Consider the following 492,894-nt stretch of genomic DNA (forward strand, 5'->3'; position numbering starts at 1 on the left):
GTTGCTGAGCCTTCCGAGCTATGGATTGCTATTTCACATGTTTAGTAGTCACAATAGTCTTTAGGGAAGTCTGGAAAGTGATTTAAAGCCAAATCACCACATTTCCTGTGCCTTTAGCTGCCAACTGGCACAAACATTCTGTTCCTCTAGCTAGCATTACCTCACACCATGAAATGTATACCCTGACAACACTGGCTTTATCATTTGGCCAACAAGATACAGTGCTTTACAAAATGACTTCTCAACAACCTACAACCTGAGCTTGTGTCCTTGTATGCCGAGGCTCTGTGTAACTATCACCCTTTCTGTTTCTTTAGTTTATTGCTGTGAATGGAAACAAATTTATGCATAATTATCTCTTCATATTGAGATCACCTACAGAGTTTTTTTTACTCCAATATTTCCCCCCCTTCAAACAATGATAATAAATAAAGTTGTTGCACTCTAATTGTATAGAAATATAAATTACCTTAAGGGGGCAATGCAAGTGGGCATTTTACAGTGGATTGATGCAGGGGGGGTCATAGAGCTGAATCTCATTCATTTCAGTTCTGGGGACCCCTTGCTACCTGAAATACCTCTGTAGGAGGTGCCGGTAGCCGCTACACTCTGGTAGCAGTGTTCAGCTGTGCGGACAAATGGGAATCCATGACATCATCAGGTTTGGCGTCCTATTGGTCCACATCACACATGAGCTTCAAACTTTGGTGGGATATCGGCACCCCCTATCGGTAAGTATCTCGGGAAGCAGGGGGTCCCAGGAGCTGAAATTATGGGGTTCATCAGAGAACTATGCTTCAAACCTATGTTAAAAAAAACAATAATGTAAAAATGCATGAATTGCTCCTTTAAAGCAACCGTTCTACTCTTTTTCTTTTACCCTGTAACAGGGACATATCCCTGATTAAATAAAGCAGCCTCCGAGCTCTGACAATCCAGCAGAGAGATAGTTAATTACAGCCACTCAATTAACTAGTCTCCACCTGGACTAATGAGCTCTGTAAAAAGTCTCATGTGAGACACAGGAGAGAGTTTCATTAGCTCACATTTGGGCTGACAGAAGGAGAGCAGAGAAACCTGCACAGAGACACTGTCATGAGCACAAAGGCTGTGCTGATATCAAGACACCCAGAGACCTATATTTTCTGGACACAGAGGACCCAGGAACCTGCCAGAGACGGACATGGAGGGCCACCTGCTTAAGGTACCTCCTGAGACTTTGGAGTGATAGGCTGGTAATGGGAATATCCCTCCAGTTCTGCAGATAGGGTCTAGGGAAGTAAGTTAGCCCTTACAAAGGGATAGGGGTTTGTTATTTTGTTGTTTTTTGTATGTTTTGCCTGAATAAAGGAACAGGCTCAATAAACCCAAGATATCATTTCACCCAAATTGGTCTCAATTATATGTACCTCTGCACACATCTCTTACATACCCCCTTTCTTTTTTTACAAGATGGGTTTGGGGGTTCCCCAGCCTCAGGGACCCTGGTTCCAGAAATACTTAAAGATGAAGTTACCAGGTTAAAATATCATAAGATATCAAAAGATATTTATATATGTATATATTAAGTATAATAAATAAGTTGGTAGTGATGTAAAGTATAGCAATTAACCAGCGATTTTTATCAATTATATTAAAAATATTTTTGATTAGTATAGATAGTATATTTATTAAAATGTAGTATTTTAAGCTATTTATGGTATTAAGTCATTTATGGTATTTATTTCATAAGTGTTGTTATTCAACGGTTTTTCTTATTTTTAATATGTTTTGGTATGCATTATTTATATTGTTTTATGTAACTGATTGGAAGGCTATGTGTTCTCTATCCGGTTCGTGATCCCCATTGGCTGAGGTATTTTTTAGCATACGTATTTAAATGATACCACGTCTCAAGGCTCCTAACACTAATATAAATTCTTAATAACCTGTACATTACCAGGAAGAATGATTTATAATAAATCTGTCAAAATTAGTTGAAAGTTCTAAGTCTTGAGACGTGGTCTGCCTTGGAGGGGCTCAAGGGCTTACGACACTTTGGCCAAAGAGTTAAAAATGCTCAGTAGCACTCCTCTTTGACACCTATACGCATATATATATATATATATATATATATATATATATATATTGTGGTTATTTTGGGGGTTCAATATGAGCTTATAGGGGTCCTGTATGTTTTGTAATTCTTGTTCAACTGGTCCTGGCTGATTTGGAGAGTGGCTCCTCCTTCCCTAGTTTGAAGCTCACCCCCTCCCACTTTTAAATGGTTAAAGCTTACTCCATTCCACCTTCCACACACATGGGAACCTGCATATAGTTTGATTGCGAGAAATCTAATACAGAGTGCTTCTCCTGGTAATGTACAGGTTAATAAGAGCTTCAATCAGACTTAGAACTATGCAACTAATTTTGACAGATTTATTATAAATCATTCTTCCTGGTAATGTACAGGTTATTTAAAACCAGAGACAGAACATAAAAAACAGACAAAGCTCAGTTTTAGCACATCCAGTGAAACTCATACACGGTACAGTGCCTAAATATATATGTATAAATATCTATTAAGTAAAATGGTCTTTTAGTTTAACATTTTTGGCCAAAATTGTTGTAAGCCCCTGAGCCAACTGCACGGCAGACCACAATTCAGGAGTCCCTAATGCTAATATAAATTCTTAATAACCTGTGTAATAACAGGAAGAATGATTTATAGTAAATCTGTCAATATTAGTTCAAAGTTCTAAGTCTGATTGAAGCTTTTATTAACCTGTACATTACCAGGAAAAGCACTCTGTATTAGAGTTGTCACAACCATACTGCAAGCACGCAAGTTCCCCTGAGTGGAAGATGCTATGGAGTGAGCCCTTAACCATTTAAATGTGGGAGGGGGTGAGCTATAACTAGGTAGGAGTTGCCACCCTCCAATCAGCCAAGACTAGCTGAACAACAATTGTAAAACATACTGGACACCTAACAAGCTCCTATTGAACCCCCAAAATAACCACAACATATATATAAGCATATGAGTGTCACAGAGGAGTGCTACTGAGCATGGCAATATATATTTAAAACCAGAGACAGAACATAAAACACAGACAAAGCTCAGTTTATGTTCTGTCTCTGGTTTTAAATATATATTGCCATGCTCAGTAGCACTCCTCTGTGACACTCATATGCTTATATATATGTTGTGGTTATTTTGGGGGTTCAATAGGAGCTTGTTAGGTGTCCAGTATGTTTTACTAATGTACAGGTTATTAAGAATTAATATTAGTGTTAGCACCCTTGAGACGTGGTCTGCCTTGGAGGGGCTCAAGGGCTTATGACACTTTGGCCAAAGAGTTAAACTAAAAGACCATTATATTCAAAAGATATCTTTATAAATATATATATATATATATATATATATATATATATATACTGCTGCGACACACTTTATTCGAGCAAATACCCAGTATGTACCTGGCAGATACCTGGAATGCGCCGCTCCTCACCTCAGACAAGCCCCGTTGCGTTTGCCTTCCCAGCCATGGTTCATGCCTGGCTGACGGGCGGCTGTTCTGTTAAATGATAATGATTAGGATTTAATAGGCTGCAATGCTTCGCGTGTCTACCAGATGGCATAAATTCATGAATTGTAATGCAGTATATATATATATATATACTGTGCAGTATTGCAGCCAGCGGGAATAAAATGCTTCAATCCCTGCCTGGAAAATAACGCAATGCACTCGGGCAGAAAACAGTCACAAACCTCAATACACCCGAGTATACCCGAATTCGTGGGACTAGCCGAGCTCGAATAAAGTGGGTCGCCAGTGTAGGCACTGTACTGTGTATATGTGTTAATGGATGTAGCACTGAGCTCTGTTTGTGTTTCATGTTCTGTCTCTGGTTTTAAATAATATACCATGCTCAGTAGCACTCCTCTTTGACACCTATACGCATATATATATATATATATTATATATATATATATATATATATATATATATATATATATATATATATAATATATATATATATATATATATGTTGTGGTTATTTTGGGGGTTCAATATGAGCTTATAGGGGTCCTGTATGTTTTGTAATTCTTGTTCAGCTGGTCCTGCTGATTTGGAGGGTGGCTCCTCCTTCCCTAGTTTGAAGCTCACCCTCTCCCACTTTTAAATGGTTAAAGCTTACACCATTCCACCTTCCACACTCATGGGAACCTGCATACAGTTTGATTGCGACAAATCAAATAATGAGTGCTTTTCCTGGTAATGTACAGGTTAATAAGAGCTTCAATCAGACTTAGAACTATGCAACTAATTTTGACAGATTTATTATAAATCATTCTTCCTGGTAATGAACAGGTTATTAAGAATTTATATTAGTGTTAGGACCCTTGAGACGTGGTCTGCCTTGGAGGGGCTCAAGGGCTTATGACACTTTGGTCAAAGAGTATTTTGGGGGTTCAATATGAGCTTATAGGGGTCCTGTATGTTAAATACATAAAGATAACCTGGTAAAACAAATGAAACAAAAACATGATACTTTTTCAACATTTGTTTATCTACTAATGATTCAACATTCAATATCCATGTGTGAAAAAGTGTGTGAATCTTTAGATTCTGTACTTATTGGCACCCCTTTGAGCAGCAATGACTTCAACTAATTGTTTTCTGTAATTGTTGCTGAGTCTCTCAAATCTGTTTGGAGGAATTTTGGCCCATTCCTCCTTTCAGAACTACTTCTACTCAGTGACATTTGAGGGGTTCCCTGCATGGACAGCTCGTTTAGGTCCTGCCACAACATTTCGATGGAGTTCAGGTCTGGACTTTGACTTGGCCATTCTAAAATGCAGAATGTCTTCTTCTGCAGCCATTATTTTGTAGATCTGCTTGTAGGTTTAGGATCATTGTCTTGCTGCATGGCCCACTCACTTCAGCTTCAGTTCATGGACGGATGGCCTGACATTCTCCTCTATAATCTTTTGATACAATGCATGGTTGTGTCAATTATGATAAGCCATCCAGGTCATGAGGCAGCAAAGCAGCCAAAAACCATCAAATTCCCACCACCATATTGACAGTTGTGATGATGTACTTCTGTTCGAACACAGTTATGTTTTTCACCAAACATAGCGTTTCTCATTGAGGCCAAAAAGTTGTACCTTTAACTCGTCTGTTCAGAGAACATTGTTCCAGAAGTCTTGTAGATCATCTACTGTATGTGCTCTTTGGTAAACTTCAGACTGTAGCAATGTTCTTTTTAGAAAGTAGTGGTTTTCTCCTGGCTAACAATTCTTGTTCATTCTTTTTTTTAAAGTTGTCATGAACACTCACATTAACTAAGGCGAGAGTGGCCTGCAGATCTTTGGATGTTACTCTGTGGTTCTTTGTGACTTCCTGGATGATTTGCCAGTTTTATTCTGGACCAATCCCACTGTTGCCTGTGATTAGGTCCATGTAGCATAAACTCATCCCCTTTAAAAACACACAAAGTCCTTCTATTTTCTTCAACTTTATTGGATGGGGTTAACAGAAATATAAAAACTTGCATGCAGTTTTTGTGGTAAGAAGTGGCTCTTGTGAGGGAAAGGCAAAAAGGAATCCCTTTCTAAGGGAGCAGTAGAAGATACATCTGCTCACTGTGTCTGCTGAAAGCACACTTTCCTTTCCAGACAGGAACAAGCCAAAGGTGCATACTAATAAGTAGAGAAAGGCAGGGGAGGAGGGCTAAACCAAATCAAGTTTTGAGCAGTGAGAGGTTGCCAAGGCAACTGACTGGTGGCTTGTGGAAAGGCTATATTGTAGCAGTAATGTTGCAACTACAAAGCAGCACTGACTGCTTCAGAACAGGGAAACCTACAACATTTACTGGGGTGAGCTGGCAGCCCGAGAGAAGAAAAAATACACAGAAAATGTACAATCCATTTCCAGAACAGTTCCCATCTGGTATCAATAGATACCACTATATCTAACATAAATGTGGAACATATACAATATATAAAGTCCATGTTCCCATAACAACGTGGTGCCAGTCGGTAGCACTGTTTCCAAGATCCCCTTTGGCAAGGGATGCCAAGTAGGCGCACAATTCCAGATGATTGGGTGCTTCATAATGTATATTAAGAGTCCATAGAATGGGTGAGGCCCATGAATGGTAATAGTAGGGACACCCAGGTAGTGGCGTCCCAAGTCCACAAATCCTGGCAAAAGTTCTGGTTCCAACAAAGACTGGAATCGCGTGCATGAGCGTTGTCAAGGCTCATGGGAAAGTCCGGCTGGACTTTCCTCCAGGGTCGTGAAGACTGGTTGGTTTGGTAATTCCAGCACACATAGGGATTGGTAAGGTGACCACCTGTTCTTGTGGAGTCGCCCTTGTTGGTCGTAGGATTCTGCTTCCAGAAGGACTTCTCTTTAGAGAGGTTCCCTTTTTCATTGACACAGTTGGTCTTGTCTGTATGCGTCCTCCTTTGGACACAACTGGGGACGGCCATCTTTGTCTCAGTTACTGTGCTGATAGTACTTAGTCTTTTGTAAGGAGGCTTACCATGACAGCTGTCTATTCTACCACCAGCTGTGTGGTTGAGAGCAGTGGTAGCCTGCCTGAACTGTGCGAATGCTCGCTGGAGCATTGCCCATTTATAGGAATGATGAAGTCCTAGCGTATCTTCAGGTGTCACGTTTGTGACCACAGCACAGACTGGAGGGTGGATTTCTGTAGCTGTTTCTGAGAATTGTTAGTTGACCTGTATCTGCTGGAACTGATTGGACTCATCCGATTGCGTCAGAGACTCTGGTTCTGTAAGAAATTACGTGCTCTGAGGGTGAGCTGTAGATGCTAACCCAGTAGTATGGTCTTCAGGGTTCTGGTCTGTAGCTGTAGACACGAACCCATCGTGCCACTGATCTTTCTGTGCTGATTTCTCAACTCCCTTTCCTTTGGTTAGGAGATGTCCAATGGGTGGGTAGGGTGGATAGAGTGGAGGCGGAGTTGTCCGATTGTTTGTTTTATCTTGGAAGATCTCTTTGTCAATCACCTTCAAGAGATCGTTCTCTTCCTTTGGTGAAGTTAGCTCATTGTCTTTTGTCGTCTGGACTACTGAACATCCTAGGCCATTGTCACATTCCCTTGATATAAATATGTTTTTGTGGTTCTCAGGGGTATGACCTTGTTTCTCTTCCTTGCTAGGCCTTCCTGTCACTTGGAAACGGCCAAGACATGGTTTGGAGAGGGATGTGTGTCCACGTTTCATTATATTTGTTCTGCGGGCATCAACATAGTCTGGTTTGTGCCCTTTGCCAATGCATACATTGGTGAATAAAAACAAGAAAACAAGCGCAAAGAAATACTGTGAATATAAATAGGATACTTATAGTCCCAATTTAAAGATGTAGGCAGAAAATGGTGGGTGCAGCAGAGGGTGATGTGGGTTCTTCGACCACTAGGGATGGCTTAGAATAGGAGGATCCAATGCGCACTCACATCCAGATGATATAAAAATAAGAGAGAAAACACAATAGTGTCATTCTGTATGTATTCAATATAGATAGAGATGGTCATGCACTCACACTTAGTAAGGAAAAACAGGCATCTCGGTTAATCAGTTTAACCAAACTGTAGTAGGGAAACATCAGGAAACTTCTTATATGGTCTCTGATGGCAGGATATTTCCAATTTTTCCCAGGCTGACAGGCAGCAGAATATTATGCGGATATAGAGAAATAAACACACATAGTGTAATACTGTATATATAGATAGAATTTCTATAACCATATAGTGTATCAACTCACATTGTGTGTATAAGTAATACGCCTTTAGGTTGTTAAAGTAACCAACTTTTGATGTCGTCTGGAATCACAGGGAAAATCCCAGGCAAAAAGAGGAAACGGATGCAGGAAAAGGTAGAACAAACTTTATATAAATAAAAAGCACTTTCAGAGCTGAAAACATAAAATTAACCCAAGGTAGTCCAAAACATGTAACCCCACTCTCAGTAAGACCTAGTGCTGGCCATGCACCCAGGAATACCACACTAAAGGGGTACAGAGCTTCAGAAAACTCCTCAAAGTCTGTAGATAGTCAGTAGCTGGCTCTAGAAGATTGCCTCAACACGTTTCGTCCAAAAGGACTTCTTCAGGGGTATTTGTCATAACTTTGAGGAGTTGTCTGAAGCTCTGTACCCCTTCAGTGTGGTATTCCTGGGTGCATGGCCAGCACTAGGTTTTTACTGAGAGTGGGGTTACATGTTTTGGACTACCTTGGGTTAATTTTATGTTTTCAGCTCTGTAAGTGCTTTTTATTTAAATAAAGTTTGTTCTACCTTTTCCTGCATCCTTTTCCTCTTTTTGCCTGGGATTTTCCTTGTGATTCCAGACGACATTAAAAGTTGATAAAGTGATAGGGGAGCCCCTGCTGCTGCCTCATTAAGTTGATATGAACGGTGAACGGTGCTTTGGGTAAACAATGAATAGGTAGAGAGGATAGAGAAGAACCCAGTGTAGCACTCGAGTTCACCCTCTGGTGATTAGTGTATGATTTAAAATAAACTTTATTGATTCAACACATATATAAAATAATGGGTATTAAAATGACGTACTAGAGGTAGTGGGATCAAAATACTGACAGCCATAGGGCTCGCAATCAATATGATAGGTGTCTCCTGTTGTGTATGATGTCACACAGGAAACACAATCCTAATATAAAACCTCAGTGAGGGTAAGGTAGGGTTAATTTGACAATGTACTGTATCATCAGATCACAAAAGGCGGTGTGCATAAACCATAAGTGGTAATGGTGTGACTGGTGATAGCTGGTGTACTGAAACAAATATATTGTGCACCAGTAGGTATCAATATGCAGTCTGGTAAACCTTCCTACATGTGTTATATATGTACACGCAGTGTTGTGTGGAGCTGGTCATAGGTAGCCCCCAGGGGTTCACAGGATAGGCGTATGATACCCTATAGTGACCTCTGCAACATGTCACCATTAATACTGATAGATAATGTGCATAGAGTGAATTGGTGGGCACTCTGATATGGCCAGCTATACACACTGATAATCACTGCATGTGGGGAAGTGGAGGCTGTGTACAGTAGTGATATGGCTTATTAGCAGTTTATAACAGCACATATCTTAACCAGACCGAAATAGTACTGAGTAGAGCAATAACCCTAATCCTATAACATAAATAGGAGGCTTTAGGTGTCCATCGGGGCACCAATAGCCTATGTAACAGCGCGGGCAGGACACCGCATTAACCCGCGATCGGAAGCATGAATGCGGAAGTAATTACAGCCCTGCGCGTGCACGTGTGGAACCAGAGCCGACGCCTTGAGAAAGCCCCTCGCGAAACGCGCGCGTCGGCTCTGGTTCCACACGTGCACGCGCAGGGCTGTAATTACTTCCGCATTCATGCTTCCGATCGCGGGTTAATGCGGTTAAGATATGTGCTGTTATAAACTGCTAATAAGCCATATCACTACTGTACACAGCCTCCACTTCCCCACATGCAGTGATTATCAGTGTGTATAGCTGGCCATATCAGAGTGCCCACCAATTCACTCTATGCACATTATCTATCAGTATTAATGGTGACATGTTGCAGAGGTCACTATAGGGTATCATACGCCTATCCTGTGAACCCCTGGGGGCTACCTATGACCAGCTCCACACAACACTGCGTGTACATATATAACACATGTACTGCACCGACACACTTTATTCGAGCAAATACCCGGTATGTACCTGGCAGATACCTGGAATGCGCCGCTCCTCACCTCTGACAAGCCCCGTTGCATTTGCCTTCCCAGCCTGGGTTCATGCCTGGCTGATGGGCGGCTGATCTGTTAAATGAGAATGATTAGGATTTAATAGGCTGCAATGCTTCGCGTGTCTACCAGATGGCATAAATTAATGAATTGTAATGCAGTATATATATATATGTACTGTGCAGTATTGCAGCCAGCGGGAATAAAATGCTTCAATCCCTGCCGGAAAATAACTCAATGCACTCGGGCAGAAAACAGTCACAAACCTCAATACACCCGGGTATACCCGAATTCGTGGGACTAGCCGAGCTCGAATAAAGTGTGTCGCCAGTGTAGGAAGGTTTACCAGACTGCATATTGATACCTACTGGTGCACAATATATTTGTTTCAGTACACCAGCTATCACCAGTCACACCATTACCACTTATGGTTTATGCACACCGCCTTTTGTGATCTGATGATACAGCACATTGTCAAATTAACCCTACCATACCCTCACTGAGGTTTTATATTAGGATTGTGTTTCCTGTGTGACATCATACACAACAGGAGACACCTATCATATTGATTGCGAGCCCTATGGCTGTCAGTATTTTGATCCCACTACCTCTAGTACGTCATTTTAATACCCATTATTTTATATATGTGTTGAATCAATAAAGTTTATTTTAAATCATACACTAATCACCAGAGGGTGAACTCGAGTGCTACACTGGGTTCTTCTCTATCCTCTCTACCTAGACATTAAAAGTTGGTTACTTTAACAACCTAAAGGCGTATTACTTATACACACAATGTGAGTTGATACACTATATGGTTATAGAAATTATATCTGTATACACAGTATTACACTATGTGTGTTTATTTCTCTATATCCGCATAATATTCTGCTGCCTGTGAGCCTGGGAGAAATTGGAAATATCCTGCCGTCAAAGACCATATAAGAAGTATCCTGACTCCTGACGTTTCCCTACTACAATTTGGTTAAACTGATTAACCGAGATGCCTGTTTTTCCTTACTAAATGTGAGTGCATGACCATCTCTATCTATATTGAATACATACAGAATGACACTATTGTGTTTTCTCTCTTATTTTTATACCATCTGGATGTGAGTGCGCATTGGATCCTCCTATTCAATGCATACATTGCCCACCATCACCCATTCTAGGTCATGTCTTCAGGCGAATGGGGCGTTGTGGGGTCCTTTGCACTCTTTGCGTATTTTGTGCACTCTCAGGATGTCCCTGCCGAGCAGTAGCAAAATCTTGGCATCTTATTCTATCGGCGGGATGCGGTCAACTATTCCCCTAAGGTGTGGGTGATGACGTGCCACGTCTGGTGTGGGAATCTCGTTCCTGTTTGCCATGTGATTGCACTTTATGAGTGTGTGGAGAGGTATCTTTACTCTGATGTCTACGGAATGTATGGTATAGCCATTTGCTCTCCTCCCTGTTGTCTCAGTCAGCCCTACGCAGGTTCTGAGTGTTTGCATTGCACATTGCACATTGCATTGCTTGTGTGTTGAACAAGCTAAAGAACTCTGACTTCACTAATGATCAGTTGCTTTGATCATTGATGATGCGTACATCCTAATAGCCCTATCAGGTTGTCCCTTGGGGTATACTGACAGAAGGCATATTTTGGAGCAGGACCTTTGGTCATGTCCTTCTCTGTAAACCTCAGTGCACTGGGATGTGTCATATGTTGACTTCTCTTCTCCTTCCTCCCTGCCATGCTTTGCCATGGAAGAAGGGTTGTTGAGTTGGTCAAGTGTCAACACCTCTGGATGTAGAGATGTTACATGCTTGTCACTGTTGCACACTGTACATTGATGGCTTCTTTACAGTCTTTGAATAGATGAGTTATGGAAGCGCAGCACCTGAAGAAAACTACAAATTCTCTGAGTAGGTTCTTGCATTCCTCTATGGGCTTCATGTTAAACCCAAAACACCTGTTAAGTGGATGTGGTTTCTTGTGTATGGGGCATTCCCTGTTTGGGTCCCCTGTCTCCCTGCTTGGTGTGGTAGAATGATTGGGACATGTAGATTTTTTTGAAGACACGTCTATCATGTGGACTGAGATAGGCGTTCTGGTGCTATCATACCATGTCACCGATCCTTCATTCTTTAGGTTGCTTGCACTAAGTGCAGTTGGTGTACCTAGCATGAAGCTGGGATAATTTTTTGTTTTGGCTGCTTCACAAATAAAGCTCAAGAAGAATGAGAAGGAGGGAAGGTGACTTGCTTTTCCCTTTTGTATTTTGTAGCTTGCGAAGACCATCTTTCTTGGAGGTTGTAAGGTAGCTTCTCCAGGATGGGTTTCACTCCACGAGCGGAGTCCAAGACGTTGAGACCTGATAGAAATTGATCTGGTCTTGAAGGCTCCAATTTCTTTATGCAAACAAGGGGTAGGGGACTAACCTTCTTATTTACCAGGGTTTATAGGGCCAACTGAAGCCGTCGAAGGAACTCCGACAGGTTTTCTCCCTCGGCTTGTGTAAGGGTGTGGAACTGGACCAGTAGAGAGATGGCATCATCTGGAACACTGTAAGCTTTGTTAGGGCCTGGATTAGTGCTTGGGCATCAGCTTCTAGATGACACCCAAGTGGAATCATACTATATGAGTGGCTGGAGGCCCCAGGCACTCTACAATCTGCTGCCTCTTTACTGTGTAAGAGCAGGACCATTCTGGGAGCACTTGTACCGCATGATCTCTCCACTCTTCAAACTCCTGCTCTCCTAAGGGCGTAGGCTGGGTCACAGAGAAAGCCTTTAGCTTGCGATAGTGATGGGACTGCGAAGACTGTGATAGGGCATCCACCAGTTGGGGTAGGGTTATCCCCAAATTGGTGCTCCCCATTGACAGGTGACCGGGGTGTTCAGGCTGCCGGCTGTAGATTTGTTCTGGACTGGTCCCATACCGGCTGGGGGTAGATGAAGGGTGTGGAGCCGCAGTTCGGAGGGGCACCTCTAGTGTAGTTCCTGGACTGAACATCACCCTGGGTAGGAGTGGGTCGGAATAGAGTAACGAATGCCCTGTCAGCAGGGCGCTATATATTTCCCTGGGGTATACGGGACCTTACCTAATGGCCCCGGACTGGAAGTTGCTATCAGTATGGGTAACTTTGGGAAGATCAATGGACAGCTGGTGGGTAGGGCTTCCGGAAGATGCAGAGTCGACTGGGTATTTTCAACATGTATTTCGTGGCCAGCAGCAACTAGGATGATGTTCCAGTGGTATGTGGTGTCCAACTTCCTGCCTAGATACCGGGCATTAGTTAACCTGGAGAGCTGCTTAAGGTGAGTGCAGACATCTCGCAAGGATAACCTCTCCCAGGAACCACCTGTAACGAATAAGAATACTCACACAGTATGTCTAAGTTATATTTACTGGCACATACTAATAAACACAAAACTGTACAGAGCCACCCAAGGCCTTACCCACACAGTACCCCCAATGGCTGACCACCACCTGGTCCACACCCTGGTGAAAGTCCCCCAAAGTACTGAGAAGCCCATGGCACCTAACAACCCAATGTCCACAGAGCCCAGCCCACCCCAAAGTGTGTGGAGTAGCGCTACCCACATTGTGTATGGCCGTTGGTGCATGTGGTACCTTTCCTGGTCTTAGTCCAGACCAGGACAACCTGAAGATGTTGATCTGTCAGATCGCAGAATGATCCCACGCCATGTCTACCGGATCCTTTTCATCTGCCACTGGAGAAATCTCCCGCAAGGAGTGTGTCCCTGTAAAGTGTCTCTGTTAAGGTGCTGGTGGTCTGATCCCAGACCGCAGGTCACGCACACCACACGGCTCCTTTCACCAGCGCAGCAACACTCACTAACCAATACTGACAGAAGCGTCCCTATCTGGGGCCTTCCCTAGGGCAGCCAGAAACTTATAAGGGCTAGGGGACTATCTGGGGTCTTGGGGAATATCTGTCCTAGTCCGGGAGCTACTGGCGCCAGGACACTACCTTCCTCTTCTCTCTGCTGCTCTGACTGTCAGCGAGCGCTCCTTCAGGCCAAACTGTATCTTCTCCAGCTTCCGTGCAGCTCCCAAAGGCTCCTGGGACTTGTAGTCCCTTGCAGAGGGTATCCACAAAATGGCCACCACCTCGGAACTACTGCACATGCGCAAAGATAACAATGCGCATGCGCGAAGACAAAATGGCCGCCTGTGACCCTACTGCCTCGCTCCCCACCGCCCACCAGGTCCACCCACAGCCCTGATGGCACCCGGGCAGCTCCGTAGCCATCTCCCCATCCCACGGAGCGGAGGTAAGGAGACCTTGCTACACATATTTATAATAAAATGGTTTTAAGTTACAACTAATAATACATCACAGCACAGAGTGCATTCATTAGGGATTTATTTTGTTCTTTATTGTTTAACACTCCAATTCCTGCAGCAGATCAACGAGCTCTCGTAACTTCGAATAGTCTCTGACCATGATTCTGGGGAAGTTGTAGACTCTCTTGAAGAGTGCATCTTCGACTGCCTCAGGGCTACCATAGCACTCCTCTAGCCCTTCACATACTAAGTCAAGGCCTACCTGGGGGTGGTTTACATTTGCTGCCCTAAACCTCTTCGCATGCTATGCAGATTCTTTCCCCAGCCATTTGGTTAGTAGGCTGAGTTCTTCCCTTGGAGAGAAGCCCAGACTCTTGATTGCATCCTTGAATGTGGACCCCATATTTTGCAATTCTCAGGACGGTCGTCGAAGTTGGTAAGTCCTGTTTGCACCATATCATGCCATATCATGTACTTGCCCATGTCTGTTAGGCCTGATGCATCAGTGTGTTGGTCTTGTGGAGGATATGGTCAGTCTCGTCCTGGTATGGTGCCTTGTCTGCCATCTATGTTTGCAGAATTGGATTGTAAGGTCGAGTGGGGTCGATCGTGCATTTTTGACCTATGTGGGGAGTGTATTTGGTGCAATGGTGGTTGCCAGGAGTGACCTTGCATTTGCCTCTTCCTTGGTGTGGATATACAATGACTGCTGGTTAGTGTGGGGAACTGTGTTTCTCCACATGTGCGTACCTGGATTGCAAGACTGTTGTAGTGCATCCGTATGTGTGCAGGCATGTAGATCACTGCTGTGGCTGTAGCTATCCTGGGCAGTGTATGCCTTCGACGAAACAACATCTTCTCCATGTGACCTAGGCATGGCTTCGGTATCTGTGATATCCTCCTCATCATGTAGAGGTGTTGTCCTGCTGTTTACAATGGGAAGGCTCCTCACATAGGCTTTAGAGCATTAGACTGGATCCTCTGAGGTTATCCGACTGTACGATCACTCCCTGCCATTCTGTCACGTGGCTGCCTCTAAGATTTCGGCTTGGGCTGCTGTGGTGGCGGTGTTCTCTTCCTTACTTAGGGCTTCTAAGTCCGCGTCCAATTCGGCCTTCCTACGGGCAGTGGCTGTGGCTGTCTGCTCCTCCTCTTCTATGCGAGCTCTCTCTAACCTTATGGCTGCATCTTTCCGACCATATCCGGCCCTAGCACGTGCGGCCTCTGCGGTGGCTCGTGTCTTGGTAGCATTTGTGATTGTGCTAGGCATGTTAGATCGCACTGATTTTGATGACCTTGATGAATACCTGGATGTGCTGGAGCGCTGTTATGCGGTCTCCAATGCAAGGTCCTTTCTCCTATTCTCAGCTTCCGTGATGGCGGTCCGCACGTGGCTGTCACATGTCAGGTCAATATTATTTTGTAAGAATAACTGATAGTAAACTGCTCACTAGTGGTAATTGTTCACTCCTAGAATTGGGTGCGATTACAAGTGATATCTCCTACAGCCCTTTGATATATGTCAGGAAGCACAATACCCCTGTTAATACCTATCTTTAGCCTGTTTGTGCAGTGGTAAAAGGGATCTGTGGGAGACTTTCTATGTCTTCATGTTTACTTGCAATATTATTTTGTGTCTTGTTCTTGCAGGCTTTCCCTGGTATTAGTCCTGGTCAAGAAGGTGATATATGTCTCTGACAGCACTCTGTAGCATGAGTGGTTATGCCTTAATTGAGTTATTGCCTGCTCGAGCTGCTTTTCATAATTGCCAATGCTTGCAACATTACACATTTCATGTCCAGTTTTTTCCCAGGCCTTCTCTAACTTGTCGCGGTGTGCATCAATGTCAGTTTCGTACTTTCACGGGCCTTTTGTGTGTGTAACTGTCCGCTTAGGCCTTGTGCCTTCTTGTGTCTGTTGCAGTTGTGTAGTGGTCTCAGCATCTGAGTTGTCACTCCCATGCGTGGTGTCTGGTGAGGGTCTGAGTTCTGCCATGCTGCAGGTGTATGTAGGCCTTTAGCCAGTGCGCGTGGTATGCGGTCTGTTACCTGCATCAGCAATGTATGACTTTCTCAGATGGTGCCAGTCGGTGTCCTGCAGTGGTCAGAATAACGATAGTTGTACCTACAGGTGTCCGTGGCTCTGACCCGTGTCCTGGCAGATGTCCAGTGGTGTGGCTTTTGGTAGCCCTAGCCATGGGAACATAGCGCACCTCACTGTGTAGTGTGTAGACAGCTTCAGAATCTGATCTTCCAGAAAGCTGTTGTACTGCAGCTTGCTTCTCAGCAGTATAGCTGTAGAAACTGGAGCTTTCTAAACTGAAACCCTAAGCAGTAAGGTGTACTTTTTACTATTCTGGACCAAGCCCACTGTAGCCTGTGATTAGGTTCATGTAGCATAAACTCATCCCCTTTAAAAGCACACAAAGTCCTTCTATTTTCTTCAACTTTACTGGATGAGGTCAACAGAAATATAAAAGCATTTGCATGTTGTTTTTGTGGTAAGAAGTGGCTCTTGTGAGAGGATGGTAAAAAGGAATCCCTTTTTAAGGGAGCAGTGGAAGATGCATCTACTCACTGTGTCTGCTGATAAGATAAAGCACACTTTCATTTCCAGACAGGAACAAGCCAAATGGGCATACTAAGTAGATGAAGGCAGGGGAGGAGGGCTAAACCAAATCAAGGTTTGAGCAGTGAGAGGTTGCCAAGGCAACTGACTGGTGGCTTGTGGAAAGGCTATATTGTAACAACAATGTTGCAACTAAACAGCAGCATTTGCTGCTTCAGAGCAGGGAAACCTACAACTTTCACTGGGGAGAGCTGGCAGCCTGAGAGCAGAAAAAATACACAGAAAATATACAATCCTGTTCCAGGACAGGTTTGTTCTTGGAGAGATTTTGATAGGTTGACTGCTAATGGGTATAGTAACTGTGTTCTTAAACTTTCTCCATTTGTAGTCTGACAGTGGATTGGTGGAGCCACAAATCCTTAGAAATGGTTTTGTAACCTTTTCTAAACTGATTAGCATCAATAGCTGTTTTTCTGAGGTCCTCAGAGATTTCGTTTGATTGTGGCATGACATGTTTCTACACACTTGTATGGTGAAAACCAAACTCACAATGTTTCGGATCTTAATATAGGGTGGGGATTCCTAAACTCAGCACTGAAGATCTATCATATTATTTAAACATCTGATACTAATTATCCCATTTAATTTAGCTGATAAAACCAGTGGTTTCACTTACTTTTGCACATTCCCTGACTCTTAGTTACTCGTTGTTTGTCTAATGCATTTTGTATTTTAACTAATTATATGCTTAATATCAACCCTATTCGATATATAAGAAAAGACTGGGTCTGATTCAAAAAGGTTATCATGGAAAAACAATGGAATTTCCGTAATTATCATTGGGGCTTACAAACCTTTTCTCTCCACTGTAAACATGTATACAAATTCATATACAGAGGGTATATTTTGCTCTATATACTGAATAAAAATGTGAACAATGGTAAATATGTCAATTTTTTATGGGACACAGTATATTAATGTGTTTCTGAACCAGCTAAGCGGTCATAATACAAACGGATGAATATGTATCAAAATGGTGCAATTTGATCCAAAACATGGAGCAAACATTTATATATTTTTTTATCATTTTACCCCAGCGACATTTGTATGACACTACTTAACACGGCTTCTTGCATTTGAAGCAGATATGTTAGGAGCAGAGATAAATACCAAGAGTAAAGTTTCCCAGAGGGATAGCACTTCAGTAAAACTTGAAGAGACCAAGTTCAGATAAAGTTACAATTTATTACAACAACAACAACATGTCAAAAAATAGTTACACAGACCTCCTACGCATTTCTCACCCTTCGGTGCTTTCTCAGAGAATAATACCACCCAAACCTAGCTGACACAAAGAGAGAGGGAAACTGCACCAGTTATAGCTGCAACTTCTGATGCGTTTCAATACAATATTGCTATTTCCTCCCTTAATTCCTCCTATAAACACTTCCCTAGATACTCATGACACTTTGGAGAACAAGAATGGAGCAAAGTGCCTTGATACATTGACGTAGAGTCTGACAGTGTTAAAATGACACAATGTGCACCTGTTTTGGAGCAATACTTCAATTTGCGACACTTGATACATATCCCCCTCTGAGTTGTAATTATGTAGTATTATTCTTTCATGCAGCCTCTATATTCAATATATGAAGACTTGTTTATCATGTTTCATACATTTAATGCAAGATTTTATCGCAGGGATTCATTAAGCTCCGATGTGGTTTATTGCACCCGATCCGGCATTAACTGACATTCAAGTCAATAGCAGTTAACACCGGATTGAAATGTGATATCTTCATTGGAGTTTGTTAATCTGCCCTTAAGTCATGATGTCACGGTTGTGATTCCGAATAATGCAGAAAAAGAAGAGAAAATTAATGATAAGGGGCAAAGAAATGGACTCATCTCAGAGGATGAGATGTCTCTCCACCATGTGTTTCTCTGATTGTGTATAACTCCGTCCAACTTACCATGTCTCTCTGTGAACTAAACTGGTGCAAGGTAGCTTAGTATGTTGTTGCTAATCATGATAAAGTAATTCAATAAAACAGTCAGTTCTGGGGCTTCAACCAGACAGTATCAAATGTATTTCTATGCAGTGTTAATCTAAATATTTTACTGTTTTGTGCAAAAATGCATTTTCACCCCCTTTTGATTTAGGAAGAAAAAAAAATGTTTTTAGTTGCATTAACAGGAACATCACTGTTGCTAATTGCTGTTGTTTATCTTTAGAATTGGTTTAGATATTGTTGTTCCGCTTAATTACAAGCTCACCCAGTGTCCAAGAGGTGCTGTCTTGCTAACTAAAAAGGCATCTTCAATCCAGGATGATGAAGTGTGGATTCCATTACAGTTCTCCAATTTCCACATTGTTGGTGTTTATGACATACAGTTTTAAATGGCAGATGCTGTAATGCATGTGTCAGGAAATGTATTGATAAATGGTCACCCCTGCACAAACACATTTACTATTTGGACATTATTTTGTGAGAGGCCCATCCAATGGCTCTGTGCATAGTACCATTATTGGACAAATGTGATAAATAATATAGAATTTATAATAGATGACAATATGTTTTTAAGATACAATATAAAAGGAACAGTAAAAATAACCCAGTTATGGAAATCTGTCATCTCTGAAGTGTTAAAACATATATTTGTTAATGGAGGACACTAGTTACAGTTCGGTCCGGAAATAATTGGACACTGATACAAGTTTTGTTATTTTGGCTGTGTACCAAAATAAATTCAAGTTACAGTTAAATAATGAATATGGGCTTAAAGTGCAGTCTATCAGCTTTAATTTGAGGGTATTCACATCCAAATTGGAGAAAGGGTTTAAGAATTACATCTCTTTAATATGTAGCCTCCTCTTTTTCAAGGGACAAAAGTACTTGGGCAATTGACTCAAAAGTTGTTTCATGGACAGGTGTGGGCTATTCCTTCATTATTTCATCATCAATTCAGCAGGTAAAAGGTCTGGAGTTGATTTCAGGTGTGGCATTCACATTTGGAAGCTTTTGCTGTTAACCGACAACATGCGGTCAAAGGAGCTCTCAATGCAAATGAAAAAGGGCATCCTTAGGCTGCAAAAAAAAGGAAATCCATCAGAGAGATAGCAGGAACATTGGGAGTGGCCAAATCAACAGCTTAGTACATTCTGAGAAAAAAAGAACTCACTGGTGAGCTCTGCAACACAAAAAGGCCTGGACGTCCACGGAAGACAACAGTGGTGGATGATCGTAGGATCCTTTCCATGGTAAAGAAAAACCCATTCACAACATCCATCCAAGTGAAGAACACTCTCCAGGAGGTAGGCATATCATTATCCAAGTCTACCATAAAGAGAAGACTCCACGAGAGCAAATACAGAGGGTTCACCACAAGGTGCAAACCATTCAAAAGCCTCAAGAATAGAAAGGCCAGATTAGACTTTGCCAAACAATATCTAAAAAAGCCAGCCCAGTTCTGGAACAGCATTCTTTGGACAGATGAAACTAAGATCAACCTGTACCAGAATGATGGGGGGGAGGGGGGTAAAGTATGGAGAAGGCTTGGAACGGCTCATGATCCGAAGCATACCACATTATCTGTAAAACATGGTGGAGGCAGTGTGATGGCATGGGCATGCATGGCTTACAATGGCACTGGGTCACTAGTGTTTATTGATTATGTGACAGAAGACAGAAGCAGCCGGATGAATTCTGAAGTATATAGGGATATATTGTCTGCTCAGATTCAGCCAAATTCAGCGAAGTTGATTGGACGGCGCTTCACTTTACAGATGGGCAATGACCCAAAACATACTGCGAAAGCAACCCAGGAGTTTTTTAAGACAAAGAAGTGGAATATTCTGCATTGGCCATGTCAATCCCCTGATCTCAACCTGATCGAGCATGCATTTCACTTGCTGAAGACAAAACATAAGGCAGAAAGACCCACAAACAAACAACAACTGAAGACAGCTGCAGTAAAGGCCTGGCAAAGCATCACAAAGGAGGAAACCCAGCGTTTGGTGATGTCCATGCATTCCAGACTTCAAGCAGTCATTGCCTGCAAAGAATTCTCGACAAAGTATTAAAAATGAACATTTTATTTATGATTGTGTTAATTTGTACAATTACATTTGAGCCCCTGAAATAAGGGGACTGTGTATGAAAATGGATGCAATTCCTAAATGTTTCATGCAATATTTTTGTTCAACCCCTTGAATTAAAGCTGAAAATCTGCACTTCTACTGCATCTCAGTTGTTTTATTTCAAATCCATTGTGGTGGCATACAGAGCCAAAATTATGAAAATTGTGTCAGTGTCCAATTATTTCCGGACCTAACTGTATATTTATAATCATCACAGTCACTTAATAATAGTTGTTAAATAATATGAGGTCTGCTCTATAAAGGGACTTGCCGTGAGTTACAATATAAAGAGCTTCAACCACACATTATTTAAGTTATAGTGAGTAAAAAAGTGACAAAAACCACCCACTGTACTGTGTACAACAAATAAAAATATTAATTGTGAGCACTTGTGTGCTGAAAAGCTGTGTTATACAGCAAAAATATGTTTATAGGGCTCCACGTTATAATGGATTAGAAGCAAAAGTTGACACTGTGTGATCATTAGCATGTCGTTTCCCGGAATTCCCCGCTGCAGTGGAAGCATTGTATGCTAAGAAATAATGGTGAAAAGCAGGGTTACAGGACTGGTCTGAGACGTGAATGTGTTCACAAGTGATATTTTTATTTGCAAAATAAAGAGCTGACACTGGGATTAAAAACCACACTGCAGTCCATCCATTTTAAAGGGAAAAGTATTACCCTATATCACTTATATTTGCATTGGTTAAAAACAATTATGACAGTTTTTCCCCCTCTTATTAAGTTTTAGTTTTCTAGGTTTTATCATAACTTAAACAAGTTAAGCAGAATGAGAAGTTTGTCCTACTTCTTGCATCAGGTCTCTTTTCACTTTAGAAACAAAGTCCAATTTCTATGTTCCTGATGTTGTACTTCTTTAACTTGCTGGGGGAATTGTAAACATGCATAAACCAGTGTTACTTTGCATCAATTGCCTATAGTTAAGATGTCCCTGGATCAGAGGCACACAGACCAGGCATGTGAAAAATTATAGGAATCCCTTTAGTAAATTGCATTTGTCAAATGTAAGCAAAAGTACAGTGATTTGTCTGAGTTTTGCTACTGGCATCATTTTTCTATCTTGGTAAACAGTCCCCTCTGTATTCTTGTAGATGATGGAGTGCAATAATGATGTGCTCAGTTTTCAGTAATATTATTGTTTAGCTGTGGGAAGGCTTGTTAATATGAGGACACAGGGGCTATTAAAATGTATTAAATGTTTGCTAAGAGAGCGCTTTAGCCATCTAGTAAAACTAAAACCTGATGTTATAGAGGCCCTACATTTAGTGGAAAACTTCATATCTGAATTGTAAAATAAACTCTAATGTAATGTAACGGGTATTCCCCCACCCCCAATCGCAGATAGAGTGAATGTGAGGGGGAACCTATATGTTACCAGGCGTGGTGCGTATACCTGCAGGTTCACAGGAGGCCTGAGCCTCCGCTGATGGGAACCTGGGGTGCTTCTCTGGAACGTTCTCGTTGGTCAGCACCTCCACCTATATAGGATTCTATAGGAATGTAGAATGGCCCTAACATAGGAACCCACATACACAGTAAGCACATACACCGAAGTATATATAAGAACAGTTTACTGTATACAACATAGAACATAACTCATACATCAATGACAATAAACTTAGTGTCACTCCTGTAACACCGGGCCTCATAGGCCGTAACCACACACCATATATCCCTGAGTCCCAAGTGTCCCAAGAGTCCCACAACCCCACCCACGTGTGGGACAGCGCTGCCCACTAAGATGAAATGTAGAGTTGGTGCACTTGGTGACTTGAATAATACCTGCCCGGCTCTCCTGCAACTGGGTACCGCAGAACTGTGTAAATGGACCCGTCTGTGTCCAGCGCCGAAGCTTCAGCGATGGGGTTCTCCTTCTGAGCAAGCTCACCGATCAGACAGTCTCTGTCTCTGCAGAGAATGTTATACATTCATGCAATTCACCTTCACAGCAATTCACCTTCCCAGCAATTCACCTTCACAGCAATTGCCAGGATAGTCACGGTTCCTGGCTGGACCCTCACTTGTTTAGGTTCTACAGGACCCTGTCCCTATCTCAGGCCCTGCAGTAACCACCAGCTGGGGGTGAGTAGGGCCTAGCTGGGGCCTAAGGGGAGACTTCTGGCCTAGTTCAGGAGGCTACTTTCCTCCCTGCACAAACACACCCTCCCCTCTCTGTGTCCCAGCTCCTACTGACACTCTCACACTTGTGTTCCACTGTCAGTTTCCTGACTCCAGCACGCAACATTGTATCTCCTTTGCTGCAGGAGAATCTGTAATCCTTAGTGGCTTTTTGACTGCATGTGCTCTGGGTGAAAGGGCAGTCCCCAGAGGCTGCTGGGAGTTGTAGTCCCTTATGACCCTCTTTAATATTGGGGCCGCGTGCGCGCTGTGAAATGACCGCTGCTACTCTCCACTGAGCATGCGCAATTCGGTAATGACTGCCGCATCGCCCTAACTGCGCAATCGCGACTTCTAGGGGTCCCTGCACTACGGAGCGCCTCTTGTGCCAGTTCTTCCACACCAAAATGACCGCCGCATCGCGTCTGCGCATGCGCGAGCCTCCGCTGATGCGCGGACACAGCAAAGATGGTGGCGCCCTACCTTTGATGCCACCGGGAGACGCGCTCACCCCCGCAACTGCCTTCTCACTGGTGAAGGTAAGGGAGAGGGACCGGAATGACAGGGGAGCCAGAGGGGACCTGGCAACAGTAACTTTTGGCTTGTGTTTTAACTTTAGAAACTATGCTATCTATTAAAAAAAGATTTAAAAAAAACAATGTTTTCCCATACATTTTTTGTCTTTCTTTTTGGCGTGATAGGTATCATTCTATTTACTGTCATTAAAACAGAGCGGTGTTCCCCCTCCGGACTTTCTTTTTTGCCCATATCCTCAAGATATTCTGAAATTTAAATTTTAAATGTAAAAGAATTGTGTGTGAACTATGTACAAAGAAAATGATTTGCAAAATCGCTAAAGAATTTCATAATTTCATACGCAAATATTGGTTATTTGGGATACTATATTCAAACATTATGTGAATATTGAAACTGCCAAAATTAGCCTTTAATTTTGTCAAAAATGAGCAATGACAGAAATTACCATTATGATAAGATTGATGTGTATACTACAGATAGGGGCTATATATCTAAATCTCTTTCTGCTCACCTGTGACACAAAATAAACCAATATTTAAATGCGCTTTCTTTGATAAATATGGTGCCCCTTTGGCCCTGTATTGTACTAGTTTTACAGATGGGAGACTTTTATGATCTTTTACTAAATACATTTTACTGGTAAAAATTGGCTTGGATGGGAGTAAAGTCATGTCTTCATGTAAGTTTGTTGAAAAATCTTGTCACATACACTAGTATATTTTTATGCAGTTCCTCATTCCAACTTCCAAAAGGTTAAAGCTTAAATTAGCCATGCCTATTTGTGTTTTCAGAGATACTGTATATTTTAAGGAAGACAAACGGTTGCTTCCTTTTTTTGGTGTCACAAGTACCAAGCGATGTCTTTGAAAGTCCTTAATACAGCCATATCAGAAATACATTCGACACAACTGATGACTATTATAAACTATACTGTACAGTATATTTCAGTAATATGAGAACGTCAGAATGCATCATCTATCAATTACAATCCATACTACAACATGAGACAGTCTTGCTACTGTTTGGTACTGGCATTATAAATATATCCCTTCATCTTGGAGGTTTTTCTGAAGTTTTTGCTTTTAATGCCCAAAAAGGAGCTCATACATAAGATATATGTGTTTCAGGCTCTCTGGCAAGCTGCTTTATCTCTCGTCTCAAATACTGAATCTAATAATGATATTTTATTATGGTTCAGGTCACAAATTCCATGAACTTTCCATGCATTTACTTTAGCATCCATTTACTTATCATTATTTCAATAAGGTACTTTTTATATATATATATATATATATATATTATTTACTTAAACGAGAATTATTGCTATTGTCAACTATACATTATGTTTCAGTAATATTTTAACATCAGAATATGTAAGCTTCACAAATAAACAATAATAATAATATGGACAAAGGCACAACGCAGCCTATTAATTCAACTGCAATAATGCCAGTTCTGGGTTGTAAACTTGCTAAATTACATATTCACAGGCTATTCATAAGGCTGTAAGATTGCAAATTGGCCGGAAATTCACAGCCAGAAATCGGTCTCCGGAACAAATGGATTCAGGCTTTTACTGGAGAATGAATGAGAGAAATACATGGAAAATATGCAAACAACCAGTTCAATAATTTGTACATATTTTTAAAGTGAAACTTCTTTGCTGGCAGCTACGAGTTTTGATTGGAAAAATCCCTTGTGTTGCAACAAAATTCCATGATGGAAGTGACGTCACTGCTGGCAGAAGAGGCCGTCAGTGACGTCACTGCTGGCGGAAGAGGCCATCAGTGACGTCACTGCTGGCGGAAGAGGCCATCAGTGACGTCACTGCTGGCGGAAGAGGCCATCAGTGACGTCACTGCTGGCGGAAGAGGCCATCAGTGACGTCACTGATGGCGGAAGAAGCCATCAGTGACGTCACTGCTGGCGGAAGAAGCCATCAGTCACGTCACTGCTGGCGGAAGAAGCCATCAGTGACGTCACTGCTGGCGGAAGAAGCCATCAGTGACGTCACTGCTGGCGGAAGAAGCCATCAGTGACGTCACTGATGGCGGAAGAAGCCATCAGTGACGTCATTGCTGGCAGAAGAAGCCATTAGTGACGTCACTGCTGGTAGAAGAGGCCATCAGTGATGTCGAGATGGAGAGGAAAGACACTGACTGTCAAACACACACACACATTGACTGACAGACACACACTTACTGACACACAAACTGACACACACTGACTCACTAACATACACAAACTCACTCACTCACTGACACACACACACTGACTGACACATACACACACTGACTGACACACACACACAATTCACAGGTACTATAAATATAGAAGTGCAAATAGCTAAAACAAACGCTCTAAGTCAAACTTCTTTGCGTTTTGGCACTAAAATTGTGTTTTGATTTTTAATTAAAAACATCACCATCACAAATTCAATTTCTGTGACAAAACAGTGACAAAAGACAAAGAAGTTTCACTTAAAATGCGCGTGCTCGGCACACACACGCTTTTTTTATTTGCATATTTCTCAGGTACTGTATCTTTCCAGTGCTATTTTATCTCACCATGTGGAGTAAGGCCATGATTATAACAAAAATCGTACCTGACGGCGCGCAGCATGATGGCGTGCACCTGAAAAACAAAATAAAACAAACCAATACGAGTGCACATAGGAAGCGCGACCTAAGCGCTGCGACATACTGCAAAGCATTTGTCTCCTCAAGCGATTTGAGATTTTGTTATACACACACGACGGCCGCATCACGTGATTTGAATTGCCAATCACAGTGCATCATCAACCAACCAAGCTGGCCATGTCTCCCTGCATTAGCGCTAAAAATCTCTTTGGCATGTTAAAATGTGGCACGATGACGTCGCTACGATGACATCACCAGACCGCTTTGCAGCTCTGCAGTTGTTGGTATAATTAAGGCCTTAAGGTTAGTCTATTGCAGTGTTTCCCAACTCCAGTCCTTAGGGAACCTCAACAGGTCAGGTCTTAAGGATATCCCTGCTCCAACCCTAACACTACCTACGCTGGTACCAGCGCTTATGTGCTAGGTAGGGCAGATTAGTAGCCAATAGGATACATGGCTACACACTCCCCTTGGTAGAATCTCACGGACCACACTGAAAACCCAATTTACAAACCATCCCTAAATTGGATAACATGGAACAATGCATAACAGTTCATGACATAACATTTGATAACATAACAGTTGAACCAACGAGTTATGTCTGGATCCCTCCCATAACATGGAGAACCCATAACCCCTTTAATAATAATGTTTCGAGTTATGTTTCTTAACTAAACTGCCCTCCCCATTGGGAACATTAATGAATACACCATTTAGGACCCTGCTCAGGGATATATTCCACCCGGTCCATATAGATGTTTTTCCCTACCCTCCATACTCGCATGAGATAACATACTTTTTCATCATTGTTGTACCTAGAGAGAGACCTGGAGGCTAGGTATCCTAGGACACCATCCCTCAATCACTCCTCTCTGTTGGCCTCTATTTCCCTCATTATGGGCTCAGGAACATAGGGGTAGTCATACTCATGGGACTGACAGTACATCTGCACTATTAATCTGTCAGCCCAGCTGAGTTTGATTAATTTTCAGCCACAGGCCTGGCAGCACCCAGAATAGTGGTTCGTGAGAGGGCTGTTCTTTTTAGGTTATCGTTAAGCCAGCTGGTTGTATCAACCCTAGTTTAATTCCCCATCTCTTCGTCTGGGAACCTCTGCCATCTATTCTGCAGAGAACTCTCCCTCCTCCCAACAATGATCCACAATGGCACCGCTAAACAGCAAGAATTGTGTCCAGTTCATATGATGGAGATACCCTTGAAACATGGGGTCCCACCACGGCAATACCTTTCCCACATTTGCATTACACACAGACACATCAGACTCGGAAGCCGCCCTAGAGGGTGTTCCCAATCTTTCTGACCCTTCTGACTTTTCTCTGGAGAAAGCCATGTACTCAGCCTCCCCTACCCCAGCAGGATCACCCTCAAACCCAGCCCAGCCTCCCCAGTCCTGGGCAATATCTGTGGAAGCCTTAAGCTCTGCAAGGTCTCTGGGTGTATTAGTCCGGGGGTTTGGCCCGGTATTAAAGGGGTTACACCCATTTGGCCACTCCCTGCTCTCACTTGGGAAGCAAGGGGTTAACTGGACTGCGGTCCAGTAATGTGTTTTTACCCTGCTTCACACCCAAATGTATATTCCCCTGTAAATGTGTATTGTTCCATTCCAGTGTCTGCACCAACACATATACTGGGATTGATGCGGGAGGGAAAGGGTTAATAGTTAAGGAGTGATTATAGCCCTTTGTTCCATTTTCCCACCTTTGCAGGCTCCATTTTGCAGCTCCCCATAGGTCGCCGTTGCAGCTCAATGCGATCCTATGGGGAACAGCCAATTTCGGTCCATTTTCATCAGAAGACCTGCAGGTGGCGCCCGAAAGGAGGAGCGGCGGTTCCCCATTGTAATTCAATGGAGCCATTCAATTCAATGGGGATTCCTCGACGCCGACCTCCGGGAACGGGTTGGCAGCCATCCAAACCGCAGACCACAGAAGCGGATACAATTATATCTGAAAAAGAGATTTGATCACACTGAGTTCAAGTTCAAATACAATTGGCGTGGGAAACTTAGGTTCTAGGGCACCCAGAAATAAAATTCTTTTTGCCCCTAGACCCTAGGGACCCCCACACACAACCACCACCGGGTCCGGGAATGAAGGACCCCAGTAAAGGGTCGCGCTCGCACGAGGGTCACACCATTGACTCCAATGGTAGCGGAGATCCCATTGAATCCTATGGCGGCGCCGGCCCATGCATTTCCTATGGAGGCGCCGGCCATATTGATTCTAATGGAGGAAAGCCGCGTGACTTTAAAACGGCTAAGTCCGAAAGGGTAAAAAGTATAAGCCTATATCTCCGGTTCTGGACGTACCAGAGGGTTGGGATTTTGGTCGCATGTAGTCACTGTTCTGGCATGACTGCATGGCCATTTCCAGCCCTCTCCGATCAACCAGACGGAGTATGGGCAAATGTAAAAATTGTGGTTTTCCTATAGACTTCAATGGCGGAGTTGCTCCATTGAAAGCCTATAGCGGCGGAGCCCATTGACTTCAACGGAGTTGCTCCATTAAAAGCCTATAGTGGCGGAGCCCGTTGATTTCAATGGGAGAGTAAAAAGCAGAGATTTCTTTTAACTATAGCGGAGAATCCTGCATTAAAGTTAATAGGGGATTTTAACATGTTTTGTGTATCTCTGGTTCTGGGGGTCGTGGAAGGCTGAAACTTGGCCACTATGGCCAGCATGAGGACCTGGCAAATTTCAGCCCGTTCAGACCCACAGAACAGATTATTTTAATATAGGTAGATATTAAAGAATATACTGTTTTGCAAGGCTGGTATAAAAGCCTGGGGAAATTACTGGCTCTGCTTTATGTTAAAGTTCAGGGGGGAGACAAGTGGTCTACAATAAACCCTCTGATCAAAGGCTGACCACTCTGATTGTGTACAATAGGGCGGGGGAACGCAGAGCCTGAGTGGTCTGTAAGTTTCATAATTCACACATACAGACAGAAGGGTTGCCTGACTTCAAAGGAGTCTGCTAGACATTCAGGTGCCCCAAGGTTAAGGTATGGGGGCTGAAACTCCATATAAACAAGTGTAAGCCCTATACCCATTGTCTTCGTGTCGTTTCGTGATGTCTTCATCTGAACCTGTATTGCTGAATGAATTGCCAATTCTGTATCCGATTGCTTCATTGTCCAACCCTTAAGTAAGTGTTATTTCTTGTCTGTTATTTGTCTCATCTTGTGTGTTCACCTTCTTTAAGGAATAAACTATAGTTATTATATCTGTCGTGTTCAATTCAACCCAGATATTTTGGTGTGTATTATAACCTATCACAAGTTACCGTGACAATGCTTACTACAGCCTGTTACTGCCAGCATTTTATGTTTATCAGGGTCCATAGGGGCATTACGTCCTCGGCCCTTGGCTCAATCGTGGTGCCGCTGTAAATATAGGTCAGTCTGGTCCTTACTCACCAGAGCAGATGTATCAATGTCCTCCTCTGCCCCGGAGGTCGCCTCCGTTATGACAAAATCCAGTTGCACTGGAAGGGTGTTGACGCCTGCGGTGCGGAAAGAAGTACCGGCCAGTACCTCTACGATGGATCCCTCCGCTAAAACCTGAGAAGGAAACGCATCCTCACCGCTTCGATGGTCCTTGGCATCTGTGTGGTTCTCGTGGCCAGGAGCAGGCACATCCAACGCTGCCTCTCGAGGAACCGCCAAGGCCTTGGAGTTTCTCCGCTCAGGGTGGACCACCATCGATGACGTCACAGATATGGGATTCAGCTCCCGCTCGCCCTTGGTGTTTGGCGTCTCCATGGCAGCAGCACTTGGGTGACACTCTGGCTGAAGCATCACGATGGAGCGCCCCCCTTCACTTTCCTCAGATGTAGCGTTGGACATGCCGCCTGGGTAAGAGGACCTGGACACATCACTATCGCTGGCAGTGGCTTGCAGGCAGCGGTCCCGCTCCTGCACCACCAGCGGAAGTACCTTAGCCTCCTCCCACGCGGCGACCTCATCAGGTACTTGTTTTTTAGGGTCTGGAACAGGAATACACAGGTCCCTTGGAGCGTCCACTCCCGATGCTGTGGTCCAGGCCACATTTTTGCAGATAGGCTGCATCTTCCATCTGGCCCGGCAGGGGTGGTAGTAAAACCTTGGGCTTAAGGTAGGGAGTACCACAGTGCTGGCATTTGGATTTTAGGCTCACGTCTCCACCCGGGAAATCGCAGCACCGGCAAATACATTGCAGGAAACTCTCCCCCCTCACGTGTACTACCAGTAAGTCTCCTGGTAACAGATAGTGAGATACAGTGCACTCGACCATGGTAGGGATATTGCGTGGGAACAGTGATGATTTGCTCTTACTCCTTGCTTCACCATGCGCTACTGAGGGTGTGGTAACTTACATCTGGCTACGCCCCTATTGATGACATGACATTACTTGCATCCTCCCCTGGTGGATCCAGGAGTACAGGCACAACTGTGGGCGTGGCTTCGGCTTTCGCGCCAAGCCACTCACAGAACATGGGTGCGGCTTTGCTTTCGCCCCGAACCCAGCCCTTATTGTGGCCAGAGCTTCTTTTTCGTGCCGAACCAAGCACAATGTTTGCAAAAGAAGCTTGCATCTTGCAAACTTCTATACGCAGTCCTCCCGATTTTGGCGGGAACCGCTCCTTTCACGCACTACAACTCCTCTGGTGGGGAAGGTGGTCCCTTGCTGGGCAAGAGTCCCCTAGGACGCTACACACATGGACATTTCAAATATAGCACACTGTGCTGGGGACCACCAATAGTATTGTTGTAGCTCCTCAAACAGAGGTTTTGGCCTTCTGCATTTCAAGATCCCCCCCTCGGACACTACCCACATATACTGTGAACACCATCTACTTGGACCGTGATGCTATAGTCTCCTTCCTGAGGTTTCTGGGTCCCCAGGATCCCAAAACACCCCATCCAGGTGCCCTACACATCAGTCCTTATGATGGCATGAACTAGCACACACTAGGGAGCAGCACAGGCTGCAGTTCCACTGGTGGGGAAGTTTGTCCCTTGCTGGGCAAGAGTCCCCATGGACACTACACTACTACCCCCCACCCCCTCCTTGTACATAACAGGAGCGTACCTCCTCTCTCCTACTGTAAAAGCCTGTCCTCATAGGACATCTCAGCAGCGCTTCCAAATGTAACAGGTGTTCCCCCACCCTCTGGGAGATTTCACTGTTACCTGGTGGTGTTGTGCTGCTCACCTGCTAGGCTTACTGTGTCTGCCAGTGTTAGTTAGGGACAAACAGGACAGGCTTTATGGATCTTCCCAGCTCTTCATGGGTGCAGCGCCTCCATTTCCAGCAGACGCTAGCAAAGCCAGGTGAAGTCCCTGCAGGAAAACCCTCTTGCACTCCCCCTGACAAACTGCAGTCTCAGGTAGGATTATAAAACAAAAGATGGATCTTTATTCAGCATACCAACATGTACACTCTTTTCTCTTTCGCTCTGGTCCCTGGAATAACCCCCAGGGCTTGAGGCCCCAAAGGTCTATCCTTTGGTCCCTTACTCCCTGGTGATGTAAGGGGTAGTATCCCACTCCCCTAAGGTAGGGGAAGGAAGGTGGCCAGAGCCCTGGCTCCACACTTCCAACAACCACTAAATTTAGATCAGCAGTCCCTTTTGAACCCAGGAGGAGGATCCTAGGTCTGAGCCCCTGATAGGGCAGTACACAGGTTTCAGTCCCACCTTCATGTCACTAAAGGGAGTTGTTTACTGCTGCAGCAGCAAGGGCATAGATTTAACCCTAACACTACCTTTGTTGGTACCAGGGCTTATGTGTTATGTAGGGCAGATTAGTAGCCAAGAGGATACATGGCTACAGATAATTGTTAATGAATACAGTGAAAATGGCAGATTTTATACCACTTCAAGTTGCAATCCATTTTCTGATTAATTTGCACCTGCAATATTGAAGTGAGTATACCCCATAAAGTGGAAATGGGAACGTATCTGATGGTGTGAACAGCAGAAAGACAATAATCACATAAAATGCTATTTTATACAAAATATAGTGAATATGTTTGTACATTGTGTGAGCATTAGCTTTAAGAGCACTGAACAAGTAAGGTTTGGAACAGTTTTTCTCTCATAAATTTCAACCGACTAACTTAGAAGTAAATATTTGTAAAAAAAAATAATAAATAACTCAACCTGTTCTTAATTCTAACCATCTATGGGGAAGATCCTCAGAAGTACGCACATTTTTTTAAATGTTCTATTAATATCAATTTAACGTATCCAGATCCATAATGCATATCTCCAAAAGTGCTTAGCGCAACAATGTCCCGGCATTTTCCTTAACAATAAGGCTGTGTAACATCAAAAGCGTCACATCATAAGTATACATCAAAAGTGTCTACAAGAGTTAATTTTGGAGTTGAAATTGGAGGTGAAGATTGGAGGAAGATCTGGACTCTGCATTACAATGTTGCCACTGTGAGACATTAACTTTTAACATCTGTGATTTATTTGTACACTTTTATCCTCCAGTACCTTGAAACTCTCTCCTCCTGCATCTCACTATGCCCTCCCTATTTCTTTTTCTGTTTACTGTTTCCTCACTCCTTTGTGAGCATTTCTGTTCTCTACAACTTCCCCACTCCCCACTGCACCATTATTTATACACCTCTTTCCCAACAACTTCTTTACCCCTCAATAAAAAACACCCACACAAATTCTCTATTCACATCCTCTATCTACTCCTTCCTGCTGCTGGGGATCTTCCCTAAGCCTGAAGCCAGACATACACACCTGATCTCACTCATGCCTCCCTGCCACCTCTTCTCCTGTTAATGGTGTTAACCTTTGCATTTAACACTGACCTTCCTTAAATTTTACCCCACAAATCAAGCATCCCAATAGCCTGCCCTCATGGCTAATGTCCCACACTCAGTCACTCCTACCACCCATTGTGACCAAGCACTGCCATCTACAGCACTTACTCCCTCACCTGCTGTCTCTGTAAGTTTCGCATTAAACCTCTTAGATTGTAAGCTCTTCGGGGCAGGGATTTCCTTTTCTATTGTCTGATTTTGCTGCACTTATTGTATAATTATAATTCCCTGTACAGTATTCTTTGTGAAGCGCTGAGTACACTTTTGGCGCTATATAAATAAAGACATACAATACAATACAATAACGGGTGAATAAATTTAAACGGACGTTAGACTTACTCATATGCAAATCATATGGATAGAGCAGTTTACCTAGCTACTGAGATCCTCCAACCATTCATGTTAGCGCATGGGAATAACACTATGATATTTACCACCTTCCAAAAGCCGCCCTTACTCACATACAGACTCTGGTTATTATTGAGTTATTTCTTGGAATAGCCTAAAAGCAAAGTAATGAGTATAGGATGTAACCCTTTCATTACAAAAAGTTGCACGTGTCATACAAAGATATATATATATATGGTTGGCCCATCCTTTAGCTTCTTTGCATACCCAGTTAATCCACCCCACACTGATGAGACCCATTAAGGTCGAAACAGCTGTCTATGGGTGGTTTTCTGGGTATGCACCTTAACCCTGGCTGTGCTCAAAGCTGTGACCATGCAGCAAGCTGAAACCTATAGGGAACCATGTTAAAAATGGTTTTTGAAGCAAAAAGTGGCACTGTGTGCTCATTTGCATGTCATTTCCCAGAATCCCTTGCTGCAGTGGAAGTGCTGTGTGCTGGGTGATAATGGGGAAAGGCGGGGTTGCAGACCTGCCTAAGACATGCAGATGAGCATACAGTTGTATTTACATTTATATATATATATATATATATATATATATATATATATATATATATATATATATATATATATATATATATATATTATGGACCATGTAAATGTCTGAAACACATCAGAAACTATTATAATTTTCAATGATTAAAGTTATATCTTTGTGTGAACTAATATGGTATATATTGTAATAATGACTGTATAAATGATGGGTGTACAATAATGTATATCCAGACATAGCTCAACAATATAAATGAATATTCACGTACAATTAAAATATATTAAGGATGTCCTTCCTTCATTTATTTTAATTGTACAGTAATAAAAATGAAATATTAATTTATATTGTTGATGTATGTGTGGATGTACATTATTGTACACGGATACTTTACACAGTCATTATTACATTCTATACCAAAATTAATACGTATAAAAATTATACATTTTTCAATATTATAACAAGATCTGCATTAGCTTTTTGGTAACGCACAGGAAAATCTACTAATGGATTTCGATGGATCTGCCCATTAATTGCTAGTTTTGACAACAAACCCAACCCTGTCAGCTCTCTAGCAGAAATTATAAATAAATTGCCATTGGTTGAGAGCTACTTCGCTCTTGCCATCTCCAGTATGCTAATAGTTGAAGTATCTCCACATAAAATCAAGGAGTCTGTACTGTACATGTATTCTGCATGCCTTTTAACTCCAATACTGTGTTGTTTCTTTTTTCTTCCAATATATTTAATTGAGATATTTCTTATTTTATAGAGTAATGGGAATGAATGAATCTCTGTGCAGACATGAGAAATAACCCTTGAAGCTGAGAAGTTGTGATTTGTTTCTACAGTCACCCACACAGTCCACAACATATTGACATTCTAACTATTGAACTTGATGACGACCTCTGTGATCTCCAAACTTTGCAGTGCGAATGTACACCACCACATCCACAATTCACATACAGTACAATGGGTTGGAAGTAATCTTCTGCTCACCTACATTCATAGGAACTTTAGCTAGGAATCTGATGCACAATAATAAAACTGACTTGCCCAGGCATGTTTAGCCCAGATGCTTGATTGGTCTATTGTTTAGACTTTTCATACATTGCTGAAATCTTAGGCATAGAGATTAATGGCATCATGTAATTGATTTGAATAGAAAGGAAAACAGAAGTTATAGATGCAAACTTTGATACACTCAATTACAGTATTGCACAAATCACACAGCAAGGTTAAAAGAAATCCCCTTAACACACTTACACAAAGACACATACTGTAACTGACTTTATTAGCATCAGCATAATGCCTTAGGCCTCGGTCTAGAGAATGGTGATCCCTAGCATTGACGCGTCACGTGGTGTGGCTGTGAGCCAATCTGGAGGGGAGGCTTCGGGAGGAGGAGAGGCTTCGGGGAGCGGGGAGGAGTGTGGAGTGAAAGCAGCGTGAGTGCCTGTCTGTGTGTGTGCCTGAGTGCGTGAGTGCCTGCCTCTGTCTGTGTGTGTATCTGTGTGTGTGTGTATATGTGTGTCTGAGTGCCTATCTGTGTTTGTGTATGTGAGTGCCTGTCTGTGTGTGTATCTGAGTGCGTGCGTGCCTGTCTGTGTGTGTGTGTGTATGTGTGTGCCTGAGTGCTTGAGTGCCTGCCTCTGCCTGTGTGTGTGTGTGTGTCTGCGTGTGTGTATGAGTGCCAGCCCGAGCCCGTGGAGGGAGGGAGGGGGGGGGAGAGTAGCGGGTCCCTCCGCTCAAGCCACGCCCCCCTCCCACTCAAGCCACGCCCCCCTCCCCCTCAAGCCTCCCCCTCCCGCCCACCTCCCGCTCCGGCTCCCGCTCCCTACAGACCGCATATCGCGGTCTGTGTATGTCAGCGCCCCGCCTGTCTGCAGTGCGGGCGCGCTGACTCTGGGAGCGGGGCCTTAGCCTTAGGAGGAAATTCAATATAGCCTGAATTGAGTGTTTGAGATGTTTTGGGCCGAAAATCTAAATTGAATTGCAACATGAGTTGTATTCATTTATAGATAGGCTTCAAATCCAGAATATGGTTTTTGTTCATGTTATTTAAAGGTCACTTTTCATTTGGCGTGCTAAATAGCACATGACTGCAAAATGGAGATGAAAATACTCTGTAGTCTGTAGTTGAGCCACCAGCTGTACTAGCTGCAGTCACGTATGGTTTAAGAAAATATGAGAAATAATATACTTATGCTCTTTTTGTGGCTCAAATAGTAAATGTTATCAAAATTTACACTCCTAATATATTTCAACGACATATTACACATAATTAATACAGTATATTTCATATTCTCAGAGATACGAAAAATGTGTCAGTACTTACTTAAATGGTTCAACAATATTTTAACGGAAAAATATAAGTGTGGTGAAATGTTTGCGTATAACAGTCTCAAAAAGCTTTGTCTGTGTACTGTACTGTAGCATGTGTGCAGCTGGGGCTAGAAAACCTCCAGAGAGACGGAAGAGTTCTCAATGCCATATTAAACTAGTCAAATAAGAAACATATTCATTAATAAGCTATTCTTTTCTTGTAAGCACTTTAATGCAGACTGGGGCACGCATGACGCATTGATGGATTTTTGTTAGGAATGGCAAACAGTTATTTTTCTACAGACACTTGCTTTATTAACATGGCTTCTTTAAGTCCTTCTCCATTGCTAACTTTTGAATCCTCTTCGAATTGACACCAACTGTCCATTTCGACACTGGTTCATTATATTCTTTTGAATGGAACGATTCTCTTTCTTTCAGCTGTTGTACCAATTTTATGTTTTATACAGTCTCCTTGTAAGGCTCTTTGTTGAACACGCTTACAGGGTTTAGAGAACCATGGCATACGAGTGTCTAAACTATTTCACAGATTCATCGAAGCAGTTTGCCACTTGTTCCGCTGCACACTTACACAAAGGAAATCTATAATATGAACACTTTCAAGAGCCAGAAAAGGCTAAATCGATTGGTTCTGTAGATTCAGCCATGAGATCATGCTGATGGCAATCCATGTCACACTTCCTTTTGAAACCTGCACACATCCTCACACACAAATCTCATTTGCCATGAAAACATTTATCCAGCCTTAGAAACATGAAAGGTGAATACATTTACTTTTTGCTTTCCATTAAAATATATTGATTTGTTAAAAAAAACTGTTTTTTTTAGTTAGAATGAAAGTGTATTTTGGGAATTACTGTAAGTCACACACAGTATGGCTGCTTTATAACTTCCTCTTCTTCAACAACTCCAAACCCACACCAGTTATCATACTTAGATTTATTGCTATATTATTTGTATCTGTAAATAAAAGAAAAGGTAGAGCAGGAGAAACATGGGAAGAAGGATTTACATATAAAGAAAACTTTAGGTTTTCTTGACTAAGATACTAAATAATAGATTAGTTGTCACCTTTTTTTATCGGCAATTATGTGATTTAATGATTATTAATGGTGTGTTAATTTTTTTGGAGATTGTATAAACCTCCTTGGGGTTGGTTTCACATCAGTGGTGCAAATCATGTGTAAGTATATAGTGTAAAATTGATGAACCCAAGAAGAATAAAGAGATGTCACTGACTTTGTATTCCTTTACAAAGATCAGGATATGAAAACTACTTTAAAAAAATCAAACAAACATTTGGGGAACCCCAGTAAAAATGGATAAATCTGACACATGATTGATGTGATTGTTTTCATGTCCATGGCCAGACTTTACATAGTTGGCCCTAACACATGATAAAAGATAAGAGTCAACACTTGACTTTTTGTATGTTGTCCCTATACTGTGCATGGCATGCTTTGCCACCATAACCTTATAGCATCAGGTCTCCTTAATATCATGGAATAGGGCTGCAGCACAGCAAATGGATCACATAGAAAAAAACAAGTGGATTTTATCATCACAGCCACTGGATGAGTAGAAAAATCACCTGAATTCGGAATACAAACATTCTATTAACTTGACATTACTAAGTGCTTAGGAAGGTTATGGCAGTATGTACTGTATAACACAGATTATACACCATACAGCTTGACAAGATAAGACAAATAGGTTCACTTTAGATGAAAGAGTCTATAAAACAGTTGGAAACATTCTTCAGAGAAGAATATAGTGAAGGACCAAGTGGTTTCCAACTGTTTGGTTTTCACTTGGTCTATTACCTCACATGGTGTGTTGCCAGAGTTTAGTGGTGCACAACAATGTCCTATATATAATAAGGATGCATTAGGCCACCCAAATACACAACAGGTCGGTATCAGATTCCAAGTAAATTGATCAGTACCTTCCCAATCTAACACAGGGCACAGATTTACTAGAAATTTGAGACAGTTGGAAGGCACTAAAAAGTTGTCCACGCATATTTTAGTATGATGTCATTAGTCCTCAAGCATAAAATTAAGCCATTCGTTGCCAAATGGTCTTTCAATACATTGCAGTCCCTTGGTAGAAAAATCTGGTTAGTATGCATAAGTAATATACGTACTGCACATGGTCCACCATGCTTGATAATTCTGTTATGGTATTACTTGGTGGCTTATATTATCACTTGCATAATTATTGTAACTCTGGTGTTCTCTCAAGCGTCTCAGCTCTCTTCTCAGTAAACTACTTAGGCTTGCTCCTTTGAGATGAAATAACGTTTTGTGTGCTTGAAGAGCATGAAAAGGGGCAATGGTAAAAAAGCAATTGTGATTGAATTGGCACTTTTTAGACAGTAGCAAAGGGCTGCAGCCCTTTTTACGTGCACTCAGAGTCATACTGTAAAAACAAATAACACTGGGCTTATACATTAATGATACACTGTCCATGTCCATAAAGATTACAGTGTATTTACCGCACGCTGAAGACATGCATCCAGAAAATGACCATAGTGCTGTATCCCTATTTCCCAGATATCCATAACCACAGAGGACTGTACGCACTGGTTCTCCTGCCCAGTTAGCCATTAATTAGTCTTACTGAAGATTTCAATTTCCAAAATTACCATTTGAACATGTGGGAAACAAGATACACTGTATTTATTTGCGTAAATCCATAATTTTAAGATTAGTAAGTCCCTTTGTTTCAATGTTTAAAGGCTAAACAGCAGATTTTTCATGTCGTGTGGTCTTCTAACTTGAAAAGTAGGTTGGTATATTTCAAATTAAATCACACTTTTTTTAAGCCAGTCCAAATCGGCAAATGTGTGTACATAATGGATAAAAGGGTCCTGATGATGTGACATGTTCAGAGTATGACAAATTGTATTCCAAATGTGTGTTTCCTACATGTCTCTGAGAGCAATGATATTTCAGACAGTTATTCACAATAAAATGCATGTTAGCTAGTAGGGAGGGAATTCAAGGACAATGAACAGGGATGACCCTCGATAAATGACCATAAATATTTTGTCATTTATTAAATATTTTTGCAATTACTTTCAGGCATATGAACTGTTATCCCCCTCATTTTTACAATGTTGTCTATATAAAAGGTAGCTGCAATTCTAACAAACATGGATTTACATTTTTAAAGCATGATATTTTATAACAGTGGTTGTTATTACTAAAGACAAAATACAGGGTAGGATAGGGTTTCACATATTTGTGCACATATAACTGGCATAACAAATGTGTATGTTAATATTTAGTGAATGTCTGTTCATGTACTTTAAATTAATATCTTATCATTTAAGTTAGACATACTTTTTGTACAAATCCTGTTAATACTAAAATGTCATATAAAAAAACCTTTAGTCTATGCTCCCCAAAAGTGTGTTTTGACACATACTGTTGTGTACTTTTTATCGTTTTTCTGCTTGGGACCACACTGCATAGTTATTAAATCGAGATTCTTACATATGATGCAGATGAGTTATCGAGTGAGCTTTGCTTCACCTTACACGTGGCAGAGTATTAATGAAGAATAATGTGCAAAACATCTCAGTAGACTGATGCCAGGAGAAGCACGCCCAATGCGTCACTTTGGCTGGTATTCACTAAAGGCCAGTAAATGACAGATAATACTTTTTTTTAAAAGAAACAGGGACAAGTTGTATTATTTGTGATTTAACAAGGGATTTATTCACATTATTATATTCAAAAATACCGTATGGCATAAAACCCCCCCTCTTATTTTCGCATGGGGATTGTGAAATACTTGAGCAACGTATTGAATGTTGGGATTTCTACCCATCTATATAGTATAGTACTGTATATAGGGGAAAAGCTTTGTGCCATGGTGATCCCAATACTATGGCATCAAAGGACCTAAAATAAAATCCCAACACAAAAAAGTCACGTCAAAAAACATGTTAACCCTTTGGTAGACAAAGGATCTTGCAATGACTGAGTAATTCATGCCTAGCTGGGCTGCCTGACATACAATGAGGGTATCATGGGGCCTACCCTAGGTATCCTAACACTTTCTAACATAACACACATTTTATACCATAATGGGTGCTAACATTCTGCATGGATTACAGATTGTATTTAGTTATAGTAACCTGTGTAGTGGAATATAACAATATACTCTAACATGTAAACACAGCTATTGATATCAACCTGTGCAAAATGCATTAGATGAAATAGGACTTGTGCATTCTCCTGTTTATTCAGCAAAATGTAGATTATGACTACTACTGTATCTTTCACACAATAGCAAAACTCCTAGCAATGTCTAATGAGCCATTACATTATGTTTTACCAGTTCAGTTTACAAGAGTAAAGATACATGTTTTAATGTATTTTCCTTTGATTATAGAAATTAATTAATTATGGTTTAAGCTGTAACTTAGTTGTATGGAACAGTACAAGTTAATACAGTATATAAATACAGATACAGTTTAGAGGACTACAAGTGTTCCTTGTGCCCCACTGTACACTGCTAAACAGCTGAACAGCTGCTGAAAAGTAATTGGACATGTTAAGATGACAAATTCAAGCTGTTACTTCAAATGTTGTTTTCGAAGTAGAAAAATATGCATACATTTAATGGAATACTAATATATATATAGTGTATATATATATATACACACATCCATGCAGCCACTCTGCTTGTACTAAAGAGGTTAACTCGTCCTGCCTTATTGGGCACAGAAGAGGCTATAAGCACCAAGTCCCTCGGTATGTACTTAGGAATAACTTGGGTGTGAATTCAGGATAAAGCAACTGGTTACATGCGCTAAAGTTAAGTCTGCTTTATGGAGCAGAGTACTCATGTACTCAAGCAAGTAGTGCACTGGACTTATGGACATAGCTGGTCAGTGATAAGAGCAGCGCCACCAACAGAAATTTTGGCCCGTGACAGTTCACAGTTCCCCCCCCATTAACCCTCGGGTGTGCTTGAGAGACACTGGTGGGAAGGTATGGGTCTGAGAGTGGGGGGGCCGAGGGGTGAGAAGAAATAGGTATGGGCCTGGATGCGGGGGAAGGAGAACAACATATTGGGGTGGGGAGTGAAAGAAATAGGTATTGGGTAGGGAAATTGAGGTATTGTGGGAGATAAAGCTACGGTAAGGAAAGAACTATGGGTGGTTGAAAGAGGTAGAGCAGGGAGAAAAAGCTATGGGAAAGAACTGTGGGGGAGGGAGAAGAAGTTAAGGGGAGAAGGAGAAGGAGCTATGGAGGTAGGTAGAAGGGAGAAGGAGTAAGGGGGAGGGACAGAATAGCTATGGAGAGGAGAGAGAAGGAGCTACGGATGAGAGAAGAGCTATGGGGGAAGGGAAAATGAGCTATGGGGAGGGAGAATGAGCTATTGGAGGATGGAGGAGGAGGAGCTAGGGGGAGGAGGTATAAGGAGCTCTGGGGGGAGGAGCTGTCAGAGGGAGGGAGAATAAGCTATCAGGGGGGAGGAGCTATGGGGGGGAGGGAGTAGGAGATAATTGATGAATAGTATGAGCCCGGGGAGGGTAGAATGGGCCTGTGGGAGGGGGGATTGTCTGTGCCTGGGGTGTGAGGGAGTAGGTATGGGCCTGGGGAGGAATGGTAAGGGATTTGAAGGGAGACAGGAGTAGGTAAGAGCCCTTGAGAAGGGCGGGAGAAGCTGTGGGCCTGAGGAAGTAGGTATGGGCCATAGGGGGAGGGGGGAGAGTAAGTATGGCTTAGGAGGTAGGTAAGCACCTTGGAGGGGGTATGGAGTAGGTAATAGCCTTTGGAGGAGGGAGTAGGAATGGGCCTTGGGGAGGGAATCCATAGGAGAGCACAGGACCATGCGGGCCTACCTGCAGCACGAGGATGGGCCCTGCAGGAAGCCCATATGCTGGAGGGAGAAGTGGGCTCATCGATGTGGTGCAACAAGGAGAGGGGGACCACCCAGTTGCTGGCTTTGACAGAAGTTAGGACCAACGTCTTGTGCATGCCAGCAAGGCCCCCCAGAGCAGTCAGGCCTGGGTCATTTGTCCCTCCTGCCTCCCCCCCCTGCTCAGCAGCCCAGGGTAGGAGGATATTGCCCGTGCCATATTAGTCACTGATGGATTTGTTTGCTAGTCTCTGATAAAGACTCTCTTGGGCCACAATCCTAATCATCACACTACTTGAACCTGATTCTAGTACTGCTAAACCAGCTAGAGACTACATCTACAGTAAGTGCTTATTTACTGCTGCCGCCTACCAGTAACTCTCAGGGTTGCCACCAATCCTTGTTTGAGACCACTGTTTTTAAGGACACTTTACCTATAATTTCACTGTTGGGGTACTTGTCTCTTACCTTATTGAGCCAATAATTGAATCTCTAATGTTCTAACACCCAGCAGTTAAAGCCCACTCTCCAGGGCTACTCAATACCTCGGTCATTTAACGAATTAATCTATGTGAAGTTCTGTTTGTTATAGGCCACTTCCTGTCACTGTAACCTTTTCATTGACTGTCTGCTACTTTACATTGCAAAGGTATGTGAGTATGTAGCACACCAAAACAGTGCAAATAAATGCAAAAAATGCGATACTTGCGCACAATGCTCCTGGTTCAAGGATGGCCTATCTGCAGCAATCCAAGTACACAGCAACAGGAAAGATGATCCAGGGCTCCATGGGTTTTTAGCAAAATAATTTATTCATAATACACAACGTTTTGGCCTCACTTAGGCCTTTGTCAAGTGACTGGTAATGAACTGACAAACATAATGTCACATCTATATATACCCCTCCATATAATTAAAGTGAGCAGACACACCCCCCAACAGCAAACGCTGATCACCCCATGTGTGTCCTATGCAGATAATGTCCCTCCTCCATTGGAAACGTGGAAAGCAGCTGCGTTTCATCCGGTGATGATGTCATCATTCCGCATCCATAATGATAGTGCCATGTAGTCTCACGAGATCCTCGTTGCCGGTGATGTCACAGTGGGCGGTCCTTCTGGTGCTAGTACAGCCGTAGCAGCCTCCTCCTATGGGTATCTGGGTTAACCCCCTCAGTGATGTCATCGTGGGCGGTCCTAGATACTCCCTGGAGTTGAAGCTGTCTCCTCCTCGGTCAAATCGTCGAGAAGCATAACAAACATGCTAATCCAAGCAATAAACAGCCCCTTAAAGTGGTATTAGCACATTGGGGATCTCATGGGGGAGAGGCACGACTGATGTCTGTCAGCTCACGAAGATGGTGCAGCACATGTAAGAAATGGAGGCGTAAAGGGTTAAATAATGCATAGGATGGGATCAGTACCCAGTGAAATTAAAACAGTAGTAATACATAGTAATGGAAGAAAACTGCAAAAAGGAACTGCAGAAATAAGCAGCAACAGCAGTATGTAGGTAATAAGCCACCAAAAATCATCTCCTATCTAGGAAGCAGTTTAAAGACAAAAAGTCATTCAACCACCTTGGAAACACTGTGTTTAGGGTAAAAATCCAGTATGCCTCCCTTTGCAAAAGTACCTTATCTTTCTCAGAGCCTGGGTGAAACTTTGTAACCTGTTCGATCCCCATTAATTTGAGAGATGATATATTATGTTTGAAATCAGTACAGTGTTTAATGAGTGCAGTTTCCTCTTTCTGACTTTTAATCTTGAGAGATGGGCAAAACTGTCAAATTCCATTTCCCGGAATTTTCCGAGCTTTCCATTCAAAATCTGTTCAGCGATTTCAAATGCGTTGACGGATTGTTCAAGTTTAAATCCATGCAGATGAATCCTAAACCACCACTGGATACAATCCGTGAATTCCACAATCCGCAGATTGGATTGTCAGTGATTCTGACTTTTAATCTTGCTGCGGTGCTCAATAAATCTGGTTTTGAGCCTTCTACTCATTTTGCCTACATAAATGAGACCGCAGGGACATTTGATGGTATAAATCACCATAGTGGAAGTACATGTGGTCCTATTCTTAATGTAGGTAATCCATCTAGGTAAGAGAAGAAATCAATGAGTTCTTCTTCAGTGCCTACGTAACGTTGCCCCAGCTTATGCGGACCATTATATGGCACAATTTGAGGAGCGTTACATCTTTAGTACTCATTATTTTTACAGGGTGTCTTTCTTTTGTCGCTATATAGATGATCTCTTTTTCATCTGGTCAGGCACTGAAGAAGAACTCATTGATTTCTTCTCTTACCTATGTAGCCATGTGTAAAATTGGTGTACAGATCTCTCTCATACTGAGCAGTAAGAAGGCAGGATTGCCAGTAGTTATCATGGAGGTTTGCTCTCAAACCCCTGTGATGTGTCATATGTATCAAAGCAAGAGACAGCATGCTTTGTGTCCACTGTTAGTGACACAGAGGTGGGTCTTTCTGGAGCCTATATATTGCACAGCACGTCCTAAAGTTAGTGGTTCAGAGTTGGTTACTGAGGCTGCAGAGTTCAAGGCTGAGTCAAGTGTAGTGAATTGCAGAGATTGATAAGAAGATTATACACTGTGTCCAGGGCTCTGGCACAGCTGGCAGCCTCCCTTATGGGAGAGGTGTATAGACAACTTAATTAGAGTACAGGAGGAATCTTCTGAATGGAGGGCCACTACAAGATGTGTGGCTAAGTATCGGCCGCTGTGATGGGCAGTCTGCCACAAGACATGCTAATAAAGATGCCCATGAAAAGACCCTTCTTGCCTGTGCGTGGAGTTACTCAGGGAGAAGGTGCACCCAGAAGTTCCCCGTCAGAAACTCCTCCCTGCTATTGTGGGGATCTGGATGGGGTTGAGGCGCTGTACCAAATGTGAGTAGGACTCAGCACACTACCTCAGATGCCTGTTATGGTGAAATCCCAATTACCAACAAGCGGGAGACTCAGGAGTCCTGTGAGCAGCAGGTGCACCACATGACACACACATGTAATTGGGCCAGTTTTCTCACTAGGGGTCAGGATCAGAAGGGCCCAGGCAAAACACCGTTACACCTAGATGGATTGCATACCCCCATTTGCTTTACCAAAAGCTGGAGTACCTCACAAATAGCATTCTTAGATGTGTTGATCTCATTTAATGGCCAAAAGTTACACACTGATCTTTACCGCAAACCGACCGATATGAATTCGATGCTTCATCCGTCAAGCTTCCACCCCTCAACACTTAAAAATATGCTGCCCTTTTCTCAAAAGGTTAGAGCAACTCGGATTGTGGACAGACCAGACAGACTTGGTGAAACCCTGGGTGACATCAAACAGCGTTTCACATCACGGGGACATAGGCTGACTGACGTATTACGATCCTTTGAGAGGGATTGCTCTCCTATGCCACCCAAGGATACCTCTGAACGGATCAATATTGTCAGTAAATATACGACTATAAGTAGGCATGTACAGAATAGTATACGCAGACATTGGGGCATCCTGCAGATGGATGATACCCTCAACACTATCTGTAGGTCTAAACCTAGGTTCGCATATAAGAGAGCTCCCAATTTGCGTGATATGTTGATCCGCGCTGATGATAGCAAATACTATTTTTTAAGTTCCAGTAAACCGGGTTGCTTCAAATGCCATAGTTGCTCAGTGTGTATTAGCCTCAACACGGGAGACACCTTTCATCATCCTCATACAGGCTTTAAATACAACATTAAGAATAGGACCACATGTACTTCCACTATGGTGATTTATACCATCAAATGTCCCTGCGGTCTCATTTATGTAGGCAAAACGAGTAGAATGCTCAAAACCAGATTTATTGAGCACCGTAGCAAGATTAAAAGTCAGAATCACTGACAATCCAATCTGCGGATTGTGGAATTCACGGATTGTATCCAGTGGTGGTTTAGGATTCATCTGCATGGATTTAAACTGGAACAATCTGTCAACGCATTTGCAATCGCGGAACAGATTTTGAATGGAAAGCTCGGGAAATTCCGGGAAATGGAATTTGACAGTTTTGCCCATCTTTACTGCTTGATATCTATCCTTTATTTTTGAAAAATGGTAATATATTCATTGCGGCAATATTTGGGACACTGTATTTTGGTGGTGTGATAGTTACATTTGTATGAGTTTATACTTTTTGTTGGTTTCTCTGCCCTAGACACAGAATGATGTCACACATTGTTAAGATTCATTTTGTTCCTCTGCATTATTGGTGGCAGGGTCTATAATGGTCACATTTTGTTTACTTTTGTTGTTCTGTCGGAAACAGACATATTATATACATATCACGTTATCTATTTCTGTGGAGTTCCTGCTGCTTCCATGATTTGTATTTACCAGGGTTAAACCTGTCCTTGGCAGAACACCAACCGCTAAAGCTTTACATGAAATTGTGTTTTGCAGTGCTTTCCTCCTGCCATGAATATATATATATATGTATACACATACATACATACCTACATACATACCTACATACATACATACATACATACATACTGTGACATAGTCCAAAGATGTTAGGCAGCTTTCTGCCCCATTTTAGAGCAGAAAGTGCAGGAATAGCTAAAAATGATCCGTTCCACAGCTTCACATTAACTCAGGCAGCTGGATGGAAAATCCAGACCACAGATTACAATGGCTCTAGTTCTCCCTCACCTGCTCTTCTAATCACATGTACAGGTATTTAGAGCAGAGAGGTTTTGCATTTCACTCTCTCTCCTTGGAGCCTGGGGGCTGGGGGTGTCGCTACTCTCCTGCATCCAGTATCGAGGTTGACGGCCTCTCCACGTATCACAGTACCAGAGGATTTGCCTGGACACCCCAAACAGATAAGACAAACAAATGGTTACTGCTGTTGCTAAAAGACTGTGCTGTATCTTGTGACCCTAAATGAGAGAGCATTGTTTTAAGCTGGGGAACCAGTTTAGTTGGCCAGCAGCTGTTAGAGAGACTGATTTTGATGTGTAGTTAGATCCCTGAAAGGGATAGGATTTTGTTTATATAATTTGGTTTCTTTTTACTTGAAATAACAGTGTGGGAAATACTGTAACAATGAAATGAGTGAACTGCTGAATGAAAGTATCTGAGTACCTCTAACCTACACATGTTAAAGCTGCAGTACCTTACTTGGATGAAAATAAAGCAGGCAGAAGCCTGAGTTAAGCAGCTTAATACTTTGCATGATCCTGTTTTTGTATTAAATAACCCTAGAAGACTGTGTCGGGAAGAACCCAGACAGACGTCAGCACTACAAAAGAGGGGCGTTTGTCACATATGGTGGAGAATGCGGGCAGACACTAAAGTCTGTGGGTTTGCAAATAAATGCGGGGGTTTAAAATGGCCGCCCAGCTGAAGTAAAATACAGATGCTATGAGTGAAGTCTGTTCCACTGTGTATATCAGTTGTGCTTCTAGCATACACAGAGAATGTGCGAAGTGTGGATGCAATAGCACCCTGAACCCAAACAGAAAACCAAAATGTTTTGCTGAAGAAAAAAAAAAAAAAATTTTTGCATCTAGCAAGTTCTGTTTGTAAAGCTAATGCCTTTTGCTGAAGTGAGTGAATTTGCAGCTAGCAAGTGCTGTATGTAAGTTGCTGAAGTGAGTGAAATTGCAGCTAGCAATTGTCCCTGCCGGGTTTATAAAATGGCCGACGTGAAATGTTTGTTGTGTAATGTACGTAACCATACAAAACAGTGTCCCTTCAGGCCATACTATGATCACGACCCTGGAGGAGAGCCGTACCCACAGATGAATTTAGTATGCTGGGCCTGTCGTGAAGTAGGTCACATGGAAGATGTGTGCCCCAAAATTTTCAAAGACAAACAGCTGCAAAAGCAAGCAACGCCCTGTGAGTGCAAGCAAGATGTGGAAGCTGATAACAGTGAGTGTGTGCCCAGGACCACTGATATCTCTGGAGCTAATAAAGCAAAAAGAAAGAAAACTGTTCCTCAAGTCACAGGGGAAGTGACCGAGCCACTTGAACCTGCACTGTCAGGACATGCGTCAGAAAGGCGCCGAGATGAGCAACAGCCCATAGGGCCTGGCGCAATCGTCCCAGGAATGACGACACGCCTAGAGATGACAAAGGCTACTGCTACCATCATAGGCAGAGAGCCAAGCGAATCAAAGAAAACAAGAACTGACTGGAAACTATGCTATGAGATGTCCCAGAAAGATGTGCAAAACTTCATCACAGAGTTGGGGGTTTCTCGGCAAGAGGCTAGCGCGCTTAAAGCAGAGCTGGAACTCTCACGCCATGAGGTCTACGCTCGCAGCACAGAGCTGTGTACATTGAAGGAAACCTATGAGAATACCCTGAGTAATTTAGAGACTGTAAAAAGAGAGACACAGAAAAATTCAGACTTGACTGACCAGATCAGTGAAGGTGATGAGAAGCTTCACCAAGCAGAAAAAGTGGAGAAGCAATTGATCCAGGAAAAGTTAGAAATGCAGGAAGCACTGCAGAATACAGAATCAGCGGCGATCCAGGCGACACAATCTGCAGAGCTCCAAAAAATGGAGGCGCTGATGCAAACCCAGAGCAAGCACCAGAAAGAGGTGAAGACCCTGAGGGAGGTCTGGCACGATCAGGTTGGAGAGCTGCAGAAGCAGATGGCTGAGCGCGAGATACAGTGCGCCAAGAGAGAGGAGGTGTCCGTCCGTCAGGTGGTTTGCCTGACACTGCGCTATAAAAGCGAGATGGCCGATATCTACAAGCAGCTGGACCACACGGCAAATGAGGGGGCCCGGCTGCAGCTGGAGCTGGACAAGACCCGGGAGGAGCACCTGCAGCTGCAGGTCAAGAATAGAGAAAATGAAACAGAGTTAAACCTCGCTCTGAAACAGATGACGGACATGGGAGAAGCGGCTAAAGTGGTTCAGTCGGGCTATCAATCCTACCTCCTAACCAAGCAAGCGGTACGTTCCTATACGTGTATCTTCAATGCTGTTGCAATATTACGATTTGCTATAAAGATGAAGTTGGAGAAAGAGATTCCAAGGCTAAAAGAGACACGGTCACAAAAGGAGACCAGGGAAAGTAAACTCAATGCCCTCACTGATGACAAAGAGGAAGGAGAAATAATTGACTTTGATTGTGCTGCTGTTATTCCAGAAACAGATAGGCACCCTCCTGAGAATATACTCCCTGATCTGGAATTCAAAAATCCAGATCCTCAATTTCATTTACGTTGTCCAGAAGATTATCAAACTAGTGGACACACCCAGGACAACACAGAAGATGTTTTAGCCAAGTGGGTGGCAGTTCCTGAAAACACAAACTTGTTGACAGATCCTGATGACATGGTTAATATGGACTACGTTTGTACAGAGGCAACTAGGTCTCCAAAACCCAAAGGCCTAGTAATGGCCACAAAAGGGAAATCAAAGATTGAAAAGAAAAAACAACGAAGGTTAACACGGCGCCTGAATACTTCCATATCTCACCAATCTGGACCACACTGTGGAGCCAAGGAGAATCTGGTCCAAGGGTCTCATCAGAAGCTAAAGAAACAGTCCAGTCATTTGCAGGTTGCAGCGGGCTATGAAATAAAGTCAAAGGATGCAATAGACTGGAAGTAAAAAAAAAAAAAAAAAAAAAAAAAAAGTTTGGGGGAACTGACCGATTTATTTTTTTTATTACACGTGTGGACTATGTCACGGACACTTAACTATGCAAATAAGCATTTTGTCAATATTACAATGTTATATTGGTTCTCTGTGTTGAAAATGTAGCTAAACTACAAATTAATATACAGGGTTGATGGCCCTTAAGATTACAAGGCTGTAGTATAAGAGAAAAAATATTGGTAGCTTACAATATGGGGAAAAAAAAAAATGCCCTTTTCGGTTGGTAAATTTATAATGAAGTTCATATTCGTATCATGTGAATACTTAATGTTGTACTGAGGAGTTAGCTCAAGTATTTCAGGTAGGACGCTCACCCCAGTGAGGTCCATGGCCGCTCACCCCAGTAGGTGTGAGCTGGGGAGGGGGATATGTGACATAGTCCAAAGATGTTAGGCAGCTTTCTGCCCCATTTTAGAGCAGAAAGTGCAGGAATAGCTAAAAATGATCCGTTCCACAGCTTCACATTAACTCAGGCAGCTGGATGGAAAATCCAGACCACAGATTACAATGGCTCTAGTTCTCCCTCACCTGCTCTTCTAATCACATGTACAGGTATTTAGAGCAGAGAGGTTTTGCATTTCACTCTCTCTCCTTGGAGCCTGGGGGCTGGGGGTGTCGCTACTCTCCTGCATCCAGTATCGAGGTTGACGGCCTCTCCACGTATCACAGTACCAGAGGATTTGCCTGGACACCCCAAACAGATAAGACAAACAAATGGTTACTGCTGTTGCTAAAAGACTGTGCTGTATCTTGTGACCCTAAATGAGAGAGCATTGTTTTAAGCTGGGGAACCAGTTTAGTTGGCCAGCAGCTGTTAGAGAGACTGATTTTGATGTGTAGTTAGATCCCTGAAAGGGATAGGATTTTGTTTATATAATTTGGTTTCTTTTTACTTGAAATAACAGTGTGGGAAATACTGTAACAATGAAATGAGTGAACTGCTGAATGAAAGTATCTGAGTACCTCTAACCTACACATGTTAAAGCTGCAGTACCTTACTTGGATGAAAATAAAGCAGGCAGAAGCCTGAGTTAAGCAGCTTAATACTTTGCATGATCCTGTTTTTGTATTAAATAACCCTAGAAGACTGTGTCGGGAAGAACCCAGACAGACGTCAGCACTACAAAAGAGGGGCGTTTGTCACAATACATACACAATTATGCTATCACATCCATAAACAAGTTGTAATTAATCATTAACACCACCGTGATCCCATCTTTAAAGTCATAAAACAAATATTTGGTTTTAAATTTATGCTGGAAAATGTCAATTGTACTTGTTTCGTTTCCAGCTGTTAAGCTATTAAAGGAATAGAATTGCTGAACTAATTCTGTATATTTACCCTATGATCATTTGAATTCAAATTAGTTATCTTAATATTTGCCAATTTACACATGCTGATCTTTCTCAGTCTATTGGTCTTGTTTTGGTAAAAAAAAAGCAAGACTAACACCAAAAAGTGCAGCTAAAGACTACTACAGCGCTCCCTTCATAAGTCATGAGGGTAACCACCCTGTCCTGACTATTTAGTACAATCACAGTATTACACAAGCAAAACAATAAAAATAAATGAAAGTAGTGATACTAGCCCTTCGTGAATTTTGCAACTCAACCTGGAGAGGATCATCCCTTGATACTCAAATTTTGATAGAATGGAGGAGGTGGTGGGCGCACATATGAAATAGATATATAAAGATATATGACACAATGTCAGTCAGGCAATGTTGAATACATAAAACACTGTTCAAGACTTTAACAGCCCTGCAGTGAGCAAAACCTCACTCAGGGATCAGGGGATGGGATGGGTATGTAAGTTTATAAAGATATACTCACACGGCCATGTGTGAGCCCCTTCCTAGGAAATGGTATCTTTTCCGGGATCTTCAATTCACAAAGTTTTAGCCCACGATCACAGATCTTGTTCCTTGTCCCATGTGCCGTCCCCGCAAGGATAATATAGACGGCAAGTTAAAATAATATACATTTTATTACATAAAAAAGTAAACATAGACTCAGATAATAGATAAAACACTTCAGCTCCTATCAGCCATCTGGGTCTGGTCTGGCGTGGTGTTCTCCTGCTTCTGCGTCCAGTAGCCGGACCACGATAGGCAAACACGTGACAGCTACGGTGGCTTTTAGTGTATAAACCTCTTGCACACAGCCGATCAGGAATAACGCGTTTCGGAAATGATCCCTTCTTCAGAATCTGAAGATTTTGACGCTGCGTCGCCGAAGAGAAGGTAAGGCTGAGCTCAGACAGCAAGCGATGCGGTGCGCGCGCGCTAACGTGCGCACGTCTGTCGCAAATTTGGGTTGTGAGGTGGGAGTTTTCAAACTGAAAACTCCACTGGTGGCAAAGTGCAGCGTTGTCGCTGCGACATTTTGCCGGCACAACCCAAATTGTAATTTGGGGCTACAGTCACATGACGCGAGCTGGTTCAGCCAAAAAAGGCGAACCAGCTCCGTGACGCGTTCGTTACACGCCCCGCCACGCCCCCAAACGCCGCGATTTAGCTCCTGTTGTTTGAGCACAGATCGCTGTGCTGCAGGAGCACGCGGCAGGGGCGCGAACGCTAGCAAGCTGCCGCAGCAGCCTGTCTGAGTGAGCCCAAAGTGAAGTTGCAGAGGCCTCACGCGATCCTCCGGGATTAATTTAAATGCATTGGGGGAAGAGCGCGGAGCCTCTGCAACCGCCGCGCCCCCCTGAATAATCTTGTGCCCACCCTGGGGGGTGCGCACCCCAGTTTGCGCACCGCTGCCCTAAGGAAATCTTTACTCTTAGGCAAATCAAGATATAGCTAAAATTCTTAAAAGATAATTCCCACATGAAGTTGACCTTTGAGAGGTGAAGTTGTACAACGTAAACTATATGTTGTTCATTAAAAGGTATCGCAAGGCCTGTTTAAAAATAGTTGTAATTGTTTTCTTGTCAGATTAAGGACTAATACAAGTATCAAACACTTTGAGTGAAAATTTAAGGTGACCAGTTTAATACCGACCATTAACTAAATGCAGGTAATTAGTGCGTGAGTAATTTGGGTATTCGCATACTGTTCTATGGAAGATTAATCAATTCTTATTCTATATTAGTTTCTGGAGAACATTGTAGCAATAGCTATAATAAATAGCATGGTGATGTGATTACAGATGCAGCGGCCGTTATCCGAACATTTCACGATTTGTGTTCCTGGGAATACCCAGGTCGTGCCGCATGATTTCTTCAAACTTTCCCACGTTAAGACGCGTGTTTACTAGTGTTTTTATCTGGTGTAGAAAATGGCATTTTAACGTTGTCTGCCAGGTAGCAAGGATTGCCGTTCACCAGGTTTTCAATGATGGTCAGACCGTTATTGTAAGCCGGTGCTGGTGCCGGTAAATTGCAGGATTGGGATAGGTGTGACTGGTCTGATTGGCGGCATTCACGGAAGAGTGAAGGCCACGTGGAATACAGCAAAGTTCACGAAAACGGCTCCGTGAAATGTTCGGATAACGGTCGCTGCATCTGTATTTCTTTCTTTGCTGCTAGATCCTGCATCACTTTGCTAAGCGAAGCATTGCTGATTCACTCTGAAATGAAAAAAGATAAAAAATAGTATTATATATATTTCGCTTTTTAAAGCAGCAAAATGTGAAATGTTATATGTTTTTTTTAAATAAATCAGTTCTGTAGTATTATATAAGTGACTTATTTTTGTTTTTATTCTATTAATGCCATTTTTAATTCATTTTAACACACCTCCCAAGCAGTGCAAGATCTTTGTAACACTTTCCTGCTTCTGATAATTTGTTGCAAATGTTCCCAGCACTTTGAGCTGCAAACTGTAACAATTGATAATGTTACCTTAGTAATATAAGGATACATTGTAGCTGCTGAGTTACACTGACTGAAGGATTGATTGAAGCTGAAAGGCAGCCATTTATGTTAAACAAACAATCAGGATTTTGACAGATTTATAACAGGAGCACCAAACGATTGCCAGTGGAGGTAAGAGTGTAGAATTATACATGGTCACCTGCTTTACACATAAAAAGAAGAAAAAGAAAAACGTTGAGAAGTAGTATCACTGCTTTAAGTTACATAATGCATCTTATATTGTTGCAAGGTGGTGTCAAAAGGTAAATCTAAGTTTATTTCCTCTCTTTGCAGTTAAACCCAAACAAGACACCTCTTGCAGCAACATATTTCTATAGCCTTTATGTTGCTTCAGGAATAGTTGTCTAGGACAATGTTATAAACGGTAGCAGCTGTGGCAGCCGCAGGTACAGTATATTCTATAATAGACTCAAACCATCCTATTTTTATTTGGAAATGCTTTTTGGAAGGAAATTTAACACCTCCTTAGATCATTTCTGATTCTAACACGAATTGGGCAATAATTTCATGGATATCACATATCTAGCTCAATTCTTCAGCCTGTTAACATTCAGGGATAGGGCTCAAACAATAGGCTTTCTCAGTTCATATAATAAATCCCAGCAGGACCAGATGGCCCACTGTACGTATTCTCAATGAATGTGCTGAACTACAGATATTCCCTCTACATTTAGACAAACGAGAGCAGCATATTGCCAGTCGATATATGGAGAATTACAATTCAAAGATTATTATTTATATTTCACAACTACAATTATATTTTCACAACTACAATTATAAACAACGCAGTTCATTTGTATAATCAAATTATACTATTGTAGTTTTCTGCAGGTAGTGATAGTCTTTTAATGGGCCAACATGGTATTTTTTCATAGTTGTCATTGTTCACGAGGTTTTAAGGTCTCACAAGTTTCTTATTGAGATTTTAGATGTACACCTGGAGAGGATATTGGTGATGTATGAAAAGCTCTTGCAGAATGATATTATCTACATCCATTAAAACCAGTGGTAGAAGTGTGATGGTTCTAGGGGCGCTGAGAACCACTTTTTTTATTCAAAGGCACAGCATCTCACTTTTATTTTTAAGAATAAATTAAAGAAAACACACCCATTTGTTTGGTAGAGAATATATATTGTAGATATGTTTCTAAAATATGGTTCCAGGACCCAAATGTTTATTACTTTGAAAAAATTGGAAGCAGTCACAGCACCCATACCTGTTTGTTAAAGCTGCAGTTCAGGCTTTTTTTTTTTTTTTTTTTAGTTTTTTTTTTTACTTCAATAGTTTCATGTGGGCAATTTCTACTTACCTAAAGAACTGCATAGCTGCCGGTCAATTCGTTCTCCGTGTATTGATCGGCAAAGTTTGGAGACATCTTTAAATATGGGGAATGTAAATGGTTGCTATAGCAACAAGCATGCTTTTAAAAATAGAATACAAGAAAATTGGTCTTTCAAAATTGTTTTTTTCTTACTACAGAACTGATTTATTAAAAAAAAAAACACACGCAGGATATTGCCTGAACTGCAGCATAAAGCCACTTTAACCACGGATTAAAGTGTATCACAATCTGTCATAAACATAAACGTATCCTTGGACAGCACATCTACAAAACGCCTGTACTCTTCTCTATCTAAGATTACTTAGTAAAGTTTACTCAAGGTCTCATTTAAAACTGTTCCAAAGTTTGCAGCTGGTGCAATATGCAGCAAATTGCTAGGTTGCTGACTGGATTATATGAACGAGAGCTGGACTGGCTGCAGGGAGATTTATCACGTCAGGCAAAGAAGAGAGCGTTAATACTAACTCAAATAAAAAGACAATGGAAGTTGTGATTAACACGCCCCAAATCACAAGCTTAAATTAGTAGAACAAAACAGGTGTATAATATTTGGTACAAAGTGCCTTCTATCTTGAATTTTACTGCAAAATACACTTTCATCTCTTATAATCCACACCATCCTCTAGGAATAGTCTTTGGACGACTTCCTTATCTACAGTATGTAGACCCAGAGGCAATACAATGCAGCCAATTGTTAACAATCATTACAGGCTGTCCCCATCCAGTGAATAGCACTTAAAAATTAACAAAACATTACCAGACTCTGCAGCAATATGTTAGAATAGTTTGTGTGACCTTTCCCTTTAAGCAGTTTTGAATTTTGACACCATCTTATTTTGTAGGATATCCTTCATCTCCCAAATACATTACAGAACACTTGTTCCTTGTTTATCTGCCCAAATATCTCTTGAAAAACATACTGGACACCTAACAAGCTCCTATTAAACCCCCAAAATACCCACAACATATATATAAGCATATGAGTGTCAGAGGAGTGCTACTGAGCATGGCAATATGCATTAAAACCAGAGACATAACATAAAACACAGACAAAGCTCAGTTTTTAGCACATCTAGTGAGACTCATACACGGTACAGTGCCTAAATATATATGGATAAATATCTAATAAGTAAATGGTCTTTTAGTTTGACATTTTTGGCCAAAATTGTTGTAAGCCCCTGAGCCAACGCCAAGGCAGACCACATATCAGGGGTCCCTAACGCTAATATAAATTCTTAAGAACCTGTTTAATAACAGGAAGAATGATTTATAGTAAATGTGTCAATATTTAAATGGTTATGGGCTCACTCCATAGCATCTTCCCCTGATATGTGGTCTGCCTTGGCGTTGGCTCAGGGGCTTACAACAATTTTGGCCAAAAATGTCAAACTAAAAGACCATTTACTTATTAGATATTTATCCATATATATTTAGGCACTGTACCGTGTATGAGTCTCACTAGATGTGCTAAAAACTGAGCTTTGTCTGTGTTTTATGTTATGTCTCTGGTTTTAATGCATATTGCCATGCTCAGTAGCACTCCTCTGACACTCATATGCTTATATATATGTTGTGGGTATTTTGGGGGTTTAATAGGAGCTTGTTAGGTGTCCAGTATGTTTTACAATTCTTGTCCAGCTAGTCATGGCTGATTGGAGGTTGGCAACCTCCTACTTAATTTAAGCTCACCCCCTCCCACATTTAAATGGTTATGGGCTCACTCCATAGCATCTTCCACTCAGGGGAACTTGCCTGCTTGCAGTTTGGCTGTGAGTGTTTTTTTCCTGGCTGGATCCTGCTTCTCCTTCCATTCAGAAGCGTATGTGCAGAGCTCCCAGGCATTTGGTAAGGAATCGGCTTTATTCTTTCTTTTTTTTTTGTTATATTTTGTTGTGGATCTGTGGGGGAGTATACTGTGAGTATACTGGGAGTTTTATAGAGGGTTTTGGGTGCATTTTCAGGATTAAAAACCGTTTTTGGTTTTCACCCAGGGGCTGCAGTGTTTTAACCCAGCATAGCTGCAGTTTAGCTGGCTGGAAAACTGCAGTCTTACCCCCTCTCTCCTCCCTCACTACTGGAGGTTTTTACTGGTTGTTTAAACTTCCAATTTCACTCTTTTGTTTTCTTAAGCCTGATTCCTTTCTCACTTGCAATTGAGAGCTTTGTGTCTTTTCTATAAAGACTTGTAAAATTGTGGTGATTGCTTATTACAACAGAGAGAGAGTAACCAATAAGGGGAAAAAGATTTAAAACTGCAGCAGGTTTTTAAAAGCTGCTGTTTTTTTCCCCTTGCAGAGAGATCTCTTCTTAAAGAGACAGTTTCCTCTCTGTACCTCTCTCCCTAAGCAATACCCTCCCCTGACTTAGAGGCTTATTTGTTATCATGCCTGGAAAGGGGAATAGGACAAGTGCGGCAACGGGGGCGATGCCCGGATATAAAACACCAAAAACTGTGGCCCCTAGGAGCAACACTCTTAGTCACAGCCCTAGGCCTGGTCCTTCCAGTGCCCTGGCCACGCCTCCCCCATCACCTGTTAGCAGCGTAACCCCTGCAGTCCCAGTTCCAACATGGGCGCATGTGGCAGTTGCAGGCGAAGGCCCCAGCAACAACAATGCTGGGGCCACGCCCTGTCTGAGCAGGAAGCTTGGGGTGAGGTGCCCAATGTCTCCTGGCCTAAACATGGAGATATATGTGAGGGCTGTGGCTGATGTGGTGGGTCCCTCTGCTGTGGTGGCGGCCAGCAAAATGTATGGGAGGGGCATTTTCTTCCTCCGTACGCTGGCTGCCACTCACACCCTGGTGCAGAAAGGCATCAGTGTAGGGGGAAAATACATCCCTATAGAGCCCATGGAGGGGTTAGGCACAAAGGTCATTCTGTCAAATGTGCCCCCCTTCATCCCAGATAGCCTCATGAAGCCATACCTGCAAGTCCTGGGAGACATTAAGTCCCCCATAATAAAATTATCTTTGGGCTGTAGAGATAGGGCGCTGAGGCATGTGCTCTCATTTAGGCGGCAGGTACAACTGCTGCTGCCGGGGAGCACTGAATCTGTGGAGGGTTCTTTTGGGGTGCGCTACGAGGGCATAACATACACCGTGTACTATGGCACGGAGGGGGTAAGGTGCTATTTGTGCAAGGAGCTGGGGCATACTCGCAGGAGTTGCCTCAAAGGGAACAGAGTACCTATCCCAACTCCTACACCCACCCCTCCCTCTGCCAAGACACCCCGTACCGCTGTGCCCACCACAGCAGGGCCCTCAGGGGCCCAGGTCCGTCCTGGGACCACAAGAGATGTCGCTGTCCCATCTGGAACAGTGACGTCTGTACCTCTCCCCAAAGAACAGAGGGAGAAGGAAAAGCCCTTGAGAGCCCAGGTCCCCCCTGGGACCACAGAAGATGTCACTGCTCCATCTCAAACAGTGACATCTGAACCTCTCCCCCCAAAAAAGAGGGAGAAGAAAAGAGTCACCCCAGAACAGTCACCCTCTGTTGTCACTGTCCCCCCCAAGAACACCTTACCCCCAATGTAAGCACCGTACAGGGTGCGGGGGAGCAGGAGGAAGCTCCGGCTGGAGAGACAGTGGCACCCTCTTCTGGGGAGGCACCCCCCAGGAAGAAGCCTTTTAAAAACAAGAGGGTGATTGAGGAGGACGAGGAGGGTGAACCGTATTACGTTCACCCTCAGAAGTCTCCGAAGCGGAATGTAACAGCAATTCCGCACAGGGTGGCCCTGTCCGGCCCACTGGTTAGGATTAGCCAGTGTGAGCCGGAATCCATAAATATGCAGCCCCCCCCCCTCGAAGATCTGGAGGGAATACAAGGGGAAGAGGAGGTACCCGGCGTCCCTGGGGTGGAAGGTCAAAGTGCTCAACAACATGAGGCTTTGCCCCTAGAAATGGAGGTTGGGAAGCCATCCAACACTCCTCCCAGTTGGAGAACATCCCCCGGGGACTTGTGCTTCGGTGAACCTATCACACCGAAAGTAGCTGTCTTCGGAGACTCGGGGGTCGACCAGAATCTCCCTCCGGCTGTACCACCTTTGGGTGAAGCGCCTGAGGCCGAGTCAGGTTTTTATGTCACCGGAAGGAGGGGATTGGCTAGGGCTGACCCCCATGGTTGAGGATTTAGAGGATGGAGCGGGGAAGGCAGGTGTAGGAGAGGAGGCTTTAGCGAGCAATTCAGGATACACTTGGAGGGTGTCTGACGTGAGCCCTCTTCGCAGAGAGTTTTGGTCTTTGTCAGAGATGACTGCCAAGCTGGACTCTCTCCTTGGGGTGCATGCTGAGGAGTGCCCTCCCGCGGTTGGCGAGTGCCCTCCCGCGGTTGGCGAGTGCCCTCCCGCGGTTGGCGAGTGCCCTCCCGCGGTTGGCGAGTGCCCTCCCGCGGTTGGCGAGTGCCCTCCCGCGGTTGGCGAGTGCCCTCCCGCGGTTGGCGAGTGCCCTCCCGCGGTTGGTGAGAACACCTGTGGCATCCCATTTATCCACACGGCGATAGAGGAGATTAGGAGGGCACTGGGTGCCTCTGTGGCCCCCGAGGACACTCGGGAGACCGCTGCCTCCATCATACCGCCTCCAGATACCCCTGAAGATTCTACCCAGGGGTTGGATGTGGAGGATATAGTGGACCCCCTCGTGGAAACACCAAAGAGGGGACCCACTCTAGGGCTGAGAAAGGCTCCCACAGAGAGGGGCGGGGGTCTTGAGTTTTTCAGCCAAGAGGAGCTTGGGGAGTTGGGGCTCAGTGAGGCATCCTCTGGCACCGCAGAGTCGGTGGGCTCCTTGAGCCCCGTTATCCCTGCCCAGGAGATAGATGAGTTCCTAGGAGATACCCTTCACAAGCAAGGAAAAAAGAAGGTGAAGTTGGCCCTCAAGAAGTGGAAGGATGCTTCGTTCATTCTCCACTCTCTTTTTGTATACACCAGGGCCAACCGCAAGGCCAGAATCTCAGGGTCTAATGAACATGTTCGTGCCCTAAAGTTCTACAAATTGATGCGAGAGCACGTAAAGGCTTCTCGGGGTATAGCACCCTGAGCGCCTGTGGGACGGAAAAACTCTTTGACTACCAATGGCTTTGAGCATCGGTACGCTTAACGTAAACAGCTGTAAGGACGGGTTGCGCAGGTTCCAGGTACTCTCCTTTTTACAGAAGGGAAAGTATTCAGTGAGTTTCCTGCAGGAAACACATACCACTCCAGAGGCTGAAGCCAGCTGGCATCTGGAGTGGCGAGGCAAGGTCTTTTTCAGCCACCTCACTTCGACATCTTGTGGGGTGGTGACCCTGTTCTCTGAATCCTTTCAACCTGAGCTGCTGCTTGCCAAAACGGTTGTTACAGGTCGCCTGTTGCATATCAGGGTCCGACACGAGGACTACACGTTTAATTTCCTGAACGTGTATGCTCCTGCCACCGGACCCCTGAGAAGGCAGTTCTTCGTCAGAATGTCTGAATACCTGGAGACAGTCGACACGAACGAATACGTGGTGCTCGGGGGTGATTTTAACTGTACCCTCGAGGCTCGGAAAGACCGGAATGGTCTGGAGCCACACCCGTGTTCTGCGTCGGCCTTGCGGGAGGTCATCACCCGCTACTCCTTGGTAGACGTCTGGCGAGAACAACATCCTGAGGCATCCACTGAGTTCACACATGTTAGGGTGTTTAGGGGTGAACGGATGTCCTGGTCCCGGATAGACAGGCTGTATATTTCCAGCCACAGCCTGTCGCGAGCCCAGTCCAGTGCCATTAGGCTGGCGCCGTTTTCGGACCACAATTGTGCGTCCGTGACGGTGACGCTGCTACCTGCAGCACCTTCAGCCGCATATTGGCACTTCAACAATACTTTGTTGGAGGACAAGGGGTTTGAGACGTCGGTCCGAGACTTTTGGATGGCCTGGAGAGGTTGCAGGTCAGACTTTGCCACGTTAGAGCAGTGGTGGGACGTGGGCAAGGTTCATCTGCGCCTCGTGTGTCAGGAGTATACCAGAGGTGCCAGCAGGCAGCGCGATGCTGAGATCAAGGCCCTCAGGGAGGAGGTGCTCGATCTCGAAAAGAGGCTGTCTGTGGAAGGAGACCAATACCTGCAGAGTATGTACGTGGAGAGGAAGTACGCTCTCCGGGACTTGGAAGATCGGAGAGCTCGGGGGGCGTATGTGCGATCCCGCATCCACTTCCTTCGCGAGATGGATCGCGGGTCGCGACTCTTCTACGCGCTGGAGAAAAAGAGGGGAAACCGTAGACATATCACCTGCTTGTTGGCAGAGGACGGTACTCCTTTGACTGACCCGGAGAGCATCCGGGACAGAACCCGGAGATTCTATGTAGATCTTTTCTCTCCGGAGTCAATCCAGCCAGATAAATGCAGGGTCTTATGGGAGGGGCTTCCCACGGTCAGTGAGGATGGAAGGAAGCTGCTTGAGTTACCTTTGACCATGGCCGAGCTCTCTGAAGCCCTCAATCTCATGTCCCGCGGAAAAACGCCGGGTCTGGACGGGCTGACTGTGGAGTTCTTCAGGTTTTTCTGGGAGATGCTGGGACCTGATTTCACCGAGGTCCTAGCCGAAGCCCTGGAGACCGGTGAGATGCCCCTTTCGTGTCGGCGGGCAATACTGTCTCTGCTGCCGAAGAAGGGGGATCTCCGCCAGATTTCCAACTGGCGACCGGTATCACTGCTCAGCACGGACTATAAGATCGTAGCCAAAGCGCTTTCGCTGAGGCTCAAGTCCGTGCTGGCAGAGGTGATTCACCCCGACCAGTCCTATACTGTCCCGGGCCGGAGTATTCATGACAACATCTTTCTGGTCCGGGACCTGATGCATTACGCACAAAGGACTGGTCTATCACTCGCCTTCCTGTCCCTAGATCAAGAGAAGGCGTTTGACAGAGTGGATCACCGTTACCTTATGCAGACCCTGCAGGCGTTTGGCTTCGGCCCACAATTTGTGGGCTTTCTCCAGATGCTGTACGCCTCTGCAGAGTGTCTGGTGAAGATCAACTGGTCCCTGACGGCACCTTTTGTGTTTGGTCGGGGAGTACGTCAAGGGTGCCCCCTGTCTGGGCAACTGTACGCGCTGGCCATTGAGCCCTTCCTCTGCCTACTGAGGAGGAGGCTCACCGGGCTGGTGCTGCGGGAACCTGACATGCGGGTAATCCTGTCGGCTTATGCCGATGACGTGCTCCTCGTGGCCCAGGACCTAGATGATCTAGAGCGGGCACAAGCGTGCCAAGAGGTCTATACCGCGGCCTCTTCTGCTCGGATCAACTGGTCCAAGTGCTCTGGCATTCTGGTGGGTCCCTTACAGGTGGACTCCTTGCCCCCCGCGTTTCGGAATGTCTCGTGGGAGGGCGATACTCTCAAGTATCTGGGAGTCTACCTGTCTGCTGCGGAGGTCCCGGCCCCGGAAAACTTCAGTGATCTTGAAGAACGGGTCGTTGCTCGTCTGGGGTCATGGGTGTATCTGTCGAGAATGCTTTCCCTCAGGGGAAGAACCCTGGTGATTAATCAGCTGGTGGCCAGTCAGCTTTGGCACCGGCTGATAGCCATGGGTCCGACCCCCGAATTTATCAACAAGATCCAGAGGAAGTTGATGGATTTTCTTTGGATAGGGAAGCATTGGGTCTCTGCGGGAGTTGCGTGTCTCCCTTTGGAGGAGGGTGGACAGGGAGTGGTGTGTGTTCGCTCATAGTTACACACTTTCCGCCTCCAATACCTGCAGAGATACCTATTCGCAGATCCGTCTCCGCAGTGGTGCCAGCTGGCAACCAGTTTCTTTCGCCAGCTGCGCAATATGAGGTATGATCGGCAACTGTTTATCATCAGGCCCGAGGGTTTAGGTAGAGACCTCTCGGTGCTGCCGGCATACTATCGGGACTTACTTAAGGCCTGGAAACTGGTCTCCGCGACCAGGAAGGAACAGGCGGTGGGGGTTGATTTCCTCGCCGAGCCCCTGCTGTATAATCCGGCAGTGGGGGCTCGGATGTTGGATTCACCCTCTATTTGCCGCCGGCTAATCCTGGCGCAGGTGACCAGAGTCGGGGATCTCCTGGACTATGGGCGGCGATACTGGGTAAGAGCAGAGGTGCTCGCGCCCCGTATGGGTCTGCGTACTGCCCGCGTCCCTCGTCGCTTGATCCAGGAGATTACGGATGCCATCCACCCCGACTCACGCACCTTCATTGAGGGGTTATTGCAGACCGGAGAGCCTTGTCAGCCTATCAACTTCAGCTCTCCGGATTTTTGCGTGGAACCGAAGCCGCGGCAGCCCCCTCGGGCTCTTCTTTCCCCCAACCTCAGCAAGTTGGGGGATATGTCCCCGGCGTGTTTCCGCGGCATGCCGAGGAAAGTCCTGTATTCTCTTGTGCTCCATATAGTGCATTACCTCGCCCTTGTCACCCGCCCAGACACCATCTGGAGGCGGGTATTCCCTGCGAACGAGGGCGAGAGACCCCGGTGGAGGGAACTCTATTCATCTTTGGTTCCCGGTCCCGCCGGGGATTTGGGTTGGAGGGTCCTCCACGGTGCACTGAGCACAGGAGAGTATTTGGCACACTTCACGGACTCCCCCGCCGCCTGTCCCTTCTGTGGCGAGCGGGAGTCCGTATATCACATTTATTCGAGTTGCGCTAGACTGCAGCCCCTCATGTCCTTCTTGAGGAGCCTTCTCCTGCAGTTCTGGCTGGGTTTTTCCCCTCAACTTTTTATTTTTGGGTGCCCAGTGTCCCGGAACGATAAGCCTAGGGATCTCCTGGTCAACCTGCTCCTGGCATTGGCTAAGGTAGCCATTTGTAAAACCAGGAAGCAGTGTTTGGAGGGGAGGGTCCCAACAAACATCGTGGCCATGTTCCGGGCGCTGGTGCACTCCCGTATTCGGGCAGAGTACTCGTACGCCGAGTCCACTGGGACGGTTTCAGAGTTTGCCTCCCAGTGGGCGTTAGGCGGGGTGCTTTGCTCGGTACCCCCCATCAAGGGTTCTTCAGAATTAACCCTTCTGTTTTAAGTGCACTTTAGCAGTGTACTTGTTGGATTTATTTACTTTTTTGTTTGACTGGTTTTTTCTTTGTTCTACTTGGTAACAAGTAGAATTGTTGTTTAACTGAATTGGCCGGCTTCGCCGGCCAATCAGTTTCAAACCAGATCAAAATAGGTCCACTCAGGGGAACTTGCCTGCTTGCAGTTTGGCTGTGAGTGTTTTTTTCCTGGCTGGATCCTGCTTCTCCTTCCATTCAGAAGTGTATGTGCAGAGCTCCCAGGCATTTGGTAAGGAATCGGCTTTATTCTTTCTTTTTTTTTTGTTATATTTTGTTGTGGATCTGTGGGGGAGTATACTGGGAGTTTTATAGAGGGTTTTGGGTGCATTTTCAGGATTAAAAACCGTTTTTGGTTTTCACCCAGGGGCTGCAGTGTTTTAACCCAGCATAGCTGCAGTTTAGCTGGCTGGAAAACTGCAGTCTTACCCCCTCTCTCCTCCCTCACTACTGGAGGTTTTTACTGGTTGTTTAAACTTCCAATTTCACTCTTTTGTTTTCTTAAGCCTGATTCCTTTCTCACTTGCAATTGAGAGCTCTGTGTCTTTTCTATAAAGACTTGTAAAATTGTGGTGATTGCTTATTACAACAGAGAGAGAGTAACCAATAAGGGGAAAAAGATTTAAAACTGCAGCAGGTTTTTTAAAAGCTGCTGTTTTTTCCCCTTGCAGAGAGATCTCTTCTTAAAGAGACAGTTTCCTCTCTGTACCTCTCTCCCTAAGCAATACCCTCCCCTGACTGAGAGGCTTATTTGTTATCATGCCTGGAAAGGGGAATAGGACAAGTGCGGCAACGGGGGCGACGCCCGGATATAAAACACCAAAAACTGTGGCCCCTAGGAGCAACACTCTTAGTCACAGCCCTAGGCCTGGTCCTTCCAGTGCCCTGGCCACGCCTCCCCCAGCACCTGTTAGCAGCGTAACCCCTGCAGTCCCAGTTCCAACATGGGCGCATGTGGCAGTTGCAGGCGATGGCCCCAGCAACAACAATGCTGGGGCCACGCCCTGTCTGAGCAGGAAGCTTGGGGTGAGGTGCCCAATGTCTCCTGGCCTAAACATGGAGATATATGTGAGGGCTGTGGCTGATGTGGTGGGTCCCTCTGCTGTGGTGGCGGCCAGCAAAATGTATGGGAGGGGCATTTTCTTCCTCCGTACGCTGGCTGCCACTCACACCCTGGTGCAGAAAGGCATCAGTGTAGGGGGGAAATACATCCCTATAGAGCCCATGGAGGGGTTAGGCACAAAGGTCATTCTGTCAAATGTGCCCCCCTTCATCCCAGATAGCCTCATGAAGCCATACCTGCAAGCCCTGGGAGACATTAAGTCCCCCATAATAAAATTATCTTTGGGCTGTAGAGATAGGGCGCTGAGGCATGTGCTCTCATTTAGGCGGCAGGTACAACTGCTGCTGCCGGGGAGCACTGAATCTGTGGAGGGTTCTTTTGTGGTGCGCTACGAGGGCATAACATACACTGTGTACTATGGCACGGAGGGGGTAAGGTGCTATTTGTGCAAGGAGCTGGGGCATACTCGCAGGAGTTGCCTCAAAGGGAACAGAGGACCTATCCCAACTCCTACACCCGCCCCTCCCTCTGCCAAGACACCCCGTACCACTGTGCCCACCACAGCGGGGCCCTCAGGGGCCCAGGTCCATCCTGGGACCACAAGAGATGTCTCTGTCCCATCTGGAACAGTGACGTCTGTACCTCTCCCCAAAGAACAGAGGGAGAAGGAAAAGCCCTTGAGAGCCCAGGTCCCCCCTGGGACCACAGAAGATGTCACTGCTCCATCTCAAACAGTGACATCTGAACCTCTCCCCCCAAAAAAGAGGGAGAAGAAAAGAGTCACCCCAGAACAGTCACCCTCTGTTGTCACTGTCCACCCCCAAGAACACCTTACCCCCAATGTAAGCACCGTACAGGGTGCGGGGGAGCAGGAGGAAGCTCCGGCTGGAGAGACAGTGGCACCCTCTTCTGGGGAAGCACCCCCCAGGAAGAAGCCTTTTAAAAACAAAAACAAGAGGGTGATTGAGGAGGGTGAGGAGGGTGAACCGTATTACGTTCACCCTCAGAAGTCTCCGAAGCGGAATGTAACAGCAATTCCGCACAGGGTGGCCCTGTCCAGCCCACTGGTTAGGATTAGCCAGTGTGAGACGGAATCCATAAATATGCAGCCCCCCCCCCTCGAAGATCTGGAGGGAATACAAGGGGAAGAGGAGGTACCCGGCGTCCCTGGGGTGGAAGGTCAAAGTGCTCAACAACATGAGGCTTTGCCCCTAGAAATGGATGTTGGGGAGCCTTCCAAGACTCCTCCCAGTTGGAGAACATCCCCTGGGGACTTGTGCTTCGGTGAACCTTTCACACCGAAAGTAGCTGTCTTCGGAGACTCGGGGGTCGACCAGAATCCCCCTCCGGCTGTACCACCTTCAGGTGAAGCACCTGAGGCCGAGTCAGGTTTTATGTCACTGGAAGGAGGGGATTGGCTAGGGCTGACCCCCATGGTTGAGGATTTAGAGGATGGAGCAGGGAAGAAAGGTGTAGGAGAGGAGGCTTTAGCGAGCAATTCGGGATACACCTGGAGGGTGTCTGACGTGAGCCCTCTTCGCAGAGAGTTTTGGTCTTTGTCAGAGATGACTGCCAAGCTGGACTCTCTCCTTGAGGTGCATGCTGAGGAGTGCCCTCCCGCGGTTGGCGAGTGCCCTCCCGCGGTTGGCGAGTGCCCTCCCGCGGTTGGCGAGTGCCCTCCCGCGGTTGGTGAGTGCCTTCCCGCAGTTGGTGAGAACACCTGTGGCTTCCCATTTATCCACACGGCGATAGAGGAGATTAGGAGGGCACTGGGTGCCTCTGTGGCCCCAGAGGACACTCGGGAGACCGCTGCCTCCATCATACCGCCTCCAGATACCCCTGAAGATTCTACCCCGGGGTTGGATGTGGAGGATATAGTGGACCCCCTTGTGGAAACACCGAAGAGGGGACCCACTCTAGGGCTGAGAAAAGCTCCCACAGAGAGGGGCGGGGGTCTTGAGTTTTTCAGCCAAGAGGAGCTTGGGGAGTTGGGGCTCAGTGAGGCGTCCTCTGGCACCGCAGAGTCGGTGGGCTCCTTGAGCCCCGTTATCCCTGCCCAGGAGATACCCTTCACAAGCAAGGAAAAAAGAAGGTGAAGTTGGCCCTCAAGAAGTGGAAGGATGCTTCGTTCATTCTCCACTCTCTTTTTGTATACACCAGGGCCAACCGCAAGGTCAGAATCTCAGGGTCTAATGAACATGTTCGTGCCCTGAAGTTCTACAAATTGATGCGAGAGCACGTAAAGGCTTCTCGGGGTGTAGCACACTGAGCGGCTGTGGGACGGAAAACTCTTTGACTACCAATGGCTTTGAGCATCGGTACGCTTAACGTAAACGGCTGTAAGGACGGGTTGCGCAGGTTTCGGGTACTCTCCTTTTTACAGAAGGGAAAGTATTCTGTGAGTTTCCTGCAGGAAACCCATACCACTCCAGAGGCTGAAGCCAGCTGGCATTTGGAGTGGCGAGGCAGTGTTTTCTTCAGCCACCTCACTTCATCATCTAGTGGGGTGGTGACCCTGTTCTCTGAGTCCTTTCAACCAGAGCTGCTGCTTGCCAAAACTGTTGTTCCAGGTCGCCTGTTGCATATCAGGGTCCGACACGAGGACTACACGTTTAATTTCCTGAACGTGTATGCTCCTGCCACCGGACCCCTGAGAAGGCAGTTCTTCGTCAGAATGTCTGAATACCTGGAGACAGTCGACACGAATGAATACGTGGTGCTCGGGGGTGATTTTAACTGTACCCTCGAGGCTCGGAAAGACCGGAATGGTCCGGAGCCACACCCGTGTTCTGCGTCGGCCTTGCGGGAGGTCATCACCCGCTACTCCTTGGTAGACGTCTGGCGAGAACAACATCCTGAGGCATCCACTGAGTTCACACATGTTAGGGTGTTTAGGGGCGAACGGATGTCCTGGTCCCGGATAGACAGGCTGTATATTTCCAGCCACAGCCTGTCGCGAGCCCAGTCCAGTGCCATTAGGCTTGCGCCGTTTTCGGACCACAATTGTGCGTCCGTGACGGTGACGCTGCTACCTGCAGCACCTTCAGCCGCTTATTGGCACTTCAACAATACTTTGTTGGAGGACAAGGGGTTTGAGACGTCGGTCCGAGACTTTTGGATGGCCTGGAGAGGTTGCAGGTCAGACTTTGCCACGTTAGAGCAGTGGTGGGACGTGGGCAAGGTTCATCTGCGCCTCGTGTGTCAGGAGTACACCAGAGGTGCCAGCGGGCAGCGCGATGCCGAGATCAAGGCCCTCAGGGAGGAGGTGCTCGATCTCGAGAAGCGGCTGTCTATGGAAGGAGACCAATACCTGCAGAGTATGTACGTGGAGAGGAAGTACGCTCTCCGGGACTTGGAAGATCGGAGAGCTCGGGGGGCGTATGTGCGATCCCGCATCCACTTCCTTTGGAGATGGATCGCGGGTCGCGCCTCTTCTACGCGCTGGAGAAAAAGAGGGGAAACCGTAGACATATCACCTGCTTGTTGGCAGAGGACGGTACTCCTCTGACTGACCCGGAGAGCATCCGGGACAGAACCCGGAGATTCTATGTAGATCTTTTCTCTCCGGAGTCAATCCAGCCAGATAAATGCAGGGTCTTATGGGAGGGGCTTCCCACGGTCGGTGAGGATGGAAGGGAGCGGCTTGAGTTACCTTTGACCCTGGCCGAGCTCTCTGAAGCCCTCAATCTCATGTCCCGTGGAAAGACGCCAGGTCTGGACGGGCTGACTGTGGAGTTCTTCCGGTTTTTCTGGGAGATGCTGGGACCTGATTTCACCGAGGTCCTAGCCGAAGCCCTGGAGACCGGTGAGATGCCCCTTTCATGTCGGCGGGCAATACTGTCTCTGCTGCCGAAGAAGGGGGATCTCCGCCAGATTTCCAACTGGCGACCGGTATCACTGCTCAGCACGGACTATAAGATCGTAGCCAAAGCGCTTTCGCTGAGGCTCAAGTCCGTGCTGGCAGAGGTGATTCACCCCGACCAGTCCTATACTGTCCCGGGCCGGAGTATTCATGACAACATCTTTCTGGTCCGGGACCTGATGCACTACGCACAAAGGACTGGTCTATCACTCGCCTTCCTGTCCCTAGATCAAGAGAAGGCGTTTGACAGAGTGGATCACCGTTACCTTATGCAGACCCTGCAGGCGTTTGGCTTCGGCCCACAATTTGTGGGCTTTCTCCAGATGCTGTACACCTCTGCAGAGTGTCTGGTGAAGATCAACTGGTCCCTGACGGCACCTTTTGTGTTTGGTCGGGGTGTACGTCAAGGGTGCCCCCTGTCTGGGCAACTGTACGCGCTGGCCATTGAGCCCTTCCTCTGCCTACTGAGGAGGAGGCTCACCGGGCTGGTGCTGCGGGAACCCGACATGCGGGTAGTCCTGTCGGCTTATGCCGATGACATGCTCCTCGTGGCCCAGGACCTAGATGATCTAGAGCGGGCACAAGCGTGCCAAGAGGTCTATACCGCGGCCTCTTCTGCTCGGATCAACTGGTCCAAGTGCTCCGGAATTCTGGTGGGTCCCTTACAGGTGGACTCCTTGCCCCCCGCGTTTCGGAATGTCTCGTGGGAGAGCGATACTCTCAAGTATCTGGGAGTCTACCTGTCTGCTGCGGAGGTCCCGGCCCCGGAAAACATCAGTGATCTTGAAGAACGGGTCGTTGCTCGTCTGGGGTCATGGGTGTATCTGTCGAGAATGCTTTCCCTCAGGGGAAGAACCCTGGTGATTAATCAGCTGGTGGCCAGTCAGCTTTGGCACCGGCTGATAGCCATGGGTCCGACCCCCGAATTTATCAACAAGATCCAGAGGAAGTTGATGGATTTTCTCTGGATAAGGAAGCATTGGGTCTCTGCGGGAGTTGCGTGTCTCCCTTTGGAGGAGGGTGGACAGGGAGTGGTGTGTGTCCGCTCCCAGTTACACACTTTCCGCCTTCAATACCTGCAGAGATACCTATTCGCAGATCCGTCTCCGCAGTGGTGCCAGCTGGCAACCAGTTTCTTTCGCCAACTGCGCAATATGAGGTATGATCGGCAACTGTTTATCATCAAGCCCGAGGGTTTAGGTAGAGACCTCTCGGTGCTGCCGGCATACTATCGGGACTTACTTAAGGCCTGGAAACTGGTCTCCGCAACCAGGAAGGAACAGGCGGTGGGGGTTGATTTCCTCGCCGAGCCCCTGCTGTATAATCCGGCAGTGGGGGCTCGGATGTTGGATTCACCCTCTATTTGCCGCCGGCTAATCCTGGCGCAGGTGACCAGAGTCGGAGATCTCCTGGACTATGGGCGGCGATACTGGGTAAGAGCAGAGGTGCTCGCACCCCGTATGGGTCTGCGTACTGCCCGCGTCCCTCGTCGCTTGATCCAGGAGATTACGGATGCCATCCACCCCGACTCACGCACCTTCATTGAGGGGGTATTGCAGACCGGAGAGCCTTGTCAACCTATCAACTTCAGCTCTCCGGATCTTTGCGTGGAACCAAAGCCACGGCAACCCCCTCGGGCTCTTCTCTCCCCCAACCTCAGCAAGTTGGGGGATATGTCCCCGGCGTGTTTCCGCGGCATGCCGAGGAAAGTCCTGTATTCTCTTGTGCTCCATATAGTGCATTACCTCGCCCTTGTCACCCGCCCAGACACCATCTGGAGGCGGGTATTCCCTGTGAACGAGGGCGAGAGACCCCGGTGGAGGGAACTCTATTCATCTTTGGTTCCCGGTCCCGCCGGGGATTTGGGTTGGAGGGTCCTCCATGGTGCACTGAGCACAGGAGAGTATTTGGCACACTTCACGGACTCCCCCGCCGCCTGTCCCTTCTGTGGCGAGCGGGAGTCCGTATATCACATTTATTCAAGTTGCGCTAGACTGCAGCCCCTCATGTCTTTCTTGAGGAGCCTTCTCCTGCAGTTCTGGCTGGGTTTTTCCCCTCAACTTTTTATTTTTGGGTGCCCAGTGTCCCGGAACGATAAGCCCAGGGATCTGCTGGTCAACCTGCTCCTGGCATTGGCTAAGGTAGCCATTTGCAAAACCAGGAAGCAGTGTTTGGAGGGGAGGGTCCCAACAAACATCGTGACCATGTTCTGGGCGCTGGTGCACTCCCGTATTCGGGCAGAGTACTCGTACGCCGAGTCCACTGGGACGGTTTCAGAGTTTGCCTCCCAGTGGGCGTTAGGCGGGGTGCTTTGCTCGGTATCCCCCATCAAGGGTTCTTCAGAATTAACCCTTCTGTTTTAAGTGCACTTTAACAGTGCACTTGTTGGATTCATTTACATTTTTGTTTGACTGGTTTTTTCTTTGTTCTACTTGGTAACAAGTAGAATTGTTGTTTAACTGAATTGGCCGGCTTCGCCGGCCAATCAGTTTCAAACCAGATCAAAATAGGTCCACTCAGGGGAACTTGCCTGCTTGCAGTTTGGCTGTGAGTGTTTTTTTCCTGGCTGGATCCTGCTTCTCCTTCCATTCAGAAGCGTATGTGCAGAGCTCCCAGGCATTTGGTAAGGAATCGGCTTTATTCTTTCTTTTTTTTTTGTTATATTTTGTTGTGGATCTGTGGGGGAGTATACTGTGAGTATACTGGGAGTTTTATAGAGGGTTTTGGGTGCATTTTCAGGATTAAAAACCGTTTTTGGTTTTCACCCAGGGGTTGCAGTGTTTTAACCCAGCATAGCTGCAGTTTAGCTGGCTGGAAAACTGCAGTCTTACCGCCTATCTCCTCCCTCACTACTGGAGGTTTTTACTGGTTGTTTAAACTTCCAATTTCACTCTTTTGTTTTCTTAAGCCTGATTCCTTTCTCACTTGCAATTGAGAGCTCTGTGTCTTTTCTATAAAGACTTGTAAAATTGTGGTGATTGCTTATTACAACAGAGAGAGAGTAACCAATAAGGGGAAAAAGGTTTAAAACTGCAGCAGGTTTTTTAAAAGCTGCTGTTTTTTCCCCTTGCAGAGAGATCTCTTCTTAAAGAGACAGTTTCCTCTCTGTACCTCTCTCCCTAAGCAATACCCTCCCCTGACTGAGAGGCTTATTTGTTATCATGCCTGGAAAGGGGAATAGGACAAGTGCGGCAACGGGGGCGACACCCGGATATAAAACACCAAAAACTGTGGCCCCTAGGAGCAACACTCTTAGTCACAGCCCTAGGCCTGGTCCTTCCAGTGCCCTGGCCACGCCTCCCCCAGCACCTGTTAGCAGCGTAACCCCTGCAGTCCCAGTTCCAACATGGGCGCATGTGGCAGTTGCAGGCGATGGCCCCAGCAACAACAATGCTGGGGCCACGCCCTGTCTGAGCAGGAAGCTTGGGGTGAGGTGCCCAATGTCTCCTGGCCTAAACATGGAGATATATGTGAGGGCTGTGGCTGATGTGGTGGGTCCCTCTGCTGTGGTGGCGGCCAGCAAAATGTATGGGAGGGGCATTTTCTTCCTCCGTACGCTGGCTGCCACTCACACCCTGGTGCAGAAAGGCATCAGTGTAGGGGGGAAATACATCCCTATAGAGCCCATGGAGGGGTTAGGCACAAAGGTCATTCTGTCAAATGTGCCCCCCTTCATCCCAGATAGCCTCATGAAGCCATACCTGCAAGCCCTGGGAGACATTAAGTCCCCCATAATAAAATTATCTTTGGGCTGTAGAGATAGGGCGCTGAGGCATGTGCTCTCATTTAGGCGGCAGGTACAACTGCTGCTGCCGGGGAGCACTGAATCTGTGGAGGGTTCTTTTGTGGTGCGCTACGAGGGCATAACATACACTGTGTACTATGGCACGGAGGGGGTAAGGTGCTATTTGTGCAAGGAGCTGGGGCATACTCGCAGGAGTTGCCTCAAAGGGAACAGAGGATCTATCCCAACTCCTACACCCGCCCCTCCCTCTGCCAAGACACCCCGTACCGCTGTGCCCACCACAGCGGGGCCCTCAGGGGCCCAGGTCCATCCTGGGACCACAAGAGATGTCTCTGTCCCATCTGGAACAGTGACGTCTGTACCTCTCCCCAAAGAACAGAGGGAGAAGGAAAAGCCCTTGAGAGCCCAGGTCCCCCCTGGGACCACAGAAGATGTCACTGCTCCATCTCAAACAGTGACATCTGAACCTCTCCCCCAAAAAAAGAGGGAGAAGAAAAGAGTCACCCCAGAACAGTCACCCTCTGTTGTCACTGTCCACCCCCAAGAACACCTTACCCCCAATGTAAGCACCGTACAGGGTGCGGGGGAGCAGGAGGAAGCTCCGGCTGGAGAGACAGTGGCACCCTCTTCTGGGGAAGCACCCCCCAGGAAGAAGCCTTTTAAAAACAAGAGCGTGATTGAGGAGGGTGAGGAGGGTGAACCGTATTACGTTCACCCTCAGAAGTCTCCGAAGCGGAATGTAACAGCAATTCCGCACAGGGTGGCCCTGTCCGGCCCACTGGTTAGGATTAGCCAGTGTGAGCCGGAATCCATAAATATGCAGCCCCCCCCCCTCGAAGATCTGGAGGGAATACAAGGGGAAGAGGAGGTACCCGGCGTCCCTGGGGTGGAAGGTCAAAGTGCTCAACAACATGAGGCTTTGCCCCTAGAAATGGATGTTGGGAAGCCTTCCAACACTCCTCCCAGTTGGAGAACATCCCCCGGGGACTTGTGCTTCGGTGAACCTTTCACACCGAAAGTAGCTGTCTTCGGAGACTCGGGGGTCGACCAGAATCCCCCTCCGGCTGTACCACCTTCGGGTGAAGCACCTGAGGCCGAGTCAGGTTTTATGTCACTGGAAGGAGGGGATTGGCTAGGGCTGACCCCCATGGTTGAGGATTTAGAGGATGGAGCAGGGAAGAAAGGTGTAGGAGAGGAGGCTTTAGCGAGCAATTCGGGATACACCTGGAGGGTGTCTGACGTGAGCCCTCTTCGCAGAGAGTTTTGGTCTTTGTCAGAGATGACTGCCAAGCTGGACTCTCTCCTTGAGGTGCATGCTGAGGAGTGCCCTCCCGCGGTTGGCGAGTGCCCTCCCGCGGTTGGCGAGTGCCCTCCCGCGGTTGGCGAGTGCCCTCCCGCGGTTGGTGAGTGCCTTCCCGCAGTTGGTGAGAACACCTGTGGCTTCCCATTTATCCACACGGCGATAGAGGAGATTAGGAGGGCACTGGGTGCCTCTGCGGCCCCCGAGGACACTCGGGAGACCGCTGCCTCCATCATACCGCCTCCAGATACCCCTGAAGATTCTACCCCGGGGTTGGATGTGGAGGATATAGTGGACCCCCTCGTGGAAACACCGAAGAGGGGACCCACTCTAGGGCTGAGAAAAGCTCCCACAGAGAGGGGCGGGGGTCTTGAGTTTTTCAGCCAAGAGGAGCTTGGGGAGTTGGGGCTCAGTGAGGCGTCCTCTGGCACCGCAGAGTCGGTGGGCTCCTTGAGCCCCGTTATCCCTGCCCAGGAGATAGATGAGTTCCTAGGAGATACCCTTCACAAGCAAGGAAAAAAGAAGGTGAAGTTGGCCCTCAAGAAGTGGAAGGATGCTTCGTTCATTCTCCACTCTCTTTTTGTATACACCAGGGCCAACCGCAAGGCCAGAATCTCAGGGTCTAATGAACATGTTCGTGCCCTGAAGTTCTACAAATTGATGCGAGAGCACGTAAAGGCTTCTCGGGGTGTAGCACCCTGAGCGCCTGTGGGACGGAAAACTCTTTGACTACCAATGGCTTTGAGCATCGGTACGCTTAACGTAAACGGCTGTAAGGACGTGTTGCGCAGGTTTCGGGTACTCTCCTTTTTACAGAAGGGAAAGTATTCTGTGAGTTTCCTGCAGGAAACCCATACCACTCCAGAGGCTGAAGCCAGCTGGCATTTGGAGTGGCGAGGCAGTGTTTTCTTCAGCCACCTCACTTCATCGTCTAGTGGGGTGGTGACCCTGTTCTCTGAGTCCTTTCAGCCAGAGCTGCTGCTTGCCAAAACTGTTGTTCCAGGTCGCCTGTTGCATATCAGGGTCCGACACGAGGACTACACGTTTAATTTCCTGAACGTGTATGCTCCTGCCACCGGACCCCTGAGAAGGCAGTTCTTCGTCAGAATGTCTGAATACGTGGAGACAGTCGACACGAACGAATACGTGGTGCTCGGGGGTGATTTTAACTGTACCCTCGAGGCTCGGAAAGACCGGAATGGTCCGGAGCCACACCCGTGTTCTGCGTCGGCCTTGCGGGAGGTCATCACCCGCTACTCCTTGGTAGACGTCTGGCGAGAACAACATCCTGAGGCATCCACTGAGTTCACACATGTTAGGGTGTTTAGGGGCGAACGGATGTCCTGGTCCCGGATAGACAGGCTGTATATTTCCAGCCACAGCCTGTCGCGAGCCCAGTCCAGTGCCATTAGGCTGGCGCCGTTTTCGGACCACAATTGTGCGTCCGTGACGGTGACGCTGCTACCTGCAGCACCTTCAGCCGCTTATTGGCACTTCAACAATACTTTGTTGGAGGACAAGGGGTTTGAGACGTCGGTCCGAGACTTTTGGATGGCCTGGAGAGGTTGCAGGTCAGACTTTGCCACGTTAGAGCAGTGGTGGGACGTGGGCAAGGTTCATCTGCGCCTCGTGTGTCAGGAGTACACCAGAGGTGCCAGCGGGCAGCGCGATGCCGAGATCAAGGCCCTCAGGGAGGAGGTGCTCGATCTCGAGAAGCGGCTGTCTATGGAAGGAGACCAATACCTGCAGAGTATGTACGTGGAGAGGAAGTACGCTCTCCGGGACTTGGAAGATCGGAGAACTCGGGGGGCGTATGTGCGATCCCGCATCCACTTCCTTCGGGAGATGGATCGCGGGTCGCGCCTCTTCTACGCGCTGGAGAAAAAGAGGGGAAACCGTAGACATATCACCTGCTTGTTGGCAGAGGACGGTACTCCTCTGACTGACCCGGAGAGCATCCGGGACAGAACCCGGAGATTCTATGTAGATCTTTTCTCTCCGGAGTCAATCCAGCCAGATAAATGCAGGGTCTTATGGGAGGGGCTTCTCACGGTCGGTGAGGATGGAAGGGAGCGGCTTGAGTTACCTTTGACCCTGGCCGAGCTCTCTGAAGCCCTCAATCTCATGTCCCGCGGAAAGACGCCAGGTCTAGACGGGCTGACTGTGGAGTTCTTCCGGTTTTTCTGGGAGATGCTGGGACCTGATTTCACCGAGGTCCTAGCCGAAGCCCTGGAGACCGGTGAGATGCCCCTTTCATGTCGGCGGGCAATACTGTCTCTGCTGCCGAAGAAGGGGGATCTCCGCCAGATTTCCAACTGGCGACCGGTATCACTGCTCAGCACGGACTATAAGATCGTAGCCAAAGCGCTTTCGCTGAGGCTCAAGTCCGTGCTGGCAGAGGTGATTCATCCCGACCAGTCCTATACTGTCCCGGGCCGGAGTATTCATGACAACATCTTTCTGGTCCGGGACCTGATGCACTACGCACAAAGGACTGGTCTATCACTCGCCTTCCTGTCCCTAGATCAAGAGAAGGCGTTTGACAGAGTGGATCACCGTTACCTTATGCAGACCCTGCAGGCGTTTGGCTTCGGCCCACAATTTGTGGGCTTTCTCCAGATGCTGTACACCTCTGCAGAGTGTCTGGTGAAGATCAACTGGTCCCTGACGGCACCTTTTGTGTTTGGTCGGGGTGTACGTCAAGGGTGCCCCCTGTCTGGGCAACTGTACGCGCTGGCCATTGAGCCCTTCCTCTGCCTACTGAGGAGGAGGCTCACCGGGCTGGTGCTGCGGGAACCCGACATGCGGGTAGTCCTGTCGGCTTATGCCGATGACGTGCTCCTCGTGGCCCAGGACCTAGATGATCTAGAGCGGGCACAAGCGTGCCAAGAGGTCTATACCGCGGCCTCTTCTGCTCGGATCAACTGGTCCAAGTGCTCCGGAATTCTGGTGGGTCCCTTACAGGTGGACACCTTGCCCCCCGCGTTTCGGAATGTCTCGTGGGAGAGCGATACTCTCAAGTATCTGGGAGTCTACCTGTCTGCTGCGGAGGTCCCGGCCCCGGAAAACTTCAGTGATCTTGAAGAACGGGTCGTTGCTCGTCTGGGGTCATGGGTGTATCTGTCGAGAATGCTTTCCCTCAGGGGAAGAACCCTGGTGATTAATCAGCTGGTGGCCAGTCAGCTTTGGCACCGGCTGATAGCCATGGGTCCGACCCCCGAATTTATCAACAAGATCCAGAGGAAGTTGATGGATTTTCTCTGGACAGGGAAGCATTGGGTCTCTGCAGGAGTTGCGTGTCTCCCTTTGGAGGAGGGTGGACAGGGAGTGGTGTGTGTCCGCTCCCAGTTACACACTTTCCGCCTTCAATACCTGCAGAGATACCTATTCGCAGATCCGTCTCCGCAGTGGTGCCAGCTGGCAACCAGTTTCTTTCGCCAGCTGCGCAATATGAGGTATGATCGGCAACTGTTTATCATCAAGCCCGAGGGTTTAGGTAGAGACCTCTCGGTGCTGCCGGCATACTATCGGGACTTACTTAAGGCCTGGAAACTGGTCTCCGCAACCAGGAAGGAACAGGCGGTGGGGGTTGATTTCCTCGCCGAGCCCCTGCTGTATAATCCGGCAGTGGGGGCTCGGATGTTGGATTCACCCTCTATTTGCCGCCGGCTAATCCTGGCGAAGGTGACCAGAGTCGGAGATCTCCTGGACTATGGGCGGCGATACTGGGTAAGAGCAGAGGTGCTCGCACCCCGTATGGGTCTGCGTACTGCCCGCGTCCCTCGTCGCTTGATCCAGGAGATTACGGATGCCATCCACCCCGACTCATGCACCTTCATTGAGGGGGTATTGCAGACCGGAGAGCCTTGTCAACCTATCAACTTCAGCTCTCCGGATCTTTGCGTGGAACCAAAGCCACGGCAACCCCCTCGGGCTCTTCTCTCCCCCAACCTCAGCAAGTTGGGGGATATGTCCCCTGCGTGTTTCCGCGTCATGTCGAGGAAAGTCCTGTATTCTCTTGTGCTCCATATAGTGCACTACCTCGCCCTTGTCACCCGCCCAGACACCATCTGGAGGCGGGTATTCCCTGTGAACGAGGGCGAGAGTCCCCGGTGGAGGGAACTCTATTCATCTTTGGTTCCCGGTCCCGCCGGGGATTTGGGTTGGAGGGTCCTCCACGGTGCACTGAGCACAGGAGAGTATTTGGCACACTTCACGGACTCCCCCGCCGCCTGTCCCTTCTGTGGCGAGCGGGAGTCCGTATATCACATTTATTCAAGTTGCGCTAGACTGCAGCCCCTCATGTCTTTCTTGAGGAGCCTTCTCCTGCAGTTCTGGCTGGGTTTTTCCCCTCAACTTTTTATTTTTGGGTGCCCAGTGTCCCGGAACGATAAGCCCAGGGATCTGCTGGTCAACCTGCTCCTGGCATTGGCTAAGGTAGCCATTTGTAAAACCAGGAAGCAGTGTTTGGAGGGGAGGGTCCCAACAAACATCGTGGCCATGTTCCGGGCGCTGGTGCACTCCCGTATTCGGGCAGAGTACTCGTACGCCGAGTCCACTGGGACGGTTTCAGAGTTTGCCTCCCAGTGGGCGTTAGGCGGGGTGCTTTGCTCGGTATCCCCCATCAAAGGTTCTTCAGAATTAACCCTTCTGTTCTAAGTGCACTTTAACAGTGCACTTGTTGGATTCATTTACATTTTTGTTTGACTGGTTTTTTCTTTGTTCTACTTGGTAACAAGTAGAATTGTTGTTTAACTGAATTGGCCGGCTTCGCCGGCCAATCAGTTTCAAACCAGATCAAAATAGGTCCACTCAGGGGAACTTGCCTGCTTGCAGTTTGGCTGTGACATCTCTAATACAGAGTGCTTTTCCTGGTAATGTACAGGTTAATAAAAGCTTCAGTCAGACAGAACTTTGCAGCTAATATTGACAGATTTACTATAAATCATTCTTCCTGTTATTAAACAGGTTCTTAAGAATTTATATTAGCGTTAGGGACCCCTGATATGTGGTCTGCCTTGGCGTTGGCTCAGGGGCTTACAACAATTTTGGCCAAAAATGTCAAACTAAAAGACCATTTACTTATTAGATATTTATCCATATATATTTAGGCACTGTACCGTGTATGAGTCTCACTAGATGTGCTAAAAACTGAGCTTTGTCTGTGTTTTATGTTATGTCTCTGGTTTTAATGCATATTGCCATGCTCAGTAGCACTCCTCTGACACTCATATGCTTATATATATGTTGTGGGTATTTTGGGGGTTTAATAGGAGCTTGTTAGGTGTCCAGTATGTTTTACAATTCTTGTCCAGCTAGTCATGGCTGATTGGAGGTTGGCAACCTCCTACTTAATTTAAGCTCACCCCCTCCCACATTTAAATGGTTATGGGCTCACTCCATAGCATCTTCCACTCAGGGGAACTTGCCTGCTTGCAGTTTGGCTGTGACATCTCTAATACAGAGTGCTTTTCCTGGTAATGTACAGGTTAATAAAAGCTTCAGTCAGACAGAACTTTGCAGCTAATATTGACAGATTTACTATAAATCATTCTTCCTGTTATTAAACAGGTTCTTAAGAATTTATATTAGCGTTAGGGACCCCTGATATGTGGTCTGCCTTGGCGTTGGCTCAGGGGCTTACAACAATTTTGGCCAAAAATGTCAAACTAAAAGACCATTTACTTATTAGATATTTATCCATATATATTTAGGCACTGTACCGTGTATGAGTCTCACTAGATGTGCTAAAAACTGAGCTTTGTCTGTGTTTTATGTTATGTCTCTGGTTTTAACAAATATCTCTTGAGCCAGTGTATTTCTATGTGTTTTCATATATTTACTAGAGAAGAGAGAACTGTTCAGATGATTTTTTCCGGCTTTTTGGGTGCAGTCCAATCCACTCAATGAAATTTGGAGGCAGATTGCTTCCTCCTAAATCTGTGCGGAATTGTCAGAATTCGCTGGTGGGATCTGCAGAATTCACGTCTGGGATCCAACGGACTCCACTCTATGGATTACGTAGAGTCCAAAACTGAAAGCATTTATTTTATGTCATGCAAATTTTTCACACACTTTTTGGTAAGGGAAGGGAGCGAGAGAGCAAGAGAGCGAGAGAGAGAGCAAGCGAGAGAAAGCAAGCGAGAGAGAGAGCGCAAGAAAAAGAGAGAAAGTGAGAGAGAAAGTGAGGAAGAGAGAGAGAGAGAGAAAGGGAGGGTTCTAGTCGGATATTGAGAGGAAGGGCTTTCCAGAGGTGTGGGGCAGTCAGTGAGAAGGGTTTAAGGCAGGAGAGGGCTTTAGATACAAAAGGGGTAAAGAGAAGACATCCTTGAGCAGAACGCAAGAGTCTGGATGGTGTATAGCGAGAAATTAGGGCTGAGATGTAAGGAGGAGCAGAAGAGTGTAAAGCTTTAAAAGTGAGGAGGAGAATTGAGTGTGTGATACGGGATTTGATAGGAAGTCAGGAGAGGGATTTCAGCAGGGGAGACGCCGAGATAGATTTCAGAAATAGTAGTGTGATTCTGGTAGCAACATTAAGGATAGGGAGACAGGTGGGAAGCAGGAAGGCCGGACAACAGGAGGTTACAGTAGCCGAGATGGGAGAGAATGAGGGTCTATGTCAGAGATTTTGCAGTCGAGCAACAGAGGAAAGGGCGTATCTTGGTAATATTGCAGATGAAAAAAACAACAGTTTTTGCTACCTTTTGAATGTGAGAAGAGAATGTGAGAGAGGAGTCGAGTGTGGCCCCTAGGCAGCGTGCTTGGGCTACTGGGTGAATGATAGTACTTCAACAGTAATGTGGCTGGCGGTAGCAGGACCAGGTTTGGGAGGAAGTGTGAGGAGCTCTGTTTTTGCCATGTTAAGTTTAAGTCAGCGGAGGGCCATCTAGGATGATATACAGGCATACCCCGGTTTAAGGACACTCACTTTAAGTACACTCGCGAGTAAGTACATATCGCCCAATAGGCAAACGGCAGCTCACGCATGCGCCTGTCAGCACGTCCTGAACAGCAATACCGGCTCCCTACCTGTACCGAAGCTGTGCGCAAGCGGGGAGACTATAGAGCCTGTTACAAATGCGTTATTTACATCAGTTATGCACGTATATGACGATTGCAGTGCAGTACATGAATCGATAAGTGGGAAAAGGGTAGTGCTTCACTTTAAGTACATTTTCGCTTTACATACATGCTCCGGTCCCATTGCGTACGTTAATGCGGGGTATGCCTGTAGCCGAGAGACATTCAGAAACTTGAATCTGTACAGCAGGTGTAAGGTCAGGGTTTGAAAAGTAAATGTGTGTGTCGTCAATATAGAGGTGATATTTGAACCCAAGAGATGGGATTAGGTCACCTAGAGAGAGTGTGTAAAAAGAAAAGAGAAGGGGTCCCAGGGCAGAGCCCTGGGGTACCCCCACAGAGAGATCGGTAGAGGAGGAGGTGTTTGCAAAAGAGACAAGGAAAGTACAATGGGAAAGATGAGATCCAGGACAGAGGTCGAGTAATATGAGCAGAGTGTAATGACCTCTGTCTTTGGCAGCATGGAGGTCATTAGTTATTTTAGTGAGGGCTATTTCAGTAGAGAGAGCAGTGCGGAAGCCAGATTGTAGAGGGTCTAGGAGAGAATAGGTGTTGAGAAACTGGAGCAAGCAAGAGAATACAAGACGTTCAAGGAGTTTAGAGGCAAAAGGCAGGAGGGAGACAGGTCGATAGAAAGACAGGTAGGGTCAAGATTGCTGTTTTTGAGTAATGGTATAACTGTTGCATGTTTGAAGGAAGAGGAAAAGGTACCAGAGTAAAGGGAGGAGTTAAAAATGTGTGTGAGCATAGGGATTATAGTAGGAACAAGTGGTTTTAGGAGATGGGAGGGAATGGGGAAAAGAGGGCAGGTGGTAGAGGGAGAAGAGGAGATCAGCAACCACACATCCTCCTCTGTGACAGCGGATAAAGAGTCAAGGAAGGCAGGAGGAGAGTTAGGAAGAGGTGTAGAATGGGAGGATACAGAGGGGGTGGCCTGATGTTTGGATTCCACCTTTTCCTTGACATAGTCAGCAAACTCCTGAGGTGAGATGGAGGAAGAAGAAAAGGCAGCAGAGTGTGGTCTGAGTAGGGAGTCAAAGATAAAGAAGAGTCGATGTGGACTTGTGCGTGTTGATTAGTGAAGAAAAGATGTTTGTTTAGCTTAAGAGAGGGCAGAGTTGAAACACGATAGCATAAATTTGTAGTGAAGGAAGTCTGCGAGAGTGAGTTCCTCCAGAGGCATTCAGAGGAACGAGTGCAGGAACGCAGCATGTGCATGTAGGAATTTAGCCAGGGCCTGGATTTCAAAGGGGGAGAACAGCAAAGAGAAAGCAGGGCATGTAAATCAAGAGAGGAGTATAGTGCAGAGTTGTAGTTTCTGACCAGGTTGTCAGTCTGGAGCAGAGCTGAGAGAGGAGAGGGAGGAGAGGGAGGAGCGTAACGTGGAATCAAAAACTGGTAGGTTAATAAAGCGCAGGTCTCAGCAGAGACGAGGAGGAGATGGAGAGGGGAAGAAGTGAGAGAGAGAAAAGGTGATGAGGTGATGGTCAGAGAGAGGAAAAGGAGAAATGGAGAGATCCGAGAGAGAAACATTTTTAGTGAAAACCAGGTCTAGGTGGTGGTTATCCTTGTGGGTGCTGCTGCAGTCCACTGTTGAAGGCCAAAAGAAGAGGTTAGAGAGAAAGCGGGAAGCCCAAGGGAGAGAGGGGTAATTAATATGGCAGTTGAAGTCCCAAGGACAAGAACAGGGGAGTCTGAGGAGAGAAAGAAAGACAGACAGGATTTAATGGTAGAGAGAAAGACAGAAGGGTGATGAGTAGAGGTAGGTGGGGAGTAGATAGGTAGGTGACAAGAAGAGGAGAGAAAAGCTGGTCAGCGTGAGCCTCAAAAGGAGGGAAAAGCAAGAGAGGGAGGAATAGGAAGGGTACGGTAGCAGCAGATAGGAGAGCAGGAGCCCCACGCCTCCACCTCTGCAATCAGGACACAGAGTGTGGGATAAAGAAAGGCCACCATAAGAGAGGGCAGCTTTGAGAGCAGGGTCAGGCTGAGTGAGCCAGGACTCAGTTATAGCAAAGAGGAGCAGAGAGTGAGAGAAAAAAAGTAATGCACAGAGAGGAACCTGTTAGAAAGGGAATGTGCATTCCAAAGGGCACAGGAGAAAGGAGGGAGGGTGACAGGGGATGGATATGAGGTTAGAGGGGTTCCCACCAGAAGGAGTAGAAGTTGTAAGTGGAAGGCGAGGACAAGCATACAGAAATAAGGCAGAGTCAGGATTGGGCGAGATATCCTCTGAAGCAAGGAGGAGAAGCATGAATACAAATAGAATGTATGTATGTATGTATGTATATATATATATGTATATATATATATGTATATATATACGGCTTACTAAGGGGGTTCTGCTGTCTGTCAGAGCCCGCTAGAACACAGGAGGTCATGCACTAAGCTCCGTTAAGTCACTTTTAGAGCGCAAAGTGCTCTTAGAACGTGATGTTGCGCTGAACACGATGTACTAAGCAACGCAAACAGGCACTTTGCGCTCTAAAACTGACTTTTTCAGGAATTTTTTCTAAGTCCAACTTTGCTCGTTCATTACCCTGTTTGCGTTAAATTCTGCCCTTAAGCGGGATGCACCAAGCAACGCAACCTTAGCGTACACGAAAGTTGCGTTGATCAGAACACGTCAGCTCAAGGTAGACGCAAAAAAAGCTGGACTTAGAAAAAATTATTGCTTTACAATTTTGCATGCGCAACACCCATACAACAGGCCGGCGGGTGTCCCCGGCTGACCCCGCGGGGGTCCCCGAGGGTCGCGCGGGTGTCCCCGGCTGACCCCGCGGGGGTCCCCGGCTCACCAAGCGGGGGTCCCCGTGGGTCCTGAGACCACCTGCTCATGTACACCATAATTAAAATATATTTATTTAGTGTACGATCGCCTGTAACAGTCTTGCATGGAGATACAGAATCTCCATGCAAATGTTACATGCGGCTTTTTTTTCTATCAGCTAGCGTACATAAAGGTTAAGAACGCTAGCAGGGGGAAAAAAAGCAACATGTACGCTGTGGCTATTTTGAGCTATTTTGAGCAGGTACGTTAAAAAATGGGTTCAAGGCCTTTGGCGAATCGCGTCCCCGGTCTCACTTTTTAACGAACCTGCTTTTTTGGAACATCAGAACGCAAAGCCATTGAGCTTAGTGCATAGCCCCCACAGTCTTTTAGGATGAGTAAAGACATAGTGCTATGTTCCTTTAAGCAGGCTTCTGCCTGGTTTACTCATGCCTAGGCACTGGGACTGCAACACTTTGAAAACAAGTACAAAACAGAACCATGCTTATCAGAGCAATACAAAAGAGAAAAAAAAGCACACAACTCATAGTGTAATATATCCAATTATATTGAATTAGAATGAATTAGAATGAGGAAGTGAGACAGGGACTGTTGCCATGCCTCTCAGGGATGCAGGGATCTGTGGGCTGAGATGAATCAGCTGAATTTTACATACGGGACATCCTGCATACCTGGAGTATAGATTTCCAAGATGGCTGCCCGTTGGTGATTGGAGACCGCATGATGTGCACGTGATACACACATTTTTTGGTTGACTTGATTGTTTGTGGGGGAGCACTGGGGATTAGGTATATAAGTATTCACTTGGTTGGTAGCACTGTATACACATCACCTTGATAAAGATTCTTCTGTCACCCCGGTACACTTCACCTCGCGTGCCCGTAAATCATGCATGCGCGTCGGGGAGAATTATGGGGCTACCGTTAACTTTGTCCCCCGAACCCAAAATATAAACACATTTTGACCCAAATATCCCCCTTAAAACTCCCACTCCCGAAATCCCAGGTTTATTGGGGAAGGGGAACAGGTAAACCACACAACAGTGAAAAAGTAATCAAACAGCACTCTTTTGTGAGGAAATAGCAATAAGTGAATATAATAATTAGTGATAGTAACAGTGATGAAACATAATAGATAATAAATGTGACAATAGTGATAATTGAGTGAATATAAAAAATAAGCAGCTCAAAAACCCTTTCTTGGGAACGGTCCGTCGTGTTTCCTTTTTCTAGAGCGTTTGTGGACAATAGGGAAGCACAATGGTGGAGTATACTGTATGCGAAAGAAATACAAATATAATATAGTGCAATAACGTATGAAAAACAGTGTATAGTTTCTGTGCTGGAGGGGACTTTAAATTCAGAACTCACCTTCTTTCAAATAATCAAAGGCATCTCCAAAACAGTGGCAAAAATGTATCCAATGGGTTGATCTTCCCTCAGTGTGGGGATAGCCCTCAGGGTACAAGTAGGTCGTGTGTCATAGAAGTGGAGAGAAACCAGATAAAGTTTTCATTATATACTGGTGTGCTCTATATCTAATGTAGCACCTGTGGTCATACACTTACATTTTATAAAACAAATACAGGCACATAGTAAAAAGCGAGTGCTGCTTTCGGGACTCTCACCCCCTCCTCTGCTCGGATCTCACAGCCGTTGTGTCCCTTCCGGTCTGTGGTGTGCATCTGTATTCAATGCAGGAGGATCCCGGATGCAACAGGTGGGGTACAGGTGAGGTCAGCAAGCTACCAGCAAAGACTCTACGCATTTTGCATCAATCGCTTCGTCAGGAGTCATAGTATTAGTTTCTGACTCCTCTCCTCTAAATACTACAAGCCTTGCTCTAATTGGTGAATGGCTGGCAAGGCTAGCATTTGATTGGGCAACACAGACCTATCAGATTGTTTAAAAAATGGGAACAATGACTATCACATAAATGTCTTAAAACTTATATACATAATAAAAGACTACATCCAATGACGGACAGCATATTTTACTATGTGTGGGGACATACCACACCTTCCAAAAAAACTTTTAAGAAGGAGAAACAACAATCTTACTGGAGAGAGGTATACAGGACTTTCTAAACAGTGATATCATAATATCCTGTCATATCTCTAGCAGCAGACAAAATAGCTAACTGTCTTCTCTATCACAAAATAGACATCCTTACATAAATGGACAGGATATTGGGGGGTATCGTATCATCTCTAAATGGGATAACGGCGACCTCATCTATCTAAAATATCTAGAATACTCATAATTCAAACAGTGGTGTCTTGTAGGGTTGGACTCGCTTTTTACTATGTGCCTGTATTTGTTTTATAAAATGTAAGTGTATGACCACAAGTGTTACATTAGATAAAGTTTTCATTATACACTGGTGTGCACTATATCTGGTTTCTCTCCACATCTATGACACACGACCTACTTATACCCTGAGGGATATCCCAACACTGAGGGAAGATCAACCCATTGGATACATTTTTGCCACTGTTTTGGAGATGCCTTTGATTATTTGAAAGAATGTGAGTTCTGAATTTAAAGACCCCTCCAGCGCAGAAACTATAAACTTTTTTCATATGTTATTGCACTATATTATATTTGTATTTCTTTCACGTATACTCCACCATTGCGCTCCCCTATCGTCCACAAACCACACAACATAATAGTGGTGAATAATAGATGTTATGGGGGTGGGCGGATGAAGAACAACACACAAAAATCTGCTGAAAGGAGGCACGCAGACTACGCAGTAACACTTACAGACTCAGGGGCAACTGGCAGGCAAGTCAGCCTGACACTGTGACTAATTGTGTAGCTGCAAAGGTTAGCTCCCACTCAAGCGTTACTGAGATGGAACAGTAACTGCGGTTTAGGACATACATAAACACAACAAGTCAAGCACAGTGCTAATGACAACATAGATGTTACGTAATTGGTGGCTGGCCATCCTGCATTGCCTGGTGTCAATTGGCAATTCTGACAGAAATGTAAGGGACAGGTGTAGAACTGCCTGCCTGACATAAAACTGCAGTTTTGGTACTGGCTTGTTTGGGCCCCCACTAGATGGTGAACATAAAATGTAACTAACAGTGCCATATTTGCAAGTTCTGGTTTTGCCAATAAGATAATGATGTCAATGGTTGTTGATGATACTGGTGGTGACGGTTGCAGATGAACAACACCACACAACAAGCCTGACAGCAGGCACACAGTGACACTGACAGACTCGGTGGCAACTAGAAAGTCAGTCTGTGACTGTGACTAATTATGCAGCTGCAAACCTTAGCTACGCTTAGTTTATCTCAGACTCTGACTGGTTGTGTTAATTAATTATTGTTTTTGTTACTGAATTACTCAACTCCTTCAGAGTCAGTCACTAAGTGCTACTAGACTAGTGGCAGTTGTGTGGACAATACATTGAATCACATAGATATAACACTCAAAGAGTGCTGACAGTGTCCTCAGGTTAATCATTCTTGTGAGCAAAATTTTTACTAAATAAAAGGAGTATGCCTCAGGTCCTCCCTGTGCCAATACCAACCTACCAATGTCACACACTGGCCAGCGTCAGCACTGGTACTACAATACTACTGGTAGTGTCAGAGTGGTGGTGGCACTGGTAGTGTTGTAATAATCTTAGTAATAAGTCAGCTTCTCCTGAGCCTCTTGAATGCTGGTTGCAGGGGCCGTATATGTTTCTGAGGAATCAAATGTTTATTCATCTTGATAAAAGTGAGCCTTTCAACACTACCATGGGACAGTTTCGGCCAGCAGTTGGTTAGGATTACACCAGCTCCTCTAAACACTCTCTCTAATAATACACTTGCAGGAGGACCACTCCGCCACTCCTGTATCACATTTGCAAGAGCAGGCCATGTTTCTATTTTAGCAGCCAAGTATTGTAAAGATCAGAGTCTGCAATGAATTATCACCAGTATATGCCTCCATTATGTATGTATGTATGTATGTATGTATGTATGTCTTTATTTATATAGCACCATTAATGTACATTGTGCTTCACAGTAATACTACACGTGACAATCATATAAATAACAAATAATACAAATAACAGATCATGGGAATATGTGCTTCAGACTTAAAAAATTAACATTTAGGAAGAGGAGTCCCTGCTCTGAAGAGCTTACAATCTTATTGGTAGGTAAGAAGGACGTACAGGGACAGTAGGAGTAAGTGCATTCTGATAAGTGTGTCTGCAAGGGGCCAAGCTTTATGTATCAGGTATATAGTATTAGCTGCAGAGCTACTCATATGCTACTCATATGCTTCGTTAAGCAGGTGTGTTTTAAGGTGGGTAGAGAGGTGCTAGTCGGGTGTTGAGGGCAAGGGCATTACAGAGGTGTGGGGCAGTCAGTAAGAAAGGTTTAAGGCAGGAGAGGGCTTTAGATACAAAGGGGGTAGAGAGAAGACATCCTTGAGTGGAACACAAGAGTCAGGATGGTGCACAGCGAGAAATTAGGGCTGAGATGTAAGGAGGGGCAGAAAAGTGTAAAGCTTTAAAAGTGAGAAGGAAAATTGAGTGTGAGATGCGGAATTTGATAGGAAGTCAGGAGAATGATTTCAGCAGGGGAGAGGCTGCGACAGATTTAGGAAAGAGTAGAGTGATTCTGGCAGCAGTAAGTCCATAGCACTAGTAATATTAGAGGTCTCTGTTGCTTCTGCGCTAGTGCGAACCATGCCATTGTGATGGAGCTTTTGCCATAGGGATGGGCCATGACTTTGGCTGCTGTTACTGCCACTGCCACCACCACCCTTACTACCACTACCTCTACCCACACCACCACCACTACCAAAAGCCACTTGACTTGAGGACTGAGAAGAAGGAAGAATAATGTCAGTTTCTGTGTGGAATGTATGCCCATTGAGGCTACCGTTTGTGAACCTTAATTGCCCTCCTCTCTTTTTGCTTTTCCTCCTTTTCCAACACTACTTGGACACAATCAATTAGCTTCTCCTTATAATTTGCCACAGTCTCATAGTCCTCACCATTGGGCTAAAACTCTTTCATTCATTATTCAACTTTCCCTTTCATACTGACAACATCGGGGTAATTTATCTGGCATTCAATAATTTATCAATCATTGCCACCATTTCGTCGTCGTCGTCGTCGTCGTCGTCGTCGTCGTCGTCGTCGTCGTCGTCGTCGTCGTCGTCGTCGTCGTCGTCGTCGTCGTCGTCGTCGTCGTCGTCGTCGTCGTCGTCGTCGTCGTCGTCGTCGTCGTCGTCGTCGTCGTCATCATCATGCTGCATATCAATAAATATTGATATTTATGGAAACTAAGAGGGATGATCTAACTTATGCCAGCTTCAGCATAGCTCACAAGAACAGTGGCTTCCTCGAAGGACCTCAGTAACCTACACAGCTCTCTCATCAGATGTCGCTACTGTATCTAGGATGCAGAAAGGTCTCATTCAACTGCCTAGCATGGTCCCTTACATAACCGGTTACTGCCTTCTGCTGCTCATAGAGGCGCTCAAGCATATATAATGTTGAATTCTGTGTGTAAGCACCTCTCTTTGTAGCTGGTAATGAAGAGGGTGGTTCTGCTAATGCAGCCTTGACAGGGCATTGTGGGCTGTCTACGATCGGCTAAAGTGAGCACACATTTTTCTGGAAACTGATAAAATGCTCTGCACATTCTTAAACTGTGCAAGAAAATGAGTGACTATTAAATGGAGTACGTATGCAAAACAAGGAATGCATATCATGTTTCCTTGTTTTAGTTCTTCAACCAAGTTGGAACCATTATCCCACCCTGCCACAAAACCAACCTCAAGTGGGAGTTAGCCACCCCTCTGTCACATTCCGTAATTTTAATAACCCATCAGAAGCTGTGTTTGCCTTTTCTTCAACACTGTGCATACATAAAGTAATACAGTATGTCTACGGAACGTCTTGCTGCAGAGACACTTTCTTTTTTTCCACCCACTTTTGTTGTTTAGCAATACTAAAACACAATAGGCAGTAACACACAGGTATCCACTACCTCCATGACAACTACTCTACATGTCAGTAGTGAGGTGTACCCTACTTCCCTCCTACTGTGCACAGGGTTTAACCACCGATGCAACAACTTTGCTGTACAGTTTGGAAAGCGCCTTATAAGATAAATATGATCCACTTGGGATGGTCCAAAGTGGCTCTGCACATTGCATAAGCTGTCTCAAACCCTGAGATTCATTTATATTCATTGTGAGAATAATATTGTAGGCATCAATAAAGGGAAATGCTTTCTATTTTTTTTATAAAATACCAAATATATACATGTTTTTGAATGAACAAAACTTTAAATAGAAAAAGGAAAAACTGTTTATTGAAAATTATCTCTTTACGTTATCAATGACAGCAGAGCAAGTGAAACTGCTTCTGTGGTTAAGTGAATCTGGCTGCACATTTTCTTGCATTTTGCATGTATGTATGAACTCATCAGGAGTGAGGTCACATTAATTATTTGTAAGATAAAGCTGAAGCCTGTGATTGTGGGGGCGGGTGTAGGTCCCATCCACAATTGCCTCAAATATCCTCCTACTGTACTCCTCACTTCTCAATTTCCTGTCTAGCTCAAACACAGTGCTCCTCAGTGTACTCCACTTCTGCAGCTGCTCCAGGTTTCATTCACTTCCCTGCACACTTCCGGGTCCTCTTCATTTTTCTTGCCACTCTGCTGCCCCCCCCCCCCCCGTGCCCTTGCCTGATGCTTATGCAGCTGCCTCTGCTCCCCGTCAAATCCCCCAGCAGCCTCATTGTCCTCCTCCATAATTCTCCTGGGTTCTGATATAATTACTTTCTATATTATTTTTTAGTAGTTTATCTACTCTTGTTTACTCTTCCCATTTCCCTCTTCTATCAGTCCCCGCTTCTGCAAAAAAAGCTCTTCTCTCCCCTGCTCACTCCCTGTAAGGAATCCACACCTCAGTTTACTGCTTACCTTGCCTTGCAGACCTGTGCAGTCCTGGAACACTACCCCTGGTATCTACAGCAGCTGTGCAAGCTATGAGTGCAGTCCCAGCCTGGGCTCAGTCATTAGAGCAATGTTGTCACACGCCCGATCTGCTATTGGTTCACTGACCTTTAAATACTGCATTCCCCACAATGCTTCTCTGCTGAGCATATCCTTCTTGGATGTTACCTGTGTTTTGCCACAAGCCTCCTGGCTTGTATCTCTCGTTACCGATCTCTGTTTTTGTTCTAGTTCATTGTACTCGTTCCAGTTTCCTCCAGGCCTACTGCTGCTACACTGAGTTCCTGAGATCCTGGTTCTTATAGGCCTGCTTGTACTTTTGCGCTGTAGCACGGGGTTACCAGTGCTGCCTGGCGGTGTGCCCACTCCGGTCAGTCTTCCCTCTCCTAGATCGGCGCCATGGGCCGTGGATGCCACTCGCGCAAACCTCGTTCCCGACCTGCAGTGATTGCGCTGAAGCAAAAGGACCAGCTTGATTTCCTGTTGCCGACTCCCTGCTTGGACTACGACTACCCGGATATCTCCTACCCCGACTCTGGCTCGTCCAACGACTACGCTGTTCTCTCCAGTCCTGAACCCGGCCTGTTAGACTATGAACTTCGCACTCCAGACAAGTCTGCGCGGTCTAAGGTCGGTGATTTCATAACCCAGCCTCAGCCACGCGGTCCGGCCCCGGTTTGTGGTGAGCACAACCGTGACAGTATGCTCTGCCCCACAAAACCGGACCGCGCCGTGGCGGGGGTTGGTAAATATGTAACTGAACCTATGTCCCAGGCTGCGGACCAGACCCTGTTTGAAGAACAGTATTTGTTTGAAAAACTGCCTCCGCCTAATCTTGCTTGTATGTATGAAGGGTTAACCCCTGCAGAAAGACTGACTCGTAAAGAAATACTTACTAAATCTCAGGAATGTAGAGAGGTAAAGAACATGTTACAAGCCCAGTACTCCCAACTACTCCTTCTTATGTCTACTCCGGGTCTGGAAACTGCGGGTTTTGGTGTACCGGCTCAGGCCATAGACACCACCCTTAAATTATTCCTGGAATTTGACAGGAACATAAGTGAGTGTGAACCTCTCCTTGCCACCTACGCATAGACTATTCACAAACCCTTTTCTGTCAGTCCTGTTGCTAAACCTGTGGGGGTACCTCCCTCTCCTAAAAATGTCCAAACCACCCCACTATCACTGCCCCCTAAGGTAGAAGCTGCCACGATTTCTAGCCCTGATTGCACCTCCCATTGCTTAGACCCCAAGGATATGTCTGCGTTAACCCCTGCCAGTCAGGTCTGTGAGGTTCCCGTGGAGTATATTTGTATTTCCAAAGCTACGGCCCTAGTGTCTGAGAATGAACCCCATTCTACCCTCTCTTTCTAAGTTAGAATCCCTAAGCTCTGTTCCCGAACTCATTCCTGTATTAACCCCTACGAGTCAGCCCTATGAGCCTCCTTTGGTAATTCCCTGTCGTTCACCAGCTAAGGCCACGTCATTGGCTCCAGAGGAGGAACTCCTTGTGTCCTCAATTTCAGAGACAAATCTCCCTCTTTTTGACTCTCAGGTACTACCTGCGTTAACCCCTGTAAATCCTTGCTGCCCCCAGGCTAATACATCCTTTCTAGCATCAGAGAATGAATCCCCAAGTCTGACAGCAGAGGTTGCACTGAATGACTCCCCAAAGGTTGCGGAGTCCTTGGATATTCTTTGCTATAATCCCCCTGCTTCAGCTCAAGTTTCCGCTGCCGTGTCCCCTGAAACTTCTGCTAAAATACTGGTTCCAGTTAAAGGTATTCAGGAACCGTGTTTTTCCCTAAGCCTGTTCACAGAATCCCCACTCCCAGGTATTTCGCTGACCCAGTCTGTCACTCAGAGTGCTGAGATCCCTGCTTCAGCGCATATTCCCCTTGTCATGGAATCTGTAGTCTTTTCTGATTTCCCAGACACTCCTTCCCAAGCAACCCCTCCAGAAATCGGTGTATCTGTTGTCACCCCCATAGTACAGTCAGAGACCACCCTGTCTACATTACAAATTCAGGTGTTTAAATCTGAGCTATTTTGTCTTCCTTCCCTTGCTAAACCTCAGTCCTTTAGCACTGCATCTAAATGTGCTCCAGCAACCGTTGGGTTATTCAGGGCTAAGATTAAAACTCCTGTGTTAAAGGGTACCTTCTCACACATATACTGCAAACCTAGAACTTTCGCGTTTGATTCCATGTCACTTTCCACGGTATCTGATTTTCTCTTTAGTGAAACCCAGACACCCACATCACTGGCTAGCAGTTCCGTTATCAGAAATTTCACACTAGTAAACATACCTATTTCTGATTTTGTCATGACAAGTACCCCTGTTAGGGCCCTTGCAGTTTTCTGCTATTAGGAGTTTCCCCGGTTCCAACTTACCGCTTGACTCTCTAACTCCCCCAGTTCCCGTCACTGATTCCCAGGCACCAGCTCCAGACACTGGTTCTCCTCCTACCAGTGTCCCTGTAGTGCCAGATGTCCCTGTTACAGATTCTGAGCCTCCAGCTCCAGACACTAGCTCCCTCCCTCCGCTTCCCCTGCACTGCCTGATTGTCAAGTTCCAGATATTAAACCTCCAGAGCCTATTCCTACTCCCACTCCTATGACAAGTACGATGCCCTTGGAGTTCGTTGCAGCACATAATCCGCCCCATGCGGTTGTTCAAATCTCTGCAAGGACCTGTATGCCTTCCTCGGACTCTGGTGCTATATCTGAAGTAACCCTTGCCGTGCGCCAAATCCCCGGTGCGGGAGGGTAGTTTCTGTTCACGGACCATTCTGTGGCCCCTGAAGTACCCCAGAATGACTTTAAGTGTGGGGTTTCTCTCCCTATTGTCTCTAGAACTTTACACGCTGCCTTGGACTCTGTTTGTCACGTTTCCTTGTTAAAACCTGCCTATCACAGCTCCCGGTTTACGGATCGTGTTCCCACTCCACCTCCTCCTCATCTTGTACAGGGACAACAGGACTACGAGATCCAGGCCATCATCGACTCCCGAATTTCCAGAAGGACTACTCAGTACCTCATCCATTGGAAGGGATATGGCCCAGAGGAGCGTTCGTGGGTGTCGCACCACCAGATACATGCTCCTGAACTCATCAGGAGATTCCATCAGAGATACCCTCTGAAACCCTACTGGAATCGCCCGGAGGTCTCTCTTGAAGAGGGGGCTACTGTCACGACTCGCAGTCCCTCGTGCACTCCCGCGCGGACTCCGCGCACCCGCACTTACCTCTGGCCCGACACCTGCTGGCAACCTTCCACGCTGTCCTCGTCCGTCACACCCCTCTCCCCGCATGCGCAGTGCACTCCCCCCGGGAGTGCCAGTCACCGCGGGATTGGAGTGCAGACGCGAGACGCGTCACCGGCGTGTGACGCACACGCAATGCCCCCGAGCGACAAGTCAAGAGGAACTCATAAGTTCCAGTACTGCCAGCTGTCTCTTCCCTTCCGGCCTATCCTGGCTTCTCGCGAGGGTTACGCCCCCGCTCTACCCCCTGGGGGGATTGGTCCTTGCCTGCTACTTATGCCCAGCTATGCCACTAGCACTTCGGCTGAGCATAGACTCTGTTACCTGGTGTTTGCCTCTGCCTCCCTTGTCTTGTTGATAATACAGAGAACACAGTCCTTGGCGCACTACCAAGTGCGTGAACCTGATATAATGTTCCTGGTTCTGTGTTTGAAGAAACAGTTCGTGGATTTTCACAGATTTTCACAGATTTTCCTCTTGATTTTCTTCCGATATTGGATATATATCTGTAATTAAAGAGGACAGAAGACCATTGCGCAGTACCCTCTAGTCATGGGAACCTCATCCACACAGCTGCTAGCTACTTACATCTAAATAGATGAAGGCAGGCCTTGAAAGGTATCTTTAAGCTGGGGGTCTGAATCGCTCACAGGGTTAACTTGGAAGCAGGCATGAGGGGCTGAACCGTGGTGTGTGTGGAGGCTGGATCCCGCGTGTACTTCTTCCTTGTGGCCGCAACTCAGAGCGCCAGGTCCACCTCAGATGACGTCACCGTCCACTGCAACCTCCTCAGCTGGTACAAGCACGCAGCAATGCATGCAGTCTAAGCTCCACCCTACGCGCGTTTCGTGACTCCTGACGTCACTTCCTCAGGACGGCACGTTGTAATCCGCGCAGTAAGGTCATCTAGCATGTGAGTGCATTGACTGTTTGATCTTTTAATGTTTTATTAAATCGTACTGTACTACACCATCGGCATTTTTATTCTCTTATATGTAATTGGGCATTTCGACTTATTGTGGAGCGGAAGTATTACACTTGGAGATTTCAAGTTAACCCTGTGAGCGATTCAGACCCCCAGCTTAAAGATACCTTTCAAGGCCTGCCTTCATCTATTTAGATGTAAGTAGCTAGCAGCTGTGTGGATGAGGTTCCCATGACTAGAGGGTACTGCGCAATGGTCTTCTGTCCTCTCTAATTACAGATATATATCCAATATCGGAAGAAAATCAAGAGGAAAATCTGTGAAAATCCACGAACTGTTTCTTCAAACACAGAACCAGGAACATTATATCAGGTTCACGCACTTGGTAGTGCGCCAAGGGCTTTGTTCTCTGTATTATCATTTGTCTATAGCTATATGGAAAGGCTTGATATTCAGTCCTAGGCAGCCTCCCTTTCTCCCATACCCTCCCTCATTTTGGTGGTCGTTGGGCTGTTGTGCTAATTGGTTATCCTCACATAGTTTGGGTATATTATTTATCACAAGCACATATATTATTATTATTATTATCTATTACAATTAATTTATTTATTATATTGTATATATCACATCAACAATAGGTTGAGCGCTTGGTTTGTAGTTTAATTCTCTTTTTCTCCCTTGTCTTGTTACCTTGTCCTAGTTCTGCTTACCCGTGTACTGACTCTGCCTGCTTTTGGACCTCTCGCTCTCTGGAACCCCACCCGTGGCTTGACTTTGACCATCCGCTCTTCTCCAGTTCTGACCTTGGCAATAGTACCTCACTCGCTCTGGACCTCTCCCGCATCGGACTTGGCAAGTATACGTTTACTCTCACTTCTCCTGCCCTAGACTTGGCCAGCAAGACTACTCTACATTCCGGACGGGGTCCCTGTGTCTGTGGCTGGTGGCTACTATCCCATCTCAGCACAGGGGTCTCATCAAGTTTGTGGCGAGCACAGCATAACAGTCTCTCACTGAGGGTTCTACAGTATTTGGGAGCTCCACTATTGATTGGTTCTCTGCCTCTGTGAACTCATGGTTATACCTCTCAGATTCTTCTGTTGCGCCTGTTGTTTCCTCTGTGTTGGAAATACTCAGTACGTACCCCAAGATTTTGGTCCCTAAGCCTGGTTTACTGCTTGCCTTGTCATCTACTATACCAATACCTGGCAATGCACCCACCCACCCTATACCCTCGCTGACCACTACCTAGAAAGCCTATGGAGGAGAAGACCCTCTCAAATTCCTACGTGCAGATGTCAGCAAACACTTTGTTTGTCCGTAAGGTCGCCCTGGTATACTCTATCAACTATTGGTGCCTCTTGTCCTGAACTTTGGTACAATTACTAGGGACTGGGCTCCTTCTGCCGTTTCTGCTCCGGAACCCCCTGATTCTTCACAGCCTTGGATTTCCAAGCCATTTCGCGTGGCGAGCCACGTACCAATAATTTCTCTACCACCACTCTCATATCCTAAGTTTGTACTCACCAATGAACTGCTGGTTTGTGGATCCCCTTCTCGCCTAAAACAGTTTAAGAATTTCTCCATGTCTCCGAGACCAATGAGTGCCCACGAGTCTCTGGACCACAACTCTACTCTACATCCTAGACAATTCCGGAACAATTCCAGGTCCCCCAACTCTAGGAGTGGTTATGTTCGCCCTGAGGTCTCACCTGAAAAGGGGGTTCTGTAAGGAATCCACCCCTGAGTTTACTGCTTACCTTGCCTTGCAGACCTGTGCAGTCCTGGAACACTACCCCTGGTATCTACAGCAGCTGTGCAAGCTATGACTGCAGTCCCAGCCTGGGCTCAGTCATTAGAGAAATGCTGTCACACGCCCCTTCTGCTATTGGTTCACTGACCTTTAAATACAGCATTCCCACAATGCTTCTCTGCCGAGCATATCCTTCTTGGATGTTAACTGTGTTTTGCCACAAGCCTCCTGGCTTGTATCTCTCGTTACTGATCTCAATTTTTGTTCTAGTTCATTGTACTCGTTCCAGTTTCCTCCAGGCCTGCTGCTGCTGCGCTGAGTTCCTGGTTCTTAGAGGCCTGCTTGTACTTTTGCGCTGTAGCACGGGGTTACCAGTGCTGCCTGGCGGTGTAGGAGAACATTCCTCAAGGGAAAGTAACAGAGAACAGCAGCGAAAGGAGGGGGCTAGACACCGATGTATAAGTAAAAATCCTTTAATCCATGGTAGACATCATGGTGTGGGATAGATAAAAAAACTCTTACGCGTTTCGGGCCGTCGCCCTTTATCAAAGAGAATATTTTACAGACTGCGTCTGCGGCCGCTGATATAGGAGTCCCCCAGCCTCCAGCTGATCTGTGTCATGTAATTCTAATGGCGCGAAATCGCCAGACTACAATCTGATTGGCTCAACCCCTGAACCAATTGAATGAATGAACTGACTATTAGACGCTTGAGTCGGGGGGCGGCACACATCAGCTATGCAACAGCAGTGTGTCAAACGGAGTCAACACACAAAGAAAGGATGGCAACAAATTAAAAAGAAACATTGAGACAAATTAAAACCAAAAAACAAACAATATTATAGAATGAAATGGCGAGGGGAAGGATAGAAATGAATAATAATACACATATAACAAATCAATAATAATGAAATAATATTTGGGAAAAATATTTAAACAGGAATATTGTACAACATATCTTTTCTTTGTATACTGTAACTAGCAGAAGCTATCTACAGAAAAATATCAATAGCAATATGTCTAAAGTACTATCTCTTGAAGTATATTAATGCAAAAAGACACATAATGATATTATTGAGATATTATGAGAACCATATTATCAAGACTAAAAATATATATAGTCTATTGATATAGATTGGATAAGAGTACATGGGGGAAAAACCCAGTGAAACTCAAAAACAAAATAAGTCAATGATTATTATAATTATTTTATTTTATTTTAAGAAATGTTTCAATTCCCAGTCAATGTTCATACCATTGAGAACCAAAGTCCCAAGGGTATAAATCCAGTGCATTTCACGGCGGTTGAGAAGAGATTCTCTATCTCCTCCTCTGGGATGGTTGGCTATGTGTTCAATGGCACTAAACGTTAGTCGGTCTATTGAGCCTGTTAAACAGTTATTAAAGTGTCTGGCTACTGGAAATGTATCATCTTTATTCTTTATGGTTCTAATGTGTTCACTTATCCTTATTTTCAAGGGTCTGATAGTCTTCCAATATAACTGCAACCACATGCACATCTTAAGACATAAACAACATATTTTGTATTACAAGTCAAAAAGGAATTAATCCTATATTTTTGGCCAGCATGTACGCTTTTCATTGATTTAATAGGTAAAGCATATTTGCAAAAATTGCAAGACCCACATTTATAGAAACCGTTTGGAATGCTGGTCTTTATCATGTCTTTGGGTTTGTACATACACGGTGAAAGATTGGTTCCTAAAGTTTTAGCTTTTCTGTAAACTATTTTGGGATTCGATTTATTATATGTATCCAAATCTCTATCTAGTCGAAGCACCTCCCAATATCTATTCAGGATAGATATTATATTACCTGCTTGTTTGGAATAAGTAGTTATAAAGAGAGGTACCTCTTTGTCTTGACCCCTATTTGGTTGTTCATGTAGTTTTTTCATTTTATGTCTATTTAGGAGATCTGTCCTTTTCATCTGTTTGACATTATGGTGTGCACCCTCCAGAACACTATCAGAGTATCCACGAGCTTTAAATCTCATTTTCAGTTGTTCTGCTTGGATATTGAACGATTCCTCAGTCGAGCAGATCCTTCTTAGTCGTAAAAACTGACTTTTGGGGATACCATTTAACAGTGGTCTCGGGTGTGCACTGTTAGCTCTAAGCAGGGAGTTGCGAGAGTTTTCCTTTCTGTAGATATCTGTTTGTATTTGAAGATTAGTATCAACATATAGATAGTAAGTCTAAATAATAAATATGATGGTCATGAACTGTATACGTAAATTTGAGGTTGTAGTCGTTGGAGTTAAGATAGTAAAAAAACAATGAAAGTGTCTGTGAATCCCCACACCAAATCAATAATAAGTCGTCAATATAGCGACGATAAAATTTAATGTATTGTCTATATGGATTTGTGTCACCGAAAATGTGATAAGTCTCCCAGAAACCCATGAATAGATTAGCGTATGAGGGTGCAAAAGATGTGCCCATAGCAGTGCCCTGTGTCTGTAAATAATATTGATTATTAAATGTGAAATAGTTGTGTTGCAATAAAAACATAACGCAATCCAAAATAAAAGTGATTTGTGCCAAGTGAAGATTAGAATGATTAAGAAAGTCAGTTTTTACGAGATACAGTGATAGGGTCACTTATTGGTCTATCCATCTGTCATGGCCTGGGAGCATAAGCTGTCATCTTTCCTGCTCCTTTTCGTCCAAGACCTGCAGTTACCTTAATCCAAGCTTTCTAGAGCTACAATGGCAATAAAATGGAACATTTGGTCACGACCATCCAACCACGACCAACTCCCCCCCGGTGTTTGGCCGCAGGGGGACCCTCCACCACAGCTGCTCCGCCACTGGAGTTTCCACCAACAGCCACTTCTACAAGAAGGTAAGCTGTAGGGCAGGGTTTTAACTTAAGGGGTTTTAGTGGTTATGGTAGGGAGTTCACTTTAGGGGTTTTAGTGGTTATGGTAGGTGGTTCACATTAGGGCTTTTAGGGTAAGGGATTAAGGTTTTTAGGGTAGGGGTAGCATTAGTTTTAGGGGTTATGATTAGGGGGTTTAAGGGTAAGGTCTAAGGTTAGGGACATACCATAGTGGGGAAGCAGCCAGCGGTGGAGGATCTCTGCAGCGAGGTCACTTGCGGCTAAATGCCGGTGGAGATTTGGTCGCGGCACAATGGCCACAACCACATTTCTTAGGCCACCATGGCAGAGCAGACAGTATATCTGGTCCCCACTTTGATCCAGAGGAAGGTCCTTCTCCATGTTCACACATCTATATGACTCTTCCACATAATCCTCAACCATTCATTTGTAATTGTACCATTCCCAAGCACATCGCTGAATTGAATAAAAGAGGCATTCCATACTCCACTACCTCTAGGAAAGCAGACCTTTTCATCTGCTATTCCACGTTCATCCATATTGACCACATTGAGAACATGATTCAATCCTGAAGTGACATTTCAGTCATACGCAAGTCCAATGGGACTCATTCCAAAGTTTTTCCATACCTATAGCTTATACAGATATAATCTTCTCCTCCTTAGATAAGACCTTGATCATTGCTTATACAATCTAGTAGGGCTGGGCCATAGATATGGAGCTAATTAATTCTAAGACTACCATTGCTCATTCTCAGCTGCAGACGGTCATTATAAATTCAGCAACAACCTAAACCGGAGCACCTTGGACAACAAGTTATCACTTCGCTGGTCTGAAAGTGGTCGACTGCCAACTGAGGCCCCTTTCCCCATCTAACTGCTCTCTGTCCTTTGTTAGTGAAAGATTCTCTTCACTACGAGCTGCTTGATCACTACCCAGTATCTCATGTACCATTTCCAATGCTTCCAGAAACTATTCCCAAGTAGACAGACTGGAAAGAGCAAGTCACTATATGGACAATTCCCAAATATGCAACAATGATAACACTTCAGGATGGCACTAAAATATATGCCGACAACTAAACATATATTCCAATTGCCACAGGGTACATGCCAAAACAGTGTCCAAAACAGTTTTTTTCATACAAAGGACTAGGACGCTTGTCAGTTAACATCTCTGCTTTAGTAAAAGCCTTGAGCATCACTCCGTAAGCCTTAGCCCACCTTCTTATCTCTGGATTGTCCCAAGTATTATATATAGTCATTCTTGCCATTCCAGCCTCATCCTACGAGTGGGCTAACTATGAACCAGAGATAGTTGATCAACTCATCAACAAAGAACTATGAAATGGTTATACTGTTTCATTAGCTTTTTCCTCTCTGCAATTCCCCTGCTAAAGAGTCAATGCAGTCAGCATAGCAACTAGAAAGCCATCTTTAAGAAAAAAACGAATCACAGATTAAAATTGTTCCAAGCATCAAAATTTTAATACCTTCGGAAAAATTATCACTTTAATACAGTAGCTTTCATGATGCCATTCACTACATTTAGCATCTTGTCACATGTTCTTGGTTATCTAATACAGACATCACAGGAGCCTTTAAAATCCTTCCAACACACCCATCGCTCTGGCATCTCCACAGCATTAAATGGTGAGAATCCTACTTCTTTGCTATTTGCTTAACCTTCTGTTCTAAAAGAAGCCTTAAGCTATTTGAGCTATTCGCAGAAACATTATGCTGGCTCCTACTCAACATATCTCGTTGCCCTGTAGTAATCCACTATTGGTCGACGTTCTTCTTGTAGACCCTGCAGACATTCGATACAGCTAGGTTTAAAAAATTAAACTCTTATACCTGGAGAGAGGGCTAATTTTTGAGCCATGTATTCCCAGCAGTTTACGCCATGGTTTTTCTTTCCTCTCCTGACTGCTAAAAGGTTGACGCTTTGTGAGTAGAGAAGTTGGACCCATTTCAGGCCTGACTCATATGTACGCCCAAGTCAAAGTCATGCATTAAAGATCATTTGAGGCAGATCATAAAGGGGAGAGGTTTATTCCACCTCAGATCTGGCAGATGTTCTTGTCACAAGAATAAGTGAGGAAAATGACAGTGCCTAATACAAAATGTAGCAACATTTTAACATTTGAGTTTTTCCCCCTTAAAACATAAGCAAATGTGAACAAAACAAAATATGTTCAAAATGTCTTAACATGCCGACACCCCAAGACAAATATACAATACTCGTCTTTTACTATCAAATGAAAGAAATCAAATACTTGGGGCGTTGTTCTAGTAGCATTGCCAAACGGTGTGCTTTGGCATGTTCAGATGTCGCAGAATGAAATGACCATATTCTCTATTGCAAAAAGTATCTTCTAAACCATCTTAAAAAAAAATACCAAAGTGTGCCATCTAACAGTCAATCCGCAAGTGTTCTTTTTTTGTTTGCTTTTGAAAAGAATCATTCTCTACACTTACACTAACATAGAGTAACAGCATCTCCACATTTGTTCTATCTGCAGCCCAGGCAAAAAGCACAGACAAGACACGGATTTGGAAGGAGATCTGTGATGCAGTCTCCTCCAAGGGAGTGACCAAAAGGAAGACTTACAACTGTAAAAAAAGGTTCTCAGACCTCAAGAGGAAGGTCAAACACAAGGAGGCTGAGAGCTGCCAGCATGCCTTCAGTATGGGAGGAGGTCCCCCCCAACACCTATGTCTGACCACAACTGAGGAGCATCCTCAGCTCAGAGGTAGTCTGTGGGTTGACATGTGAAAGAGATATCGGGTACAGTGAGTCCAAGTCTGAAGAAGGCAAGTACTATGACATGAATCAAGGTACTATGGTTTTATGATCCAATTACAGCCAGCTTCATTACCTTCGCGGCTAACCGCAAAGGTAATGAAGGAGTTAAATAGCAGACACTTCTTTGTTGATGGTAGAGGGGGTGACTGAAGCTTGTAGTTGCCCCAGGGTGTGTTTTTAGATCTCCCGGGAGGGTTACAGTAGGTTAACCCTTAATTACCTTAGCGGTTACAACCGCTTAGTTAATGAAGGGGTTAACCCCTCGCACTACCCTTCCGCCAGGCCTAAACACCCACCCTGGGGCTACTACCCCCTTCACCCACCCCCTCTACAAACAACTACACAGGAATGGACAAAGTGCTATTAGACAAAAATGGCTAATAGCGCTCCTCCCCATTCAAAAAAACATTACAGTGCAATAAGTTAAAAAAAATAAACCCCGCCCTCTCTACCCCTCACCCCCCCCCCCTCCAAACACACACTGTAATGGGAAAAATTCCTATTATCCAGATATAGATAATAGCGCATTTGACCATTAAAAACTAATCAAACATTACCCAGCAAGCATAAAGTAAATTAAAGTTTTTCTTACCCATGCCAGGATGAAGGCGGTCCTCATTTTCCTCCGCGTCCTCCTCGGGCACCAACATTAAAATAAAAAAAAACTAGCTACTGGCCACTAACCCCTTAATTACCTCAGTGGTTAGTAACCGCTATGGTAATTAAGGGGTTAACCCCCCTCCACCGCTACCTACCCTGGAGGCCTAACCACCCTCCCCGGGGCAACTTTTCCAACTCTCTACCCCGTCATTTGAGCCCAAGAAGCCATTGGAGTAACATCTTCTGAACCCTTTGGATTACAAAGAATAGAAGAAGGAAGAACTGAAGAACTCACCGGAGACATCTCTTCAATCAACAGAGGATCATGGACTTCTGCGCATCAGGCTGTTGAGGAGCATTGTGCCGCGGGTCAAGAGTTGGTGCCGCAATAGGATGACAAGGGTGAATCCCGGCAGAGGTAAGAAACACACTGATTGTATTTTATTTAATTGTGTATTTTTTTTAGGTTTCCCATTAACTGCCCATGTGTTTATCTATGCCCTTTCAGGGTAAAAAGCAATGAATTTTTTGGCAAATGTTTATTTTATTTCATTGTAATGTATTGTATTTTTTTTAGTGTTTTTTTTAGGTTGCCCATTCATTGTCATTGTGGCAATCCATGCCCATATTGTTCTTAAGTATCGTAATAGCATAGGATAAAGTATATGTCGTCAAAATTTAGCATAGATTGAACTTGATGGACTTTTTTCAACCTCATCTATTATGTAACTATGCAATTCCTCCCTATTTTTGAGATGAGATATCATCTCAAAGTAAGGGAATCACATAGTACATCAACCAACCTGATTGATGGATGTACCATGTGATGTCTGGTCTTCTGTGACATCCCAGTCCCTATATAAGGCATGGACTATCTCAGAAAACCAGAAGTTAGTGAAGAGGCTGCATTCTGTGGCTTAATAAAAAGTAGAAGAAGAGTGAAGACAGCTTTAAAGACGATAAGAGACATAAAGAAAATGTAAAGCAAGAAATACTTACAGATGTTGACTCTAAAAACCACTGATGATCAAGGACTTTGGGTCAAGTTGATCCAACATTGTCAGGCCAGGGTGGCTATGGATTACAAATAGGTAATTGGTCTTGGATTTATTTGGGACTTAGATTTTTTTTGGCCATTGGGTATGAACATTCACTAGAGTGTAACAACATTAATGCTATACTTTCTCATAGAGTTTAAGTGAACACGGCCCGATAGTTGTAATTTGTTTTGTGAGCTGCATAATCAATTATACAATATGGCTATAAATCAATTGACTGCTAGCAACACACTTACATTATTACAGCGTTTAATGTCTTCACGCCCTTGTTATGTTCCAGTGAAATAATGAAAGATTGTTTGATACTGTACCTTTGATCAGAAAAATCAATTCATCAGGGTGTATCATAAATCAAACCTTTTATTTTGTCTTGTAATTTTACAAAAGTACTGTAACAGAAATGTGAGGTACTTTATCACCAAGCATGTGCAGGTGCCAATGACATTGGTATAAGAACAACAAAAAGACTGGCAGTCACAATTTATCTTAAATACCCTCAAGCGTCCCCGAAGAGCTACTGTGTGCTGTGTAAAAGCCAAATAATTTTAGTAGTGTCACAGGGTGACTGTTCAGCTGTTCAGGATCAGAGGATGCTATCCCAACACTCATAAAACAGAAGGTTCAAAACACAAAAGCATATATATAAGGGAAGTTCATTGTGACAACTCTGAAATTACAAGAAATGTAATCAATACTATAAGCCACAATTACACTACCCCATCAAGGAATCAGAGTTCTTTTAAAATTCCAAACCAAACAGAAAGATGGCATTAAATTCACACTGAAATATCCACACAGAGGACAGTAATACTTTACATCAAATTTGGCTCTGTTTTATCTCTTGCAAGATAAAAGTAAAACAAGACATATTGAGTCGACTTTAAATATCGTACTTTTCTCAGATAATAGCAGTGCAAACAGATTCTAGTCGTCTTTGTTTTACTTATTAACATTAATAGTTTAAGGCACAGCAATAGTGAAACCTTTTTAATTATTTGATTTTTCTTCTACTCTTATCCAGTGGAAGGGAACTCTTTGGCTCCTGCAGCAAGAAAAATGCCATTCTGATTTTCATTTGACGATTCTTTAATTGTTACATTGTTGTCTCTTCCCATTCAAGCTCAACATCACCTAAAAAGAAGTATAAATAGACAAGTCTTAAGATTAAGATATAGATGTGGGGATCTGCTAAAAAACAAAATTGCATACATATAGGAGCCTTTACATCAAACTGTAAGCTACGCCATGCAAATCGCCTGAAAACAGATCATAATTTGATGTGATTAAAATTGTGAATTTTCCCTATATTTTTTAATAATTATCAATTCAGAAAGGTCACTATAAAAAAAGGCATATCATTTGTATGCACTTTCTGCATTAAATATGTTCTATTTGAAATTATTCGTCATTTGCCTCCCAGACATTAAGGGGCCTAAATGACCAAAATCGAATTTTTTTTGCAAACTCGCTGTATTCTGGGAGCACTGAAAAGTCAAAAAGGCTAAGGCTACGCTTATATTGCCGGCGATGACGACATCAGGCTGCGGTCGCTGGAAAAATCAAATTGAGATGACTTCCAGCGATCGTGACCAAATCGTCGCTCCGTCACGCCGCGCTTACTATAAGCGTACGCGACGGCGGCAATGCATTTGTTTTGACGCAATGTCGCTGTCGCAGGTACTATAAGTGCAGCCTTATTCACTTCTAAACAACTCGCATTTTTTTTCTCACTACCTCAAAGCAGGTGAGATAGAAATTGTGAGTTCCCTGCAAAGCCTGAAATAGAGGAGGAGGACAAGGAGGAGGGATGCCTGAGAGATGTGCTAAAAAAGAAACATGGTGTTCTGGGAGATATGCTAGGGTACCTCAGGTATGTTCCGTTTTCAGCCGAGGCATCGGTTCCCCCTCTACCCCCTCACCCCCCAGGCTCTGGAAGGAGATAGCATCACCTTCAGGTCATTTAGCTTCTAAAGCAAGAACAAATTGGGCGGATTGTCACTCTTTATAGAAGCGGTTTAGAAAATGCGATTTGTAATAGATAATGCCGTTTTTCCACGCAATTCATTCCGTTTCTTGTGAACATGCCAAAACGTGCGATTTGGCAATGACAAATTCAGACCTACTAGAATAAGCCCCTAAGAGAGAGAAAGAGGTGAGATATTTTGAAAGAATAATCATTTGTGCAAAATATGCATGAAATAAGCAGAAATACACATTTTATATGTAGCAATATTAAACTATTTCAACTGTTTGATGCTTCCGATTTTGCATGCCTGGGGGAGATGGGACCCCAGTATGAGATTTTCTCTACTAAATGCAATCCTGCAGTGTATTGAATATCATGTGCATAGCTGAAACCAAATTGTGAACTAAAATTTTTTTTTTTTTTTTTTTTTTACAGGGTTTGGACATGCAAAAACAGTTTGACTATGTTGAGATGTGTTAATGATATGTAACAGTCATCAGTGATGTACTGTATTATCTTAAAGGCTATACTTCATTTATTATGCTATCACTAAGGGGGTAATTTAGTTCACTCTAAAGCCTCCATTTGAGGGTTTGATCGGACGCTTCGTAGAATATTGAATTATTCCTAAGAATGTTACATAAAGATAGAATATAGTCTAACATCAGATCAGTTCATCATTAAAAAAGGGCTTTATAGGTGATATTTTTTTTATGGCAACTTAACTCTTCTAGCATAACATACAGAGAGGAGGAATGAGCTTAACAACTGTTACTGTACCTACCAGAACTAATCAGTTCACTGGAAAAATATATTAGCAATGTCAAATCAATGCACATGTCAGAAATAATGAATCCTGTTGGGTACAGTCTGTATCTGCTTACCTTCCATGGCATCCAAAGAGTCCATTTTCTGAAGTGCAGAATAATTTACAAAACAGATGGCCTGGTTGCTTCCCTTGCTTGCTAATAAGTCCACAACACATTGGTGCAAAAATATATATTGTGCCTGTTGGTACAATAAACAAATAATTATCATTAAAAAAGTTGGGGTAGAACATCACAGGGGATGGTCTGCTGGGAAGGGAGCTCCTGAGACCCTCTTGCAGCACCTAGATAAAGAAAGCTTTTTTTCCGATCACATTCTCTAGCTTTTTGGGCACGGCTGTCGCCCAAAAGGTCTAGCAATGGCTGGGAAACTAAAGAAGCAAACAACCCAGGATGTATCCTGATATTTCGGGGGAACTCAGCGCTCTGCGGGGCCGAGTACAGACATCCAAGATGTCGGTGAAACTCGTGCGCCTCCCGACAAAGAATGAGAACAGTCGCACCCAGATACGGAGGGAGAAAAGCTAAATAAAGAATATATGGAGGCCCTCTTCGTGAGGATGTGACAAGGATTCCAGGACAACATGAAAAGCGCTATGAGCGGACTCAAAACAGAAATAAACTCCCTGTCCCAGAGAACAGAGGGGTTAGAAACCAAAATGGAGGAAGCCCTCCAGCATCAATAATCAGCAGATGATGAAATAATGTGGCTGGGCCACGAGATAAAATCCCTAAAGGACCGTCTGCAAGACCAAGAAAATAGGGACAGACGGCAAAATTTAAGAATTAGGAATATCCCTGAGGCAGTCCTGATGGAGAACCTCCACTTATACCTTAATAGCTCTTCATTTCACTGGTCCCTGACCTGAAAGAACATGAACTACATACTGACCGTGCCCACCGGGCCCTGGGCCCCAGATCCAAGGATCCTAAATGACATAGTGACGTCATAGTGAAATTTCACTCACTATTACTCAACCAAAGAGAGGATAATGTCAGCCAGCAGGGAAAAGGGAGATATACTGTTTGAAAATGAATCTCTCAAAATCTTTAATGTCTAAAGTCACCATAACCAGACGGCGGGAGCTGAGGCCCCTTACTTTACTATTGAAAGAGAAAGGTATCCACTATAGGTGGGGGTTTCCATTTAAGCTGGTGGTGATAAAAAATGGAAAATATATGTCCATCAGGTACCCAGAGGAAACTGGACTGTTTCTTAGATCCCTGGGCTTATCCGTTCCTGACCCACAAGAAGGATCCCCAAAAGACCAGAGGACAGGTCTTATTATGGGCCCTCTTTGGGCTTCAGAGAGACTAGCAAGCCAAAAACCTGCCAGAACAGGAGAATGATGAAAGGGAGTCAAGACCTACCAAGAAATATTTTCCCCCTGCCACCCAAGTTTACTGTTCACTATTCTCTGTGTAGGTTAATGGGGCTTTGTATATGTTTAACCAGATCTGTTTATTTGGATATGTTTCTAATGCAATCCCACAGTTGTAATGTAAGTTAGGCTACCCAAGGCCAGCTGCCAATTAAAAAAGTTGAGATTAGTCAAACCCTGTTTAAGAACGATGAAGTAGACAATTTAGTAACTTAGCTGTACCCCACTGTTTGGTTCAGAGGTGCCAGGATGCCTGTCTCTTCCTTCTCCTCCCCCCTTTTTTTCCGCTTCCAACCCTCCCAGCACCCCCTTTTTTCTTTCCCCTCCCTCCCCCTTTCACATCTCCCCCTCTTCCCTCTCTTCCTTTCCCCCCTCTTCCCCTTCCCCCCTCTCCTTCCCTCCTATTTCTCCCCCCTGACTCAGCACATGAAGGTAGAGTATGCCCACTTGAGATCCCAGCTTCACCAAGATCTATTAAAACTATTAAACACCTGTATCATAGGTGGCAATAATATGTTGACAGGTTCTGACATCTGTCTAACGTTTAAGAACAGTAAACAGACAAAGCAATAGGGAGGGCATAGTGAGATGCAGGAGGAGAGACTTCCCAGGTATTGGAGGATAGGAAGAGTACAAAGAATCACAGCTTTTAGAAAGTCAAGTTCTCACAGCTGCAGAGTTGTTGTTGTGCAGAGTCCAGATCTTCCTCTAATCTTCACCTCCAATTTAAACTCCAAAATTAACTCCAGACACTTTCAATGTTACACTTTAAAATGTTTAACAGCCATATGGCTCACAGCCAATAGAGACTGCCTTATATAGTTAAACACATTCACTTGACTAACAATTAAGGGAGGGGTCTGTCTATTCAGCTCATACCAGTATAAAATGTTGTGAATTCTTAGGCTATTCCTTTATCATTATGGGAGATTAAGCCATTTTTACAACGCATTGCGGTAATTTGGGACCTCACCCTCACGCTCCATAGCTTGTTGGCTAGTAATCTGTCAGCTTTATCCCCCTTATCATAGAATCGCTGATTGGTCCATTTCAGTGCTTTTTCTACATCTTCTAGTAGGACACGTCTCAGAGTCCTAGCAGCCCTGAGAGATTTATATAATTTTATAGATGGGCTAATTTTGCGTTGTTCCAATTTCATAATCTTATCTGTGAGTTCTTTATATAATTTCAGTTTGCATTTTTTCCTATGAGAAGCGATAGAGATAAAGTCACCTTTTATCATCACCTTATGAGCTTCCGAAAGCATCGCTGGAGCTGAGACTGAGCCATTGTTTATACCAAAATATTCGTTAAGTTTTATTTTGCTCTCTCTTTCAGGATAGTTCAAAAGGGAGTAATTTAACTTCCATCAGAATGAATTACTTTTGACAAAGGGGAGAGAGAGTCAATTCAATAGGTGTGTGATCTGACCAGGTGATTGGACCTATATCCGAATGGGAGGATGCCTCAAGAATATTGTTAGAGACTAGAAAATAGTCGATTCTTGAGTAGGTCTGGTGGGGGGTGGAGTAAAATGTGTAATCCCGTTGGCCCTGGTGCTGGGCCCTCCATATATCTGTCAGGGAGAATTCCTTTACTAGTTCATTTTTATTTGTGGTTTTGGGGGTATAAATTGAATGTGTGTGACTCAGAGTAGTAGATTTGTCTAGTTCAGGTGAGGAAACCATATTCATGTCCCCTGCGATTATTAATGAAGACAAGAATTGAGAATCAATCAATTCTAGAACCTTTGTCAAAAAGTTCACCTGATTCTCATTTGGTGCATAAAGATTAATCAGTGTAATTGCTGTGCCCACGAGAGAGCCATGGGGTATCAGGAATCTACCCTCCAGATCTGTGATTACCTTATCGGCAGTAAAGGGGACACCTTGCTTAATTAGAATTGCCACTCCTCTTTTTATGCTGGAAAATGAGGAATAGTACGACAGAGGGAAACAATTTCTAAATGTGTTGAGGGGATCATGGACATTAAAATGGGTCTCTTGTATAAATAGGATGTCTCCTTTCATTCTTTTAAGTTCTTGGAGAGCAAGTCTTTGTTTTTTTGTGGCATTGTAAGCCTTAACGTTAAGTGAGATGAGTTTTATAGATGTCGGGCTAGTCATGATCTCGGAGAGTTTAGTGAAATTGTAGACCATCCACCTTCCCAAAGTGGGGGTCTGTATATATCCCTGATTCTTTTTGAGTTGAGGAGAATTGGGGAGTCTTGTCTTTTTCAGTAAAGACATTGGCCGACGGGGGGACAGGTGGGGGAGGGTGGGAAGAAGGAGAGGGTAGGCAAGTGTGGGAAAAGACAAAAGGAGGGCACAACGGTTGCCCAGAAATATGAACCTCAGTCATACTAGTGACAAGGTAGTCAGGCATATCGCCCTTGGGAGACATCCCCGGTCACGGGGCCTGAAGAGAGCCAGAAAGAGGGAACTGAGAACCCTCAGTTAGTAATACAGACAGTTTCCGAAACTTTACATATATACATCAACATCAGAATAGCTAGGGTCTAGGAGTCCAGTAAATGAACTCGGGACTGGGGATAGATTTCTTATCCATTCTTAGTCTAGGTCGCTATTGGTCAAGTGGGAGGTGAACAGATCTATCACTCTAGACACAGGCTCTATTTGTGTGGACCCCAAACATTCTGGTCCAGGGGTGAGGGGATGGGGAAGAGAGGGGATGGGGGGGGGAATGGTTGGAAGGATGGGGGGTGGAGGGGGAGGGAGGGGGAAGAAAAGGGATGGGGAGAGAGGGTGGGGTGAGAGGAAGGGTGGAAAAGGAGGGGTGAGATATTGAGGGGGGAAGAGGGAGAATGTGGTGGAGGGGGGAGGAGGGGGAGAGGGGGAAAGGGGGAAGCCCGTCCAGCAAGACTTTTACTCTGTTTGTGTAAAAACATAATTTCTTCTGATAACTGAGCAGTTAACCACACATTGGTAGGTAACAGGCTTCACCCTCTCGGGAAACCAAATTGAGTAGAATTGAACATCGCAGAATAGAGAAAAGCAAAAAGAATCTTAAGCATTAGCTAGTGGCCGGAAATGACATAATTTCATTACAAAATAGAACCCAGGTATTTATTAGACCTGAGTGCAGAACTTGGTATAGGGGTTCTGGGGGTGCTCCAGCTACATGAGGATTTCAAAAGTCTAAGTCATGCTTGCAGCGTGTGAGGATATGGCTAGTAGGAATAAAAGTATAGATTCTCATTCTATCCCTCATAACCAAAAGACTTAGCAGGTATAATAGTGTAAAGCATATTTTATTAAACAGTTATGTTTAAAGTGCATAATTGTGCACAGTATATGAGCTGGGGACTTCCAGGTCCACGGCTCCAAGAGACCATGTGGCTACAAAGCTTGGTGCCATCAAGTCTGCTCGGGTCCCGGACATGAAAGCCTCAGAGGTTGCCAAGGTGTTAAAGCCATTTGGGTACCGGAGTTAGGCTCAAGTACTCACGTCCTGGGATGAATGGAAGTCATCGGACCACCATTTGCCCCAGCCCAGACTGTGAGGAGCCTAACTCAGCTAGTGGCTTCTGCCTGACAAGTGGCAGAGGTGGCAGGTTGGCGCATGCCCTTGTCAGAATCTGAATCCACGCTTGCCCGGCTTAGATAGTTAGCATCACCTTCAGGTCATTACGATTCAAAAGCAAGTACAATCTTGGCACCATTTGGTTTGTCCCTTTCTATAAACGTGGTTTAACAACGTGATTTGGAATACAGAATACAGATTTTTTTGGCTAGATTTAATCTGTTACTTATAGCAGCGGTGCGCAAACGGGGGGGGTGTGCTAGATTTTCTGAGAGAGGCGTGGCAGTTATAGAGGTCCAGCACTCTCCCCCAAGTCATTTAAATTAAATGCCGGGGAACTGCGCGAGACCTCTATAATACACATACCTTCCCTTCCAGCGTTGCGTTGTCCTGGTAAACCGGCGTCAAATTACACCGTGGGGTCACGTGATGTCACGTTACCATGGCGACGTGTTGTCACATGACCCGTGCGTCATTTGGCACCAGGGTCGAGCAGGGGGGCAGGAGTGGGGGGGGGGCGAGACGCCGAAGAGAGTAGGCAGGGGTGCGCACGCGGAAAAGTTGGATCATGTCAAACCGTGTGGTTTTACAAGGATAAACTCTCAGTTATAAGTATATCCCCCTTTATCTGTCATTTGATATAGTATAATAATATTTATTATATGCATTTCTACTGTTGCTGTTTATTATTTTTGTTCTAAGTTGGATGGTTAGTTGATGAAGTGATAACAGTAGTGTTTGCAGAAACTGAAGAAGTAGGCTTAATAACTATATTCTGGCATGGGCAATTATAAACATAAACCAAAAAAAATCAGTGGTGGTGTATATTTACAAATTGGAGAGCTAAACTGATAAGAAATCAGTACAATTCTCCACAGAAAGCACATTACCTTAGTGCACACCAAATAAATCAATTTTCCATTTTATATGCTTAGGTGAAATATGAAGTGCTCATGTGATAAGTGAATAGAACATTAATATAAAAATCTTCCCACGTGGTGCTGATTGGAGTTAATTACAGCTTGCTAGGAGTGATATAAATATTTAACCATTTGCCAAAATTGCTAATGTAACTCATATATAATACATAAACAATTCAGATTAAATGGTTCAAACACGTCAGATAACTCAAACTTAAGCTCTTACATTAGTACAATAGCACGGGTGTCTGAAGATCAAATCCGCACTAGATACACTAAACTTGCTATAAATGCTGTTTAATGAAACAACACAGCTCCAACTTCACTGCCACTCTAAGCTAGTTAAAAAAAGGGGGACCAATATTTAAAATGCAGGATGCCCGTATGACCCTAATGCTAACTAAACTAGCATATACAGTTAGGTCCGGAAATAATTGGACACTGACACATTTTTCATAATTTGGGCTCTGTACGCCACTGCAATGGATTTGAAATGAAATAACCGAGATGCAATAGAAGTGCAGACTTTCAGCTTTAATTCAAGGGGTTGAACAAAAATATTGTATGATTCGTTTAGGAATTGCAACCATTTTCATACACAGTCCTCTTATTTCAGGGGCTCAAATGTAATTGGACAAATTAACACAATCATAAATAATTAATACTTTGTCAAGAATCCTTTGCAGGCAATGACTGCTTAAAGTCTGGAATGCATGGACATCACCAAACGCTGGGTTTCCTCCTTTGTGATGCTTTGCCAGGCCTTTGCTGCAGCTGTCTTCAGTTGTTGTTTGTTCGTGGGTCTTTCTGCCTTAAGTTTTGTCTTCAGCAAGTGAAATGCAAGCTCGATCGGGTTGAGATCAGGTGATTGACTCGGCCATTGCAGAATATTCCACTTCTTTGCCTTAAAAAATTCCTGGGTTACTTTCGCAGTATGTTTTGGGTAATTGTCCATCTGTAAAGTGAAGCGCTGAATTTGACTGAATCTGAGCAGACAATATATCCCTATACACTTCAGAATTCATACGGCTGCTTCTGTCTTCTGTCACATCATCAATAAACACTAGTGACCCAGTGCCATTGTAAGCCATGATGTGGTATGCTTCGGATCATGAGCCGTTCCAAGCCTTCTCCATAATATTTTCTTCCCATCATTCTGGTACAGGTTAATCTTAATTTCAAATGAAAACCAAAGAAAAATATATAATGCTCTCTAAATCAAATAATGTGATGATAATATGGTGGTGCCTGAGCCGTCAAGATTGGCGGTGGGTGCAACTAATGAGCTGCACTAGACAGAATTGGTTTCAGCTGAGAAGTGAAAGCATATTTATTGCTAACACTTAGCAACTAGAAGCTCATTTCGTAGTGCACTCCTAGGCTTTTAAAACTTAACATTTAATTATTAATGGAGATAAAATAAGTTCTTAACACAAAGTGATAGTAATAAATACATATAATGTACAGTGGCGGGAGGGAATGAGGAGATGATAGATGGCCAAGGTATATAGTCTGATATACTGATGCTTAATTATACAGATCAAAAGCAGTGATACCTATTAGGCCTTGGTGGGAGAGTGGGTTACTCAGCTGGGAAAGCTCAAAAAATGCTTGCCCTGTGTATGTGTATTGTGTGTCATGTGGCATAGCGTACCGAGCACCCAACCTGTATTGATAAATAGCCCAAATCAGTGTGCTAGTCCTAAGTTTAATAAATATGATGTTATGGCTAATAAATGTAACCTACCATATTGAAACTGGTAGATATAATCACTGTATGTGCAACTCAATAACAGGTTGGTGGTACGTGGATTGATCCTGCGCCCAATGACATTTAACAATCACTCTACACAGATAGTATATACGGCAAGCTATTAATTAATAAAAGACCAGAATAAGCTGATGCTAAACACTCTGCTAAGTATTAAAGCAGTAAACAGATTTTTACTGTGGTTGTAAAGTAAGCCGTCAACAAATAATCAATACTGTAAATAATTGTCCTTGGCAAAGATCCCTGCACACGTAACCTTTTGACTAGTCATTGAACTATAAGTGCATGAATGGGTTTCAGTGTGTAGCAGATGCTAGCAGACTAGCAATGTGGGATAGAGCATACATGGAATCGCAACTAATTGCTACAAAATCCCTGCTAGCTGCAGGACAGAGTAACACAATGTATCACAGTATAGAGGCAGGCTGTAACAAAAAACCACTGAGCGAGTAGAGCCAGTTAACCCTGGACACGATCGCATTTAAAAGGAGCACCAGCAGAGACCACAAGCACAAAATGTTGATACTACCCGTCTCTCTCAATTCTCTCGCGCTGACGTCACCACGCCAAAACGCCCTACGCGTTTCCCTCCTTGACGGAGATTCTTCAGGGGCGAGTGATAACCAGCTGATCTCAGAAGCATGTTTATATAGCGTCATGGGCTGCCATAGCAACCCGCGGGCCAATAGAAAACTTACTCAATGCTTCTACTGATCAGTAGGGAACTGTATGTTTAGAACAGCAATGGTTAAAGGGGTACACACTAATTACAACAATAATAATGGCTAATAAAGGTTTAAAAGACTCACCAGCGTATGGGATATGAGCTCATGTATGAGGGCATGTATTAGACTTATTTGGCCCATACCAAATTAACAGATACTGATTGGCTGTTCAGTGATATGTGGCAAAACTTGATCATAGTGGGCTGGAGGTATTTAAACATGTACTGATGTAAATGCATATAAAACTTTGCTAGGTTCACGAATAAAGATGTATTTGCTTGCTTGCCAGTAAGATAGGGAGACAGTAAATAACAGATATATAGTTTATAACAACATGAGACAAATTATAGATAATTTGAACATAATGTCGATCTCCACAGATGATCAAATAAATGGAGTATATGTAAAACCCTCATTTAACCCTTGAGGGTATAGAGTTTTGAGTTTATATATCCATTCTGCCTCACGTTTTAATAGTCTGTTATTTATATCACCACCACGTATATTGTTTTTAAGGTGGTCAATGCCTATAAAAGATAGGCACTTAATGTCTCCCTGATGAATATTATTTACATGACGTGCAACTGGTGTTTCTAATTTGTTGTGGACCGAGTTTATATGTTCAAGTACTCGTTTTTTAAACTCCCTGATGGTTTTACCAACATATCTGAGGCCACACTCACAACTGATCAAATATATTACATTGATGGTTTTGCAACTTATATGGTGTCTGATATCAAATGTCACTGATTTGTCGTGAGATAAGAAGAATTTAGCAGGGTTGATATATTGACATGCTTTGCAGTTCTTACACTTGTGCATGCCCATTGGTGGAGGTGTTAACCAAGTAGATGATATGGCGCGTTTAAAGTGACTGTGCACAAGGCCGTCCTGCAGATTAGCTGATCTCCTGCTAGTGATACTTGGAGTATCTTTTAGGATTTTAACAAGGTCATCATCAGATCTTAAGATGTACCAATGTTTCATGAAAATCTTCTTGATCTCATGCCACCTATAATTATAAGTTCCAATGCAACGAACCTGTGTATTAGGTGATTTCATATTAGGACCCAGTAATTGTGCTCTGTCACTATCTCTTGCACGATGATATGCGTGTTTCAATGTAGACATTGGGTATCCCCTATCTAAGAACCGATCTTTCAGGTCTTGAGCCTGTATGTAAAATTCTCTCAATGTGGAGCAATTGCGACGTAGTCGCAGATATTGCCCAATGGGGATGCTTTTGACTAAAGATGGAGGGTGGTGGCTGGTAGCCGCCAAAAGACTGTTAGTGGCCGTCTTTTTTCTAAAGATCGTGGTTTGCACATTACCATCTGGGTCCTTGCTAATTTTCAGGTCCAAAAATGTTATCTCAGTTGCATTGTACTCAAATGTCAATTTTAGGTTCAAATCATTAGCATTCAATAGAGACACGAATTCAACCAATATATTTACTGGACCATGCCAGATCAATAGTATGTCGTCTATAAAACGAATCCACAAATCAATGTATTGTGTGTATTGCACCAATTTGTCATTGAACACATATTGATCTTCCCACCAGCCCAGGTATAGATTAGCGTATGTTGGTGCACAGGATGTGCCCATCGCTGTTCCCTGGGTCTGGTGGTACAGTGTTCCGTCAAATAGAAAGAAGTTGTGACAAAGGACAAATTGCAGAAGGTCTATCATAAATTTGTTATGATCAATGTAACCAGAGCCCCTTGTAGAGAGAAAATGGCTACATGCTTTAACACCATTACAATGGATGATACTGGAATAGAGAGATTCCACATCCATTGTGACAAATAGGGTTTGGTTATCACAATTGATGCCATCTAGTCTTCGTAAGGTGTCTTTCGTGTCCTTAATGTGAGATGGTAAATTTGACACGAAAGGACGCATGATTTGATCCAGGTATACACTACAGTGTTCAGTAAGGTTATTATTGCCGGAGACAATAGGCCTACCTGGCGGTCTTTTTTGATCTTTATGAATTTTAGGCAATGTATAAAATGTTGCCACTGTAGGTGTCCTGGGTAACAAATAATCATGCTCATTTTGGTCAATGATGTTGTTGGTGAGGGCACTTTTCAAGATGGATTGAAGTTCTTTAATGAACCTCATAGTAGGATTGCAATCCAGTATCTTATATGTTGTTCTATCCTTTAAGATACGTTTGCATTCCTTGACATAAAATTCAGTGTCCATAACAACAACATTCCCACCTTTGTCTGAAGGTTTGATTGTGATTTCTTGTTGTGTCATTAATTCCCTGAATGCCACATTTTCTTTTTTTGTGATGTTATGTCGCATGTGTTTTTTAGTTTTCATTTTCTCTAGGTCCCGAGTAACTAGGTTGGTAAAGACTTCAACCTGGGGACATAATGACATAAAGGGGGTAAATTTACTTTTTGGTTTACAACTAGAGAACGGACCTTCTCTCTTATCAGGTGGACTTTCGTTTTCATCTAATAGTGACATAAGGTTCTGTACATTTGTCTGATCGGATGCGGCGAGGCCAATAGTGTCAATTTCACGTCTAGATTTTTTAGCGTGAAATTTATGCAGTAGCAGTTTACGGGAGAACAGATTTAGATCCTTTACCCACTCAAACAGATTAAAATCCTTGGTGGGTGAAAAGGATAGTCCCTTCTCTAATAGTGAGATGTGATCGCCAGTTAGATTAATTTTTGACAGATTAAAGATCTTTAATTTCCCGTCTTCTACTGCTATGGAGTTTATTTTCTGCGTTGGCTTTTGCCTGCTTTTTCCTTGGTCAATTGTTTTTTTGTTATTGCCCCCTCGTCTTGTTGGTCTCTTGCGAGGGGGTATTCCAAAAAAGCAATAGTATTGGTATCAGTTTGTGAGATCCCACTTGTAGAGGGAGATGGGGCAGACATTCTGGTTTCTGAACCACTAGCTGTTTCAGACTCTGAATTCTCAGCCTCCGAGGAGGAGTAATTGATCGTGGGCTGTCTTCTCTTCTGGGATTTTTTATAACTGTACACCTGATGTAGACTGTAATCTAGAGCATCCCTCTGAAATTTTCTGTGTTTCCTTTCTTTGATTTCATTTCTAAACTTATCAACTTCTCTTTGTAGTTTAGATTCCATATCATCAAAATCTTTGTGGGCTCTAAAGTCATCCAGTTTGCGTAATTGGATATCAAGTTCCTTTTGTATATTCAGTAACCTGGTCTGTTGAGTTTCAACCAATAATTTTATTAGGGACTGTGAACATGTTGATAGTATGTTCTCCCATTGCTGGGTAAACTCAACAGTGGTTATATGATACGCTGGAGAGAGGCCTATCCGTAAGCCCCGTGGAATCATATCTTGTGTATCATAATTCTGCAAACTAGAGACCTCCCACCAAGTCTGTGCTTGAGACTTGAATAGGCGATTAAGGATTCTGAAAAAATCAGTGATATTATCTGTGTTGTTGTAGGGTGTGTACGTGTTCTCCACAGAGAAGACTTTTTTTGCCTCATCATGCCAGGAGCTGGTATCCCAGCTGGTGGACAAAAAACCTGTCATATTTAGATGAATTTAACTAATAATCTCTTAATAGAGGTAGGAGCAAAATAAAGAAGAGGATTCTTACGTTCCCCTATAGTAAACACTAAATGAAAACCAAAGAAAAATATATAATGCTCTCTAAATCAAATAATGTGATGATAATATGGTGGTGCCTGAGCCGTCAAGATTGGCGGTGGGTGCAACTAATGAGCTGCACTAGACAGAATTGGTTTCAGCTGAGAAGTGAAAGCATATTTATTGCTAACACTTAGCAACTAGAAGCTCATTTCGTAGTGCACTCCTAGGCTTTTAAAACTTAACATTTAATTATTAATGGAGATAAAATAAGTTCTTAACACAAAGTGATAGTAATAAATACATATAATGTACAGTGGCGGGAGGGAATGAGGAGATGATAGATGGCCAAGGTATATAGTCTGATATACTGATGCTTAATTATACAGATCAAAAGCAGTGATACCTATTAGGCCTTGGTGGGAGAGTGGGTTACTCAGCTGGGAAAGCTCAAAAAATGCTTGCCCTGTGTATGTGTATTGTGTGTCATGTGGCATAGCGTACCGAGCACCCAACCTGTATTGATAAATAGCCCAAATCAGTGTGCTAGTCCTAAGTTTAATAAATATGATGTTATGGCTAATAAATGTAACCTACCATATTGAAACTGGTAGATATAATCACTGTATGTGCAACTCAATAACAGGTTGGTGGTACGTGGATTGATCCTGCGCCCAATGACATTTAACAATCACTCTACACAGATAGTATATACGGCAAGCTATTAATTAATAAAAGACCAGAATAAGCTGATGCTAAACACTCTGCTAAGTATTAAAGCAGTAAACAGATTTTTACTGTGGTTGTAAAGTAAGCCGTCAACAAATAATCAATACTGTAAATAATTGTCCTTGGCAAAGATCCCTGCACACGTAACCTTTTGACTAGTCATTGAACTATAAGTGCATGAATGGGTTTCAGTGTGTAGCAGATGCTAGCAGACTAGCAATGTGGGATAGAGCATACATGGAATCGCAACTAATTGCTACAAAATCCCTGCTAGCTGCAGGACAGAGTAACACAATGTATCACAGTATAGAGGCAGGCTGTAACAAAAAACCACTGAGCGAGTAGAGCCAGTTAACCCTGGACACGATCGCATTTAAAAGGAGCACCAGCAGAGACCACAAGCACAAAATGTTGATACTACCCGTCTCTCTCAATTCTCTCGCGCTGACGTCACCACGCCAAAACGCCCTACGCGTTTCCCTCCTTGACGGAGATTCTTCAGGGGCGAGTGATAACCAGCTGATCTCAGAAGCATGTTTATATAGCGTCATGGGCTGCCATAGCAACCCGCGGGCCAATAGAAAACTTACTCAATGCTTCTACTGATCAGTAGGGAACTGTATGTTTAGAACAGCAATGGTTAAAGGGGTACACACTAATTACAACAATAATAATGGCTAATAAAGGTTTAAAAGACTCACCAGCGTATGGGATATGAGCTCATGTATGAGGGCATGTATTAGACTTATTTGGCCCATACCAAATTAACAGATACTGATTGGCTGTTCAGTGATATGTGGCAAAACTTGATCATAGTGGGCTGGAGGTATTTAAACATGTACTGATGTAAATGCATATAAAACTTTGCTAGGTTCACGAATAAAGATGTATTTGCTTGCTTGCCAGTAAGATAGGGAGACAGTAAATAACAGATATATAGTTTATAACAACATGAGACAAATTATAGATAATTTGAACATAATGTCGATCTCCACAGATGATCAAATAAATGGAGTATATGTAAAACCCTCATTTAACCCTTGAGGGTATAGAGTTTTGAGTTTATATATCCATTCTGCCTCACGTTTTAATAGTCTGTTATTTATATCACCACCACGTATATTGTTTTTAAGGTGGTCAATGCCTATAAAAGATAGGCACTTAATGTCTCCCTGATGAATATTATTTACATGACGTGCAACTGGTGTTTCTAATTTGTTGTGGACCGAGTTTATATGTTCAAGTACTCGTTTTTTAAACTCCCTGATGGTTTTACCAACATATCTGAGGCCACACTCACAACTGATCAAATATATTACATTGATGGTTTTGCAACTTATATGGTGTCTGATATCAAATGTCACTGATTTGTCGTGAGATAAGAAGAATTTAGCAGGGTTGATATATTGACATGCTTTGCAGTTCTTACACTTGTGCATGCCCATTGGTGGAGGTGTTAACCAAGTAGATGATATGGCGCGTTTAAAGTGACTGTGCACAAGGCCGTCCTGCAGATTAGCTGATCTCCTGCTAGTGATACTTGGAGTATCTTTTAGGATTTTAACAAGGTCATCATCAGATCTTAAGATGTACCAATGTTTCATGAAAATCTTCTTGATCTCATGCCACCTATAATTATAAGTTCCAATGCAACGAACCTGTGTATTAGGTGATTTCATATTAGGACCCAGTAATTGTGCTCTGTCACTATCTCTTGCACGATGATATGCGTGTTTCAATGTAGACATTGGGTATCCCCTATCTAAGAACCGATCTTTCAGGTCTTGAGCCTGTATGTAAAATTCTCTCAATGTGGAGCAATTGCGACGTAGTCGCAGATATTGCCCAATGGGGATGCTTTTGACTAAAGATGGAGGGTGGTGGCTGGTAGCCGCCAAAAGACTGTTAGTGGCCGTCTTTTTTCTAAAGATCGTGGTTTGCACATTACCATCTGGGTCCTTGCTAATTTTCAGGTCCAAAAATGTTATCTCAGTTGCATTGTACTCAAATGTCAATTTTAGGTTCAAATCATTAGCATTCAATAGAGACACGAATTCAACCAATATATTTACTGGACCATGCCAGATCAATAGTATGTCGTCTATAAAACGAATCCACAAATCAATGTATTGTGTGTATTGCACCAATTTGTCATTGAACACATATTGATCTTCCCACCAGCCCAGGTATAGATTAGCGTATGTTGGTGCACAGGATGTGCCCATCGCTGTTCCCTGGGTCTGGTGGTACAGTGTTCCGTCAAATAGAAAGAAGTTGTGACAAAGGACAAATTGCAGAAGGTCTATCATAAATTTGTTATGATCAATGTAACCAGAGCCCCTTGTAGAGAGAAAATGGCTACATGCTTTAACACCATTACAATGGATGATACTGGAATAGAGAGATTCCACATCCATTGTGACAAATAGGGTTTGGTTATCACAATGGTTGGCATCAATTGTGATAACCAAACCCTATTTGTCACAATGGATGTGGAATCTCTCTATTCCAGTATCATCCATTGTAATGGTGTTAAAGCATGTAGCCATTTTCTCTCTACAAGGGGCTCTGGTTACATTGATCATAACAAATTTATGATAGACCTTCTGCAATTTGTCCTTTGTCACAACTTCTTTCTATTTGACGGAACACTGTACCACCAGACCCAGGGAACAGCGATGGGCACATCCTGTGCACCAACATACGCTAATCTATACCTGGGCTGGTGGGAAGATCAATATGTGTTCAATGACAAATTGGTGCAATACACACAATACATTGATTTGTGGATTCGTTTTATAGACGACATACTATTGATCTGGCATGGTCCAGTAAATATATTGGTTGAATTCGTGTCTCTATTGAATGCTAATGATTTGAACCTAAAATTGACATTTGAGTACAATGCAACTGAGATAACATTTTTGGACCTGAAAATTAGCAAGGACCCAGATGGTAATGTGCAAACCACGATCTTTAGAAAAAAGACGGCCACTAACAGTCTTTTGGCGGCTACCAGCCACCACCCTCCATCTTTAGTCAAAAGCATCCCCATTGGGCAATATCTGCGACTACGTCGCAATTGCTCCACATTGAGAGAATTTTACATACAGGCTCAAGACCTGAAAGATCGGTTCTTAGATAGGGGATACCCAATGTCTACATTGAAACACGCATATCATCGTGCAAGAGATAGTGACAGAGCACAATTACTGGGTCCTAATATGAAATCACCTAATACACAGGTTCGTTGCATTGGAACTTATAATTATAGGTGGCATGAGATCAAGAAGATTTTCATGAAACATTGGTACATCTTAAGATCTGATGATGACCTTGTTAAAATCCTAAAAGATACTCCAAGTATCACTAGCAGGAGATCAGCTAATCTGCAGGACGGCCTTGTGCACAGTCACTTTAAACGCGCCATATCATCTACTTGGTTAACACCTCCACCAATGGGCATGCACAAGTGTAAGAACTGCAAAGCATGTCAATATATCAACCCTGCTAAATTCTTCTTATCTCACGACAAATCAGTGACATTTGATATCAGACACCATATAAGTTGCAAAACCATCAATGTAATATATTTGATCAGTTGTGAGTGTGGCCTCAGATATGTTGGTAAAACCATCAGGGAGTTTAAAAAACGAGTACTTGAACATATAAACTCGGTCCACAACAAATTAGAAACACCAGTTGCACGTCATGTAAATAATATTCATCAGGGAGACATTAAGTGCCTATCTTTTATAGGCATTGACCACCTTAAAAACAATATACGTGGTGGTGATATAAATAACAGACTATTAAAACGTGAGGCAGAATGGATATATAAACTCAAAACTCTATACCCTCAAGGGTTAAATGAGGGTTTTACATATACTCCATTTATTTGATCATCTGTGGAGATCGACATTATGTTCAAATTATCTATAATTTGTCTCATGTTGTTATAAACTATATATCTGTTATTTACTGTCTCCCTATCTTACTGGCAAGCAAGCAAATACATCTTTATTCGTGAACCTAGCAAAGTTTTATATGCATTTACATCAGTACATGTTTAAATACCTCCAGCCCACTATGATCAAGTTTTGCCACATATCACTGAACAGCCAATCAGTATCTGTTAATTTGGTATGGGCCAAATAAGTCTAATACATGCCCTCATACATGAGCTCATATCCCATACGCTGGTGAGTCTTTTAAACCTTTATTAGCCATTATTATTGTTGTAATTAGTGTGTACCCCTTTAACCATTGCTGTTCTAAACATACAGTTCCCTACTGATCAGTAGAAGCATTGAGTAAGTTTTCTATTGGCCCGCGGGTTGCTATGGCAGCCCATGACGCTATATAAACATGCTTCTGAGATCAGCTGGTTATCACTCGCCCCTGAAGAATCTCCGTCAAGGAGGGAAACGCGTAGGGCGTTTTGGCGTGGTGACGTCAGCGCGAGAGAATTGAGAGAGACGGGTAGTATCAACATTTTGTGCTTGTGGTCTCTGCTGGTGCTCCTTTTAAATGCGATCGTGTCCAGGGTTAACTGGCTCTACTCGCTCAGTGGTTTTTTGTTACAGCCTGCCTCTATACTGTGATACATTGTGTTACTCTGTCCTGCAGCTAGCAGGGATTTTGTAGCAATTAGTTGCGATTCCATGTATGCTCTATCCCACATTGCTAGTCTGCTAGCATCTGCTACACACTGAAACCCATTCATGCACTTATAGTTCAATGACTAGTCAAAAGGTTACGTGTGCAGGGATCTTTGCCAAGGACAATTATTTACAGTATTGATTATTTGTTGACGGCTTACTTTACAACCACAGTAAAAATCTGTTTACTGCTTTAATACTTAGCAGAGTGTTTAGCATCAGCTTATTCTGGTCTTTTATTAATTAATAGCTTGCCGTATATACTATCTGTGTAGAGTGATTGTTAAATGTCATTGGGCGCAGGATCAATCCACGTACCACCAACCTGTTATTGAGTTGCACATACAGTGATTATATCTACCAGTTTCAATATGGTAGGTTACATTTATTAGCCATAACATCATATTTATTAAACTTAGGACTAGCACACTGATTTGGGCTATTTATCAATACAGGTTGGGTGCTCGGTACGCTATGCCACATGACACACAATACACATACACAGGGCAAGCATTTTTTGAGCTTTCCCAGCTGAGTAACCCACTCTCCCACCAAGGCCTAATAGGTATCACTGCTTTTGATCTGTATAATTAAGCATCAGTATATCAGACTATATACCTTGGCCATCTATCATCTCCTCATTCCCTCCCGCCACTGTACATTATATGTATTTATTACTATCACTTTGTGTTAAGAACTTATTTTATCTCCATTAATAATTAAATGTTAAGTTTTAAAAGCCTAGGAGTGCACTACGAAATGAGCTTCTAGTTGCTAAGTGTTAGCAATAAATATGCTTTCACTTCTCAGCTGAAACCAATTCTAATCTTAATTTCATCTGTCCAAAGAATGCTGTTCCAGAACTGGGCTGGCTTTTTTAGATATTGTTTGACAAAGTCTAATTTTTCTTTTCTATTCTTGAGGCATATGAATGGTTTGCACCTTGTGGTGAACAATCTGTATTTGCTCTCGTGAAGTCTTCTCTTTATGGTAGACTTGGATAATGATATGCCTAACTCATGGAGAGTGTTCTTCACTTGGCTGGATGTTGTGAAGGGGTTTTTCTTTACCATGGAAAGGATCCTACGATCATCCACCACTGTTGTCTTCCATGGACGTCCAGGCCTTTTTGCGTTCTTTTTTTCTCAGAATGTACCAAACTGTTGATTTGGCCACTCCTAATGTTCCTGCTATCTCTCTGATGGATTTTCTTTTTTTTATGCAGCCTAAGGATGCCCTGTTTCACTTGCATTGAGAGCTCCTTTGACAGCATGTTGTGGTTTCACAGCAACAGCTTCCAAAGGCGAATGCCACACCTGGAATCAACTCCAGACCTTTTACCTGCTTAATTGATGATGAAATAATGAAGGAATAGCCCACACCTGTCCAAGAAACAGCTTTTGAGTCAATTGTCCAATTCCTTGTGGTCCCTTGAAAAAGAGGTGGCTACATATTAAAGATATGTAATTCCTAAACCCTTTCTCCAATTTGAACGTGAATACCCTCAAATTAAAGCTGATAGACTGCACTTTAGGCCCATATTCATTATTTAACTGTAAATTGAATTTATTTTGGTACACAGGCAAAATAACAAAACTTGTATCAGTGTCCAATTATTTACGGACCTAACTGTATGTAGTCAGACTTACTGTCCCCACTCTATGGCAGGGGAGCGCAATCTTTTTTCCTTGCGCCCCCCCTCTGGCTGTCCTGCTTACTGCGTGCCCTCCTCCTTATCATGGTTCCTGGCGTCTGGGCGTCATGACGTCACGTTGCCATAGCAACGTGACGTCTCATGACATGCGGCATTGCCACGGCGATGCATCTCCAGATGCCGGCTGAACCAAGGTAAGTAAGGTTTACAGAGGCCTTCGCCGCTTCCCTGGCACTTAATTTAAGTGCCTTTGGGAAGTGTGCAGAGCCTCTGTAAACCCCGCGCCCCCATGCAGTTAATCTCGCACTACCCCTGGGGGGTGCTCGCCCCAGTTTGCGCACCACTGCTCTATGGGACCCCGGGCAGTGGGAAATCTCTCTGGGGGGGGGGGGGGGGTCCCATTCGGAAGACTGGACAACACGCAGGCAGCCGCGGCTTTTACTGTTCCTGGAGCTGAGGCATTTCTGTGTGTCCTGCAATCCTCATACCCTGCTGTCCATTTAGCTAATTTTACTTCAATTTAGGTAAAACATCTCAAATTGTCTGTGTGTCCTGCAATCCTCATACCCTGCTGTCTATTTAGCTAATTTTACTTCAATTTAGGTAAAACATCTCAAATTGTCTGTGTGGAAATCATCCCCCTATTGCCTTAATGTAATTCATCTTTCACACTTGTGCAAGACAACACCCACCTTTGAAAAACAATTTGGTTTAACTACCCTCACATGTGCTAATTAAGTTTGTTGTACCAACCAGGTGACTTTCTAAATGTATATAAGTAAACTTACAACAGCCATTGCTGCTTGCAGCCTTTGCTCTTAAGCAGAAATGCTTTTAAGTAGAAATCTTTCAAGTAGTGGAAGTTTAAAAAAGGAAGTTCAAAAAGAAGTGGAAAAAGTGGACACACTCTACTGCTTCTGATTCCTGCATTTGAACTACGCTGGAAAGGAGGTTATCATCCCACACTGCACATCTCAACACATTACTATTGCTGTGATGCCACCTTTACTTTTTATATTTACTGTAACCTCACTTATTTTCAAATTATGCACTTCCTTCCACCAGCCTCATGTCTCTAACTCTATTCATATTTCGCCATCTCTCCTTACTTCACCACTTCTCAGTTCACATGAACTCCTCTCTTACCTGCGCCCTCTGTCACCACACAGTTATGCCGCCTGCACTAAAACACACCCCTACAAATCATCCTCACACATTCTCTTTCTGTCCATGCTTCTCCTCCTTGCTTCTGGGGATATCTCTCCCAATCCTGGTCCCTGCCTTATTTCTACTTGCTCTCGTCCTCGCCTTCCACATGCAACTTCTACTCCTTCTGGTGTCAACCCCTCTAACCTCATACCCATCCCCTGCCACCCTCCCTCCTCTCTCCCTTTCTCCTGTGCACTTTGGAATGCTCGCTCCCTCTCTAACAAGTTCCTCTCTGTGCATGACTTCTTTCTCTCTCACTCCCTGCTTCTCTTTGCTATAACTGAGACCTGGCTCACTCAGTCTGACTCTGCTCTGGAAGCTGCCCTCTCCTACGGTGGCCTTTCCTTCTCCCACACTCCATGCCCTGATGGCAGGGGTGGAGGCGTGGGGCTCCTGCTCTCCTCTCTCTGCCGTTACAGAACAGTTTCTATTCCCCCCTCTCTTGCTTTTCCCTCCTTCGAGGCTCACACAGTCCAGATCTTCTCTCCTCTCCCGGTCCATGTGGCGGTCATCTATAGCCCACCTTCCTCTACTCATCCCCCTTCTGTCTTTCTCTCTCACTTTGAATCCTGGCTCTCTTTCTTTCTCTCCTCAGACTCCCCTGTTCTTCTCCTTGGGGACTTCAACTGCCACATTGATGACCCCTCTCTCCCTTGGGCTTCCCGCTTTCTTTCTCTAACCTCTTCTTTTGGCCTTCAACAGTGGACTGCAGCCAGCACCCACAAGGATGGACACTACTTAGACCTGGTTTTCACTAAAAACTTCTCTCTCTCCGACTTCTCCATTTCCCCTTTTCCTCTCTCTGACCATCACCTCATCTCATTTTCTCTCTCTCGCTTCTCTCCATCTCCATCTCCATCTCGCCCTCGTTTTTGCAGAAACCTGCACTCTATTAATCTACCAGCTCTTGATTCCACTTTACGCTCCTCCCTCTCCTCTCTCAGTTCCGCTTCAGACCCTGACAACCTGGTCAGGAACTACAACTCTGCCTTATCTTCCTCTCTTGATCTTCATGCCCCACTTTCTCTCTGCCGTCCTCGCCCTTCTAACCCCAGACCCTGGCTAAACTCCCACACACGCATGCTGCGTTCCTCCACTCGTTCCTCTGAACGCCTCTGGAGGAAATCTCATACGCTCGCAGACTTCATTCACTACAAATTTATGCTATCCTGTTTCAACTCTGCCCTCTTTCAGGCTAAACAAACCTACTTTTCATCACTAATCAACACACACAAGTCTAACCCACGCCGTCTCTTTTCTGTCTTTGACTCTCTACTCAGACCACCCTCAGCTGCCTCCTCTTCTTCATCCATCTTACCTCAGGACTTTGCTGACTTTTTTAAGAAAAAGGTGGAGTCCATACGGCAGAACATCCCATCTGTTGCCTCCTCCCATCCCACAATGCTTCCCAACTCTCCTCCTGTCTTTCTTGACTCTTTTTCTGCTATCTCAGAGGAGGATGTATCACTGCTGATCTCCTCTTCTCCCTCTACCACTTGCCCACTTGACCCCATTCCCTCCCATCTCCTAAAACCTCTTGCTCCTTCTATAATCCCTATGCTCACACAGATCTTTAACTCTTCCCTCTACTCTGGTACCTTTCCTTCATCCTTCAATCATGCAACCGTTATACCATTACTCAAAAACAGCAAGCTTGACCCTACCTGTCCTTCTAACTATCGACCTGTCTCCCTCCTGCCTTTTGCCTCCAAACTCCTTGAACGTCTTGTATTCTCTCGATTGCTACACTTTCTCAACACCTATTCTGTACTAGACCCTCTACAATCTGGCTTCCGCACTGCTCACTCTACTGAAACAGCCCTCACTAAAATAACTGACGACCTCCACACTGCCAAAGACAGAGGTCATTACACTCTGCTCATATTACTCGACCTCTCTGCAGCATTCGACACTGTGGACCACCCTCTTCTCCTTCACATTCTCCATACTCTTGGTATTCGGAACAAAGCTTTATCCTGGATCTCCTCTTACCTCTCCCATCGTACCTTCAGTGTCTCTTTTGCTAACACCTCCTCCTCCTCTATTGATCTCTCTGTGGGGGTAGCCCAGGGCTCTGTCCTGGGACCCCTTCTCTTTTCTCTCTACACACTCTCTCTAGGTGACCTAATCACATCTTTTGGGTTTAAATATCACCTCTATGCTGACGACACACAAATTTACCTTTCAACCCCTGACCTTACACCTGCTATACAGACCAAAGTTTCTGAATGCCTCTCTGGAATATCATCCTGGATGGCCATCCGCCGACTGAAACTTAACATGGCAAAAACAGAGCTCCTTATACTACCTCCCAAACCTGGCCCTACTACATCCTTCCACATTGCTATTGGAAATACGATCATTCACCCAGTAGCCCAAGCACGCTGCCTAGGGGTCACACTTGATTCCTCTCTCTCATTCTCCTCTCATATTCAAAACGTTTCTAAAACTTGTCGCTTTTTCCTCCGCAATATCACAAAGATACGCCCTTTCCTCTGTTACTCAACTGCCAAAACTCTGACTCAGGCCCTCATTCTCTCACGTCTCGATTACTGCAACCTCCTGCTGTCCGGCCTTCCTACCTCTCACCTGTCTCCCCTACAATCTATCCTAAACACTGCTGCCAGAATCACTCTACTCTTTCCTAAATCTGTCTCAGCGTCTCCCCTGCTGAAATCCCTCTCCTGGCTTCCGATTAAATCGCGTATCTCACACTCAATTCTACTGCTCACTTTTAAAGCTTTACATTCTTCTGCCCCTCATTACATCTCAGCCCTAATTTCTCGCTATGCACCATCAAGACTCTTGCGTTCTTCTCAAGGATGTCTTCTTTCTACCCCCTTTGTATCTAAAGCTCTCTCCCGCCTTAAACCTTTCTCACTTTCTGCCCCACACCTCTGGAATGCTCTTCCCCTCAATACCCGACTAGCCCCCTCGCTATCCACCTTTAAGACCCACCTTAAGACACATCTGCTTAAAGAAGCATATGAGTAGCACTGGATAATCATGGACACATGACACAAAGCTTGGCCCCCTGCAGACGCACTTACTAGTATTCCCTCCTACTGTCTCTGTACGTTCTCCCTACCTACCAATTAGATTGTAAGCTCCTCGGAGCAGGGACTCCTTCCTTAATGTTACTTTTACAGTATGTCTGAAGCACTTATTCCCATGATGTGTTATTTATATTTGTTATTTATATGACATGTATTACTACTGTGAAGCGCTATGTACATTTTATGGCGCTATACAAATAAAGACATACATACATACATACATTTCGCTTCGCATCCCGCAGCTCCAAGGATAGTAAATCGGGCTCAGTATGAAGCTAATAATCTTACTCAGTGATAATAATACTTACCAAGTTTTGTACCATACACATTCTTTCACTTCTTAGCTCTGCTACAAGACCATAAATGTCTACAAAATCATGGTGGTTGATGTGTTGTACTATATGATCCAATGCAACAAATACTCCTGTTCTTCCAACTCCCGCGCTGGAAAAAAAAATGAAATAAATCATTTATATCTGCAAAATAGAGTTTAAAACCGCAAAAAAAATAATATTAATATACACAATCTCCATATGTTACCAATATTTTGGAAATGTGTGAATAATGAAAATCAGAAAATCATATCACAAACAATGCATGTACTGATCTGTGTGACTGGATTACTGTTTGATTTTAAGTGCTGTTTGTACCAAGGGTGGAGTTAGAACCAGAAGGGAAAGGAAGTGCTGTGTATAATAGCAGGGGTGGCTGAACTTGAGAACAGTAAAGTGGGTTAATTTATTTTAAAATTGTGATGGAATTGAAAGTCTGTAACCAACGGTTTTTTTTTTCTTCTCCTGCCTGGTTGATCCTGCAGTGGGTGTTGTTTAGTTGATTGCTAACCTAACGCGCCTGGTTGGTGAGTGTGTCCCTCTTTAAAACAGAGGTTTGTAACGAATCCTGAGTGTGGGTGTCGTGATCTGTGTGACTGAAGTAGTGTTTCGTTTTAAGTGCTGTTTGTATCAAGTGCGGAATTAGAACCAGATATATTTTTAAGCCTTATCATGATTGTCTGGCAAAGCCAGTCAATCAAAAGATACGAACATCTGGTTGATCATTAGTCCAACCAGAACAGAGAAGGCTTAAAACAAAAATAACCGTAAACCAGAAATTAGTGCAACTGTAACATAAAAAAAACCAGTGCACTATAAGAGGAATTGCAACAAGGAAGGTGTGAAACAAGGTATAGTATATTGAAGGACAGTTCATTGTTTGCACTTATAACTCCATAGTTGGAGGAAAGGAGATTTCACAAGCAACAAAGGAAAAGGTTCTTTACAGTAAGGGCAGTTAAAATGTGGAATTCATTAACCACGGAGAGTGTGATGGCAGATACAATATATATCTTCAAAAAAAGTTGCACATATTTTTAGAAAGGAAAAGTATAGAGGGACATACCAAATAAGTAAACATGGGAAGGATGTTGATCCAGGGAGTAATCTGGTTGCCAATATTTGGAGTCAGGAAGGAATTTATTTTTCCTTTTACAGATATTATTAGATTATATTTCATTTCAATGGGGGTTTTTTTTTTGCCTTCCTCTGAATCAATATACTGTAAGTACAAATATAGGATAAAGTATCTGTTTTATAAATTTATCAGAGGTTGAACTTGATAGACGTACTGTATGTCTTTTTTTCAACCTCATCTACTATGTAACTATGTAATTCTCTTGAATCTTTTGATGGAGAATACGCGTAGTTTAAAAATTCAATTTCACAAATTCCATATAACATACAATCACGTGAAATGCAAATATCTGTCCCATTATTTGAAATTGTATAAAGTCCAAATCAAGCAGTACTTTAGCCCATATTTACTACTGTAAGTGTTGTCTTTTTAGCATTGTAAGGTGTCTTTGGGCATGACATTGCTTGGTAAACATGGGCCTCTTTACAGGGAACAATTCAATCAGCATGTACTGTACAAACCTTTTGACATATTTTAAGCTCTCTCCCTAACATCAGAGGACAGGCCTCAATATTTTTTTACATATTGTTTTTACGTTCTATTTTATCCTGGATACAATCTTCCAAGAGTTTCCTAATTTGGAGAAATATTGATGTAAAACATTTTTTGCAGTTACTTTTAAATATGATTGTCTGAAAACTGTTTTAGAACAAGTATAATTCATTTTCACTTGTTGTGAATTACAAACCTTACATATCCTAAATTATAAATCCATGTAATACTTACTATTTCTAAGTGATCTGAAGTGATGAGAGGGGTATAATAACTACAGTATGTTCTTTTTGACCTAATGGTTTATTTTCCTTATACAATGGTATTTCCATAACAAAAAGGTTTAGAGATTTTACAGTGTTTCCCAACTCCAGTGCTCAGGGAACCCCAACAGGTCAGGTCTTAAGGATATCCCTGCTTCAGCACAGGTGGGTCAATCAGCGGCTCAGTCATTTTGACTGAGCCACCTGTGCTAGAGCAAGGATATACTTAAGACCTGAGCTGTTGGGTTTCCCTGAGGACTGGAGTTGGGAAACACTGGTTTAGAGAGATAGACTGAGCCATGAGCCCACAGCCCTTTAACTCCCATATTGCCCTATGCAATGTTGTCTATCTAGCTTGTCCCCCCCCCCCTGGTCCCCTGTTGTCCCCTTACCTCTTGCTGTAGCTGCGACTGCAAAGGAGACTGGGGGGAGCATGGGGAGAGTGTGCCAGGGCTGCGGGCGGATTGCCAGTTGTTCAGGGAGGCGGCCTTAGCAGGGTGCCACCATTTTGAATATGACTGCGCATGCGCAGGGCAGTAGCGCATGCACAGAGAGAAGCCGCAAGGTGGCCAGCACACAGAATCTCAGCTGGGGAACTACAACACCATGTGAACCAGCCCAGCAAATAGGGCTCTAGGATTCCCATGCTCGCCGGATAGATACATTTCGCGCGCAGAGGAGCAAGCCAGTCGGAGCTGGGACAAAGTCAGGGTAGGTGGTATGTGCAGTGTGTCTGTGGAACCTGCACTAGGCCACAAACCCCTGTTAGGCCCCAGCTAGGCACCAGCGAAACCCCAACTCCCCTCAGCTTGTTGTTGCTGCAGGGACAGGCCCATAGATAAGGACACTGCCCTTGTACAGAGTGATGGACACTGACAGGACGTAGCTGCGCTCTGGCATCAGATGGTCTAGGACCAGATTGCCAACTGCAGAAAAAGACATTTTGCATGGTGGCACCGTCCACGCGGGACACCACCCAACATAGAGGCGAAGGCTTCCCGGATACCTTCCGTGGATCCCATCTTACAGTATCTGTGCCCCCAGGTGCTGGAGCACCCGGCAGGTACCTCACCTGCACCAACTATACACATGCTAGTGGGGCAGCGCTGTCTCACACACTTGGGTGGGTGATTGATTCTGTGGACACCAGGGTGGTTGGGTGCCCAGGACACCTCAGTGTTGCTCTGACAATTCAACCGGTTTGTCAAAAACAATTTTTTACCCACATCTGCAATTCTAGTAGCTCTGTTATGAAAACCACCTCTAAAAACACAATTTGTTTTAACACCACCTAAAAGATGGGAGATTAGTATTGCAAGTTACATCCAGCGCCTGAAATATGGGTTTGGCTGAGAGAGCAAAACCCATAAGTCAGGCTTGGGATGGAGTTAGCACCACCTCAGGTCATTCCGCTGCTAAAGCAAGTACAATCTGTGTGGTTTGTCACTTATTTTTAGAAGCGGTATAGAAGAAGTGACTTGCAATAGAGAATACCGGTTTTTCTCACATTTCATTCCGCTTCTTGTGTGCGGTTTGGCAATGACAACTTCAAAGCTACTAGAATAAGCCCCTATGACAACATGATCCTAAATTCTTACACAGCTCTACCACATTGAGTATACATTTTATTATTTTTAAATAAAGGCCTGTACAAATGTAGTCTTGGGAAATAGTGCTTTGCGTCATAACTGTTTTGGTACCATCCCCTTTGTACAATGTGCATAGGAACAAAAGTACATGTACAGTATTGTGATCAAAAAGAACCACATGTGACTTGGTGGTCTATGATTTAGGGCAAAAAGTCACAATTGTGCTGTTACAAAAGTAGCAGAACATCCTGCACTGTTTTCATTTTTTATTTTATTTTTTCATTAAAGGATTAAAGTAGGGGGTCTCTGGAGCTGAACTATTTTAATTTCAACTCCTGATACCCCCTGCTTCCAGAGATACCCCCGTAGCGGTGCCGGTATCTCTGCAGTCAGAGAGACTGTGGGCCTTATTCAGAGAGGGTTGATAAAAAAAATCGCCAGGGAATTTAAAATGACTGTTTTTTGGGTGTTGCTATCACGGTATTCAGAAAGGCTCGATTACCAGTGATAGCAAAATGCCCAAAACGGGTGAGTTGCTGCCAGCGAGAGCATCGAGCCTCTGAAAAGGCCTAAACCAGCAATTCATTTCTGCTGCAGAGAGAGTGGCTCTGAGAGAGCCGCCTCTCCCAGCTGAAATGTCGCCCGAAAATTATTTATTTAAATATACATTTCTTTCATAGTATAGAGGTGCAGGGGGTCTCCGGAGCTGAACCACGTTGGTTTTATGTCCGGGGACCCCCTGCTTCCCGAGATACAGGCATCTTTATGGGGTGCCGGTATCTCCTATGCAAGGAAATGTCCCGGTCACGTGACGCGGGACATTTCAATGCAGAGGGATACCGGCACCCCATAAAGGTGCCTGTATCTCGGGAAGCAGGGGGTCCCCAGACATAAAACCAACGTGGTTCAGCTCCGGAGGCCCCCTGCACCTCTACACTATGAAAGAAATGTATATTAATAAATATTTAAAAAAACATCAATACACCCCCCCCCCCTCCGCCCAAACCCATACAGTACAGTAATGGGCAAAATAACTATTATCCAGATATGGATAATAGATTATTTGCCCATTATTAAACACTGCATTAGCATACATAAATAAAGTAAATAAATAAAGTTATACTTACCACAACAGCAGGTCCCTCTATCCTCCGTTGCCAGAAAGCATATATACAAAATAAATACATTCTAATGGCCCCTAACCCCTTAATCACCTTAGCGGTTTCTAACCGCTATAGTCATTAAGGGGTTAACCCACCCTGACCCAATACCAACCCGGGAGGCCTAAGCACCCACCCTGACTCACTATACCCACTCTATACCCATTGAGTAGTATAGTGGTACATCAAACCCATATAATAATAATATGGGCATGATAAGCCTCTATAGCACTCTATGGGCACCCTAATGACAATAAATTAATACACAAGACACATAGTAATAAAATGTAACTAAGCTCCAAAAAAATCACACGTCACTAAATACAAACAGTAGCCAGCTAATCCAATCAATAGCAACATCAACAATGAATTAATTAAACCATTAACCAATCTAAACAATTAATTCCGAAACCAACTCAAAATGAATAGTAACACTAACCAATGTAAACAATGAATTACTGCAACATTAATGAATATAACCATTAAAACTCCTTAAAATAAATTAAAACAATCTCTGAAGTAACCATAAAACATATTGGCTAACATAATATTACATTAAGTACAAGCGAACACCAATCGCAAACCTTTAATTACATTAAGCATGAAAAAACAAACAATAACATCCACATAATACATGAAATGCAAAAAAGCAACACCAATACCAATCGATAAATGCCCCCCAAATATTGTCATAATAATGTATTAATCTGTACCCTAAAGAGGTACCGATTAATATATTATCAGTCAATGTGCCTCCCCCAAAAAATAAAAAAACACATCCAAAGATTAAACCTGTAAAAAGAGACATTTACAAACATTGAATATATTACTTACCATTAGAAGCGGTGGCCCTCCGACTCCCGGGGTAACAGGAAGCTCACGTACCTTGAAGGCCTCCAACAGCATCCGATTCCATCCGCCATGAAGATCCGGCTCAGGTACCCCAATCTTCTTTTTTCTTTCTTTAATCACCTTCTTCTATCTTCATCTGTAACCATTTCTTGTTCTTCTTTATCTTCTTTCTTCATCTGTCAATCCCAAATACCCCATGTTAAATCCCAGCCGATGCTGTCTCGTCGGCTTCGTGGGCTCAAATGAGGCGTCACGGCCTTAAATATGGCATGTGACGTCACATTTACCCTCAAAATGGTTAACAGCCACCTGATTGGCTGTTAAAACCATGTGCAGACTTCAATTTTTTTTTTTGCCGTGACGTCACATAAAGGGAATGATGCAAGCCAATCAGAATGGCTGTGCTTCATTTGCCTTTAAGATGACGTCACGAAGCCAGCGTCAGATGGTATTTCAGCCAATCAGATCGTGGGAACAAATGCCACACTCTGATTGGCTGAACTACCTTGTGACACAGCGGCCATCTTAGATTTAGTGACGTCACGTTAAAGGGAAATTAAGCACAGCCATTCCGATTGACTGGCATCATTCCCTTTAACATGACGTCACTAAATCCAAGATGGCCACTGTGTCACAAGCTAGTTCAGCCAATCAGAGTGTGGCATTTGTTCCCACGATCTGATTGGCTGAAATACCATCTGACGCCGGCTTCGTGACGTCATCTTAAAGGCAAATGAAGCTATTCACGGCAAAAAAAAAAAATTAAAGTCTGCACATGGTTTTAACAGCCAATCAGGTGGCTGTTAAACATTTTGAGGGTAAATGTGACGTCACAAGCCATATTTAAGGCCGTGACGCCTCATTTGAGCCCACGAAGCCGACGAGACAGCATCGGCTGGGATTTAACATGGGGTATTTGGGATTGACAGATGAAGAAAGAAGATAAAGAAGAACAAGAAATGGTTACAGATGAATATAGAAGAAGGTGATTAAAGAAAGAAAAAAGAAGATTGGGGTACCTGAGCCGGATCTTCATGGCGGATGGCATCGGATGCTGTTGGAGGCCTTCAAGGTACGTGAACTTCCTGTTTCCCCGGGAGTCAGAGGGCCACCGCTTCTAATGGTAAGTAATATATTCAGTGTTTGTAAATGTCTCTTTTTACAGGTTTAATCTTTGGATGTGTTTTTTGATTTTTTGGGGGAGGCACATTGACTGATAATATATTAATCGGTACCTCTTTATCGGTATCTCTTTATGACAATATTTGGGGGGCATTTATCGATTGGTACTGGTGTTGCTTTTTTGCATTTCATGTATTATGTGGATGTTATTGTTTGTTTTTTCATGCTTAATGTAATTAAAGGTTTGCGAGTGGTGTTCGCTTGTACTTAATGTAATATTATGTTAGCTAATATGTTTTATGGTTACTTCAGAGATTGTTTTAATTTATTTTAAGGAGTTTTAATGGTTATATTCATTAATGTTGGAGTAATTCATTGTTTACATTGGTTAGTGTTACTATTCATTTTGAGTTGGTTTCGGAATTAATAGTTTAGATTGGTTAATGGAAAAAAGTTATATCTGTGGCGCACAGCACTGTAATTGTCAATACAATTCTGATAGGTAATTAGAAATATACAACCAGAGCCACGGAAATCGCCCGTCCAAATGGATGCTCCACGTGATGTGGGTGAACATGTAAATATAAAAACATGGTAGCAGTTGCGCATGATCAAGATCAAAAGGATGCACTGTCTGTTTAAATCGGGACTACATATACCGGGACTTACAGGGACTATTTTTTCATTACTTTTTACCCCTGAGGAAGAAAGCAAGACTTTTGAAACGCGTAGGGTGGTTCTGTGAGGTCCCTACTACTCGGGTGTGAGAGCTGTACCCTTCTGAAGCTGTGAGCTGCGAGCTGTGGGCAATAGAACGCTGGCGTAGGAATATTCGGCATTTCACCATTGCATTGTATGGTGTGTTTGGTGGGGTGAGACCAGGAAGTATCTGTGTGTGCTGCCCTGGAACTTCTGCCGTGTGTGGATGGTGCTGACTACAGACGGAGCCTGTCCCTGCCCATATGAGACCACTCGTCTGAGCCCAGATGTAAGCAGCAGCAGCCATATATAAGAGGGGATACTCTTTAAATTATCCATACCCTGATACCATCTTGTTTTCGGTAAGCAGGTACCCCCACCCGAGTTGGAGAATCTTGCCTGAACCTTATATATGTTTTTATGTGCTATTTTATGTGTATTTAGTGTATTTTATGATATTAATGATACGCCATATTAAATGTTATTGTAAGTAGTCACCTGTTGTTCTCAGCGTCTGTTAAGTGGTGTATGTTGTTTGTTTGTTTATATGTTATACAGTATTATGCTATGATTTGATATTTTTTTATATTTACATGTTCACCCTTATCACGTGGAGCATCCATTTGGACGGGCGATTTCCGTGGCTCTGGTTGTATATTTCTAATTACCTATCAGAATTGTATTGACAATTACAGTGTTGTGCGCCACAGATATAACTTTTTTCCATTTCCATAACCTGACTGGGGGTCAGGGTTATATCATAGGATGCCATTGTACTGTGGGATATAGCGTGACCTAGTTGTTTTCTCCATATCTTAGATTGGTTAATGGTTTAATTAATTCATTGTTGATGTTGCTATTGATTGGATTAGCTGGCTACTGTTTGTATTTAGTGACGTGTGATTTTTTGGAGTTTAGTTACATTTAATTATTGTGTTTCTTGTGTATTAATTTATTGTCATTAGGGTGCCCATTGAGTGCTATAGAGGCTTATCATGCCCATATTATTATTATATGGGTATGATGTACCCCTATAATACTCAATGGGTATAGGGTGGGTATAGTCAGTCAGGGGTGGGTGTTTAGGCCTCACGGGTGGGTGAAGGGGGTATTAGCCCTATGGATGGGTGTTTAGACCTTGCGGGTGGGTAGCGGTTGGGTTAACCCCTTTATTACCTTAGCAGTATTAACCGCTAAGGTAATGAAGGGGTTAACTCCCCCCGCAACCCCCCCCGCAATGCCTAAACAGCCACTAAGGGCCAAATTCCCCCTTCACCCACCCCCGCTAGCCTCTGTATTGTATGTTTCTTACAGTAAGCTTGGCACGGGTGTTTAACCCCTTCATTGCCTTAGCGGTTAGCCGCTAAGGTAATGAAGTTGCTGTACATGCATGTTTCCTGCCTCGGATGCATGCCGGGGTGGGGGGGGGGGCAGAGCTGCTATTAATGGCTATCAGCTCCGGAGACCCCCGGCATCAATCCGAGGCCGGAAAGGGGCCTGATTTTTTCTAAGTCCCGACACATCGCTGCTCATCGAGGCATCTCCCCACCATTTGACCAACAAATTTGTGGTGAATTGGATTTGGGGAGAAGACCGCCTTTTAGGGCTGCGATGGGCTGCGATATGCCACGACAGCCGACTCGCGGGTCTCTGAATCGCGCGAATTTATCAACCATCAGAAAATGGTCGATAAGGGGCTGATCGCTGCTCAGTCGGCGAATTTCTGATAGCAATAACATTTTGCGTCGATACAGGCTATTATCGAGCACTTATCGAGGCTATCTGAATACAAGTAGCCATTTTGGTCGATAAGTGCTCGATAAGGGCCTTATCGAGGCTTTCTGAATAAGGCCCTGTGTGCCTAACATAATGATGGCTTTAAATGTCACGCGGGCCAATAGGAAGCCGTGACGTCATCCGATGCGGCTTCCTATTGGCCAGCGTGACCAGGACATTAAAACTTTGCGGGGATACCGGCAGCACTTATGCAGCTAAGTATTTCTGGAAGCAGGAAAGCAATTTCCCGAAGCTGAAATTAACACAGTTCAGTTCTGGAGACCTCTTGCTTTAAAAAAAAAAATGGAAACACAATGAAGCCTGTTTTGCTGCTTTTATTAAGAAAGGCATTTTAGAAATTAGTCTGAAAGGTTAATTAGACCAAGGTACTTGCAATTTTGTTGCCCTGCGTACACCAGCTTTGTATTTGGAAAGGATCAACAGGAGGAATATGGGAAGAATTAGGCAATCTATACAGTATATTGTAATAGGAAGTATAAAATAGTGTGTCACTTTCCTTTATTTCTTAATGTAACATTAACAATATTGACGTTTTGTGTTGGTGAAAACGTCTCTGGTCATTTATCTGCATCAAATGTAAAAGGTTATTTACCCGTTTCTTACACCAGATAACACCACAAGCAGAAATGAAAATAAATGCACTGCTATGCATCAAAGCACTGTTATCACTTCTATGATACCCCTATGTTTAACTGTAGATGTGTGGCAGTAAATATCTGTGTTTCACTGCACTAGTTAGTGTGTGACTAATTTGACTCTAAGTTTTTAAAGCTTTGTGCATGGATGAAAAGGTGAATGCGTTACAAACGTTGTCATATAGAAATTGAACTCTACATGGTTAACAAAAATTCTATCACAAAACAGGAATGTCTGGCTACGTCAACAAAACGGTCAATTCAAATGTAGTTGTTGTTTTAAAAGTTACTTAGGAGAAGTAAAAGTTTGCAGATTTGTGTGAAACTGTTTAGCCAAAAAAGTCCTAACTGAGAATCAAATTGGGGTTTTACCAGAGCAAATGTTGTGATATAATTTGTGATTAACTCAATAGAGCAGTCTTATGGATTTCATATCTCTGCATTTCCAATATTCTGCCCCATTTGAGTTAGGCCTAAGATCACACTGAAAAGAAATATGCATATTTTTAGAAGTGCATCAACCCGTCTCATACTATTATCAGCTTCTACGTAGACACAATTAATATTTGAATGCTGAGATGCACAGCAAACAAATACATTGTACATTGTATTATATTTATGATACTGTGACAAGCAGCATACTGGTCAGATAAGAAATTGCATGCACTGCCGCCATGTGACATGGAAAGATACCCAAGCAGTCAGTCTTCATTTATTAACTGTGCAATGCATTATTCTTCCCTACTTTGCCCTTATTACATTCCGCCCTGTCTATTTCAGACTGTCTCTCCAGTTTTGCAAGGTCATTTTGAATGTCTTCTAAACTTCCTGCAGTCATTTCTTTCACTTACAAATTTTACAGCTGTGCTCATAATTCACTCATCCAAGTCATTAGTGAGTGCTACATAGAATCCTGCTACAGTACTGTACCGTCTCAGTTAAACACTGAACTACTTAACACTCTGAATACAATTTTCTGACAGTTTTTCACCCCAGTTTATCCACACCACATTTTCTAACTCAGGAAGATGGAATATTAGACAATGTCAAATGCTTTGCTAAAATGTACACGTATCACAATCAATCGAATGCTTCATCATTCGTGGAGGTGTAATGGCTTTCTTTGCTTGGTACTGAAACAAAACTTATATTTAAAAATAAATAAAATAAACAATCTTCAAAAAGAATCTCTTTTCAGAGAAGGACACAGAATGGCTCTTGAAAGGTGGGAGAACCCATTGCTACAGTAGCTTCCTATGTGAATCACACTGTCCGCCTCTAGCTCAATCTAGCTCTTCAGGTCAGGGACTTGAGTCTGTAAAATTGCACTTTTAATGCACTTCATTGTAATAAAAAGAATTATATTTATTTTCCTATAGAATAGATTTGGTAAAAAGTAGGTATATGTAAGCGGTTTAAGTTTAATTGGCACGATTTTCATCTTAGAAGTCCTTGTTGACCAGTCTGATTTGCATGTCTACAATAGTATTAGCATTTTCTTTGTCACTTTTGGCACCAACAGTTTGCCAGGCATCTAGGTAGGGCAGTATGTCCTATAATTTTCAAGGAGTTTGACTTCCTTTTTCAACTTCATGCGTAATATGAGCCCTTTGGCAAACTACAAATATTTTGTTACTGTAGTTCTCCACAAGTTCAAATGTATATTGAACCAATTTTTTCAATAATCTAAGTTTTCTTGTATTTCATTCAACTTGATTTATTTAAATACGCCCATCTTAACTTTAACCTGAGTTTCTCCTTATTTAACACTGGTGTTCAGGTATAATATTCACTAAAGTGTGATAGCCAACATTGATTGTTAATGACCAATCCAGTGGATTTAATAGCTGATAACAATATATAATAGCTGCTCCCATTTGAACTTTTTTTTTTGTCAAAACTAAACGGCCAAAACAATTACTAGATACTGTATTCCTCTATGTATTATAAGGTATTAGACTTCCCCACTATTTACTACCGAACCTACATGTTACAGTACATTATATATATATATATATATTTCAGTGCATTACTGCATTATACTTTTCTTTTGTGGATTCTCTAGATTCTTTTTGAATTTCGGTACCTTGGTAATATCCCAGTTTAAATAAAATGGATGCCTCAGAATTTCTCCTGCACCATTAATATTTTCTCTTTAAAATACATCCAACACTCCTCAATTAATTTTTCTAGGTTTGTGCGAGTTTACCCAAATCTATCTCCTTCTCCATTAAGTGCCATTCTCATTCCTTCCTTTTCCTTAGAACGACAGGTGATCATTTCATGATCCATTCATATTAGGTCCAAATCAATTATCACACAAAGCTTTCCTGACAGTCCTGCTTACCTGCAGTGGACAATCATTGGTGTATTTTCATGCGGTCTATTTGCTCGAATCATCTTCACAAAATGAACTAAAGAAGATGTGTTTTCGGGGACTCCATGTTCCGGCCAAGTAGTAAAGTTACACTGACGGACCATCATAAAATCTCCATGCTAGCATAAACAACAGTCACAGAAAGACACAGGTTTTACAGTAACTGGCAATGAAAAGAGTTCTTTCGGTTTCTAGAAATGCATTAACAGTCTGAATCATGTTACCCTTTAATTGTTTTTAGGATGATTTTCTTACTGTTGGTGATTTCCCATGTCAAAACCAAAATACAAAAGGTTTTACAAACATTATATTGATTGTTTAATTCATGTCACATGGCATGTCTAAAAAAAAATATTGTGTACAAAACATACAATGTTGTATACAGTATGTGTGTATACATGGTATTTTCTGTGAAGTTAAACAAGAAAAAACACAAAAGCGCACCAAGATGAGAGATAGATATTGTATTAGCAACAAATAATAAAATTAGTAACTTACATATAAAATTTCTTTAATAATCCCCGATTCTGGTGTCTATCACAGGAGTAGGGCATCACATAGGAAGTATGAAGGGTAATCTCAGTTCTGAGAGATCAGACCCGCGCGCTGGGGCTGTCTCTGTTTCCTCTCCTGTCCTCCACGTGTGGTAGCGTGGTGCGGAGTGGGGCGCGCATGCGCAGGAACCGGGGCCTTCAATAGGTGTCCTTAGGATGCCTGTCCGTTTTTGATAGCATAGAAACGATCGGAAATAAGCAGGAACGGTACACTTGAGTGTGTACTGGTGGTAGGTAGTAAAACCGCCAGCCACAACATTCGCGACGCGTTTCGTTTACCAAAGTAAACTTCTTCAGGCAATATCTGGGGCACCTGTTTAGTGGTCCTTTATAGGTCTAATTCTGTGCGTCATTGGTTAATACCTAATGGCTGCATGGCCAATCAGGCTCATATACTGATAGGGGTGGCCACATTAAGAAGACCTCCCTGTTAGTGCATTTGATCCAGTAATGAACTACACTAATTAAGTATATATATAAGTGTAAATAAAAAGGTAAACAGACCTTAAAGGGGAGCCAAAATCATGTGTCCCAAATAGTCAAGTGCAATAAAATATGCATAATAGTAGCATAAAAAACAAAGTATATGTGCATACTGGATAACAACATCAAATGACATATAAATAACTTTTAAAATATGGGAAATAAAACAAATGGAAAGGTGGGTGGAGGGAGGGGAAGAATTGAAGAAAAGGTAGAAAAAAAGGGTTTGTAAAAAAAATTATCCAGTATGCACATATACTTTGTTTTTTATGCTACTATTATGCATATTTTATTGCACTTGACTATTTGGGACACATGATTTTGGCTCCCCTTTAAGGTCTGTTTACCTTTTTATTTACACTTATATATACTTAATTAGTGTAGTTCATTACTGGATCAAATGCACTAACAGGGAGGTCTTCTTAATGTGGCCCGCCCCTATCAGTATATGAGCCTGATTGGCCATGCAGCCATTAGGTATTAACCAATGACGCACAGAATTAGACCTATAAAGGACCCCTGAAGAAGTTTACTTTGGTAAACGAAACGCGTCGCGACTGTTGTGGCTGGCGGTTTTACTACCTACCACCAGTACACACTCAAGTGTACCGTTCCTGCTTATTTCCGATCGTTTCTATGCTATCAAAAACGGACAGGCATCCTAAGGACACCTATTGAAGGCCCCGGTTCCTGCGCATGCGCGCCCCACTCCGCACCACGCTACCACACGTGGAGGACAGGAGAGGAAACAGAGACAGCCCCAGCGCGCGGGTCTGATCTCTCAGAACTGAGATTACCCTTCATACTTCCTATGTGATGCCCTACTCCTGTGATAGACACCAGAATCGGGGATTATTAAAGAAATTTTATATGTAAGTTACTAATTTTATTATTTGTTGCTAATACAATATCTATCTCTCATCTTGGTGCGCTTTTGTGTTTTTTCTTGTTTTGCTGATATTGGTATCACCATCGGGGTTCCGGTGGAGACCACATTTGGAGGTGGGGGAGACACCTCATAAACACAGAAGCAGCAAGAGAACTGAGAGGGACCAACACTCCAAGCTTAAAGAGCCAGAGCGCGGACTGAACTTTTCATTTCTGTGAAGTTAGCATGTTTCAGTTAGAAACGGCTTTTTTTGCATAATGGTTATCATTGTAAAATGTAAAAAAATGCCATTACCCTTTCAACTTTTAAGTCCCTAACGGTCCAGTCAGCTTGGACATCTTCCACTACTTTGGTAATCACTATATCTCCGAAAACCGTCACTGGTTTGTTGTCTTCTGGCCAATACTGGTGACACCTTATCTAAGCGAAGAATTAGGTGTCAATTTGCATTCTAAGCATCACATCAGCAAATATTTTCTATTTTTTTTCCAAATATTTATATGTATTAATTTTGACATATGGAGCTATTATATTGACATACGGTATGTAATAATGCACTTACCCTTCCTTTCTCAAAACACTGTGTAAGCATTACAATGGTCTTTGCTCTAGTTTCCCAAACCATTCTCCAAAAATCTCCTACTGTTCCAGCCAAAGGTCCCTGGGTAGCAATAAACTCATTTGGACAAATATATCCCTGAAGTGGACAGAAATATAGAAAGCTACTGTTACATAGGTATGCCAATGCTTTGTGTAAAATGTGATAACTCTTGCATTTCTTTGATTTCTAATTTGTAGTTAGTTTCAAAGTTTCTACAGTCCTCTTTCCCCACTGTGCTATATTTCCGGCACAGAGGAGGCCGCATATCAGAATGCATATTTTAATGTAAAGATGTGACATTTATTTTATGGGAGGTTTCTCTGTATTGGCATTAATCCATGTCATGGTTTTGCTGCAGTGCAGTCTTATAAACAGCGCTAAAGTACATTTATCAATAAAAAAAAAACTACATTAAAAAACAACTGCCACTAACAAAAAAAATAAAAGTGCCCGGTGGCTTGGTGCACAAGCTATTGAAACTAATACCTTCATTATTAGAACAGTTTTTATGTTATAACAATGGATAGCTAATTACAGCATTTAGTTCAAATAGTTCCATACTGTATAATTAGAACAGAACATCCCCTCTGTTTCTTCCTCTCATCCTACACCTCTTCCTAACTCTCCTCCTGCCTTCCTTGACTCTTTTTCCACTGTCTCAGAGGAGGATGTGTCGCTGTTGATCGCCTCTTCTCCCTCTACCACTTGCCCTCTTGACCCCATTCCCTCCCATCTCCTAAAACCTCTTGCTCCTACTATAATCCCTACGCTCACACACATTTTTAACTCCTCCCTCTGCTCTGGAACCTTTCCATCCTCCTTGAAACATGCAACAGTCATACCATTACTCAAAAACAGCAAGCTTGACCCTACCTGTCTTTCTAACTATCGACCTCTCTCCCTCCTGCCTTTTGCCTCTAAACTCCTTGAACGTCTTGTATTCTTTCGCTTGCTCCATTTTCTCAACACCTATTCTGTCCTAGACCCTCTACAATCTGGCTTCCGCACTGCTCACTTCACGGAAACAGCCCTCACTAAAATAACTGACGACCTCCATGCTGCCAAAGACAGAGGTCATTACACTCTGCTCATATTACTCGACCTCTCTGCAGCATTTGACACCGTGGACCACCCTCTTCTCCTTCACATTCTCCATACTCTTGGTATTCGGAACAAAGCTCTATCCTGGATCTCATCTTACCTCTCCCATCGTACTTTCAGTGTCTCTTCTGCTAACACCTCCTCCTCCTCTATTGATCTCTCTGTGGGGGTACCCCAGGGCTCTGTCCTGGGACCTCTTCTCTTTTCTCTGTACACACTCTCTCTAGGTGACCTAATAACATCTTTTGGGTTCAAATATCACCTCTATGCTGACGACACACAAATATACTTTTCAACACCTGACCTTATACCTGCTGTACAAACCAAAGTTTCTGAATGTCTCTCTGCTATATCATCCTGGATGGCCCTCCGCCGCCTTAAACTCAACATGGCTAAAACAGAGCTCCTCATACTTCCTCCCAAACCTGGCCCTACTACCTCCTTCCACATTACTGTTGAAACTACAATCATTCACCCAGTAGCCCAAGCACGCTGCCTAGGGGTCACACTAGACTCCACTGTCACATTCGCCCCTCACATTCAAAACATTTCTAAAACTTTACACCCTTTCCTCTGCAATATAACAAAGATACGCCCTTTCCTCTGTTGCTCGACTGCTAAAACTCTGACTCAGGCCCTCATTTTCTCCCGTCTTGATTACTGTAACCTCCTGCTGTCCGGCTTTCCTGCCTCTCACCTGTCTCCCCTACAATCTATCCTAAACGCTGCTGCCAGAATCACTGTACTCTTTCCTAGATCTGTCTCAGCATCTCCCCTCATGAAATCCCTCTCCTGGCTTCCGATCAAATCCCGCATCTCAAACTCCATTCTTCTCCTCACTTTTAAAGCTTTACACTCTTCTGCCCCTCCTTACATCTCAGCCCTAATTTCTCATTATGCACCATCCAGACTCTTGCATTCTTCTCAAGGATGTCTTCTTTCTACCCCCTTTGTATCTAAAGCCCTCTGCTGCCTTAAACCTTTTTCACTGACTGCCCCACACCTCTGGAATGCCCTTCCCCTCAGTACCCGACTAGCACCCTCTCTATCCACCTTTAAGACCCACCTTAAGACACACTTGCTTAAAGAAGCATATGAATAGCACTGTGGATATTCTGAACACATGATACATAAAGCTTGGCCCCATGCAGACGCACTTACCAGAACTCCCTCCTAACTGTCTCTGTACGTTCTCCCTACCTACCAATTAGACTGTAAGCTCCTCTGGGCAGGGACTCCTCCTCCTTAATGTTACTTTTATGTCTAAAGCACTTATTCACATGATCTGTTATTTATATTATCTGTTATTTATTTGATTACCACATGTATTACTACTGTAAAGCGCTATGTACATTAATGGCGCTATATAAATAAAGACATACAATACAATACAATTAGATATTCAGTTTTAGCTAACAAAACCAGAATTTCCCATTTTTATTTCTGTATTCCCACTAGCTATAAAGGAATATGTAAAAGAGGCATATTTCATAACATAAAGATACATTTGAAAGCATTGAAGTATTCATGCATACAGTGGGTATATATAAAAGGTGTGTTTCAGGCATACGTGCAAAAACTAGAGTTAAGTAGAGTACTTGTATACTTACAGAAACATAGCTTGCGTTGATGTAATCTGAGCCAGGTACACCAGCGTCCGCAATAAGTTTCACCCTGTTATTGTTATCTGTGAAAGAAATGTTATTTATCTTAGAATAAGTTTAGCAAAAATATATATATTTTTTATTATGTCATTGATTTGATATATTTATGGTTTTAACAAAAATAGGGAATGTGAAAGCCTTCTAAAGACAAACTACCGGTACCACTTTATTCTTGGAAGAGTCCCTATTGGCAGAATTGGCAATTTTGCTATCAGTTAGCTTGGGACTTGGCCGATATTTACTAAGCACTGCTATTCCACATGACATCTTCCAGTGTTGGCATACACCTTATGGTCTTTTCACTTGAATGGGCTAGACGTGACGTGTCTTCTTGTGGCATAGCACCCCTTAGTAAATATGGGCCTTTATGCTTTTACTGCTAGAAAAACTCTAATACTGTGCTGCTTTGAAGATTTCACGACAGGTTGCAGAACCACTGAAAAATAAATCTGATATGAAAGTTATTAAATTATGTTTACCTGACTCTAAGGACTCCTTATAGCATCTTGCTATATGAAGTGATTCAGGGGCGGTACTACTCACCGTTGGGCCCACTTTCAGAAAAAACACAGGCACCCACTCTCTTCTTTCCCTTCCCCTTTACCAATACCTGTGCAGCGGGGTCATACCCAGCGACTGTGGCTACACCAGCCGGAGCTCACCCCGGGGTTGATTGCAGAAGTTGGCCTAAACGTTTGGTGGGGCCTAACATAGGTGTTAGGACCGCCTGGGTGGGCTCCCTTTGCCTGTGGGTAAGGCCCTTCTCGCCCCCCTGCTGCACAGCTAGGGCACCTCAGCAGAGAAGAGAGAGGGGGCCCTGTGGAAATGCCAGAATGCTGTAGTAGTATGGATGGACAGGTCCTAAACAGTCAGGGCCCTGGTGCAGCTGAACCAGGTAGTTCCGCCACTGATGTGACTCCTGGAAATTGTAAGAGATTATGTTTGGCAAGGAGGAGGGGGTGGTAATATTTTATTGTAGACAATGAGGGTTATTCATTGAAGTGTGATATTGCAGATTGGTCACTACTGCATGGAAACTCCTATTGACTGAAAGGGTACTATCGCACTTTAATGAATAAGCCTCCCCTCCCCCTAAAATCACCTATTTCATTCTCCTTATTAGTGGAACCAATTTCCCAGCCCTTCAAAATATTGCAATGTCTGTGTTCCCCTATAATATATGTTATTAGTTTGCAACATTATATTTAGGTTCAAATTAAAGCTGTTTCCTTGCCCAGTATTTATCCTTTGCAGCTGTTTGATTGCCTTCAAAAGAGTTACACTGTACCTAATTCCATATGACACCTATAATTAATTTAAAATATTTTTTAAAGTTAGTCTGCAGACATGGGGAGCAGAGATTTGGAAGGTATTTAATTTCCCCGGGCTACTCTCTTATTTGTAATTCACTCTGTGTTCAGCAAGTGCTTGCACAGCCAGAGCCTCACTCTCCCGTCCTCTCATTATCTTTATTGGCTCTGTGACAAGGTGGGATAAGGGTAAAAAAACACTTGACACTTACCCGTTCAGAGGTCCTTCAGAAAATGATCTTGTAATTAATTCCCCCAAAATGTAAGTAGCCACATGATTGCCATTAGAATAGTCAGATTTGTGTAATGAAGCCCATTAGACTATTCAATACAATACAAAAGATGGTCTTTAGCTGGCTTCATGGGATTGAACCTTTATTAAAACCTTATGCTATGTTTTTCATAATGCAAGAAGGCCAACAGTTACAAAGAAAGGAGAAAATGTTATATATATTGCATATGGAGCTGAACTGTCATTCGTTCATGTCATGAAGGGCCACACTAGTTGCCACCAATGTATGTTTATCGGTTAACACCAATTTGGGAATATTAATATGAACAAATTCTTCCTTATTCCTCCCATCGAGGGTCCTGTTTAATGCTGTAATACATGTGTTCATACAGTATGCCTACTTAGTCCTTCATCTCTGTACATTCCCACTGATTTCCTTTCTCGCTACTTGACAGTTACAGGGGCCAGATTAAATCCCCTTGGGTGCTGACAATTGAACAACCCTGGTATAGAGTATACATAACCAGCATTAAAATAGAGCAAAGAATATGTTTTAAATAAGGAATACATAACAGCTGCTTCAAAAACGGTATATCAAAGCATACAGATACATTAACTAAGGAATGCAATACTAAATGCCTTACAACACAGTTAATGCTTAAAATAATAAAGGCATTTCTAATTAATTGAAAGTACAGGCAGTACTGACTACAGAGACAGACTTCTGTCAACCTTTTGTAAAAACTCTACAGCAGAATAATATTTGACTAGGTCACTATGACCTACAAAGAAACCTCTCCACTGCAGTCAAATCTGCCCTTATTATTATTTCCCCCATATCCTTAAGCAAATGAATGCAAAACATGGGGATTTAACAGTTTTCCCCCCTTTCTTTTTATGTGAGGGGAGAAAGAGGGTATGGGACGGCTGTCAAGAAAAGAATGTTAAAGAGGTTGGTTACTTGGGTCACATTACAAAGCTAAGACACTATTAAGTCTACAGTTTCTTGCACCTGCATATAAAAGCTTGTGGGTGCAATGTCACTCAGACACTCTGCTTTGGAACATGATGAGGGTCATTTCAAGATCACAGAGCAGTCGCAATGAGAAAAAGCTCTAGTTTGTAAAATAGGACTATAACTGTGCCGCGGTGTTAAGTGAAATATTTTTCATAAATGTGGTATTTAGAAATTCGGGAGAATATACTCACTTTCCATGTTATATGAACAGAATTCATATCAATGTTTGGGAATTTATCATCTAGGGTGCTAACGTTGCCCCCGACGGAGCCTCCATTAACCCTCTCAGTGTTATAGTGATGTAATGATATATTAAGATGTAAAGTGAAAAGTTTGGTTTATTGTACTCTCAATCATGCCATTTTTTAAACTAAAATATAGAATTTTGGTTGGTGAATTATGACATGTAAAGCCTGTGGCTGTGTGGGAGGACCCTCTTATTAGCTTGGTCACTCACCACTGATTTATAGTGTAAATCGATGCACTAAGCAACTTAAGAAAAGATCAGAAAATCTGGTAATGCCCTGTATTGCAGCTTGTGAAGGGTTCAGTGCTAACGGGTCCTCAGTGAGTTGTGCTAATAGGCTTTCCAGTGCTAGTACTGTACTTTAAATGACCTCCTGTAAAAGGTTTTGAATACAATATGTTATATTTCGCAACCAATGCATAAAATTAAATGACTCATTTCAATGTGTAGTGCAATATGTATAATGTCAAAAACATCAAGGGTGTACAAGAAAAATACATGGATTAGGTAGAAAATACATACATGGCTTTATGTTGGTGAAACGATTCTTTGACCTGTTCCACGGAAGATCCGCATCAGATATTGCAAGGTCTTCAAGAAACTTTGGGAGCTCCTGTAAAAAGAGGAATACACCTATCATTTAACCTGCTCCATGATTAACAGGGCAGTTGGTTCCAGTTGTTCGTTCTCTGACATGATCAATCAGATTTAATAAGTTAAACAGCTTTATGGCACTGATAAAACAGTCATTAAACAAATTGTCATTGAAGGCTTTTCAACTCCTTGTTCATGAGAAGAATGCAGCAATCTTAGACATTCTGTGTGCTTCACTATTTGTACAGTATGTGTAGTTCCATTTTCATTCCTATAGCTGCCCATTGCTACACATGTAGGCAACGTTATTCCACTCATTATCACACGATAACACGTTACCGCAAGTTTTAAAGCATTATCGTGCAATTAGCAATTGATTTCAAAGGAGCACTATTTGCATGCCTTACGGCACGATAACGGGTGCAAAAACATTGGCTAAATCTATATTCTCATAGAGCCTTGCAAAAAGTATAATTATTTATGTTCAGTGCATAATTGATAGTTATACGGTACTTACAGTAGCAACAGATATGTATGCTAAAGCAGTAGACAATTTAGTTATATATCTAGAAGTAATGGAGTGTAATATTAAAAATACTTTTTGATATAAACTCTCAGAAAAAAGGGCATCTCTTTGCATTATTGTAGCAAAGTACTTTGCTAAGTGGGTCAGTTTGTAATTTGCTCTGTAGGAAGAGTTAGAATGGGATTACATAATTTATTTTATAAAAAAAAAATGTATATATATGTATTATAATGAAAATTATCACACTGTTACATTGTGTCCATTTTTTACCTTTTCATATTGTTACAATCTGACAGGTTTGAGATAGCAAAACGTCCCCGACTGAAAGTCCCTTTCTTACATATGGGATAGATGTACAAACTCTGGCAATTGTAGGTTGCAACATTTTCAGTGTTTTACACAAATATTGCAATTTTCATGGAATTTGTGTAAAAGCTACAGTTGCTCTAAAATGGGAAACATTTTACAATTTTTGTCAAACCGCAAAAATATGGGGAAATCTTGCCAGATTTTCACATTAATTTACTTTATATGCAAGATCACCTAATCTAGCAATTTTTCAGGGAAAAATTTGCAATTTTTCTCAGATTTTTTCAAGAACTTCGGCAAACATTACTACATATGAGGCACAAATTCAGGGCCCCATTTATATTAATACTGACTGTCATTTTTTTCTCCCTCCTACATCCTCTCCCGATCCTGTCTCATCATCATCATCTCTCCCCCTACTCCTCATCACCATCTCTCCCCCTCATCACCATCACCATCAACAGCTCTCCCCTTCACCATCACCACCATCACCTGCTCTCCCTCATCATCATCTCTCCCCCTCATCACCATCACCAGTGCTCCCCCTCATCATCATAACCAGCTCTGCCCCTCATCATCATTACCATCACCAGCTCTCCCCCTCATCATCATTATCATCATCAGCTCTCTCCCTCATCATTATCACCACCTCTTCCCCTCATCACCATCACCAGCTCTCCCCTCACCACCATCACCAGGTCTCCCCCTCATCATCATCACATCATCAGCACTCCCCCTCATCATCACCAGTGCTCCCCCTCATCATCATCACCAGTGCTCCCCCACAACACCATCACCAGCTCTCCCCCTCATCATCATCACCATCACCAGCTCTCCCCCTCATCATCACCATCACCAGCTCTCCCCCTCATCATCATCATCATCATCATCATCATCATCATCAGCAGCAGCAGCTCTCTCCCTCATCATTATCACCACCTCTTCCCCTCATCACCATCACCAGCTCTCCCCCTCATCATCACCATAACCAGCTCTCCCCCTCATCATCATCACCACATCAGCGCTCCCCCTCATCTTCTTCACCAGTGCTCCCCTTCATCATCAGCTCCCCCTCATCATCAGCTCCCCCTCATCATCAGCTCCCCCTCATCATCAGCTCCCCCAAATCATCAGCTCCCGCACATAAACAGCTTCCTCTCATCATCAGCTCTCTCTTTCCCCTCTTCCCTCTCTCTATTTTTCTTTATTTCTATTTTCTTTATTTCTCCTCCTCAGCTTTCACTCTCCCCCTCAGCTTTCTCTCTCCCCCTCAGCTCTCTCTCCACCCTCAGCTATCTCTCCCATGCCTAACTTTGGCGAGAGGAGATGATGTTCAGAGGAGCAGCCGATAGAGGAGTTAGGAGTTGCGTTGTGGAAGCAGACACCGGAAGTAAGAAAGACTTCCAGGTCAGAGTGCTAGAGGGCGCTCCTCCCCTGCCGTCCTGCTCTGCCTGTGTAAGTGCAGATTCCTCCACCGGCTTATCTTCTGTTTAACACTACCGCCACCGCATACCATCTCCCAGTGCCGTCTCTACAGGGGAGGAGGGGAGGGCGGTCCCCCAAGAGCCCGGGCTCCCTGATGAGGCAGCAACAAACATAATATTGTGTTGTGCATAAAAACAAGATGCATCTCCATTTATACAGTCTACAGTATCTATCTCTTTGAGTTATTTTGCTTGTTTGCACAGAGGCATACTGTAGATGGGTGTCTTCTTTTACAAGCGATGTCTATAATAAATGATTATTTTCAGATTTATTTACCTGGATTTACATAAGAATTTTATATTATTTGTACCTATACAATACCAAAACAGTATGGGGCATATGTATCAAGGCAAAAGTGGTGAAATTCATGGACAACATAATTGCTCCACATGTATGTGTGTGTGTATATATATTTATATATATACACACACACACACACAGTGGTGTGAAAAAGAAGTACTGTCGCGGCCGAGTTTATTCGAGCATTTGCCCGGTCTCGGCCGCGACAGTAACCTGGCGCGTGCCGGGATGTCCCGGGCGCGCGCCGAAGCCTCGGAGGAGAGGCCCGCCGATCAGGGCTTCCCCCTCTCCTCTCCGGGTCCGCTGGGTCCCCCGGAACCCCCTGCCGCCGTCCCCCACATCGCGGGACACCAGGGCTCCCTCGGGGAGCCCTGGACGCGCGTGCAGGGGGCGCAGGCACCCGATGACGCGTGACCGCGCATCGGTGACGCGCGGCACGCCGAGGGGATGCCACTAGCAAGCCGGGAAATCTCCCGGCTTGCGGAACTGGCCGCACTCTAATAAAGTGTGCCGCCAGTGTACACCCTCTATGAATTCTATGGTTTTACATATAAGGACATAATAACAATCATCTGTTCCTTAGCAGGTCTTAAATTAGGTAAATACAACCTCAGATGAACAACAAAACATGACATATTACACTGTGTCATGATTTATTTAACAAAAATAAAGCCAAAATGGAGAAGCTATGTGTGAAAAACTAAGTACACCCTTACTGCTTCCATAGGAATTAAGATGCTAAGTAGCAGACAGGTGCTGCTAATCAAATGCCCTTGATTAATTGATCATCAGCAAGTGTGACCACCTCTATAAAAGCCGAAGTTTTAGCAGTTTGCAGGTCTGGAGCATTCAGGTGTGTGTTAACACAATGTCAAGGAGGGAAAAACATCAGCAATGATCTTAGAGAAGCAATTGTTGCTGCCCATCAATCTGGGAAGGGTTATAAGGCCATTTCCAAACAATTTAAAGTCCATCATTATACAGTGAGAAAGATTATTCAAAAGTGGAAAACATTCAAGACAGTTGCGAATCTTCCCAGGAGTGGATGTCCCAGCAAATTCACCCCAAGGTCAGACAGTGCAATGCTCAGAGAAATTGCAAAAAACACAAGAGTAATATCTCAGACTCTACAGGCCTCAGTTAGCATGTTAAATGTTAAAGTTCATGACAGTACAATTAGAAAAAGACTGAACAAGTATGGTTTGTTTGGAAGGGTTGCAAGGAAAAAGCCCCTTCTCTCTAAAAAGAACATGGCAGCACGGCTTAGGTTTGCAAAGTTGCATCTGAACAAACCACAAGACTTCTGGAACAATGTCCTTTGGACAGACGAGACCAAAGTGGAGATGTTTGGCCATAATGCACAGCGCCACGTTTGGCGAAAACCAAACACAGCATATCAGCACAAACACCTCATACCAACTTTCAAACACCGTAGTGGAGGGGTGATGATTTGGGCTTGTTTTGCAGCCACTGGACCTGAGAACCTTGCAGTCATTGAGTCGACCATGAACTCCTCTGTATACCAAAGTATTCTAGAGTCAAATGTGAGGCCATCTGTCCGACAGCTAAAGCTTGGCCGAAATTGGATCATGCAACAGGACAATGATCCCAAGCACACCAGCAAATCTACAACACAAAAGCTGAAAAAGAAAAGAATCAAGGTGTTGCAATGGCCCAGTCAAAGTCCAGACCTCAACCCGATTGAAATGCTGTGGCTGGACCTTAAGAGAACTGTGCATAAACAAATGCCCACAAACCTCAATGAACTGAAGCAATGTTGTAAAGAAGAGTGGGCCAAAATTCCTCCAAAATGATGTCAGAGACTGATAAAGTCATACAGAAAACGATTAGTTCAAGTTATTGCTGCTAAAGGTGGTTCTACAAACGATTTAATCATAGGGTATACTTAGTTTTTCACACATGGCTTCTCTATTTTGGCTTTATATTTGTTAAATAAATCATGACACGTGTAATATGTCAAGTGTTGTTATTCATCTGATGTTTTATTTACCTAATTTTAAGACCTGCTAAGGTACAGATAATTGCTATTATGTCCTGATATGTAAAACCATACAATTCAAAGAGGGTGTACTTTCTTTTTCACACCACTGTATATATAAAAGAAAAAAACCCTACTGATTTCATCCTTTTGACATCTGGTGCAGTTTGTTGCAACAGAATTGCACCACTTTTGCGTTCATACATATGAGCTATATTAGGTACATACTTGTGGCACTGTGGAGCATTGCTTGACTTATATGTAATGGTTCACAGCTGTTACAACCTAAAAGCTTCTCCGAAAATACTAAAATATCTCTACTATTGAAATTCTCTCTAGAGACCATAGACAAAGGTATGAAAGCAATGCACTGAAAGTGCAGCATTTATTCAAATCTGAGATCACTGCCGCTATAAATATTATATACTGTAGGGAATTATTGAGAAATGTGTCAGAAAACTGACAACTGTGGTTAAAAACTGTAGAAATGTGTCCATTAAGTGGATGTATGTAGGGCTGAAGGAGTAGGCACTGAATGAAAACAATAATACAGACTATGAAGCAGCTTCAAATTGTAGTGTCAGCTCTTTGTAACCTTGTGGAAGTCCCTTTATCACCCTACACCTCAGGCACCAAAATTAGACTGTAAGCTCATCAATGGAGGGAATGTGTCTGTAAAATTCTATGTACAGCAAAATATATCATACACTATTTTGAAATTGTTCAGCGCTGTGAGTACCATTGGGAGAAAAGAGTTCTATGAAATAAAGTTATCAAACAGTATATAAGCAAAAATAAATAATCATACGTGTGTGTGTGTGTGTGTGTGTGTGTGTGTGTGTGTGTGTGTGTGTGTGTGTGTGTGTGTGTGTGTGTGTGTGTGTGTGTGTGTGTGTGTGTGTGTGTGTGTGTGTGTGTGTGTGTGTGGTCTCCTTAAAACCCTCAGAAAGTTGCTTTGTCTTTGTGTTCCCCAGGTGCCAAACACTAGATACTGCACAGAGATTTCACTGATATCAGAGGAGAAGTGTGGAGCATGAAATGTGCATGTAAAAGAAATTCCGTAAAACTGAGAATGTGACACAAATAAGGGGAAATGAAAGATAAAGTGGAAGAGGGGACAAAAGTAAAGGTGTGACACAGAGAAAATGTAACATTACCAAAATGTTCCCGTTGTGCAGAGTATATGCAAAGATTCCAGAGGTGCAGTAACAAAAATGCTAAAAATACATTTATCATCCAATTAAGGGGGTAAAACAAGCACAGAGTGGTGGACAAGACGCAAGAGATTACTGGGTAATATAGAAGAGTAGAAGGAAAAGGGAAAGTAATGCCAAATCCCTCAGACTTTTCCTTTCTTTCCTTAAACATTACAATTACTTTACACAAAAATAAATGTTTATATTTAATGACCTAAAAATTGCATGCACCATTGCTATTTCATAAAACTGTAAAGTGAACCACACCGAAAAGGAAATATAAGTGTAACGAAATATATTTGGTTGTACTGGAAAATAAAGCAAAGATGGAAATGTACCCCCCTCATCCCCACCCCTCCTATTCTTTTTTTGTACCCTATCCCTCCCATCCCAAAAATAACTTGTGTAAAAAAAACAATAAAATACAAGTTTAAAAAAAAAATTGCATGCAGAACTTGTTGAACAAACAATAATTTGGCAAGCCATTTATATCTCTTAATAAATGCATTTGTATTACTTATTGCAGTTGTGTGTTATGATGCTTTTATAGTAACAATGGTATGCAGCATATATGAGGGTCTTAAGGTAATGGGCCAGATGGACTAAATATAATCAACATAACAATTACTTACGAACTGAAGTTAAGGAAGAGGCTGAAAATCTCATAAAGCAAGAATCTATAAAACGTTGATAGCCTATTACAAATATCATTTTACCTATAAATGTATTTGATTTTCTACAGGCTAAGAGAGTTCTGTAGCTCATACTAAAATCCCATCTGTGTCCAGACATTTTTGATGGAGGGACAAACATCTTTATTGCCCTGATTAGCCTCAGCTTTGAGCCACAACATAAATAGCTTAGTCTTACAGTATGTGTTGGTGACATCACCCATCAAATGTGGATCATTTTAAAATGTAAGAGATCAGATATATTATTCTTACTGAGAAACGTTGCTTTTGTAAAGGAGAGACTATTAAGAGCTAGGGGAAGTCATTTAACAAAGTCTCCCGATTGCAAAACTGGGGCAAAAAAGTGAAGGGTTTTTTTTTGTCCTTTAATACATTTGAAGCATTCTTTTTGCATCATTTATGCAGCTGGGAGACTTAAACGCACATGGTCTTGCAACATCATGTTTGACCCCCTTTACTTCTAGAGGGTTCTATCCTGATGCTGAAAAGGCTTAGAAAAGGCTATACAACATTTCTACACAAACTGGCACAGCAACGTTCTTTCTGCCTTTGCAGCATTCTTTGGCCTCCACAAATTCGCTCCAAAATGTAATGCGGTCCAAAATGTATACAATAATTACTGTGCGTAAAGAGATTCAAGAAGTGGTAAAACAATAAGCCAGGTTATCATAGTGTTTCGGCCCATGTACTGGCAAAAAAACTTATCAGTTATATTATGCAAGCTACTGTAAGCTCACCTTTGCCAGGCACACAAGGTGAATATTTCTGTATACTTTAGGTAGCAATGTACAGTAGCTTGTAAAACCCAAATCAGTGTAGCATTACTATCTAAACAATCAACCTTGTAATTGGGTATTGATTATCAAGGCTACAGTCCTCATGGTCCCACATGCTTAAAAATGGACATGAAATGTGACACATGAAAATTACTGGAGGTCTTGCAATGTTGTGACAACTGCTGGTAACATACCAAAAATTCTTCCTGAAACTTTAGGTTGTTATTTGTGCACAGCTCCTCGACATGTTGTAGAAAACCTTTCTTGCTTATCGGCCTAGAGAGAAAGTGCAAGATTGAGTTACTTATGCGCCCCGATATGAATATTTCTTAACATTTCAAACACTGCAGCATGTATATTTATAGCTAATGAGCTTATTCAATTCCATACCCAACGGAACTAGAGTATTTGCATTTACAGCTTTAACAACATAAAAGTACTGTAGTGTTCTCATAGTTACATGGTTTCTCAGCCCTAAGAAGTTTAAATGTCCCGGAATTACTTCTCAAGCTAAAACACAGACATGCAGGTTTCACCCTAGAGAGAGAAAGCATTTCTCCAGTTACCATGCAATTAGTCATGCTTTTATGATTTATTCTCAGGTTGAAGGCTGCTCTTGTAAATGAATGAAAAAGCACCACACATTAACACTCATCATACTACTAAATCCATAGGCACAGAAAAAAATATTTAGCCAACTTACTTGAGTGATTTCCTATAACTAAGTAACCTGTAACAGAGACTGTGTTAAAATGTTGGTGAAGCACATGTGAATTACAATAAAGCCTAAGATACAATGATATTTTCTTGTAAAAAAAAGACTTCCATCATGCTGCTTCCTCACACTATTAGTTAATTTTACTTACATTTAAATTAAATAAAACACAATTGGCCTAATGTATTCATGATGCAATATTTCTAGAACGTATTGTAATGTGTTAAAAAAAAATAGTTGATTATAAAAAAAAGAGAGCCCTGTTCAAAAGAATAATCTTATTTACTATTAGCTAGATATTCTGAAATAAATAATGTGTGTTTTCTTGTAATACTGAGAGCTGTAGCAGATTATGGCACAACCTAATTTCAGAAAATACTGTATTACAGTATGTTACTGGCAACTAAAAAAAGCTGAAAAGCCAAAAAAGTGCCAAACAGTGTGTTCAACCTATTTTATTGTTCTTCAGTATGTGTTAAATACTGGTACAGCTGACACAACTAAATGTTTTAGGTGAGTGCAATCTCATCACCTTTTAGGATGCAATTGCTGCAAGCGTTTGTTCTAAGTTTTATCAAATATACAGTATCATATTCATTTTAATATTTTCTCCCCAATGCGGGGGAGAAATAAGGACACAGGTCCTTATTCAATACGCTATAAAACACTCTTCAATTTGCTCAGGAGGATTTCCGCTCCATTTATAAGCAAAGAAGGCTGAGTAGCTGGGTTGGTCCATTCTAGTTGTAGTAACAAAGGAGTGAGAGGGAGTACTGTAGGTGGTACAGTATGATACCTGTTATTGGACCAACAAGTAGTTGAAATGATACAAGCTTTGGAACATCTCAGGATCCTTCACAAGGCATGGCAGAAATACATAAACAAAATATTATAAACAGGCATACCCCGGTTTAAGGACACTCACTTTAAGTATACTCGCGAGTAAGGACATATCGCCCAATAGGCAAACAGCAGCTCACGCATATGCCTGTCAGCACGTCCTGAACAGCAATACCAGCTCCCTACCTCTTACTGAAGCTGTGTGCAAGCGGGGAGACTATAGAGCCTGTTACAAATGTGTTATTTACATCAGTTATGCACGTATATGATAATTGCAGTACAGTACATGCATCGATAAGTGGAAAAAAGATAGTGCTTCACTTTAAGTACATTTTCGCTTTACATACATGCTCTGGACCCATTGCGTATGTTAATGCGGGTATGCCTGTACAGTGTTTGTGGTTGCAATGCATATAAACAAAACACTATAATAATATTCCGTTCCTGTATTTCTGCCATACCTTATGAAGGACCCTGAGATGTTCGAAAGCTTGTAACATATCAACTACTTGTTGGTACAATAAAACGTATCAATCACCTACTCTCCCTCCTTTGTACCTCCATTTATTTGAACTTGAATGGACCTAAAAACATCCAGAGCTAGAAGAAGACAGCTTCATCATCTTTTATAATGGCCATAATGGCTAGTTTGGCCAGTATTATTGCACCAATTGTACTGAATAATAATCCTAATAATTTTTACTTGTTTCAAGTTATATAATATACAGGCTAGTAAAAATTATATAATTGTTATTCTTTATTCTATTCTATAAGTAATTAAAGTGTGTATATATATATTTTTTTACTTGTTTCAAGTTATATAATATATATTTTTTTTTTTTTACTTGTTTCAAGTTATATAATATACAGGCTAGTAAAAATTATATAATTGTTATTCTTTATTCGATAAGTAATTAAAGTGTTTATATATATTTAATTACTTATAAAATAGATCATATTAGGATCATTATTCAGTACAATTGGTGCAATAATACTGGCCAAACTAGTCATTATGGCCATTATAAAAGATGATGAAGCTGTCTTCTTCTAGCTCTGGATGTTTTTAGGTCCATTCAAGTTCAAATAAATGGAGGTACAAAGGAGGGAGAGTAGGTGATTGATACGTTTTATTGTACCAACAAGTAGTTGATATGTTACAAGCTTTCGAACATCTCAGGGTCCTTAATCAGGTATGGCAGAAATACAGGAACGGAATATTATTATAGTGTTTTGTTTATATGCATTGCAACCACAAACACTGTACAGGCATACCCGCATTAACATACGCAATGGGTCCAGAGCATGTATGTAAAGCGAAAATGTACTTAAAATGAAGCACTATCTTTTTTCCACTTATCGATGCATGTACTGTACTGCAATTGTCATATACGTGCATAACTGATGTAAATAACACATTTGTAACAGGCTCTATAGTATACCCGCTTGCGCACAGCTTCAGTAAGAGGTAGGGAGCTGGTATTGCTGTTCAGGACGTGCTGACAGGCATATGCGTGAGCTGCTGTTTGCCTATTGGGCGATATGTCCTTACTCGCGAGTGTACTTAAAGTGAGTGTCCTTAAACCGGGATATGCCTGTATATAATATTTTGTTTATGTATTTCTGCCATGCCTTGTGAAGGATCCTGAGATGTTCCAAAGCTTGTATCATTTCAACTACTTGTTGGTCCAATAACAGGTATCATACTGTACCACCTACAGTACTCCCTCTCACTCCTTTGTTACCACAACTATTAGGACATATATTAGGACAAAGCCCTAGAGTCATCAAAGTCTGTTAGGCCAAAAATAAAGTATTGTAGGCAACAACAAAAGTTATTTTTAGGGTATAAATCTAATTTTTTGTTTGATAAAGTTTTTTTTCCTATGTGGTGCTGGCTGTTTTTTGTTTGTGTTATTGGTACTGCTAAAAATAAAGAATTTAAAATATCAGAAACAGCACCAAATTTACTAAATACCAAAAGTTTAGTCACTTTGATGCTAGTCATCAAGTCTCGATATTTATCAGAACCAGCTTAATGCCTCAAAATACCACATTTGTTTAAATGACCTACCCTAGGCTGGCGTTAGCCCCATAATATAATGGCCATTACATACATAGGCCAAATAAGTTAAACCAAAATGGAATAGGTGATAAAAATGTAACTATAATAAATGTAACTCGATAGTAACCCCTTAGTAGCACAAGTGGTCAGCAAGCCATAGGTTTCCATTACTAGCTAACCACTAAATGTTATAAAGGGATTAACACATTAATAAAATTACACTACCTTACCCCCTATGGCTACCATAGTGACTAGTAAGACAAGCAAGGGGTTAACCTCTATCATCCAAACCCGGGGGCCTAACAACCATCCCCTGGGCCATTACCCCCAACACCCACTCCACTACCCCTCCAACAATCATAACGCCCCCTGTTGAGTAATGACAAATAGCTCTATTAGCTAAATGTAGTTATTAGGGCTTTTGGCCACTAAAAGTACAAACATTCAAGTAATTAAAAATATATATTACTATTAAAAGTTAAAACTGTGAACATTATTAAATATTACATTTGAAACATAAATCTATTGATTGTCACTGTGACTACCTAGACCCTCTCAATGGGAGCTTAGATAGCCACATTTGCAATTAATGGAAAGCTGTAAGAATATTGGGGAATTTACCACACCCAGGATGAAGACTATATTCATCTTCAGGGCTCTAGCCCCCTGGAACGAATCCTAAAAAAGGTAAATACCAAACAATAAAACCCCCCATAAAAACAGTCCATGGTCCAATGGCCCAAAAAACAGAAAAAAATAGAAATCCTATAAACTAATCAATCCAGTTCCGATGTCATATTTGTAATCCAGGTCTGATTTCCTATTTCTAATCCTTTGTCATCTATGGCATGTGATGGGGGATCCTCAACTTCACAAGATCCTCTGTTGATTGAAGAATCTCCTTCTGTAAGTATTTCTTATCTTCTTTACTTCTTAAAAAAACATAATCTTTCTTCTTTTTTATACCACCAAATGTGGCCTCTGAAATGGCTTCCGGGCAGGGCAACCTGAACCTTTATAGTGGCTAGGGCCACTCAAATCGATACATAGTATATCAATCAGATTTCATGCTTTACCATGTGCTTCCCTCCATTTATTATGTCAAACCAAGCTCCCCCTCGTTAGCACAATCTGTAATGTTATAATAAACGGAGGGAAGCACATGACACACCAAGCAATCTGCTTGGTTGATTTACAATGTGTCCCTATGACATCTTCTGTGATTGCCCTAGCCACTATAAAACGCCAGTACCCTCGCAGAAGACCATAAGTCATCATGGAGGCCACATCCAATGGTGAAGATTGAAGAAGAAAACAAAGTCTTTTAAGACTAAAAGAAAAAAAGAAGACAAGAAATACATACAGTACAGAAGAAAATTCTGCCATTAACAGAAGATCCATGGGTTTGTTTCAAATCCCATCACAAGCGATGGATTACAAATAGGCCATCGGACCAAGATTGATTGTTTTTGGTGGGATTTTTATTTTATTCTCTTTTTCTGGTCCATTGGGCCTTGTATTGTATTTTCATGTTTTTTTTTTAATGGTTCGGAATCAGCCCTTTGGGAATTGGTTCCAGGGGGCTACAGCCCTAAAGATGAGGACAGCCTTCATCCAGAGTGGGGTAAATTATCCAATTTTCATACAGCTTGCCATTGATAGCCACACAGGCAATCTAGGCTGCCATTGAGAGGACCTAGGTAATCACAGTGACAATCAATGGGTTTATGTTTAAAATGAATTGTTTTATAATAATAATTAAATATTTACATTTTTAATGGTACTGTTTTTTTTTTAATTCCTTTCATGTTTGGCTAATAGGGCTATTGGCCATTACTCAATGGGGGAAGTGTTATGTTTGTTGTGGATGTAGGTGTAGGTTGGCTGGGTGTTGGGAGTAGTTGCCCCCGGTAGGATGGTTAGGTCCCCATGGGTGGTGGTGGTATGGATTAACCCCTTGTTTGCCTTAGTGGTTATTAAAGCATTTGCATGGCATCAAAAGGTAGTATGTAGTGTAGTTTTACTAATATTAACCCGATTGCTGCCTATGATGTACCTTGGTAGCAACAGGCAATAATTGGGTTAATGTCATTTCTACTATAGGGCTATGTAATCATTTATACTACATAACCCTATGGTAAAAATATGACATTACCCTCCCCAGTGATCATCATGCTATAATTAACGTGTGATTATCCATTCTGTTAATTATCGCATTGCGGCTAGTGTTAAAATATTACACCCCGAAAAATAGTACCACAATATAGCTGACTTAGGCCTCAAAATTGCAGTAATACGACCCAGTCTTTTTTTTCCAGGTGCAATATTAGCTCAATTTTAACAGATTAATGACTAGGCCAAAGAGTCTGCAACTAAATATTAATTAGTACTGCAGTAAAGGGGAATGCAGTGACATGGCAAAAGCCATCCAGAACTTCCACTGCTTGTTCACCTATTGCGGTTAACCATGGTCAACAAATTTAGAGACCAATACTTTAACCAGCAGGCAGATTTGTTCTCCTTTGTTAAACAGAATGCCACAAATGTATGTGTGTTTTATTTACAGTTAACCTAGTGCGGTCTATGTTGCTTTCTGTTTTTAAATTAAATGTATACAGGCATACCCCGGTTTAAGGACACTCACTTTAAGTACACTCGCGAGTAAGTACATCTCGCTCAATAGGCAAACGGCAGTTCACGCATGCGCCTGTCAGCACTTCCTGAACAGCAATACCAGCTCGCTACCTGTACCGAAGCTGTGCGCAAGCGGGGAGACTATAGAGCCTGTTACACATGTGTTATTTACATCAGTTATGCACGTATATGATGATTACAGTACAGAACATGCATCAATGTGGGAAAAAGGTAGTGTGCTTCACTTTAAGTACATTTTCGCTTTACATACATGCTCCGGTCCCATTGCGTACGTTAATGTGGGGTATGCCTGTATTCTACACCTTGAATAATTCATGTTTAACTCTGTATATGTAGACTAACAAATGTGTCTGCGCTGTGAACTTTGATTTATTTCCATTTAAACCACACCAACTACAAATCAAATTTATGGATACTTGTGGTCAAATCCGACATTTAGCCAGCTTCAAATGTATCAGCTTCAGATGAGTATATGTTCTTTTTATTTTAAATACTATGAATTTGTTGTAACTGTGGATACCCACCGTATGGTATACAATTTCATGTCTGGGTTTTCCTGAGTCTAGCAAAAGTCTGATTCTGCTCAGATTACAATTCACACATCCAAAGAGATGCCATGTATTTTTGTTGGCAGAACTGATGTATGTCATATTGTCACATAAATTGCAAACTCTCTCAAAGTTAGTAAATGTAAAGCATGTTGCTGGAACATTAACAGAAAAATGTTCTATGTTGTCATAGGTTTTTGTAAGGGACTCATATGTACTATAGTAGTTTTTTCTTAAGCCACAAATGATAACGTATCTAATACTCTGATTCTGGCTAAATAAAAAGTACTGAAGTCTAAAAGATGCAATCTAATATACAGACAGGCATACATATGTACAGTGTGTATTAGAATATATCATCATTGTACAGGTAAAAGTCATTAACTACATTATTCTTTGAGTACTGAGGAAAAGGCGATTAAATGTTCTTTTTGACATTATTTCAATATCATACTTAATAAGTTTTATGTTTTGGTAACTGAATTATGACTAAATAGGCACTTAATGAGTTTTTCAATAGAAATATCAAGACATTTCAAGTCAGGAAGGGCATTTAGTGAGTTTCTGCCAAAAATGTACTTAATGATTTTTACCTTTACAACGACGATATGTTCTGCAAATCCCCATATGAAATGTTGAAATACTATGATTTTACTTAGAAGTTAAAGCTCTAAATTACTATACACAAAGTATATCACAATAAGACCAATGTCTTTAATACTAATTCAGCACCATGGAAAACATGCTTCCCACTACAGAACGTCAAAATGAAGGCTAGATTAACTAAAAGAAGCGATCAAAAGGAGGAAGGTCGTGTGTAAGATCCATGATTACAGTTACAAATGTGCAAGCAAAATAGAAAAATAGTTCACACAAAACAAGAGCATGTTCATGTGAGCCTCTAATGGAGTTAAACTAAGCATTTAAGTGTGGTAGCATTTACTGCGTGATACTAGCCATTCAACTAAAGGGTTGGCATTACGCAGTAGCAACTATTGTGATTTTATTCACCACATTTCTTAAAATCCATCTAATACTTGATGCTATGTTGTATAAGATTTTCGCCTCTTGAACAATGCTTCCATTAGTGTCGTTTTGGAACAGGATGTTCCATTTTACTGAGAAAATACAAAGTACACAAACACGTAAAAAGACTACACAGTTACAAGACGTTTGGTGCCATATGGATTACATCTGACTAAATGTTAGTCCATTTAAAAATAATACAGTATGGGTTAGAGTTTTCATTTCTATGTTTTTATTTATGAAGTACATATATATTTTATTTACTTCTGATGATAAACTAAAAACAGTTTATATAAGTTTAATACAGACTTCTCTACTGGAATGATATGATGTTTAAACATTTCTGTGAAATTGTAATATATGGTTAAGACTCACGTAAATATAAAAATCTGCAGTTGTCCAAATGTATGTTTATGATGCTTTTTAATAGTACGTGCAGATACAGACACAGACACACATACTGTATAGTATGTATGTGTTTTTTTTTTTTTAAACCATATACTACAAAAATAAATGTGTTGGGTCCTTGCGTTGTGTTCCCATCTTGCTTTACTTTAGAAGTCCTGGTATGATAACCACTTGATGGAAGCACTGGCTCATTTGGCACTGCTTATATGATAGTATATAAGAGCACACAAACACCCCAGGATTAGTGACTTACTGGATCACATATATGTCCTTGCGTCTAAAGAAAAATGAAGAATATCTGGAAGTAAAGATCCATGAACAATTATATATATATATATAGGCAGTACTTAGAGATGAACACCTTTTTTTATTTAACACGTTTTCAATATTTTATTTTGATATCACAACAGATTTATATCATAAACCATATTATCATAACTATTCTAAGCAGCAATGTCTGTGAGTTACCTTAACCATTTAGAAATAGAACATTTAAAAATGCACCTCTCCAGATTTAGTACATTTGAAGAGACGCGAGGTTTCAGCTCTGTGCACTACAATTTCATCTATGAATTACTCTCATGTTCGTCCCAAAAAAAGGTATCACAACCTGCAACGAATTTACACTTATCCGGGAGCAAAACTGGTACATGAACGTCAAACTCAAAATGTAATAATAATTTTAAAAGACCGTTTTCGGATCGCTGGCAGTACGGTTCATGTGTTCTAACACTATTCCTCAGGGCAAAAGGTGCAGTGAAGAGTGATGTAGAAAAGTAATCTTATTCACAATAGAGTCTATTGCAAGATTTTTTATAAAATGCAATCCTGCATGCTTTTAAAGAGGCAATTCAAGCAATACTTAAAAAATATATATATATATTATATTATATATATATATATATATATATATATATATATATATATATATATATATATATATATATATATAGATAGCTTTAATATATGCCACCTTTGATTACCTCTATTGAAAACTAATTATCTAAGCTGCCACTTGATTCATTCTCCGGTGATCGGTCAGCAAAATCCAGCTTCCCAGGGTTCACTAAATGGCTGCCTTTCAGTTTCAATCAATCCTTCAGTCAGTGTAACTCAGCAGCTACAATGTATTCTTACATTACTAAGGTAACATTATCAATTGTTACAGTTTGCAGCTCAAACTGTTGGGGCTATTGGCAACAAATTATTACAAACAGGAAAGTGTTACAAAGATCTTGCACTGCTGGGGGAGTGTGCTAAGGATGTTCAGTATATTAAAACTCATTAAAAATTAAGGTTGAATAATAATGTTTTTAATATATATAAATATACAGCTCAACCCCGTTATAGCGCAGTCCTCAGGGGCCACCCGATCCAACCGCACTAGAAACGGGGTCGCGCTAATTTTTTTTTAAAATGGCCGCCACGCGCCCGATCGGGAGGAGGGAGGGAAGAGGTGGCCGGAAGCCCTACACGTCCCCCAGCAGCCACGAGGCCCACCAACAGTGGCCCTTCGAGTCCAGCCGCAGCCTGCTCCTTACCCACCCCCCCACAGGCATCCACACGGTCTCTCTCCCCCCACCACCGGCATCCACCCTCCTCCCCCCAACCGCCATTACCATCCCCCTCCACCGGCATCCACCTTCCCCCACCCCTGAGGCCCCCACACCTACCGGCCCGCCGCATCCAGAGACCCTCCGCGCCCGCCCTCCACTCCTCCACGGCATAATCAGTTTTGGGCCAAGCCCACACGGGCCTCTGAGCTGCAGCCTGCTCCTCACTCGCCCCTCCCCCCCCGGCATCCACACGGTGTCCCCCCGTTCCCCCCCGGCACCCACATGGTCCCCCCTACATTCACCCCCCTCCACCCAACCAGCATTACCATCCCCTCCCCCCAGGCCCCCACACCTACCGGCCCGTCGCCTGGCATCCAGAGACCCTCTGCGCCTGCCCTCAGTCTGTGTGTCTCTGACACACCACTCCTACGTGGCACAACCAGTTTTGGGCCTAGCCCGCGCGGCCCTTCGAGTCCAATCCTGCTCCTCACTCACCCCCCCTACCGGCATCCAAACCACCCACCCACCTACCGACACCCCTACTCCTCCTCCTCCCGATTCCAGCTCCTCTCCGATCTCAGCAGCTGACACCAAAGGTAGGGAGGTGTGGTATGAGTGGGAGGTGTGGTATGAGTGTGGTGTGAGTATGGTGTGAGTGTGGTATGCAGTGTGGTGTGCTGTGCGGTGTGCTGTGCGGTGTACTGTGCAGTGTGCTGTGAGTGTAGTGTGCTGTGAGTGCAGTGTGCTGTAAGAGTGTGCAGTGTGCTGTGAGAGTGTGCAGTGTGCTGTGAGAGTGTGCTGGGAGTGTATGCAGTGTGTGCAGTGAGTGTGTGCAGTGTGCTGTGAGTGTGTGCAGTGTGTGCTGGTGCTGTGAGTGTGTGTAGTGGGCTGTGAGTGTGTGCAGTGTGCAAAATTTATTTTTTTTAAATTTAAAAAAATATTAAAATGTTTTTTTTTTTTTTTTAAATTCGGGGTCCATGCTCAAACCGCGTTATAAGCGGATCCATGTTATAGCGGATCGTGCTATAACGGGGTTGAGCTGTATATATGGTAAGAATTATTTAATACTATAGAACTGATTTATTTAAAAAAAGCACATGTTCTCTAATAAGTCGGCAACTGTCTTAATGTCTGTATGTATGTCTTTATTTATATAGCGCCATTAATGTACATAGCGCTTCACAGTAGTAATACACTTGACAATCATATAAATAACAAATAACTACAAATAACACATCATGGGATAAGGGCATCAGACATAAAAGTAACATTGTGGAAGAGGAGTCCCTGCTCCGAAGCTTTTTAGCTTTGAATTTGGTATCACATCCTGGGGAGAAATTTGGATTATTAAAAATAACAGGAAATTCCTTAGTTTCCAGGAGCTACAAATCAGGTATGAGACCCCAGACTTCTCTATGTTTACATTTTTACAGATTCTGCATTTTCTGCAAAAAATATCCCCAAAATTAGAATTCCCTCCTCTCTCAAATCTGATGTATTATGTAGAAGAGGTACTTACCAAAAAGGCCTGATCACAAAAATATAGGCGGGTTTGGAGCCCGCGGTGAATTCCCCTGACCACAAATATATGCTCAAATGGGCGGCCGATGTGAATTTGGAAATTGATAGACATGACTGGGAAGATATTTGGGAGTTTGCCACAAAGACCTCTATTTGTACCACTGTCAAAGAAAATATTTATAAAATTCTATTTAATTGGTATCTCACTCCAATTCGTTTGAAGCAGATCTATCCGGCAGCATTAAACCTGTGCTGGAGAGGGTGTGGACAAAGAAGTGACATTTTTCACATTTGGTGGTCATGTCCAGCAATTCAGAAATATTGGACCACTATTCAAACTATTAAAGATTTAACAGACCTTTCTATTCCTCTAGACCCATTGACTTTTCTCCTGGCAAAACCAGTTGAAGATATAAGCCGGCCTATGAGGTGGCTAGTGTCATGTATACGGACGGCGGCTAGATGCGCCGTGGCAGCTTCCTGGAAGAAGATAGCCCCCCCTCTGGCGTACTGTAGAAAAAAGAATAACCGAGGTGATGTAGATGGGAAAAAAATGACAGCGTTCCTAAAGCATTCTACAGACGAATTTTATAAAACTTGGAGCCCATGGCTGGGGCACTAAATTTAAAACTTAATAAGATTAAATAGATGTGACAATAGAGGTCTTCTACCAGAGTCAGAAGTAATCTGACCAAAATGGGCACTGGTCCAACCTACAAACTAAATTAAAAAGGCTATTAAGCTACAAAGCAGTCAAACAGAAACTAGAAGCGGGCGTGGGGAGGAGGTGGTCTCCTATCCCCCTTCCCCCTTTCCCCCCCCCCCCATCTTTCTTGGTTGTCCTCTCTCCTCTTTCTCTCTGTGTTCTTCTTCTCTGTTCTTTCTACCCCGCAATATAGTATATATATCACCCTGTAAGAACCGAGCACTCAACAATAACCGTAAAAAAGCGAATTTAATGTCTAATCATCCACAACGTAAGCATACAGTAACTAGAATGTAAGTACATTGCCTAGAGTGTTTGTGTGGTTACTTTATATTATCCCATAGATGTTATTCCTACTCAATATATAAGAATGTTTGCATTTGTTGGACCTCCAGTGTCTATTTATGTGTAGTATGCGGAAAACGAATACAAATTATTTGAAATAAAAAAGCACACGTAGGATATTGCATGAAAGGCACATTTTTTTTTAACAGATAGCATTAATCAGCACAAATAGAAACAGTTTATTTAAAATAGTTATATTTCTCTCACAATGGCCAGGCATGCTATAACCCCACAGATACAAGAAGGCCATTGTGTAAAAATGACCAGGTGACACTAATTATTCTAATATTCTAAGGACAAAGAGTATCGAGAGATGCTGAGAAAAGCTTCTTGCTTCATTCAAGGTGGTTGGTGTTCAAGCCTACTTCTGTTAATCAACTGTATACTAAATGGGAAACTAACTAGCAACTTTAACAAAACATCCTTCCCACTTGGTAATTTGCTTTATTTTATATAGCAATACCATAGCATTTTCATCTAAACCACTATTAACATACATTTTGAACTTTGCCAATTTCTTCATTTAGCCATGCTTGTCTACTCTCACTTTTACATTTTCTCCCTCTCTTATAGTTGGCACTGAAATAACTGAAGAGGTGAAACAGTTTTGCTCACAACATGTTCTTGCTATGTAATATGTTTTCCACTTATGTGGAGTAATAATCCTAAATAATAATCCTAATATTGTGTAAAACATGGTTTAAAGACACAGCATCACTTATTCTTAAAAAAAAAATGATTTCTTTACTACAGTAACTGACTTAATTTTCACTTGTCATGTCATTCTCCTCCCATATTTCATACCTGTAGGTAACTCCACAAAAAGATTTCTGTTTGGTAGAATTATGGGGATTTTTAATGCAGCAATCCCATCCGACTGTTTGTTGGGCTAACTATTTTTTTTCTTACAGAATCAGAACTAGCAACTTCCTTTGGAACTGAACCAAGCTACTTTCAGCACTCATATCCCAATTATTCCTGGACTATTTGCAGTCTTGTCTCCAATTTAAAAAAAAATGGCTGTCAAGGTCAAGGAATCAACTGAGGGAGGTTAAACTGTTAGTAACTCAAAAACATGTGGATTTGCAGAGCTGAAAAATAGCACATTATGTGAAATTATACTGAACATGCTACTCTTTTTTATTATTAAACAGATATCACAAATGAAGCAGGTGTTACAGTGCTTTCTCTACATATTTTGATATTTTGTACTGCTCATAACCGTGGATGCATCAAACATTATTTATTTAAAAGGATAATGTAGACCCAGCAGGGAAAATGTTAAATATTATTCACCATAGAACACACAGAAGTGGATTCAGATTTTCCATGAGCCTAAACAATAAATGACCATCCGTTTCCTTAGCCTCTAATAAAATAGACTTTTACTTTCTGATTATCTAGTGTCAGAGGAGCTAGTCTACTTCTGCATATTTATGCAGACATTCAAGCTTGTTATCCGTTGGTCTACTCACTCCTATCCACTTCATATCTTTCACTATTTGTCTGGTTGTGTTTGCGTCCCATATTTGTTTTTTCGGTCTACTCATGTGCCTTAGGCCATGAATTAGTAAGTGATGCTATGCCCTATGATGGCGTGTGGCCCCAGAAGGTGTGTTATGGCACAACACTGCTCGGTAAATAATTATTTAAATAATCTCCAAAGTGAAGTGATTAGCCTGCGTTGGAGCTTTATGAATGAGTAACTTCATGCCCCTCACTGCATCTACAATAGATTTTTTACCACTGGTGTTTATGACTCCTCCCCCCTCCACTTGTGCACATTCTCACATGGAAAAACAAGGTCAACCAAATGACAATTATTAATTGCCATATATTTATTTAACATTTGATTCACCTGATTGCAAGTGCTTTGTTATTCCTCAAATCCTGGTGTAGCCAGTGTCCACACAGGAATGGTTTTAACGTGCTAAAACGGTATGACCATTTTTGTCTTAAAAACATACTCATACAGCTTCACTTCATCTGTATATGTGGAAAATATCAGATGTATTATGCTGTTGAATTTATTGTTCAGATCATAAATGGGACCGAAAAGTTGATAGTTTTTGCCATATAAATATATTTGCTATTTTTCTAAACCCAGTGGAGCGCCGTTTGACCTTTTTCACTTTGGCAATCATCTTCTCCTTGATTGGAGCGACGTGCACCCGTGGCAAGATTCCTGCTGTTAATGTGAGTGCTTCTTTTTTCTGTTTGTGTCTTTAATGTATTAATACATATTGCTGTGTGATTAGAACAATAAATTCATCAGCATACTAATTCTGATATTTTAAACATATACAGATGAAGTGCGGCTCGTTGGGGGGTCAAGTATCAAAGACTCCCGGCTGCAAAACTGGTACAAAGGTGGAGCAAAAAAAAGCACTAAATTTATCAAGGCAAAAAAAAAAAAAAACATTGTTCCTATAGGAACTGTTCTTTGATAAATGTGGTGCAGTTTATTTGCTCCAGCTTTGCACCCAGGACATCCATTGTTCCACCACATATTATCAATCATTAAAGAGATTTCTTGGTGTCGCACTTATTTATGGGTAACACTAGATGTTGTATCTTTATATACTATCATTACTCACCAATTAGGAATTCAAGCTATCACACACTTTTTGAATTTATCTAATGTACACCTTCCACAAATCACTTTTCTTTTGGATTCAATTATATTTTTATTACAGCACAATTATTATATGTTTGATCAGCACTATTATCTTCAAAAACAGGGCACCGCTATGGGCACATCTTTCGCACCATCCGATGCTAATCTTTTTATGGGTTACTGGGAAAATATTCACATTTTCGGTGACACTAATCCGTACCGTAAACACATTATTTTTTATCGTCGTTACATAGACGACCTTATTCTGATATGGAATGGAGACTCTGACACTTTACTGGCATTTATTGATTACCTTAACCAAAACACTTACAATTTGAGATTCACTCCATCATTTCATGCCAATCACATCAGTTATTTGGATCTCAACCTATATATAGATGTTAATTGTAACATACAGACAGATATTTTTAGTAAATCTCATGCCCCCAATTCTCTGCTAAGAGCTGATAGTAGCCATCCTAGACCACTGTTACGTGGCATTCCAGTGGGACAATATCTCAGACTGCGACATATATGTTCTACTGATGAAATGTTCATAAAACAGTCTGAGATATTGAACTCAAGATTTAGAAATAGGGGTTATTGTGACAAAGACATACATACAGCATACATGCGAGCTCTAGAAACAAACCATTTAGAATTATTAAAAAAGACTAACAAAAACAAACAGAAGAGATTGACATCAGCCAGTGGGGCTAATTACAACAACACAGAGGTACCATTGTTTAGCACTACATACAGTAACCAGGCTAGCTAAATAAGGGCAATTATAGAAAAACATTGGAGTATATTACATCTTGATAAAGATATAGGAAACATGATGCAGACTTTTCCCAAGTTTGTATACAAAAAAGCGAAAACTATTGGCTACCATCGCTCTCCCAGTCTTTATGCTTCGTCCAAACAGAAAAAATCTAATTTACCAACAGGTTTTTTTAAATGTGGTAATTGCAATTATTGCAAATATGCAGTTCCACTCTCCAAAGTTGAGTGCAAATACAGGACAAAAATATAAGATTAAACACTTTATCACATGCACTACTAATTATGTTATTTACAAATTGAACTGTCCATGTGGCAAAGTATACATAGGGAGAACAATACGACCCCTAAAAGTTAGAATATCTGAACATCTCAGATCAATTAAAAAAAGAGATGACAGGCATTATCTCCAGAATATATCACAGTTTATCCTCTATCAAGAACAACCAAACCCCCGATAACTATATAGTATCCTGGGAAAAGGATCTTAACGTCTGTATAGATCTCGATACCTGGACAGACATCTGGGAAGCTGCTTCCAAAAATTCATCATGCGTTGTAATTAAGGAGAATATTTACAAGTTAATATTCAGATGGTATATGACTCCTGCCAGGTTGCACTCTTTTCTTCCAGGCGTTTCCCCTCTGTGCTGGCGTGGCTGTGGTGAAGTGGGGAATATACTGTACATATTCTGGTAGTGCCCCAAAATCCAACATACATGGAAGGAAGTGTTCACCTTAATACACAGGATACTAGAATTCTCTGTCCCACACGACCCAGTATATATTACTAGGAAAACCAATGGCTAATATCTCCAAAAAAAAAGCTAGAGTAATATCCCAAATTTTAAACGCTACACGGTGTACAATTGAAAAAAAATTGGAAACAACCAGCCCCCCCATCCTTAAATCAAATAAACAACAAAATTTGGCATATAGTCTATATGGAAAAACTCTCAGCCTATCTGAACGGCTCTACCTCGCAATTCTCTGATATTTGGGCTCCTTGGTTCCGCCATGCAGGTATATCCCCATATATAGACTAGAATACTTTGAACAGAGTGATACATGTGGTATTTAAATTGTTGAATACAGTGCGATATTGGTGCAAATGCTACCCCTTCCCCCCCCTCCCCGATCTCCCTCTTCTCTATTGTTCCACAACCAGTTTATTTGTATTACTGTATCCCCCTTTTCTTTTGTGTAGTATTTAAGTAATATATTAAAAAAAAAGAGATGACAGATTTCCTGTCTCTCTGCATTTCTCCACTTGTCCTATGGGTTCGATCAGTACTTTCACCTTTAATGCCTTAGAATATGTTCCCAAACACCCTAGAGGGGGCAATAGAGAAGCAGTCCTCAATCAGAAAGAGATGTTTTGTATTTATACCCTCGGGTCACTTGAACCCGGGGGTATAAATACCGATTGGGAACTTAAACACTTTTTGAAATAGTTCTGTCTTTTCCCAATGACTTATCTATCAATGAACTGTCTTGTTTCTAATTGTTATATTTCATCATATACTGCTGTAGTCATCACAATTTTTTTGCCTTATTGATTTTCATTACATGCAAATATGAAATATATAATTGTATTTAGAATATATTTTCTTATATACATAATACAATCTTGGTTATTTACTTTATTCATTATTATGATAGATCTATACACATTTATTATTTAGTTTATTATTAACTAATTTATTCAAATCAAATAATACATATTCATTAATCATTAATCTTTAATTCCAATTTATATTGATACATGATCTATTTATTATTTTTTCTACATTTATGTGATTTGATGTGGTACACGTTTTTCTATTCATATATATAATATTAGTTTATGTTTTTCTATATAATATATCACAATCAAAATGAATCTGATGTCCTCAAGAAATTCACGCAACATAGCATTTTTGTTTTTGCTTTGTTTTTAATCACTATATTTCTCCCCGCACTTGATTATATAAACCTTGCGGATTGACTGCATATATGTGACTCCTCTCTTATGGCCATATTACAAATTTGTTCAGTTTTTAGAGAATTAACCCTCTCTTGCCTCGTATATACATTGTTTACATTTGGCAATAAGGAGTCAGCAGGCCCCGACGCGTCACTTCCGGTATTGAGAAGTAGGTACTAAGCGTATGAGTCCTCCCTCACTACCACAGGACTCTTTTTGTCCCTTCTCTCTACCCGTAGTCCAACTGCTATGTGACGTCTCTATTTACATCAGCCAATGATTGCCCTTACATACTCCGAAACGTCACTTCCGGTATCGAGTAACCGACCATAAGAGGAGACTCACACATTAATGCTGTGTACAGTATACTCTCTGACGAAGCACCGCGTGCGGTGTGAAACGCGTAAGAGGAATCTTTTACTTGTCTGCACCATGTTGTCTTACTAATAAAGTATTTTTCATCGGATCCTTGTGGCCCTGGATTCACTCCTTACTTGCACAGCTGTGCTCCATCCTCTTTCCCTTCTGGGATGACTCATTGTTCCACCATAAACTAACATCATAATCTATATCCAAATGGCTTCATACTTTGGACAGACTACGTCTTGTTCATACCATTAGTAAATCCGGTGGAAAAATAACCAGTTCTTAGGTAGCTGTTGCCATTGAAGGGTGTTAGTAGATGTATTGGTGCCAGAAAGAGTAAGACACTCTGTAGGTTGTGATACCGTTTAATGGTCCAACATTTAATTCGTACACAGTTGTCCTGCATATATGCTTTTAAGATTGCAGAGGTTTCTTCATCAGAGGCCTCTAGTAGCTATAACAAGGCAGTTTATAACTCACCGCCATTTAGTAACTTAGAGGTAGTCCCTCCCAGGACCAAAGTGAACTGATTGGAGTGGCATGTTTAACTCTTTGAGTGCATGAGGGGCAGCGACGTCAGAGTGCCACAGCCTGCCCGGTACTGGCGATCACGTGATCGCTCCATCAGTGATGACGGAGGGGGAGGAGTTCTCCTCCTTCCGTTCCACTTCTTACTCATTAGTTCCCGGCGTCTACCTTAACGTAGCTGAGTGAATAAGCCATAAATATGATGTAGGCCACGCTCATTTGCATATAATTTAGAATAATGGCCACTATTCTAAATCGACATGCTTTTAATGGGAGAAAACCCTGGTTAAGATCACGTAACTTGGTTCAGTGGTTTGATTAACAGAGAGTAATTTAAGTTAGTATCGCATTAAGTAGGATAATGGAGCTTAGTGATTATTTTCAAATTGACAATAATGTATAATATAACTTATTTGCATAATTATTTAGAAAATCTTTTGAATCAAATACAAATATAGTAACTCAGTTTTGGTATAGATAAAATATATATTTGTTCTTTGTGAAATCATGTTGTGCTGTAAAACAGCTACTGTAGTATTAATACCAAGACAATTTAATGACAAATACAACAAGTGGTAACAGCATTGCTTGAACAAATTGTACCACACATGAGTAGTTTTACTTTATTATATATTTTTGTTATTTCAGTTGTAATAAGGGGCACACTTTCTTTCCTTGTTTTAAACAAGCCACCCTGTACAATATGACTCTTCACTGACAGAGTAAAATTGTGTATTTAGGGAACCTTTTGGTGGACATCTGCAAGATTAGTTACTATTTCACGTTATACCCGCCATTTGTTGGAATGCAGTCTTTATAGGCTGGATCCCTTATCACTTGCATATGCATGTTATAAAAATGATGCCTGTACCAATGGTCCAGAAGCATATGAAAAATGGTGCATTAACAAAGCAATTAGAAATGCCATGGATATTAAGTAACCCTAGGCCGGTGTGATGACCTTCATTACTAGTGCGCCTTACTGAGTGGTCATGTAAAACTTGTGTGCTAAAAAAAATTGTCAGACATTTGCTTCTATAGTTACAGGCATATTAGTCATGCCCAAGTTTTGTCACAAGTCACAAATCTGTTTTATAAAGATTAAAAAAGCAATTAAGGCCAACAGTGATTCCAGTTTTATTGATGGTGAACTGATTTTACCGGCTGTTATGTTCAGTGACATACTTTGCTAAGGACATTTTAATTTTATGATGGCGAGTAAAGAAACAAACATGTGGTCAGATTTTACATTCTAGGGACAAAAGAATGTTCTCACTCACTTGAATTTGGCAACAGTGGTTAGAGAAGGCATTTAAATGTATGCGTTTAATATATGTATAAATGTGTTTAAATGTACTGTATACACTGATCCAAAAAATCAGACATCGGAATCTTGTTAAACTAACTGAATGTAATAATGTGCTTATTGTTATTATAAATGTTTCATTATATAAAATTATACATAGAAAAGCCTTGCGCTACTTCCCAAATTGGCTTGCAATTTATTAGTGAAATTATAAATGTTTGATCTTAAGACTTGAAATAAAGACTTGGGCCGAGATTCACTAAAAGGCAGCTAAGTTTTAGCATGCAGTATCTCACATTCATTTCAATCGGAGTGAAGGCGTGCGAAGCTTAGCACCCTTTAGTGAATCTGAGCCTTAGCGTAACATTTTTTGAATCGCACTAATACATTGCAAGCCTATTTGGGAAGTAACACAGAGTTTTTGTATTTGTTCTCCATTTCATTTATTTGTTAAAAAGTTTTTTTAAAAATCAGTCTTAGGAAATTATCTTCTTTGCGAATTTTTAACAAATGTAACAAATTACAATATACCAGAATGGTAATGTCAGATCTTCAACATTCTTACAAAAGCTGTGCTGCATGATATAAAGAAAACTTGTGTGACAGGCATGAAAAGTGTTAGGCCTTGTGAATTATGTCAACAAAACATTTAAATTTGAGTGTGTGGGAAAAGGAATAATAATGTAAATGTAAAGAAAGCAAACAGGACTTATGATTTACTGACATAAATGACTTACACTAGTTTCTCAACAATGTCTGTAAGGTTGCAAACAAAACCGGATTAGGAAAAAGCTCAAGATGAAATATTGGCACATTTATATCTCCAGATTTGATGTAGTGTGAGAACATTTATTCTTATGTAGATGAGAAAATGCTGAGTGTTGTTCTCAATTCTGGTACATAGTGTCTGAAAGACACAGGTCAGCCTTTGAAAGCGGATATTAGTGACCTGTATAAATAAGAGCAGCACAGACACTTCCAAACAAGTAAAGGTCATGGTGGGGTCATGGCTAGTGACCTTTTGGACTACTGTTTTACCAAATGAAAATTCTTACCGTGTTAATCTCTCATCCTTCAGTTCCAAGTCTGCCACTGTGATCAACTGATCTAGCTTGAACTTTGTGTCAATAATTTCTGCATCCCGGGGAGAGTAAGTGCCTCCCTCTTTCTGCTTCTGTCTAATTCTAAACACATATATAAGAGTTTGGATCAGAATGAATCACACACATGTAGGGAGTTCTTTCAAAAAATAAAACATAAACAATGTACATATGCGGACACTATTATTATTATCGTTTATTTGTAAAGTGCCAACATATTCAACAGCGCAGTGCAATGGGAGTGATATAAATGACATAAACAGAATGACATACCAAATAAGGACAAACAAGCGCAAACAGATAAAGTGGGCAACGAGGGCCCTGCTCGTGAGAGCTTACAATCGACAATACACTTTGGCCCAGGTGCAAAAAAGGGTGATAAACCTAGCATGGCTTTACTCCCATGCATATGAATAAGAGTACAGGTGTGCCATCCATTTGTGGATGTGGGACTTTGTATGGTAATTGGTGAATATTAAGAAAATCAATCCAAAAATGTTATTTGCATACTGTACATATAATTTAAGGTGTGATTATTCAAAGCCTTTCAAAAAATTGTGTTTGCATTCAGTATTCTATCAAATGCAGTATACTATATGTATATTAAAGCAGCAAAACATGAAAAATCCTATATATTTTTTTAAATAAATCAGTTCTGTAGTATTAGATAATACTGTCTGCATTTTTAAAAAAAATTGTGCCATTTGTAATTATTTTAATGTACTGATAATCCTTTGGTTGCTACGGAAACCGTTAGAAAGTCATATCCACTTGCTCTTTTGAAACAGGCTCTGACACACACCTTTTTGAACTCTGCGCTTTGGCAACAAAGTATCATAAATAGAACTGTTGCTGTGTTCCAAACAGCAGACAGTCTATTACTCTGAAAACTGTAAGAATACTGTGTTACACTTAGTAATATAATGTTACATATCAGCTGCAGAATTTCACAGGCTGCAGCATACAGTTAGGCTGCGATTATACAGCGAGCGATGGTGCGTGAAAGTCAAATAAAAAAAATTATAATCCCTATGCGGCCGCCCTAGTATGCACGACAGAGTGTGATGGCGGGAAGGCGTTTTGAAAAGACAAAACAAATTGTCTTTTCAAGCTCTATCGCGTGACATCAGCGGTTCAGCCAATGAGGGAGAACCAGCTTTGTGACGCGTCCGCCACGCCTCCCCAGTCTCCTGCAGCCAGGATCAAACATCGCTCGGGCGCTGAAGCCCATACTATATTGTGGCCATAGAAGGCGGCCATTATGTTAATCTCCAAACGATTGCCAGCTTAAGTAAAAATTTATAATCCTACAATGTCACATGATATGTAAATATATATATATGTAACGGGTATTCCACCCCACCCAATCTCATATATAGTGTGGGTGAGTAGAACATACAGTGTTACCGGTGTGGTGCGTATACCTGTAGGCTCACAGGAGGGCTGAGCTTCCGCCACTGGGAACCTGGGGCAATTATACTAGGGGTAACCACTTACTCAATAGGTGCAGCGCCTCCACCTGCGATGGCTCCCACAGAGAGGGAGTGGATCCTCGCAGGACAAACTCAATGATCACATACACAATGGGGTATAATAACTAAGGACTTTACTAACATGTAATACGACACATCACATTCATGATATAACCCGTGTCCCTCTCAGGAGGAGACACTAACCATGACGTCTCGCAGGACGATTCCCCAACACTAGGTGATCCCACCCAGTGTCCAAAGAACCCCACCCAATGTCCCGCACTCTTGCAGAGAATCAATGGGTGACTGCGCAGTCACTATTAAGCTAAGGGCCCGGTGGTGCACTTAGAACTGTAGATACCTGCCGAGCACTCCAGTGCTCGGATCAGCAACGCTTCACAAAGGGTCAGACGCGTGATGAATCCGTCTGATCCTATCCTGGCGATATTCTCTGTGACCCTAACGTGGGTCCGAACTCCTTCACTGGAACCGCAGCATCCGCTGAGTCCCTTTCCAACGATACAGCAACGTGACACACCCTGCACTACAGGCCGTCCCTATAGCACAGCATCCTTAAGTGGCTTAAGGGTCACTCTCCTAGGGCCTTCGGGGTTGCCTATCCTATATAGGTAGGTCTTGTACCCACCCTACTCATAATACGGGCCCTGGGCCATGGATCCCCGGACTGGTTACCGCTATGAACCCCCCCCAGTTGCCTCGTACTACGCGCAACGCCGCCCTGGGCTATGGCTCCCCGGATTGGTTACCGCTATGAAACCCCCCCAGTGGCCTCGCCACTCGCAACACGGACCCTGGGCTATGGCTCCCCGGACTGGTTACCGCTATGAAACCCCCCCCAGCTGTCTCGTGCCACTAACTTACAACAGGACCCTGGGCTATGGCTCCCCGGATTGGTTACCGCTATGAAACCCCCCCAGCTGTCCCTATCTTCCCTTCTGTTCCCCAGTGCCAACTAAAGTAAGTGACAGGTTCCCTATCCTGAGGGCTGTCCCTGGCAACACTCACACTACTGGGGACTCAGGGCTATATTGGGCCAAGGGGGTGCTGGCCTAGTACAGGGAGTCCCTCGCTCCTGTACCCTACCTCCTTCCCTTGACTGCTCCTTCCTCTGACTGACAACGTAGCTGCAAGCCCGCCAAATGTATCCACTTGCTCATCTGGCAGTCCTGCAGCCCTATTGGCTCCTATGAGGCACCTGGTGCCTGTCTCCCTATGCCTCCTGGGAATTGTAGTCCCAAGGCCCTTACTGTAACATTGGGGCCGCGTGCGCGCCTTCCCTGTGCTTACACTAACCCCTAATGGCCGCCGCAATCTCTCCCTACCTCTCGCGCGACTCTCCTGGCTGGCTCCTACACTCGCGCGATCTTCTGCGCATGCGCGACTATCTCGGGCCGCCGGGGACTCTCTGCGCATGCGCGAACCGGCGCAACATGGCGGCGCCCTGTGCAAGAGCCGCCGGAGATCTCCTGCACTCCGGCGAGCTCCCTCCTCGGCCCCCACCCTCCTGAATGGCCGTCGGGTCTGCCGCTTGCCGCTGGCAGTACCCGACAACGTCCGTGACCACGGAGGCGCCCGGGGGGGTCGCAGGGGAAAACAGGTGACCTGGCTACACTCTCCCCCTGGTGAAATACCCAACGCCCTCGCTTGGGGAACGACATAACATGGTACAATTTTACACACTGAAAAATGGCATGGCATACCCCGTACACTTAACAGATCGACTGCAACATCCTCAAAACATGGCACATTTTCACACAATGCAAAATTACATGGCATATCACACCCACTATTACCCGAGGCCAGCTGAGTATCAGCTGCTTGCTGAGACCATTTGTGGGGTGCCCCTAACTGATCAGATGGGGGTACCTCACTTTTGCGTCCGTGAGCCTCCCCGGGGTGAATCTCTCGGAAAGCACACTCTGGCGTAACAGTCACTGCTTCAGTGCTACTTCCTCCCCCTGGTGGAAGGAATAGCGCAGTGTCCTTCACACCAACCTTTACTTGATCATCCATGGCCTGGAAGCAGCAGGCCAGGCGGCCAGGACCTTTCCCTCGGTCCACTACGTGACGAATGGGCCGCTTCTTCTTGGGCGCAAAGGAGGCAACTTCTACCAGCTCCTTTGCCACATAGTCCTTGTCCCTACATACGTGCTCAGCTTCCACTGAGAAGCGAGAACTGGACACTGTCTCTTTACTCAAAGTCTCTGCTTCACCTGGCAGGGGGTAAAGAGTAGACACCTTACCCCTGCGGTGATTCTCGGTGGCCAATAGGTCCTCGGGGACGCTGTCAGTTCCCACCTCGGTTGTTTCGGTACCTGCCCCCTGTACTTCTGGGGCAGTCCACTTGCTGTCCTTAAACTCGGGAGCATTGGATCCCAGTCCTGGGACCATTTGGGTTGGAGCGCACGGGCTCTCACTCAGATCAGGAACCGTAACTCTGGCCTGTTGCACGGCCACCTCCATCGGAGCCTGTGGGGAGCAAGGGGGTTCCTTACCACTCTGCTGGCTTGCGATGGATTTCTCTTCTTCTGGAACGATAGGCAGTGGGTACTGGTCCACTCGCACTGCAGGACAGCTATCTTCTAGGGGGGACACCTCCGCCAGGACGCGATGTCGAGTGGAGCCATTCGCCCAGGTGTCCAGACTTAAGAAGCTATCGTGCTCCGCGGTCACCTGGAGGCTCACACCCAACACCCCTGGGGCAGTCAACTCACCCCTGTCGTCGTCAACAGGTACTGATCCCAAGCCTGGGACCGATGGTACCTCTGTAGGCCGGACTGGCCGTGGTAGGGCCCACGGGCCCACAGCAGGCTCTGTATGCTGTGATTCCTCTGTCTCCTCTGCTGGTTCGGCATGCTGGGGAACAATAGACTTCAATAGCCGCACACCGCAACACTCACAGTAGGACCACCATGTCAATGTCTCTCTAGAACAGTTACAAGTGGGGCTAAAACACTGTATGCCCATTTCTCCTTCCACCTCGATGGTCCTGTAGTCGAGGGATAACCGAGACACTTTGGCTCCCTGAGCGTGGGCTTCTTGCAGGCAGGAGCATATGAAGAGAAGAGAATCTACTCCGGGCGCACGCCAGGCCACATACATATTGGGGTGTATGTCCTGACAGTCTATCTCGGTTTCCTGCTCAGAAAGAAAATATTCCATGTCCACGACAATGCCTTCCTCCTCCTCTTCCTCCTGGTGAATAGAAGGGTCTAATGGCTGTTCACTGTGCTCACTCCCCCTGGTGGAATTTAAAGGAGGGGTGTGCTCTATCACTGAGTGGCTCACATTACGGGGGCGGGGCTCTGGTTTTCCCGCCAGTCCCGGATGGTTTTCTGTAACCTTTTTCTGAGCAGCCTGGCAGTCAGAAGCACGTGTGTCATCTTGAGTTGGCGGGAGCCGCCATTTTAGGTGGGACTCACTGTTAGCATTCCCTGCTGCAGGAGCCTCCATTTTAACTACAGTCCTGTCAACTACACTGCAGCTTTTTGCATAGATCATGAGACAGTCCCCTGCGGAAGACTCGGGGAGTGTTAATACATGGGGAACAGTCTCTAGGCATATGTCATGCGTGGTGAACAGGAGATAGGTAATCCCCCGGCCGTCAGTATCCAGCCTTAAGTCTGTCACCCGGGCAGTGGCCAATTCCGGGCAAGTTCTTACTTGGGCGCGCATAGTGGACAATTGCGTATCATGGGATACTCCGGCCACTACAAACACGCGCCTTGGGGATAATTGCCGCGCTAAGGCCCAGTCATCGACGTCTTGCGGTGACGGCACCGCCATGATGAAAAATATGAATGGGACAATTTGAAAAATTGCAAACAGGGCACCCCAGGTCTATCTCAGCAGCGCCTCCAAATGTAACGGGTATTCCACCCCACCCAATCTCATATATAGTGTGGGTGAGTAGAACATACAGTGTTACCGGTGTGGTGCGTATACCTGTAGGCTCACAGGAGGGCTGAGCTTCCGCCACTGGGAACCTGGGGCAATTATACTAGGGGTAACCACTTACTCAATAGGTGCAGCGCCTCCACCTGCGATGGCTCCCACAGAGAGGGAGTGGATCCTCGCAGGACAAACTCAATGATCACATACACAATGGGGTATAATAACTAAGGACTTTACTAACATGTAATACGACACATCACATTCATGATATAACCCGTGTCCCTCTCAGGAGGAGACACTAACCATGACGTCTCGCAGGACGATTCCCCAACACTAGGTGATCCCACCCAGTGTCCAAAGAACCCCACCCAATGTCCCGCACTCTTGCAGAGAATCAATGGGTGACTGCGCAGTCACTATTAAGCTAAGGGCCCGGTGGTGCACTTAGAACTGTAGATACCTGCCGAGCACTCCAGTGCTCGGATCAGCAACGCTTCACAAAGGGTCAGACGCGTGATGAATCCGTCTGATCCTATCCTGGCGATATTCTCTGTGACCCTAACGTGGGTCCGAACTCCTTCACTGGAACCGCAGCATCCGCTGAGTCCCTTTCCAACGATACAGCAACGTGACACACCCTGCACTACAGGCCGTCCCTATAGCACAGCATCCTTAAGTGGCTTAAGGGTCACTCTCCTAGGGCCTTCGGGGTTGCCTATCCTATATAGGTAGGTCTTGTACCCACCCTACTCATAATACGGGCCCTGGGCCATGGATCCCCGGACTGGTTACCGCTATGAACCCCCCCCAGTTGCCTCGTACTACGCGCAACGCCGCCCTGGGCTATGGCTCCCCGGATTGGTTACCGCTATGAAACCCCCCCAGTGGCCTCGCCACTCGCAACACGGACCCTGGGCTATGGCTCCCCGGACTGGTTACCGCTATGAAACCCCCCCCAGCTGTCTCGTGCCACTAACTTACAACAGGACCCTGGGCTATGGCTCCCCGGATTGGTTACCGCTATGAAACCCCCCCAGCTGTCCCTATCTTCCCTTCTGTTCCCCAGTGCCAACTAAAGTAAGTGACAGGTTCCCTATCCTGAGGGCTGTCCCTGGCAACACTCACACTACTGGGGACTCAGGGCTATATTGGGCCAAGGGGGTGCTGGCCTAGTACAGGGAGTCCCTCGCTCCTGTACCCTACCTCCTTCCCTTGACTGCTCCTTCCTCTGACTGACAACGTAGCTGCAAGCCCGCCAAATGTATCCACTTGCTCATCTGGCAGTCCTGCAGCCCTATTGGCTCCTATGAGGCACCTGGTGCCTGTCTCCCTATGCCTCCTGGGAATTGTAGTCCCAAGGCCCTTACTGTAACATTGGGGCCGCGTGCGCGCCTTCCCTGTGCTTACACTAACCCCTAATGGCCGCCGCAATCTCTCCCTACCTCTCGCGCGACTCTCCTGGCTGGCTCCTACACTCGCGCGATCTTCTGCGCATGCGCGACTATCTCGGGCCGCCGGGGACTCTCTGCGCATGCGCGAACCGGCGCAACATGGCGGCGCCCTGTGCAAGAGCCGCCGGAGATCTCCTGCACTCCGGCGAGCTCCCTCCTCGGCCCCCACCCTCCTGAATGGCCGTCGGGTCTGCCGCTTGCCGCTGGCAGTACCCGACAACGTCCGTGACCACGGAGGCGCCCGGGGGGGTCGCAGGGGAAAACAGGTGACCTGGCTACATATATATATGAATTAATGCGTGTGTGTGTGTGTGTGTGTGTGTGTGTGTGTGTGTGTGTGTGTGTGTGTGTGTGTGTGTGTGTGTGTGTGTGTGTGTGTGTGTGTGTGTGTGTGTGTGTGTGTGTGTGTGTGTGTGTGTGTGAAAGATAAATATATTTCATACACTTCTGCTTCAGATAATTAAACATTGTTTCTACTGTATAGAATGCTGATTATGTTTCATTATAAAGAATGAGAAACAAAGTATACATTCTAAAGCTTCAATTTGAGATGTGTGAATGTGTTAAAAATGTTTTTTGTGTCATTCTTCGCCAGAATTTAGTAAAAACTACAGTATTTAAAGGGTCATTTGGAAATAAAAGGAAAATTTAATCCTGGTGCTTGAGTTTCGTGAAAATCTCTATTTCAGGTGTTATCATTAATGAATGAAACTCCTTTAATACAAATGGGAGTTGAACTGGTCCAGAGGTTTCATAATGTACCCAAACACATCACAAAATAATATAGATATCCCGTACATATAAACAGTATGTATCATATATCCCAATCTATCACAACAAGATATGTGGCATGAAAGTTCAATATGCGAATATCACACAGAAATTAGAAATGATATACAATATCACACAACTTTTCTATGGAGTGCATAGAGTGCCAGAAAACCTTCATAAAGACAATACCCATTGTAATAAATTGTTAAATATATATATATATGTATAATTGTTTAAAAAAAAATATTTTAAGAAATAATTTGTAATCTTCATTCAATATGTATGCTTTCAGGATGAATGATAATTATGACCCTTACAATTTATTCGATTTTTGAATATATATCTTGCAAAGATGTCTATATATGTTTAGAAATGTACTTTACATGGAAAATATTATTCAACATATTTACTGGAAAACAAGTATTGCATGTAAAAATAACTCTCTTACCTTGCAAAAGCATAGATCGCTGCCACAAGAAGAATAATAGAAAGTATACATAGCGTAACGGACAAGATTATTTCTACAGTTCTTTCTGATAGTCCTTCAGCTGTAAAGGAAAATGTAAAATGTTGGGGCTGAGAATATGTTTTAGCAACGTATTACTGTCTGGTCTGAAGCCAAGAAACCATGCACTTGACATTTTTATTCAGAACACTTAACAGTACAGGAAATTAAAAACAAATGTTTAGCTTTTGATAATCAGTCTCAGGTTTACATGAGTTAGCAAATGGATATTTCAGTGCGTTGAACAAATCTTTACCATTTAGTCCTACAAACAATGACATATTATTCACACCCTGGATTATTTTAGCTGCAAAATTAGAACAAAAATCGACAACACGTTTTTTAAGAAAATTAATGTAATTGACAGCAATATTGTTTCCCCTTGATAGTTTTGGTATGGTTTTGCCACAGTTTTGCAGCTGGGAGATTTTTTTTTATAAATATATCGCCCTGTGTTTATAAAACATTTTTTTTCTTTTCATTTTTTAATACAAGTTTGAAGCAATGGGTCTCCAGAGCTGAACCCCAATAATTTCAGCTTTGGGGACCCTGTGCTGCCAGATATACCAGCACCCCCTTCAGAGGAAAGTATCTCCTGCAGTTCTCTGCAGTTTAAAGCCCCCAGTCGCATGAGCCAACAGGAAGCTGCACACAGTGACATCAGGGCTTCCGATAGGCCTGCAGGGCCCGGGAGCATTGAATGGGGGTCAGTACCGGAGACCCCCTGCTTGAATCCTGTATTAAAAACAGGGGGAAAAACGTATTGGACTGCCTGTTTCATATACACTGGCGACACACTTTATTCGAGCTTGGCTAGTCCCACGAATTCGGGTATACCCGGGTGTATTGAGGTTTGTGACTGTTTTCTGCCCGAGTGCATTGAGGTATTTTCCAAGCAGGGATTGAAGCATTTTATTCCCGCTGGCTGCAATACTGCACAGTATATATATATATACTGCATTACAATTCATGAATTTATGCCATCTGGTAGACACGCGAAGCATTGCAGCCTATTAAATCCTAATCATTATCATTTAACAGATCAGCCGCCCATCAGCCAGGCATGAACCCAGGCTGGGAAGGCAAATGCAACGGGGCTTGTCAGTGGTGAGGAGTGGCGCATTCCAGGTATCTGCCAGGTACATACCGGGTATTTGCTCGAATAAAGTGTGTCGGTGCAGTAACAGCCATTAATACAAAACTGAAGGCAGTGCTTAGCAAACAATACAAGTAAATATACAAACAACTAGAAAGGAATGTAGGAGTGGCTCATTGAGTAAAGACACGGACTCTGATAACAACAACACTGAGTCTGAAGCAGGGGAATCTTGTTCAAATCCCAGGATCCGCTCCTTATGACCATGGGCAAGTCACTTTATTTCCCTGTGACTCAGGCATCAAAACACATAGATTGTAAGCTCATTTGGGCAGGGGATGTGTCTGTAAAATTACTATGTATAGTGCTGCTTACCACACACTATATTGTGTAATTAGGAAGCGCTTTGAATCCCATTGGGAGAAAAGTACTGTATGAAATACAGTAAAAGTTATTATTATATTTATTGCACTAAAAAGTCCAAGAGTAAATAACTAAATTAACAGGATTTTTCAAAGTAACTCAATCCTCCAATGCAAAGTATGATAACGTCTCCAATGGTGCAAGAGAAAAATGTAGAGCACAGGGAAATCTGTAAATTACAATTTAATTTCTTCTACACAACCTAAATATAACTTTCATTTATACAAGGAATAAAATATACAAGTTGGGGCTCTCCCACAACTACCACTTGGCTGGGCATCACCGTGTAGAATGTGTGCATTCCAAACATCCCTCTGTACCTGATAAAACAACCACTATGCGAAACGCGTCGGAGACTGTAAGATTGTTGGTGATAGACACGCGGTGAAGTTGGTATGCACATGTACCGCAGAACACAGGTTGGATGCACAATGGAACACACATACATATTGATGTTTGGAAAGCACGTCCTACGAGCTGACACCCAGACGACTGGTAATTTTGCATGTGTCTAAAAGTGTGTAAGAGAAGATTTTATTTTAGTTGTAAACAAGATATTACATTCTAATTAGGGATTTCCTTTGTGCTCTTCTTATTTGTATGTTTTTTTACTGTGGTATCCAGGGGCTAAATGTAGAACCAAGTGTGTATATATAAAGATTGTCTCCCCGCTCCATTTTTACACCTCATTTAAAGACAAAACAACTGATATATTTATCACATATTTTGATACATTACTTTGAATGAATGAAACTCAGGCTGTAAGTAGCTTTCATTAACAGCAAAGTACTTAACACAAGTAGCTCTGTGTCAAAAGTAAACAGTCATGGAAAACTGCTGCCTCTCGGTGTAGGGTTTCCTTTGCATTTGAAGTATAATGTGGGGTATTTTTCTTGAGGTGTCTGTTTTTCACATTACAGGATCTTTTATATATATTTGGTACCAAGGGAGCAAAACAAAATGTATAATCTACAACCAATAACATACATTGCCCAAGGGCCAACTATACTGCCGTGTATGGGAACAGATAAATAGATTTTCAAAGATGGGAAATGCCCCTCTCTATCATCACAGATGTTAGTTAAAACAACCACTGGTTTAATTTAAAACACAACATAGATTAATATATCTATATATCTGTGTCTTCATTTCAAAATCTACACATATTTAGTTTTTGCACATCAATTCTGTTACAAATAAAACCATGTATTATCATTACTGAATTAAATTAATTATACATCTGACTAACAGGTGACTGATTACAAATATGCTTTTCAGGTACAGTTATAATTCCCTCTACTCTTATTGTTTTTAATATTGATATTTTTTTTATATCTCAAATAAAATAACGTATTTTTATTGCACATGTTAAAATATTAGGGGCAGGATGTCTAAATGCTACGTAGCCTCAACATTAAGTAACATTCTGATCTACTAGTGATTGCCTCAAATCTAGAAATGTATATGTTTCACATCAGCTTAACCCAAACATATTAATAAATGCATTCAAAAGGAGGAGTGGAAACGTATATACTGACATGGTACAATTGGTACCTAATATTACTAATATGTTATTCAAGAAACTCCTCCACTTATTCTTTATTTTATTAGATTCTTAATGAATCCCATTACATTATATGACTGGGGATTGTTTTAAATATGTTGTTGATGCCAGGGCCATTTGAATACATGTTATCGAGTAATTCTCACAGCACTGTTTTATTTTTTTGGAAAATAACTGGAAGTTAGCAGAGTATTACATAGTCAACATTGGTTTATAAAGTAAGTCTACATTTTGTAATGATTATTAAAAAAAATATGAAGTGTTCATGTGTGTGTATATATATATATATATATATATATATATATATATATACAGTGGTTGACAAATCACCAAAAAATCTACTCGCCACACAAAAAAATCTACTCGCCACCTAGTACCAAACGTGTGCTGCTTGGGCCAATATTTACTCGCCCGGGAGTTAAATCCACTCGCCCGGGGCGAGCAAATGTATAGGTTTGTCGAACACTGTATATATATATATATATATATATATATATATATATATTTATTTTTTTTAACATACAATAAACAAAAATATATTTTCTTACCCAACGTTTTGACAATCTCAGAATATTCTGAATCTGTAAATTGGCCTTTAATGTTTGTTGCTCGAAATTTAAACCTGTAACGACATAAATGTTTTGTATGTCACAGTATGTTGATAAAAACACATGGCATTGTGCATCATAATTGGAGTACCATGATGCATTGGTGCTTAGCCATGTTTGACCTGGATTGTTATCCCAGATTAGTAATCAGTTAAATACATAAGGTGTATATACAGTATATCAGTCTCCTGGCTGCGGCAAAGAAAAAGCACCAGATATACTGTATGAATGGACAATATCCCATTGCTTTATACCAGGGCTAACCAACAACAGTCCTCCAGGGCCACCAACAGGTCAAGTTTTCAAGATATCGTGCTTTAGCACAGGTGGTGCAGTCGAAGACTGAGCCACTGATTGAGCCACCCATGCTGAAGCAGGAATATCCTGAAAACCTGACCTGTTGGTAGCCCTTGAAGACTGGAGTTGGCTACCCCTGCTTTATACTGCATGGAATTACAACTTTTTGTACCTTTCCCTGTACTTTTTTGCACCAGTTTTGTGGTAGACTTTGAGAAATGGACGCAAAAGTTGACACGTCTTAATAAGCGTGTGTGTGACTGTCAACCTCACTGATGTCATAAAGTAACAGTGGGCAAAATGACTAGGCCAAGTTGCTTCACAAACGTGAAATATAATGCTAGTGCTATTGCCAGGTCATAAGCTATCTTGAATATAAAAATAGACTATTTATAAAGATAGAGAACATGCAATAAACACACAATAATGTGTGGCCGACCAGATCTTGTACATTTCATAAACATCGCTAGATCGGAGAGATTTCTAGCTCCTCCGATACGGACATTTTTATGTTTAAAAAAAATATATATAACAAAATACTGATACATTTACTTTGAATCTCTGTGGCAGTGAACTTCTCTTTTCTTGTACTGACATTCCCAGAAATGCTTGCTGGCACTGGCATGGGTGCGAAGGGACACATGTATCCAATACCACACTGCAAATCACCCAATATTAAGGTTCATGTGTACATTTTAATATATTTTATTTTAAAGAGTGAATGTTTATATCAAGTAAAACATCACGGATGCCACATTACTTCAATGGTAGGCCAAATAAGAGTGCATCAGACTCAGGAGTTTAGAGTGCTAACTCCGTCACAGTGAAGTGGCCCTGTCTGGCCATCTTACTTTATTATAGTTGGTCAGTAACTTCCGAAGACATTAAAAACAAAGTGCCTGGGGTCACTTACCTGTGTCTCCTATATGCCATTAAAAACAAAGTAAGCGTCAATTTGTTTTAATCAAATTTTTTTTTAAGGCAGCGATATTGCATCTTTAAATAATGGAGTTCAATACATCAGGAGAACCAAACAATAATAGCAAGAATAATACGGTTGGTGTCCCATGAAACAAAAGCGTCTATGTTTCTAATGTAATATGATTAGAGATGGGTGAAAGTGTTCAAATGTGGTCTGTGACATTTGGCATGAATTAAAATAAAAAATTTAGGCTTTGCAAAATGTTTATGAACTTTGACAATGCTTGAGATTTTGCCAATTACACCACGTTTTGCATGTATTCTGCACAAATAGCAGTGTATAAATGGTTGTGACCTACATTTGGGTTCATATGACCAGCACGTTTATTTGAAAGCACAGCACGTTGATTTGGCTGCCTTTTCAATATTTCATGAACATGTTCACCAAAAATTGGCACATTTTGCCGGGTTTGCAAACTTCAGCACAAATGTTGCACATCTCTAATTATGATTCATGGTAGTGAAATACAATTTGGTTATTCGTGTGGATTTGGTAAACATGTCTAATTATACGGTTACTTAACACGGAGTGATAATATTATACCAGGCGTTTATTTATTAAAAGGCCCCTTTTAATAGGAATTGTAATAACCATGTCAAATACTACAGGAAATCTTCTGTCGTGTTAAAATGTGTTGAAGCAATCCACCATATACATGATTTAGGTGTATGTACAAAAGACTCATCTTTCACTTTGTCATAAAAAAAAAATTTACACATACAAGTACTGTTTTCTTGGCTTAAGAGGTCCATTGCAGAATTTGTCTTCATTGTCCTGCAGAATGCATGTATTGTCAGCCCCAATGACATACACTTCCTCTTTACTGTAAAACCGTTCTCTTCCCTCTGCACATGATGGATTTGGGAAACCATCACTAGTAAAATATGGCCTTGGTTTCTTGAAATAGGCTTCATGCCACTTGGTGATATTCCCATCATTTTGAGCTAATATGTAAGAACATGAAAACAATTTATAAAACAAATAGTTGTAAACAATGCCGAAGTGTTAAACTATGTAATCATACAAACCCCAAAAATTGATTTTATAAGAGAAATGTCTGTGAATTTTTTTTCCTATTTTATAACTTTTAATTTTTTATGTAACACTTTAAAACATTTCAGTCAGATATATAAATAAGGATTGATACAAGGAACCCTTATTCCATAGAGCTTAATACCACCTCCGCTGCAAGCTAGGGTCAGGAACACTGCTCCATAGGTAGGGCTCGTGGTGGGAGGTGGTCGGAGAAAATGGGGGTGAGAGGGGGTGAGTAAGAAAGAGAGCAGGGGAACAGTGAAAGGGGTAGAGGAGAAAGAAGGGGGAGAGAAGAGGTGGGCAAGTGATAGAGAGGGGGAGATGGAGAGGGGGGAGTGTGAGAGACACAGTATGGGTAATATTAATAATGAAAAAACAAAAATTAAGCAGATGTTGGCTGTTCATTTTTTATTGGTCTGGTAAATCTTGTGTACTGATCTGCAAAGCTGGCTAGATATCTATTTTTTTGTAAGATGCAGAGGAATAAGAGATGAGCAACTCTGGATTTCGAATATTCCTCCAACTTCCATGATATGGAATAATTTAGCACAGCGGTGCGCAAAGTGGGGGGCGTGCCCCCCCAGGGAGGGCGTGAGATTCGCTTCGGGGTTCACGGGGGTTTACAGAGGCCCCACACGCTTCCCTATGGCATTTCAATTCATGCCGGGGGAGCTGCAAGGCCTCGGTAAACTTCTCCTTCACTTGATTCAGACGGCTACTGGTGACGTGTCACCATGGCAATGCAGTGTCAAATGACGCTGCAGGGTCATGTGACATTGACGTCATGACGCCAGGACGTCTGAGTCAATGTAATCAGAGGGGGCGCGAGGAGAGGGGGACAGCCGGCAGGGGGGCGCAGGGAGGAAAGATTGCGCTCCCCTGATTTAGCCCATAATTGGGATCTGCATTCTAACCCCGAACCAAAATGAGGCAAAACCTTGTTTTTCTTTCCCACTTTGTTCGGATCTCACGGTATTTCCTGATTCCTTTAAATCACTGCTCTCATCTCATGCCGCCATTTCGTGTCAGCGTTGGCATGGAAGGAAGGGTTTCAATGTGCGAAGAGGTTGGCACAGAGAGAAAGAGAGTGACACAAAGGGACAAAAAGGAGAAGAGAGAGAGACAGAGCGGCAGAGACAGAGAGTCTATGATATACAGTTGTGTGAAAAAGACCCTCTGAATTCTATGGTTTTACATATCAGGACACAATAACAATCATCTGTTCCTTAGCAGGTCTTAAAATTAGGTTTATACAACTTCAGATGAACAACAACACATGACATATTACACTGTGTCATGATTCATTTAACAAAAATAAATCGAAAATGGAGAAGCTATGTGTGAAAAACTAAGTACACCCTTTCTGCTTCCATAGGAATTAAGATGCTAAGTAGCAGACAGGTGCTGCTAATCAAATGCCCTTGATTAATTGATCATCAGCAAGTGTGACCACCTCTATAAAAGCTGAAGTTTTAGCAGTTTGCTGGTCTGGAGCATTCAGGTGTGTGTTAACACAATGCCAAGGAGGGAAAAACATCAGCAATGATCTTAGAGAAGCAATTGTTGCTGCCCATCAATCTGGGAAGGGTTATAAGGCAATTTCCAAACAATTTAAAGTCCATCATTCTACAGTGAGAAAGATTATTCAAAAGTGGAAAACATTAAGACAATTGCCAATCTTCCCAGGAGTGGACGTCCCAGCAAATTCACCCCAAGGTCAGACCGTGCAATGTTCAGAGAAATTGCAAAAAAAAAAGAGTTACATCTCAGACTCTACAGGCCTCTGTTAGCATGTTAAATGTTAAAGTTCATGACAGTACAATTAGAAAAAGACAGAACAAGTATGGTTTGTTTGGAAGGGTTGCCAGGAGAAAGCCTCTTCTCTCTAAAAAGAAAATGGCAGCACGGCTTAGGTTTGCAAAGTTGCATCTGAACAAACCACAAGACTTCTGGAACAATGCCCTTTGGACAGACAAGACCAAAGTGGGGATGTTTGGCCATAATGCACAGCGCCACATTTGGCGAAAATCAAACACAGCATACCAGCACAAACACCTCATACCAACTGTCAAGCACGGTGGTGGAGGGGTGATGATTTGGGCTTGTTTTGCAGCCACAGGACCTGGGAACTTTGCAGTCATTGAGTCGACCATGAACTCCTCTGTATACCAAAGTATTCTAGAGTCAAATGTGAGGCCATCTGTCCGACAGCAAAAGCTTGGCCGAAATTGCGTCATGCAACAGGACAAAGATCCCAAGCACACCAGCAAATCTACAACAGAATGGCTGAAAAAGAAAAGAATCAAGGTGTTGCAATGGCCCAGTCAAAGTCCAGACCTCAACCCGATTGAAATGCTGTGGCTGGACCTTTAGAGAGCTGTGCATAAACAAATGCTGCAAACCTCAATGAACTGAAGCAACGTTGTAAAGGAGAGTGGGCCAAAATTCCTCCACAACGATGTGAGAGACTAATAAAGTCATACAGAAAACGATTACTTCAAGTTATTGCTGCTAAAGGTGGTTCTACAAGCTATTGAATCATAAGGTGTACCTAGTTTTTCACACATGCCTTCTCCATTTTCTATATATGTAAGGCCAATACTTTTACCAGCAGCATATTTCATAAAGGGTGGAGCGCAGGTAATATGTACAGTCTAGAGAAATACCACCACCATCTAACATGTCTCAGTCTACTAGTTCCACTTGGGTTTGGTTGCCTGTTTCATTTATATAGCGCCAACGGTGTACTCACCGCTTTACAAAGACAATACAGTAAAGGGAGTTATAATAATATAATAAGTGCAGCAAAGTCAGACAATAGGAAAGGAAATCCTTGCCCCAGAGAGCTTACAATCTAAGTGATATGTTGGAAGACTTACAGAGACAGCAGGTGAGGGAACAAGTGCATTAGATGGCAGTGCTTGGCCACAATGGTTGGTAGGAGTGATTTTGGAACAGTAGTATACAGTCCAAGCTACTGGGAGGTTTCGTTTGAGAGGTGAGTTTTAAGGTTCATCGGTATTAAATTAGATAGGTTACTACCGTTAGCAGGAAAGGAGGTGGCAGGGAGGCGTGGGTGAGAGCAGGTGTGTATATGGATGGCTCCAGGATTAGGAGAGATATCCCCAGCAGCGAGAAGGAGGAGTAGAGAGAGAGAGGAGGTATCCTTTATATTACAATATAGCTGATCAGAGAGAGATACCACCATCTCCGATCTGTTTCTACTCGCTATGACTAATATACTCTATACTAGTCAATCAGTTCCAGTTGGATTTTTTAACACCCTTATTGGTTGTTCATACCTAATATAGGTAGGCAGTAAAACCACAATCTAACCTGTCTCTACTCTCTACCGGTATATATACAGTATACATATATTAGTCAACCAGTTGCAGTTAGGTTACCATCCTTAGGTTACCTTGTGGGTACTTGGATATATAGGCGATCAGATACATACCACATCTGACCTGTCTCTTTTGTCTCAAAGCCTCTACAAGTGCAGTATATCAGTCAGCCAGTTGCTGTTGCACTCAATCTCCAACATAACATAGTTGATCATTTTAATGATGATTCTAACTAGTCTTGTCCTGTCTTTGTTTTACCTCATCCTGTTCTTTGCCAGACTTGAAGACAGATATGGACCACTATTGTCATTATTTTATCTAAATAGTTTGCAAATAGCAAAAATATCTACAAAGGAAACCGCTCCAGACTACATAATGTTATGATTTTGTAAGCAAATTCCCAATTTCCCCATAATCAAAACTATAACCAAAACCAAGAGACTTTAGGCAAAACAGAATCAAAATCTAGACATTTTTCAGAACCAAAACAAAAATAAACATGAGGTCAAGTGCACATCCCTAACAGAAAATAACAGTGCCCACAAAAAAACCTAGGATTTGACATTGTACCCACTTACAGCTAAACAAATCTTCCACCCAACATAATATTGTCCAAATACAGTTCAGCTGGGAGAAAAGAGAAATCGGATCACCTATTAGTGGCAGAATAGGAATACTAAAATATATGAGAATTGGTTCCTTTTAATCCCTACAAATTACTGAGTATAAAAGGCATAATGACTAGAAATTGTAACTGTCCAGGGTGCAATGCCCATTTATGTAAGAGATGTGGCTCCACTATGTACAATTTATTTCACAAATCTTCCCCAATCTGATTATCTTTATTCAAATTCATTTGGAGGTATATGTTGATAATTACATGCTTTGTCTCAGAATGGTACTTTTCATCTGTGGGGCCAAGGTTACATTTCCATCTGTTTTTAGAGATGACCACAGTTACAGTATGATAGGATACAGTATACAGTTAAAGGATAGCCAAACTAGGGGTCTGCAACCTTTCAAGGAAGAGCCATTTTATAAAAAACATTCTTTGTCCCAAATATTCAGAGATCCACAACACATGCATGAATATTACACCCCCACAAACACATACATATACAGTACACACTAAAAGGTATATACTGTATAATTAACATACAACAAACTTACTTCAATCAGAATTAGGGAAAGGAAAAAATACGTGGGGGAATAAAATGTATCTCACAATAATAAATCCCTTTATCTTTTTATTTTTTTCAATATTTTTCTGTGCAAAACTGTTTATCACTTGTCATTTCCATCCTTGGGCAAAAACCGCAAAATAAATCAAAATATTCTTGGTCCTGTGTATTTATTTACTCCCCCTCCATCCTCTCTAACTCAATCCCCCAATACACTCAATTCTCCTCCCCCCCCAACCCTGTACCGCCCCCCCCCCCCCCCCCCACAAACACATTTGCCAAAAAATATAACCACAAGAATAGCAGACTGATTTATCTCAGTGATCATTTGGAACACCTGGGGGCATCACTTGACCTAAACAAACTGAATAATAATCCAGTGTTCTGACTATTTTTTATGAGAATCATGAAGACCCCAGTTGATTAAATAAACTGGGGTACCTTGGCGAGTATTGCAATTTAATTGTATTTAGTTTTCGTTTTTATATTTCAAGCATAGTTTACAATAGCAAAATCTACTCCCAGAGTGGTCTCATGTGGTCATTAACTGACCTTTAAATAATAAAAAAAAACCTTTGATAAACATTCTCTTAGCCTTTCAAGGTCAATGTTTTCAAAGATCTTTACTGGGTAATATTATTTAAGTATAGATGATATGTCAGCTGACATGAGGTTAGCTTGGTTTGAAAACAAAGGGTATACGGTAGGGAAAAAAAGAAGGCTTGAGAAAAGGATGGCAATCTAACCCAGGACTTTGTATTATTTTTAAGACCCAAGTCAAGACTGGGATGTAACTCGCAAATACTTTAATCACCTGATCCTTGTCAAGGTAATAGCTCATTGAATTTCAGTTTCGCCTGGAAGAATGATCCTGGAGTCAGAAACCTATACCTAATGCGTGATGCAGCTGGGAAATGAGTAAACTTCAGAAAGTACCAGGAAGCGGGATTGACTGCTTTTGGTGAGGTTCTAAATAGTCCTGTGAAGCTAGGAAGCTGGAATAGCTAGAAAATTTGAACATCATCTTGGACTCACTCCTGTGACCATGTTCTACATATTTCTCTCTTTAAACTACATTCTAAGACTTTGCCAACTACTTTAAGGTAGCTCTAATCTATCAAAACTATCCCTTTGAATCTCATATTTTTCTCCTTCCTAACAGCCCTCACTCTCCATTAGACTCCTTCGCACCCATCACTGAATTTGAATTGTTTTAGCTACTATCCTCCTCTCCTTCCATTACTTGCAACCTTGACTCACTTGCCTCTAACCCTTATCAGACCTCTTACTCCCACTCTGATCCCTATACTTACACACATTTTCAACTCTTTCATCCTGCTCAGGAATCTTTCCCAATGCAGTCAAACATGCAATAGTCACATTCATTCTCAAAAACAACACCCTTGATCATACTTCCCCATATAACTATCACCCTGTTTCTTATCTGCCTTTTTCATCAAAGCTTGTTAAATTTCTTCACTATACACGTTTACTTGGTTTTCCTGAACACTCTATTAGACTCATTACAATCTGGTTTCTGAACCACTGAAACTGCCCTCACCACAGTAGCCAGGGCCGGCGACATGGGGGAACAACAGAGTCTACTGTTCCGGCCCGAGCTCACCTAATGGCAACCCAAACATGTAGTGCCCCCGCAAGCTTGTAAGGGCCTCCCTTCCACCGGCCTCCAACCTAACCCATCCGAGAGGCACCTCCACCGGCCCCCTCCAGTAAGCCCCTCTGACAGGATCCTCTTTTAGGCCCTTCACAGACATCTAGCAGGTCCCATTCACTCTCCGAGGCTGCAGGTATGCACGCTTGGCTCCCCCCTCTGTTGTGTTCCTTCCTGCCCCTCAGGCCTATACCTCCTCTCCCCCAGGACAATACAAACTCCTCCCGCAGGACCATAACAACCCCCACAAGTACCATAACTACAACTACCCTATCAGGCCTATAACTAACCACCAGGCCTATAAATACCTACCAGCCCAAAACTAACCCCCCAGAACCAAAACGGCCCCTCTCCAGGACCATAACAACCCCATCAGGACCATAATTACCCCCCAGCCCATAACTAACCCCCTGGGCCATAACTACACCCCACAGGTCCATACCTCCTTCTATTCTCCCCCAAGCCCATACCTCCTCTACTCTCCCCCAAGGCCCAAATTTCCCCTCCTCCAGGCCCACATCCCCCTCCCTTCCTCTAGCATATATCTGCTCCCACACCCACCCCCCCAGCACTTATCTCCTCCTCCCACTCTGCCCTCGTCCATATCGCCTTCTTCCTCCTCCCCATACCTTCTCTTCCTCCTCAGGGAATTAATGGGAGCTGAGGGTTAGCTTCTTTCATTTGTCCTGGGCTGCAAGATTTCTGTTGGCATCCTTGTCATATCTCATGGGCTCTTCTCCTAATGTTATTTGATCTCTCTGCTGCTTTTGACACTGTGATTTTCTACCACCTGTATACTGTACACCTGGCATCTGGAGCTTATATTGTAGGTTTGCAAGATTAAGCAGGTAGCCCCCTCATGAAATAAACAAGTTGAATTTGTGGATTTTAAAGATGAATAGCAGGATTATTTTAAATTCAGTACATTAAACTGTATTTGAGCTATATTTGAGCTGTGGAAAAATAGTCCTTATATGGTCTAATAATCAATTTTTATAGAACAACATTCCAACATTTAATAAATTAAATTATTATTATAGTTCTTACCTCCTATTTCTGAAACAAGGATTTGAATGTTCTTGATTGGGCCATTAGCATCACTAAAGTAGCATACTGGCATCTTAATGGTGACTGTAGTTGCGGTAGCAATGACACTCCCACTTGAGTCATATACAGGCACTGGTTTCTTGATAGGTCGAGGTGGTTCTGCAATAGAACATAAAAAGTAAATGATTAAGCTTCTTTTCACTTACAAAAATGGATCCAAATAATTGAATTAGCTGCTTTAAGGTTATGGTGCAAATTAAATGAATACTTGATATTAGAAATTCTGAAGTCAATTTTTTTTTTAAAGCATTGTGAAATTTGCATTGGGTACAGTAAATATTAGCCATAGTGTTAATGTGCAGTGTAAGTATCAGTAAAATATTTGTTTTGAATGTAATAAATGATATACTCTTTGATAAAGCACCCTGCGTGTGAAACGCATAAGAGTGTCTGCACCAGTACTTTTTGTCCATGTTTTTATATGAATAAATCCTTTTGATGATCATATCCCAATCTTCTTTTTGTGAGACGCAGCGCACCGGTATTTTTTCCCACACGGGAGTTCCTGTATGGGATGTTTTTTTGCTGTAATAAATTATTTAGGCAACTGTATTGTCTCTTTAGAAATAGTGCAGTAAAATGTACCTACATATTTATGTCGCTAATACAGTATTTTTCCATCCTAATGAATTTAGCGCAGTGTCTGAAGAGGAACCCCACGCACGGGTATTCCTTTTTCCTAACGAAACTTACAACTACTGTATGGGGTATGAAAATAAACATTCCAAAAGCGAAAATACAGATTTGTTGTATATAGTTTCTAATTAATTGGCCTGACACAGGTTTCTTGCAGTTCCAATTATTTATTCTTCCTAGAGACATACTACAAGCTTTAGGCAAAAACAGGTAATACATGGAGAACAGACCTGGAGTAAGTATATCTGTTCTGATGCATCTACTGTACTCTCAAACAGGATTCACATAGTTATTTTCTAGAGACTAAATTAACCTATGCATGGACTATTAGGCAGTAATAAGATTAGAAAGCCAAAAGATGTGTATTATAGAAAAAATAAGAATAAAACAAAAATCTGGGCGTACAGCCCATATTCTTATGTAAACCTTGGATACATGAGAAGTAGCCCTTCTAGATGCCTAGGCGACGGGCTACCATGAGCAGGGGGCAAGGCTTCCCTTCCAGCTGATTGGCCGCTGACGAGGTTGCGGGTGGGAAGGGGAGGAGCTAGGGAGGGTAAAAAAAATCATAGCCAGGAGCAAGTGCAATCACTCTGCTCATTGTCACAGCCAGCATGGCACGCTTGGGGCGGGCGGGCGATGGGTGTGGGGGTAGGCCAGAGACATCCCTGGTAAACTTTCCCCCACCCCCGGTTGCTGGCCTGGCCCGCTCGGGGCGGTGGGTGCGGGGGTAGGCAGGGAGGTGGAGGGCAGAGAGATGTTGAGGTCATCACACCTTCACTAGTATGAGCGGTGGCCTCCCCGGTAAACTTTCCCCCACCCCCGGTTGCCGGTCTGGCCTGCTCGGGGCGGGCGGTGGGCATGGGGGAAGGCAGGGAGGCTGAAGATAGCAAACTATTTGGGCCGATAAATAGAGCTTGGGACCGGGACATGAGAGTCCCCATGCGTGAGTTGGGAATGAACACATTTTCAATGACTTTGGATAATATAGTTAAAATGCTGAAAGGACTTGATGTCTTTGTCACCACTTTTGAAGACAGGGATAACTCTAGCGGTTTTTCAGGCCTTAGGGATTTGGCCAGAAGACAAAATGGAGTGGATTATGGAGGCAATTGGTTTAGCAACCAACCAAGACGTAGGCACTTAGACTGTAATTGGTCAGTCTCTCATTGATTGTTTAGCTTTAGTTTGAGTAGCTCCTGTACAATCTCCTCTTCAGACACTGAGCTAAATTGAAAAAGATGGGCCTCACGGACTCTGACTGCGCAATGGAGCATGGATATTACAGATTTTTAGAAACCGAAGAGTGCAAAAAAGGGTTTGTCAGCAAATTAATTCTGAACCATGTGCAGTTGGTAAGGTTAACGAGAAATAGTTGAAGGTTAAAATGTGTAAATATTCCAGTGAACAGAACTGTAGGGCTAGATTTCAATAGTTTGTTTTTACATAAACAAAATTTCAGGCTGGGATGATAAGATCCAATCTAGCAGTAAATGATTACAGGATGTGAATTTTGGTTGGGTAGGTTAAGAAATTAGTTAGGTTAAATGTAGTGACTGGCTCAAACAGACTTTAATTCTGAGGCTACAGCAATGTCAACTAGTGTATGGATGCAGAGAAAAGTCAATCTATATTGCATCCAACATGTAAATTCAAAACTTTCTTTCTTGCCTCCAAGCATGAACAAGTGGAGCATTGTGGTTCAGATAACTATTATAAAGTTTAGCTAGAGAAAGTGTGTTGTATTTTTGCAGACCTTAATATAACCTACACATTCCTGCAGCTACATATGTTATTCCCCATATGGAACCTATCACATTTCACCTTAACTTCCTTAGTAAATTTGTCACTACAGTCACTACATCCTTTGGAAGCTAAATCCACAGGCTAATAACTTTGAGTAGCAAAGGAATTTCATAAATCAATGAGAAGCTTTACTTAATCATTTTTGCCCTGAAGTATGAATTATGACGGGGATTTTGTGATATAATTTAAGTAGTTTAGTTATTTTTATTATTTTCTCACCTTGAGATCTGTAAAAATGGTCCCTCCCTACGAGCACTTATTTGATTACAGCACAGTATTTTGCTTCTATCTTTTGCAAAATACAGCTCAACCCCGTTATAACACGATGCTTAGGGTTCAAAGAATCACATCGCGATATAAGCGGTTCGCGTTAGAAAATTCTAGCCATAAACTTATACATGCTACAGTATCACTTTCTTATGTCTCTTTTTTGCACACAAGAATTGAACCCCTCAGGGGTTCGCGGCTGCAGGAGGGGGAGAGCTGGGATAACTCTCCCAGCTGTCTCAGGCTCGGCAGCGCAGCAGCACCCCCACTAAGGAGTGACCCAGCATCAGCAGCAGAAGCTGGCAGCTCTCTCCTCTCCCTGCTTCTGCCATCAGCTTTAGGCTGACAGGGAGAGAGAGGAAAATCAGCACAAGAGTCAGCTCGCTTAAAGAGACAGTGGGTATGTATGTCTCTGTGTGTGTCTGTGTGTGTGTGTGGGGGGGGGGGTGAGAGAGAGAGTGTGCGTGGGGGGGAGGGAGAGTGTGTGTGTGGGGGAGGAGGGGGGAGGGAGAGAGTGTATGTGTGAGGGGGGGGTAAGGGGAGAAAGACTGTGTGTGTGTGGGGGGGGGGAGGGAGACAGAGTGTCTGTGGGGGGGAGAGAGAGAGAATGTGAGTGTGGGGGAGGGGGAGGGAAGGTGTGTGTGTGGGGGGAGAGAGAGTGTGTGTGTGGGGGGGGAGAGAGAGTGTGTGTGTGTAGGGGGGAGAGAGAGCGTGTGTGTGTGTGTGTGGGGGGAGAGAGAGCATGTGTGTGAGTGAGTGATTGTGTGTGTGTGTGTGTGTGTGAGAGAGAGAGAGAGAGAGGGTGTGTGTGTGTGTATGTGTGAGAGAGAGAGAGGGGGAGTGTGTGTGTGAGAGGAAGGAGTGTGTGAGACATCCAGCTCGTTGCCACCTGGGACATGACAAGCCCTGGCCACCCCAGCAGGGATCAGGAGAGGCTAGATCTGGCCTGGGGTTGGGGCAGAGCAGGGGAGGGGCAGGGAATAGGGAATCAGGGGCAGGTGGCATTGGAAAACAGCATGGTAGGAAGATCTGCATGATACTGTATATATGTATATTACGTGTTCAGAAGGAAAAATCCACATTACTTACGAAAATTGGGAGCCACGCTTGCATCGCGTTAAGCGGATTTGCGTTGTAACGGATCGCGTTATAACGGGGTTGACCTGTATTATTCTACAGTAATTGTTTCATGTGTCGTGTTCACTGTCAATTTAAACAAACTATCATTTTTGAATGGTTCATATTTTATTACGTCAGACATTTGGCATGCAGTGAGAAGTGGTTTTCCTTTCCCTTCTCAGAACAATTACTGATCCCATGCACTGTATAGTCAGAGACAATTACAATCATCAAAACATTATACAGTAGGTCTAGATTCACTAAGGGGTAAATTCTATATACTCCGAAGTGGCAGTTCAGGTCATTGTCACCTGAAAATCCCCTTCAATGTCTATGGAGACTTTTGGCCGAAAAAAGCCAGCACGGCCCCTTCGGCATGCATAGGCCCAGATCTAGAGAGGTCCGTTATTGACTTAATGAGGCATAATGTAGGTTAACACCTCATTAAGTGATAATGGTTATATTCCAAGCCCACTAACGCAGCGTGATTTGCTGTTTCCGTTCAGCATATATCCCAGGTATCTCGGGTGTGTCCCTTTTTGGGCACAGATGTCTCTCCATGTCTCAATCTCTCTCATGTTATTTGAAGCTAATGCGTGGCAGTGCTAACATAACATGACATTAAGCCTATGATATAACATGTATGTAATTAGCTCTGTAGGTATGCGGGGACATGAACACCCATTAATGATTTTACTAACGTTCCGTTATCAGAACTGAGTTAATGGAGCTCTATGGATTTAGGCCATAGAATTACCCCATAAAGGTTGATATTTCTGCGCCACATTTTGGCATAATTCAAAATTCACTTAGTTCTTCGGGGCAGGGCCTCCCTTAGCCTTATGTTGTCATTTACTTGTCTCACTTATGTTCATTGTACTTTCATTACCTTGTATTGTACATTTTGTAAAATAACTGCGTATACTGTGGCGCTATAGGAATAAAATGATGCATACATACAAAATGGGATTGTGGCAATATGTGTTAGAATTACCACAATATTTACTAAGAATTATTTCTTCAGAAATTGGTGGCAATATAAATTTAATTTCTATAGAAACACTTACATTAGCATTTAACAGGGATAAAGATACAAAGAGGCGATAACTCATAGAAATTAGCGTTAATCAGTGCTTGGAATAAAATGGTTGGCGGGTGTGAAATACCACACTTTTCTACCATAGGGTTATGTAAACGTTTCTTACAAAACCTTATGGCATAAAATTACTAAAGCGTTTTCAAGTTTGAGTCTATCAAAGCATTGCAAAAGAATACCTTCAGGCACCAAAAGGGGTTAACATACTACATAAACACCCCACAAGTAAAACATAAAAAGTATAACATCCAAATATCTAGGGGCAAATTCTGTCTAGTCCAAAGCAGCCCTTCAGGGCGTTTTCGCACGAAAATCCCCATTGAAGTGTACGCGATTTTCATCTGAAAACAGCCTGAACAGTTGCTTCAAACATAAGATAGCATTTATCCCTAAGTCTAGAGCCCAAGTGGCCAGCTAGTCATGGTGTCAACACACACACACACACACACACACACACACACACACACACACACACACACACACACACACACACACACACACACACACACACACACACACACACACACACACACACACACACACACACATTGTGATAACATCACTGTCCTCTATAGTAGGTGCTGGAATAGGGCAGCTATGGGACTTTCCAATGCACAGAGAGTTAATCTCCCTAGAGAAGCAACCAGCAGCTGGCTAATTACATAGTTACATAGTAGATGAGGTTGCAAAAAGACGTACGTCCATCAAGTTCAACCTATGCTAAATTTAGACAACAGATACTTTATCCTATGTCTATAACTTATTGATCCAGAGGAAGGCAAACAAAAAACCCCAGAGTCATATCATCCAATGATATCTCATAAGGGAAAAAATAAATTCCTTCCTGACTCCAAGAATTGGCAATCAGATTAATCCCTCGATCAACATCCTTACCATGTATATTTATTTGGTATAACCCTGTATAACTTTCCTAACTAAAAAGATGTCCAACCTTTTTTTGAACAAATCTATTGTATCTGCCATCACAGTCTCCATGGGTAATGAATTCCACATTTTAATTGCCCTTACTGTAAGGAACACTTTCCTTTGTTGCTGGTGAAATCTCCTTTCCTCCAACCTAAAGGGATGGCCCCGAGTCCTTAGTACTGCCCTTGGGATGAATAGTTCTTTTGAAAGCTCCTTGTATTGTCCCCGAATATATTTGTATATAGTTATCATATCCTCTCTTAGTCACCTCTTTTCTAATGTAAAAAAATCTAATTTGGCTAGTCTCTCCTCATAAATTACATTGTCCATCCCCTTTATTAATTTGGTGGCTCTTCTCTGCACTCTCTCTAGTTCCATAATGTCTTTTCTTAGGCTTGGTGCCCAAAATTGTACTCATATTCAAAGTGTGGTCTTACTAATGCTTTGTAAAGGGGCATAATTATGTTTACTTCCCTTCCATCCATTGCCTGTTTGATGCAAGATAAGATCTTATTTGCCTTTGCAGCTACTGCATGACTTTGGGCACTATTGTTAAGCCTGCTGTCTACAAGCACTCCTAAATCTTCTCCATCAAGGATTCCCCCAATGTATCCCCTTTTAATTTGTAAGTCGCCTTTTTATTCTTGCATCCCAAATGCATAACCTTACATTTATCTGTATTAAACCTCATCTGCCATTTACCTGCCCACGTTTCCAGTCTCTCCAAGTCCTTCTGAAGAGAAATTAAATCCTGCTCTGATTCTATTACCTTACACAATTTAGTATCATCAGCAAAGATGGTGACTTTGCTCTTGATGCCAACCTCAAGGTCATTAATAAACAAGTTAAAAAGCAGGGGTCCCAGTACCGATCCCTGAGGTAATCCACTCACGACTTTAGCCCAACCTGAAAAAGTTCCATTTATGAGAACCCTCTGTTGTCTGTCCTTTAACCAGTTTTCAATCCAGGTGCAAATATTATTACTGAGTCCAATTTTCTTTATTTTGTACACCAACCTCTTGTGTGAATCCGTATCAAAAGCCTTTGTAAAATCTAAGTAGACCACATCAACTGCACTGCCCTGGTCTAAATTCCTACTTTCCTCCCCAAAGAAACAAATAAGGTTAGTTTGGCATGATCTATCCTTCATAAATCCATGCTGGCTATTACTAATAATTTTGTTTTCCATTAGGTATTCAAGAATATTATCCCGTATTAAACCTTCAAGTAGTTTCCCCACTATTGAAGTCAGGCTTACAGGTCTGTAATTTCCCAGTTGTGATCTAGCTCCCTTTTTAGATATAGGCACCACATCTGCTTTACATCTTGTGGTAATGAGCCTGTTGAAATGGAGTCCTTGAATATTAAATGTAATGGTTTGGCTATTACTGAGCTTAACTCCTTGAGAACTGTTGGATGTATGCCATCGGGGCCAGGTGCCTTATTTACGTAATTTTTTTCAAGTCGCTTATGAACTTCTTCCTCAGTTAACCAATTGTTCATTAATATGGAGGTTGTGGCTTCCTCCTGCTGCACTACTGTTGAACTTGATTCTTCTCTGGTAAACACAGAGGCAAAGAATTTGTTTAATACCTCTGCTTTTTCCTTATCTCCAATAATCTGCCTACCCATCTCACACTGAAATGGTCCTATATTTTCTTTTCTCATTTTTTTGTTATTAAGGTACTTAAAGAACATTTTAGGGTTGACCTTACTTTCTATTGCAATCCCTTTTTCATTATCCATTTTTGCTAATTTAATTGCCCTTTTGCAATTTTTGTTACATTCCTTATAATTCTGATACAATGTCTCCGTTCCTTCTGACTTAAAGAATCTAAACGCCTTCCTCTTCTTGTCCATTTCCTCCCCTACCTGTTTATTTAGCCACATTGGTTTTGACTTATTTCTTTTATACTTATTACCCGTGTATACACTGATAAGTGTGCTTTTCCAACAATGTTTTAAAGACTGCCCATTTATCTTCTACACTTTTCCCTACAAAAACATCATCCCAGTGTATTACTTGTAGATTAGACCTCAGTTGATTAAAATCTGCCTTTCTAAAGTTTAAGGTCTTTGTTGAACCCAAGTAATCTGTTTTTTTGATAATCTATTTCAAAATAGACCATGTTATGATCACTGTTACCCAAATGTTCCAGGACTTGAATATTTGTTATTACTTCTACATTGTTTGATATGACCAAATCCAGTACTGCCCCTCACCTAGTTGGTTCCTCAGTAATTTGGGTCATATAATTGTCTTTAAGCACCCCCAAAAACCTGTTTCCTTTTGTTGTAATGCTAATCTCATTGCTCCAGTCTATGACTGGATAATTAAAATCCCTCATTATGCAAACATGACCTAGTTTTGATGCCTTCTCCATTTGCAAAAGAATTTTAGCTTCCTCAATCTCACAGATATTTGATGGTTTATAGCATATTCCCACAAACATTTTCTTTATACTTTTACCTCCACTGCTAATTTCTATCCACAAAGTCTCTACATTTTCATCATTCCCTTCATAAACATCATCCCTTATAATAGGTTTTAGATCCGGTTTAACATATATTAACATACTCCACCTCGCCTACAATTTGTTCGATCCTTCACAAAAAGGGAATAACCCTCTCAATGAACTGTCCAGTAATGAGTTTCTTCCCAGCATGTTTCAGTAATTTCTATGATATCATACTGCTCCCTTGCAGCTATTAATTCAAGCTCCCCCATTTTATCTGTCAAACTTCTTGCATTAGCAAGCATGCATTTAAGTTTTTTTTTAGCCTGTACTATTATCTTATCTGCTCCTTCCTTTCTGCACCCACTTGGTTTAGTCTTTAGAAGTTTTCTAGTATTATCTGTATTTACTATGGTGTCTCATTGCTTGTCAAACTCGCACTTGCCCCCATTCTACCTCCATACCCCCTTGTATCCTCCTCTATTCAATTTAGTTCTTTATCTGTTTCATTCCCCTCCCCCCTCCATCCTAGTTTAAAATCTCCTCCAACCTTTTTAGCATTCTCCCCCCTAGCACAGAAGATCCCTCTTCATTGAGGTGCAATCCGTCCCTAGAATATAGATGGCATCTATCAGAAAAGGAGTCCCAGTGCTCTAAAAACCCAAACCCCTCCTTCCTGCACCACTTTCTTAGCCATGCATTAACCTCCCTGATCTCTGACTGTCTCCCTGCGGTAGCGCATGGTACTGGTAGTATTTCAGAAAATACTACCTTGGAGGTCCTTGCCGTAAGCTTTTGGCCTAGATCCCTGTAATCATTATTTAGGACCTCCATCTTTCTCTAACTTTGTCATTGGTGCCAATCCCAGCCCCCCCAACAATCTGTCTACCCGATCCGCAATGTGCCGAACCCGAGCACCCGGGAGACAACAAACTGTTCGGTTCATGCGGTCACGTCAACAGATTGCCCTATCTAACTTCCTAATAATGGAGTCCCCTACCACCAATTGAGCAGGCTGAACTCCTGATTGCTCATGGAGTTTTGAATGAACTCAGGAACTTGAATGTTCCCAGAGAAGGGGGGCAGAGAAGAGTTCTCCCCAGCTGTGGATGCTCGCACAGCCCCTAGGCCCACTGGACGGTGGTTACCGTGCCTGCCTGGGTTGTTAATCCCAGGAAAAATAAAGGACGCGAGACCGTGCTGAAGTGGGGATGTCCTGTCCTTAACATGGGACTTAAAGAGGAGAGATTCTCTGAGCTCTTGTGGGGCTGAGCTCCCCTCGGAAGAAAGGCCGCGAGGCTGCGCTAAAGCGGGGACGTCTGCTCCAAACCCTGAAGTAACAGATAAGCAAAACACTTTAATGCTGTGTTCAGAGACTGTATATGTTCAGCTATAATAGTACCTGTTTGGGGTGGTAACCAGCTTAGCTGTCCATCCAGGTAGTAAGGCTTGAAACTGAATTTGTATGTTGCACTGCTCCCCCCCCTTCCCTAGTGGGAGATGCACAGCCTATGCTACACTGGCGACACACTTTATTCGAGCTCGGCTAGTCCCACGAATTCGGGTATACCCGGGTGTATTGAGGTTTGTGACTGTTTTCTGCCCGAGTGCATTGAGGTATTTTCCAGGCAGGGATTGAAGCATTTCATTCCCGCTGGCTGCAATACTGCACAGTATATATATATATACTGCATTACAATTCATGAATTTATGCCATCTGGTAGACATGCGAAGCATTGCAGCCTATTAAATCCTAATCATTATCATTTAACAGATCAGCCGCCCGTCAGCCAGGCATGAACCCAGGCTGGGAAGGCAAACGCAACGGGGCTTGTCAGAGGTGAGGAGCGGCGCATTCCAGGTATCTGCCAGGTACATACTGTGTATTTGCTCGAATAAAGTGTGTCGGTGCAGTACATAGTGTGTGGTGCAAATACCTGTTAGGGTCAGAGAGCTGAGTCTGATCTGCGATGGTGGGAGATCAGGACAGGCTTAGGTTCTTCTCTGAGCTCTTCTCATGGTGGTTAGTGCCTCCAGCTCCAGCAGTAGTGGGCTCCAGGGTGTTCGGAGATCAGCCCCCACTGTTGCACTCTTTCTCCCTCTGCCCAAGGACTGATACTCAGACAGATGTATATTATGAACAAGGTCTTAATTGGGGACATCCACTGCAGATCTTCTTACAGCGATGCAAGGTCTCAGAGGCTCCATACCTCTGGGTGGTGCCTTGCCTCTGGTAGTATAGGGCATCTGTGGCTGAATCAGATGTTACCCCAGTCCAAAGGCTGGGGGTGAGCACACTCATCCAGCCATGGGACAGTCTCATAGCTCTACTGCTTCCACTCTCCTCCAGAACAGGACTGACACTAAATTTGGCATTCCCCCAATTAGGAACAGAAGGGGCGGGCTCGTGGTCTATACCTATCCCTGATAGGCTTACACAAGCCACGAGTCACCACCATACTTCTGTCCATCATAGAAGAGAATGGGTGGGGTGTCACAAGCCCATAAGATTAACCCTGTACATCCTGCAGCTAGCAGGACACATAACAGGGCGGGGAAAGATAGGCAGAAAGACATACCCTGTTACATGTAGTTAGTCTCCTAAGAGGAGTAGGTGTTTATTACTCCTACTAAGTGTGGTGAAACCTATCCTAAGCTTCATTTTGCAGAGCCAGTATAACCAACCCCACACTGATGAGACCCATTAAGGTCGAAACAGCTGTCTGTGGGTGGGTTTACTGGCTATGCATCTTAACCCAGGCTGTGCTCAAAGCTGTGAAATGCACCAAGCAAAAGCTTACAGGGGACCATGTTATATGGCTTTGAAGCATAGTCCTTCATCATAGACAAGATAGGACTAATGCTAGCATGGATATAAATTGCCAATATATTTTGGTGATAGTCTGATAAAGTCAGTTATCGGAGTCTAATGAATAGCATGTGAGTAAGTAAGTTGATGTTAATTACTCATTTGCATGCACATTTACATATGCTGCATTAAAAATAATGGATCTGGATCTGGGCCTATGTATGCCGAAGGGGCCAAATAAGTAAACATGGGAAGGAGGTTGATGCATGGAGTAATCTGATTACCAAATCTTGAAGTCAGAAAGGAATTTATTTTTCCCCTTATGAGATATTATTGGATGATATGTCACTTAAGATTTTTGTTTGCCTTATTCTGGATCAATACACTGTAAGTACTGTACAAATATAGGATAAAGTATCTGTCGTCTAAATTTAGCATAGGTTAAACTTGATGGACACATGTCTTTTTCAACCTCATCTACTATGTAACTATATATAAAAATTCATATTCAAATTAAAATATGGTATCCTAATAAAAATAGGCACTCATAGTTCAATTTTTTGCAGGAGGAGAGGGCACCCATGGTTGAAGAGGAGAGAGCCCCAGGCTGCAGGGTGTGAGGAGGAAACAGGCAGGAAGCAGTTGTGAGGGAGAAGGTAGGCCCGGAGTTGGTAGGGAGAGGCCCTGAGCTTGGGGATGTGAGGAGGTAGACTTTAGGGTAGTAGGGGGAGCAGAGGCCCCCACCCCCCAGGTAAAATTATTTTGTGGGAGGAGGGGGTGAGAAAGTGATGGAAGTAGGGTGATGGGAGTGAGAGAGAGGGGGAACGTGAGACTGGGAGGAGAATAGAAGAAAGTGAGTGGGGAATTCCAGGACCACCGACAGGGACACAGGTGAAGACTCTAGTCCTTTGCACCGGGAAGTTGTCGGTGGCCCTGGATGAACCCAAGCAAATCTGCCGGTTTTGAAAATCAAAGGAACATAACAACTTTCTTGTCTTAGATTATGGTACGGTCTGATATTTTAAAATGATTGTTATGGTTGTTTGCTATACAGTACATGGGGGCGGGTTATTATTGGAGAAAGTGGCAGCACAGGGTACCTAGTCGAAATTTTGCAATGCCTACCTTTAACATCCGTGGTTATTTTCATCTGTATATTTGGACCTGCTCCAGCTCCATTTATTGCGTATACCTTTAAAGAAGTTCCAAAAGTAAAAATAATGTCGATTGCTACTTAACACTTGAGATGTACTGTATAAAACAATATGACATTTTAAGTACGCACACAATTGCAGAATCTCATACATATCAAGAATTTGTGCATCTGAAACTCTCCCAATAAGCAGACCCTTAAATACAAGATAATATATGCCAGATAAACGAGGTGTGATACCTAGATACTAGAAATGTATGTGTAGGGGTGTTCTGTTTTCCCTCTGTACCTACGTTGCAGGGGGGTGCTGTGAGAGTCTCCTGAGGTTCTGCGATGGCCCGATAGCACAGGGCGCCGCCATGTTTGTAGGGCATTGCGCAATATCCCTGCGCGATCAGGAGGCACGGAGAGAGTTCGCGCAGGTGCAGAGTATAGTGCGCGAATGGCTGGCCAATCACTAGGAGGCTCTGAGGTTAAAACTACAACTCCCAGGAGCCTCAGCAGAGCTACCTGACACCAGGGAGCGAAAAGGAGTGCAGGATTGCTGGCAGGCAGGAAAGGGAAGCGTGGGGGAGAGACCACGCTAGCCAGAGGGCACCGGAGGAGCTAGGGGAGAGGTCGTGTGTGTGTGCAGGGGGTCAGTGACCCACCTGCGTAGGCCAGATTTCCCCTCAGGCCCAGTGCAGATGCTGAGTCACCCTTAGCTTGTGGTGCTGTCAAGGAAAGCCATAGAGAAAGATACATTAATTCCCTTACTGTAGCAACAGACAGGACACAGTGTTCTTCCGGAGCTGCTGTGTGTGAACAGTGGTTTGGGCTCAAGCTGCTGGACATCACCAACTCGTGAGAGACTACGCTGGATCGGCGGATCCTTTTTGAAGTCTTTTGCTGGCTGCAGGAGTAGCCGGAAGGTATTTAATAAGTGCACCAACACCGGTACCATCAGACGCTGATCCCGCCTTGGGGGAGGGTTCTTTGGGGACACTGGGTTGAGTGACCAAGGGACTGAGTATACATTGGACGGATATTGGAAGGATATTACTCACTGAGGAGAGTGGCCAGGCCACTGGTGTATAATATCAGCTATTCATGTTCTGTGGTTATATGTGTGTTATTCTTTATCAGCGGATGCTAAGGTTTTGCAGTTACTTATTAGTAAAAGGTTACAACGTTGAGGCTTGTTATTATTCTTACCTAGGGGAATCTTACTTATTGGGGATCCTGGGTAAGTGGAGGCACTGCCAAAAACATATTGTTCCCCCAGGCTCCCAGTTAGCGGAGGCCCAGATCTCACTGAGCCAGCAGGTACAAACAGCATTAGTAGTCGCTCTAGATCAGCAGCAAAGAGGGCTAAATTTGGAGGCGCTGCTGAGATACCGGTTCCCAAGTAACCATTGTATATCGACCCTTCTACGATCAGCACCTTCACCGGTTACCCCTATTGTCCGCAAACTCCATGAGATTGAGAGGGCTAAGCCATGAAGATTACCCTATCGATGGAGTGGAGTGGAGATTGATGGAGTCCTATCTGGACATTCCACAGTTGAATACCGGCAAGCATCACCCGATGGAAGTGGAAGCGTTAGTGTGCCCGAAACCCCAAGACCAATTATAGTGCCCTATAATTATGGGGACTAATACTGACATAGTACAAGCCGTGATCCATATGTACTTGCAGGAGGCGGGTGAACTACGGTTGCTGGCTCTAGCCGCATGCCCGGCGTTACAAGAGGCATGCTGTAGGATCGCTGCCGAAGAAGAGCATGGGGTGTTGTAAAACCTTGAGCATGGAGTGACTGAGATTCCTCCAGGAGAAGGAAGGATGATGACAGCAGCTTGTTGCTACCCCGAGAGATGCCAGGAGGGCCGACTATTCTCATTGGAGAGTACTGCAGATGATGACCAGTAATTTGGATATAGGGTGTTGGCCTCAGTGAAAGAGTGACCGTTTAGAATTCCACGTAGAACCCGGGTCTACGTGAGGAACCTTTCCCCCTATCCTATGCTCATCGACCGCGGGCAGCAGCTGGGCAGAATATACCCTTTGACTCCACAAGGAAAGACACAAGCTAGGCCGCCGGCCACTACCGTCTTCACTGCGGCTCCTAAGTTGGCGTTTGATTTCGGAGATTCACCTTTGATGGAGGAATGGAAAAAAAGGTTACAGACCAAGCTGGAAAACCGACGTGAAGTGTTTTCCATCGGCGATATGGATGTGGGGTGCAGCCGCAGTGCCCAGCATACCATCCGACTTAACGATATGACGCCCTTCCGAGAACGATCTCGCCGCATCACGCCAAGGGATGTGGAAGATGTGAGGAAGCTGCTAACCGAAATGGAGGAGGCCGGCATTGTCCGAGGATCACGTAGTCCTTATGCATCGCCTATCGTGGTAGTGCACAAGAAGAACCGGACGGTACGCCTATGTGTGGACTATAGAACCTTGAACAACCGTACTGTACACGATCAGTACACCCTTCCACGAATTGAAGACCTCCTGAACGCCTTATTCGGGAACAAGTGGTTTAGCGTGCTGGACTTGAGGTCCGGATACTATCAGGTGCCAATGGACTCTGAAGACCAAGAAAAGACAGCTTTCATCTGCCCCTTGGGAATTTATCAGTTCACGCGTATGCCTCAAGAGATATGTGGCGCTCCAGCCACCTTCCAGCGTCTGATGGAAAAGACCATCGGGGATATGAATCCTCGGGAATGCCTGGTGTACCTTGACGACATCATAGTGTTCGGAAAGACACTGGAGGAGCATGAGGAACGGCTGTTCAAAGTGCTGGATCGACTCAGTAACGAAGGGCTTAAGCTGTCCATGAATATGTGTCGGTTCTGCCGCACGTCAGTGACTTATGTGGGCTATATTGTATCGGCCGATGGAATAGCTACCGACCCTGGGAAAATAGAAGCAGTGGTAAATTGGCCGAGACCAAATAACGTCCAAGAATTACGGTCATTTCTGGGGTTTTGCGGGTACTACCGAAGATTTGTGGAAGGCTATTCGGGTAAAGCCAAAATTCTCAACAACCTCCTCAAAATCTACCCCGAAGACACGGGACGGAAAGCAACTTCAGCTCAAGCACCATTTGGGGACAAGTGGACCACTGCATGTGAACAGGCGTTTTTCTATGGTTGAAGACAAATTTAACCCAGGCTCCGGTATTGGCATATGCAGATCCTGATCGAGCGTAAATTCTGCATGTGGATGCTAGCTTCAACGGCTTGGGAGCACCAGGAATATGACACTGGACTCTGACCGTGGCGTATGCCAGTCGAAGTCTGACACCAAGTGAACAAAACTATCCGGTCCACAAACTGGAGTTTCTGGCCCTCAAGTGGGCTATAGTGGATAAGTTGCACGACTACTTGTATGGCGTTCAATTCGAGGTTAGGACTGACAACAATCCTATGACCTATATCAACACTTCTGCTAAACTGGATGCTACAGGCCACCGTTGGTTAGCGGCACTGTCAAACTACCGATTCAACCTTAAATATAAGCCAGGGCCTACGAACATAGGTGCGGACGCTCTGTCGCGAAGACCAGGGCTCAACCCTACTCCACAAGAGGAAGTATGGGATGAAATTCCGGGACCTGGCATACGTGCGTTGTGCTCCATAGCAGCAGTGGTAGATGATCGAGTAGCTTTTTCTGAGTTAAGGATAGCAGATTTATTAGGATGTCAATCAAGAGTGATTCTGAGGGCATACCGACAGCCAGAAGGAATGAATGTGACTTCAGATAAGATTATTGCCTGGAAAGACTTGGTGCAATATCAAATTCAGGATCCAGTGGTCGGAATAGTTTGTCAAGCGCTGCAACAAGATAATCCATCTATACTTAAATGAGCTCCCAAAGAACTGGTAGCCCTACTAATGAAGGAGTTGGGAATATTCGAACTGGAAAACAGACTATTGTATAGGGTAATACCGTATCACAACCATCCTGACAGGCGGCAGTTATTTCTACCCAAGATCCTGCAGACCATGACGATGCATGACGGGCATTGCATGACGATCATGGTCACCTTGGCATTGACAAGACATTTGGGCTACTTTGTGATCGATTCTATTGGCCCAAAATGAGAGTCTGTGGAGATACATTGTAGGCAGTGCACCCGTTGTATACAGAGGAAAACACTACCCACTCGGGCGGCACCCATGGCCCATCTGAAGAGCTCAGGACCTCTGGATCTGGTGTGTATGGATTTCCTTTGCATCAAACCTGACACCCGGGGCATCGGAAACATCCTGGTGATCACAGATCACTATACCAGATATGGTCAAGCTTTTCCTACCAAAGACCAACGGGCGGTGATTGTGGCTAAAGTATTATGGGAGAAATACTTCCTTCATTATGGACTGCCAAATCGATTGCATTCTGATCAAGGCCGGGACTTTGAAAGTAACCTCATATGAGAATTGCTTAAGTTACTGAGTATCACCAAGTCCCGAACTACACCGTACCACCCGAAAGGGGACGCTAAGCCTGAACGTTTTAATCGAACGCTGCTCGACATGCTGGGTACTCTGAAAGGCTCACAGAAGACTGAATGGAGTAAGCATGTAGAGACTCTACTGCATGCATATAATTGTACTCGCCATGAGTCCACAGGGTATACGCCTTACTTCCTAATGTTTGGAAGAGAAGCTCGGCTACCAGTGGATGTGCATCTACGGATATCTACCGATGGGTATCCAATAGAACGCATTTTCAGTATGTGCAAAGATTACAGGACAGCTTGCAGCAGGCATATAAGCTGGCAGAGAAAGCGGCTGCTCAACTAAATGCGACTAATAAGAGACGCTATGATCATAAAGTGCGCCACAAGGAAATTCGTACAGGGGATGCTGTCCTCCTTCGCAATCTGGGTGTCCCCGGAAAGCACAAATTGGCCGACCGTTGGAGAGATGGTGTATATGAAGTAGAGTCGCAGATGCCTGGCCTCCCGGTATACCGTATCAAAGACTCAGAAGGCCGGATAAAGGTATGGCATAGAAATCGCCTACTCCCCATACCTCAAGTAGGAGATAAAGAGTTGGAAGTGCCCACTGCTTCGCTAGATGGAGAGTCAGATGTTACAGAGGATGGTCCAGAGACTGTAGTTAATACCACCTCTGAGGAACCTATGGAGGGAACCTCTCAAAGGGGCCTTCCGACCGCTGGGGCATCTCCCGAAGGAGCTACGGGTAAAGTGTCCCTTGGTCCAACGGCAGATAAGCTGACTCAAATGAGCCAGCATTTAGACCCACAGAGCCCATGCTTTGTGCCTCAAAGAGACTGTGTTGAAACATTGAGCCCCTCAAGGGAAGAGACTGAATTTCCAAGCGAGATTTGTTACTCTCCAGAGGGAGTAACGGAAGAGCACCTGCGCAGAAGCCAAAGAGCTGATCAACCTCCCATATGATGACTTATGATCAATTCGGGGCACCCCATTATGAGGCTCAGCAGTGGGCTCGCAATAGAGTGAAATCTGTGATTGCAATGTTCAATGAAATGTATAATCTCATATAGAGTATACAGTGATAAGTTGTATTTTTCATATATGCATTTTTTGTGTGTAAATATGTGTATTAGGTACGTTCCCAAGCGGGAACGTTGGATTCCAGCAGGGGGAGAACGTAGGGGTGTTCTGTTTTCCCTCTGTACCTACGTTGCAGGGGGGTGCTGTGAGAGTCTCATGAGGTTCTGCGGCGGCCCGATAGCACAGGGCGCCGCCATGTTGGTAGGGCATTGCGCAATAACCCTGCGCGATCAGGAGGCACGGAGAGAGTTCGCGCAGGTGCAGAGTAAAGTGCGCGAACGGCTGGCCAATCACTAGGAGGCTCTGAGGTTAAAACTACAACTCCCAGGAGCCTCAGCAGAGCTACCTGACACCAGGGAGCGAAAAGGAGTGCAGGATTGCTGGCAGGCAGGAAAGGGAAGCGTGGGGGAGAGACCACGCTAGCCAGAGGGCACCGGAGGAGCTAGGGGAGAGGTCGTGTGTGTGTGCAGGGGTTCAGTGATCCACCTGCGTAGGCCAGATTTCCCCTCAGGCCCAGTGCAGACCCTGAGTTACCCTTAGCTTGTGGTGCTGTCAGGGAAAGCCATAGAGAAAGATACATTAATTCCCTTACTGTAGCAACAGACAGGGACACAATGTTCTTCCGGAGCTGTGGTGTGTGAACAGTGGTTTGGGCTCAAGCTGCGTGACAACGCGTGAGAGACTACGCGTGCATCAACAACGCGTGAGAGACTACGCTGGATCGGCGGATCCTTTTTGAAGTCTGTTGCCGGCTGCAGGCGTAGCCGGAAGGTATTTAATAAGTGCACCAACACCGGTACCATCAGGCGCTGATCCCGCCTTGGGGGAGGGTTCTTTGGGGACACTGGGTTGAGTGACCAAGGGACTGAGTATACATTGGACACGGTGTGGGGTGCACGCGGTGGTGGGAAGGACATTACTCACCGAGGAGTGGCCAGGCCACTGGTGTATAATTACTGAATATCAGCTATTCATGTACTGTGTTTATGTGTGTTATTCTTTATCAGCGGATGCTAAGGTTTTGCGGTTACTTATTAGTAAAAGGTTACAACGTTGAGGCTTGTTATCATTATTCTTACCTAGGGGAATCTTACTTATTGGGGATCCTGGGTAAGTGGAGGCGCTGCCAAGAACATATTGTTACCCCAGGCTCCCAGTTAGCGGAGGCCCAGATCTCGCTGAGCCAGCAGGTACAAACAGCATTAGTAGTCGCTCTAGATCAGCAGCAAAGAGGGCTACATACAGTATGTTTAAACTATCCCTTTTTACATATCTCCTAAAGACAACACATTGAAGCAAAAGTAAGTTTGCAGTTCTGTATTGTATGCTTTATTTACTATGTCTGTTAAATTAAGTAGATTGCATTGGTTATTCTAACCACATTAGATTGCTATGCTTTCACTTATTAGAATTCATTGAACAATCTGCAACTAGTGTAGTAACACAAAGTGCGAGCAGCAACTGAAATGTCACTATTAAGTGAAATAATCCTAGTAAATGGAATGTCCCTAATAAACTGTGCTTGGCAAATTAAAAGCAAAATGTTACTAAATAATTAATTACATAGGGACCAGTGAATTTAAGATTTTTTTTTCACTTGGCTTCAACAAGGTATGTTGTCTAATTGATAATTTTAAAGCTGTACATACAACTATTCTATTATCAAATACGGGAACTGATATAAAAGAAAATAGAGACACAAAATTGTGTAATAATATAACCTCACATGGGTGAATGGTGTGGGTTTTGGTGAATAATCCTACTCACATTTTCCAAATTAAAACATATACTAGCCTGTGGCAGTCTTGTTAGCTGTGGTCTTTGGAAGGGGTAATCTCAAGGAGACAGAGAGGAAACAATAGTGAAGACTGAATATCAAAATCTTTGTGTCAGAAAATAAAACAATAAAATGCGCACTCACAAATTGAATGCCCTTTAAACCTTTTGCAGCAAAGTGTCTGTTGGATTATTCACCAAAACCCACATCATTCATTCCATGTGAGGATATATATATATTACACTATTTTGTGTCTCTATTTGCTTTTATATCAGTTCCCTGGGCTCCCCGGTCTTAGAGAAAATTGATCACCGTGAAGAAGTGGAGAAACAGTTAATCATCTGGATTTGAGTAGCAAGGACTTTATTGTATACTTGATTTGTCACTTTCACTACTTTGTCACTGTTTGTTATTTGAGATTACTTCACATATAATTTTTTAAAATATTAAAATCGCAGGTGGTACACATTATATCACGATATATGATTTGAGTTAAAGTTGATATATAGATCTACTAATATACATGAACTGCACAATTGCTCATCTATGGAGCATCAGTTTTAGAACATCTTGTGTATGACTATCATCAAATAAACCAGTATTAACAGTATAAGGTCCTTACACTTATGTTGTATGTGTATCCACCTTTTAGCCCCTCTATTACTGCAGTAATAGAGTTATTGTTTCTTTCAATAATACTTAGGTTGCAGATTTGAGAGGAATTATAGTCATCTTCTTTGTAAAACACTGCTTGATAAACTTGAATCTTCCCATTGGGTTCGGCTGGAGGAATAAAGGTCATCTGAACTTTTGTAACCTCATTTGGAATCTTCTGAAAGGTTATGTTTTTAGGTGGATCATTCGGCACTGAAAAATGAAAGGAGTCAGAACTGATTAAGAATGGGCTAGTACAATGTTTTAGCAGTAATTATGCTTAGATAGAACACATACCTGGACATTATTTTGCTGCGCTGTAGACCATTTTATTGTCAAAGAGTTATTTATCTAGTAATACAAGAATTGAGATGGTGCACCTTCAATCCCCTTTTATCTTTGTAAAACTTGTCCTACAGATGACTTAATTCAGAAAGTGTGTGAGTGGTAACCTGCCTGCATTTCCACAATGGAGAAACAAAACGTCTCAGAACAAGAAAAGACCATTGGAGCACTGCAGATTTTGTTCTTCCTTAAAACTTTTCACTTTTATTAACATCTACACTTTAATCATATTATTTATTTATTTATAAAATATTTTACCAGGAAGTAATACATTGAGAGTTACCTCTCGTTTTCAAGTATGTCCTGGCACAGAGTTAAGACAAATAATACATTTTTACAAATACAGTTACATAATGAGCAGGGTATACATTATATACAAGACATTGCATGCACAGTTAAAGATAATTTATATTATGGGCGTATGAAACAGTTACAGACCAGATTAAAATGTGTGACAGCCTTAGATTTGAAAGAACTTAGACTGGTGGTGGATGTAAGAGTCTCTGGTAGGTTGCTCCAGTTTTGGGGTGCACGGTAAGAGAAGGAGGAGCGGCCGGATACTTTGTTCAACCTTGGGACCATGAACAGTCTTTTGGAGTGTGATCTTAGGTGATAGGTGCCTCATGTGGTAGGGGTGAGGAGCTTGTTCAGGTAGCTGGGTAGCTTGCCCATAAAGAATTTGAAGACAGGAAAGGTGAACTTTGCGCCTAGACTCGAGTGATATTAATAAGATGAATTTTATTTCTATGTATTTGCAGGAGTTATTATTTAAATATTATGGTTTAATATATATATTGCTGTGTGCTGGGTGATAATGGGGAAAGGCGGGGTTGCATACCTACCTAAGACATGCAGATGAGCATACAGTTGTATTTACATTTATATATATGTATGTATGTATGTATGTATGTATGTATGTATGTATGTATGTATGTATGTATGTATGTATATATATATATATATATATATATATATATATATATATATATATATATATATATATATATATATATATGACATACACAGGTATGGGGATATTTTTATTGGATATTGTGGTTATGTTGAAACGTATGGGGTTCCTATATGTCTTTGTATAGTGGGAGGGTTTCAGAGATGTTGCAGATTTAATTTTCTTTTTAATCTGTACACGTCACTTTCACTGTGAGAAAGCACACTGAGGTGCGCAAAGCAGCGGTCAGCTCCTCTGGTGGCCTGAGATGTATATTGCCTCGTCCTTCAACGTCCCTACCACTGTTCCCTCATTTGTGACTTTGTTGATGGAACGTTAGCTATTACAGATGTAGCCAAAGTTAATGTTCCCACTATTGGGGGCACCCACAGAATCCTGACCACGGCATCCCCCGGCAACGGTAAACCTCTCCATTGGGGTCCCATTTGGAAGAATGGACCCCGTCGCAGGCAGCAGAAAGCTGTTACTGTCCTCAGCGCAGCTGCGTTTTGCTTTTTTTTTAACCATGGCTGTCGGGCTCAGTAAATGAGGCTACATCTGTATGTGGTATGAACGTTTTATATTGGATGCTTAATAAAACTTAAACGTTTTATGAAAGAAAAAAACTGTAGTGCTCCAACGGTCTTTTCTTTTTCTGGGACTTTACTTGGTTATCTGATGACACAAACAACTTGACAGTCAAATTTGTACTATAATAAAGTTGATATCTATTAGTTTTGTATCAATATTCTTCCTTAATTTTTTCATTGAAAAACATCATTACCAATCAGTGACAATTGGACATACTCCGAGGGCCAGTGCTGTGGCTCCCTAGCACCCCATGCAGCAGCCCAGCGGTCACTGTCTGCAATCCTCCACCTCCTCCTGTTGGTGCCAGAAGTTGGGTCCAACTTCTGCCTGGCCGGAAAAGGGAGTAGGAGGAGGAAGCTGCAGAGTCCACAAACCAGCGCAGCATTGAGGAGAACTCATCAACCCCCAGGTAAAATTGTTGGGTGTGTGTGTGTCTTTGAGTGAGTGAGTGAGTGGAGGAGCATGAGGGAGGGAGGGAGAGGAAGAGAGGGGTGTGTGTAAGGGGGGGAGAAAAAGAGGGGGCAGTGTCAGGAGGGCTTGATTACAGAGGCTCCACGTCCTTCCCCACAACAATTAAACTGATTGCTGTGTCCCTTGCGTTCTCTGGAGCGGCATCTCCTGTGGCATCTCGTCCGGCAGCGTAGCGTTTTCATGGCAACCCGAGGTCAAATGATGCCGCTACATCACATAGCGACACATTGCCATGACAATGTGATGTCACATGGTGATGTGTCGCCATGACAATGCGACATCACATGATGTCATCATGACACTTCATCGTAGGAAAAGGAAGGCCGCTATGGAAGAAATTGCCCAGGCTGATATTTGACTGCAATTCACGCCTAATACCAATTAAAACTATCATATAATAGATAGTAATAGGAAAATATTAAAATTAATTGTACCTACAGGTATGCAGTACAAATGTAAGGAAAGGGAGTAGATTAATAGGGCCAGTTGTTGCAGAGCATACAGCAGCAGAAACACTTAGGTCTAGGCCAAGTTAACATTTTGGTTTTCAATAAAAATATCTAGTATACAGGTGTACTATGTGACATTCCCCGAGATAACATTTCCCAGACTGAATAATATCAGCATTTCCGTAGCATTCAAAGGCAATGCTGGAGCTATATCTCACAATATATTCAATCAAAAAGAACTATTAAGTCCTCTACATATTTATACCTGTACTTTAATTGTAAAAATGTATTTCCCTATGACAGTGATTGTGCCGGCAGGGGCATTATTTCATTCCCAAATAAAGATTATGCCCACTTGCTGCCTCTGCCAGTCAAGATGGTAAACCACTGCACTACTAAGTATACAATGAGTCAGGGGGGTAGTCATTGTGTTGACCAAGTTCTGTGCTAAAGTACAATGCAGAGCTAGAGAAGCATGCGCCCGCCTGCTGGGAGAGTACACACTCCAAGGCTGGAGCATTGTTCTCTCCCTGGCAATGAGGTGTCTAAACTTGAGGGAGGCCTAGAGCTGAACACAGGGCCCAACATTTGGGTCCTCACCCAGTCAGCATGGTACCCATTGGTCAGTTCCAATTTTCCACGCTCCAAGGCCATCCTTAGACACTGGCTCCACCCCCTCACTCCGGATTGGCTCAGCAGAGTACAGAGACTTCTCTGATTGGTTGGCACCCAGTGCTCCATGTTTCAAATAGAGGCCAGGAAACTAAAGAAGCCAACGCCAATCTGGGATTCACAGTTGTTCATTGTTATTTTGGTTATCCTAAATTGGTCTCTGTGTCGAGTGACCAACTATATAGTGGACTGTGTGGACCTGCAGTGGTTTTTCCTAGTAACTGGGAATCTGAAACGGACTATCAAGGCGGCATGAACGGTAAGCTAGCTTTGGCAGCTCCCTGCACATAGCGAGCTAGAAGAACCTCCATAGGTCCCTGTTTTTGTCAGGTCATTGTTGTGTGTTTGCTTGGGTTGCCAAAAAACAAACAAAAGATTCATAACAGAATAATAATAATAGCATGTTCTTCTATAGCGCTGCTAGTTTTACAGAGGCATTTTGCAGGCACAGGTCCCTGCCCCGTGGAGCTTACAATCTATGTTTTAGGTGCCTGAGGCACAAGGAGATAAAGTGACTTGCCCAAAGTCACAAGGAGCCGACACTGGGAATTGAACCAGGCTCCCCTGCTTCAAACGCAGTGCCAGTCAGTGTCTTTACTCACTGAGACACTCCTTCTCCTTGGAAGACAAAATAACAGGGTAATACCACGACATGTCGTATCACTCTATATAACCTCTTTTCTGGGCACTGAAATGGACAATTGTGGTCCTTGTGATACGTGGCAATACACAAATGAATGGAAATGAGATAATAATTTTCAAATCATTATTTAGGGAGGATTTTTTCAAATAAATTGTATCACCTGTGTTGTATTTCCGTGTATTTTAGTCCCATTTACCCTCTCAGCACTATTAGATAAGTGAAAGAGGATTGGTAGACAACAGAGTTCCACGTTCTACTTCATCATCAATATAAACATGATTAACTTAGTCAGGTAATTTCATCTGCTTCATGCTGTCCCACACAAATAGTAGCTTTCTGTAATCCTCTGAGTGTACATAAAATTGTGGGGATGATTACAATAAACAAATATTGTAGAGACAAAAAATGGTCTTTCAACAATAAAGTAGTTAATTGGCAACATCAATTAAAGTGAACACAATCGTGTCAAGAAAAAAAATACATACCTGCTTCAAGAGTGGTAGCAATCACTGGATTGCTCGATTTCCCTTCAGTGACTGCTGAATTTAAGTCTCCAATGAAGGATATAACTACTACAGTATATCTGGTATAGGGCTTCAGCTCAAATACCTCCATGTGTTTACTCTCATTGCTCCACCTTGTAAACAACTTCCTATATTCTTCACTATTGACCTAGAACAATAACAATGAAAACATTTAAAAAAATCTTAAAATACTCTTCGTTCCTACCAATGTGAGTACATTTATTGATTATTTCTTATAATTTTGGTCTCAGTGCTCTTTTTTTAAAGTTCTGAATAGTCTTTATTTATATTGCTAATGCTTGGTGTCTTTTGTTCCCATGTTCAAATATGGATTCCCCTAGATTAGGCATTTTAAAACACTCACAATCAGTATGCAGAAAAAAAATTAACCTATAATCTTTTTGTTTTGTTTAAGGTTACAATTCAACAAACTGGTCAAATCTACAAGGGATACATAAGAAAACGTTTTTGCTAGTGGTGGTATGGTATGTCAAAACATTAAAACAGAAATAACACAATCGCTTTTTAAATGCATCTGTGAGTACCCTGTAGGACATCACTTTTACATTATTGTTACAATGTGTATTTTTATAAGTAGATTAGGTAGCTGTACAGTAGTTTTCCTGTGGGGAAAGTTTATATTAAATGCAGCTGCTGAGGTATTAGGTTGGTATAGTCTTTATTTTTCATTGACAGATGTGCTGCATTTTCCCTACTGAGAGTCAGCTTCCTGATGCACTAAACAGACGTTCATTTACTTAACTACTGGCTCTTAAGAGTTAAAGTCCCAGTTTATATCCTATGTCTGATAAGACAACTTTTAAATATTTAAAATTCAACTTCAATTCAAAGTTCAATTTCCGCATTGATTTTCTTGTAGTACAATCTTACGTGCATTATCTCAATAACCTTCCACTTCGAAAAGATACAAAACACTGTCAACCGGCAATTGTCCACTTAATAAATAAAAACAGTTTGCGTTAAGACCAAGCACTAATCCTGATTTATAGTTTCCTGTAAAAATACTAAACAAATCCCTGAAAGGCCTGACATAAGAGTTAAGGTGCTAATAAGTATGTAATGGTGTGATGTGGAGAATGCAATGGAATTTGCGATCCTAAGGAATATTTTCCCCAAGGGGCCAGTGAGAGTTTATTCTGCATTTTTATTGCATGCAGATATGACCAGCACAGTTTCACAATACTGTTGGGGGAAAAATTACCCGCTACCACAAAAATCACTATGATGTTGCCCCCTGTAAATCGTGCACTAAATTATTATCTTCAAATCTGAAAGTGACCCACAGAAAAAGAAAACAATCATATTTTCAGGGATAGAATCTAATCCCATACAGTGTATTCTCAATGACAATTTGAGAGTAAAATCAGCCCTTTTCATTTATTTTTGTATCTCATTCACAATTTCACTCTCTACTACTGTTTCTCCTGTCTAACTCCTCTCTCTCTACCTTGTCGTGGCTCGCAAGCTTACGCTTTGGCCAAAGGGTTAAATTAAATGACCCTTTTCAAGAGAATATATAAGTATTTTACTGTGTATTTTTGTCATGTTGGATGTAGCATTGGGCTTCTCTGTCGTCTGTTGTATACATATGCCACGCTCAATAGCACTCCATTTTGACACTTATATACATATATATATATATATATATATATATTGTGGGGGCTCAGGGGTTCCCAAAAAGAGCTTGCTGGGGTTTTGTGTTTTGTTAACTCCTCTCTCTCTAAATATTTATAAAAGCTTCTTAATCTATCTGTATGTCTCTCACACTATCTCAGTACCAAAGGAGGGAGAGGGAGTAGATAGTATGATACCTTTTAATGAACCAACAAGTAGTTTATATGTTACAAGCTTTCGAACCTTTCAAGGTCCTTCATCGGTTATCGCTAATTCAGGTTACTCTTCTAAAGTTTAGTTTTCTTTTTTACCTTTCTTTCTTACTCCCAATTCTATCTAGGCCTACATTATCCCCAAATCGATGTCCCTTCTTTCTTGGTATTTCTCTATTTCATATTGTACGTCAAGTATGTAGATCGGATATCTTTCACGTCCTTGGACCTCTGTTTTACTGTATTTATTTCACCTTTTGCTCCTCAATGCTTTATGCTGATGTATACCAGGTGCAATCACTAGGCAAATTAGGTGGTCACCTAGGGCGGCAGATTTTGGGGGGCAACGTAAGGTGGCGGTAAGCACAGGGTAGCATCAGAGGAGAAGTAAGGCGGGAGAGGAGGATGACAGGCAGCAGTGGGAGAAGAGGAGGAAGACGGCAAGCGGCAGTTGGAGAAGAGGAAAGGGGATTGAGGGAGCAGAGCAGGGCGGCAGGGGATGGCTGTGGAGCAGCTAAGATCAGCGTTCCAACGAAGAAGTCTTCCCTGACTTCTGTGCTGTTGCAGTAGCAAACGTCAGCTCCTCCCCAACCATCCTGCTCCACTCCCGTGGTCCTCGGTCCTCTTCTCCCAACACCACCTGATGTCCTCCTTCTCTGCTACCCTGCTCTTGCCATTCTCCATCCTCTTCTCCCGCTGCCTTCCTCCTCTGCTGCTCTGCTCCTGTCATCTGCACCTCAGACCACTGGCCAGGTAGGGAAGGGGAAAGAAGAGGAGTGGGAGGAGGGTGAGACGAGAGAAGAGTAGTAGGAGATGAGGGCGAGAGGAGGTGGGGGGGGGGGTAAGACGAGGAGGTGGGGAGGGGGTGAGAGCCAGATGAGGGGGGTGATGAGAATGGGCTATAATAACAAAATAAAATGGACAGGGCTGAGGTTCGCCTAGGTGCCAAATACCCTTCCACTGGCCCTTTGTGTATTCTAAATTTGTCTCAATATCTCATCAAATAGTCCCTTCTCCTCTGCTACTCATTTTCACATCCACCAATTCCCTTCTGTCTCTCACATTTCATCTGTCTGCCTTCCTATCTGCTCAATCTCCTACTTCTTTTTAATTATAATCTTCCTCTTATCTGAAATGTTGCCTCAGTCCTTTAAATAAATGTTGAATATTACCGCTTTTTTTGTCTCTGAGCTTAGTAAAGATTAGTAATGAAAAGAAAATGGGGTTAAATGCACACTATACATTAAAAAGGGTCTTACTAAGACCATTTATTATTTTATTTTTTTAACAAGAGATCAGGTGCACAACATTTTGGGGGTACACACAACCCCTTCCTCAGGTGCACACGGAAGGGACACACACAATCCCTGCAAGCTCTGACCGAACGCACACCAAATCATATATATTTGTGTATACTGTATATACGCAGGGACTTAAAGGGGACCTGGTCAGTGAGGATGAACTGCACCATCCATAGATTGCTATATACATGTTTCTGTACCTTGTGTGCAAGGCAAGTACCTTTTCTTTCCAGCTTAGTAAAGATTATGTAGCTCAACACTGCAACTACAAAACAAACACGTTCTATAAAAAGTAATATTGCCAGAAAAATACTAGAAATGATGACAACCTTTTCACTATGGAAATGTATTTTTACTAAGCTATGGTGGGTAGATGGGCTAATTTGCAACTGTTCGTGGTACAGTACATCTCTTGCACATCTTGTCTTTACAAAATAAGGTTAAAAAGGTATTGGCGGGAGATTATGCCGTGTCCCTCACTGTTTTCCCACCCTCCCTCCATCCCCTTTTGGTTAAATTCTGTTGCCTTATATTTATATTAAATATATTTATATTTAAGGTGCCTATTGGGGTTATATTGCGTCTGTCACTGTGGCTGGTTGGGGCCCAAGTGCAGGGTAACCTTGCAAGACGATGCTCAGTTATGGTAATGGCTGGTGGTGGCATGGCTGATAAGTGGGCAGGGCTCATTGTGCCTTGAGTACCTGGCACCCATCTTGCAGCTGACGTGGACTTGGGACGGTCCGGGCTATCGGGCAATGATGTGAACATCACTGGCTTTACCTGTGGGTGGAGCACTCCAGCAGGGTTCGCACTCCCATTTTGCTGTATTTGAATAAAAGCCACGGCCATTGTACCTCCAAACCTTTAAGTGTGTGCTTTATTTGGGGGATGTTGCAGGGGGGATGTTGGGGGGTAGCATTGCAGGCTCTAAGGTTGTGGTAAAGACAATAACCTCATGAAAAATTGCATTTTAGATAAATCCTGCACAGATATTGTGTATTGTTTAGGCTTCTTCTAACTCTAGCACCTAAAAGTAGACATTGTTATTGTATAGAGTCTGGTGGAAGTACTATGTGATTTATCACTATAATTCATGACAGAACTTCAGTCAGGTTTGTCCCAGCATAATAATGTTCATACAGCCTATAGTTCATACAGCCTATAATGTTTGTCCCAGCCTATAGTTCATACAAACTTTATCATTTGGTTTCCCCTGCTTGTACAAACTTGGTGCACAGTCCATACGAGCTGTTTTCCATACAAGCAACTTTGATACATGTAAAAACATTTGCAGACTCAAATACACTGTATCTGGTTTTCGGACCACTGGATTTCCACAGGAAGTGCGAAAATGCTTTAGTGTTGCAGAAATCTCTAGACAAATTGTAATCATGTTATAGCTCATCATTGCCTATGATTATTGTGCTTATATTTGTGACGCAATTCATTTGCTGCATTGAAAATCTGCTCAGTGGTTTTGCAGTGGTCACCGAGCAATGTGTGTGGGCCTCTCGGTAGTGAGTGTTGGCTATTTATTAAACTGTGATTAATAACTGACCGCTTTGGACACTATTGCACTGAAACTCCCATTGAAATCAATAAGAGCTTCCCTAAGATAGTTCTCCAAACAGCCCTATCACACTTTAATAAATAACCCCCATAGAAACTGAAGAACAAAAAGCACTTTGTATAGTTCTCAAATGAAATCTAAGAAAAGCTTTGCTTACCGAGGAAACATTAACAATGAATGATGTTGGTCCAGTGATGGTCGAGGGTTCTCTCCAGCTAATATTAATACTTTGATGAGATGTGGCTGTAACAGTAACATTTTCTGGAGGTCCATCTGCGGCTATAAAATATAACATCTCAGTTGATTTTAGAATGTACCAATTCATGTTTGAAAGAAATGTCATCTGTTGCTTTTCAAATATAAATCATGATGGTACACATTATACATGCATAATTAATTATTATTATTAAGGATATAGACAAACATAATAATGCACTTTTATTTTTCATTTTAAAACAATACAAAAAAAAAGATAATTTATTAGTGTATTTCATTAGCTAAGTAGTTGATTAAAACAGTTTGCTCTGGATGTTAGCTTGCTAGAGCTTGTTGAGGTTAGTTTTAGTTAATGACAGGTTGATGAGATAGTTATTGAGTCAGAGTTATTCCATTGAATTTGCATATATACAGTAACTATGTGTGTCAATTGTCATGCAGCTCCTAATGAAAGTTAACTGTTTCTTTCTGCAAAAAAAACAGTAGCGCACTAAATATTGGCTAGAAATAGAGCCTGTAACTAGAACTACCCTTAAAAAAAGAATGTACTTCTTAACTGTCAATATGAGTTCTTTCATTATGAAGAGGCTAAAGCGGCGTCTTTTTATAAAAATCTATCACAATTTTTACAAAAGATTATATACTAATCAGTTTATGAGCAAATGGAATTGCAGCATTAATTTGTGATGTATTGTATATTTACAATCAACATTTGCACCTTTACGTCTAGTACAGATCAATTACCCTGGATATGCCTACAATACATTGAACACCTCCACTCTAAACCGTGCTCCCTTACCAATGAACATCAGGGCATGAACTGTACGGTTCTTCAGTTCAGTTCAGAATAGTTTGAGAACAAAGCAATTGTTAGGAATTATGAGCAGGGCCCTCATTACCTCTTTGTATCTGTTTGTACATGTTTGTCCTCATCTTTATGTAACTGTTCATGTTTCTGTAATATGCATAACTCTGCACCCCCTTGTACCGCACTGCGGAATATGTTGGCGCTTCACAAAGAAACAATAATAATAATAGTAATAACAAAGGAATTCTGAGCTGCCAAGGGAAAGTACACCTTCTGAACGGAGATGCAGGCTTATCAGCAGTGTACTGTTACCCTGTCCATATGGTCCCCAATCTAGATCAGTTTCTTTGATAATCAAAATGTATATCAGTACATTAAAGTATAGTAATGTTATACTATTATATAATACTTATTCCATATATGAAAAACTTGAGAGGTATCACCATCTAAAACAAAAGCATATTACTGCAAACGCAAAATACTGTACTAAACGTAAACCAGTTCTCTGACTAGAATGACCCTATTAATTGCACACCTTGAACAATTTGCTTGCCTAACGAATCAAAGTCACATATTGACTTATTGTTTATTGTTAAAAGATTGGGAAAGATATCAGTGGAGCTCTTATAAATCATAGTAATTTACTGAATATGGATGAGCTCTCTTCCCTCATAATCCAATCACTTCCTCTCATAAGTACTTTTGTCCTGGTTTCCACAATAATGCATTTTCTGTAACTAACAACCATCATTTCCTGATTATCATGCTTCTATCCTTGCACGGGAATGTGGGTCTTATAGAGGTCAGGGTCATCTTTGCTATCCATCTGTGTCCTAATGCTAAGGTAGCTGTAAAGTGTGCTAGCTGTATAGTGAATCTGGATAACCCATCAGTTAGGTTTAATACTTTAAGTGAAGCACAGGAAATCAAGCTTGCTATTACTCAAAATAAGGTCACTAAGCTCCGTAAAATCCGGGCAAATAATGTGGTGTTACCTAAAACAGGAATGGCTGTTATTTTCCCTGAGTTTTCGCCTTATTCACTGCAAAAAGGAATGGCCATAACAGAGAGAGCGAAGGGGAGGAAGAGAAAGACTACATGTATACAAGTCCAAATAGCTTAACATATACTTTAAATGGCAATATACCCATGAACACACCGTAGACACCAGGAAAATATGTACATGTAAATATTTCAAATAGATTTAAATGATCTAAATTAGCATATTTCCCAGTTATCTCAGGTGTTTCAGAGCTATCTCACTGCATGAAGTATCTCTCTTCTTCATTGAGCAAAAGTCTAATTTTGGTGCCTGAATGGGAGTGACATGAACAACAATACATTATTATCAGAGCTTAGCGAATATTTCACATTAAATAGGCTACCAGAGCTTAGTCACTCTGGGCGTAAGAGTGCCGAACTCACTGGTTTCTTAAAGGTTTATGTAATGTATTTGGACAAAACTGGGACTGTTTCTGCTTCAGACACAAAAAGTATTACTCTATATGTAGAAATGATTACCTAATTCTAGTTCTCCAAACGGAGGATTATAGTAAGAATGCTCCATTTTGAAATCTTTGTTTTTTATGTACGTACCACCCACATAATATTTTCTTATTTTTCATAAGTAAGCAGATTCCATTGTTGTGAAGTCAAAATAAAACATGTGAATGTTTCTGAATTTGGTTTGCAAACATTTCTACAAAAAGTTTAGTTTAGTTTGCAAAAATATGTGCAAATATTTTTCAGATGTTCCCATATTCACAAAAGTTTTTTTTATCATAACCATGTATTGCACATCTTGCAATACTGTACATTTAGCAAAACTGTCAACATGGGCAAAGTCCTGCCAAGATAAAATATTGTCTTTCTTTAGGGGTGAGGGTAGAGAGAGAGGAGTGATAATAGTATCACTCCATTTTATATGGAGTCTCTCCTGTAATTTATGCAAAATTAATATGTATTTTCTGAGAAGACATTAGGCGCATATTTGTGAATGCTGACAATTTCAAGAAATCTTTAAACGCATGAACAGTCTAATATTTGCATATTTTGGCAACTTGTTTTACAAAAATGTTACCCAGATATACTGTTCTCTGACCTAAGATCATCAGATCATCAGTTCTTTTTAACTACAGTATGTGCAATATGCACAAGTGCAGATATTTATGGGTTTGTAACTTCCCTAACGTATGAACACATTTTTAGTTAGCTTCCTAAACGTTGACTCACAAAACAATCTTGTTGACTAGAAATCCTTTTCACTGATGTATGTGACTGAGTATTGCACACACTATAGTTATGTCTTTGTAGGGTTACCAAGAATGAGGTCATTAAAATGATTCAGTAACTTAGGTACCTCAGTTGACTCACTAAGGTACTGTATGAGGATAGCAAGGAATATTAGAATAGGATGTGCTGCTTCCCAAAGATTTAGGACAAATATTCACAAAATCTGACTATTGTTCAATATAATCTGTGTCAAAACCAAAGATTTGCCAAAAAAATGAACATATTTACAGTATAGTGTGATCTTTTAAAGTCTACCAGGTGCAAAAGACAACATCATATCCCATTGCTTTCACATTGAGCAATAAAACCAATTAAAATATGTAGTGTTTGACACTGAGAATTTTTCTTTAACACAATCAGAAGTGGACTACAGTAAGTACATATAATCATATATCAAGCAAAATGTGCTCTATGTGTCTTGTTTCATATGGCTTGAAACTTACATGTTTAGAGAGAAATACAGTTATAATGTTGATAATTTTACTCAATATTTATGTTTTTGTGTTTATGTTGTATATTATAAATAAATAAAAAATGGGGTATTTTAATTCTAGAAATCGCATTCCTAAAAACGTGCAACACAATTGAGTGGATTATAAAGTATAATTGGAAGGCTGAAGCCTGTATTTGTTCTCAGTGGGAGTACTGTAGAAACTCCAGTCCAGGACCTGCTGCAGCAGGATAATCTATTTCAGCTGGATCCCTTCATGGGTTTAGCACATTTCTGAAACTACCTTGCATCCCTACTCCTTATTCTTCCGCACATTGTTTCGTGAGGGTCTTTGTGTTTGCACCAGGTATATATGGAGGCTAATAATACAAAATTAATTGCGGCGGGTAAGAAAAAGCCCAAAGCTATCGAATCCAGAAACCTGTTATCAAATCTTTCTTTGTCTAGCCCAGGGGTGGCTAATTCCAGTTCTCAAGAGCTACCAACAGGTCAGGTTCTCAGGATATCCCTGCTTCATCACAGGCTGAGCCACTGATTGAGCCACCTATGCTGAATCAGGGATATCCTGCAAACCTGACCCATTGGTAGCTCTTGAGGACTGGAGTTGTCTGCCCCTGGTCTATCCTACAGTGTGTACACACAACAATAAACATTATTCTTGGAACATTAGTAGATGTAAGTTTTAACCAAAATCATATTAATGCCACTGGAGATGATCCAATGCATGGGTTACATTTGTTAGTATTAAAAATACAGGTTTCATAAATTGGTTAAGCATGTTATGTTAAGAGATAAGCTTTATAAGGACTTTTTCACTTACGGCCAGATAATGTCTGTATATAAATCCAAGCTGAAGCAATACCATAGCCAGCTTTTGTGCTGGCACCAATTTTAAATCTATACCATCTGAATTTTTTCAATCCATATATTGTCTTCTCAACAGCATTACCATCTTCAAATGAATAGAGGTCCTGACCAAACTCCTCTATACATTCATTATGGTGCCCATCACTGCAATCAGCAGAGAGTAGTTGCTTTGTAATTTTGTAGTTCCTTAAGAAGCCATTTGTAATATCCGGTCTAGTCCATTTTAAAGTCACACTTGTGGAACTGATATTAACAAAAGTAACCTCTCTTGGAACACTGGGGACTAAAAGGGGAAAAAATGGCAACTGTTATTTTGATATTTACAAAACAAACATGTTTTCCTTACAAGCAAAAATAATGTTAGAACAAGGCAACATTTGCAAAATGTATCTCTACATGTATTTCATTATAATATGCAACAGACATCAAACAGGAGTGGTTTATTCAGTTTATCCAGAATGGCTTATTTAGATGTCAGTCCAACAAAACATTTTATTAATAATATTTATAATACAATCATTTTCATAATTATCATAGAAACAATAACATTATTGTTTCTTTTTCGTACAATATTCCTAAAATAAGTCACCATAGCCATCAACATGTCCTTGTGTTTCATTATTCCACACAGTAATAACGTTTAAAAATAATTAACATTGAAGTGTTTTATATATTAGTTGATATTTAATTATTTTTGAACTGTTACAGTAGTTTTTCTTTAATTTTCATAAAATAAGTCCCAACATAGTTGTCATGTTATTAGGGTTGCCAGGTGGCTTCTCCAAAAACACTGGACACAATGGTGAAAGCAGAGATGTACTCTCAAGACACATACACACACCCCTCTCACCTCTCTCTGCTTCATGCTGTTTCCTCTTCACCTTAACCCCCACGCCCGGGCTCCTGACATCGCCTACTGATTGGCTGCATTACTCAGCAGCAGCCAATCAGGATGGAGGTAGCTACCCAGCCCCATAGCAACAGCCCTGCTCGCTCCCTTCTTGTTGAAATGCCGAGGCCCCCCAAGCCAGTCAGGTCACTATGTCCAGAGAGGTAATACCGGACACATAAATGTCCAGTATTACCTCAAATTTTTTACTGGACAGTGTGGTCAAATACAGAACAGTCAAGTTCAATACTGGACACCCGGCAACTGTACATGTTATTGACATTGTTATTTGACTTCATTTAACAGGGGGAAAAGTTGCAATCATTACATTTCAAACGAAACTCAAATGCTGGAACACATTTAAATTTGCAATTCAATCATGTATTAAAACATTCCATTCAAGTTCAGAAACAAATCCAACAAGTAGCTATCTAGTGAAGCTAGATCAATCAATATTTAACGGCCTATTCTAGTAGCCTTCATACAACGTCTCGCTTGGCCTGTTACGCAGGCATTTTTGTCAGTGTAGTTCTCACGGAATTCAGAAAGACTCTGAAGACCTACAAAAGCAAAAATGTCCAAAACGTACGATGAGCAGCGATGTGATGTTCGCCTCTCTCAAACGTTCTCACCCATAGATCTGCAGTGATCTGGCCCAGCTGCATAGAGAGCTGAACAGAGAGAGAGATGCTTCTTTCCTGCGCATATCTCGCCAGCGATCGCAGGGTTTTAATAACAATTTTAATACTAGTGTACGTGAGAAGGGGTGTCCGGAGCAGAACCACATTGATTTCAGGTCCGGGGACCTACTGCTTCCCGAGATACAGGCCCCCGTTATGGGGTGCCAGTATCTGATATGCATTTAAATGTCCTGGTCATGTGACATGAGACATTTGCATAAATACATAGGAGATACTGGCACCCCATAACAGGGCCTGTATCTCGGTAAGCAGGGGGTCCCCGGACCTAAAATCAACACAATTATACTCTGGGGACCCCCTGCTCACGTACACAAGTATTAAAATTGTTATTAAAACAGCTTCATTTTTACTTTAGCGGCTAACCGCTAAGGCAATGAAGGGGTTCAACTTCAATAGCCTGTTTATTGGGGCAGAGAGGGTGGATGAAGGGGGTAGTAGACCCAGGGTGTGTGGTTAGGCCTGCCAGGAAGGTTATGGAAGTTCTTTTATTCTTGTGGTGTTTAGGTGCTTGTTTGTTTCTTTAATTGTTGTGTATTGTGTGATTGATGATTTTTTTAATAGGTTGGCCATTGACTGCTATAGTTGCTTATTATGCCCATATTATATGGGTATGATGTACCACTGTGCAATCAATGGGTAGAGGGTGGGTATAGTGGCCCCAGGGTGGGTGGTTAGGCCTCTGGGGTGGGTAATGGGCGAGAGGGGTTAACCCCTTAATTTCTATAGTGGTTACTAATCTCTAGTGATTAAGGGGTTAGGGACCATTAGATTGTATTTTTTCTTGTACTTTTGCTGCCAACAGAGGACATGGACCTTGGGATGGTGATGAGGATGCCTTCATCATGGCAGGGGTAAGTAGAAGTTTTATTTACTTTATTAATTCTGGCTGGCTAATGTTTGATTTTGAATGGGCAAATGAGCTATTATTCATCTCTGGATAATAGTAATTTTGCCCATTACTGTACTGCATGTGTGGGGGGTTGAGGAGGTGGATGGAAGGGTTGATGTGTTTTTGAATGTTTATCGTGGGTAGCAAGGATGGGTGAAGTTGGTATTTGGCCCTTGGTGGGTGTTTAGACCTTGCAGATGGGTAGTGGGAGCGGTTAACCCCTTCATTACCATAGCGGTATTAACTGCTACGGTAATGAAGGGGTTAACTCCACCTGTAATCCCCCTCCGCAAGGCCTAAACACCCACCAAGGGCAAAATACCACCTTCACCCACCCCCACTACCTACAATAAACATGGCACTGGCAGTTAACCCCATCATTGCCTTCGCGGTTAGCCGCTAAGGTAATAAAGTTGCGTGAAAATGCATTTTTATTGTATCGGATTCATGCCAGGGGTCTCTGGTGCTGGTATTCATGTGTATAAGCTTCGGAAACCCCTGGCATCAATTCGAAATGCATTATTTTCTAAGTCTCTCTCTCACCGCCTTTCCACCAGCTTCACGCCAACCTTTTCTGGTGAGACAAATTTGGGAGAAAATCATCATTCTAAAGCCTCGATAACCTAAATTCGTGAATTGCAAGCATACAATTGATTGTCCAATTGCTCTACAATAGGGATTTCTAAAACATCCTGTGAAAGCAAAAAGCACAAGTTAAGAAATAACCCTGATGGAATACACAATTAGGAATAGCACATTGAAAAGTTGATTTATGGTCAAGATATATGCACAGAGATTGTGCTGACAAATGGTTTAGGCCAGGTCCGTTAAACTCAAATTAGCTTGAGGGCCAATTCTTAAATTTGACTTCAAGAATCGGGCAGCACCACCAGAGGGGCGGAAGGAAAAAATTCAACAGTCACTATAACGTCCGCATTTTTTTCTTGAGTTTTCCTTATAACAAATATGTAGACGTATCTCTCTTTCTTCCCCATCCCCTCTCTCTCTTCCCCCCATTCCGTTTCTCCCCCCATTCCCTTTCTCTCTCTACCATTTCCTTTCTTTCTTCCCCATCGTCTCTGTCCCCCAATCCTCTTTCTCTCTCCTCAATTCCCTATTTCCCAATCCCCTCTTTCCCCTGCATCCCCTTCTCTCTCTACCCCATCCCCAATCTTTCTCTCCCCTCTCTAACATCCCCTCTCCCATCTCCAATTGCTCTATGTCTCCACACACCCCCTCTATCTCTCGCCCCACTTCACACTCTGTATCCCACATTCCCTCTCTCTCTCTACCCATTCCCTTTCCACCATCCTCATCATCCCTATCCCCTCCGTCCCCTTTCCCACACCCCCTCTCTCTCTGCCAATCTCTTCACGCTCTCCCTCCATCCCCTCCAAACAGCCTGCCTCCCTCCTGAACAAATAGTCAAAACCCTGTCCACTCTCCCTCGCAGTCAAACAGCCTCCCTCTCATTCTCCCTCCTGGCCCGGCCAAACAGCCTCGCTCCCATTCGCACTCACCCTCTCGGCAAAACAAGCTCCAGCCCTCAATGTGAAAGGATAGTTAGTACTTTAATTGCCATATTTTGATATCTCTGAGAAAGCCCTTTGTCCGAAGGCTGATATTGCATGATTGAAACCTAATTTATGCACTATGATTTTTTTGGACAGTACCCCTTATTATAGGCTAAAGGTGTTAAATTCCAGGCATTATTGAAATCCCTGCTCTCTGATTGGTTAAAATTCCGGACATTATTCATTCAGTAATGGCCCTGAATTTTTGGCACCCTGCTAAGTTTTTCAGCCAATCAGCATTCAGTTCTCATCCCCACGAAAGGAAAGCAGCTCTCAGATAGATGTGGTGATTGGACAGGATGGATTGGGTGTAGAGGGAGGGCTGCAGTGCGTGTGTCTTCAGTGTGTTTTTTGTGGGTGTAGAGGGTGGAAGAGGGCTGCAGTTTGTCTTGTTGGGGTGTGTGTGTCTGCAGTGTGTGGGGTTACAGGGGACTGCAGTGGGTATAGAGGGAAGGGGTCTGCTGGTGTGTGTTTTATGGGTGTAGAGGGAGGCAGCAGTCTGTTTTGTTGGAGTGTGTGTCTGCAGTGTGTTTTGTGGGTGTAGAGGGGGCATGTAGTGTGTGTTTCTTCAGTGGGTGTAGATGGTGGAGGAGGGCTGCATACAGTATTGTGTTTTGTTGGTGTGTGTGTGTCTGCAGATTTGTGGGTTTACAAAGGGGCTGCTGTGTTTTTGTGGGTGTAGAGGGCTGCTGATGTGTGTGTGTGTCTTCAGTGTGTGTTTTGTGAGTGTAGAGGGTGGAGGAGGGCTGCAGAGTATGTTTTGTGGGTGGAGGGGGGCTGCAGAGTGTGTGTAGCGGGGCTGCAGTGTGTTTGTGTATATAGATATATAGAGGGGGGTTGCACAGTTTGTGTGTACCATTTCATTTTAATAAACACGTGCAGTAAAAGCAATAGAACGTAGACGATCATGCTAATAAAAAAAAAATCAATATGACTACAAGAGTGTTTATCTTTTTTATGATTTTTTTTTTTTTTTAAAAAGCCTACATTTTGCCTGTAATAGTAATAATCCCTTCTTGGCCAGTAATGCCCTGTTCTTTGTGGAGTATTACATAATTTTTTTTTTTTTTTAAATGGGTGAATAATGGCATCCTGCTATCTGGTTGGTGAAACCACATAATATTTTAATTAGATATCAATCTGCATCTAAGAAATAAAATGCTATGTGCTTTGCTTGTGTGTCTGTTTGTGTGTGTCAGTCTCGGTTGCCTTGTGTTATATGTATTGTTATGTACAGATGCAGCGGCCATTATTTTAACAAATCACCGAGCCAGTTTCGTGTGCTCTGCTGTATTCCACGTGGCATGAACGCGGCCAATCGCCCCAGGCACACGTGTTAATCGCGGTTGCTTTGTTTGAATTTCATGGATTGTGTGCAATTAAATGCAATGAAATGAATGAATTGTAATGTGTACAGTACTGTGCTACTGTGTCAATTTCAGATGTTTAAAAGCCAGAACACTAAAATGCACTCGCGTCTTAAGGCGGGAAGGTTGGAAGAAATCCCGCGCCATGACATGGGTATTCCGAGGTATACACCACGTGATTTGTTAAAATAATGGCCGCTGCATCTGTATTTTGTTACCTGTGCAGTTACTACTGCCAGTTTCTCACCTTAACTTTTTTATTGTAACACAGTGTGTACAAACACAGTGATAACAATAACATTTTCAAATACAGCCCACTGTGCACTTCCAGAGGTATATACCACTCTAAAAACATATACACAGATACGACTGCCGAGAAACTACTGTACATCCCAGCGCAAATGAGTTGCTGCCTAAGTGAGATTATGAACATACATGATTGGCTCCAGGTCCGCTCACCTCCACGGCAGCTGACCAATCACGCAAGGCTGGGACTATATCAGAAGTTCTACATTCAGCAGAGATGAGGATTGTCACATATAGATCACCCAATTTTTCAGGATCCTAGGTACACATTAGTAGTACAGGAGGGTACAAAAAAAAGGACTACCTACACGTTTCGCGCCACTTACAGTAGGCACTTTATCAAAGTGCAGTCCCGAACTCGGCTTTTATTTTTTTTAAATAGCCGCTCTACACAGAAATATCCATGATCCACGATGTGCGCGATCACGTTGGCATGCTTCAACAAACAATTGCAACTTTATTAACAAAAATCAAATATTTCTTAAAAACAGTGTATGTACATAAGTGATTAAAAAAAACAATAACATGGTGTACGAGGATAGGTCCTCATCACCAGTAATGCGAGGAAAAACCTCATGAAAAAGGTACCTGAATTAACTTAGTAAATGAAAAAGATCCCATTAGTTCGTTAATAAAAGTTAATAACAAACACATTTGAATGTCTATAGGGCCTATTCTATAAACTTTGATAACCAACTCATCGAGCTTTTTTGGCACTCCCCGTATGATTTGGAAGATTTGTTATTTAGAAAACCTCGATGACTTGCCAAACTCGTACGGGGCCTGTATCTTGGGAAGCAGGGGGTCCCCGGACATGAAATCAATGCGGTTCAGGTCCAGAGACCCACTGCTCCCATATACTAGTATTAAAATTTAAATAAAAACATGACGATCGCCAGTGAGAGCTGTGCAGGGTGAGGCGGCCACTGTATATAGCTAAAGACAGTATTAAAATGGACTTCCTCACCCACTATACAAAAACTATATTTAATTTATGTGGATTGAATCTGATTTGGGAATCTTAAAAATCCAATACTGATTTGGACTCCGTTGCTGGGATTTTTACTGATAGTAACTGTGACAGAGTGAAGTCAACTCCTATCAGTTACGCCTGGGAGACATATGTCTGAGTGCTTCATCCAGCACTCATAAGGGTTAACTCAGGTGGAACTTAGATAGTCAGGAAGTAAGCTGACACCTGAGAGCCAGAAAGGTAGAAAAGGATCTTGTTACCAGCAGTAGCTGGCTCTCTCAGACAAGAGCACATGGATAGATGTGCTGCTAGCCAGAAGGATACAACACTACTTACTGCAGCCAAAGTAAGATTTGTTTCATTTGTTTTCATGACTGCTTAAAAGACTCTGAATGTTTGGTTATGGTTTAGCCAGCCAGCCTGCTAGCTAGGACTGCTGTGTTAGTCAGTTTTTCTCCCATCACGGAGCAGGATTTATTTTTGTTAAAGGGACAGTGTACCCGCATGTTATGTTACTGTGGAGAAATAAAGCCATTGAACATTTTTCATTATCCTGAAACTACACGTGTGGACTGCTCCCTGACCTCGGCTACAGGCCGTCCTGCCACAAGTGGTGTCAGAAGTGGGATGTCGGATGGCCCCTGTATCTGAAGGGCCACACAAAAAAAAAAAAAGGGAGAAAAATTTTTCTCAGTTCCTTGAGCAACAGCTCCAGCTAGCAGAGAAGCAAGCAGAACATCAAGCCCAGCAAGCTGAGCGACAAGCCCAGCAAGATGAGCGACAGGCCCAGCAAGATGAGCAACAGGCCCGGCGGGAAGAAAAGCTACTCCAACTGCTAGTTGAAGGCCCAGCCCCAGGCAGACCAGCTATTCCAAATAACCCACCGGTGATGCTGCATAAAATGAAGCCAACCGAACCCAGAGGCATTTCTCCTCACTTTTGAAAGGGTAGCCACGGCCCACGGCTGGACAGTTGATCGCTGGGTAACGACTCTGGCTCCACTCCTCATAGGGGAAGCTCAGGCAGCCTACCAGGCTCTTCCAGCAGACGATGCCATGGACTATCAGCAACTAAAGGCTGCTATTCTGGATCGCCTAGGCCTCACTCCAGAGACCTACCGACAGCGGTTCCGGACAGTCAAATATGCAAACAAAGACAGACCCCGGGTCGTAGCCCACCACTTAGTAGACTTATGTACCAGGTGGATACAACCGGAGAAGCATACCAAGGAAGAGATCCTTGAACAGTTTATGCTCGAGCAGTTCATACAGATACTGCCCCCCTCCTCCCGCTCCTGGGTAAAAAGACATGCTGCATGTTCCCTGAATTCAGCGGTCCGCTTGGTGGAAAACTTCCTTGGTGACGACACCCAACAGGATAGCTGGGAACGGTCCGTGCAAACACCAGTTGCTTCCGGTGATGCTAGAGGCAGGATAGCAGACAATCGAGGGGTCTACAACCTGCCAGCTCGGGAGATCCAGTCAACCCGATCGGAAGACCCTTTCCCATCTCGGAGGGTTCCTGGTACAAACTCCCGCAGAGACGCCCATCCTGGGTCCGAGGCCACTGGATCACTCAAGGGAGGCCGTCACCCACAGTATTCCCCGAGAACCTGGACTCCTGTCACCCACCCGGTGGAGAGGATAACCCCACAAACCAGAAGGGAGGACCCCATCCAACAGCGGAGAGGTCCAAACACCGAGCCCCGTCGAGAGCTTCCGCGGACGACCGAGTTTGCGGACTCAGGAGATGAGGAGATGGACTGAACCACTGCCACAGCTTGTCTCCGAGGGGACCACAATCCGTGGTTAGTCCCGGCATCTCTGGAGGGGACAAAAGTAAACGCCATGCTGGACTCGGGCTCTGGAAAAACCCTGATCCTAGAGGGCCTAATTCCAAGCAATAGACTATCTTATGATTCTCCTTGGAATATAGAGTGTATCCATGGGGATACAAAGAGATACCCGATGGCGAACGTTCTACTACGTATCCAGGATAAAGAGGCTAGCCTACTAGTGGGAGTTGCCCCCTGGCTACCTGCTCCTGTTCTACTTGGCCGAGACTGGCCCTACCTCGAAACATTGTTGGCCTCTACTCCTACAGAGCCTACTTCTCTGGTACCGGAGAAGCCCGGAGACTTGTTCCCTTTTTCCCCAGAGATTTTCCCCCGTAGACACCATGTCCCAAAGACACGTAAACAGAGACGTGCGGAAAAAGAGGACTTGTTAAGAAAGGCTGGGACTTTTGGTAACATTAGTCAGCCCAAAGGACTGCAGGTCATGGCCGGGGATGACCAGGGTGGGGAACAGATAGATACGGGAGTGTTGCCAGCCCTGGATCTTCCTGACTTCCGTCAGAGGCAGAGGGAGGACCCAGCTCTGGCTAGACAATATGAGAAGGTGGTACAGATCAACAACAAGATAATAGATGAACAAGGTGTAAAAGTGTATCCACATTTTGAACTGTTGAATGACATACTATATCGTGTGAATAAGGTTACACAAACAGGGGAGGTCATTCGACAGATGCTAGTCCCTAAAGGGTTGATTAAAACAGTGTTCACCCTAGCCCATACTCTCCCATGGGGTGGTCATTTGGGCAGAGATAAGACCACGGACCGCATCTCATCCTGGTTTTACTGGCCAGGCATACATGGTGACATCATGAAACTATGTGAGACATGTCCTGAAAGCCAGTTAACTAGCCAAAAAGGACAGAAGCCGGCTCCCTTGGTTCCTCTGCCCTTGGTAGCCGTCCCATTCGAGAGAATTGGGGTAGATCTGGTCGGACCTTTAGAACCCTCTGCGAAGGGACATAAATTTATACTCGTTGTTGTTGATTATGCCACCAGGTATCCTGAGGCCTTCCCTCTGAGATCAGCCACTGCTAAACAGGTTGCTCACAGGCTGTTAGAACTGTTTTCTAGGGTAGGACTTTCCCAAGTAATGTTAACTGACCAGGGAACAAATTTCATGGCAAAGTTAATGCAGGATGTCCTGAAGTTATTGGAGGTAAAATCTGTCCGGACCTCGGTCTACCATCCTCAGACTGATGGATTGGTAGAGAGGTTTAACCGTACTTTAAAATCTATGCTTAGGAAGTTTGTGGACACTGAAAAGCGAGCTTGAGATGAACTTCTCCCTTTCCTGTTGTTTGCGGTACGAGAAGTTCCCCAATCATCCACAGGCTTCTCCCCGTTTGAGCTCCTATATGGACGCCAACCTCGTGGTATTCTCGACCTACTGAAGGAATCCTGGGAGGAGGATCCCTCCCCCTCCAAGAATACCCTTCAGTATGTCATAGACCTTAGAAACCGCCTAGACATGATAGGTCGGTTTGTGAAGGAAAACCTCAAATCTGCTCGAGAACGTCAAGAGAGGCAGTACAACCAAATTGCTCGCTTGAGGGTCTTCCAACCTGGGGACCAAGTGATGCTACTACTACCGACATCAGAGAGTAAACTCCTTGCGAAGTGGCAGGGTCCTTTCCAAGTTCTCCGCCGCACCGGGGAGGTGAACTATGAGATCTGTCAACCAGGGTCCAGGAAGAGTTTTAACAAATCTACCATGTGAACCTCCTGAAATCCTGGAAAACGATGAGATCGCTGTTCATTCACCCTCGGGAAGGAGAGACGGATTTGGGTCCAAAGCTTCCAAAGGGTAGTACGTACACTGACCATCAGGTTCCCATGGGAGAGCAGTTAACAACAGAACAAAGGTCAGACCTACTTGATGTATGTGACCAGTTCTCAGATGTTTTTTCTGAGTTGCCAGGGCAGACTGATTTAGTGTCCCATAGGATTGAGACAGAACCTGGCGTAAAAGTACGGTCCCGTCCCTATAGATTGCCAGAGGGCCGAAAACACCTGGTAGAGAGGGAGATAATAGACATGTTGGAATTGGGCGTGATCGAGGAGTCCCACAGCGAATGGTGTAGCCCTATCGTGTTGGTCCCTAAACCAGATGGGAAGGTGAGGTTTTGCGTAGATCTGCGAAAGGTAAATGCTGTAACCAGATTTGATGCATATCCAATGCCTAGGGCGGATGAATTGCTTGATTCGCTTGGTAAAGCAGAGTATATCTCCACCCTAGATCTCACGAAATGATATTGGCAGATACCTCTAGCGGAAGAATCAAAATGCAAAACTGCCTTCGCCACCCCTCTCGGTTTATACCAATTTGTCACTATGCCATTTGGGTTACATGGGGCTCCAGCCACGTTCCAAAGGTTAATGGATAAGGTACTACGACCCCATAGGGCATATGCCGTGGCCTACTTGGATGACATTGTCATCTATAGCAGACACTGGCAGTCTCATATAAAAAGGTTAAGGGCAGTCCTAACGTCCTTAAGAGAAGCAGGGCTCACTGCAAATCCAAAAAAATGTGCCCTGGGTAAATCCACTACAAAGTACTTGGGCTATGCCGTTGAGGGAGGGATAGTAAGGCCACTAGCTAGCAAGGTGGCCGCCATAAAGGAAGTCCCCACCCCACAGACAAAGACACAGGTCTGCTCCCTTTTGGGGTTAGCAGGGTATTACCGGCGGTTTATCCCCAATTTTTCGGAAATTTCTGCACCCCTAACAGATCTGACAAAAAAGAGTGCCCCAACCGAAGTTAAATGGTCTTGGGAGTGCCAAGACGCCTTTGACATGCTAAAAAAGTGCCTGTCAGAGGGCCCCGCTCTTCGGAGCCCAGATTTTAAAGAGCCGGATGCCTCAGAGGTAGGACTGGGAGCAGTGCTGTCTCAGCAATTTGATGGTGTTGAACACCCCATACTGTTCATCAGCCGGAAGCTGTTCCCAAGGGAAGTGAGGTATTCCGTTATTGAGAAGGAGTGCCTCGCTGTAAAATGGGCAATTGAGGCCTTGAGACATTATGTCGCCGGAGTACACTTCACCCTGGTCACTGACCATGCGCCCTTGAAGTGGTTAAACACCATGAAGGACACAAATCCAAGGTTGACCAGGTGGTATATTGCCCTCCAACCCTTCTCGTTTGATATTCAGCATAGACCTGGAAAGGACCATGGAAATGCTGATTTTTTGTCAAGGGAAGGAATGGAGGGTCGGGCTTCAGCCGTGTGGGACACTAGCCACACACAAACAGGGGAGGTATGTGACAGAGTGAAGTCAACTCCTATCAGTTACGCCTGGGAGACATATGTCTGAGTGCTTCATCCAGCACTCATAAGGGTTAACTCAGGTGGAACTTAGATAGTCAGGAAGTAAGCTGACACCTGTGAGCCAGAAAGGTAGAAAAGGATCTTGCTACCAGCAGTAGCTGGCTCTCTCAGACAAGAGCACATGGACATATGTGCTGCTAGCCAGAAGGATACAACACTACTTACTGCAGCCAAAGTAAGATTTGTTTCATTTGTTTTCATGACTGCTTAAAAGACTCTGAAGGTTTGGTTATGGTTTAGCCAGCCAGCCTGCTAGCTAGGACTGCTGTGTTAGTCAGTTTTTCTCCCATCACGGAGCAGGATTTATTTTTGTTAAAGGGACAGTGTACCCGCATGTTATGTTACTGTGGAGAAATAAAGCCATTGAACATTTTTCATTATCCTGAAACTACACGTGTGGACTGTTCCCTGACCTCGGCTACAGGCTGTCCTGCCACAGTAACAAAATAAGCAATTTGCCTTTTTGAGATTAATCCTCAGATTTATGCAAATGAAAGGAACTGGCCAATCTGTGACGGATTCAAATTCGAAGGAAAAAATGTGCTAATTACCACTTATTCTACTAATCCACCATGCTAGACTTCCCCTAAGAGATCGGGCAGAGACTAGCTCGACTGATCCTCCATTGTTGGGTTACAAATGGCCAGCACCGATGGCCCACTCATGATATGCCTTAAGAATATTAATGTCCTTTGCCTTATCTGCTGCTCATCTAAGGCTACCATATAAATGGTTTTATTCAGGCGCCTTACAACCGAGTATGGTTTGGCCCAGGCAGCTAGTAGCTTGTTATGGTGAATGGGCTTCAGAATAAGCACTTTCTGCCCTAGAAGAAACTAATGACTGTGGGCATTGCAGGCGTACCAATACTTCAGCCTGATCTTTGCCACCTTAAAGTTAGCCTGCCCTAACCCCAGAAGATCCATAATCTGCTCCCTGAGCTCCACAATGTACTGCACCATGAAGGTGTTGATCACGGTGGTATCCCCTTCCAGCCTTCACAAAACAGATAAACCGGTCCATGGACTCGGCGTCTGTAAAGGAGCTTGAAGGGGAGAAACCGGTCGACTTCTATGGACCGTCTCTTTAGGTAAATAGAAGGTGCTGCCGATGAGCTTCCCAGTCCTCTCCCCTCCTCGGATACTGTAGAATAGCATTTGAGTGGGTTACCTAGTAGCAAAGTCCACTATAGTGAGAATGCACCTTTTACAGTTCTGACTAGGGATCTTTAGGGTCCCACTATATCTAGTGCGACTCTCTGAAAGGGATCTCTATCCCCAGAAATCTGAGGATTGTGGGTGAAGCTAGGAGTGCTGGGGTTATGTCGTAAGGTTGGTTCTGTGGAGTGGTTGCCTTGGGTCCTTGGTTCAGGGCATGAGCAGATTCCTCTTGCAGAGGTCTTGGCAGGTCGCCACGTAGTCATCATCTATCAACCATTTTATATAGTGTGAGAGCTGGGCCATGAACTCAGTGTGAGTGTGTAAGGGTTCGGGTCCTGGGTTTGGCTGGAACTCACCCTTACATGGCTGTAGAGGTCCTCTCCTGGCAAACCTCTCCCTGGACTAAGTGAATGGCGACACCTGTTCCTGGACTTACATTGCAGTCTGCCTTGTTACTGCTTTCTGTGCAGCCCTGCTGCTCTCCATGCTGTTTAGGGTCAGCCTATTCCCACAAGAAGTGACTGAGCATAGTCTCTGTAAACCTGTACTTGTCACAAGCACTTCTGCTTTGCCGTCTGCATTCTATCCTGCTTCCCGAGGCCTATCCTGCTTCTTGAGGCCTTCCCTGTGCTGAAGCTCCTGTGCTGAAACTTCTTTGTTGCTCTGGCCTTCCATGTGCTGAAGCCGCTGTGCTAAAGCTTCCCTCCGCTGAGCTCTTCTCTTTCCAGAGACCTTCACTGTGCTGAAGCCCCTATGCTGAAGCCTTCCCTGATGCCGACTCCAGCCTGTGACCCCGACCATCGCTCCTGTGCCGCCTGCCTTGATCTCAGCCTGGATATCGACTACGCTGCTCCCTACAATCCTTACTTGGCTTCTCACGACTACGGAATTCGCAATCCGTATCCAGCTTCATGGCTCTGGGTGAGTGTTTCCATATCCTCACCTCAGCCCTGCGGTCCGGTCCTGGTTTGTGGCGAGCACGTCAGTTACAGTGTATCCTAGGAGTCTCACTGTGGGGACCTAAACTGCAGCTAATAGGATACAGACATAATGTCATACAGGATAGCAGCGTCCGCTTCACAACCTCATAATCTCCCTCCGTCTCCATTGCCCGATATTCTTAGGCCTTTCCACTCAGCTGGGGGGAAAAACTTGACCTAGTCCATCTCAGGAAATTTGTGGAGGTAGCAGATCTTCTCAAAACATCTTAGGTACCCATCAATGTCCTCCTTGGCCTCATAGAATTTAGGCTGTTTTTGCATAACCACACAACCAAGCTGGCCACTGAGTCCCAACTTTCAAGATCTGGACTCTCCCTCTGCAACAAGAGCCTCAGCATCTCTCTCCCTTTGTTTCAGGAGTTACATAGTTGCTACCCTTTCCTCTGATGTAGGGTTGGGACCCAAATTGGCTAACAGTCTTTGGAGCAGGGTCTGGGGATCCCATGGTCCTGACCCCTCACTTGTTTCTCCATCTGAGATTAGGGACCTGGTCTCAGCTCTTCAGGGTGACCTTGGGGCCGGCTGTACCCTGGTCTGCTGTATCAATGGGCATTGGTCGACAAACCCGGTTGCCCGATCGCCTGTGGCAACCGGATTCTGGCCGCTGGTGATCCGTGCTGTGGTTCTGTTAATTCCCCTGATCGCGCCAGGTAAAAAAAAAATAAAAAATATTTATTTTTTAATAAATAAAACATTTTTTTTTAAAACATCCCTGATTGGGCTGACGCAGGGAAGAGGGCAGGCTGGCAGCTCTGGGTCAGGTGCTTTGGCACTCCCCCTTCCTGCCTCCGATTCCCACTCCCCCTGCCTCCGATCCACACCCCTTTCCTACCTCCGATCCACACCCCCTTCCAGCCTCCGAGCCACACCCCCTTCCAGCCTCCGATCCACACCCCGTGCCTCCGATCCACACCCCCCTTCCTCCAATCCACACATCCCTTCCTACAATCCACCCCTCCCCTGCCTCCGATCCACACCCCCCCTGCTCCAATCCACACCCCCCTGCCTCCGATCCACACAACCCCCTGCCTCCAATCCACACTTGCTGCCCGGGGCAGGAAGTGCCAGGTAGGCGGGTGCGAGCGCGGGCGCGTCAGGCGCTTCCCCCCCCGGGGAAGAAGGGCCAGCTGGCAGCTTTGAGTCCCCGGTCCCCATGTCTGCGGCCCGGTCAGGAGGTGCACTTGGGGGGGTGGGGAAAGGTTTCGGGTGCGTGCTGCTTGCCCTGGCAGGTTTCGGGGGGTGGAGGCGCGGCGGCGATGACGTGCATGGGGCTTCACTCGATCGGGAGGTGGGTGTTATGTGGCCGTACGGCAGGCGCTCCCCATCCCCGGTTACTGCTATGGCTCCCCACCCTCCCTGATTACCGCTGCCGCCCGCTACGGCTGTTTGAGCAGGGGGGAATGTTTGGGGAGATGGATGCAGTGGTCCCATGGCCTGGCCACTGCCCCCCCCCCTCCACATCCACCCCCTTTCCTCCACATCCACCGCCCTCCCTCCACATCCACCGCCCCCCCTCCACATCCACTGCCCCCCCTCCACATCCACTGCCCCCCCTCCACATCCACTGCCCCCCCTGCACATCCACTGCCTCCCTCCACATCCACTGCCCCCCCTCCACATCCACTGCCCCCCCTCCACATCCACTGCCCCCCTCCACATGCACTGCTCCCCCCTCCACCCACCCACCAAGTCAGTCAGTCACCCACCCAGTCAGTCAAAGTCAGTCACCCACCCAGTCAGTCACCCACCCAGTCAGTCAGTTACCCACCCAGTCAGTCAGTCACCCAGTCAGTCATTCACCCACCCAGTCAGTCAGTCACCCACCCAGTCAGTCAGTCACCCAGTCAGTCAGTCACCCACCCAGTCAGTCAGTCACCCACCCACCCAGTCAGTCAGTCACCCACCCAGTCAGTCACCCAGACTAGTCACACACACAATTCGTATTAGGAATATATTCCATTTTATATAAATGGGGTGATGGGCGGGGCTGTGGCGAGGGGCGGGGCTAGGTGGCGAGTAGATTTCGTCCTTGGTCCTTTGTAATATGTTGTTTGTGGACCACCACCCATACTAATACCCTACATAATATAGATTTTGTGACATAATCAAATAAAGTTCAAATACTTATATTTACAGTATGTAACACAGGTATCATTTCAGAGGCCTATGGTTACGTTAATTTATTTCACAAAACATTCAATCTACTTTTATGTTAAACTCTGTTTTACTGCTATTGAACAGCTGCATTGTTGCCTTCCCAAGAAGCGTGGTGAAACTACCTTCTAATAAAAAACGAATGAACATAATATAGAAATTTTGGATTTGGGGCAAATAAGACACTTGCTGAGGCTAAAAATGTTGTGCTGCACATCCAAAAATATAATTTATGAAGGAAAATATAATACATTTAATTTGAAATCAGTAAAATATGTTATTTAGGCTTTTTACTATTTATCTGATAAACTTTAAAAAAAATAATCAATTTTTAAATACGTAGTAATCTTTTTCCCCCAGGGTAGTGTTAATAATATTTCGTTGTCTTAGCTTTCTGATATCCGTTCCTGAAATGTATATGAAAAGAAAAATAAATATTACCTATGTAGCACAATTTACAACATATTTTCCCCATAAAAATATTGGTTTAATTATTTTTTTAATTAAAAAAAACTAAGAAATGATTACAAATTAGATTAGGTGGTGTGCAGTATATTTTAGAAGGAAGACAGTGAATTGTGACATTTTTAACAGGATCGTTTAAGATACTACGATAGTAAACATTTAATTTACAGTTATTCTTCACTGTACATGTATATATTAATGCCCTCTTGAGTTCATGAGGAAGATACAAAGAATTGCAAAAGCCAACTTTTAGTAGGCCCCTCAAGCACCAGGTAGATTAAGCAGACCAAAACAAAATGAATATCAAGTACAGCCTTATTATCAGAAAATTAACTGATGAGCAGATACCAGACCAGCATACTTCAAAGCTTAGAATGAATTTGCAGAGACCAATTTCACCTGACCATTTGTGACCTTCCAAGATACCGTCTTCAAGTTTGATGAAATGTATGTTGAACCAGCCAATTCTAAGACAAATGCACTATTGGGTTACAGATACAAACAGGATTACAATTACATCAGCATGGAGAATCAGATTTCCATTCTTTGAGAATGACCAAAAAAAACCTCACCAGACCTTCCAAGCACAGCTGGTACTAATTTGGACACTTTGCTCCATGCACCCTATACTTACTGTGCAGCCTGTTTTCATTTACTAGACATTAATCCACCAAGATGAAGTGATCAATGTCTACTCTTAAAGCACATATCTTAAAAATATTTCAGATTTGTTTCATATTTATCTCTTCTATACTAAACCCAATGTCAAGTCAATCATAGATATAAACATCTTTCTCTGTAAATTCCAAATATCCAGAACACATGTAAGCCATTCAATGCTAGGAAGTATTATGCGCAACTATAAGCCAATACTGGTTGTTAAAAGGTTTGTTGTACTGATACATAACAATAACAATTATATATACTATATTTGAAAGAGTTAAATGAATATAAAGCATGAAAATAATGGATGACACACCAGAGTGATATAGTGGCTTATCATGTCCATATTATATGGGTATGATATACCACTGTGCCAATCAATGGGTACAGGGTGGGTATAGTGGGGCCGTGGTGTGTGGTTAGGTCTCCCGGGTGAGTAGCGGGGAATGGGGGTTAACTTCTTAATTACTATAGTGGTTATTAACTGCTAAGGTGATTAAGGGGTTAGGGGCCATTAGATTGTATTTTTTCTTTTATTCTTGTTGGCATCGGTGGACATGGACCTGGAGTATGCTAATGAGGATGTCCTTCATGATGGCAGAGATAAGTTGAACGCTTTATTTACTTTATTAATGCTGGGTGGCTAATGTTTGATTTTGTGCTGATATTAATGTTTATCAGCTCTGGAGACCTGCGGCATCAATCCAATGCAGGAAAAAAGCATTTTTTTTTAACTAAGTCCTGTCTCGCCGCCTTCTCTGCAGGTTCTCCCCAGCCACACGCCAACCCCCCCACGCCCCCCCCCCCTCAATTCTGGGGCAACAGACGTCTGGATCGTCGGCTACTCCTTGATATTCTGGGCGGAAAAACGGGCGTCGTGGCGGCCTTGCGGACCGAACCTCGGATTGCGCATTGATCAGGCGAGGGTTTTCTGGTGGGGGGAGGGGGCTGCGGTGGTGCCAGCTGCTCCTGTGGCTCTTGGTGCTGGCCAGGGCGAGGACGCGTCACAGATCCTGCTCATTCACGCAGGGGGGAATGACGCGGCGGCGGTGCCGTCGGTCGACATGATAGAGTCCATTACAAAAGATTTAGCGCAGATGTTTCCCCGTTGGCCGGCGGTGCAGGTTATATGGTCAGACATTGTCTACAGACAGTCTTGGTGGGGCACTAGAGTGCCGCGTGTGGTGGACAGGGCACGGAAGTGAATAGGGCCGTAGGCAAGTTCGTGGCGCAGTGCGGGGGTTAGGAGATTAGACACTGGTAGCTCTAGGGGGTAGGTCTTTGTTCTTGCCAGACTGGGAGCTGGGCTATTTGAGCCCGGGGGGAATTACGAATGGGCGGGATCATTTATACATGACTTTGAGAGCCCGCTCCGAAGGGGACACAAAGTCAGCGGTTCAAGGGTCGGCTGACTGCCCCCTCCCCCTCCTGTCAAAGGAGCATTTTGGCAAGGAGTGGCATTTACCCTGTTAAGTTTTTGTACAAATAAATAGCAGCAACCATTTATACCTCCAGTTCTGGTCTCCTGCCTTTATTTGTGCGTTACATGTGGGTACGGGGGAGAGGGGAAACCCTGGTCATGACGCTGTATGAGTTGCTATAACTGAACTGTGAGAAACCACAACACGATGTGGTGTCAGGGAACATGCTTATGAGATTGTGCTGTGTGGGCATGAGATAGATTTGTGTGATAAAGACAGGTACAAGTAGAGAACGACAAGGAGGGAAAAATAGTTTTATATTAGCTACCACATGGAGAAGAAGGAAAGTTTAGGCAGGAGTTCGACAAACATATGACTTATTAAAGCAGCAATACATTTTTTCATAAATCTGCGGTGTAGTATTAGATAATACTCACTGCATTTGTTTATCCTCCTACTCTTTAGGAGCTCTTGAATGAGCTGTAATGTATTCAGCTTCTATTCACAATCCTATACAAGTTTTGTTTTTTTGTATATCAATTGTATAGTATTAGATAATACTTAATTGATTATTTATCGCTTCCTCACCCCTCTCCCCCCCCTAAACACACATACACTCTTTATGCCCTTTTAATGAGTTGTAATGTATTATGCTTCCTTGAGTTGCCACAGCAACCATTTACAAAAGCACAGCACTTCCCATTTTGAACTAGGCGGCCATATTGCGTGCCCTGGGAAGCAGGATCTCTGCCGATCGATCACGGTAGAACGGATCGATAGGCAGCTTAGGTAATTACATTTCCTTAAAGCTAAGCAACTGCTGCATCTATTAAAATAAAATAAAAATAAATGCTGTATTACCACTGTAAGCTCTGAACTCATTAGCACATCTACAAGGAATCTTTAATTGGTCCATTTAAAGTATCACATACTGTACTTTAGTATGCTAAATCTCACAATTAGATTTCCTCTACTGTATTATCAGACTTTACCATCGCAGTCAGCATTACCATTTGAATAACAAGTTCACTTCTTTAGGAAGCAGTGTACCCAATCAAACTATGTTGCCATTTTTATATTGAACTATTTGACCTTTTTTACTTTATGAGACAATAACCCGCATGGGTACAGTTTACATGAATATTAGTTTCTTGTTTTCAAAAGTATTTCCCTGGAGATCAAGTTTGTGGCTAACAAAACACACAAAGAACATTATTATATTGTGTACTTCAGTCAAAATGCATCTAAGGAACCATTTATTTATAAAAAATGTTTTACCAGGAAATAATAAATTGAGAGTTACCTCTCGTTTTCAAGTACTGTCCTGGGCATAGAGTTATGATGACAACTACATGGTTACAAATACATAGTTACATTAAGTGAACAGGGTTATACATTATATACAAGACTTATATACAAGACCATGGCACTTTACTCATGAGTGTAATATCAATGGCAAGGGCTGGGGCAGTATGAATAAAAGAACAATGACCAATATCATTTTCCTATAATCAAATAGAGAAAAAAAATCAGCTGTGTATTTATGCACAGGAACGTTCCTAAAATGTTCTCATAATGTGCAGTGTAGATGGTACAGGTTTCATGTCTTCATGGCTTTAAATCAATCCATCTAAATATCACTGTGCACATGGTTATTAGGGAAGGCCATGGATTGCAATGTAGGGCGAAGCAATGTGTAATTGGGACCAATTAATATCAGTGTACACATGTACTGTATGGTGGAGGACATTTCTTCTACACTAATGACTTAAAACACTGGGGCAAATGTAAATATAAATACCCCATTCACTATGTCTGCAATGCAGCATAAGATATCACACATTAATTGTAATTTATATTTCAGCTCCAGTGGTGGCAGTAATGAAGAAAAATAAAGAAAGTGCTTGGTGCCGAAATTTAAGGCCAGACACTGTGCAGTGAGACAGTGAAGCAAATCTGATTTCACCTTATGTCAAAAATAAATGCATTGTCAATGACTCAGTGCTGGCACTGTTACCATGACTAATGCCAGACCACCATTAATATGAAGCTGACAACAGCTATAAAACTGTTCCCATTCCAAGCCATGAATCTCTAATTTATACTAAAAACTCATCAGAAAACAATTCATGTGAACAATTCTGCTCGGAGTAAAACTCTTAACAAATAACCTTTTATTTAAAAAAGTCAACTAAGTAGATTAAAAAAAAGAAAAAAGTATAACAAAAACATAAATATACCATATTTCCTCGATTGTAAGACGCCTTCGATTGTAAGACGCAGCATTGATTTGGCCCTTACAATCAAAGAAAATTACATTTTCACTTACCATGAAGCGGGCGGCGGCGGCAGGAGAGGTCCCACGTCTGCAGATGGTTGAAGATGGACAGCGGGTGGGTGTGCAGCAGCAGGACAGGTCCAAAATCTGCAAGTGAATGAAGATATGAAGACAGTGGGCGTGCGGTGGGGTGCGGCGGCAGGAGATCATAATTGCAGGAGAGCTGAGTAGGAGCAGAGCGGCATAGGGGAACGGCTTTGGAGGTGCACACTGTAACCGGAAGTCAGTCACCGGTCAACTTCCGGTGTTACAGTGTGCACCTCCCAAGCCATTCCCCTATGCCACTCTGCTCCTGCTATTATGATCTATTAGCCGCCTCCACCACCGCACGCCTGCTGTCTTCTTATCTTCATTCACCTGTAGACTTGTGACTTGTCCTGCCGCCGCAACCGCACTCCCGTCCGCTGCCATCTTCAACCATCTGCAGACGTGGGACCTCTCCTGCCACCACCGCACACTTCGTCCTCCGCTGACATGGGACCTCTCCTGAAACATGTTAAGTGAAAAGAAGGGGTTAGTACTGTAGACACTTTTTTTAATACATCGATTCTAAGACGCACCCCGATTACAGACATGTGAAAATTGAAAAAAAGGTGCGTCTTAGAATTGAGGAAATAGGGTAGTTGTAGCCAAGTCCCATTGGGCTAGTAATTCTCTGGCCCCTCTAGCCCTGCAAGTCCCAGTAAAGAGTGGGCAGTGTTGGGAGCAAATCCTGCAGGGCCCGGTTGTATTGTGATATGTGTGTTACCTAATAAAGTTCAGGAATAGCCTGGTATTACAAGGGGGGCCTCTGACTGATAGGAGGCCGGCTTACAAGCCACTCCTCTGGTAAGGAGGGGGTTCCTTCTAGAGGATAGAGATAGGGTTCTGGGAGTTAGTGCTGTGCTGATCTCCCTGCGTGGAACCTGTACTGATGTGCTGAACCTAATAAACTCCAGTTATATCATCTCTGGTGTGATGTCTGGAGTGTGAACAACCAAGAATAGTTGCCCCTGAGGTTCATCCTGGCTGGAGGCACTGCGCTGCGCTGACCGATGAACCATCATCGATAGCCTGTCCTGATGTCTCCCTATACCACCGCGGAGATCTCAGGCCTTCTGTTCTACCTAACAGGTATGCACCCGCACCAGAATACACCGGTAGCTACATGATCTCAATTAGGGTGGGGGGAAAGGTGCTACATAGTGTTTTTAAACGGGGGTGGGGCCATTGGACTGACATTTGTGAGAATTGTAAGGGCTTGTCAAAATAAACTGAATATATGCCATGTGTCTGATATGGTGAGAAGCAGGTTAATACATAGTAAATAATGTATTAACTTCAACATGATCATATTTCTCACTATACTGAATTGTGGCCTATGTGAGTCAAATAACAGGGAAATACAAGGCACAGGCTTGGTAAGGGAAAATTTCACATAGCTCCAATAAGTGACTTCATTATGTTACATTAATATCACGTTAAACCTTGCATCAGCTACAACAAACATTAGTGATTATGAGATGCAAAAGAGGTGTTCCCACTAACATCGCATATATACACTAAGTCCCAGTAAGGTTAACACATGGACTTAATGTTACTATAGTTGTCATATCCAAACTTGGAATTACTCCCATCCAGAAGCTGAAAATGAAAGGAGGGGTTGATGGTCCTCCTCCTGCTGCTCCTCCTCCGTTTGGGTCAGGATGGGAGTTAGGCTAAGACATGCTTAACGTCCCGTTATTGGAAGCTAACCAATGGTACACTATAATAACCTGGCAATAAGCCTATGCTAATGAGAACTACAGCGCCCGTTGTGTTTGCATATCATTATATTTGTGGATATGCATTAACCTCGGGTAAAAAATGCCTGTTACTGTTTTAGGTAACGTCACGTTATGAGCCCTGAATGAACTGAGCTCCGTGGCTCTAGCCTGAGTTCTCCAGTGCCTCCTAATAACTCTTTACTCAGCTCTTTACCTCCATATTACTGTCATATGCATTACAGTATGTGATGGTAAGTACTCCCACAGGAAAAGTTGGCGTGAAGGTGGTGAGAACCTGCCGATAAGGCGGCGAGAGAGGACACAAGAAAATGCATTTTCCTGCCTCGGATTTGTGCCGGGAGTCTCCAGAGCTGATACCCATTAATATCAGCACCGGAGGCCCCCAGCATGAATACCATGCAATAAAAATGCATTTACAGACAACTTCATTACCTTAGCGGCTAACCACTAAGACTATGAAGAGGGGTTAACCACTGATGCCAGGTTTACTGTGGGTAGCGGGGTTTGGTAGTGGTGGTATTTGGCCCTTAGTGGGTGTTTAGGCCATGCGGGGGGGTTGCGGGTGGAGTTAATCCCTTCATTACCTTAGCGGTTAACACCGCTAAGGTAATGAAGGGGTTAACCCCATCCCGCTACCACCCAGTAGGCCTAAGCATCCATCCTTGGGGCTACTATCCCCTTCACCCAATCCCTCTACCCACAATAAATAAAAATACACACAACAACCCTACTACCCGCCTCCTCTACCCCCAAAACCCCCCCCTTCCCCAACACATACAGTACAGTAATGGTCAAAATTACTATTATCCAGATATGGATAATAGTGCAGGAAAAAGAACAAACACCTCACAACTCACATAGTGTATTAAATTCAATTATATTGAAGTAAAGTGAAGGTGGTGAGTATCACACGTACATCAATACTTATATAAATAGGCAATACATGTATTTCGGCATGTTACCAACAATGCTCTGCAGGTCCCCTCATCCGATGGACATCAAGGTAATACACCGGCAAGTTGCAGATGGAGTCTAATCAACCACCGACAGCCTTACGGTGTTGTTGGAAACATGTGCCGAAATAAATGTATTGCCTATTTTTAGTATTGATGTACGTGCGATACACCTTCACTTTACTTCAATGTAATTGAATTTAATACACTATGAGAGTTATGCGCTGTTTGTTCTTTTTCCTTTATTAGTTCTATTGGATGCTGAGCCATCTGAAGTGAAATAGCAGCAGACTCTCAATTTTATGTTATTATGTTTTTTTCCTTTTTTGACTGTATACAACAGATTAGTGAAGTGTAAACATAGTATTCAATTGTATAACGTGTATTCACACAGTTGAAGGGTTAATTTAATTTATTTTCACTTATTATATATCACTTATCACAAATCGTAGCGCAGATTTTTCACTTTATTTCTCATGGATAATAGTGCATTTGCCATTATAAAATCAAACATTAGCCAGCCAGCATTATTAAAGTAAATAAAACATTCAACTTACCCCTGCCATCATGAAGGGCATCCTCGTCTGCATACTCCAGGTCCATGTCCTCCGATGCCAGCAAGAATGCATGAAAAAATAAAATCTAGTGGCCCCTAACCCCTTAACCACCGTAGCGATTAATAACCGCTATAGTAATTAAGGGGTTAACCCACCCACCCCCGTTACCCACCCAAGAACCCTAACCACCCACCCCGGGACCACTATACCCACCCTCTACCCATTGAGTGGCATAGTGGTACATCATACCCATATAATATGGGCATGATAAGCCACTATTGCAGTCAATGGTCACCCTAATAAAAAAACACAAAGGCCAAAAATACACAATAATAAAAGATATTCAAGCACCTAAACACCCAAATTCAAGAAATAAAAGCACTAGCCAACCAATAAATTAAAGAAATGAAAGCACTAGACAACCAATTAAATAAATAAAAGCACTAGCCAACCAATGAAACAACTAAATAAAAGCACTAGCCAACCAATCAATTCAAGAAAGCACTAACCAACAAAACAATTAATGAATTTAAACACTAGCCATCAAAACAATTAATGAATTTAAACCAGTAGCCAACAAAACAAATAATTAATTGAAACCGCTAACCAATCCTAAAATGTACAAAAAACAAGTCATCCAAATAAAAACATTTTTAATCCAAACAATAAACAGAAATTAAAAAAATAACAATCAATAGAAAACAAGCATTTGACAAAAAATGCATTGGTTGTCACTGTATTTATCTGTACCCTAGGGCACAGATTAATACATTACCAGTCAATGGGCAAGCAAATACATAGAAATAAATAAATACAATAAAAAAACCTGGGGGAAAAAACAATTTCATACACTCAATATTTTACTTACCTTTAGAAGTCTTCACCCTCCAAATCCCGGCGTTATCTGGAAGCTCTCGTACCGCGACGTCATCACCCGCAATCCAACACCATCCACATTGAAGACCAGCATCAGGTAAAAAAAATCTTCTTTCTTTATCTTCTATCACTGTCTTCTATCTTCATCTGTAATTATATTTATCTTTTCTTTAATCTTCTATCTTCTTCTTTCAATCCAAAGCCCCATGGTAAATCCACAATAGGATGTTGTATTGTCGGCTTCTTGACGCAAAATTAGACGTATACATAAGGCCTGTACATCTCATTTTACCCCGTTATGGGGTGCCAGTATTTCCTATGCATTTAAGTGTCCCGTGTCACGTGTCCGTGGGAATAAAATACATAGGAGATACCGGCACCCCATAACGGGGCCTCTATCTTGGGAAGCAGGGGTCCCCGGACCTTAAATACACACGGTTCTTCTCCGGAGCCCCCCTGCTCATCTACACCAGTATTACATTTTATATTAAAAACTTTTGATTGCTGGCGAGATATGCGCAGGTCTCTCTGCAGCTGAAAGAAATAGCCGGGTAAAGCCTTTTCAGAGAGGTGATCATCACGTTGCCTGCTACTCGCCCATTTTAGGAATTTTGCTATCACAAGTAATCGAGGCTTTCTGAACACCGTGATAGCAACGCTAAAAAAACTGGCGAATTAAACAAACAGCCCAGCGATTTTGTTTATGAAGGCTTATAGCATAGGCCTCTAAGTAATATACACCTAATGACCCTTTAAAATGAATAGGCTAAATGGTGCAATAAATCTTGCCAATACATGTGCCCCACCCTCCATGGATACTGCAGTCACTTTTATTTGTCTCCATTTCTTCCTACATCCTTTTTATTCCCCTAACCATATCCTGGTAATTTCATCTAGTAGCCTCTGAGTCAATTCACATTTCTCAAACAAATATTTATTTTTTGTACTAGAAAGATATTGCATTCTGCTTTAATGCCTTGAGTATAGAGGGGCAAGTAAGCTTTGCTTTCTAATGCGTTACTGTCACATCTGGTCCTCAAGCGTTAAAAAGACTATTAATAACAATGATATAAGCATTATTGTATGCATTTCATCAACAATATACTTGTAAACTATACTAGGCAACAGTCAATCAATGATAGCTGTAGGATTATAAAATGCATGCCAGAGATACTGTATGCCTCATTCTTGCCATCCTTCCCCATTCCAATCCATCAATTCTTCTGTGTATGCACTAAAATAATTGTATTGTACCATCTCACTCCCTCAATGTTCTAACAATTGTTAAGTTATTGTTTAGGATCCTGGCAACAATAATGTAATTGTTAAGGACATGTATACAGATAATTATGAATATATCCAAGTGACCCTGTGACTGGTGTGAGGGGGCAAGTTGCAGCAGAAGTACTTTAAACTAATATGACAGCAGAAAACTTCCTGTGTCCTGGTTTGCGGTCGCCTTCCTGCTGGTGGTTCTTAACACTTTATCCCCCGCACCCATATCCCACCCTTAGGTGCCAAGAGCCACCACGCCAAATATTGCCTGCTCACTGACCTCTACCCCATCATGCCTCAACACCTATTGCCCCCCCCCCCCTCCAATGACCACATTTCTCCTTGGCTCCTATGCGGACTCCAGCCCAATGCTGGGCCTTCATATTTCTAACCAGGTACTTCAGTAGCTGTATAGTTCAAAATGCACACTATACAGTTCCATGAATTGTGTGGCTTAGTAAATGCAGATAGAATACTAAATGTACTCATTGGGTGCTATTTAAAATGTAAAAAATCTAAATTAATTATTTAAGCTAATTTATTAATATTAGTGTAACTAATTTTCACATTTCAGTTTGCAAGTACAATTCTGGCAAAGTGAACAGGGACCCCTATGGTCCAGACACACGCCACTCCTTGACAAAGGCTGCTGTGACAGCCGGAACGTTGGACACTTTATTTGGCTTCAATAAATTATTGCATTTATAAAATCCGTGAACCCTGTACTCTTCCTTGTTTTGTGTACAGTGAACAGGATTAACATTTTAGCTTGCCTAATCAAGTGATTACTACAAAGAAGAAACAGGTATCTTATACCTGTATACTTGCTGAAATTGCATTCTTATCCATAATAATAAAAAATGCATTACACAGAAGACAAATTAAATAAAACTGAATTTAAAACATGTACTACACAAAATAACTACACTTAAATAAATAAAGAGAAATACAAATGGAGAAGCATCCTAGTTCCATCTAAATATTAAAGAAACACTTTGAAAGAAAAAAAGGTATCTTGAAGAATGTAAAAAAACTGACCTTCTTCAGATTTGGTTGTGACATTGCATACTTGTTCTGTGCCTTCCCCAGCAAAATTTGCAGCTTTGATTTCAAAATAGTAAGTGGTATTAGAAAGTAGTTCTCGGAAAGTGTAGACATTATCAGCAGAAGTGACCCGGACAACAATGCTTTGAAATGTTATGATGTAGTGAGTTATCAGTCCATTTGGCCGTGAAGGTGGATCCCACTGGATTAAAACTGACTGCCAGCTAGTTGGAGTGCAGTAAACATTCTGGACAGCACCCGGAGCTTAAAAGAGATGCAGACAAATACAATGTTAACATTTCAACACTCTTACATGTGCACTGAGCAAATGACACACCCATTAAGCAAAGTAGTGTTTTGCAAACCCATCCACTACTGAACAATCCAAGCATAATGTTAACGCAGGGAGATACAGTACGTGAACTATACATATATATCTTGGATTTTTGGGACCACAAATATGTGTCTGACAACTATTATTTTTAAGGATTAAGCTAATGTTGTTTATGGTCCCAGAATTGGTCACATTGAATAAAACTCTTGGATGCTCCATTCCCTTCTACGTTTTATTTAAAGACAACAGGTATTTTAGCTTTCATATTAGGGGTTATGTATCACTTTCTCCCACATGTAAAACTGGTACAAGAATTGGATCAGAAAAAAAATCTCATTACTTAAGGTTTTTTTTTAGCACCGTTATTTTCCAGGTTTTGAACCTGAAATACAGGTATTAATATATTTCCCTTGACTACACCATTTCCTGTTTTTCATTGTTCTACCTTATACGGCACGTCCCTAGGATATTTGTTTTAATATCATAAAGAGACAAAATTGTATAATAATACTTTGTGATGCTCACACCTGCCAACGGGCTCTGACTCGCTTCTGTATGATACCAATTCAGTTCTGGTTTAGTTATTTGCTAGCCTGTTGGCAACTTTGGTTACCGAATCAGATTACATGTGCTTTATATTAGTTTTTTTAAAACAACAAACTTTATTTTTAGGATAAAGTACAGACACTTTTAGAACCATTTCAATTTGGGCACCAGAGCCCACTTGCAGTTTGTATTACTTCTATAACTTGTTCTGGAAATAACAACAAATATTTAGCAAAAACACTTGTTTTCAACATTCTCCCTGGAAATGGATTTGACGAATGACTAAGAACAAGAGAATTCAATTGGGAAACCTACAAAAGTAACATGCTGCTTATACCCATAACATTGTCTTGATGAGGTTCCCAGATTTTCTAAGCTGCAGGTTTTTTTCATTGGCCTTTGCAGGACAGGTCTATTGAGACCTACCTCCCTCCACTGTAGAGGTAAATGAGAATACTCACAGGTAGCGTTAGGATCGCCATAGGTGTGGCTGCAGGTTTGTAACATTTTGGCCAAAGGGTTTAAATAAATGACCCTTTCTTATGAGTATACAAACATTTAAGTATTTAACTATGTATTTTGTCATATTGGATGTAGCATTGAGTATTTTTGTCTTTTGTGGTTCCCTGATTAGAGCTTTAAAGAAAACTATTGAGTTAGTAAAATAGTGGCTATGCAGGTGACTGTAGTTAAATAATAATGTAGCACTGCCCCTCCCCCCCCCCCTGCCCCTCCCCCCCCTGCCCCTCCCCCCCCCCCTGCCCCTCCCCCCCCCCCTGCCCCTCCCCCCCCCCCCTGCCCCTCCCCCCCCCTGCCCTACCCCTCTCCCCCCCCCCCTGCCCTACCCCTCTGGAAGATACACAGCCTATGCTCCTAGTGTGTGGTGCATGAGTCACCACCTTACTCCTGTCCATCATAGAGGAGCATGAGTAAGGGTCACAAGCCCACAGATTAACCCTTACAGCCAGCAGGATTTACATAACAGGGTGGGGAAAGATAGGCAGAAAAGACATACCCTGTTACAATAATAATAATAATAATAATAATGACCAGCGATACTAAGCAGTATTTGCAGAGATAGTGAAGATATGCTATGACATGTAGCCTTCAGAAATTGTCATTAAGGTGTAAGCAATATACTGGTATTGCACCAACTACAAACAGGCTGTAAATAAAAGTCATACATAACATGACCTGCATATTCTCTGCATGATTTGGACTTTAAAATACTTTCAGACTTATTCAAAGTGGCAATCCCTCTGAGGCCCAAAGTGAACTAATTCCAGTGCAATGTTTAAGGGGTCTCATGTGGGTAAGTGATACCTTTTTTTTACCCAGATCTGACATCCAGGGCTGCCACTTTCTACTGAAGGCCAACCCGGAGGGGGGGGAAAAATCCCTTACTTAGTGTGGTGCCGCGGCGTCTTCCGGCATCCTGCTACAACTTATCCCTCCAACTGCAGTGAAGATGGCTGTGCGGTGTCAAATAATGCCACGTTGCCATGGCAACTGAACGCTACGTGATGTCATGTAGCGTTATTACGTCACGTGGTGTCCGGTTGCCGTGGCAACGCGGCGTCATTTGACGCTGCACAGCCATCTCCACTGCAGTTGGAGGGGGGAATTGCAGCAGGCTAAGGAAGGATGCCGGAGACGCCGACGCAGCCCACTGCACCCCGACGCCACCTGGAAATTGAGGACGGCAACCCGTAGCCCGGAGGTAAGTTCCCAAAACCCGGAGAGGTGGCAACCCTGCAGACATCTATAAATATGTTTATCAGGGGCGTAGCTATAGCCCGGGGGCCTGCACTTCCCCCTCCCGGCAGCAGCGGGGCCTGAGATGCAGTAAGAAGGAAGGACAGAGGTGATGGCAGGACCAAGTTTCGAAAGACAAAAATATTTGCTTTTCAAGCACAGTCGCGTGACGTCAGCGTCACGTGAGCAGTTCAGCCAATGAGGGAGAACCAGCTTCGTGACACATCCGCCATGCCTCCCCATCGCCTCCCCAATCTCCTGCAGCCAAGATCACACATCACTCGGGCGAAAGGTGCCCGCGATGCGATGAGTGCGTGCGGATGCATTGAAGCCTGGACTATAATCGTGCCCTAAGAAGAGAAAGACAGACACGGTGGGGGGAGCAGAGAAAGTAATGCTGGGGGGGGGAGGGTGGAGAGAGACATGCTCGGGGGGAGGGAGAGAGAGACATGCTGGTAGGAGAGGAGAAATAGAGACATGCTGGGGTGGGGGGGGGGGGGGAGACGGAGAAAAACATGATGTGGGGGGAGGAGAGAGATTCTGTGTGGGGAGGAGAGATAAAAACATGCTGGGGGGAAAGGAGAGAGACATGCTGGGGGTAGAGGAGCGAGACATGCTGGGTGAAGGGAGAGGACAGATAGATGTGGGGGAGGAGGGGAGAGAGGATGATGAGGAGGGAGAGAAAGGAGAGGGAGAGATGATGAGGAGAGAGATGATGATGGGGAGAGATAAGGAGGAGGAGGGGGGTAGATGATGAGAGGGAGGGATGATCAGAGAAGATCAGGGAGAAGAGAGAGGCTGGTGGGAGGGAGATTTTTTTTTATTTTAGTCAGAATTAATATTAATGGGGCCCTGAAAAATGTTATGCCTGAGGGGACCGCACATGTCTAGCTGCGCCACTGTGTTTATGTATTTTTTTTTTCATTCCTCTGACTACTTACTCCCTTTTGTGTGATATCACTGTGTTAGTGCTTATACAGCCAAAGTCCCCCCTGCACAACTACCCTTATTTTTATTGGATCTCTGAAAAAGGACACGGTGGGATAAGGGTAATTAAAAACCTTGATTGACAAACACTTCCCCATCCAGAAGCCCCTTTCAATTTTGCCGTTTTAGGATGAAATTCACCATTGACTTCAGCAGCCCGATACTGAGCACATATCATAGGTAGGGTAACTGTATCTGAGTCTCTATAATTAAGCTACAGTATCTAGAGTAACATTTCAGTCCAAGTACTGTATGTGCCTCTTAGGATCAATCACTGCACAGTTCTTTGTCAGTTTTTGCTTCACATCCCCAATTACTTCCTTTTGCTGTGTGTTGCTAGCCCCAGTGACATTGAAGGAATCGAAGTAATAATTCACCTATTTTGCAACCTTTTACTGCCTAAATGGAGATCATGTTCATTGCTGAGTGCAATCAGAACCTAAGTGAGGTGGCGCTCCTCTTCACGCCACTGGCCGCATCAATGGAGGCCTGGTCAGGTGACCACTTCCCCAACCTGTCATCTGGTTCCAATCCCAGGTGCTGCTGTTCTTCCAGTATTGAAAAAGTCAACATATTTCCCTTTTGTGTGGGTTCATTGAATTGAAACTTATACTAAGTTTAGTTTAACTGTTGATAGCTTGATTGCATAATTACTATACAAACAATGGACAAAATAAAAACAACGAATCTCTAGTTTTGAGCACTGACAAAATCTTATCAACAAAAAAAAGGCAGAGATTATAAAAAATAAACCTCCAAAGTTTTTTTTTAGCATGGAAAAGTTAAACAATTGAAAGATATAATTAAAAATCTTATACTAGTTAAAATCAGTCAGCTAAACTAATCCTATTAAACATACTACAATACTTAGTTCACTTTCATCCTACAGTGGGAGAGACTGATCTTTCATAGGTCAGCATGATTATATTTAAGGATTTTTTTCATATAATGTTTTTTGCACGTCTTAGATTTTATTCAAATATGAAATAGCAGAGGAGTACAACTTACCTGATGCTTTTGTTGCAAAGCTGACAATATTGCTGAACTGGTTCCCATTTCCAACTTTTGTGAAAGCTGATACACGAGCGAAATATGTCTTAAAAGGTTCCAGTGCAGAAAGTCTTGCTTCAGTTTGCAAACCAGATACGTTCTTGTAAAGAGAAAGTCAGCATATGTTTATATTTTTTATTTAACATTTGAAAAAGTGGCAAAATGACAAAACTCAGCTTTTATTTAGATACAGCAAATAAAAAATATCACTGCAACCATGCTTTTCACCATTATCTCCTCGCATGCACTGCAGCTAGGGATTCTGGGAAATGACATGCAAATAAGCACACTGTGTCACCTTTTGCTTTCAATCTATTTTAACATGGACCCCCTTTAGATAACTAATCTGTATGTGGTGCCAACATAAGCATGTGCTAATCAGAAATTATATTTTTTTTTAAAGAAACTAGTTTTCTTTAATGAATTGATCTAAACAGAAATATGAACTAGTATTAATCTTATGAAAATGTGACAAAATATTTGGTCTTTAAAACAGATCACTATATGACACCATCTTGGATAACAAAACTATTTTAATGTCTCTTGAATAGAGAGCTGCTCCAGCATTACAGATGTAAAAACAAAGCAATTTGATTAGCAATACAGGCATACCCCGCATTAACGTACACAATGGGACCGGAGCATGAATGTAAAGCGAAAATGTACTTAAAGTGAAACACTACCTTTCTTCCACTTATTGATGTATGTACAGTACTGAAATTGTCATATACGTGCATAACTGATGTAAATAACGCATGTGTAACAGGCTCTATAATCTCCCCGCTTGCGCACAGCTTCGGTACAGGTAGGGAGCCGATATTGCTGTTCAGGACGTGCTGACAGGCGCATGCGTGAGCTGCCATTTGCCTATTGAGCGATATGTACTTACTCGCGAGTGTACTTAAAGTGAGTGTCCTTAAACCGGGGTATGCCTGTAGTTTCCTGCATTACTTTAGTTAGCCTTTTGGAGTTTTATTTACATGTACTGTACCTGAAAAAATATTAATTGGCTGCTGTTTTCCAGAATTTTCAAACTGTACAAATGCACAAAGCCGTTTGGTTTTGGACTTGGGCTCCACTGTAACCATGCAGCATTTTCAGTGGAGTTGATAAAAGTTAAGTTCTGAGGAGGCGCTGATGGCTCTGCAATAAAATGATTCATTGTGTTATTTGCGCTGTATTTGAGAATCCCTCACCCGAAATACTGTTTAATCAATACATATTCCACTTGCCAAAATCTAAAAGTAATATTATGGATACAGTAATTGCTTAACTCAAACATAATGTTCCCTTATTCAACAAAGATAGAATGCATGCAACCAGCCTATTTTTAGCTGTTTAAGGCTTTTATGGTCATTTAATACCTTTTTAGCGAAGACCAACAAATATTCAGCTAGAACAATATCCGTGTTTTAAAATACATTAATTGCCAGCAGACATGAATTACCAGACCCATCTAGTCTGCCCACTTTTGCAAATACCGTGCAACCTCAGGCCACATTAGATACTGTACAGTACCTAGTTTTTTCTCATACAGTATTTAGTACACACCTGTATCCTATCCCACGGAGATTTGAATTCCTTTATTATTGTATAGTCCGGAATATCTACAAAACCACTGCCCCTTTAGTGAAGAAATATTTATTTAAATTTTCAAGACTTTCTAATTCCCTAATTGGGTAATATTCACTAAAGTGTAATAGCCATTATTTTTCGATAATGACCAATTAAGTTACCCCACTTTATTGTCTGAAAAGAAGCCTGGTTTTGAATGCTGGGATACTTGTAAGTAAATGAGCTAATACAGGAATCCATTCTAACACACTACCTGCACTGGGAAATACAGTGCACTATTCAATTGACACAAGTTTGGTCAGATAGAGATACATGTTCAATTTCTTCTTACCTTCTGTAAGAAGTACTATATCTTTAGCTGAAAAGTACCTTGTATCTTTGTTAAAAAAACTTTTTTTGTTTTTTATTATCTTTCATTGACCCTAAAATATATTTGTATTACAATGTTACCAGCTTTACATGTATGGTGGTGCTCCATTTGCAGTGTAATGCAAGCACTCCATTGCAACAGAACAGAGCCATCAACAAGGCATGTACTACGTACAGATTGGGAGATTATTATAAGGAAATGCCTAACTCAAACAGGACTAACTGATTTGTTTTATTACATTTCATTACGTCAGAGAATCAGTGGTACTCAGTTATTGTGGAAGTCTGTCACAAAATATTACATGTTTTGGGTCCATGCTTTGACCCTTCTTCAGAAGTATGATGCTATGAAATATAAAGAGACCACAGATTGCCCTTTTATATGTGATGACATATTGTGGACTTCTCTGTTACATTGCCGCTAGGCTGAACATTGTGACAAAAGGGGAGAGCGATTTGATTATACAGTATAAAGGTAAGCTCTGGTCTCTCCACATTTCATGGCATTATAGTTATGAGTAAGGGTCAAAGTATGGACCTAAAATGCCTAATTTATTGTGATGAACTTCCACAATAACTGACTGCCTTTGATCTTCTTATCTGATAAAGGGCCTATTGTACCCCTAGTAAGACCATGCATTGCACCTACATGGGAAATATGTCCCCTGTTCAGTGTGACATGCCTATGAACTCTTAATATTAGCTCATATATTTAATTTGCTTTCTGCAACCTGTTCGGCTAATGCATTTTGGATCAAAATAATTGTGGATTTGTATTGTATTTATTCAAGTGAGCAGGAGCTTTGTTTTATTGTCTTCTTTTTGATTAGAGGTTTGATGGATCCTGCGATTTCACGGCACCCTGATTTTCATTTCTCTCTCTCACATTTTATTGATGGTGATTACCGTCTTTTTTTTTCTTTAAATGTAGCTGTTGGTGTTTAACACTATGTTATATTTTTCTGACAGATATATACAGTATGTAGACATCTAGAGAAAAGCTGACAGACAAGCACAGAGATATACAGACAGAGACATACAGTAGATGCAGTTAAAAGCGATAAATAAAAGCAAGCATTCATTCTTATTGAGCTACACTTACTGCAGCAGATCAGCCACAAGCAGGAGACAGGGGCAACATTGAGTATATAAATTAAGAAATATATACATATAAGCACCAACTTCAAATTAGCTTTAATTTGTTTTTATAGTTAACACTGATTAATAATGATTTTTTTATAAAGGAAAAATATAAAACAAAATAATAAAATACAATTTTACCAAGAAATAAGCACCTAAACCCAAATCCCTAATTATAAGGCAATGCTTATTATGTGGAAAGCAGGCAGCAACCCACCATCCTTTTTTTTTTTTTTTTTTAAATGTCTAAGCTTGAATAGAGCCTTTTCATAACACTGCCCCCACCTTTTGACGATTAATACTCTAGTTAATGGCTACTCGCCATTATGTTTACTACCGTTACTATATAAATAGATAATAATGTATCATCTATTTTTTTAGACATTTGAAAAAGTAAATGAAGTCGATATATTCGGAATCTCTTTTTGTAATAATTTAGTTTAAACAAAGTATTAATATCCCAATTACCTGCTTCATCTGTATGAAAGACAAGCGGACTAGACGGACCGGTTCCCTTAACAGTTCTTGCAGCAACAAAGATGAAAAATTGTGTAAACGGTAAAAGATCTTCCAGAATGATGGAGACTTGGGAGGTGGACACAGAGTAGTTTCCCTGTGGTCCATAAATCTGTAAGTAGTAACCAATTATAATACCATTTGGCTGCACGGGAGGATCCCATGATAATAGAACTGAAGTAGATGTTAGATTTTTGCAGTCACTGATCATTGGTGAAGATGCTGGGACTATAAATAAAACAAGACAATATATATTAAACATGACAGAGTTACAACATTGTGGCCGACTCGGTGAGGGACTTGGGGGAAAGTTTTATTTGAGTGCTCGCTATGCTTCAACATGAAACAGCCTTTCCTTTCTGCCGACTGTACAAAACGCAAGCACAATTTTTTAAACAAGTCTCGTGTGCACATTGTATGTTTCAATGTAAAACAAACATCTTGTAACGTATAAATTGCTTAGTGCTTGTGGAAGTACAAATGCAGTGTGTATTTGAAAATGGTACTGCCCCACTTAACAAATGTATTGGACATAGAATAAAGTGAAGAAAACTATCTTATAACTTCTTTATGACTATTACACTGGCTTCAGAATTCAATAAAAGCTTACGTATGTAAATAAACAGCACAGCAACAAACACAGCTGCCTACACAATGCATTATTTAGAGATGTGTTAATGGTTCATGTCTAATTGAGGAAAGTATGATGACGTGATTCCAAAGTTGCAATAATTAAGCTATGAAGCAGTTACCAAATAATTTGCAGCGTTGGCGTTTTTTTTAAAGACACAAAGATTTTCTTATAAAAAGGGGAATGAACCAGCACTCTCCTATCCGGTATCCAAATAATCTTTTAAAGTTACATGTCCATATTGGTGCTCAGACCATAGCACAAGATCCATTCAAGTATATAACCACATTTTGAACCACTCCCAAAAAATTGTACAAAAAAAAGACTCCCAACGTTTCTTTTTGGACCTCTTGAGGTCTGACAAGAGGCAAAAGGGCCAGAAACATTGTTGCTGTTATTGTGCACCCCTGGTGAGGTGTCAACATGCATCACTGCAAAACTGAAGAAGAGCGAGTGAGTTTTTCTTTGCTATTTCATTGCGATGCTGATTAAGTACCTATTTTTCATATACACAGATATTTTATTATTACTTCGTTATTTCTTTAAAACTACCAGAGGGATTTACAATTAAGTGAAGATGAAAAATCCAATTAGTCAAATAATATTCCTGTACTTTGGACACAGCGGAGTAATATGATGTGTAAATTAGCACTGCCCGACTTCCAAATTATTTATTGATAGAACTATTGCAATCAAAGAACATTTTCAGCTAGTGCTTCGACTGGCAGGAAATCTTCAAAATGAGTCCGTCTATGAAAATCTTCATATGAATTTAGCCAGCAGGATACTGTATAAACTCGTCACACATTATTAACATTGAAATTCCATTATTATGTAAATATTTGAAATACTGTATATATACTATACAGTGACATCAATATAATGCAGCCCAAATGATTGGAAAATATATTTTGCAATGCCTTATGACAATTAAGTATTATGCATAAAGAATAGAGAGATATTTTTTTTAACTGCACTACAATACTTAAGAAAAGGATATATTGAGTTGTAATTATTGACTCCTCATTTATAAATGGACCAATATTTTCATACAGATGTAGCCAACATTATTGCAACCTGTGATGGGTTACCGCTGGTGGAATGTTGCAATAGCCCCTTCTCGTACGAGGCTGATTCAAAACAATGTCTGCCTTTATTACATTTTATAGTCAAATCTTCCTAAAAATGTTCCACATATGCATACACTTACAACAATGTATAATAAACGACTAACACAGTGTCCATAGTTTGGCACAGCCAATGAAAGGGAACTGTTTTGAAGGCTGCTCTTAGAACATATACTGTAGTCCTCACTGGCTGTGCCACACAACGAGAAACCGTGTTGGTCCTTAAAATACAAAGGACACTGTTTTAGTAAATAAAATACAATGTAAATACATGTAATATATTGGCAAAAGCATGAGACAAGTAAACATTTGGGAGCTCATTCACTAACAACAGGTTCCTATACTATATGCTAAAAATTCCATAAAGCAAATTACCTACATTGCTGCTTCTACTACTTTTTAAATAGTGATCCCTCCTAGATACCCCCATTTCTTCCTTTACAGTATGGGAACCTGGGAGGTCAACCGGAGCTAAACAGTGCGATTTTTTAGCTCTCAATGTTATGGCTTCCTATTGACCCTGAGATTTGGTGGCCATATTGTTTTCTCTGGAGGGAAATTTAAAGCTGATGGCTGCACTGGTAAGTATCCCAGAAACCAGGGGGTCCCTGGAGATAAAAAAAAAAAAAATAGCATGGTTCAGCTCCTGGAACCCCCGATTTCCATGCTGTAAAAAAACAAAAAAGGTAGCAAATTAAAAAATTACGAGTAGGAGGGACTGTTGCTTTAACCCTTTGAGAGCCTGAGGCCCCTCCGGCACAGCAAGGTCACGTGACCGCCGCACGGCCTCCTCTTCCATTTCCCCTCACTTCATATAATCGCATCCTACGCTCCATGGGAACACAGGACGCGATTAGAGCTGGAGGGGGGGGGGGGGCACTCTGAGCATGACGTAACCACTACACCATGTGGCCCCTGGAGAGCCAGTTCCCACAATTTATGACTACATCTTGAAGCACCCGAAGGGTTTAAGGAACACCAAGAAGAAGGGTATCTCTGCAATAAATATCATGGTATCAATCAAGGGAATCAGTAAGGGTAATTGTAGGAGGAATCACTAATCAGTAGAGAAGATACAGTAAATGTGTTTCTGAGAGGGCTGTGTGGAAGTTTTGCCAATTAGTAGCTACAGTACATCGTTTCTGTATTCTGTATATATTACATCAGTCTTAGTGATCTACTGTACTCATATTGGATATATCATGTAGGAGTGTATTGACCTGTGTGTCCGCCCTTGTTAGGTCAAAACAGACATCTAGATTTTAATGCTATATACCTGGATCCCCTCCTCGAAAAAAATTATAGATGAATGTATGACCACAGAGGTACCCTTAATTGCCTATAGAAATTGAGAATATGTGAATCCTTCATTGAAACCAGCGGGACTGAGTGTCTTTAATGTGTAGATCCATTTACACTCTCTCTGGAGTTACCTCCTGTCCCAGTCACCTTTTTATTGGGGTAATTTTATACCTTAGAGCACTGTATATATACTTTACTGCATTTCATCGTTGTTACCATTGAAATACAGATTTATTATTTTATTAGTATCTGCTGTCCCATTACATGGGGAGTAATTACTACAAGTTACTTATACCTACCAACTATCTATTACGTACAGTACATATAGTGGGCTTTTTAGTCATACGTTAATTTACATGATTAGACAGAGTGCAGTAAACAGGGATCTTAGGGATGATTTCTTCATCATATTATTCTGGTAGAAATTATGTGATGCATTTTTCCTGTATGCACCAGTCTATATTAATGGACTTTTGAATAGGTGAGCGGTAAAGCCTAACTGGTGTTAACTGGATTGTAGACTTGTCAAATACTGCCATTCAAGGTCTACTCTATATAATCATGAGCGGCCATTCAAGCCATGTCAAGGCACAAAAATACACCATTGAAATGGGGATTTTTATCTGAAAATGTCCTGAATGGTCGCATCGGACTATAAAGTATAGAACACTATGGGTAGATCCACAGAGCTCCATTAAATCTGGTCTACTAATATGACGATAAATAGGTAACATCCGTTAGTTTTCCTGAGTTTAACGGGTATCCACACAAGATAGATATATGCAAAAACTATGACCGTTAGGGATCTCATTAGCATAGCCTTAACGCCATGTGAAGTTAGCACTGCGTTGCGTTAGCTTCATATTGGCGTCTGTCTTGCCCAAAGATGACGTTACCTCCATGCAGACCCTGAATTAACATAAAAAATAGAACACAGGAGAGGAAAAGAACCCGGTAAATAACATGACTCTGGGCCACCTAAGGGCTCAGAGGAAGAAAACCATCCCCCCAAACAGACCCATAATCCCCCATGAAATAATGACAAACCACTGTGCTTTGGGGGAAAGGCCACAGCATTTATTAACATAAATAAATGGGGGTTGGGAAAAAGAAGAGGGAGTATATAGCGGGCTCGGCAGAACTGAACCCGAGCTCCCAGATACCGTGACTCCCATCTTACCGCCACCTGACGACCCAGCCAGGGGCATTGCCATAACCCCCACCGGGTGTCCAATGTAAGCGGGGGAGAAACCCTTAGGGCAAGCTGACCCAGCCAAACACAGAGACCTCCCATGTTTAGCTCTTCAAACCTAAGGCTGAACCCTGACCAAATTAACCCAGGGTTCTCCTGCCAGCCTGGCAATCCGCACCTACCCTGCGACCACAGCTCTGACAATCATTAATACTGTATTATACAACTGACATCCAGCACACTGTGCTGAATGGATCATAACATTCCTTAAAACCCCTTTCCATTATATACATTGTTTTATAAAATACAGTGAAATATAAGTGAAACTTCTTTGTCTTTTGTCACTGTTTTGTCACAGAATTGTAATTGTAATGGTGATGTTTTTAATTAATCAAAACACAATTTCATTGCCAAAATGCAAAGAAGTTTGACTTGGAAAGCGTGTTGTAGCTATTTGCACTTCTATATTTATGGAAACGGAATTCCTTGTGTGTGTCTGTGTGTCAGTCAGTGTGTGTGTCAGTCAGTGTATGGGTGTCAGTCAGTGTGTGTGTGTCAGTCAGTGTGTGGGTGTCAGTCAGTGTGTGCGTGTCTATCAGTGTGTGTCAGTCAGTCAGTCAATGTGTGTGTGTCAGTGTGTGTGCATGTGTGTATGTCAGTCAGTGTGTTTGTGTGTGTGTGTGTCAGTCAGTGTGTGTGTGTGTGTTTGTGTGTGTGTCAGTCAGTGTGTGTGTGTGTGTGTGTGTGTGTCAGTCAGTGTGTTTGTGTGTGTGTGTGTCAGTCAGTGTGTGTCTGTCTGTATGTTTGTGTCAGTCAGTGTGTGTGAATCAGTGTGTGTGCAGTGTGTGAGTCAGTGTGTGTGTGTCAGTCAGTGTGTGAGCCTGTGTCTGTTATTCTTAGGGTCCTGCCCCCCTCTCCTGACTCCCCCCCCCCCCCAGAGCGGCTCCCCACTCCCCCTCCCCGGTGGAGGTACGGAAACATAGAGGGTCTGTCTGAGTCCCCCGCCCAGAGCAGCCCCCACTCTCTCCCCCGGCAGAGTGGTGTCCTGCTGCTGGTGCCAGCCTTCCATCACCACTGACTTCCGTCCCCACCAACTCCATTCACTGCCACTGAATTTTGCTTATGTGGTAGGTGCCGCTAAAGAAGTTTCACTTCAAAAATATATATTTATAAAACAAACAATATGTACAACAGAAAACAACTGTGCAATAAACGAGGGAGGGAAACCCCGGTGGGAGCACAGAAAGAAAGAGTGACCACCCATTCCTCTCCTTTTATTGCTAGCCAAAGGCCCCTCCCCCACACACTTAGCCCCATTATAGGCCAGCTAATTTACAACCTCACCATGTCATATCATTTAACTCCTAATGTCCCAGGGATAGCCCATTCTTGGCCCCAGTTATGTTTCCCTTTCCCTAACATTTAGGGGCTTCTGAGTGGATCATTGAGTAAAGACACTGACAGTCACTGACAGTCACTGACAGTCACTGACAGTCACTGACAGTCACTGACAGTCACTGACAGTCACTGACAGTCACTGACAGTCACTGACAGGCACTGACAGTCACTGACAGTCACAAATTATTATTATCATACCAAACTGTGGTCTCACACTTATCCAGACCCCTGTAATAGACCTATTTCAGGGTCTGGATGTGAGTAACGCCACCTTTACCTATGACCTAACTAACGCATTGTTAAATCCCTGAAGTAACTATAACAGAGCTCTGTAGATATGCAGAAGTGTTGTTCCCTCTAACAATGCATATCGTTAGCATAATATTTTGTCAGTTACAGTAACGCACTGGCTCATTACAGCTGAAAACAGGATTGTTAGAGCTTTGAAGATCCCCGTTAGCACTTAATGAGACGTTAACATCTCGTTAAGTCATTAATGGAGCACTGTGGACCTACCTGTTAGAATTATGCATGTAACCACTGTAATGTAAGGGACTTGGAGAAGTGTACATTTTTAATAGGTTGTGATATATTTTATCACACCAGCAAGAAAAATTATATGGCACAAGGAATTTAACCCTTCCTTTTTTAATGTGTCCATTTCTTAAGTGTATCAGAAACAGTGCAAAAAATCAGATACTAGAAAAAATATTTGATTTGTAAATAAAGAATATTAGCAAGGCACTAATTGTATGCCTTTATATTACACTATACATTCTTATGTTGTGCATTCTTCTGTAGATGTGTAACCTAAACTATTCTGGCTAATTCCTTTTTAGAGAACAATCAAACCTGGTTCAGGAAACTAACCAAATCGAACAGGAAGATGGAAAAATAATGATGCAGCATTATAGATAATACGGAATGTCATGTTAGGAAGAACGATATATATATAATATATGTATATTGAAACAGTATGGAGGAAAATATTAACTTAATTTAACAAAACCAAAACACATCTTCATACATCAATCACCAATATTCGAGTATATAAAGAATATGGAAGGATGACGCAGTCCAACAAAGTCCTTTGATTAAATAAAATTATTTATTTATTTTTTTAATGTTAATAAATATGATTTACAATTTGAAAGGATATTTTGTTAACTTACCATCCTGATCTGTGTTAACATTGATCACGTCACTAGTTTGGTTTCCATCTCCAAATGCAGTGCTAGCAGTAATCCAAAGCTTGTAGTGACTGAATTTTGCCAAATCATCAATAATTGCAGACAAAGTATTATTATGAACATAACTGTCAATATTATCATCTGTAAAGTTCTGGGGGGAAAAAATCAGTAATTCATTACACTTTTAATTCTCTTTAGTAGAGTTCCAATCATTGCCAATCATTTAGAAATGACAGTAGATATCCAGTTTAAAGGGTGTACAATATGGTTCTATATTATATGGGCCATTTTTCTGTCTGTAGTTTAACCTTTTTGGTGCCTATGGACGTAACTACTACCTCTTGAGTCTGGCACTCCATGGAGCCCATAACAAAGTAGTTACATCATAATCTTATTGCTCGTTTTAGTTGGGGAGATCGTGTTCTGCTCTCCTGTGTCCAGAACGTGATCTGTCAGGAAGAACATTGGGAGAGGAGAACTCCTCTTCCATTCCATCATCAGTGACGAATCGATTTCATGAACTCTGGTGCCGTGACCCTTCAACACTCAAATGGTTAAGGGGCTTTTCTTATAACAGCCGAAGTGGCCGATCAATGGGGAATTTCAGCCAAAAACCTAATTGGCCGCTATGGCTGGTATATAATAAGCCCATAAGCGTCCATTGTCACAACTGGCTCATGAATACAGGAAAAAATATACTTGTAGTTGTGAGCAAGTGCAGGTTTTTCTTACTTGGTCTAGGTACCCACTTCCTGTGATCTCTCTCTCTCTCTGCCTAAGCCCGTCTGATAGACCCTGTATTTGGACTGTATGCTGTACAACATACTTTGGATATCATTTTTTGGAGACAAATAAACTCCACCTTTTCATTCAATACTAGTTCATGTATTTTGCCTTTCCTTCCCCTGCTTATGTACATGAGCAGTTTGGATGCACAATGACATAGCCACCACGATGTAGGATCTGGCACTCTAGTGGCCCCATAACGTATTGGCTATGTCATCATGGGCGGTCTCCTCATTTTCTAGTGCTGTGTTGAACACAATCTAGCCAGCTGAGAGGAGGACTCCTCTTCTGTTCTCATCATTAGTGATATTGTAACCATTGGAATTTTCCTAAAATGTGCCAGAGGGGCTTTGGCACTTTTACTATATCCCCTCCGGCACTGGAAGAGTTAATACAGAAATAGATTATGACCTTTATGTTCTATTATGGCAAACTTAACCCATCTACGAGAGTGCAAGCAATTAAATTTGGAGCGCTGGAATATCCTCACTGAAAATCCTTGAAAATATTGCACAATGTAGAACCACTATAAATGGTTAAAACACGTGTATATATTTTATGCATAATGCTTTCAGAGACGATTTTTTTTCCTTGCAGTCCTTCATATCAATACACAGAGAAATAAATTAATTGGATACCTCAAATGTGGTTCACTTGAGCAATTTACTAGTTGTGAGATTCTCATTCCTCTGTTAGAGAGTACCATCTTAGAATCAAACCACCGTTTTAAATGTTTTACTTCGTAGTCACCTCCCCTATTGATGCAGTCCTTCCCCAAGAGTTAGCCTTTTATTAGGGGTTTAGAGTAGATATGGGGGGATAGTGGCTTAGTTGGTCAAAGGCACTGTTCCAAAGTGATAGTGAAAATATAAGATACAGAGGAATAAGAAGGTTGGTGTGTTTCTGAGAACTGATTTCTATGAAGCAAGCAGCTGCGATGCTCATCTCTTTACAGCAGATGATCTGTATTTTTTTTTGTATAGCACTGACAGTGCATGCAGCGCCGTACATATAACTTTGCAGACATAATGAGTCCCAGCCCCACAGAGCTTACAATCTAATTTGTTGTGCCTGATGCAAAAAGAGATAAAGTGACTTTCCCAAGCTGACACCGGGACATGAACCAGGCCCCCCTGCTTCAAACTCGGTGTAATTGTTTTTAGAGTCAGTGGGGGCTATGCACTAAGCTCAATGCTTTTGCGTCCAGATGAAATAAAAAAGCAGGTCCGTTAAAAAGTGAGGCCGGAGACGCGATTCACTAAGGCCTTGAGGCCATTTTTTAACGTATGTGCTCAAAACAGCCACAGCGTACGTGTTGCTTTTTTCCCCCTGCTAGCGTTCTTAAACTTCACATATGCTAGCTGATAGAAAAAAAGCCGCTTGTAACATTTGCATGGAGATTCTGTATCTCCATGCAAGGCTGTTACAGGCAATCGTACACAAAATAAATACATTTTAATAATAGTGTACATGAGCAGGGGGTCTCCTGAGCTGAACCGCATTGGTTTCAGCCTTGGGGGCCCCCTACTTCAGGAGATACAGGCCCCGTTATGGTGTGCCAGTATCCCCTGCACTTTCAAGATCCCGCGTCACGTGACCGGATATTTACATTCTGCAGGGGATTCCAGCACTCCATAACGGGGCCTGTATCTCCTGAAGTAGGGGGCCCCTGAGGCTGAAACCAATGCGGTTCCACTCAGGAGACCCCCTACACATCTACACAACTGTCAAAACACACATATCAATAAACAATAATTCCTTACCGTAGCGGCTATCTGCAATGGTAATGAAGCTGCATTAATGTACATTTTAATAATAGTGTGCTGGAGCAGGGTGTCCCCTGAGCTGAACCGCATTGATTCGCTGCCTCAGAGACACCCTGCTTCCCGAGTTACAGGGCAAGGTATGGGGCATCGGTGCCAGTGTCACCGCCATCTTTATAGCGCCCATACGCGACGTGGACGCTATTAACATGGCGGCGACACTGGCACCGATGCCCCAAACCAGGGCCTGTAACTCGGGAAGCAGGGGGTCTCTGAGGCAGAAATCAAAGTGGTTCAGCTCAGGTGACCCCCTGCTCCCGCACACTATTAATAAAAATACATTAAAGCAGCTTAATTACTTTAGCGGCTAACCGCTAAGGCAATGAAGGGGTTAAGGCACAATAGCATGTTTATTGGGGACAAATGCCCACAATAAACATAGCAATATACAACACACATCCCCCCGCCCCCTAACACATACAATACAGTAATGGGCAAAATAACTATTATCCACATATGGATAATAGATTATTTGCCCATTATTAAACACATAAATCAGCATAAATAAATTGTGTTCTACTTACTCCCTGGCAATGCCTTTAAGATGACGTCATCAAAAGAATGATGGCCGACGACACATGGTACGGTAGCCAATCAGAGCGTGGGAACGAAATCCCAACTCTGATTGGCTCTGGTAGACCATGTGACAGAGGCTTTGCTTCAGCAAATCAGTGTGTCATGTGTCGCAAGCCATCTTTGTTTTGATGACGTCATCTTAAAGGCAATTGAAGCTCAACCATTCTGATTGGCTGGCGTCATTGCCTTTAAATGACGTCATCATTTTTTTATTTTTTTTCTCACAAATCACATGTTTTTCACGGCCCAATCAGGGCCGTGAGAAACATTTGACCAAAATGTGACGTCATAGGCCTATAAAAGGCTATGTCGTCTTATTTTTAAGCCAGACGCCATCGAGGAAGGACCTCCTACCGAAGAAAAAAGGCCAGGGCGTGGCCGAAGAAGAGAAGAAGACCCCGGAATAAGATACAAGAAAGAAGAATACAGATGAAGATAGATTACAAATAGAAGATCCCTGGATTGTTATGGTTTATTATTTTATGTTTATTATTTTATAGTTTATTATTTTATGGGTTCCTGTGCGTGGATTGGTTTGAGAGTAAGGTGTTCAATGGGAGTCGGTGAGTTGGTCAAGTAATGGCAAGTGAACAAAAGAAATGGTTTATTTTTGACTTGTACATGTTTTTTTTTTTTTTTTCACGTCATATATTTTTTTTTTAAAGATCATTTCTTGCCACTGTATGTATGTATGTATGTCTAGATCGATATATACATACAGGGTAAGAAATGATTTGGTAGGAAATGCTTGTTTTGCTGTCTTTAAAATGTTTTTGGCTATGCTGCTATGCATAAATGTGTGTGTAACGTATTTTGGAATTAGATAGATGTAATTTTTGGTGTTGTATGCTGTACTTTAGGTCATGGTGAGGCTTTCTTTTGTATATTGTATTCTTTTTGGTGCTTATATTTTGTCTGATGGTAACTTGTTTTAACGATTGAAATATTTAATTGTGTAATTGTTATGGATGGTATTTTAATTGTTTTGGGATTTGATTAATGAATGCTAATTCATTTATGTTGACTTGCTTGGTTTAAATAGTATACTTGTTTGGATTTAATGGTATTTTGTTTGGAATATTTTATTGTTAACATTGATTGGCAGAGTGTACATGGTGCATAGATTTTATGCATTATGTATACAATGTAAATTCAATGTTTTGATTGGCATTTGATGCTTTTGATTGGAAGATGAGATTTGATTTTTTTAGGAAATAGGATTTTATTTTACTGTGGCTGATATGGAGAAGTGGTATTGTTATTAGAGCATGTTTTTGATAACCCTTAAACATTTCTTTGTATATTGGTTCATCATGTGTGTATATATATATATATATATATATAGTTGCATGATGAAGCCACTGTACAAATGAATGTGTGAAGGGTGGGTATAGGGCCAAGGTGGCTTAACCCCTTAATTACCTTTGCGGTTATTATCCGATAAGGTGATTAAGGGGTTAATTGATATCAGAATGTAATTGCAATGTATTGGCTATGTATTTTGTTGGCAATGGAGGACACAGATTTTGCTGTCGAGGGGGCTTCTTATTGATGAGGTCAGTAGAACTTTATTTATTTTATTATGCTAGTTAATGTGTTTAATAATGGGCAAATAATATTTTATCCCTATCTGGATAATAGTTATTTTGTACATTATTGTACTGTATGTGTTGGGGTGGGGGGGGGATTGATGTATTTAATGTATAGGACAGGTTTATTTTTTTTACATACAGGGTTGGTTCCTTTTGGTATGCGGGGGACCTATGGAGACCATCTGCGGTCTCCTCAGGCTTCTCATGGGTAAACGGCTGCCGGGTCCACGGGGACACCTGCGGGGAAGAACCGGTGGCCACACATCTGTGGTTCCCAGACCCCCGTGGGAACCACCCGAGGCCCCTCAGGCACCTGTGGGTCTGACCCGGGGCCCCCCAGACAGCCGTGGGCCTACCCGTGGGGATCCCATTGTGGCCCACAGTGACCCACGGAGACCACTTGGTGAACCATGGCGCCTGGCAGGGACCACCCATAGGCCTCCAGACCGTGTTTGAAACATGGTGCTGGGCTACTGTGAGGTCTGTGAGGTGACCCGTCAGGCCCACCGGGGACTCCCGTGGGCCTGGGGTATTAACCCTGTATGTAAAATAATGAATCATGTATTTATGGGTGGGCACAGGGGGTGGGTTATGTATAGAATAAATATAATGATGTTTATTGTGGGGCTGTTTATTGTTTTTCTTGTGGGTACTGGGGGTGGGGGAAGGGAGTATTGGCCCCAAGGGTATGTGAGTAGGCCTCCCGCCTGTGTTAGTGGGTGGGGGTGGTTAGGCCTCACGGGATGGGTAGTGGGGGAGGGTATTTAGGCCTCCCGAGTGGTGGGTGAGGGTGGGTTAACCCCTTAATGACTGTAGCAGTTAATGACCGCTAAGGTGATTAAGGGGTTAGGGGCTATTTTTATTCTTGTGTATGGTTTGCAGCACCGGAGGGACATGGGCAGGATGAAGATGAGGATGGAGACGGCCTTCATCGTGGGTGCCTGTAAAAGGTAAGTGTAATAGGTATTTACTGTATTTATTGTAATTTATATGTATTTAAAATGGGCAAATGCATTATTATCCATATGTAGATAATAGTAATTTTGCCCATTACTGTATTGTATGTGTTAGGGGGTGTATTTAGTTATAAATATTGTTTATTATTTTTGGAGGCGCAACATTGGGTACCCCGGGACTTCCGCGGGGACCCCGGGACGGCCGCGGGGACCCCCGCACTCCCACGGGGACCCCCACTTGGTGAACCAGGGACCCCCAGATCCCCACGGGGTCATCTGGGGACACCCACGCGACCCCCAGGCCTCCCTCGGGGACCCCCGCGGGGTCAGCCGGGGACACCCACCGGCCTGTTGTATGGGTTTTGCGCATGCAAAAATGTAAACAAACAAATTTTTCTAAGTCCAGCTTTTTTTGCGGCTACCTTGAGCTGACGTGTTTTGTTGAACGCAACTTTCGCGTACGTTAAGGTTGCGTTGCTTAGTGCATCCCGCTTAAGGGCAGAATTTCACGCAAACAGGGAAATGAACGAGCAAAGTTGTACTTAGAAAAATTTCCAGAAAAAAGTCACTTTTAGAACGTGTGGCTTAGTGAATCGTGTTCAGCGCAACATCACGTTCTAAGAGCACTTTGCGTTCTAAAAACGACTTATCGGAGCTTAGTGCATGACCCCCAGTGTCTTTACTCACTGAGGTACTCCTTCAAACTAAAAAAAAAAAGATTTAAGATTTCAGATAGAAGTGAGTGAGGTTATGAGGGAGGAGCAGAGCAGAAGATCATTCAAAGAGGGCATGTTGGAGAGTATTTTGAGATGAGTTCAATCAATTAGGGTGCACAGCCCTGTGGGACCCCAATAGAAAGTGAGGCACTCCCACAACAGGACAGTCAGTCACAGAAGACACAGGACAGAGACAGACAGAGACTCACAGGAGACAAATGGCATAGACAATCACAGGAGACACAGGAGGGAGGCAGACAAAGAGTCACAGGAGACACGGGGCAAAGAGTCACAGATGACACAGGGCAAAGACAGTCACAGAAGACACGAAGCAGAGACAGTCAAAGAAAACACCCAACATGACAGTATCATGAACTTCAAATGATGAGAATAAGATGGTACAGTAGGTGGGGGGTATAACTTTAAATGTGCATCTACAAGACAGCATGATACCTACTCCTTCACCATATCTGTTGCCTGACTTGTGGTTATGGCAAAAGGAAAGGCCTCTATATTATAGAGTAGCAGGAAAGGCAATGTCAGTGGTGAGTCATGTCTCCTAGATGGTTAAGGTGGTTGGAGAGGTTATCATGTACTGCAGGAGATGTGGATGAGTTGGAGAGGTTGGTAATGTATGGAGGGGAGGATTTAGGAGGTTGGAGGGGGTGGTGGTGTAGAAAGTGGAGGATTTAGGAGGTTTACGATGAGAGAATGGTTATGTGAGTAGGGCCAGGATTCGGGGAGATGTTCCCACCGAGCAGTAGATGAAGTACGGGACGGAGGAATGTGTAAGATGGATCTCCCTTACCGAGATCTATAGAACTCTATTAAGTGACTTCATGCAACGTTAACCTAACTCAATGTCATGTTAAGCATTACAGCATATCTTCAAAGGCTAATAACATAAAGTTAAATCATGTTTTCTCATTGAGTTAATTATAATGGCCATTAGTACTAATGAGATGCAACATAAGTATTCCCGCTAACATTGCCTATCCACTGAAGCCTGTCAAGGTTAACACAGGGACTTGACATTATGTTAGTTGTCATACCAAAACTTGACGTTACTGACGTTCAGACCCTAAAAAAGGGAATGGTGGAGGACGACTACTCTACTACGTATATAACACACCTAAGATGCTGTGAAAATATGCTACATTTAATGAATTTGACTATACTTTGCATTTTCAAATTAGAATAGTTTTGTAGATAAAGCACTGGTGAATTTCATAGAAGAAAAACTCATAGAGAAAAATAGTATGGGCTCAACGTTAAATGTTGATCACACGCAGAGTCATGTTCATTGAGATAATAACAAGTTGATAAGGAATATGTGTAAAAATATATATTGTACAATACAACCTACATGTACTGTATTTTTCAGATAACTAGTGCAAGAGGCAATAAACCATTTAATGGATACATCAGGGGACATTGGCTGCTTAGAAGGTTAAGTGCAGCCATGTGATGAAAGAAAACGTGTGAATAATTTGTAATCTTTGATTTAATTTGAAGGTCATATTGTCTCAACCAGGAAATGTGGCATCATAATTGGAAATTGAACCAGGAAGATTGAAATAATCTTAGATTACAAGGCATCAGCTAATCATCAATTCCAACGCAGACACCAGACAGAGAAATAGGTAATTGACCAATTTGCATGGAGGGTATGTAGCAATCACATATTAGAAGTTAGGGCATATCCTTTTCATTATAAATGGTCATTTTCAATCTTCCATTACATCGTTATTACAATATTATTAAGAAGAGTATATTTAGAAGTATTCCAAATTGCAGATATATATTCAGTTTGCTACTTGGGTGATAAATTTAAATTCCCTGAATAAAGTACCATTAAACAGTCTGGTACTACTTGTACCAAATGAAATGAAAGGACCTTTATTAATGCAATTAACATGCAATATTTCTTTTTCGAGATTGGATTCACGAACTTTGATGCACTTTAGCTGCAACTAACACAGTGAAGGCCGTTCCCTCAATTTTGAAAATGCTAAATCTGCGAAGGACTTAAAAATGTGACCACATATATGATCAATATTATATTTGCTTCTGTCTGTTAGAACATCGGCATATATTATGAGGCAAAAAGTTCTTATGCACTGAAGTGGGAGAAAAAGAATGTTGACTATTTTCTAACATGTTTAAATGCACTTCCTTGCACACAACAAATTATCTCCCTGTGGAGATAAGCACTGCTGTATTGTAAATTAATTAGCATTTTTCTTTTATCCTTCACAGCATTTGTTGTTCGCTTCTGTTCTGGAATGACTTGCATCCTGAAACAACTGCTGTTTACACACTTTTAATGAAGTTCTATTGGGGGTATTTTTCTTACAACGTGCTGTCACTTACATAAAAGCACGTAAAAAGGAAAGGATATACGCATTATCCAACACACAAGAAACCAAATGGTGGCATATAACTGACTCAGCCTGTCCTGATTTTGAGCACTTGTTCGTTAATGAACACAACTGAATTAAATCAAGTTAAAATATGAGCTGCAAATACAGTGCTTGCCTTTATCTGATAATCTGGAAATGTTTTATCATTGTTTCCAAAGTAACAAGAAAAACAGAAAAGTCAATAATGATCATTTTTTCCTGATGCTACCAATTGCAGCGCTCTCTAGCAGTAGTAAGGCGAAGGCTGACAACAGGGGGGTAGAGCTAGGAGAACTGTCCCGGGCCCGGCAGGTGTGGGGGGGCTTGGCCGGTCCGGGAAGTTGGGCCCGACATCCGCGCCTGGCTGCCCAGCCTATGTTGGCTGCTGGGCCCCTGGTCTCCCCCCCTGCAGTGGGCCTCTCTCCCCTGCTGCGGTCTGGCTTTTACTGAAGCATCACCCCCGTGTGCCGGAAGTTGGGCCCACCCAGAAATCGGGCCCAACTTCTGCATCCACCTGGCGCTGCTATGTGTAAGGGGGTCATCATGTGTTTTTGGGGTGAGGACTCATTATGTGTATTGGGGAGGGTCATTATGTGTATTGGGAAGGGGGTCATTATGTGTACTGGGGCGAGGGTGGAGTTATTGAGTGTGTTGAGGGAGGGGGGTTAATAAGTGCATTGGAGAGGAGGGGAAAGGTGGAAGTGGGGAAGAAAGAGAGGTGGAAGAAAGAGAGAGAATTGGGGGAAAGAGAAGTGGGGGTAGAGAGTGACAGGTGGGGTAGAGAGTGACAGGTGGGGAGAGAGAAAGGTGAGGGGGAGAGAGAGGTGTGGGAGAGGTAGGGTAGAGAGAAATAGATAGCTGGGGGAGAGAGAGGTGGGGGAGAGAGTGTAAAAGATAGGTGGGGAGAGAGAGAGATGGGGAGAGTGAGAAAGGTGGGAGAGAGAGAGAGAAAGGTGAGGGAGAGACAGAGGTGGGGGAGAGAGAGGTGGGGGATAGAGAGAGAAAGGTGGGAGAGAGTGAGATGGGGGAGAGAGAGGTGGGGGAGAGAGAGGTGGGGAAGACAGAGTGAAAGATAGATAGGGGAGAGAGGTGGGGGAGAGAGATGTTGGGGACAGAGAGAAAGAAAAGTGGGGTGTAAAGAGAGAAAGACAGGAGGGGGAGAGAAAGGAGGGGGAGAGAGGAGGAGGAGGAGAGAGGAGAGGGATAGAGAGGAAGGGGGATAGAGAGGAGAGGGGAAGAGAGGTGGGGGAGAAAAAGAAGTAAGGGGAGAGAGAGAGGTGGGGGAGAGAGCAAGAGAAAGTTGTAGAGGCGAGAGATAGGTAGGGGATAAGGGAGGTGAGGGAGAGGATGTGAGGGGGGTATAAGAAATGGAGGGCGAGAGGTGGAGGTGCAAGAAAGAGAGAGAAGTGGAGGGGAGACAGGTGTGGGGAGAGAGGTGGAGAACAGAGAGATAGGCAGAGGAGAAAGAGAGCGAGAGGTGGGGGAGATAGAGAGAAGTTGGGGAGAGAGAGAAGTGGGGCGAAAGAAAAATGTGAGAGATAGAGAAAGGTGGGGGATAGAGAGAGAGATAAGTGGGTTGAGAGAGAGAGTTGGGGGGGAGAGAGAAAGATAGGTGGGGAGAGAGGTGGTGGGGGAGAGAGGTGGTGGGGGAGAGAGGTTGGGGAGAAAGATAGGCATGGGGAGAGAGAGAGGAGGGGGGAGTGAGGAGGGGGAGAGAGAGAGGAGGGGGGAGAAAGAGGAGGGGGGAGAAAGAGGAGGAGGTGGAGATAGAGGAAGGGGGAGAAAGAGAGTTGGGGAGAGAGAGGTGGGGGAGAGAGAAAGATAGGCAGAGAGAGATGGGGAGAGAAAGCGAGAGAGGTGAGGGAGAGAGAGGAGGGGGGAGAGAGGAGAGTGGAGAAAGAGGAGGGGGAGAAAGAGAGGTGGGGAGAGAGAGGTGGGGGAGAGAGAAAGATAGGCAGAGAGAGATGGGGAGAGAAAGAGAGAGAGGTGAGGTAGAGAGAGGTGGGTGGGAGAGAGAAAGATAGGTGGGAGAGAGAGGTGGCGGGGAGAGACAGGGGGGGAGAAAGATGAGGGGGAGAAAGATAGGTGGGGGAGAGAGGTGGGGGAAAGAGAGGTGTAGGGGTCATAGATAGGTGGGGCGTGGGCGAGAGAGATAGGTGGGGGAGGGAAAGAGGGAGGTGGGGGTGTAAGAGAGAAGAGGGAGAGGGGAAATGTGAGGGGAGAGGTGTGGGTAGGGGAGAGGGAGGGGTGAGGTGGCGGTGTGAGACATAGAGGGGGTATCGCAAAGCCGGTGACAAGAGGAGGGGGAGGCAGTGGAAACTAGTCCTGGGCTCCAGGAAAGCTGTCCGCAGCCCTGAAAATTCACATTCTGTATCAAAATGGAACCACCACAATTGTGTGTTTACATATAAAAGAAACATAAATATGCATAGAAGTAAACTAGCGTTGTCCAGATACCTCCAACAAAAAAATCTTTACCAATATTTTAAATATTTATATGACCATATTTTCTAAGTGGTGTAGATCTTTAAGTGATATTTTCTTTGACAGACAATATTTTAAAGTTAATGTTAACCGGTTTGATATTTCAAATATTTTTCTGTATGTACTGAACAGGAACTTACCAAATTAAACATGCACCACAACAATCTGTGCTTTAATGTTTTTAATGGTACTAAAAACTGGGTTTCTCTCTTTTGGCCAAGATCAGTGCAGAGCTGTTACAGATGTCCTATCTTGCATAAGAGTTATGTATAAATGTGGCAGTATGGCATGAGTTAAGACCTCACAAATGTCTTTCTTAGTACATTTGAAGACTAGACAGTCTAAATTATAGCTGAAGAAGAGTACTGTTAGGGTTTATAAGCTAAACCGACTGTGTAAAGATCAATTACGTTTTCAGAAATGATTCTTTATGAAATGTATGACATAAAAATGTTGATATCAAATGTTCTTACCTTAATGTAGGTATCAGAGATATTCTTGTGATAGATTGAATAGTACTGTATAATTCCATTTGGTTTAGTAGGGGGGCTCCAGAAAACCATGATTGAATTAGAAGTGATATTGTTATATGACACATTCTTTGGTGGATCACTTGGTGCTAGAAAAACACAACACAAGCCATGAAGCCTCATATCAGCTACTTTGCAGTTATGAATAAAGGACATACAGTGTACATGTTGAAAACGTTGTAACTAAGATACCACATGCTTATAACTAATGTAGTACACCACGGCCATATTTACTAAATCGTTTTCTGTCGTAGAGCAACTCCGGAGCTGTAAGTCACCTTACAGCCCATTCAAGTCAATTGGACGAAGGCTGTTTAGTAAACATGTACAAGATTGGAAGGATTGTAACTGGGCGCTCTTCTGTGGAAATGAAGTGTATAACGCGTGAGTTATAACGTGCTTAATAAAAAAAATAAGTGATAGTGACTTGAACAAATATTTACACACAGTGATAATATAAGTAATTGTGCAGAAAATAAATTACACAGTGAATAAATCACCATAAGTGTGAACAAAGTGTGAAAATAATGTAAAGCAGCTCAGAAAATCCCTTTTAGGATCGTTCCTTGGTCCATAACGATGCAATTTCTTCCAAATAAGGGGAGCACAGGTGTTCACGTTGAACATGAACACCTGTGCGCCCCTTATTTGGAAGAAATTAGTAAACATGTGCCTACATCTCCTCTGTGGTGTTACATAAATTCCTTAGTTTAGAAGAATTTAAACTTACCTCCCTCCAATGTTCTGAATTTAAGAATAGGACTTTGCACTCTTCCATCCCCAAATCGGGTACTTGTTGTGACATATGCATTATATTCATTGTTGTTTTCCAAGTCCTTAAATTCTACTGACGTTTCTTCACTCTTGATAGTTTTATTTGACGCCGTATTCCTAAAAAGAAAAAATACTGCATTAAAATGAATGCTGATACCACAGTTTGTGTTTCTTCTCCCTAAATCAGCATAAATTAATTTGTAATATAACTACACACTTCCAAATCCGTAAAGCTTTGTCATTGTAATAAACAGGGTCCATCACGCATTATGAATACGCTCAACTGTAATGTATTTTAACCAAACTTGAGCACCAATTACTGCAGAGTGGCAAATTCATCACAGTAAACCAGTCAACTGGCTTAGAAAATAACTGCACAACTAAAATACAATGTAAGCATTCACGGAAAACATGCAGAATCAAACACAGAGATGCAGTTACTATGTAGGTAGTGGAAGTGAAGTTGTATTCATTGTACATCTCCTGTGCTTGTGGAGTGCAGTAATTCATTTCTGTCACATACTGTATTGCAATATGGATACAATTTCAGGCACCTCTGTGTTTTCTTTTGACCTAGCTCTTAGAAGGGCTCATAGCAGTGGTTCTCAAATCTCTCCTCAGGTCCCTTCGCCATACCAGGTTTCTGAGGCAACAACCCAAACTTCTAGTCGTGACAATTAGACGAATTCACCTGTGTGCAAGTACAGTGATAATTCCTAGCACCTGATTTGACCAATGTTCTCTGAAGAGAGGTTTGAGATTCAATGACTTAGGTGTAATTCTAAATCTGTCAGAGCAGATGTTTTTGGCCTGAAAATCCTCATAGACTTCAATGGGGATTTTTGGCCAAAAATGACCCGAGCAGCCGCTTCAGGAGACATACAGTACAATAAGTTCCTTAGAGTTTTCTAAAGTACTTTGATCGCAACTAGTGATGGGGTTGAAAAACAATGGCAATCAAACTGCGCTATAAGAAATTGTGGCTTACATACTCAAAATGATGTCAAAAAAGACTTGATAGCAATGAAAAACATATTTTTTCAATTTCTGTATTATTACAATACACAGGTATGATTTTAGTGTTTATACTGTATGTTTAAATAATAATTTCACATTCTGACATGTCAACTTTAAAAAAATCTTTTCTAAGATCTTACCAGATATAAACTGTGTAAAAGAGGATTATCCCATTTGGCTCAAGAGGTGGCTTCCATGACAACTTCACAATTATACCGGATAACTGTTTTACAGAGAGAGAGCGTGGAGGAGAAGACGGAGCTGTCAAAAATGCAACAGAAAGTACCCTTATGAGTGATATGATCCGAAACGTATAACTAAAACAACATTTTCCCTTGAGATTAATATTATCTTTCCTAAAAAAAAAAAATATCCCAGAACAGGTATTTCAACTCTATCAATTCCAATCAGGCTGCTTTACTTTTTCGGCCAAAAAACTGAAGGACAATTTTGCATGGTGGTATTAACACATCTGTTTCTGTGATTCAATGGAAAAAAAACGATTCCATGAGAAAACAGACCAGTAGGCATAACACAGCGATTTGCTTAGTGTTTTGTCCAAATACTGTGCTGTAATATTTTTTTCTTCCAATAAAAGCGAGATCTGTTTTATAGGTGTGAATGCATGTAAAAATAAAGTAATTTGCAACACTACCCCATTGGGGAAAGAGAGCTGGAAATAATTATTACAGGCTACAAGAGGTGGGAAAATTCCTGCTGGGCATAACATTGAGAGATCATAAAAATATGGGATTCCACGAGGGCTTAAATCATTCCACACTACCCAATGCTGACGCCACAATTTATTAAAACAGAAAACCTTACATATGTGAAATACATTAACTATTATAGAGTCTTACGAAATATTGCAGCACAGTTGTATACAAACAGGGTAGGAGACAAAGCCGCTAGGTAAACAGTTTTTGTGCCCTATACTTTCCCAATGAAAGTTACCAATCTAAAAAAAAAAGCTGTCATAAATAAGACTTAAACATTTTCACAATTTAAAAAAAAATCTAATTTAATATTTCAGTAGATTTAAAACACTATTTATGCACTTATATGTGCAATCTGTATGTTGACATGTGCGATATTAACTCTGTCTTAAAAGAGTTTGATGTATCTGAGCCTTAGAGGGATATGTATCAAGTATCGCGTGAATTGTGTCATTTTAACAATGAGTGATACTGCTTCAATGTATTAAAGGAGCACTCCAGGCATCACATTGTTTTTTTTTAATACAGTAGGTTTGAATCAGGGTGTCCCCGGAGCTGAAATTAACACGGTTCAGATTTGAGGGCCTACGATTCAATCCTAATTTGTTTTTTAAATGCACGGGAAAAAAAAGTGTCGCCAGGAGTGCCTCTTTAAGGTGCTTTGCTCAATCTTTCCCCCCTATTTGCTCCACTTGCATTATGAGTATTTTGGAGAGTGTTTATAGGAGGAGTTAAAGGAGTCAGGGCAATATTATAATGAGATATATTACAAGTTGCACCTATAACTGGTGCAGTTTTCCTCTCTCTTTGTGCCAAATAAATGTGCCAGCGATCAGAACCAAAATGTAAGAAGTAAGATTTGAAAGATTAATACATAAGATGTTGCTTTTCGCAAATGGACGCAGATGCAAATATTTGCTCTGTGTTTTGGAACAAAATTTGCAATTTTTATACATATCCCTATAAATGTAGCATAGTGATACTTGTCAATTGGGATTTCCATGCGATACCCCTTGATTGGCAGTATTCGACCTCACAGAATAAGGGTCATTGCCTTCAAAGGAAGTTTCTGAGCAATGGGGCCCTGATTGGCACTATCTCAATGTAATGAATAACCAATGATGTTCCTGCTTATCTCTTGTGCTCTACCAAGACTGTCCCCACTCTGTATATGGTGTGTCTACTGCACTCTCACTCATGGAACCTTTCTGAATACAATACATGGTTAATACCATATCACATAGGAATGCATCACCGGGATTCATCAGGCTGCAATGCAGGATATCGCACCCGATCCAGCGTTACTTGCCATTCAAGTCAATGTCAGTTAATGTCAGATTAGCGTGTGACACCCTGCATCAGTGCTTAATGAAAAGCTCATATGTATTAAGGAAAATGTGGTGCATTCTGAGTCACCAAAAAATGCACAATGAGAAAATAAAACACTGAACAAGAAAATAGGATATTTTTTTCATTTGATACATATAGTACAAATGTTTTGCCCCAGATTTGCACCATTTCTACCTTACCTAATTATTATTGCATTTGACCAGTAACCCATATACAGTAGGGGTTGTTAAAGATTTATTAGAGATATTTTAGTAACAAAATGTATTTTATGTTTGTATTGGAAAAGATGGATCCTTTTTTCCTGCCTTACAAACAATGCCTAGCAAATCACAAATCGCAAATCGCGTTTTCAGTGGTGAAGCGACAGACCAGTAGAGGGAGGCATCAGGTACAGTTGACAGAGAGTGTGGTCCAGACCCTCATCATCTACTCCAGCAGAGGCTTATCCGGATCTCCCCATCCCTGCTCTCACCATTTATTTTTTTTAACAATCTTATCTTTATTGGAGAATTGCAGCGTGGTTACAGAAAGAAATAACATTGTAGAATTGGCAATGAAGTCATAGGCACATGACTGCAGGTGTTACAGATTAATCCAATAAACCATTTTCTGTTTTCCTTTTTGAAGGTAGGTTGAAGAGAAGACAGAGGAAGGGGGATATGTGGGAACGACACAGAAAAGATGGGTGGGGATGGGAGGGAGGGGGGAACTGATGGAAGAAGATAGTTTTGGGGGACACCAATCCCGCTCACCCTGGGGGGGGGGGTCAGTTTTGGGCTAGGACCTGTAGGAAGGGGCTCCAGCGCCAGGCCATGGTTCCCATGTGTTGTAGAATTGGGGCATCTTTTGTTTTAACATGGTTGTGAGCCTTTCCATGCTCATAACTGTGTTTATTCTGCTAATGACTGTTCTTTTGGAAGGTGCTTTTACTTGTTTCCAAGCCGCTGCAACTGAGCACCTAGCGGCTGTCAGGTTAGCGGAGATGAGCCTGGAAAGTGGGGCGGGTAGGTCTTCTAGTGGTTTTCCCAACACATAGGTCAGAGGGTCCAAAGGGACCTCTGGTCCTAGGGTCTCATAAAGGAGTCTTTGAACTCTGGTCCAGAACCTCTGGATCTCCGGACATGACCACCAAATGTGGGCCATGTCTCCCTTTTGACCACATCCCCTCCAGCACAAGTCTGTAGTGCCGGGGAAGATCTGGCTCAGTCTGCTCGGGGTCAGGTACCACTGGAATAGGATTTTATAGATATTTTCTTTTGTTATGGTACAGATCGAGGTTTTGGTAGCGGATTCCCAGATATCCTCCCAGTCCTCAGTGTCCATTTGTAGGTTAAGGTCAGCGTTCCATTTTTGCATGTAGGAGTGGGATGGGGGGGGGGACAACTCCAATGCTCTGTAAATCTCGGAAATCAATCCTCTCTGGTATTCGATTTTGAGGCAGAGAGACTAAAATTTGGTCAGGGGGGGGGGAATTTAGAGTTTTGGGATAGAGCTCGAAGGAAATGCCTAATTTGTAAAAAATTTAATAGGTGGAGGCCGGGAGAGGGGTACTTAGCTTGGAGCTCCTGGAGCTGTCACCATTTTTAACACATTGTAAGTCTTTTATTTTGTATATACACATTGTTGTGTTATTATGGAGTCCTTTTTGAGGACTTTTTTCAATACATATATTATACCATACTAGTTCTCAGTGCGCTTTCTGTCTTCCTGTCTTTGATCTATTGGTTCAATTATATTTTTCAAGATACTTACACGTGCACAAATATTCATAAAATATGTATTTAAAAAAACAGACACTGAGTCCCATGGTAGAATTATTACACTAATATGTTTATTGCATAATACTTTTCCTCTTACCGTCTTCTTCCGTAAAAATGCTCTGAGTCGCACTGTGTTTACCCTCCCCTTTCACAGTACTGGCAGACATTTCCAGGACGTAATTGGTATATTTCTTTAAGCCTGTACATAGTAATGTAAAAACATACATTTCAACCTTTTCCAAAAATATAAGTGGTAAGAGGAAATAAAATGAATATATCTTCATAATTCATGAACAGTACCTTTTAATTGTGTTTCATTAACAATTATGACATATTTATATACATATAATTTAACAAGACACACTACATTCATTGAATATAAAAAATATCAATAACGACATAAAAAAGTATTTTGCTAATGATTTTAGGCAAGTAAATACATTTTTTTACGCAATGCATACTTTCATTTTATTTTGAAAACACAAGTCTTTATACCTTGCCCCCATTTATTTCTATAACTTTTCATTAATATTTTCCATTACGACAAGTCTATTACTTTCTACTCTACTTTTGGATCTGGCTTCTGTTTCACAGTACTCTTTATAAAGAATTCATACTTCTTTTCATTGACCATCCATTTTATGCATACATTTTTTTGGTTTGTCATAGAAAAAAACAAAAAGAGAAAACAGCGCAAAATCTCATAGTGTAGAATATAAAAAATTATATTGATATATTCAGCGGGTAAGTATAGCACGTACATCAATAAAAACATATATTAGCATGACATGTTTGGGACATGTTACCACATCAGCAACCGTAACAACATCCGATCACGTTGATTCAGCCCAGACAAGGAGGTCAGATCCCTTCCCTCTCTGGTAGCAGTCTCTACTTCATCAGGGAAGTATTTTTATATACGAAACGCGTAGGAAGGAAGAGGACACGTTCCAGCTTATACTCAATACTTTTGAGGATCTCATTTTGATCACAATCATTGACTTTAATTGTGGACATTGTACATCGGCAAATAACTTGTAAAAGACGCGACGGAAGTGACGGAGCTTTGGTGACATCATCGGTGAGTCCGCGGAGACCCGACATCCGGAAGCAGTAAGGAGTCCATGTCGCTTTACATCTACGGCAGCAGCATCCTCACTATGCAGTGAGATGTATACTTAACCGAGTGAAAGGACTTCAGAGACTGCTACCAGAAAGGGAAGGGATCTGACCTCCTTGTCTGGGCTGAATCAACGTGATCGGATGCAGTTACGGTTGCTGATGTGGTAACATGTCCCAAACATGTCATGCTAATATATGTTTTTATTGATGTACGTGCTATACTTACCCGCTGAATATATCAATATAATTTTTTATATACTACACTGAGGTTTTGCGCTGTTTTCTCTTTTTGTTTCTTGCACTAGTACTACGGTCTGTGGAGCCATTCCATGAGTACAGCAGCAGTAACCTCCATACAACTTTATGTTTTGTTAACAGGTTCTATATTTACTTGTTAAATAACACAGCACTCTAATTGAGATTGAACACTTTTAATCACATTAATTTGCACTGATTGGGAAATTGGTTTATATCCTATCACTTTAAGCACTTTATCACAGTATCCTGAGCGCAGATCACTTCTTTTATTTCTTTGTCATAGAAAGCAGTGTGTCCTATCCAGATGAACCATAAGGCCCCTTAAAACAAAGGGCTCTATGTATCAAAGGTAAAATGTTGGCACAAAGTTGTTATTTTGGCGCAACTCGTGCTCAAATATAGGCCGCGCCTATGTATTACTGTATTTGCCCGATTATAGGGCGACCCTTAATATAAGGCAACCCCCTAATTTCAGTAGTAGCTGGAAAGAAAAGAAAAAGTTTACACACACACATACATACACACACACACACACATACACACACACACATTGTATCTGTCTCTGTGTCTCTCTCTCTGTTTCTGTGTCTCTCTCTGTTTCTGTGTATATCTCTCTGTCTCTGTCTCTCTCTCTTGGTTAGAGCTTCCTGTCACAAGCAACATGGCTGCTTTAGGCCCCCAAGGTGGAGCTCCCTCTGTTTTACCCATATACATGCGACTGCTGACTGGCTCGCAAAGTGGGTGGGCCCAATTATAAGGTGAGTTTGTACTTTTCCACTTAACTTTATTTAAAAAAAAATGTCGGGCAAAACCGGTAACCTTAGTGGAGACATTTTTGGGTATGCTTACAATGCGATGAAGGATTTATTGTGCAAGTGGGAGGAGTTCGGGTGGAGTTACATTGGTAAATTGGTGCAGGTTTATGTATTAAAAAATGTGCAGCTTGCTTTACTTTTCTTGATGCTTTCTGCGTTGTTTTCTCCATCCCTTTAAAGGTGGCATAAGTATTTGTTTTAAGTGCAGATTACAGAACTATGCGCCAACAGTCTATAATTCTAAAACAGTAGAAATACACTATACAACATCTATATAAATATGTTGCGTTTCAGACAGAAGAAAAGGCACACAATGTTATGCAACTGTGTCAGCGCACACGTACATCTTTACACATGTAGCCCAAAATACAGTAGAGGCAACTCTTATTCTAACAAAAACCAGTGGCAATTCCCCAAAAGACCCAGGTACACCCAGGTACATTCTGAATACATGCCTTAAACTTTCCTTAAACTAGCCCCAGCATTTCTGCATTGATTAATGGCCCATCAGATTAACAGCGGGGTCCCTGGCAGTCCCATTCAAACTGAATTGGACTGCCAGGGATCCCTGCTGTGTTAATCCTATGGGTCGTTAGTCAATGCAGAAATACCTTAAACGTGCCTCAAACTAGCCCAGAACATACCCAGCACATACCCAGCACATACCCAGAATGTAACCCGGCTAGTTTACGGCAAATGTTAGAATAAACGTTGCCTCTACTGTATCTAAAGTGGCTCCATTACACTTCCAGCTCACCACATCTCCAGAGAGAAAATATTAACTAAACCCAAAACATAGACTGCTGAAAGAACTACCATGTTGATTACTTTGGTACCTGAAATTGCTCCCCTTCAACCTATTGCAATAGGCAACACAAGAGGCCCACACTATAGTAAACCAAAAACTAGTAACAAACGGGAAATTCGTACACCTATTAAACATAAATAAGCTGCAGTAAACCCCAACAGCGTAGTAAATGACATTAAGAACCAGTAGGAGAAGCTTGCCCAAAATTAAATCTACACCAATGACCAACCCCAGAGTCCTTAAAACTGTAGTCTAATCCAGATAAGAAACAATAAAAACGTTAGTACAAACTGTACTTATGTGACCCTTTTCTTTATTGTTTTAAGAAACTCAAAAATATTTTCTTTCACTAAATATTTTTTGTTTGTGTTAGTAGTCATGTATTTACCTGAAACATTCTGCAAAAGATTTGTAGTATTTATGACTCGTTCTATGCTTCCACTCAAAGATTTTATGTATATGGTATAATACTTAATGATTCCATTTGGTGTGGCAGGTGGAGAAAAGGATAGCACTATTTCTGTAGATGAAATGTTTCTGTAGGTGATGCTTTCTGGTCCACTGTCAGGTACTGCAAGAAACAAAAGGAGATACTGTGGAAAACTACAAAAATTGTTCAGACACAGTTGGCCAACAGATTAATAAGTGTTTCACTAATAGTGCAAGTTCAGCCAATACTCCAAGTATTTATTTTCTGTATGGTTTGGTAGAACAATGTATCTTGAGTCTTGACGTGTTGGCTGTGAAGTTAAACTTTTGAATATATAATATATATATTTATTTTTTACACACTTTGATATATTATTGAGGTAAAACAATAGAGGAATTATGCAGACAATGGTTTACTTCCGTGTCTACATGGGAGAAGGAGCGGCTCATTGAGTTTGAAGCTGGGGACCCTAGTTCAATTCCCGGTGTCAGCTCCATGTGACCTTGGGCAAGTCACTTTATCTCCTTGTGCCTCAGGGACCAAAAACGGATCTGGGACCTGTGCCTACAAAATGTCTCTGTAAAGTGCTACATAAAACTAGCCGCGCTATACAAGAACATGTTATTATTTAACTTTTTTCTAGTTAATTCTGTGTAATTTGTGTTCTGATGCCTTGATATCCATAACATGTTTGGCATGTCTGCCATCTTTTATTGTACTACTGTACTGTATATCATCGTTGCACTTGTGGTATATGAAATGTTTCCCCTCATATTCGAGTATGTGTTTTCCATGTCATTCAAACTCTTTTTCATGTTATCAATTAATATTTCCAGTACAACATGTGCCACATGCAGATAAAGGGCCCTCCTTTACTTGCATACCTGCATTATATGCACATGCTCTAATAATATTTCATTGGTTTACATGATAACCACATCAGGATTTCTTGGAAATACTGGACAGTATGAGTAAAAGCAGAGGTTTGTAGAAAAGTAGCTTATAAGAAAGAAATTGTATGTACAAAATTACCATCTTCATCAGTTCTTACAAAGAGCGGATTACTTGTTTCAGTTCCACTTCCCACAGATGTACTTGCTCTAACAGTGACATAGTATTCACTATACTTTCTGAGACCATTAAGGGTTACAGAGCAGTTACTGCTATTGAAAAACTGAGAACTGCCTTCAGCTCCTAGGTAGGTGATTAAGTAGTACTTAATAATGCCATTGGGAGAAGAAGGTGGAGAGTAAAACAGCTGTATGGAAGTAGAGTTTAGATTTCTGTAGGACAGGTTATGAGGTGGATCATCAGGAACTGCAGAAAGAAAACAAATAGAACAGGAATTGACTAAGGCAGATGTCAATAACGTTCATGTAATTGTGAATTTCATGTTTTAACAAAATCAAAGAGAATTTATTTTAATCAACAGTATTTTTAAGTTTTAAAAATAATGTTTTTCGTTGTTTCCTATGTCTATGATAGTACTAAAAAAATAGAATTATGTTTCAATTCTTTTACAAAATAATTAAGTAAAAATATGTTGCAACTGAGATAAGATCTTAAAAATGCCCGTTGCTCATTATAAAGTAATGTAAAAATGTAATGACCAAATTGTATATAGAGTAGGAACTTGGTCCAAAAGGGCTTTCCAAAAATGAACATGTACTGTACTGTAAGAGTGCTAAAAAAATTAAGACCGGCTGGTACTCAGTGCAAAAATAGCTGGTGTTCTATGAGGTTGAATTCAGCAATAACAAAATATATCAAATATTATACATCTGTATTCAGAGACACAATTGGAAAAAGTGCCTTGATGCATAACACACTGAAATTAATGTAAACAAGTTGAGTCGTATGTGGTATCAACTTACCATCTTCCAAAGTGGTCACATATAGAACATCACTAGTTTGATTTCCATTCCCATATATGGTATGACCAGATATAACAATTTGATACTGAGAATATTTCTTAAGATCAGATAAAATAATTGATGAATAGTTACTGGTGCTTGTCAGAGAATGAGATGTATTCCAATAGCTAATTTTATAAAAAAGTATAACTCCGTTCGAAAAAACTGGCTGTTGCCAGGAAACCATCACACTCGTAGATGAAATGTTTCTGTAAGTTAAATCAAATGGTGGACTACTTGGAGCTGAAAACAATGGGAAAAGAATATACTTTAATACACATTCAACTGCAAAAGATTTTCATCTACAGAGAAGGTGATTCTACTATTTTCTCCGTGTTCATCATATTGTATGTATGTATGTATGTATGTATGTATGTATGTATGTATGTATGTATATATATATATATATATATATATATATACACACATATATATATATATATACACATATATATATATATACACACATATATATATATATATATATATATATATATATATATATATATATATATACACACATATATATATATATATATATATATATATATACACACATATATATATATACACATATATATATATATATATATATATATATATATATATATATATATATATATAGGTATCAGTACCGTGTTAGCCAAGCTTCAATAATCAAAAAATAAATAGATGATACCGTTCTGTGTCATTGTAACATCGCCGGAAGAAGAGATCAGTGTATCTCGAAAGCTCGCACAAATAAAAGCATTTCGTTAGCCACAGAACGGTATCATCTATTTATTTTTTGATTATATATATATATATATATATATATATATATATATATATACATGTAGTGGTATCAGTACCGTGTTAGCCGAGCTTCAATAATCAAAAAATAAATAGATGATACCGTTCTGTGGCTAACAAAATGCTTTTATTTGTGCGAGCTTTCGAGATACACTGATCTCTTCTTCCGGCGATGTTACAATGAATGAAGCAAGCAAAAGCTATACTATAAACAGTGTCTATTGGAATGTTATCTGTGCTGGTCCTTCCCCCGGTGTGGATGTGTTTTATGGCTGGAGGTGTCAAAAGGTTACTGAAAGCAAGTGATGAAAGAGTGTGTATGTGTATCAGTGTGAATAAAAATTAATGGAGAGCCCACAGTATATACAGTGCTTTACAAAAGGTGTGTGTGGAGTGGGAGTGGATATAAATGGTGTGGGTGGGTGTGGAAATGTGAGAGTTAGTAGCACAACTAAAAGTGTGTGTGGATACTCTGTGTAGTCCCAATATGGTGTATAGGGATGGAAAAACAAGGAGTATAAGTATGTATGAGAGACAGCTGTGTGTGCATACATATAGCACAGTATGTACAGACATGGCCTGTAGCGCTCATGGGAAGAGAGTTCACTTGTGTCAGTAATGACTCATAAAATTTCGATCTCTGTTTAGGCCACTGCTAAGTGTCCCGAACAGTTGCATAAATTTGTATTCATGCAACCGTCTCTCTTTCGGTGTTTTAAGATTACCTTTGAGTATGGCAACCCTCAGATCGTTCATCTTATGGCCAGAGTCAGAGAAATGTTCGCCAACAGGACTGTCTCTTGTTCCGCGTGTGATGCTGTGGCGGTGCAGGTTCATTCTCTTGTTTAGCCCTTGCCCTGTCTCACCTATGTAGTAGCAGACCCCTGGGCATTTCTTGCACATGATGAGGTACACGACATTGTTGGAGGAACAGGTGAACCTTCCTCTGATTTTGTATTCCCGATTCCTGTGTGTTATTTGTATTGTGTCCGCTGTATAGAGCATTGCGCAGGTTTTGCATCTTGGGTCCTGGCATGGTTTTGTCCCGCATTCAGTTGTACTACTGAATACTTTACTCCTCACCATAATATTCTTATAGATTATGGGGTTGTCTGTATGATAATAAGGGTGCTTCAGGGAAGACCTGTTGCAGTCTTGTATCTTCCTGGAGGATGGGTTGTAGTTTCCTGGCGATCTTGCGTAGGGCTTCTAGTTGTGGGTTATATGTGACCACCAAAGGTATCCTGTCGCTTGTCTCCTTCTGTTTGTATTCAAGGAGATCACTTCTTGGTATTCTGGTGGCTTTGTGAATTTGCTGGTCTACAATTCTGTGGTTATATCCACGGTTTATAAAGTCTGATCTCAAGGCTTTAATCCGCTGGTCTCTGTCTGCTGTGTCGGAGCATATCCGGTTGTATCGTATGGCTTGACTGTAGATGGTTGCATGTTTGGTGTGTGTCGGGCGGAAGCTGTTGTCCCTCAAATAGCTGGCTCGTCTGTAGGTTTGCAGTATACAGAAGTCTGTAGTTGGTTGTTCTTTATAGTAATGGTGGTGTCTAGGAAATGTACTTCATCTGGGGAATGGGTGAGTTTGAGGTTGATGGACGGGTGGAACGTATTGAAGTTGTCATAGAACTGTAGGAGGTCCTGTTCGCCAGAGGTCCAAATCAGGAGGATGTAATCGATGTAGCGAAGGTATGTAAGGGGTTTCAAGTGACAGGTGGAAAGAAAGTCACTTTCCAGTTTTGCGCAGAACAGATTGGCATACTGTGGCGCCATCCGAGTACCCATAGCAGTCCCGGTTGTCTGGAGGTATGTGTCATTTCCAAATGTGAAGTAGTTATGGGTCAGAATAAATTCGATGCATTTAGTCACTGTCTCTGTGAGTGGCTCCTGCGGTCCCTTTCTGCAGATACTTTCTGAGACCGCAGGAGCCACTCACAGAGACAGTGACTTTGCATGAAATGCCCAGGGAGCTGCTACTACATAGGTGAGACAGGGCAGGGGCTAAACAAGAGAATGAACCTGCAGCGCTACAGCACCACACGCGGAACAAGAGACAGTCCTGTTGGCGAAGATTTCTCTGACTCTGGCCATAAGATGAACGATCTGAGGGTTGCCATACTCAAAGGTAATCTTAAAACACCGAAAGAGAGATGTTTGCATGAATACAAATTTATGCAACTGTTCGGGACACTTAGCAGTGGCCTAAACAGAGATCGAAATTTTATGAGTCATTACTGACACAAGTGAACTCTCTTCCCATGAGCGCTACAGGCCATGTCTGTACATACTGTGCTATATGTATGCACACACAGCTGTCTCTCACACATACTTATACTCCTTGTTTTTCCATCCCTATACACCAATAGGGACCACAAAGTATCCACACACACTTTTAGTTGTGCTACTAACTCTCACATTTCCACACCCACCCCACACCATTTATATCCACTCCCACTCCACACACACCTTTTGTAAAGCACTGTATATACTGTGGGCTCTCCATTCATTTTTATTCACACTGATACACATACACACTCTTTCATCACTTGCTTTCAGTAACCTTTTGACACCTCCAGACATAAAACACATCCACACCGGGGAAGGACCAGCACAGATAACATTCCAATAGACACTGTTTATAGTATAGCTTTTGCTTGCTTCATTCATTGTAACATCGCCGGAAGAAGAGATCAGTGTATCTCGAAAGCTCGCACAAATAAAAGCATTTCGTTAGCCACAGAACGGTATCATCTATTTATTTTTTGATTATATATATACATATATATACATATACACAGTGTTCGACAAACCTATACATTTGCTCGCCCCGGGCGAGTGGATTTAACCCCCGGGCGAGTAAATATTGGCCCAAGCAGCACACGTTTGGTACTAGGTGGCGAGTAGATTTTTTTGTGTGGCGAGTAGATTTTTTGGTGATTTGTCAACCACTGCATATACATATATATATATACATATATACACATACATACATACATACATACATATACAGTTGTGTGAAAAAGAAAGTACACCCTCTTTCAATTCTATGGTTTTACATATCAGGATACAATAACAATCATCTGTTCCTTAGCAGGTCTAAAAATTAGGTAAATACAACCTCAGATGGACAACAACACATGACATATTACACCGTATCATCATTTATTTAACAAAAATAAAGCCAAAATGGAGAAGCCATGTGTGAAAAACTAAGTACACCTTATGATTCAATAGCTTGTAGAACCACCTTTAGCAGCAATAACTTGAAGTAATCGTTTTCTATATGACTTTATCAGTATCTCACATCGTTGTGGAGGAATTTTGGCCCACTCTTCTTTACAACATTGCTTCAGTTCATTGAGGTTTGCGGGCATTTGTTTATGCACAGCTCTCTTAAGGTCCAACAATAGCATTTCAATCGGGTTGAGGTCTGGACTTTGACTGGGCCATTGCAAAACCTTGATTCTTTTCTTTTTCAGCCATTCTGTTGTAGATTTGCTGGTGTGCTTGGGATCATTGTCCTGATGCATGACCCAATTTCAGCCAAGCTTTAGCTGTCGGACAGATGGCCTCACATTTGACTCTAGAATACTTTGGTATACAGAGGAGTTCATGGTAGACTCAATGACTGTAAGGTTCCCGGGTCCTGTGGCTGCAAAACAAGCCCAAATCATGACCCCTCCACTACCGTGCTTGACAGTTGATATGAGGTGTTTGTGCTGATATGCTGTGTTTGGTTTTCGCCAAACGTGGCACTCTGCATTATGGCCAAACATCTCCACTTTGGTCTCATCTGTCCAAAGGACATTGTCTTGTGGTTTGTTCAGATGAAACTTTGCAAACCTAAGCCGTGCTGCCATGTTCTTTTTAGAGAGAAGAGGCTTTCTCCTGGCAACCCTTCCAAACAAACCATACTTGTTCAGTCTTTTTCTAATTGTACTGTCATTAACTTTAACATGCTAACTGAGGCCTGTAGAGTCTGAGATATAACTCTTGTGTTTTTTGCAATTTCTCTGAGTATTGCACGGTCTGACCTTGGGGTGAATTTGCTGGGACGTCCACTCCTGGGAAGATTGGCAACTGTCTTGAATGTTTTCCACTTTTGAATAATCTTTCTCACTGTAGAATGATGGACTTTAAATTGTTTGGAAATGGCCTTATAACCCTTCCCAGATTGATGGGCAGCAAACTGCTAAAACTTTGGCTTTTATAGAGGTGTACGAACTCAGGAGAGGGGAAAAGGGGTAGGGGAGGGGGAAGGGCAAATCTCGCTACTGCTAGGAGAAGTGATAGTGGTGCTACTATATGGGGTGATAAATCGAGAGAACACACAAAGAGAACAGAACCCCAATGGAGAGCACTCAATCACGAAAATCACAGAACAAGGCAATGGAGTTAGGGGTGTAGTGACATATGGTGAGGAGTGAATGAGTTAAAAATTCTTTAATGGGAGGGAATACTCAACTAAAATAAATGGAATACTAGGGTATCAAATAATTTAGACTCAACGGTGAGCCAAAAAAGCGGCGAAATAAAAAACCTACGTGACTGCCTGGTGAGGAGCCATTTTGAGGCTAATGTGAACAAGACCTGGCTTCCCAACAAACCGCCAGGCTGTTTCAGCTGCCACTGTTGCAAAGCGTGCTCTGTCATAATTAACGCCAAAACATTCAATAACTGGGACAACATACGCACATTTGATATACGAAAGTTTATTAACTGCAAAACTTCGGGCGTTATCTATATGGCAGGATGCATTTGCACAAAGAAATACATAGGGAAGACGAGACGCCCTTTTAGGATACGCGTCCTGGAACATCTTGGCAGCATCAGGAATGGCCTGGACACACCAGTAGCCAGACATGTAAATGACAACCACCAAGGGGACCGCACTGTACTGACCTTCAAAGGCATAGACCAGCTCTCACTGGGCATTAGAAAGGGGGACTGGGATCAGGAATGACTCAAAATTGAGTCCCGTTGGATCTACACACTTCAAACCCTATCCCCCAAAGGCCTTAATGAGGGGTTTGTCTTCAGCCCCTTCATTTAGCCAGTTTCCATCTAGCACATCAGTGCAATTCACTTGCACTCTGTGAGTTGCTGGGACTTCATGCCATATACTTACTTTATTCTCCCTGACTCTGCCCAATTAGTCTTGCTGTGAGTGTAGCCGCATATACCAGGTGTCTACACATAGCGCTGTCAGCACACACACATACGAACACTACCCACTCTGTTTACTTAACATAAGTCCTAGAATAGGACACCTACTAACCTATCAGAGCTCACGTTCTCTGATAAATACTGGGGGCTGTACATATGCTCCCGTCCAGCCTTGAGAAAGCATGTTTAGCGAAACGTACGTCGGCAGTGATGTCATCACGTCAGAGGGGCGGGACTAGCGCTCATGATCGGAGCACGACCGCTTCCACTAGCTCTATGCCTGGAGCTATGTGTATACATTAGCATATCCTTGTTTTTAATTCTACAGCAGCGCCCTCGATTAGGACTTTGAGCACCAAGCATTAGCAAGTAGGTGCATAGCTATTAAGCGTCATCACGGGGACTGCTGTAGTTTTTCCGGATACCCTGTTCACCCACACTGTTGTAAGTAGACACTACTTGTGTACTACTGTTCGAGCTGTACACCTGCCTACCATTGACCATAGCTGTTAGCTGACTTTACCAGCCCCCCAAAGTGAGTGGGAGCTCCAGTCCTATTGTTATACTTAGTGTGCTTATCGCGACACACACACTAGAGATTGAGGTCTCACTGTGATTCTGAACTAGTCAGAACAGACTGAACCACTATCCAGACCCTTACACATTAAGCCAGATTTACATTGACATTCACTGTGCTTCTATTGGTCACATTGCTTGACCTTATGGCCATACCATCTTATGGGTAGGTTTGCTCTACATTACTCGTCTGCGTGAGAGTACCCCTACTAGCAGTGGCTAAACTATAAGCCTTTACTAGTGGCTGGACTCTCAGCACCTGTGTCTGTCAATTGGTTTCCTGGGTGTACATATACACTTACCTGCATCCTGTCACACTTTGAGGAGGGCAGCACATATGTAACGCGCTGTATCTGGCCTTTTTTATTTCGCCGCTTTTTTGGCTCACCGTTGAGTCTAAATTATTTAATACCCTAGTGTTCCATTTATTTTAGTTGAGTATTCACTCCCATTAAAGAATTTTTAACTCATTCACTCCTCACCATATGTCACTACACCCCTATCTCCATTGCCTTGTTCTGTGATTTTCGTGATTGAGTGCTCTCCATTGGGGTTCTCTTCTTTTATAGAGGTGGTCACACTTTCTGATGATCAATTAATCAAGGGCATTTGATTAGCAGCACCTGTCTGCTACTTAGCATCGTAATTCCTTTGGAAGCAGTAAGGGTGTACTTAGTTTTTCACACATAGCTTCTCCATTTTGGCTTTATTTTTGTTAAATAAATCATGACACGGTGTAATATGTCATCTGTTGTTGTTCATCAGAGGTTACCAAATTTTTAGACCTGCTAAGGAATAGATGATTGTTATTATGTCCTGATATATAAAACCATAGAATTCAAAGAGGTTGTACTTTCTGTTTCACACAAATATATATATATATATATATATATATATATATATATATATATATATATATATATATATATATATGCCCTAACAAAATGTTCCAGAGGCCCGCCGTATACTGAAAATCGCCGGAAAGCGGATCCGGCGATTTTCACTTCTGCGCATGCACAAACCGGCATTTTTGCCGTTCTGCGCATGTGCAACCTATGGTATGCGCGGGCAACCTATGTTATGCGTGCGCAACCTGCGGTCTGCGCAAGCGCGCCGGGCGCACCCGCCCATTCTGCGCATGCGCGAGTTACAAATCAAGATGGCGGCCCCCTTCTCGGTGCCGCCGTAGCAGCGGATCGCCGAGAAGTGAAGCACCGAGAAGCGGGGCCCTGCTGTACTTATGAAATGGAAAGTACCGGTAAAGTTTTGTAGGTCAGAGCTACAAACAAGCTTTTTTCTATGACTCCCATGATGTAACGCACCTTGCTATAGCCTATGAACACGTGTGTGTATAATCATAGAAAAACGTTAATAACGTTGCATCTTTCTCTTAAAAATAGGATCATGTATCGTGATGTTAATTTCTCATTGGTAAATCAGTGTACCGTCAGTGAATCAGTGTTCAACCTTTATGGCTGAAGAGGCCTTCAATAAATGAATTGTTCTACACAATACTGCAGATCTCATGAGAACTCTGTTGTTAAAATATTCACTGAGTGTTAAATAACAACATATTGTAGGTTTGCAACAGAAACAAATGAAATAATTTAATATGCTAATTTGCACATTAAAACTGTTAGCGGTCTTCTTTAGTATGACAAAACTGTTTTGAGAAGAGATTAATAAAATGAGTACAACAAAGTTCCCCACGAAAAAAAGGCAAAACTCCACATTGTAGTAATATGTGGAACATATTTATCAATTAACATGCAATCATAGGATGAAGATTTATTTTAAATGATATCAAAGTTGTAAAAATATTACACCTACCAGTTTCTGATGTTCTTACAGGCAGCGGAGAGGTTGACTGGTTTCCATGTCCAAATCTGGTGTAAGCTCGAACTGAAATGCTGTACAAGGTATATGGATTTAAATCACTCAAAGATAAACTTGTTGATGAGGTATTTAGAGCAAAAAGGGCTGTCAAATTTGTATAAATTATTTCATAGTGAGTAATAATTCCATTTGGTTCTGACGGTGGTGACCATTCTAAATTAATGCCTGTTGCACCAACACCAATTAATACTAGATTTTGGGGAGGTGATCCTGGTTCTGTAAAAACAAAAACAAAGTAAACATAAGCCTAAACAGAAATGCCATATATAACACATAGCGGCACGCAGCAACTAAACACAGACAATAGGCAACATTTGCTATATGTCAATAGAGGTAATGTCCCAAGCACTCAATGTGAATAAAACAAACAAAGCACTGGAATATACCAAAATATATCAATTGTATTGAAAAATATACAATATAGGATATACAATTTGAAGGATGCTACAACTATCCTAGGGAAAATCTATAAATACACAAGACAATAACTGGCGTGATGGGAGGGGAGGGTGGGAGGTAGGGGAGGGAAGGGAAAAAACAAGGGAAAAAACTAAGGGAATAAGGTAGTGACAATAAACTGCCTGACGGCAAAAGATGCAGTGCATGTGATGACCAACATTGGATCTATATCCAGTAAAATGAAAGGAACCTGCTGACCTGGGAAGTGGGGAGGGGCGGGCTTAAAACCTGGGAAGTGGGGAGGGGCGGGCTTAAAACCTGGGAAGTGGGGAGGAGCGGGCTTAAACCCTGGGAAGTGGGGAGGGGCGGGCTTAAACCCTGGGAAGTGGGGAGGGGCGGGCTTAAACCCTGGGAAGTGGGGAGGGGCGGGCTTAAACCCTGGGAAGTGGGGAGGAGCGGGCTTAAAACCTGGGAAGTGGGGAGGGGCGGGCTTAAACCCTGGGAAGTGGGGAGGGGCGGGCTTAAACCCTGGGAAGTGGGGAGGGGCGGGCTTAAAACCTGGGAAGTGGGGAGGAGCGGGCTTTAAACCTGGGAAGTGGGGAGGGGCGGGTTTAAAACCTTGGAAGGAGGGGCCACTAACCTCCAACAGCTGAGAGAGCTGAAAATAAGTTAACAACACACAGAACCCCAGCAAGCTCTTTGTGGGAACCCCTGAGCCCCCACAAAATATATATGTATATAAGTGTCAAAAAGGAGAGCTACTGAGCGTGGCAAATGTACACAACAAGCAACAGAAAAATTCTCATTTACCTCTATAGATCCAATGTTGGTCTTTCTCCCTCTTAATAGAGGTAAATTAGTATTTTATCTGGTAGTGTTAGGACCTGTGAACAGGGCCTGCCTTGTCATGGCTCACAGGCTTACAATACTTTGGCCAAACTAATGACCCATTTTCAAGAGAATATATAAGTATTTTACTGTGTATTTTTGTCATATTGGATGTAGCATTGGGCTTCTCTGTCGCTTGTTGTGTACATTTGCCACGCTCATTAGCTCTCCTTTTTGACACTTATATACATATATATTTTGTGGGGGCTCAGGGGTTCCCAAAAAGAGCTTGCTGGGGTTGTGTGTGTATGTACTGTATCTTTACAGCATTGTCAAATATTTAATCCAAAACCAGTGTAAAAATGGAATTGATTGTTAGCATTATTCTGCCAAAAAAACAAACAATTATATTTATTTAGTGACAATTTAGAGATAGGTTTGGCTTGTAAAGTATTTGGTCTGTTTGTGACACTTTAGGGAAATTGTTGGACTACCTCTGAACAGAAACTTGTGGCTTAGAGTTAACTTGCTACAGGAATACTCACCCATTTTTCAACACCTGACCCAATACAATAGAGATCAGGAAATGACCTGGTAATTTGGCTTACTTAAAAGTTGTTATGAAGTAGATATGATATATTACAGAGGCCACGAATACAAATAATGATTTGCTCTTACCGTCTTCAAGAGTTCTCACAAAAATATCATTTTCTTCAGACAAAGAGCTTTCCCCTGCTATTGTGGAAGCTGCAACACGCATTTTGTAATCGGTGTACTTTTTTAAGCCTAAACAAAAAAGTTTGTTGTTTTAATGATTTCAAACATAAAACATGTACCATTTCCTTTTTAAAACATAGTAAACTAATTCAATGTATCCGCCAGATCAATTGTATTTTTAATAAAGTCATTCAAAATGTCACTAATTATAAATTCATACTGTAGATTTAAAGATCCAGCTGAATGCAAATGATAAAGTATTTAAAGATAAGCATCAGTATGTGAGAATCAGTTTTAGATCTTCTCTCCCACTTAGTAATAAAGAAATAGCCCACATAGCAGGAAAAAAAATACAACTTAGGAACATAACCAACATCCTAAGAAATATCCCCCCCCCCCCCGTCCAAGTGAAACCGTTTCCTACTGTACATCTTTCCTGTTTTACTTTATTTACTGCAGGTTTCAGTCATTCTTATCTTAGATGCTTATTTGGCTTCATAATGGCATTATTCCTTTTAAAATATTTTTATCTGTTTCACTTTTGTTGTCAAATTATCTACATTTAACCTGTTAGACACAACACTATTATTAATTCACTATGGTCCTAAAAGAGATTCAATATACTGCGAAGAAGCCGGTTGTGGCAACCCCCATTCAACCGCGATCTGCGACTTCAGATCGGATTGAATTACCCTTGAAGTCTCTTAGCTGCAAAAATGTACCAAAACCAGTGCAAAAAAATTAATCATATTTATCAAAGAAAAGGAATCCCATTGAAAACAATTATATTTTTAACACTGGTAAATCTGACGCAATTCTTGTGCACCAGTTTCACCCAGTTTGGTAGCAGGGAGACTTTGTAGTTTGCGTTTAAAGGTAAGTCTTGCAGCCACAGAAGGTATTTCCTTAGTTCACTACTTAAGATTTTCCTTGTCTTCTCCCCAACCCCTTCATGCTTTAAAGCTTCCATTTACACACGTGGAAACCAGTCACTCATAAGCAGACGTTTGTGAAGAAGAGAACGAAAATGTCAAGAAGAAAACGTAATTAACATGACCCATAAAAATACAGCCTGGCCAAATGTATACAACAAAAGTCAAAAATACCCAATATACATCCAATGTGACAAAATACATAGTTAAATACTTCAACTGGTATCAGTTGGTTGGAGGTTGGTGGCCCCTCTTACCAGGGTTTAAGCTCATCCCTATTTTTAAGAAGCAGGTTTTCCCATGTACCTGTGCAGGACAGGTCCACTGAGACCATTCTCCCTCCATTGCAGAGGTAAATGAGAATTGTCACAGGTAGTGCTAGGACCTGCATACTGGTCATGCTGTGAAGTGGCTGCAGGCTTGTAATGCTTTGGTCAAAGGGTTTAACTAAATGACCCTTAATCATGAGAATACTAACATTTAAGTATTTAACTATGTATTTTGTCACACTGGCTGTAGCATTGGGTATTTTTGTCTTTTGTTGAATACATTTGACCACGCTCAGTAGCACTTCTTTTGACAAATATATATATATATATATATATATATATATATATATATATATATATATATATATATATATATATATATATATATATATATATATATATATGACTGCCTTCAGTTCCTAGTCCCATGGCTGCTGCTCCAACGGCGACGCATTTTGTCGGAGCCGCAGCCACAGTGAGTGGTGAGTTGTAGAGCACCAGCGGCACTTTGGACTCACCCAAAGGTCCTATTCCATTATCAGTTTGGGGACCTTTGGTATTATTATCAAATCTAATACTTTTATTCAGACATGCCACATGTCTTTTTTTTTAGTCCACTTGTTTGAAAATAAATAGTGTAACATATTTTAAGTACATTTCCACATCCAATAAGCACAAAGTAAAGAAGTATAGCTATTACCAGTAAACAAAGGCATATACTTTGCATTCGCATTTCGCAGAGAAAATAACTGTATGCAGGATATGTAAAGAACGTGCCCAGACATTAAACGTTTGACTTGCTGCATTGCTCTATTTTCTATTTGCATTTACAGTACATCAAAGATAAGAATGTTTTCTTGCATTTGATGCAAGTTATGACTCTAGCCTGTAAATTTTACACCACTTCAGATCTGGCGGATTTGACTGTATAAAAAAGTTATACGCGGAAACGTAGAGTACATTACATCTTATTATAATCTTTCCTTTATATAACTCCTGCTATTCACATGCTCCAAATTGCAAGCTGACACACACTGTGGAAAACTTATAGTATAAACCTTAATACATTAGGCTAAGTCCACCGCTAGCGCTGATCGGGCTGAGCAGGTGGCGCTTGCGGAGGAGACTTACATATATAGATATATGCAAGTCCCTGTTCACGCGGTGCGCGCAGCGCTCGTGCGCGTGCACACACGCTCAGCCACGATCAGCGCTTAGATAAACAAAAAAACTATACTTACCCGCGCGCTCCACTCCCCGCAATGCCCCCCCCCTCCACCGCACACAAGCAGGACACCCGGCGCTCATGGAGCGGGGACTTAGCCATAGGCAATTTGCAACAATTTTGTTCCAAGCTCGCCTTGATACATCACCCCTACTGTGCACTCTCTGTCCTATAAACTACCATTTCATAGCTTTTATTTCAGTTCAAATGCTTGTCAACATTTTCAAGGTGTATGTTTAGATTGTAACAGGATATATAATAAGGTATAATTAAAACAGTTATATAGTTATAAATATTATAATACTTTCATGCATGGAATCTGTCAACTTCTACACTTCATTACTTCTTCAACATCTACCAACAGAAACTACGACTGCATACTCAATCATTTCAGAGAGGCTCAGTATCCCGGCTGTTTTGATTTTCACTTTGTCTCTCAAATGTTTTTGGGGCATAAATATCAAGGTAACTGTGGAGCAATTTGGGGGCATATTAAAGCAGCAATATACACCCCCAGTCTCCCTTTTTATTCTTTTTTTTAAATAATATGTAAAGCATGTGAAAATGTATAATTGTACATTTTTACCTAAGCTGGCAATCGTTGGTGCTCCTGTTATAAATCTGTAACAATCCTGATTGTGTGCCTAACTAAATGGTCACCTTTAAGTTCCAATCAACCCTTCAGTCAGTGTAACTCAGCAGCTACAATGTATCCAGATATTACTACAGTAACATTTCCTATTGTTGCAGTTTACAGCTCAAACTGCTGGGAATATTGGCAACAAATTACACAAACAGGAAAGTGTTACAAAGATCTTGCACTGCTGGAGAGGTGGCTAAAACCTGCTAGAGAAATCAAAGAGTGCTCAGTATATTAAAACTCATTCAAAATGGCATTAAGAGTTGAATACAAAAGAAAAATAAAACCAGCACTATTATGTAATACTACAGAACTGATTTGTTTTAAAAAAAAAAAACATATGATTTCACATTTTGCTGCTTTAACTGCACCATATATTTAAGGATAAAACCCACATTGAAATCAATAGGATTTTTTTTTTAAATACAACCTGTGCAGTGTTTTTGCCCTAGAAGTGCTCCACTTTTATCTTGATACATACCTTTGGCTTAGGTTTTCCCAAAAGTGGGTTTGTTATGGTTTTGGACTATGATAAAAATGTTCACTAGTACCCCAAAAATGTAATCGTTGGGTTAATGATGTTTTGTAATATTAGCCCCCCTGGAATTGATTGGGGGCATGAAATAGTGTCCTTGCTGTCTCTGATTGATCTGTCTATATTTCTCTGTTTTGCTCTATATATTCTATGCACTATATAATCTCGGTTGTCTCTATTTCTTTGGTGGATTTGGGAATACTCTTCCTAAATCCCTAAATCCCTCTCTTGGAAGCTTGTATTTTCTGATTTTTCACCCCAGGATTTGCCCATCTCCAGAATTTGTCTTTAAACTTCTTGGTTCTAAAACTCTCTGTCATGTGGGGAGTAGGAACTCGGGCCTGGCTTTCAGTCTCCCTCACTGTAGCAGACTCATTAATTAATCCCAGCAGAGTTATGCCTTAAAATATCAGAGATTTCCCAGTCTCCATTGCTAGCTGTAAAATCAGAATGCTAACCCACACACTACCATGCTTTTAGCTCAGTTTCAAACCATTCATGCCTGCTCCCCAGGCCTGGTTCTTTTGGGGCTTTATCACACTGTGTTGCTATATGCTACTGGCTTCAGCATGGTGCCTGCCAGCCTCGATTGGGCTGCCAGGCTTCTCTTCAAGCCATTGTCCTACCATCCTCATCTGGCTCTCGGCACAATACCTCTGGTCATTAGCTCTCTAGGGTTCAGGCATAATGCCTCTGGCCATCCTCTCACTCCATCTCTCTGTCCCTTCTCGCCAGCTCGCTGTCCCTATCTCCCTCTACCTTGCTTTCCCTTTCCCCTCTCCTCTGTCCCTTCTCTTTGTCTCCCCCCGTCTCCCGCTCTGTTTCAATCTTCCTTCTCTCTTGCTGTTCCTTTCCCCCTCTTTTTCTCTCAGTCCCTTTCACGCTCTCTCATTCCTCTTTCCCCCTTCCTCTCACTCTTTTCACCCTCTCCTTTCTTTAATTCTCCCTTTTATTCTCCTCCCCTCTCCCATCATGTCTACTGCCCCTCTCCTCCTCTCTCCTTCTCCACCTCCTTCTCCCCCTCCTTCTCCCCCTCCCCCTATCACCCTTTTCCCCCCAGTCTCCCACCTCCATCTCCAAATCCCTCTGTACTATCTCTCTCTCCAACCCTCTTTCTCTCTTCCCACCCTATTTCTCTCTCCCCCAATCTCTTTCTCCCCTCTTTCCTCCTTTCACTACCACCCCTTTCTTTCCCTGTCTCCCAGAAATCTTCTTTTTTTCCCCCTCTTCCCTTTCTATCTCCCCCTACCCCCTCACTGTCCCCACTCATCTACCTCCTCTCCCAAGCTCCCCTCCCTCTTTCATTCTCTTTCCTTTCTTTCTCTCTCCCACCCCCTTCTCTCTCTCTCACCCATTTCAATTTCACCATATTTCATCTCCACTCCTTCCCCCTTGTTCTTTCTACTCCCTCCATCTCATTCTTGCTGTCCCCACTCCTCTTCCTCCTCTCTCCCCTCATATTTCTCCACCCCCTTTCTCTCTTTCTCCACCCCTTCTTTCTCTCTCCCCTCTTCCTCCCCTTTCTACCTCTTTCCCTCCCTCCCCCTTTCTCTCTCTCTCTTCCCCTCTCTCTCTCTCCCCATCTTTCTCCACCCCCTTTCTCTCTCTCCCCCTCTCTCTCTCTTTTCTTTCTATCCCCCCTCTTTCTCTCTCTTCTCTCTCTCCCCCACCTTTTTCTATCTCTCTCGGCCCCTCTCTCCCCCACCTCTCATCCCCTCCCTCCTCTTTTTCTTTCACACCCTATTTCTCTCTCACTCTCCCCTTTTCTCTCCCCACCCACTTACCCTTTCTCTCCCCCATCTTTTTCCATCCCCTTTCTCTCTCCCCCTCTTTCTCTCTCTCTCTCTCAACCCCCTATTTCTCTCCACCCTCTTATCCCTCCTTTCTCACGCTCTCTCCCTCCTTTCTCACGCTCTCTCCCTCCTTTCTCTCTTCCCCTCTTTCTCTTTATCACCCTTTCCCTCCCCCTTTCTCTCTCTCTTCCCTCTTCCTCACTCCACTTTCTCTCTCTTCCCTCCCCCTTCTCCCCCACATTTCCTCTATCTCTCTTCCTCTTTCTCTCTCTCCCTTTCTCTCCTTTCTCCCTCTCTCTCCCCACCCCTCTTCCTATCCCTTTCCTTTCCCTCTTTCTCTCTTTTGACCCACCCTTCCCTCTCTCTCCCTTTTACCGTCTCTTTCCACCCTCCTCGTTCTCTCTCCCTCTACCCCACTCTTTTTTCTCTTTCCCCCTCCGCTCACTCATTTTTCCTCCTCCTCCTCACTCACCCAACTTGTTCCCCACCTCTGGGCATTACCTGTAGAGTGAGGTGTGCGGGGTCTACTGGACTTGGGACAGATGTCCCTGCACTTCCCCCCCCCTGCCAGCGGACATGGTTTAAGCCATATCTACTAGCTACAGATTTAGAAAAACTTACTGTAATCAGTGCTGCGACAAAAAAGCAAACGCCCGTGGTGCTAGGGACAGTGTCTGGTGGGATCACACTGCGGGGGTCCATACTTCTGTATTAGGCCCTCCACCGCACTAATCCGTCCAGGCTGCGATCATCGTGGTCATGTCACCATAAGTGGCAGCATCACCACGAATGGTAAGCTTTGCTACATCTGTATCTTCTGCCCATAAGACACACTGAAGCCCATTGAAGTCAATTGGTTGTAAGATGTATTTCTGCACTGGAAGATTTCTTATGGCAGAAGACTACTTAGTAAATATGGGACAATATCCTTAATATAAAGTATTGTTTAATTAAATTGGGTAAACAAAAATAGGGATATATGTGTGTGTGTAGGTGCCGTTCCCGTCCTGGAATTGACGTCACCGGGATTCATCGAGACAGATGCTGTGAAATCCGCTACGCACTGGGAACTGGAAGGGGGGAGAGACGTCGGTGTCTGAAAGTGAGTATATTCTCAACTAAAAACATACGTGTAAAAAAACTGGGGGTACCTGTCATAAGGATGTGATTGTTGATAGTTGCCACCTGGAATGCTTTCCTCGTATGCAGTTCCATAGCATAAACAGTATAATTAGTAATCATTCCATTTGGCTCCACAGGAGGATCCCATAAGAGCATAACAGCTGTTGAGCTAATGTTCTGATAACGTATATTCTCCACTGAGCTGGGAACTTAAAACAAAAACAAAGGTGTGCATAACATAAGAATGATAAACCATAAAGGTTATTATAAAACATTTAGTTTCTTCATTTTCAGTCACAAAAGGATTACCTTGTTCACGTGTTCTTACTACAATATCTGATGGCGGTCCTTCTCCAACAATGGTAAAAGCAGAGACACTAATTGTATAGTCAGTGTAAGGTGAGAGCTTCACAACAGTGTATGACAGCTGTTCAGCTACAATATCAATGCCGTATTGTATGTTCTCAAAAACTGCATGAAACAATGGAAAACAGCATTATAATCTACAGTATTTGTCTATCCTAAAAGCAAAATCATTAAATATTTGTATCACACATTTGAAAATCAGATTTTATTTATCATTCATAGCAATAGCTCCCATTAAAAACCTCAAAAATATGGATCTGATAATAATTTAAAAAAAATGTATTCCATTTCATAATGCAAGTGTATGTGCAAAAGAAAACGATGCATAATAATAAATAGACTAATTTTATCAACACAATCAAAATATGCACTTGTTGTGCTAAAGCAAACATAGAAAGAAAATATGACAACACCACAAAGGAATGTAATAGTACCAGTAGGTGATGTAAGAAGACAAAAAAGGCTTTGGCAATTATTCAAGTGCATGTTTTCAACAGTTACTACAGCCCAGCAAAACTCAGTGTTTATGATGAGCAAATGTTCATATGAAATTATTCTAATCATGTATGAACTAGACCCATAAAGCCATATTAAATCATGGCTCATAACGTTACATAAAACAGTAATGGATGTTATTTTACCTTAGATTAATGCATATCCACAAATCTAATTACATGCAAAAACAATGGCCAAAATACATCTCATTAGCATAGGCCTAATGCCACTTCTTTTGTGTAAGGCCACGCTTATAGTAGCGGCGACGGCGCGCAGCGCAAAGCAACTAATGTACATGTAGTCTGTCGCAGGTTGCCATAGTGGGTGTGACAGTGCAGCGCAGCGACATGGCGACCGAAATCGCTGTAGTCAAAGAATTTTGACTTTGGCTTGCGATGGCAGCCTGACGTCAGCGTCCCGTGAGCGGTTCAGCCAATGTGGGCGAACCGCTCGCGTGATGTCACGGGCCACGCCCCGTGTCGCCCTCCCGAGTTCTCCTGCACCTAGTGCAACAATCGCTATGATGACGGCGACGTGTGTCATCACGCGGTCACGTCGCCGTTGCCTTTACTATAAGCGCAGCCTAACACTGTGTTATCTGCCTAAAAACAATGTCTTAGCCCTGCTCCCATTCACTCCTTTAAATAGGTATTTAGTTAAAAAAGAGAGGGAAACAACACTGGTGGAAATGATGCTGTCAGTTAAATCATATCTAAATGTGGTATCCAGACCCTGTTAGAGCCTTATGTTAGGGTCTGGATGTGAGTAACACCAAGTTTAGGTATCACCTAACTAACCCAATGTGAGGTCCCATCATTAGCTTTAATGGCATTTAGTGGATATGTGCTGGTAGGGCTGATATTGTTAACACAATGCTCTTTCAGATACAAAACATGAATTAACTTTACGTTATTGTCCTTTGATAATATCTTGTAAGGCTTCAAGAGATGTTAACTTAGCTTAACATCACGTTAAGTCACTTAACAGAGGTTTGTGGATCTGGCTTTATATGTGGCATACATAAGTCATTGCTTTGAATGTTTGGCACTACGGTTCAGTAGATGTTTAAGGCACTCAACAAAGCTCATTTCCACATGTATTTGATGGAGGCAGCAGTATTTAAAAAAAAGCCTTAAATTGAACCCATCCTCCAACTCAACTGCATATGGTTCCATCTAAACTCCATCTGATGATCACGAAGCAGGTGAGTAAATAAAGCCTTATGGCTCTGACTGTCACATTCACACAACAAATAATAGCCCAAACAGACTTCCTCAGTTTCTAAATAGTACACAAATGAAATGTAATGTAAAAGAGCATACAGTATATTTGTCCCTCTTGTGGTTGCACATATTTTCGGAGACCTCCTAATTCTTGAAATGTTTGCCTCTATGCAATATGCAGTGAAGTCACATCCCCCTTGCTCGGGAAGGTTTCAGCTTTGGAATAATGTAGATCAGATATTTTCTTACAGAATGGGAAGAGAGCTTTACTGAATATTGAATAAGAGCCTGGAAATGGATCGAGAGACTACCACAAATTGGTTTACCATCCTAACAAAAAAGTTAGCCAACTGCAATGTTTTTTTTTTTTAGATCCAATCAGAGTAATGTGGTACAATTCATTTATTACATAATGCCTTAGTAGTCTAAATACACATTTTGTCAAACATATATGTATGGATTGATTTTTATTTATTTTGCAAATGAAAGAAAAAGGTGCTTTCAAAATGCCAAGTAAGCTATTTAGAGATGGAGTAGAGAATGTTCTGTTTTGTATATATTCCCATAAAAATGCATGCATGAAAAAGCCTGTAGAAATGTGCTTACACATTTACCAGATCATTAAACTGCTCTTTCTGCAAAAATATTTGCTCTTTTTTCACCTCATTGCTTACTCGTTAAGCATGAAACTGGCCTGTAATTCAGCTAGTTCTATGCAAATTCTGCACCTTATGAATAAACGAAATAATATAAGGAATGCATATACTGTTCTGTCTATGTTGAAGTGACGTGGCATTTTGATAGGGTAAAATAGGTTTTTGTTTTCAACATGGCAAGTATTTATATTAGATAAAACATTAGGACATACTTGAAAACGAGAGGTAACTCTCAATGTATTATTTCCAGGTAAAACATTTTATAAATAAATAAAATACAAATTATGTGTATGTATATATATATATATATATATATATATATATATATATATGTATATGTATATATATATATATATATATATATATATATATATATATATATATATATATATATATATATATATATATATATATATACATGTAGAGGTATCAGTACTGTCTATTTACCATCTATTTATTTTTTGATTATATATATATATATATATATATATATATATATATATATATATATATATATAATCAAACAAAGGTATTGCAAGTTGCTGGCACCTACCTCTTATGTAGTAAGAGAATGTTTAGCATTTTGTAAGTACACATAGTTTTCCTGCACAAATCTCACTTCCTGGGATCATATGAAAACACAGGGAAGGAGAAGGAGTGGCTCAGTGAGTAAAGACCCTGACTCTGCCAACAATGAAATTGAGTTTGAATCAGGGGAACCTGGTTCAATTCCCAGTGTCGGCTCCTTGTGAGTTTGGGCACGTCACTTTATTTGTCTCAGGCTCCAAAAACATAGATTTTAACTCATCTCTGCCAGGACTGGGTGTGAAAATATATTTCACTGTAATTGTGAGGTGCAATATAATTGTATATTATACACTAGTAAGATTGAAGAACTTGTAACACACAACTTTTTATATATTAATGTACACCTGTTACAGCAACGTCCAGTACCTCTGTTTGTTTATGTACATATTCCTATAAAATATGTCTGTGTGTGTGTGAATTTTGAACATCTGTTTTAAAAATTTAAAGCAGAACCATCAGGTTGAACAAGATAAATGTTTTGTTAAACAGAACGTTTTACTGAGGATCTTTAGAGACATAGATGTAGACATGTATTAGGTGTCTTTGTCTTTAAATAAAATTTGTACTGCCGCAATATTATTTTAAACATATATCTGTCAACTGAGTACTGTTTGAGTACTCATAAATATGATCTCCCTGCAGGAAGCATTTGGTTTTATTGACTCGAGAGAGAATGTCTATGTAATAATGGCATCTTCATGTCAACAAGGTCACCTACACCTGTTTGCCACCACACACATTGGTCTTGTAATAGTTTGACCTATTTGACTCCAATCATGACATTTGAAGAGCCATTAGTCAAAGGCCTCGCTGCTGTAGAGTTCTGTACGGCAGAGTAGGTGATACGTTAATCCCTCGCAATCACACCTGCTCTGGCAACTGTAATAACTGATTGTCCATGCAGCTCGCCTGGAAGCTAATGGGTGCTACTTGTTCAATGGGGGGGCGGGGGTCAATGGGGTGACAAGAGTGGTTCCTGCTTGTGTGGCATTCCCATCTGCTGCAAAATGCTTCTCAGTAGAAAAGGCGGGGGGGGGAGAAGTATGAATAGCAATTAGACTTTCTAATAAGACTTTAGAAGGAGTAGGAAGTAAATGTATGAATACGTTTTCTTAAAGTTGAGTAAAAACCTTAAGACAGCTCACATTACCTGTGTTACTATTAGGGGCTTTATAAAAGGTCACAGAGGACTTAGTCTGAACTGTTGCAAAAATGTCAGCTGAGCCTTCGTACACCCCCGTTATTGCTTCTTTTACATATCCAACAAACAGTGATTTTGGATTTTCATTCCCGGTGGTTGAACTCAGATATTCCATGTTATTTGAGTACTGCAATTAGAAATAGAACCAACCAGTCAGAAACCAAATTGTTATACATTTTCTTCAACTATGCAACATTGTAATTCATGCCAACTACTGATGTGAAAACTATTTAATAAAACATAGCATGGCAGAGCAGAAGCAATGATATTTAAACCTACAGTATATATAACTTGCATCCATCCTATTTGACTTCCTGTTTCTTTATACATTTACAGTATGCACTTCCAAGTAGGTATGTATATCCGATTGTGTAAGGATAGTGTGCATTTGCCGTTCTTTCAAGCTAACATTGATATTTAGACAATGAAATAATATGCTGTTAAGCATCTTCTCCATGTCAGGAAAGCTCTCAGTTTAGTTAAAGTGTACATGGTTCAAGGACTTCGCCGGCGATGGAGAAGCAACTTCACAACATATTGTTTAAGGTCCTTAGTCACTGACCCAGCAAAACAAAAAGGTTAAAACAAGAATAAAAGCAATGACACAGCAATGTATCGTAGGGAGACGCAGGCCATTAAATCTAAATATTACCATAATTCAGGTATATTTTGTAGATTTCACAGAACAAGACAACAAATGTAGAGTGGAAATTATACCTTTAATATTTAACATGTGCTACTTGCTATAACACATGAAACCTTCCAGGATCACCAAAGTCTCTTTTGAGTGATCTGTTTTTTGTTTCTAATTTAAAGCCTGACAATTAAATGCTGCACAAAGTAACTAATTCGTAAAATACATAATAATTACTGCTTTGTCGGGGGTTGCTTAGGGGTTATATCTAACAGATGAAAGAATACAGCAACGATTGGCAAAGGTCGGGGAACAAAATGGACATTCTATGTAAGAAAGGTTTCTAGGCCCAAATGATACATATATATATATATATATATATATATATATATATATATATATATATATATATATATATTCCAAAAGATTGACCTAGGCGCAAGTGGAGACAAGAAAGAGAAACATAGGGTAGTATGTTCTGACAATTTAACCCCTAAATGGTCAAATTGTCAGAACATACTACCCTATGTTTCTCTTTCTTGTCTCCACTTGCGCCTAACAAACAGTGTAGGAAGGTTGGAGCACAACTGAATACAGGGTTGGAAAAAACAATCTGCGAGAGAGTGTGTGTCCCATAAAAAGTTTTAATGGATCAAACCATAACCATACAGTGAGCCCACGGGCCCCCACCAACGCGTTTCGAGCAACGCTCTTTATCAAGGTGCAATGCACCTTGATAAAGAGCGTTGCTCGAAACGCGTTGGTGGGGGCCCGTGGGCTCACTGTATGGTTATGGTTTGATCCATTAAAACTTTTTATGGGACACACACTCTCTCGCAGATTGTTTTTTCCAACCCTGTATTCAGTTGTGCTCCAACCTTCCTACACTGTTTGCTGTCACCCTTGGAAGACCGGATGCACCTACCAGAGGAGGTATACCATGAAGACCATCCAGTCGTGAGTAACATTACTCTTACACCTTTACACCTTTTATTGTTCCACAGCGATATATCTGACTGGACACTAGCTAGTGGGAGTTGTTACTTATATTAGTGGAACTCCATCCAGGCCATCGTGTTATAGTGGAAATAGGTGTATATTCAACAGGATTTTTTGGTTTGGTTCAATGCTCCTGGTACCCCTAGGATCTCTACAGATGGAATTATTCTGTTAAAGGACTTTATTGCCGTTTTGATCTATGTTTTTGAGCACCATACAGCATTTTTTCCACTTGCGCCTAGGTGAATCTTTTGGAATTTCTTCGTTACCAGCCTGTGGAGCGGTAGACCTATTGGCAGCAGACAGAGTCATGGATAGTTAGATTGTTAGGGTTTGTACCCTCCGCCATATGTGGTAATTATATTATTTAAGAATCTCTGTGTGATTGCGCTGTGTGTATTTCTTTTCTGTATATATATATATATATATATATATGTATACATACACACACACACACACACACATATATATATATATATATATATATATATATATATATATATATATATATATATATATATAAATAACCCCAATATATATTAGACCCCAATAGTATATTTTACCCTTGGACTTCGGCAGCTGGTAATAATCCAAGTGGATTGCAAACACTGATAACAGAGGTGGGTGTATACCAAATTAACAGTACATAAAGAGGAGAGAAACACATGCACACTTTTCATGACAATCATGCAATGCACATTCTCCTAAGTGACACACAGAACCGCATTGAGGGTGTGTCTCATTATTTAATAACAAGAGATGGGCGGATTATCTATCAAAATCTGATCTGCACGTGGATATCCGAAGGCGGATTAGGCAGTAACAAATTTGGGGGGCTCCAATTTTTCTGCAGTGGACCAGCACTTGACCTTCATATTGCAATATCCATATTGCTGTTTATATTGCATATTTTATATTATTTGTTATTTCACTTTTAATAAATGTACCTTCTCCTTTTGTCACTTACATTTATTTTCACCTATCTATGAGGCTTTTTCCAGTACTTTTAGTACTGACACATCATTCAACAGTATTATGCTATGTTTTGTTTTTTTCTCTTATTTCATGTATTGGGAGCTCATCTAAATTGAAATCCGTTTGGAATAACCAGGACATTGGTCTCCAACTAACATCCAACGATGTATACTACATATGTATAGTCTTGGCTATACCGTACCAGGACTTTAGGATCAGGCGCCGAAAATATTTTCTTTGTTTTGCATTACTACCTACACTTTGCCTGGCAGCTCAGTTAATAAATCTGCAACATTTGCAGGTCTTCCACCGAATGCACAAATGTGTTTTTCAGTTGTTTGATCATGATTTATGTTAGCAAAGTTAGGTATAAAAGCCATAAAGTGCTTGTCATTTTTGACAAGAGTCTATATATTTTATTCAAGTTTCAGGATGAGCAAGAGGAGCATTTGATATAATAATAGCATGTTCTTGATATCTGTAACAAACTACACAACACTGGAACAAACCGTGTCAGAGTTTTCTTGCTGTATATTCAGGTTTGAAGACATAGAAGGTCATATTTACTAAGCAATCTTCTGCCATCACATTACAGGGGTTATTTACCAAAGTATCCAGGCTGCAAAACTGAGGCAAAGTCTGTACAAAAGAATTGCACCTGATTTATTAAAGGAAAATCTTCCTTTTAATGGGATTCTTTTTCTTTGATGAATGTGGCTCTGTTTGTTGCACTGGTTTTTGTGCTATTTTTGCAGCAGGGAGACTTTAGTAAATAGTGCCCCATCATCTGGGCGCTAAGGTATCTTCCAGCGGTGGGGTGTGCGTTATGGCACAACACTGCTACGTAAATATGGGCCCTTTTGTCTTAACTATCAAAGCCACTTGATATAATAGTATTTCTCTGTGTATAAATAGTAGCAATGTAAAATGTCGCTTTTCTCATGTGTTTGCAAGATAATTTTAAGAAAATGTGTTTTTATTATTTAGTAATTTCAACAAAATGCCATAACTCATAGGCGACTATCGACCAAAGTCTCCTGGCTGCACAACCTAAGGCTGCGCTTATAGTGCCGGCGACAGCAACGCAACGTTGCGTCAAAACAAATGCATTGCCGCCGTCGTGTCCGCTTATAATAAGTGCGACCTGACGGAGCGAGGGCTTGGTTGTGATTGCTGGAAGTCATCTAAATTTGATTTTTTCCAGCGACCGCAGCCTGACGTCGCTGGCTCTATGAGCGCGGCCTAAGCCAAAACAGCAGCATATTTTCTAAGGTAAATCATTCCAATTGAAACCAAAGGGATTTTCTTCTTTGATAAATCTAGTGCAGTGTTTTTGCATTAGTTTTGTCCCCCTTTTGCAGCCAGATGACAGTTGCAGTTGTAATGTCATCAGCTGCACTGTTTGGGAAAGTGAAATCAAAGGAAAAAGCAGATTTAGTTATTGATCAAAAAAAAAAAACAGTTGGCCCTAGAGTAGTAACAATATACAGTATTATCCCCTGCTTTCGTACGGATAAAAGACAATAAACATTGTCATAATTAACACTTTTGCAGAGCTATTTTAAGCACAAAGGCTCACAGAGAGATTATTGGTAAACCAAAGAAAAGAAAATAATGATTTGTTTCTCCAAACCAGACAGTTACTGAAGGATTTTGTGATAAGGAAGGAAAGGGGAAGCTCAAAGCTATTTGTACAAACAAAACTAGAAACACTTATTATAGTAGGTAGATGCTTTACTGAAGAAACTATTTTGACATTTTACTATTCTCTTTAGCTAGTTAAATAAAAAGACTAGTCACGAAACATGTCTAAGGTGGTGACTGCAAGTCAATGAAAGTCATAATGACATTCCACTGAGTTTTTAGTTTGAATGATTTATGGGAATAAACTTTGAATGAGAAGACATATTTAGGATTGCTTTTTTTATAATCCCTCTTTGAATTTAATTCAACACTATTAAATGTGGCAGTTAAAAAAAAACATGTCAATCTTTCAGTGCTTGAGGGATTTAAAAACGATTGTAAAGCAATGTGGTGCCAACCCCTACATACTAGTGGGGCAAAAAAAAAATAGTTTCTTGACCAAATGTGAAATTCTTATCATTGGCCCTTTCATTGCAGAATACGGCAGGAAACACGTGTAGGTGTTGAGCTGCATGGAGTAGGGATAAAAGAGAGAAGATGAGAATCTTTTTAATCCTGACAGTAGGCAGAGAGTTTACAGATTAAGCACGGTGTGAAAGCACTCGCAAACCAATGAGTGGTAACTAATTGTTCAATGAAAAAGACAAACAAGGAAAAAAAAATCAAAGTACCTTATTTTTCCCTGTGAGAATTGTATTCTCAATGACCATTCCTGTGTCTTTTGCAAACGCCTTGACCCTGTATTGGGTAATGATGCCATTTGGTTGCTGTGGTCTTCGCCAGTTAACGTTTATGAAATTTGATTCCACTTCTTTTGCATTCAAATCAAATACTGCGCTTGGTACTTGAAAGAAAGAGAAAATGAAATGTTTTGGTGCACAATATAATGTAACGTTCTAGCAGTAGTTGCCATTGAAAAATAAAATTCATCTTTTGATGGTTATACTGGGGGTTTTTTTTTTGTTTCGTCCAACAGGTCATGCCCAGACCCCCAACAGGGTGCTAAGATTTAGCACACCTTCACTGCCATGCATATCAATGGGAGCTGAGGTGTGCTAAAGTTTAGCACCCTTTTGTGGATCTGGGCGCCCGAGAGGTATTTTAAGTATTACTTTCAGTTATCTTTCACCACGCTAGTCCTTTTTTAAAATTTTAGAAATAAAGGGGGTCATGTATTAAAGTCTCTGCTTCAAAACAGTTAAACAACTAGTGCAAAAATACTTCATCAGATTTATTAAACATTCAGTGATGTTTGTAACCTGCAGTGCTGAAAACATTTTGGAGTAGTTGACACTAACAGTGCTCAAGGCCCAGTAATAATAATATTCTTGCAAACGACCCAGACAAATGATATATTCCTATTTCCATCAGATTCTGCAATACTACCAGTGTTTTACTGTTCTCTGGGAGATCGTGGGATTCAGAGGGTGGTGTCACCCAGAACAATCAAAGGTGGGGTGCTTGTGCAGCCAAAGGCAAAATCACACTTGAGTATAGGGAGATCTTGGGGTTCAGAGAGGAGACTCATCCTCCAACACTGAAAGAGGGCACTACCCCATTTCGATTTTTGAGGTCTGAAACCCCATTAGAGCTTCACAAGGCACAGGCCCGTCCCTCCCTCCCTCCCTCCCTCCCTCGTACTTCTATTCCCTTCATCTGTCCAGATGAGATCTAGGTTACAGAGGAAGGTGTCAACCCCTAAGATTAAAAAAAAAACCCTTTCAATCTTGGGTGTGTCACGACCCTCTGAGCCCCACAAGTGACAAGGGGGGGCTCCTGATTGGAACCCTCCCACCTGACCCCAGAGAGATTGTGAGGTTCAGAGGGTGACATCACCCCCCAAAACAAATATGAGGGAGCTTCCTTTCATTATTGAGGGGTCTCACCCTCTCATTCACAAGGCATGGGCAGGAACCGTCCACCCTGTCATCCTATTGCTAGTATATCCCATGGATTTCTTGGAATTCAGTAAGGGGGTTGCCCTCTTTCTATTTTGGGGTGTCACTAGAGATAGGCGACATTTTTGCAAAAATTTGAATCTGCCACGAATTTGCACATTTCCTTTCATCCGCAGAACTATCGCAAAAAGGTAGATTCATGTATTATTTTTTTTTCAAAATAACTTATTTTAGTACTGTTCCAAGCGCTATATATATCTCCAAATAACATTTTGAGAAACACCAGTGCTCAAAAAGGAGTACACCTTAGAAACTTGGGAGGCATATTTAAATGATTCACACCCCACACTTCCTAAAAGGATTTCCATAAGAACTATATTGACAAGCCTTGGGCACCTTGATTGGAAGGAGGTAGTGGTGTCAGGCCCAACAGGATCAGAACCCACAAGCTCTGCTATTCTGGGCAGCAGCTCTAGCAGTGAATTAAACCAGATGCTGGGTAGCTCCACTGTCACAGCATACTTTTGAGCTCTACTCGTTACACCTGGCGCTAATTTGGCTATTAACATATCTCCCTGTTATCTTAGGTGTGCTCCTTTTTGTGTGGAAGACACATTGAACTGGCAATCAGGAAGTGGAAGTGGTCTGCTTTCAAAGGAAGCCAGGAGAGTGTTCACAAGTGTGATTAGCTGGATATTCTTTTAAAGGAACAGAGACTGCTTAGTTACCCTGTCGCTATATTACTGTATATTTAACACACCCTGGCACAGCCTAATGCGGCAAGCTTTTAGCAACAGCCGAAGGACACACACCATTTGCTGTTTGTGCACTGCACCTGCCAATACCTTGAACTAGAATGTTAAGTAATGTCTTTAGCCACCTCTAAGCTTTGAACTGCTGTTATTCTGCTCTCCCCTATTTGACTCTGCTCTCTCACTTTTGCCTCTACTCCTAGCTCCCACACTTCCCTTCCATCAACTTCATCTGCTTCTCACATCACTCCCAATCACCCCCCAAAAAACAGTAACTCCCTGTCCTACTCTCGCTTAATCTCCTTACTATTACTCCTACTCTGTGGCGACATATTCTATAATCCTGGCACTATTCACATACCAATACTGTCCCATCCCACACCCTACACTAAAGTCTCTTTTTCACCACGCACTGCCAATCACTCCAACCTCATCCCCATTTCACCTTTCCCTTCCCTTTTCCTATGTCATATGGAATGCACGATCTGTCTGTAACAAACTTACTGCAATACATGGAGTATTCATTTCCAGCTCTCTCAACCTTCTAGCCATTACAGAAACCTGGCTCACCCTCAGACGCTACCTCCACTGCTGCACTCTCCTATTGTGGTCTCACACAAGGCTTACTACAGTACTTTCTCCATGCTGCACATTTCATGTTATACCCCCCTTTCCTTCCCTCTCATTTTCATCCCTCGAAGTCAACTCTGTCCGTCTCTTTCCCCACCTTTCCCTCCATGTTGCTTCACAACTTTGCCGCCTGGCTTGCTCACTTCTGACACACCTACTGTCACCCTTAGAGACTTTAACATTTCTATTGACAATCCCACTGCCATTTCAGCTGCCCGTCTTATCTTTTTAACCTCCTCCTATGGTCTCTCCTAGGGGACCACACCTCCTACTCATTGCAATAGACACTCCCTAAAGGTGAAAAGTATAGCTGAGATATCTCTGTATACCATGGCCACTAGTGAGCTTATTTATTCACCTACCTGTAGTAAATTATGTCATATCAAGTGCCTAGTCAAAATATACTAAGTGGACCTATAAAAGTTGCCATGGGAGATAAACTGACTAGGGATCAAATATTTCACTTCCATACCCCCCTATCCAGCTACAGTTCTTCTCAAAAACCGTGCTTGCTGTAGAAGAGGCACGCTGCCAGGGCCAATGACAATATACAAGCAAAAACATAAAAACACGCAGCATAGATATCTTCAGTAGCAAAAAATATTTATCCCTAAAAAAACACGTTGAAAGACAAGGTGGGCGCTAAAAGAGCCTAACAAACAACACCCGCTTTAATGTCCCACTATTTTAGCATTCCCAGATGTGTATAATTTATTTTAAGAATGCAGAATCAGAGCTACTGTAGTGTAAATAGAAATTCTCATCCTCACTCATCATTTTGTTTTAGCATTAGTGTTTTATTTTTACTTATCTGTGCAATATTCTTTAAATATGACTTTGCTCAATATGACAACTGCTATGTTCATCCAGCTTCATAGGACTTGTTGATCTTGCTCTAGATAATATTGCTTTTTAATCTCTAAAACATTAGGGAAGAGCAAGGCAGAAAAATGAATAAGGGGAGTGGAATGCCTTTCCTACGTGGAATGTTTATGCAGATTATAATTGTTTACATTAGAAAAGAGGCGTCTCAGAGGGAATATATGGTTACTATTTAAAAAATATATCCAAGGTCAATAGAAAATCCTTTCAAGGGAAGTTTTCCTCCCAAGGACAGTACAGGTCATCCCTTGATATCGGCAGAAGGTGATGGCACCAATAGCAAAGGAAAGGGTTCTTCACAATAAGGGAAATTAAAATGTGGAATTTACTACCTTTGGAGACCTTTCTTTAAGAAAAGGTGAGACCTGTATTTAGTAAGCAAAGTTTTACAGGTACAGTGTATTATGAGTAAATTAAAATATAGGAAATCAGATTGTTATTACTGGAGTAAAAAAAACATTGGTATATATAATTAGCAAATGTTGTAATACAATGTTTTGTTTGTCTGGAATAATACAACTATAAATATAGAATAAGTATTTTGAACAATTATAATTGAACAAAGGTTGAATTTACTGGACATATGCCTTTTTCAACGTATTCTACTATGAGGGATTAACCCCTACCACCATCACTGTGGGGTAACAACCCCAACACCCATTCCCCCTATCCTCACCCCCACCAAGCATCACCTTCCCTATAGAGTAATTGTCATTAGCTCTATTAGCCAAATGTATATGAATATGAAAAATATAAAATACATACATTAACATTAACAAAATAATATTTAAATATAACTAAACCAACCATTGTAAATATCAATCCATTAATCGTCACTGTGGCTACCCAGGCCCCCTCAATGAGAGTCTAGATATCCACATTTGCACTCAATGGCAACCCTTAATAAAAGTTTCACACTTACCCCAATCTCTGATAAAGTCCCTCTTTCTTCAGTGCTGGAACCAACCAGAACTAATTCCATAAAAGTGCCAATGCCCAACCATAAAAATGCCAAAAAATGAATCCCAGGCCCGATGGCCAATAAAAACAATCCAAAGGCAGAGGACCCAAAAAGACAGTAATTACAAAACATAAAATTAATCCAAAGGTCTGATGGCCCAATTAAAAATTTTTTTTTTAAAGTCAAAACAAAATCAATCCAGACCCGTTGGCCTATTTATAATCCATCCCCATCCATGAAGCTGCGACGGAAGATCTTCAACTTCACCCGAAGCCCTGGATCCTCATTTGATTGAAGAATCATTTACTGTAAGTATTTCATGTCTTCTTTTATTCTTTTCAGGTCTTCTTCTTTCTTCTTCTTTAATCTTCAGCTACCAGATGTGACCTCGCTGATTACTTTTGGTCTTCTACGATGGCCCTGGCCTTTGATAGTGGCTAGGATATGTAGCAGAAGACGTGTCATAGGGACAAATGGTAAAGCAACCAATCATACTGGTTTCTGTACCATGTGGTGCCCTCCATTTCTTATGACATCATTCATTTTGCCAATCTGAACTGGAGGCAATCACGTGGAACCAATATGATTGGTTGCTCTACCATGTGGCACTATGACATCTCTTCTGTGAGGTATAGCCAGTGTAGCCCAGCCTCCGGCCACTACTTCTTTTCCTGGGCCCTACCAGTGTAAGTCCTGTTAGGTGCAGGCAGTGGATGGGTTAATTCCTTCAGAAAGGCCTTGTGTGCTTTTGCAGCCTTGGATACATTTGATGTATCCAATGGTGGGCCTAGCAACAACCAGAGAGTGTCAGCTTGAGGGGAGGATCCTTATTGGTTCACATACTGAATGTGATGGCCTGTCAGTATCCAGATCTGTCTTGTTATGAGGCGGAGTTAGAGTCACACCCAAGGGTATAAATACTGGCACTATCACAAACGTGGGTTTGTGTCTCTTTCCTCCACCTGTGGAGTGGGTACCAGCTACCCTGGGTCTCATTAGGAGGCCTCAGGAGGAGCACCATGCAGAGGAAAGATCAGAACCTAAAATAAACACCATTGTACCATCACCAGTGTGATTCACTGTCTACGAATCAACAAAGGTGTCAGTATGGACTCTCCTTTCATCCAAAGGACCCATGCTGACTGGAGGCACTGCAACCACGAATAAGGTACCCTGTGAACCCTGATCTGTTCTCCCCACAACACCGCGGAGCACTCAGCCCTCTTGTTGCCACACAGGTACGCACCACTGCAAATATGGAGTAGCAGGAGAAGCAGACCCAATCTCACTTGGGGAGGTTTGGGGGGGTGCCAGGGTTACACCAGTATAAAAGTCATGGGTCCTTGCAGATGATCAGAGGCCACATTGAGTGGTTTAAGATTACAGATTAAGAAAAATAGATGGCTTAAAAGAAGAAGACAATAAATACTTGCAGAAGATGAATCTTCAACCAATGGAGGATCAAGGTTTTTGGTCAAGTTGACGTTCCCCTGTCACAGGTCGATGGATGGGGCTGGATTAAAAATAGGTCATCAGGCCTTTAGAGTATAACTAGGATAACTGGCCTGGATTGATTTTTGGGGGTGGGGATTTGTATTTTTTAGGGGCCATCAGGCATTGGATACAGATTATGGGTTTTACATTTGTGTTTTTTGGGGGTAATTTTTTTATGGTTGGGAATCTGACATTTTTTTAGGGTTGGTTCGGGAGGGCTTTGGCCCTGAAGAGGAGGATAGCCTCATTATGGATGGGGTAAGTGTCAATCTTATATTGCAGGCTGCAATTAAGAGCCAGTATGGCTACCTAGGCTCTCATTGAGAGGGCCTAGGTAGCTACACGGACATTTAATGGGTTAATGTTTATCATGCTATGTTTAATAATATTTCTTTATATATTGTATTGTTAATGTTTAATGTATTGATTGATAGGGCTTTTGGCCACTATAAGTACAATTAGTCACATTACTCTAGAGGGGGTAGGTAGTGTAGTTTAGTTTAATATTAACCCCTTTGATGCCTGTTATCCTTGGTAGCCATAGGCATCAAAGGGGTTAATGTATTTTCTACTATAGAGTTTCTAATTATTTATATTACATAACCCTATGGTAGAAATATATTGTTACCCTCAATCCATTGTTTTGCTGTGCGTTAATCTATATATATAAATTTGAAAATCTTAGTTGTGAGTCTCTGGAGACCATTTGATTGGTCCGTCGGTCCGCCCGCCCTCCCACGGCTCTCATTGGCTGGTGTCTCGCTCCTCCCGGATTGCCCACCCCCCACGGCTCTCATTGGCCATGTGCTCTAACCCAGGGGTCCCCAACCCCCGGCCACACTGCTGCTGCCTGAGGTGAGGAAATGCTCCCTGATGGTGGTGGTGGTGGTGGCGCCGGCTGTTGCTGCTGCTGCTGGGGGGGCTTAACTGAGCTCCGTTTTTGACCCCCCCCCAGCTCCGTTTTTGACCCCCCCCCCCCACCACCAGCTCCGTTTTTGACCCCCCCAGCTCCGTTTTTGACCACCCCCCCAACTCTGTTTTTGACCCCCCCAGCTCTGTTTTTGACCCCCCCAGCTCCGTTTTTGACCCCCCAGCTCCGTTTTTGACCCCCCCCGACACACACAGTGACAGACACACTGACACACACAGTGACAGACACACAGGCACACTGACACACACAGGGACACACACACAGGGACAGACACATTGACACACACAGGGACAGACACACTGACACACACAGTGACACCCCCACTTGCCCCCTGCCCCTGCCTTCCCCCCCGCCCCTGCCTTACCTCTCCCCTGCCTTCCCCCTGCCCCTGCCTTCCCCCCGCCTTCACCCCTGCCTCTGCCTTCCCCCCTGCCCCTGCCTTCCCCCCCCTGCCCCTGCCTTCCCCCCTCTGCCCCATCCCTCCCCCCCTCTGCCCCGGCCTTCCCCCTCACCCTGGCCTTCCCCCCACCGCCCCTGCCTTCCCCCCCCTCCCGCCCCTGCCTTTCACCCACTCGCCGCCCGTACTCTCGCAACCTCCCACCTCTGCCTTTCACCCGGCCTCCCGCCTCCGCCTTTCACACACTCGCCGCCCACACTCCCGCCGGCCTCCCGCCTTTCACCCACCCGCCGCCCGCACTCCCGCCGCCTCTCGCCTCTGCCTTTCAGCCACCCGCCGCCTCACACCCCTGCGCCCCACAGCCGCTGCCCTCACTCAACAGACACCTGCCGCCTCTCACCAACCCATCACACTCGACACACACCTGCCGCCTCCCACCCCTACGCACCGAAATCACTGACTAGCCGCACCCACTCACCACCCACCCGGCGCCTCCCGCCTCACACCCACGGCACTCATACCCCTATGCACCGACATCACTGACCAGCCGCCGCCCGCACTCGCCAGACACCCGCTGCTTCACACCCTAGCGGGACCCCCACCCACAGCCTGCACTCACTACCCACCCGCCACCCATACTGAACACCCACCCGCCACCTCACACACGCTCACACCCTAGCAGGACACACGCCTCACATTTTTACATCACTTATGTCACCAAAATATACATTTTACTGTGGTGTGTTTACAATAAACCATTTTTATACAACATCGTATTACATTTTCTTCCATGTTTCTTTTCAACATTATTATTAACCTTTCCACCAAATAGTCATCCTATTGTTACCCTATTTATAAATAATACTAGCTATTACGGATTTACATCCCGGGCAACGCCGGGTATATCAGCTAGTTAACACACAATTATCAGTGGGGTTAATTACTGCATGCCGACTCAACTTAAAATATGGCGCTCAGTAAAATGTTATTGCAATGTTGATTACTTTGGCCATAACATTGCAGTAAAACCACCCAATATTTTCTCTTTACTGGGTGCGATATTAATTCATTTTTATCGGCACTTGCTCTATCTAGAACTATTGTATAAAGTACGATATTGCCGATTCAGCGCTACCACATGGGTAGCTCCCTTAACTTCAATTGGTATTTCCACGTGATAGAGCCAGATCGGCACTCTCGCACTTTATAGAATAAGACCCTATGTTTGCTGGAAAAAATCTTGCAGTACCAAAGGAATTTAAGCTAGTTCATCAACCAAAGCTTCCAGTAGGAAAATGGAATGTGAGTTTTTTTTATGGAAGCATCATTGAGTCTAAATTATTGTACTGTACCATGTGCAAAGCAACATAAACAGGCAAACCAACAAAAAAAGAAAATACATTTTGACTGTGTAGTAACTGTTCAATAGTTTGGAAAAGTAAAAATTAATTGGTACATGCTGCCACCATGTGGATAAAATGTCAAATAGAATGTCAACGCTCCACACAACAAAACCCACAAACCACAAAAACCTTACAACAGCGGTAATTGCATAATGCTGATGACTTTACAACCATTAAGGCATTCTAATTGATTGAAACTGAAGGGTTTCCTTAATTATTACAAAACATTGTTAATGCCACAGTTTTCACATGTGACATTTCAAAAGCTTTAACATTTGGATACGTTACCTGCTATTTTTCCAGGTTGTCTTGCACCCATGGCATTATACTGTATTTTAGCATGAGTGCTCCTTAACGTTTTAGCCCCTTAATTTGTAACACATTAACTAGACGAATAAAACCACCATCCCACCTCAGCCAACAAATCGCCAAATGGATTTTATCTGTATGCATTTTTGTATATTGTCTATTATTAGTGTGTTGTTGTATACAGTATTTCTCAGCAGAACATATTATGAATTCTGGCAGCAAATTATAAACCGTTCTAACAAAAAAGACAGTTACCTTCTTCTGGAGTGAAAACAGATATATTGGATCTTGGCCCAACACCTGCACTTGTTTCTCCACTGATGTATGCATCATAGCTTGTGAAAGGTGTAAGGTTACTAAAGGTAAACTTGAGATCTTTTGTGCTGTTGTCCAGAATTCGGCCTGGTGAGCAGAAAAGCCAGAGTGACATTTAAGTTACAAACACATCTTTGTCAGTTTGTTAACATCATAAAACAAAGCCAAACTTCATTATGGGGAAAACAAGTCTTCGTGGAATAGTCAATATTTTAGTTAATGTATTTTTAAAGATGTTGGGCACACAACAAAGAGATATGTTTATTACACAGCACCCATTAAATAACTGCAACATATCTCATTGGTAGAGTTCACATGAATATCTCAAGATGTTTTTAAACTTACCATATGTACCAAAAAGTTCAACTCGATAGCTAAACTTTCCTGTCACGATGGTTGGTGCATCCCAGGTAACAGAGAAGGATCTTGCGGTGATGTTGCCCTTAATGAGATTCTGTGGTGCATCTTCGGGGACTAAAACAAAATAAGATTTATTGTTTTAGCATTAGCAACACATTGATATTGTAGCAACATGATGTTACTGTATAAAAAACAGCTAGCCAATTACAGAAGCTAAATGAATATAATGTGTCACCTATTGAACATAATTTAAATCTTATTTTTGGGGTCTAATATGTATTAACTCACAACAAGAAAAGGGAAAAGGTGCACTTAACTGGACAAACCTGGGAACAATTATAGCCCAATAAAGTGGTGTACGTGTGACATTTAACCCTTTGTTAGGAAATGGAGTTGTGTCCACAATTTGAGAATGAATGTGTAAGGTTCACCCACGAGTGAGGAGTGTGTGAAACCCCTGATAGAAATGTATAACAATTAATAATAAAATACAATTCAGAGTGCATAGATAAGCACAAAAATAATGCCAATGTAAAACTAATGTATAAGCTAACACTGAAACAGTGTTCAAATAATGTCAGTGTAGCAGATATAAAATCCAAAGAATGCCTTTTCTGCTGCCCCAGACAGGGATAACCCTCCTCTTCTTCCACACAACTTTAAAGACAAAAAAGGGGTGCACAAATAGCAAATAATTATTTCTATATCAAAGTATAAAAACATGCATAATGAAGATATCAATAAAAAAATGTAAACTATTAGTGCCCTCATTATACATGTGTTTATACTTTGATATAAAAATAATCGTATGCTATTTTTTGTCTTTGAAGTGATCACAACAACCGTAGAAATGTATTACAATGCATCTGATCTCAGATCCTCTATTAGAGAGGGTTGGGGTTCCTTCCAATGCATCTGATCTCAAATACACTATTTGGGGCCTATTCTAGTAGGTTTGATAACTTTGCTGCCATCTAGAACCATGTGGCATGTTCCCACCGTACGGTTTGTCATTTGTGTTATGACTGTACTTAGAAAGAACCTGAAACCATCTGAAACCGTGAGGTAGGAAAAGGCCAATACAGATCGGCGGAGCAGCAATGTGATCTCAACCTTTTTCTAAGTTCTCCCGTGTATGATCTGGCCGCAAACTGTAAGAGCTGCATAGAGAGCTGCACAGAGAGAGCCTCTCCCTGCACAGCTCTCACAGGCGAGTGTTTTTATTTAAATTTGAATACTAGTGTACGGGAGCAGGGGGTCTCTGGAGCTGAACCGCATTAATTTTAGGTCCGGGGACCCACTGCTTCCCGAGATACACGCCCCGTATGTTGTGCCGGTATCTCCTCACGTGACGCAAGAGATTTAAACGCACAGGAGAGTGGAAAAGGAAAACTCTGGGGCATAGAAAGTACCGATGGTAAGTTCCTTAATGAGAATAATAGGACTTGAGTTTGAAAAAGGATATATGTGGACAGCAAAGATGTAAAGTTTTACAAAAATATTTATTAAAACAATAATAAATGTTTTCGTAAAACTTACATCTTTGCTGTCCTCATAAATCCTTTTTCAATCTCAAGTCCTATCATTCTCATTTAAGAATTTACAATCAGTACTTTTTATGCGCCAGAGTTTTCCTTTTCCACTATCCTTTGGGGTCTGGATAACCCCTATTTCTCATTGGCTGAAGGACTGCACTGTCATTTGACCAGAAATTGATAAACTCTAAACACCACTATTTATACATTTATATTTATAATAGTACACATTAGCACCTCTATCATTTGTCACAAGCGCACAGCAGATATCGGCAACCCATAACGGGGTCTATAACTCAGGAAGCAGGGGGTCACTGGGGTTGAAATCAATGCAGTTCAGCTCAGGAGACGCCCTATTCTTGCACACTAGTATTCAAATTTAAATAAAAACAGCTTCATTACCTTAGCAGCTAGCCGCTAAGGCAATTAAGGGGTTAAAACTGAGTACCCTGTTTATTGGGGACAGAGGGGGTGGATGAAGGGGGTAGTTGCCCCAGGGTGGGTTATTAGGCCTGCCGGGAAGGTTGAGGGAGGAGTTAATTCCTTCACTATCATAGTGGTGGGAACCACTATGGTAATGAAGGGGTTAACCACTCCCGCTACCCACCCGAGAGGCCTAACCACCCACCCTTGGGGCAACTACCCCCTTCACCCAATCCCTCTACCCTAAGAAACAAAAAAAAATAACAACCCTACTACCCACCTCCTCTAACCCCAACAACCCCACTCAACAGTACAATAATGGTCAAAATTACTATTATCCAAATCTGGATAATAGCTATTTTGCCCATTCCAAATAAAACATTATCCAGCCAGCATAAAGTAAATAAAAGTTCTACTTACCCCTGCCCAGATGAAGGCAGTCCTCTCTGTGACTATATCCTCTGTGGGCAGCAACAGTACAGTCAAAAAAACAAACTAAGAGCCACTAACTCCTTAATCACTTTATAGTTATTAAAGGGTTAACCCTCCTCCCCCACTACCCACCCGAGAGGTCTAATCAACATCCCCAGTTCAACTACCCCTACCCTCTACCCATTGATTGGCCATATAATATGGGCATGATTAGCCACTATGGCAGTCAATGGGCAACCTAAAAAAAAAAAGCACCAAAAAGACACAGCAATTAAAAAAACCAAGCACCTAAACAACACAAAAATTAAATAAACCAAGCACCTTAACACAACAATTAAATAAAACAAGCACCTAAACACAAAAATTAAATAAAAACAAGCCCTACAAATACATAACAATTAACTAAAAACAAGAAACAAAAATACAAAACATAATTAAAAACAAGCTTTTGCCAAAAAATGCATTGCCTGTCACTGTATTTATCTATAGCCCTAAATAGGATAAACACATTGGCAGTCAATGGGCAACCTAAAAAGGAAACAAGTATCAAAAAAAGAGAATTATAAAGAACAAGCAGCAAAAAAACAGAATTATAAAAACAAGCATCAAAAAAATACAATTAGAAAAACTAAGCAGCAATAAAAAGAAAAAAAAAACAAGAATAAAAAAACCGCACAGAACAAAAATTACAATCAATGTTTTTCTTACTTTTGACGTCTTCACCATCCGATTCCGAGTCCATCAGAAAAGCAGGAACCTTTTGACACTCGACGCAATGATCTCAACAGCTGGTAAGTACATCATCTTCTTTATTCTTTCTTCATCTGTATCTTCATCTCTCCATTGTAATCTATTTAAATCCATAGGGCGGATGCTGTCCCGTCATCTTCTTAAGATGAAATGAGACGGGACAGGCCTTATATAAGGCCTGTGACATCACATTTGAGTGTTAAATGGCACAGCTCCAATCTGATTGGGTGCTGTACCATGTGACAGGGTTCTTTTTATTTATTTTTTAAGGATGTGACATCATCTTCAAGGGAGGCACGTCACATCCTTAAAACATAAGGGCTGCCATCACATGGTACTACAACCAATTGGATTGTGAAACAGACAAGTAAAGATTGATCACTATTAGCTCCAAGATATGCCTAGAAGTTTGAACGTGAATATTTAAAGTCCTGTATTGTATCGCTAATGCAATATATAGTGCAATAAAGTCTAGGTATATTCAACAGTTAGCTTGCAGGTATACTACAATGTCTGGTGTTAACATGACGGTTGCATGTTGGAGATAGGGAATAACATAGTAGACCATCCGGTGTTAATGGACAGCTGTTTTTATTTAATTGTTGTGTTGTTTAGGTACTTGGTTTTATTTAATTGCTATGTTGTTTAGGTGCTTGGTTTATTGAATTTTTGTGTTTAGGTGCTGTTTTTTTTTAGGTTGCCCATTGACTGCCATAGTTGCTATTCATGCCCATATAATATAATGTACCACTATGCCAATCAATGGGTAGAGGGTGGGGGTAGTCAGCCCAGGGAGGGTGGTTCGGCCTCCTGGGTGGGTAGTGGGGGATGGGGGTTAACCCCTTAATTACTATAGTGGTTACTAACTTTTAAGGTGATTAAGGGGTTAGTGGCTTTTAGTTTGTATTTTTTATTGTACTGTTGCTGCCCACGGAGGACATTGACGTGGAAGACGGTGATGAGGATGGCTGTCATCCTGGCAGGGGTAAGTAGAACTATTATTTATTTTATGCTGGCTAGATAATGTTTTATTTTAAATGGGCAAATGATCTATTATCCAGATCTGGATAATAGTAATTGTGCCCATTACTGTACTGTAATGTTATGGTTGTTGGGGGTAGAGGGGGTGTCCATTCATTCCCATTGGGGTTATCTTTGAATGGTGTATTGGCTAGTAATGTGTATTAATATTTATTGTGGGTAGCGGGGGTGGGTGACGTTGGTATTTGGCCCATGGTGGGTGTTTATGTCAAGTGGGTGTTTATGTATCAGGAGGGGTTAACCCCTTAATTACCTTAGCAGTAGTAAGGCAGAAATCAAAGCGGTTCAGCTCAGGAGACCCCATCCTCCCGCACACTATTAATCCGCTATGTTAATGAAGCTGCTTTAATTTAATTTTTATTAATAGTGTGCAGGAGAAAGGGGTCTCCTGAGATGAACCGCATTGATTTCAGCCTCGGGGACCCCCTGCTTCCCGAGTTACAGGCCCTGGTATGGGCTGCCGGTATCTCTCCAGTATTCAAATCTCACAGTCACATGACGCGGAAGATACCGGGGCCTGTAACTCGGGAAGCAGGGGGTCCATGAGGCAGAAATCAAAGCGGTTCATTCAGCGCAGGAGACCCCTTGCTCCCGCACACTATTACATTTTTTTACATTACCTTAGCGGATAGTTGCTAAGGCAATGAAGGGGTTAAGGCACAATAGCAGGTTTATTGGGGGCAATAAACCCCCAATTGCCCCCAATAAACATTGCAATATGTACTACCCACCAATACCGCAACCCACGCACCCCCTGTGCCCCCAACAACCCCTATAACCCCTAGCACACATAAAAGCAATTTTCTGTTTTTATGCACACGAATTGCACACAAATTTTATGCACACAAAATTTTATTATAAAAAACTAACTAAAACACCAAAACTACAGCGCTTACCTATAAACATATAAACGTAATTGTGCCAAAAACACAAACAAAGCGGCCTAGGATGTCCCACAGTGCAGGTCATCTCATCAACCTACACACAAACTAATACAAAAACCATATGGGATACCTGGCGCTTAATAAAGATGAAAGTGTCCATACAGTGCAGTCCTTAAAATGTCCAAATGATGTTCCCAACCAAAAAGCCGGTTTGCAGTTGATTCCGACAGTCCCCCCTATCGAAATCAACTGCAAACCGGCTTTTTGGTTGGGAACATCATTTGGACATTTTAAGGACTGCACTGTATGGACACTTTCATCTTTATTAAGTGCCAGGTATCCCATATGGTTTTTGTACACTAATTTTTATGCACACACCAGAGGTTGGTGGGGGGCCTCGGGTGCTCCCGTGGGTCCTCGGTGGTCCCCACTGGTGTCCAGGGGTGTCCGCTGGCCTGCGATACCCATCCTGTGCCTAAAAAAAATCATGCATACATTCAAATAAATACTTCCCCCCCCAATACATACAGTACATTAATGGGCAAAATTACTATTATCCAGATATGGATGATAGTGCTTTTGCCCATTTAAAATAAGACATTAACCAGCAGAAATAAAGTAAATAAAACATGCACTCACCCCAGCCAGTCTGACACGATGAAGACCGTCCTCCTCCTCATCACCGTCAATGTCCTCGGTTGCCAGAAACACCCTCCCCCACTAACCACCCAGGAGGCCTAACCACCATCCCCAGGCAACTACCATCCTCCACCCATTCAGTGGTAGAGTGGGTACATTATGCACATATAATATGGGTATGATTTGCCACTATAGCAATAAATGGTGAATCTAAAAAAAAACAGGCCCAAAATAAAACACATTACATAGAAAAATAAACACATTACAAATGCCAATAAACCAATTGATTGGCACAGTGGCATGGGCATGATTTAACACTATGGCAGCCAATGGTCAACCTAAAAAATAAACAACTACCAACAATATCCATTGCAATCAAAACAATAACCAAATAAACAACAAGTAAACACCACAAAATTACCAGCAATCAACTAAGCAAATACCACAAACACCAGAATTAACAATTGAAACACCAAAAAACATAAAAGAAAACTCCAAATAAACACCATTATTAAAAAGCAAAAGGCCAAAAATAAACCACAATTAAAAAGCAAACAACAAAATTGTAACAGAAAAAAACAATTGAAAACACCACAAAAATTCCCATAATTAAAAATCAAAACACAAAATAAATAGCATCAATATTTCAAAGCAAAGAACCAAAATACATTTAAAAGAAATAAAAGCAAGCATTTGCCCAAAAAAAAAAAAAGCATTGCTTATCACTGCATTGCTTGCTGAGACCTCTGGAATTGGAGGGTGAAGACATCTAAAAGGTAAGAAAAAAATTGAATGTATGTTACTTTTCTTTTAAAGGTTTTTCATTGTATTTATTTTTATTTAAAAAAAAATTAATTGACCATTTATTGCCAATGTATTTATGTATGCCCCTTTAGGGCTATACATACATACATTGACAAGCAATGCATTTTTTGGCAAATGCTTGCTTTTATTTATTTTAAATGTATTTTGGTTCTTTGCTTTTAAATATTTATGCTATTTTGTGTTTTGATTTTGAATTATGGCATTTTTTGCTGTGTTTTCAATTGTTTATTTCTGTTGTTGTTTTTGCTGTTTGCTCTTTAATTGTGGTATATGTTTGGTCTTTTGATTTTTAATAATGGTGTTTATTTTGAGTTTTCTTTTATTTATTGATGGATTTTTAGGGTGTTTTCATTTGTAATTATGGTGTTTATTTGGGAGTTGCATTATTGATTGATGCTAATTTTGTGGTGTTTACTTGTTAATTGTTGTTTTATTTGGTGATTGTTTTTATTGAATTGGATATTGTTGGTAGTTGTTTATTTTTTAGGTTGACCATTTACTGCCATAGTGTTAAATCATGCCCATATTATATGGGCATGATGTACCACTTGCCAATCAATTGGTTTATTGGCATTTCAAATGTGTTGATTTTTCTATGTAATGTATTTGATTTTGGGCCTGTTTTTATTTTCTTCCCCATTTATTGCTATGGGCATGCTTTAACACTGTGCCAATAACTGTTTAGCGGGGTGGAGGGTGGGGTGGTGTCCCCGGGTAGTGTGGCTAGTTGGGAAGCGCGAGTTAAGCTCTTAATTACTATAACGGTTACTAACCACTAAGGTGATTAGGGACCATTAGATAGTATTTTTTATTGCATTGTTTCTGGCAACGGAGGACAAGGACAGTGATCAGGACGAGGACGGCCTTCATTCTGGCAGGGGTAAGTGCAAGTTTTATTTACTTTATTCTGCTAGTTGATGTTTTATTTTAAATGGGTAAATGCACTATTAGCCATATCTGGATAATAGTAATTTTGCCCATTACTGTACTGTATGTATTGGGTGGGGGGGGGAGGAAGGGGTGTCTTTATAGCAATGTGCTGTACTTTTTATTTTTTCGGCACAGGATTGGTACTGCAGGCAAGCGGGGACCGCCGAACACCTGCAGGGACCAACCAAGGACCCCATGACCCCTGTGGGGCACCCGGACACCCGAGGGGACCACCCAGGGACATCCAGACACCCGCTGGGACCACCCGAGAAGCCCAAGACAACCGTGGGGCCCCTGGAAACCACCTGGAGGCCCCTGGACACCAATGGGGATCATCCAAGGACCCCCGGACACCTGTGGGGCCCTCTGACACCCGCGGGGACCATCCGGAGACCCCCGCCGGCCTCTTGTAAATGCTGTGCAGAAAAAAAATGCTTTTATGCATGTCTCCACCTCTTTTGCGCCAGCCTTTAGCTAGTGAAAAGAAATGGTGAGCATTTAAATTACGATAAAGTTATCACTGCTTTGTGAATAGCAGTTACTGGAAAAAAACTCCGGCCATTTTTGGGCCTCTCGTACGACCTTTTTTTCAATGACTGTTTATGGGTGATAAAAAGCCATTATAGCACGATATTGCACTGTTATTACTGCTTTGTGTATAGCAGAGCAGGCAGTATCTCGCTATAAGGGCATTTATTGCACTTAAAACCACTTATCACTGCTTTGTGAATAGGCCTCTTTGTGTTTATGGGGCCTATACACTAAGCAGCGATAGGCCACTTATCGCCAAAAAAGCCTACAGCGATTCAGTAAGCACCGATAAGTCGACAGTAAGAGACCTTTTCGGCAATTTTTTTTTCAGAGAAAAAAAAAATCGGTTATCGAGCGGTGATAAGCCACTTATCGCCAGGTTTTCAAACTTGTGCAATTCTAGTAGCCCCGATTAGCTTATCAAGGCTAATTGCAGCTCTAGAATTGAGATTTCCTCTCAAAATCGTCCCACCAGGAAAAGTTGGCAAGAAGGTGGTGAGAAGCTGCCGAGATGCGGTGAGACAGGACTTAGAAAAAAAAAGCATTTTTCCTGCATCGGATTGATGCCGGGGTCTCCAGAGCTGATATCCATTAATATCAGCACCGGAGAACCTCGGCATGAATCCCATGCAATAAAAATGCATTTACAGGCAACTTCATTACCTTCGTGTCTAACCGCTAAGACAATGAAGGGATTAAGGAGGAGCAGCTTTATTCGGGGGAAGAGCGGGTGAGTGAAGCAGTACTTGACCCTTTATTCACCCCCTCTGTCCACAATAAACATTACAATATGTACTAACCACCAATACACAACCCACACCCTGTGCCCCCAAATGAAACCATAATTTCTTTTTTGATACATAGGATTGATACCAGAGACCGGCGGGGGTCCCCGGGTGGTCCCTGTGAGTGTCCGAGGGCCTCCAGGTGGTCCCTGCAGGTGTCTGGGAGTCCCTGTGTGGTCCCCATGGGTGTCTGTGGGCCCTCGGTGGTTCCCATGGGTGTCTGCAGGCCCTCAGTGGTTCCCATGGGTGACTGGGGGCCCGCAGGTGGTTCCCACGGGTGTCTGGGGGCCCTCAAGTGGTCCCCACAGGTGTTTCCCGCGGGTGTCCGAGGGAGCTCAGGTGGTCCCCAGGGGTCCTCGGGTGGTCCCCGCTGACCTGCGGTCACAATTCTGTTGCAAAAAAACAAATTTGGAAGACATTTCAATAAAAACATCTCCCCCACCAACACATACACTACTGTAATGGGCAAAATAACTATTATTCAGATGTGGATAATAGCTAATTTGCCCATTATTAATAAAACATTAACCAGGCAGGATAAACAAACTTTTCTACTTACCCCTGCCATCATGAAGGGCGTCCTCGTCAGCATACTGCAGGTCCATGTCCTCCGATGCCAGCAAAAATGCATACAAAAATACAATCTAATGGCCCCTAACCCCTTAATCACCTTAGCGATTAATAACCGCTATAGTAATTAAGGGGTTTACCCACCCTCCCCCGCTACCCACTCGGGAGGCCTAAACACCCACCCCGGAACCACTATACCCACCCTGTACTCATTGATTGGCATAGTAATGCATGAAGACCCAAAAGACACAATAATAAAACATATACACAAGCCCCTAAAACACCACAATTCAATAAATAAAAACACTTGTCTACAAATGAAATAAATACAAGCACTAGCCAACCAATTAAATAAAAGCACTAACCAACAAAACAATTAATTAATTGTAACCAGTAGCCAACAAATCAATTAATTAATAAAACCAGCAGCCAACGCATCAATTCAAACCATGAACCAGCAAAAGCAATAATTAATTAAAAATGCTAAACAAATCGGACAAATAAATAAAAACAAGCCATCAAAACGACAAACAATGTAATCCAAACAATAAACAAAAATAAAAAAAAATAATACTCAATAGAAAACAAACATTTGCCAAAAAATGAATTGGCTATCATTGTATTAATCTGTACCTTAAAGGGGCCCAGATTAATACATTAGCAGCCAATGGGCAATGAAAACCATTAAAAGAAAGAAATGCAATAAAAAAACCTGGAAAAAAAAGATATTTACATACATACAATATTTTTATTACCTTTAAAAGCGGTGGCCCTCCGAATCCAGGGGAATCAGGAAGCTCTCGTACCGCGACATGAAAGTCAATCCAATGCCACCCACCTTGAAGATCCGGAACAGGTAACAAAATTCTTCTTTGTTTGATTTTGTATCACCTTCATTCTTCATCGGTAATTATTTCTACCTTTTCTGTAATATTCTATCTTCATCTGTCAATCCATAGCCCCATGGTAAATCCACAACACGATGTTGTCACATCGGCTTCTTGAGGTAAAATGAGATGTGAAGGCCTTATATATGGCCTGTGATGTCACATTTTCAGTTCAGATGCTACAGCTCCAATCTGATTGGACGCTGTATCATGTACCCGCATATTTTTTGGGGGGAAGGAATATGACGTAACGCCTTCATTGCCTTAGCAGCTATCTGCTACAGTAATTAAGCTCCTTTAATGTAATTGTTATTATTAGTGTGCGGGAGCAGGGGGTCTCCTGAGATGAACCGCATTGATTTCAGCCTTGGGGAACCCCTGCTTCCCGAGTTACAGGACCAGATATGGGGTGCCGGTATCTCCTTCCTTATTTAAATCCCCCGGTCACATGACGCGGACGATTGAAAATGGCGATACCGGCACCCGATGTCCCATACCAGGGCCTGTAACTCGGGGAGTCCCTGAGGCAGAAATCAAAGCGGTTCAGCTCAGGAGACCCCCTGCTTCCGCACACATTAATAAAAATGACATTAACGCAGCTTCATTACCATAGCAGATAGCCGCTATGGTAACAAATTTGTTTATTTTTTTTATTTGGGTTTTAATACTAGTGTAGATGTGCAGGGGGTCTCCTGAGCAGAACCGCATTGATTTGAGGTTCGGGGACCCCCTGCTACCCGAGTACAGGACCCATTATGGGGTGCCGGTATTTCCTATGCATTTAAATGTCCCGCGTTACGTGACCGTGGGAATACAATGTATAGGAGATACCGCCGCCACCCCATAACGGGGCCTGTATCTCGGGAAGCAGGGGGACCCCAGACCTCAAATCAACGCGGTTCTGCTTCGGAGACCCCCTGCTCACTTACACCAGAATTACATTTTATATTAAAATGGTTGATCTCTGGCGAGATTTGCGCATGGACTTATCCCTGCTGCAGAAAAAGATCGCCGGGTGAGCCCTTTTCAGAGAGCGATCAGCACATCGCCGGCTACTCGCCAGTTTAGCAGATGTTGCCATCACAGGTATTCGGGGCTTTCTGCATACCGTGATAGGAACACTGCAACAAATACCGATTTAAACAGAAAGGCGATTTTTTTTATCAGCACTTAAATAACCTTTAGACGTCCCTGTTCTCTCTGCACATGTCCTTAATGTTATTATACTAAATCATATTGCTTATTGGGGCATTTTTTTAAAAATCTTCCCAAATATTTTATGATGAACCATTTATTGATTATTGGGAGTCTAGTTCCCTTTTTCTTCCTTTAATAAAACATATTTTTTATACAGTATACTGTATGCAATACATTGTAATACATATTTTGCATATGGTTACAGTCATATGCAAATCATTATTTTTCACAGATCGACCTTTTAAATAACTGAGTAGTGAATTCCAGGTTATCCTCTTGCTTTTGTGTGAATAAAATACAGGGCTTTATTTACTAAGCATTGCTATTCCATCAAACACCTTGTTAGCCATGTACTTAAGCAGGCAGTCTTCCAGAACATGTCTTGTGGAATAGCACTGTTTTGTAACAAATGCTAAAATGTTTAATCTTTACTCTAACATCTTTGGTTTTACAGATAAAACAATTCAATTGGAAGCTGAATATAATATACAATAATTTATGTGGACCATAAGTAGACTAAATACAATTCATTTAGTTTCATTTCACCTAGTGTCACTTTATTTAGAACATATACTGCAGTAACATCCCATTTATTTGAATATAGTGCTATATTTAGTCAGACCTTAATGGTTTGATTTGGAATGGCTAGGGATTTTAACCCATGTACTGTATGCTTTGTCAGCCCATTAAAGTGGGAGTTTCAGTCCTTTTGTTAATTTTCCTTTTATATCTGAAGCACTCCTTCCCAGTATGTGTACAGGCATACCCCACATTAACGTACACAATGGGACCGGAGTATGTATGTAAAGAGAAAATGTACTTAAAGTGAAGCACTACCTTTACCCCACTTATGATGCATGTACTGTACTGCAATCGTCATATACGTGCAGAGCTGATGTAAATAACGCATGTGTAACAGGCTCTATAGTCTCCCCGCTTGCGCACAGCTTTGGTACAGGTAGGGAGCCGGTATTGCTGTTCAGGACGTGCTGACAGGCGCATGCGTGAGTTGCCGTTTGCCTATTGAGCGAGATGTATTTACTCGTGAGTGTACTTAAAGTGAGTGTACTTAAACCGGGGAATGCCTGTATTTGTATTATTTGTTGTTTATATGATTGTCACATGTATTGCTGCTGTGAAGCGCTATGTACATTAATGGCGCTATTTAAATAAAGATATACATATATAAATAAAGATATACATACATACATACATATTTGATACAAAATCATATAAAGTTGACTTCTAAATTTGTATTTACATGCCTGATAATGTTTTACTTGGGAACTCTACAAATGTCAAATTTGTATTTACATATCAGTCATTTTGCAATCATACCCATAAAAAAATACCCAATACGGAGCTTGTCCATGAAAATAATCTTGATTAACCACCTGTTATGTAACCATAACTTTTTCAAAATTATTACAAGATGCAATTTCAGATGCACTAATTTCAAGCTGTATATCGGAAGAAGCTTGTGCTGTTTTTATATTTCTGTTGGGAATGTATGAAAAAAAATGTAACTTAAAATTTCCTAATGTTTTCAGTACAGATGAATACATCCTTCACATAATGTTCTATTTATCTTCTGAGATAATATTGGTAAACGTTAAATGACTAAATTGCTGCTTCTGATGACTACATTTTGCTAGACCTGATATATTTCTAGGTATTTTTATTTGTTGGCATAGCGTTGATAATATTTTCTCATGAGATTAAGTGAAGTTTTAACGATACCTTCTTGTTAATGTCAATCATGAAAAGACGCACCTCTCATATCATGCTCAGTGTCAAAACAAACACAGATGCCAGAAAATTAAGAGACAGCTTCTGTCGTTCTTGAATAATTTGTTAGGTTCTACCTTCAGCAAAAACTTCCCCAGCCTCTGTTATCGTGCCAATTCCAATGTTATCAGTTTCATTTGTATTTCATTCTGAAGACTATAAAGTGTGTCAGAGTTATAGCAATGCAATGTTGTTGTCCATGGAATGAATTTAGATTTTTCTTCAGAAATCCAATAATCCTCACAATATAGTCAATGTCAAAAAATACCTATTGTATTTACAGATCAGCCATGGCAAGGTACACCAGAGGGCTAAGACTATAGTAGCAGCACATGAAGGGATTCCTTCCAAAACCAATGTACATCTTGATATAGAAGAGTGCGAGGGGGAAAAATACATAAAAGGTGCAGTTCACTAAGAAGCACTGAATCAAAAAATATTTGTTGGTAAGGTTGTACAGTACTTTTATGCACAAGATACTTAAACTATATTACTTAATAGTCAGTGATTCAAGGTGGATTGTATCCATCATGCTATCCCCTCTCCATCTTCTTCCTTCTCACCATGACTTCTTATTTCACCTCTCATACCAGCCCTGGCCCCTACAACTACATACATAGTCCACTCCCCTCTCTCCTGTGGCACATTTTCTGTACTCTTCAAACATGCAATAGACACACTTATTCTCAAGAATAGCACCATCGAGAGAGAGGGGAAACTGTAAAGGGGGAGAGAGAGAGGGGGAGTGTAAGGGTAAAGATAGAGAGGGGGAATGTAAGAGGGAAAGAGAGAGAGAGGAGACTGTAAGCAGGGAAGAGAGAGAAGGGGCAGTGTAATGGGGTGAGAGAGAAAAGGGTGGAGTGTAAAGGGGGAAGATAGAGAAGGGGGAGTGTAAGAGGGGAGTGTAAGGGGAAGAGAGAGAGAGTGTAAGGGGGGAGAAAGAGAGGGGAGACTGTAAGGGGGAAGAGAGAGAGGTGAGTCTGCAAGGGGGGGAGAGAGAAGGGGAGTATAAGGGAGATGAGAGAAACGGGTGGATTATAAAGGGGGAAGAGAGAGAGGAGGGGGTCTAAGGGGGAAACAGGGTAACTATAAGGGGGAAGAGAGAGAGGGAGTGTAATTGGAGAAGAGCGAGTGGGGAGTGTAAGGGGGAAGGGCGAATAGAGGGGGAAAGAGGGATGGGGAAGAGAGAAGGGGGGGTGTAAAGAGGGAATAGAGAGATGGGAAGTGTAAGGGAGAAGTGTAAGGGGAAGTGTAAGGGGGAAGTGTAAGGGGGAAGTGTAAGGGGGGAAGTGAGGGGGAGTATAGGGGGAAGAGGGGGGAAAGAGAGATGGGGAAGAGAGAAGGGGGAGTGTAAGAAGGGAAGAGAGAGGGGGAAGTGTAAGGGGGACGAGAGAGAGGGAGAGTGTAAGGGGAAGAGACAGGGAGACTGTAAGGGGGAAGTGTAAGGGGGAAGTGTAAGGGGAAGTGTAAGGGGAAGTGTAAGGGGGAAGTGTAAGGGGGAATGTATGGGGGGAAGTGAGGGGGAGTATAGGGGGAAGAGGGGGGAAAGAGAGATGGGGAAGAGAGAAGGGGGAGTGTAAGAAGGGAAGAGAGAGGGGGAAGTGTAAGGGGGACGAGAGAGAAGGGGGCAGTGTAATGGGGCAAGAGAGAACGGGGTATAAGGGAGAAGAGAGAAAAGGGCGGAGTATAAAGGGGGAGAAGAGAGAAGAGGGGGTGTAACGGGGAAAAGAGAGAGGAGGAATGTAATTGGGGAAGAAACAGAGGAGGGAGTTTAAGGGGAGAAGAGAGTGTGGAGTGTAAACGGGGATGAGAGGGGGAAAGAGCGAGATGGGGAAGTGTAAGGGGGGAAGAGAGAGACAGGGGGAAGAGAGGGTTGGGGTTCCCCAGAATTTCACAATATAATTCAAGGGTTCCTTAACTTAAAAAAAAAGGTTGACACCCACTGATCTAGCCCATAGAGCACAGTTTAGATAACAAATATTTAGGAAAGCCTTGTAACATATATGTAAACACATAACAATTTAATAATAACATTATTACAGTATTTGAATTCTATAAATCTTTCTTTTGTTTTTTCTTTATAAAAACACACTTTCTAGAGAAAATTCCCAAATTAAACTCTAGTGTTTGTATATAAATATGAAGCCAGGTTATGCTCTGCAGAAGTGCTAGACTGAACAATGCAATGGTAAGTCTGCGGCAGCAAGAGCATGAAGCTGTGGCTAAACAATGTCCGTCGTACCATAGAACATACAGTAAACATCTGTAACGAGGACATAAAGTGATGAAGTATAGAATGGGTTTGAGTAAAACAAAAGTTGGCTTAAATACAAATATCCTTAGTTTTTTTTAATGCTTTCAAAGATAAAAACTTATATATTACTATGCAATAATTTGTTGAGTGATTTACAACTGCAATGCATTACATGCCATTTAGGTATAATGTCTTAATTACACCAAATACAAAATGATAGGCATTGTATATTGCTAGATATTGTACAGTATATTAAATGATATTCACTGTTGAGAATTTATGATTTTGGGCCTAAATTTAGAAGAAAAAAACAGTTATTAAATTATAGAACCATCATGAATTACAGAATAACAATTACAATTGTTACAAATATTATGAACAATATTTATTAAATGGTGCTTTCCCCCAAAACACCTTCTAGCTACGGAAGGCATCCTGTGACCCATGGATGGGCTGCAAATGGTGTTCCAGCGCCAGAAAGTGCCTTCTGCAATACTGTAGCACCACTTATTAAATATGGAACTATATGTCTGAGGGTTTTTTTTGTACCTTTCTTGCAAATGAAATATATTTGGATACTTGGGTATGTAAAGCAAGTTCATATTGTTTGCAAATGATAAGACCTGCCTTTTATTTCTCTATTCAACATTCTGGCAGACTAGGATATAACTTTCATGTCTTTTTCATTTGTTGCAGATCTAACCCACTGAATTACACTTACACATATCATCCTCTATTTTAATCATTCACATAAATGGCAAGCTATGCAATAAAACTGCCAAGCATTAAAAGTCAAGGTGCAAGGTCAAGTGGACCTTGATACTGTATACTGCCATTTTCATGATATTTTGCAAATGTTATCAAATTCTGGTGAAATTTGTGAAGGAATTTTGTACATTCGCACCACGTCTGGTTTTTATACATACACTTTAGCTTTCCGTTTATGGTTTTATACTGTACCGGATACTGTACTGGACATACCTGATTCTGGTGTTCTAACAATTGTGCTATCAATGTAGCCTGGTTCAGTGGTAGCAGCTGAAACTTCAAATAGGTACGTTGTGTATGGTCTAAGCTGAGCCACAATAAAGGTGATGGGTTCATTCCAGATGGAGTTGAATGTCCTAGATGTTGTAATTCTTGATGCAAACAGAGCTGTCGTTGTAGACTGTCCACGAGTTGATGAGGGACTTGTTGTACTCCATAGAAAAGATTCACTTTTATCCTATAAGGCAAAGTTATTGGTGAAATATCGCTTTTATCATACAGCATTTTATAATACGAGTATAAATAAAATGTAACTAAAAAAACGAGTATGACTTTTGTTCACAAATTAGATGTATACAACCATTGCACAGAATTCAAAGTCTTTGAATCCTAATCAATCAACAACCATTCCTAATTCATCTGAGGCATCTGATGCTGCCTAATGGAGATATATTGCAAATAGCCATGAAATTAATAATTTTCATTAAATACAAAAATGAAAATTGCACGGTGTCCATTGCAAATCCAAAGAAAAGATATTCCAAACATGTGCATTGCAGTCTCTCTCAGCGCATGTTTTCATTAATCAGTAACATAGTCAGTAATGGCTCAAAATGGTGCAAAAAAACAAGAGTATGACATTGTGAGCTTCCTGGAGCAGTAATCACCAAAACTATTCTGCTATTGTCCCTAAATGAATGTATTAATCTGTTTTTTATGCCTGTTGTACTGAACTGCAGAACATGTTGGTGCATTATAAGGAAATGATAATAATGATAGTAACAGTACTGTGTCTGTGGAAACAGCCTAAACTTGTCATATATTGTAAATTCGCTTTCTATCCCACTTGGCTTTATACCTTGTGTTTTTATTAATACCCTGAAATGTTTCCCCTCCACTGCTTTCTAACACAAACCCTGAATTAAATACATCTGACAGAACCACTCAAAGCAATTCCTATCATTATATCACATATTCAATTGGGAAAAAGTGGGAGTAAATATGCTATATACAGACATTTTGTTATGGTAAGTAAATCGCGTTACTGCTTAGCAGAAAGTGACTAATTCAGTTCTTATACCAGTGTAGCCCCATTTCCCTGTGTCTAAGGGAAGTATGGGTGCTGAATACCTATATGGAGTACAGGAGGCCTCTATCTGGTGACAGCTCCTCCACCTGTGTGGGATCCTAGCGCAGCTGGGTAACCCCTTCACAGGAACAATACCGGCAGTAAATAAAGACACACACAGGTATAACCAACTTATATTTACTGACATGCATATACCCTACTATACAATAACAGTAAGCGGCCCCCACAATACAATAACCAAACACCACAAGTGTGAGTCCCCCAAAGTACTGAGGGTGTCTTGGGCACCTGTAACCCAATGTCCACGATAGCAAGCCCACCGAAATGTGACGAGTAGTGCTACCCCATTGTGAGTGTGGCCATTGGTGCACATTGGGTACCTTTCCTGGTTTCCGGTCCAGACCAGGATAACCTAAAGATGATGATCCGTCGGACCGCACTGTGATCCCACGAAGCGGTCGCCCGGATCCTCTTCATCCGCCAGGCGTCCGCCTCTTGAAGGGTCTCCCGCTGGAGTGTGTGCCTGTAAATGTCTCTGAGTATGTGCCTGTTGTCTGGTCCCAGACCGCAAGCAGCGCACACTGCGTGGCATCCATCACGGTGCACTAACACTAACTGGTGAGCTAAGTGGAAGCGTCCTTATCTGTGGGCCTTCCTTGTAGTACCACAAGCTGAAAGGGGCTCAGGGCCTAACTGGTGCCTGCAGGGCAACTCTAGGCCTAGTCCAGGGAAGCATTGCTCCCTGGACACTACCTACTCTGTTGCTGTCCCTCCGTTGACTGCCCGCGAGTCGTCTAGCGCGCCAAATGTATCTATCCTACTCCTCCGTCATCCCTGCAGCCCTATTGGTTGTATCTGGCCACATGAGGAGCAGCCCCAGAGGCTGCTGGGACTTGTAGTCCCATGCGGAGCCTGCTTCTAATGGCCGCTGCACTTTCCTCCATTGCGCATGCACCAGGATCTAACTGCGCATGCGCTGGATCTAAAATGGTCGCCGCCATTACCGACGGTCCATTGTGGCGCTCCAGAGCTGCCTAATAACCCGCAGTCTCCCCCGCCAGGCCCAACGGTAAGAGGGGGAGCTCGGCTACACCAGTTAATAATCAGAGGTAAAATATCCACATTTGTGACACATTTTGGACATTCCTGACTGATCGAAAAGTCACAAAAATAACAAACTTCAAACACCACAATACACATATATCTCATTAAGATTAATTTTCCCCACTGTTTAAAAATATTTAGGCAATGTTTTTTGCAAAAGCTCATGACACTTGACAAAAGTTTGTCACTATTATTCACATGAAAAAGAGCCATGCATATTTTTGCCTTGTGAATTAGCAATTAAATGAACTTTTCATGGTTTTGCCAATTCCTTAAAGTATTTAAAGGAACATTTGCAAACACCTGTCTAATAATGTATCCCATGGGGTATCCGCTACAGTTACTGCACTATTCATAAATAGCACATTTTCATAGCCAGGAGTGTGACATATAAAACTGTAAGTACCAATTGTCACATTTTTGTTAAAGTCTGGTTTGTCCATGAAGAGTCATGACTTTAAAATGGCGTACACAACTTACGTTGCATTCTGGTAATGCTCCATTCAAAATATCTTCTACTTTTACTGTGGTATCCTTTACTATTATTCCACTTCTTGCATGTTTCACACTAATCTTGAAACTGGTTATCTTTCCATTCGGTTGCCGGGGTAAGAACCAGGTGAGATTTACTGCTGAAGAATTTAATGCCTCGACTGTCAGGTTCACAACCTTTCCTGGAGCTGTAAACAAGCATAAGTCAGGATTAAACATTGTTTTTTTTATTTTTTTTATTTTAATACAATATATTTTATTAAAAAAATATAATAGCTGCAATTTATGTAAGAAGCATTGTCTAAATCCAATCAATGTTTCCAACATAAAACGATTTGAAACGTGTGGAAGCTATTTCATTTACTTTCGAACTCCAATTCAATTCAATGCATTTTATTAAATATATTATTGTAATATTACATAATCACCTTCATTATTAAAACCTAATTAGGATTCACTACCAACCATGACTAAATTCTGTTTATTCAAAACTCATACAATTGTCACTTGCTAAAAAAAAAAAATGCAAAAAAAGAAGTGTGCTAATAGCGCTAATGCTGTGAAATATACTTAGTGTTACTACAACACTATGGTGAATACCAGAATCTTATAAGTATAAGACAGGCTGCCAGGAAAGACTGACCGATGCAGAATAGCAAAAAACAAATATACAGTAATCCGGTGCCTGGAAAAATGTCAAACAGATCTGACCATATAATAATGTCCAGTCTGGATGGTCCAGGATCCTTCAGGTGTGTCTTGGAGGCGGTCTCACAACATGTGGAAATAAACACATGAGATTATCATAGTGTGTAACTGCTAACATAATCTCATGTGTTTATTTCCACATGTTGTGAGACCGCCTCCGAGACACACCTGAAGGATCCCAGACCATCCAGACTGGACATTATTATATGGTCAGATCTCATTGTTTGATGTTTGGACATTTTTCCAGGCTCCGGATTATATTTGTATTTTGCTAAAAAAAAAAATACTTATATACTATTAAACATACATAGAAGGGGCGGCACGTCTGAGATATGCAAACTTTTTGCACACGTTTAGCAAACATTGCAAATGTCACCCATTTATGTTTGGAACAAAAACATTGTTTCGATCCAAAAGTTCACAACAAGTTTGCTTAAAGCTGAAACTGAATAGGCATTTTCAATTAATTGCGACTACTTTATCCTTCAAATGTTGATCAAACTTAAATAAAAAATGGCAATATGTTTTGACCCTTTAAAAAAGAAAAGTAGCGAATATTGAACAATTTGGGCCATTTCGCTAGAATTTTTGGTGCCTAAAGTTCAATCTAAAAATCTCAATTTGTGGGGGGAAAGTTCGATCGAAACAGTGACAAAGTGAATAACGGCACGTTCGCACATCTCTGGTGCACACACTGGGGGAGATTTATCAACACAAAGAACGGGCAAACAGAAGTTTGTTTTGATGCATTGCTCCATTTTCTGCGCACGACTGCATCAAATAGAACCGAGAGTTTCCAACATGTTACACGTATTGTTAGCAAAAATATTTACACCGCTTCAAACTTGACAGATTTTTTTTTTGCCACAAAGAAAAGATCATTAAAGTGATGCACGGAGATGCAGAACTTGATACATCTTATTGTAATCTGTGCATCATGTAACTCATCCCTAAATCCTCGTATTGACACCCAATAAACTGCGGACTGACACACACAGCACAAAAATGGAGTACAGACCACGATACATGGTCAATGGGAGTTTGTGGGCTGGTACCCTGATTGGCACTACCACAGTTTAATTAATAACCCCCATTGACTGAAAGACGCACACGATTTAAAAAAAAATGTGATTTGAAGCAAATTTGCTTGATATATCTCCCCCAGTACGTTCAATTCAGGAACTTCACTGCCTCCCCGACATTGTGGGAATGTAGATTTGTAGATATATACAGTTACATACGGTAGTACATGAGGTTGAAAAAAGACATACGTCCATCAAGTTCAAACTATGCTAAATATCTTTCCATATTTTTCAGAGAATGGAGCAGCGTGTCACTAATACACATTTTTCTCTGCGTTTTGTTCATAGGGGTCAGAACAAACACGGGGAAATTCTGGGGCAACAAAGTTGCATCGCATGTACTGTAAATCAGAAAAAGAAGGGAGGGGACACAAAGTGATTGTGACCCTCAAAGAATTCACTAAACTGCACACCACTAGGTGTAAAAAATAACTTTTATTGAGTGTTTTACTTAAAACATATATTACCGTGAAATTATGTAACGTGAGTTAAAAATGGATTAAATCAATAATATCCAGCATCGGTGCCAGCATATAAATATAGCTTACTATCCCAATTACCCAGCTAATGATGGTGGGATAAAGATGGCATGTGATGCTATAAGTCAGTGTATAATCCCCTCTGGGTCAGCGAACAGACCAGATTGTAAGTATAAATAGCCAGAGAGACTGTATGTAAATTGGTGAATCAATAACCAAACCTCCCAGTATAGTGATGTTGTGTTATACACCTGCATAAACTGAGATTGAAGAGCTGACACTCACAGCAACAACAATAGTTGATCTAAGTGTAGCCAGGTTCCCCCTCGCGTGTAGCCAGGTCCCCCCTCGCGCACTCACCCCCTCCTTCCCAGTTGCGAGCGCGCGTGTGGATAGGGCTGGAGCGCGAGCATAGAGATCCCTGGTAGCTAGGGACGCGAGCGGCGAGCAGGCCGGTTGCCGGGCACGCGATCGGGCCGTCGCTAAGGCCGCGATCGCGTTGCCACCGGCCCGGCGGCTCGGGGAGCAGGGCGCCGCCATGTTAGGGCTGTTGCGCATGCGCAGTGGTAGAGCACAGCGTGGGAGGCCCCAGATAGCTCGCGCATGCGCGAGATGAGTCTGCCAGCCCCCAGGGTGCTTAGGGGCAGAGACACCTGACGCCAGGGAGCCAATAGGGCTGAGGGATTTGCATGGGAACAGATGGATACATTTCGCGGGGTTTGCAGCCACGCAAGCAGTCAGGATCCGGACCAGCTAGGGGTAAGAGGTGGATGCAGGGGTCAGTGACCCTCTGCATTAGGCCAGCAGCCCCCAGGCCCCCAGTTAGGTCCTGAGCCACTTAGTAGCTTGTGGAGTATAGGGACACTGCCCCATTTATTGGTAGCTTAGTCAGGGACACAGTGCTGAAGCCGTGCGGCCCTGCGAGGTGGGTTCTGGGCTCAGAACACCATCAAAGACCCTGGGACTAAGGTGATATTATCCGCACTGGAATTCACCCAACGCGGTGTGGAGGACAACGTCGGATCGGGCGGATCTCCAGTGATATCGCGGTACCCGTGGCTGGAGCCCGGGCAGGTAACCTGCAACTCACGTGCACCAACCAGGCCTATCACCAGACATAGTGGCTGCGCAGTCACACATACACATGCACAGTGGTATTTGACTTTGGGGGTGCGAGACATTTGGGTGGGGGTTACTGGACACGGGGTGGGATCACTCTGTGGGAGGTTAGCGTCCGCCGTGACGCCAGAGGTGGTAGCATCCGCCGTGACGCCCAGTGTGGTTAGCGTCCGCCGTGGCGCATGAAGTTTGTGTTGATGTATGTAGATACGGTTTGTTATGCAGTAAAGCCAGTCCTGTTTTACATTTGTTCGCTTTGTGTGGTTTCCTGTGAGGGCCTCCTCCCACTCCGTTGGGATCTCTCCCAGGTGGAGGCGTTGCACCTAGAGATGTATAAGATGTATGTACCCCAGGTTCCCCGTGGCGGAAGCTCAGCCCTCCTGTGAGCCAACAGGTAATGCACCACACCTGAGTAACCTTGCATGTTCCTACACCTCCACAGTATTATCTGCGAGTGGGTGGGGGAAAACCCGTTACATAAGCATGTACTGTAACAAAGAAAAAAACCTTTTGCTGGGATTTTATTATTTGATACACCTGGTAAGGTTTTTGCCGTACAACTGCACCACTTTGCCTTGATAAACAGACCCAACACAACCCTAAGGCCTCAATTATACCAGAGACTGCAGAGCTGCAAAGAGATCCTGTGATGTCATCGTAGCGACGTAGCAGCGCTACATGTGCACATGCGAAAGCGATTTGTAGCACTACTGCAGGGAGACATGGCACGATACACGGTGTGTGTGTGTGTGTGTGTGTGTGTGTGTGTGTGTGTGTGTGTGTGTGTGTGTGTGTGTGTGTGTGTGTGTGTGTGTGTGTGTGTGTGTGTGTGTGTATGTTTTATTCATTGCAACACCGCCAGAAGAAGAGATCAGTATATCTCGAAAGCTCGCACAAATAAATAAAAGCATTTAGTTAGCCACAGAACGGTATCGTCTATTCTTTTTTTCATTTTTATATATATATATATATATACAGCTAAACCCCGTTATAACGCGGGTCTCGGGGTCCACCCCGAGACCACCGCGTTACTAACGGGGTCGCGAGAAAAAAAAATGGCCGCCGCGCTTTAGCGCATATTCATCCCGCGGGACAGGAGATGGGAGCGGGCATGTCCCTCCGCTCCCCGCTTCCCCCTGTCACCGCGGGACAGGCCGCGGGGCAGGAGATGGGAGCGGGGATGTCTCTCCTGTCCCCGCTTCCCCCTGTCACCTCGGGACAGGCCGCGGGGCAGGAGATGGGAGCGGGGATGTCTCTCCTGTCCCCGCTTCCCCCTGTCACCTCGGGACAGGCCGCGGGGCAGGAGATGGGAGCGGGGATGTCCCTCCTGTCCCCGCTTCCCCCTGTCACCTCGGGACAGGCCGCGGGGCAGGAGATGGGAGCGGGGATGTCTCTCCTGTCCCCGCTTCCCCCTGTCACCTCGGGACAGGCCGCGGGGCAGGAGATGGGAGCGGGGATGTCCCTCCTGTCCCCGCTTCCCCCTGTCACCTCGGGACAGGCCGCGGGGCAGGAGATGGGAGCGGGGATGTCCCCTCAGGTCGCCGCTTACCTCAGAACCATGCTGCCTGCATGGAGGTTGTAGCGGGGGGTTTCTTCTCCCCACCGCTGTCCCCGGTGCTCCCGCTGCCTGCGCGGGAGGAGGGGGGGGAGCGGGTGGTGGTGCTGGTCGCGGCCCGTCTGTGTAGAGTGAGAGAGTGTGTGTGTATGTATATATGGGAGAGAAAGTGTGTGTGTGTATATGGGTGTGTGAGTGTGGGTAAGTGTCTGAGTGTGTGTGTAAGTGTGTGTGAGTGTGTGTGAGTGTCTGTGAGTGTGTAAGTGTGTGTGAGTGTGTGTGAGTGTGTGTGAGTGTGTGTGAGTGTCTGTGAGTGTCTGTGAGTGTCTGTGAGTGTCTAAGTGTGTGTGAGTGTGTGTGAGTGTCTGTGAGTGTGTAAGTGTGTGTGAGTGTGTGTGAGTGTGTGTCTGTGAGTGTCTAAGTGTGTGTAAGTGTGTGTAAGTGTGTGTGAGTGTGTGTGAGTGTCTAAGTGTGTGTAAGTGTGTGTGTGTGTGTGTGTGTGTGAGTGTGTGTGAGTGTCTGTAAGTGTGCGTAAGTGTGCGTGAGTGTGCGTAAGTGTGTGTGAGTGTGCGTGAGTGTGGTCAGTGTGTGTGCAGTGTGTCAGTGTGAGCAATGAGCAGTGTGTGTGCAGTGTGCAGTGTGTGTGCAGTGTGGCAGTGAGCAATGAGCAGTGTGTGTGCAGTGAGTGTGTGCAGTGTGTCAGTGTGAGCAATGAGCAGTGTGTGTGCAGTGTGCAGTGTGTGTGCAGTGTGGCAGTGTGAGCAATGAGCAGTGTGTGTGCAGTGAGTGTGTGCAGTGTGCAGTGTGTGTGCAGTGTGGCAGTGAGCAATGAGCAGTGTGTGTGCAGTGAGTGTGTGCAGTGTGTCAGTGTGAGCAATGAGCAGTGTGTGTGCAGTGTGCAGTGTGTGTGCAGTGTGGCAGTGTGAGCAATGAGCAGTGTGTGTGCAGTGAGTGTGTGCAGTGTGCAAAAAAAAAAATGTAAAAAAAATTTTTTTAAAAAAATTTTTTTTTTTTTTTTTTTTTTTTTTTTAAAAAAAAACGGGAGCCACGGGAAAACCGCGTTATAACCGAATCGCGGTATAACGAGGCGCGTTATAACGGGGTTTAGCTGTATATATATTGGTATGTGCGCTTTCATTGGATTCTATTGCTTTGTTTTGAAGCTGCGTGGCATCGCCGGCGATTTCTGCTATAATCACGGCCTAAGGCTTTTATGTATCAAAGCCTCTCGATTGCAAAACCAGAGCAAAACTGGTGCAAACAGCACCAGATTCATCAAAGACGTAAAAATCCCTCTTAAAGCAATTACAAATGTAATATTGTTTTTTACATTAGATCTTATCCACTTTTAAAGCAGACAGACTTTGATATATAGACCCCTATCCATGGGGGCTATGGGCACAGAGTAATAAACTTGTTATAAAGGCGTTAACTCCAATTCAGAAGTTTGATGCCTCCACAATAGAAAGAAATGATGCACCTAGACACAGAAGTTTATACATCTCATAACAATGTATTTGATGCATTTGGTAAGTCCCCTTGTCACCGGACCCTCAAATACTGTGCCAAGCTGACCCATGCTGTGCTAAAGTGGTGAAAGTAACTTTGATATAGTGACGCTTGTTGCAAAAGTGAAACAAACAAATGCAGCAATGCCAAATAAATGTCCTTGAGAAATCTGAAGCCGTTTTTTTGTTCCACTTTCGCCCCAGTTTTGCAGCCTGGGAGCTTTGTAACTTAACCTCCATACACTCAATACATTTTGTTTTTGTAAATCTTAAAAAACACATATTTCTTATGCTATCAGTAAAGAGACTTGGCTGTCAAAAGGAATCTTATAAAGTAGCCAAGATATATAAATCTCCCAGTGAAGAAAGGAAGACATGCAGGTGTTTCCACTCAGATCCCCCAATAAGACACGCTTTGAAAATCCATTGGTCGCATGCTAGGGCCTAAATTGTGTTACTAAGTAACTAATTTTCCCACTTAAACAAACCCAAGCAAATATTTTATGTGCTATGATGATCATGAGTTTAACTATCAACAAAGAAAAATGTCAAGAACTATTCCTATTACAGTATGTCCTCTACCCAAATACTGCATGAAAAATGTCTGCATTTTGTCATTTAAACATCCCTGGATTACATGGAGAATTTTCTGCTAGGATACACATTTGGGGCTTTTGTACTAAGAAGTAGTACAAACGTTCATAAAATGTGCTTCATGTACAGTTGTGTGAAAAAGAAAATACACCCTCTTTGAATTCTATGGTTTTACATATCAGGACATAATAACAATCATCTGTTCCTTAGCAGGTCTTAAAATTAGGTAAATACAACCTCAGATGAACAACAACACATGACATATTACATCGTGTCATGATTTATTTAACAAAAATAAAGCCAAAATGGAGAAGCTGTGTGTGAAAAACTAAGTACCCCCTTACTGCTTTCATAGGAATTAAGATGCTAAGTAGCAGACAGGTGTTGCTAATCAAATGCCCTTGATTAATTGATCATCAGCAAGTGTGACCACCTCTATAAAAGTCAAAATTTTAGCAGTTTGCTTGCCTGGAGCATTCAGGGGTGTGTTAACACAATGCCAAGGAGGAAAGACATCAGCAATGATCTTAGAGAAGCAATTGTTGCTGCCCATCAATCTGGGAAGGGTTATAAGGCCATTTCCAAACAGTTTGGGACATAAAGTGGAATGTTGCCCATCTAGAGACCAGGGTAGCCATTAATGGCCGAATGAGGGAGCAAACAGCCAGATGCCAGTAGTAAGCAGACAGACACTAGGAGCAAGCTGCACAACGCAGAGAGCAAGCTGCTACTAGGCAAGCTTGCCTCATTCTCCGAGCTATAAAGCAGCACACCACAGCTGTAACTACCAGCATTGCCCAGTTGACGGGATCTGTTACTGTCCTGATCTAGGCAATGCAGGGGAGCATGGGCACATTGCCGACACCTCTGTCCCAACCACACCAGGCGAATCTGTGGAGTCCCTGGCCACATCTAGGGTATCCCAAATTGTGGACACTACCCCTCCTGATCCCTCTTTGGAGGAGATGGGAACCCTGTGTTTGCTATTAGTTTGCCGTCGTGGGAGACCCCGTACCCGTGGGCTTAATACGGGTGGCAAGAGGCGTAGTTTGTAAATATGTTTATATATGTTTCTCGTTGTCTGTAATGTATATAGTTAAGTTTGTTGAATATTATATATTACCTTTTTTTATTTAATTTTTTACACACAGCACCCTCTGTGTGTAATTAAATATTATTTTTGTTTCTTCTATCTCTTTGAAAATATTTTTTTCATATGTAGATTCATTCTGGGGAACTCAAACTTTATTATATACAATAGTAGGCCACAAAAACCTATCTAACTTTCAATTTCATCATTAAAAAACATATTATACTTAATCTCTAAAAATATATATTAATTTGTTGCTGTTTCAGCCATCTATATGTTCCACAATATATCTGTTAGTACAGTATAACATGTCATAAAAAGGTTAATTCCTCCAGTCAGTCCATTCAGACAGTATGGATACGACTAAGATCTTCCCTTTTCCCTTGTAGTCTATTTGTAGAAATAACAGAATGCTCCTCAGGATTTAGAAGTGAGTAAGGGCAGCTTTCAGCAGGCACTAAATATCATTGCGTTATTACATTCTTTAACATGAACGTCTGAGGAACTCTGTTGGTGGGTAAAGTGCTCATTTCCATATGATTGGCATATGAAGAAGCCTAAGAGCCGTTAAAATGTATTGTTCCCTTATTTTTAAGGGAAATGGCTCAACAACAGTGTTAAGCAGTTTTGGGGATATGCGTTAGGAATATGGACACATTAAAATGAGATAATGTTAAGTTAAAAAATAAGTGACCTTCTGAGGATCTATGTATCCCTTAGTTTGCTGTTTGAAATGAAAATTTGACGCATTGTGTTATGTTAAACACCTGATACAATTTCACTTAAAACAGAATTAGGTGTATGTATAATTTATAACTAGAGTTAGTATTATACATTATTAGTGAAGTATGATTTATATTAGCCATACTGTGAAAATAATACATTTTGTTAACCTATCTAATTAAATACCCATGCTGCGTCAAAAGAAATGTTGGTTAATACATAGCAAATTAATTTTGCGCTTATGATAAACAGACTTGGAGGACGATTTTGAAGCACCTTTTTGTGCACACACAAACATTATTTTTAGTACATAACATTTACATTTTGGATGCTGTGTGATAATTAACAAAATCAAATGACATTCTGTACTCTATAAAAGAAGCCGGACAAGTGACAAAGCCTTTACTGTAATATAATGTGAGCTGAAGGGTGGGGGGCTGAAGCGGTTTGTGAGAGTAACTGATACCTGGATAGTAACCATATGAGATAACTTACCACTTTCTGCAGTTTGAAATAGAAAAGGTACACTATATGATCCAATGTAAGCACTATTTTCTGCAGCCACCTGTAATAAAGCATATGAAATGGTAAGTGTTATACATTGTTAGAGACTTGGAAAATGCATACTTTACATGGCAGATACTTTAAATGACAGATAACAGGGGCCTGCAACACAATGTAAAATAACATGTTACAGGTCCTTATGGCTCTGAAAGCATGCTTTAGAGAAGTGATTCCCAACTGGGGCTCCGTGGAATCCTGGGGCTCCGTGGAGCAGTCCCAGGGGTTCCGCCTGGCCGCCCACACTCACTGCTGCCACTGGCTCTCCCCCCTCCGCTCTCCTCCTCCCTCCTAGGAGCGCGCGTGCAGTCCTCGCTGCATCCTGCCTGTGAGCTGAGAGGGGAGGGTGATCTGTGGTGTCGGCTTCCTTTTGTAAACATTTCATGTGAGCTACAGAGGGGGGGTGGGGGGGAGGGGGAGAGATGCTGCTTCTTCTGCTCAACGTTGCTTGTGTGAGAGTGTGTGTGTGTGTGACAGACTCTCTCTGTGTGTGCGTGCGCGCACGTGTGTGTGTGTCTGTGACAGACTGTGTGTGTGTGTGACAGACTGTGTGTGTGTGTGTGACAGACTGTGTGTGTGTGACAGGCTGTGTGTGTGTTTGTGTGTGTGTGACAGACTGTGTGTGTGTGTGAGAGCGGGGGAGGAGGAGGAGAGAAGGGGGAGAGGAGAGGATGGGGAGAGGAGAGAGGAGGGGAGGAGAGAGGAGGGGGAGGGTTGAGAGGAGGGGGAGAGGAGAGAGAAGGAGGGGGAGAGGAGAGAGGAGGGACAGAGGTAGAGGGAGAAAGGAAGAAGGATGGGAGGGAGAGAGGGGAAGTGAAGAGGAGAGAGGACAGGAGGGACAAGAGAGAGAAGGAGGGAGAGAGGGGAGGAGAGGAGAGAGGTAGAGAGAGACGGAGGGAGAAAGGGGGAGAGAGGAGAAAAGGGGGGAGGAGATTGGGGATAGAAGAGAGAGAGGGGAGAGGAGAGAGAAGGAGGGAGAGGTGTAGAGGAGAGAGGTAGAGGGAGAAAGTAAGAGGAGAGAGAAGGAGGGAGAGGGGGAGGTTGAGAGAAGGAGGGAGAGGGGGAGGAGAGAGGTAGAGGGAGAAGGAAGAGGAGAGAGAAGGAAGAGGAGAGAGAAGGAGTGGAGACAGAAGGAGGAAGAGGAGAGAAGGGGGAGAGGAGAGAAGGGGGAGAGGAGAGAAGGGGGAGAGGAGAGAGAGGGGGAGGAGAGAGAGAGGGGTGAGGAGGGGAGGGGAGAGGAGAGAAGGAGAGAGGGAGAGGAAAGAGAGAAGGAGGGAGAATGGTATAGGACAGAAAAGGGGGGAGAGGAGAGAGTGAGAGAGAGAGATTGATTGATCAGTGGGGGGTGATGTGAGATGCAGGGGGGGATGATGTGAGATGCAGGGGGGGTGATGTGAGATGCAGGGGGGGTGATGTTTAAAACAAAATCATTACAAAATATATACATATTGTTTATTCAAAAGTATGAATTAATTATTATCTATTACCCCCACTGCTTTACACGTCTATTTTGTGATTTACCCGTCAAACATGTGTCATCCAGTTAGGGGTTCTCCAAAATTTTAGAAAATACTTAAAGGGTTCCTCCAAACAAAAAAGGTTGGGAATCACTGCTTTAGAGTGAGATAATCTGATCAATAGAAACACACTTATTTTGACGCATTTGATGGACTCCCTCTCTCCCTCTCTCCCTCTCTCCCTCTCTCCCTCGCAAAGCATATAGCAAATGGAAATATTACTGTATGCTCATTTGCATGTCTTAGTCAGGTCTGCAACCTGCTCAAAGCTGTGACCATGCAGCAAGCTTAAGCCTTTAGGGAACCATGTTTATGGTTTTGAAGCAAAAGGTGGCACTGTGTGCTCATTTGCATGTAATTTCCCAGAATCCCTTGCTGCAGTGGAAATGCTGTGTGCCGGGTGATAATGGTGAAAGGCGGGGTTGCACCACCCTGAGGAAGGTCCCGTTTGTGGGTCCGAAATTTTGGTGATTTGTGTCTTTTCTACAATATATTTTCTACAAATCTTAACCTGATTGCTGTCTGCTGATTCCCGTGCGAACGGCATCGTATGTTATATATATATATATATTTGCATGTCATTTCCCAGAATCCCTTGCTGCAGTGGAAGTGCTGTATGCTGGGTGATAATGGGGAAAGGCGGGGTTGCAGACCTGCCTAAGACATGCAGATGAGCATACAGTTATATTTGCATATTTGCTTTCCTGTGGAGGGTTTTTGTCACTTTTTTTACTCACCATAACTTAACTCAGTATTATGGTTTAGCCTATCCCATAAGCCTCTCTTGCATTCCCAGTAAAATCAACCCCACACTGATGAGACCCATCAAGGTCGAAACAGCTGTCTGTGGGTGGTTTTCTGGGTATGCACCTTAACCCTGGCTGTGCTCAAAGCTGTGACCATGCAGCAAGCTTAAGCCTATAGGGAACCATGTTAAAAATGGTTATTGAGGCAAAAAGTGACACTGTGTGCTCATTTGCATGTCATTTCCCAGAATCCCTTGCTGCAGTGGAAGTGCTGTATGCTGGGTGATAATGGGGAAAGGTGGGGTTGCAGACCTGACTAAGACATGCAGATGAGCATACAGTTATATTTGCATATATATATATATATATATATATATATATATATATATATATATATATACACACACATATATATATATATATATATATATATATATATATATATATATATATATATATATATACACACATACACACAGATAGATGGATGATAAATAGATTTTTTTACTCATAGAAAAATTGAGAGAAACCCAAATTATGTTAATATTACATGTGTTGCTTGCCTATCAAGTGTTTGTGTATGGTATATTGTCATACAGGAGACAAATTATCAGAAATATTTAGAACATGGTGATATTCTCCGCATGAAAACAATATAAAAAAACACTAAATGTGACATGAGTGTGAATGGAATGTCAAGAATACCACAGTTTGTACTGTTCAGCAATCGACTGCTTATAATGACTATCCATAGGGAAAGTAAGCCTGAGAATAATCATGGAAACCCTTAATATTTTAGGAATGTATGCCAATATGTCAAACAGAACGTGCTTGTCAGTTTAATCACGTATGTCAATGTCAATGTTGCATACTGTACACAAAAATGTAATAGTCTAGCAATACATGGTAAGGTTAGCCTGATTTGTTTCTTCCTCAATTAATCTATGAGTAATAAATCTTTTTTTTATGACAAACTAAGTGTTTGATTCTTGTGAGTGCTGGGAAATGTTAATATTTTGTATGATGTCAAGGGACCCGATTACAGGGGAGGTCCCTTCCCTGTGCACCACTGGTCTTTGAAAAACAAAGGCCAGCTCATTACATTTGTAGTGCTGTCTAACAAACATTTGGACTGCTGATACAACTACAGTATATTTTTATACGCACATGTACAGTAGCGGCAGCTTTTATTTGAACACTTCCCGCACGGCAGGATGCGTGCGGGAAGCGTGGAGACGCGGCGCGTTGCGGCGCACTGTGACGTCACAGTCACGTGCGCGCCCGGCTTCCCCGGCTTCCCTGGCTTCCCCGGGCTTCCCCGACACCCCTGGAGATTAAAGTAAGGCAAGAGGGGGTGCGGGGAAGCAGAGGGGCAGAGCAGGAGCCGGGTTCGGGGTCGGGAAGGGGGGGGTAAAATGCGCGCGAAGTGGAGGGGGGGTGCGTGGAGGAAACGCGGCGGCGCGCGGTCTTGACTGGCGGCTGCCAGAGTAGATCTCGGCATTCCGCCAGCATTACATCAAATAAACGCTGCCGCTACTGTATATATTTATAGAAATTATTATAATTATATATATATATATATATATATATATATATATATATATATATATATATATATATATATAGCGATGTGTAAAATTGGTGTTCATATCTCTTTCTCATGCTGGAAGTAAACCTGGTAAGTATGCAGGATTGCCAGCAACAATCATGGAGGTTTGCCCTCAAACCCTGGTGAAGTGTCATATGTCCCAAAGGAAGTGACAACATGCTTTGTGTTCACCCTTAGTGACACAGAGGGTGTCTGTTTTTCTAGAGGTGATATAAGACACAGCACTGCCTAAAGTTAGCAGTTCAGTTCAGTTGGTGTTCTGTCTGTGTTCAGGAGAGTCATGTAGAGGTCTGCAACAGTGTTGCAGTGTCTGATGCAATAGCTGTGAGTCTGTGCAGCTCAAAGCAGAGAGACAAGCTGGTGAATCTCCCTGAGGGGAGAGGTGGAATGCAACTCCATTAGGAGAAGGAGGAACCTTCCAGATGGAGTGCAGCATAGGAATGAGCGGCTAAGCTGCTAGCTGTGAGGGGCAGCTTGCCCATACCACCATGCCAATAAAGATGCCCTGTTCAAAGACAACCCCACTGTGTGAGTGTGAAGTTACTCTCCAGTGGAAGGCACCACCAAGAAGGAGTTCCTCATCAGAACCATCTCCTTCGGACGCAGAGATCCTGATGAGGTGGAGGCGCTGCACTGGATATAGGTAGGACTCACGCACACTACCTCAGCTGCCTGTCTGGGTTGGCATTCCCCACACAACATCATGCGGGAGACTCAGGAGTCCTGTTGCCAACAGGTGCACCACCAGACACAACCATGTAATGGGGACTGGTTAGATCACAGGGGCCAATGTGAGATTGGGTGGGTCAGGCCAGGTCAGAAAATCCGTTACATATATATATATATATATATATATATATATATACATATATATATATATATATATATATATATATATTATATACACACACACACACACACACACACACACATTCCTAGATACTTTCTATTGATATAGAGATGTCATGGAACAAGAATCACATTCCTGCCCGACCCCCCTTCTGCTTGTCAGCTCCTTAAGTTCAGCTGCAGGCATTGGTTCCACATACACACACTGTGCCTGTGTAACATGCAACAATGTTGCATTTCTTGCCTCTGAGCACGTAATCAGTGAACTGCTACTGCAGCTTCTCCAGTCCTCCCAGTTAATGGACTTTCCCATGTTCTCCCCTGTCTTTTGCTGACAGTTAGTGCAGTCCCACTCAACCTTTAGTGTGACCCCTGCCCCTCACTTCCTTTTCCACCCTAGATTACAGTGAGTACAGACCTGTCTGCATCCACCCCTGGTAAGGCCTTTCTCTCTTACCATAGTCTAACCCCATAGAAGCATCCCACATAGAGAAGCACTCTCTGCCTACACTACACCTACAAGTTCCTGTGTTTTCTACTCCTGCAATAAAATTAAGAAAGACATTAAGGACTTGTCATGCTTTGGAAGGGGGAGGACATGAGTTGAGCTTACTGGAATCATTCATACATCATTCGTGACCCTGGTTCCAGGAAAGTAAGAGAGAGACCGTGTATTAGAGGTCTACTTTGAAGCTATCACTCACAGCCTTCATGCTACAAAAGTGCAGCTCTACACAGCTATACAGCAAACTGCTACAGCTTTCTGCAAAACAAGCAGCAGTTTAAACAGAACAGTGAAAAGATTATCGTGTGCCTTACAGACACTAACAGGAGCTGCTACTCCAGACTCCATTATACAGAGTGGCCTCTACAGCAGTACAAGCAAGCAGCTTACACAGCTATACAGAGCAACCTCTACACCACACAAAGGAAGCACCAAGTAGCTAAAACTGCAAACAGTCTGCAGTTTTCACAGACAACCAGTAGCTCAAACTGCACAACAGCCTTGCAACAAACAGTGCTTCTTTTACAATTCCTAATTGCCTTTTTCTCTGCCTGAGTCCACCCGCTGCTCAGCCCCACAGTGAGGAGCCAACGGACACCTGTAAGTACAGCTACCCCAACGCTGCACGCTGCAGGACACCGCTCGGCATCATCTGAGACAGACGCCCATCGCTGACAAGGTAAAAGACCGCACGCCACACGCACTGGCAAAGGCCTACACACACCTACAGCATGGCAGAACTCAGAGCCTCACCAGACATCACGCAGGAAAGCGATCTCTCAGACACAGAGACCGCTGCGCAGCTGCAACAGGCGCAGGCAGGCGCAAGGCCCAAACGGACAGTCACACTGACACAAAAGGGCCGCGAAAAATATGAGACTGACATTGAAGCGCACCGCGCTAAATTAGAGTTGGCCTGGGAAACAACCGCACTTGGGATAGGCAATGTCGCCGGCGCTGGCAATTCTGTGCAACAGCTCGAGCAGGCAACAACTCAATTAAAGATAGATCACGCACGCTACCAAAGACTGTCAGAGGCATACGTCACTTACCTGGCCAGGGCTAACACCGGTGAAAGCCTGCAAGAAAGGGACTTACAGCTCAATATTGACTTGACACGTGACAGCCGCGTGCGAACCTCTATCACGGAAGCCGAGAGTAAGAGGAAATACCTTTTGCTGGAAACCGCATCGCAGCGCTCAAGCACATCCAGGCATTCCTCAAGGTCAGCAAGATCAGCGCAATCTAACGCGTCCAGCGCAAGCACAAACGCTACCAAGGCGCGAGCCGCCGCAGAGGCCGCACGTGCCAGGGCCGAATATAGTCGCAGAGAGGCAGCCGTAAAGGCAGAAAAAGCGCGCATAGAAGAGGAGGCGCAGAATGCCACCGCTACCGCTGCCGCTGCGAATGCCGCCGCCGCTGCCAATGCCGCCGCTGCCAATGCCGCCGCCGCTGCTACTGCCGCCGCTGCCAATGCCGCCGCCGCTGCTACCACCGCCGCTGCCAATGCCGCCACGACTACCGCCGCCGCTGCCAATGCGCCTAGAAAGGCCGAATTAGACGCGGATCTAGAGGCTCTAAGCAAAGAAGAGGACGCCGCTGCTGCCATAGCCCAAGCCGAAGTCCTAGAAGCAGCCACGAGACAGGACGGCGGGGAGCTACCGTACAGACGGATAGCCTCAGAGGATACAGCCCGACGCACTGAAGACTACGTAAGGAGCCTCTTCAGTGTAAACACCAGCGCACCATCTCAACACGGATGGAGCGACTCCACAGATACCGAAGACCTGCTAGGCCCACGAGGAGAAGATGCCGTTCCTGCAATGGCACATGCTGCCTGGGATAGCCACAGCCACAACAGTGATCCACACGCCAGCGCGCACACGGATGCACCACAATGGGCTCGCCATCCAGGTACACCCACGCGGGAGAAAACAGCCCCTCACACTAGCCAGCAGCCATCACGCGTCCACGCCAAGAAAGAGGCGACCGCACAGACCGTCCCAGCAACTACCTCAGAACGGGGCAAACGCGCCGATGTCTCAGGTCTGACAGACATAGCCAAGTACATGATCCGGCGCGTCTTGGTGCACGCAGGACTCATCAGCTTTGACGACCGCCCTGAGAACTACCGGACGTGGAAGTTCACGTTCAAAGACGCAATCGACAGCTTGGACTTCTCAGCAAGGGAAGAGCTCAACCTGTTAGTCAAGTTCCTGGGGAACGTATCCAGGGAGCAAGCGCAGAGACTTCGGACGGCAATTGCGCATCAACCCCAAGTAGGTCTTGACCTAGTGTGGGAAAGGCTAGAAGAGTCCTATGGCAGCCCCGAAGCAGTCGAGGATTCACTCTTCAAAAGAATCGAGAGCTTCCCCAAGATCACAACTAAAGACTACTCGAAGTTACGAGAGCTCGGGGACCTGCTGCAAGAAATGGAGTTCGTGAGGAAAGACCATTCCTTAATAGGTCTCAACGCCCTAGACTCAGCTCGTGGAGTGAGACCCATCCTGGAGAAGCTACCCTTCAACCTCCAAGAAAAATGGATCTCACAAGGCTCCAAATACAAAAGGGAGAAGCAAGTCGTCTTCCCTCCATTCTCATTCTTCGTGAGCTTCATTCGCGAAGCGGCAAGGACAAGGAACGATCCCAGTTTCATCTTAGGTGTGCAAACCACATACAGTGCGAGCAGCCTGAAGAACGAGAGACCAGCGACGAGATATGGTAACCCCCAAACACCCATCTCGGCCCGCAGGACGGACGTGCCTCCCACGACCCAAACTACTCCCGATCAGTCGGTCGCCGGAGACAAGGAACCAAGGGACCCAAACAGGGAATGTCCCATACACAAGAAGCCACACCCACTCAACAAGTGCTTTGGGTTCAGGATGAAGTCCCTAGAGGAACGCAAGAGGTTACTTGGAGAATTCTGAGTTTTCTTCAAGTGCTGCGGTTCCACGACCCATTTAGCCAGGGACTGTAAGGAAGAGATCAAATGCACAGTGTGCGAGAGTGACAAGCACGTGACAGCGTTACACCCAGAGGCGATGACACTCCACCAACTCAAGAACCCATCCTCCATAGCGGAGCATGGCGGGGAGAAAGAAGAAGGAGAGTCAACATCCGTCACATCTCAGCGCACTGAAGTTTGCGGAAAAGAAGGTGACAAAATGTCCTGCTCCAAAATATGCCTTGTCGCAGTGCACCCCCAGGGACAACCTGAGAAGGCTATTCGGATGTACGCAATCCTCGACGACCAGAGCAACCGATCACTGGTCAGGTCAGAGTTCTTCGACATGTTTAACATACAAGATGGTGCTTCTCCTTACACTCTCAGAACGTGCGCAGGGCAAATGGAGACCACAGGGAGAAGAGTGAATGGCTACACCATATGCTCAATAGACGGCAAAGTGAACATGCCCCTTCCCACACTCATCGAGTGCAACCACATGGCCCCAAACAGGGACGAGATACCCACACCAGACGTGGCACTCCATTACCCCCACCTCAAAGGAATAGCCAACCACATCCGGCCGGTGGAACAAGACGCCAAGATCCTGCTGCTGCTCGGTAGGGACATCATGAGGGTACATAAAGTCCGTAAACAGCACAACGGACCCCACAACGCGCCATACGCCCAAAGACTCGACCTAGGATGGGTGATAGTGGGCAACTCGTGCACTAACAAAGAGCACGGGCAAGACTACGTCGATGCCCGCAGAACGGAGGTGACAGAATGTGGACACACATCTCTCTCTGAACCATGTCTTGGCCATCTCCAAGTGACCGAAGGGCCAAGTGAAGAGGAAAGACAAGGTCATACCCCTGAGACCAACAAAGACATCCTCACGCCGATGGGATGCGACAATGGCTTCGGATGCTCAGCAGTCCAGACAGCCAAGGATGATGAGTCGACTCCACCGAAGGAAGAGAGTAACCTCCCAAAGGTGACCGACAAAGGGATTGTCCTAAAAACAACAAACAATCAGACAATACTCCCGCGAGCAAGGGCACAATTAAGACGTACAGTTGTTCCTCTCCACAGAGTATCAAGCAACAGAGCAACCAATTGCCACGGCTGGCATAGCCGCAAAAGATTGCGCCCCACAGGCAAAGCCACAGTGTCAAAAGGACTGTTCGTTCAAACACGTAAAAGGGGACAGTTGCAGAGACATTTCCCAAAAGGATTTACAAGGACAAAAGAGACTGTTCTTCGTCATGTCCAGGGAGAAAACAACCTCCCGATGGCAGTCAACAAAGAAACATAAAAGCATTTCACCAAACTACGCGGAGATGTTCTCGTGCAAGAGAAATGTACCGATGAACTACGGTGCACAGCGTTCCAGACAAGGAACGATGACAAACAAACACCATCGAGGGAAGATAGAGGATTCCCGAGGTTAACTGTCAAGGAGCTCTCTAAAGACGGACTAAGCAGTCGGGTGACTCCGCTACCATTCTGTTCACCAAGGAGGCGCTTCCCAAACAATGGAGAACATGCCATCTCTAGGTTCACCTCGCACCTCTGCGGCCCACAAAGGGAACCAGAGACCAAAAACAACTTTGTGGTCTTCATCCAGAAGATATTCTTTACCGGCCACGCAAAGCCAGCACCTCTAATGGAGGAAGGCGAAGAATGTCGGTACCTCCAATCACCTGGGGCCTACCACCCTCAGGAACCCGATCAAATCCGGGTAATGTTCAACCCCAGCGCTCAGCTTCAGGGAGTCTCCCTGAACGACGCCCCCTTTATTGGATTACATTCGACAACCAGTTTTCCAGGGACAGTAATCCGCTCCCACAAGGAGCCAAAAGCCCTCTCCTTCTGCCAAACGCCAGGTGATAGAGCAACAGGCTGCCACGGCTGGTATACCTACAAGGGGATGCACTCTGTGGGTGAAACTACAGAGACAAAAGGACTGCTCTCTTACAAGACTAAAAGGAAACAGTGCCAGAGACTTTTATACAAAGACATTGTGGTGCAACCAGCAAACCTGGAGCTGTGCATCCACCCTGCATCCTTTGCCAAAGAACCTTGGCCAAGGGACCTTGATACCAGTGATACCGGCCGGTGTCACATCGCTATGTGGACATGGACTCTTGCATTGTTCGAGAATGTGATGTTATCTTTGTTATGCACTGCACATATGTTCCACATATTCCAGTTATATAGTGGTATCTCCAGATACCAGACGGGGAGTGTCATGGAACAAGAATCACATTCCTGCCCGACCCCCCTTCTGCTTGTCAGCTCCTTAAGTTCAGCTGCAGGCATTGGTTCCACATACACACACTGTGCCTGTGTAACATGCAACAATGTTGCATTTCTTGCCTCTGAGCATGTAATCAGTGAACTGCTACTGCAGCTTCTCCAGTCCTCCCAGTTAATGGACTTTACCATGTTCTCCCCTGTCTTTTGCTGACAGTTAGTGCAGTCCCACTCAACCTTTAGTGTGACCCCTGCCCCTCACTTCCTTTTCCACCCTAGATTACAGTGAGTACAGACCTGTCTGCATCCACCCCTGGTAAGGCCTTTCTCTCTTACCATAGTCTAACCCCATAGAAGCATCCCACATAGAGAAGCACTCTCTTCCTACACTACACCTACAAGTTCCTGTGTTTTCTACTCCTGCAATAAAATTAAGAAAGACATTAAGGACTTGTCATGCTTTGGAAGAGGGAGGACATGAGTTGAGCTTACTGGAATCATTCATACATCATTCGTGACCCTGGTTCCAGGAAAAGAGAGATAAAGAATAGTTTAGGAATATTAAAATCAGAAAAAAGACATATACTGAATAAAAATATAGTTTACATTAATCCATTGACGTAAATAAACACATGATGAGAATGCTACATTTAGCTCCAAATTTGCCTTAATGTGTCACCCATATATTATGGTTTATTAGTACATGTCGTATAACTATGCTGGGCCTGGCCGGGGTGACTTCCTCCTCCACCTTCCCTTGGCCATTAAGCCCTCTCCCAGGCATCAGCTCCCCCCAGTTCTTAAGTCCCCTTCCCAACATGGCCCCCCCTCCCCCCATCCATTAAGCCCGCTCTCAGCCATGAGCTCTCCCTGTGTGAGGATTGGACCTCGGGTCCGCCCCCGTGACGCATCCTGTGATGCGTTGAGTGATGCCCGCGCAGCAGTACACCTGACGGCAACCGTTGCAGTACTCCTGCCAGGACCGGGCCTAAGCTCCGCCCCTGCGCGCATTACCAGGGGTACTTGAGGGGTTAACAACATTCATTACTCCACAGCTGCGATACACTCCGCCACTGCCTATCAGTACACAGTCTACCTATGATGACTCAGTGCCTGCAGCCTTCCCATTGGCTCTCTGTTCTTTATATGCTCAGCCAGCCCTTGGGCAAATTGGCTGAGCATAAACTTTTGTTTATGTTTCTAGCTCTTGCCTCAAGCATCCTGCTGCCCTGCTGTTGCTCTTGCATTCTGCCTTGATTTCTGTTACCTTGACCCGGACCGCTGCCTTCTCTTATCTCGGCTTGTATTTGGACTCCCACCTTCTCCAACCCCAGACCACAGTGAGTATAATGATCATTCTGACCTCTTCTACTCTGACCCGGCTTTACGACCTTCAGTCTGCACTCCAGATGCGGTCACGCGGTTGTAGGTCAGTGTATACCACTATCCCCACCTCAGCCTCGCGGTCCCGTCCTGTTTGTGGTGAGCACTCGTTACACCCTGACTATTAAGTCACCTCCCCGGCATGGGCTTAAGTCCCCTCTGCAGGAAGAGGGCCCCCCGGCCAGATGCAGGGGCCTTCAGAAGGAGCCCAGGGAAGGGACTGAAGCCCGCAGAGAAAAGGCTGCCTCGAGCAGATGACAGAGCCCCAGATCATTGTGCCGGAAGGACTGAAGGCAGAAAGCATGGAGGAGAAAAGTAAGGGGAAAAAAATCTGTCCCCACCTAGGCTGCAGTACTTCCGAGAAACCACCATGTGGCGACATGGTGATAACAACTTTTTCTTTCAATTTTGGTTTTGTTTGGCTTGCCAAAGTTTGCAGTTGAGTTGTTTCTCTTAATAAAATGAAGACAGATAAGACAAGTTCGCACAGAATCAGACTTGCGCATTTTTGCGCCGTCTTTGCACTTTGTTGAAAACTTTGCATCTCCAGACAGGGGCTTTTTCAATGGGAGTTTCCATGTGATAGTCCACCGATCGGTCCTATCGTAGATTCATGAATAATCCCCTGTGGTATGAGTGCTTTGGGCTTTGGTAGATTGCACAATTGCTGTGATTTCTAATTTATGGAAATTACTATACTTTTGATATAATAAAAATGTTCAAGAGAAACGTTTGTCCATGACCTACAGTATAACTGATACACTGTATCACACAGTATATTATTTTATAAGCTTTCAGCCTGCATCTGTGACCTATTATTATGTTATCCTGCCCTTATTTGTTTGTTACTGTTTCTTTTTTTCAGTAGATAGTTCATTTGTAATAAATACTTTGTTAAGGAAGCATAGATGTATTTCAACACAAAGTTGGTGTTAAGTGGATGCAAATCAAGGCATTTCCAAGTCACTTAATGTACATGGATCATAAGAAAAAACTAGATCAAAAAAGTGATTTGTAAGGCATCTGTGAAACATGTTTAATTATGACAAAATACAGTATGATTTCCAAACATCATAAATTGTATCAGTAATTTTGGACAGATTTGTGAAGCTAATGCCTGTGTTAGGCCTCGTTTATAGCAGCGGTGTCAGTGTGACCGCGTGACGTCCCTTACGTGATGCGCACATACGAAACATGCACTGCAGGCAGGAGGCATCGGGAGGCGACAGGGATGCGTGACGGAGGCATGGCTGTGACGTCACATGAGCGGTTAGCCCTCATTGGCTGAACCGCTCACGTGATGTGGCCGTGACGCAGCCGTCGCGCAGCAAGAATAATTTCAAATGTCTTTTAACAAATCGTGCGCTTGGTCGCGCACACTGTGTGTGTGCTCATTGGACCATTAATTTGTTTTGGCGTTGCGCATGTGCGCCGCCACTATAGTTGCGGCCTTATAGAGGTAGTTCCAAATGTGAAGTGGGTATTAGGAGTGTGTGGGGGTATTAAGAGTGTGGGTGGGGAGTATTAATAGTGTGTAGAGGTGGTATTAATTGTGTATCAGGAGCATTATGAGAGTATGAGGAGTATTAAGAATGTGCTGGGAGTATGCGAGTGTGTGGGGGTATTGAGAGTCTGTGGGGGTATTTGAGAGTGTACTGGGGGTATTAAGCTTGTGCGGGTGTATTAAGCGTGTGGGGGGGGGTATTAAGAGTGTGCGGGGCTTTTAATAGTGTGAGGGTATTAAGTGTGAGGGGGGATATTAAAAGAGTGCGGAGGGTGGATATTAAGAGTGTGGAGGAGGGGATGTAAAGAATATTAGGGGGTAAGAGTGTGGGAGGTGGGGAGAGAAATAGAGAGTAGGCGCTGAAGTGAGAGAGAAGGGGGGGTGAGGGAGAAAGAGGGGGGGAGAGTGAGTTTACCGCTGAAATCGATCATAGTCGCAATACTATGTTTTATATGCATATTTTGAAAATGTTTATGGTACGTATGAAATCTAATCAGGCCCCTCAAATTAAATGAGTAAAACACCCCTGATCTATGGGCTCTGTGTATTAGTCTTCCTTGCGCCATTTTCAGCAACATCTGTGTGTGTCTGCGAAGACACGCGGGATTGATAAAGCATGTGGGAGGGGTTAGGGCAGAGTTACATTTGCACATCGGCGCAGGTCTATGTATTAAGGAATGTGCGGCTCATGCAGCTTTTATTGATGGTTTTGGTTGATGCATTGGTTTTCAAAAAAAAAAAAAATGTACCCAGCAGTGTCAACACATCTTGATACATAGAGCCCTCTGTACTAAAGCAAAAGCAGTACAGTACTGGGGCAACACATCTGCACCAAGTCTGTTAAAGAATTTTTTTTTATTGAAAGCAGTTACACTGCTTGTACCTTGGTACATATGGGACTATGGAGGTTATCTATCAATGTCTCCTGGCTGCAAAACTGGGTCAATAAGTAGCGAAAAAAATAGCACTATACAGTATTTATCCATTTTAAGAAAGGAGTTTCTTTGATAAATCTGGTGGCATTTTTGCCACAATTGTGCAGCCAAGAGACTATTATAAATTAAAGTAGAAGAAAAGGGAGCCCCACGCCCCCTGGTGACACTACTCAGTAGAATCCAAAGTAAGAAAGTTCACATGTAAGACTAAGATCTTCATTCACAATAGCTGTCCCGTGTGCATATAATATCCCTGGTAGCCACGTTAATGTACAGAGGTCTGGCTGTCTCAATAGCCTCCAGCCGGAGGTAAATCTTGTATGAGGTAAGCCAATATTTACAATGAGAAATGACTCACTGTTTTCTACGTGGGATCCAGACAGCGTCGGCGTGCTCCAACCGGTAAGTAACAAGATACAAGCAGGTGAGGCGGTGCAGCTGCCTTGTGGTAAAGATTGCAGACTGGGACTACTCAGATAAATACAACTGCTTAAATGGCACATACAGTATAGCAAAGAGTCTCTTTGATAAAGCGCGGACATCCGTGCGAAACGCGTAAGAGTGAGTCTCTTTGCTATATGTGCCATTTAAGCAGTTGTATTTATCTGAGTAGTCCCAGTCTGCATTCTTTACCACAAGGCAGCTGCACCGCCTCACCTGCTTGTATCCTATTATACATAAAAAAAAAATCTTAAACAACCCTCCAGTATGAACAGGAAAGATTAAATTAAAAAGCGTATCTCAAGGGAAGAAATATTTCAACGTGAACAAAACAGTATTTTAGAGCAACACTCCATTTTCTGTTCCAGGGATCATATATGAGAAGATTGTTAGTCAAGCATCTTATATCTGGCACGGATTTAAACAAAGAGGTTTATGCCACCTGTGATCTGTTAGATGTTTTGGTGCAAATGAAAGGAATAATCACAGCAAGACAGACACACTATTTTTTCATACACTGAATTGCAATATATATGCCGGACATCTCCTCTTACTGACCATGGCCATCTATCTCAACATTACAAACAGGTATCACATTTTAGCAAAGTACAGGACCTTGATACATTGATGCCAAGAGGCACAGAATGAAAATCCCTCTCTTTGTCATAATTTTCTCCAAAATAGTGCTGGGACTATGCAATGGTTTTTAAATAACCAAATTAATTTTTTATGTTCAGGATCCCACCTGAAAATGATTATCACCGTAACACGAATCATGCCTGTGCACACAAAACCATTGAAACCTTATATTGTTTAGGACAAAATACATAAGTGGCGCCCTTCAATAATTAATTTCCTTTCCCTAATGTCTGTATGCGCTAACAAAATTCAATACAGAAACCACTGTACTACAGCAAAGCCCTCACCTATAGGTCAGTACTGCAGATTTAAGAAATCTGGAATTGTACGATGCAGGGTAGACAAGGTACAGTTCAAGGTAGAAAACTAGCAACCAATAGCGAGTATTTCCAACGGTGCTCAAGGCTAATTCATTGCTGTATAATACACCAATATTTAATAAACATATGGGGCAGTACATGGGGTTATAACCACACATATATTACAATAGCAGAAAAAATAGAAAAAGTATGCCATAAATGCACTTTTCATCATTATTTCATTCATACACAGAAGGAAAATAACATGGCTGTTTTATGGGCTTTCTGAATACGATCTAAAGAGAGGAGGATGTGTGTGGCCTGACAATGTTTGCATATATTTTATCCCATTATGTAATACGGTGTATTCCCATTGCAAATATAAAATGCTATTTTAGCTGTTTGCAGAATGCAGGAAACTGCGCTCAAACATTTCACATTTGATTTAATTTGTTCATCTTTAGGTGTTTTATGAAAACCCAAAGTAAATCTTAGTAAATCAGGAATCTTAGGTTGATTGAAAATTCTTATTTTAAGTAGTTAACAACTGGTGTGACGTAAAGATTATTTAACATTACCTTTATTTCATATGTCGTTCCAGGGTTGAGGTTGGTTAGAAGAACTTCTAAGCTGTCTGGTTTTGTTGCTACTTGGGTATATGTTGACTGCATCCACGGACAAACTTCTCTGTAAATAACATAGTAGGCTAAAATCTTTCCATTTGGATTTTGTGGTATACTCCAGGAAAGAAGAATTCCCGCAGATCCAACTCTTTCCCCAGCTAGATATATAGGAGGTCCTGGAACTAAAAATGACAAAACATGCATTTACCTAAACTGTCACAAAATGAATTGAGAATTTTCATTGTTCATTGTCATAAGAATCGCTTGCTTGCAGTAGCTTTTTAAGTTCATAAGACAAATGGGCTGTTAACATCAGCCTTCTTCTCCCTAGTGCAGTGCTACAAAAAATGATTAAATACTTTTAGAAACGCAGGAAACATTCTTTACCAAGAATGTAAAAAATGCAACGTTCTAAAACTGTGCAGAAAAACTTCAGGTCAGTGCCAGTTTGTTTTTGATAATTATAATGCTGAATTAAACGTGTATTTTTAAATCTTTCTTAACATTTTTAAATGTAAACTAAGTCACGTCAGTAAGTTAAACATGGTGTAATAGTAATTAATCTCTCCAAGTGACAAATGTTTGAATGAAACACTGCAAGAAAGAGGTCCACATTGGGGTGCTATGTCAACGTAATGAAAGTGCAAATGAAACTTTGTTTTGACACATTGCTCAATTTTCTGTTTCCTTTTGTGTGTTTCTTACATTTGATGCAAATAGTAGAAAATACGACACAGTGTCAGGCAGACTTTTTCTGACATAAATGCAAGATAAAAATATGATGCGCAGAGATGCAGAGTTTGATACAGGTCATTATAATCTGTGCGCCAGATAATCCCTCCTATTGACACATCCCAAATCACAAACTGTCGCAAACTGACACATACAGTGCAGAACTCGAAGCACAGACCTTGATGCACTGACGCAAAGAGAAGCAACATGAAAATGGCGCTGCATACATCTTGCTCCACATGGTCTGAGATATTCTGAGCATTTATCAACAATGTTGTGCGTTAATTCCAGATATATTAAGCTTTGTGGCTCTTAACTTCACACAGTTTATGTATAAATACATGAAATCAGCACTTGCAGACTTGTGAGAAACTAAAGGAAGGACACATCCTGAAAGTGGCCTGCAGCAGCTTTATAATAACGGTGGGATATATCAAACCTTCATTTTAGACCACCATTGTAATTCATTGGCCAATTTTATGAAGTGACATTTCCTAGTTAAAATAAATCAGCCAATGACTCCACTGATAAAAGGGCATATTTCTAACTGCTGCAGGTACAAATAATGCATGGCACGCATTTGTAATGACTGAGGTGCAAATTTGTTATATAATTGTGAAAACAGAATGAACGTAAAACCTTCTAGCATGCACTTTTGGTGCAACTGAAACTTATTAGTATAGACATCTATTAATAACTTATTTGTCAAGGTACTGTATCAGCAAATTGGCCTGTTAACATTGCAGTTCTGCTAAATGCTTTATTCTAACAATGAAAATGTAGCACTCAGAAGTTTGAGCTGCAATGAAATACTGTATGTATGTAACAAATGCAAACACTTTATAATAAAAAAGCAAATGTGTGAAGTCTTACTAAAAAAAAGATACAGTTTGTGTCTATATAACAGGTTTTAAAAGTAAACGGTCCAACTGAAACAAAACAAATAACACTGGTTATATCATAATAAACTCACTGGTTTCATTAGTGACCACCGATTTGCTGACAGGTGAACTGAAGGCTGAAGCTGAAACTGAAGAAACAGTTACAGTGTACGCTGTACCCGGAGCAGAGCTGGAAACATCTGCCTGAAATGTCAAATACACACCAGTTAACTGAAATATGAAGTGTAACACACAGGAAAGCCCCACTCTATGCTATGAGGAGTTTCTAAACAGGAATTGCTAGATACTTTCCATGCTGGCATTACAGGATCCTAAAGAAGCAAAGTGCTCCAATGTTTCATTTCCACTGTGATGGATGAATTTAGATTAAAAACAAACATTGTGTGCCCATTTTCTTACAGCAGAGAATATTTTCCCACTAAAAAAAATGTAGTTTTTATCCAAGAAAAAGAGCAGAAAATCTTTGATCCTCATTGAAGAACAATGTAAAAGCAAAAGCTGGAGCAGTTAGTATAAACACCATACCTGTATATCTGCAGCCCCCCAGAGAAGCAGAAGAAAAACAACAGGAAAGGTAATCATTATTTTACTTTTCAGAAAGTGGAATTGTTCCTATGTCTTTTAGATGGCTTTACAGGGAAATGTTGCCTGCATTAATGATTTAAAGCTAAGTCTGCCTGCACAGTACACAATTAATGAGCCTGTATTACTCAACAGAACTGCCCTTCCTTTGTTAAACTATTCATGAACTCTTGGGTGACTGGCTGAAGGTTCATGATAGACTTTTAAAAAAAGTATCATAATTGTTGTTAAGGTAACAAACCCCTCTTGTTGAAATCTGCTCTCACAGATTTAGCATAGGTAATTTTGTATGCATTCTATATTAAAAGATAGAGAAGTAAGCTTCATGGTTGGTCAGCTTTGCAAAGAATGTTCCCATGAGCTCAGAGCATAAACAAAAGTTGCCCATCCACGTACTATAATGAAAAACATACCTGATACTCCCCACCTCCAAGATCTCTGACAGTAACAAAGCCATGCTGAGGAAAAAGATCCACTTGATATCTTTCCACCCATCCGTACGGTTGCCTCCAGTGCAGTGAAAAGGACTGTGATGAAATATTGAAGGCTCTAAGCCCTATAGGCTGTTCAGGCTCTTTATAAAAGACACAATTCTACATTACAAATGGATACTTTTATACAGATCTGTTATTTTGACATCGCGTATTATTAATAACTAAAATAGGTTCTTATTATTACAGAAAGTTGTAATTAATTAAGTCTGGAAAATGTACATTTCCAGACCAGCTCTTATTAAGCATACATTTTATTTGCATTTGTGAAGAGAAGTGGCACATTGGGATAATTTCTTAGTCCTAAATACACATTTCGATGCTCAAATCAACATTAGATTGCAAGCTCTTTGGGACAGACAGTTATGCTTAATGGTAGTGAGATACCTGATTATAGTTCTAATATGTAGTAGTATAAGTATTATTTAACTCATGTAATGTCAGAAAGACTTGCAGAGAGACAGATACAAACACAGAGAAAGCACAGCACAGTGTATGTATTTGCAATAGCTGCTGTAGATTTGGGGAAATTAAATATATAAATAAGAGTAGATACAAACAAAAATAAATATAAAAGAAGTTCAGTAGAAATTGTTACAATAAATACATCTCCATATTCAGACGGTAAAAAATGTTTTCAAAAGAGATATAAATAATGTAAATACTGTATTACAGAACTTTTATAAGAAACTCAATGTTATCAATAAAACATTTTAGGATTGTTTGTTTTTACAATATTTTACATAATACATTTTAGAGTGTTTTATAATAGTCTAAATAAACAAAACATTAAAAAAAATGTAAAATAAACTACGAGGGCCAGACCCCAAATATCTTAATTATATTCAAAGCATTCAGATGAATCTGCAATAAGAAAAAAGCAGCCTATGGTAGCTCAACAGGTTAGTGGCAATATACCTATAACTAAAGCCCTCTGCTTGTGTATCATTTCTATCAGTTGTACTTTAAGATACAGTATCTTTATAACCATGTTCAATATACTGTAGAATTAAAAGACATTTTTTAATCTGATAGGAAAGCAGTAAGCAATATAAGCAATCTTCCTGTTTAAAATGCTTTTAAAGGATATATCTATATTTCAACATGCATCTATATTTCTATATTTCATACATCTATATGTCAACATGGATGTGCAGTATTTCTGCCTGTCAAACACACTGTTTAAACAACTGACATTAAGATGTAAAGGTGGATATAACCATTTAAATAATTTAGATTAGCTTGGGCTATTGTTTCAGTCTAGACTCTGCCTGTAGTTACATGTTGATGCTAAGGGCAAGGGTTTCAAGCCAATGGCAGCCAACGCAGGATCGCACTGGATCCCAGAATTCCCTGATATCGAATCGCACTGGATCTCTGAATTCGCAGGATCGCGCAGGATCGCACTGGATCCCTGAATTAACCCCCCCACCCTCCCCCCATACACACACACCCCACACTAAATTGGAACTCCTCATCACACCAGAGATTTTCTACATATACGCATTCCATAAAAATCATATTTTAACAATTTTGTAGGCCATTCAAAATTCAGGAATGGATATTTTTATTTTTACAGTTGATTATGTTGGGAAAGTATGTGTTTGTCTGCAGAGTTTGTTTATAGCTGCAGTTTCTGTCTATCTAGTGTGTGTGTGTGTGTGTGTGTGTGTGTGTGTGTGTGTGTGTGTGTCTGCTGCTGCAGTGTGTGTGTGTGTGTGTGTCTGCTGCAGAGTGTTTTTGTGCTCTGCAGAGTTTGTGTGTGTGTGTGTGTGTCTGCTGCAGAGTTTGTGTGTGTGTGTGCAGCTGCAGAGTTTGTGTGTGTGTGGCTGCTGCAGTGTGTGTGTGTGTCTAGCTGCAGAGTTTGTGAGTGTCTGCTGCAGAGTGTGTGTGTCTGCTGCAGAGTGTGTGTGTCTGCTGCAGAGCTTGTGTGTGTGTCTGCTGCAGAGTTTGCGTGTAGCTGCAGAATTTATTTGTGTGTATGTAGCTGCAGAGTTTGTGTGTGTGTGTGTGTGTGTAGCTGCAGAGTTTGTGTGTGTGTGCAGTTGCAGAATTTGTGTGTGTGTAACTGCAGCGTGTGTGTGTGCAGCTGCAGAGTTTGTGTGTGTGTAACTGCAGCGTGTGTGTATGTAGTGCTGAAGTGTGTGTGGTGCTGTTGTGTTGTATGTGTGTGTAACAGCAGCAGCAACAGAGTTTGGATGTAGCTACAGAATTTGTGTGTAGCAACAGTTTGTGTTGTGTGTGTGTGCGTGTGGCTGTTGTTTGTGTGTAGAGCTATAGTGCATGTGTGTGGGAGGGGCGGCAGTGTGTGGATATAGATAGCTGCACTGTAAGTGTGTATAGAGGTGCTTTAATGTATTTACCATTTTATTTTAATAAAAAATCTATATAACTATATAAAAGTATCTATTATTTATGAAAAAATCCTACATTTAGCCTGTAATAATCCCCTCAGAACAGAGCATTACTGGCCAATAATGCCCTGGCTGGCGTCGCCTCGGGCCTTCAACTCTTCCAGCCAGGGCATTATTGGCCAGTAATGCCCTGTTCTGAGGGGATTATTACTTAAATATTTTAAAATTGTCCACAGTGATATTTCATCTCCTGCAGTGCAAAGCTTTACAATGTTAACAATATAGAAATAATTTATTAAACAATATATATATATTGCATAGATATCACTGTGGACTATTTTACAATATTCTTTATATATATATCTAGGTCTAAGACATGTGAATGTGCTCACAAGTGATATTCTTTATTGGCTATATGCTAACGGTGGAGGTTTTTTGTTGCCTTTTTCACCCACCATAACTTAAAATGTATATACATATATATTTATAGTCAAAAGGGACATGAAGCTGCCTGTGATTTCCTTCAGGAAACCTGCCCTTAATATTAGAGTCCAGTACAAGCTCTGATTACAATCTAGCGTGCTAAAGTCACAATCATAGATAATGAGCATGCTACAATATCTTGTCATCACATGCACACTGAAAAGATCCTGTGACACATACTTAACTACAGATTAGATGGTTTGTATGCTAATTACTTTTAATTGTGTGCTAAAAGAAAACTGAAACACATTTTGGCATTGGTGTGATGTTGACTCATCAAATGAAACACTACAAAATAATAACAGATTCCACATATGTTGGAAATAGTACATGTATTTGCAGTATCCCGATCGCATTGTTTACTTACTTTTTCTTAATACTTTAAATTTGAAAGAAATAGGAAGGCATTTAAGAAAATGACAACATCACTAACAAGAGAAGAGAAAAAAGTCCTGGAGCCATGTAAAATACAGCTAACAGCATCATAATTACTCGATTTGAGAAGAAGTGACATTGTGGTTATGCCATCACACAGAATCATACAATGTGTTATGACTAAGTTGGATGAAAATCCAAAGTTCCTCGCTCTCTCTACGGTTTGGCCTACAGTATGAAATCCCGATCTTAAAGTGCCATATTTAAGTGTGGTGTTATTACTGGAGTTTGAACTGAGTTTGGACTGGATTTGGAACTGTAAACTCTTCACATTCAACTCATCAGTCTACACCTTCAAAAGAATAAAAGCAACATGATTTTCAATCACCAACACAGGGTCCTCAACTCTACACTGCATTACTGCCCTTGCACTGCTATTCTGGTATCATCAACTGCCAATTCTTCCTTCACTTTCATATTCCTTCCCATGGAAAAACACTGCCTGACTTTTCTCCCTCCCCCTTCTTTCTGCAGGTGTTCGTCATCTATCGACCACTTAACTTTACATGCTCCCCTTTAACCTTTCTATCAGACTTTAAATCCTGGCTTTCCTTGTGCTCTTCTCTGGCACTACTGCCTTCCTCCTGGGTGACTTTAACTGCCACATTGATGATCCATGGGTTGCCTGGATCTTTTGCTTGCTCTCTTTAAACTTTGCCTCAGTGTATGGACTACTTCCAGTATACACACGGGTGGCCACTGTTTAGACTAGGGCTGTCAAACATACGCATTCGGCCCACAGACCAGGTACCGGAACATGAGGGGAGAGCTGGTGTGGGGGAGGGGCCTGCACGGTCTCTTTCACGCTGCTACCATACTTGACTGCAGCAGCAACTCTCGCGAGGCTTCCCGGGCCAATAAGAGTTCCCGAATAGCCTTTGTGTGGGATCCTCCTGCAGTCGGGTGCGGTAGCAGCATGGAAGAGGCAGTACACACCCCTTCTCCACACCAGCTCTCTCCTCATGCTGCCTCACCCAGTAAGAGTGTGAGCGGGGGAATATTAAGTGTGAGGGGGGGATTTTAAGTGTGAGGGGATTATTAAGTGTGAGGGGGAATTTTAAGTGTGAGGGAGGTATTAAGAGTGTGAGAGGGGAATATTAAGTGTTGGTGGAAATAAGTGTGAGGCAGGGATATAAGTGTAAGGGTAGATGTTAAGTATGAGGGGGATATTACGAGTGTCTGGGGGGTAGGTATTATGAGTGTATGGGGACTATTAGTGTAAGGGGTGAATATTAAGTGGGAGGGAATATTAAGTATGAGCTGGGAGAATATTAAGTGTTAGGGGTGGATATTAAATGTGAGGGTAGAGTATTACGTGTGAGGGTGATATTACGAGTGTGTAGGGGTTGGTATTATGTGTGAGGGGGTAATATTAAGTGTGTGGGGGGATATTAAGCATGAGAGAGGAATATTAAGTGCTTGGGAATATTAAGTGTGAAGGGATGATATTAAGTTTGAGGAGGGAATATTAAATGTGAAGGGGATATTAAGTGTAAGGGGTTTTAAGAGTTTGTGGGGTATTGTATTGTATGTCTTTATTTATATAGCTCCATTAATGTACATAGCGCTTCACAGTAGTAACAGATAATATAAATAACAGATCATGGGAATAAGTGCTTTAGACATAAAAGTAACATTAAGGAAGAGGAGTCCCTGCCCCGAGGAGCTTGCAGTCTAATTAACCGTGGGTGGGGAATAATAAGTGTGAGGCGGGATATTAAGCATGAGGGGGATATTAAGTTTGAGGGAGGGATATTAAGTTTGAGGGGGTATTAAGAGTGTTTGGGGTAGGTATTAATAGTGTGTTGGGGGTATTAAGTGTGAAGGTGGAATATATGTGTGAGGGGGGAATATTAAGTGTAAGGGGGGATATTGTGTTAGGGAGATATTGTGTGAGGTGGGATATTATAAATAAAGATATACATACATCATAATGTCTCTCAATTAATTAAAATCTGGATTAAGAATGTACTTCCTCATAAAAGCCTGTTAGTATCCTCCTACTGTTTTTTCTCTCTCACTTCTATGGCTTTGTCCCCTTTTGCGCTTGGGCCAGGTACCCAGTGGTCACTGCGGCATGTGCTGTGGCCTGTGCGCCCCAAAGCACAGCCCTCTATTGGGCAGGCCCCAGTGGTCATGTGTGTATGGGCGCGCACAGCGCTGTGACATGTACGGGGGCCGTAGCCTAAGGCTGTTTCAGCGGATATAGAATAAGCTTCTACAGGGCTGTTTTTTGGCTGGAATTCTCCATTGAAGTAATGTGGAATTTGGGCTGCAAATTACCTAAATTCGGTCACTTTGGGAAGTTATAATATAAGCCCCTTAGTGTTATACACCATGCGCTTAAAGTACTGTACATGTAACCTTATCATATCTGTCTATCTCATGTAAATCACAGATTGTACTGTATTCCCATTGTTTCCAGTTTGGGCTTTAACAATTGCTCTTGTATCAGTGCTGTACAGACCTGTTTTTCTCATGTTGTATGTCACACAGAAAACATAACAAATAACATAATAAAATAAGAAGAAACAATTTGCACAAACCTGCTACTATCTCAACATATGCAAGAACTCCTTCAACCCTTCCTCCGATCCTCTGAACTGTGACATTGTACATGGCACCAGGAGTTAAATCTGACACAGTATAGCCTGCGAGCAGGTTAGAAACATTATATTCTCTTACAAATGTGTTATTTGAGAGTAATATTCTATAATGCGTAAAGCTGCTTGTGGTTGGATCCCATGTTAAAGTTGCAGAAGAAGTATTTATGAAGTTTACAGTAAGCCCACATATTCCAGGAGGTTCTAGAAAGAAAGAAAAAAAGAAGAAAAGATGTACAAAAAGACAATATATTACATCTACTAGAACCTAAATAATGTCATGACATTTTCCCCCACAATGCTCATAATGTAACCTTTGCATGATTCTGCATGGGAACTAATCTGGGCTCTGAAATTTCTCTTCACAATTGTTTAGGGAGATTTTAGAAGACAAAGAAAAACACGGTAATATAAACTCATACAAATTTTTGATACATTACTGTAAATACATAACTGAACTGGGGTAAACGGTTAATATCTCAATATTGTTTATGAATACATTGCACCACTAACTTTCTTTATTTCAATGCAAAGGTATGTATGTAAATGTAATTAGATATCCCAATATACAGACACCCTGCTCTCTATCAATAGTCCAGACATCTCTCACCTTCCTTCTAATCACTGATCCATTAAAATGTCCTTTTTTGCATTTCAATGTTACACTGACAGCAGAGGCAGATTGGAGGTGAAATGTGGCCGGGGCAATGCACTACCTGTCGCCCCTAATTCTGTGACGGTGCATTGTCATGGCAACGTCGATGGGGGTGGGCCGATCTGGAAAAGGTAAGTCTGACAGAGGTCCCGCTCTCACCCCCTGGCAATCAGTTTCATTGTTGTGGAGAAGAGCGCGGGGCCTCAGTAACTGCGATGCACTGGCCCACAGCACCACACCCGCAGGCAGGCTGTGGGATGGCGTTGCGGGTTTGCTTCGTGCCAGTGCTGTGGGTGTGCTATGGGCGTGCTATGGCAAGCCTGAATGCCCAGTACTGTTTCCATCACACTAATTAACATCTATATATCAACTCTTACTATATGAGCTTTAAATAAATATGCCATGCTATGTCAGTAACAATTTGCCTGGACGTGGTCCTGAAAGCTTGCACTCTTTATAAACAATAGTTGGCCGTTTAAGGTATCACTGTTTCATTAGAAAAGCCTTTTTTTCTGTCTGGTTATAAAATAATATTTATGACCAACAATATAGTAATTAATACCTTCTATTAATATTTGTAACACGATTAATAATATCATATATTTCATGTTTTCCACACTCGACGACCTACGGAGGGATGAGATCTATAGAAACCAGAGGTGTGTGCAAAACAGTCCAAAACACTAGCAACATTTTAAGCGTTTCTATCCCAAATTTAATTCCCTGCAAATCATGTTACCAAGTCTGAAATGGCAAAAAATTTCACCAAGTTAGTAAGAGTTCCCCGAAATATCGCCAGTGAGCGAAACAAAGTGTGTGTGTCCTGCTTATAGTCTCAGCATTAAGCGAATCTAGTGATTTTTGAGAATTTCACAAGTGAATCTAGAGATTTTAGAGAATTTAGAAAATTAGCATATAAAAAAATAGCAATGCACATTGACTTAATGATTTAGGCTATGGCCTCATTGCGTGCGACGGTGTGCCTGGAGGCGCTCGTTCCCTGCATCCGAGGACTTCAGATCACTCATGATTGGGAGGTGTGGTGGGGGCACGGTGGGGTGCGGCCATGACATGGCAAATGCTTGGCCACCGCGCCAAAGACAAAAATCTTGTGCAGGCACGTGGCGGCAGTGACTGGGGCCGGCCTCTTAGACGGCCGTATCTTGTTTGTGCCGTGCACGCCATAGCGCACGCGGCCACAAGGCCTTATAAATCACTTGCCAACTGACGCAAACACAGCTTGCGCATTGGTTTACTAAAGCTTCACACATTTCTGACAGAAACATGTACATACGTATGCAGCAATGTTGGTTTTCAGAAATACTTCATTCACTTACTTGTAGTTACTATTTTCTCTATGGGGACACTGCGATCTACCCCTCTTATTGTCTGAACTTGAAATCGGTACTCCACCCCAGGTGTAAGGTTTTTCACTATTGCTCCATTAGTAGTTGCTGTTATCTTGAACAGTGTTCCTCTATTGGTAGGTTGGTAGGTTAGCTGTCAAAACATTTTGAGGAAGATACACTTTATGAATACTAAACCAAATGCCACAGGCATAAATGTTTCTGAAAACACACATTTCATGTAAAAGATGGGCTTTATGGCAGTAATCCCAAGGACTGGTCTAACCAACAGAAAATACATTCATGTAGACTCATAACTTTCTGAGCACTGTGTGACATATAATAATAATAATAATAATAATAACTTTATTTCCTATAGCACTTTTCTCCCAATGGGACTCAAAGCGCTTCACAATTACAGTACTGTGCATGGTACGCAGCACACAGTATTTTTACAGATACAGTCCCTTCCCAGATAAGCTTACAATCTATACCTGAGGCATAGGGAGATAAAGTGACATACCCAAGGTCACAGGAAACGGACACTGGGAATTGAATCAGGTACAACACACATCTAGAGTGAGGTATTTTTTGGAATTCTTTGACCTCTGAGACATAGGGTTCTCTATTCAATTGATTCCGTGCGCTGAAGTATATTCTCTTTTCATCTATACTTTATACACATATGGGAATTGAAGACTCCCTTTTAATATACATCAGCAACAGGCATCATTCCTTTTATTGAAAAAGGTGAACAAAAGAAAAGTGCGCAACAACAATCTATATATAAATAACGTGATAAGTGTGATCAATTAAAAAGGTGACCTTGTGTATAATTTGAAAAGTATGGAGCGTCTGCAGCTGTGACACCAGGGATGGCTCTGGTCCCCCCTATATGCACACAAAAAAACAAGAAACACAGCGCTTCTCATATGGGAATTGAAGACTCCCTTTTAATATACATCAGCAACAGGCATCATTCCTTTTATATAGTGAAAACAAAAAACATTACTACCATTGTTGCAAGCTCATTTAGCGCCATATTTTTTCCTTTCAATCTATACCTGAGGCACAGGGAGATAAAGTGACTTACCCAAGGTCACAGGAAACGGACACTGGGAATTGAATCAGGTTCCCCTTATATACAGTCAGTATTTTTACTCAATGAGCCGCTCCTCCCAGGAGAAGTTTCATTTAATTAATGTATTACATTAAATATAATTGTAGCAAGGTACTGCAGCTATAGGTCCTGGATCCTTATTTTGTTGAAGGAGAAAAATTAGCATATAGCTGAATGAATGAAAGACAGGTAAAGTACGTCTGTAACCCCAAAATTTGCAGCCTCGTTGCTTAAGGAATACAGATATAGGGGCCTGTACTATAAGCCTCGATAAGCCACTTATCAAAGCCTTTTCGCCAAAAAGGCCTACTGCTATTCAGTAAGCCTCGATAAGCCTTTTTCTGCATTTTTTTTTCTAAATAAAAAAAAAATCTCCAGTTGTACCGCGATAAGCCACTTATCTGCAGTTTCTCACATTCGTGCAATCGTAGTAGCCTCGAGTAGGTTATCAGGGCTAATTGAGGCTCTAGAATGGCGATTTCCTCTTAAAATCCTCCCGCTAGGAAACGTTGGCGTGAAGGTCGGGAGAACCTGCCGATAAGGCGGCGAAAGAGGACTTAGAAAACAAAATGCATTTTTTTTCTGCATCAGATACATGCCGGGAGTCTCCGGAGCTGATACACATTAATATCAGCACATGAATCCCATGCAATAAAAATGCATTTACAGGCATCTTCATTACCTTAGCGGCTAACCACGAAGGCAATAAAAGGGTTAACTACCAGTGCCATATTTATTGTGGGTAGCGGGGGTGGGTGAAGGTGATATTTGACCCTTGGTGGGTGTTTAGGCCTTGCGGGGGGTTGCGGGAGGAGTTAACCCCATTCATTACCTTAGCAGTTAATACCGCTAAGGTAATGAAGGGGTTAACCTGTGACAGGGTTGCTTGCAATATTGTGGAAGTTAAATGCATGTTTGCTTTCTGGCATCAAGTGCACCACTTTTCTTTCTTTCTGTTTCTGTCTTTTTTTTGCTGGGCCCAGCGATCTCTTTTTGTTTCCTTTATCTGAAACTTTACTAACCTTTAATGTGGTGTCCTGAGGTCAGCCAGTATAATGCAGGTATAGTTAATGTTAAACACAGTTTGATGTTACACAGCCATGGGCAGTCTCTGTTAAAAAGGAAAAGGGTGTTTCCTTCCTGCATACCATCCAGGGTGGATTATACCATGGTATGGAGGGGGGGATATTAAAGTAAGTGATACTGAATGTCATTTATTTTGCAGAGTACAGACATGCATGGGATGTTTGTAGAAGGTACTGTTTTTGGGGCTTGCTATAGAAAATTGTATGTTGTGTGAAGTGTATTATGTTTGCTAATTGTGTAAGTTTTGGGAGACAACTCCCCTGTGTGGTTTACGTTATTTGGTTTTGTCCTAATTAATCAGTAATAAAAGGGAGGGGGTTTCTTTTCCTGGGGTCTTCTGCACTTCTTGTTGCTGCTATGTGATAGGAGGTTGTCCCTGCTGCACGCCTTGTTGTTGCTATTTGATATGAGGATATCTGTGGAACTTCAGTGAAAGGATGCAGATATTGCTGGCTACTCTGTGGCTGGAGACATCACGCTGGGAGAACTGGTTGTTGTACACCTGAATGTGGAATACCCAATAAAAAGGTCAAGAGAACAGCAAAAGCCTCTTTCATTCTTCCCAGGGTCTGATGCTGCTGCTTCTTTAAATAAAGGCTGGGACGCAACCTTTCACATAACCCCACCCGCTACCACACGGTAGACCTAAACATCCATGCTTGGGTCTACTACCCCCCTTCACCCAATCCCTCTACCCACAATAAACACAAATACACACAAGAGAACATGAAAAAATACAATCTAATGGCCCCTAACCTCTTAATCACCTTAGTGATTAATAACCACAATAGTAATTAAGGGGTTTACCCACCTTCCCCCACTACCCACCCGGGAGGCCTAACCACCCACAAAAGGGCCGCTATACCCACCCTCTACCCATTGATTGGCACCGTTGTATATCATACCCATGATAAGCCACTATAGCAGTCAATGGCCAGCCTATTAATACAATCAAGCACAACAATCAAAGAAATAAACAAGCACCTAAACGCCAAAACAATAATAGAACTAAAAAGCCTCAACTTCACATCAATAAAATTATTCTAACACCAAAACCGCCATAGAATACAAATTGTAGTATACCAAAATAATAGAATACAATTAAAGAAACACCTAACAACAAAACAAATCAAGAAATAAAACTGCTAGCCAATCTACAAATGTACTAAAAAAACAGCTATCAAATTCCAAACAATTTAATCAAAACAATAAACAGAAATAGAAAAAATACCAATCATTACAAAACAAGCATTTGCCAAAAAAAAAAAGCAGTGCCTGTCACTGTATTTATCTGTACCGGGGCACAGATTAATACATTGGCAGTCAATGGGCAATGAAAAACATAAAAATAAATAAATACAATCCAAAAACTTGAAAAAAGACATTTACATGCATTCAATATTTTACTTACCTTTAGAAGTCTTCACCCTCCGAATCCCGGCGTTTCATGAAGCTCTCGACCCGCGACGTCATCACCCGCAATCCGTCTTCATCCTCCTTGAAAAACAGCATCAGGTACAAAAATCTTCTTTCTTCTATCTTCTATCTTCTTCTGTCATTGTTTTCTTCTTTTCTTTAATCTTCTATCTACTTTCTTTCAATCCAAAACCCCATGTTAAATCCACAATGGATGTTGTCCCGTTGTCTTCTTGAGCTAAAATGAGACGGAACAGGCCTTATATAGGGCCTGTGACGTCACATTTTATGGTCAGATAGTGCAGCTCCAATCCGATTGAACGCGGTATCAAGTGCCTTCCTCTTTTTTTTTTTTAAGGATGTTACTTCATCTCCAAGGGAGTTACTTCACATCCTTAAAACCACATGGCTATATCACATGGTATTACAGCCAATGGGATTGAAGACAATCCCATTGGTTGCTGTACCATGTGATATGTTACATTAGTTTAAAAGATGTGACATCCTTTTTAAGGGGTTAGGGGCCAATAGATTGTATTTTTTCATGTATTCTTGCTGGCAACGGAGGGCATGTACCTGGAGTATGCTGACGAGGATGCCCTGATGATTGCAGGGGTAAGTAGAAAGTTTTATTTAATTTATTTATGCTGGCTGGCTAATGTTAGATTTTGAATTGGCAAATGAGTCGTTATCCATATGTGCATAATAGTTATATTGCCCATTACTGTACTGTATGTGTTGGGGTGAAGGGGGGGGGTTGGGGTAGAGGAGGTGGGTAGTAGGGTTGTTGTGTGTATTTTTGTTTATTGTGGGTACAGGGATTGGGTGAAGGGGATAGTAGCCCCAAGGATGGATGTTTAGGCTTACCGTGTGGTAGAGGGAGGCTTTAACCCCTTCATTACTATAGCAGTTTTAACTGCAAAGGTAATGAATGGTTAGCTCCACCCGCAAACCCCCCCCCCCCCCACGCAAGGCCTAAACACCCACCAGGGGCCAAATACCACCTTCTCCCACCCTCGCTACCTACAATAAACATGGCACTTGTAGTTAACCCCTTCATTGCTTTAACGGTAAGCCACTAAGGTAATGAAGTTGCCTCTCTCGCCGCCTTCTCAGCAGGTTCTCCCCAGCTTCACACCAACTTTTCCTGGCGTGAGGATTTTGGGAGAAATTCGCCATTTTAGATCCGCGATTAGCCTCGATAAACTAATCGAGGTTACTAGAATTGCATACGTTTCAGAACCTGGCGATAAATGGTTTATCGCTGCTCTGTTTTAGATGGCTGGAAAAAAAATCGGATTCATGCAGAATAGCAGTAGACATTTTGGCCGAAAAGGCCTCGATAAGTGGCTTATCGGGATTTATAGAATAGGCCCCAATGTGTTTGATTGTGCCACTCGCGTAGTCACAAGTGCGGTCACTCTAAGCATGGATGTATCCTAAGTCTTGCTACATCTGTAGCTCAATGGTAATGTCACTGCCTTGTCATTGTCTTTGAACCTAGGTTGAATCCCTTTGTCAGCTCTCTTCTGCAAATCACTCCCTGTTCCTCAAGCTTAGATTGTATGTTCTTCTGGGCAAGGGTTCACTGTGCCTGAACATTTTCTATGTACAGTGACCTATACATTGTCAGTGCTTTATAAGAACATACAAATATTATATTATTATTAGACAAATATTATTATAGTCTAATATGTTTCCCTCAGTGGTATTGTTGCAGCAAATATGGTTCCTGATCATGAGTCTGTATATAGCAGTTTAGACTCCAGAAATGCATTTATGTTCCTGGTTAGGAGGGTCAGGCATTCCTTCTCCTTGGAGACTGCTATTTGCTTCCACTATTCATCCTCCTTGCCAGCTTACTGCATGAGATAAGAAGGCTGTAAGGTGAAAAGGCCAACAGCATCAAAGGCTCATTGATCAGTTTTATGGATTCACACAATTTTAAATCCATTTCAGACTTACTTGATTTATCATGTTGATTGTTTAGGTTGTGTTGCTTCACTCCAAAAAATGAGTACTTGCTTTTTAAAGTTGCAATTTCATCTACTGTATATTCTATATAAACATATTAATGTTATGATATGCTTAGCTATTTCAACGTGGGATTTCCTTGGTCACCACTGACTTTTGGAGCCATGTCCCACGGTAACAAGAGGTAGGCTTTATTTATAATAATATAAGATTGGACCGATACAGATGGGATTTCACATTTAGATTAAAATATCAACTCCAGGTATATAGCCAATTCTAGGTACATTGTAGAGTAAATTACATCATGGCCCAGATTTACTAAGAGGTGCTGAATCACAAGACACCATACAGCCCAATCATCTGCCGTAGTCAAATACTTGTGTTGTAAGGTGTCTTATGGTGCAATAAAGAGTCTTATATGGGACCATATTTACTAAATTAAGCCTAATACAGTATATGATAATTAGAGATCTATGGCCCAGATCCACAAAATGGTGCTAAGCTTTAGCACATCTTTATTTCCATTTATTTGAATGGGAGAAAAGGCGTTCTAAAGCTTAGCACCCTTTTGTGGATCTGGGTCTAAGTACAGTAGGTAGCAGGAGTCAGAAATATGACAGCATTCATATTCAGGCTGCCAGTGATTCCACAACCAAAAGGAAGTATCCTGTTAATGTGCCCACCTATATGGTATGGCTCATCCTTTTCTCTTTAGGTTATTCTGATACAGTGTCAGCTACTAAACCACTGATCAGGAAGACGCTGAGTATGTTACTGCTGATTGAAATCACTGTAGGTCGTGGGGACATTTGTGTTTGTAGGTCCAGACACTGTAATATTTAGGTATCCCAAATTCTAATCCAATTTAAGCAATTTACTAGCAATGCTGGAAACACAGTTCAGCTCACTTTACAAGTAGATAGACAGTAGCTTTAATTTATGTCTATCATTAAGTATCATTTTTTCCTAGTAAAGAATGTGAGGAATTGAGGAATATAACATTTGGCATATTAAAATTATTCAAATGGTGAAATCTTATATGTGACTAATGTTTTAACCAGGATGTATATGTTAGGAGTGGGTGGGAGGTTACACCGTTCCTTGAAATCTGGATATATTGAACGGTATAAATGAGTAAGTATAAATTGATTTAAAAATGATGGAACTCAAGGAATCAAAAGAAGAAATCATGCAGTTGGAAGCTTTAAAACATAAAATACTTTAACAAATATTCTCCTGAGAATTCTTATGTTTAATTAATTAATAACATTATTAGACCGTAAGTAATTTGGGCCACAGACACTTTTCTCTCAATGTTACATTTATGTCTTGATACACTTATCTCGTCTACTGTACATTCTATTCCTTGAATTATTACTGTTTGGAACAAAATCATAACGCACATAAAAATAAATGATACATATATACAGATGTAGCAGGACTTACTGTCTCTAGAGTCGCGGCTGAAAAAGCAAAAAGCTGCGCAACAACGACTAAGGGGTCTATGCAGTAAGCAGCGAAAAAATGCATTAGCCAGTTTTGCAATTAGCCATGTTTTTGGCGTGTTAAACTCGCTGTATGCTGTAAGGGCCGAATCCCTGGCGAATGAATGCGCCACCACCATTTGATAAAATGGCTTGTAACCGGTGGCGAGACGGCTGCCTGGCGAGAAGCTGCCGAGAAGCTGTCCCCTGCCGAGATCTGTCTGCAGCAGAGAGAGATCCGCCGCTCTCTCTGCGTAAAGTTCGGCATATTAAAAATTATTTTATAAACCATTTATATTCATAGTGTACATGTGCAGGGGGTCTCCGGAGCTGAACCGCGTTGGTTTCAGGTCCGGGGACTCCCTGCTTCCCGAGATACAGGTCCCTTTATGAGGTGCCGGTATTCCTCTGCATTTAAAGGTCCCGATCACGTGACCGCGGAATGTAAACAAAGCAGAGGGATACCGGCACCCCATAAAGGGGCCTGTATCTCGGGAAGCAGGGGGTCCCCGAACCTAAAACCAAAGCGGTTCAGCTCCGGAGACCCTCTGCACATCTACACTATGAATAAAACACACATATCAATAAACACTCATTCCTTACCTTTGCGGCTATCTGCTATGGTAACGAAGCAGCATGAATATATTTTTACTAATACTGTACAGTGAGCAGGGGGTCCCCTGAGCTGAACCGCATTGCTTTGTGGACCAGGGACCCCCTGCTTTGCGAGTTACAGGCCCCGGTATGTGTGATCGGGTGGGCAGTGTTGCCGCCATGTTTATAGCGTCCCATACGCTACGTGCCCGCAATAAATATGGCGTCGACACTGTAACCGATGCCCCAAACTGGGGCCTGTAACTCGGGAAGCAGGGGGTCTCTGAGCCACAAATCAATGCGGTTCAGCTCAGGGGACCCCCTGCTCCCGCACAATATTTTTAAAATACATTAATGCTGCTTCATTACCATAGCGGATAGCCGCTAATGCAATGAAGGGGTTAACGCATAATAGTATGTTTATTGGGGACAATTGCCCCCAATAAACATTGCAATACACAACATACAATACAGTAATGGCCAACATTACTATTATCCACAAATGGATAATAGTGCAGTTGTCCATTTAAAATACATACAGAACAATAAATATATTAAATACATATAGCACTCACCCATGTCCGGCTGCCACGATGAAGGCCATCCTCATCTTCATCCTGCTAATGCCCCATCCGCTTCTGCAAAACAGACACAAGAATAAAAACATCCAATGTAATGTCCCCTAACCCCTTAATCACAGTAGCGGTTATTAACCGCTACAGTCATCAAGGGGTTAACCCACCATCACCCACATACCCTCCCCCACTACACCCCCACCCCGTGAGGCCTAACCACCCTCACTCACTACCCACAAGGGAGGCCTACCACATACCCTTGGGGCCAATACCCCCTCCCCCCACCCCAACACATACAGTACAATAATGTGCCAAATAACTATTATCCAGATAGGGATAATACATTATTTGACCATTATTTAACACATTAACTAGCATAGTAAAATAAAGAAAATTCTACTGACCTCATCAATAAGAAGGCCCCATCGCCAGCATCATCCTTGTGGTCCGTTGCCAAAAGAATACATAGCCAATACATTGCAATGACATTCACATATCAATGAACCCCTTAATCACCATCTCGGATACTAACTGCAAAGGTAATTAAGGGGTTAAGCCATCCTGGCCACATACCACCCTTCACACCTTCCTTTGTACAGTGGCTTCATCATGAACAAAAAAAATAAAAATAAAAGAAACAAAAAAAAAATTTAAAAAAATAATATATATATATATATATATATATATATATATATATATATATATATATATATATATATATATATATATTATTTTTTTTAATTTTTTTTTTGTTTCTTTTATTTTTATTTTATTTGTTCATGATGAAGCCACTGTATATATATACACATACACACACATGATGAACCAATATACAAATACAGTAAATGTGTCAGGGTTAACAAAAACAGGCTCCAATAAAAATACCACTTATCCATAACATCCTCAATGAAATACAATGCAATTTCCTAAACAAATCAAATGTAATCATCCAATCTAAAGCATCAAATGCCAATCCAAAGCCTCAAATGCCACTTAAAACATTGCATTTACATTGTATACATGCTGCATAAAATGTAAGCTACATGTAGACGCTGCAAATCATTGTATGTCTAGAGAGATATATACATACAGGGTAAGAAATGATAGTGTTTTAAAAGCTTGCTTTGCACTATTTTAAATGATTGTGGCTATGCAGCCATGCATAGATGTGTGTTCAATGTATTATATAATTAGATAGATGTAATTTTTGGGCTTCTATGCTGTACTTTAGTTCAAGGTTAGGCTTGCTTTTGTATATTGTAATTTTTGGTGTCCTATTTTGTATGATGGTAACTTGTTCTCTTTGACGGTTGCTATAGTTAATTGTGTAATTGGTATGGATGCTATTTTAATTGTTTTGGGATGTAATTAATGTATGCTAATTGATTGATGGTAACTTTTTTGGATTGCATTGTACAGTTCTTTTGATGTAATGCTATTTTATTTGGAATATTGTATTGTTAACATTGATTTGCAGCGTCTACATGTAGCTTACATTTTATGCAGCATGTATACAATGTAAATGCAATGTTTTAAGTGGCATTTGAAGCTTTGGATTGGCATTTGATGCTTTAGATTGGATGATTACATTTGATTTGTTTAGGAAATTGCATTGTATTTTCATTGAGGATGTTATGGATAAGTGGTATTTTTATTGGAGCATGTTTTTGTTAACCCTGACACATTTATTTGTATATTGGTTCATCATGTGTGTGTGTGTATATATATACAGTGTTCGACAAACCTATACATTTGCTCGCCCCGGGCGAGTGGATTTAACCCCCGGGCGAGTAAATATTGGCCCAAGCAGCACACGTTTGGTACTAGGTGGCGAGTAGATTTTTTTGTGTGGCGAGTAGATTTTTTGGTGATTTGTCAACCACTGTATATATATATATATTTATTTTTTTATTTTATATAAATATATATATATATATATATATATAAGTAATACGATACCGTATGAGCGAATATCAGAGGCAGCACTCCACAAGGTTGTCAAAAAAGTATTGTATTCAGTGAGACATAAAATTGGTTTTTATGTCTCACTGAATACAATACTTTTTTGACAACCTTGTGGAGTGCTGCCTCTGATATTCGCTCATACGGTATCGTATTACTTATTTGATTCATATAGGATTTGCACCCACCCTTATCTACCTGACGGAGTGCCTTGTTCAATCTATTCACTATATATATATATATATATATATATTATATATATATACATATATATATATATATATATATATATATATATATATATATATATATAATATATATATATATTTTTTTTTGTTTCTTTTATTTTTATTTATTTTTTCATGATGAAGCCACTGTACAAAGGAATGTGTGAAGGGTGGGTATGTGGCCAGGATGGCTTAACCCCTTAATTACCTTTGCGGTTAGTATCCGAGAAGGTGATTAAGGGGTTCATTGATATGTGAATGTCATTGCAATGTATTGGCTATGTATTCTTTTGGCAACGGACAACAAGGATGATGCTGGCGACGGGGCCTTCTTATTGATGAAGTCAGTAGAATTTTCTTTATTTTACTATGCTAGTTAATGTGTTAAATAATGGCCAAATAATGTATTATCCCTATCTGGATAATAGTTATTTTGCACATTATTGTACTGTATGTGTTGGGGTGGGGGAGGGGGGTATTGGCCCCAAGGGTATGTGGTAGGCCTCCCTTGAGGGTAGTGGGTGAGGGTGGTTAGGTCTCACGGGGTGGGGGAGGGTATGTGGGTGATGGTGGGTTAACCCCTTAATGACTGTAGTGGTTATTAACCGCTACGGTGATTAAGGGGTTAGGGGACATTACATTGGAAGTTTTTATTCTTGTGTCTGTTTTGCAGAAGAGGATGGGGCATGGGCAGGATGAAGATGAGGATGGCCTTCATCGTGGCAGCCGGACATGGGTGAGTGCTATATGTATTTAATGTATTTATTGTTCTGTATGTATTTTAAATGGACACATGCACTATTATCCATTTGTGGATAATAGTCATTGTGCCCATTACTATACTGTATGTTAGGGGGGTATAGGTGTTGTTGGTGTAATATATATATATATATATATATATATATATATATATATATATATATATAAATGAAAAAAGAAAAAAGGAACCCGTATGGGAGCACTCAGGTATGCAGAATAACAAATAGGCATTTTATTAATTGACACAGTGCAAAAAATGGAAAACAGTACAGGATTAAAAACACTTAATAAAGGCTAGGACCCCTGTCACGGGTACTACCCATGGAAACACTTATGCAAGGCTAGGGAATAACTCAATAGTATCAGCCCTAATAACATGAGAATGGATAGTGACTCAAAAGACACATGAATAGACCAGGTGAGTCATAACAGGTTAATGGGTTCACAGGCACCTATACAATGCACAGGATAATACGTTCTAAGCAACAATGAAGTGACAGGTCAAAATATAAATGACAATCTCAAGCCATCATAAATCCACTGCAGCATGCAGGCATTTAAACCAATACCGACAGCACAAATAAATCACTGAGGGAAAAAGGTAACGTGATGAGAGAAAGTCACTTTGTGTTTAGAACAAATGAGTATGTAAGTAGCATGTATGGGAAACAGCCTAGTGATGAACTCCTAATAGATAACCCTGTGTGTATTGTCTGAGTCTAGGATGGAAATAGAGTGTCACAGTCCAAAAGATTAGATTGCAGCAGTGTAGAGTAGCATAGTTACGTGGACATCTGTCAGGGGTCCTGCCTAGCACCCCCACTCCGACGCGTTTCGTCCAGAGACTAAAGCTTGGAGTGGTGAGGGAGCTAGGGCAGAGAACTGTTTATATAGGCTTGAATTTCGCGCCAAAAAGAGAACAGCAGCGGCAGCTGCAAATGTGTAATTTAATTTCATGCGGCAAAACATTTCCGCGTGTCAGTATGGCACGCATATCAGTGCGATGAGTCATGGCTTGGTCTGTATGTGTGATCCACGCATGCGCGGCAAATAAACCCAGCCTGCTGTATCAGAGTCCATTACGCGCGATGCTATGTGTTGCGCATGCGCAGCGTGTCACCTCTCCCTGCTATTGCGTGTCAGCTTGAGCCGCTAATCGCGCATGCGCGATAGACACTTATACACTGCCTGTGCGTGTCGGCATGAAACGCAGACAACTGTGTCGGTAAGTGGGAGTGCCCTTAATGTTGTATGAACAGCAATTGCAGGAAAACACTATAAAGACAGGCGAGAGAGGGCCAGAGTACCAGTTAGTCCCATAGGACATAATACATGTGCCATGCATAGAGCGCTATACAAAAGCACTGTGGCAACAAAAGGAAGTAAGATTGCACATAAATTCAATTGACCCTGAGTATCAGGTTATTAACAGGATGGAGGTGCTGCTTCCAGCTTGATGACAATACTGTTAATACACAGACTCTGTACCATTGCTATAGAACATCAGAAGCATTCCATGGGGTCATGTTACAGTATACTTAATGCCCTAAGTCATAGAGCCAACAGTTTTTAAGTATGTAGACAAGTCGGAAATGGGTAAGAAGAATATATCTCAGATATATTGTCACAGACGGATTCAGGAACACAGAGTCCAAAATTTAGCATTTGAATCTATAAAGTCCAAAGCTCATCCCAGAGGACCAGAGATGTGTGAGTGGTAATTCCTCCAAAAGAGGCAAAGGTTAATGAGTCATGGCATCCATGTTGTATATCAAATAAAGAGATGAGTTCCTTCCATAATGGGATGTTTGATTTATTGCATCTCGATGATTCGTGTACCCATAATTCTTGTTTACAGAGGGCAGGAGCGTCAGTTCCAGGTTGAACCTAGATCGTTGGTTCATGGAATGCTTATTTTCTGGATTTTCCAACTCCTAAGGTCGATGTAATTCCTGGTCAAGAAATTCTCAACAATGAACCACCCAAGTGCCTTTCCGCCGCTTACTGCATGATGCCCTAATCCTGCTTCTCTTTTTGTGAATTATTAAATCCCATACTATTTCACAAATGTATGTATTACTCAAAATATACAGTATCTCAATCTTATGTGTGCTTGCAGAGATCTTCCATCAGATGATTACATGATAGTATTGTGATAGGATTTAAAATTTATTAACAAACCAAATGGAGCAGGAATAACTACTATTGAATTTGCATTTCTACTAAAACAAGATACATGTAACCCGCATTGGGCCCTTTTTTTGTAAGCTCCAATAAAGCGGATACTGTGGTATCGCATGGAAAGCCCCGTCGACTTCAGTGAGACTTTCCGTGCGACACCGCGGGATCGGTGACTCGCAGCTTACTGAATAAGGGTTCTTTTGAGGGGCTGTGGTGACTCGCAGCTACTGAATAAGGGTTCTTGTGAGGGGCTGTGGATACTCGCGGCTACTGAATAAGGGTTCTTGTGAGGGGCTGTGGTGACTCGCAGCTTACTGAATACGGGTTCTTGTGAGCGGCTGTGGTGACTCGCAGCTACTGAATAAGGGTTCTTGTGAGGGGCTGTGGTGACTCGCAGCTACTGAATAAGGGTTCTTGTGAGGGGCTGTGGTGACTCGCAGCTACTGAATACGGGTTCTTGTGAGGGGCTGTGGTGACTCGCAGCTACTGAATAAGGGTTCTTGTGAGGGGCTGTGGTGACTCGGAGCTACTGAATACGGGTTCTTGTGAGGGGCTGTGGTGACTCGCAGCTACTGAATAAGGGTTCTTGTGAGGGGCTGTGGTGACCCGCAGCTTACTGAATAAGGGTTCTTGTGAGGGGCTGTGGTGACTCGCAGATTACTGAATAAGGGTTCTTGTGAGGGGCTGTGGTGACTCGCAGCTTCTGAATAAGGGTTCTTATGAGGGGCTGTGGTGACTCGGAGCTTACTGAATACGGGTTCTTGTGAGGGGCTGTGGTGACTCGCAGCTACTGAATAAGGGTTCTTGTGAGGGGCTGTGGTGACTCGCAGCTACTGAATAAGGGTTCTTGTGAGGGGCTGTGGTGACTCACAGCTACTGAATAAGGGTTCTTGTGAGGGGCTGCGGTGACACGCAGCTTACTGAATAAGGGTTCTTGTGAGGGGCTGTGGTGACCCGCAGCTTACTGAATACGGGTTCTTGTGAGGGGCTGTGGTGACTCGCAGCTACTGAATAAGGGATCTTGTGAAGGGCTGTGGAGACTCGGAGCTACTGAATAAGGGTTCTTGTGAGGGGCTGTGGTGACTCGCAGCTACTGAATAAGGGTTCTTGTGAGGGGCTGTGGTGACTCGCAGCTACTGAATACGGGTTCTTGTGAGGGGCTGTGGTGACTCGCAGCTACTGAATAAGGGTTCCTGTGAGGAGCTGTGGTGACTCGCAGCTACTGAATACGGGTTCTTGTGAGGGGCTGTGGTGACTCGCAGCTAATGAATAAGGGTTCTTGTGAGGGGCTCTGGTGACTCGCAGCTACTGAATAAGGGATCTTGTGAGGGGCTGTGGTGACTCGCAGCTTACTGAATAAGGGTTCTTGTGAGGGGCTGTGGTGACTCGCAGCTTACTGAATAAGGGTTCTTGTGAGGGGCTTTGGTGACTCGCAGCTACTGAATAAGGGTTCTTGTGAGGGGCTGTGGTGACTCACAGCTACTGAATAAGGGATCTTGTGAGGGGCTGTGGTAACTCGCAGCTTACTGAATAAGGGTTCTTGTGAGGGGCTGTGGTGACTCGCAGCTACTGAATAAGGGTTCTTGTGAGGGGCTGTGGTGACTCGCAGCTACTGAATAAGGGATCTTGTGAGGGGCTGTGGTGACTCGCAGCTAATGAATAAGGGTTCTTGTGAGGGACTGTGGTGACTCGCAGCTACTGAATACGGGTTCCTGTGAGGGGCTGTGGTAACTCGCCGCTACTGAATAAGGGTTCTTGTGAGGGGCTGTGGTGACTCGCAGCTTACTGAATACAGGTTCTTGTGAGGGGCTGTGGTGACTCGCAGCTACTGAATACGGGTTCTTGTGAGGGGCTGTGGTTACTCGCAGCTACTGAATAAGGGTTCTTGTGAGGGGCTGTGGTGACTCGCAGCTACAGAATAAGGGTTCTTGTGAGGGGCTGTGGTGACTCGCAGCTACTGAATACAGGTTCTTGTGAGGGGCTGTGGTGACTCGCAGCTACTGAATAAGGGTTCTTGTGAGGGGCTGTGGTGACTCGGAGCTACTGAATACGGGTTCTTGTGAGGGGCTGTGGTGACTCGCAGCTACTGAATAAGGGATCTTGTGAGGGGCTGTGGTGACTCGCAGCTAATGAATAAGGGTTCTTGTGAGGGGCTGTGGTGACTCGCAGCTACTGAATAAGGGTTCTTGTGAGGGGCTGTGGTGACTCGCAGCTTACTGAATAAGGGTTCTTGTGAGGGGCTGTGGTGACTCGCAGCTTACTGAATAAGGGTTCTTGTGAGGGGCTGTGGTGACTCGCAGCTACTGAATAAGGGTTCTTGTGAGGGGCTGTGGTGACTCGCAGCTACTGAATACGGGTTCTTGTGAGGGGCTGTGGTGACTCGCAGCTACTGAATACGGGTTCTTGTGTGGGGCTGTGGTGACTCGCAGCTACTGAATACGGGTTCTTGTGAGGGGCTGTGGTGACTCGCAGCTACTGAATAAGGGTTCTTGTGAGGGGCTGTGGTGACTCGCAGCTACTGAATAAGGCTTCTTGTGAGGGGCTGTGGTGACTCGCAGCTACAGAATAAGGGTTCTTGTGAGGGGCTGTGGTGACTCGCAGCTACTGAATACAGGTTCTTGTGAGGGGCTGTGGTGACTCGCAGCTACTGAATACGGGTTCTTGTGAGGGGCTGTGGTGACTCGCAGCTACTGAATACAGGTTCTTGTGAGGGGCTGTGGTGACTCGCAGCTACTGAATAAGGGTTCTTGTGAGGGGCTGTGGTGACTCGCAGCTACTGAATACGGGTTCTTGTGAGGGGCTGTGGTGACTCGCAGCTACTGAATAAGGGTTCTTGTGAGGGGCTGTGGTGACTCGCAGCTACTGAATAAGGGTTCTTGTGAGGGGCTGTGGTGACTCGCAGCTTACTGAATAAGGGTTCTTGTGAGGGGCTGTGGTAACTCGCAGCTACTGAATACAGGTTCTTGTGAGGGGCTGTGGTGACTCGCAGCTACTGAATACGGGTTCTTGTGAGGGGCTGTGGTGACTCGCAGCTACTGAATACAGGTTCTTGTGAGGGGCTGTGGTGACTCGCAGCTACTGAATAAGGGTTCTTGTGAGGGGCTGTGGTGACTCGCAGCTTACTGAATACGGGTTCTTGTGAGGGGCTGTGGTGACTCGCAGCTACTGAATAAGGCTTCTTGTGAGGGGCTGTGGTGACTTGCAGCTACTGAATAAGGGTTCTTGTGAGGGGCTGTGGTGACTCGCAGCTACTGAATATGGGTTCTTGTGAGGGGCTGTGGTGACTCGCAGCTTACTGAATACGGGTTCTTGTGAGGGGCTGTGGTGACTCGCAGCTACTGAATACAGGTTCTTGTGAGGGGCTGTGGTGACTCGCAGCTACTGAATAAGGCTTCTTGTGAGGGGCTGTGGTGACTCGCAGCTACTGAATAAGGGTTCTTGTGAGGGGCTGTGGTGACTCGCAGCTACTGAATAAGGGTTCTTGTGAGGGGCTGTGGTGACCCGCAGCTACTGAATAAGGGTTCTTGTGAGGGGCTGTGGTGACTCGCAGCTACTGAATACAGGTTCTTGTGAGGGGCTGTGGTGACTCGCAGCTACTGAATACGGGTTCTTGTGAGGGGCTGTGGTGACTCGCAGCTACTGAATAAGGGTTCTTGTGAGGGGCTGTGGTGACTCGCAGCTACTGAATATGGGTTCTTGTGAGGGGCTGTGGTGACTCGCAGCTACTGAATACGGGTTCTTGTGAGGGGCTGTGGTGACTCGCAGCTACTGAATAAGGGTTCCTTTGAGGGGCTGTGGTGACTCGCAGCTACTGAATAAGGGTTCTTGTGAGGGGCTGTGGTGACTCGCAGCTACTGAATATGGGTTCTTGTGAGGGGCTGTGGTGACTCGCAGCTACTGAATATGGGTTCTTGTGAGGGGCTGTGGTGACTCGCAGCTAATGAATAAGGGTTCTTGTGAGGGGCTGTGGTGACTCGCAGCTACAGAATAAGGGTTCTTGTGAGGGGCTGTGGTGACTCGCAGCTAATGAATAAGGGTTCTTGTGAGGGGCTGTGGTGACTCGCAGCTACTGAATAAGGGTTCTTGTGAGGGGCTGTGGTGACTCGCAGCTACTGAATAAGGGTTCTTGTGAGGGGCTGTGGTGACTCGCAGCTACTAAATAAGGGTTCTTGTGAGGGGCTGTGGTGACTCGCAGCTACTGAATAAGGGGTCTTGTGAGGGGCTGTGGTGACTCGAAGCTACTGAATAAGGGTTCTTGTGAGGGGCTGTGGTGACTCGCAGCTACTGAATAATGGTTCTTTTGAGGGGCTGTGGTGACTCGCAGATACTGAATACGGGTTCTTGTGAGGGGCTGTGGTGACTCACAGCTACTGAATAAGGGTTCTTGTGAGGTGCTGTGGTGACTCGCAGCTACTGAATAAGGCTTCTTGTGAGGGCTGTGGTGACTCGCAGCTACAGAATAAGGGTTCTTGTGAGGGGCTGTGGTGACTCGCAGCTACTGAATACGGGTTCTTGTGAGGGGCTGTGGTGACTCGCAGCTACTGAATAAGGGTTCTTGTGAGGGGCTGTGGTGACTCGCAGCTACTGAATACGGGTTCTTGTGAGGGGCTGTGGTGACTCGCAGCTTACTGAATAAGGGTTCTTGTGAGGGGCTGTGGTGACTCGCAGCTGCTGAATATGGGTTCTTGTGAGGGGCTGTGGTGACTCGCAGCTACTGAATACGGGTTCTTGTGAGGGGCTGTGGTGACTCGCAGCTACTGAATAAGGGTTCTTGTGAGGGGCTGTGGTGACTCGCAGCTACTGAATAAGGGTTCTTGTGAGGGGCTGTGGTGACTCGCAGCTACTGAATACGGGTTCTTGAGAGGGGCTGTGGTGACTCGCAGCTACTGAATAAGGGTTCTTGTGAGGGGCTGTGGTGACTCGCAGCTACTGAATACGGGTTCTTGTGCGGGGCTGTGGTGACTCGCAGCTACTGAATAAGGGTTCTTGTGAGGGGCTGTGGTGACTCGCAGCTACTGAATAAGGGTTCTTGTGAGGGGCTGTGGTGACTCGCAGCTACTGAATAAGGGTTCTTGTGAGGGGCTGTGGTGACTCACAGCTACTGAATAAGGGTTCTTGTGAGGGGCTGCGGTGACACGCAGCTTACTGAATAAGGGTTCTTGTGAGGGGCTGTGGTGACTCGCAGCTACTGAATACAGGTTCTTGTGAGGGGCTGTGGTGACTCGCAGCTACTGAATAAGGGTTCTTGTGAGGGGCTGTGGTGACTCGCAGCTACTGAATACGGGTTCTTGTGAGGGGCTGTGGTGACTCGCAGCTACTGAATAAGGGTTCTTGTGAGGGGCTGTGGTGACTCACAGCTACTTAATAAGGGTTCTTGTGAGGGGCTGTGGTGACTCGCAGCTACTGAATAAGGGGTCTTGTGAGGGGCTGTGGTGACTCGCAGCTTACTGAATAAGGGTTCTTGTGAGGGGCTGTGGTGACACGCAGCTTCTGAAAAGGGTTCTTGTGAGGGGCTGTGGTGACTCGCAGCTACTGAATACGGGTTCTTGTGAGGGGCTGTGGTGACTCGCAGCTACTGAATAAGGGTTCTTGTGAGGGGCTGTGGTGACTCGCAGCTACAGAATAAGGGTTCTTGTGAGGGGCTGTGGTGACCCGCAGCTTACTGAATACGGGTTCTTGTGAGGGGCTGTGGTGACTCGCAGCTACTGAATAAGGGATCTTGTGAAGGGCTGTGGAGACTCGGAGCTACTGAATAAGGGTTCTTGTGAGGGGCTGTGGTGACTCGCAGCTACTGAATAAGGGTTCTTGTGAGGGGCTGTGGTGACTCGCAGCTACTGAATACGGGTTCTTGTGAGGGGCTGTGGTGACTCGCAGCTACTGAATAAGGGTTCCTGTGAGGAGCTGTGGTGACTCGCAGCTACTGAATACGGGTTCTTGTGAGGGGCTGTGGTGACTCGCAGCTAATGAATAAGGGTTCTTGTGAGGGGCTCTGGTGACTCGCAGCTACTGAATAAGGGTTCTTGTGAGGGGCTGTGGTGACTCGCAGCTTACTGAATAAGGGTTCTTGTGAGGGGCTGTGGTGACTCGCAGCTTACTGAATAAGGGTTCTTGTGAGGGGCTGTGGTGACTCGCAGCTACTGAATAAGGGTTCTTGTGAGGGGCTGTGGTGACTCACAGCTACTGAATAAGGGATCTTGTGAGGGGCTGTGGTAACTCGCAGCTTACTGAATAAGGGTTCTTGTGAGGGGCTGTGGTGACTCGCAGCTACTGAATAAGGGTTCTTGTGAGGGGCTGTGGTGACTCGCAGCTACTGAATAAGGGATCTTGTGAGGGGCTGTGGTGACTCGCAGCTAATGAATAAGGGTTCTTGTGAGGGACTGTGGTGACTCGCAGCTACTGAATACGGGTTCCTGTGAGGGGCTGTGGTAACTCGCCGCTACTGAATAAGGGTTCTTGTGAGGGGCTGTGGTGACTCGCAGCTTACTGAATACAGGTTCTTGTGAGGGGCTGTGGTGACTCGCAGCTACTGAATACGGGTTCTTGTGAGGGGCTGTGGTTACTCGCAGCTACTGAATAAGGGTTCTTGTGAGGGGCTGTGGTGACTCGCAGCTACAGAATAAGGGTTCTTGTGAGGGGCTGTGGTGACTCGCAGCTACTGAATACAGGTTCTTGTGAGGGGCTGTGGTGACTCACAGCTACTGAATAAGGGTTCTTGTGAGGGGCTGTGGTGACTCGGAGCTACTGAATACGGGTTCTTGTGAGGGGCTGTGGTGACTCGCAGCTACTGAATAAGGGATCTTGTGAGGGGCTGTGGTGACTCGCAGCTAATGAATAAGGGTTCTTGTGAGGGGCTGTGGTGACTCGCAGCTACTGAATAAGGGTTCTTGTGAGGGGCTGTGGTGACTCGCAGCTTACTGAATAAGGGTTCTTGTGAGGGGCTGTGGTGACTCGCAGCTACTGAATAAGGGTTCTTGTGAGGGGCTGTGGTGACTCGCAGCTACTGAATACGGGTTCTTGTGAGGGGCTGTGGTGACTCGCAGCTACTGAATACGGGTTCTTGTGTGGGGCTGTGGTGACTCGCAGCTACTGAATACGGGTTCTTGTGAGGGGCTGTGGTGACTCGCAGCTACTGAATAAGGGTTCTTGTGAGGGGCTGTGGTGACTCGCAGCTACTGAATAAGGCTTCTTGTGAGGGGCTGTGGTGACTCGCAGCTACAGAATAAGGGTTCTTGTGAGGGGCTGTGGTGACTCGCAGCTACTGAATACAGGTTCTTGTGAGGGGCTGTAGTGACTCGCAGCTACTGAATAAGGGTTCTTGTGAGGGGCTGTGGTGACTCGCAGCTACTGAATACGGGTTCTTGTGAGGGGCTGTGGTGACTCGCAGCTACTGAATAAGGGTTCTTGTGAGGGGCTGTGGTGACTCGCAGCTACTGAATACGGGTTCTTGTGAGGGGCTGTGGTGACTCGCAGCTACTGAATAAGGGTTCTTGTGAGGGGCTGTGGTGACTCGCAGCTACTGAATAAGGGTTCTTGTGAGGGGCTGTGGTGACTCGCAGCTTACTGAATAAGGGTTCTTGTGAGGGGCTGTGGTAACTCGCAGCTACTGAATACAGGTTCTTGTGAGGGGCTGTGGTGACTCGCAGCTACTGAATACGGGTTCTTGTGAGGGGCTGTGGTGACTCGCAGCTACTGAATACAGGTTCTTGTGAGGGGCTGTGGTGACTCGCAGCTACTGAATAAGGGTTCTTGTGAGGGGCTGTGGTGACTCGCAGCTTACTGAATACGGGTTCTTGTGAGGGGCTGTGGTGACTCGCAGCTACTGAATAAGGGTTCTTGTGAGGGGCTGTGGTGACTCGCAGCTACTGAATATGGGTTCTTGTGAGGGGCTGTGGTGACTCGCAGCTTACTGAATACGGGTTCTTGTGAGGGGCTGTGGTGACTCGCAGCTACTGAATACAGGTTCTTGTGAGGGGCTGTGGTGACTCGCAGCTACTGAATAAGGCTTCTTGTGAGGGGCTGTGGTGACCCGCAGCTACTGAATAAGGGTTCTTGTGAGGGGCTGTGGTGACTCGCAGCTACTGAATACAGGTTCTTGTGAGGGGCTGTGGTGACTCGCAGCTACTGAATACGGGTTCTTGTGAGGGGCTGTGGTGACTCGCAGCTACTGAATAAGGGTTCTTGTGAGGGGCTGTGGTGACTCGCAGCTACTGAATATGGGTTCTTGTGAGGGGCTGTGGTGACTCGCAGCTACTGAATACGGGTTCTTGTGAGGGGCTGTGGTGACTCGCAGCTACTGAATAAGGGTTCCTTTGAGGGGCTGTGGTGACTCGCAGCTACTGAATAAGGGTTCTTGTGAGGGGCTGTGGTGACTCGCAGCTACTGAATATGGGTTCTTGTGAGGGGCTGTGGTGACTCGCAGCTACTGAATATGGGTTCTTGTGAGGGGCTGTGGTGACTCGCAGCTAATGAATAAGGGTTCTTGTGAGGGGCTGTGGTGACTCGCAGCTACAGAATAAGGGTTCTTGTGAGGGGCTGTGGTGACTCGCAGCTAATGAATAAGGGTTCTTGTGAGGGGCTGTGGTGACTCGCAGCTACTGAATAAGGGTTCTTGTGAGGGGCTGTGGTGACTCGCAGCTACTGAATACGGGTTCTTGTGAGGGGCTGTGGTGACTCGCAGCTTACTGAATAAGGGTTCTTGTGAGGGGCTGTGGTGACTCGCAGCTGCTGAATATGGGTTCTTGTGAGGGGCTGTGGTGACTCGCAGCTACTGAATACGGGTTCTTGTGAGGGGCTGTGGTGACTCGCAGCTACTGAATAAGGGTTCTTGTGAGGGGCTGTGGTGACTCGCAGCTACTGAATAAGGGTTCTTGTGAGGGGCTGTGGTGACTCGCAGCTACTGAATACGGGTTCTTGAGAGGGGCTGTGGTGACTCGCAGCTACTGAATAAGGGTTCTTGTGAGGGGCTGTGGTGACTCGCAGCTACTGAATACGGGTTCTTGTGCGGGGCTGTGGTGACTCGCAGCTACTGAATAAGGGTTCTTGTGAGGGGCTGTGGTGACTCGCAGCTACTGAATAAGGGTTCTTGTGAGGGGCTGTGGTGACTCGCAGCTTACTGAATAAGGGTTCTTGTGAGGGGCTGTGGTGACTCGCAGCTACTGAATACAGGTTCTTGTGAGGGGCTGTGGTGACTCGCAGCTACTGAATACAGGTTCTTGTGAGGGGCTGTGGTGACTCGCAGCTACTGAATACAGGTTCTTGTGAGGGGCTGTGGTGACTCGCAGCTACTGAATAAGGGTTCTTGTGAGGGGCTGTGGTGACTCGCAGCTACTGAATACGGGTTCTTGTGAGGGGCTGTGGTGACTCGCAGCTACTGAATACGGGTTCTTGTGAGGGGCTGTGGTGACTCGCAGCTACTGAATAAGGCTTCTTGTGAGGGGCTGTGGTGACTCGCAGCTACTGAATAAGGGTCCTTGTGAGGGGCTGTGGTGACTCGCAGCTACTGAATATGGGTTCTTGTGAGGGGCTGTGGTGACTCGCAGCTTACTGAATACGGGTTCTTGTGAGGGGCTGTGGTGACTCGCAGCTACTGAATACGGGTTCTTGTGAGGGGCTGTGGTGACTCGCAGCTACTGAATAAGGCTTCTTGTGAGGGGCTGTGGTGACTCGCAGCTACTGAATAAGGGTTCTTGTGTGAGGGGCTGTGGTGACTCGCAGCTACTGAATAAGGGTTCTTGTGAGGGGCTGTGGTGACTCGCAGCTACTGAATAAGGGTTCTTGTGAGGGGCTGTGGTGACCCGCAGCGACTGAATAAGGGTTCTTGTGAGGGGCTGTGGTGACTCGCAGCTACTGAATACAGGTTCTTGTGAGGGGCTGTGGTGACTCGCAGCTACTGAATAAGGGTTCTTGTGAGGGGCTGTGGTGACTCGCAGCTACTGAATAAGGGTTCTTGTGAGGGGCTGTGGTGACTCGCAGCTACTGAATATGGGTTCTTGTGAGGGGCTGTGGTGACTCGCAGCTACTGAATATGGGTTCTTGTGAGGGGCTGTGGTGACTCGCAGCTACAGAATAAGGGTTCTTGTGAGGGGCTGTGGTGACTCGCAGCTACTGAATAAGGGTTCTTGTGAGGGGCTGTGGTGACTCGCAGCTACTGAATAAGGGTTCTTGTGAGGGGCTGTGAATACTCAGGAATTAATGTGAATTTTATCCTGGTGCTTTAGTTTAACAGGAACAATGGAAATGTAGAATAAAAAAGACATACATTTAATTCAACAATATAAGAAAAAATACATTATAATAAACAATCTTCCATAGATACATAGATAATAACACCATTTTAGTGAGAACCATTTTAGTGAGAAAAATAATTATAAATGTGTTTTATAACAGGAACACTGAAAACTTTATTTTTATTTTGCTCTTCGTTATTTTGCCACAGAAAGATGGTAAGGTAGAAGGATAAATTTTACATGATTAGTAAAATGATCTTGGCTGAGTTAGTAGTCTTTGCTAAGCAACTGGCACACTGATGCTTATCGCATTAAAGATTAATAGACAGGGCCATTTGTTTAGAAAGAACAGTTTTCAAGCTGGCCGAACACTTACATTATTAATAAAATATTTGAACAAATGTTATTAATACCAGAAACTTTTTTTTTAAAGCAAATAATGTAACTTAAAATGTTAGCATTTCAGACATAATTGCCAGTTCCATTGCAGTCGCTATGCTGTATTGATTCCGATGAATGTGGTTTACTTACATAATGTTAAGAAGAAAAGACAGCACTTACTCCCTCACCTACTGTCTCTGTAACTTTCCCATTAAACCTCTTAGATTGTAAGCTCTTCGGGGCAGGGATTTCCTTTCCTATTGTCTGATTTTGCTGCACTTATTATATAATTATAATTTCCTATGCTGTATTCTTTGTGAAGCGCTGAGTACACTTTTGGCGCTATATAAATTAAGACATACAATACAATTCACTGCTAATAAATAGTATTGTTTTTGGGTACCCACCACTTTGTATAATGTATGTGAATTTGTTCAGTTTTGCGTTTTCAATTAAAATGATTTTGAAAGACCTTTATAACTGTACTTGTTACATATAGTAAGTTGTTTCCTTAACTGAGAGAATAACCTAGTGAAAGACTTTAGGCCATCATTTCCATTGTCATTGGTTTGCCTGTACTGGTACCAAATATATGCAATTAATGTAATAAATAATGTGCTGTGTGATGCAGTGGGGAAACCAGGCTCTCTCATAAAGGTCAAGCCCATTTTGGTTACCCCTGATCCGTGTATAAAGGTCCCAGAGAATTAGCTCTTGGACCCAGTAACATTGTATCACTGTATTATACTGTGTGCATAAAAAGTATTTTTTTGTGTTTTTCCCTTTCCGGGCATGCCATCAAGCATGGATTGCTAGGATATGAGTTTCAAGGTTTTTTTTTGCAAAGGAACCGTTGGCAGAATGTGCCTAGGAGGTTGGGGTCCGGAGTTGTTGGTTCCCCCATAAATGTACCCGGGAATCCTGCCTGATTCTCGGATACAGGTAGGCACATTGTCCTGGCAATACCTTCCCTTGGAAACGCAAGTGCAGCTCACCACTAGGGTACCCTTCTTCAGCACAGCCCCGAAAGGAGAATGAGGCACAACATGTATTCCTGTAGCTGAGGGAACCCCTAGGGTAAGGGGGATACCCCAGCTAGTGCCAAGGAGACCCACAACCAGTATAGGATTTGTGGGTGCCCCAACCATATATAAGGTTGAGGGTGGGCTCAGAGTCCAAACTGAGTCCAAGGGAAAGTGTGTGGGGAATAAGGCAGATAGAAATAAAACTACTACTTTTTCCTTTTCTGTCCCCTATCCCTCAAGACTCAGAATGGTATTAAAATATACTTTAATATAATGTAATGTGCTTTTTACATTAGGAACCAATGTTCAAACAGGCTGCCTGAGCTAACTTATAGGCGCCGGTAAGTCTGCTGAACATTGGAGTTCAAAGCAACCAGAGGATGCCCAGAGGTGTGAATAGCATTTGGTCAGCAGGGAAAGGCGGAGTACCAGGTCCAGAGATCAATGGCAGCCCTCCGGGATGCCACTTTTTCTGCCAGACTTGGTAGAGCCTTCCCAGCGGGTGGCATTGAGATAGCCAGGGAGAGAAGTGGCAGGCTTGCGCATGTCTCTTGGCTATTTCGGATTTCCCACTGACCCAGATTTTCTAGCTGGCTTAGCTCTGATTGACTGCTAGGGAAAGTTCCCATGGGTTGATTGGCTGTTCAGTTTTGTGAATGAAACTGAAAATACTATAAGAATCGTTGAGCCAATCAGATTCTCTCTCCCCGGTAGTAAGAGCGCAGATGGGCTTTCAAAGTTGCTTCTGTGGGAATAGCAAAGCAACCGGCTTCGAATTTGAGCCCAGAGTCTAAGTCCCGACTTTTGCGCCCAAGTTCTCAGAAACGAACATAGTGGACGCGGCTGGGATTTTATGCCAATTTGAGTACCAGGTGATTTGGACTAACCCGCTGTCAGGAGGGATCAAGTTTTCAGAACAGAACGTAGCGGTGGTGTATGGAATTTTATGCCGATTTCGGTTGCAGGAGATTCCGGGCTAAGTCCCGGTCAGGATAAAACTCTCCCATAGAGTTCCCTGCACCTAGGAAAGTCTAGTTTTCGACCCTAGTCAGACGTAAGTGTGTCTTTTTGTCTGTATTTTGTGTTACCTTGTTTTGCTCAATGAATGATCCTGATAAAAAGGTGTAAATAACCTGGTCTCCCATGACATCGTGTTTATAAATAAACCAGTTTATATTCCTTGTTTACAAACAATTTCCTACTATGTGTCCTCCTTCTACTACTAATGCTAATGGCTGAATTGTCAACCTCTCAGTCTACTCTTTGAAAATCATACAATAACATGATCGAGTTACGTTTCTGACTTCTAGAAGTCTACTTGGTGGAGTTTCTCTGGGTCCTCATCATAAAACCTATTTTGCTGGAACTTTTGCAACAGCAGATGGAATGAAACTCGCGCTTCAGAGGGGATACACCACAACCAACGTGCAGCGCAGGGATTGGAGTCTCCAACGCCTGAGCACCCGGAAGGGGGCTGAGAGGGATTACCCAGCGTAGTAGTATCCCACGCATCGTATGCGCACCGGAGGTGGCGGGTGAGCCCTAAGATCCACAGTCTACCCTCTTCCATCACATTTCATGTGATACATGCCTGATTATATTGTTTTTATTGTAAGTGTGCATTTTAAAGCTTCATAAAGTAAAACCATTTTATATTACTGGTCTGCACTATGGATACTCTTTTTCCCTCAATACATATGCTGTCCTGCTGAGAGTGGGGGTCTGCACCACATCTAGAATCTACAGATCCAGTTCACTGAGACCACTGTGTCACACTGCCCGTTTTCTGTCTGAATCCTGTGAGTAGGCAACACTTATGAGCCAAGATACACCATTGCTTTAACCCACTCAGTATCAAACTGTCTGCACTTATATTGTGTTTCTTTTATATTTTCATTTCCCTTCCATGCTCCCCCTGGATCACGTACGGGAATGAAACTTATGGCAGGCCAAAGAAAGGTGAAAAGGAAGGCTCACACCATGAAGCAGTGGGATTTTTAAGGACCACTGTACTCATATTGAAGTTAAAGTTAATATTGTCTTTGATATCTCATATATTTAAACTGGACTTTAACAGTTAATAATTATGGAGTTTTTTTATTTTGTTGTGAATGCCATATATTTGTGCCTTGAGCAGAAATCTGTATACTCAATCTATTGCACTGTGTTTACAGAACAGCCCTAACGAAAAACTATTACCTATAGGTGTACTGTATAAGCATTTATTTAGATCTCACCTGGAAGTGTTGGTATCTCCCTTTTGGTGGGTTCCAAGACAAATAAACTGAATGTTCTTCTTGTCCAAACACTTGTAGAGCTGACGGTGGGTCAGGATCTAGGTAAAGATTTGTTTTCAGAATACATAATATTCAAGCTATAAGATGGTTATATCTAGGGCTAACTAAACTTTCTGGGTGAAAAGATCAAACGATCCAGAGCTATAAAATGGACTTTACAGAAACTCAGGTGAAAAATGTACAGAAGACCTTACTTGCATGTCTCATCTAATTTAAATACTTAATATTTAGTAGTCTGTTTTGAGGGGTTGCCATTTCATACAACCATAATTGTGAGCTGTGTGGTGTTGAGAAACTTACCTAAATAATTGAAAACACCAATATGCAATTAAGTTTATATGTGCATGTTTATTAGTATCAATATCATTATACCATTGCATAATATAATCCATGTAAAATACACCACAGAATATAAAAGTGCGATGGGGCAGTTGTAATTAATGGAAAGTTTCCATATTATTTTTGGATCAGATTCTAAATAAGCAGAAATTTTAGATGGTTTAGAAGTCTGTAGTCATACTCCCCAGTGGATTTGTTTGTCATCAACTACTTTATAGAGCATATAATAAAACATGAAATGTTTCTTTTAAACTATATTAGAGAATGTCTGATCTAAGGGTAACTAACAAAGTAATTGCATCAAAGGATAAAGGCCCATACTAAGCAATCTTTGGTCATACAACACCAGAAAGTCTACTTACTTGGTGTAAGCACCAGAAGGTGTCTAATGACAGAAGACTGCATGCAAAATGTGATAGATGCCCTTCTAAAGGAAAGGGGGTAAATTATATACTGTTGTCCTCATTGTGACTACTTTACTATATGTACTTTCCAGGCGTCACAATATAATGTTCAGTGCCTGGTAGTATCAATATGTAAATAATTGCATAAAATGAAATTAAAATGATATTTATCAAGCTTATAGGATAAAACAAAAAAGTGTGTGTGTGTGTGTGTGTGTGTGTGTGTGTGTGTGTGTGTGTGTGTGTGTGTGTGTGTGTGTGTGTGTGTGTGTGTGTGTGTGTGTGTGTGTGTGTGTGTGTGTGTGTGTGTGTGTGTGTGTGTGTGTGTGTGTGTGTGTGAAAAGAACAGCAAGCACTCCAATGTAGAAATCCAAAAGGGCCTGGTGCTAATCTCATAAGAAATGCAAAACGTATATTACCATCCAGCAGGGCAGCAGAACAGCAACAAAGAGGCAGCACTCAGAGGTAAGTAATGTGTCTGTTATAATATATTTTTTCAATATACTTACCTCTGATTGCTGCCTCTTTCTCTTATGTGTCTGTTATAATATATTTTTTCAGTGTATTTACCTCTGAGTGCTGCCTATTTCTTGCTGTTCTGCTGCCCTCCTGGGTGGTAATGAACGTTATTTAATCTTTCATATAGTAAAATTACCTGTAGTAACATTTAGGAAGGTAGGCGAGCTCTTCTTGAATCCACAAGTAGTCACAATGCTGATGAAGACGTCAATTCCAGGTAAAAGACAATTAAAAGTATACAGTCTATGAGTCGATTCCAAGGAAATCCCACACATTAGGAGAAACAAGAAATCATACAACATTAAGTAATTTTAAAAAGGCAGGAAATGCAACATCATAACTTAAATGAAAGGAAACATTGGAATTTAATATCATCCCAACAGGTGTCGTTTCAGTTCTAGTCCTACAGTTGTTTAAAGTTGTGTAAGTAATATTTTTTTCTTGCTTTTTTGTGTGTAAGATGAATGCTGTTGGCTGCTAATGTGAAGATACATTAACTTACAGTAGAACATTTATTTTAACTGCAGTCTCTTATGAAATTACCTTATAATTTATTTCATGTACTTTAAGTTAGAGATGTAGATAGGAGAGGTAAATACGCACACATCACATTGTATATCTCTATATTTTACTCTATTGCTGTAGTGATATTCTATAAGTTATTTCCACTTGCAAAACAGCTGAAACTATTGTTTTAACACTTAAACTCTATGGGTCCCTCGCTTGATTTGTGATAATATATTTCAGTAGAACATTGGAAATCAGAAACAATAGAGATGGGAGGCTGGAGTAGAGATGAGAGGCTGATCCAGAGATGGGAGGCTGGAGTAGAGATGAGAGGCTGATCCAGAGATGGGAGGCTGGTGTAGACATGGGAGTCTGGTATAGAGATGGGAGGCTGGTCTAGATATGAGAGGCTGGTATAGAATTGGGAGGCTGGTGTAGAGATGGGAGGCTGATATAGAGATGGGAGGCTGGTCTAGAAATGGGAGTTTGGTGTAGAGATGGGAGGCTGGTGTAGAGATGGGAGGCTGGTGTAGAGATGGGAGGCTGGTGTAGAGATGGGAGGCTGATCCAGAGATGGGAGGCTGGTGTAGAGATGGGAGGTTGGTGGAGATGGGAGGCTGGTGTTGAGATTGGAGGCTGGCATGGAGATGGGAGGCTGATACAGAGATGAGAGACTGGTCTAGAAATGGGAGGCTGGTGTAAAGAAGTGAGGCTGGTGTAGAGATGGGAGGCTGGTGTAGAGATGGGAGGCTGGTGTAGGGATGGGAGGCTGGTGTAGGGATGGGAGGCTGGCATAGAGATGGGAGGCTGGTGTGGAGATGGGAGGTTGGTGTGGAGATGGGAGGCTTGTGTAGAGATGAGAGACTGGCATGGAGATGGGAGGCTGGCATAGAGATGTGAGGCTGGTGTAGAGCTTGGAGGCTGGCATAGAGATGGGAGGCTGATATAGAGATGGGAGGCTGGTGTAGAGATGGGAGGCTGGTGTAGAGATGGGAGGCTGGTGTAGACATGGGAGGCTGGTGTAGACATGGGAGGCTGGTGTAGACATGGGAGGCTGGTGTAGACATGGGAGGCTGGTGTAGACATGGGATGCTGGTGTAGACATGGGATGCTGGTGTAGACATGGGAGGCTGGTGTAGACATGGGAGTCTGGTGTAGGTATGAGGCTGGTGTAGGGATGGGGCTGGTCTAGACCTGGGAGGCTGTGTAGAGATGGGGGGCTGGTGTAGAGATGAGAGGCTGGTGTAGAATTGGGAGGCTGGAGTAGAGATGGGAGGCTCAAGATTGGTAATATATTTTGGTTATGCCTGATAATGAGCGAGAAATAGTCCAATTAAAGATCAGTTATTTGGAAAAAGGAAAAATCCAGTTTTAGGAGAATGAACTCTAATAAACTACTGAACAGCTTAATATTGATTATGGAGTGTGTGGCTTATCTGCATGACATATAAGACTCAGTTTGCATAGTAATGAATGCATTTGATTGCTTTCATACATTTCTTGGTAACAGTCTTCTCATCCTGCTGCTACCCTGTGCTTCCTGTCAAGCCTTTAGTTATACTACAGTGGACTGGCTATTGTTAGTACACCCCTAGTGGACTGGGTGTGTTAGAAAATAATGATCTTGCTGTCTGAGATCTTGGCAGTGCACCTGAAAACAGTGAAAGCTTTCAAAACTACAGTACTCCCTTAAAGCTGCAGTTCAGTCTTTTTTTTTTATTTTTTATTTTTTTTATTTTTTTACTTCAATAGTTTCATGTAGGCAATCTCTAATTACCTAAAGAACTGTATAGCTGCAGGTCAATTCGTTCTCCATGTATTGATAGGCGAAATTTGGTGACATAATTAGAGCTGGCATATGTTTTTCTTCTGCTTCTGTCTCTCAGTGGAAGCTCATGAATATTCATGAGCACTCCTGCACTGACATGTGCTAGAGGGAGGACAGGGCTGACAAAGGGCTGTGCCAGGGCTTGTGACAGGACATGAAGGGGCAGTGCCTTAGCAAATGCTTGTTAAAATAGAATACAAGAAAATTGCTCTTTCAAAGTTATTTTATTAAAAACAGAAAATGCTAAAAGTATTTTTTCTTACTACAGAACTAATTTATTAAAAAAAACACACATGCAGGATATTGACTGAACTGCAGCTTTAAGACAGATGTTTACAACATAAACTGCAATGGCATGTCATATTTATACATATTTATATTTATTGACATAGCAATGCAAAAAAGGAAATGTAAATAGGTCAGAAGTTAGGATGTGGGTATAAGATAGCCGGGTAAACGGTACAGCAATGCAAAAAAGGCAACTATGTATGTGAAATGTATTAGACTGAGGCGCCTGGGCTATGAGAGCAGGAATACAGTACATTGACCATTTGTATTAAAGTGAAGATACATCAATGCCATATATTTATATAGCATCATTAAACATTAATCCTTTACCCTATTTTAGTCCTGTATTTAATATACCAAAAGTCAGCATGATTTTATATTCCCAGGTTTGCCTTTCTCTCGGTGATCTGAAATTTCCCTTAATACCGTATTTCCTCGTTTCTAAGACGCACTTTTTTTCCCTTTTTCACGTGTCTGAAATAGGGACTGCGTCCTAGAATCGATGTACTCAAAAAAAACACACAAAAAAAACCAGCCAGGGGGAGCTGCAGAAGCCACAGCAGCTTTCAGCGTTTGCCCTGCGTTTCTGCCACCTCCGCCCCCCCACACAGAGGAGCAGTGTGTCCCGCTGCATGCCCCGCGACTCTGCCACCAAACCCCCCCCTCCCTCCACGTGCCGGTCCCCAAAGGAGCAGTGAATGTTCGGCTGCATGCCCCATGCTCCCCCCCTTGCTGGAATTACCGCCCCCACACAGGAGAGATTGATTCAGCAGTGTGTGGCTGCATGCCCCAAAAGCCCTCTGTCTGCCTCTGCTACTCACAAGCCCCCGCCCCCCCCCCCCCCTTGCTCCAAGTGCTGGTCCCCAAAGGAGCAATGTATGTTCGGCTGCATGCACCACAAGCCCCCCTCCTCCCCCGCTCTGCTCGTTGGAAGTGCCGCCCCCACACAGGAGAGATTCATTCGGCAGTGTGTGGCTGCTGCATGCCCCAAGTTCCCTCTGTCTGCCTCTGCTACTCACAGCTGTGCTGCCGGCACCACAAGCCACCCCCACCCCGTGTCTCTGTGTTTTTCTCTTTCAGTGTATGTGTGTGTCTCTCTGTGTGTATGTATCTGTCTCTGTGTTTGTGTGTGTGTGTGTGTGTGTGTGACCTTTCATTCTCTCCCCTTCCCTCCAATCTCTCCCAATTCTCTCCTTTCTCTCCCCTCCCCCTTCTCTCCCCCATTCCCCCTCTCTCCCTCTCTCCCCCCTTCTCTCTCTCCTCTATCCCCCCTCTCCTCTTTTCCCCCCTCTCTCTCCTCTCTCTCCTCTTTCCCCTCTCTCTCTCTCCTTTCTGCCCCCCCTCTCTCTCCTCTCTCCCCCCCTCTCCCTCCTCTCTCTCATCTCCCCCCTCTCTCTCCTCTCCCCCCCCTCTCTCTCCTCTCCCTCCCCTCTCTCTCCTCTCCCTCCCCCTCTCTCTCCTCTCCCCCCCTCTTTCTCCTCTCCCCCCTCTCTCTCTTCTCCCCCCTCTCTCCTCTCCCCCCTCTCTCCCTTCTCTCCCCCCTCTCTCTTCCCCCCTCTCCCTCTCTCCCCCCCCCTCTCTCTCTCTTCCCCCCTCTCTCTCTCTCTCTTCCCCCCTCTCTCTCTCTCTTCCCCCTTCTGTCTCTCTTTCTCTCTTCCCCCCTCTGTCCCTCTCTCTTCACCCCCCTCTCTCTCGCTTCCCCCCCTCTCTCTCCCCCCCTCTTTCTTCCCCGTCCTCTCTCTCTTCCCCACTCTCTCTCTCTTCCCCCCAACTCTCCCTCCCACCCCCCTCTCTCTCTCTCTCTCTTCCCCCCTCGCTCGCTCTCTTCCCCCCTCTGTCTCTCTTCCCCCTCTGTCCCTCTCTCCCCCCCCCTCTCTCTTCACCCCCCCTCTCTCTCGCTTCCCCCCTCTCTCTCTCCCCCCTCTCTCTCTTCCCCCCTCTCTCTCTTCCCCCTCTCTCTCTCTTCCCACTCTCTCTCTTCCCCCCAACTCTCCCTCCCACCCCCCTCTCTCTCTCTCTCTTCCCCCCTCTCTCTCTCTTTCCTCTCTCTTCCCTCCAACTCTCCCTCTCTCTCTCTTCCCGCTCTCTCTCTCTTCCCCCCTCTGTCTCTCTCCCCCCTCCCCTCTCTCTCTTCCCCCTCCCCTCTCTCTCTTCCCCCCTCTCTCTCTTCCCTCTCTCTCTCTTCCCCCTCTCTCTCTCTTCTCTCTCTTCCCTCTCTCTTCCCCCCAATTCTCCCTCTCTCTCTCTTCCCCCCCTATCTCTCTCTTCCCCCCCACTCTCTCTTCCCTCTCTCTTCCCTCTCTCTTCCCTCTCTCTTCCCTCTCTCTTCCCTCTCTCTCCCCCCTCTCTCTATCTCTTCTCCCCCCCCTCTCTCTCTCCTCTCCCCTCTCTCTCTCTTCCCCCCTCTCTCTCTTCCCCCCTCTTTCTCTCTCTTCCCCCCTCTCTTTCTCTCTTCCCTCTCTGTTCCCTCTCTCTCTCTCTTCCCCCAACTCTCCCTCTCTCTCTCTTCCCCCCCCTCTCTCTCTCTCTCTCCCGAAAAAAATTCTGCACATTTAATATAGTGGGTTTTTTTTCCTCAATTTTTTTAATTAAATCAAAGGTGCGTCTTAGAATCGATGGCGTCTTAGAATCGAGGAAATAGGGTAACTGTCATTTTCATGTCCATGATATTATCATACACGTAAGCATAGAAGTACTGGAAAAGAGATTTTATAATACCTTGTCCTGGGGGGCAACATTTCACTTTTGTTGACGGTTTCAGAAACCATGGAAATGATATATCCATCATATTGATTGAATGCTACCGGCCAATTAACAGTTATTGACTTTGAATCCTTTGTATACTTTATGTATTCAACGGGACTTGGAACTGTTCTCAGAGAAGAAAAAAAAACACTTATTTAGAATTTATAAACTGATCCATTAACCAAAATGCATCCCAACCTGTATATGTGACATGGGTTAATACACTGAGCTACTGTATCAAGGTGATCCAAACCTCACCCTGCAAGGTCCCTCCAATTAATAATATCTCCCCTCAATCCTTCACATTTATCATGAACTGCATACCTGTGAGCATGTTACAGTACTTAAATATGTGACAAGGGTTAATACACACAGCTAACTATCTCACTCCCCTTTCACCTACGCAAGGTCCCTCAATTGAGTAATACAGTATCTACCCTCAATCCATCACAAAAAAATATATATATATATATGTGGAGGGTTTTTGTCACTTTTTTTACTCAGCATAACTTAACTCAGTATGGTAAACCCCATCCTTTAGCTTCTTTGCATACCCAGTTAACCAACCCCACACTGATGAGACCCATTAAGGTCGAAACAGCTGTCTGTGGGTGGGTTTTCTGGGTATGCACCTTAACCCTGGCTGTGCTCAAAGCTGTGACCATGCAGCAAGCTTAAGCCTATAGGGAACCATGTTAAAAATGTTTTTTGAAGCAAAAAGTGGCAATGTGTGCTCATTTGCATGTCATTTCCCAGAATCCCTTGCTGCAGTAGAAGTGCTGCGTGATAATGGGGAAAGGCGGGGTTGCAGACCTGCCTAAGACATGCAGATGAGCATACAGCATACAGTTGTATTTACATTTATATATATATATATATATATATATATATATATATATATATACATATATACATATATCGTAACTAGCTGCCACACCAAAGAATTTATTAAAATAATAATTTGCAGAGTATATGGTTCCTGTTTATTAAGAAATGTGTCCGGAAATGAAAATTACTCTCTACAAAGCATCTCATAAACTATACAAAAGACCTAACCGCCCACCTTAATATCAATGATGGATATTGGGAGTAGCCTACAGTAGATATCAAGAAGTAGGTATGAGGTGCGTGAAGGGAGAAATGAATGTATATATACATGAATGATCCCCGAAGGGGTAACAAAAAGTCCCTAGTATTATGCACACAGTCCAAGTATGATCAGTAAGAGAAAATGGGCTAAATAGCCTCAGGGTATAAAGCCCTAATATATGAATTACAGTAGGTCTGGGTTGATAGTCAAGTGTCAATCTAAACACATCACATTGTATTGGTGAGCATTCTCTGCACATCTATATGTTTTTATTCTTTCATATATTTGAAAATGTTTGGGTAGTGTTTCACAAGCCCTGTGTAACTAAGCAACCTCACCAAAATAAACTGATTTATCCTGGGGGGGGGGGGAGTTCCTCCAAAACCATTGTTTTTTATGTCACATGCATTATGCATTACAGGGTAGCAAAGGTATCCTGTTTGCAGGAAATGTATGACTCACAATTGGCAATTTAAATTTGCAGCTTTTACCTTTTAACCCTTTGGTGGACGGTGGGACTGCAGCCCCAGTGTGCCAGGGCCGTCCGACAAGCAATGTTCACGCAACTACTCCTCAGAACGATTCCTCCTCTTCTCTTTCCCTGCATTATAGTACATATGTACTCCTGAATGCAATCTCCCTTAGAAAACATACGCTCAAAGGGCATGATGTAGTCACTTCATCATGGATCCCCTGGAGTGCCAGACCCCATAATGTTATGGCTGCATCTTGCGGCACCCAAAGTGTTAATATAGAATTATATTTTTGGCATGTCACTCCAGAATTTATAATTGATCCTATCACTAAGGACAAGAGATGAACTCCCCATTATTAACAGCCAATGGGACTGGAACTACTTTAAATGCTTCGAAGTCTGTACAGTTTATTTGTAGAGGTTTTATGTTATTGTCAAAATTATATATTTGGAGTGGAAGCACCATTAATGAGTAAGAATAGTGATGTACTCTATATTTTGGGGCTTTTAAGCTGGGAGTAAAAGAAAAAGTATTTTCACTTTTTATAAAAAAGAACTGGACCACAGATCCTATTTCTGCTCCGCTTTTCATATATGTGAGTGATAAGCAGATAACTATTTAATTGGTATTAGAATAGTACAGACACAATAAATCCCAAATACAGTATGTTATCTACAGTTTGTTGCCCATTGTCACAAAGTTAGTACTGGGTCAGCAAATAGATGGCTGGTAAAATAAATATGGTCGGGGGTTTCATTCACTGCACTACCCAAAATGCAAAATGTAATCTACAAATTGAGGCTGTTCAAGTGGTCCACAAAGCTCAGATTCAGAGTCTGAAGCGCAGTGCCAGTTACATACTAACGCATATGGAGAAACTGCTAAAATAACTGAAGCAAACTTTTCGAACTTAGCTGCAGAAAGTGAATTTAAAGAAGAACTCGATAACTACTGAGAGAACTACCTTGTCTGAGCACAAAAAGGTGGAGGAGTATCACGCCCGCATCAAAGGAGACATTAGTTATCTTAAATGCCAGATAAACTCCTTGAATGATGCCAAGGAAGATGCGGACAGTCACTCATGCAGGAACAACCTCAGGTTGAGAAACATTCTGAAACCAGTGATCTGAAGCAGCTTAAAGGGTACCTGACCATTCTTTTCCAGGCCCTTATCCCAAGCATATCACAGATTGGAGGTGGACAAAGCGCATAGAACGCTGTACCCTAGAGATCCAGAGGAGAACAGGCCCTGAGATGTGGTGAGGGTCTATTTTTTCTCTACTAAATACTTCATTCTCTCCACGGATAGAATTTTCGTAGATTGCCTTTTAAACAATCTCAAACATCTTCAACAACATCTCACCCTTGACCATTGCCTACAGAAGACAGTTTAAGAAAATCACGACCCTACTTTGGCATCACAAGGTTAAAAACAAATGTAGATTCCCCTTTTGACCCTACGCCATCTAAAACAGCAAATCTTCCTCCCTGCTTGCACCACTTAGGCCTGTAGTGCTTGACCAACTTGAACCACCCATCCCCCATATGATTAATGTCTGATTCAATGTAATCTTTATACGGTAACTGCTGCATTGTTTTCTCTCCAAATCACCTCCAGTCTGGCAGCTGAAAATACAATAGTGGCTTTCACCATCCTTCCTGACATACGTCTGATGAATGATTTAGAGACGCGCTTGAGAAATCCAGAGCAAGAGAAGTGGCAGACACCCTCGAGCCAGCAGGCAGTCATGCATATAATGTGTGCATGGAGAGGAGGGATGGTCTGCAACCTAGAGCTTCTCGTGACTGGGTCATGATGGTTGAACGTAGGGAAATATGTTTCAGGTTTTTTTGGGGGGGCGGGAGGGAGTTTGAAAAATCACAAAAAGTTCAATTAAACCTCTGAACATTAAATGTCTTGTCCAATTTCGTCCGAAAATATATTTTAGAATATTTGCAGGCCTTTTTTTGCAGCAATATTTCAAACAAAAAAATCGAAAACTATATATTTTTTTTTTACATTTTTCAAAGAGTAATGAATGGCAGGTTTTCTCTCTCGTAATTGCTGTCATTTTGCAAAAGTTCAAACATTTGAAATACAGACTTCAAACTTTAGCAAAACGTTTGCCCATCTCTACCTCTGGTTTGCCGTTCTTCATTACCCTTAAATTTTTACTTTTGCTCCTTTAGCAGAAATGTTGTTTAACATTGCACCTGAGGCACTGGAGGGTCATTTCCCTGATCTTCAACTATTTAACTTTCTTTATAATGATACACTGCTAGGGCATGACCTAGATGGTCCCTAATTACCCTCTTTGGTTCTGCACCTACTCGTTCCCGCTCGCAGAATCACACATCATGTAATGGCTAATCCTGCTTCTTATTTTATTGTTTCTTGCCCGCCCCCCCGCCCACCCCTCTTTCCCCCCTCACCACGACCTGTATTAAACACAGCTGCTCATGTGGTTACCTTTTGTCCCCCTGTGGCAATATACTGTAAGATTCATCCCCCCATAATACCATATAACAAAAGGATAAAGAGTTAGACATACATTTCCATTGAGATTAATAATACTTGTAATATATTTAACTTATCTAAAATAAAAAATTATTTTCCTCTTAAATGAAGATTAGGTTTCTCTGACCTAAAAGGAAGGGCCATAGTAAGGATTAAAAGAGAGAAGAAATCACTGGTTTAGATTCAGGGACAATTCCTACCCTCACCTCTTCTTTTCATCAGCATGACAAGAAAGAGAGTAGCAGACATGTTGGCTATCTCTAGATTGCATTTCCAATCACACTACAGTAAAGCAGTTAAATATGGTAGGCTTTTAATTGTTGTTGGAGAAATTGGTATCAAAGACGTCATCCTTACGAGCTTATATCCACCCGACTAAAGTCAAGAACACTTTTTTTTTTACTCGGCCTTCCCCATAATAATGGCTCATAACAAAGGCATCTTAACATAGGTGTGACTTGGTCGGTGACCTATAATGGATCAGACTGTCGATAGATCAAACTATCTGGATAAAAAAACTCAATCCAATTTCAAGGAGCTACACCTGATTCTTAGCCCCACATAAACACTATTCAATAATTGATTATATTTTAGTATGGTCAGAATTAATTGGCTCTATTGTAGATGCTAGTATCAAGAACATCACATGGTCTGATCCCACCAAAGTCAAATTAAAACTGAAAAGTCGTAAACAAACCATGACTAGGACTGCATTGCGCCGTAGTGGCCAGCTGTTAGGAATTCCAGATATAAGCGACAGCATGTAGAATTCCATAGAATTATACTTTGAAATCAATTTAAATGATCCAATATATTCTACCTAACTATGGACATCTCTAGAGACGATTTACAGTAAAATTCCCTCCTTGCCCACCAGAATTCAGCTTAATCAAGCAGGAAATTACTTAAAAGCAGGGCTTTTTTTCAGGGGAATGCAATTCCTGCACCTTTTTCAGCACAGCAAACTGGCAACGCTAGGCGACTTAGGTGGTCGCTTAGGGCGGCCCAATTTGGGGGGTGGTGAAGGGTGTGGCAGGTGAGCACAGCAGGATGATGGTGAGATGGGAAGCCCAAAGCAGAGCAGTCTCAGAGCAGTGGAGGAAGCGTGTGGAGGAGGAGGGCGAAGGCATCTGTGGCAGAGCACGATGGGGGCAGAGCCCACCACAGCAACCTGGACGAATGTGACAACTTACGGTTGGACGACCTCCATAGCAGGTAACAAATTTCAACGGGGGAAGGGGTAGAGAACGAAGAGGGGGTGATAGAGGCTGAAGGGGAGAGGATGAAGGGTGGGTGCCAACACGGGGTGGGGGGTCCTTGCTGCCAAATTGCGAATCAAACAAAAATAGGAATTATTTTTTATTTATTTATAATGTTTTATCAGGAAGTAATACATTGAGATTTACTCTCGTTTCCAAGTATGTCCTTGACACAGAGTTATGATGACAAAAACATGGTTACAAATACATGTTTACATTATACGAACAGGGTTATACATTATATATAAAGACATTGTATAAATAGTTAAAGATAATATATGTTATAGGCAAATAGAGCAGTTACAGACCAGATACAAATGTGAGACAGTCTGGTGGCGGCTTTGAAAGTCTGAACTAAATTGTTCCAGCCATGAAGTGCATGGTAAGAGAAGGAGGGCGGACGGACTTTTTGTTGAACATTGGGACAATAAACAGTGTTTTGGAGTGAGATCTCAGATAAGTGCTGAATGTAGTAGGGGTGAGGATCTTGTTCAGATAGGTGGGTAGCTGTCCTAGAAAGTATTTGAAGGCAAGACAGGAAAAATGTACTTTGTGCCCAGACTCAAATAATGGCCAATATAGTTCTTTAAGTATTTCGCAGTGAAGTGAGTTGTAGTTACATTGGAGGCCAAATCGGCATATTGAGTTGTTGAGGGTGTCTAGTTTCCTAAGGTGAGTTTGGGGTGCTGTACATATACTATGTCCCCATAGTCTATAATGGGCAGTGGTCGACAAATCACCAAAAAATCTACTCGCCGAACAAAAAAATCTACTCGCCACCTAGTACCACACGTGTGCTGCTTAGGCCAATAGGAGCTCGCCACGGTGTTAAATCCACTCGCCCGGGGCGTGCAAATGTATAGGTTTGTCGAACACTGATAATGGGCATTAGCATCTGCTGTTCGATGAAGTTATGAGTTTATATTTTGAGTCCGAATTTTACACGTCTTTTTAGAGCAAGGTTTTTTTCTAAGTCGTAAAACCATCAACCTAGTAGCTGATTTTTGACAGTGGTGGGCTTATGTGGGTTTAAATGGAAGAAAATGGTATATAGGTCTTGCCCTGGAGTTATGAAATCAGAATTGAAGAGGTGTGTTTGGGACAAAAAATGTGATTTGTTTTATATTTCTATGCCAGTGACCTCTCTGAGGGAAAACCTAAGACATATGGTAACGTACTATATAGAGATTTCTGTTTTATGTTTCATCCTCTTCTTTTAAGAAACTGTTCTGCATTTATTCTAACGGCATGTTCTTGTAATCCTTTTTCTAATCTGTGCACTGTATTTTTGCATACATTAAAACATTTAATAAGTGATGCTTTGGGCTCTGAATGAACGGTTGCACGCTCTGTAGAGAGTAATTTAAATTTTCGGTCACATTTTGCTACAACACATTTTTGTGTGTTAAGTGCATAATTTGTTCTATAATAAACAGAGACCTAAGACCCTGGCAGATATATATTAATTACATATTTTGCATATTTCTTGGGTGGCGGTAGAGGCGGCGAATAGATATGATTGCAATTGAGTAAGGAATTAATATTAACTCATTGAAAGTACCTTGCTGAGGACAAAGGTGAGTTGGATTGTATAGCCGTGTGTAAGAAATTAGTCAATTATTAAACTGTAACAACCTTTATAATTCATTGATATTGCACCGATTTGAAAAATATTTTTCTGACTGTAATTTACTGGTATTAGACTCCAGGTCTTCTTATTTCCTAGGATAATAAGAAGACCTGGAGTCTAATACCAGTAAATTACAGTCAGAAAAATATTTTTCAAATCGGTGCAATATCAATTAATTATAAAGGTTGTTACAGTTTAATAATTGACTAATTTCTTACACACGGCCTGTTAGATCAGAAGAAGTTCTATAGGCGATCAAAATAATAAGAAACAAAAAAGTCCTAGCCCCAAATGGGTTCACCAATTCTTTATTTGAAACCAGGAATACAGACTCATTTTCAAAAATGTAAAACAATCCATGCAGAAAATAAGCGGGATTGCTGCTTAAAGAAATTTCTGCACATTTTAGCACCTCAAATTAAAATGTGTATCCAAAATGGATGCTAATTCTCCTCAGATATGTTGACAGGCTCAATTACAGAGATACTTAAAGAGGGTTAGGACTGTGTGCAAGTTAGGGTTGCCAGTTGGCTTCTCCAAAAATACTTGACATAATGGTGAATTGTTCAACGCTGAAAGTTACCATTTACACAAAATCAATGTTTGAGTTGAAAGTTGCATAGTTACAATATATACAATGCATTAATTGTCTGTTAAAAAAAATACATCACATACTTACTTGTCTGAATTTCTATTGTTACAGGAAGGCTATCTCTAAAATGCTCCTTTTCCGTTCGAACAGAAAAGGTATAAATTGTACCAGGAATTAACTGTTGAAACACTGCTTTCTCCCGTATAACTTTTTGTACCTGAAATTACAGACAATATCAGAACTAATAAAATGATGATACAATACAAAGCACTTGTTTTTACAAACTTTTTACTGATTTGTGTGTAACGGTTTGTTCAAAATACAGCATATGAAAAAAATCAGCTGTGAGGACATTCACGTCTCTGACAGGTCTGCAACGCTGCTTTTCACGTTATCTCCTAGCATACAGTGCTTCCACTGCAGCAATGGATTCTGGGAAATGACATGCACATGAGCACACAGAATAGTAATAAATAAATAATAAGAATAATTAGAAAAAAATCTAATAAAATGTATGGAAATCCCCAAGTAACCTGCCATGTCATTGAGGGTGGCTTTTAGAAAGTATTTTTACATGAGTGAAAAGTAGATTCAAGTTTAACTCTTTGAGAGCCGGAGGGGCCGTTTTACCAGAGTGCCACGTTTCCTCTGGCACTTCAATCACATGACCACTTCTTTGCAGCGATCACATGATCATTCCGTCACTGATGATGGAACGGAAGAGGAGAAGTCATCCCCCGGTTACATTCCTCATCAATGTAGATCGTGCTTGCGCTTCATAGGAGTGCAGGGCGCGACCTCCTCTAGAAAAACAAGCTGCCATTTTTTGATGTAGCTATTACGTCATTTGGTCTGGCACTCCAGGGGCTACATCCCAGGCTACTCAAAGGATTAAGGAGGTTAAGAAAACAAGCAAAACAAATAAATGGGGAGACATATTGCAGGTACAGATTAAATAAAATTCAATAAATGAGCTTTGTGTTATCCAAAATGTACAGCTTTGCTTCACAGTGATAAATTTCTATGCTTCAGTGAAGAATTACTGCCTAGCATTTCATTTGCATATACCACGACTGGGACAAATGCTTGAAATAGTGATAAGTATCTCTATTGAGTGCTAAATATATTTTCAGAAAGTCAAGTTATCTAAAAAATGAATCAGTGAGAAATAAAATGTATACAACCATTTGCGCATCTCCTTCCGCCGGGTTCTTCCTCACGGACCAGCTTGCTGGATCAGCAGCAGATCGCACCTCGCAGTATGCAGGCGGTTCTTCTCCGCGGGGCTCCAACGGATGACTGCTCAGCTCGTATGGTGCACCTGACAAGGTAGAGTACAGCTCCGGTGGCGGGGTGGCATCGGGCATATTATGGAAGACACTCACCCAGGCTGTAGGGCCCAGAAGGGAACTTTCTTTCCGCCCCACATGGCGCACTATGTGTAGCTCCATGGTAAAGTCCGTCTCTAGGTAATCTGATACCATTTGCATGTCAGGGTAAAAAAGTTCATAAACCATTGATTGGTAATGGTTGGTGGCATCGCCAGCAGATCCCTGAGCCAGTACCAACAGTTTACGCACCAAGATGTAGAGCGTACGCAGCTCCTCCGTACTCATATTGGGATTAGGCCAATGAATCTCTTTGGTTTGGGCCGCAGGTAGGGCACACGGCAGATTAGACAACTACCCATCTCCTGGAGCTGTCCACCCGGATGATTTCATAGAGGACAAACTCCTTGCAGGAGAGTTCTCTCTTTGTCCTTGATCACAAGGACTCCTCCGGTAAGCTCATAAACTTGATCGATTTCTTCCATGTTAGGTAGTAAGAGCAGCTGGGCACACACGTCTGTAGCTGTTGAAGTACACATGCATCTGGCTCCTCACATCCTGTTTGCTCCATTTGGGCACACCCAATTCCTCCCCCTGGTGAACGCGATCGTCCAATCCGGGAGCAAGAAGGGGGCAAGGTATCAGTATTTTGCACCGATTCTGCAAACTGAGTGCCAACCCAAGCTTGCAACTGTATGCAACCTTTTGCAAATAAACATGCGGCTTCCCTGGTTTCGGTGGGAACCGCCATTTTGAGTAGTACAGTCCATTGCCATGCGGCTCCCAGTTCTCTGGATCCGCCATTTTGTAATCACACCCTGCTGTAGGTGTTTTTTCTGCAGGGAAGCATTCCCCTGGCAGGCAAAAACCCCGTTTAGCACATTACACTTGCTGACAAACAGTCAGTGCTTGAAACTGCAACTAGTAAGGTGGTAACTCCTCAAACGGAGGTTCTGGGCAAGCCTGACCTACAATCAAGGTCCCCCCTCCCTCAGATGATACCTATCAATACACTTACGCCACCCCGTCTGAACCCTGACACCCTAGTCTCCTTCAGAGGCTCCTGGCTCGCGGCAACTAGACCCCCCCCCCCAGACACCTTACTGTAGGTGCCAGTCCACAGGGTGACTTAGAACAGGACCTGTAGCTTTTTCTCCCAACCAAAACATCCTTTAGGGCAGTGCAGGCTGCAGTTCTTGGTAGAGGAACATCCCCTTGACACAACACCTATCCCCCTCTCTTCCTTTAGCACTGGAACTGAAAATGCACTTTCTTTCTATGGTTTTTCTGCTGGTAAACCTGTCCTGTGAAAATGCCTCTCAGCAGTGCCTCCATTTGTAGCCCCTCTACCCTCACCCTAAGTGAGATCTGGTCTGCTACTAGTGTCTTTCATGCGATGCTGTGCATACCTGTGAGGTAATAGGAGGGCTGAGTGCCCTGCGATGATGTGGGGAAAGTCAGGACAGGTTTACAGGGTACCTTATTCATTGGCAGCGCCTCCTGTCAGCGAGGATCCTGTCATAGTAGGATGGTCCATGCTGACACCTTTCCATATCCCAAGACAGTGATTCACACTTGCATATGGTTCAATGGTATTTATTGCATATGTTAGTTGTTACAGCAATGCATTCCTTTCTTGCTTCCCCTGGAAGGTTACTTTAAGGCTTGAGGTCCATCTATGTTCCCTTCTGGTGCTCCTCCTGTATCCCCTTACGGGACACAGGGTAGCTGTTGCTCACTCCACAGGGGAAGGAAAGAGACACACCCACTTTTAGGAGAGTACCAGTTTATATACCCTGGGGTTGGGCTTGTAACCCTATCCCATAACAAGGCAGGTCTGATACTGACAGGTGTCACATCTGCACATATGACCCAACCAGTACACTCCCCCAGGCTGACACTCTTTGGTTGTTGCTAGGCCCACCCTTGGATACACTACTGCGTCCACGGCTGCAATAGCAACTAGGCCTACAAAGGAATTAACCCTTCCAGTGCCTGACCCTAGCAGGACTTATACTGTTAAGGACCAGAGGAAAAAGGTAGCGGCCGGAGGCTACGCTACATGTGTAAACCCAGATACATTTTATAAATCCCATTATAACTTATGCGTCAGATTTCTACACAAACAGAGCAACAGAGACAAAACATACATAGATAAATGGGTGCTTAAAATGGCTCTCCATGTGTTAATAGGACACCAAAAAAAAGATATTAGATTCCCTTAATTCTTAGGGCCACATTTACTATAGCATGGCTTAAGGTATTTTATGGTCCATTCATATTGAACAGGTGAAGCTACACAAAACCTCAACACTACTTAGTAAATCTGGCTCATAGCCCCCAACTTGTAGCTCTTGCTGTGACGTAAAGAACAGGAGGGGTACATTTTTTAATTTAAAGTCAAGAGTATTCTATGCATAAGATGAAACTCATCTGTTTATTACCTGGGTCGGTACATTCTCTCCTCTGTATGGAGATACATTTTCAAACTATATACATCTGTGATATTCAACATACTGTAAGCATCCAATTCCCTTTTACTTTTATATGTTGCATTCCGGTTGTTTAGATGTGCATTCTCATGTCCTCTCTATACAGTATAACCCAAATGTCCCTTTTCTCATTTAGTAGCCACAAGTGGACATATTTTTCACTTACCACAAAAGTATTTGTGCAGTTTTTACAAATGACTTCATATTGATGGAAGTTGCCTTCAGCTTTGTCCCAGATGACTTGTATTGATGTTTCAGTAACTTCACCTTCACGTACATTAGACGGGCTTACCAAACCTAAATTAAAGTGAAATATATATTTAAGATATGTATTAACATTTGAGGCTCTTTAAAAAAAAAAAAAGATGCTTAGTTCAGCTTATCCTTTCTCAATATATCATGGGTCACAATTGGCTCCTTTCTTCATTTAATTATTCTTTTTGCCAGTGTTATTAAAAGACATTACTGCCGCTTGACTTTACTTCTGGGCATTTCTAGTAGAGAAGGGGTAAACTCCCCCAGAGAACAGTCTATTTGACTGTGAGATTTCATTCGCATTTTCTGTGCGATAGTGCCCCGATCAGCACTATTGGAGTTTAATTAATCTCCTTATACACCGAAACAATGGGGTCATACAATTTCCTGCTATCCAATATTGCATTTGCCTTCATACTGTGGCATCCTCCATCTAAAGGCAGCAACAAAGGGTAGCAAACTAAAGCCTGTATTAATACTATGCTGTGAGGTCACTTCTCTATATCAGGGAGGCCTCACAGTCTCACAGTCTCATTCAGGATTCCCCGCCATGAGGAAGCAGCTTCACAGCATATTGAATAGGGACCGAAATCTGCACAAGGAATGAAAACTGATTTAATTTGTTTGACCATTGCAAGAAGCTATGCAATTCCTGCACAATGGATTTTACTAGACTAATCTTAGCAAGCGAAATATGTATTAGTCATAGGTCACTGCATTTTAAAATACTATGGCCTGGATACATGAAGTGCCGGTAAGGGGAAAAATGTGGTATTACCGCCAACAAAATGCAGTATTTTTATAGTGTACGTACATAACAGTGCTAAATATAAAAGCATTTTTTTAACGAGTCCCTTAAAAATGCTGGATCCATAAAAAAAATAGTCATAACACAGCATTTAAGTATTATCATGCCATACAGAAATACCGCACTTTGGTATCACCTGCTCCAGGCTGGCACTAGCCCTGTCTTGTCTATTTATATACTGGCCAATATATTGGTCTTTATATACATAGGCAAGATAAGCTAAACCTACCTGAAATAGGTGATAAAATATTATTTTAAATATATTACAGAACATTTTGACCCCTTAGTAGGCCAAGTGGTCAACTTGCCTTGGGTTTCCATGACTAGCTGACCACAAAGTGCTGAAAAAGGGTTAATATCAACATTAAACTACACTACCTACCCCCATTGGTTACCTTAGGGACTAGTAAAGAAATTACTAACCACTAAGGTAATCAAGGGGCTAACCCCTCCGCCTCTCCCCCTCCAGGGAGGCATAACCATCATCAAATTGTGGACTTGGTGCGATATTAACTCTGTTTTAATGGAGCTAGATGTATCTGGCCGTAAAAGAACAATTAGTCAGATACTGCTCAAAAGGATCCAAGATCTAATACAAATCAAAAAAGAAAATCCCAATATATTATATTTAATGGGGAAATGATACTTCTCAAAGTACTCACATGTTTTCACAGCATATACTTCATATGGAGAACTCAGCATGTCCTTACTTTTGGTGTAAACACTGAATTCATATTCTGTGCCTGGAATTAGTTTATCAATTGTGAATTTGCCATCACCCTTTAATGAAAATCCTTTGAATGACATACTTTTGTTAACGGTACTTTTGCTTGTAATAAATATGCCATCAAATATTCCCACATCTGGCATTTGAACAAACATAACCACTGCATGAGTGAGAAGTTCAAACGGGACCACAACTATTACTGGCTTAGGTCCTGTAACAATAGAATAGGAGAATTATTTCAAACAGAAATGCATTTTTTTTGCTTTTATAATATTAATTTCTTACAAGTCAGGAATGTTTTTATCATGTAAACATATATCAAGCTCTTGCTATGTATGCTTTAAAAAATTAATTATTAACATGAATTAAAAATAGTTTATGATCTGTGCACCTTTTTCTGATATCATGTACAACTCTGTGAACTCTGAATGTAAAAATGATTAGAATTGCCCTATGACAGATAGATTTTCTACTATCACCCTCTCAAGGCTAACATTACTTTGCATATGTTTACATTCTGGGAGGTTATCCCGAATAGGCTGACAATGGTACAATTATTCTACTAGCTACTGGGATACAGTTATTAGGTATTTTATACAACCTGATTAACTTTAAAATGGAAGGATTCATCCTATCCCAGAACTAAGGCTATAAAAATGTTCCTAATTATTGGGATGACAAATAACTATCAGGACACAGCCTACAGGCCTGTACGGTCTTGTCTGGATTTACTCTCCTCAGATCAAAGGGTTGTGAGGTATAAGTATGTGTGTTTGACACACAGCTTGAGATGCAACTAAGGGTACACTGTGTGTGTGGATTTCATATCTTCGACCTATGACCGCCTGGGAAACTTACTCCAAATCACTTGAGGTGTCCGTACACATACTTAATTTAGTAAAGTATAGGCTTTTGATTTTCATTGTATACATGTCTTACCTAATGACCTGTATGTTCTTTGCTATTCTTTTTACAAGCACCATAACACCCTTATGTTATATTAAATCTAAAATGTAATAAGTACTGTGTTTGAGCTCCAATTGAACCCATCACCATTGAAGGGGTTGCACTAATTTTCACACATTTTCACACATTTTCACACACCTTTTGCTAAATTGGGTTTTTGATCATTTGTATATCCTTCTAGGGGACCAGGTATTCTTTAAATGACTCCTGGCGTGGCAGTATAACTGGGGTGTAGTGTGAAGTTACAGTATTGGGGTAGTGAGTACTCTGCTAGAAGGTGAGTACAACCTCTGGGCAGACAGTTATTATTAATCCTTATCCCACACACTCCCCTGCCTGTGGGCACGCATGTATGTATTTTTATAACAAGGACTCATATTCTACTAGTATTGCATTGTACAAATAAACAATACAGACCGGCGCCAATATAGTCCAATGGTGGATATTAAATGTCCAATAGTGGAATATTCTCAAACAAAGGATAGCTATCCTTCGTTTGAGAATATTCCACTATTGGACATTTAATATCTACCATTGGACTATATTGGCGCCGGTCTGTATTGTTTATTTGTGTTCTGTATTACTAACTGTGTCTTGGAGTTAGTGTCACCTGGCAGCCTAAGTTTATATTTTATATATTTTTATTATTATTTATTATTATTATTTTTGTGTAGGGTCACATTGTATCACTTATTATTGCATTACCACGTGTATTCCTTTTAGCGCTATATACACCCATTTTTTCTAGTATTGCATTGTATCAAGCTTATTTAACTCTTTGCGTGCCAGGGATAGTTGCCATTTGCATGACAGAAGGAGATTTTCATATTTTTGCAATATAATAACAATGATTTATGTGTCCATTTTGTGTTGTATCCTGAAAAATCATGTACCACTCACATAAGTATACAAAAACATGAGATTTGTTTTTCAAACTTTGCAATTCAGTATAGTATAATGTGGCAATCCAAATTTTGTCAAGGTGAGCCATATTATACACCGTCATTTTGGCTACTTTTAGAAAATACAAGTTTTAGTACATTTTCTTTTTATTTAGTTCATATTTATAAATAAGAAACAGATTCCAAAAGTGACATTAGACATATTATGAAACACTATTATATGGTTTAGCTACATTATTAAGATAATGAGACACCCAGACATAACATATTTTCTGAAAATAGACAGAGAAAATGTAAGCTGTGTAACTGTCATACATGGATGACTATGTATTTTTTTTTTTTTTTGTATGGTAAATAAAATACAAATTTGCACTGTATGTGTGTTTCTGTGCCAGAGTAGGGATTTACCTCAATAGCATTCGCACCTATGTAAATTGTTGTTCTTACAAAACTGGATGTACCCATATTTGTGGAAATAAAACTACAAATACAAATGAAATGCAATTAAGTAACCCTCTCCGCTTCTACCCAGGAACAATTATGCTTCTCATACATATGTATAAGTCAGGGGAGTGCAAACTTTTACTGCTGCACCTCTCTGTCTGGCCTGCTCTGGAGCTCGCACCCCCTATCCTACCTTGCGGCTGCGTCAACTGACGTTCCAGGGTCATGTGACGTCAGGTCATGTGACCCGCGGTGTCATTTGATGCCTGTGGCGTCATGTCACATGACCCTGCGGCGTCATTTGATGTCGCATTGCCATGAAAACACGTCACAGCGTCTGAATCCCGTTAAGTTTTATTGTTGCAGAGGCCCCACGCGATCCCCCAGCAATTAATTTAAATGCCGTGGGGAAGAGCGTGGGACCAATTGCAACCGCCTGCGCCCCCCCCCCCCCCCCCCGAAAAAACTCACCCCCCCCCAGTAAGTATTCTTGATTGACAAGGATTGTAAACTCTCTCAAAGGAAAACAATGAAATATTTATAAGAACAAAGCTGTTCTTATGATGAGACCTTGTTGCAGTGACCCCCACACCAAATTAATATAAATCTTATTTCAATCATTGCTGGTGTTTACAAAATATAGTGGCTTATAGCAGGCAATAAACACAACCCCTCGATGAAACTGTACTTTTGGGAAGCATGATAAATGGCTCTATACAGTTAACTACATTTTTATTAAATCCGCAATCCTGTTTTAAAGGGCTAGTTGCCACCAAAATGTAGGTTTATATATATATACATTATAAGAGAATAGCATGTAACCTGAACATTGTTGAACATTAAAGCAGCAATACTAGATTCCCCTTTTTTTCTTATTTTTATATGTAAATCATCTGACAATGTATAATTCTACATTCTTACCTAAACTAACAATCGTTTGGTGCTCCTGTTATACATCTGTAACAATCCAGATTGTGTGTCTAACATAAAGTCTGATTCAGTCAGTGTAACTCAGCAGCTACAATGTATCCTTATATTACTAAGGTAACATTATCTGTTTTTACAGTTTACCACTCAAACTGCTGGGGATATTGGCAACAAATGATCCCAAACAGGAAAGTGTTGCAAAGATCTTGCACTGCTGGAGAGGTGGAAAAACCTGCTCTAGAAAACAAAGGATGCTTTAAAACTCAATAAAAATGGCATTAAGAGTTGCATTTATAAAATAAAAAAAATGCAGTAAGTATGATCTAATACTACAGAACTGATTTATTAAAAAAAAATATGATTTCACGTTTTGCTGCTTTAACACATTCCAAAAATATTTATTTTTAAAAACATACTTAGAATCTGCTGGATGCTCATCATTTCACTCCGATTTCCATTTTTTACTGCAGACACTCCTATGTCATAGGTCATACCAGGCACTAGGAAACCAATTTTCCACTTGTTTGTGTTATTTACGAAAAATGAAACTGCTGCTGCTGCTGCCTGCTTGAAAGGTTTTACTTCTATGTAGAACTGATTGATTTCTTGTGGTGGTTCCCAATGAAGAATGATACTTTCTTCCTCTACCTCTGTGGGTTTAATCAGGACTCTTCGGGGTGGACTAACACCTGTGTGGGAAAAATATGATACTATTTCTTTACTGTTATGTAAATAATGTCATTCTGTGTATGTCAGGCTATCAAATTATTTGTTAAATATCCAATCTCTAAGCAGCGAATAATCTGAACTTGAACTTTAAATGAAAAAATAGCATTAACCTACAGCTACGATATAAACTTTAGTGACCTATTCATTAAGCTGCAAGAAAGCTATTTACGCGATGCCCACACAGAAACACTTCTCATCGTATACAGGTCACAGATATCCAAACCATGCAAAAACAGCATTTTAGATAAGGGAAAAAAGCTGAGACACGTGGAAAGAGAAGGAAAGAGAAATATGAACGAATAAAAATAAGAATCTGCATGATCAATGTAGATATCTGCAGAAATATGCAATTATTTAATCTGTCAAAAAAACATTATCTTTTTGGGCAATTCTGTATGGACAAACTCACAGCTAAATGAATAGGCCTCTTGTTATCAATGTGCCAAGACCCTCGGCTCAGGTATCCCCCCCGATATGTGTAGGTATCAGATTGGAATTTAGGAAATGCCAATATATTTTAGGGTTAAATAATCAGTCCTGCCAACAGGTTTTCCTGGGCTCAGGAATTAAGTCTTCACCTAGGCCCGGACTGAGGGGGTTAGTGGGGGGCAGACGGACCCTGTCAGGGCCCATTCCCAGCAGGAAGTGAAGCACAGGAGGGTGTCCAGCAAAGGGAATGGCCTGGCCAGCCCTGGCCGGAAATTGGGCCTCACTTCTAAGCTCAGCCAGCCATGTCCTCTAGGCCCAGGACTGCAGTCCTGGCTCTCACCCACTGTAAATGTTCATGTACATAATGCACAATATATTAAAAGACCCTCTGCTCCCATGTTTTCCTATATGTACAATACAAGCTTGAAATTTAAGGAGTGTCAATATATATTAGAAAATAATTACATTATACATGTATTACTATAGAATTGATCAATTCTGTGTCATTGTGCACATTGTGTTCACTGTTTTACAACATCAAAACATTAACAATCTGTGTCAAATATAAGAAACACTTTTTTATGTTTGACTTAGACACAAGTAACAAATACTTGTCATATCTTTCTTCACTGTCAACCTCTTTCATGTACAGTATCTGGTCCACCATGCCTTCAGAAAAATACATATTTCACCTTTCCTATAAATCTACTTTTGACACCTCATTTTCAAAGTGACCAGAATAGTCAGGAAATGGTTGAATTTATTCTAGTATATTATAATTGAGTAGATAGATCCATGTTTTTAAACCTTCTCTTTAGGACACTCCTATCAAGCTATGGTTTGGGCCAGTGATTCCCATCCAGGGATCCACGGAACACTGGGGTTCCGCGAGGCAGTGTCCGGGGTTCTGCGACAATGTGCAAAATTGCATTACCCCTGACGAAGTGATGGAGCGTAGGATGGAGCTACTACCGCCCGTCTGCATTGTGACCTGGAGTTGGACGTTGAGCAGTGACGTCATCAGGGGGAGGTGTCGAGAGGAGTCGTGCCCGCGAGAACAGGAGAGGAGAGCAACGCTGACCCCAGCTGCACCAGCCGTGGGTAGTGGTGCTGCAGCCTGCAGGGCCCCCCCCCCACGTGTCTTCCCTCCCTCAAAGTCACCCGGGACCTAGGCATGATCCTCAGCCCTGCCCCCGCCCCCCCCCCCCGCCCCCTACTGGCATACTCTCCCCCCCTCCCGGACCCTACCGTCAGCCTTTGCTCTGCCCCCCTCCCACCACACTTCCCCCCCTCCCCACACACACACCTTCCCGGCACTGAGTCTGTTCTGTCCTCCGCGGGCTGTCTGCAGCAGCCCCCCCCCCACGTGTCTTCAGTAAGTCAAGTTTTTTAATATGTATTGAGGAGATGGGCAACTTTTTAAAATGTATTGGGAGGGTGGGGGTCTTTTTAAAATGCATTGGGGTGGCGGGGGTCTTTTTAATATGTACAGTATTGGCGGGGGCTTTTTTCATATGTATGGGTGGATGCATTTTTAATATGTATTGGAGGGGCGGGGTATTTTTATTATGTATTGCAGGGTGGGGTTATATGTATTTAGGGGGGTGGGGTTTTTTGGTATGTATTTTGTGGGGGGGACTGAGTGAGAGTGGGGTAATTGATGGAAGGGAGGGGCGAGGGAGAGGAGAGAGGGGGGAGAGAGTGAGTTAGGAAAAGAGGGAGTAAGAGTGAGATGCAGGGGAGAAATACATCTAAGGCGGGAGGTGGGGAGAGTGAGTGAGACAGAGAGGAGAGAAATACATGGATAGAGGGTGGGAAATAGAGGGGGCTCGTGAGGTGTGAAATTTTGTTATTTACCGCAGTCGAACCTAATATGTGTCAGCCAGATAGGGGTTCCCCGAGATTTTTTTAAATACTTCAAGGGTTCCTCCAAACAAAAAAGGTTGGGAATCACTGGTTTAGGCGAACCAGCTAATCACACATTCATAAATAGGATTAGTGTAAACGTGTGCATTATAATTGTTCCTCAAATCTGTTCTAGCTGGGGTGTCCTGAGAAGAGGATTGAGAAACAGTGATGTAGATACATGAATTCACTTTTCTTACCATTATTAAGTGTCTGTCTTTAACTTTACTCTTCATTCTCGTCACATGATAAATAAGACTACTAAGATTTGTTAAGCTTGTTTCCAGTTACCCATAAAACTAAGGGCTGTTATATAGAGCATGCGGCCGTGTGGCCGCGCGTGCCTAATGCGAACGCACGTGCACATGCCGCATGCTTTTTGTAAATATATTGAGAGGGGCAGTATACTGGGAAGGTACAGTGTTTGTGTTTGTGTGTGTGTGTGTGTGTGTGTGTGTGTGTGTGTGTGTGTGTGTGTGTGTGTGTGTGTGTGTGTGTGTGTGTGTGTGTGTGTGTGTGTGTGTGTGTGTGTGTGTGTGTGCATGTGTAATTTATTATTTATTAAAAAAAAAACAATTGGTAAAAATAAAATATTTAATAAGTTTGTGCAGACTCACAAATACATACACACATACACATACACACATACACACACACACACACACACATATACATACATACACATATACATACATACACATGCATACATATATATACACACACACTTATACATACATTTAGCGCCGGTCGCGGCGTGAAAAGATTATTTTCCCCATCTTCCTCGCTCCCTGTCGGCTCCCCTCTCCGTGCCGTGTGCGCGCGCGGCCCTCGTATAGAAGGGCTGACTCACGACAGCCAACTAAAATTCCGCGCGCGCGCACGGTGTAGCGCACGCACGGCACTATAGAACATGCCTAAGTGGAACCCTTGCAGCTTAGTGTAAGATAAAATGCATACCTGTTATTACTGATAAACTTTCAATGGAACTCAATGTGCCACTTTCCGCTATAGTTTGTAAATAAATGTGGTACTGTTGGTATGGTTTGACTTTTGTAATTGTTGTTGAGGTTTTCTTTTTTGCTTCCATCAAAGTTATTAATGTATTTTCTTCTAAATCCCAGACTGTCAAAAAGTATCCACAGTAGAATGCCCCAAAAGGGCCAGCTGGTGGATCCCACTCTAACAATATGCTTGTTGATGATATGTTTCTAGCCTGCAAATTTCTAGGGTGCAACGGTCCTGGAAAGGGAAAGCAATAAATAGTACAAACATATTTAGTAAGTTCCGAAATGCATATGTTGGAAATATAAGGCAAATTTCAAACAACGTAACTCTCCTTCTACCTTCAGTAACCAGTGGAGACCCACATGCAATGCTAAAACATTGTAGGTCATATCTAAAACAGTGGGGTCAAGGTCCCCAAGCCTTGTTTAAGAATAATTTGCCAACATTACAATAGGTTGTTATAACATGCAAAGAGTTTGGAGCTATAAAATACCTGGTTTGTTTGTGGCATTGAGGCCAGCAATAAGTGAAAGCTGTCCCAGCTGAATTAAAAAAAAAGTGTCTCAAATACAAAGCACTAGTGCAAATGACACTATTTATCATTTTACCACTTGCACTGTTGTTGGGACAAGACACACCTAGAAGCATATATTATTAGCGAGTCGTGGCCAGGCAGCTCCTATTCACAAGAGTGCTTGGTTTAAGATCTCCTTCATTAAAGTTCTGAAATAAAGGATAAACCTGCTACTTTTTTCTTGGATATTTTAAAAGGCTCACATATGTATGTTTCTAAATATTAAAATCCTTTATAACAATAACATATTTAATTCCCATGTGATATACTTTAGAATCATCAGAATGAATGTCAAAAATAGCATCTAGCTGGATGCTTTTTGCCAAGTATTCCTACCACAATAATGTACGTTTTAGCCAAATAAAGTGCTTATCTGGACAACCTGATCTATACTGTCTAAGTATTAGTTGGTAGTGAGAATTAACATGTAGCCCTTTATAATGCAGTTCTACCATGTACAAAGGCAGTTGTTTATTACAAAAATGCATTGCTCAGATAAACTCAGCATATATATCCATAGTAGTTTTAGACATTTCCATTGCATTCACTAATTAAATAACATGGTACTTATTATGCATGCTAAAGCTGTCTCACGTTTTAATCTGGTCTGTAACTGTTCCATTCGCCTATAATATATATTATCTTTAACTGTTCATGCGATGTCTTTAAATATAATGTATAACCCCATTCATTTAATGTAACTATGTATTTGTATGTCCAACAACCTCCCTCTAGAGGAGAAAAGAGCCGCACTCCAGAGGTCTTATTTCAAAAGTGGAAAAATATTTATTTCGGACAAAATTGACTTGGCTCTTTATCAAGATCATCTTGCTAAAGATCCAAGTTACGGATCGAAACGTCGATTTTGTCTAAATAAATATTTTTCTACTTTTGAAATAGACCTGTGGAGTGCGGCTCTTGTCTCCTCTCGCGGGAGAGTTGTTGGACATACTGGTTGTGCCTCTGCGTGGGGCGTGCGCCCGAGGCAATTTAAAGTTCCAAAGTCATGGACGTGCATTTTTTTCTTCATTTAACCATGTATTTGTAACCATGTATCTGTAACAGGGGCGTTGCTGTAGCCCGGGCAACCCGGGCAAAGTCTAGGGCCCGCACACTTGAAAACGAGAGGCAACTCTCAATGTATTACTTCCTGGTAAAACATTTAATAAATAAATAAATACATGGTAACTTACTTGTCTCTATTGAAAGAATTGGACTTAAATTATTTTGAGACCCTAATGTATTCTTCATACACAAAATAAAACTATACTTGTGGCCTGGGTCCAGTTGCAGAATTGACATCTCTTTGGAATTTGGGGACACACTTTGAAAATGCTCATTTGTTCTATTTGACATATATCTAATGAAAGGGTAAAATCCTGATTGAGACCAGTTAGGGATATTTGTCCAAGTAAAGACAAGTTCAGTTTCCATGACATCTTCCAATAAAAATGTAACGTTTTCTGGGAGAGGTGGAACTGGAAAAGAAAAGAAGGAGATGAGAGTCACTGCAAATATAATCTGACCAAATACAGAATTTTATTTGTCCCCCTATATTTTCGAACAAATTCTATTTTCTGCCACCTAACCTGGCTCTCTCACTTCATATATATTTTGTTCGGTGTACATTACTTTCTACTAGGAGAAGCACATGGATCGAGTGAATTAGAGGGCATTATAAAGCACGATGGCTGGGACGCATGAAGACGCGGTGCAGGACCTCGTGTGTGACATGGCTGCAGCTGCCATTGACTTGAATGGACATTAGCAGCAGATTGTGTGTGATGTCCTGCACTACGGCTTCATAGGTCCCGGCGAATGGTCTATGTGTACTAAGCAGCATAAGTATAAGGCACCTTAGTGCCCCTTCATGTGTCATGCTCAGTGAACATGGGCTAATGCATTGCTATTTGTAAAACGTACTGTTTGGATTCATCTCGTTCAGTGGCATAAGCAAGAAAATATGGCAAAATAGCTTGACATGAAGAGATACTGTACACATACAAACCACCGCTCAATGCCAATTTAACAGTTCTACATTTAGAGAATAGTTTCCTTAACGTTTACGTATTTTAAAATAACCATAATATTAAGGGTGGCACTTTTACTGCTGTGTTGTGTAGGTTTTAGTTTTAAAAAAATGCTTGTGTTTTGGTATTGGAAGTACTGTAGTTTTGTTTCTGAGTTTTGGTTTTGATTCTGATTTTGCCAAAACTCGATTTGTTTGGTTTAGATTTTTAACCAAATTATAGAAAAATCTAAAAATAAGCTGAAAAATGTTAAAGTAGCACGATACAGGCTTAAAATAAGCATGATAACATAAAAACTATTAGGAAACTAAAATAATATATCTGAAAAATCTAAAATAATGAAAAAAAGATATGGGAGAAGTACCTAGAGATAGGCACTTGGCCTGGTTTTATCACTTTGGCTCAAAATAATTCGTTACATAGTTACATAGTAGATGAGGTTGATAAAAGACGTACGTCCATCAAGTTCAACCTATGCTAAATTTAGACAACAGATACTTTATCCTTTATCTATACTTACTTATTGATCCAGAGGAAGGCAAACAAAAAACCCCAAAGTCATATCATCATATCATCATATCATCCAATGATATCTCATAAGGGGAAAAATAAATTCCTTCCTGACTCCAAGAACTGGCAATCGGATTAATCCCTGGATCAACATATTAACCATGTATACTTATTTGGTATATCCCTGTATACCTTTCCTATCTAAAAAGATGTCCAACCTTTTTTTTGAACAAATCTATTGTATCTGCCATCACAGTCTCCATGGGTAATGAATTCCACATTTTAACTGCCCTTACTGTAAAGAACCCTTTCCTTTGTTGCTGGTGAAATCTCCTTTCCTCCAGCCTTAAGGGATGGCCCCGAGTCCTTTGTACTGCCCGTGGGATGAATAGTTCTTTTGAAAGCTCCTTGTATTGTCCCCGAATATATTTGTATATAGTTATCATATCCCCTCTTAGACGCCTCTTTTCTAATGTAAATAAATCTAATTTAGCTAGTCTCTCCTCATAAATTAGATTGTCCATCCCCTTTATTAATTTGGTGACTCTTCTCTGCCCTCTCTCTAGTTCCATAATGTCTTTTCTTAGGATTGGTGCCCAAAATTGTACTCCATATTCAAGGCTAGGTCTTACTAATGCTTTGTAAAGGGGCATAATAATGTTTACTTCCCTTCCATCCATTGCCCGTTTGATGCAAGATAAGATCTTGTTTGCCTTTGCAGCTACTGCATGACATTGGGCACTATTGCTAAGCCTGCTGTCTACAAGCACTCCTAAATCCTTCTCCATCAAGGATTCCCCCAATTTATCCCCATTTAATTTGTAATTCGCCTTTTTATTCTTGCATCCCAAATGCATAACCTTACATTTATCTGTATTAAACCTCATCTGCCATTTACATGCCCACGTTTCCAGTCTCTCCAAGTCCTTCTGAAGAGAAATTACATCCTGCTCTGATTCTATTACCTTACACAATTTCATATCATCAGCAAAGATGGAGACTTTGCTCTCGATGCCAACCTCAAGGTCAGTAATAAACAAGTTAAAAAGCAGGGGTCCCAGTACCGAGCCCTGAGGTACTCCACTCACGACTTTAGCCCAACCTGAAAAAGTTCAATTTATGACAACCCTCTGTTGTCTGTCCTTTAACCAGTTTTCAATTCAGGTCCATATATTATTACTGAGTCCAATTTTCTTTATTTTGTACACCAACCTCTTGTGTGAAACCGTATCAAAAGTCTATGCAAAATCTAAGTAGACCACATCAACTGCATTATCCTGGTTTAAATTCCTACTTACCTCCTCAAAGAAACAAATAAGGTTAGTTTGGCATGATCTATCCTTCATAAATCCATGCTGACTATTACTAATAATTTTATTTTCCATTAGGTATTCCTGAATATTATCCCGTATTAAACCTTCAAGAAGTTTCCAAACTATTGAAGTCAGGCTTACAGGTCTGTAATTCCCCGGTTGTGATCTAGCTCCCTTTTTAAATAAAGGCACCACATATGCTTTACGCCAATCTTGTGGTACTGAGCCTGTGGAAATGTAGTCCTTGAATTTTAAATATTAAGGTTTGGCTATTACTGAGCTTAACTCCTGAACTCTAGGATGTATGCCATCAGGGCCAGGTGCCTTATTTACTTTAATTTTTTCAAGTCGCTTATGAACTTCTTCCTCATTTAACCAATTGTTCAGTAATATGGAGGTTGTGGCTTCCTCCTGCGGCACTACTATTGAACTTGATTCTTCCCTGGTAAACACAGAGGCAAAGAATGTGTTTAATACCTCTGCTTTTTTCTTATCTCCAATAATCTGCCTACCCATCTCACACTGAAAGGGTCCAAAATTTTCTTTTCTCATTTTTTTGTTATTAAGGTACTTAAAGAACTGTTTAGGGTTGACCTTACTTTCTATTGCAATCCTTTTTTCATTATCCATTTTTGCTAATTTGATTGCCCTTTTGCCATTTTTGTTACATTCCTTATAATTCTGATACGATGTCTCCATCCCTTCTGACTTAAAGAATCTAAACGCCTTCCTCTTCTTCTAAACGCCTTCCTCTTCTGAGGGGTTTAAGTTCTGGTTCTAAAACTGTTAAAGAGTTTTGTGTTGGGTTTTGTAATGTTCTGATTTTGCACACACAATTTTGTCCATTTCTACATTATATGTAATATAAAAAAAAACAATTACACTCATATTCACAAAGATATGGCAAGTGTACATGGCAGAAAAACCCAGTGTAGAAATAATTTGGACCCGTTGCATTTTGTTGAAAAGCATAGCAGTCGGTTTCATTTTTAGGTAACTTAGACAAAGATGACACTTCAGCTTTCTCTAGTTTGAAAGACGATCCATCCGTCCATAATAATTCCCCTTCAACCTATAAAACAATAACATATGAAAGACACAATTCAAATTATTTAAAAAATGTCAGTTAGTTGTTTATTTTTGGTAATCCTAACTTTAGCAGATTGTTTTATAAATTTACATTTTTTACAAGTTAAATAGAAATAGCCATGTTAGTCCAGTCCAGAGTAAAGTACTTCAGTATTAGGGGATACCTTGACCTGACCTGAGTAAGAAAGAGAACCCCGGAAAGCTTATCTTATAATATTAATTGTTAGTCCAAATAAAAAAGGTATCAACTAATACTGAATTACTCATTTTTTTACAAAGTAATTTAATAAAAAGCTATAGTTAATGTGAAGTTGACTACGTTATTGTTAACAGCAAAGGGTTTTTTTCAGGGGCCACAATTTTAGATATTTTTAAACTCAAATCTTAGAAATAGAAAATGGCATAGGTATACCATACAAGCATTCATTATAAAAACATTTTGATTCCAGAACAAGTGCTAGATATGGTACTTTTATGTACTTTACTAAAAAAAAATCTATAACCCCTACTTCAAAGAGCGGGAAAAAATTAAGGGCAAATACCTTGTGATGGAAATAGGAGGAATAACAACCAATTCTCTAACATATCAGTATATTCCAACAGGTAACATTGAGAAATATTCAGCATTGTGTGGGAGAAACTGAATCGGGTAAATGCGGCAAGGTTTTAAATTGGCTATAGCAAGGGTTCTCAACTCCAGTCCTCATGACTCCCCAACAGGTCAGGTTTTCAGGATATAGGTTGTTTAATCAGTCACTCCCTGCTTCAGCACAGGTGGCTAAATCAGTGCATCAGTGAAAGACTGAGTCACTGATTGAACCACCTGTGCTGAAGCAGGAATATCCTTAAAACCTGACCTGTTGGGCGGTCTTGAGGACTGGAGTTGAGAACCTCTGGGATATAATGTTAGAAAGCATTGTGCTCTGTTTACCAATATTAAATACATTTCAACCACTTTTAGCTGCCTTGTTCTTTGACAGTAGAGAAAATAGGAACATGCAATGAGTTTTAAGAAGTAAAATAATTTACAGCAGGCCACGAAAGCCAGACATGCAGTACACATGCAGTATACATGCAGTACACATGCAGTACACATGCAATTTATAATTAACGATTTATCCAAGACAATATTCAAATAGCCGGAAATATTCTGAAATATACATTTAAAAAAAAAACATTCTGTCCTCTTACTATAGTACAAATAAATTGTATTTACCCATGCAATGAGCTTGTGATCTTCGTCAGTGAACTTCTACTATGCGCCCCCTACTTACCGTAGGGAAACGCGTCAGAGTGTTCTTTTTGGCTGTTACTGTGCCCTAAAATAAATTTTTGCACCTAGGATATTTTGTGGTTTGCAGTTTGTGGTTTCCAATCTTCAGCAGCAGCAGCAGATGCACCGCCGTTTTCCCTGTACTCTCTTCAATTGTTCCTTGGTAGGAGCACGCAGGACAGGACCAGGATATCCCCAAGGTCAGCAGTGAGTAATCCATTTACTTCATTTATGTGATCAGTCCCACACACAGTTACCTAGACCACCACATAAGACTTACCTATATGGCTAGTGGCATAATCTATGGGAGTGTGTTTAACATTGGACTATCTGGAATCCTGAGTCTTATGAACTGTCCTATGCTATGAAGATGTTTATATTTTTATATCATGATCAAACATTGCCTACTCCTGGTTAGCATCACAAGTGGGAATTAACCCTCTCCTTCCCTTTTTTTGTATGTACTGTAGGAAGCGCTTATTCCTATTATGTCACATGTGTTAGTGCTGTACAGCGCTATGTACATGGATGGTGATGTATAAATAAAGATATACATATATACATACTAGTAGTAGTAGTAATAATCATTGAGTATAGTAGGCATCATTGAGCCGAATGGGCTACATGTAAAAAACAAAAGATACCATTTGATTCAGACAGAAAAAGACGAAAGGATTAGTCAATACAGAAACTTTGTGATGGATGATGGCTGATGGAATACTTCATTAACAGCAAGTGAAACCTTGAGAAAAAGGAATGCTACCTACCCTGTAATCAGTGAGCCCACTCCATAGTAAAATGATTTCATTCATCCCATGAAGGTAAGAAGATACAAAAACATGTTCCTCTTTATTCTGTATGTTAACAAGATGTGCTCCTGTATATGACGCTTCACAGTTGTGCTCAGCCTTATCCCACGGTTTGCTGTCTAGGCTAATTTTATAGCAACTGTTCTTAAATGCAACCCAGCCACCTGAACAGAACCCTGTAATAAATATTAACATTATTTTATTAATAACCATTTTGCTTGAGGAGTTAACTAAAATCCAGAACAAGTCACTTTGGCAATGGTTAGTTGGTTAATTATTCATGAAAAAAATATCTCTTTCAGATACTGTATAATGTTTTGACATTATTAAAATATATGAATGCAAATATTAGTACAATAAATTCCATTCAAGTGACACTCTTTCAGGGATCTCCTCAGTCACAAAAAACAAAATCATTGATGCAATTCCATTGTGAATTTCAGTGTTCTAAATATTATTGTTTAGTAAAACAGAAAGAAGCTTGCAGGAATTCCTGGGTATAAGAGAACCTGTCTCCCTAATTATCACACTGTCTCCCTCCTGCTTTTTGCCTCTAAACTTTTTGAATGTCTGGTGTTCTTTCCCTTACTCCATTTTCTCACCACCTACTCTCTCCTACAGTAACTTAACTACACCTTAAGGGGCCTTTAAGGCGCCTTAAGGGGTGCTGCATCACATGTCGGCCCATTGCCATGTTAATGCATCGCCATGTGATGTCGTGTCGCCATGACGCTGCAACATTGATGGTAGAGGGCTGCTTACATAGGGTCCACTCTCTCCCTGACAATCCGTTTCATTGGTGTGGGGAAGAGCGTTGGGACACTATACCCACTTTAGGGGGTCATACATGGTCTGGAGGGAGGGTCCCGACTCCCTTCACCCTCCTCCCCAAGCTGGAGCCCCTGGGACGTGCCACTGCTCTCCTAGATCCTCTACAATCTGGCTTCCGCACTGCTCACTCCACTGAAACAGTCCTCAACAAAATAACTAATAACTTTCATGCTGCAAAAGACAAAGGTCATTATACTTTGCTCATATTATTCGACTTCTCTGCAGCCTTGGATACTGTAGACCACCCTCTTCTCCTTCACATTCTCTATATGCTTGGTAACAAAGCTCTATCATGGATCTCCTCTTACCTCTCTCATTGTACTCTCTGTGTCTCATTTGCTACCACCTCCTCCTCTGTAGATCTCTCTATGGGTGTATCCCAGGGCGCTGTCCTGTGACCTCTTCTCTTATTTCTTTCAACGCTCTCTTTACGTAAACTTATCACATATCGAGGGTTCAAATATCACCTCTATGCTGATGACACACAATTTTACCTTTCAACCCCTGACCTTACACCTGCTGTACAGACCAAAGTCTCCAAATGTCACTCTGCTATATCATCCTGGATGGCCCTCTGCTGACTCAAACTTAACTTGTCCAAGACGAAGCTCCTCAAACTTCCTCCCAAGCCTGGCCCTACTGCCCCCTTCTACATTACTGTTGGCACTACTGTCATGCACCCAGTATCACAAGCAAACTGTCTAGTGGTCACATTTGACTCCTCCCTCACATTCTCCTCACATTCACAATGTAGCTAAAACCTGTCGTTTTTACCTCCATAACATTTCAAAGATATGCCCTTTCCTCTCTCCCTCTACTGCTAAAACTCTAATGCAGTCCCTCATTCTCTCCCGTCTCGACTATTGTAACCTTCTACTGTCCAGCCTTCCTGCCTCTCACCTGCAATCTACTGTATACAACAACAAAAACAAAAAGTCCCCATTCTGCATGCAAATGACAAAGTATATAGTTAAATAATTATATGTTTGTCTTCTCATAAGTATGGGCCATTTAGTTAAACTTTTTGTCCAAAGCGTTATAAGCCTGCAGCCACACCAAGGCATGGCCCCTTTCCAGGTCCTAATAGTAAATGTTAGGTCACACCCAATAGCACTCCTTTTAAAACAATATAAATGACGTGGTGGCTGTTGAGTTCAGAGCTTACAGAAATTGTGTATGCCCCATACAATCTATTCTAAATTCTGCTGCTACAATCACTTTACTGTCTTCCAAATCTATCTCAGCATTTCTCCTACTGAAATCCCTCTCCTGGTTTCGTATTAAACTATGTATCACTTGCAAGATTCTCCTCCTCACTGTTAAGACTATACACTCTTCTGCCCCTCCTTACATCTCAGCCCTATGTTCTCACTATACACCTGCCTGACTTGCATTCTGCTCAAGAATGTCATCTGTCTACCCCTTTTGTATCTGAAATCCTCTCCTGCCAAAACCCTTCTCACTCTCTGCCCCACACCTCTGAAATGTCCTTTCCCTCAATATCTGACTGGCACCCTCTCTCTCCACGTTTAGGACCGTTCACTTTAACAAAGTACTGTACAGTATATGGGTAGCTTCACTGCCTGATACTATACATCTCAGATGCACTGACCTCGGCCCAATGCAGACCACTTACAGAACACCCTCCTGCTGTCTCTGTAAGTTCTCCCTACTTACCACTTAGATTGTAAGCTCTTCGGGCAGGGATTCCCTTTCCTATTGTTACTTTGATGTCTGAAGTGCTTATTCCCACTATGTGTTATATTATTATGTCACGTGCTGTGAAGCGCTATGCACAGTACCTGGATGGTGCTATATAAATAAAATAAATTGTATATAATGTATATATTGAGACTTACCTTGACGTTGGTTAGCAGGCTTGGCATTATTTGATCAAAGGATGTAACCAAAAGTCTCCTTTGTCTTACAGATTTAGTTTGCACTATGTATAGTTATTTCCCCATTTATGGCTATCCCAATGTGAGAAGCGCAGGAATTCACTTTCTGTTTTTTCACATATATATGGCCAATTCTTTCACCAACAGCATGCTCCTTACATGGAGAAGTGCAGTGAATATATATTTGTTTTACATCATGTATATAATGTATAATAACCCTGCTCACTTAATGTATTTGTCATCATGCTCACTTAATGTATTTGTCATCATGCTCAGGACATACTTGAAAACGAAAGGTGACTCTCAATGTATTACTTCCTGGTAAAACATTTTATAAATAAAATAAATAGACATACAGTATACACATACATATTTAAATGAAGGAACAAGGAAGACTGTATAGTGTTGTATTTTTGGTTTAGATCTCTCCTTAATCACATGAAATATTGATCATTTTGTGTGGTCTGTTGCACAGTTTTGTTGCTATTTGATTGGGCTACTCTCGTTTAATCTCTAGGATGCTTACAATTTTTTCTTTCTATACAAAAACACTGTATGCCAATAACAAATTGGAAACTAATTTACAGAGATCATCCTGCATGACATTTTACAGATGCTAGAATAAACTCATCATCATTTCAAATAATGTTTTAGATTATTTTGTTTACTCAAAAAACCCAGACAACGAAGATACAAATGTTAAATGATTGCTACAGAATGTATAACAAAATATATTTGGCGACCCAGCAAGATATTCAGGAGGAAACATAATGGACTTACCTGTTTCAATCGGAATATTAATATTTTGAGAAACATTTATAGATCCAAAATGTTGCTGCTTCAACACAAACACAAAATTGTAAATACTTCCAGGTGTCAAATTGCCCCATTCGTAAAAAGCATCTTTCTGCGACATCAATCGAGCAGAGTTATTTAATAAAATGGAAACAATAAAGTCTCCATTAAGCGTGTTCCAGTTGAAGGACACAGATGTGCTTGTCACAACTGTCTTGATATTGGACAGACTTATAATATCTGCAGGGAACAACAATATATGTGTTATTACTGTGTCATTCAAGAATGAAAACAGACAAACATACAAAGGAAACAAAAAGGATGTATTATGAAATCCCACCACACCCAAAACATCCAAAACATCCAGGCCTCTACAAAAACAAATGTTAGAGGTGACTAAAGCATGATAGCCAATTATTGGCTACTAATGGATGCTCTAATGAATGGCTGGTAACACATGATAATGGCTATCACACTTTAATGAATGTGCCAAGTCCAAACACAAATAATCCTCTAATTACCTACAGGTCAGAAAGTATATGGATGATTCTGAATAAGGTGCTGACCATAGATAAGACAGACCTCCGTTTGAGATTCAGTGGCAGCTCCTTAGTACTGTGTTAAGTTACTTTCAGGTTCATTTAGCAAAGTCTCCCTGCTGCAAAACTGGGACAAAATGTGAGCAAAATGCAACATCAAAATGTATATAGATGGAGCCAAGTCCCCTTCAGCTACTAATGCGAAGAGTGTGCAGCGCACAGCAATAAGTGAGGGTAGCAGGTCTGGCAAACAAAGTCCTTTATTGAGAAGCCATAAAATAGAGGGCTGCAACCCTTCTACGTGTTTCTTCTTGATAAAGTGCACTAGCACGAAACGCGTAGAAGGGTTGCAGCCCTCTATTTTATGGCTTCTCAATAAAGGACTTTGTTTGCCAGACCTGCTACCCTCACTTATTGCTGTGCGCTGCACACTCTTCGCATTTGGACTCCTTACCTGGATACAGCGGCACGCTTTGGAAGGGAACCACTGGGGGATAAAAGTATCGTGAGTACGTTTACCTGGGGCCAACCCAATGTGGTAGGGGGAGGGTGTCTTTGGGCAACCTACCCCCACCTTCAGGGTATTCTTAGAGCCCCCTTATAGGTTTAGTACTGGTACTATCTGATTAGTCATTACCCAGTATGTGCTCCCCTCCATTTAATGTATACGGACCCAAGCACTTTTGAGCACCATTCTTTCACCAAACCCTTCAGCTACTAATTCTCTGGCCCTCTGGACTGAGGTGGTAAGGTATGCTGAGGAGGGGTGCTCAGGGCCTCAAGCCCGGGGTACTGCCTTCAGGGAATGTATCCTGTAATGCTGTACTTAATCAAATAAACCCCAGTTATACCATCTCTGGTGTGAAGCTTGGAGTGTGAACTACCAAGAAGAGTTGCCTCTGAGGTTCATCCTGGCTACACCAGGATCATCCTGGGCTGGAGGCGCTGCGCTGACTGACGAACCACCCCTGATAGCTTGTCCTGATGTCTCCCTATACCACGGGAAGATCTCAGGCCTTCTGTTCTACCAAACAGGTATGCACCTGCACCAGAATACACCGGTAGCTACATGATCTCACTTAGGGTGGGTGAAAAGGTGCTACATATAAAAAAAAAGAATCCCATTAAGAGCAGGGTGCTTGTATTTTTTGATAAATCTTGTGCAGTTTGGTTGCACTGGTTTTGCCCCAGGAGACTTTGATAAACAGATCCCTTTATTTCAGCTATAACTCCAGTGCCAGAAATTGTATTATCCCCCACAAATTCAAGTCTTTTTTTTATACCATATATGAACCAGGGGTTCTCCAGAGCTGTCCCACAAAACACAGTGAGACCCCCAATTGCCAAATGGTTTAATTTGTTTTAGTTTTGCCAGTACTTCCAAGGAAAAACAGAGATAGCTGTGGGGTCAACCAATCGGAAGCTACAATGTTATCTCAAAAGGATTTAATGGCTTTCTATTGGCCACCAGAGTGAGGCTGACCCCAGTGGCCACATTGTTGACAAGTATTCTTAAAATGGAATTTCAAACTTAAATATCTCAGGAGATGGGGTATCCTTGTAGCTTGGATTGTTGCGGGTCATATCTCAGATCTAGAAGACCTCTTGTTTCAAATAAGATATTTAAAAACAAAAAACACCAAAAATCACATACTGTGTATATATAAATGTAAAAAAAAGTAGCAGAGATAGCTGATTTAACACTTTGAGTATCGGCGGGGTCATGGCCCGTGTGGCACAGTGCAGTCACGTGACCGTGGCAGTCATTTCCCAGGAAACAGAAAAGGAGGAGTCCTTCGTTTCACTACTTAGCAGATTGTGTCCCGCGCTCCATGGGAATACAGGATGCGATCTAAGCAGGAATGACATACCTCTTGGGGCATGACGTAGTCACTGTGTCCTGGGGCATTCAGAGGGTCGAAGCAACTTTAGGAAAGGCATTAATTGTGAATATATTGTTTTACATTGTTGTCTATATTGCAAGTGCTGTAAAAACAAGAATACATGTGTATGCACTTCTATCAACGTGTCTAATAAGACTAATAACCCAATCTCAGCTCACTTCCAAGCATCGAAAATAAAACAAGATTATTTAAAAGTACGAAACCAACATGAAGCCCACTTTCCTGTTATTGTACATATATCAGTGTGTATATACTTACTTTTAAAAAAAGATCTAGTACCTAAAATATTGCCATCAGTTATGGATTGTATGGTGATATTATAAGTACGATTTTCCTCAAGGTGATCCAGTGATACGTATGATTTATAAACTTTTTGTTGTTTAGCAGATACTTTTGGTATGCTCTACAAATGACAAAAAAATGACAATTAGTTTAAAGTTGTGTAAAATGTTGAAATTAGCCGTCAGCCACTAAACGGTTTTAAGTGAGTTGATGTGCAGTCATGCTGGCCCATTTAGCAGAAAATGGAATAAGAAATAGTTTTCACAATGGTGCAAAATGTAAGTTTCATTAAACAGATTTTTTTTTTTTTTAATGACCACTTTTCTAAGAGTTCTTAGTAAATGGGTCTGAACCCGCTACCCCGCCTCTCCCAGTGTTTTATATTTCAATATATTACATTGTGAGGACTGGCTCAGTGAGTAAAGACACTGACTGACACTGAGATTGTCGGCTCCTTGTGACCTTGGGCAAATCACTTTATCTCCCTCAGGCACCAAAAAAAACATAGATTGTAAGCTCCACGGGGCAGGGACCTGTGCCTGCAAAAATGTCTCTGTAAAGCGCTACGTACAACTAGCAGCGCTATACAAGAACATGCTATTATTATTATTTATTATTATTATTGTTGTGTTTCCAGGTACTGTTCAAATATAGTACAATACTTACTTTAGAAACATATTCAGGTAGCACCTTGCTTTCCCATGGAGAAGCATGGACCACACGCAGCAGGATTGCGGAAGACTGTCCCAAGCGCCACTAACATTTGCTTGTTTGTCTGCGACACTGAGGACAGTAAGTCTTGCTACATCTGTACATGTCACGCAACCCACGCTATTGACTATTATTAAGGAGATAATGCAAACGTCACCATTGTTTTCAATGGCAAGCGTTGTAAAACTTCTACAAATGTACAGTATGTTGGATATTAGAATACAAATTCAGCCACTAAACCAGAAAAGTACTCTATTACAGATACATGAAAAATCTAAGGACATTTGATGACATTTTGAATTTAAATGTATTTGCACCAATACTATAACTGAGGATAGAAGCATTCACATTAAAAGACATTTCAAAGTTCAGAAATGTCTACTGTTTGCTACTCAGTAACTGTAACTCATATCAAAATGGGTGTAAAGACATACGATAATTGGGTACGGATGATAAAGAGCAAAATATTATGACAATGGCAGGGAACACCGATGGAATATTTTAATTCCTGTATTGAAGATAATTCAGCAACCCCATTAAGCCTCTATGAGCATTAACTCCTATAATTTTAGCATCTTGTCCCCTGAGCATGTCCTGCTTTTAAAAATCATGATTTTCTTCATCTTTAGATGTTGAGGTTAGCATGGTAACCTTTGGACAGCACTGAACCATTTGACCACACAGACCAGAGGCTGCCAACTGGTCAGAGAGACTAGAGATTGCAATTTGAGACGCTCTAGTCTAGCCTGCAAGTTTTTCGGTTTGTTCTTTAACCTGGGTTACTTTTGGTAGCTACATATATTACATTTGATATGTTTTACAAAACCAGGTACAGGGGAAATAAAGTAAAAAATGTTTTTTATAATGTACCTGGTCTATGAATGGGAAATCATGTCAATTGTTATTTATAATATGATGTAAATGTAAATACATTACGCAATATGTTTCAGCCACAGTTTTGCCAAATTGTTCATATTTAATTCTTAACTCGGCAGAAAATGGAATTTAGTAACAACAAATAAAATGTTGACACAAAAGCTCAATTACTTGCAGACTGATGTCCTCCCTGAGCTGAAGTATTACAGCATAATATTCTGGGTTTTGTACTTCGGGAAATGCATTCCACGCAACAAAAACTGCTGTGGTTCCTGTTTTCATTTCACCACATTCCATATTCTGTACTACCTGAAAAACATCATCATGCTTCATTAAATAATCATAAGAAATTATACATTCATGAACTGTGCATTCACTTGCACACTTCACTTGTACAAAAGGTGTATATTCTGGTGACCAACAATTAGTAGTGTACTGTGAATATGTAATAAGTATATACAGCCCAGGACTTTTTGTACAGAAAATATTTCACAAAATAGCAGCATTTAGATGATTTTAGGGAAGCTAAACTGTTGGTTTTCCTATGATATACAAGGGACACACGATACGTATATATGCCCTTCTGAACATTGAGCTAATGTAATAGTTTGCTTATGCACTTTAAGCAAAATATTACATAGGTCATTATATGTTAATTTAAAATAAAATAAAATACATGGTACTTTCCAATCCATAAGGTGATCACTTACAGTAATTAAATCCAGTTCACTAATGAGAAATATAATGATAAAGTCAGTGAGAGTATTACAATCTTCACTAATAGAAATATGTTCAATTAAAGACCAAAGGGGCACTGGCATCCTGATTAAGGGCTTCAATAACTCAATTGTAGTTAGGGCTGCTGACAGGGGGGAAGAGCCGGGACAAGTGTCCTGCACTCAGGGGCAGCGGTGGGCCCTGCTGGCTGGTGCTGGAAGTTGGGCCCGGCCAGAGGTCAGGCCTAACTTCTTTGCCTGTCTGGCTGCGGGTCCTCTAGTTGCCGCCGGGCTCTGGCTCTCCCCAGCTGCGGGCCTGCCTCTCCCTCACTCTCACTCTCTCTGCCTTCGGTGCGCACCGGGCCTCTCTGACCGCAGCACGCACTGGAAGCTGGGTCCAGCTTCCGGCGTGCTCCGGCATGAGAGAAAAGCTCGGCTCGGGACAGTGAAGGAGGCCAGCAGCTGGGGGCCGCCCTCACTGTCCCAGCACACGCACCGGCATGGGAGAGAGAGGGAGAGAGGCCCGGCGCGGGACAGTGAGGGAGAGGGGGAAGCCCGACAGGAGGCCCACAACAGTGGGGGGAGAGCCGGGGCACCAGCGGCCTGAGACCACCCCCAAGGTAAGTGTGTTTGGTATCTAACTGAGGGTGTGGGAGGAGGGTGTATGTATTTGGGGGTGGGGTGTTTGTATATATTTGGGGGGTGGGAGGGTGTTGCATGTATTTGGGGGTGGGGTGTTTGTATATATTTGGGGGGTGGGAGGGTGTTGCATGTATTTGGGGATGGGAGTTTTTTTTAATGTATTTGGGGGGTAGGGGGAGTTAAGAATTGGGGGGGGTTGTATGTATTTGTGGGTTGATTTTTTTGTATTTGGAGTGGGGGGTTTTGTATGTATTTTGTGGGGGTGGGTAATTATTGTGAGGGAATTGTGTATGTGTGTGGCCAGTAGGGGGGAGGGAATGAATGTGAGGAGTGGGGATTGAGGGATCGGGATTGAGTGAGACGGGGGTAATAGATGGAGGGGGAAGATTGAGGAGAGAGGGGGAGTAAGTGAGGGAGTGAGGAAGAGAGAGGGGTGACAGGGGGAAAGAGTGCGTGAAGAAGATGGGGGGTAAGAGGGAGACCGGGGAGAGAAATACATGGGAAGAGGGAGGGAGAAATAGAGGAGGGGATTCGCAAGGTGTGAAATGGGGAGGGGGGGTCTCGCAAGACCGCTGACATGGGGGGAGAGACTTGTTGAAACTCTTGTCCTGGGCCCCGGGAAATCTGTTAGCGGCCCTGATTGTGGTATGCACTGCATAGCATGCACTAATCTATGTATTAAATGAAAACTCACATAACTTTGAAAACCCTATCTATAAAACCTTATGCTCTTATGTTCACAATGGCCACATAATGGCCACATAATGTACTATAATAACAGAAAGATAAACAGGTGGTACCACATGCTGCAATATCTGAAGCCTCCTCCATGGCTGTTAATATATTCATTTAAATACTTTAACATTCATGCTAGCAATATATACTGCAAGTTGAATACAGTGACAGATGTCATACTTATAGATGCTTAATTAATGTTTGTAATGTTTAATAAATAAATGTTTGTACCTGAAAAATACTTTTCATAAGGAGCAGAAGGAGAAGTGATTTGTCCATGGATGTAGAAGGTACTCTACTGTACCTCCTTTGTCAACTATTTCTCTGTTATACCTTCAAAACAGAAAGTCAGATGTGCAAAATTAGCAGGAATCTCCACTTTCTCCAAATACACAAGATGCATTTGTCATACTGCATTCCACACACCCCAAAGAACATCCAAAAATACATAACAATTTTTTAGCAGGTTGTAGAAAAAGATTTCTTAAATGTACAACTTTGTACTTTTCAATAATGCTACCAAATTGACAAACCAGCTAAAACCATTGTTGAGCAGGAATTGGATAACAAACCAATGGTGCGGCAGGTTGTTTTAATTTGATACAGTGCTGCTAGTGTACATTGACCCGAAACTAGAAAAAACATAACAAATACAATTAAAAAATATATTTTATGATAAGACCTTATTTGAGGTGTACGCAAGTTAGTTATGGGCTTGTCTGAAGCCGTTTCAAATCCCAACATGTTAATGCATGAACACTAAAAACATGCTACACTTACTTATCTGTGTTCACCAGCCCATTTCTATACATATGTTTAGCATTTTAAAACATAGGTCATGGGTGTAAAATCAGCCATCAGCGCTAATATGCTGGCGATGACAGAAAATACACACACAAGAAAAAGCTGTCTGGCGTCATTTTGTAAGGTTTCAGGGTCCATCAGGATTTCAGTTTGAGGATCTCTGGCCTAATGGTACTGTCCCTATTTTTGAAAACAGTGCCTCCAGAATACTACAGAATACTATTGTCAGCTTGTAACTTTGTCATTATATACAATTTTTGCAAGAGTACTGTAGGATGAAGTAAAGATTTAATTTATTGTTTTATATTTTTAGATTATGTTGAGGACTAAATACATTTAAACATAAACACAGAATGGATACCTGGTGCACGGTTAATTAAAGGCTCTTTCCAAGGACCCAAAGATCTGACATTGGTTCTTAAACCCTGACCCGCCGTTTAACTGTCGTGGAATTGAATGGCAATCCAAGCAATATCCTACATGTGTGGTTTGTTTAATAAATCAGTTCTGTAGTATTAGATAATACTTACTGCATTTTTTATTTTTTATTATTCAACTGTTAATGCCAATTTTAATTAGTATTAATATACGGAGCATCCTTTGATTTCTATAGCACACTTCCACAGCAGTGCACAATCTTTGCAACACTCTCCTGTTTGTGATGATTTGTCTGAAATGTTCACAGCAGTTTGAGCTGTAAACGGTAATAATAGGCAATGTTGCAAGGATACATTGTAGCTGCTGAGATACACTGACTGAAAAATTGATTGAAACTGAAAGGCGGCCATTAAGTGAACCTAGGGAAGCAGGGCCTTTGCTGATCGATCACAGGAGAATGAACCGATTGGCAACTTAGGTAATTAGTTTTCAATTAAGGTAATTAAAGGCTGCATATATATATATTTTCTTTTTAAATTGAAGTGCGGCTTGGATTGACTGTTTAATGCCGGATTGGTGTGCGATGCCCCCATTGGCGCTTAGTGAATCTTCCCCTATATTATCTTTAATGTTGACTGTCTGATAATTTAGCAAGTTGTGCATATATTGTTGGTGATATATAAATAAATAATAATAATGTATTATTGTTATAAGAAAACCTTGCACACTTAGTCGCATATTTACTAAGCAGCGTTATTTCCCATTTAGGTCCTGGAAGATACCTCACACCGCATTTAACATAAAGGGCAATATGGTGTCTTATGGACTTGCGTGGCATAGTATATATTGCCCTAAATGTGCAGCCCCCTAAAAAATTTAACGTTTAATTGTTTTTTCAAATTGGAACCAGGGGTCCCCCGGAACTGAACCTCTTTATTTTCAGCGAGATAATTGGCCCTTTCAGTGCCATTGCGCTTCACGGAGAATCCAATTTGACCGCCACTGTAAACCAATCAATTAAAAAAAAAACCCAGGCAGGATTGCTGCATAAAACCCTTTGAGTGCCATGGCCCCTCCGGCACAGGCGAACACATGAGCGCTATTCTGCGCACTGATAACGAAACAGAAGCGGATGAGTCCCACTAAGGCTAAGGCCCCGCTGCCTCAGACCACGCGCCACAGCGCGTAGTGAGCCGTGCAGCGAGGGGGGACTGGGACCGGCTCGGGTGGATACCCCTGCTGGTGAGTAATGCGCACGCGGCCGCGCGCCGCCGGACGCAGCGGGGCCAAAGCCTTACTGATAGAACGCGTTCGCACAGAGCGAGCAGGACATCATGACGTAGCTAGTATGTCATGGGGACACCTGGGAGTGCCACGCCACATGACAGGTAGCTAGCTACATCTAAAGGGCGCCCAAAGGAAAAAGTAATTGTCATGTAACACAGGACAGTGTGTGTGCGCTGAGACTAATTCTTATGTGAGTTTAAATAATCATTTTGTAATGCACAGAAATTTGTGCATCTAAATTAGAAACGTGGGTCTTCAAAGTTAATGTACAGAAGTAGCCACGGTTATTATTCCCACTGGTACATTATGATGGCTTATTCTATCTTTTTGCTGCCATTGAATCCTATGGAAACGCTGTAATATTCTGCAGTTACAGTATAACACAATATGTTGTGTTATCAGCGGGAGCTACATCTGCACAATACATCTACAAAGAACAATTCAAAGCCTGCAGCTCATTTATAATATTGTCACTAGAGATCTACACAATGTCATTTTTTGACACCTGGAGAAATGGGACTGTGCTAGACATTAACATACTTGTTTTGTCAACAAACACATCTCTACCAACCGAGCATAGCATAAAATAACATACATTCAATCACATCTGGAAGTGCCATTCTCATTACTTGAAAGCCAATGTATATGTGTTGATCTATCCATTTTATTTTCAGTGAGCCTTTTAATTTCTAAGAGGCTGAGACTTGCTAAGTCTGGTAAGTGTATGTAAAAAGTCTGATTGTGAACAAAATGAAAATGTGAGAAACATAAGAATTGACAAGGGGACCAAATATCACTAAATAAGCAGATTCCTCACAGACAACCCGTTTTAAAAACGTCCCTTTGTTTTGTGCATCCCTGTATTGGGTGCTGCACTGTGCAGCGCACAGATTGCACCTCTGCACTCCTGGCTGCAGATAACAATAAAGAACTCGCAGATAGAATGCGGGACCTGGCTGACTCGTTCAGATCACGCGCTCAGCACTCACCCGGCTGCAGCTCTCGCGGTTACCGTCCAATCCTGAGCATTCAGACCGCGCGAGGCTTGTCCTGCGGATGGAGCAGTATAGCTGGGGAAGCTGGCACAACGTGTTTGGCTTTATGAAGCCTCCCTGTGCATTTCCAATTCAGTCCCAATCTCTGCTCTCTGTAAGGAAGGTATTTGCTATCTACCTCCTTTTGACTGCACGCTGCTGATTGTTTTAGCACTTTGCATTATAACTCCTTCCGTCAGCTCTCGTCTATCCCCCAATTTGTTCTGGCCATATTTGCCCTTTCCTCTTCGTTAAAGTGAGGGGAGGTCTCCATGGTGACAAACAGCCTCTCCTCACACTCAAGCCCAGGCAGGGCGGGTGTGGGAGTCATACTCATAGTACAGACACTGGGCATGAGGAGGGAGGAAAGAAAACAAAAAAGAACTCGACACAAATTAGAGGCTCACGACTAATTAGTTGGGAAAAATAAAACCAAAGAGCAAGCAAGATGGTAGAAACGTAAATAAACCCACTATAACTGAATATTGGTATTTAGTATTTACAACAGCAGTGGAAATATACCAGAATAAATGTGCTCTAATAAACTATAGCCTGACATGGATTTAAATTCTGAGAACAAATACATGTTTGCCTCTGCTGTTGATCATCCATAATATACTATAGTGATTCTGTATGTACATGTAGTTGAATGGGGGGGGGGGGGTGCGAGAGGCATAAATAGATTTGGAGGGAAAGGGAGATAAGCTGTGGGATAAACATTACCAAGTCTAACCCTTGTCTGGATGCCAATGAGCTAAACAAATGTGTTCATTAGAGACAGAACTAGTGTGCAGCATTTTCACATTCAGCAAGCAACAGGACGCCAGCTTTTCCTGACTCGCAAATACAGGCCATTCAAATCAGGATGGGAATTCCTTAGTGAATTTTTGTGATAAAAGGTGGCAAAGCAGGCAAAACTTCCTTACATATAAAAATTCAAGTACATGTCCTGTACCAGGGTTGTCAGGGTATACATATTAACACACAGACACACACACACACATTGAAAGTAGGGATGTGGGGGACCTGGGCTTAAGCCTTATACAATTTAAATTATATAGCAAGTATATTACTGTCAGTATCCATCCTCATGGCACCGCAACCTCAAAATGGCGTCGCGATTTGATGTCACGGCGCCAGAGGAGGGATACTGACAGCAAGAGATTGGGCAGGAGAAGGATAAGGCCTCGTTCAGGGTGCTGGCATCGGAGGGAGGGCGTGCTGCCGTGCGTGCTGCCGTGAGAAACAAAGTATTCAATTTGAATACTGGTTGTCAGGGTAGCAACCGCCCTGTCTCCGAAGCCAGGAGTTGAAGCTGACTACAGTTTCAATAAACGAAAATTTCGTTTTTTGGAGCTGCAGCAGCGTCACAGGGACCTAGGCAGCCAATGAAATCATTCTTCAGAATGATTTCATGACTGCAACTTGGATACTTACCCTGCTGTGTGTAACCCCGCCCCCTCCCCAACGCTGAAAGGTCTGCTGGGGGATAAACACAGATCGCCCAGCAAACTCCCGCACTGCCTGCCTCCTGCCCTCCCTCCGAGTCCTGCAGCTGGCACCCTGAACGAGGCCTAAGAGAGTTACAGAGGCCCCACGTTCTCTCCCGACAATCAGTTTAATTGTTGGGCCGATTTATAGCACCGCGATCAAGCCGGCTCTGATAATAAATAAAGAACTGTTTGTCTGAATAAAGTTTCTGGCACCCTTCATTCCATCAACAGCAGCCCGCATGGATCCAAGCATCCTGAGAAAGGTAACACTACCACACTGAGCACTTATGTAACTCTCCTTTGGGAGAGGAGGGGTTACACATATCAATGGATTGAGTGTAGGATTGAGTGTAGGAATGAACCCTTTTATAATGTGTTATTCTAACAGATATATTGTGTAATATATGAAACACAGCAACACATTCATATTATTATTATGTTTAAGAGATTAAGTATAATATGTTATTTAATGATTAAAGTGAATATTAGATATGTTTTATGTGGTCTACTTTTGTGCATATAATGTATGATATAAAGCATGAGTTTACCAGAAACAATCTACATACTGTATGAGAAAATGATTTTCAAGGCGACAAAAGTAACCAAAATAATATTTTATTATACACAGTTCAGGTACTGTGTATAAAAAATAAAATAATTTACCCTATATACCATTCAACAAATATAACTATATAATAATAACTTTATTTCAAATACTGTTGTGCTTTTCTTCCAATGGGATTCAATGTGCTTCACAGTTACAATATAGTGCACAGTATGCAGCACATAGGAATTTTACAGACACAATCCGTGCCCAGATAATCTTACAGAAGGATACGAATAGCTTAAAGAAGCATACGAATAGCACTGTGAACATTCTGAACACATGATACATAAAGCTTGGCCCCCTGCAGACGCACTTACCAGAACTCCCTCCTACTGTCTCTGTACGTTCTCCCTACCTACCAATTAGATTGTAAGCTCCTCGGGGCAGGGACTCCTCTTCCTTAATGTTATGTTTGTCTAAAGCACTTATTCCCATGATCTGTTATTTATATTATCTGTTATTTATTCGATTACCACATGTATTACTACTGTGAAGCGCTATGTACATTAATGGCGCTATATAAATAAAGACATACAATACAATACAATACAACCTGTGTCTGGTGCCTGAAGCACAAGGAGCTGACACTGGGAATTGAACCAGGGTTGCCTGATTCAAACTTTGATGAAAAAGAAAGTTTTGTGACGCATATATCCAGGAAAGAAAAAGGAAAAAGAGAAAAAAGGGGATGAAAAAAAAGAAAAAATAGTGTAATATTGCAAATACTGTGGCCAAAATATTCACAGGGTGAGTATCATACTCACATTTAGTTTAATTCTTTTTGGCTTTAAGAGAATCAGATGATCTTCTTTGTTCTCTTCTTTGTGTCAGCGTCACATAATATACAGTATAGAAAATCTTCTTATAATGAAGTAACTTTTCAAGGAAAAAAGGCTAATATAGTATAATACTGTTTAATACATTTAAAAAAAAAAAAAAACAACACAAGATTTGCACTTACAAACATTCCCAATTGCTGACTAATCCTTATTTTCTTTTAAGGGATATTACTTTGTTCATGTTGTATATTTTCATTTACATGTGTTAACATTCTCCGTTTTTTGATTTTTTAACAATGTAGATTTGTTTGTCATTTATTAAATTGTTATTTACACTGAGACTCCTCTTGTAGTTTGGGTCCTTTGTTTCCAGAGGGGCGGTTATCTCTGTGGTTCGTTTGCCATTCTAACATTGACGGTCAGTTATCTGACCGGACAGGAATATACGCACTTCCGGTCTGGGTGACTCACTACATAAGGATCCAGTGTACTTGTAGACAGCACTCTTTGATAAAGCGCCAGGTCGGCGGGAAACGCGTCAGAGTGCCTTTTAGCTCCCTCATGGGCATTGTTTGCTGAATAAAACTTTTTTATTTTTTCTATATTTTGATCTGCCTCCAGTTCTTCCGTTACAGTGCTCCTTGTTTTTTCTTTTTACCTCTATCTTGGACTTCGTTGACGGGATGCATGTCAGGATGAAAATTTGAACAGCTGTCCGTGAGTACAAGTGGATTCTTTCCTGTTGCTGGCTCACTGCCTATGGAAGATACACGAAATTGACCTAGAGTAGCTGGTTGTTCTTTGATTCCACGGGTTACCTCATATGTGCGGGACACCTATTGGCTTCTATTCCAGCGCTTTGTAATTTGGTCATTTATACAGCTTATGATTGCATTTCATCCCAAGTCACTAAAAATGCAATGATGATGTTGAGCTCCTCCTCCTCAACCTGTGGTTCTTGAGCCACTGACACAGGCTGTCGGGCCAAACAAGTCCCCTGTCTGTAAGAGGGCCCTGAAAAAAAATACATCATATCATAAGGCATTCATACTAAACTTGAGTACATGTATGTAAGCACATTAGGATGTATTTACTTTGACCAAACAGCCATTTTTAAACATGTCTCTTGAATTATAGAACATTTTAACAGTAGAATCTACACAAACTTGCTAAACTTTAGAAGGCCTTACTCACATGGATATGAATGACAGCTGAGGCACGTTATAGTTTATAAGCCTTTTCATTTTGCTTTATCATTTAGAATGGCGTCTCATTTTCAAGTATGTCCTGGCTAATAAGTGATGTAAAGTACTTTAAAAGTGATTATTTCAAACATGATTGGTATGGCTAATATTATAAGGGGCAGGGGCGTAGCTATAGCCTGGGGGCCCGCGCTCTTTGGAATTCCTGCTCTCCCGCCCCCTTCCCCCCCCTGTAGGTGTCCCATCGCTTTCTTCAGACAGGTGGGGGAGGTGGTTTGCGGCGGCGGGTCCCCAGCGTTAAACAAAAGATAAGCCGGCAGAGGATTCAGCAGCTAACACAGGTAGAGCAGGACAGCAGGGGAGGAGCGAAGGGAGAGGTGATGATGGTGGGAGAAGAGACAGGTGATGATGGTGGGGGGGAGAGAGATGATGGTGGGGGGGAGAGGTGATGGTGGAGGGAGAGAGGTGATGTTGAGGGGGAGAGAGGTGATGATGATGATGATGGTGGGGGGGAGAGGGGATGATGGGGGTGTGAGGATTCGCCATCCTGGCGGCTGGAGACCGTCTCCTTACCTCAAACCTGCTTCTGTATCAGACACTCAGGAAGCGCAGTTTCGCGGTCCCGCTATGCGCACGCAGATCTTGCGCGGTCTGTCTGCCCGCCTGTGGGTTCTGGCCCTGCCTCCTGCTCTGGCGCTCGGCGGTTGCGCTCGTCCAGCCTCCCCTCTGAGGCACGCCCCGGTCTCTGCCCCCGCCCCGCTGACGGACAGGACTGGTGTGGGAGTGTCTTGCGCACCGGACTCGGCCCCCTGACCTCCGTGACATGCGCGGGTCAGCACGCACTCAGCCCCGCCTCCCTTCCTGATCAGGCTGCATCATAGGGCACACCTGTGTGCACCAGCAGCCTATAGGATTCAGTTTCCTGGTTCCGCCCTGGCTTACCATTGGAGGATCTCCCTTTATATACCTTCTTGTTCCTGACTCTCATTGCTGAGCATAGTCTAGTGTGACGCCATGCCTTGCTGCATTCTGTTCCTGTGACCTTGCCTTGCCTGTTACCTGTTGTTGCCTGACCCTGCTTCTCTCATTGGACTCCGCACCTCTCCTGATCTGGCTACGAAAGACCATTCTCCGGTCTCCAGTCCTGACCTTGGCTAAGTGCCCAGACGATCCGCTACTCTCCAATCCTGAACTTGGCTACGCACCCCGATGATCCGCAACTCTCCTCTCCTGATTTGGCAAGTAACCTCTACTACTCACATCTATAATCCTGACCTGGCTTGCATGACCAATCTACATCCTAGGCGTGCCCGCGTGGCTGTGGGTTGGCATTACTCAATTCCCTACCTCAGCACTGTGGTCGCGCTTCGTTTGTGGTGAGCTACGCGTTACAGGGGGGGAGAGAGGTGATGATGGTGGCGGGGAGAGATGTGATGATGGTGGGGGAGATGTGATGATGGTGGGGGAGAGAAGAGGAGTGGGAGAGATGATGATGATGAGGAGGAGATGATGAGGAGGAAATGATGAGGAGGAGGGGGAGAGATGATGAGGGGGAGAGATGATTATGATGGGGAGAGATGATGAGGGATGATGGCAGCAAGGATCAGAGAGAGGATTTTGAGAGGGAGACAAAAATTGCTGTCAGTATTAATATTAATGGGGCCCTGTCTAGCTACACCACTGATAAGGGGTCTATTCTCGTAAGGTTCGATAACTAACTCATCGAGCATTTTGAGCACTTCTCTAACGAGTTGGCATAGGTAGCTATTCAGAAAGCTTCTATAGCTTGCCAAACTCACTCGACAAGTGCTTCTCCCCAATCGGTAGCACTCTCCAAAACTCAAACCGAGCAGCACTGTAGCTCAAAAAAATGCTCAAACTCGCATTTCTTGAGTTATCAAGTAATTCAGGTAGCTTCGATAGTCACATCGCAGCTGCAACTCGCAAGCAACTCCCAGGTTCTCATCTCGCCATCTACAGACCCCGGTATGGTGTTCCAGTATCTCCCTGCATTGTTTAAATTTACCGGGAGATTTAAATGCACAGGAGATACCGGCACCCCATACCCAGGACCTATAACTCAGGAAGTCGGAGGTCCCAGAGGCTGAAATGTAATGCGGTTCTGCTTTGGAGACCCTGTGCTACATTACTGTGTTATTCAAATTTTAATAAAAACAGTGCGGTCGCCTGTAAGAGCTGTGCAGGGACATGCAGTGGTAGAACGTAGAAAAAGGCTGAGATAAGGACACTGCTATCCCGAGTGGTATTTGCATTGTCCTACCTCACCATTTGTGACTTGCGTTAATTCTTTCTGAATACTGTGATAACACAAATGTCAGACCATGAGGAAGGGGCATGCCAAACCGTTCGATTTGGCAGTGATTTTATCGAAGCTACTAGAATTGGCCCCTAAGTCCAGAATGCATTTATCTCGGACCATGACTTGAGGTACACAGGTCTTAGGAAGGCACACAAGTAAGCATGTCACAGATGTAATTTAGCTGAGTACTCCTCACCTGTATGTGTGCGTGCATTGCAAATAAGATGGTAATGTTTATTTGGATGTTCAAGGATGTGTCTTATGTGACATGTATACATGAGATTGATATATAGCTAATTATAAATATACTGTATTGTCACTTACCAGGTCTCTTGTGGTCTCCTGTGGAGTCCATAAGGCCAGGTAGTCCCTCTACCAGTGAGCGGGAGATTACTAAACTGACCTGCTCCTCCTGTCCTCGTGGTCACAGCTGCATAATCAGCTAATTTCTTCTTAATGTTGGCCTTACTGTCTGCCCATCACTTTTTCAGCATATTAACGGATAGTATTGCCCAAAGCATTAATATGCTGCAGAATTCACCCCCAAATATGCTACTTTTCTGCAGTCGTGGTCCTCTGGCACAAAGCCCTCATTAATTTGTAGTGGTTAGCCACAACTTCTTTGATGAGGATCTCCAACTACTTGTCATTTTTGGCTCCAGATTCTACCAGCCCCAGCAGCACTAGTAGTTTCCCCATCAGAGGAGGTAGAAGCCTTGGTAGACAACCCTACTACTTGGCAGACAGAAATGGCTGAGGTTTGCAGTTTTGCAAGTGTTTTCATTTAAAATTATAACATATTCATGGGCGCGGTGTTAAGGTCACGCTAATACGTAACGCGCTACCAATTAACGTGCCCTAAGAACATTCTTTCTCAATGAGCATGGCAGTGTATATTCTTAGGCTACGGTAATCCCCGTCCATCCAGGTAATGTTACGATGGTCGTTTTGCTAACGTACCCTACTTTTCCATATCATTAGCTTTGAGGATGCCCTCTAATAAGGAGGAAATTAAGATATGTTACCAATTTTCGGATCGTTACGTTATGTGCCACTAAGTTAGTGCACTTCTGAGGATCTACCCTTAGGATCGGTATGGCGAGGCTGCTGATTTCGCCTGGAGACCTGTCACTTTGTTGCACAAATGCTTGTTTTAAACTTGCCAAATGTCAGTAGAATACTATGGAAAGCTGCTACAATATATTCTTGTTGTGACATATAGCACCATGATATATCTTTGTCTTTTTTCTGAGCCAAACACTTGAAGAGCCAGGAAAGAAAATAGATGAAAAGTTCCAGCTGTGAAAGTGCATCAAACACTGTATTTGCACTTATACGATGTGAGTGCATTTTATTATATTGTTATAATTTTATGGTTATAAAACATACTTCACTATATATACCTTTCAATGTGATTTTTGGTTGATAAAATCTGCGTTGCCTATACTTTAAAGAAGATCTTTTCTAGAAAGAACTGAAACACACAGGGCCTCATGCACTAAACTCTAAACTTTACAGCGTTGCTATCACGGTATGCAGAAAGCCCCGAATACCAGTGATAGCAACATTTGCAAAAATGGCAAGTAGCCGGCGATGTGAAGATCGGCCATCTGAAAAGGGCTCACCCGGCGAGTTATCTGCCGCCTCTCTGTGCAAATCTTGGCCGAAAATAATGTTTTTAAATGTTATTAATAGTATAGATGAGCAGGGGGTCTCCGGAGCAGAACCGCATTGATTTCATGTCCGGGGACATCCTGCTTCCCAAGATACAGGCCTCGTTATGGGGTGCCGATATCTCCTATGCATTTGATTCCCACCGTCACTTACATGCATAGGAGATACTGGCACCCCATAACGGGCCTGTATCTCAGGAAGCAGGGGGTAAATCAACAAGGTTCTGCTCCGGAGACCCCCTGCTACAATACACTAGTATTCAAATGTATATTAAAATATGTAATAAGCACCAATACACAACCCAACCCCTATGCCCCCACATAAAACCATTATTTATTCATTTTAACACAGGATTGATAACATAGGCCAGCGGGTGTCCCCGGGTGGTCCCCATGGGTGTCTGGGAGCCCACGGGTGGTTCCCATGGGTGTCTGAGTGCTCTCCGGTGGTTCCCAGGGGCCCCACATGAGTCCCCGTGGGTGTCTGGGGGTCCTCAGGTGGTCCCTGTGGGTGTCTGGGGGTCCTCGGGGGGTGCCCAGGGATATCCGGGGGTCCTCGGGTGGTCCCCGCGGATCCTCACATATGGCACATGGTTTTCGCAGCCAATCAGATGGCGTGAGAACCATATGACAATCAAATGTGACGTCACAGGCCTATAAAAGCCTGTGCAGCCTCATTTAACGGGAAGAAGCCGAGGAGTGAAGACCTCCTCCTCCAATAGGATTACAACGGTGTTACAGACGAAGATGAAAATGGAAGAAGATACAGAAGAAGATAAAAGACACCCAAATGGATTACAATTAACAGATGAAGATAAAGAAAAAAGAAAAGGACTTTAGACTTTACCTGTTGGCCGTTTCTGTTTGTATTCATGGATTGATTCGAGAGCTTGCAGAGACCACGGAAATCCGAGGGCGAAGACATCTAAATGGTAAAAAAAATAATTGAATGTATGTTATTTTTATTTTACAGGTTTTTTCACTGTATTTTATTGGTATTGGATTTGTTTTTTTTGCCACATTCATTGCAAATGTATTTATGTATAGCCCCTCTAGGGCTATACATACATACAGTATAAAGCAATGGTTGTTTTGCCAAATGGTTGCTTTTATGTGTTTTATATGTATTTTGGCTAACTGTTTTTTTATTTCTATGCTATGTATTTTGCATTTTCATGTTGTATTATGGCATTTTTGGTAGTGTTTTTAATTGTTTATTTCTGGGTTTTCTTTGATGTTTGCATTTTAATAGTGGTTTATTTTTGGTGTTTTGATTTTCAATTATGGTATTTATTTGGAGATTTATTTTATATATTGATGGTTTTGTTTTGGTGTTAGAATAGTTAATTCTGGTGCTAATTTGGTATTTGATTAATTGATTGGTTGTAATTTTGTTGTGTTTACTTGTTTATGTTTGTTTATTTGGTGATTGTTTGGATTGCATTGCATATTGTTGGTGATTGATTTTTTTTGTAGGTTGACCATGATGTACCCACTGTGCCAATCAATTGGTTTATTGGCATTTCTAATGTGTTGAATTGTATATGTAATGTGTTGTATTTTGGGCCTGTTTTTTGGTAGCTTCACCATTTATTGCTATTGTGGTAAATCATGCCCATATTATATGGGCATGATGTACCCACTGTACCAATGAATGGGTGGAGGGTGGGGGTAGTTGCCTGGGGAGGTTGGTTAGGCCTTTTGAGTGGGAAGTGGGGGAGGGAAGGTCGGTTATTAACCGCTAAGGTGATTAAGGGGTTAGGAGCCATTAGATTGTATTTTTGTATGTATTCGTGCTGGCATCGGAGGACGGGAGCGCCCTTCAGGATGGCAGTGGTAAGAATATTGGTTTTTATTTACTTTATTTAGGCTGCCTGGCTAATGTTTGATTTAATAATGGGCAAATGAGCTATTATCCATATCTGGATAATAGTTATTTTGCCCATTACTGTGCTGTATGATGTGTTAAAATAAATAAATAATGGTTTTATGTGGGGGTACAGGGGATGGGTTATGTATTGGTGCTTATTACATATTGTAATGTTTATAGGGGCAGAGGGGTTGAGTGAAAGGCCAAGTACCCACTTCACTCACCCCCTCTGCCCCCAATATAGCTGCTGTTGTTCCTTAACCCCTTCAGTAATGAAGTTTCCTGTAAATGCATTTTTATTGCATCGGATTGATGCCGGGGGTCTCCGGTGCTGATATTAATGGCATCCATCGGATGCAGGAAAAAGGCATTTTTTTTTCTAAGTGTCGTCCCGCTGCTTATTGGCAGCTTCTCACCACCTTCTTGCCAACTTTTCTTGGTGAGACGATTTGGAGAGGAAATCTCAATTCTAGAGCCGCGATTAGCCTAGATAAGTTAATCGGGGCTTCTAGAATAGCACAAGTTTGACAAGCTGGCTATAAGTGACGATACTGTAAGTGGCTTTTCGCCTCGTGTTTGGCGTTTTTTGTTCTCGGCAAAAAAAATTGCCAAAAACCTCTCTTATCGCCAACTTATCGGGGCTTACTGAATAAGTGGCTTATCGCTGCTTACTGCATGAAGTCCACAGACTGCTCCAGGTTGGAGCTGCGAGCATTATAAAGAGATTTAATCTACTGTTACTGAGATTTAATACTGAATGTTTTTAATATTTTATTAATCACATTTTTATATTCACTGGTCACTTATTTTACACACACACACACGCACGCACGCACGCACGCACGCACGCACACACACACACACACACACACACACACACACACACACACACACACACACATTACCAATATAATACCAACTAACTTTATGAATTACACTGATGTTAGCGCATTTAATCTTTGAGGTTTGTTTATAGTTAATATCTTGACCACTGAATCCATAATCTGTATGTTTTATTATGATCTTGTTTTTCTATTACAATCTTTAGCCTCAAATCTTACACATCTTGCTTAAAGATGAAGGAATGATTGCATAATTTAAATTAACAATTGATGTACATTTCCAAGATATAGAGATCTATTTGGTCACATTATATTTAATATGGTATCCTTAATATCACATCATTACATGGAGACTCGTGAAATATTTTCACGCTATTCAAAGTTAGCTATTTTTCTTTGCCATTTTGTTTTCCTTTGTAAACATTGAAATATTTTCACTGATTAAAGTGCACCCGCTTACAATTCACATTATAATTTATATATTTACTTTTTATATAAACCTTAGGGCCTCTGCTTCCTTGCCTTCCTAAAAAACATAATGCATGTCAAATGTATTTGACTTAAAAAAAAAAAACACCACCAAAAAATTAGATTTCAGGCAATAGCTATAAAGAAGCGTTAAGTAATTGATGGGGACTAGAAAGTAAATGTGATATCAGTGGCCCCTATTTAATATGCTATGAACCTGTGTTCCCTTTGCTCAGTAAAATTTAAGCTTCAATTATTTGAATGAAGTTGAAATCATCCCAATTAAGGTGAAGACAGGAAATTAAATACAGTTCAATGGGTATCATTTGTTACCCCAATGTATTTGTATTACCTACCAGTTGTTGCACCTTTTTTACAATTCCTTTCTGCCTTTGGAGAAATACCTCAGCTGCTCACACGGAGGCCAAAATTTTCTAAAGCAATATATTTTTGGTGTCTTTTTTGCAAAGGAATGTAGCTGGTTGGGAAACAGCAATTGGAACCAAATGCATTGAACATTATTGTGCAATTTGTGCAGTAAATTAACTTTTTTTAAATGTATTAGAACATGGATAAATCATCTTTGAGGTGATGTGTAATCATATGTTTCAAGTTTCTCCAACTGTCAGACTTTAAATTACTTTAAAATACAAAATAGGGCTGTATCTATTGAATTTGTTATCTACAACATGGAAAATTATGTTATATTTGTTTATCAGTTTAAATGTTTTTACTCTTCATATAGCATTGTAGAATTCATGTTTTTTTTAATATAACAAGAAGTGGTAGATGGCCAAACTAATTTATGACCTTATGATATAAAATAAAATGTTTTTACCAACTACATGTATGTAGGAATCCTGTGTCAGCATGTTAACTTTTTGCTGAAAGCTACACAAAATAGATTTAATTGCTGAAATTAATCAGTGCAATGCCCTCTCTGTAAAATGTTTCATTATCAAGTGAAGGGGAGGTTGTTTAGATAATATTAGCAAGAAAACCACAACCATTCTTTCAAACAAATTAGTTTGGTCTGTACGTGTTAGGCAGTTAATCACAATCAATAAAGGGACCTCTCTAAAAACACTTTCTTTTTAATTGCATTCCAAGTATGTTAAAAATAGAGTTGATGATGACAAAATTCACAGCTCTATATACATTTTATGCTCTACAGCAAGGATTGACAATTTACTGGTAATTTCTTAGGTCAGTAAACCTTTGTAGTATGAAAGATGTTTGGAAAAAAAGGAAAGAGATTGCATACAGTTCGATCAAACTTTTTTAAAAAGTAAAAACTTTTACCCTCAAAAGTTCATTCTAAATTAACAAAATCGAAGAGAGTTGAGACATTTTTCAACAGGACTTTGAATTTGACGTGCCAAACATTACCCTGGAGTGGTAACACACAAGAAACAGTACCCTGTACCACACGGTATAATATGCCCAACCTAGTACCACCAGTGAGTGTCCCCAAAGTACATAGGGTGCTTGGCACTGATATCCTTTTCCCCCAATGTCAGGGCCCATCCAAAAGTGTAGGAGATAGCGCTATCCCGGGGAATGTTGGTGCACTTGTTGAGGTACCTGCCCGGGGCTCCAGCACCCGGGTACTGCAGATTTACAAAGGGGATCCGTCTGATCCAATGTTGTCGTCAGCAGTTGCCGCACAGAACTGGAAGTCTCTAGAAAAGAACCTCACAGTCTCGCTGAGGAGCTGGACATCTCTCAAAAAACTATCCTCAATCTGAATTTGGATCTCAAAGTCTCTGAGAAGGAGCTTCAGACCCTCAACCTAGAGATGGAAGTCTCACGCCAGGACCGGGAGTCTCAAAGCAGAAGTGCGTAAATGGAAGGAGGACTGCAAGGAGGCCCTGAATATTACAGAGACTGCAAATAGAGAAAATGTAAGACTGAAAGAGGAAAATTCTGATTTGACAGACCACGTCAATGAAAAGAATGAAAAGCTGCACGAGCTTGACAAAATAAATAAACTTTTGGAAAATGAAAAGTTTGAAGCAGAGCCCCGACTGCAGAACCAACTGCAAGGTCTGCGTACGCACCTCCAGAATGCCAAGGAAAAGCAGCAAACTCTGCAAGGAGAAAATCTGCAGGCTGCTAAAGAAGTACAAGTGCTGCAGGAACGTCTGATTACCCAGTGTGTCCCCGCAAAGCAGCATGAGAACCTGAAGGCTACCCTTACCATCACCAAAGCATCGCTAGAGGCCAAGCTTAGAGGCCAGGTGATGAGATTACAATACTACAAGAAAAGGTATTGACCCTGCCCAAACGTCAGTATCCCACAGCAACTAAAACCCATGAAGACAAGTGTACAGTTAGAGCTGGGAACATCACTCATCTGAAAAACAAGGTTCCAAAGTTTGAACCACCTAAACAAGCACTAGCTTCAGCCACCCAACAGGCAACAAAAAAAGGTATACGTGCAGAATCAAAACCAGAAGAATCCTTAGCTGATGAAGCTGAAAAGATAGAACTTTCTCTGGAAGTGGATGTGGAATTGCAACTCAATCCCAAAGAAACTGAACTAGCAACTCCATTGAGTGGAAAAAGTGCAGAAAGACAGCTTCAAGAGCGGAAAACTCAAAGGGCTATTCTTAAACGTTCTGCAACTGTCGCCATACAGTCTGCCTACAAAAAGAGGAGCGCCCGACGCAATGGAAATCTCATGACCACGCACTCAGTAAAAATACTATACTTGGAAAAAGTCCTCCTTGAGCGACTGGGGAGTGCTGATCTCAAGCACCTTTGGGAGGAGACACAAATAAACTGGAGAAAGGGCTCCAATCCCAGCGGGACTGAGTGTTCTCTTCCTCCATCCACTCTAATTCGAGTCACAGAGATCTCGAATAAGAGTGGAAGGATGGGCTTCGGCCATGGTAAGCCCGAGCTTTCCACAAACAGGGGAGGTATGTAACAGGGACTTATCCCTGTTAAAGAAACTTGCCTCTAATCCAGCAGTGTGCTGGTTAATTGCATACCAGCAATTAACCAACTCCACCTGGCTTATTAGAGCTCTCTCAGAAATAGCCTGTTCTGAGACAGGAAGGAGGATTCCTTAATCTCACAATTGGGGCTGACCCAGGAAGGACAGATGTCTTGAGCTTCAAAGAGACTGCAGGCTGACAGCAAGACAAAGGGGACAAGATTTCTAAACCTGGATCCTGATATTTCTCTAGCACACAAGGGTGCGGACCCAGGAGAGCAGAGAGGCCTCCCCTACAACTACAAGAAACAGATAAAACTTTCTTATGGGACTGTTGTTTATCTGTATATATGTATATATATTTGGGGCTGGTAATTAGCTTAGCTAACCACCCAGTTAGAGAGGGCTGGACTACATGTGTAGATATTTTCCAAAGTGGAGTAGGTTTTCTTTTGCTTATTTTGAATGCTTTTGCTGTGTTAAAGGGACAGGCGCAATAAAGCCTAATTTTAGTTTCACTTTAAATGGTCTCCATTGCATACCTCTGCACACATTTCTTACAGGTGGGAACCGCCATTTTGAGGTAGTTAGAGTCCAGCAACCATGTAGATTCCCTGGTGTCGGCGGGAACCACCTTTTTGGAATACAGTACATGCGTAACTCCTTTGATTTCTTCAGGAGCAACACACAATTTTAATTATCCAGACATAGACTGGGGCAATGAGATTAGCGTTACAACAAAAGGAAACAGGTTTTTGGGGGTGCTTAAAGATAATTATATGACCCAAATTATTGAGGAACCAACCAGGAGAGGGGCAGTTCTGGATTTGGTCATATCAAACAATGTAGAAGTAATAACAAATATTCAAGTCCTGGAACATTTGGGTAACAGTGATCATAACATGGTCTCATTTGAAATAAATTATCAAAAAACAGATTACTTGGGTTCAACAAAGACTTTAAACTTTAGAAAGGCAGATTTTAATAAAGTGAGGTCTAATCTAGTAGTAATACAATGGGATGATGTTTTTGCAGAGAAAAATGTAGAAGATAAATGGGCAGTCTTTAAAACATTGTTAGAAAAGCACACTTATCAGTGTATACCGTTGGGTAATAAGTATAAAAGAAATAAGTCAAAACCAATGTGGCTAAATAAACAGGTAGGGGAGGAAATGGACAAGAAGAGGAAGGCGTTTAGATTCTTTAAGTCAGAAGGGACAGAGACATCGTATCAGAATTATAAGGAATGTAACAAAAATTGCAAAAGGGCAATCAAATTAGCAAAAATGGATAATGAAAAAAGGATTGCAATAGAAAGTAAGGTCAACCCTAAACAGTTCTTTAAGTACCTTAATAACAAAAAAATGAGAAAAGAAAATTTTGGACCCTTTCAGTGTGAGATGGGTAGGCAGATTATTGGAGATAAGGAAAAAGCAGAGGTATTAAACAAATTCTTTGCCTCTGTGTTTACCAGGGAAGAATCAAGTTCAATAGTAGCGCCACAGGAGGAAGCCACAACCTCCATATTAATGAACAATTGGTTAACTGAGGAAGAAGTTCATAAGCGACTTGAAAAAATTTAAGTAAATAAGGCACCTGGACCCGATGGCATACATCAAAGAGTTCTCAAGGTGTTAAGCTCAGTAATAGCAAAACCATTATATTTAATATTCAAGGACTCCATTTCCACAGGCTCAGTACCACAAGATTGGCGTAAAGCAGATGTGGTGCCTATATTTAAAAAGGGAGCTAGATCACACCCAGGGAATTACAGACCTGTAAGTCTGACTTCAATAGTAAGGAAACTACTCGAAGGTTTAATATGGGATAATATTCAGGAATACCTAATGGAAAACAAAATTATTAGTAATAGTCAGCATGGATTTATGAAGGATAGATCTTGACAAACTAACCTTATTTGTTTCTTTGAGGAGGTAAGTAGGAATTTAGACCAGGGTAATGCAGTTGATGTGGTCTACTTAGATTTTGCAAAGGCTTTTGATACGGTTTCACACAAGAGGTTGGTGTACAAAATAAAGAAAATTGGACTCAGTAAAAATATATGCACCTGGATTGAAAACTGGTTGAAGGATAGACAACAGAGGGTTGTCATTAATGGAACTTTTTCAGATTGGGCTAAAGTCGTGAGTGGAGTACCTCAAGGATCGGTATTGGGACCCCTGCTTTTTAACTTGTTTATTAATGACCTTGAGGTTGGGATCGAGAGCAAAGTCTCCATCTTTGCTGATGATACTAAATTGTGTAAGATAATAGAATCAGAGCAGGATGTAATTTCTCTTCAGAAGGACTTGGAGAGACTGGAAACGTGGGCAGGTAAATGGCAAATGAGGTTTAATACAGATAAATGTAAGGTTATGCATTTGGGATGCAAGATTAAAAAGGCGATTTACAAATTAAATGGAGATATATTGGGGGAATCCTTGATGGAGAAGGATTTAGGAGTGCTTTCAGACAGCAGGCTTAGCAATAGTGCCCAATGTCATGCAGTAGCTGCAAAGGCAAACAAGAAATTATTTTGCATCAAACGGGCAATGGATTTAAGGGAAGTAAACATAATTATGCCCCTTTACAAAGCATTAGTAAGACCACACATTGAATATGGAGTACAATTTTGGGTACCAATCCTAAGAAAAGACATTATGGAACCAGAGAGAGTGCAGAGAAGAGCCACCAAATTAATAAAGGGGATGGACATTCTAACTTATGAGGAGAGGCTAGCTAAATTAGATTTATTTACATTAGAAAAGAGGCGTCTAAGAGGGAATATGATAACTATATACAAATATATTCAGGGACAATACAAGGAGCTTTCAAAAGAACTATTCATCCCACGGGCAGTACAAAGGACTCGGGGCCATCCCTTAAGGTTGGAGGAAAGGAAATTTCACCAGTAACAAAGGAAAGGGTTCTTTACAGTAAGGGCAGTTAAAATGTGGAATTCATTACCCATGGAGACTGTGATGGCAGATACAATAGATTTGTTTAAAAAAAGGTTGGACATCTTTTTAGATGGGAAAGGTATACAGGAATATACCAAATAAGTATACATGGGATGGATGTTGATCCAGGGATTAATCCAATTGCCAATTCTTGGAGTCAGGAAGGAATTAATTTTTCCCCTTAATGGGGTTTTTTGTTTGCCTTCCTCTGGATCAATAAGTAAGTATAGATATAGGATAACGTATCTGTTGTCGAAATTTAGCATATGTTGAACTTGATGGACGTACTTCTTTTTTCAACCTCATCTACTATGTAACTATGTAACTATGTAACAATAAAACATCTTTTCAGCTGCCAAGTGAGGCGTGCCCTGATAGAGCATCAGGTAACGCCTCACTTGTTATCATGCTGTGATTGATACATGTGTACACACCTGCAATATCCATTGGTTTTGGTCAAGAGACCGTATATAAAGCTGTGATTCGGAAAGTCAAGATATTTGTTTTACATATGGTAATATACCTTTTGACTTATGACAAAAACAGTATCAGCACTCTACGAAAAAAAAAGCGGGACGTGAGGCGTCACAGTCGTGACGTCAGTGGGTGGCGACTTTCTGTAACCGGCATCAGCAGCAGGCTTGTATCTATCTATGCAGCACACACGGTAGCCAGCTCCCACGTATGACTAGGCTAATACGGGTTAAAATATACTAACCACACTAGAGTAATTACTCTCTGGCACCGTATAGGAGCTATACTTACGGGTATTGAGGATCACTATAGTGAATTATATCACTTACTTTATGACCACGGAGTATCCTCTAACTGCGTGTATTTAACTGTTTGATACCGGTTCAATTCATTGAACAATATTACACAGCACTGTTTTTGTTGGGAGAACCTGAGGGCTCATTGCACAAACGGAGTATAGCAGAGATATATGTACAACACCTGCTTTGATATATATGCACCATGAGTATAATATGACATCAGCTTGGATATATATCTGTATGGTTGCAATCCCTGTTTGATGTACCATCTATCCCACACTACACCTATATGTACTCCTCGCATTAACCCTGTAGTACACACATGGTTTATGCTTCACCTCCGAGTGATCATGCTGTGATTGATACATGTGTACACACCTGCAATATCCATTGGTTTTGGTCAAGAGACCGTATATAAAGCTGTGATTCGGAAAGTCAAGATATTTGTTTTACATATGGTAATATACCTTTTGACTTATGACAAAAACAGTATCACCACTCTAAGTAATAGGGATTTTTAATAATGTATATGTGTTTCTAATATCTATGTAGATTTAATAAAAATTTTATTATTTTTCGATTTCCCCTGTGAATCTGGGCACTACTCAGACATACAGTATCTAACTGTTGGACCAATTAAGTCCATTAAACATGACACCACACACATGACAAGAGATTGCAACCTAGAAGGGTTTCTTTTTTGATCAAACTCTTTGATCACCACCGATACTCACTTGTTACTGCAATAGTTCATCATTGCGTGGGTGCATTGGGGTCCCTGGTGATGCCTCAGAGACCCTGTCTCCTTGCTGCTTGTTCTGGTTGCTGTAGGGTACCCACTCTCCCTGGTGAAGCCTCAGGGGATCACCCTAACTATAGTGCTTGATAACAGGGCAGCAGACTCCCTGGTAATGCCTCAGAGAACTGCTCCCTCAGTCCAATTTATGTTCTGATATGCAGAGTACCCACTCTCCCTGGTGAAGTCTCAGGGGGTTGTATTTCATATTTTCAGCAGGGAATGTGTGTAACCACGCTCCTTGGTGTAGCCTCAAGGAGACTCCCCACAGATTAGTAGTGCGCTGATATGAGGGTGTCCACACTCACTGGCACCAAGCCCAGGGGGTCACCCCAACATATTTTCCTTGGGCAAGGGTCTGGATAACCCCCCCTGCCCTGGTAAAGCCTCAAGGAGAGACCCCCCCCCCTTCCTTTCTTTCTCAGTGGCTGGGAAGTACAGTCTGTGATGCACAAACACATTTAGTCCTGCTGCTGCAAAAACCTGTCCTGTGAGCAGTTTGAGATCTCAGCAGCGCCTCCAAGTGTAGCCCTTGTGTCCCCCCCCCGCCAGGTGAGATTGGGGTGGAGTATGCTTCTTCTCTAGCTACTTCTTAGGTGTTGTACTGTACCTGTGTGGTAACAGGAGGTCTGAGTGCTCCGCGGTGTTGTGGGGAGAACAGGAAAAGGTTTATAGGTTACTTTAGTTCTTTGGTGCAGCACCTCCAGACAGCATGGATCCTCTGTGATAGCAGTGGATGGTCCATACTGAAACCTTTGTTCTCTCAGCAGCAAGACAGTGAATCATACTGATGATGGTACAACTGGATCTTTATTGCATGCAGATAGATAACCAGAGCAAATGCATTCTATCCCTTGTTGCAGTGCCCTGATTGGAACTTGAGGCCCAGATCAGGCCTGCTACACTCCTCCTCACATCTCCTTACGAGATGGAGGACAGATGGTGCTCACTCCACAGGAGGAGGACAGAGAGAGAGACCCAGATTTTAGGAAAGTGCCAGTACTTATAGCCTTTGGGTTGGTGTTTGTAACCCTGTCCCTTAAGAGAGCAGGTTGAATACTGATAGGTCATCATATCCTGTGTGTGATCCAATCAGTACCCACCCTTCAGGCTGACACTTTTGGGTTGTTGCTAAGGCCCGCCCTTGGATACATCAAATTCATCCAAGACTGCAAAAGCACACAGAGCCTTTCTGAAGAAATAAGCCCTACCATTGCCTGCACCTAACAGGGCTTACACTGGTAGGGCCCAGGAAAAGGCATAGCGGCCAGGAGGCTATACTATGTGTGTTATAGTCACTGTAATAGTACCGTTATATGTAGTACTGGTACCCAGTTGGAGCTCGTGTATTGCCACTGTAGGTTGGAGTCCTGTACTTGGCAAAGACATGTAGTGTGGTACTTTTCCTATGACTCCTCAGGGGATTCCCTCCGTCGGCAGTCTGTATCATGCTCTGCTTCTCTGCAGCTGGGTTCCTGTTCCGTCCCGCTATGAAGAAGGCTCTGGATACAGACTGACTTCCTCAGGTACATGCAGATCTGATCTGTCATTGCTGCCCCAGCTCTTCACGCTCACTGCCCCTCATAGTCCCTCCTCCTTCACCAGCCTTGCTAGTGACTAGGGTTGGCAGGTATCCAGTATTGAACCGGACGATCCTGTATTTGGACACTGTCCAGTAAAAACATAGAGGTAATACTGGACATGTACTGTCGCGGCCGAGTTTATTCTAACATTTGCCCGGTCTCGGCCGCGACAGATACCGGGCACGCGCCGAGGTGTCCCGTGCGCGCACCGGAGCCTCGGAGGATCGGTCCTCCGATCGAGGCACACCCCTCCCCTCTCCGGGTCCACAGGGTCCCCCAGAGCCCCCCACCGCCATCCCCCACATTAGAGGAACCCAGGGCTCCTTCGGGGAGCTCTGGGCATGCGCGCCATGCGCGCACGCTCCCGATGAAGCGTGACCGCGCATCGATGACGCACGGCACGCCGAGGGAAAAAAACAAGCAAGCCGGGAAACCTCCCGGCTTGCGGCTCGAGCCGAGTTAGAATAAAGTGTGCCGCCTCTGTATGTGTCCAGTATTACCTGTTTGGACATAGCGACCTGACCGGCTTTGGGGGCCGTGGGATATCCCAGAGCAGGGAGAGCAGGGCTGTTGCTAGGGGGCATGTAATGGAGAGGGGTGTGTGTGTATGTGTGTGGCAAGCATGTTGCACCTTTCACCATTGTGTTCAGAATTTTTGGAGAAGCCATTTGGCAACCTTACTTGCTACTGGCTTATCATAGTTACATGTCCATGGAGAGGAACCTGCTATGGGGCAGTATCCTGGTGTTGCTGGGCAGACACAGGGGTTACACATGTTTTGCTCTGGTTACATAGAGGTGGGCAGTTTTTGTAGTGCAAGAAAGTATTTTTGCTGTGAATGTTATGTATCAAGCTGATGATAATCTTGGTGCAGTGTGAATTTGATGCACTGACAAATGTATGAAAGTTCGCAATCCTATTTCTTACATTAGACAATGATCTACTAATGCCACAATATACCTGGCAGAATTATTTGAGGCAAAGAAAAGAAATACAGTCGCAAATAAAGAGAACGGTGATGTTTTAAAAGCTTTGTACACACTATAAGTCCTACAAAGAAGTATGTTCCTGGACTATAAAAGATATTACAATGTATGACAGATGTACACTTCTCTAGGACCAATATACTCATAAGCCTTTATCCCTTGTACCCAATTTTCCAACTCTATTTGTCCATGAAATGTATGTGAATTCACTGTATAACCCTGTTCTTTTAATGTAACCATGTATTTTTTATTACTCTGTGCCCAGGACATACTTGAAACCGAGAGGTAACTCTCAATGTATTATTTCTTGGTAAAACATTTTATAAATAAATAAATATACTGTAACTGCAAGAAGTTTGCACTAACCTTTACATTCAAATATCAGCTTAAAAAATATTTCTGGATCATCTCAAGGATCCTCTAATGTTACCTAACATGTTAGTTTCCTTTTGCAGGATGTGCAGGATAATAATTATACAGGAAATGTGATGTTTGTGAGATAAGGCAGGGGTGAGCAAACTTTTTATGCCAAGCCCCCCTTTTCATCCATGAAATTTCTCATGCCTCCCCTGCCTGATGTAATCAAAATCACATGACGTCAGCACACGTGAGCTGGTTCAGCCAATGAGGACGAACCAGCTTTGTGACGCCCCTGCCACGGGTCTACAATCTCCTGCAGCCAAGTTCACAAATCGGTTGGGCTGCAGGCGTGCGCGCGCAGGCAGTATACTAGTATTGGATCACTGTTTATTTTATTGTTGACTGGCATCTGGTAATATGTTTTTTTTTTCTGGTGCACAAAGGCAATCCATTTGAGGGGGCATTCAACCACTTCTTTCCTACCTCCCTTCCCTCTCCTCCCCCCCTCCTTTTTTCCTCCCTTCCCCTCCCTTTTATCCGTCTCCCATTTGCCTTTCCCGGTGTCATCCACTCCTACCTACTAGTATTGTGTATTATTTATTTATTTCCGTTTTAAATGTTGACTAGGGATCAGGGATCCCTTAACCAAACTCAAGGGGGGTTACTGATGTATCTCCCCTACTGATCAATACTCCCAAGTGACCCCCCCTGACCCAAAGAATAACCCTCAGCCCCGCAAAACTAATCCTCCTCCCAAGCCCCTCAATTCTGCCATCTCTGCCTGACCTTCATCCCTCTGTTTAGCTGGGGGTGGGGGGGACACTCCATTGATCTCTTCCTGGTCCTTCTGGAGCTCCCTGTGTATAGGTGATCATGAGGCAGGGGCCTGCTCCGGCTCCTCCAGGTGCTGGAATTCCCTACTACCAGTGGGTGTGCAGCTCATTAATCTGAAAGGGGAACCACCTCCTCCCCCGCAGGAACTTCCCTCCCCTCCCCCCTCTCCCCCAGCAGCAGCAGACACAGCAAAGCAACATTAATCACTCCACGGTGCCGGCCAGACGTGCAGCACGTTTGATGTCACTGCACTGGGACGTGCTCCTCCTCTGGCCTCTTTGGAGCCATTTCTCTTCAGCCTTTGTACCTCCGCAGCCCCTGCGCGCACCATGATGTTGGCTGCCAGCTGGGGTGACCAGATTTTCAAAAGTAAAAACCAAGACACATCAAAAAAAGTATTTATAATACAAATTACATCACTTAAAAATAAATATAATATTTGTCTAATAGCATCCCCATTTATGCTGTATTATTAATCTCTCTCTCCCCGCCACATCAGGACCTCTCTCCCCTCTTCCACAGTCTCACACTCCTCTCCCCAGTCTCTCCTTCTCCCAATATTTCTCACTCGCCCTCCAGTGTCTCTCTCCCTCCCTCCCCCAGTGTCTTTCTCCCTCCCTCCCCCAGTGTCTCTCTCCCTCCCTCCCTCCCCCAGTGTCTTTCTCCCTCCCTCCCCCAGTGTGTCTCTCGCTCTCTCGCTCCCCCCAGTGTCTCCCTCCACCAGTGTCTCCCTCCCTCCCCCAGTGACTCTCTCACTCTCTCCTCTCCCAGTGTCTCTCTCACTCTCCCTCCCCCAGTTTATCTCTATCCCTCCAGCCATTGTGTCTCTTCCTCCCAACAGTGTCTCTCTTCCTCCAGCCAGTATGCCTCTCCCTCCCCTCAGTGTCTCTCTCTCCCTCCAGCCAGTGTGTCTCTTCCTTCCACCGGTGTCTCTCTACCTCCCCCAGTGTCTCTCTCTCTCCTACCAGCCAGTGTATGTGTATCTCCCTTCCCCCCAGTGTCTTTCCACCTCCCCTCAACATGTCTCTCACCCCCATGTCGGACTTTCACCCTCTCCATGTCTCTCACCCTCCCGAACCCCTCTCCATGTCACATTTTCACCCTCTCCATGTCACAGTTTCACCCTCCCTCCCTCCTCTCCATGTCACATTTTCACCCTCCCTCCTCTCCATGTCACATTTACACCCTCCCTCTCCATGTCACATTTTCACCCTCCCACCTCTACATGTCACATTTTCACCCTCCTCTCCATGTCACAGTTTCACCCTCCCCCTCTCCATGTCACAGTTTCACCCTCCCTCCCTCCTCTCCATGTAACAGTTTCACCCTCCCTCCTCTCCATGTCAAATTTTCACCCTCCCTCCTCTCCATGTAACATTTTCACCCTCCCTTCTCCCGTCACATTTTCACCCCCCCTTTTCCATGTCACAATTTTACCCTCCCCCTCTCCATGTCACATTTTCACCCTCTCCATGTCACATTTTCACCCTCCCTCCTCTCCATGTAACAGTTTCACCCTCCCGTCACATTTTCACCCTCCCTCCTCTCCATGTCACATTTTCACCCTCCCTCCCCATCACATTTTCACCCTCCCTCCTCTCCATGTCAATTTTTCACCCTCCCTCCTCTCCATGTCAAATTTTCACCCTCCCTCCTCTCCATGTCACATTTTCACCCTCCCTTCCCCCGTCACATTTTCCCCCTCCCCCTCTCCATGTCACATTTTCACCCTCCCTCCTCTCCATGTAACAGTTTCACCCTCCCTCCTCTCCATGTAACAGTTTCACCCTCCCTCCCTCCTCTCCATGTAACAGTTTCACCCTCCCTCCTCTCCATGTAACAGTTTCACCCTCCCTCCTCTCCATGTAACAGTTTCACCCTCCCTCCTCTCCATGTAACAGTTTCACCCTCCCTCCTCTCCATGTAACAGTTTCACCCTCCCTCCTCTCCATGTCACATTTTCACCCTCACTCCTCTCCATGTCACATTTTCACCCTCCCTCCCCTCCATGTAACAGTTTCACCCTCCCTCCTCTCCATGTCACATTTTCACCCTCCCCCTCTCCATGTCACATTTTCACCCTCCCTCCTCTCCATGTCACATTTTCACCCTCTCTCCTCTCCATGTCACAGTTTCACCCTCCCTCCTCTCCATGTCACAGTTTCACCCTCCCTCCTCTCCATGTCACAGTTTCACCCTCCCTCCTCTCCATGTCACAGTTTCACCCTCCGTCCTCTCCATGTCACATTTTCACCCTCCCTCCTCTCCATGTCACATTTTCACCCTCCCTCCCTCCTCTCCATGTCATATTTTCACCCTCCCTCCCCATCACATTTTCACCCTCCCTCCTCTCCATGTAACATTTTCACCCTCCCTTCCCCGTCACATTTTCACCCTCCCCCTCTCCATGTCACATTTTCACCCTCTCCATGTCACATTTTCACCCTCCCTCCTCTCCATGTCACAGTTTCACCCTCCCTCCTCTCCATGTCACATTTTCACGCTCCCTCCTCTCCATGTCACATTTTCACCCTCCCTCCTCTCCATGTCACATTTTCACCCTCCCTCCTCTCCATGTCACATTTTCACCCTCCCTCCTCTCCATGTCACATTTTCACCCTCCCCCTCTCCGTGTCACAATTTCACCCTCCATCCCCCCTCTCCATGTCACATTTTCACCCTCCCTCCTCTCCATGTCACATTTTCACCCTCCCTCCTCTCCATGTCACAGTTTCACCCCCCCCCCTCCTCTCCATGTCACATTTTCACCCTCCCCCTCTCCGTGTCACAATTTCACCCTCCATCCCCC

General features: G+C 42.5%; 1 protein-coding gene across 3 annotated transcripts; it reads right to left on the reverse strand.

The window, feature by feature from the left end:
* Positions 1 to 104,409: 104,409 nt before the first annotated feature.
* PTPRQ (protein tyrosine phosphatase receptor type Q) lies at positions 104,410 to 467,808 on the reverse strand. 3 transcript variants are annotated; one of them, XM_075600515.1, is made up of 63 exons: positions 467,554 to 467,808; positions 464,327 to 464,428; positions 462,174 to 462,311; positions 460,392 to 460,536; positions 457,676 to 457,930; positions 454,125 to 454,342; positions 451,878 to 452,067; positions 448,336 to 448,620; positions 446,521 to 446,802; positions 442,917 to 443,189; positions 439,197 to 439,472; positions 437,638 to 437,768; positions 433,739 to 433,868; positions 426,060 to 426,210; positions 420,855 to 420,961; positions 419,397 to 419,494; positions 392,141 to 392,303; positions 390,092 to 390,352; positions 384,196 to 384,356; positions 383,272 to 383,383; positions 381,522 to 381,748; positions 365,245 to 365,314; positions 355,880 to 356,079; positions 353,200 to 353,443; positions 336,733 to 336,861; positions 336,328 to 336,474; positions 327,087 to 327,259; positions 322,113 to 322,290; positions 317,944 to 318,105; positions 317,664 to 317,843; positions 311,080 to 311,187; positions 309,109 to 309,390; positions 300,700 to 300,981; positions 299,858 to 300,142; positions 298,784 to 298,966; positions 295,490 to 295,591; positions 291,707 to 291,827; positions 290,506 to 290,666; positions 289,719 to 289,864; positions 277,893 to 278,061; positions 271,023 to 271,298; positions 268,462 to 268,613; positions 267,429 to 267,570; positions 262,793 to 263,062; positions 235,196 to 235,525; positions 230,766 to 230,887; positions 225,849 to 226,035; positions 221,212 to 221,456; positions 213,251 to 213,317; positions 200,950 to 201,108; positions 193,392 to 193,614; positions 191,332 to 191,405; positions 187,644 to 187,743; positions 179,542 to 179,670; positions 158,733 to 158,814; positions 151,184 to 151,274; positions 147,801 to 147,877; positions 145,051 to 145,185; positions 144,783 to 144,908; positions 142,533 to 142,681; positions 130,415 to 130,550; positions 106,918 to 107,041; positions 104,410 to 105,198 (listed from the first exon to the last, which is right to left on the reverse strand). In XM_075600515.1, exons 2-63 carry the CDS (start codon positions 464,372 to 464,374, stop codon positions 105,161 to 105,163), a joined length of 10,407 nt encoding a protein of 3,468 aa, XP_075456630.1. In that variant the 5' UTR covers positions 464,375 to 464,428; positions 467,554 to 467,808; the 3' UTR covers positions 104,410 to 105,160. The 3 variants fall into 3 exon arrangements, with proteins under 3 accessions (XP_075456630.1, XP_075456628.1, XP_075456629.1); XM_075600513.1 differs by lacking the exons at positions 299,858 to 300,142; positions 433,739 to 433,868; positions 437,638 to 437,768; ... (9 more) ...; positions 464,327 to 464,428; positions 467,554 to 467,808 and having other exon boundaries at positions 426,060 to 426,184; XM_075600514.1 differs by lacking the exons at positions 235,196 to 235,525; positions 433,739 to 433,868; positions 437,638 to 437,768; ... (9 more) ...; positions 464,327 to 464,428; positions 467,554 to 467,808 and having other exon boundaries at positions 426,060 to 426,184.
* Between the last annotated feature and the right edge of the window lie 25,086 nt (positions 467,809 to 492,894).

The sequence above is a fragment of the Ascaphus truei genome, chromosome 5, assembly GCF_040206685.1.
Source record: "Ascaphus truei isolate aAscTru1 chromosome 5, aAscTru1.hap1, whole genome shotgun sequence".
Lineage (NCBI taxonomy): Eukaryota > Metazoa > Chordata > Amphibia > Anura > Ascaphidae > Ascaphus > Ascaphus truei.

Bases quoted from the DNA above. Each gene is read 5' to 3' on its own strand.
- PTPRQ (XM_075600515.1), bottom strand. From the start codon at position 464,374: ATGGACAAATCACTTCTCCTTCTGCTCCTTATGAAAAGTATTTTTCAG. The intron at 420,962-426,059 runs GTATTATAAAAT...ATCGACTCATAG, and splicing joins ATGTTGCCCCCCAGGACAAG to ACTGTATACTTTTAATTGTC. The intron at 144,909-145,050 runs GTAAGTGCATTA...TTCTTCGCTTAG, and splicing joins AGTGTTTTGAGAAAGGAAGG to ATAAGGTGTCACCAGTATTG.